Below are 576,716 nucleotides of genomic sequence, written 5' to 3' on the forward strand. Positions count from 1 at the left end.
ATTTTCTGGCTCTCCTGATTGGCGTTAAGACTGAACTTCAGCTCATCTAAGTCCTGGGACCAGCAGTGAAGAGTATCAACTTCATCGAGGTTGGGGGTGATGAGAGACGGTTGGAGGTTCCAGTTTGTCCTCACAGGTTCCAGTTTGCCTTTTTTCTTTCCTGCTCCATGACCAGGTTTTTTTCCTGACTGTTGGCCCTGCTGACCTAAGACAGTTGGTTTCAGGTCCACTACCAGATTTCTGTAACTTCTTTACCAACTCCAATTGCATAACCAACCCTTTACTTCATGTCACTCATAATGGTCCTGCTTCCTTGATCAGACTCACAGATAGAGACACATTGTATCAGAGATGTAAAAATCACATGTTCCAGTGGCCACATGAGTGACATAAATGAGTGCAGCAGGTCTGCTGTCAGAAAGTTCATGCAGCCTTCTTCATCTGTTCTTCTTTTTCCCACTTTTGGTAGAGATGTGAAACCAACAAAATATTCCTCTACAGTAAGAAAATCAGCAGCAGAAGCATATTGATAAGTTATATGTGACTCTTGCCTTAGTACCAAGGAGGCAATGGGGAGAGTGGGCACTGCCAAACAGGGAAGGGTGGACCTCAAGTAGAGAGCATCTCTGCTTCCGTGCTTCAGTAGAAATCCCAAGTGGATTTTTTTTATAAAAAAATTTTTTTTTTATTTATTTTTGGCTGAGTCAGAGTCTTAGTTGCAGCATGTGAGCTTAGTTGGCCCTCCACATGTGGGATCCCATTTCCTCAACCAGAGGTCACATCCATATCCCCTGCATTGGAAGGCAGACCCTTAATCACTGGACCACCAGAGAATTTCCCTCCAAGCAGAATTTTAATGTGCATTCCTCTGATTTCAATGTGTTGACTAATTATACACACACACACACACACACACACTCACATACACATAAAATCATGAAGGCCGTCCATGGGCCAAATATAAACATGTAGGTTATATTTGGTATGAGCCTCCACTCTGACTGGGAAGACGGTTGGCTAAGACCTTGGGATGAAGACAGAGAATTTAAAAAGCAAGAGGACTGTTGGAGAAGAGAATGATGGAGGGAGGTAGGGTTGGGGGACCCCCCAGACTCTTATGGAGTGGACAATATAGATGGATAAACACAACTCCATAGGAAAAACAGTGAATTCTTTTGCTCTGTATGTGTGTGTGTAAGAGAGAGAGGGAGAGAAATCATCTAATAAGAACTATCACTTTCATAGTAATTTGCATTATACACAGGGATTTCACATATGCTATTTCATTTATTCTCATTTACTATCTTATCTGCTATATTGGGTGTGAGTGGGATGAAAGATAAATTACTCTTGGTTCCTGCCCTTGAGGGTTGCAGTCCATGGGGCAGTCTGATATGTTCACATCCAGCTATAGAACAAGAATGAATGTGATTCAGTGTGACGGTGGGAGAAGGATTTTGACAAATGGAAATGGGGAGTGAGAAGAATGCTGGGTGACACAAAAAGTCTGAGCAGAGGAACCAAGGAGAATTTGGAGAAGTCAACAATAAAAGCTGCTATGAAGAACACATCAATAGCAAATATTCTATTAAAACATTTGAAATTCATTTATGAATTCCTGAACCTGGGGAAGGGGGAATCTTTAATCTGCCTTAATTAATGGTCAAAATGTTAGTGGCTTACATTCAAACAACCTCAGTTTGAGAGAAAGGTAAGTTAAACAACACCTGTTGTCTTTGGTAAGTGAAGGAGGACAGTACTGAGCCTGGGATTCAAGACACAGAAATGACTGCCCGATTTGTCTAGAGGGAGGATGAAGAGCTGTTAGGTTTGCTGATGTCGTACCAAAGTCCAGGCAGCAGATAGGAGCGTACTGATAGCAAAGGCTGTCCATTGCCAGAGAGGAAAGCAAATATATTTTAAAGGTTTTATAATAAGTTATTCAGTTCAGTTCAGTCGCTCAGTCTTTGCGACCCCATGAATCGCAGCACGCCAGGCCTCCCTGTCCATCACCAACTCCCGGAGTTCACCCAAACTCACGTCCATCGAGTCGGTGATGCCATCTAGCCATCTCATCCTCTGTCGTCCTCTTCTCCTCCTGCCCCCAATCCCTCCCAGCATTAGAGTCTTTTCCAATGAGTCAACTCTTCGCATTAGGTGGCCAAAGTACTGGAGTTTCAGCTTTAGCATCATTCCTTCCAAAGTACACCCAGGACTGATTTCCTTTAGAAAGGACTGGTTGGATCTCCTTGCAGTCCAAGGGACTCTCAAGAGTCTTCTCCAACACCATAGTTCAAAAGCATCAATTCTTCGGCACTCTGCTTTCTTCACAGTCCAACTCTCACGTCCATACATGACCACTGGAAAAACCATCAAGTATGCTCTATTTAGATAATCCAGAAAAATCTGATTTCAATCCGACTGGTCTCCTTTCTGTGTAAAACTCTTCAAGATGTATTAAAGTTCAGGCTCTTCTCTGGCATGACATCGGGTCCCTTTATGCCCTGGCTTCAGCTTCCTTCACCAGCCTAGTATTTTTCCCTGCCCTCACCCCAGTCTCCTGAAGTATGGATACAATTTTCTTGCCATGAGGCACTACTTGCAGTTCTCTTGATGTCTCACAGCTCTATGCTTGCACATTCTAGTGCTTTTTCTCTGGCATGTCCATAGTCTTGATTATCCTTCAAAATACCTCAAAGTGTCCCATGGTCCCCCCACTCCCCAATAAATATTTCTTTGCTAACTGTACTCTATATATTTGAATTTTTGCATTTATTGTACAGTGATATAATTGTGTACATGTATGTTATTCCATGTGCACTGTTATATGTGCCGACACATTCATGCATGACCTCTTTACTGAGTGGCTTTTCTGGGTAAGACACTGTACAATGTTCTGTGGATGCCACAGTAAATAGCATAGATCACGTTTCTGGACTCATGAAGTTTCAGTTAAAAATGTATGTTGAGGTGAAATGAATTCACAGGACATTTGAATTGTGGGTTCAAATTGTATGCATTGGCAAAAGATTCACTTTCCTGAATTATAGTTTCAATCCGTTTTAAGTGTTCTGTCGCTTAAGTTGTGTTGGACTCTCTGTGACCCCATGGACTACAGCACACCAGGCTTCCCTGTCCTCACCATCTCCTGGAGTTTGCACACACTCATGTCCACTGAATCAGTGATGCCATCCAACTATCTCATCCTATGTTATCCCCTTCTGCCTTCCAAGTGTACTGTTGGTACACTCCTACTAGTGTTGAGTTCCTGATTAATGCACTCACCGAGTTTATTCCTGCCATGTTCTCTCCGTAGTGATGGTTGGACTTTCAGGAGCTCTGTGGTTTTGTAGATCTTGACTATATTGGGGTTGGCTCTCTACAAAGGTTTAGATTGTCTTTGGAAGCAGGATCTATTTTGAGCCTTGGGTACAGGGGTTCTGCTTTCCTAATCCTTACCTGCCTATTTAGGATGTGCCATTCAACCCTCTAGCTTCTCCAATGAACCTGTTTTGGATTATTTTTGATCTTACAGATGTCTAGCATGAGTTCTAGGGCCACAATTTTTTCCCCCAGACCATCCTGAAATCTGTTTGTTCCATTCCTGATGCTTCTTTCAGCCACTAGTCATTTACTTTATGATTCATTCTGGAGAAAGGAGGCAGCTGTTCTCAGATTTTGCTTCCTGCAAAGTCCTACATAATGCCAGTTCTGTCTGTGTCTGGCAATGTGGAGTAGGCCGCTTCTCATATTTAGTGCTAATGTTGGTATTGACACATATATTTCTTCTTTTTTAAAAAAATATTACCTGCTTGGCCACATTCTAGAGTAGTAGTTTTTTCAAACAGCAGGTCATAAAAAGGACCATGAAATACATTTAATATCATAACCAGCACTAGAAAATATGAATGGAATGAAATAGGAAACCTCAGAATATATCATGTGAAGTGAGGGTAAGTTTTGTAAAACTTGTCAGACACAGATGCCTGTGTGTGTACTGAGTTGTGATCTATCTCTTTGTATGGGAGACAAAGTTTGGTAAACATGGTTCTGGAACAATCTATTTACATTTTTTCCCCTCCTTGCAGTTTTAACTCTTTAACAGGTGTTTTCTGGATATAAATTTACATTGTTTTAGTTGGCTGTCCACATTTATTAAACTGCATAATTTTGCCACTTTTCTTTCCATTGTTCATTTACCTTTAAACTTGAATTTTTTTTAGCTTTTGAAGACTGCACTTATTGGAGTACATTTATTTTGATAAGACATTTAAAATTTCACTCATAGCATTTTGGCAGTTCCCTCCTACTCTTCAGAAAGTTCTAGTGTTTTAGATTACACTTTAGAGGAAGATCTAGGCAAACATTAGCTAAAAACAAAATCAGGAGCAAAAACCAATTCTTTACTCAGCTTAATAGCTTCAATTAATAATCAAATTATTTTACACCACATACAAAATTATGCAGCAGACCATGTTGTTTAGTTACTAATGATTAAAATATTTATTCAAAAAGGATTCACATATACATACTTTTGACTCCAGATTAACTTGAATTAACTGCTTTGATGCTCTTTCAAATAAATGATAACTCCGAAAGGACAAGCTATCCTAAAACAAACATTTTAATAGGGGAAACTCAGTTTTCTAGCACATTTTGATATGGAAAATAAACTTGCTTTTTTTTTTTAAAGGTTCTTTGAAAGGGAACTAGAACAACAGAAGGTCCCAGAAGAACTGAATGTTGAGCAAATTTCTGAATGAATTGCCTAGGATTTGTTTTTAATCTGAATATTTAATAGTGTGGCATTGCAAAATTCTAATTGTGCTACACAATTTTAATGGTTAATCTGCTTTAAAAAATACACAAGCTTAATTGTGACATACGAAAATCCTTATTTAGGGTAGATTTCTAATTTGAGTGCTTTCGGCCCTGCTGTGTAAATAGTCTCTTGGGTACAGATTTGAGTGTATGTGTGTGTGTGCCTTTACATCTCACCCTGTAACAGTTCCTCATTGCTGAGTCCGCCTCTCTGCAAGCCGGCTGCAGACAATAGATCCATCCTAATGGAGTTGTGTACTTGCCATCTGTAGGAGCAGCTGCTGGCCCGCATCTGCACAATATGCTAGGAGGGGAGCTCCACTAATCTGCATAATAAAGAGGAGGCTCATTCCACTCCAGCTAATAATCTCAAGCGATCGATGTACTTCATTCCCTCACTGCGGAGCGCAACCCAGTGGCTTTCCGCATCTGGTACAGTGGGGTCAAGTGAGATGGGATGGCCTGGGGCCCGAGAGGCACTGTTTACTACCATGTATGCTTGCATCAGGCTGTTGAGACCATGGTTTAGGTCTTTCTCTTGAGTCATCCTGACATGTGCAAATCCTGGGAATTGGGACTAACTGATGCTAGCACATTATTAAGACTGCTAATCAGAAATACTTTTGGATCAATTAATCTCAGCCAATTTGCAGTTTTAAATACTTCCTTTGTTAGAAAAAGGGCGTGAGCAAGGTTTTGGTTTACTTGTGAACTATTTTGAGTCATTTGATTTTCATCTAGTTTTTTAAAAATAGCTTCATTATCTGACTTTTAAAACTGTTAATGCACCTATACCCTTATTGTGAAATAGGCAGACTATGTGAATTAGTGAATCAAATTTATTTTTATTTTTGTTATGACATCAGGATGAAATGACTGTATTTTCAAGCAGTAGAACTAGTAGTAGAAAAGAAGATAACTGTTGAATTGAAATGATATAATTCTAAACTGGCCAAAAATCACTCTCTTAATAAAGCAAATGCCAAAATGGCTCATTTCTGTAGAAAATCATGTATGTACAAATATAATTTGATTCCTAGAGTTGATTTAAAGGTTAAAACATTTGAACTTAGGTGACCTAAGTTGAAGACAATATTTTATTAATAAATGAGACTGGGCACATTCAGGGTGGTATGGCCATAGATGAGGACAATATTTTAAATCGAATTTTAGTTTGCCGCTATTTATAATGTCTTGCTGTAAGAACTGGTGAGACTATTTCATCTAATTCTTGCAGGAAAAATATTTGCATAATTCATCACCCATCAATGAAGCACAGGGAAAAGAGCATTAATTTATGGAGATGGAAGACTAGGGCTGAAGAAATAATTGCTTCCACCAGTAAACAAAGCAGCCCACTTACCTTTCATTTTAGCCTTTTAATCAACACCATTTGGTTAAACAAGATAACATCTTCTGGTATGTTTTAGAAGAAAACTTTATTAGAAATCATTCCTTTTGGAATCCATATTGCTATCCAGTGATAATAAGAGAAAGATCTGACATCCCAGGGAAATGTTAGTCAAAGGTGTTGTGTGAAATCTTGGTGGAGTGTTCTCCAGGGTTAAAATAGTGTGCTGGTTCTGAGTTATTCAGTTGACCAACCCTCACAGCGCTGTGATGAAATGAAGAGAAATGTACCAGGTGAGCTGAAAGCTTTCTCCCCTGGTTTCCTAATTTTAAAGCCCATGTATTGCCATATATCAAGAGACTGCCTACATATTCTTACTGAAATAGAAAAAGCAGCTGCTCCAGAATGCCTCTAGAAGTTTTGAATGACACCCACAAAGAAGGAAAATGATAGTCTGAGTTGGCTGCAAATATGGGGTCCCTTCATACAATTTTTTAGTAACGTTCCCAGAAGTTAGAAAACAAAGGCAATAGAGGGGGAAAAGTACTAGTTATGGGTACAAACTTGAGGATCAGTCAGGGAAGAAAACATGTTAATAAACTAAATTAATAGATTTCATGACCCTAGTAGTGTCTGCACAGTACACATCACTCACTATCTGTAGGTATTTGATTCATCTGTTTGTTGATTATCTATTTTTCCACACTTGAATGGAAGCTCTAAGAAAGTAGGGACATTTCTTGCTGTATTCCTAGCATCTAGTAACAAAATTAATCCTCAATAAATATTTGGTTGAATAACTAGTAAAAGTTGTTGCAACATGCACCAACCCCATGGGATAGTTTCAAGATCTTTCAGGAGCAGTTCAGGAGCATAACCCTTATATTCAGGTTATTTTTTATGCTAAAACACAAAATATCCCTAGCTGACCTTGGAAAAACTGTGAAACCTTAAAGACTGGTCATGGCAATGAAAATTTGTGAATCTCCTGATAAAGTGTAGGACATTTCAGAGTCTCAGAAGGTAAGACCTCAATGTAATACATGCATCTCTGTACCACAAGAAAATAAAAGCCCTCCTAATTTCTGTTTATCTCTTGTCAAAACGGATCTGGATTGATCCTAGAAGTGCCCTTGAATCAAGTACAAGATGGAATGAGTCAATTCTGAAGAACTTTTTTTGGGTCAGAGATTCACTGTTGCCAGGGTCATTCTAAGAGAGTTTGTGAAGTTGCTTATAAAAGAGTGATTCTTTTATTTCATCTGTTCATCCATCTGGGGCTTCCCTGATAGCTCAGTTGGTAAAGAATCCACCTGCAATGCAGGAGACCCCAGTTCAATTCCTAGATCAGGAAGATCTGCTGGAGAAGGGATAGACTATCCTCCAGTATTCTTGGGCTTCCCTTGTGGCTCAGCTAGTAAAGAATTCGTCTCCATTGTGGGAGACCTGGGTTCGATCCCTGGGTTGGGAAGATTCCCCCAGAGAAGGGAAAGGCTACCCACTCCAGTATTCTGGTCTAGAGAATTCCATGGACTGCACAGTCGATGGGGTCGTGAAGAGTCAAACACGACTGAGCGACTTTGACTTTAATCCATCTATCCATCCAATATTATTTCAGTGCTTACTATGTGTCAGGAACTTTCTGAGTGCTGGATGCACTAATAAATGAATTCTGCATCTCTCTTCAGATTCTAGCAGAGCATTCTGGAGAAACTTCCTTTAGGGAGATGAGGGAGTTCTAAGACTCCATGGTTTTGTAAGGATTCAGGGTGCTGATTTGAACCAGGTTTGTAGGGAGACTTAAAGGTTAACTACTCTAATGACTGCCCAACAGTCTCTTAAAGCAGTTCTCACTAAATATTTTTATTTTTACCACAGAAAGTACTACACACAATCCTAACTTGAATGAGCCCCTAACTCTTTTTAACTTTTGGCTTCTTTTCTTCAAGTCATCTATCTAATCTCAAAACCTGTAAATGGTTAGAGGTGAATCCTTTTGCTCAGTTCAGTTCAGTCACTCAGTCGTGTCCGACTCTTTGCGACCCCATGAATTGCAGCACACCAGGCCTCCCTGTCCATCACCATCACTTGGAATTCACTCAGACTCACGTCCATAGAGTCAGTGATGCCATCCAGCCGTCTCTTCCTCAGTCGTCCCCTTCTCCTCCTGCCCCCAATCCCTCCCAGCATCACAGTCTTTTCCAATGAGTCAGCTCTTTGCATGAGGTGGCCAAAGTACTGGAATTTCAGCTTTAGCATCATTCCTTCCAAAGAAAGCCCAGGGTTGATCTCCTTCAGAATGGACTGGTTGGATCTCCTTGAAGTCCAAGGGACTCTTAAGAGTCTTCTCTAATACCACAGTTCAAAAGCATCAATTCTTCAGCGCTCAGCTTTCTTCACAGTCCAACTCTCACATCCGTACATGACCACTGGAAAAACCATAGCCTTGACTAGACGGACCTTTGTTGGCAAAGGAATGTCTCTGCTTTTGAATATGCTATCTAGGTTGGTCATAACTTTCCTTCCAAGGAGTAAGCGTCTTTTAATTTCATGGCTGCAGTCACCATCTGCAGTGATTTTGGAGACCCCCAAAATAAAGTCTGACACTGTTTCCACTGTTTCCTCATCTATTTCCCATGAAATGATGGGACCAGATGCCATGATCTTCATTTTCTGAATGTTGAGCTTTAAGACAACTTTTTCACTCTCCTCTTTCACTTTCCTCAAGAGGCTTTTTAGTTCCTCTTCACTTTCTGCCATAAGGGTGGTGTCATCTGCATATCTGAGCTTCTTGATATTTCTCCCGGCAGTCGTGATTCCAGCTTGTGCGTTTTCCAGCCCAGTGTTTCTCATGATGTACTCTGCATAGAAGTTAAATAAGCAGGGTGACAATATACAGCCTTGACGTACTCCTTTTCCTATTTGGAACCAGTCTGTTGTTCCATGTCCAGTTCTAACTGTTGCTTCCTGACCTGCATACAGGTTTCTCAAGAGGCAGGTCAGGTGGTCTGGTATTCCCATCTCCTTCAGAATTTTCCACAGCTTATTGTGATCCACACAGTCAAAGGCTTTAGCATAGTCAATAAAGCAGAGATAGATGTTTTTCTGGAACTCTCTTGCTTTTTCCATGATCCAGTGAATGTTGGCAATTTGATCCCTGGTTCCTCTGCCTTTTCTAAAACCAGCTTGAACATCTGGAAGTTCACGGTTCATGTATGGATGAAGCCTGGCTTGGAGAATTTTGAGCACTGCTTTCCTAGCATGTGAGATGAGTGCAATTGTGCGGTAGTTTGAGCATTCTTTGGCATTGCCTTTCTTTGGGATTGGAATGAAAACTGACCTTTTCTGGTCCTGTGGCCACTGCTGAGTTTTCCAAATTTGCTGGCATATTGAGTGTAGCACTTTCACAGCATCATCTTTCAGGATTTGGAGTAGCTCAACTGGAATGCCATCACCTCCACTAGCTTTGTTCGTAGTGATGCTTTCCAAGGCCCACTTGACTTCACATTCCAAGATGTCTGGCTCTAGGTGAGTGATCACACCATCGTGATTATCTTGGTCGTAAAGATCTTTTTTGTATAGTTCTTCTGTGTATTCTTGCCACCTCTTCTTAATATCTTCTGCTTCTGTTAGGTCCATACCATTTCTGTCCTTTATCAAGCCCATCTTCGCATGAAATGTTCCCTTGGTATCTCTAATTTTCCTGAAGAGATCTCTAATCTTTCCCATTCTGTTGTTTTCCTCTCTTTCTTTGCATTGATTGCTGAAGAAGGCTTTCTTATCTCTTCTTCTATTCTTTGGAACCCTGCATTCAGATGCTTATATCTTTCCTTTTCTCCTTTGCTTTTCGCTTCTCTTCTTTTCACAGCTATTTGTATGGCCTCCCCAGACAGCCATTTTGCGTTTTTGCATTTTCTTTCCATGGGGATGGTCTTGATCCCTGTCTCCTGTACAATGTCATGAACCTCCATCCATAGTTCATCAGGCACTCTATCTATCAGATCTAGTCCCTTAAATCTGTTTCTCACTTCCACTGTATAATCATAAGGGATTTGATTTAGGTCATACCTGAATGGTCTAGTGATTTTCGCTACTTTCTTCAATTTAAGTCTGAATTTGGCAATAAGGAGTTCATGATCTGAGCCACAGTCAGCTCCCAGTCTTGTTTTTGCTGACTGTATAGAGCTTCTCCATCTTTGGCTGTAAAGAATATAACCAATCTGAATTTGGTGTTGACCATCTGATGATGTCTATGTGTAGAGTCTTTTCTTATGTTGTTGGAAGAGGGTGTTTGCTATGACCAGTTTATTCTCTTGGCAAAACGTTATTAGCCTTTGCCCTGCTTCATTCTGTATTCCAAGGCCAAATTTGCCTGTTACTCCAGGTGTTTCTTGACTTCCTACTTTTGCATTCCAGTCCCCTATAATGAAAAGGACATCTTTTTTGGGTGTTAGTTCTAAAAGGTCTTGTAAGTCTTCATAGAACCGTTCAAATTCAGGTTCTTCACCATTACTTGTCAGGGCATAGACTTGTGTTACTGTGGTATTGAATGGTTTGCCTTGGAAACGAACAGAGATCATTCTGTCGTTTTTGAGATGCATCCAAGCATTGCATTTTGGACTCTTTTGTTGACTGTGATGGCTACTCCATTTCTTCTAAGGGATTCCTGCCCGCAGTGTTTGTTTTGTTTTTAAATACTCTTGGTTTCTTAGATTCAAAGTTTGAATTCCTGTGCTGTGGATTTTCTTAAAATGAGGCACACTGGCACAAAACTCACCCTTCCCATGCAGAGGCTAGAGCAATACCAGATCTAAATGCACTGTTGATGAAAACAGTACTGGGACCCATAGGTCCTGTAATTCTAGTTATTTTCAGTAAATTTATGATTAGAATAATGTTGGGAAATAGAAAGTTGGTGATGTTTCCTAAAGGTTGGACCCACTACATAGGTTGACTTTTGAGAGACAGATAGAGGATCAGATTTAAGTCTTGAGACATTAGTGATCTCTCCTGTCTTAACCAGATAGCCTCTTTTTTCTCCCATTTAAATTGACATTCCAAGGTTGTTAGATTGATAGTGGCATGTGATGGAGGCAGCTGGATTCTGGTTTGGGTGATACACTAGGCAGCTTAGATTCTCATACCTTCTTTAGATTCTGCTTACCTTCTTTACTCTGATGTGTGCATAAAATTGATAGGAAGCAAGAAGAATGTAACTAACAGCACCTAATAATAAAATAGTAAAAACAAACAATGAAAACAGTAACATTTATTAAGCACTTACTATGTGTCAGGCCATCTTTGAAGCTTTTTATGTAAATAAACAAACAATATGGCAAGGTAAGGGTCCGTATCATTCCCATTTGACATATGAGAAAATTGAAGTACAGAGATATGGTGTACAGATTCTATGATAGACCCCAGTGATCTGTGCCTTCTGGTAATTTGTGCCCAGTGTTATGCCTCCCCTTGAGTGTGGGATGGCCCGGGGACATGCTTAATCAGCAGAATATGGCAAAGGTGATGGGATCTTACTTCTGATAGAATGTTATTATGCTGCATAAGATAATGATTGCTATCTTGCTAGCTGCTTCTCCCCCTTACTGGCTTCAATGAAGCAAGTTGCCATGTTGGGGAGATCCACGTGTCAAGACATACAATTATTTTTCCACTCAGAAGGACATTTTAGAGACTATATTGCCATCCACCAAGAGAATCTAAAAAGGATCCCTGTAACCACAAAGCCTGCAGGTTTTAAGTTGCTAACAGCTACTTAGGATCTAAGAGTCTCAATCTAACAGTTCTTGAAGAACAAGAAGTGAAAGTCTGCCAATAACCATGTAAGGAGCTTGGAAGCAAAGACTTTCCTAACTCCACCTTCAGGTGAGACTCTTGTTCTGGCTGGCCCCTCGATTCTTGACCCTCAGAAACTGGGCTGATAACCATGTGTTGTTCTAAACAGCCAGGTTTGTGATAGTTTGTTACGTAGCAAGAGATAACTAATGCAAGAGGCAGCAATTAACTTGCCTTTAGTCACAGATCCATCTGGTTACAAGCTATGGATTCTCTCTTAATGATTATCATAGGAATATTCCCAAAGGGCTTGCTACATGATACTGGATTTTCCGTTTAGAAATTTGAAGTTTTCCCTAACATTTTAAAACAATTCTTTGAGTGGGAAATTGTATTTTTAAAACCCCAGGAATCTGAAGGAAAAGGAATCCAGGGAATCTTGTTTGGAGTATGGAGTAAAGCATCGATCTTTATTTTCTCTTACTGTTTTTGTTTTGCTGTTCAGGGGGCCACTGATTCTTTGGATTTAGCATCAGTCTACTTTCCTTATATAGTGATTGTAAAGGGAAGTAAGGCCAGACAGTAAGATTAGTAGATCAGCTGGGGACCATTTAAAGTATTCAGCCAGTTTAGAAGAAAGATGAATGTGGTGAGTGAGTTCTTTTTCAGATATGCTTGTAATAAGGAGTGGTTTGGGTCCTTTTTTTTTTCATTTTAAAATTTTAATGGGTATATAACTTCATGTCTTTCAAAATTTGGGGGAAAAAATCAAACATGCAAATCAACAATGCGTTAACATCCTTAATTGTACCTATGCTTTCTCCCCCTCCACGGCTAGCACAGTGTAATGGCACATTATGTGCTTGGAAGATGATCATGACCCCTGAGGTGCCCCTCCTCCAGCCATAATCACCACCTAAGTAAAGCAAATCCAACCATCTCAGGAGGCCTTCATCTCTGGAGAGCCCCTTGCTCCAATATTGGAAAAACAAAGAGCTGTATTTTTCTGCACAGAAGAACATGTTAAGGACATTTTAACTTCAGTTACCCGCAGAGAGAACCTAACAAGATTTCTGCAGCCATGACGCCTACAGGTTTTAAGTTGCTTTAGTCTTCTCAGATCATGATGGTTTTCTCAGGCTACTCAGCATCTTCTGTTAACCTGAAAGGGCTCATGTCCTGAGTAGAAAGTTTCAGACAAACATGAATACAGCAAATAAAAAAAGTGAGTACTGGATTGTGTTCCTGCCATGACTGGGGGTGTTTTGAAGCTGTGTGGTGAGAATGTGACAGGCATCACAAACTCTTTGTGTTCTAGTTCTATCCTCCCATGATAGTCACACCCCTCTCCCTTGTCTCTCTCAATATATGGGATATGTATTCAAAATACTTTGGATTTGAAGGTTAAAATCCTAATATAACCATCAATCATTCGTTGCTCCTCTATGTGGTGAAGTTGTCAGAATATTTGCTTACGGAATAAAAAAAACGCTCTAACCCGAGCTATAAATCAAGGATTTTAGACAAGTTCTTTTTTTTCTTTTCTGATTTTAAATTATAGTAAGGGCTCATTTGTTGGTTACACTTGTTGGAGAACTCTTACACTTGCACTTTTGGAAGTGTCCCTTACAGAGATGAGAATGTCTTCTTGGCTGTATTTCTGGCTTCCTTGGACACCTTGCTTTCTAAGTTTAAAATTTTAAGATGGTCTAGTTCCATTTCCTCTTGGCATAACTTGAAGAAAGACCAAGTTAAAAGGCTCTTGGAAAGCTTTTGTAAGTCATTCGGTTAACAGTGCATTCAGACCAAGACTGGGATAAGTTAGGTGTAAATAAATCAGAAACACGTGGATGTCGTTTCCCTTAGTGAGTAACTGTGCTTCTAATGTGGGGCCAGAACACAGTAAGCCAGAGATGATTTTGTTCTGGTTAAGCTCACACGGTGAAGGAACAAGGCTGACCTCCAGACCAACTTGCTACTGCTTAGTGTAACTAAGTGAATCAGTAGTGCAAGGTTCCTGTGGGCAGGACCTCACCCTGGCATACACATGCATATTGGTTGAGGCTAAAGTTGCATGCGATGGTGTGATCACTCACCTAGAGCCAGACATCCTGGAATGTGAAGTCAAGTGGGCCTTAGAAAGCATCACTACAAACAAAACTAGTAGAGGTGATGGAATTCCAGTTGAGCTATTCCAAATCCTGAAAGATGATGCTGTGAAAGTGCTGCACTCAGTGCGCCAGCAAATTTGGAAAACTCAGCAGTGGCCACAGGACCAGAAAAGGTCAGTTTTCATATCAATCCCCAAAAAAGGCAATGTCAAAGAATGCTCAAACTACCACACAATTGCACTCATCTCACAGGCTAGGAAAGCAATGCTCAAAATTCTCCAAGCCAGGCTTCATCCATACATGAACCGTGAACTTCCAGATGTTCAAGCTGGTTTTAGAAAAGGCAGAGGAACCAGAGATCAAGTTGCCAACATCCACTGGATCATGGAAAAAGCAAGAGAGTTCCAGAAAAACATCTATCTCTGCTTTATTGACTATGCTAAAGCCTTTGACTGTGTGGATCACAATAAACTGTGGAAAATTCTGAAAGAGATGGGAATACCAGACCACCTGACCTGCCTCTTGAGAAACCTATATGCAGGTTAGGAGGCAACAGTTAGAACTGGACATGGAACAACAGACTGGTTCCAAATAGGAAAAGGAGTACATCAAGGCTGCATATTGTCACCCTGCTTATTTAACTTATATGCAGAGTACATCATGAGAAACACTGGGCTGGAAGAAGCATAAGCTGGAATCATGATTGCCAGGAAAATATCAAGAAGCTCAGATATGCAGATGACACCACCCTTATGGCAGAAAGTGATGAAGAACTAAAAAGCCTCTTGAGGAAAGTGAAAGAGGAGAGTGAAAAAGTTGTCTTAAAGCTCAACATTCAGAAAATGAAGATCACGGCAACTGGTCCCATCACTTCATGGGAAATAGATGGGGAAACAGTGTCAGACTTTTTTTGGGGGGGATTCCAAAATCACTGCAGATGGTGATTGCAGCCATGAAATTAAAAGATGCTTACTCCTTGGAAGGAAAGTTATGACCAACCTAGATAGCATATTCAAAAACAGATATTACTTTGCCAACAAAGGTCAGTCTAGTCAAGGCTATGGTTTTTCCAGTGGTCATGTACGGATGTGAGAGTTGGACTGTGAAGAAAGCTGAGCGCTGAAGAATTGATGCTTTTGAACTGTGGTGTTGGAGAAGACTCTTGAGGGTCCCTCGGACTTCAATGAGACCCAACCAGTTCATCCTAAAGGAGACCAGTCCTGGGTGTTCATTGGAAGGACTGATGCTGAGGCCGAAACTCCAATACTTTGGCCACCTCATGTGAAGTGTTGACTCATTGGAAAAGACCCTGATGCTGGGAGGATTGGGGGCAGGAGGAGAAGGGGATGACAGAGGATGAGATGGCTGGATGGCATCACCGAGTTGATGCACATGAGTTTGGATGAACTTCAGGAGTTGGTGATGGACAGGGAGGCTGGCTGCTGCAATTCATGGGGTCGCAAAGAGTCCGACATGACTGAGCGACTGAACTAAAAGTTGTATAAAGATAAACTGTATAAACATTTCAGATTCCAGATTCTGTCTCCAATGTCATGGAGGCTAAGTGTGTGAGCTCTGGAGTACAAACCCTTCCTCTCCCACTCACTAACTGTGTGATCTTGGGTAAGTGGCCATGATGAATCCTATCAAGCTTTAGTTTTTCATTCTGTAAAATGGGGATCATAATAAAATAGGAGCCATGACCTAGCATTGATCTGAGAATTGAGTTAGAAAAGAATTTATCACAATTTCTAGCAGAAAGTAAGTACTCAATAAATGTTTGGTAGCTGACTTAAATATCACTATAGTTTATATATAAGTAGCAAACATTGTTGCAGTTTCCGTAATGAACCCAGATGGAGTGTGCTGTCATCATCAGAGCATTTTAGTGTCTGATTTGGAGGTAGACTGAGAGACCTGGCCAACAGGATTATTGTCCAGTGTGGTACCATTGGAGGGCAAGCCCTGGCTGGCAGCCTCTATGTGAGATTCAAAGCCTGGTGCCACCCAGTCTCTTCCACCTGGCTTTGGAACATTGTGGAATAATCTCAGATCTGGAAATTCCTGTTAGAGTTGATGACACCAGGCTTCAACTCCACTTGTTCTGAAAGCCTCTTGATGAGGGATCAGTCCACATCAGCATTCTGTGGCAAACTTCTTTTTGCTAAAAGTGCACAGATGGTGGCTCTTTTGTTAGCCAGATATGACTTAGGTGCTCCATTTAAATGTGCAGTTTGTTGTGGGGCAGCCATTAGGACTGTAAGTTCCTAGTGTCATCCTCATACCAAGTGCATCATAGATCTCCTTTGCTTTGTAATATAGTGTTCTCACTGCTGGAGATTTGACAAAGCCAGAAAATGCTAGAGAGAGGAGAACTGGGTGATTCGGGACAGCTTCAAACTAGTAAAGCTTCAAACTAGCCACTGCTCCTCACCAGCATCCCCTTAGCTGACCTGTCATCTCCAACTTATTTGTTCCCTGAACTCGCTTCCTGCCTTCTGACTGTCCCAGTGTCCACAGAACCCTTCCTAAATCAGAGTTAAAAATAAATGCTCTCTGTCTCTGTCTACTTGCTTGTAATCTGTGTATGTTCTCAGAGGCACCCTGAAGCTGCCCCTGAAAGCACCAAGGCTGCCCTTGATGGTGAATGGAAAGATGTGGTGGTCATTTAGAGCCATTGTCTGCGAATATTTTTAAGAAAAATAGGTCCTGCAGTTCTCTTTTAGTTTTTTAGCACTAATCAAACATGGTTAGCCACTGCTTTCAGGAATAAAGACGCCGCGGGAATTCCCTGGTGGTCCAGGTGTTAGGACTCTGTGCTCTCACTGCCAAGGGCCTGGGTTCGATCCCTGACTGTGAGACTAAGATCCTGCAAGCTGTATGGCATGGCCAAGGAAAAAAAAGTGTGCTGCCATACACAAGGCACAGAAAGAAATCCCTCATTCATATTCTATTAATTTTAGTGAATCTAGTTCAGAATACTCCTGGAAGACCCCTCCTCTTTAGTCTTTGGATTCTGAGTCCAGTTCATCTTCCATTTGGGAATGGGTATAAGAGATATCAAGACAAGCCTTCTTGTCCTCATCCTTCAAGTGCATGGAGTCTGATGAAGAGACTCACACTGGCCAGTCAAAATTCTCCTTGCTGACTTTAGACTCCTCCATAATAGGCATCCATTCACAAATTAATCTTCTGTTCAGTAGACAATCTGTGACAATCACAGTGCAAGACACTGAGGCTCAAAGGGGAAAAGACAGAATCTGTCTCTTGTGAGTAAAGTGTATTGTAAATAAAATAGAAATATAAATAAATCAATCTATACCATTTGTTTGGGGCCAGTAGAGGTAAGTAATAATTCTGTGGGAAAACAGAACATATGATCCTGATAAGGCTCCATACCTTGGAAGGATTTTATAGGGAGGATGATGTGTGAGCTGCTTTGGAGATTGAGCTGGAGTTCTTGAGGACAGGTGCAAATTCAAGGAGGTATGGCTGTGACTTGTTCAGGGAATGGCCAAGACTTTAGTTATGAGTAGGGTCAGGGGCTTCCAGAGCCAAATCACAGTCCTGGCTGCCTTGCACACTAAGATGTTTCTGCAAGTGGTAGGAAATTGTGAAAGGCTTAGATAAGGGAGTGACATGGACTTCCCTGGTGGCTCAGTGGTGAAGAATCTGCCTGCAGTGCAGGAGACACAGGATTGATCCCTGGGTCAGGAAGATGCCCTGGAGATGGAAATGGCAACCTACTCCAGTACTCTTGCCTGAGAAATCCCATGGACAGAGGAGCCTTGTGGGCTTCAGTCCATAGGATTGCAAAGAGTCAGGCATGACTTAGTGGCTGAACAACATCAGAGGGAGGGACATAGTTGGACTTTGAAAGATAAACCTGACGGTGGAGTGGGAGATGGGGCAGGGAGGAGACTGGGTGAGATGGGAGGGAGGAAGGCCAGCCAGGCAGTGACAGTCGTGACAGCCTGAACCCAGGTGAAGGCTGAAGGAGTAGAGAAGAAAGACAGGATAGAAGGAGAAAACAAGGTTTACTTTGAAGAAGAAATGGCCATATCACCTGGTCTGTCTCTCCAGGGTTATGGGAGAACTCAACTAGAAAGCTTCTTGATGTGCAGAATATGTTATACTGGGGGAGGCCTCTTCAGAGTCAGATTCAAATGTCCTATAAAATAAAGTCACATGAATTTTTCCTTTTCTTCTGGCTCTGAGAGAGAGGAGCTTTGTGGGGACACAGGAACTTAGAGGAGTAGTGGGAGACGCAGCCATGGTCTGTTTAAAGAGAGGGAGAGGGGCCGGAAGAAGTGGTGCTTGTTGGCTGTTGAGGGGTTCAAAATTCCCTGAAGCAGGAATGCTGCTGCTGCTAAGTCACTTCAGTCGTGTCTGACTCTGTGCGACCCCATTGACGGCAGCCCCTCAACTCCCCCATCCCTGGGATTCTCCAGGCAAGAATACTGGAGTGGGTTGCCATTTCCTTCTCCAATGCATCAAAGTGAAAAGTGAAAGTGAAGTCGCTCAGTCATGTCAGACTCTTTGAGACCCCATGGACTGTAGCCTACCAGGCTCCTCTGCACAAGTGGTGACTGGAACACTTTTAAGTTGTTTGTTGATCTGTGCTGAACTGTGTTGCTGCCTTTTGTGATTCTAAAATCTGCAGAATAAAAGTATATTACACATGTTGGCTTGTGTGAGTGGTGCTTTGGGGGATGAATAGTTGATGGGATGTATGCCTAGGATGGGAAAAGGAGGAGGTGGTCAGGCTTCTCTAGGTCAGCGTGGAGGTGTCATGTCCCCAAAAGGCACAGGTTCTGGAAACTGAGGCAGTGACCAACAGAAAATGAGCCTAGGTCCCAGGTAGGCACAAGAGCCAAGTTAGGAGCTGGGTGGTAGGTGAAGCAAGCGGCAGGGTGACTGACTCAGAAGCAGATGTGAAATTAACCACCTTCTCTTTAATATCCCAGAGGGAAGTGACCTCTACAGGAACTGGAAAAGCCAGGTCCTGCTGCTACATGGCTAGGTGCCTCAGAAGGCAGCCGATTTGGATTTAAGAGATTGGTAGGAGTAGAGTTATCAGAATGTGCTGGTAGAGTGAACATGGGATGAACAGAAGTAGTAGGGGTCAAAGATGGCAAAAAAATGTCAGTTATGCTACGAACTAAGCTAGGGAGTTCAGAGTTGATGGTAGGAATGTTTTTTTGAAAGGGGGAGTGACATAGTTTGAAATGGGAGTGGGATATGAAGTGGCTATAAAATATCCAAGTGGGGAGGTCTAGCTGGCATCTAGAACCACACCTGTGGGGTAGTAGGAGCTCCATGATGAAGCTATAGTTTTTTTTCTCCTGTGCAGAGGAGGCCAGGTGACTGGAAGAAACCATCCAGAATGGGTCCAGAGGAGCAGTAAGAGGCAGTGGAAGAGGCCAAGTTGGGCCAGCATTCAAGAGACCCTTCCAGATGGGACCTATCTTTCTTTCAAACTTTGCTCTGTTTACTTAACCATTACTTATTTCCTCTCTTCCTTTCAGTAGTGCTCCCAGTTGAAGGAACCATAGACAGGAATTACTCCTCCACCCAAGGGACTTTGAACTGCCTTTTATAGTATCTATTAATTGTGGGCTTTCCTGGTGGCTCAGAGAGTAAAGAATCTGCCTGCAATGCAGGAGACCTGGGTTCAATTTTCTATGTATCAGGAATGTTTCATTAAGGGCCTGTTGTGTTCAAGCACTAAGAATTTACCAGTGTACTTCAAATATTAGCTCTCTAAAAATAGTCACAGTTTATAAATCTACTTCTTGTACTGCTGCTCCTTGAGGAAACTGAACAGGTCACTTCTGATGCAAAGGCTGGAGTCATTTCCTACTATGTCCTGTCCTGTCCAGCCCCTTGATTTCTATACACAGAGCCTAAATGAGAAGACTGTATTCCAGAAGTAAATCTAGAAGTCAGTTATTTAAAACTTTCAGCATATTTTCTCATAGAGCTTGGGTGGAACTTTCTCATAGTCCCTTGGGTGGAACTTTCTCATAGTTCCTTGGGTGGAGGAGTAATGTTATAAAAGATGGTTTAACTCCTGTGCTTTTGACAGAGGCCCTGGGGAAGGGGTCCCCCTACGTGGCTAGAAGAGAAACCATGGCTCTGGGGAAAGCTGGCATCCCTGCTCCTCCACCCTGGCACCCAAATACCTGCTGTCTTTATATGTCAGCTATTTGGATGAACTGGTGAGATATATTATTTGACTGGAACTCAAGGAGCAAAATAATGAATTTCTCTCTGAACTAGCTTACTCTGTGCTACAAAATCTACGTTTAATTCTTTATAACTATTTCCAGAAAAAAAAAGAAGCCATGAACAGAAGAATATTGGAACTTGGGGACATCTGTGAGATAAACTAGTTAACAGGTTTAATATTGAGTAGGACCAGAGGTGATGGGAAGAACAACAGGGTTAGAGAAATACAAGGACACTCACAATCGGTCTACATTGGTTGGAGGAGTTGACAAAATTAGGCATGTGGGTGGTGGGTATGAGTGTAAGCCTTGAAGCCTAAGGTCAGTATTTAGATCAGAGCTGAAGGGTTCATTCAAAGGGACCAATGTGTTTTAATTTAGTAGAAGAAGCATTAACTAACTAATTAATCAGCTGTTGAAAACTGTGCAAGTGGCAGGGAAATAATGGTAAAAAAGATGAGCACAGACCTCAGCCTCTGGAAAGCTCACAATCTAACACAAGAGGTGAGCAAATTCTAGATTGGAGAGAGACAGGGTGCTATGGGAACCCTCTGGAAGAGGGCCAGTCTCTCACAAGCAAGAGCCACAGTGGGTTAGGAAGGCTTCCTGGAAGAATATAAATTAGCCAGCTGAAGAGAGGCAGAAGCAAGTTCTAAGCAGAGGACATAGCAGAGTGAAAATGTGGCTGTGAAATCACCTGAGAGGTTGCCATCATCCCCAGAGCCAGAGTACAGAAAGGGTAGAGAGATAGTCATTTGATATTTAACCTTTTCTAGAATTTAGTTTCCTCAAGTGAACCAAAATTTATACTTTCATGTAAAAGAATTTACTGAATTCCCACAGTAATGGAAATATCTTAATCAAAGCAGACTATTTCATAACTAATATTAAAACTAGTTTTCAGAAAAGAAATCTATTTACTTTCTGCCACCAGTTGGATTTTCCCTAATGTGAACTTTGCATCAGAGCTGGAAGAAGTTCTGTTGTTGTTGATATGTAATTTTAAACCTTTAACAACCGTATTAATTCCCATTTTACATCTAAGAGCTCCTAGAACCAGAGGCAAAAATTCTAAGAAGCCAAAAAGGATAGTTTCATGCTTTTTTTATTATTTGTTTAAAAGTAGCAAAGTGGTATTTTGTTTTCTTCCTTAAATGCTCAGGCAAAACATCTCCTTTAGGGAAATCTTGAACCAAACAGTATTGTTTTGGTTTTCCTTACTGTCACCTTAAACATGGTTCTAAAGACTGAAGTCCCAGTGGGTGTCAGGCACTGAAATGAACTGAACCCACATAAGGCAATTTCACTACCACTTGGCTCTTAATAAAATGGGTAGGAAGTCAGCTTTGTCAACCATCACATTTAAATGATCAAAACACAACTCGTGTTAATAGTTCAGATGGTTTGTCATTGTTAATCACATTTCTAAGTGGATTTAACACTCTTGACCAAAAATTAATGTATTTTCTTTTAATACATTACAAGAAATAAATTTCTTTCAATGAGAAGAGGTTGGAATGTTTCAGGAGAGAAGACCATGGTGTCAAGCAGTAGTTTACTGCTGGGATTAATTTCATGGTCTAAAGTTTAGATATTACCCCAGATTTTTTTTTTTATTTAAATTGTGTGGGTGAGCGTGAAGCTAATTTATTATTTATTTCTAAGAGATTTTAAAAATAGAAATTTGAATATTTGACAATTTTAAAGGAAAAGTACAGAGATTTCGTATCTAGTTCATTTATAAATATGACTCATAATCATGTAGTGTGTTTATCTCTCCATTTTCTTTTGCAGTTAAATAGTCATGATGTCACCTATTCTTTGCTGTAGCTTAAATGGGTTAGGAAGTACCCTCAGCCCCTTGATAATTACAGCTAACAGTTACTGAGGATGTAACCTATGCCCATCATTGTGCCAAGTGCCTGCCATCTAGTGTCTTTCTGTTCACCTAGGTGATCCTCTAAGGTAGATATATACTAATATGCCTATTTTACAGAGGAGGAGACTGAGACTTGGAGGGCTTGAATTAGTTGCCTATAGTTACATCATTAGCAAAGGGAAGAGCCCAGATTTGACTGGGATGGATTGCATAGATAATATGAGTTTCAGAGCCTGGGCTCTTCAGTCTCCGGCACACTGCTTTTCTTGACAAAAAGACAGGCAGAATTTCCTCCATCATTCTGGGAACATGGTGCTTTGTGATTTAAAGACAGAATTTCCCTAAAGTAAACTTGACCAACTAGGTACAAAATCCACACTGATTGAATGTCTGTGAAGCAGCTTATAGACGTCATCATGGAGATTTCTCAGAGAAAGGATTCCTGAATGGAATCACACTGGGAGATGCATCCACTTTCAGGTAAGCAGAAATGTAGTAAGACTGCTTTCACTTTTACCCCACTTCACTCATTTTCCTACATGGAAATACCCATTACAACAACTCTTTAGAGACATATTTATGAAACATTTGGGTCATATTCATGATAATTATTCAACATTATATTGCCAAGAAAGCTTTATTTTGAAGCTCATGAATGTAAAATGAATCATTAAGAACGTAAGACGAATTTTTCATAGTAAATGGGAGTTTTCATACTTTATTATTCAGTTAAAAAATTCTCTCTGGTCTCAAGGTCAATTGTAAATGAAAAAAACCTTATAAAAATGTGGCTAAAAATCACTCTTTAAAATAAATCAACTTTATTGAGACATAATGTACTTATAATAAAATGTACCCAACTTCAGTGTGCAGTTAAATGAGTTTTGACAAATGTATACAGTCATGTAACCATCACTATAATTAAGATATAACCATTTCTATCATCTATTTCCCAGTCAGAACCCAGCCCCAGGCAATCACTGATTGGCCTTTTGCCACTATAATTTTGCATTTTCCAAAATTTTATATAAATAAAACCAATTAATCAGTATTAATTTGTGCTTGGCTTCTATCACCTATCATAACATTTTCAAAATTCACTCACATTGTTGTTTCAGCCGTTTGTCCCTTTTTATTCGTGAATAGTATCCTATTGTGTGGATATACATGCCACAATTTATCCATTTGTCTGTCAATGAACATTTGGATTATATCTAGCTTAGCTATTGGGAATAAAGCTGGTATGAACATTCATATCCAAGTCTTTATATCTTCTTTTCTCTTCATTAAATGCTTAGAATTGGGATTGCTGGGTTGTTTTAGTTTAGCTTTATGTTACATTTAGCTTTGTATGTTTTCCTAAGTGCTTATACCTTTTTATATTCTCACCAGCAGTGTATGTGAATTCCAGTTGTGCTCTATCCTTGTCAACACTTAATATTGTCAAAATCACTGTCTTTTAAAAATGCCTGTTTCAAAATCTTAAAAGCAAGTAAGATACAGCCTCTTGAGAAGACTAACTTTAAAAGCCAAATTCTGTCCATATTGAAAAGGTCAACAGATTCACTCTATGGCAGTCAGTGGGGGAGGAAAATGCTTCGCATCTGTTTCTCTGGAACTGAGCTATTGGCAGTATTAACTGGAGTCTCTTGGCCTAAAACCACCATCAGGAAGCTCTTTGAGGGGGAGAGGGGAGGTGATTTCTTGTCTGCCTAGAGACATTACAGAACCACACTAATGACTTAAATGATGGTTGTTCCCTCATATCCAGGACTTTATATGGTGTCCAGATGTTTCACATGCTTCAGAGATTACTGTGGGCTAGCCCTGTCTCCAAACTTAATACTTAGCTGGGAGAGACCATCTGTTTATTCTTCTGGCTATAGATGATGCTGGGTACAGAGTAGGTGTCCAACAAGTCCCTCTTGTTTCTTATTCGCTTTTCATAAGAGTCCCAGATGAGTAAAGAATCAGGCACAGAAGCAGTGGCAAGCCTCCCAGTTAACATAATAAACGTAACATGAATCTTGTGCTGCCTTATCAGTAGGGTACTATTAACCACAGTCTTTTGAGTCCTTTGCCATTTAGGAAAACCATGCCAATGTTTGGACTGGAAAGGCTGAAGTTTAGAGGTACCTTATGTTTGGCCTGTTTCATCTGACAGAAAATTCAGTAGTTAAACTGACTGATATTGCTTGACAGAGACATAGCATGAATTCTATTTTATAAGAACTAATGTTGGATTCTCAGAATATATTCCATGTCTGTCACTGGGGCAGGCAGTAGAGACACAGATATGAGAGATATACTCTCCCCGCCCCTCCGCTCAATGGAGGGGAAGAGAAAAAAGCTGACGATATAATCAATGGCGCATGTGTGCTGCAATAGGGCAAAGTACAGGGTTTCCTGAGAGAACAAAGGCGTATCTCTCACAGGCTCAAATCCATTCCACAAATGTTTGCATCTCTGTGGACCCGGCACTGAGCTTACTGGAGCCACGACCTTTACAGTCCTTCTAGTCTTCCGGGAAGATGGATGGAAACCTAGTAAAGCAAGTGAAGCAGGTGGAGACACTCACAGAGAAGGGAGGGAACCTCTGGCAAAGGAATTTGTCCTGGTGTGTAAGGACAGGAAGGATCTGAAGCATGGCATGAGTTTGGGAAGGAGTCTGACAGGATGGTGGTGAGGGGAGGAGGGTTCCACATGAAACAGCATATGGAAAGTACCAGAATTTAGCAGGAATGTATGGTGTGCCAGGAAAGGGAAGAAGACCCATAGGACCAGAGCTCAAGATATCTGTCAGATGGCACGTGAGCAGTCCTCTGGTATGGAGGAGCAGGAGCCAACCTAGAGAGTGTGAGTGTGGGTGAAAGGTCATGGGACAGGATGTCAACTCGGCTTTCAATGAAGGGCTGGAACTGACTATGAACCAGCTTAAGATAACAGTTTTATCAGCATCCTGTAGCCCTAAATATACCACATTGAAACGTGTTAATACCTACACATTTTAGCCAGCAAACTTAACTTGGATCTTCAAGTAAAGCCTCCTTTCCCCCATATTGCATAAGATCATTTCTCTTACTACTATTTTCCATGAACAGAACTAGCCATGGAGACTTGTGAGTCTTTAATAGAAAAAGCCACAGGGAACTGTGACAAAGCTGACTTGCACCCAGGGCTCTGATCATTCTTCTCCAATAAAAGGTCTTATCGAACTGCCCAGAATCTGAAATTTCTTGACTCTCTTAATTTGGATTAAGTTTTCATGTTTTTCACAACTGGGCAGATTTTCAAAACTCCCCACATTTCAAACGCACCAGGTATTTTATCTGTTTTCTTGCCCAGGTTGTAGCACGATGACTGGAACATAGTAGCCAGGCAGTGAATACATCTTGAATGAAAGAATGACTGGAAGGAAGAAAACATTAACAGTGAACAGATGCTAAGAAATCTGGTCTGATGTTGTGTTCTTACTAACACACCATTATCTTTCTTCCTATAAGCTATTCCTTTCAGTTTGAACTCTAAATTTAAGTAAATCAACCCTTGAAAATTCAGTTATTGATTCTGAAACCTATATGTTCCTTCCTTTTTGCTCTTTAGAAATAATTGACTATTGGGGGAAAATGCTCTCTGCTTTATAAAACATATGCTCAATTGCTCCAAGGTCAGAACAAAAAGTTTTCCTGTGTCTTTTCTCCTACTTTTTAACCTAGATGATTTAACTTTATTTGCAATGTGCTTCAAATCTTGTATCACTTTGTTGTTGTTCAGTTGCTCAGTCATGTCTGACTCTGCGATGCTATGGACTGTAGCACGTCAGGCTTCCCGGTCCTTCACCGTCTCCTGGAGCTTGCTCAAACTCATGTCCATTGAGTCGGTGATGCCATCCAACCATTTTATCCTCTGTCATCCCCTTCTCTTCCTGCATTCTATCTTTCCCAGCATCAGGGTATTTTTTCCCAATGAGTCAGCTGTTCGCATCAGGTGGCCAAAGTATTGGAGCTTTAGCTTCAGCATCGGTCCTTCCAATGAATATTCAGGGTTGATTTCCTTACGGATGGACTGGTTGGATCTCCTTGCAGTCCAAGGGACTCTCAAGAGTGTTTTCTAACATCACAGTTCAAAAGCATCAATTCTCTGGTGCTCAGCCTTCTTTATGGTCCAACTCTCACATCCATACATGACTACTGGAAAACCATAGCTTTGACTATATGGACATTTGTCGGCAAAGTAATGTGTCTGCTTTTTAACACAGTGTCAAGGTTTGTCATAGCTTTTCTTCCAGGGAGCAAGCATCTTTTAATTCCATGCCAGCAGTCATGGTACGCAGTGATTTTGGTGCCCAAGAAAATAAAGTCTCTCACTGTTTCCCCAACTATTTGCCATGAAGTGATGGGACCGGATGCCATGATCTTTGTTTTCTGAATGTTGACTTTTAAGCCAGCTTCTTCACTCTCCTCTTTCACCTTCATCAAGAGGTTCTTTAGATCCTCTTCACTTTCTGCCATAAGGGTGGCATCATTTGCATATCTGAGGTTATTGATATTTCTGGCAATCTTGATTCCAGTTTGAGATTTATCCAGCCCAGCATTTCACATGATGTACTCTGCATATAAGTCAAATAAGCAGGGTGACAATATGCAGCCCTGACTTATTCCTCTACCAACAGTTCAGTCTGTTTTTCCATGTGTGGTTCTAACTGTTGCTTCTCGACCTGCATACAGGTTGCTCAGGAGACAGGTCAGGTGGTCTGGTATTCCCATCTCTTTAAGAATTTTCCACAGTTTATTGTGATCCAGAGAGTCAAAGGCTTTAGCGTAGTCAATGAAGCAGATGTTTTTCTGAAATTCTCTTGCCTTTTCTATGATCCAGTGGATGTTGATTTCTGGTTCCTCTGCCTTTCCTAAATCCAGCTTGTACCTCTTGAAGTTCTCAATTCACATACTGTTGAAACCTAGCCTGGAGAATTTTGAGCATTACTTTGCTAGTATGTGAGATGAGTGCAATTGTGTGGTAGTTTGAACATTGACATTGCCTTTCTTTGAAACTGGAATGAAAACTGACCTTTTCCAGTCTTGCGACCACTGCTGAGTTTTCCAAATTTGCTGGCATATTGAGTGCAGCACTTTAACAGCATCATCTTTCAGGATTTGAGATAGCTCAGCTGGAATTCCATCACCTCCACTAGCTTTGTTCGTAGTGATGCTTCCTAAGGCCCACTTGACTTTGCACTCCAAGATGTCTGATTCTACGTGAGTGATCACACCATCATGGTTATCTGGGTCATGAAGATCTTTTTTGTATAGTTCTTCTGTGTATTCTTGCCACCTCTTCTTAATAACTTCTGCTTCTGTCAGGTCCATATTTTTCTGTCCTTTATTGTGCCCATCTTTGCTTGTAATGTTCCCTTGGTATCTCTAATTTTCCTGAAGAGATCTCTAGTCTTTCCCATTCTATTGTTTTCCTCTATTTCTCTGCATTGTTCACTTAGGTAGGCTTTTTTAAAAATCTCTCCTCGCTCTTCTTTGGGACTCTGCATTCAGATGGGTATTTCTTTCCTTTTTTCTTTTGCCTTTCACTTCTCTTCTTTTCTCAGTTATTTGTAAGGCCTCCTCTGACAACCATTTTGCCTTTTTGCATTTCTTTTTCTTGGGGATGGTTTCGACCACTGCCTCCTGTACAGTGTTACAAACCTCCATCCATAGTTCTTCAGGCACTCTCTCTATCAGATCTAATCCCTTGAATCTATTTGTCACTTCCACTATATAATTGTAAGGGATTTGATGTAAGCCATTTAACTTCTATGCAGAGTACATCATGAGAAACTCTGGGCTGGAAGAAGCACAAGCTGGAATCAAGATTGCTGGGAGAAATATCAATAACCTCAGATATGCAGATGATACCACCCTTATGGCAGAAAGTGAAGAGGAACTAAAAAGCCTCTTGTTGAAAGTGAAAGAGGAGAGTGAAAAAGTTAGCTTAAAGCTCGACATTCAGAAAACGCAGATCATGGCATCTGGTCCCATCACTTCATGGGAAATAGATGGGGAAACAGTGGAAACAGTGTCAGACTTTATTTTGGGGGGCTTCAAAATCACTGCAGATGGTGACTGCAGCCATGAAATTAAAAGACGCTTCCTCCTTGGAAGGAAAGTTATGACCAACCTAGATAGCATATTGAAAAGCAGAGACATTCCTTTGCCAACAAAGGTCGGTCTAGTCAAGGCTATGGTTTTTCCAGTAGTCATGTATGGATGTGCAAGTTGGACTGTGAAGAAAGCTGAGCACTGAAGAATTGCTGCTTCTGAACCATGGTGTTGGAGAAGACTCTTGAGAGTCCCTTGGACTGCAAGGAGGTCCAACCAGTCCACTCTAAAGGAGATCAGTCCTGGGTGTTCTTTGGAAGGACTAACGCTAAAGCTGAAACTCCAGTACTTTGGCCACCTAATATGAAGAGTTGACTGATTGGAAAAGACTGTGATGCTGGGAGGGATTGGGGGCAGGAGGAGAAGGGACGACAGAGGATGAGATGGCTGGATGGCATCACTGACTCAATGGACATGAGTTTGAATGAACTCTGGGAGTTGGTGATGGACAGAGAGGCTTGGTGTGCTGCAACTCATGGGGTTGCAAAGAGTCGGACACAACTGAGCAACTGAACTGAACTGATACCTTAATGGCCCAGGGCTTTTCCCTACTTTCTCCAGTTTAAGTCTGACTTTTGCAGTAAAAAGTTCATGATTACTTTATAACAATTAATTCTTATCACCTCCTGGTGGAGGAGACAGTGTAGATTTATATAATCCACCAGCAGGTAGGCAATCCTTTCACATTTGCCTGAACTATGAGCTTTGCTCTCTGGAAAGGTGTTTGTTAATGAAAGGAAGGCAAATTACATTTTACATATCAAAAATGTCATTATGCTTTTTAAAAGCTACTGCTATAGCCACCTGCTAGAGAGTCAAGTTCAGAACAGCTCTGTTTTCAGAGTGGCTGGATGGCATGTAACACATGATTTGAATATTCTTTAGCTCATTTGGAAGTTAAATTGAAGTTAAATTTAAATTGCAGTGTTTGTACTATTTTCCTTTAAACCTTAGGTAAAACTCTCCAGTTGGCCCTTGAGAAGTCAGTGGCAAGCTTCTGATTCTCCCAGGCTTCTGTCTAATACTGTTACAAATATGGGTTAGTGACAACCACCCAGTCTGGAGGTGAGGGAAAAAAGCCCTGGAATGGGCCCAGGTTTGGGGTAGTTTGTGTTCCTGGTCTAAGCAGTTACATGACCTTGGGACAGCTGTTCAGCACTTTAATATCTAGCTTCCTCTATAGCAAAAGGAACAAATTAAGGCTGCATCTTCCTCACCTGTCTCATGGAGCTATTGTGAAGACCCAAAGGAATGTGTGGAAGTGCTCGGATAAGAAAATGCACTGTGTAAATGAATGGCAAAGCAGCATTTTGGAATGTTTTGAAGTTTTTGGTGGGCAAGGCAAGGAGAACAAAGGTGATAATTCCTAGAACAGAGCTGTCTGAGACTCTGGCACACCATACATATTTAGTGCATGCCAAGTTATGTCTGACCCTTGGCAACCCTATGGACTGCAGCTTGCCAGGCTCCTATATCCATGAGATTTTCCAGGAAAAAATACTGGAGTGGGTTGCCATTTCCTCCTCTGGGGGATCTTCCCAGTCCAGGGATCAAACCCACGTCTCCTGTGTCTCCTGCATTGGCAGGTGGATGGAGTCTTTACCACTGAGCCACGTGGGATTTGAGTTGGTCCCAAACCAGTGACCACAGAGAGAGAGAAAGTGTTTCATGTGGCAGTGGGATCACTGTTACCCTTTCTGGCCCAAAATCAAGTAAAAAGGACTTCCTTCATCTGGCTGCACTCTTTACCTTTTTCAGGGCAACCATAGACCCAGTTTACACCCACCATATCCCTTCTACTCTTAATAGTGTGCAAATTCAAATGATAAATTATATAATCCCCCCTTTTTTTTTTTACCAGGTATTTGACCAGGTACTTATAGAATAAATTTGGAAGCTTGCAGGTCATAGGATTTACAAGACTCTAAAGCCCATTAGACACCTCTGTCTGGAGCCAGGAGCCAACTTTTTGCACTCATCTTTCCTCTGCTCGTTGATAACTAGTTATTACCAATCAATGATTCATCCTTTTGTTTAGAAGCCTTCTTGCTCATGAAAATGGAGAAAGAGAGTTTGTTTTCTGAAAGCCTCTGCTCAGAGAACAGATATCTTGGCCATGTAATTTAATGAATAAGTGCGAATAAATTTAGGGCAGGCAAAATAATGACACCCCCACAGTCCCACCAATATGGCCACATCCTAATCCCTAGAACCTGTGAATAGGTTAGTTACATGGCAAAAGGAATTTAGGTTGCAGGTGGAATTAAGATTGCTAATTGGCTGGCCTTAAAATAGAGACTTCATCCTGGATTATCTGGGTAGATCTAAACGTAATGGCAAGACAACACAAAAATGGAAGAGGAATGCAGAAGAGATCAGAGTGATACGGTTTGAGGACTTGTCTTGCCATTACTAGCTGGGAAGATAGAGGAAGGGGACCATGTGCCAAGGAATGTAGGAGGTCTTTAGAAGCTAGAAAAGGTAAGGAAAGGGATCATCCCCTGAGACCTCCAGCAGGGGATGGAAGGGCTTCCAGCCTAGTGAGACCCATGTTGGACTTCTGTTAACTGTAAGATAATGCATTTGTGGTGTTTTGAGCCACTAAGTATGTAGTTTAGTAAAAATACTGAAAATTCATAAAAGAAAGCCAATAATAATGGGGAAAAATAATAGAAAACTGAAAGAGCGCTCATCAGTCAACAGTTATCTATTGGATTACTTGTCATGTGTCCAGTACTATATTAATGCTGTGAGAAAATCTCAATGAAATATAATATGCAGGCTTGCCCTCAAGGGTCACACTAACACTAGTACAGAAAGAACATTTAGAGAACAATTAATGAGAGTGCTAATTAAATGCTAAATGTACTGGGAAAAAGAATTTGAAAAAAGAGATTGCAGGACAGGGTATATGAGCAAGGTGGGTAATACATAAGAATGATGAATAAATGGGAAACTCTTGGGATTTCTATCTAATAGTAATCTCACATTCCTAAGGAACTTTTTAATCAGTGGATTTTGGTTGCTGCGTAATGAGATTCTACATGGCACACTGAATAAACATTGCGTTTCCTCTAGGCATGGTCTTGGGCCCTTTTCTCTTTCCACTCTCCATTGTCTGCTCAGATGTTCTTATCTGTATAACATATGCATGCCAGAGTGGGTGAATGTCTAGGGCTCCATGGTGGGTCAGATGGTAAAGAGTGGGTGAATGGTGACTCCCAAACGTGAGGATATGTTCACATCCTCATCCCCTGGAACTTATGGATGTGGCCTTATTTGGAAAAGGGCCTTCATGGATGTAATTACATTATGGACCTTGAGATGAGACCATCCTGGATTCTATAGATGGTCTCTAAATAAAGTGACAAGTGTTCTGTAAAAGACAAAGAGATACACACATACAGGTGAGAAGACACACAGAAGAGGACAAGGCAATATGAAGACAGAAGCACAGACTGGAGCTCTGTGGCCACAAGCCAAGGAATGCCAAGGATTGCTGGTAGCTGTCAGAGGCTGAAAGAGGCAAGGAAGGATTCCTCCAAGAGTCTTCAAAGGGAACATGGCCCTGAGGACACCTTGACTTTGGACTTCTAGCCTCAAAAACTGTAGAGAACAAATTTCTGTTGTTTTTAAGCACCAAGTGTGTGGTAACTTGTTGTGGAAGCCCCAGGAAACTAGTACACATGGCTTAGTGGCCAACCCCATATTGATATAGAGTCTCTCTCTGGCCCTGAGAGCCCCAGGCCTGTTTACCTGACATTTCTGGATGTTTTAAAGTCACTTGAAATCTATAATATCCAAAACTCCTCCCTGTCCCCAAGTTTGCTTCTATTCCAGTTTCCCCTAGGACACTAAATGACACCATCATCCATTCAGTTGAATACATCAGAAGCTTAGGAGTCAGTCTTGACAGCTCTCTGTGCTACATCTTGAATGTCCAATGAGCAAGTCCTATGGGCTTCACTGTTCAAATATTTCTCAAATATTTACTTCCCCTTGAATGTCCACCATCATTTCCACCATCATTACGTTTGTCCTTGCTCTGATCATCTCTCATCTGAACTACTGCAACTCTCTCTCAGGTCATCCCCCCATAAAGATGGGTCCTAGCTGTCCCCAGTCTCTCTTCTATCCTGAAGCCATTATGCTATTTTCAAAATGCAGCTTTGATTATGTTAGCCCCTACTGAGAATGCCCCAGTGATTCCCACTGTGCTTATGATAAATACAAAATGAGCGTGGAAGAAGCAGGGCAAGCTTGAGTCTCCGCCTGCACCAGACTCGTCTTTGAGGGCTCCTCTTCAGTCAGCCTGGCCTGTTCTATGTCTGCTCCTGCCCCAGAACCTTTGCACCTGCTGATCTCCTTGCTAAGAATGTTCTTTCCTTCCTTGTCTAGATTGCTCTGACATATGCTTCTGATTCCAGTGGTTCTTCCTCAGGGGAGTTGTCCCTGATATTGCAAACCAGGAAAAAGTCCTTTGACTTTCAGACTTTCATAGTGTTCTGTATCTCTCCTCATAGCTCTTATCCATGTTGCAACTTCACATTTTTGTTATTATTTTATTAATGGATGCCCTCCCTTACTAGACTATATGCTTCACTGAGAACAGGAGAATCATGTCCCAAAGCCTGCACCATACATAATAGATAAATATTTTAGTGTGAGTTAAGAATTAAATAAATATCGTATAATTTTACCATTATTCCAAGAAAGCTCTTCTATCATATGCCTTGCTGTTTGAGCATCATAGTGAAGGGAGCTAAAAATGTGGTCATCAGGCACACATGGGAAGAGAAACGGTACCCCTCCTCCCCACCTTTTTTAAAAAAACCATTCAGGTACTCACCAGCATCATTTGTCTGCTAACTTGCTTAAATATTGCAAACTATCTCTTAGACCTGGTTTTGGAGGAATAAGTGTGTGAAGTCTATTTTCAGGAAGCATATGAGTCAGTTAAGCTTTTATTTCCCAAGTGGTATACCAACTTGTTGTGATTTCGGTAGATGCAACAGGTGCCCATATTTTTCGCTTTCATGACAATATTGTATCCTTATCCTCAGGAGTCCCCAGACTGAATGCCCTTCGTTGAAATGATGCCAGGCAGGGATGAGCTTATCCACAGCAGTCTGCTTGTGTGGAGAACAATAAAACTATCGGCAGTCCTATGTACCCATCCCACCACCCCAAAACCAAAGTTTCAGAAACAAAGAACAAAAAAACTCTACTTTTCATATTAATAGAAGCAAAGACAAAAACATTGAGCTTTGGCTTAATGAAGAGAGGGCTTTTTTTTTTTAAAGGAAAAAGAGGCTGATTTTCAAAACTCAATCCATGGTAGCTGTGAAATTAGCATGGAAAAAATTGATCGTCATCTGAAAACAAGACACAAACCCCTTAAATGTGCTTTGCTTCTCTGCTAATTCTCTAGGGACCTTTCCCCATGTTGGGGGAAGGTTCTGAAGAGTACTTCAATTAACTTGTATCAAAGAGACCGAATATAATAAAGAACCGTGTAAAGATTTCTTTAATTAGTGAATTTTATCAGATCTTTTCCAGTGTCCATCAGGAAAGTAGTTGGTGGGCTGCCTGGGTCCTTGGTGGTATATTCAGTCAATAAGCTATTCATGACTCCAGCAAGTAGCTAGGTTTTTAAACCAGTGGGAATTTGGTGGACAATTTCCCTTTGCTGCCTTTAGCTGCATGGCTAGAATCTATAAACTGTTCTCTTTCAGAGAAACAAAGTGCTGAGTTGAGCGAGCAGCCAGCAGGGTCTGCAGCAGACACACTAATTGCCCTGTTGAAGCATGGGCACAAATTTGCTCTTACTTGTAACTAAAGAGAGGTTGTAGTGTTGGATTTGGCAATGTGTACAGTGTTAATACAAAGTCCTTTATTTTTCCCCTGGTGTAATTTTGAAGTCACATACATTTCATTGTCTTTCCAGAATGGCAATAAAGCCTACAGAAAGAAGTCTCTCCTTCAGTAAATCAAAAGTTAGCAGACAAAAGGTCAAAATACCCAAAGCCACAAGAACATTAACACTTTGGATATAAAGATTCCTTTCAAGAAACAAATGCTTGCCCTCACTTTGGAGAAAGCAGACGCCTTATCTTTGTGAGTTTACAAAATGGAGCCAAACTGTACCCGTAGTCACTTTAACTAAACCAAGGCCTGGATCTTTTAGCAGCCCACAGTCATTAAAGCTCTCAGAAAGCCTCCCAGGAGCCGATGTGCTTGCTTAAGTATATGCTGTAAAAGGTCCCAGAGATTTACAAGGACTGCTCCACGCTAAACCAGGCACCATCTGATAAACAAGCAATTTTGGCTGCAGGCTAAATGATGCTCTTTGAGGCTTTGATTTACAATGCTGAAGATGATATATTTGTAGTTCGGGGATAGGTTCTGCTAGGGGCTTGCTGTGATTACTCACCCATGAGCAGAATTCAGGGCTCAAGTCTTCAACTTGGAGGTCAGAAAATTGCCAGTGGAATGAAAGAGGGTTGATAAGGTTTACTGAGATGCTAAATAGATATCAAAGGAAAAACTTATTAAGCCAGTGGTTTTGAACACTTCTTAAGCTTTCTAGGGACCACAACTTTTGTTAGTTTGCTTAGGTCCCAAAGATATGAAAATAATCTGAAGAATTTATCTGGTCTGATTTTACTTTCATTGCATTTTAAAAGCAAATGTAGGTTTTGCTTAATGCTGACATTTAAAAATAAGCAAAAATGTCCAATTGAACATTTATGTAATTGCTTGAAAACTAAGAAATTTAAAGGCAACTTTGAAACAAATCATATCACCTCAGAGAACACTGAGGAACAGATTTAGAGTCTTCAACCTTGCATTAATAACTTTGAGAATGCTTTTAATGTTTGCGGTTCCAAGAAATGATTTGGCAAACTCCTTGGCCCAGAAGTTTTGTATTTACTAAATAGTGAGTGTCTGCTAATATTGATGCTATACTAGTACAAAGATAAATAAAATATGGATTCTCTGCTTTAGAAGTTTATGGTTCAGTTCAGTTTAGTTAAGTTGCTCAGTCATGACTGTCTCTTAGTGACCCCATGGACTGCAGCATGCCAGGCCTCCCTGTCCATCACCAACTCCTGGAGTTTACTCAAACTCATGTACACTGTACCATCTCATCCTCTGACATCCCCTTCTCCTCCCACTTTCAATCTTTCCCAGTATCAGGGTCTTTTCCAGTAAGTCAGTTCTTCACATCAGGTGGCCAAAGTATTGGAGTTTCAGCTTCAGCATCAGTCCTTCCAATGAATATTCAGGACTGATTTCCTTTAGGATGGACTGCTTGGATCTCCTTGCAGTCCAAGGAGATCTGATGGTCCAGTAGAGAAAATCAAAGATCAGTTCAGTAAAATGTGAGAAGTGTTTAGAGGGAGTGCTGTAGGATGCTGAGGGAGAATGGAAGAAAGGAACCAACCTGTTGGAATTAAAGGGAATTTAACAGAGGGGGAGCAGCCTCCCCAGTACCCTCCTTTCTGTCTCATGACTGGCCAGGCAGCCAAGCACACAGAGAGAGTAGATGGAAGGTGGTGTTTCCAGCACCACTGGTATTCTCACCCGCGGCATATTCAGAGCTTTGTTCCTTTACTGAGAAAACTTCATCCTCCTGGGGTTTTAGTTCAGGCAACAGAAGGCAGATTCAGAAACTGCTGACACAGCTTACTAGTAAAGAAATCAGTGGCTAATTAGACGTTAGGCAATGGGTACAGACCCAAGGTCAGGGCTGGCTCTAGGCTAGAATGTCAGCACCAGCCTTGGCTTTTTGACCCACCCTATCTTCTGAGGATGCAGGGAGCAGACCCTCCCTCCTGTCTCAGGAAAAGACCTGAAGAAGTTATGCAGATTGTGGCATGTATGCTAGATGCTCAGAATGGTATATTTCCTTCCCATAGGCCTTTGATGATGCAGGAGAGTATATGGAACTGTCTTTTGGGGAGATTAGAAATAAGGGAGGTAGTTCTCTCTTTTTGCCAATCAACTTTCACCATGCACTATTTCCTTATAGATGACGCAGCCCTGGTTGGGCTTCAAGGTTAGTAGTAATAACTAACATTTATTGAGTGCTTGCTGTGTGCCAGGCACTATTCAAAGTAAGATACACACACACACACACACACACACACACACACACACACACGTATCTTCACAACAACTCCCATGAGGTACTTTGTGATCTGTATTTTACATATGAAGAAACTTTTAAACTTGCTCATGGTCATATGGCTGATGAGGTCATACTGAGATGCCACCTAGGACAGCTCATTTTGCAGAGAAGGACCTCTAGGTTGGAAATTCAGGGCATCACCGCCCTGACTTCCCACCAGTTGAATTCTTTAGATTGGTGTTTCAAGTCAGCACCCAGAAATCTTTTCTTTTTAGCCATCCCTCACCCTGATCATCAGAGAAGGCAATGGCACCCCACTCCAGTATTCTTGCCTGGAAAATCCCATGGACAGAGGAGCCTGGTAGTATGAATTCCATGGGGTCGCTAAGAGTTGAACACGACTGAGCAACTTCACTTTCACTTTTCACTGTCACGCATTGGAGAAGGAAATGGCAACCCACTCCAGTATTCTTGCCTGGAGAATCCCAGGGACAGGGGAGCCTGGTGGGCTGCCGTCTATGGGGTGGCACAGAGTTGGACATGACTGAAGCGGCTTAGCAGCAGCAGCAGCAGCACCCTGATCATCATGTTGCTTGTCTAGGCCTCAGTTTCACAGTTTAGATAAAATTGCCTTCCTCCTTCTCCTTCTAAAATATTTGGAACATCAGTTATATAATGCCCGTAAAACACTTAAGATTATGCAAATAGAGGATATTACAGAGACACAAGGTGATGGTATTTTATAGCAGCCCATTAAGACATATTACTGTAAAGACAGTGGGTTACATTAAGTTGCATCTTTTTGCTAGATCCTTTCCTGAATTTTAGCATGGAATTGCATATGCTTTAAAAATCTACCCAAGCTAATTGTCTTTATGAACACAGAGCTCTGCACAAGCTAGACTGGATCTCATAAATTCCCCTGGCCAAAATATGTTTCAAGTATTATAGTGTAATTCACTTTATCATGTCCAGTCTCAGCCTAATAATGCACAACTCCCAGGAGCCAAGTATATTTCATGAAGCTTACAATTACTTTTATAAAAGTTGCAGTAAAGTGTAATGATTTTTAATGGCATCAATGATACCATTGTATATATCGGTTTCAGTTTTGAAGTAGACTTAAGTTCAAAGACCCAAGGGGACCATTCTCCTCTCGATGCACTTGTGTTACTCCCATTAATGCTAATGGGACAGACAAATGCTGCTCTGGAGGAGAATATATCTGCCCTTAGGAAGGTAACAGGTTTTAATTAGTAATGCTTTGAATCACACAAAAGCAGTTTGCCCTCTGTAAACAGCAAGTGTTCTCAGAGATGAGAGTAGAGATCACAGCCTGAGTTACTCATATGGAATCTTCAAATCTGAGCTTTGTAAATGGTGGAGACATAAGGCTTTCGTCAACTGAGAACGAGAGAACAAGCCTTGCTTTAGGAAGCTTTGTTGAAATAAAATCGCAGAACGAAAGCAGTATTTATTAAAGTTCTGAGAGTCTGAGTGCCAAGTAGATCTCATAGTGGGGTTATTACAATGACTGTCTTTAAAAGGGAAGCTCCGTTAACTCTCAAGATACCCTGGAAGTGAAGGTCTGATGGAGTAGAGTCCATCTTTATTTGATCACAAGCTTTAAACGTAAAAGGGAAACGTCTAGTGTTACTTCCTCAGTCAGAAGGCCCTATGTGGTGTAGTGCTAGAGCTTGGGCAACAAAGCAATTCTTGGGAAGTGGATCTTAGGCCGAAAGGATAGACATGGATGGAAGCCTGGTAGCAGAAAGGGGCCAACTTTGGCACTTGGCCATTCCACATCTATCATTGGGATGGCGTCTCCAATATAAGCCTCAGAGCGAGGAGGCTGGAAGGCCAATGTTTGCCTTCTATGGACGTGCTCTAGCTTACTTTTTAAAAACATGTATATTTTTAAAAATTCTGAAGATTGACATATATTTGATATATGACATTGTATCATACTAAGAGATACAACATGCTAATTTGAAACAATTTTACATTATGATTGCCATGATAGCAATAATTGCATTACGGCAAAAATCCATCCATGGGATTCTCCAGGCAAGAATACTGGAGTGGGTTGCCATTTCCTTCTCCAGGGGATCTTCCCGACCCAAGGATTGAACCCAGGTCTCCTGCATTGCAGGCAGACGCTTTAACCTCTGAGCCACAAGGGAAGCCCTATAGCAATAATTAGCACCTCTATTATATGATTTAATTATTTGTTTTTAGTGGTTGCAATAATAGAGATCTGAAAAAATAAATAAAAACACAATTAATGAAAGAAAACAAAACCTATTTGTGGAATAGAGTTTTTTGGTGTGACTGTTTACCCTAGATAATATACCACAGGTAGAACATTTAAAATAGAATATGTTCAACACAGGACTTTTGAAAATAAATATGTCACGAAGTGAGATAAATTTATATTCATCATCTAGTTTGGATTTCATAAGCCTGCACCCAAATGATCACAAATTTTGTGTTAACAGTTAGTGGATCAGTCTGTTTTTACCTCTGAACAAGTAGATTGGATTAGGAAAACTATTATACAGAAGTAGGCGTGTGTTTTTCCTCTTTGGTTTAAGATTTTTTTTTTTTTTTTGATATTGGGAGGTTAACAAAAAACAGTATTCATTGTGCTTGTCTATAATGACTGGAACAAGAAACTTAGTGTTGGAAAGACTCACTTAATATTTGGAGGAAACTCTGATTGGAATAACATTCTTCTGGTTATAACTGTGCTTTTTTTTCCATATAAATATTTGGGGAATTCTTTGCTTTAGAAAGACTGAAGTAATTCAGTTATGGGAGAAGATACTTTCTGCTGTTTCACAAAGAAAGATATAAATATGCAAGATAAGTAGAGGTTTTCTATTTATTCCTGTTTCTCTGTCTTACTTCCCCTCCTGTGACACTGAAAAAAAAAATCCCATTTATATAAGTATTAAACTCATAGTAGAAGAAATGTCATAGGCACATTCTTAAGCTCATGAATTCATTATCACACATGTTCAGGCTGGCGATGTGAGATGTAATGTCCTTTTCTCTGAGGTGGCCCCCAAAGATATGCTCCACGGTCAGGATGATTTCATTTAGACCCAATTTCCCCAGATTGTGGAGTGTTGCAGATGAGTACCTCTGTTCTCTCCACATTTCCCTTCCTGACTGACTAGAGACTGTAAATGTTATTAACTTTGAAGTGTCTATTGATGTCTCTCTACAGACTGTCTCTCCCTGCCGCGCCACCATCCAGCAAAGGTTGGGATTTTAAGTTTGCACATTGGAAACAGCCTGTTAAAGTCTTTTCAAGCTTGGAACAACAGTCCCACTGCACAACACATCAGGAGGGGCTGAATGTGAACATCAGTCTTCTTTCTGCCCAAACAGTAGCAGACTTCTCAAACTTCCTGGCTGTATTTCAGTACAGTCGTATCATTTACACAACCTTTGATTTTTTTTTCCTCACTATTTTATTATCTTAAAGTTTGATGGTTTTCTACCGCAAATGTTCTTCAGCAGCAGCATAAAAAATTCTCAGAGAAACTTGGGGACACACCCTATGAAAACACTCTGGATTTACAGAATTACAGAATTCATTTGGGAAGTGTGGGAGTGGGCTTGATTTTAGATATTAAAGTGAATTCAAACTCCTTGTGATTTCTTCACCTAAATACTGGACACTCCAAGATTGTAGTCCCCAATGATTCTAACTGTAACCAGTGCTAACTGTGGCAGCACATGGAACTACCTTGGCTTCCTTGGATCCAGAAATGGAAACCAGAGAACAGTGGAACTATCATACCAGCCTCTGGACTGTTATTACATCAGAAATAAATAAACTTCTAGTTTAAGTGATTCCAACTTGGGGGATTCTCATAATAGCACAATGACTAATGCAATTCATACGACAACTGAGTAGAGAAAAATCACCCTGTGGATTGTGCCTAGAGTTTGAATGAAGGCAGGAGGGATATGCCTACAAGGGCCTGGGGCTGGGGTGAGGGACCAGGACTGCAGACCAAATCACTAAGGGTGTGTGGTCTTATAAATTGTGAAGCTTGATTTTCACTGCCTTTGGGTTTGGAAACTGAGCTGTTGGGAGTTGGCTCTTCCAAACCTGTCACTGATGGCAGGTTGTACATTGTGTTGTGACACTTCATGTGTTGGTCCCATCTTCTCAACTGGATTGTTGATTCTCTGAGGGCAGGTTCTGTGTGTGCCACTTTGATATCACTAACAGTGCCGAGCTTGTGTTTTCCTTTTAGTAGGAGCTCAGTAAGTACTGGTTTCTTAATTCACTTAAATGGATGATACACACATTAGAGCAAGAATTAAAGAATTGTAAGTAGCCAAGCATAATTAATGTTTCTTATCTGTAGAACTGAAAAGAAACAACTTGCAAGATCCTCCGTTTCAGCCTTAATTTTATAGGTGAAGTGAAAGTTGCTCAGTTGTGTCTGACTCTGCAACCCCATGGACTATACAGTCCATGGAATTCTCCAGGCCAGAATACTGGAGTGGGTAGCCTTTCCCTTCTCCAGGGGATCTTCCCAACCCAGGGATTGAACCCAGGTCTCGAACCCAGGTCTCCTGCATTGCAGATGAAGTCTTTACCAGCTGAGCTACAAGGGAAGCCCAAGAATACTAGAGTGGGTAGCCTATCCCTTCTACAGGGGATTTTCCCAACCTAGGAATTGAACCGGGTTCTCCTGCATTGCAGAAGCTATGAAGGAAGCCCAATTTTATAGGCAAGGAAACTGAAGTCTACAGAGGTGAAGTGACTCACCGAGGACCAGGTAGTTAGCAACAAACCTAGTTGGGGGTACTAGTACCCAAACCCTCTGTCTTTTAAGAATCACGTTTACTCTAGCTGTGGCTCCAATCAGAAAATGTTTACAAGATTAACTAGCAGGTATGAGACTAGCCTCTTCTGTCCTTCACTCTTAAATGGTTATACTTATAATAAAATATATTTAAAGGGAAATTCTTTTCAATTTTTAAGGAGGAGAAAGTGATTTTTTCAGAGTAGTTGTTATTTGACTACAGGATTTTTTGGGAAGATACATTTTTATTCCTCTAAAAAAGGTACTAGTTAATGGGTTATTACTTGTTTTTATTTAACTGGATGCTTTGGAAGAAAATCTAGGACTCTAAGAAGTATCCTTAAAGCAAAAGGGACTCCTGTAACTCTTATACTGCAGTTCTTATTCAGTTGTGTCCGACTCTGCATTCTCAGAGACTGCAGCATGCCAGGCTCCTCTATCCTCCACTATCTCCTGAAGTTTACTCAGATTCATGTCTATCTCATCCTCTGCTTCCCCCTTCTCCTTTTGCCTTCAGTCTTTCCCAGCATTAGGGTCTTTTCCAATAAGTCAGTGCTTTGCATTGGGTCACCAAAGTATTGGAGTTTTAGCTTCAGCAACAGTCCTTCCCAAGAATATTCAGGGTGATTTTCTTTAGGATTAACTGGTTTGATCTCCCTGCAGTTCATAAGACTTGCAAGAGTCTTCTCTGGCACCACTATTTGAAACCATCTGTTCTTCAGTGTTCAGCTTCCTTTATGGTCTAACTCTCACATCCATACATGACTACTGGAGAAACCATAGCTTTGATTATATGGACCTTTGTCAGCAAAATGACCAGGATGGGTTAAAGGATGTAAAGGATTTGGGAACTTTTGGGAGGGAGTGTCAGATGAACTCATAATAAAAATATTCAAGGTAGAGTTCAGTAATAGACTAGTGATAGAGGTCTAGATAGTATCACTTCAAACTCTTGGGAGTTCTAGATGATATCATGTGCAACCATAATGAAAGTTTCCCGCATAATGTAAAGTTATAATTTAGAACTCAGTATTTCGCACTGCACCCTGCTGTCTCTTTAGTGGGCTTTGTGTTCTGGAAAGTATCACAGTGCATTAAGGAAGCAATGAACTGTTACTTGGATGGATTACCTCTGAAAGGCTCTTCAAAAATCCCCACTAGGCCTTAATTTCTCAGAGACTAACTTAGCTCATATCAATGCTTATATGGATCCCAAAGCTTGATAGTGAAGGATGTGGTTTGCAGTGTGAAAAAATTAAACATGGATGCCTCCTGGAAAAGGAGTAGGTGGGGTGGGGATAGTGGGGTAGTGCTAAGGAGAGATAATCAGTGGGTACACAAAAGCTTAAACTTCATCCACGTGGTAAGGAAAAGTGTATTCTGTCAGTCAAAGTTTCAGGAAAATTAGGTATGCTCTGACAACGGTTTTTACAGATAAAAGCGTGTTTAAATGAAATCTAATTATGTAAACGGTAAAGTGTTTTCTAGTTTTCTTTCTCATTCCATCAGTCAACTTTGGTCTAGTTTTTATTGCTTTTGGCTAAAGGCCATTACAAGACTTACTAAGCACTGAGGTTCAGTATGATCTTCAGAATAAATTAATTTACAGTAAAAAACAATATGGTTGTATGGTACATTTCAGTGACTAAACTAGGTAATAGGTTAAACAGGGTACAGGTTTTGATTTTCACTAGCAGGCTTATCCCTAAGATGGGCCAGACGTCCTAGCAAACATGGGCTAACAAAGACTCAGGAGCTCCCAGTGGCAGAGAGATCGCTTACAGCAGAGAGGGAGATTTGCTTTTTCTTTCTTTTCCTGTGGACTGATCCCGTCCTGGCTGCCCGTGTATGTCAGCAAGTTCACAGGCTTTAATTCATTGTAAGCCCCAAGTTATTGCACACCAGCACACTTCCAAGAAAAGAGATGTCACAGAAATCCATGTTACATAACAGGACACCAGGACTAATCAAATCTTGTTACAGCGGTATTATCCCATAGTAATTAGATTGATCCTATCAAGACTCTTGGCACTGTAGTGACATTTTCTGTATTATTTTATTCTGTAGGACATCCTTCTTCACAAAGTTTTATCTTAGGCTCTCTGTGAGATATAGAGATCTGGCAGAAAGGACCAAGGCTGGAATGTCATTTTGGACCTTCTAATCACTTGCTTTTTTTCCCCTTAAGAGTGAAATCAGCATAACGGTGTTATTATAGTGTCATTACAGCTGAGGGCTACTGACTCTCAGTGTTACATCATGGTACTCCAAGCCCAGGAGTAGCTCAGAGGACCCAGACATATGGGCATGAATCAGGAAAGAATTTGAGGTTTTAGTACCCTAAGAAGAAGGTCGTGTTGGAGACATCTCAGTTGCCTTTTCAGGATGAATCCCAGTTAACAGATTCCGGATGGCTGGGAGTTCAGTGATATGTCTTGTTATCCAACTCCTCCTCCTTTCTCTTTCATTCTTCGGAGGTCTAATCAACCTCCTCAAAGCTTAGTGTCCTAATACAGCTGCAGTTTTATTATGCTCATGGATTCTGTGGGTTGGAAATTCAGAAAGGGCAAAGAGCTCTTCTTTGTTTTGCAGTTTTTGAAATGTCTCAATCATCTACAGGTGTCTTAAGTGGCTGAGGCTGGATTAGCTGGGGTTGGGGATCCACTTCCAAGGCGGCTTCTTCACTCACATGTCTTGACACCTGGTTGGGATGTGTTGAAGGATCCATCATCAGCTTGGACTGTTGACTTGAACATCTGTTAGTGGCCTCTCCAGTATGGCGGTCTGAGGGTAATTGGGTTTCTAACGTGGAGGCTTGGGCTCCATGATAGTCTAGCAAACAACATGGAAACTGCATGGTCTTTTATGACCTACCCTCTGAGATCACTAGCAACATTTCTGGGATTCTTTATGAATCAAAGCAGACACATGCCTTCCAGACACAGATCCAAGCTCCTGACAGGAGGAATGTCATAGAATTTGCAGCCATGTTTTAAAATTTCCACATGAGGTTCTAGGTTGGTCAGGAAAATCTCCAGGCAAACTAATCTGTTACCTTAAGGTAAGGGACTGTCCTTGTGTACAGTAAAGCCTGAGTTATTGAAACTCAGAATAGTTTCAATAACTCAGACAACCCAGAAAGTGACTCAGATAAAATAGAAGTTTATTTTTCTCCATATAACAGTCAAGATGTAGGTAGTGAGATCCAGGATAGTTAGGTAGCTCTGATCCATAAGGTCATTTGGAGATTCAGATTCCTTGCATATGGTTGTTTCATCATTCCTCAGGGTGTTGTCCTCTTACATGTTGTCAAGTGCAGCTTATTGTCACCAGGTTTGCATTCTAGCACATGGGAAGGGGCAAGAGAAAGTGGAAGGTAAACATCTTCCTTTTAAGAAAGCGACAAAGACATTAAGCCTATTATAGCACAAGGAACTCTACTCAGTACTCTAATGACCTATAAGGGAAAAAGTATTTAAAAAAGTAGAGGTATATATATGTATAACTGAGTCACTTGGTAGTACCCCTGAAACTCACACATTGTAAATCAGCTATACTCCAATAAAAATGAAAAAAAAAATTAAAGGAGTTACATATATCACTTCCATTCACAATCCATTGACAGTGGTTTTATAATATGGATATTCTTAGCTGCAAAGGAGACTGGGAAATGTAGTCTCCACTGAAGTGTCCATGAGCCCTGATAAAAGTTGCTTGTTCCTGGAGTCCTATTACTAAGAAGAATGGAGGACAGTTTAATAGTTTCTGTCGGCAGCTTTTGAAACATCCTTGGAACATTTGTCAGAAAGAGGTTGACAGACTTCTGCAAGTGGGAAAAGAGTTAATATTTTAGGCTTCCCAGGCCATAAGGTGTGTGTCTCTATTCATTTTCTAGTGCTGCTGTAACAAATTACCGTGAACATGGTAGATTAAAACAACAGAAATTTATCTTAAAGTTCTGTAGGTCAGAAATCTAACATGGATCGCCGTGGGCTCGAATCAGGGCTTCATTCCGTTCTGGAGGCTCTAGGCAAGGGTTGGTTTCCTCGCTCATTTGAGTTGTTGAATTCTGTCTCTTGCATACAGTCTCCTGCATCTCAAAATCAGTGCTGGCCCCTGATTTCTCCCCTTTCTGCCATCTCTCTCACTGGTCACAGCTGGAAAAAAATTTCCCACATTTAAGGACTTGTGTGATTAGTTTGGCCCATGTAAAGTAACACATACATGAGTTCTCGGTATGTAGACACTTTCAAGGGCAATCATTCAACTCAGCCATTATAGCTTAAAATAGTCAAAGACAGCCCGTAAATGAATGGGTATGGCTGTGTTAGAACAAAACTTTATTAACAAAAACAGGCAGTGGGTTAGATTTGGCCATGGACTGTAGTTTGCCACCCCTCTTTCAAGAATATGGAAACAAGTTGTTGACTTAGGCCTTGCAGTCAGCCAGAAGGCTTCTCTTTCCACCAACCAGGCAGTTAAATATGCCATATTTTGTGTTATCAAGACAGCACTCAAATGCTTCTGTTAAAGTCACCTTTACACTGAATTGTAATTTCTTCCTTCAGTGTCTGGTTTTTGTGCCCAGATTGTGAGCACACTGAATGCAGGAACCTTGTCTGATTCATTTTTGTATCTTCTCTAGTGCTTAACAACATCCAGCACTTAGTAAGTGCTCAGTAAATGCTCATTAGATAAAGGAAACCTTATGTAATGGCTAAAAGAGGGAGGCATGGGCTAAAACACACACACAAATACAAACTTTTTCATGTGCTGGGGAATGTTTTCTCTGGACAGACCTTCAGTTTTGGTAAGTTTGACTGTTGGGGTTTTACTCTGCAATTAAGTCTGACACTTGTGAGTCTGCATATAGGTTTCTGGAGATAGATCTTAAGAAAAAAGTTTAAAACCGATTTTTTTTGCCTTAATGAAAAATGAAAGGGCAAAGCCAGAATTATACATTAGCTGGTGGAGCCAGTAGTATGCATTTGACAGACATTTAATTTCAGCCTGCTTTTGCCAAAATAACAATGTGACCATAAGGAAATTTACAAATGGAAATGACATTTTCCTGAGTGTTTTCCCAGACATTGGACTTCAGTATGGGTTGAAAAGTGCACAGAAAGGTTTTTGACCTGCCAAGCCATGAGTTCAGCTATTGTAGGATAAACACAAAACTGATGATATTAACAACATCTGAGGCTGAAGTGGACCAGGAACTCATCTCTATCTTATTTACACGGAATGTTCTCACACTCACAGCCCACAGCTAAAATAAGAACTTTATAGGTATATAGGTATTTGGGGTCTTTCACTGAAAGTCACTTTATATGTAAAGTATCACAGGAACAACTTCTTTCATCCCAGATGTTCAATGAAATTAAGATACACAGAGGGCACTTTATTCAACAACCTAGGACCAGTCAGGTTGGGACCTAAGCATGGATGCTTATTAAGTTATATAACTGGGTTAGACATGGCCATAAGGCTACTCCACCCAGTTGAACTTGGCTCAGATCTCTTAGGTAGATTGAAGGAAAAGAGCCTCAATTCTTAGCATGAATGTTATGCATTTAAAGAGCTTGCTTGCTGCTTCTGCCGCTGTTGCTGCTGCTGCTGCTAAGTCGCTTCAGTCATGTCCGACTCTGTGCAACCCCATAGACGGCAGCCCACCAGGCTCCCCTGTCCCTGGGATTCTCCAGGCAAGAACACGAGTGGGTTGCCATTTCTTTCTCCAATGCATGAAAGTGAAAAGTGAAAGTGAAGTCGCTCAGTCGTGTCTGACTCTTAGCGACTCCATGGACTGTAGCCTACCAGGCTCCTCCGTCCATGAGATTTTCCAGGCAAGAGTACTGGAGTGGTTGCCATTGCCTTCTCCGAAAGAGTTTGCTTACACTTATATTTTCACTCTAAGGTGGTAGGTCTAGAATTCGCTAAATTGTCTGCATCTAAGAGAACCTTTTGAACACTCCACCTCCATCTTTCTGCTCTCTTGGCCTCCGTCAAACAAATCTGTTCCCTTCAAGTTATGGTCAGTGGCCTAGAAAGCATGGCCACTGAATCATCACACTTGCTAATAAGAACATTAAGATATCAGACCAAGCACAAGCTTTCTGAGCCTGCCCTTAATGCTGACATCAGACCGCTAAAATTGTGTTTTGGAGCACATCCTTCCAACCAACAATAGGGTCTTGCCCAAGTCATAAAAGCTTTTATGCTCAGACTGTCAACCTCACTGAAGCCTGCAGAGACTGTTTCTGTTCTCTCTGCTTTTCTCCCTAATATGTTAGGATGACTTGTACAGAAAATGAAAACCAAACCTCTTACAAAAAAAAAAAAAAAAAAAAAAGCCATAGCCCCACTTGATATAATTTAATTTACTCTTCCCAAGACTGTATTACCTACCAGCCAGTTCCTTAACTCCTTCTGGAAATTTGGCATGAAATCAGTATTTTCTCTGGCACAGCTTAGCCCTGTGCTTTGCAGGGCATGCTATGCATGCCGTACCAAGCTCTCTCCACTGCTTTCTCATCATCCAAAAAGTCTCAAAAGTGTTACCTATTAGACCTGGACATTGTGGTAGGTAACTCTTTGAAGCCCTGTGCTCAGTACTGGCAGGCCATGCTGTTTTAAAAGCATTTGCCTTTTCAAAAATATCCTCCAACAGTTTCCTACCAGTTTTAGTCTGATTTCACCTTCTTGTGGCAGGCTTTACATTTTTATTATTTATGAGCCTAGGTGATTTTTTTATAAAGTAAATGCAGTAAAAGTAGAGTCCTGTTAGGTTTTTGTCTTTGTAAGATTGTTTCCTGTTATGGGCTGAATTGTGTCCTCCCCACCTTCCAAATTCATGGGTTGAAATCCTAACTTCTAGTACTTCAGAATGTGACTATTTTTGGAGATAGGGCCTTTGAAGAGGTGTTTAAGATAAAATGAGGTTCTGTGGGTGGGCCCTAGTCCAATATGACTGATTCTGTGCAAGAGATTAACGTACAGACACACACACAGGGAAGACCATGTGAAGACACAGCTAAAAGGGTCACCTGCAACCCAAGAAGAGAGGCTCCAGAAAATAAAACCAACCCTGTCAACACCTTGATCTTAGCCTTCTAACCCCTACAACTATGAGGTATTTGTTATAATAGCCCTAGCAAACTAGTGCACTTACTGTCAGTTTTGTTCTTTTTTCCTAATGAACATTGATCATGACTTTGATGTCTCTAGATTATACCAGAAAAGATCTAGGCAGCATATTGTGGGCCACAGGGAAGTGAAATGATCTCATGTAGCCTCTGCATGCAGCAGAGTGACCAGAAATTTCTATCATTAACAATGCCATTCCAGTGACAATGACCTTAAACCATCACCTGAGAGATGACTGGTTTGCATGTGACCTTTCTGAACAGCAAGTTTTATAGAATGAGTTACAGAGTGCTGCCCTGGGGCACAGATCTGAATCAGGAAGCTCAGAGGACCATGTTTGTAACACATGTTTGGCCCAGAGAGTGTTGTTGTTGTTGTTGTTTTTTAGCCACATAAAAATAGAAATTTCTTACTGCTCTTAAGATTTTGAAATGTCTATCCTACTTCTCTGTGGACAAAACTGAGCAAAACTGAGCTTCCTTCTCAGTTGGATGCTACTTTGTGTGGAGTGCCACAGCTATCTCAGCCCTCCCCACACTGGTCACTTCAGCCTGTCAGCTTTACTTATTACCCAAGCTGCCTGGTCCAGATAACGGAAATAAACAGATTAGTGACTCCTCGATGATAGATTCTGAAGATCCTTATTGAAAAAGGTGTTCAGAGGTGAAGAGTATTTGAGAAGCTCAACAGCCTTTTTAATATATTTACTTGCAGATTTTCCATGTGCATTAACAGATTGAAAGATCTGAGAAGTTCTACAATAGTGTGCAGCATTTCCCGTTCCTATTTGACTAGGAACTCCCATTTCTTTGATTAACATTTATTTGTCATCCTTCTGTGGAACACTCTTTGGGAAATGCTGAAATGGATTCTTATAATCTGGTCCTCTCCGAAGGCACAAGAATAAAGTGGAAAATTAGAATTCCATAAACTACTAAGTAATTTGTATATTCATAAAAGCATACTTGAGTACATATGAAAATGTAAAGTTGCCTTATTAAGGAGCAATATTATTTAGTGGGGCTTCCCTTGTGGGTCAGTGGTAAAGAATCCGCCTGCCAATGCAGGAGACAAGGGTTCAATTCCTGGGTGTGGAGGATCTGTGGAGAAGGGAATGGCAACCCACTCCAGTATTCTTGCCTGGAGAATCCCATGGACAGAGGAGGCTGGTGGGCTACAGTCCATGGGGTTGCAAAAGAGTCAGACGTGACTTACCAACTAAACAACAACAACAGCAACATTATTTTTGTGATGCTATTTAATGCATCAAGGAAATCTGCATAAATGACCACAAGCCACAAAATGCACAGTGTTATCTAACATATGTGACAGTCTTTATAAAAGTTAAATGTTTTGCTCATTGTGAAAAGGTGATTTCAGCTTTGAAATTCCAATTACTTTTATTGTGCTCCAGTGTCTTTGTTATTGCCAGGATGAATGCATCACTCTCCCCATATTTCAGGTTAATGATCTGATTGAACTGTAAACATTTTGTTAGACAAAACTTACACCCATTATACTTGCAGTCATTTAAAACAAGGAATATGTGCAAATGAACCTAGATATCCTTCTGTATTAGCTATCTTATTAGAGTAATAATGTGCTAATCCTGATTTGCATGTTCAACTAAATGATCGCAAACAGTTTTTGACACGTAAATTCACGGCTGTTCTACATGCTTCCACTGAGTTTGGTGAAAACGAATTGGTCTATTTGAGTTATCCTCCTTTGATTTCTCCAAGAAAATCAATATAATAAAGTAATTCTTTCCTGCCATCCTCTTCTTTGCTAAGCTCTTCTGAGAACAGTCAGAAGGTGTTTTTCCTTCAATTATTTCAGGCTTGTTTGCATTAAATCCTTTCCAACAGGCGCCAGTAAATGTGCTCTCTTAATAAGGATGTCTCCCTTTGAAATAAGCTAAATAAAATTTTACATTTAAGGTGAGTAAGAACCAGTTATGGAGAAAATTGCTCAATATCTGTTCTATTCTAATTCCTTTTTCCATGCAAAGCATGCTGCAACTCTGTATTGAGGACCAAGTGTGATGATATGGCATGCATAATTCATGCTTCTGGCCTTCTACACACACTTATTTTTTTCATCAGAATTCCACATATTTAGATAAGGTCAAAGATTTTTCTTTATGGATATCTGTTGAACTTATTTTTAAGGGATCTGACATAAAATCTGTGGGTATTTTATTCATCAGAAGAATGCTTGATTGTGGTAGTCTCACAATACAAGATTTTTCCTTTTGATAGTTTAGATTTTGTTTACTTTGTGAATGTTTGTTTGGTTTTGTTGGATGGCAGGATCCCATTTAAGTGGCTGACATCCTGGTTTGTATAGGTGTCTAGCATGAAAGCTCATGTACTTATTAGGAATTAACGGAAGATCATGCCACTCAGTTCCCAAAGAGTTCATCATTTCGTGGAATTTCTTATGTGGTTCACTTTGCTAAAAATGGCATTTTATTTTCATGTTTAATGAATTTTTATTGGGTTATAGTTGATTTACAATGTTGTGTTAGTTTCTGCTGCACAGAAAAATGAATCATTTATATATATAGGAACATTTAATATGTGTATATGTAGTTATATACACAAACACACACACTCACTCTTTTTAGGATTCTTTTCCCATATAGATCATTACAGAGTATTGAGCAGAGTCCCCTGTGCTATACAGTAGGTCTTTATTAGTTATCTATCTTATATATAGTAATGTGTATATGTCAATCCCAATCTCCCAATTTATCCCTCCTCCGCCTTCCCCCTTGGTTAACGATAAGTTTGTTTTCTACATCTGTCACTCTGTTTTTATGTTTTGTAAGTAAGTTCACTGTACAAAAAAAAAAAAAAAAAAGGCACTTTAATTATAAGAAAAGCACATCAAAATCTTCCACTATGTAAAGTCTGTTTCCTATTCTTTTTCAACTCTGTTCTCTTAATCCTGTTATAGCTTTTCATACCTCATTAAAGTCTTTTCCATTTGGATGGCCACATTTCCAACTCAGTATGTCTACAACTAAATCTATCACCTTCCTCACCAAGTCAGTTTCCACCATGTAATGAGTGGCACAAGCCAGAACCCTGAGTGCCATCTTCAATTCTTCACTCTTCTCTGCTTGACACATCCAGACAACAGCCAAGTCCTGTCCATTCTGCTCTCTCAATATCTGTTGAGTCTGTCCTCATCTACTGAGTTATTTCTCATTGGCACTTCCTGGTCCAAGATGCCATACTCCTTTTCCTGGATTACTTTTACTTCCCACTCACACATGTGTGCGTGGCTCCTGCCCCTAAACACACACTGAAACATCTAAGCCTGATTGTCACAGTGGTCACGGGGGACCGCAGAGAACTCCTTGTCTGGTACATTCCCCATCCAGCCTTCTCCATTACTTACATTTATTGAGTGTCTGCTGTGGGGAGTGGCTACTAGCGGCTATGAAGAGTCTAAGAAGTTATGATCTTTGTCTACAGATAGTCTAGATAATCTAGTGGATTTTTCTGGAGGGTGCTTGGGGGTGGGATGCAGTGAAAATCACTGATTATATTTTAGCCACTGTGGTAATATTTTTGCATTAACACTCTTGTTGGAAAAAAAAAAAAATCAAAGGGAGCCGATGGCCTTTAAAATATTCTTAATTTGCTACCTACTACTGCTCAGTAATACTCTCAAGAGTCAATTTTAATCTTTGAGATTAGGATTTCAACAGTGAGGGTAGCATCTGATTTTAAGGAACATCCAAAGGTCAGCACTGTACTCAAATTGCTTCATTTCTGTTCTGATGATCTGGGGGTTATAACTCCCTGCCTCATTCTGATCCTCCTCAAGATCACTCAGGTATAGCTATATCAGGGGGAGGAGGATTTGGGGGTCACTTTGTATAATTCATTCCTCCCTGAGATACCTTCTGAATAACAATGGGGTTTCCTGAGGATCCTGGACACATAATGTACACCGTCAGCCTTTAATATATACTATTTCTTCCAGATGGTTTCTGAGTTGTCAGAGGAAGTTTTATATCTACAGACTTGTCAGCTTCCCCATCTCTTTCCCTGCATTTTGACACCCTGTGGCCCCCCTCCCTGTCCGCTCTGTGCTCAGGATTCCAGGAGTGGAGCATCACTGTTGCCGTTAAACAGGAGCAGATAACTCAGATCAAATCTCCGTGGTAAATCGGCTGCTCAGCATCTGGTGCCGTTCCTTTAATGAAGCCTTTTTCTCACCATGATGTGAATCCATTAGACACCAAGAAACTGGAGTAGGTAAAAGATTTTGTTTATCTGGCCCTTCTCAAAGGTACTGTCTGTCATCATAGATGTCTGCAATAAATATAGCAACAGCATCACAGAATGTGTGAAGCGATTAGATTTATGAGGTACATAAACTGCAAAGCTTCTAATAACCATAATTCCTAACTTCCATCATAATACCTGTATTAGTGTCATGTTTTCCAGAGGACTTTATGTTTCTAAAAATATTTTAATTGTGGTTACCATATTTACCATGTAATTCCTTTAATTTGAAAGTGAAAGGTCTCTCCAGAGATGAAGCCAGAGGAAACCGCCCACCTTTCCGTATTGTTTATGTGGGCAGTGGGGCAAGATGGATGGCCCATCTTGCATGTTTTGCAATTAAATTAGATAAATCTCCTTGGAAAAAAAAGAGAATCCACACTAATAAGGAACAGCTGATGACAAAATCAAATGTGGGGGTGGGGAATAAAGGGTGAGATTTCAGTCTTCATCCCAACTCTCCTACCCCCACCCCTGATTCGAGGGAGATTCTGTCTGAGTGCTTTCAACATGGTCTCCTTCTAATTATTTGCCATTACTTGAAAAACCTTTGAAAGGATGCTAACTATCAGTCTGTTAATATTTTCCTTTTGACCCAGGCCTGAGATACTAGCTCATGTGCTTCAGACAACATTCTTGGCCTGTGAAGTCTCTCTTTGACTTTTAAGGAAAAAGGAAGACAGACCCTCTTAGGTTTGCTTAGAATAAACACACACACAGTTTTTTAGCAATTTCTGAACTCAAGCAGAAAAGACATCTTGTCGTTATTGCATTCAAAACTTGGTCATTTGGTCTTGCTCTTCACCGTGCAATTCTTTCAAGTCCACTTCAAGGATTGACTGAGTGCAATGGCTATTTTTGCATCTTTGCAGAATCTGGCAGATTTAAAGGATGCCCCAGACGTAACCCACTGAAAGATGATGTCATACCTGTATCAATGAATTTAAGACTCTGACAGGTCACCTGGTGGACCTTAGCCAGAGACAGGGGGACTTGCCTAATGGATTTAAAAGAAAATATTTTTCTGAATAGAGACAGAATATAAGCTTATCTTGTAACATTCAAATAATAGAGATGTATAAATACATAATTTCACCCTCTAAATATAACCACTGTTAACAGCTTGATGTATATCATTTCAGGCTCTTTCCTAGTAATATCCAAATATGTTGTTATTTTACATAAATGGAATAGCACTATACATGCTGTTTTATGATCGTCTTTTAATTTAATAATATACCATGGATACTTCTCTGGGGAAGTGAATACACATCTGTCTCAATCATTTTTAACTCTTTTTCTGGCATTTCATAACATAGTTGGATCATAATTTATTTACTGTTCCCTTTCTGAGAATTGAAATGGCCTTCAATTTTTTGCTCTTACAAATAATGTTTCTATGTATCTTTAGATGCTAATGAGAGTATTTCTGCAGGATAAATTCCTGTGAGAGTATTTCTGCAGGATAAATTCCTAAAAGTGAAATTAAAATATTTACAGTTATTATCAAATTTATATATATTCATATAGGTTAGAAAGTTGTTTTAAAATTGCGTATTTGTTTCTAAGTTTACCAGTAATCTATGAAAGTGATGCTTTCCCATACTCCAACATGGGAATTAGGCCTTTCATTTAAGTTTAAGCTCTTCCTTTGGTCTTTGCTAGGTGCGCAGATAAAACTGTTTCTTGTTTTAATTTGCTACTACTTGGATTAATAATGATATGACTAATCTTTTCATATAGGTATACATTTTTTTCTTTTCATTATTCTTTATTCATATCTTTTAGTATTTTCTATCAGAGTTTTCCTTTTTTCCTTATTAAATCATAGCTTCTTCTTATATAATATGTTCATGATAGAAGCTGGAAATAATTGTCTAAGTGTTTTATTTATTTCTCAATCCTATTTATAGTGTGCTCTATCATATAGACATTTTATACTTTTTTATAAAATCTGTCAGTCTTGTCCTTTATGATTTTTTACCTTTATGTCCTGGTAAGAAAGGTATCTTCCATCTTAAGATGATAAGCATGCTCTCCTATATTTACTCCTAGTAATTATGTGGTTTTTAAAATATGTTGAAAATTATAATAAATCATTATTTTATAAGAATAAAATAGATAAGAATGGAACCTATTGTTTCTCTTCAAATGGTTAGTAATAGCTTTTACACTATTTAATGAGTCAGCCCTCTTTGCTAAATTTAAATGCTATACTTAACAGTCACTAAACATCCATATATTCATAGACTCATTTCTACATTCTCTATTCCATTGTATCCATACCAATACCATGTTGTTTTAGTTATAGTTCCTTTAAAATTTATTTGAATCTGGTAGGACAAATTCCCCTCTTATTATATCTTATTTTCAAAAATTTCCCAGGTGTTCTAAGCATTTACTCTTTCAGGTTAACTTCATTATCCATTTTTAAGGGTTGACTAAAATTGAAATTTTTGAAATCTTATTAACATACAGTTTCTGAAAAGTGAGAAAGAAGAAGCCAAGGAGAGAAGGATGGACTGAAGGCAGGATGAGAAACATTGACTTTTGGTTGCCTGGGCAGGGAAGTCGAGGGGGCTGGAGTAGATTCCACAGTCTCCTTCCTGTTGGGCCAGGCTGCGCGGAACTTGCTGAGGGCTGGCCACGTGGCTCAGCATGAAAGCCAGAGTGAGGGTGGGCCTGGGGACATGGAGGTAAGCATGGTGTCCTTTTGCCTGTGGTCTGAGTGCTTGGCTAGGAAGAATGTTGAGTTCACTCATCATAGGGAGAAATGAGAGTAAAAGGTCAAGTGGGTAAAGTGGGCAAGCAAGAGGGCCCAGATCAGAATCCAGAGTAGGAACTGGATAAAGCTCTGCCCAGGGACGCAGGCCTGGTGCAGATGGATCCAGCTGGAACATTCCAGTCAGGAGCTCAGTTAGGAGCATTTCTGATCGTGGGGACCTTGTGAAGTCCCCCTGTCTACCTCCCATACATCCTACTCCCCATTTTCTGGGGCCTGCTCTGGGGTTACACTTGTGCAGCGTAACTTGTCCAGTCTAGCTGGAACTGATCTGTGCAGTGGATACTTGACCAAACCTGGGCCACGTACTCACTTCTTAAGGAGAGTTGGCATTGACACACAGGAAACAGATGGATCTTTCTTGAAGTATCTGCATTTTCAGTAGATAAATCTCTGAAGGTCTTGGTGGCTGTCCTTCAGCACGGAGACTGAGAGATTGAGAAAAGCAATATATTTTGAAGAAGAATAAAACATATTCACAGAAATAGCAGAGACCAATTTTTCCAGCTTATTTTTGTGACCAAGTTGCATTCTATACTTTGAACAAGATGAGATATCCTGAATCACCCCTTTTGTAGAAAAGCTGGCTAGACAGCATTTATGTTACATAGAGTCCTAGAGGTCTTAAATAATACAGGCACTAAGGAAGGTGGGCTGGTGAAGTTATGAATTTCCTTGTTAATAAAAAGCCACGGTCTAAATTAAAGGACTGAAACATCATTGAGGAAATTGCAGAAAGCAGGGATTCAGCAGGTTAGATCTAGAAATGGCCATTAGGATTTTGCAGTCAGCTAGGCCAAACTTGGCAGGAGGGGATGGGGTGCAAAGAGCACTGGGCAGAGAAGGAGATAGTCAAGCCCAAGACCATGGAACATTAACCTTGAGTTAACCTTGGACTAATTCTCGTCCAACCAGAATTGCTGGACCTCCCTTGATAAAATGGGGCAGTTGTGCCTCCTCTATGGTCCCTGCCAGGAATTTTTTGAGATGTGTCAGGGACCAGGTGCACCCAGTGGGTTGTAAAATACTATTTCCATGCAAATCATTGTTGCAGCCACCTTGCAGGACCTGTGTTATAATGTGTCACTCTCTGGGGTAAAGTGCTTATAAGCTCAGTAGCTGACTGATCTGTGCTCATGGGATAATTGGAAGGAGAATAAGAGATGGGCAGGGGGCAGGAACCAGGGGCAGGACAATCCAGGATGTGCCATCCTTACTCTAGTTAGTGGGACCAGCGCCCGGTGGAACACCATGTGGAACACAATGTGAATGAGGCCCCTCAGCGTTGTGTGATGTGAAGGTCCTAGTCCCTGGGTCACATCTAAAGAGAATTCCCTCTCGTGCTGGGAGTGCTGGCTGGGAAAGGGACCAGTGGTTAAATATAAAAACAACTCCCAACTGGAGGAATTCCCCTGGCAGCTCCATTACAGCTGTGTTGTCCAAACCTTTGGGGAAAGGCTGAAAACATTAGGAAAAGCATGGGCCTGGCTGGTACTCGAAGCCATGCACCCCATAAACTGTGTCAGCACCCCATAAACATGCCACTTTTAATGACAAGTGCATGTCTCTGCTCACCACCATCATTTATTCTACTGCAAAATCTCCCGGAACCGTTGTTTCCAGAATTCCTTTTATCTTAACCATTAAACCAGCCTCGGGGAGATATTGAGGTCAGTAGTCCTGGACCTGAGTCGTATCTCCCCTGACCTCACCTGAGCAGTAACCTAAATAGTGACAAAGGCTGTGGAATGATGCTAACAGCCTCACAGAGGCTCCCTGACCAGGCTGGCATATGTGGGAACCTGGACCCATCAACTATCCCATAATGGTTTATGAATGTTCGCCCTGGAACAGGGATATTTTAAAACATCTGCTTTGGTGATAATTAGCATGTGTAGGTGCCTGGAAGGTAGAGGATACATTAAAAATGTGTGCACCACGTGGAAAGAGGGGTGCCAAGCCAAAGATGCACGTGAAAATGTGTGATGCGGGAAGCATGGTGTCAGGAGGGCTGAAGCCGGGGATGGAGGTGGGGGTTGCAAAAACAACCCAAAGCCAATCAGAGCCCAGTGAAATCAAATATAGCCACCCCGCCCCCTAACAAAAAGAACTCAGAAAGAACAACAGAAAGAAATCTTTTTGGCAGTGGGAGCAAAAAGAATAAAAGAATGAGCCCACTATTGAGTAGGAAGCCCTGTCCCAGAGCAAACAGAGGTGTGTTCTGTGTGCTTCTGAGTTTCCTTCAAGAGGAATGTGCTTCAGACAGTGAGGCCCTGGAAGAATGCGGCCAGTGTGCGGCTCTCAGATAAACTTGGGGATTGAGGTGTTTAGGCCCAGGTGATGACTACAGAGCACCGAGGGGAAATTAATTTGCGTGTGTGAGGTGCAGGTGAGAGAACTGGTCAGCCATGGTTGAAACGTCATGGAGGATGGCAGAGGTGTCAGAGGGTTGGAGGATAGTTCTGACTTGATGTCAAAAAAAGAGAATTCTGACACAGAAGACCAAGACTGCTGATCCCCTGCCTAACTTTGGAACAGTTTCTCACAAGGTGTGTGAGCTCTTAGAAGTAGAAAGAGGTTAGTTTATTAGGGAAATATGTGAGTTCATAAAAATAATTCATTTCAGTGCAACCAAGATCCCTCTTCTCCCTTCTCCCTCTTCCTTCTCTCCCTCTCCTTCCAATCCACTCTCGCTTTCTTTTAAGTTAGAAGTTGGACAGTTGAGGAAATTCTGAAGATAAACTTACTTGCTTAAAAGGCTTTTCATATCTTTAATATTTTTGTGAATAAGATGGAAAAATATGGGAAATATATTTTTTATATAACAATTATATCATTAATTAAAACAATATTATATAACCAACATATTGTATTAGTATATGACTACTGACGTAGGCTAAATGTTTGTGTCTCCTCCAGATTCATGCATGGAAATCTAACCTCCACTGTGATGGTATTTGGAGGTGGGGGGCTTGGGGAGATGATTCAGTCACGAGGATGGAGCCCTTATCACTGGGATTGATGCCCTTACAAAAGAGATCCTAGAGAGCTGCCTTTCATGTTCTGCCATGTGAGACCACAATGAGAATGCAGCTTTGTGAACTAGCATTGAGGTCCTTACCAGACACTGAATCCACCAATGCCTTCATCCTGGATTTCCCAGCCTCCAGAACTGTGAGGAAGAAATGTTTGTTGTTTAAGCCACCCAGTATGGTATTTTGTTATAGCAGCCTAGACAAACTAAGACAGAAATATTATCATTTAATAAATAAGTATATAATAAATATGATATAATACTTCATTGTTATTGATAACAGAATTAAATTAACACATAATGTAATATTACATTGTCATATAAAAAAATTAAAACTATCTGAATAAGGTGAAAAATATATATTAAGTAACTAAAGTACAACTTAGTGAATTAGGGTCAGCCAGAGGAAGTACAGTGTAGAGGGTAGGATTTTATAGAGTTATCTGGGGAGCCAATTAGAAGTGCAAATCCCACCCACCCAGACCTATTGTCACCAGGGGCAAGGCCTGGGAATCACCATTTTAAACAGATCTCCAGATGATTCTCAAGCACATTCACAGGTCTGTACCTTTAGACCTGACGTCCCCCCTGAGTTTTGTACTTGTATAGCCCACAACTTCCTCAACATTTGCACTTGGATGCCTAACAGTCTTAAACATAGCTCGCTCCAAATAGAATTCTTGATCCTTCCCAGACCTCCTCTTCTTTCTGTAAATGGTACCATCATCCATCAAGATGTCTGGCCAAAATCTTGAAGGGATTCCTCTTTCCCCAAAATACACTATAGGCTTTACCTCTGAGGGAAATCTTGCTTCCGCCACTGCTCACCATTGCCCACCCCACCCCCTGCCCCAGGCCTAATGTAAATCACCATCTCCCTGCCTATTACCACCCCAGTCTCCCTGCCTCCACTCTTGCCTCCTATTCCTTCTCCTTAGAACAGCTTGTTTAATCTTTGTTACCTTTCAATAGCATTTTACTTCATGGACAACAGATCCCGAATTCCTCATATTGGCCTCCAAAACCTCAATCTTGTTCTTAACTACCTCAGTTGATGACTCAGCCTCTGACTCCCTAGGTGCCAGCCGCCCTGGTTTCTTTTTCATCCTGTGAGCACAGGATGAGAGGACCGTAGCCCCGCTTGATTCTGCCTCAGGACCTCTTCACTTGACAGCCTGGTTCATTGTTCAAACTTCACCTTATGGGTCATCTCTCTCCTCAGAGAAGCCTTTTTGACAACCCCAATTCACTCTCTACTTCTTTACTCTTTGATTTTACCACCTAAAACACCTAAAACTCTTCATTGTCTATTTATTTCCATAGTTGTTGTCTGACTCCCTGACAGAATATAAACCCCATGAATGGGAAATTTATGCCTAGAATGTTGTTTAGCACATGGTGGGTAGTCAATAAATATTTACTGATGAATGAACCACTGATATAACAGACAAGGCTGGACTTTGCAGTTATCTCTGGATATAAATCTCTGCTGCATGTCCAGCTTCCAGCCCAATACCCCTGAGCCTTGTATAAAAATCTGGCTCCTGCGAGATTCTTGCTGTTCTTTGTGCTTGTGAGTGTGTGTGTGTGCATGTGTGCTTAGCCTTGTCAGACTCTTTGTGACCCCCTGGACTGTAGCCCCCAGGCTCCTCAGTCCATGGAATTTTCTAGGTAAGAATACTGGAGTGAGTTGCCATTGACTACTCCAGTTGCTGCCCGTCACTCATTATCTAATTCCCCCTCTTCCCATACCGTACAGCACACGCACGGAACACGACCTGCTGCGTATCTTCTTCCTCTCCCTAAGAAATAGCATGGCCCTGGGGATCGTCATTGTTTACACGGTTGAATCAGGCAGTACCATGCATACCTGCTCTGCCGCTTCAGTTGCGTCCTACTCTTTGCAACCCCATGAACCGTATAGCCCACCAGGCTCCTCTGTCCATGGAATTCTCCAGGCAAGAATACTGGAGTGGGTTGCCACTTCCTTCTTCAGGGGATCTTCCTGACCCAGGGATTGAGCCCAGGTCTCCCGCGTTGCAGGCAGATTCTTTACGGCTGGCGCCAGCAGGGAAGCCCGGGCAGCATCATAATGCCATAGTTCTCAACGGGGGCTGAGTCTAGAATCATCAGGGAAACTCTAGAACAGTCCCAGTGTTGAGGTACCTAGAACGAGGTGCCTAAAGGAATCAAAGTCACAGAAACAGACAGTAGAATGGAAGTTGCCAGGGGCTGGGGCTAGGGGGAAATGGGGAGTTGGTGTGGAATGAGTCCCGAGTTCAGCTGGGGAAAAGGAAGACATTCTGGAGATGGATGGTCATGACGGTTGCACAACAATGTAAATGCACTTAACACCACTGAACTGTACGTTTAAAATGGCTAAAGTGAACAGTTTTGTTATATATATTTTACAATTAAAAATAACAAAAAAATAACAGCGTCCAGGCCTGTCAGCCTTTCAGGGGATCGGGCTTGGGTGTCCATATTGTTTTAAAAACTCCCTAGGTGATGAAGCCAGGCTTCACAGCTGCAGCCTTCCTTACTCATTCCCTATTTTTGTGCCTCCAACCACTGACATCCATCCTCCATTTCAGCAGCTCCCTCCCAGGACCACACTTGGCGTCACTGGAGAGATGCCGGGAGGGGTCATTTGAACTCAGCTTCATCCTGTGGTCCTATGGCCACTTGTTTGTGTCACCGTTCAGCTCCTCTTGTACACTGACAGCCCCTGTCTTTCTGTCCATCCACCCTCCTAGTAAGTTTTTACTGAGCGCCAGCCTTTGCTGTGCTCTGGGTTAACAGTGAGAAGACAAAGAGAAAAATATCTGTAATTCTTTAGATTCTGTTCCCTAACATTTCTGGACTTAAAAAAAAAACCTGACTCCATTTTCATTGCTTTGGCCCTCATGTAGGCTTTTGCTCCCGATTTATACAGTTTCCTCACTGTTCTCCAAATTCCTCTCCCTGTGAAATCCATTCCTATCTAAAGCACAAAGCTATTCATGGTACTCCTTTGCTCATAAATTTTTATTATAACATCCTTAAGGTTAAACTTCTAATTTCCCTCTTGCTTTTTTTAAAAAATTTGAGTAGGTAAATTAGGTAAATATAAAGGACTTTCTAAAATATTTTTTATTGTGAAAAATAGATGTCGGGCTTCCTAGGTGACTCAAGTGGTAAAGAATCTGTCTGTCAATGCAGGGGACGCAAGAGACCTGGGTTCGATTCCTGGGTAAGGAAGATCCCTTGGAGGAAGAAATGGCAAGCCACTCCAGTATTCTTGCCTGAAAAATTCAATGGACAGAGGAGCCTTGTGGGCTACAGTCCATGGGATCACAAAGAGTTGGACATGACTAAGGGGATACACACACACACACATATAAAGTTTGCCATCTTAATAATTTTTAAGTATACAGTTAAGTGGCATTAAATATATTCACGTTGTTGTAGAAGCATCAGTGCCATCCATCTCCAGAACTATTTCATTTTCCGCAACTGAAGCTCTGTACTGGTTAAATAGTAACTCTGTGTTACCTCTTCGGGCTTCGCAGGAGGCTCAAGTGGTAAAGAATCCATCTGCCAGTACAGGAGGTGTGAGTTTGATCCCTGGGTTGAGAAGATCCCCTAGAGGAGGAAATGGCAACCCACTGCAGTGCTCTTGCCTGGAAAATTCCCACGGACAGAGGAGTCTGAGAGATTGTGGTCCATGGGGTCACAAAGAGTCAGTTACGACGAAGCACAATGCCCATGCCCTCTTCCCTCGGCCCCTGATAACCACCAATCTGCTTTCTGTCTAATGAATTGGGCTACTCTTGGAACTGCATATAAATGGAATCATGCAGTATTTATCCCTTCATGTCTGGCTTATTTTGCTTAGCATAATGTCCTCAAGGTTCATCTGTATTGTAGCATGTATCAGAATTTCCTTTTTAAGGCTGAATAACATTCCATTGTATGTATATAATACATTCTATGTATCCATTCATACATTGATGGATACTTGGCTTGCTTGTACCTTTTGACTATCATGAATAATGCTGCTATCAACATTAACATACAAGTTGCTTCCTATTCTTTTGAGTGAATAACCTGAAGTGAAACTGTTGAAACATATGATAATACTATGCTTCATTTTTTGAAGAAGTACCATAGCTTTTTTACCATAGCTGCATCATTTTATACTCCTACTGGCAATGCACAAGGTTTCCTCTTTCTCACCATTCTCACTAAAATCTGTTTTTTTTCATTGTTGTCGTAGCAGTTTTATAGTATCTACTCAGATGGGTATGACATAGGTACCTTTTAAGACCTAGCTGGTATTAAAGAAAAAGAGTTTATGTGAGACCAGTCTGTGGAGTTGTACAACTTTCTCTAGAGGGCTAGTGGTCCAGGTGGAGGGGCAGAAAGCATATCTTAGTTTCTAGAGCTATTGGTTTGGTCAGTTGATAACATGGAATCATTTAAAAACCAGTAATTCTGGGAAAGACTAAGATATTTTTCTTAGCAACTGCTGGGTAAGGGATTCACCCACTTTGTAGTGATGTGGAATAGGAAGGTAATCGTAGAAACACACTGTAGTTTCATTTACACATTATTTGTAGCTGGTGCTACATGAACTCATGGTTAAGTTTATCCCAGGAGTTTGTAATAGCATATTGATTTTATTTATGGGTTTTTAAAATATGTTTGATTTTATGATTATGATTTTATTTACTCTATGAGTGCTCAGTTCTTCCCAATCTTATTTTTAAGGTCTTTAAGAATTTCTGATCAAAAATTCTGTTGGCTGCTGTTAAGGAGAAGTACAAAGCTGAATGGCACCACTAGACATTGGTGGTGCTTATAATGAGCAGAGCTGACTTCTTCCCAGAAAACTGAGGGCTGATCATCTTGTCTGTGCCCATATTTGGCCTGACTCAGGGTTCTTCCTGGTGGATGCGTGCGCATGTCTCAGCCAAGACGCATTCTAGTGCGGAGGTGTCTAGGGGTTGGTAGGGCATGGCATAGGCTGGTGCCTCCTCCCACCTTTGCTCCCTTCCCTGAGTGAGGACCCTTTCTGCACCTGTGTTGGGCTGGGACATCCCCTTGACCACTAGAATGAGGAAAAACTAGTTGCTTTGTCTTCCACCTAGTCACGGCCTGATGCTCCTGCTAGCATCCTGCCTCAAAGCGTCAGCAGGAGACTGGTTGCAGCTGCTCAGCCTGGGGCCGGTCTACCTCCTGCCTCAATGTGACTCTCCTCGAAAAAGGCATCCAAGGCAAACAGTTTACTGACACAGCAGACAGAATTTTGAGGCTAGAGACAGACCTTACTGACCTACGGAGCAGAACTAGATACATAAAAACCCAGCCCTGGTGCAGTCAGACTGGAGCACTTGGTTGGTGCCGCCGGAGGAACCTTCCATGGAAACCATGAAGGTCTCACACCTCATGGTCGTTCTCCACCAGGTACATGGGTTTCCACAAAGACTTAGCAACAAGGGCCCTCCCTGAAGCCAGACACAAACTTTGTCTCGCAAGAGAGCGTGGGTGAGAGGTATGTGGGATGTAGAAAAGGTCCACGTAAAACAGCCTTCCAGGAAAACTGTCAAGAGTTCCATCTGGGGAAGATCTATACACTACGAAATCTCTTCATGCTTGTGACAGAAATATTAAAGCCCAAACTTGGATTAAATAAAAGAATTTATTCTTTTTGTTGGTTTGTTTCTGCATATTTGAGGGCTGGGGAAACATTTATGGAAATTTCTAACACTAGTGTTAATTTTTCCGTAACCTAGAATCAGAATTCAGTTTAGCAATCCTTCCTTTTAGCCCTCATCAGGTTTGGGGTTTATTAGTCCTGATTCAGGCAGAAGACTTGCCCAAGCTGCCTACCTTTGTTCTCCTTTCTTGACAAAGTTTGTCTGAGGCATCTGAGAGCTGTGTTAAGAGATGATACCGCAAGAGGAGTGGGACTGTACTGCTTACTTGGGGGCCGGCTCTGGTGAGCTTCCACACTTTTGTTTTTCTCACCCTTCCTTGATGCTGAAAATCACTAATGAAGCCATAAAAGGAAAAATGACATGTCTGTGGCTCCTTTTTCCATGCCCTATGGAAAGAGAACACAAATAAACCAAACAATCCAACTAAACAAAATGCTTTGTTGTTCTGAACGCTTACTGATACTTTGTCGCTACTGATTGTTAATTATTGTCAGGTAACACTTTGGGTGATTAATTGACCTCTCTCAGCCAGAACAATAAAGCCTGTTTAACTAATCCTGTGGAAAGCTGAGAGCAGGATTTGTTGCGCTGCTCTTCCGGTTGCTGGGTGATCCTCCACCGCAGCCCCCTCTCCTCATTTCTAATCACACCTACTTGGGGAGAGAATTCTATAAATACACCCTCCACTTCATCATGGGTCCTCAATCTATCTGCAAATACTGTTTTTGGAGTCATTAAGACATATGCTTTACTCTTGAAGACAGATTGCTTTATTTTGTAAATGAAAGAAACTGAAGAACAATGCACAAAGGGGGATATCTTAAGCATGTTCTTGCTTCTAAAATCTTTCTAGGCAGCAGTTTATTTCTACTTTAAGCTGAGCATAGTGGACTTTCTGTCAGAGCCTGAACCCATTTTCCTGGTGTTGCTAAGAACTCGGGAGCAGTTTCTCTCTGCAAAATGCCATTAGGAATGAAAACTCACTTTGTATGAAAACTTTAGGAACTCACTATGTAACCATTAAGACAGATACACGCACAGTGTTTATTCTAATTGTCCAGGGTCCTCACTCAGAAACTCATCTTTCTGGCATCTTGATCTTAGACTTTCCAGTCACCAGAACTGTGAGATATAAATTTTTGTTGTATAAGTCACCAGTCTGTGTATTTTATTATGGCAGCCTGAGCAGACAAAGGCAAAAAGCAATATTTTAATGGTCGAATTTCATGTATTAGGGTATGTTGGGGGAAGGGGAAGATATTTTGCAATAGTTTGTCTGTCTGTTCTCTTCCTCAAATCACACCCTCTAGAGAGTCCCACTGGATTACTAAAAAAATCTAATATAACCTGATATAATAGCTGTTAGAATTGTTAAATCTCACTCAGTCCAAGAAAAAAAAAATTAAGTTTATTCTCCTAGTTCTGAACACATTTCTGGGATGGAATTTTTTGTTGTGTGAGAGTTGATCGGAGTATCATTTTCTCTTGAACAGGTTCGAGATGGAGAAAAATGTATACAAATGCCAGAAATATCTGTGAAATGGTCTTATTTTGTAACCACTTTTCTTAAGCTTGTGACTCTTGGGCATATTGCATGGGATAGGTTGCTTTCTCTAATTGTACCAAGGGACAACGAGGACTGTTCTTGGCTGAATAGAAAGTGGAAAATCAGCACCAAAGAAGCAGAGTTTGCAAATAACAAGACATAACCCTTCAATGCAAGTTATTATAAGGGAAGACTGAGACTTTTTTTCTTTATCCCTTCCTAATATTATTGAGTTATAATTTGAATCTAATACTAAATTAGTTTCAGGTATATAATATAGTGACTCTATATTTTTATACATTATAAAATGACTGCAGCAAGAAAACCAGTTACCATTCCTCACTATACAAAGTTGTTACAATATTACTGACTATAGTCCCTGTGTGTACATTATATCCCCATGACATTAATTTTAGGGCTGTAAATTTGTACCTCTTAATTCCCTTCACCTACTCTGTCTGTCCGCCCACCTCCCTTCCCTCTGGCAACAATCAGTTTGTTTCCTGTATCTATTTTGTTTCTGTTTTATTTTGCTTGTTCATTTGTTTTGTTTTTTAGATTCCATATATAAGTGAAATCATATGGAATTTTTCTCTGTTTGACTTATTTAAAGTAGCATAATACCCTCCAGGTCTATCCATTTTGCTGCAAATGACAAGATTTCATTCTTTTTTATAGCTGAGTAATAATCCATTATATATCTGCTTTATTCATTCATCTATTGATGGACACATTCTTTAGGAAATTCTGCTCAGCTCTTCCTACTTCTAATTCAGCTGGGTGATGACAGTAACTTTATTTGACCTCTACATTGATAACACCCTTTCTCCTGCCAACAAAACTGCTTGGTAACAGGTGGTGGTTCAGTTCAGTTCAGTTCAGTCACTCAGTCATGTCCGACTCTTTGTGACCCCAAGGAATGCAGCATGCCAGGCCTCCTTGTCCATCACCAAACTCATGTCCATTGTCAGTGATGCCATCCAACCATCTTATCTTCATCCCTTTCTCCTCTTGCCTTCAGTCTTTCCTAGGATAAGGGTCTTTTCCAGTGAGTTAGTTCTTCACTTCAGGTGGCCAAAGTATTGGAGCTTCAGCTTCAGCATCAGTCCTTCCAATGAATATTCAGGACTGATTTTCTTTAGGATGGACTGGTTGGATCTCCTTGCTGTCCAAGGGACTCTCAAGAGTCTTCTCCACACTACAGTTCAAAAGCATCAGTTCTTTGGTGCTCAGCTTTCTTTATAATCCACCTCTCACATCCATACATGTGACAATGTGTAGTGAAGGACCCTTCATTTGTGGTGAAGGACCCTTTAAAAAATAATTTCCATTACTTTATAGATCCACATTGTATAAAATACAGTAAGAGTGAATCATTAGGAAAAAATGGCATGCAAAATAAAAACATCACTTTTTTATTACTGGATTTGGCAGACCTTATCAAATTGCTGCAATATTTTTTCAGTGATTGCTATTCTGTTTTTACCTATCATTGGCCTATAGCATACAGATAAATGACCCCACTCTGAGAAGTGTAGACCAATTACCAAGTAAACTAGCAGGTCCATAGGACCTCTTCTTGGCCCTATCCTTAGGGCAGAGGGCTCATTATCTTAGAATTGCCCAGAAGGCTCTGATCTATCAAACACAGGAGGCTTCCCTCTGGGTTCACAATCTCTGGGATCCTCTTCCCATGGAGGGCAGTACTTTGAGACACTGTTCCAGATGAAATTCATCTTCAAGTCTTCTTCCTGCCAGATCTGATTTACCCTGACAAGCAAGCTTGTCTTATCTCTGAGAAGTGCCCTTAGGAAAATGAGGCAGAGGTGATATATTGTCAGTTGCCTTTTGCTCCAGCTCATTTCTTTTGTGTATGAAGGCTTTTCAGAATGAAAATCAGAACACAGAAAAGTGGTAAAAACAGAAGGAATTAGGAAATAGAGGTTATGGAGATTAACTGAGACCAAGAAGTCATGTGAATGGGTCAAAGGTCACAAGAATTAGGAGAGGGGACACCAGGAGCAGAGAAGGAAGAAAGGAAAGGAGCATGAAGGGTCTCTGAGGACCCTCTGTCTGGGGTTGGTTTAGTTCATAGGAATGATGCTGAAGCTGAAACTCCAGTGCTTTAGCCACCTCATGCGAAGAGTTGACTCATTGGAAAAGACTTTGATGCTGGGAGGGATTGGGGGCAGGAGAAGAAGGGGACGACAGAGGATGAGATGGCTGGATGGCATCACTGACTCGATGGACGTGAGTTTGGGTGAACTCCGGGAGTTGGTGATGGACAGTGAGGCCTGGCATGCTGCGATTCATGGGGTCACAAAGAGTCGGACACGACTGAGCGACTGAAATGAACTGAACTGAATAGTTCACCTCAGTAATGTGAAAAAGAGATGGAGCCCAAGACCCGGGTCTTCACCTACTGCCCCAGAATGAACATGGGGCTTAAAATAACAGACGTCATCTCCTGATTTTGAAAAATAAGATATTATATATGTGTGTATATATATATTCTATATTATTCATTATATATATGATTCTTTTAAAACAAAAATAAAATTATAATAGTCATGATATTTTTTACTGTTCTTGATTTAGTTGAGAAATCTATTCTTTAATACTCTTGCTTTCAGTTTTCTTAAGAATTCCAAATTTTTCACCTGTATTATCCACACATCACTATTGAAATATTATTATTTACTTACATATCAGTTAACAGATCTCTATAGAGGGCTCCACGGAGAAGGCAATGGCACCCCACTCCAGTACTCTTGCCTGGAAAATCCCATGGATGGAGGAGCCTGGTGGGCTGCAGCGCATGGGGTTGCAAAGAGTCGGACATGACTGAGTGACTTCACTTTCACTTTTCACTTTGCTGCATTGGAGAAGGAAATGGCAACCCACTCCAGTGTTCTTGCCTGGAGAATCCCAGGGACGGGGGAGCCTGGTGGGCTGCTGTCTCTGGGGTCGCACAGAGTCGGACACGACTGAAGAGACTTAGCAGCAGCAGCAGCAGCATAGAGGGCTCCATCTAGCAGTTAGCAATCTACAGAGTAGCTAGGAGCCATAACAGTTTCTTCTAGATTTGTGAGAATAGACTTCAAGATAGAAAGTATAAATCATTAAGATTTTAAAAACTGTTGTGGGCGTTGGTATGGGTTCTGAAGGGAAAATAGTGAGGCAGTCTGTGTGCTTTCCTTTCGTTCAGAAGTGCTCACTAGCTTCATCATAAGGAAGCCTGTGAGGTTTATGACAGGAAAAAACATTTGAGTGTTTTTGAAGCAGTTTGCTAAATATGCACTTGTGATTGCTTTGAATTGTTATCAGTGCAGGTCCTAGTCACATAGAACCTGTAAGAATGAAGGAGGCTTTGGCCGCCTTTGTTTTCCCGCCAGAGAATTCACCTGTCCCCTGTGTATTACCTTGCCCCGATTCAGTGCCTCTCAGCTGACTTCTGTAAGACCCTCATCTTCACAAAATGCTGGGTGTGTTAAGTTCTTGCCTGAAGTTAGGTTGCTAAGAGCATTTATATTTACTGCAGGCTCTCCCACTCTCCACTGAAGAGTTTAACTGAAGTTGAAATAAATCAACACAATTTTCTATTCCATACATACTAATTTGTTTCTTATAGACAATTGATGCTCAAAATATGTACATGTATGATCATAGAGTGAACATTTTTCTTTTTTGACTTCCCAAGTCTGAATCCCATTCTTGTGTTTGAGGAATCCCCACCTTAGGAGGTAAGGCAGGAAACAGAGCCCACCTCCCCCTGAGAGGCTGTTAGTACTCGATACTCTTCCTCAGGCTCCCTAGGTCATAGCCCATTAGGTGCCTGTGCCTGAGATTTAGCATCCATGTCCGGTGGTGCAGGGAGGCAGGAGTAGTGGAGAAATCACTGTAGGGCAAGTGTGGGCGATGGCTGGGGAAGGTGAGGCATCCAGTGGTTAGTGACTGTGGCAGGAGTTCTTTGCTGGGCTGGTTCTATGTCATTTGAGTTCTTGTCCAGGCTCTTACTGGACACACATCTTTCCTACTTGTTTTCTGAGTATGACTTTCCAGTGATTCTGTGAGCTACTTAATAAATTCCTTTCTGTGTAATCTGTTGGAGCTGGGCTCTGTTGCTTGCAGTTAAGAACCCCAAGTGACATACTTTTAAATATTGAAATTATGGGAATTTGATCTTTGGTATGTGTACTGTCCTCATCGCAAGTCAACTGAATGAACACTTACTTTTAGAGCATTTGATGGAATTTTTATGGCAATTCCTGAGACTTTAGCTCTGGCTGTTTTAAGGCAGAGCTTGGTAAGTCCTGCCCAGCGATGGGCAGAGCAGGCAATCTGTATTATTCTGGGTTGCTCACACAGCCTAGGTTTGGATCTTCCAGGAATGCCGTCTAGGATCTCCACCAGTCTACTCAGTACTTCTGGGAATTAGAAACCTTGTGTCTTCCTCCAGATCTCTATAGCCTTGTTCCAGGGTCACACTTGGCTGGTGGGTCTGGTGCTGGATTTTTGCTGTGCTTGTCCTCTTAGATGGGAGCTTGGGCAGGACATGATCTGCATAACCGTATCTGGTAACTCTGCTGCCTTCCATGGGAATTCTTTTCACAATAAATTGTGTTCATTTATTTCAACTTCAGTCAAACTCTTCAGTGGAGAGTGGGAGAGCCTGCAGTAAATATAAATGCCCTCAGCAACCTAACTTCAGGCAAGAACTTAACACACCCAGCATTTTGTGAAGATGAGGGTCTTACAGAAGTCAGCTGAGAGGCACTGAATCGGGGCAAGGTAATACACAGGGGATAGGTGAATTCTCTAGGGAAAACAAAGGCAGCCAAAGCCTCCTCCATTCTTACAGGTTCTATGTGACTAGGACCTGCATTGATAACAATTCAAAGCAATCACAAGTGCGTATTTAGCAAACTGCTTCAAGTAAGGCTTCTAGTAACTCCAGTAAAGGGCTATAGATGTTGAAGTCTTCCTAATCTCAGACCTCCTGAGAGGTGAAAAGGCAGGATGACAACAAAAAGAAAGGCTAAATAACATAAAAGACTTTATGGACAGAGAGGAGCCTGGTGGGCTACAGTCCAGGGGGTTGAAAAAAGGCTTAGTGACGAAACAACAACAAAAACAATGTAAGACAAGGAATAGGACTGCATTAGTTAGGATTCTCCAAGGAAAAGGAATCAATAGGATAACTACACCTATAGATATCTATCTCTCTACCTGTGTGTGTGTGTATAAAGAGATTTATTATAAGGAATTGGCTCACATGATTATGAAACAAAGTGAAAGTCGCTCAGTCTTGTCCAACTCTTTGCAACCCCATGGACTGTATAGTTGTGTAGTCCATGGAATTCTCTGGGCCAGAACATTGGAGTGGGCAGCCTTTCCCTTCTCCAGGCAATCTCCCCAACCCAGAGATCGAACCCAGGTCTCCCACATTGCAGGCAGATTCTTTACCAGCCGAGCCACAATGGAGGCTGACAAATCCCAAGATCTGCAGGGTGAGTTGGCAAGCAGGACCCCCAGGAGACTTGATGGTATAGTTACAGTCCAAAGGCTGGAGGAGCTCAGGACTCAAGAAGAGCCAATGTTTCAGTTCAACTTCAAGGCAGAAAAAAGCCAGTGTTCCAGTTAGAAAGCTATCAGGCAGGATGTGAGACATCATGCTAGATTCTGAAGCCAAAATTGTTGATTCCTGGTCCTGCTCACACTTCTTGCTTCCCACTCATGCTCTGCGGCTTCCCACGTGGCTCAGATGGTAAAGAATCTGCCTGCAATGCGGGGGATGCAGGTTTGATATCTGGTTTGGGAAGATCCCTAGAGAAGGGTATGGCAACCCACTCTAGTATTCTTGCCTAGAGAATCCCATGGACAGAGGAGCCTGGTGGGATATGGTCCATAGCGTTGAAAAGAGAAACGAGTGAACAACTTCAGTATGTGCACACGCACACACTCATGGTCTGTCTTCTGGGAATGAACTCTTTTTTCCTTCTAAAATCCTCATTTAGAACTCATCTTTACCATGTAGTTCTTCATCACTACCCTTTTATAATTAACACTTCCCCCTCCAAACATGAATCTGATTTTTTTTAGTGCAATTCATTAGAAATAGTACCAGATAAACTATTTTCTCTATTATCAAAATATTTTATTTTTGACTTTTAAAAAAACATGTTTTATGTTTCTTTCATCTCTTTACCAGGATTGTAAAATAGTAGGCTATATTTTTTGGTATCTTAATTTCCTTTGAGCATGCTTTCAAAATAAGCATGAAATGTTTGCTTCTTATACTCAAAGTTTTAGCTAGTAAAATGTAAAAAAAAAAAAAAAGGGTGCCTTATTATCCTTTGTCATAGTGGCAGGTGTGCAGATTTGGAGTTGGGACTCCTCTCCAACCCAGGAGGGATGGCCTAGATAGTCTCCTGTGTTAAAGAGAAGGACAACCGCTAAAGTGGTCATAACAGTGTTTCTTAATTTAAATTTGTCTGTAAGAATTCAGAATAAATGAAAGAGAGCACCTAGCAGGACATATCCCCAGAAAGCAAAGCCTAATTGTAGTTCACTCTCTAGTCCCTTTTAGAAGCAGAAGTTCTTAATTGCAATAAATAAATAAATGCGTTTTCAAAGTACCTACTAAAGAGCAGTATGGAGGAAAGTAGGCACTTTATCCTCCTTATTTTTTCTGTACAAACCACCAAGTTATCTGACATCTTTTCAATTTCACTTAGAGGTCACCAATGATAACTTATTTCCTAATGCTGGACACTTAAGTAGAAGCAGATTACTGTGCAAGAGTAGTGTAAACAGCATGAGTAATAAAGCCAAGCATCAATTTTTCATTCCCAGTCCAATCACTAAACTTTTAACCAAAACTGCATGTGATACATTGTAGGTGTCCTTATATATCAATAAAATTGATCTGAACAAGTTGAATCAAACCTACAATTAGAGTGAAATTGGCAACACTAATATGTGTTAACGATAGGTGGGCCACCTAATTTTGAGAAATAGTGATGATCTGAAAGCTGCCTCCAAAGCTTCTGTTGGATTTACTAGTGAGCTTAACCTTACTTCTGGTTGACTAAGGTAACACATGCTTGGTAAAAGGGACTTTTTTTTTTCTCTTCAGGTTATAAACTGAATATTCTGTTAATGTGTGAAACCAAGCTACTCAATGGGTTGTTATTTTCTAGCTAAAACAAGGATGAACTACCACCTTTAATTTTGGGTAGCTACATTTACGCTGCATAAGCACTTCTGCTTACATTTCACTGGCCAAAGCATGTCATGTGGTGCAGAGGCCAGTGGGTGGACACCTACAGTTCTCCCATGAGGGAGAGCTTCGAAAGTCATATGGTCAACTTTTCAGGGCTGGGGATGTATAATCCTTTCATAGCGAGGGCAAGAACATATTTGGAATATTAAATAATCTGTCATGAAACATGATTCCATTTTTCCCCATGAACTTTTCCAAAGCTCCTCAAGAGAAGACTTTTCTCAAAGCTAAAAATCTTCCATTCCTTTGATTGTTCTCTAAAACATAGTTTTAAATTTTTTCCATTCTGTGAGCATCCTTCAGTTTGCCTGCATTTGCTGGACTATTAAACTTCATGACCATGGGGACTGTGTCTGTTTTGTTCTCTACCAGATCCCCAAGGCCCAGCACTGTTTCTGGCACCTGGATGGCAGTCAATAAATATTTATTGAACAAATAAAGTGTTCTTTTTACCTTATAATCTGGTCAATACAGGTTGCAATAGAATGATCACCACCTTTAATTGTAGATCTTGCACATCGTTTACAGAGCTTAGAATCATTTGTACATTACCATATGAGTCTATGAACTTGTTATGATTCCATTGTTGACTAAAACATTTTCTGTAGTTACTGCTTTTTAAATTTTGTCTCCCTCGCATATTATTGCACCATTCTTTTAAACACTATATGCAGACTTTGACGTTTATCTCCTTAGAGTAATATCTTATCCAGTTCAGTCCATCCCTCCAACCCATCAGTATTTTCTATAATCTTGATTTGGTCACCAAGTGTATTTAGTCTCCTTCTCATAGGTATCATATGTAATCACATGTAAATTAGGTGAGTTTAATGGTAGTGTTCAAGAATCTGGAAAAAGTGGAGCAGGAAACATCTTCTAAGAAGTGTTTGGTGGCACAGTGTCTGAAATGTCCTTCCAGTCTGCCATTAATCTGTTATTGGAAATCTAGACCTCAAAGGGTTAACCAGCAAGCTCCATGACCTCATGGAACAGTAGGAGCCCAAATCCAGGCATTATCACTCACTCATCTGCTACTTAATGTGTCTAAGCCCTGGTATTCTATCTGTATAATGGGGTGAGGTGTGATGGTGGCAGGATTGAAGAGGGCAAGGAAGTGGGATTCATTACAATAATGTATAAAAAATGCTTAGCTCTGTGGCTACTTTCTTGTGGCTGTTCAGTCACTCAGTCATGTCCGACTCTTTGCAACCCCATGGACTGCAGCACGCCAGGCTTCCCTGTCCTTCACCAACTCCTGGAGCTTGCTCAAACTCATATCCATTGAGTCGGTGATGCCATCCAACCATCTCATCCTCTGTCATCCTGTTTTCCTCCTGCCTTCAATCTTTCCCAGCATCAGGGTCTTTTCCAATGAGTCAGTTCTTCACATCAGGTGGCCAAAGTATTGAAGCTTCAGCTTCAGCATTAGTCCTTCCAGTGAATATTCAGAATTGATTTCCTTTAGGATGGACTGGTTTGATCTCTCTGCAGTCCAAGGGATTTTCGAGTCTTTTCCAATACCACAGTTCGAAAGCATCCATTCTTTGGGGCTCAGCTTTCTTTATAGTCCAATTTTTCCATCCACCCATGACCATTGAATAAACTATAACTCTGACTATGTGGATCTTTGTTGGCAAAGTAATGTCTCTGCTTTTTAATATGCTGTCTAGGTTGGTCATAGCTTTTCTTCCAAGGAGCAAGCATCTTTTAATTTCATGGCTGCAATCACCATCTGCAGTGATTTTGGAGCCCAAGAAAATAAAGTCTGTTACTGTTTCCATTGTTTCCCCATCTATTTGCCATGAAGTGATGGGACCAGATGCCATGATCTTAGTTTTTTGAATGTTGAGTTTTAAGCCAGCTTTTTTATTCTCCTCTTTCATTTTCGTCAGGAGGCTCTTTAGTTCTTCTTCACTTTCTGCCATAAGGGTGGTGTCATCTGCATATCTGAGGTTATAGATATTCCTCCCGGCAATCTTGATTCCACCTTGTGCTTCATCTAGCCCAGCATTTCACATGATATGCTCTGCATATAAGTTAAATAAGCAGGGTGACAATATACAGCCTTGATGTACTCCTTTCGCAATTTGGAACCAGTCTATTGTTCCATGTCCGTTTTAACTGTTGCTTCTTGACGAGCAAACAGATTTCTCAGGAGGCAGGTAAAGTGGTTTGATATTCCCATCTCTTGAAGAATTTTCCACAGTTTGTTGTGATACACACAGTCAAAGGCTTTAGCGTAGTCAGTGAAGCAGAAGCAGGTATTTTTCTGGGATTCTCTTGCTTTTTCTATGATCTAACAGATGTTAGCAATCTGATCTCTGGTTCCTCTGCCTTTTCTAAATCCATCCTGAATATCTGGAAGTTCTTGGTTCACCTACTGTTGAAGCCTAGCTTAGAGAATTTTGAACATTACTTTGGTAGTATGTGAGATGATTGCAATTGTGCAGTAGTTTGAGCATTCTTTTGCATTGCCTTTCTTTGGGATTGGAATGAAAATGGACCTTTTCCAGTCCTGTGGCCGCTGCTGAGTTTTCCAAATTTGCTGGCATATTGAGTGCAGCACTTTAACAGCATCATCTTTTAGGATTTGAAATAGCTAAACTGGAATTCCATCACCTCCACTAGCTTTGTTCATAGTGATGCTTCCTAAGACCCACTTGGCTTTGCATTCCAGAATGTCTGGTTCTAGGTGAGTGATCACACCATCATGGTTATGTGGGTCATTAAAATCCTTTTTGTTCCCTTTCTTTTCTGCCACCCCAAGTGTCCTGTTTTTTGGATCTCTTTTCATTGAGTTCAGAATTAGAAGGCAAACTTACTGATTGGTTCAAGTATAGTCCCCATACCCAGAACATCATACATGAAATGTTGGGATATAAACCAACATCCATTCTGAACATCCATTCTCAGGTAGCCAGAAATCTTTGAAAAGTTTTCAAATTCACATAGATATATAATCCTAGGTATGGTTTTGGAAATAGCCATGGATATTTACCTAGAAAACTAACATAGAATTTCTAGAGATAAATATGCACTCTAAAGATATCCTAGGCTACACTTTTTTTCTTCTTTCTTTTTAGTTTTTTAGCAGCTTCTCCTACCTAATTGTGTTTTGCTCAGGCACATCCAAATTAGTCTGAGCTGAGTAACAGAGGGAATCACAGAAGGAATTTGTCTCAAAATCCACAATCTGGAAAATCCACTTGTAGCTAATGAAGAGGAGCTTAGATGAGAAAAGAGAGGGCTCTGGGGATTTCAGGATATTTTCCTTTTCTTCTCTTGATCTCAAATGTCAAGTTCATTTTAACCTGTACTTCTGACACATTTTTACTAATGAAATACCTGCATATGTGCTCACAGCTGAACCAAAGTCATAAATTTATGGACTAACCATTATTCTTCACTTTAGCTAAATGTGGAAGTATGCCTAAGTTTTAGTGCATCAAGGACAGTGTACCTCACTTGTGAGTACCATTTTATTTGTGCTGGGTTATTCATTGAAGTCCTTCTTCTGCTTGGGCTCAAATCCTACATCTGAGTCCAAGGACTCAGACTCAGCCTGGATCACAGTGATAAAGATGCTTTGAGACACTTTGGCAGAAGGCCCCCATATACAGCTTGAGACAAAGGCTAAAGTGCGTCTAGCTGAGAGGAAAGGGCAGAAAATAAGAGGGCTGGGTTTGGGACTACCCAATATAAAATGTTTAGGCTCATAGGGAGTCACATGCAAGAGAAGCAAAGCATACCATGACCAGCCCGAGCATCTGAAATAAGGGTCTGCTGGAGTTAGGGGGAACATGCAGGCTCACCAGGCCAACCCACCAGACCAATCAGTGTCAATTCCATCTGCCTCCAGATATCGGGCCTCTAAGCCATGCTGTTTACCAGCCATTTTCTGTCGTTTTCTTTGTACCTAGTTTTAATGAATTCAAGAATTTTCTTTTCTACAATTTTTGCAATTAAGCTGTGAGAGGTAGGGCTTCTCTGGTAGCTCAGTTGGTAAAGAATCTGCCTGCAATGCAGGAAGCCCCAGTTTGATTCCTGGGTCAGGAAGATCATCTGGAGAAAGGATAGGCTACCCACTCCAGTATTCTTGGGCTTCCGTAGTGGCTCAGACAGTAAAGAATCTGCCTGCAATGCAGGAGACCCAGGTTCGATCCCTGGGTTGGAAAGATCCCCTGGTGAAGGGCATGGCAACCCACTCCAGTGTTCTTGCCTGGAGAATCCCCATGGACAGAGGAGCCTGGTGGGCTGTAGTCCATGCGGTTGCAAAGAGTCAGATACTACTGAGCAAATAAGCACAAGCACACGGGAAGTAATGGTGAATTATTTGTGGATATTAAAATAACTCTTGTGAGGAAAAATCAGAGTAGGAATTGCTACTTAGACCAAAAAATCTCTCAGATTGCATGTGTGCGTGTGTGCTAAGTTGCTTCAGTCGTGTCCAACTCATGGCAACCCTATGGACTGTAGCCCACCAGGCTCCTCTGTCAGTGGGATTCTCCAGGCAAGAATACTGGAGTGGGTTGCCATGCCCTCCTCTAGGGGATCTTTCTGGCCCAGGGATCAAACCCAAGTCTCTTATATCCACTGCATTGGCAGGTGGGTTCTTTACCACTAGCACCGCCTGGGAAGCCCCTAAGTCAGATTACTGCTCAAAACCATCACTTTATTATATGATAGTTGAACTTCATGATTTGAACTCCAGGGACTCAACATTTATAAAATTGGAGGCAAAAGTCTTCCTAATTTATCTTACATTTAAAGAAAGAGAAAGGATCTGTAAAACAAATAACAAAAATGGGCTTACATATCAACCTCATTAGGAAGGCATGCTGTCCCTGGTACTGTAGAAGCAAAAAGCTATTCAAAAAACTATTAGTATGCTAATTAAAAGATATTATTTTCTATTTATCAGCATAAGTCTATAAGCATTCTTACTTCCAATAATTTGTAAGCCTCTGTCATTTATTGAGGATATTAGTTTTTATTCTATAGGATATTTATTTTTAAATATTTCATAAAATAGACTAGGCTATCCCTCATTAGTCCAAATTATTAAATATTTGATTTATAGTAAAATGTCTATTCAGTGGTTTATAAATAGACAGTTTTCAAAGATACCTGGGGTGTAGCTTTTCCTCTTTATGGAATAAATTTCTGTTCATGGAAATTGGATAAATATACTTGGTATAGAAGTTTTTCCAGAGAATTTAAGAAATTATATTAAGGACAAGGCAGCAAAAGTGAGAAAAATAAGGGATGGAAGCAAAAGTGAGAAAAATAAGGATGGGAAGTAACCCATGCCAGGGTGGTGAAATAAACCTGCTAGAGAGTGGTGAGAAATCCTATATCATACAGTATTTTGGTAATTTAAGAATGTACCAGCAAAAAGGAAATAAATTACCAGATGAGAATGAGAGGAACAGGATCCCTAATAGTACCATCAGCTGAACTGAATTTTAGGGGAAAATATTTAGTCACATACCTGGCTGTTTCCTGGGATATCACATTGCAGACTCCATTTTCATTCTGAGTAATAGAGTGCAGACGAATGTTTTGGACGGTGGCAAGGATCGAAAGGATTATTTAAAGTGGTGCTATTGACAGTCTCAGTGCAGAGGAGAAGTGTTCCAGTTGTGCAGTTCCCATTTGGAGACCAGCAAAGAGCAAAAATGACTTCATACCCAAATGCTCAAATCAATGAAAAGTGTTGGATAAACTGACAGATGTCGAAGCCCTCTCTTCCTTGCTGGGTGAATAGTGAGACATATGTGATAAAACCAGGACCAGGTGGGTGTAAAATGATACCTCCACTCCTCTGGAATGTGCCTGTGTGTATATATATATGCATGGCTGTGCTCCCATACGTAGGTGAGAACCACCATTCATGTATACTATCATGTAAGAATTGAATCGCCAGTCTATGTCTGACGCAGGATACAGCATGCTTGGGGCTGGTGCATGGGGATGACCCACAGAGATGTTATGGGGAGGGAGGTGGGAGGGGGGTTCATGTTTGGGAACACATGTAAGAATTAAAGATTTTAAAATAAAAAAAAAATGAGAAAAAAAACCATAAAATTTTAAACATACACAAAGTAGACTGGATAGTGAAATGAATTACATGTGCTGATCACTTAGCTTCAACCATCATTTTTCTACTTCATATCTACTTCTATTCATTTCCTATCCCCTACTCAATACTTTTCAGGTTTTTTGAGATAAAATTTACATACATTAAAAATCTTAACTGTATAATTTTGACAAATATATATATATATATATATATGTATATACACACCATGTAATCCACATCATCATTTCATTTTAGGCCCCTTGGTTTTCTTCAGGGATTTAAAACAAGACTCAACTAATTGGATCCTATTTTAATGTCAGGATGACCAACCCAATGCCAATGGCTTAGATTGCATGATCAGTTAGTAGAGGATATGTTGAAGGGATGTCGAGGGAGGAGGGATATACTATAACTTATATACATACACAAAAAATCCACAACAGGGAAGAATAGGAAGGAAACGTACCCTGCAAATAAAGAACTTAGAGTGATCTAGGAAAGAATGTAGACAAGCCACAAGACAGAAAAAAAGACTTCATAACTTCAAAAACTCCATGAGAAAAGATGCAACTTCCTACTATTTAGCATTTCAGTTCAGTTCAGTCGCTCAGTCATGTCTGACTCTTTGCAACCCCCTGGACTGCAGCACACCAGCCTTCCCTGTCCATTACCAACTCCCGGAGTTTGCTCAAGCTCACGTGCATTGTATAAGTCATGCCATCCAACCATCTCATCCTCTGTTATCCCCTTCTCTGCCCATCTTCAATCTTTCCCAGCATTAGGGTCTTTTCCATTGAGTCAGTTCTTTGCATCAGGTAGCCAAAGTATTGGAGTTTCAGCTTCAGCATCAGTCCTTCCAATGAATATTCAGGATTGATTACCTTTATGATTGACTGGTTGGGTCTCCTTACAGTCCAAGGGACTCTCAAGAGTCTTATCCAACACCACAGTTCAAAAGCATCAATTCTTTGGTGCTCACCTTTCTTCATAGTCCAACTTTCACATCCATACATGACTACTGGAAAAACCATAGCCTTGACTAGACAGACCTTTGTTGGCGAAGTAATGTCTCTGGTTTTTAATATGCTGTCTAGGTTGGTCATAGCTTTTCTTCCAAGGAGCAAGCATCTTTTAATTTCATGGCTGCAGTCACCATCTGCAGTGATTTTGAAGCCCCTCAGAATAAAGTCAGCCACTGTTTCCATTGTTTCCCCATCTATTTGCCATGAAGTGATGGGACTGGATGCCATGATCTTAGTTTTTTCAATGTTGAGTTTTAAGCCAGCTTTTTCACTTTTATCAAGAGGCTTTTTAGTTCCTCTTCCCTTTCTGCCATAAGGGTGGTATCATCTCTGTATCTGAGGTTATTGATATTTCTTCCAACAATCTTAATTCCAGCTTGTGCTTCATCCAGTATGTTAAATAAGCAGGGTGACAATATGCAGCCTTGATGTACTCCTTTCCCAATTTGGAACCAGTCCATTGTTCCATGTCTGTTTTAACTGTTGCTTTTTGACCTGCATACGGATTTCTCAGGAGGCAAGTAAGGTTGTCTGGTATTCCAGATACCAGATCTCTTGAAGAGAGATTTTCCAAATCTCTTGAAGAATTTTCCAGTTTGTTGTGATCCACACAGTGAAAGCTTTTAGATGGTAATTAAAGGAATCCCAAAACAAGACCTGAGAAGTTGCCTTGACCATCAATGTGTTAAAGCCTCACCACATCCTGTTGAAAAGGCTCATGCTTCACAGAGCTGTGCTCACCACGTCCTCATGGGCACTCTGCTTCTTCCCAGAATGACTTCTCTGGTTATGTTGTTGATCATAACTGACGTTCTTCTTGCCTCTGGAATCTCACAGCATTTGAGGAAGACAAGGCCATTGCAGAAGCACAGTCCAGGAGAAGGCCACATGCCTACTATCAGTGCGTCTTCTTCCTCTGCCTCTTCTCAGAGTTTTTCCTGCACCAGTTTCATTCCAGGCACAGTTGTCCAACCTGCAAGATGCATTCCTCTTCACAGTGTAGCAGAACCAGCTTCCCAGAGGGAATGCACTGACACAGTGCATCGTTTCCTGGTGAGTTCACCTCCCTCAGTTTTTTTCCACATACCACCTACATTTGCAGGTGGTTTCTTGTCTTTGCTCCAAGAATGTTCTGCTTTTGGATCTCAGTGCTGTGCTTGGAACAATGCTCAGAAATCTATTCCAGATGGCCCCTCATCTGCTAATCTCTAGCTCTTTCCCATTGCTGGTGATTCTGGATGGGTGGTGTGGACTAAAATCAATAACTTCTTGCTTGATGGTGGGCAAAGACAGCAAAGTTTCAGCAAATGACCATGAATTTAAGGACAGGGGACAAAACCATTTTTCTGTTGATAGAATAATTTTTTTACAAAGGCATCTGGCTCCCATGTCTGTCGATCTTTCCTAAAGGAACATTGTATGATAAAGCTTTAATATAGTGATCTGTATTTTCTTTTTTATGCATTAAATGTAAACTATGTCAAGTTCCAAAACTCTGTATTGTCTTTTCCTTAAAGGTGATACCTTTTTTTAATAGCTTCAGGGAAGTGAGCTTTAATATATTTTGGGGGTGGGGGGGTGAAGGACCAATATTAATCAATAAAGTGTTATTCATCCTTTCATTCTTTTCTATAAGCTCACATATTTGGTTAAGAATATTAGATTTGCCCCATTGATCTACTCATAGCACCTAAGCAGGATTTTGGAAGTTAACCACAAACAGTAGGAGTGTATTTGGAACAACTTAGGTTTTCTTCAATAAACTCTCATTTAGTAACTTAAATTTTAAAAATTTACTTAGAGAATATGTATATGTACATATACTATATATATACACTCAATTATTCTTAGAAAAGTTTCTTTGTTTTTGAATTCTTTCATAAAGTTCCAAGGGTTGCTAGGATCTGACAGATTGGTGTTCAATTTACCCATGTATTTTTTGTTTTTTGTTCTTGTTTTGCTTTATTTCTTCTCCTCATCCCTATCCCAGTCTTTGATTTTCTAGATAAGAAAACCCAACATTCCTTGGTCTGTAAAAACAAAGAAACTCCTTCAGCCCCATGGCCCTTCTAAAGGAAAGTCTGGCATGTTTCTTTGTTCTGTTATTTTTGTTACTCTCATTGAGCTATCATATGGTTTTGTTTGTTCTTAGTCTGTCTTTCCTGCTCCCAGTACTTCAAAAGTACCATCAGATTTTTGCTGAACTTAAAATACTTCTTTTCCCTACTCAAGCAGGACTTATGTTGTAGCCACGCGTTCCGGGAAATAAACTCACTCAGAAGGACAATGCAGATAGATAGCGGAGTGCAGTTTATTATACCGGCGGGCCCAAGGCAGAGTCTCGTCTTAGCCAAGGACCCTGACCAGTTTTTGTGAAAACCTTGTATACCCTAAGCGTAAGTGCCCAAACCCACCTCCCCAGATTCCCTGAAACTAGTCTGGAGAAGGCAATGGCACCTCACTCCAGTACTCTTGCCTGGAAAATCCAATGGACAGAGGAGCCTGGTAGGCTGCAGTGCATGGGGTCGCTAAGAGTCGGACACGACTGAGCGACTTCACTTTGACTTTTCACTTTCATGCATTGGAGAAGGAAATGGCAACCCACTCTAGTATTCTTGCCTAGAGAATCCCAGGGACGGGGGAGCCTGGTGGGCTGCCGTCTATGGGGTCGCACAGAGTCGGACACGACTGAAGCGACTTAGCAGCAGTCTGAACAAAGGAAAAAGAAAGATATGATCAAAGTTAACCTGTGATTCATATGCCTTAAGCCTAGGTAGTTAACAGTGGACAATTATCAATAGGCTTGTGGTCATGCCCCAATAAGCACAATAGAATGTATGATTCTATTCCGTTACACAGATAATTAGGATATTCTTAGGCAATGGAAAGCCCTGGGGCTCTTCCTTCCACGGGCCTGGTTTTCCAGTTGGTGTGTCGTTTCCATAGATACTAGGCATATAGCTCAAAGTCCACAGTCCAGTCCAAGATGGAGTCCTGCTTTCAAGATAGCGCCTGTTCTGTTTGCTCCTTCACTTACTATTGTTCTATATTTTTTACACTGGTAACATGTTCCTATTTTTTTCCTCCACAAGGACTGGCTTTCATGATTCTTAAACTTACTTTGTTTTCATGATTTTTCCTCTCCAAAATATCTAGTGTCCTTTGTCTGCTGGTGACTTGATTTCTGGTGGTTTTACTTTACATGAATACAGAGTACTGAGGCACTTTTGAATTGTCTATGAAATCCATGTCCAGATTTAAAAAAAATAAATAAAATGTATGAGCCACATACCTTTAAGGATCTACTTTGTTTATTCCTTCCTGCAGCTGAGGACCATTGCTGATTTAGTTTGGATCCATGGGAGCAAGTGAACCTTTGAGTGTAAAACTGTATGTTGTTTGGAAGTGAGCTGCTTTCACACACTTCAGGTGCAAAAATGCAAAATGATGAAAGCCTGACTTTGGTGTAATTGCTGGAGGCAGAATTGCTGAGTTAGCTAAAGGCTGAGACTCGAAGTATTCTGTGACTAAGCTAATCCCCTTGTTCATTTCTACCTGGATTTCCAGATTTACCTGGCCACTAAAGGCATTTTCATAATGTACAGTGACACTTGTAAGCTTTATATCCATAAGTTAAATCTGAATCTATCCAGGCCATCATTAACAGCAGAGTAAAGTAAACATATCCTGGGGGTGTTAAAATGAGTTTCAGGAATCACATCTTTGCCTGACTTCAACAGTAGCAAAAGGTATAATTGCTGTGCTTCGAGTTTAGCAATATGTATGCAAGTTTGTGCAAAATCATGATTGAAGTCTTGAATCTCTCCATCTTTGGAGGAATTTTTCTTGAATACATTCCATAGATCTCTTTAGCAGGAAGACTCTCTAAATCCAGCCGTATCACAGTCAGAAAAACTGCTTCCTTCCTTTAAAACTCCTTGGTTTTTTTGGAAAAAAAAATTTCAGGGGGAGTTAGGAGGATCTTGATGTTGTCTCAGTGGAAATAAGTCTTTTATTCTCTAAAGAAGGGAGCCTTGTTACCGAGGATGCCCTTCAAGGCTAGGATGTTACAGAGAAAACTCCAGTTTCTCTCATGGCATGAGCAATGAAGACAACCCTCCTGAGACATGCAACTACTGCTGCCTTACCTCGCATTCAAAATCCATGTCTTTCAAGGAAGCAAGCTATGCTTTCATTTGCACCAAGTCCATTGCTTATTTTTGTTTTCTCTTCAGAACCAAGAAGCTGGAAGACACTGTGGAAAGAGTGTCATTCTGTTTGCATTTTCTTTACATACTACACCCTGGAGAAATTGTTCAGGACCAGTTTATCCTTAACCCTTCCTTCACCCTCTGATGCTGCCAGCTTTGAGGTCAAATAGTTTAGCTTCTCCAGAAAGCGATTCAGGCAAGCCAAGGCTACAAGAAGCAGTCTCAATCACTGCTCTCTGGGTCTGCCATTGCAGATACGGCAGGTCCTATAAAACTCAAGCAGCAGCTTGGCTGCTAGAAGCCGGCACCTGCTTTTCATGAACCCCATCTCCCATCAGAAAGATGGGGCCTAGCATGGAACTGGTTTACAGACTGGAAGGCAGTTGTTTACTTAGCTTCATGTTTCATTACCTTTTCTCAGTGGTGTCCTGCTTCTTATACTGTTTTGTGTCATTTGTTACTACTGCTAGAGGTATAAACTCGATACAGACTTTGATTATGTTTATGGGCCTGAGCCACTCAGGACTAGAGTTTTCAAAACTCCCTGGCCTTCCTCCAGAATTTTGCTTTATAACCTTCACAATGAAATGAAACGAGCTCCTAGAAAACCAAATTTTTAGTTTCAAACAATTGTTCAGTTCTTGTGCTGGCTTTTGCTTTTTTGTGACAGTGGATATCAGTGGAAGGAGGATCTCCTCAGGTGGGGGGTCTGTGGAAAATCCCATGTGATTGACAGAGGCCCATGGAGGGTCACCTAGGTCAGACGTGACATACGATCAGGTGAAAATTCAACTCCAGAAACTTGGAGAAGACCTCAGTTCCGGAAACCATTTTTAAAGAAAATTAAACTTTCTGAATGGTTTAAACACATGTTTTTAATACGTGTTAAATGTCTTTTCTTTCTGGAAAAGACATGCTTCAAGAAAACGAAGAAAAAGATAAATATTTGGCAAAACAATCTTTTCCACAAATGCCCCTGGGTAAAAGCAAATGAAAATGGTTCCTTACTACCAGGCTGTGCTCTGTACACTTGCATTTTGCTTCTCTTTCTTCTCTCTTTACTGTGTATAGAAAAGTTTGCTTCACATGATTTCTTAATTAGATATTTAATAGCACATAATGCTGGAGGTTGGGTGATGTTTGGCTGTATTTTATATCAGTAGCTCAATGTGTGCATTTATACTTTGCTGGTGGTATTTTAAACCACACAGAGGGGATGCATGCCCTTCCAGGCAGAGACACGAGGATGTTTCATAGAGAGGCTATAAGCCCTCTTCGCTCAGTGGGCTAGCCCATGGCAGCGCTGATACACAGGCTCTGATGTATCCCCATTCAACTGCTTCCCATAAGGCAGAGCTCCCTTTTGTTTATTGGAGAAAAGATTCTTTGTTGCTTTGTCCTTCCTTTTAGAAAGTCTGATTTGTCTGTATCTAGACTTGAAGAGGTGGAGAAGGCAATGGCACCCCACTCCAGTACTCTTGCCTGGAAAATCCCATGGACAGAGGAGCCTGGTGGGCTGCAGTCCATGGAGTCACTAGGAGTTGGACACGACTGAGCGACTTCACTTTCACTTTTCACTTTCATGCATTGGAGAAGGAAATGGCAACCCACTCCAGTGTTCTTGCCTGGAGAATCCCAGGGACGGGGGAGCCTGGTGGGCTGCCGTCTCTGGGGTCACACAGAGTTGGACATGACTGAAGCGACTTAGCAGCAGCAGCAGGCTTAAAGAGGAGGTAGAGATGGAGGAAGAATCTGCAGCTGATAAGACAAAATGACATCTGAGTATTGGCAAGAGGGCAATTGTCATTGACCCAGCATGAGTCACAGAGTAGCCAGCTGGGCTTGAGAAGGACTTTGCCGCTTGATATGTGTGTGGTGATAAAATATGTTGGGGTTGGGAAAGTAGCAAAAGGATGAAATGCCAAGGGGCTTTAATTGGCCCAGAGAATTGAAAGGCAGGTCATTAGAGAGGTGGTTTGTTCAAAGGTGAGTTGGCATTTGGACAGGGGTTCTTTCTGCAAGATGAGTGATGGCAGTGGTAGAATCAGAGGTATGTGTGGAGACGGAAGTGAGGGGGGCCTTGTCCTGGGTCTAGGTGGAAGAGCCTCATTGATGAAGAGGGGGTGTCGAGCAGAATGCTGTCACCTGTTGCCAGAGTCTAGAGTTGCAGTTTCTAAATTTATTTAGGCTGCAGGCCAATTGGGACTGTGATGAATGCTTCTGTGGGATCTCACTCTAGAACAGTGTTTCTCAATCTTGAACTTGAGACATTTGGGGCCAGATAATTCTTTGTTATAGCTTCCCTGGTGGCTCAGCAGTAAAGAATCTGCCCGCTAGGGCAGGAGACATGGGTTGATCCCTGGGTTGAGAAGATCCTTTGGAGAAGGAAATGGCAACTCACTGCAGTATTCTTGCCTGGGAAATCCCTGGACAGAGGAGCCTGGTGGGCTACAGTCCATGGGGTTGCAAAGAGTTGACCATGCCTTAGTGACTAAACAACAACAAATTATTTGTTATGGGGTCTTTCTGTGCATTGTGGGATGTTTAGCAGCATTGCTAACTCCTGCCTGCTTAATACCAGTAACAGCTGTGATACCACTAATATCTCCAGACATTGCCTAGTGTCCCCTGGGAGGTCAAATTGGCCCTGGTTTGAGAACCATTGCTCTAGATATATACAAATATATCCAAAATTTCCAAGGAGTGAAGTTATGCTGACTCCTCTCTAGGGTTAATATACTGAAATACCTTTAGCACCGTCTGTTCTGACTTCTTAAAGAAGCTAAATTTCTATTGTCACAGAATCATGGATCTAAGAGTCACAAGTCTCTACCAACTTCCTGGAAGGCAGGGAAAATTCTTATCCATTAAAAAAAAGAGAGCAGTTGTCCTTCCCTGGTGGTCCAGTGCTAAGCTCTGTGCTCCTGATGCAGGGGGCCTGGATTCTAATAGATCCCATGTGCCCCAACTAAGACCCAACACAGCCAGAAAAATAAAAAGGAGCAACTACATTTTATAAAATTTAAACTACTTATATCTGGTCATATATAAATTACTTATCTATGATGTCATGGGGTACAGAATCCAGACTACTTGTCTCCTGGGACTGATATATGTGTAATGTGGATAAAGTCACTGTGGCTAATAAATACATCATTACAACGTACTTCCTCTTTCTTCCATCTTTGTCTTCCCTCTTAGAAATCAGAGAATCATTTGTCTTTTCACTTGTTTGGGAAGCTCCATTAGCCTCCAGGGGTATCAGACACATGTGAGTGTGCCTTCTTGCCTCTCCACTTTTTTGGAGAATCTACTCCTGCCCATGGCCTCTGCTGAGTGGTCACATGTGCCCACTCTTCACTCAGTCCACAAGGGTGAACACTGGCCACAGGGGAAAGCGCCTGTCATCACTGGCAGCCTGAATCAAAGGGGTAACCCAGATCAAGAACATTCCTCCCACAGAATGTGAAATTGGTGACATGGAGGGAAGTGGCCTGTGGGTAGCAACTAAGAGAGCGGAATTTCAATTCCTAATCCCCTGCCATTGAGGTCCTCCTGGAATCCTGGATCTGTCTCCGATTCAGTGTCAACAGAGTTCCTATACTCAGTGCAGCTAGAAATCCCCCTCACTGAGCCCTGTAATAAACACCCCGCATCCTGAATGCACCTGGGCCTTCTGTTGTCGCTGCCTTTCTATCAGGCACTCCACACGCAGAGGTGAATGGGATTTTGAATTAATTATAAGGCTAGCTGTTTGTAATACTCTGTGGCCACATTTCTCATAGGAAATCAGGCATTTCAGTGCATTGCTGTTGGACTAGAAGGTAAACAAGGATCCAGGGCTGTTACGAGTGTGGATTCTGGCTATGGTATTGTGACTTGTGACTAGGATAGCCTCGATATGGGAGGTCAGGTGTATGTGCGTGTCTCTCCAGGTATGGGTGTTCTAGAGTCATTTAGTGTCTCTCTGGATGAATATATGCTTGTTGCTCTGTAAGGAGCTGAATTGACCACTCTAGTAAATGCCTGCGGTTATGTTTTGTGCCGTGTAGATGTTTTCTGAACATAGGGTTTCACTTGTCAGGGGTGTTGCTGACCCCTCTTTGAGAACATGGATACCATATAACAGTGCTTCTCAGTAAAGCCTGCCTCCAGGCGGGAGGGCATTTTGGATGCGTGTGGGGGAAATTTTGATTGACACAATGATTAGGGGATGCCACTGACATTTATAGGCTTCCCTGGTGGCTCAGACGGTAAAGAATCTGCTTGCAATGTGGGAGATGTGGGTTTGATCTCTGGGTCGGAAAGATCCCCTGGAGAAGGGAATGGAAACCCACTCCAGTATTCTTGCCTAGAGAATTCCACAGACAGAGGAGCCTGGTGGGCTCCAGTTCATGGGGTCACAAAGAGTTGACATGAATGAGTGACCAACACACACACACACCCACACACAAACACACACACTGGCATTTATGAGGAAGGGTCAGGGATGCTAGATATTGATTTGTGAATCTCATATGTCTCACAAGATCTATTTATAATTATTTAAACGTCAAACCTAATTCCATTTAACATGGAAACACAGGGTAGTTTTGCTCGGTTTTTATGGTTACTGAAATTTCCAGGAATGCAACTCCCATTTAATTAAGCAGAGATTGTCCTTTTTACCGAGGACATTCAAAATTTACCAAGAATTCATCATTTTAGAAAACCATGTTGTCAATTTTACTGATGACAACTGCTGATTTATCATAATGCAATGTATTTGTGTTAGTCTGCCTTGGGGCAATTATTACATTTATGATGATTCTCTGTGTCTGTGTATGTTATAGGTATATATGTCTCAGTTCATGACTATAGTGGAAGAACCACCATTTCAGTGTAGGCTTTCAACATTTTTTTTTTTTTTAGGCTTCCAACTTTTATAACAATGTTGAATCAGAAAGAAACACCAGGGTTCTTATCACAGAGTAATGTCTTGTAGTCAGATGTTACCACCTTTAGCAACATGGTCCCCTGTGAGTTTACATTTCTCTCTAGAGAATGTGTACATTTGCACAGTTCTTTACATGGAGTCAGACCTTCAGCTTCACCCACATCACAGGCCAAAGCAGGATACTCTGATGCTGAAGGAAGGGTACAGGATCTTCTCCAACTCAATGAGAGGAAGCTGTTCTTGATTTTTCCTAGCAACCATTTCTCTCTCTCTCTTCTTGGCTCTCTGTCCTTTGCTCCATGCTGGTTGGATTCAGATGTTTCCCTCTTTTCCAGTAGTAGCTCTCCCATTTCCCATTTCTGAGAAGATGACCCACTCATGTGAAATATCAAGGTTTTGAGGATTAGGTTCCAACAACTCTTACTTTTCTCAGGATGATTCTCTCATTTAATGTGCTTTAGGTAATTTTTTTCCCATTTCAAGTTGCTTAAATCTATGACTATCATCTCCATTGGTCTTGGAGGAGCAGAAGTTCTTCCAGAGTGTGAAGACCTCTACATTTGCCATGAATACCATTAATCCTTCTGTTATATAAATTATTCTTCCTACTTTCAGTGATTCCTTTGTTGGCACCAGTAACTTCTCCTGGATCTAGTATCAGCTGTGATTTATGAGAGGAAATGTTCAAATAAGATTACTTTTGGCTGACAATCAAAATGATCTTTTATTTCTTAGCTTCTTTTCTAGCAAGAATAACAACAGACCACTTTATTGAGTACCTACACTGTATCAGGCATTATTCTGAATTCTTTGTATATGTTTCATTTAATCCTCATAAATAACTGTGTGAGGTAAATGCTATTATTATCCCCATTTCAAAGATAAGGAGTCTTAGAAAGGTTAAATAACTCACCCAATATTTCACAATTAGTAAGTGTCCTCTGTCCATCAAATGTAAGTCATTTAATGCCCCAAATAGAAAAGCATCCCAGAGAAAAATAAATTGAGAAAGGATAAGACTAAATCCATCATCAAGACACTCCATCAGAATTGTGGCCCCCTTAGGCCTAGCTTTTCCCTAAATATTGGCTTGCAATCACAATCTCATTACTCATATCTGAACTATATATGGCAACACTATGTCATCTAGAGAATGGCTATAAGAGTTGATGCTAACAGATTTCAGTGTATGTCTCTTTTTACTTTAGCTGCTGTCCTATTTAATTAGTAAATTGTTCCTAATCAGAGAACTGAAAAGAATAAAATTTAAAAGCATGTTACTTAGTTTCTCTGAGCCTAGATATCTGTTCACAACCATATGACCTCTGCTTTCCTTGTGTTTAGCGGGAGAGGATGGAGACTTGAAGTGTGGTTGGTTATAGTTTATACTAACAAGGCCAATGCCATGGTTTTAAATTCTTTCATGTTGTTTTTCTCTATGCTTTCCACAGATTATGGCCTTAACCTTGGCCTGAAGCATGGTTCTTCAAAGGGACCCCGGGAGAAGATGATTCCACTGTTTCTACAGAGAAGCACGTTGGAATGCTGGACACTGGGTAGGTGAGCTGCATTTTGGCAGTGGATACTCAGTTCCTCATAGACTTTCTGTTATTTTGTATTTCTGAGATTAGAAACCTGCCCTCTACGCAACTCAGACACCCTTGCCAGCTGGGTTCTACCAGTGAGAGGCACTTGGGTGAGATTAGAAGATGGAAGAAAAGCACATGTCCATTTGCTTTAGGCGGTGATGGGAGCAGGAATGTGGGTTTGTTATTTCCTGCTCTGCAGCAGTGGTTTTCAGTGGCATGTGCAATGTCAGGAGCTCTGAACAGGACAACTTTCCCCTTTCACCCAGTCCTAGCACTTTCTTGCAGTTTCACGTCTTTGCTGTTTCTGATTTGCACTCCCAGCCCTTCCAATCTTTTTTTGTAATCAATTCTCTCTATAAAATCTTCTCCTCCACTCCCATTTGGAATGGAGTGGTTTCTATTTCCTGGCATAGACAGCAACTTGAAAGTAGGTAGGGTGGAATTTATAAGAGCCAATCACATCATCTTCACAAAGAAAAACCAATTTGATCTGTTGACTGATTTTATTTTTTATAACATGCAATAATTATAGCTTAAAGATAGCATATAAGATAGAATAAATGGTCATTTAGCATACATAAGGGTCAGGTGGCTCAGTGGTAAAGAATCTGCCTGAAGTACAGGAGATGCAGGTCTGATTCTTGGGTTAGGAAGATCCCCTAGACAAGGCAATGTCTACCCACTCTGGTATTCTTGCCTGGGAAATCCCATGGACAGAGGAACCTGGCTGGCTATAGTCCATGGAGTCAAAAGAGAGTCAGACACAGTTTAGTGACTAAACAACAACAAGCATTCATAAAGCATTTGTCTAGCCCTAGTGGATTATACTACTCTTGCCTGGCAGATCCCATGGATGGAGGAGCCTGGTGGGCTGCAGTCCATGGGGTTGCTACGAGTTCGGACACGACTGAGCAACTTCACTTTCACTTTTCACTTTCCTGCATTGGAGAAGGAAATGGCAACCCACTCCAGTGTTCTTGCCTGGAGAATCCCAGGGACGGGGAAGCCTGGTGGGCTGCCGTCTATGGGGTCGCACAGAGTCGGACACAACTGATGTGACTTAGCAGCAGCAGCAGTGGATTATATCCTTAGAACAAAAACTAGTGCAATAAAACAAACAACACAAGGAAAAAATCATCTTAGAGAATTTTTAGTAATAATATTATAGGTAGACATGATGGTGGTATTTCTGAGACTCTTCCCAAGCATTATGTGATAAAGCAAATGAATAATTACATTTGTGTCACTGTGTATCATGTTTTTCTGAGTGATAGAAAAGAGATACAGATGTAAAATTCATGAGGGTAAGTTAAAAACTCTAGTCTTGAATTGCAATTGAAATGAACAGTTTAAACCCATGAGATATTTTATCTTTTAAAAAATTTATTTTTTTAATTGGAGGAAAATTGTTTGTGTTGGTTTCTAAGATATTTTATATTTTAAAATATATTTTAGCTATATCCCCCCAAAACCTGGAAACAATGGCCAATCCATTAGCAACAAGCACCTTTACTGCGTAGACTGTCATCTTTAAATATAATTTCCTATTTTAAGGAACCATGACTTCTTGGAGAAATGGCTGATTCTAGGCCTGGGGCAGGAAATATCTAAGATGATCCTGGAACATCTTGTTATGGCACAAAGCAAGAAAGCCATCAAAGATTAATCATGTTGTGTCAAAAAAGCTCAGGAGCCAACTCAAAGAAGTTTTCCTTGGCTAAGTAGTATGGATTAATATGGGCATAAGTAAGAGTGGTAGCTGTAATGGATTGAAGGTCATCAAATACAGTTAAATACATGAGTTTATAGTAGTTAAAAACAGGAAACATCATTGGTCACTTTTGGAAGGAGCCAACTCAGGTAGTAGATGAATAGGTCTTTTATTCTGTCTTTCTGTTATGAGTTGTTTCTCACAGTAATCAAATAATTGATTAAAGGAATTAGAATTCCAACTAATAAAAGAAGGAAGGATAGAATAGAAAATCACCATTCTATAAACCCTCAATAAATTAATGGATACAGGCAGTGATTATCTAACTTTCTGATATCAATTCCAACATATGCATATGTGTGTTGGTGGGTTGGGGGGATTCCATACAGCAACAAGCAGTTCTCGGACCTCAGCTGGGTGTCCTACAATTCAACTCAATTCTGGCAATATTTACTTGAAGATGGTATCAGAATCCACGTGTTAGGGACTCAGTTCCACAGGACTGCCCTCCACGTCAGATGCCATGCCAGTGCTCCCCACTGACCGGGTATATAGATTAAGGGTTTCAACAACCCCTTCCTTCCTTGCTTTCGATTAATTTGTTACAGCGGCTGACAGAGCTTGGAGAAACTTTTTACTTACCAGTCATCAGTTTATTATAAAAGGATATATAACTGAAGAACAAGCAGATGGATGAGATACACAGGGCAAGGACATGTCAGGGGCTCAGAGCTTCCACGATCTCTTAGTGGTCTACTCTCCCTTAATCTACATGTATTCAAATAGCCATAAATTCTCCAAAACTCACTCTTTTCAGTTTTTGTGGAGGCTTCATTACATAGACTTGATTGATTGAATCATTGGCCACTGAGGATTGATTGAACCTCCAGCTCCTCTTCTCTCCCAGGAGGTAAAGGGGGTAGAACTGAAAGCTTTAGTCCTCTAATCTCATCGTTGGTTCTCCTGGCAACCAGCCCCCATCCTTAGGTTCGTCCAGAAGTCACCTCATTAACATAACAAAAGACATCTTTGTCGCTCTCAGCATTTCGGAAATTCCAAGGGTTTTAAGAGCTCTGTGCCAGAAATGGGAAGACCAAATATATATTTCTTATTATAAATCACAATATCACATCATTAGAGACTGCTAACATTACAAAAAGGTAGTAAACCAGATAGTATGTTGAACTACACAACATCATCTATAACATATTCTTGCCAAAAAAAAATTGAACCAAAATCTCATAAATCCACTAGAACTAACTACCAAATTACTTAGAGGAAAATGTTAAACCACACCATGGAATGAAGTCAGTAAAACTAAGTCTGTGGGTTTTGACACATACATAAATTCTATGTACATTGTAATGTGTACGTAAATTGTAAGAAAAAAATAGTGGAGGGGAGCCTATAGATTAAAAGAGATTTAAGAAATATTGAATAATTTCCATGTAAAGTCTTTTTTGGATCCTGATCCAAACAAAATCATGAGACAGTTGGGGAAATGTCAGTACTGACTGCTTAATTATGTAAGGAAATTATTATTACTTTTCTTTTGGTTCAGTAATTTTGTGGTCTTGTTTTAAAAGACTCTTTATGTTTTGTACATACATATTGAAGTATTTGTAGAGAAATGATGACTGGATTTTGCTTCAGAATTACCCAGGGAAGCGGGAATTATGAGGATACAGATGAATCAGAATTGGCCATGAGTTGATAATTGTTGCAGCTGGATGATAGGTACATGGAGGTTTATGATATTACTCTCTCTACTTTTGTATATGTTAGGAATTTTCTGTAATGAAACGGGAAAAATCCTAGAGAGGCCTAAGTAGATCTTATCAGCCCGCTGGTTTCAGGGAATTGAAACCACAGTTATCTGTGGTTACTGCCTACCGAGAGTTCCACAGATATTTCTACGTAGGGAGGTGTTACATCAGATCCTAAGTACATTTGTGAACCAAATTGGTGCCTTTCATCTTGAAAGATTCACAGGTCTGGGAACCTCAAAAAGGATATGTTTCTAATTGTTGCTAAAACAAATGACCACAAACTACGTGGCCTAAAGCAACACAAATTAATTATTTCATAGTTCTGGAGGTCTGAAGTCCAATGTGAGTTTCACTGGGCTAAAATCTTCGTGTCAGCAGCGTTGCTTTCTTTCTGGAGGCAGTAGGGAAGAATTTGTTCACTGGCCCTTCTGTCTCCTGTCTACATTTCTTAAGCCCATGTCTACGTTACTCTGCTATCTCCTCACATCTCTTCCTCCAATGATTACTTATATCTCTCTCATAAGGGCCCTTATGACTATTTTGGTCCCATCCAGATAATTCAGGATAATCTCATCTCAAAATTCTTGAATTTCGCTGGTGGTTCAGTGGCTAAGACTCCATGCTCCCAGGGCAGAGGGCCTGGGGGTCAGGGAGCTAGTTCCCACATAACGCCACAATTCAAGATCCTGCCTGCCACAGTGAAGACTGAAGATCCCACATGTTGGCAGCTAGGATCCCGCATGGTCAAATAAATAAGTATTAAAAAAGAATCCTTATATCTGCAAAGTCCATTTTTCCATTTAAGATAACATATTCGAAAGTTCTGGGGATTAGGATGTGGACATCCTTGAAGGGGGGCATTATTCTGCCTACCACAAAGACAAATGAAGACGCTGGGAAATAGGATTAATGAAGGAAAGTATATGTCAGGATTTAGCCAGGAAATAGAAAATATTCTAATAGTTTAAACAGAAGACATCTAATACAGAGAATTTGTTACACAAAAGATGGAAAATCTGAAAAGTCAAGCAAAGGAGGGTAAAGTGCCCCAGAATTCAGAAACAGCAAAACCTACCATTACTTCTAGGATGGGAGGGGTGCAGGAAAGAGGTGGTGTTACCAGAGCTCAGATGCTGAGCCATTCTGTGAGAATCACGGCAGAGGCTTCTCAGTGGAGGCTGGGGACAAGGAGGTATGGATTGGCTGGTGGAAAGCTAGAGCCTCCGAGCAGACATGGGCCTCCCTGGGAAATACAGTAGCTCCTTGCTATCTGTGGCAGTTGTGTTCTGTAAAGTCACCATGAATAGTGAATTAAAAAATACCAAACCGGGATTCCCCTAGTGTTTCAGTGGTTAAGAATCCGCTTCCATTGCGGGGGACATATGTTCGATCCCTGGCCAGGGGAGCTAAGATCCCTCATGCCTCAGGGTATCTAATCCTGCATGCCTCACCTAGTGAAGCGCACAAGCCAGAATGAAAGATCTCACATGCCACAACTAAGATAACTGATGCAGCCAATTAAATAAATATTTTTAAAAAATGACCAAACCATTGCTCCTAGGGGAAATACAGGGTTAGGTTCCTGTGAGCCTCTGGTCACAGCCTTTTCTTCAACTGATCAATGTATAACCTTGTTTCGTGTGTGTTTCTGTTTGAAGTCATATTCACACACACATATGTATTTGCTTTACTGATATTTAACTCAGGGCCAACTCATGCCTGGATGAAGCTTATCTAACACAAGCATTTTCTACATAAGCTACATCATTATGCTTGGGAGCACCGGACAATACTTTGGCCTTGTGCTTGGGGGTAATTTTAAAGTGAAATCACCAAAGAAGCACAAAAATGAGAAAAACATGGTACAAACACATGAAAAAGACACTTATAAGTATGAGAGCTGTGACAAGAAGGCAAAACATTACCTTGTTTGACTTCCACTGGGAACATGTGTGTCAGACAACTCACATTTTTCACTGCTCTGGGCACATGCATGAATGACCAGGAAGGCACCACAAATATTGATTTTGAAGTAACAAATTTTAGTAAGTAGGCAAATCTGTAAACATGGAATCCATAAATAAGGAGGCTGAACTGTATTTTTCCAGGCAGTGATGGATTCATATACCCTGGGTCTCCCCACCTCCCACTTTTCAGTGTTCCACCAGGGTTCTCTTTGGCTAAATCAGTTGCAAGGGAGTGTGTGAAACGAAGTTGGAGAACACATCTGATTGCAAAGAGGTGTTGCACAGCACACAAGTTTTGAAGAACTACAATTTGGTGGTGAAAGAACTAATGAGAAGCATTCAAGGCACTTAATGGTTGCCTTTAGATTTACAGACCTTATTATAGAGGGGATGATGACAGGCTGTTTTTAATTTCCATAGAATCAGTATCAACTGCTTTCAATAGAAGCTATGCATGAAAGATTTCTGAAAACTCTTCTACCTGTTTTTGGTTTGAGGTCCAAAAATCCTTTAAGGATAAATGAGGACTTCCTTTCCTCAAACATTTTTAAAGGACCAGGCACCTGTTTATTTGCAGTTGCTGGTGACTGGCCCATCTGGAGGTGCATACTCTGTGGGGTGTGAGCTGGCCTTTGCTATAATTCTGTTTATGGTTAATATCACCTTGAACTCTGGAGAGTAGCAAATGCCACGGCAGCTGCCTTGCTGTCTTAGATCTGAGAGAGGAAAAGAAACCTGTTGTGGCAGAAAGGTGGTGGATAGAAAGCAAATCAACCAAAAGATTATTTCGGCACAGGGGTTGGTGGCTTGCTTGAGTAAGTGATTTATGATGCAATGTTTTTATTTGATCTGGCATTACAGGGATAAATTATTGAGTGCTAATTGTATGTTGATAAGCTGTTTCTGCTTAAATTTATTCCTTCCTCAGTTTGTGTTAATTGGGGCATATTGAAACAGAAGGGGAATTGCCCGCTTACTGCCTAGTTTGGTTTATGCTGTTGCTAAAATGTTGCATTGTAATTGGGTCTTCACTGTTATTCATGCTACGTGAATAAGGGAGCTCCTACTGGTGGGCTTTTTTTTTTTACTTCCCATTAATGCATGTTTCTTTTCCTCATAAATGGAATGTTAAAAAATAATATCACTCCTATTTACTTCTTCAAATTTACTCAAGTTGCAGCAGAAGGTAGGGTCAGAGGTGGACTGGAAGAAGGCTGGGGAATTTTGAATGCAGAGTTTATCATTTGAAATTTAAATTCTTTTTAGATAAAGCCGTCATGGGGAGGTAGAGGGAGACTGGACTGGGGGGTAAGAGGGCAGGATACTGAATGTTTCTCGCATAGGTGGCTTTCAGGTGGCTTTATCTCTGACTAATCTCTTGTCCCCCCATCAACCCTTCATGAAGGGACTTGAGTGGCAATGCAGTGTGACATGGAGAAGGCAATGGCACCCCACTCCAGTACTCTTGCTTGGAAAATCCCATGGATTGAGGAGCCTGGTAGGCTGCAGTCCATGGGGTCTCACAGAGTCGGACATGACTTCACTTTCACTTTTCACTTTCATGCATTGGAGAAGGAACTGGCAACCCACTCCAGTGTTCTTCCCTGAAGAATCCCAGGGACCGGGGAGCCTGGTGGGCTGCCATCTATGGGGTGGCACAGAGTTGGGAACGACTGAAGCGACTTAGCAGCAGCAGCAGCAGTGTGACAGGCCAGTGACTAGGCTGTATCTGCTGAGTAGAGATGGGGGTGTGGATGGCATGGAGAGCTAACAGGTCTTGTTTCTCAAGGGTCTCCAAAATAAGTAACTCTGGGAAAGTTGAGTGAGTCCAGATTTTAGGAACCCGATATGGAGACAAAACACCAAATGGCCAGCAGGATTATAAGTAGAAGAGCCGGGTTGAGATAAAAGGAAATAAGCAAGGGCAGAGGAAATAGTAATATTATAAACAGGCATGCCAGATTCAGTGGACCCAAGGGTGGTCCATATGAGTTACTATACATGGCTCAAGAGGAGGCTTGTAAACTCTAATCCCAGACACTACCTCTGCCATGGCTCCATTAACGCTGCTGGGTGTGGGCAGGTGTGTACCTGGCTGTGAACCAGAGAGAGGTGGACCCCACAGGTGCCAGGAGCTCCTGGCTATGTAGGGACCATGGATGCTGCCCTCCACGTCTGTTCCTAGGACTAGAGTCCCCTTCAGCCTCTCTGTGGGTATTCTTCTCCCAGTTTTGTTCTCAAACATCACATATAATCTTTCTTCTGGCTGATCTCCCTCGAATTAAAATAGGGAAGAGTTCCCTTTAAGTCATCATTTGTGCAGCTTTTCTGCTCAAAGTAGAGAGAACCTCACTGGCCTCTGTGTAGAGAGAATTACTGAGAATCAGATGAGTGTAGATATTGTAGATATCTAAAGATACCTTGCTCTGTAAGTACTGAAAGAAGCTTGAAATTGGGTAGCTTCCCCACCAAACTGCCCCAGAGGTGTGGCTTGTGAGGGCAGGATCATGCTGAAATGTCAAGAAATGGCTCTAGTTCATTTTATAAAGCCATTTTGGCTGTTGGCTAGTTTCATTAAAACAGGGCTCATAATTATAAGACGATTAGCTAAAATGTCAGTGTTACTATGATGTCTCTCCTGGAAGAAGGATGACAGTTAAGTGCTGGCAGCCCCAGCCTTGCTGTTGTTGCAGTGCATGTTCTACTAGAGCACGCCAGAGCCCAGCTGCCCTTCGTAGGGACCATGGCAAAGCATAGAAAGAGAGCAGAGAGGTGGCTAGTTTGGGTTTCACTCCTTCTGCCAAGACTGCCAAGACTCCTTCTGCCATTTTCCCAGGAATCTGGGAACATCCTGGGAAAGATTTTGGCTCCCAGGGAGCTGGGAACGGGAGCTGAAGTCTCTCAGGAGCACAAGTGCTGAGACCTGGAGGGGAAGTGACTCTAGCATTCAGAGGAAACAGCAGGTGTTCAAAGCCCGAGAGCAGGGGAGGGGAAGGGCGGGACTCGGGGAGATGAGGTGAGGTCCGCAATCTGCACAGGAGACTGGAGTCAGCTCAGTGTTCATTGTCAGAAGACTCTATCCACGTCCCAGCCACTAAGCTGAGTGAACGGCCACCAGTAGCTTTAGAATGAAAGCAGGGAGCTAAAGCAAGTGGGGAGCTTAGAGACCATGCAGCGTAACTCAGAAAAGTGGTAGCACTTGCCAGGGGCCACACAGCTTGAGGTGGCAGAGCCAGGGTGAGATCCAGTCCTCTCAACTCCCAGGAATGCCATTTCTGTTAAAACCTTCACCTCACCTGCAACATCTAGGCTCATTCTGACCGAGGGTTGAAAGGGACCCAACCAATTGAAAGCAGAAATTACCCAACCAACCACACAGGAAAAGAAAATGGGATTCCAGAGGTATTTGAGCTCCATATTGAACTGTTTTCCTATTTCTTAACTTGGTCAGGTAAGATTTATAAGTAATGTTGACAAAATTCTTGAGAAAAAAATAGGTGTTGATCACTCTGCTAAAGAGAAGGTTCATGCTCCATAGGGTGGAAGGTTGACATCAACACAAACTCTTGGTTTTCCTGAGAATTCTGAACCTTTTTGATTTTTCTGCCTCTTGGGCTGTTATGATTAAGACCTGGCAGATGTTAGGTTTGCTCTAGACCTTGCTTCTCAGAGTGTGGTCCCCAGTCCAGCAGCATCAGCCTCACCTGGGAACCTTTAAGAATGACAAATCCATGCACCCCTGGGCCTGTGGAATTAGAATCTCTGAGGAAGCAGAAGCAAAAGATATTAAGAAGAGGTGGCAAGAATACACAGAAGAACTTACAAAAAAGATCTTCATGACCCAGATAATCACGATGGTGTGATCACTCACCTAGAGCCAGACATCCCAGAATGTGAAGCCAAGTGGGCCTTAGAAAGCATCACTACGAACAAAGCTAGTGGAGATGATGGAATTCCAGTTGAGCTATTTCAAATCTTGGAAGATGATGCTGTGAAAGTGCTGCACTCAATATGCCAGCAAATTTGGAAAACTCAGCAGTGGCCAGAGGACTGGAAAAGATCCGTTTTCATTTCAATCCCAAAGAAAGGAAATGCCAAAGAATGCTCAAACTACTGCACAATTGTACTCCTCTGACATGCTAGTAAAGTAATGCTCAAAATTCTCTAAGCCAAGCTTCAGCAATACGTGAACCATGAACTTCCAGATGTTCAAGCTGGTTTTAGAAAAGCCAGAGGCCCAGAGGTCAAATTGCCAACATCTGCTGGATCATGGAAAAGGCAAGAGAGTTCCAGAAAAACATCTATTTCTGCTTTATTGACTATGCCAAAGCCTTTGACTGTGTGGATCACAATAAACTGTGGAAAATTCTGAAAGAGATGGGAATACTAGACCACCTGACCTGCCTCTTGAGAAACCTGTATGCAGGTCAGGAAGCAACAGTTAGAACTGGACATGGAACAATAGACTGGTTCCAAATAGGAAAAGGAGTACGTCAAGGCTGTATATTGTCACTCTGCTTATTTTAACTTCTATTCAGAGTACATCATGAGAAACGCTGGGCTGGAAGAAGCGCAAGCTGGAATCATGATTGCCAGGAGAAAAATCAATAACCTCAGATATGCAGATGACACCACCCTTATGGCAGAAAGTGAAGAGGAACTAAAAGGCCTGTTGATGAAAGTGAAAGAGGAGAGTGAAAAAGTTGGCTTAAAGCTCAACAGAAAACGAAGATCATGGCATCTGGTCCCATCACTTCATGGGAAATAGATGGGGAAACAGTGGAAACGGTGTCAGACTTTATTTTTTTGGGCTACAAAATCACTGCAGATGGTGATTGCAGCCATGAAATTAAAAGACGCTTACTCCTTGGAAGGAAAGCTATGACCAACCTAGACAGCATATTCAAAAGCAGAGACATTCCTTTGCCAACAAATGTCCGTCTAGTCAAGGCTATTGTTTTTCCAGTGGTCATGTATGGATGTGAGAGTTGGACTGTGAAGAAGGCTGAGTGCCGAAGAATTGATGCTTCTGAACTGTGGTGTTGGAGAAGACTCCTGAGAGTCCCTTGGACTGCAAGGAGATCCAACCAGTCCATTCTGAAGGAGATCAGCCCTGGGATTTCTTTGGAAGGAATGATGCTAAAGCTGAAATTCCAGTCCTTTGGCCACCTCATGCAAAGAGTTGACTCATTGGAAAAGACCCTGATGCTAGGAGGGATTGGGGGCAGGAGGAGAAGGGGATGACAGAGGATGAGATAGCTGGATGGCATCACCGACTGGATGGACATGAGTTTGGGTGAACTCTGGGTATTGGTGATGGACAGGGAGGCCTGGCAAGCTGCGATTCATGGGGTTGCAAAGAGTCAGACATGACTGAGCGACTGCAGTGAACTGAAGATGGCCCAGGAATCTATGGCTTTAACAAGGTCTCCAGGTGTTTCTGATGCACACTACAATTTGTAGTTCATAGAAGCCCTGAACCAGAATAAACAGGCAGTGTCAAATGAATACAAGAGGCAATAACAAAGTCATGGTTCAAATTCTGCCAATTACTGGCTTGGAGACCTTGGACAAGTAATTGTCTGTGCCTTGGTTTCCTTAACTCTGAAAGAGTTGCCTCATAAGGTGGTTGGAGAGCTCCAATGAGATAATGCAGGAAACACCAATATGTAGCACATTTTAAATGGACACTCAGTACATTTTACTTAGTAGTTCTATGACTGGTATAACCCCAGATGGCTCTAGCCGTGGCAGCCCATGGCATGAGTGGGCTGGCCTCATGACTCTTCCTTGTGCCCTCTTTCTCGAAGAGCTTCCACAGCTCTACCCAGACTTTGCCGTTGCTTCGAGGTGAGAACTATGGGACTGGGTGGGGGCCTCCTGAGCACCTTGGGGAATGCATCTCCAGCCCCTCATCAATTCCTGAGTCTCACCACAAAATCGAGACACAATTAGAATCAGTCCTACTTCATGGTATGGGAAACATCTTGTGGGAACCTCACATTTTGAGCCAAAAGTAAAGACCTGTTAACCACAAGCACAGGTCTCCTTAGAAAGAGAGGGAGGCTGACACCTGAGCATTAGAGCCGCCTGAGGAAATCTGGTCATGCTGGGTCAGTTAGTCCCACCCTGGTGCTTCTGCCACCAGCATCCACATAGTCACTTCCACATCGTCAGAGCAAGAGGCCAGCCCCCTCTCCTGAGCAGCCTGTCACACACAACACAGATGCGGGAGTGGCAGGCTGGAGCAGCAGCTGCCACTGCCTCCCTTGGGGCCACTGTAATGTCTCCCGGGGGGCCAGCCCAAGCTTGGATGAGCCTCGGGAAATTAGTGAGCAATTCTGACTGGTTTAATTTTTCTCTCCCAAGAACTTGAGAGACCATGTCCTCTTAATCATCTTTTGAGAAGGAAGATGAGAGAGGAGAGAGATGTTTAAGAAAACATGAGAGCAATTAATCTGTTCATTCATGTTCAGTAAATGTCTCTGTGCTCTAAGGACATCCTTTCATTTATTCTACAAATAAACATTTGGGGGACCCACTCTGCATAGAGTGCAGGGAACAGCAGGGTGAATTAAGAACATTTCTGCCCTCAAGAATTCTGCAGGTGGATGGGGAGGAGGACAGGCCAAGGGGACTGCTGCTGGGTCCTGAGCTTTAACTATGTGCCTGACCTTGGACAAGTGCTTAATCCTCACATGAACCCCATGAGGTCTGTGTTCTTACTCCTGTTCTACAGATGAGGACATGGAGGCTGAGAGAGATAAGGTGACTGACTTGGAATTACCCTTTTGGGGGGTGGAAGGGCTCAGTGACTCTTCCGCTCTGCCTTTGCAAGAACATGCACACCCATCTATAGAGCAGTGAACAGGAATGTTAAGTCCCAGGGGAAGGTGCTCAGTGTAGCTCTGAGGGAGAGGCATTGTTTCTGACAGCCGTGTGGGCCTGGAAGCATAGTCTAAGGGAGGGCAGAGGCTGGAGAAGTCAGTGGAGAAAAGGTACTGAACAACACCATTAGGGAGGCTAGGCAAGGGGCTGGGCCCTTAGTGACTGTTTGCCTTGAGCGTGGGCTATCAGAGTCTGCTATGGGGAAGCCAAAGAGCTGAGCAGCCATCATCTCAGGTCAGTCCTTGTCCTGTACGTACCTGGCCAGTACCAGCTATCAAGCAAGATGGGAGAAGCCAGGACAAAACTTGGAATAGGGCTGTTGTTCAGTTGGTCAGTCGTGTCCAACTCTTTATGACCCCATGGACTGCAGCATGCCAGCCTTCCCTACCCTTCACCATCTCCTGGAACTTGCTCCAACTCCTGTCCATTGAGTCAGTGATGCCATCCAAACATCTCATTCTCTGTCGTCCTCTCTCCTCTTGCTTTCAGTCTTTCCCAGCATCAGTCTTTTCTAATGAGTTGGCTGTTTGCATCAAGTGGCCAAAGTATCAGAACTTCAGCTTCATCAGTCCTTCCAATGAATATTCAGGGTTGATTTCCTTTAGGACTGACTGATTTGACCAGATAAACATGCAATAAGGGCTTGTCAATGTGTTATACTTGGTTTCAATTTTACCACCATTTTCTCCTTGCCCGTTCTCATTTACTAAGTGTCACACGTGCGTAATGTGCTTGGCCTTAGGTTCAGAACGGGCCTGAGAATATGCATACCTCTCTTCACCCAGCTCCTCTCCCTGATCCCTGCCAGTTCATAGCAACCACCTCCTGCCGACATCACATGAGAAGGTCAGGAAGGAACTGGCACACACAAAGAAGTAAGAAGGCCGCAGGCGCATTATGTGCCCTCACATGGCAGTGAGACGAGTCCCATTTTATGGGTGTAGTCACTGAGGCTCAGAGAGGCCAAGCTGGTGGAAATGGGGCATGCTCTCTCCACAGCTGGTGCCTTAGGGGCGAAGGAGGCAGTTGACAGGTTTGGGGGGACAAATTATAATTTATGATAAATTTAGTTGATTTAGGTTAATCAGTTAGTTAAACAACTTGTATTGCCTTAGTTCAAGCAGTATAGTAAAGGGGTAAATTATATTGCGCATTGCAGGCGGACGGTTCTGGATTCAAATCCTGACCCCACTTAGCTTTTCTCAGTCAATTCTCCTACCTCCTCTGAGCCTTTCTTTTTTCATTTTGTCTGCAATGAGAAATAAATAACTGTTTCTAAACTCAAAAATAAAATAAAATAAAATAAAATCAGAATAATAGTACCTACTCTATAGGGTCATCAAGGTGAACTAATACAATTTATGTTATCATAGGCAGCTCTCTTCTTGGCCAACAATGTCTCCTTCTCTGCCTATTTTCTTCTTCAGGAAATACTTGCTTCCAGATCAACTGGTTTGGACACATGAATATTGACTATTTGATCTGCTTATTCTGAGTGTTATGTTATTTACTAGTGATTGCATGGTTATCCAAACACCTTGTTGCATGGCCAAGCACAAGGAAACCAGAATAATGAGCATGGATGGCATGGTTCTCCTCCAAGAATGTCCTTTAAAGGCATAGTTGGCCTTTAAAGTTGCCTGGGTTTCATGACTCTAGAGCCCGAGGAAGTTTCACATGGCAGAGGTTGGCTGGTTGTTCACCAGCCTTTTTCCCTTTTCCTCTCAGCTAGACCACATGTCCCAGTTTCCCTCATAGCTAGGTGGTTATGTAACTGAGTTCTGGCCAGTGGAACTGGATGGAAATGCTGGGGATGTGGGACATCAGTGAAGAGCCTGGCCGCTAAGAATCTCCCACAAACCCTCCTCTCTTCCTGAATCTGCTGCCAGATAGAGGATCCAGCAAAGGACCCCAAAGCTGTAGAAGACAGAAAGATACCAGATAGAAGGAACCTGAGTCCCTGAATGACTATATGGAGCAGAGTAACCATCCCACTCTGAAACATGCATTGGTCCATGAGACAATTTCTTACTAGGCTAAGCCACTGAGATTGGGTGGGGGGAGCTACTTCTAATAGCTATTAGCCTGCCCTAAGTAATACAGCCTGCTTATGACTTATAGCAAGGTATTTCCAGCCATCATTAATACTCTCTCTAAATAACCCTATAAATAAAATATCCTGGGAGAGGTAATGTATTTCCTTCAGAATAAATTATTTATAAACTTCACCTGCCAGGCTCAAGCAGGGCCATTTAGATATATGACATTGATTTTGATAGCAGGTGCAGCTGAGGTGTGGAGATGGCTGGTACAGTGGTTCTCAAAGCATCAGTTTCACTGGTAACTTATTAGAAATCCAAATTCTTGGGTGCTCAGATCTACTGGATCAGAAACTTTGGGAGATCAGCCATCTGTTCTCACAAGCCCTCCAGTGGTTCTGATGTACTAGGCAAGTTGTTGTTCAGTCACTTAGTCATGTCCGACTCTTTGCTACCCCATGGACTGCAGCACATCAGTCTTTCCTGTCCTTTACCATCTCCCAGAGCTTGCTCAAATTCATGTCCATTGAGTCGGTGATGCCATCCAACCATCTCATCCTCTGTCATCCCCTTCTCCTCCTGCCTTCAATCTTTCCCAGCATCAGGGTCTTTTCTGATAACCAGGCAAATATTTGAGAACAATTGAAGGAGGAGGACTGCTGGAGACCTGGAGCTCACATCTAGGGAGAACAGAGCAGAGTGGGGTTCACAGCAACTGCTCTGGTGCTGACCAAAGGCACGGGGCGAAGGGCACAAGGAGAGAGGGAACAAAGATGAATACTTTTCCTTTTTCCTATGATTGTATCATTGACTGTGGCACAACAGTTAAGAATTTGGTTTGTCCCTCCATAGAGAATTAATTACTATACCCGAGTTCTTAATATTAGTTTGCATAACAAAATAATCACAGACTGCATGGCTTATATAATAAGTTTATCGTCTTGCAGTTCTGGAGAGGTTTCAGATGAAGGCGCAAGTTTGATCTCCTTTGAGGACTCTCCTTAGTTTATAGGTGGCTGCCCTGATGCAGTCTCTTCACAACATTGCCCCTCTGTGTATCCACAGCCTGGTGTCCCTTTTTGTGTCCTAATTTCTCCAGATTAGATGAGGCCCTAGCCCCATGGTCTCATTTTAACTTAATTACTTCTTTAAAAGCCCAGCCTCCAAATACAGTCACATTTTGAGGGTCCGGGGGATTAGAGCTTCAACATAGGAATTTTGGGGGAGACATAGTTCAGTTGTAACAGCCATGGAATCTGGAATATTACTACTTTTTTATTTTCCTATCCTTCCGAGAACTTCCTTGAATAATCCTGGAGCCAAAGATAATTATGTGCTAAATTTAACATCTTGTTTGGAGTAAAAAGCTTGCTTCATTTTATTCTAACAATGAAGTTAGAATTGAGTTAATACTTTTGGCAATGAGTTGGCTAGTTGAAACTAGATCTGGATAAAAGTAATGCAAAAATAAATGGGGCCTGTTTTAAATAGAATTTCCTGTTCCTCTTGGGCAGCTGGAGGTTAATTTGTGAATGAATGTAGAAGGTTTGGCAAATAGGGACTGTAAAGCAACTTTATAATCTGGTGGAAACCTGCATTTTGTCCTGAATTGATGACCAGTTAGTGCCATGGTCAATGGGAAAATACTTTCCTTGAAATTTTGTTCTTTGGAAATAAACAAGAAGATATTTCTGTTAGGATAGAAAAATGAGTTCCTCTAAGATGCTCAGTTTGGTGTGTTAGTGAGCTTTGGTATTAATCTTAAATAATGACTGAGTAATACAGCAGAAAAATAGAATGGGGGAAAAAATAGATGGACAACTCTTCTTAAGAACTCTCATTTGATGAGTATGTATTGCTGTTCCCAAGGGAAATCTTCGGCATGTCAGAGGATGGCTTTATCTTTCATTCTGTTCATGGGATCTCCCCTTGCTTCTGCTCCCTCCCCTTCATATTAACCAGCAGGGGTCACAGATTTGGTACCCCTGCTGCCAGGCTGAGCTTTGCCATAACAGCTTTAGGGAGTCTAAACTTGAAGCAATTTAGCTGCCTTTAAAATCCTACAGAATGAACTTTCTTATCATTTGTTAACTGCCAGGGCAAAGTTCACTGAAAAACATTCTTACTGCTAGTCTGTGAAATGGTGGCTGTTGAAGTCCTATGCATACGGGCATGTTAGCCTATGCTCAAAATATGCTTATGGGGCAAATTCTGATATGATTAATGTTGGCATCATTGAGCATACATTAGAGGAATTTGCATATATAAAATTTAAATAATGTTCAAGGACATTAAGTGATTTCAGACTTAATAGTGATAATCATAGCTAACACTTACTGAAGTATTACATGCCAGACACTCCTCTAAACATTCTATATAATTATTAATACTTACAGGTCTATATTTTCACACCCATTTTATAGATGAGAACACCAAGGCACAGAAAAGTTCAGTAACTTGTCCAAGATTACACAGCTAGTTCATTCAAAGATGGGCTATGCGCACAGACAGGCTGGCACCAGAGCCTGCCCTTCCACATCCTGGGTTACATGGCCACAGCCATTAAGCGAACTAAGGCAGGAAAATGGTTTTGCTTTGCCAGGACAGGTGGTACATGAGTGAATGCAGGCTTCTCTCACAAGATAAGGCTTCATCAAAGTGGTATTTATCTCAAAGTGTCATTCTAGGGAGTCTGTAAAGAAAGTGTGAGTCTGTTGGACTGGGATCCCTGGTCCTTCCCCTCTGTCTTTTTAGAGAAACTCTTATGCAGTTAAGCCTATGTGCAGTCAACAGGTGCCTATTGAGGACTATGTAGAGGGCCTCTGAGAGCTGCCACCTTGACCAAGACAGCTGCTGCTCTCCAGGAACACAGCAGAGTCCGGGAGAGCCCATACTCCAAGACATAAAGACAGCACAGTTTGACAGCACCGAGAGAAGAGGTCAGAGTCAGGAGCTAGGTGAGGGGACTGGGGAGGGTCTTCAGAGGTGAGACTGGCTGAGCTGACTCTAAAGGAGTGACAGTACTTTATCACTGAGTACGGTGAGGAGGGAGTGTGCCATGGCATAAAGGGAGGGGTGTGAGGTACTCCTCCCTGGTGCCCCCAATGAGGGCCATGATGGGTGATGAGCCCCACGAGTTGGGACCTAAACTTTATCCTGGGGGGATGCAGAGTCAGCTGAAGTTTGTAAAGAAGGTGGTGCCATCCACAAGGACATGTTTGCTTTTTCAGCAAATTAAGGATGGATTTGCCCAACTGGGATGTGGTTGACTCACGAAGGAATATTTATGATTCTAGAAATGATGGAATGCTAAGGTGGAAGAAGTGACAGTCTTGGTAGGAAAGGCAAACACCTCTCTTATCTGTTTGCTAATGTTTGGAATAAATTGGAGACTATTCCTTTGCTTAAACACCATCTGCTATCACTTGTAAGATATTTTTGTAATTCACAAAATATAGCCACACTGGCAAACAGCAGCTTTCCTGAGTGAAGGGTGTGGTGAAATGTGGAGAGAGGCAGGAAAGGAGAATGTGGGAGAGCAGAACTGAGAGTTTGAGCACATGGAGTATATATATATACATACATGTTTGTATGTGTGTGTGTGTGCGTGTGTATATCTATATATATGTATATATAGCAGTAGTCCAGAGTGCACTCAAGACTAGGGTACACTGCAAGGTAATGTAATACCTGGGTCAGTAGGAAATGATATGGAGATATGAATTATTTTCTAATGATGTAAATCTTTAGCTCATTAGATACTTTACAACCACAAAGATTCATCTTAATTTTGAAGGGATTTCAAAGCACTTCTTAGTAGCAGACAGCAGAATTCAATCCTAGCTAATTCAAGCAGAAAAGTGTTCTGTTGAAGGATATTCAGTAGCACACTGAGTCTCTAGGAAGCCTTGGGAACAGGCATGGAGGCTCTGTCTATTGCCAAGAATGGTGACCAAAATCATGCAGCTGACTCATTTCAAAAGACCCTGATGCTGGGAAAGATTGAGGGCTGGAGGAGAAGGGGACAACAGAGGATGAGATGGTTGGATGGCATCACTGACTCACTGGACATGGGTTTGGGTAGACTCGGGAAGTTGATAATGGATAAGGAGGCCTGGCGTGCTGCGGTTCATGGGGTCACAAAGAGTCAGACATGGCCAAGAGACTGAACTGAACTGAAGCCCTGCTAATGGTGATGCTCTTAAATATTTGAAAGGTAGAGCCTTTTAGTTGTTCCTCCTCCACTAGCCAAAAAAAGCCAGTACAGTTACTTCAAAATAAAAAAAAAAAATTGATCAGTTTTAAAATAAGGTTTATACTTTAGCTTTGGACTGAAGAATATGCCCCCTCCTCTGTCTTTGTCTTTTTTAAAGTGTTGTTTCTGCCACATACCCCAAACTTAATTAAAAATAACCCAAGTATGTCTTTTAAAAATGTATGATGCAGCAATTAGTTCTTAGAATGTGTTTTCTTACATGTATAAAAATGAAGCTGAAGTTATAGCAGTGAATTTTGATGGGAATGCAGAGTGGCTCAGTCAGAGGAACATGTCACGTGACCATGATGACAGGCGTTCATTCATGATTTGATGACTTCTCCACCTAGAATCTGGCAGCCTGACAGCCCAGCACCTGCTTAACCCCAGCAGTGAGCAAGGAGTCCCTCAGCTGCAAATGAAGGGATGTGGGTATAAAGAGATGTTTTATCATTCAGTATGATTTTGGTCTCACTGTCCAAGTATGTAAAATTCAACCTAAAACCTTCAGGTTGATCATAAAAAAGACCTGAGGACCTCATCATTCTGCACAGAGCTCAAGGAGTTGCCTGGAGAAACAATTTATTTCCTGCAACTTTGCAGACATATAAAAATGAATAGATTGTGAAGAACATTAACAATTTAGTATTACAGCATCTCTAGACTTTTCAGCATACATGGTCACTTTAGGAGAATCTACCCTACAATAGGAATGTATGAGTATATAAGGATATATTCACAAAGATATGTTTACTTCAGTACTATTTGCAGTGGGGGGAAAAAACTATCCATTAGTAGAGGAGCAGTTAGATAAATTCTGGTACATTCTTACTGTGATCTGTCATGTGTATATTCAAAAGAATGATTTAGATCTGTATTATTGACCTGGAAGGATATCCCCGTATATTATTATATTTTAAAATCTGTTGCCAAAAAAACTGCACAGAGTATAAATAAACCCATCTTTATATAAACATATATGTGTACATTTATATTTTCTGGGGAGGGTTGAGTAGTATGTGGAAGAATATAAGCCAAATTGTCCTTTTTCCAAGGGTTAGGGTCTGAGGGGTTGTTTAATGTTACAATAAACATGTATTAGTCATGTAGTTACAATATAGAGAAAGAAAATGTACTTAACCATTAGGATTTGGTGCGAATTCAGTGACACAATATTTGGAAAATGCTTCTTATGATTCCTGGTCTCTAGGAAGCATCTGAGAAATGCTGGATGTTCTTACTTGATTTATTTGACTGCAGCATACAGCAGTCTTGCCCTTGCCTTCCTCCGCGCTATTATCTATTGCAGTCTGTGTTCTGGATGGTTTGTAGTCTCTGAGGACACCGCTTGCTCTCGCTGTCACCCTTATGCCTGTGTGTGTACAGTCTCCAGTCTTAGAACCTTGTATTCCCCCTCTTTCACCTGAGTAGCTGATTTGCATCCTTTGGGTCTCAGTTTAAGTGACTTTTCTGACCCGCAAGTGAAGGTGAGAGATCTATCTTCTCTGGGCTGTCTGTCCCACATCACAATACCATCACCCTGTTAGAACAGTCTGGCTGTGGGGCTGTGCCTGTCCATCTTTGCATCCTCAGCGCCCACCCCAGGGCCACAGAATGGGTACTTGGTAAACACTGATGGAGCAACTGAATGAAGATGATGAGCAGCAGCCACATGACCATACCAGGAGAGAAAGAGGTAGATTGGTTTCTCAGGAAAAGCTCAGGGAGCCAGACACGCACTCTGTCACTGTGTTTGAGTTCTCGGTGCCTGTTTGGGTTATTCAAGTGCAGTGTTTTCATTTCTCAGGTTTTGCAAATTGAAGATGAACAAATTGAAAAAGATGTTGCTGCTTTTTAAATGATGAATTTGTTCAGATTATCATACAATGTCCCTTGAATTTCAAAGTTATTAACTTGCTAGGATAGTTAATAACTACTGTTTATTAACTTTCTGCTTATATACAAAAACCGCAGTTTAACCAATGTCCAATCAAAGCAATTAAGAAAATACATTGCAGGATGGAAACTCTGAGAAGAGCTTTGTGGATGGTGACTGTGGCTACCATGTAAACAAGTTGTATAATTCTTAAATGACAGAGGATTAATTTCTTGGTCCTGTTAAAAAATCAGTTTTCCTTTTTTTAAACATGCGTATTATTTACATTTATTAAATAATCATTTTGTTATCTTTGTTAGGTTATTATCATTGGAAAACATGTTAAAAGGTATCATTACATTATTCTAAATCTGATGGGTGAATTGATGATATTTATTATTTTAATAGAGATGCCTACTAATTAAAATTTTTAATAGCTAGCAAAAAAATGCCATTTTCAAAAAGGTAAAATTATGACTGTCACACAGAAATCAATTGAATATATGTTCAAATTTTTCTTAATTTATTAATCAATGAGGGGACACAGACAGATGTTAAATTGATTTAAAAGAAAATCCAAAGAAACGCAATTGCAGATGACCAACGCTGAGTGAAAAAATGGAGGCAAAACTGAGTTTTTCATGGGGAGATAATGATGGTCAATTGAATATCTTCTGAATAAGACAGAATTTGCGTGTCTACAGGCAAGAATTATTTTGCTAATACATTTTGGTTTAATTATGTTCCAAATATTGCATAGAATATACTTGTACTAAAAAAAAAGTTCATCTGAAAATACAGTTTAACTGGTGATCTTATTTTTGCTCCCTGCCCCCAACTCAGTCTGGCAACTTTATATGAATTGACCATCATTATAACAGCTCATTTCTAAATCCACTAGATCAATAGCCTGCCTGCCCCCCAAAAGGCAAATTGTTGTTTGCCAGCAAACCCACTCCCTGATCTATATTGTGCCATGTGACGTTCTCATTTACTCTTATCCAGGGACATGTCCTCTCTCCTTATTTATGTTCATTTGATTAGAAAGTACTGTGAACTTGACCTTTAAAATATTCTCCAAACCATGCTATTGTCTTCCACCTCTATTGCCTAAGCTTCAGATCAGGCTCTCATCCCTTCTGGCCTAGAGATTTGCAACTTTCCTAAATTAATCTTTCAGTTTTTATTTTCTCCAGTCCCTCCCATGTGTTTTGGATTAAAATTTTCCTCCCCTTACTTCCAACAGGAGATGGTTCAAACCCCTTAGCATGTCCTTTTGCAGTGTGACCGTGTTCTACTTCTCTGACCACCATCCTCATCGCCCTATTCTGCTTCTACTCTAGATACAATAGTTGTTCACAACTTTTAGTCTTTGCATATGCTATGCCTATAATGCTGTCTCCTTCACTCTCATACTCCCAACTCCTGCTTTGAAAGCCTACTTCAATGTTACCTCCTTTATAAAGCATCCCTCCTTTATAAAGCATTCCTAAGATGTCCCCTCTCAACTCTCAATCTTCTTTTCTTGTGCTTCCATTGTAACATATTAAACACACCAGTAATTGTACTGTTTCTGTTTTGCTCACTGGACTGAGCTTCTCAAGGACAAGGATTTACGTCTTATTCATTGTTTTAAATATACAGTACTAAACACGGTGCATGACACCTACTGTGCATACAATATCAGAATAAGAAGTAAATATCTGTGAACATCTCCTGTGTCTCCATCAGTGAAGTTACCATGGGACACCTGAAGATGATGATGTTGCAGCAAATAAAGATAATAGAAAACTAATCAGTTAGAATACATACAGATGCCTGTTCTTCTGGTTCATTGGATTTCACACAAGATTGTGTTCACACATACAAGTGCATGTTTATTAAGCATTCGCATATAGGTAGAGATGTCTAGCACAGAGAAGACAGCAGGGGCTAGCTGTCCTTTCTGTCCCTCCAAGTATGAGAGGCACAGATGAAACTTATCATCATAACAAGATACATCTGATCATCCTCAACATAACAGTATACATTTCAGCTCTTCCAGAATACTTATGAATACATCCAGCATTTATTCTTTTTTTTTTTAATTTTTATTTTTACTTTACAGTTTTAACTGTGGAGTTCATTGTCTGGCCACGGCCTACATATGACTCCCCTTGTTCAGCCCCTAATAATATCTGAGAAGTCAAGAAGAGTGAAACTCCTTAAATAGGCATTACAGTGTTAAGGGCTTTTGCTTATTTCTTCTATCATGAATTTCTCATAGTGAAACTAAAAATTGTTCATCAGGACGGTACAGGTAAAAGAGAGAGAATGCAATTTTAAAAATGTAGTCCAGAGATTGCCTGTATCAGAACCCTTTGGTATGCTTGTTAAAAAAGATTTCTGAGCCCAATCTTCATTATCAGATCAAAACTTGTGGTAGTGGGGTTCAGAAATCTGTATTAATAAGAAATCTCCTAGTATATTACTGTATGCAGTGAGGATTGAGAACTCTTGGAACAGATCCACATAATAGGACATATTCCACATATAGGCAATTGAGGTGCTCTAATACATCATGAGATGGGTGACAATACCACTTGCAAAAGGCCAAACTTTTCAGACATTCACTGTAACCACATCCTGGGAGATTGGTCTCATGGCTCTGCCACTGTCCAGACTATCACCTGTGCTCAATGAGTTTCAAAGCGGCAGCTTGCTAGCTGTTCGGTGGATCACTGGAGTTGGCAAAAGAAGCAGGTAGCTCTGTGTGCAGAGATAAGGGTAGATTTTTTTTCCAAGTGGACGAGACTTTAGGACAATGTGTAGGATATTGTAAAATGGAGCAAAGTGCATGTTTCTTAACTGGGGAAAAGTGCACTGTGATATCTGATGTTGCTGAATTAAAGGTAAATGAGCAAGGTTTCATTCTCAGAGGCTGGCAGATCCTCCCTAGACACTCTGCTGGACACCAGATAAAACTCCCATTTTTATACTTGAGTATATTCAGTTTTTTAAAAGTCTTTTTGTTACTGTAATATAAACAATTAACTAAGCACTTATTACCTCCCCTTATATTTCAGATTTAGAAATGTTGGCACTTGGAGCATGATGTAAAGAAATGGGACAAAAGCACAGAAACTGATGCTTTCTCTTTGAGCTCCAAACTAAAACTTTCATCTGTAGCTTTGTTTCTGGTTTATCTGAATCTAAAATAGAGAAGACGACTAAGAGACTGTGCTGCTCTTCTCTCTTGTCCTGATGACCTGCCCTTTGTGCCTCTTTTTCTCAGCTGGATCCAGTGGCCTGTATGCACACAGAACTCACTGAGAACATCCAATCCCTCTGCTCAATCCTCCTCTTTCTGATGGATAACCTTAATTTAGTTGAAAACATTTCTCAGCCCTGGAACTCTCAGCATTTTGCATACTTTATGTCTTAAAAAGCTAAACCTTCCTTTGTGAGCAAACAGATGGCTTAAACACTTGTAGTGGATTCCTTATGGGTTCCTTGGAAAAGTACACCAAGTCTGGGGGGAGGCTTGGCTGTATTGTGATTGTGGTAGGGTAGTGCAAATATAGCAAAGATTCCTGTGGGTTTGAGGCTACTTCTTTCAATGCTTTTCAGCTTATTTAAGATGGATGTTTTTATTGCCATTTTGCAGAAATATTCAGGCTTGTTGTTGTTCAGTCACTAAGTCATGTCTGACTCTATGACCCCATGGACTGCAGCACACCAGGCTTCTCTCTTTCACCATCTCCTGGAACTTGCTCAGACTCCTGTCCATTGAGTTGGTGATGCCATCCAACCATCTCATCCTCTGTTTCCTCCTTCTCCTCCTGTCCTCAATCTTTCCCAACATCAGGGTCTTTTCCAATGAGCTGGCTCTTTGCATAGGTGCCCAAAGTATTGGGCATCAGTCCTTCCAATGTGTATTCAGAGTTGATTTCCTTTAGGACTGACTTGTTTGATCTCCATGCTGTCCAAGGGACTCTCAAGAGTCTTTTACAGCACCAGTTTGAAGCATCAATTCTTGGGGTCTCAGCCTTCTTTATGGCCCAACTCTCACTGTACATGACTACTAGAAAAATCATGGCTTTGACTATATGAACCTTTGTTGGCAAAGTGATGTGTCTGTTTTTTAATACACTGTCTAGGTTTGTAATAACTTTTCTTCCATGGACCTAGTGTCTTTTAATTTCATGGCTGCAGTCACCATCTGTGGATTTTGGAGCTTGAGAAAATAAAATCTGTCCCTGCTTCTACTTTTTCCCCTTCTATTTGCCATGAAGTGATAGGACTAGATGCCATGATCTTAGTCTTTGGAATATTGAATTTTAAATCAGCTTTTTTCATTCTCTGCTTTCACTTTCATCAGTAAGTTCTTCAGTTCCTTTTATTTTCTGCCATTAGAGTGGTATCATCTGCATATCTGAGGTTGTTGATATTTCTCCCAGCAGTGTTGATTCCAGCTTGTGAGCTATCCAGCTGGGCACTTCACATGATGTACTCTGCATATAAGTTTACGGTGTATGAAAGAAACAGGAGCCTTCAGGGTGCTAGAGAGGAGAGCAGTGGGGAATCCAGAGAGAAGTTTAAGACAAAGGAAGTGGTGGAGGAACTAACAGGTAAATGCTGTAGAAGAGGGGATAAAAGAACCATGGTTGTGGCCATACATAATTACTACTGATTTAGTAAGACTCTGCTTTAGATTTATTTGCTAAAATCTATGAGTCTCTTTGGAGTGCTGGGGATATTTACCTTTAAAAAGTAAAAACTAGACTTTCTCCCCCGCAAATTCATCGAAAGAACATTTGAATGCTGAGCAAATTCCAAAAAACAACTTCTGAGCCCTGGCAGAGGATATCAGGCACCCAGAAAAGCAGCCCATTGTCTTTGAAAGGAGGTAGGACAAAATATAAAAGATAAAAAGACAAAAGAGTTAGGGACAGAGATCTGTCCGGGGAAGGGAGTCTTAAAAGAGAAGTTTCCAAACACCAGGAAACCCTCTCACTGGCGGGTCTGTGGGGAGTTTTGGAATCTCGGAGGGCAACATAACCGGGAGGAAAAATAAATAAATTTAAAGAGCCCACAGATTACATGCCTAACGGCAACTCCCAGCAGAAAAGTACCCCAGACGCTCGCATCCACCACCAGCAAGCAGGGGCTGAATAGGGAGGATTGGGCTGCATTGCTTAAAGACTGGACCTGAATGCCTTGAGGTCAATCTGAGGGAGCTAATGTGAGATAGCAACCTAAACTGTGGGATAGCCAGAGAGAGAGAGGGAAAAAAAAAAGAGAAAGAACTATCCCGCATAAAGCCCTAACCTAAGGCGCTGCCAGCCCGCTCACAGAACAAAGGACTGAGCGAATACCAGAGGAGAGCTAGCAGGCTGTGGACTGGCCCATCCCCCGCCAGAGGCAGTGGGCAGGCAGGCGCCAGCCAGAGCGGTAAAGGGGCAAACTCGGCCACAAAGATGGCATCCCCTACCAAACTGCGAACAGGCTTCCAGTTTCTAACCAAGACTTCCTGGGATTCTGTATGGTTGACATCCTCCCGGAGGGTTGCAGCCAAGAGATCAGCTCCCCAGAAGAGACACACACGGCACACACACTGGAGATGGGCGAGCCCTGGAAACTGAGCGGCTGGGACGGGGAGGTGATAAGAAGCACTGCATCTGGGGAGAGTGCACTCACCAAGCACCTGGTTGCCTGAGCTGCTCTGACCATGGAGGGGCACGAAACGCAGGCCCAACCTGTGACTTTGTGGAGTAACCGAGAACGGGAACCTGAGTGGCTTAGACCTGGGAAGTGCATGCAACCCAGGGCCCGCTCCCTGCAGAGAAACCTGGAGCCTGAGCAGCGTAGACTGGGAAAGCACACACGCCATGAGCAGGGGCAAACCCAGTGTGGCCGAGACACTGTGAGCACTCCCCACACACGCCAGTGCTATTTGTTTGTAGTGTTCCTCCCTCCCCACAGCATGACTGAACAAGTGAGCCTAAACAAGAGACCACCTTCGCCTCCTTGTGTCAGGGCAGAAATTAGACACTGAAGAGACCTACAAACAGAAGCCAAATAAACAGAAGGAACCGCTGTGGAAGTGACAGGTGCAACAGATTAAAATCCCTGTAGTTAACACCGACTCCGTTGGAAGGGGCCTATAGATCTTGAGAAGTATAAGCTGGAACAAGGAACTATCTGAAACTGAACTGACTCCACACTGCCCACAACAGCTCCAGAGATATTCCTAGATATATTTTTACTATTATTAAAAAAAATTTTTTTAAACTTTTTCTTTTTTTTAAAAAGTCCTCCATTACTCCTTTAATTTTCATTTATATAACCTACTATTACCTCACAAAAAAGACCCTATTTTTAAGGCAAACTTCGTATATATTTCTTATACTTTTTGTGATTTTTAAAAAAAATATTGTATTTTTGAGAATCTCACCTCTATTCTAGATTTTTAATCTTTGCTTTATGGTATTTGTTATCAATTTTGTACATTTAAGAATCCAATCTTCAGTACCCATTTTTACTTAGGAGTGTGATAACTGGCTTGATCACTCTCTGTCCCTTTTGACTATCCTTTTTCTCCCCCAGGTCACCTCTATCTCCTCCCTCCCCCTTGTCTTCTCTACCCAACTCTGTTAATCTCTGTGTGTGTTCCAGACTGTGGAGAACACTTAGGGACCAGAGTACTGCCTAGATCTATCTCTCTCCTTTTGATTCCCCCTTTTCTCCTCCTGCTCACCTCCATCTCTTTCCTCCCTCTTCTCTTCTCTGTGTAACTCCGTGAACCTCTCTGAGGGTTCTACACAGTGGAGAGCACAGAGGGAATTCTTTACTGGCTAGACTGCTCTCTCCCCTTTTGATTCCCCCTCTTCTCCTCCTGGTCACCTCTATCTCCCTCCTCCCTCTTCTCTTCTCCATGTAACTCTGTGAACCTCTCTGGGTGTCCCTCATTGTGGAGAATCTTTTCACCATTAACCTAAAAGTTTTATCATCAGTGCTGTACGGATGGAGAAGTCTTGAGGCTACTGTAAGAATAAGACTGAAAACCAGAGGCAGGAGGCTTAAGCCCCAAACCTGAGAACACCAGAGAACTCCTGACTCCAGGGAACATTAATCAATAAGAGATCATCCAAAAGCTTCCATACCTACACTGAAACCAAGCACCACCCAAGAGCCAGCAAGTTCCAGAGCAAGACATACCACACAAATTCTCCAGCAACACAGGAATATAGCCCTAAGCTTCAATATACAGGCTGCCCAAAGTCACACCAAACCCATAGACATCTCAAAACTCACTACTGGACACTTCATTGCACTCCAGAGAGAAGAAATCCAGCTCCACCCACCAGAACACTGACACAAACTTCCCTAACCAAGAAGTCTTGACAAGCCACTCGCCCAAACCCACCCACAGGGAGGAACCTCCACAATAAAGAGGAATCACAGTCAGAACACAGAAAGGCCACCCCAAACACAGCAATCTAAACAAGATGAAAAGGCAGAGAAATACTCAGCAGGTAAAGGAACATGATAAAAGCCCACCAAACCCAACAAAAGAGGGGGAGATAGATTATTCTGAAAAAGAATTCAGAATAATGATAGTAAAAATGATCCAAAATCTTGAAAACAAAGTGGAGTTACAGATAAATAGCCTGAAGACAAGGATTGAGAAGATGCAAGAAAAGTTTAACAAGGACCTAGAAGAACTAAAAAAAGTCAATCATAATGAATAATGCAATAAATGAGATAAAAAACACTCTAGAGGGAACCAACAGTAGAATAACAGAGGCAGAAAATAGGATAAGTGAGGTAGAAGATAGACTGGTAGAAATAAATGAAGCAGAGAGGAAAAAAGAAAAAAGAATTAAAAGAAATGAGGACAACCTCAGGGACCTCTGGGACAATGTGAAATGCCCCAACATTCGAATCATAGGAGTCCCAGAAGAAGACGAAAAGAAAGGCCATAAGAAAATACTCAAGGAGATAATAGTGAAAACGTCCCTAAACGGGGAAGGAAATAGTCACACAAGTCTAAGAAACCCAGAGAGTCCCAAACAGGATAAACCCAAGGTGAAACACTCCAAGACACATATTAATCAAATTGACAAAGATCAAACACAAAGAACAAATATTAAAAGCTGCAAGGGAAAAACAACAAATAACACACAAGGGGATTCCCATAAGGATAACAGCTGATCTTTCATTAGAAACTCTGCAGGCCAGAAGGGAATGGCAGGATATACAAAAGTGATGAAAGAGAAAACCTACAACCTGGATTACTGTACCCAGCAAGGGTCTCATTCAAATATGAAGGAGAAATCAAAAGCTTTACAGACAAGCAAAGCTGAAAGAATTCAGCACCACCAAACCAGCTCTTCAACAAATGCTAAAGGATCTTCTCTAGACAGAAACACAGAAAGGGTGTATAAACTCGAACCCAAACAACAAAGTGAATGGCAACAGGACCATACTTATCAATAATTACCTTAAATGTAAGTGGGTTGAATGCCCCAACCAAAAGACAAAGATTGGCTGGATGGGTTAAAAAAACAAGACCCCTATATATGCTGTCTATAAGAGACCCACCTCAAAACACGGGACACAAACAGACTGAAAGTGAAGGGCTGGAAAAAGATATTCCACTCAAATGGAGACCCCCCCCCCCCCAAAAAAAAGCGGGAGTAGCAATACTCATATCAGATAAAATAGACTTTACAAAATAAAGGCTGTGAAAAGAGACAAAGAGGACACTACATAATGACCAAAGGATCAATCCAAGAAGAAGATATAACAATTATAAATATAAATGCACCCAACATAGGAGGACCGCAATATGTAAGGCAAATGCTAACAAGTATGAAAGGGGAAATTAACAATAACACAATAATAGTGGTAGACTTTAATACCTCACTCACACCTATCGATAGATCAACTAAACAGAAAATTAACAAGGAAACACAAACTTTAAATGATACAATGGACCAGTTAGACCTAATTGATATCTATAGGACATTTCACCCCAAAACAATAAATTTCACCTTTTTCTCAAGTGCATATGGAACCTTCTCCAGGATAGATCACATCCTGGGCCATAAATCTAGCCTTGGTAAATTCAAAAAAATGGAAATCATTCCAATCATCTTTTTTGACCACAATGCAGTAAGATTAGATGTCAATTACAGGAAAAAAAAAACTATTAAAAATTCCAACATATGGAGGCTAAACAACACGCTTCTGAATAACTAAAAAATCATAGAAGAAATCAAAAAAGAAATCAAAATATGCATAAAATGGATGAAAATGAAAACACAACAACCCAAAACCTATGGGACACTGTAAAAGCAGTGCTAAGGGGAAGGTTCATAGCAATACAGGCTTACCTCAAGAAATCAGAAAAAAATCAAATAAATAACCTAACTCTACACCTAAAGCAAGGAGATCCAACCAGTCCACTCTAAAGGAGATCAGTCCTGGGTGTACTTTGGAAGGAATGATGCTAAAGCTGAAACTCCAGTACTTTGGCCACCTGATGCAAAGAGTTTTCTCATTGGAAAAGACTCTGATGCTGGGAGCGATTGGGGGCAGGAGGAGAAGGGGACGACAGAGGATGAGATGGCTGGATGGCATCACTGACTCGATGGACGTGAGTTTGAGTGAACTTCGGGAGTTGGTGATGGACAGGGAGGCCTGGCGTGCTGCAATTCATGGGGTCGCAAAGAGTCGGACATGACTGAGCAACTGAACTGAACACCTAAAGCAACTAGAAAAGGAAGAAATGAAGAATTGCAGAGTTAGTAGAAGGAAAGAAATCTTTAAAAATTGGGGCAGAAATAAATGCTAAAGAAACAAAAGAGACCATAGCAAAAATCAACAGAGCTAAAAGCTGGTTCTCTGAAAAGATAAATAAACTTGACAAACCATTAGCCAGACTCATCAAGAAACACAGGGAGAAGAATCAAATTAACAAAATTAGAAATGAAAATGGAGAAATCACAACAGACAACACAGAAACACAAAGGATCACAAGAGACTATTCTCAGCAAAAATATGCCAATAAAATGCACAACTTGGAAGAAATGGACAAATTCTTAGAAAAGTGCAACTTTCCAAAACTGAACCAGGAAGAAATAGAAAATCTTAACAGACCCATCACAAGCACGGAAATTGAAACTGTAATCAGAAATCTTCCAGCAAACAAAAACCCAAGACCAGACGGCTTCACAGCTGAATTCTACCAAAAATTTAGAGAAGAGCTAACACCTATCTTACTTAAACTCTTCCAGAAAATTGCAGAGGAAGGTAAACTTCCAAACTCATTCTATGAGGCCACCATCACCCTAATAACAAAACCAGACAAAGATGCCACAAAAAAAGAAGACTACAAGCTAATATCACTGATGAACATAGATGCAAAAATCCTTAACAAAACTCTAGCAAACAGAATCCAACAACATACTGAAAAGATCATACATCATGAGAAAGTGGGTTTTATTCCAGGAATGCAAGAATTCAATATTCACAAATCAATCAATATGATTACACCACATTAAAAAATTGAAAGAAAAAAGTCATATGATTATCTCAATAGATGCAGAGAAAGCCTTTGACAAAATTCAACATTCATATATGATAAAAACTCTCCAGAAAGCAGGAATAGAAGGAACATACCTCAACATAATAAAAGCTATATATGGCAAACCCACAGCAAACATTATCCTCAATGGTGAAAAACTGAAAGCATTTTCCCTAAAGTCAGGAACAAGGCAAGGGTGCCCACTCTCACTACTACTATTCAACATAGTTTTGAAAGTTTTGGCCACAGAAATCAGAGCAGAAAAAGAAATAAAAGGAATCCAGATTGGTAAAGAAGAAGGAAAACTCTCACTGTTTGCAGATGACATGATCCTCTACATAGAAAACCCTAAAGACTCTACCAGAAAACTACTAGAGCTAATCAATGAATATAGTAAAGTTGCAGGATATAAAATTAGCACACAGAAATCCCTTGCATTCTTATATGCTAATAATGAGAAAACAGAGAAATTAAGGAAACAATTCCATTGACCTTTGCAACAAAAAGAATAAAATACTTAGGAATATATCTACCTAAAGAAACAAAGGACCTATATGTAGAAAACTATAAAACACGGATGAAAGAAATCAAAGAAGACACAAATAGATGGAGAAATATACCATGTTCATGGATCAGAAGAATCAATATAGTGAAAATGAGTATACTACCCAAAGCAATCTATAGATTCAATGCAATCCCTATCAAGCTACCAATGATATTTTTCACAGAGCTAGAACAAATAATTTCACAATTTGTACGGAAATACAAAAAAAAAAACAACAAAAAACAAAAACCTTGAATAGCCAAAGCAATCTTGAGAAAGAGAAATGGAACCGGAGGAATCAATCTGCCTGACTTCAGGCTATACTACAAAGCTAAGTCATCAAGACAGTACGGTACTGGCACAAAGACAGAAATATAGATCAATGGAACAAAACAGAAAGCCCAGAGATAAATCCACACACCTATGGACACCTTATCTTTGACAAAGAAGGCAAGAATATACAATGGAGAAAAGACAATCTCTTTAACAAGTGGTTCTGGGAAAACTGGTCAACCACTTGTAAAAGAATGAAACTAGGACACTTTCTAGCACCATACACAAAAATAAACTCAAATGGATTAAAGATCTAAGTGTAAGAGCAGAAACTATAAAATTCCTAGAGGAAAACATAGGCAAACACTCTCTAGCGTAAATCACAGCAGGATCCTCTATGACCCACCTCCCAGAGTAATGGAAATAAAAGCAAAAATAAACAAATGGGACCTAATTAAACTTAAAAGCTTTTGCACAATGAAGGAAACTATAAGCAAAGTGAAAAGACAGCCTTCAGAATGGGAGAAAATAATAGCAAACGAAGCAACTGACAAAGAACTAATCTCAAAAATATACAAGCAACACCTGTGGCTCAGTTCCAGAAAAGTAAACGACCCAATTAAAAAATGGGCCAAAGAATTAAACAGACATTTCTCCAAAGAAGACATACAGATGCCTAACAAACACATGAAAAGATGCTCAACACCACTCATTATCAGAGAAATGCAAATCAAAACCACAATGAGGTACCATCTCATGACGGTCAGAATGGCTGCTATCCAAAAATCTACAAACAATAAATGCTGGATAGGGTGTGGAGAAAAGGGAACCCTCTTACACTGTTGATGAGAATGCAAACTAGTAGGGCCACTATGGAGAATAGTGTGGAGATTCCTTAAAAATCTGGAAATAGAACTGCCATATGACCCAGCAATCTCACTGCTGGGCATACACACCGAGAAAAACCAGAATTGAAAGAGACACATGTACCCCAATGTTCATCGCAGCACTGTTTATAATAGCCAGGACATGGAAGCAACCTAGATGTCCATCAGCAGATGAATGGAAAAGAAAGCTGTGGTACATATACACAATGGAATATTATTCAGCCATTAAAAAGAATATATATGAATCAGTTCTAATGAGGTGGATGAAACTGGAGCCTATTATACAGAGTGAAGTAAACCAGAAAGAAAAACACCAATACAGTATACTAACGCATATGTATGAAATTTAGAAAGATGGTATATGTGAGACAGCAAAAGAGACAAGTATGTATAGAAGAGACTTTTGGACTCTGTGGGAGAAGGCGAGGGTGGGATGATTTGAGAGAATAGCATTGAAACATGTATATTACCATATGTGAAACAGATCACCAGTCCAGGTTCAATGCATGAGACAGGGTGCTCAGGGCTGGTGCACTGGGATGACCCAGAGGGATGGTATGGGGAGGGAGGTGGGAGGGGGGGTTCAGGATGGGGAACACATGAAAACCCATGGCTGATTCATGTCAATGTATGGCAAAAACCACTACAATATTGTAAAATAACTAGCCTCTAATTAAAATAAATAAATTTTTTTAAAAAGTAAAAACTAAAAAACTGAATTTTAGCATTGACCGTTGATACTTTTCTTGGTAGCTAAGATGGTAAAGAATCTGCCTGCAATGCGGGGGACCTGGGTTCTATCCCTGGGTTGGGAAGATCCCCTGGAGGAGGGCATGGCAACCCACTCCAGTATTTTTGCCTGGAGAATCCCCATAGACAGAGGAGCCTGGTGGGCTACAGTCTATGGGGTCACAAAGAGTCAGACACGACTGAGAAACTAAGCACAGCAGAACACAAGGAACTGAAAGATATTCAGTGGTATTCAAACAAAGAAACAAAAATTCGTGGAATTTTTGTCTTTATGTTAAACAGATTCCTATATGCAAAACTGATAAGTGTGGAGCCATTTGGATAAAGCCGAGAAGGTATAGGGTCTTCCTGCCTGGCCTTGTCATCCCCTCCTGAAGTAACCTTTGCACTATTCCCTCAGGCTTCTGGGACCCTCAGAAACATAGATTGTAAAAACTGACTTAAGAGAAATAGAAGGTGATTAAGCTTCAGGAGGCTTGTTTCTCATGTCTGCTGTACAATCCTGGCTTTATAACCTTGGGCAAGTCTGCACCTCAGCCCCTTACTCTGAAAGTGGAGATGATGATATCCACTGGCCTGCCAGCCTCACAGGGCTATCCAAACCAGGAACCTGGAGATCCCATATAAATATCTAGCAGTATTATTTTACAGTCATTTATTTTACAGTCATTTGTGGTGGTACTCTCAATCTTTGAATATTTTATTCCTTTTGGAAAACTCCATACCTCATACATACTTTCTGATAGTTAAGAGTTTTGTACCTTGTATCCAGCTTTCCCAATTGGTTAAGATATTCCCAACTCTCTTATTTTGCCATTAGCTATTTCAACTCTAAATTCTAATTAGTAAAAGTGTAGCGGATCCCTGACCAACCCCAGGTTTGATGATTTGCTTGGAGCACTTACACCCACTCATGGGATTTAACATAGGATTTATTACAGCAAAAGGAAACAAAGCAGAATCAGCTCTGGAAAAAAGTACATGGGGGAAAGTCCAGAGAAATCCAGGTACAAGCTTTCAAAAGTTCTCTCCCTGTAGAGTCACACAGGCTGTGCCTAAATCATCCAAAGTCAAACACGTGGTACGGTGTCCATCCATAGAAACTCTCTGCCCAAGGCTCCTAATGGGAGCTGTTCATGTAAGCACCCTTTATCTAGCATGTATCAAGAGTCCAGACTGCCTGATGGAAAGCAGGTGTTTGGCCTACACCACATTGTTTGCACAAATACTTTAGGAACAGTAAGCTAGTTTTATCAGTTGGGGAATGGAGGGAAGTCACATGTGTCAGGTAAGGACCAAAGTTGTAAATGGGCCTTTCTAAGGATAGCAGTTTCAGGCCTGCTATGTTAACTCATTTCTGATCAGTAAGCTTCAATCTTCAATCTTCTTTTTTTTTTTTTTTCTATTTACCTATCAAAACAATTTGAATGTAAAAATAACTCAGGAAAATTTGTAAGTGTTCTTTTCATGTTAATGATAGCGTGCAATCTGAGATGAGAGTTCTCCCTCAGACTCCCTGAACTCAGATAATTTACTCTGCTTTTATAAAAAGCTCATAGTTGTGTGAAATTAAAAGGTTCTTGCTCTTTGTAAGGACAGCTTTGGCAAACCTAGACGGCATATTAAAAAGCAGAAACATCACTTTCCAACAAAGGTATGCATAGTCAAAGGTATGGTTTTTCCAGTAGTCATGTATGAATGTGAGAGTTGGGCCATAAAGAAGGCTGAGTGCTGAAGAATTGATGCTTTTGAATTGTGGTGTTGGAGAAGACTCTTGAGAGTCCCTTGGACAGCAGGAGATCAAACCAAACAATCCTAAAGAAAATCAACACTGAATATTCATTGGAAGGACTGATGCCACAGCTGAAGCTCCAATACTTTGACTGCCTGATGTGAAGAGCTGACTCATTGGAAAAGACTCTTATGCTGGGAAAGATTATAAGCAAAAGGAAAAGGGGCATCAGAAGTTGAGATGGTTAGATAGCATCACCAATTCAATGGACATGAATTTGAGCAAAATCTGGGAGACAGTGGAGAACAGAGGATCCTGGTGTGCTGCAGACCATGGGGTTGCAGAGTCAGACATGACTTTAGTGACTGAACAACATAATTGTATGAGTAAATTAAGTGACAATAATGAAAACAAATTTTAAAATCTAAGATAATACAATTAACCTTTAGAAATATGATTGTTTTTTGTTGCTTAGTCACTAAGTCATGTCCAACTCTCTTGTGACCCTATGGAGTATAGCCCACCAGCCTCTTCTGCCCATGAGATTTTCCAGGCAAGAATACTGGAGTGGGTTTCCATTTCCTTCTCCAGGGGATCTTCCTAACCCAGAGATCAAACCAACATCTCCTGCATTGGCAGGTGGATTCTTTACCACTGAGTCACCAGGGAAGTCCAGCAATATGATAGGAAAACATTATTTTATCTTTTTTGTGCAGTAATTTTTACTAAAATATTTAAATTTATCTCTGCAGCACATTTTTGTGTACAAGAAGATAATGAAAATAACTGAAAGCTTACATATTAATTAAAGATGTTAAGATGCTATAACAAGAGATCCAGTAAAAAGTTAGCTTACAAAACAAAGATGTTTATTTCTCACACATGTTAAAAGTTCTAAGATGAGAGTTTGAAGTAGATGGAGCAGCTCTGACAAATTCATCAGAGGCTCAGCTGGTGGCTTCCCTGCCACCTGTATCACATGGTTCTCCACATGTTGTTTTCCAGGTTCTGGCTACCGCAGCCTCGAAGAAAAGGAAAACAGCAGAAGTCCAGAGCCAGGAGTCTCCTCTCAAGCAAGTAAAGTGAAATTTGCTCACATAAGTTCTGTTCACTGTTTATTGATGAGAAATTGGTCACATGGCCACGTGTAGCTGCAAGAGAGGCTGAGAAAGTGTAATGTAGCTGCATGCCTAGGAAGAAGGGAAGGAAAATTTTGGTGGTCTGCTAGCCATCTCCCCTACAGCTCATAAGAATTTTTCATTACAGGTGCAAACTACAATATTTAACAGTTTATTTAGAGATCTGTAACTTTCCAAATAATCACAGAGCAAGTCACAAAACTCTCTGGAATGATATCTAAGCTATCACTTTAAAAAGTGCTATGTACTATGATAATCTGTAGCATGAGAAGGTTTCAACATGTAAAGCTCATCCTGACACTTTCCCTGATGTCATATTTTATTATTCTTGATGGTTTTATCCCAATTTTAGTTGATTTTTTTTTCTCTTTAGTTTGCTCTCCTGTGCAATATGTAATGCTTCCTGCCCTAAACCAATCTTTAGCTAAAGGGCTTTCCTCTTGTTGAATGCCTTTTAACCTCTGTATTATAATTATGATTTCAAGGTTCAATTGTACTTCCTTAATGTAAATCTAGGGAAATTGAAAAATAAACCACTTCATTTCCAGTTTTGACATTTATACTACATCTGTTATCTTACTTATGTATATAACATAATATTCAACTCCTTAAGGGTATTATGTTTATAATTGATCTGCTTATGTCCTCATTTCTGATATACAAATAGTAGCATTTGATTTGTTACATTTAAAAATGCATTATAAAATTGTTTAGAAGATTCTTGTGTTGTTTTATTATATAATCTCCTATAATTTCTGCTGGAGAAGGAAATGGCAATCCATTCCAGTATTCTTGCCTGGAAAATTCCTTGGACAGTGGAGCCTGGTGGGCTACAGTCCAGGGGGTCACAAAGAGTCAGACACAACTGAAACTCATGCATACTTTCTGCAGATTTATTTTAAAGTTGGTGTGAATGAAAGGAAGTAGATGCTAGATATTGGTGGCAATAATAAGGGTTCATTTATTTCTTTGGCTAGGAATGCATAAAAATTAGGTCATTGACTTAGGCATTTTTTTTTTCAGTTTTGCTTTCTGACTTTTTTTCATACATAGACACATACATACACATGCAGACTGTACACATTTATACATAGTGTGTATGCATATGTATATATTTTCCACTTGAACTCTCCTTTGTTTAAATGTAAAATGTCTCTACTTGCAAAAAATTTCCCTGTTGCTAAAAGTGTGGTCCTTAATGTACTGAGATGATCTCACCATGCACAATGATGAAGGATTCTATTTTGAGTTGTCACTTGGTGGTGGAGACAGCTCTGTACTGAGCTCTTCTCACTCTCTCCCGCCATCCCTGGTACAGTCAAGAATAGCCATTCACCACATGCCAGATATGACTTAGGCACAGAGCGTGTGGTCAGAGGACAGGAGGTAACTAACCAATTCATATGGCTCAATCCCATGACCCAGGATTCATGCAGGATACTAAGCCAGACTGCTGTAGGCAATAATCCCTTAGTGCTTGGAATTTACAGAGTACTAAATATATAATTTGTTGCTAATCTGCTATCTCATGGTAGTTTCACAAATGTTTAGGAAAGTATAGAGTGAGAAGCATGACTACATCTATAATTTTTTTTACCTTTTTAATTTTATCTTTTTATTTTCTCCTCACATCCTCCCTTCCTTTCTTCCTTCCTTTCATTTTTAATTAAAACTCTGGGCTTTGCAGGTGGCTCAGGAATAAAGAATCCATCTGCCAATGCAGGAGATGCAGATTCAACACCTGGGTTAGGAAGATCCCCTGGAGAAGGAAATGCCAACCCACTCCAATATTCTTGCCTGGAGAAGTCCATGGACAGATAAGTTTGGTGGGCTACAGTCCATGGGGTTGCATAATATTTTTCTTACCCTTTTAATTCTATGTTTTTGTTTTCTTCTCATGCCTTCCCTTCCCTTCTTCTGTCCTTCTTTCCTTTCCTCATTGCTTTCTTCTTTATTTCCTTCTTTCTTATTCACAGAAAGAGAAACTAAAGGGGCAGAGATATTCAAGTAAAATGTTTAGAATTTAGGTCTACTAGCTGAAAACCAAGAGTAATTGCTACCATATAAGAATACGCATGAAGACAGTGAAGGCCAGTGTATGTATGCATATGTTGTGTTGTGTGTTAGGTGGAGGGAGTTAAGTGGTTCACAAGTGTTTCTGCTTTAAGCTTTTCTCTGATTATCCAAACCTTTGTATTTTGGAAGGCACCCTAGGAGCCATCTGGGTGAACTTCCCACCACTGCATAACCCCACTGCTTGATCTGGCTTCCTTTTGATCATTTCATGGATGAGATGCTCATATCTCACAAAGCAGGACATTTTGGTTTGGATCATTTGTGTGGTAAGAACATATATTGGGCTGCAGTTTGCTTTCCTGTAAATTCTATCCCCTATGGAAATACATGAACAAGTGTATTCTTTTCCTTGACAATCTCTAGTCGAGACATCTGAGAACACCTATCATGACTTCACCAGCTTTTCTACCCTCCAGGCAAGCATTTCTATTTCTTATAGCTTTGCCTCTCTACATTTATATTGCATTTTATCCTTCTCCTTCTTAAGATGGACAGAGAACTGACAGCCCAACTCCCACCAAGAGAACAATGAGCAGTTACATTCCCTGAGCTGAAAGGCATGTGAAAATAGAGAATCAGAGCATCTCTGGGGGTGGATGCTGACAATGCTGTCCTGACTCTGCCCCAAGATAAGTTTCTTGCCCCTTGTCTACCTCTGCTTTTTCACCTTTAAAATAATGAACCAGGAATCAATGAAATAATGCTTTGAGCAGTTTGGAACAGTACCTGACATATAAGTATATGTGTGAGCTGTCATTACATTCACACAACAGTCACTTCACAGTTAGTACATTCTGCACTTTGAGTCAGCCAAAGACCATGGGCATTTACGTACAAACCACTAAAACTCAGTATCCCTTCTGTCTTGTATATCCATGTATGTGCAGTTTGCACTTGCATGTTTGAAGTTAAATGAAGGCTCTATCCCTGCCACCATTCATCTGGGCTTATCCCAGTGTGTCCTCTGGCCTATACTGTGTTTTGAGTCTTGAGGGTGCAAATCCAACATGGCCTTTCTCCCTTCCCACCTCCTTCTGTTCTCTGTGGGTTTGATAATCTCACATTGGGAAAAAAAATTTAAAAAGCCAAGTAAGACTGAAACAATTATAGAGCACCTTATCAGCCTACGCTGATTTATCTAGTCTCCGATAGTATAAGCTACTTAATTTCATGTTTGTCTGAAGTCAAGATCTCCACTTTGCAAGGGTTCTGTGTTGACTTACCAACAAGTATCCATATAGTCATACAAAGAAAGGAGCTTAGTGGCATGACTAAGCTTGACTTATTTATAAAACAAAGTTTTGGTTTGCTTTTTTCTCAGTTCTCTTCAGTTCAGTCCCGTTCAGTCACTCAGTCATGTCCAACTCTTTGCAACCCCATGAATTGCAGCATGCCAGGCCTCGGAAACTTTCACTTTTCACTTTCATACATTGGAGAAGGAAATGGCAACACACTCCAGTGTTCTTGTCTGGAGAGTCTCAGGGACGGGGGAGCCTGGTGGGCTACCGTCTATGGGGTCACAAAGAGTCAGACACGACTGAAGCGACTTAGCAGCAGCAGCAGCAGCAGCAGGCCTCCCTGTCCATCACCAACACCCGGAGTCCACTCAAACTCACGTCCATCAAGTCAGTGATGCCATCCAGCCATCTCGTCCTCTGTCGTCCCTTCTCCTGCCCCCAGTCCTTCCCAGCATCACAGTCTTTTCCAATGAGTCAGGTCTTTGCATGAGGTGGCCAAAGTATTGGAGTTTCAGCTTCAGCATCAGTCCTTCCAAAGAACACCCAGGACTGATCTTCTTTAGAATGGACTGGTTGGATCTCCTTGCAGTCCAAGGGACTCTCAAGAGTCTTCTCCAACACCACAGTTCAAAAGCATCAATTCTTTGGCACTCAGCTTTCTTCACAGTCCAACTCTCACATCCATACATGACCATTGGAAAAACCATAGCCTTGACTAGACGGATCTTTGTTGGCAAAGGAATGTCTCTGTTTTTCAATATGCTATCTAGGTTGGTCATAACTTTCCTTCCAAGGAGTAAGTGTCTTTTAATTTCATGGCTGCAGTCACCATCTGCAGTGATTTTGGAGCCCAAAAAAATAAAGTCTGACACCGTTTCCACTGTTTCCCCATCTATTTCCCATGAAGTGATGGGACCAGATCCCATGATCTTCGTTTTCTGAATGTTGAGCTTTAAGCCAACTTTTTCACTCTCCTCTTTCACTTTCATCAAGAGGCTTTTTAGTTCCTCTTCACTTTCTGCCATAAGGGTGGTGACATCTGCATATCTGAGGTTACTGATATTTCTCCCGGCAGTCTTGATTCCAGCTTGTTTTTCTTCCAGCCCAGCATTTCTCATGATGTACTCTGCATATAAGTTAAATAAGCAGGGTGACAATATACAGCCTTGATGTACTCCTTTTCCTATTAGCTATTAATAAATCACATTAAATATATGTGGTACTGGCTATCATATACGATCATAATCTTGCTTATGGACTTGGCCAGAACCTGTGATTATACTATTGAGGACCAAATGAAGTATGCGTTTCTGGTTAAGCAGAAACTATTACTATTGACCCAACCTTGGGTTTTATTTTATAAACCATGAAAATACTTTTATTCCTCAAGTCTTCCAGTGCTTCACAGAAAACAATTTACTCTCTTCATAAATAAGCAACCCCCAAGAAACAAAGAAAAGAAAACAAATGGAAGAGCATGACCAGAGACTCCTATTTATTTCTCTGGGATAATCCAGGAGGTTGAGTAATAGAACCAGTAAAAATCAGATTTCTTCTCTCCTTGTCCAGTACTTTTTTTTCTTAAGAGCAACCATGCATTTCATGGGCCCTTATGTCTCTCCTGAGAGCACCTTATCAGGTAAGATTTTAACTAGAGGTTTACATGAGGCTTCATATGTTTGAACAATCTATAAATCTTTTGAGGTTGGTCCATCATTAATTTGCAGTAATTGTTTTGACATTGTTGATCTCTCAAAACATAAAAAGTATTCCCTACCAATAAAGAGGCTGTGATTTCATTAAGGATCTGTTACATTTCAAGGGGGAATACAATATTTTATGAAAAACAAAAGGAACCTTGTCATATTCTATTAAAGCAATCTCCTAACCCCCACTGAAATTGCCTGAGGACTTACACAGTTCCTAATTACAGACAGTCTACCTTGGATTTCCATGTAATTTAAATGAATGGGTCTTGTACTGAACGTCTCATTTCTAAATTACTCAATGTCTCTTATTTAAATTGCTCAAACTCAATATTTTGACCTCTTTCCTCAAAGAGTCACCTAAGAGAATAGAAGTTTCTGGAAAAAGGGAATCTGTCTCTCAGAAAGTTATGAAATTACTCTTTTTTTTTTTTAGATTTGACTAGTTCACTTTTCTTTACTAAAATACTATAGAAGTTTGCCCTGGAATGAGAGATCTAAATGGGTAGTTTGAATGAAAGGGTTTTATTTCCCTAAACAGTTCCCAGAGAGACTAGAAATGCTTATTACTGCTACCTTAAAGTCTGATCTGTAGGGCTTGCCTAGTGCTATCTACATATGAGGGAAGTAAACTGCCAGATTGTAAACACAGCTTGAGTTGCCTCCTTTTTGACGTTTGAACTAAACTTAGGTCCTCTTGGGATCTGAATTTAGTTTTGACAAAATACAGCTTTCAGTTTCAACAAGGGATAAAGGGATAATGGCCCCTTCTTAAACTAATTGTCCTTACAGTGGTCATTTGATGAGCTTTAAGGTATAGATATGAGAAAAAAATTCAAAATCAGTGGGAAGTTTTGAGTCCTTAGTTGGCATGAAGTGAGCTTCACATGCTTGGAAAATATTTTCAGAGCTCAGTTGGACTGGGGTATGAGGAAGCATAGGGTGGGGGGGGGGGGGAGAAGAGGCTGTCCCAAATGCTGGGTCAAAAAAAAAGAAAGGAAAATCAAGCTTTTGGTCAACTTAGAAAAAAAAAAAAATCCCTTTCGATGTCACACTTCCACTGTTACTGGGCTGCTGATTCTATTTGGCCAACCTGTCTTTATATTACCATGTCTGTTCACTGTCAGAGTGATTCTCATTGAAATGCACAAATAAAGGTGAATAAAAATTGTTTTGTAAAGTGTTATGTATGAGCATGGAGGAGTGGTAAATAATAATATAACCAATATAATCATAAAATGTAATGATAATAACTGATACTTATTGAGGACTCATCCTGTGCCTGACAAGATTTTTATATGTTCTGATTAATTTTCTTACAACAGTCCTTGAAGTAGGCACTAATACTATCCTCACATTTCAGATGAGGAAACTGAGGCACAAGCAGATAAGTAAAAATCCAGTTGCCTCAGCTTTTAGGCTAATGTTACTTATACATTGAACTCTTTCTATATGTAAGCTTAGATTTTTAGCAACAACCGTGGCCAGTGACTGCTCAGTCACTCAGTCGTGTCTGACTCTTTCGCGACCAGGACTGTGGCCCACCAGGCTCCTCTGTCCATGGGATTTTCCAAGCAAGAATTCTGGAGTGGATTGCCATACTTTGCTCTTTCTATATGTAAGCTTAGATTTTTAGCAACGATTGTGGCCAGTAACTCAGAAGAAAGGCATCACCTGCCTTCCAGATGGACTAGACTTGAGTATGTTCTGCTGTGTTGTCTTGGTGGTGCCATGTCAATTCCCAGTGATAATAATTAACAGTAACGTTTGGGGTAGTGTTATCTTTGTGAGGAGCTGAGACAAAAAGCAAAAACTTCTAGAATGGGCATCTGAGACTTAGAACTAGGATTTGGGGCACTGGTTGATTCATTTGACAAATATTCATTGAGCATACGCCATGCGCCTGGCACATCATTCTCAGCTGTGGGACACCATGATGAACCCAACAGATAAGGCCCTTCCTCTTATGGAGATGACATGGCCTCATAGGCAAAGCTACTTTTCACTCACACTGTCTGGATTTTCAGTGGTCCACAATTCTCTGCTTTCGAAGATATTCCCTCTATGTTTAAGCTACTTTTCTGGAACCTTCTCCCTATAAACAAGTTTCTTTTCTGAGGCACAGATAAGTATTATACACAGTCAGTCTATATGATCAGGGGAAGGAAAAGCTCCTGCAGGTTATTTAAAATCTGCACAAAAGATATACAAGCATGACTTACACAGTCGTGGGCTCCACTCTGAGAATGTGGTGATAGTGTCCACAACTACCAAACTGCATTAAAACCCACATTAAAACAGTAATAACAGAGAAAAAAAGAAAAAAGTCCTGGAGACGGAGCGGAAAGAGTTCTTGAATTAAATCACTTTTATCTGGGCTCATTCGCTTAAGGATGCAGTCAGCTCACTATTTCAGCAGCTTGGGACCTTAGAAATGCATTTCAAGATTAATTATAAAATGAATTCTTTAAAATGGAAAAATATACTACTTTGCTATTACTCTTAACAACAGATTCTAGTTAAAGAAGCCTTGAAGCAGTTTAGTGGCTTGACTGCCACCTACTGTTCATTTTTTGCCAAAACTTGCATGGAGCTTGGGCAGGAGGTAAGAAAAACGCCTTGGGCAAATCATTTTTTTGAAAAAGTATTTTAACATATGTGCTGTAATATAATTATTTTTAAAATTTAGGAGATTGAGAAAATGTGATGAATTTAATTTCAAATTACTGTATTTGTCTTAGTAGTTTATGGCAGTCACATTGATTAAAATGAAAATTCTACATATGTATAGATATGGATATATGTGTGTATATATATGTTCAGGGCGTTTCATTAGTCCTGACAAAACATTATACTTGAAATTAATAAAGTATGCCACAAACATGAATGTGTCAACATGAAAATATCTCACGAAGCTGGCATCTGATCTTTAAAACAGAAGAGAGATCTCTATCACCATACTTTTATGGTTACTTGGCTTGTGCATACTTCAAAAATATAAGCACTTCTTCTGTCTAAATAAGGAGATCAAGTGCTGTACATCCCCAGGTATTTCTGAGTGATCCAGGCTTTTGATAGAAGTCTGTTCAGTTGACACAGTGGTCCTGAGATTCTGTTAACTGCTTAGCACTCAGGAGGCAGGATGGGTTAATGCTTTTTCTCTCTCTTGTCTGAATGACTCATTTTAAAGTAATAACTCATTTTCTGGGTACAACAATCCTGTTTACTACTGAAATATAGAATCTTGGTGGAAACTTTGTAAACAGGTGATCCTAAGACACAGTCTATGTGAGTTGTTTTATTTTTTGATTGTACCTTTTCAAGTTTTTGCACTGAATTATTTATGGAAAGAAAAACTGTGAACTGTTTATGTGTTTTTTACTGATGTCTTACATATATGTATATGCATTCATATTTTCAAATATGTTTGTAGATTGTTTCATTTGTACTTAAATCTAGTTATATTTATTTTATGTTTTTAAAGAGTAAGGCCTAGTACAGTTTGGCCCTGTTAAAATGTGCTTCCTGCTAAAGCTATGTGGCAGTTTTCAGTATAAAATGGTGTCAGTAAATTCTAACATTCTAGAAATTTTTTCAGCTAATGTTTCTTTACTTCACCAAGGACAGTTATATCGAGTAGTGGTAATTTCATTTGTTAACACAATATTGGTGAAAGAACATAAATATCGTATTTTATTTTTTGCCACAACAGTATTTCTTCTGATATATGAAACAGCCATCTTATATTAAAAAGATCGCTGTGAGCTCTGTGATGAGCCCTCTCCGTATACAGTTTTACCGATAAATGCACGTAGTTTGAAAATTTGTCTTTAATGGTGCCAATAATATAGATATAAAACAAAAGCTTTTTTGTGACTTTATTTATAGTGACACTGATAGAATTTATTAAAATGATATTAAACAACATGAGTAAATTTGATCAAATGTTAGTTTTACAGCTTTTCCCCCCAAATGTTTCCATCCAGTAACAATGACGCTAATCCAAAGCCAAAGAGAAATAGTTCTACCTAAAATATTGGCGAAGAAGCTGAAGCAAATAAAACTAAGCTGACCTTTTAATAAATGTCTGTTTATTGATTTAAATTCACTTTTTTTCCCCCTTTTTCTGAGCAATGCTGACGAGGCCTGTTAGAATACAAGCATGTATAATAACTTGGACACAACCATTTTTTATTTCTTTTGTGTGCCATTACTGAAAGATTGAAGCCAGCTTCACGTAAGTGTAGTGATGCAAAAATAATAGTAACCCCGTCTGGCTGCGCTAGAGCAGAGGCAAACAAGAGCTTCATATTGAAGTCTTCGAGGTAGCTGACATGACGCACCTAGTCAGACGTAAATAATGACAGACGGAAACTATCATGAGGTCTGTGAAGCATCAACATACTGCTATCATTTTCTCTCTAACCTTGCCTTGCTAGCAGCGCTCAGCCTTACAGCCTGAGAGATCATTTAAAAAGCAAATCCTAATGACTCTGCCCACTGTAACAACAGTCAGTGAGATTGGCATCAATTTAGCTCCGTTTAGAAACTTGGGATAGCAGCTATTGTCAACTTGTGACACCCGAAACTCCACTTGTTCTCCACACACCAACCCCCAGTGCTACCCCTTCCCCACAGCTATTTCCACTCCTGACAAAAAAGATTTTCTTCTCTGGTAGGAAAATTATTCATCCCAGTTATTTGCGTGGCACTCTGCATATAATCCTTTAAGCTGCACCTATTTTCCTGGATTAGCTCATTTGTTACAAAAAGCTTTAAGCTCCCCCCATTTTCCATGTGACACATATTATTTTGTGTATATTATGTATGCACAGGGTACGAGTGGGTAAATAACATTCCAGTGTCCCTGTAGCTTAAGACTAACATGGTTCTGGTTCAGATAAACCCGTCTGTACATGGCTGCCATAATCAAGTGGAGTGGCAGAACAATTCTGCAGATGCAGGCCTAGGAAGGTGAAAAAAAAAAAAAGCTGTCTTGTCCCGATTCAATAGAATCTATTCACCAAGAAACCTGTGATAAAGCGGTCGCAGGGTTTATTTGTTAAGACAGTGATGACTTTGCAAGCGGTGGGAACTGAAACTGATGTACAATAGGATAATAGCATGATCACTTTGCAAATCAGCATGTGGCTTTGCTTGGGTGCTGGCGGCAGAAGGGCACGGGGTTCTGAGAGAGCTAGCTGGCAACCTGAAAAGGCAAGGAGATCAAACTGCCTGGCTGTGAGTGTAAATGTTCGAGGATAAATTGCCATGAATCTCCTTCTGCTTGTCTTAAAACACATTGCATATATGGGTTTTGCTGTTTTATAAAAGACTTGGAGGTGAATGTAGGGACCTGAGTGGGTGATGGTAGTGGGGTGAGGTAGCAGAAAAGAATGGGGGAGGCTCACAATAGCCTGTCTTAATGGAGAGCTATTGATCTCATTTCAGAACACTTTAATCTCCAGCTAAACATCTTAGTTACCTTGTGTAAAAGAGATGCCAACTTGAAATATATAATAAACACACAATATTTTAAGGACTTTTGAATTTTGCATGGTAATAAATATTAATGCAGCTTGTGACTCCCAAAGAAAATAGAAGGCACTTAATTCTGTTGTTGATATCAGGTACTGTGCAGGTTGATTTCCCGAGGTGAAAGTGAAAAATGCACTATTTGGACTTAAATTTAGATTTAATAAATAACTAATTTAGGATCTTGTTCTATATGCAAGGATATAATCATAAGGCATTCGGTTTTAAAAGGTTTCATTTATTCTTGTGAGCTTAATTATTGCAAGGAAACTGTGAGCAATTTGTTTTTTACCAGTGTCTGATTTCTGAGAATGGTTATTAAATATTAAATGGATGCATAATTCAGGCAATTAAGAAAGTAATCACACAAAGTAATGTAATGGAAGTTAATTATTACTGCATAAGCAAATAGTTCATTAATGCTAGTAGTTGCTATAGCTGCATTCTTAATACATGCAGAACTGAAGCATGAATCCTCTGTGTATTCAGGAGCTAGTAGGAAGTGTGATGCTACAGAGAGAGCACCACTAATGAAAAACAGAAGCGAATAAGGCCATATTGACCCCTGACTTGTCTAAATAAGGTGGGATCATCATTACTTAAGAGAGTTTTATTGAAACCATGACTGCACTAGCTGCTTATAATTTTTTGGTTTGTAATACAAACCATGTTTTAAATCAAGGAGAAATCAAAAGGAAATCAGCTTGTTAAAACAAAAAATCACCCATTGTACTTCCCCTGTTGTTATTTTAAAATCATCTCTTTTGTTAAAGAGCTGAAGTCATTATCTGCAACTTGAAAAGATACCATAGATCATTATTTTTCATAAAAACATTATAGCTGGTAACAGACCTTATTTGTCCTGCACCTTAAGCCCAAGTGAAAATTCTGACATTTCTTTGCTAACACTGTCTCCCTAAAGCATTATGCTTTATAAAGGCTATTTTATATGAATTCAGCACCTAGGAGGTCTAGTGCTCTCCAGACCTTGGACTGTAGCTGGGCACCAAGGTGGCTGAGGCAGGCCAGACCAGGCCAGGTAGAAAGAGAGGAGAGCAAATAATGGCAAGGATTTAGACTTGAGCCCCCAGGACCAAGCCAGGCCTGCCTCGGAGGGGACCAACTCCTTAATGGGTTTACTTTTTAACAACCCAGAACCTCCCAAGGCTCACTTCCTTCCTCAGTAACAGCACTGCCTTCCCCATTTCATCACAGAATTTCACAGAGGGAAGCAATTCTGTTAGGCCAGGTGCTGTTCCCACCACCCTGATGTAGGCATCAACCCACCATAATCCTGACATCATTTGCTTGCTACTTATATTGCCTTACCAAGCTCTCCCCACCAGCTCCCAGGCTGGAGGCTGTGTTAGGTGGGCACAGTGAAGGTTAAGAGACATTGGTCTTGTCAAGGTTGTGCTTCCAGTCATTCAAGGATGGACCTCCCTCTGTTCCTAGTGCTTGGCTCACCACTGGGGAACCAGTAGAGACCTACAAGACAGATTCCAGCTCTGCTCCAGGAAAGCAGCTTACAGTGCTCTTAGAACAGTGTGGTTCTTTTAACCTTTGAGGGGTTGAAAAAGTTTTGGGACACTGTAATGCAATTGGCCATTTACACAAAAATTTGTGTTTAGATTTTAGAAAGTTCATGGTCTGCTTAATCCTGTTCATGGATCTCAGCTTTAAGACCCTCTGCTTTGGAGGAGACCTGTGTCTTCAAATGAATAGTGAACATTTAGGAGAAAATCTGTTTGGGTTTTTGGCATATAGACTATAAATATAGCAGAGGCGCTAGTGGGCTTTGAGGTGTAGTTTGGGGAAGGCTTTATGGAGCAAATGAGCCTTCAACTTGATGTTGAAGGACTGCTGATATTTTGAAGTCGAAGCAGAGCATTTTTGTATAGAACAGCATAAGCAAAGGAAGGTAAGATGCCATTTGTTTATTCATTACCATTTTCATTCATTTAGTAAATATAGAACTCCTACTGAATTAGATAATCAGGGGAAATAAAGGTAAGAAATGGTTTCCTGACCTCAAAGAATTTACAGTGTAGAAGATGCAATATGGCAACCACATAAGTTTTTATAATACAAAGAAAATGTAATTGCTCTGAGTGAATTCAGCTAGGGGGTTTCAAAATGATTAATGTAAGAAACATGTTTTGGCATCGTTGCAAAGAAACCGCAGTTAAATGGGCAGGTATAAAGCACTGTCAAGACTTCACCTTTGGTTTGGATGTCATACCTCAGAAAGAGGAAGGAAACAGTCTGGGCAAATCCAGGAAAGTGGAGAAACATGCTGTGTGTTTGGAGAACATGTTTAGCTTAGATAAAGCATAGGTTATAAGTTGAGAGAGCTTCAAAAGGTGAGAGGCAACAGGCCATGGATGCTCTTAACTGGTGGGTAAGGAAGTTTGAGAATCACAAATGGAGAATCACAAATTTTCCTTAATGTGTTTTAGGAAGGTACATCTGGTTAAAGTTTTCAGGAAATGTTGGCATGGAGTAGCCCTAGCTGCAGGGAGACTTCACAGGCTGCAGCTGAAACATAGGAGGGAGCCACTGAGTAGCTGTTGTTGGTATATGTCTTAGGGAATTAATCTGGTATACTGTGGATAGTGGAGGGGAAGGCACGGGAATTTCCAATTCCTATATACCTGCTGGGGCCAGAGAAGGGACATGACTCCTGGGTCACCTTCAGAAGACGACATCATTTTTACTCACCAGGAAGGAAGCAGGTGTGTCATCATGACGATGGACTTCTATGGTGTTTCTGCCACTCTTTAATGTTCTGGCTTCAGAAGCATTGGAAGTGTGTGCCAGCTGTATCATTCTTCCCCTCCTTCCCCACCTACCACCTCCTCCCCACTTGTTTTAGTATCTCCTCACTCAGAGCAGTGTTTGCCACATAACACTGGTGTATAAGTTCAGATCATTTTCATAAATCTTTTACCTTTAAACCAACTGATTACTCTGCCAGGGATCAAGAGGTTCTTTAAGGAAGCCTTGGAGCTTTCAGAATATGGGCTTCACCTTCTCTCAGATTTAGAAACAAGTTTCTCTTTCAGTTGGAGAAGGCAATGGCACCCCACTAGAGTATTCTTGCCTGGAAAATCCCATGGATAGAGGAGCCTGGTAGGCTACAGTCCATGGGGTCGCTAAGAGTTGGACATGACTGAGCAATGACTTCCCTTTCACTTTTCACTTTCACGCATTGGAGAGGGAAATGGCAACCCACTCCAGTGTTCTTGCCTGGAGAATCCCAGGGATGGGGGAGCCTGGTGGGCTGCTGTCTATGGGGTCACACGACTGAAGCGACTTAGCAGTTAGCAGTTCTCTTTCAGTAAGTGGCATCTCTTATATTACCTCATGTGACCTCTATAAATGCAAGAAGTAAATTGGGAATATATTATTTCTATTTTATAGAGGAAATAAAGAGGAGATAAATGCCTAGCATAAGACAGCATAGTGAAAGATGATCCCAAGATGAAAACTTTCCACCTCAAAATGGTATTGATGTTCAAGACAGCCTTGAGTGAACGGTAAGCAGGGGCTTCTATTTGTTTCTAGTCTGATCCATAGAATTTCTTCCAGACTCCTCAGTTCATCCTAACATTTATAGGCTAAACTCAGGTCAGATGAATTCTACCTGTGCTGTAGGAGTTACTTAATTTCTCATTCAGCAGTAGATGCTTTCTTTATTCTTACAGAGATTTCTATCATGGCGAGCTTATATGCCAACTAGCATTCTTTACTGAGGTACTTTTCTCACTTTAGGACAAATGTCATTTCTGCAGTTTCTCTACGTGGGAACAAGTCTCTCATTCCCTCCCAAGTCACCAGTAACTTTAAACATCAGACTTTATCTCAGCATCACCAAGTGGCCCCTTTGCTTGCTCATCAGCATAGCATCTGGGCTCCATTTAAAGTATCAAGGCCAGTTGTTTATTAAATTATCTCTAGAAGTTTCCAGACAGTCCCAAAGGACTTCCAAAATTTAGCTGCTTCTTCCTCACCATTCAGGTGAAAGTGGTTAAATTATAGAACTTTTCTCCTAAGTTTGAGATTGTCACATCAGATGCCCCCAAACTACTTTAATACACGCTGAATTAGCTGCTAACCAGTTTCTTTCACTTCACGTTTGAAATCTTTAAACCCATGGATGGAGGAGCTCTGTAGGCTGCAGTCCATGGGGTCGCTGAGGGTCGGACACGACTGAGCGACTTCACTTTCACTTTTCACTTTCATGCATTGGAGAAGGAAATGGCAACCCACTCCAGTGTTCTTGCCTGGGGAATCCCAGGGATGGGGAATCCTGGTGGGCTGCCGTCTATGGGATTGTACAGAGTTGGACACGACTGAAGTGATTTAGCAGCAGTAGCAGCAGCAAGCCCTGGGAAAGCAAGCAGCCACAGCCTGAAGGCTGAAGGTGTTTGTCTTGGACGCTCAGCTGTTGTAATGGCCTTTACAACGTGTCTTTAGGACTCTACCCCATTCTCTTTTGGCAGTTTTCACTGTGATGGGGTGGGGTAGTGGTGAAGGGGGAAGGTCAAATGGGAAATCCCCACTTTACATGAACACAGGGCTGGCCTGCACTGCTCTCTTTACACAGGTCTAAACTGCCACAGACGGGTTCCCACACTGGAGCTCTCCTGTTAAACTCTATGCATCACCATAGAGGGAGAAAAACATGCCTTCTGGGATCTAATGACTAATTCCCTACATCATGTCTACTGTATCCCAGGATGCTAACTTCAGCACACCTGCCTCTACCGCTGGTAAGGGAATGAGAGCACTTGTCAGTTACTGGTCACTGACAACATTTATAGTATTCTTCAACTGAATGTCAGTGCATAGCCAGTGTGAATGTTCTCTAGGAGGGGGTGAGTTCTGTCACCCGGGGAGCCCGAGTTTTATGGGTAGTTGGTTGGGGAAGTAGTTCAAAACCCTTTATAAATGAGGTGGATGTGTTTGGAAAGGTTCTAGGTATCCTGTGATACTCTGTTAAATTTTGTTTCTAATTACATCATCAAGAGGTAATTATTGCACTCTGAGGCCAGAAATTCTGAAATTGTAACCATCCAGGAAATTTAGGCCATAAAAAAGGTATGCATTGGCCTGGGTAACTGAGAAGGCTGAGGGAATGTGTGGGATGGCAAGGGACAGGGAACTTAGAAACTCAGTTCTGTTGAGTTCAGTTAGTGCCTAAGTCCATTTATAGTTGTCTGTGCTGTGGAGCCTGAATGAGGCTGAGTTAGGGACACACTTCTCAATTTTAGAGAATCCAAAATTACCTAATTCATTCACGAAGGTATCTAGAATAACTATCTTATTTTTCTTCTTTAGATCAGTCCACTTTGGGGGCAGGTTCTCAGAAAGTAGAGCTGATATTCAGTTTAAAGTGAGAAAGGAAATGTAAACTTCCTTTGTGTAGCATTTCAAGAAAATGTAGATTTTTTTTTTTTGGATACTAAGTAGCCAAAGATAAATGCAACACAATGAGACACAAGTACACCTGGATTCTCTTCAGCAGAACTCTCTGACTTGGCCTCCTAATACCTTTGCTCCCTCCCTTTGCATTTCTGCCAGGAGGGAACTAGAGTGAAGAGCTTCCTGCCTTCACTCCTGAGAGGTATGTGAGTGGAGTGGTTAAGAATGGACTCTAGATCAGAATCCCTTGTTTGCTTCCTAGTTCCTCCAAGGCAACCTTGTATATTACTTAGGGTAGCAGCAGTTGCTATAACAAATAAATCCCATGTTGTCAGTGCTTTGACACAATAGAAGCTTATTTCTCATTCATGTAACCATCTAGTGCTGTGTTCCTGGTGAGCAATCTTCCATGCTGTGATTCAAAGACAGGGCTCTTTCATCCTGTGGTTCTTGCATCTCTTAAAACCTCAGGATCTTCTGTATCCAACCAGCCAGTAAGTAGGAAACGTGGAGAAGGCACAGCCAGTAATTGACAGAGCTGAAAGAGACACGCATCCCTTCCACAGCTTCCTACGGGTCAGAACTCGTCACATGGTGCCACCAAGAGGCAGGGGAGGCCAGAAACATAGTCCGTGGCTGTGCAGGTTGATTCTTTCGAAGGGCGAGCATAAATGTTGGTGAAAGTTAGCTATTCTTGTCACACTTAGGCCAGGTAGTTCAACACTCTGTTCAGTTCCCTCATCTCTAATGCAGAGACCATAGCAGTACCTACTTCATAGAGTTGATGTATGAATTAAATTAGATAACATATATAAAATGGTACACAGGAAGTACTTCATAAAAGTTGGTAATTATTTCAAAAGTTGTTATTGCGGTTAATTTTTCCTTGAGTCACTTTATTACCACTCAAAGACTCTCATCATTAATATCTCACATTTCTCTAATTAAAATAGCTAGACAAACAGGATATGATAAGGCTTGTGGCTGTTTCATGAACAAAGAGAATCTATTTGATGGAGTATAAAACTAAGCAGTGTGACAGTTAGACAGTCCTTGAAGGATATGAAGCCTTATGATAAAAATCACTGCCCCTGTTCCCCTCCTGCTGTATGTATGTTCTACACACGAAAGGAAAAAAAAAAGTAGAATTTCTCAGAGGGATGACAGAATGGTTCATCATTTCATTGAGTACATGTTATTTTTCAGTATTTATTTCCACACTATTTTCATTAGAAATGATAGGAAGACTTTTCTTTGAATTGATATTACTTAAATATAAATACATGTACTTAAATATGTGTACTTGAAAGACTCAAAAAGGGCATTTTCAACCTCTGGTATGATCCATTTCTATTTTGACAAATCTTCATGAAGAGCAACCAATATAGTAAAGTCAATTTTCCTAGCTACTAAATTCCTCTTTCAGAGTGCAGAAAAAGTCTGTGGTCACCAGCAAGAATCCTGGGAAAGTAAAAAGAAATGAATGAAGATAATCTAGACACAGATTTATACACAGAGTGGGGAAGGCATGCTGTTGATTAGACTGTTATACTTCCTGAAGGGCTACTTACTTTTATTCAGTGTCATAAACCAAGCCAGGTCAAATCACAGCACACTTGACCCAACCTGGCCTGGCAGTGGTTGGAAAGTTGAAAGCCAGAGATGTATAGCAGGGTTTTTAATCAAATGGACTCTGTTAACAGAATACTTGGGTTGGAATCTTGGCTTCACTCTTAACTATACCTGCACAACTCTGGGCATATTACTTAACCTTTCTAAATCTTGGTTTTCTTGTCTCTAATTTAGGATAAAAATAATGCCTACCTTATGTGTTTGAGATAATTTCTGTGATATCCTCGGTACAATACTTGCTGCATAATAACCACAAGTACCTATGTGCTCTGTCTTAAGAGCTTTCCTTGCAATTTACTCACTTAATTCTCATAATAAACCTATGGGAAAGATACTACAAGCAGTCTCATTTTACAAATGAGGAAACAGAGGGACAGAAAGAGACAGAAGAGTTGAGTAGTCTCCTCAAAGATCACACAGCTGCTTAAACTGTAAAGTCACACTTCAAACTCACGCCTAGAGTCCAGAGTCCATGTTCCTTTCCTCTGTATTATGCTGCCTCTTCATAAGAGCTCAGAAATGTCATTCAGTTCTTATATTTTTATTAAAATGTAGAGGTTAAGAAGTTAATTCAGGAATGTTTGATAACATAGATTTTAAATTGGGAATATTAGGGGATAAGAGCCTGGAAAGCTTTTGCTCATCAATACTTACTGAGTTAGTAAATGAGCAAATAAATGAATGAGTAAATTAATGTGTGGATGAAACAAGTGTCGTGTGATCTGAAGCTGGGTGTGTGTCTCAGAACCTAACTCTGGAAATTAGCATCAACTGGAAGACATGGACCTTGTATCACCATGGCGTCGCAGTAAGCAACAATGACAGTTCCGATGCACTGGTTGTATTTGAGTCAGGGAACCTCTCTGCTGAATCTCAGACTTCAAATGGAAGAAGGCTGCCACCTTTGAGAAGCACTCACTGTGATGATCCTGTGTCAGGAATGTGTGTGCAAAGATGGTTTCCCTGAATGCAGTGCTGGCCCATGTGAAATACATTTTTATCTGACTTTCTAAAGCCACATTTGGTGTTCCATTAGCAGTGTGTAGCAGGCCCAAGTGTCCTCTGCATTATACTAATTGTTTAAGCATAGCAGGTTATTACTTCGGTCAGAGGGGTAGCGTAGATCACGGTGGGGAAAGTAGGGCACAAACATAATTGTCTAGTTTTTGAGAAGCAATTACAAATAGATGAGAAGCTATAAAAATATTACACATAGGATGACTTCTCAGTAGGACTAAAAAGGCAGCTGGAGCCTGTGCAGCCAAGAACAGGAGTGGTTCAAAGCTGACAAGTCTACAGCGATGACTTAAAAATAGCCATGGTAATTCTGCAGCAAAACAGAACAATGAAATCAAGAGTCAGGGTGCTCAAAAAAGACATTGCCCCAATACAATGCTCTTTCATTGGGTAAGCTATTTTCATAGCAAATCCAAATTTCAAAATGTCAGCCTGATAAATAGGGAAGATCTGAAAGAATAAAGTCCAGGTGTTTTGTTTAGTAAAAAGACACTTACTCTTGTTTCTAACAACCTCTTAGAGCTTTAAGGAAAGAGGGTGTTGCACTTTGGAAAGAGATGTTATATCTGTCTAGATGCTATTTTAACATATACAGACATTAAGTAGGTTTAGATCATATTACGAGGTTCAGTTTTTCTCTGTAATAGAATGATTATTGGTTAGAATTCAATAACCATGAGGAACTATAAAAGTTTAAAATATACTGTCTTATTCTAATTTCCATTTTCTTCTGAATGAAAGTGTTATCTTTGTATAGAAAGATTAGGTGAGGTCTACCAGCATTTGGTCTGATAGACTATTTACCAACCTGGCAGGGGGGCTCTGAGTCCTAGTTTTGAGAGCCCTCTCCCCTTATTGACTGGTAGACCTTGGGCCATATTCAGCATCTCTAAGTTTCCCTTTTCTCATTTCTGAAATGAAAGTAAAAATAGTCTCTACTACATAGGATAATTCTGAGGCCTAAGTTAATGAGTGCAAAGCACTTAGCGTGAGCTAAATAAATAGTAGTGACCATTATGATTGTTTTACTGCTGCTGCCTGTCATCTTGGGCAAGCTGTGTGATACTTGGCAAGTCTCCTAATCTTTTTGACTCTTGAATCTTTCCAGGGATTGAGCTAGGTAGCTTTGAGGTCCCTTGAAGTTATATATGTGTCACTTAAAGCAGAGGTCTAAACAAGGTTTTCCGAGAGCAGTGTGCCTCTTAAGAATCAGGCATTTTCATTCGAATTGCTCCTCCTGCTAGGAGGAGGTCCTCTTTAAACAAAGTCCATGTATGATATTAGGAATGAGCTCATAACTGATTTCAAGAATCAGACAACTGGACACAGCTGGCAAAGGCATCTTGACTTTATAATACCAGTTCTGTCTTGGAGGTATGTTCTTATTTACTAATCATTTAAAACTGAAAGAAAGATGTCTCAGGTACTCTCTTGTTCTGCCTTAAATCCCCAGCTGAAAACACATCCAGAATTAACTAGGACCCAGAGAAGAGCAGAGTGCAGTCCTGTCTCTGTCTCCTCAGCATTGTTATTTGCTCTGTGATGGGAGAGAGAAAGCCATCCATAAAGTTCCAAGTGAATTAGAAAGTGGCGCAGCTGCAAGAGTCCAGGGCCGATTTCAGACTATATTTTGACATTGATTATGCCTGCCTTTGCTATTGAGTGTCATTCCAGTCAATGGGATGACAACAGGGAGTTAAAGGGAGCACAGAAAGAAAATAGCACAGAGAAACACAAAGAAAGTAGTAAACTGCTTGAGAAAAGCTAAGCTAGTTTGATGCATTTGGGTTGAAGGGCCAGGGTAGAACCCCTATCAGGTAGAGGAACAGGAGGAGTGCCAGACCGTTCTCCCTACCCAGTCCTGCAGTTGTCACAGAACACCTTAGGTCTGTATCCTGTTTTCCGTCTTCTCATCCTCATTTATGTTGAAATAAGGTGAATTATATTTGGAAATTGTTTTAAGGATCTTGAAAAAACTTCATGAAGTTGTGGAAGACAGAATTAAGTATTTATTCATGATAAAAATCATGTTTGACTTTTATACTAAATATTTTACAATACATTGTAATGTATTTTACTTCTCTGGGCCCTTAAAATATGATAGTGTTATCTCTTTTGGTTGATTGCATTAGGCTGTATTAACAGAAACCTCAACTCAAAAATGTCTTTAACAACAAGAAAATACATTCTTTTGGGTCAGAGCTAGGGACAGATTTCAGGGTTGGTTGATTCAGTAGCTCAACATTGTCATCAAGACCTGCAATTATTTCTATCAAATGCTGTCATTGGTGTTACCTATATCCTCAAGCTGCTAAGAAGAAGACTACAGTAGTCCTAGGCAAAACTCAAATATTTTCAGAGGAAAATAGAAGGTCATTTCTGCCCTGTGACTCTCTGTCTTAGGAGTGTGAAATTTTTTTCCCAAAAGCCCTCCTGCAGTCTTCCCTTCGTACCTCATAGGGTAGAATTACATTGCATGCACTTCTTGAACTGGTCATTGACAAGAGGAATAGGATTACTTTTATACCAATCAGGTATGTTTCTGGAACTGGGGTCAGGGTGCACTGAGTCACATGACTGTATAGATGGAGAATACCAGGACAGAATGAGGTATGTGTTTAAAAAGAAGGGGAGAACAGACACAGTGTCGGTAACTCATAGGGTCCACTATACCATATAGATAGATCGAAAAAAATATATAGTTGCAAATACAGAAACACATAGGTTAAGGGATTGCCTAAGAAGCAGCAGAGCCATGGTGGATAAAAGCTGTGTTATGAAGGGTGTGTAGAGTATTCACAGAACAGAGAATGTTCTGGCTAGAAAGACTCTGAAAGTGAAAGTGAATTCGCTCAGTTGTGTCTGACTCTTTGCAACTCCACGGACTGTAGCCTACCAGGCTCCTCAGTCCATGGGATTTTCCAGGCAGGAGTACTGGAGTGGTTTGCCATTTTCTTCTCCAGGGGATCTTCCCGATCCAGGGATTGAAGCCGGGTCTCCTGCTTTGTAGGCAGACACTTTACTGTCTGAGCTACCAGGTAAGCCCAGACTATATGCTATGCTATGCTATGCTAAGTCACTTCAGTAGTGTCCAACTCTGTGTGACCCCATAGACGGCAGCCCACCAGGCTCCCCTGTCCCTGGGATTCTCCAGGCAAGAATACTGGAGTGGGTTGCCATTTCCTTCTCCAAGGCATGAAAGTGAAAAGTGAAAGTGAAGTTGCTCAGTTGTGTCCGACTCCTAGTGACTCCATGGACTGCAGCCCACCAGGCTCCTCTGTCTATGGGATTTTCCACGCAAGAGTACTGGAGTGCGGTGCCATTTATAAAGGTCATCAAATCCTTGCTCTCTCCTAGTACTTTGAGAACATGGGCCTTGGTGTCACTATCTTAGCCAAAAGTACTTACTAATGCATACCTCTGAATGGAACTTATCTCCAAAATCTGTTGATCTCTCCTTTGAAGGGCAAGATTCTGTGTGAGTCCCACAAAAATTCTGCATTGTAGAAGAGTGGGCCAGGAGAATCCCAGTCACTGAAGTCCCTCCTGCTCCTGAGGACAAAAATGTGGGAGGGCAGGGAAAGAAAGGAGCTTGTTTCTAGCTCAGTGTCTCCCATGAGAACTGGAGTTGGGAATGAACAGCTCCTCCTTACACTGAGCAGCCTTTGCATCCACCCATGTCCACCTCCAGAGGCCTCGGTGGCCTTTGTCCATCTTTTAATTCCTATAGTCTTTTCTTTCACTACCCAATGTTCTGCTTCTTTTTCTTCTTATTAAATCCAGGCATTTACTTCTATCTGATTTTACCTTGATAAACCTAGAGTAGAAGCTGAGAATTGTTTTCAGGTTTCACAAGTAGCAGGGGGTCAAAAACAGTGGCACTGCCCGTACTAGCCTCAGGGTGAAACATCTTCACATCTTCAAGACAAGCAAACCTCCCTCCTGCAAAAATTGACTGACCACGCGGAGCATAATCTTAGTGTGTTAATATGCTAGCTGAGTCTTTGTCTCTTTGCTGAACCTTATCAAATATTCCTAAGATTGTCTACCTTTTCGCATAATTGTAGAACATCTTAATGCTAAAAGAGCCACTTTCCCCCACCTTATCAAAGACATTTTTATCTAAACTTGGCAGGGGCAGGGGTGAGTGTGCTCCTTATCATTGGGCCTGCCGAACACTGTCAAGGCTGTTGACCACATCGTCCCTGGTTGGGCCACCAATCAGCTACCCCTTTGTCCTTGGATCTCTTGTTTCCATGATTCAAAGTCTGGGTGAGGGTGTCTGTTTGGCTGATCCTGGGTCAAATGTCCTTGCTCTGGGTGTGCTTGTGTGGTGGAATGAAGGGATGAGGCAGGTGAGGAAGGAGGGCATTCCTTCTTAAGTTTTTTTTTATTGGGGATATACCCTGTCTCCCACCAAGGCTAATTCAGTGCACATTTTAGATGTTGGGGGTTCAAATGTCAAGCAGCCAACAAAGACCAGAGTCTATTATATAGGGGTAGGATGTGCATGGGTTTTTAGGGTAGAGAAGCTCAGACCCAATCAGAACAGAATGATCAAATTAAAGAAAACCTACTAGTTAGAGCAAATAGAATAATCAAATTGTTACCAGTCCTCCTGAATTGGTCCCCAACAAGGGTCCTTCTGCCTGGTGTAACTCGCACGGAAAGAATAAGATAAGTTTGGTTCTGAAGCAAAGCAAAGCTTTATCTTTGATCAAGGACACATGCTTCCCACCCGCCTCAGGCTGTGGGTGGGGCTGCTTTACAGGGATATGTAGCAGGAAGGGTTGGTGTTCCTGCAGGACAGGGGTGACTGTGCTGTCCAGGCTCCAGATAGCAGCGCAGGTGCAGCGTCGGCTCGTGCACATGGCCCACCACCAGCTGGAGTTGAGGAGCTTTCAGCACAGGGTCCATGGAGCTGAGGTGTTGGGTGTTTTGTGAGGATCTCTGGTCTGAAGGGCTGGGGGCAAGGCCTCTGCACTCAGCCCCCTGTGAGCAAGTAAAACAGACTAAGCACAAAGGGAAGAAAAGGTTAGACCTTATCTTATTACTCAGATTCTATTTTTGTTCCCTGGGAATTGTGGGCTTTGCTGGTGACAAAATGTTGTTTAAAACAACGATGGCAGTGGTTCCCAAACTTTGGGGTGTTGCACAATTGAAGAGCACTTAGTAAAAATACCCCATTTCTAAACCTCACCACAGACCTGTTGAATGAGACCCTCCTGGGGACCAGGAATCAGCGATATTCATAAACTCCCTGGATAATTATGATGTATTTGGTCTGAGAGCTCCTCTAAGAAATACTGCTATGTGTGGCCTGAGAGAAGTGATTAGCAAAACAAAAGAAATAGCTAAATTTAAGGATGTAGAGCTTTCTATGTTAAGCACTGACCTGATTATCTCACTTCAACCTCACAGTAACTGTACCGGTGGTGTGTGTGTGTGTGTGTGTGTGTGTGTGTGTGTGTGTGTGTGTGTGTCACTCAGTCCTGTCCTACTCTTTGCGATCCCATGGACTCACCAGGGAAGCCCAACTCTAGCAGATTATTGTAATAACTGTTTCACAGGTAAGCAGACAGATGTTTAGTAACTTGCTTAAGGTCATAAAACTGCTAAGAGGTTTGCAGCCATGGGTAGTACTGAGGTTTGTGTATCCCAAGAATTAGTCCCATGGAAAATACAGAGAGAGATAGATGATTATCACATCCAAAGAGAGCAAGAAGCTTAAGGATGGAAACACTAATGTAAGCAGAATGGCTGATATGGTCTACCTTTTTCCTTTTAATGCTCTAAAATTTGGTTCAGTTATCTAGAAATCAGAAAAGAGAGAGGGGGGAGAATAAATTTTGTATGAAGTTGGCTAAAATTATATTGTCTTGATTTTCTTATGTTTATGAAGATAAACAACAATGGAGATAAAATTAGCTAAGATTCTAGAATCCATCCCAGGTTCAACTAAGAGCAATCATCCTCAGACAGCCAAATTTATTCTCCTTGCTTTTAACTGAATACAAGCCAAATGATAAAATGACAACCATAGAGGATTTTGGTTCTCCAAACTACCTCCTAGGGTGTGTTGTCAGATCACACTGAACCCAATATCCTGTATGTTCTTTCTTTGTGTCCAAACTCCTGCCTTGGTGAGACCTGCCATTTGGAAAGATGGCCCCATGTCCCCATAACCTCAAGTTGTATAACAAATGTGTGTGCACTATGCTGAACTTGTTAAGGAATGAAGATAGCTTAAAACACAGAGGCTTAATTTTAGTATATCAGAGAATTAACCAGAAAATCCCATTTGTTGAAAATACAGTACTTTCCCCACCCTTCCTAAATATGGTAATTTCTGCATTTGTGTGGGAGGGAGGTGCTGGGGAGGGGTGGGAGTGTTGGGGTCAGGGGGAGACTTAGTAGGGATACGGAGAGTTTGGCATGCACTTTTTTTTTTTAAAGGAGTAACCAAGTGTTCCCGTATTTAACAAAAGATATGTTACCTTAATGAGTTTGGATTCAACATAACAAAAAATAGGAGAATTTCAGAAAAAGAAGAGTGGCTTCCTGCCAATCTGAATGGTGGGTCCCACTGGGAGGCAGAGAGATGCACAAAAGTCTTTTTGTACTCATGATCCTTTGATCCTTTACTTTTATAGTAGATAAGACAGTAATTTTCTACTGACCCACAGAAAGATTCCTAAGAGAAGCCCAGAAACTACCCTGGATTACAGTGAATTTAGAAAGCTGGCAGAAAGCATGTATAAAGGTAATTTCTTTTGCCTTATTTTATACATCACTTTCTTTTAAAGAAAACACTGAAAAAAACCCACGTTTTCTTTTTTATTCTATAGCCTTATGAAATGTGAAAAAGAAACATTGTGAATATTGTTTAATAGATGGAGAAACAGACAAATCTACCTGGCCAAGTCAGCTAGGATACTAGAGAAGTGTCAGAGGAGGGATATAAAGGTCCTTTGCTATCCCCACCAATCTTCTCTGTTAACTAACTGTATCTTTCATTAGTCAACCTTCATTAGCAATGTGCCCTCGAACTCTTTTTCCGCTTTACGTTCCCACCCCATTCCCATTTCCATTGTAAATGGCATACTGGTCAAGAAAAAATGATTTTGAAAATGCCATCTCTTGTAAGAAGAGCTGTAATTTCACTGTGGAAGTGAACTTCCTGCTTGAAAGGGAGAAAAATAAGAAAGATGGACGACTATGGAATTCTCATGTAAGTTTTTCACATGGCAGATACTGTATGCATGTCCTCTCTTTGCAAAGCGAGTGACCCTTTATGTCTGTCTCAAAACATCTAGTGGATTTTACCGTCTACTTCAATGGGAGTTTTTGAGACCTGGAAGAGAAAGAGACTTACTGACCTTTAAAAAGCGACTGATCCATTTGGAGTCGCTACTGTCGACTATGCAGTTGCTTCAATATTTCAGTGGAAGTTTTTAACAAAAAGAAGATTCAGGAGCCACTTGTTTTATTTCACATTGACCATTGGGAGTTACCATATCTGACCATCTGGGAGGTGTTATAAATGTTCTTTAGTGTTGGTTTCCTACCTGGCAATCAAATAATAGAACTTGTGCTGAGAAGGACAGAGAATGGTAACAGTGAAAGAACTAGTTGATGTGGAATGAAAGAGCTAGTGAAAAGATTAGTTTTTCTAAGGAGTTAAAATAGACAAGTGAGGCTGTGGACTCACAGTCTTTCCCAAAATACAAATGGCTGGATATCATTTGAGAAGTGACAGATTCAGGGCAATATTGAGTTAAAGGTTATTTGTGTACTCTTGTCTGGATAAAAGTTGCTCCATTTCCATACTGGAAAATTCTGAAAACAAAAACATTTTTCCTGAAAGTTTGTTTTAGTGTTCTGGTTTCAGTGGAACAACACAGCTTTTCTATGGTAGTCCAAGAAATACACAGGGGGTAACGAGAAGAGGCTGTGCGTGGAGGGGGCCTCCACCTCGGTTCCAACCAGCAGAAGAGTCACCTGATGATTCCAGAGGAGGTATCTGTAGCTTTTGAATAATTGCAAAGATTAAGTCAGGGAAAACCAGAGAAAGTAACTAAAACCTTGGTGGTGGAACATTGTAATCATCCAGGGGGGAGACAATCAGAGCTTGACCCAAAGAATGGAGTTGAAGAAACTAATATCATAGAAAGATTACATGAACAGACAATTGGCAATATCAGAAAGAGACAAAATTGCTGAGTGAAGGGGAGTGGAAGACATAACAATAATTCTGAAATTTTATTTTATTTTTGGCCATACCCTGCAGGATACTGGATCTTAGTTCCCTGATCAGGGATTGAACCCACGCCCCCTGCAGTGTAAGCATGGAGTCTTAGCCACTGGACCACCAGAAAAGTCTCTTGGGATTTCAATTGTTTTACTTGAGAATGTATAATTGGCAGCATTGTCATATGTGGTGGGTAAACAAAGGTGAATTTGGTGTTTGTCACCAATTATGATTCACTTAGAGCCAGTCTTGAAAACAAAATAGAACATACACATGAACCATCAAGAACAAAGGAACAAGACAGATCTAGGTGTCATTTAACACTGTTTCTAAACTTACTTGTGGTTCTTGCAGAGTGGTGTATTTATGGGATGCCTAGAGTGGAATACGAAGCCATACTGAGTTACAGATAGAGTTAAATAGTATAGCATTTTTCAAAAATATTTCCCAAATGATTTACCAAAGTCACAAAAAATGTGATGAAAGAGGAATAAGCAAAGTAAGTTAGTAAGTACATTTTGATCAATCAAAATGTCATTGAATGTAAGCTATTCAAGCTGGTTTTAGAAAAGGCAGAGGAACCAGAGATCAAATTTCTAACATCCGCTGGATCATCAAAAAAGCAAGAGAGTTCCAGAAAAACATATATTTCTGCTTTATTGACTATGCCAAAGCCTTTGAATTTGGATCACAATAAACTGTGGAAAATTCTGAAAGAGATGGGAATACCAGACCACCTGACCTGCCTCTTAAGAAACCTATATGCAGGTCAGGAAGCAACAGTTAGAACTGGACGTGGAACAACAGACTGGTTCCAAATAGGAAAAGGAGTACATCAAGGCTATATATTGTCACCCTCCTTATTAAACTTCTATGCAGAGTACATCATGAGAAATGCTGGGCAGGAAGAAAAACAAGCTGGAATCAAGATAGCTGGGAGAAATATCAGTAACCTCAGATATGCAGATGACACTACCCTTTTGGCAGAAAGTGAAGAGGAACTAAAAAGCCTCTTGATGAAAGTGAAAGAGGAAAGTGAAAAAGTTGGCTTAAAGCTCAACATTCAGAAAACGAAGATCATGACATCTGCTCCCATCACTTCATGGGAAATAGATGGGGAAACATTGTTAGACTTTATATTTTTGGGCTCCAAAATCACTGCAGATGGTGATCGCAGCCATGAAATTAAAAGACGCTTACTTCTTGGAAGGAAAGTTATGACCAACCTAGATAGCATATTCAAAAGCAGAGACATTCCTTTGCCAACAAAGGTCCGTCTAGTCAAGGCTATGGTTTTTCCTGTGGTCATGTATGGATGTGAGAGTTGGACTGTGAAGAAAGCTGAGTGCCAAAGAATTGATGCTTTTGAGCTGTGGTGTTGGATCCAACCAGTCCATCCTAAAGGAGATCAGCCCTGGGTGTTCTTTGGAAGGAATGATGCTGAAGCTGAAACTCCAGTACTTTGGCCACTTCATGCGAAGAGTTGACTCATTGGAAAAGACTGTGATGCTGGAAGGGATTGGGGGCAGGAGGAGAAGGGGACGACAGAGGATGAGATGGCTGGATGGCATCACTGACTCGATGGATGTGAGTTTGAGTGAACTCCAGCAGTTGGTGATGAACAGAGAGGCCTGGCGTGCTGCAGTTCATGGGGTCACAAAGTGTCAGACACGACTGAGTGACTGAACTGAACTGAGCCGATGAATAATTATGTTAGAATCAAGGTAAGACGATCTCAATGCATAAATGTCTTCTGAAAATTGTATTACTTTGAATCCATTAAAAATTAAAAAGAGCTGGACTTCTTTTACTTCATTGATAGGAAAAGAACATTCCTCAACTTTGCCCACAGTAAAGAAAATAAAGCTTTACATAATAAAAAGATTAAATACATGAAAGTTCCTACATATTTAAGTTAGTATTTTATAAATATAAAGACATTTGTTTGAATCTAAAATTAAGTGATATTCCCACAGTTGGGAATTGCTAAGCTATTTTATCCTTTCATTTGCATTTGCTCAATACATAGGCCCTTCTAACTACCTGCATCCATCTTTGAGAAGTGAAAGTGAAAGTCCAACTCCTTGCAACCCCATGGACTGTAGCCCACCAAGCTCCTCTGTCTATGGCATTCTCCATACAAGAACACCCACTGGAGTGGGTAGCCATTCCCTTCACCAGGGGATCTTCCCGACCCAGAAACCAAACCTACGTCTCCTGCATTGCAAGCAGATTCCATCTATCACCAAGGAAGCCCGTGTTACCCTTCTTAAAAGAATCATCCAGCTTCATTTTCCCCATTTTCTTACTTTTTTCAGTCTCCTGGCTTTGCCCACTCACCCTCTACTTTAGCCTACTTCAGTCAGTTCAGTTCAGTCGCTCATTCGTGTCCAACTATTTGCCACCCCATGAATTGCAGCACGCCAGGCCTCCCTGTCCATCACCAACTCCTGGAGTTCACTTAAACTCATGTCCATCGAGTTCGTGATGCCATTCCAGCCATCTCATCCTCTGTTGTCCCCTTCTCCTCCTGCCCCCAATCCCTTCCAGCATCACAGTCTTTTCCAATGAGTCAACTCTTCGCATGAAGTGGCCAAAGTACTGGAGTTTCAGCTTCAGCATCATTCCTTCCAAAGAACACCCAGGGCTGATCTCCTTTAGAATGGACTGGTTGGATCTCCTTGCAGTCCAAGGGACTCTCAAGAGTCTTCTCCAACACCACAGCTCAAAAGCATCAATTCTTTGGCACTCAGCTTTCTTCACAGTCCAACTCTCACATCCATACATGACCACAGGAAAAACCATAGCCTTGACTAGACGGACCTTTGTTGGCAAAGGAATGTCTCTGCTTTTGAATATGCTATCTAGGTTGGTCATAACTTTCCTTCCAAGAAGTAAGCGTCTTTTAATTTCATGGCTGCGATCACCATCTGCAGTGATTTTGGAGCCCAAAAAAATAAAGTCTGACATCATTTCCACTGTTTCCCCATCTATTTCCCGTGAAGTGATGGGACCAGATGCCACGATCTTCGTTTTCTGAATGTTGAGCTTTAAGCCAACTTTTTCACTCTCCCCTTCTTCACTTTCTGCCATAAGGGTGGTGTCATCTGCATATCTGAGGTTACTGATATTTCTCCCAGCAATCTTGATTCCAGCTTGTGCTTCTTCCAACCCAGCGTTTTTCATGACGTACTCCGCATAAAAGTTAGATAAGGAGAGTGACAATATATAGCCTTGATGCCTTTTCCTATTTGGAACCAGTCTGTTGTTGCACGTCCAGTTCTACCTGTTGCTTCCTGACCTGCATATAGTTTTCTCAAGAGGCAGGTCAGGTGGTCTGGTATTCCCATCTCTTTCAGAATTTTCCACAGTTTATTGTGATCCACACACTCAAAGGCTTTGGCATAGTCAATAAAGCAGAAATATATGTTTTTCTGGAACTCTCTTGCTTTTTTGATGATCCAGTGGATGTTAGAAATTTGATCTCTGGTTCCTCTGCCTTTTCTAAAACTGGCTTGAACATCTGGAAGTTCACGGTTCACGTATTGCTGAAGCCTGGCTTGCAGAATTTTGAGCGTTACTTTACTAGCATGTGAGATGAGTGCAATTGTGCGGTAGTTTGAGCATTCTTTGGCCTTGCCTTTCTTTGGGATTGGAATGAAAACTGACCTTTCTAAGCTAACTTAGAAGCAGCTAATTGCCAACTTTCAATGACATTTTTAGTTCTTACTTTACCAGACCTCAATGGAGTATAGTGGCACCACTTTTTCTTTTCTGCATCTGTATCCACGTTTGGCTTCCTAGATGTTTGTCTTTCCCAGTTTCCCCTGAGTATTTCTGAATTAATCTTTCTCAGTTTCCTCTGAAAGTTCCAGTTCCTCTCTCTAGGCCTTGAATGCAGCAGTTCCTTATGAGTGTGTCCTTCTACCCTCTGTCCTGCTCTTTCCCCTTTTTGCATTCAGTTTTAGTGTAAAGATACATCCTTGGCTTCAGTTACCATCTTTAGACCAGTGACTCGGGATCTACTTATGCAGCTGAGATCTCCCTTGACAATCCAGAGAAACAGTGCTGACTCCCAGAAAACTTCCACTAGGACAGCTGTGGATAGGTCAACCTTACCGTATCCAGAACAGAACTCATTTTGACCCACTAACCCCATAAGCTTTTGCTCCTATATTCCCTATCTCAGTGAATGATAATATCATCCTCCCAGTTGCCCAAACCATAATCTGAGACTCATCCTTAACTCTTTTTTTCATGTTCAAATGACATAGATGTCAGCCCTCAACTACTGTTGATTATCTTGTTTCACTCCTACTGCGATTACCTGAGTTCAAACTCTTATCAAACAGCCTTTTCATCCTTCTTGCCTTCAGTTTTGCCATTCATTCACTAATTCATTCACAATACAATTATGACATGTTTGCTAACATCCAGGCATTGTGCTGGATATGTGGTTCAAGAGATGAGAGTAGCCAACCTGGTTTCTGCTCTCATGGAGACTACACTAGGGCCTATATTCAACTTAAAATCCAGATATGATCATGTCATTCTTTGTTCAGCTTTCTTCAGCAGGCTCTCAAGCTTCAGAGCTATGTCTGTTACTAGACTGGTGTGGAATGGTTTGTGTGAGCCATTGCCCTTTGCCTCTCCAGGGAAATACCAATTACAGCTGGACACAGGGCCACCCAGAAGACAAAGGATTGTCTTCCAGACTTCCATGCAACCGGGGTGGTGCCCACATGACTCAGTCTTGGCAGATGAACTGTAAGGCTGCTAAAGCCAATTAACCTAACCTGGGAGGTATGGTGGGAGGGGGCATTTTTTGCCCTCTTTCTTCATTCTTTTGTCTGGCTACACATGTGCTGACTGGAGTCTAACAGCCATCTAGAATCACAAGGAGACCTTGAGTATGGAAAAGATGTGTACTAGGATAGTGTTGCAGAAAGATGGGAGCCTGAGTCTCTGATGAAACTCAAAATTGTGACACCCTATATCAGCTTTGGCCCCCTTACCATCACATCTTTTTGTGAAAGACAAATATACTTTTATCCTGTTACCTTGGTTAAACCATAATTATTTGGGGGAGGGGCTTTATATTACATGTAGCTGAACTTAACTGAATAAATGAGACTTATAAATACCTTCACAATGTGAGCCTTTCTTAGCTCTTGAGAATTAGCTCCTTTACTCCTAATGCAAGTACCAGAATCCAACTCTTTCTACTCTCTCTCTCTCTCTCTCTCTCTCTCTCTCTCTCTCTCTCTCACACACACACACACACACACATACACACTCTCATACACTCCCATTCACACTCACAAAATGGTTTTTCCAGTGGTCATGTATGGATGTGAGAGTTGGACCATAAAGAAGGCTGAGCACCAAAGAACTGATGCTTTTGAACTGCGGTATTGGAGAAGACTCTTGAGAGTCCTCTGGACAGCAAGGAGATCAAACCAGTCAATCCTAAAGGAAATCAATCCTGCCTCTTAAAAGACTTCCTGAATATTCATTGGGAGGACTGATACTGAAGCCGCAATACTTTGGCCACTTGATGCAAAGAGCCGACTCATTAGAAAAGACCCTGATAGTGGGAAAGACTCAAGGCAGGAGGAGAAAGGATGACAGGATAAGATGGTTGGATGGCATCACCAACTCAGTGGGCATGAGTTTGAGCATGCTCTGGCAGATGGTGAAGGACAGGAAAGCCTGGTGTGCTGCAGTACATGGGGTCGCAAAGAGTTCGACATGATTGAGTGACTAAACCACACAACAACGCACACTCACAGCTTCATGCCTTTGTCCCTGCTGCTCCTTCTACTGGAACTCTCTCCCTTTACCTTCACTTCATACCTTCTTAAGTCTTATTCTTATGGTTTGGTTCAGACCTACTGATTTGGTTCAGGATCCTTCAATACCCTTTCCCAGCCTAACAGGTGGTGCCCTCCTGAAGTGCTTCTTATGTGTGCTGTGCTTACAGTCTTTTTAGTCTCCTACCTAATACTTTTCTCGTTTCCTCATTTGAGTTCTTCACTAGCCTGTAAGGGAAGGGGGTGTAGGTGCCTGTTTGATTAAGCAGCTTTAATCTAAATTCTCCTGCCCCTGCTGTCAATTTCATATCTAGTCAATAGAAGAAGTTTGAACTAACAGGGTTCAATGACTTGACCAAGGATGATCTTAGAATCAATTTGCCTGTCTTCCTTTTTCCTTTTCTCACGTGCTGGGCACATGTGTAGGTGGGGTGACTTTATTTGAGATGGGAGAAACTTGCTGAAGTGAAACCATTCCCTTGGGGAGGATGGGGGAAGTTCATAAAGCAGTTTTCTAGGTAGTCTTGCAAGTCTTCTTAAGATTAGCTGCAAACTTAGGAACCTGCTCCACACGTATTTAGTAGTCCTTTGGAGGTCTTTCACATACCCTAGGGCTAGACTTAACCATCTTAAATCCAAATCTTCACCCTGCCACTTAGAAGACTTGAATGAATCTGCTTTCCCTTTGGAGATGTCCAGCCTCTTTAATAGACCACACGGAACTTTCTTCTAGTTCTTTGGCCTCATCTCTTACCACCATTTTGCCATCACCTTTGCACACTGAAGTGCTGGTCCTTCTGGGATAGCCCATATCATTTCTCACCTTTGTTCCAGCTATCTCCTCTGCCTGGATTATCTCCCCTTCTTTCTAAAAATGCTAATCCAACCATTGCTTATGGCTCTTACAACTTGACTCAGGGGACTGCCTCCTCCCAGAACTCTTCCCCAGGCTCCCACTGGCTGGGTTAGATGTGGTTCCCCATCCACCCACACCCTGTGCTTGGCTCACCCATTGCACTTGGCTCAGAAGTTAATAACTCATTTCCAGTATGTTGGCCTCTCCAAAGGCAGGAACCATATCCTGTTCATCTTGAATCTTCCCAGTGCCTGGCACACAGCAGGTATGCAAAAATATTTTGCTGAATTAATAAGTAAAATGTCAAATGGAAATGCTCTTAGGACCACACAGAGATTACATCACTGCACAAATTTGCCTGGTCTTACTCTGATGAGCCATCAGTTTGCCCCTTTGTACATTTCTGCATCCTGGATGGGACTGGTGATTTAATCAGCTCAGGTGAGAGTTTGGAGTGACATATTAGGAACTAGCCTTATGTTGGAGGAAGCAGTGGGACCAGCTGTAAACTCTGTATATAAGCAGGTTTTGTTTAATAACTGTGAAAATTGTCCCCCTAGTTCTGATCTTTGTCAGAGATCCCTGTCATGCCATATCACACCACAGAGGGACCTGGGGTGCTCACTCTGGCTCCAGAGAGTTATCATTTGCCTGGAACATATCCTGACATCCCAGGAAGTTTTTCACCTGGGGAAACTGAGGGAGGAGTTAGAGGTTAGAGATTCTTTGGTGGAGGTGCTACTATCTATCTGTGTCTGAGACACTTGGCTGCCATCTGTCCAGACTGAGTTCCCCTCCTTCCAGAAGGAAAAGGTGCCAGAGATTCCTATATGTGGGGGCCAAGTTGGTACAGATGAAAGGTCACTTAGAACTTGGGTGATCTTAGGTAAGGTGAGTTATTTAACCTCTTTTATGGCTTAGACTCCTCATATAAAGCTTGAAAATGCCTCTGTCAATAGGAGGACTAAATTGATAAATTATGTAAAAACTCTTGGAGAGGCACAGTCTATAGGTAGGTGATTATAGATGTCAATTGTAATTATTACTGTTGTCATGATACTGGTCTGTGGTATCTACAAAGAACCAATCTTGAGAAGAGAACTTGGACAGAAAAATGTCTGGAGGAAAACTTAAATGAAAATGTAAACCAGAGTCTCCCTGGGGGTATAGCTCACTGGTAGAGCATTTGACTGCAGAGTTTCTGTGTTGGAATTCAGAATCATTTCATTAAGAAAGACTATGTATGTCTCATGTCATTTAATGACCTAAAAAACAAAACCGAGAATTTGCATGAAAAAAAAGTTGAATCTGTTTTCATATTTTATAATTATTACTATTTTTTCCCTTGCCTCCCCTTTTTGTGCTCTCTCTAAATTCCTTGTGCAAAAGCCATCTCTTGAGTCTCTCACATTGATTTGGCTCAATCACCTTTCAGTGCTGCTTTGACTTATTCATGGGAAGTGGCAAAAGCTTTCTGCCTTCCTGAGGGACCGCACTCCTCTTTTCATAAAAACAAAATGGTCCTTATTTCTTTTAAATGCTAAGGTGTCTTGCCTACCTCAGGAGATGTGCCTGACATTACCTTTCTAGTCAAGGGACTTTGTTTTCTACTGAGGAAGCTTGAGTTGGAGCGGAGGGCAGGTGATAGGCAAAACCAGGGAGCACCTTAGATGCAAAGGAACCTCAAGAGGAGGAAGTCTTGGGGCCCAAGTGTAGGTAAGTAATCATAATGCCAGTTTGCTTCTGCATACATTGATGGTGTGCCCACATCCTCATTTGCCTCCTGCCTCTCTGCTGGCTGCGTCTCCATCTCCTTTGCAGGCTTCTCTTCCTCCGCTAGTCTTTCAATGTTCACATTTCTTGTGGTTCTGTTCATGGGCCTGGGGTCTTACTCTTTACTTTGCCCTGGACCATCTCAACCATCCCAGGACAACAGGAACCAGATCTGTCTCCCAAGCTCCAGCCAATACACACAAGTTCCCTTCTGGTTCCTAAAATTGGATATCCCATGGGTCCCTCAAACTCAACATAATAAAAATCCCACATTTTTTTTTCTGAGAAAGACCCTGTTAAGAGAATTAAAAGACAAGTTAAAGAGTGGATAAAAATATTTGCAAATCACAAATAACAGAGGACAAGTATCTAGAATATATTTTTAAAACTGTCAAAACTCAAAAAATATAATTAGAAAATGAGCAAAAAATATGAAGAGATATGTCACCAAAATGACATCTAAGTACATGAGAAGATGTTCAACATCATCAGTTGTTAGGGAAATGCAAGTGAAAACCACAATGTAATATTCAGTTCAGTTCAGTCGCTCAGTCGTGTCCGACTCTTTGCGACCCTATGAATCGCAGCACGCCAGGCCTCCCTGTCCGTTACCAACTCCCGGAGTTCATCCACACTCAAGTCCATCGAGTCAGTGATGCCATCCAGCCATCTCATCCTCTGTCATCCCCTTCTCCTCCTGCCCCCAATCCCTCCCAGCATCAGAGTCTTTTCCAATGACTCAACTCTTCGCATGAGGTGGCCAAAGTACTGGAGTTTCAGCTTTAGCATCATTCCTTCCAAAGAAATCCCAGGGCTGATCTCCTGCAGAATGGACTGGTTGGATCTCCTTGCATCAGAATGGCTAAAATAAGAAATTTGACACCACCAAATGCTGGTGAAAATGAGGAAAAACTGGATTACTCATACATTGCTATAAAGTGGGTAGAGGCACTTTGAAAACTAGCTTGGCAGTTTCTTAAAATACTAAACGTGAAACTACCATGTAACCAGCAGTTGTACTCTTGAGCATTTATCCTAAAGAGATGAAGACTGTCCATACAAGAACTTCTGTTTTAATGTTAGAGCAGCTGTATTTACAATAGTTAAACATCGGAAGCTACCCAGATGTCCTTCAGTGGCCGAATGTTAAACAAACTAGTACATCTGTGCCGTGGAATACTACTCAGTGATAAAAACGAACATATATTAATGTAGAATAATTTGGGTGAATCTCCAGGGAATTATGCAGAGTGAAAAAAGCCAACCCCAAAAGGTTATATACTATATTATTCCATTTACATAACATTCTTTTCTTTTTACATAACGTTCTTGAAATGACAGAATTATAAAATGGAGAACAGACTAGGGACTACTGGGGGTTAAGAAGCGAGTGTAGGTAGGAGGTAGGTGGGTTTGGCTCTAAAAGGGCAACATTTGGAATCACGATGATAGAAATGTTCTCTGTCTGACTGCAGTGTCGGTACCCCAATTATGATGTTGTATAAAGTTTTGCAAGATGTTACCTTTTTACATGGGATTTTTCTATATTATTTTTATAACTTCATGTGAATCTATAATTATGTTAAAATCAGGTTTTAAAATAATTTTATTTAATACTTTCAGGATACTAATACATATAAAATTAATTTGGGTTGTGTTAATATTAACATGGCTAAACATTTTGAGTTTTAATAGAGTAAGATTCCTTTGACCCATTTAACTTACTATGATATGTCATCTATGCATGCATGTGTGTGTTCAGTCATGTCCAACTCTTTGTGACCCCATGGACTATAGCCTGCTTAGCTTCTTTGTCCATGGGATTCTCCAGGCAGAATAGTGGAGTGGGTTCCCATTTACTCCTCCAAGAGATCTTCCTGATGCAGGGACTGAACCTGTATCTCTTGCATCTCTTGCATTACAGGTAGATTCTTTACCACTTGAGCAATCGGGGAAGCCCTACTGTGTCATAAGTTTCTGAATATGTTGGGTGTTCTGCTTTTATTTATTTTTTTAATTTTTGGCTTTGTTTGTTTCTTTTGAGTAACCATATCTTTAAAAACATAGAGCAATATTTTAAAGTATAATGCAACATTTGGAAAAGAATTATGCTTCTTTAATAATTCAAATTATATTTGGCCTCTATCTGCCTTTAATTAAATCTGTGTTAAAGAATTAGGGGAAATTCGCTTACAACTTAGAAAATGCTAAGTTCAGATAATTGTACTCTTGGCCACAATAAATCTAACTTTTTAACAATATACTTTGTTCTTGGAAACAAAACATAGAAAACTACCCTTTAATACCCTTGCTCTGTCATGAATGGGGTTACACTGTGAGTAAATAATATCCCCTGTGTACACATTTTGTGACATAAGGTGCTTTATTCATGGAGGCCCCAAGGCTTTGTTTTCGACATTTGCTAGTTTAAGTTAAGTAATCAATGAGAACAGGACTAAATTCCAACTTTGTTTCACTTGAGCTCCTGTTAGGCCAGAAGGTGGGCTGGAAGAGTATTGGTCTTGGGGTCACAGGATTTGGGCTCCATTCTACCTCTCTCATTTATGAGCTTTATGACATTGGGAAAGTCATGTGAACTACCTGAGCTTAGAAGTTTTTATTTGTAACAAAAGCAAAATTATATCTTCTACCTAGGATTATGAGAAATAGAAAATACATATAAATATACCTGTTTATATTATGATCTCAGTAATTAACCATGCTTACTATTACTGTTATTTGGGATTGGTACATGCTCTGCTACATTTCTATTTATCTTTGATTTATCCTCCAAGCTGGATTGTAAGGGTAGATACATGTCTACTAGACATGCCACCAAACCACCTTCATAACCCTCACACCTCTCCAGATAATGTCTTGAACTCAATGTTGCTGCTGCTGCTGCTAAGTCGCTTCAGTCGTGTCCAACTCTGTGTGACCCCCATAGACGACAGCCCACCAGGCTCCTCTGTCCCTGGGATTCTCCAGGCAAGAACACTGGAGTGGGTTGCCATTTCCCTCTCCAATGCATGAAAGTGAAAAGTGAAAGTGAAGTCGCTCAGTCATGTCCGACTCTTAGTGACCCCATGGACTGCAGCCTACCAGGCTCCTCTGTCCATGGGATTTTCCAGGCAAGAGTACTGGAGTGGGTTGCCATTGCCTTCTCCCTTGAACTCAATAGGGACTAAGTAAAAATATTGGTTAAGAATGAAGATAATGCTGTATGTGGAACAACTGAAGGTATTAAGTCATGTTGAACTTCCCTTAACACATCTGTGCACAACTTTCAGTGCACTGGAATGAACCAGGGAGCTTGGTAAAACAAATCTCTGTTGTCCATCTCCTATCTGAGGCAATCTGATACAGCAGGCCTAGGAACCTGCATTTTGCAAGTTCCTTGGGTAATTATGATGTAGGTGGTCTGTGTACTGATTGCATTTAGAGAAACAATGTTTTAGCAGGTAACCTATGTCGTGCTGACTGTTAAATTGTAAAGAGATGCCCATATATTACATAAAGTAGGAATTGATGATTGTTGAAGTGAAAATTTATTCTGTGGGGTCATTCAAAAAATCCACTTTATCACTGAGGTGCCAGGCACATATTATAAAACTAATCAAAACTTACTTTTCAGAAGTTAATTAACATGTTTTATGTCCTAGTTCTCTAAGCCAAAACTATATATGTACATGCTGTCTTTTTGGCTCCAGCTTGCATAGTGAGGAGAAAATAGAAATGAAATAAAAAGCCCGCTGGGCATTAGGCTGCAAATACATTTATCCTGCAGCAAAGCATTAATTTATAAAGATAACTGCAATGCATTATGCATACAGTCCATCCTCATTTGGCCCCCAAACTGGCTCATAGTTGAACATTTCCTTTCTCTAGCTGCTGCTATTTAGGACAAAGGCTTGGAACTAGTAACAGAATGATTGTACTTCCTAGGAGTGCTTCCCTTAGTATTGAGAAGACTTGTTACAAAAATAAGAACTGGTGGCAAGTGTTATATATTCCTGTATTCTTTCCATTGTACAGACATAGGGACCGTTTAGAGACAGAAAAATAAAAGTGACTTTGTTCTTCATGAGAACCAATAATACGAAAAAGAGCTGTTATTTCCTTTTGGTTTTTATCCAAAGACTTCAAAATACTGATTAAGAATAATGTCCACTTTCAGATGGATAATATGAAAAAAGGGGGAATATTTTCTTGTTAGACTATAAAACTGACAGTAATCATTTTGATGTCTTGTTTTCCATCCTTACATTATTTACAAAATGACTTCTATTTATATATAACTTATCCAAAATAAAGAATATAATCAGTTTACTAAGAAATAACAGTTCTATAGAAGCTACTGGTATACAATATATATATTGTGGAACTCAATGATAATCCAAGTCCTTGACCCTAGCATGGGTTCTACAGTGAAAGATGGATTAACTGGCCCCTCTTGTAGGCCATCTCAAACATTTCCCATTCCCGAGAATATGAACAAAAAAATGGACTTAGGAAAAAAATACTTTCTCAGATCTCAATTCTACTCCAACTCTGCAATAATTACAGTAATTACAAAGATAAAGGGTAAAAGTCACAAAGTGCTGGCTGGGACATTCCAGAGCAGGAGAAAGCTTGGCGCCATTTTTATAGTTATGCCTGTTAAGATTTAATAGACGGAAAGTTTCATTAGTGAGCTGTGCTGCAATTAACTTCAAGGAGGTTCCAGACTACTGTATGTTGCTGTTACAACAGAAAACTGTTTAGATTTCCCTCTTGAATGGGTGTATTGGATTTTCAACACTTCGATCGCAAAAAAAAAAAGTTGCAAGAGGCTTGATTTTAAAAAATGTGATGTAGAGGCTAATTTTTCTTGTCATAGAAAACATGGTAATAACAGACTTTTATTCTTCATTGGACATGGTAGTTGTTGACTATCTGGGAGTGAATCATTTTGGAATTGTATTATTATTGGTATTAATTATTTTAGACAGAACAAAGGTACAAAAATCTTTGTACTTCTTTTTTCTCTCTCTCCTCCTAGCTCATAAAATTCATGTCCCACTGGGATTGTGGCAAATTTGGAAACTGTTATTTCTTGAAATCAAAGATTTTCCTGAATCATGTACTCCACCTTTACTATAAAATTCTTGCTCTCACTTTTGACAAGTTGGCAAATCTCAGAGAATAAAGACTGGAATCCAATGACTTGCTTTTCTCCAGTGGCTGGTCAGATTCCAATCTACTTTTGGAGCTTGGAGTCTAGACTTTAGAGAAAAGTGTCCATAGGCAGAACTTTGCAAACTCCTCTCTAGAGGTTACACTGGTGCTCCCCTTTATAGTATAAGCAAAGCTTTGAAGGTCCTTCAAGATTATTCCTCATGGAAATTAGTGCCGTGCTCTGAGTTTTGTGTCCTTCAGAAGACTTTCTCTATCTAGCATGTGGTTTGATTTTTCTATCCTACTGTGACATGGCTAAACTGTTATGGTCCTTACTGTTATATTTTATTGTATTAAACAGCAGACCGCTACGGGTCTTTTAATGACTTAAAGAATGAGACCTGTATTTTATGACTTTTAAAACCCGTCTTAATACTCTTTCTTCCAGTTACAGTCCACCCACCCCCTTCATTTCTACATGTGTTTCCATTAATAGGCTGCAGATTTTTTAGGTGTGGTAAGCATGTAACCATGATATGCACTTTAAGAGACATGTTAGCTTTTTCAGACACAAGAATGCAGTTTGATGTCTGGGAACAGTAATTTAGTTTGACAAGAAGTTATGGAGTACCTAAAAACCTAGAATTTTAATCTATATGGAACTATCCCACGGACAGTGTTTGCTGCTGTCCCATCAGCACAAATGCATCAATTTTTTCTACCTAAGTGTGAAATCTGGAAGTGGGTGACACACTTTTTACCTAGCGTCATGTGGTAGGTAAACACTGTTGCTGAGTTATGGGTGGTTGGAAGACTGTGGTCTGTCTATTGGACTAAATTTCTCCCTGAACTTGCTGGGCCCCCCAAATTCCACCTCCTCCTCAGTAGATGATCCTTCATAAAGTTCTAGATCCTTCTTATTTTCCTTGTCTTCTTCTTTTTTTTTTTTTTATTTTAAAATCTTTAATTCTTACATGTGTAATTCACCAAACCAGGCCACGCTAAGTCTCAGAATGTGACAAGTATGTGAAGAAGGGCAGGAAGTTGTGCTCAGAGATTCCACGGTCCCCCAGGAGCTTCCATGCTGGGGTACAGATCAGGGCACAGGGCCCCATCAACCCTTTTGACATACCACAGTTTTCTGCGCTCTGATGCCTTGTGATGGAGGCTCTGTTTTGGGGGGAATCTTTCTTGGTTTAGTTCTGGGAAAATCATTAATACTTGGGTTAAGGCTGGGTCAGAGTTTAAGAGATCAGTATGTTTGTTTGGGTTTTATATATTTATGGCTGGTTTTAGTTTCTGGTCTTAAACACCAGCAGCAAATTCTTGGGGTTTGTGAAGCGTTGCGTCACTTTCTTTCTGTCTACGTGTGACATGGTGTTTGGATAATGCAGTTAGAAATCAGAGTGGGAATTAAAGTCTTTGTCACAACTGAGTGAGTTCTGAGCTCAGGTGTAGTACCTTGCGTTATGTTATATATTTTTTAACTTCTCTGTTAATCAACATGTTTGTTTATCATTTTTCTCACAGGAGGGTAGCTAGAATTAATTAATCTTTAAATGCAGGTAGGCAGTATAACATTATTAGAAATGGCTTGTGTATGCCAAATGGATAGCTACATTTTGCATATTTAACCATCTTTATTGGTCTGCATTCTCATTTGAAGAAACATTTAACGTTTTATAAGCAAGGACCATATAATGTACAATACTACTAAGCCTAATATTCAAGAATGTTTTCATACATGTCTTAGTATTAATTAGGGAGCAGTTCTTGTTTGACATGTTTACTTTTAATTCTTAATTTGGTTTCCAAGTGGGGTAATGCTGTAAGTACCCAGAAAAACTAACAATTATCTAGTCTAAAGAGCTTTGGATTTCCCTGTAAAATTAAAATTGTGTGGAAATTGTGTTTTCATTCTACTCATATTAACCTTTTCTTATCCATATTAGCTAAAGGTTAACTTGTTCTTGCTATTTTTATGAAGTGAGAAGCAGGAACTTTGTCTTTTTATGAAAGGAAGCAAAGGAGTGCCAAGCATTCATTAGAGATTGAAATTAGAAGCGACTGTGAGATTAAGTTATAATGTAGCTTATTGCACAAACCCAATTTGAACTTTTGTAAGTGCTGATATCAGGAAGAGTGAGCATAATTGCATATATGAAATTTGTGTTCATTTTACCCTGTCTGATGCTAATGCCTGTTGGGAGACAGGGCTCTGTGACTTTCTGGGAGGGAATTGCATCTCACAGGTGGCTGTCACTGCCCCTAGGCACCAGAGTTGAGGAGATCTGTTTTAAATATAGCTCAGAGGCCAAGAAAGAGATTTCCTGTTTTGTTTTGTTTTTTTTTCTTTTGTCTTCCTGGCTTCACCACTGCGTTCTCAAGTAGCTAACATGTTTCTCTTCCTCTCACAATGGAAAAATGCAGCCAAAGGCAATATTATTAGTATCTTCACAAAATGGCAGAGTGCAAAAGACTGTTCAGTTTCCAGATCTCATTTCATTAAGTACTCGGAAAGGGTCACCCTGAGAGGGGTGAGTACCTGGGTATCTGGATAGGAGAGTCATCTTCAGTAATCGCAGAGCATTCAATAATGGTAAATTCTCTCAAGAATCTGAGGAAACAAACATGGGACATAATTCCTGTTTATTAGATTTTTAAAAAATTGATTGGAAACATTTTTAACCTCCCTAAAAACAAAAGACTGAGAACTTCAGTCTTTTAAGATACTACTTTCCAGTCAGTGGGGTGAACCTAGAATTTGTCCCATAATTTCTAAATGAGTGAACAGAAATAAGAAAGGTATTATACTATTTTATGCTGAATTAACCTCACTATATATTGCTAAAGATCTATCTCTGGAGACACATCATAAAAACTAAGCACTTTTACCACCATGGCAGTATTAAAAAGTATTTCATATTTTACTATTAGGGTGTAAAATTACTAATCAAGGGTGGGAAATAACCAGGAGAAAACAGGAGAAAAAGAGAGTCATTGAAACATGCTGAAATATTACCAAGCTTTCACTGAATATATTTTTCCCCTTATCTTTTCAGGGCCAGACCTTTTAAATAAAAGACAACCTGTTTAGAATATTAGAAGACCATAATAAATAACTGTTTCAAATGAATGAATTCTATTTCCTCTAGCAGAATCATCAAGGCAGCAGAGCTTCTCTGAATGTATCATTGATTTCAATGAAAGCAAAACTTCTTTTAGGTATGGACCCCTTTGATATTGGCAAAATTGCTTCCCCTCATGCTAATACATACAATCCTACTCCAGCATTAAATAAATTATTATGTTGGTTCTAGAAGGAGAGTGTTGACTTGATGTCTGATTTTTTAGTAAATCCCCTCAAAATTAGTTTTTGAATAAAAGAACAGGTATAGTCATATATTTGGAGAACATTCCACAGGTCTTCGTCACCCTTCAATATACCCTTAGACTGTACCTCAAGATGCACCCTCCTCAGCGAGAGAGCTGGAAGTCAAGACGCTTGCTTTGCATTTTGAGTTCCATCACGCTGTATCTTAGATAGGCTTATAAAACCCTCTAACCTTTTTTCTTCTCTCCTTCTATCATTCCTTTCCTCTACATGCCAAGAAAGCATTGGGAGATTTAGGTTGAGAATCTAAATTCCTTTCCTTCTCATGAAAGGCAATATAGTCTCTGGAGTCAGACTACACATGTTCACATCTCAGTTCCATCACTTATAACTCCTTAGTTTTATTGGCTGTAAAATGGGAATAGTAATGTTTTCTATAGTGGAGGGATTAAATAAATTAATATGTGTAAAGGATTTAGAATAGTGCTTGAAAAGGAATGCTATTAGTGTTACTATCATTATATGATTACTACTGCCTTTCAAGTATCAATGCAAAGGCTGCATTCTCTGAGCTTTCCTGGTTCTCCTAGGCAGAGTGTTGTACTTTGTGCATAATCCTAGTAGAGCAATTTGTTTCTTAACAGTTTGTTTCCATGTGTATTTCCTCACTAGACAATAAATCCTTTGAGGTAGGAATCCGGGGATGGTGTTTTATTGATGTTTCTAGGCATTCAGGAGGCATCCAGTGTTTATGAATGAGTGAATACAGATGAATGAGTGAATGTATGTTTCATTTGTTGTCTTCCAATATCCATTCTCTACTTCTTTAGCAATAGAGCCTCCAGACTTTGGCAGAGCATATGGCTGTCCAGCTGGTAACCATGTTTCCCAGCCTCCCTTTCATCAAGGAGCAGCCGTATGATTACATTCTGGCCAATGGGATGTACAAGGAAGCATGGTGTTCCATTTACTGGTGATGCTCTTAAAGAAAAAGAGACATGTCCTCTGTTTTCCCTTTTCCTCCTACCAGTGGGTAGAGTGTGGATGTGACATGATGTCTGAAATGGTTGTCTTTGAGCACAAGATGGATGGCACTTGTTGAGGGTGGCAAAGCAACAAGATCTAATAATTCCTGTGTTCTTAATGACGTGAAGCTACTGTACCAGCCCCGGACCACTTGTTTTCAAATCTCTCTCTTGTTTGGAGCACTGTCTTGGTGTTAATATTTATCTTTTTTGGTGGGAGGTAGGCCTTTGTTTCACCAGTTGAGTCTGCTTACTTCCCCTGAAAAAATGGCACCCTACTCCAGCATTCTTGCTTGGAGAATCCCATGGACTGAGGAGCCTGGTGGGCTACAGTCCATGGGGTTGCAAAGAGTCAGACACGACTGAGCGACTGAACGACAACAACTGGTTACTTAAACACTACCCATGGAGCCACATTTACATAGTCTCTGTCATTTGATAGATAATTTTCTGATGCAGATAACATTGATAAAAATAGATAATTGGATAATCATAATTGATTAGAACTGAGCAAATGAGTGAATTAATATAGCAACAAAGGCTTGGTTTTTAACTGAAAAAAGTGTTCAAACCTTATTGTCATTCTGTTCTCAGTTATCTGATGATTGTTCTAACTGGTGATGGGGGAAGAGAGATGAAAGAGTGCACAAAACTCTGGGTTATAAGCACTGACGGCAGGGGGCAGTACTTATTCTAGAAAGTGTTTCTATTCAAACTTCATTTGGATGGGCAGGAGGGACAGAGTCTTCCCAGGAAATTCCCATCATCTCAACAAAACAAGCTTCTTCTCTACACGGTACCCTGTGGGCAAGCCCTGTGCTTGCCTGGATAAGAGAGTCAACAGAGAAAATGCAGCGTCCCCTTTTAACTGCTCTTCTATTTGTCATGAACTCCTTTTTGGCTTTCTAAGCAAGTGCTACTGAACAGAGAGCTGCTTGGGTTTCTGAATCAGAGATTCACACTTGGTATGTGGCTGTAAGATGACCAGATTTTTAGTATGAACAAAGACTTGCCAAGAGACTTACTAAGATGCAGTTCCACAGATTTTCATTGTAAAGGAAAACCATTCTGGGGGAAAATTAAAACGTGTACCAATAGCTTGATGCTCATTTTGAGAAAGTACAGAAAATAGTGATGAAACATGAATATACTGATACACAGACACAGTTTGTGTCCGACTCTTTGCAACCCCATGGACTGTAGTCTACCAGACTCCTCTATCCATGGGATTTTCCAGGCAAGAATACTGGAGTGGGTCGCCATTTCCTTCTCCAGAGGATCTTCCCGACCCAGGGATCGAACCCAGGTCTCCCACGTTGTAGGCAGACGCTTTACCATCTGAGCCACCAGGGCAGTCTCTATTGTTAACATACAACATACATATTAAAAAGTGTCTAGATCATAAGTGTACTTATATAAGCCTTATATACTCTTATATACATACTTATATACTTGTATATACTCTTCTGTACATAATATTTAATTTTCAGGAACCAAACACATTCACACTTAACAGAACACAATCCAAGAATGCACAGTATACCTTTAAAAAATCTGGAGCTATGTGGTAAAATGTGAAATACTGATAATAGTATTTCTCATGAATACCAAACGTTTTCTCCAGAGTTTCTATAATTTTATATTTGTAATTTGGAAATAGGAGGAACTCATATATTTAGACGCCTACATTTTTTAGTTCAATTTTTAAACAGAAATATTTAAGGGGAATGATACAACTGTGTACATAGATAATGGAAATTCAGAACGATTTATCTCAGCCTCCTCAGCGACCATCTCCTTGTCAGTTCCACATGCGCTCTGTTTGCTTTTGGTGCTTCTCTCCTACTTCAGGCAAGTAATACTCAAGCTCTCAAGGCCTCAGTTTTCACAACTGTAGATTGGGAACAGCTGTACACAGGATTGTGCTGATCAAGTGAGACAATGTGTAGAAGGTGGTTCCTGTGACATTTGTGCGTAGGAAGACATTAATGATGGTGTTTTGTTATTATTATTATCAATGCCAAAATCAACCAATGCTGGATCTGGGGAAGCTGCAGAAATAGCTACATAATTGTATTGAGCTATATAATATTCTTTCTCAGGTGGATGGGCTAGGCCTGAAGTGAGATCGCCAGATTTATGTCCTTTCCAGATGAAATGTGGAGCCTCTAGCAACAGGAGGTAAGAGATGCATGGTTTAAATGAGTTATCATGTTGGAATTGGTGTAACTCTGAAGAGAATATTTCCAAATGGTCTTCAAGGAATGTCATGTAGCATTTATTAGAGTTACTCCAACAGGGACGCTTCCCACTTGCTTTGATTTAGAGATATTACTGCTGGTTAAAAGCCTTAGGTAAGGCCACACACAGTGGCTGGCGATTTGGATAATTAGAAGGAATGGCAGAGGCCTGACTCTTTACAAGGAAGTTAGCAGTGACATGCAATTAAAGCAAATCATGGTGGGGGCGGGGCACTGGGTAGCTCTAAGAATTATAGTGGATCAGGTAAAATCAACCCATACTTACAGATTTCCCTTTCCCAAAGAAGATTTTTGCTTGCTTATTTTAAAAAGTGAGTCCAGAGATGACTTTGCTCTTTTCATACAAGCAGAACAAAAAGAACATTATAACTCACTCCATGGTAATTTTTCTCATAATTTGGTGGATTACAATGGTCAGTTGGTAAAGCTGTTGGTCTGTTGGAACCTTGGTGAAGCATGTGGACCTTGGGTATCATACATTTATTGAGACGGTGTTTTCTGCTTGAAAAGATTCTTTCACATCTGTTACTTATTATGATGCCCACAACTGCATGAAGGGAGGTAAGGAGTCACTACGATGTCCATTTCAAGCATAAAGAAATGGAAACTAAGCTCTGAGAAGGAGTTTGCCACAGCTGGTTTATAGGAGAGGAGGGTAAAACGCTGGTCATGTGACTCACAGCGCAGCCCTCTCGCCAACACGTGGAACTGTCTTCTCCAGCATAAATGTGCATACTTGCTTTCTGAGCTTTTCCAGGATACTGTTTTCTTTCTTCTCCTGAGACACTGAAGTGGTCGTGAGTGCCTTAGAGCAAGTATTGAAAGCTCTCAACCTCGTCCTCAGAAAAAAATGCACACGTAAAAACTACATCACTTCAGACTACCCCCTTCTAAAATCTGTGTGAGCAGCAGTACAAGGTTTGTGGAAAATAACAGTCTAGGTCTGTGGGGGCACATGGCCTGAGGAGGAGAAAGAGTGAAGGAGAAGCCAAAGGTTTGTTGGGCCCCAGTAGCACTGGGAGTCACTCAGTTCTCATCAGGTTGGTTCGAACCTCACGGCAACCTTCAAAGGCGAGTATTGTTGGACCCACTTTATAGATGAGGACACTATGAACGGTTTACTGGAGTTTTCAGCCAGAGACAATTTTCACCATGGTGCTACACAGCCTCTCAAAGCAGTAATGGTCTGTCAGTGCTGAGCCGTTTTCCTAACACCTAACAGGTTGGCCCATGCCTGTGTGGGGTGGTATGGCTGGGAAGTGGGAAAGGAGGTGGGAAGCCTTTCAGCACCAAGGATTCCTCAGGGAAATCCTTTTCTTGGGGGTGGCAGGTGGGAACTATTGCCAACAGTAGAAATGTGAAGTGTGAAGAAGTGTTGAGGTGCGGGGATAGAGAACAGGGCGGCATCCATAGGGTGGTCTGTTTCTCCTGGGATGCGTGTTGGGTGCCCAGCTGTTGTATTAATTTTTATAGATTCCATGCTATATAGTCTTGCTAACTTGGCAAATGAGTCACGAAGTTACTGTAATGGGGTGAGTGAACTCGTGGGTAGAGCTGGGACTGGGAGAAAGGAAAAGGCAAATCCCTACAGTTGGGGTTTCCTGAGCCATAAATAACGGCTGTGTGGCCATTCCCAGCAATATGCTTCTGTCATTAATTAACTTTTATGGAAAGCTATGGTGTTCATGACTTCGGCCTCTCCCCACTCTTGATCTATGTGGTGTTATGTGGTGTAGACAGCAGTGCTCACGGGTGGGATTTGTCTGACAGGGGAATCTGAATTAGCTGATGTGAAGTGCCCGCTAATATATGGCATGCCCCTGCAGAGGGTGAGTGCAAGGGGAGAAAGCGACATGGCACCCTCCCTGTTCGTCCCAATTGCTTTCCCAGCACCTACACGTGGGCTCAGAATATCCTGTTCTTTATTAGTTTACACTTTAAGTGTGCGTTTTTTTTGTTTGTTTGTTTGTTTTTTAGTGTGGTTAAAGAATGCTGAGCTGTCACTCTTAAGATTCTGTGTATGGTGCTCTATGCTTGACAGATGAACCATAAAGGTGGAAAGCTTTCTAGAGACACAGGCTCCCTCCCATCCATCAGAGGCAAACAAGGAGATCCCAGGCTAGACTTTTGAGATGGCCCATGCTGGTGTTAACATCCTGCCGGAAAATTAACCCTCACCTTTGACCTGAAGTCTTCCTACTTGTTTTCCAGAATAGTTGTATTTTTACGTTAGCATGCATCAGAATCATCTGGAGGGCTGGTTAAAACACCGATTGCCAGGCCTCATCTCCATAGTTTCTTTTTCCTCTAGCTTAACTGAGATATTATTGACTTACAACACACATAAACTTAAGGTGTACAAGATGATCATTAGATCCATGTAATTATTGCAAAATGTAATCATTAACTACAGTAAGGTTAGTTAACACCTCTGTCATCTTACATAATTATGATTTTTTATTTGTTTGTGGTGATAACATTAAAGATTTACTCTTAACTTTCAAGTGCCTAACACAGTACTGGTAATTATAAGCACCATAATGTACATTAGAGCCCCAGATCTACTTATTAGTTTTCTTGTTACTCTTACAGTTTGGAGTTTGTCCTCTATAACCAACATCTCCATCTTTCCTACACCTCCAGCCCCTGCTGACCACCATTCTACTCTATTTCTAATCAGCTTGACTTTTTATAGACTCCACATGTGAGAACATAGAGTACTTGCCTTTCATGCCTTATTTTGCTTAGTGTAATAAGTTTTATTCCTGTTGTTTCAAAAGATAGGTTTTCTTTCTTCTTTATGACTGGATAATGGTCCATCTTGTGTGGTGTGTGTGAATGTGTGTGTGTGTGTGTGCTGGTCCCAAAGTTAAGGCAAAGACATCTGTTTCTGTGCAAGTTAAGGGGAATCGCTTTGAAAGTTAAGAATGTCAGAGAAAATGTAGGTGTGAGGAATTGGTAAAACAGAGAACATGGGGCCATATGCTATAAGACTTTCTGATATGCTTTGAAAAAGAAAAAAAAACCAAACCAAGAGATCTATTTTGTATTAAATAGTGAGTCACCCCCAAAACACACAGTTTAAAAAGGGGATAGAAATAGAAATCCTGAACTGGACATTGGGACTATTTGTATTTAGCATGTAATTCCCAATGAGTATATGCAGAGTGGAGTTTTTTCCACAATGGGCCTTGGAAGTGAAGGGATGAAAAACATGTTAAGTGAGGGAAAGCAGGATGCAGTGTATAGTCTGTGTACGTGAGCTTTTTATTTGCAAAGATAGTGCACGCCTGGGCTAGTTATGAAGCAAGTAATGTGTGTCATCCTGGGACCAAATGCCTCCCATCTTCATCTTCATCCTACTTCTGGCTCCCCGTGGGCTCTTTACTCAGTGTCATGAACCATAACTTTCCATCTCCTTCTCAAGCTGTACTTCACCAGAAAAATAATTCCCAAGGAATAATTTACAAAAGTTAATTGTTAGTGTCGTGTAAAATTTATATCCTAAACTATGACCATCTCTACAATAGCATCTCCCAAGCTGTTTCTCGGAACTATAAATAGGTGGTCTGTGGAAAAGCATTCGTGCTATAACATCTATTTGCCTATTAAAGCATTGAGAATCCTGAACTAAAAAGAAAAAGCTATGTAGTTTTTATTAAATCATCCTTTTTCTTTATTTTCAATACTTTTCTATAATAAGCATGTATTGCTCTTATAATAAAATGTGAATCAAGTTATATTAGAATAAAAAAGAATAGTCTAAGCCACTAAATGCAGCTTCCAATCTTTCCTATCAGTTACAGACTGTTTGTGTCTCTCTCCAAATTCATATGTTGAAGCCCCAAACCATGATGTGATGGCATCTGGAGACTTTGGGAGGTCAGTAAGTTTAGATGAAGTTATGAGCTTGGAGATCCCTTGATGGGATTAGTGTTATTCTAAGAGGAAGAGAGGCCAGAGCTTTTTCTTTCTCTGCCATGTGAGGATATAGCAAGAAGGATGCCATCTACAAACCAGGGAGTGGACCCTTACCAGATGTTAAAATCTGCTGGTACCCTGATCTTGGACCTCCCAGCCTCCAAAACATGAGAAGTAGATATGTATGGTTTAGCCACCCAATCTATGCTGCTGCTGCTGCTAAGTTGCTTCAGTCATGTCCGACTCTGTGCGACCCCATAGACAGAAGCCCACTAGGCTCCTCTGTCTCTGGGATTCTCCAGGCATTGCAGAAGACAATGGCACCCAATCTATAGCATTTTGTTATAGCAGCTCAAACTAATTAAAACACTACCCTTCTGTCACTTCTGTGGGAGAACTAAGGATGACCTGATGTCAGATTCTAAAGCAACACATTCTTCATAAAATGCCCTGTTTAAAGGATAACTGAATGTGAATAGTACATATGATTGTTGAATACCTCAAATATTTGCCATATGGGAAATCTCCTTCATCCCAACTAAAGACATGAATTCTACAAGGATTCATGTCTTGAGCACTTAATTGTTCAACCCAACTGAGCACTTAATTGCTCAACCCAATTAGTCTAAAGTGAGTCAGTCAAATCCTGGGACATAAGAACCTGCAGTGCCAGGAGCAACACAGAATTGGGGAACTACATCCAACTTCACTCTTCTAAGCCTGGGCACAGGCACACGATCATGGGCATCAGCGCTACATGTAGGCAGCAACCCAGCATGCAGGCTTTTCCTGAGAAAGGAGATCTGCCCAAGTTGGGTTCAGCACAGACTGTAAAGGCCTAAGCCCATATCATTTGCAAATCTCGACTTTACTCCTCAGAAGTGTTTAATACTTCGTTTAGAGTGTGGTTGTTCCATAGGTCACATTTTTCTTGAGGAGAGATCATATGATGTCCCTGGTATTTCTGAGGATAATCAAGGGTCAAACCCTGTCATGTGATATTATACCTTGGGGAAGAAACTGAAGTCTGTGTTAAAATTAGGTTAGAAAGCAATATATGTCTGACATTCTGGAAAGCAACTTTAGGCTGTTGAGTCCAATAGTATGGCACAGTTTTTCCAGTTGGCAGTGAAGAAGCTCAACAAGGCTTATCTCTCTTTGATGGAAGTGAGATGTAATCCTGATTGGGTATCACTCAGGCCAGCAAAGTTGATTGGACTTCTGTCTCAAGTGGGCATTGACGTCATGATCACGCTTTGATCTTATGGACGGGTGCCGCCTGCAGGCAACAATAGGCTATCTGGGCTCTCCTGAGCAGGAGTCTTTGGCCAAAACAAATTCAAACTCAAGGAAATGTGGATGCAGGAGTTACTGTGCTGACCTGTTCAGAAAGCCTGTGAATTAATGACGAGAATTGTTAATTTTGGTAAAATAATTTCTTACTGGAAAAAATACTGACTTTTTCCTCAAGCAGTTTGGGAGCTGAATTAAAAAATTCAATATTCTTAATTTTTAAGCAGTAAATTCATTAGTGTTAAGTTGCTAAATACCTCTTACTGAAAAGGAGAACGAGGAGATGAGAAGAGAATGAGAGCTGGATACCATTAGGAGCTGTATTTGTAAAAGGAAACATTGAAAACCACTGCAGGGCACAGCCCTCACACCTGGCTCACAGCAGGGATGGAATTTGTTACTCAGCAAAGGGTGAACTGGCTTCTCTGGTGGCTCAGATGATAAAGAATCTGCCTGCAATACAGGACGCTCGGGTTTGATTCCTGGGTCCGGAAGATCCCCTGCAGAAAGGAATGGCAACCCACTCCAGTATTCTTGCCTGGAGAATTCCATGGACAGAGGAGCCTGGCAGGCTACAGCCCATGGGGTCACAAAGAGTCAGACACGACTGAGCGATGAACACTTTCACTTTCAGAGTATGCACTAGGCTCTCCCATGTGGTGATGCCTGAAGCGTGTCTCAGTGGAGTGCACCCTCTCATTCCTCATGGCAAATTGTCCTAGTGAGAGGAATCTCCAGTCCTCATGCACAAGACATGTCATAGTAGTAATAATAGCACTTACTCACATTTACATTTATATGTCTGGTCTTCTCTTAATCTATTTCTCAGAAAGAAAACTCATATACGGTACTGTCTGGTTTAAAACCAGACACATGGCAACCCTATTTACTAAAACTTCACTGGCTGCCAGGCAATGTGCTATTTGCATTCACGTGTATTATGTGTATTACATCTTATTAAACCCTTGTAATGGTTCTGTGAGTAAAGTAATTTATTCCCATTGGACAGATGAGGAAACTAGAACTTGAAGAGGTTAAGTAACTTGCTAGACATAACCCAAGGTAATGTCTTGGGATATCTAACTTCACAATTCTTTATGTTCCTTTGATATTTGATGCACTGAAATAATAGAAACTTTCTGTAAATTTGCCATCAAGCTTTTCCTTGACTGATCTGTGAGTATGGAACCTTCAAAACGGGATAGTATCCTTTGGATCTCAGAAAGCATAATGTCTTTGAAGTATTAGAAAAGTTTTGAAGAGTATCTTCAATAATCAATTGTTGATAAACTTGAGTGAGGCCAAATTTTGCACATGCACACACACACACACACACACACACACACATTCCCCCAACAAGCCATGAAAGAATTATTATAGCTTTTGATAGTGAGTGATGTCCCTGTGACATGATCGGAAGTCACCTCAGAGTCTCAATATACCATTAAGTTTCAGGACCTGCCCAGCTGTGGTCACGTATTGGATACTGAGTATCTAGTTTGATTAGATTTTCAGACTATTGTTCTTTTCAAAAGTTTCAAGTGATTCGGTGCAATGGATAGAACCAGATGGACAGATATTGATGCCTCTTCCATCCTCCTAAGAAAATGCTCAGAAAAATCAAGTGACAGCTTTCAGACTATAGGCTCTTCTAATGGTATGAATGCTTTAGGCTGTGATTCCTAGGGGTATGACCCAATTTCTTTTCAAGAGAATTTTCACTCCTCCTTCCCCTGATACCTTGGCACTTTCTGTGAGGGAGTATTTCACAACAAAACTTCCAGAACCATCAGCTATATACCGGTACAGACTTGATGAATATGTCTTGGTTTAAATCCAGGACAACAAAAATAACTTCTGAAATAATGTTGTAAAAAAAATTTCTTTATCCACTTAGAATTGACTCATGGTTGTATCAGTATAGCCATTTCTATTTCTGAATTAGCCAGCAGCATTTCCCCTTGACCTTCTGAAAATGATACAACTTCTAGATTTTACTGTCATAATGCCAGGTGGTGGGTATTATTCCTCAAATTCATTTTAAAAAGTGTGAAGAGTGTATGACCTGTCCTCCTTTAAAATCTGCACTCAAGACTGATGAATTCGTAAGCAGAGTACTTCTGAAATCTTTGACAGCGTGAGCAGAAGTTGGTTTCTTTGCAGTGATATACAGGATTTCTGGAGATGAGTGTTTCCTTTCAATAAGAGGCAGAAGACCAATCTATCAGAAGCTTCCCCATGGTTTCTGAGACATGTAGAACTACACCAGGGTACTTTATTGGGCCATTAGAAATGTGACATTTGAATTGGTTAAGAGGTTCCAAAACCCCTCAAATTTGAGGATTGAGACAGGCCATAATTCTAGGCAGTATAATGGCTTTACCAGTGTATGGATTTTTTTCCATGAAATTTAAGTCCCTTATCAATAATTGATAGTGTGGATGATAAGCCCTTTTCAAACAATCTGATGTGTTTATCAAATACCCTTATCTTAAATGAAGCAAGAATAGTGAGAATCTTTAGAAGAACATATGTTTTGCCTCACAGGTGATCAGAAACACAGTAGGAATGTGTTCAGAGTAACTTTATCTTATGTGCTTCAATTTACTGTAAACTTCCCAGCATATGTAAATGGTGAGGACTCTCATTCACAAGGAATAGAGAACCTGCCCCAAACCCAGGCAAGAACATCAGAAAAGACTTAACTAGGTCCCAGATCTGGGGATGCCTAAGTCTGGAGCTTTGTGACTTCATTGACCTATATGATGTGCTTGGCTTGCCCTCTCTCCCTGACTCTCATTTTAAGTAGTAGCCTTACTGCCTTTCTCCTTCATTCCCAATGCTTCCTTCCTTCATGTAGAATCATCTGGATTACATCATCCAGTTTCATAATTCCATAACGGAGTAGAAAGGGCTTCTTTCTTGCAGAGTCTTATGTTAAACCCAAAAGAAGAACTCCATTATTCCTATAGAGTCCTATGTTCATCACAAGCCCGCTATTTCGGTGAATGTTTGAGGTGATAGTCCATACAACGTGAGGACATCAGAAAAGGACTTTTAAGATCCAGGGCCACTAACAAAATTGTAGGAAGTATAGGTCATTAACAAATATGTAATTTGAGGCGACATATGAAATTGAGATAAGAGAAGTCAAGATGATGGAAATTAGCTGACTGTGACTGGAGCTTCTACACAAGGAGAAATACATCATCTGTTCATTGAAGAATGGATTAGATTTCAATGGTGAGAAATCAGGGGCAAGTGGAGAGTCATTCCAGAATAGTGGAATGGTATAAAGAACCAAAAAGTGACAGGAAAAAGGGAGAAGTTAGGAGCTTGATGTGAAGAAATCTTTCTTTTTGTAAAGGAAGAAATGTGAGCTAAAGTCAATATGAAATACAGGTATCAGATCATAGAGGACTTTGAGATCTCTAGCTTTCACTTGTTTCCACTTAAAAAAAGCTGTGTAGATCCAGTGATGATTTTAGAGAAATGAGAGGCAGGATCAAATCAGTCATTAGAGAGTTTCAAATGGCAGTCATAGTGAGGAAGGACTGGATGGGGAATTTACTTAACACAGTTTCAAGACATGCAAGCTAACTATATCTGGGCACCCTGGCTGTGTGGCTAGAAGGAATGGAATTGCTCTTCCTAAAGTTCTAAGCCTCTTCCACAGGGTTTTGGGTGTTAGCTATCAATTGCCAGTCAAGAGCAAACTCTGTTTGTATCACCTGGCCCCATATTCCCTCCTAAATTCAGATTACATCTCCAAGCAGCAACTGGCCATTTCTTGTAGGTCCCACCACTACACATTCAATGCCACCTCTCTCATCAATTTTTGTGGCTGTGTCATTTTCTCAGCAATTCAGGTATGGCCATTGCTGGGAACAGGTGACAACTCTAGTGTGTTGCAGGGATATCCTTGAACAGCAATATTTTTATGTGGGTAAAAATCAAATTAAAATGAGCATGGAAGACACACTGAGAGGAAGGTTTGGGTGCCAAGGAGCAGGGACAGCCCTGCCTTCTTTTGCAGGTAAATTGAGCTGGGTTGAAGTGAGCTGAAAGTCTAATTGCTATGGACAGACTGACAGACAGGGGCCCCATAGCATTTTAAGCAGTGGCAGGTGGAGACTCTTTCTTCACCTTTAGCAGCCAAGTCCTGGAGATAAGCCCCCATGCAGTAACACAGAGATCCCCCAGAGGCTTCATCCAGGTCCAGGAAAATTACCAGTATGTATTTGAATACAGATCAGTGTTATAACCAAGATCCCCAAATAATAATGACTTAAATCAGATAGAAAATCATTTTTCTCAGGCACTAATCTGATCATAAGCAACCCAGAGCTGACATGGCAGGTCAGTATCCTCAGTATACATCTTCCTTCTCATGGTCTCATCATGTTGATCCTACCAACAGGAAGGGGAAAGGGCCCCTACAAGGGTTCATTAGAAGTTGCACACATCACTTCTGGTCGCACTCTAATGACCATAATGTAGTCATATGGTCACACATAGCTGGAAGCACTCGGGCCACGTGCTTAGCTACTGGTAACAGCTGATGCTTACATAGTGCTTCCTGGAACCAAGCACTGTTCTAAGAGCTTTGCCCATATTGACATACAACAACCCCATGAAATAAGCACTAAAATCATTTCCATTTTGCAGATAAGGTCACTGAAGCACAAATAACTCACCCAAGGTCATCAGATGGGGATAAGTAATGGGGAGGGACATTCAAACCCTCACAGACTAGTTCCCAAATATGTGATTTAAACCATTCTGCAATAGTTCCTCTAAATTCAGGATTCTGTTAGTAAAGGAGAAAAGAGAGGATGAAAATTAGGAGACACTCAGATATCACTACTTTAGCACCCCAGCATTCATGTTGGTCACAGCAATGGTCCAAGCTTTGGGATCCTCTCCCTCATTGCTCTATTCTTCCCAGTTTTCTACACATTGCCATTCACAGCAGCCTATGCCTAGACCCTGCCTCCTGCAGAGATGGCTGATATGATAACAGAAGTTATCATGCGGCTTCCAGTCACTCCATATTCTAGCCTATCCCCTGTACTTTCCCACCACATGAATCCTCCCCAAATGCCATCTTCTTCATGCCACGCCCCTCTTTAGAAACTAACAGGGATAAGCACTGTTTAACTATCTCGACTTCTTCAGAATCTGGCCTTCAAGGCCTTTCACTATTTGGTACCAAACATACATTCCAAACTTAAAAATCCCTCCTCAGCTCCCACACAGATTCTCTCTACAGCAGTCAGATTGGTCTATTCCTGTTATATGTATTCCTATAACCTAGCTCTCTGGGTAGAAAATGAAGGGTCACCTATATATAGACAGGAATTTTTGCTCAAGTCTTTTGACCCACTGGCTTCTCCTTGCCCCTGTTAGCTTGTCTGAAGTCTACCCATCCCAGCTTACAGCCTACCTGCCCAGTGGCTAACTCAGAGTTCTGTTCCCGTGTGCCCTGAATGAATATGTGCTCAGTGGCTCACCCACCGCCCCCTGGCCAAGAATGTTAGCCCTCTTTCTGTGTATAGTCTTGCACTTCATAAGACAGAGGCCAGGTTTTGTCCTATTGTGATTCCTCCATTTCAGTGAGGTGCTCAGTATACTCTGCTGATTGGCTAGGGGTTGATCCTAAGTATTAGCTTATTTAACCACTTTTAAGAATACCTGTAAGCAACATAACTTGGCAAATGATTTCCACTGGTGTTCTACATTAAGCAATAATATCACATTAAGTCTGCAGGCTTGCCTAATGTTAAATGTAAAGGAAATAAGAATATGACATCTTTTCCTTTGCCATGGATGTTATTGTCCACCTTACACAGAAAAAGTAGATATAGATTTCAACAGGTGTCTAATCTTCAGACTCTTTCCTGTATTTTGTACAATTAGAAGTATTAAAGAGTTTTCCAGATATTTGTAGATAACCTTGAGCTGAAGTTGAACCCTTGCTATCTCTTGAATTTTGAACATCAGCTATAGGACATGGGGAAGGAAGACAATGGGCATTAATGAAAGAGCTTTCTTTCAGAAAAGATGGGATCAAGTAGTTCTGGAACAGAGAAGGAGGAATGTACTTTCAAAGAGGTACTTCCAGAAGCCTTGTTTGTGCTCTTGGCTCCAGAGTAAGAAGGAAGAAGTGGCGACAAGAATAGATTTTAAAATCAGGGCGTTGTAAGCTTGTCTTAGACTTCTGAGCTTTCAGACTGTTTGTTCAGGAGGTGATTTCCAAGGTTTTACAACTTTGCTAAAAACATTCGGTCTCTTCTTTAGATCCATTCAGCTGATATCATTTTTAGTGACTTCCGAGGCAGCATTGTTGCTGAGAATTGATAGAGCAATGAATCTTTACTAGCACCTATCAAAACTGGACTTTTGTATCTCACATTTTACTTTGACTACATTTTTTTCTTTTCGAAATTCCTTAGAAACCAGCTTTGTCTTGTCAGTTGAATAACAAGCATGGAATTTATATAATCACAGCCTTGCCGTAGTACAGCTGATTTGCATCTTCTGGTTAAATGCAAATTGTCCATCCTTAAGTTCAAGGCATTTGCCTCTCTTTTTAAATGAACAGCACTAAAGCGACTTGTAGACATGACTGTTTGTTTAGCCTGGCTTCTCTCTTTGATCTCATGTTAACATACCTTAATGGCAGGTAATGATTGATAATAGAGTATTGTAAAGTTCAGGTAATAAATACTGCTTAACTCATAATAATGCTGAATAATGTACTTTTTATGACTTGGTTTGATGGAAAATTTCCTTGTCAGCTTGGTCTAATTGTCCAAACAAAACCACCCATTACTTGAAGAAATACATGTCCACCTTAGACACATTAATTAGGGTCATGGCTGGGCTGCACAAAGGAATATAGTAACACTTTAGTTATCTTTAAATGTAATCTTTGGACAGTCTTACTAATGCTAGACTCAGGTTTAATGAGAGCTTTTGTTTACACTTGCCCTTTGAGGCTCATGGGCCTGCATTGGAATCTATGGTGATGGCTGTGAATACACACCAGGGTATCACATGTATACACACCAGGGTCTCTCCTTTGAGGCTTCCAGAAGTCACCAGTTCTAGTGGTTTGGACATCAAAAGTCACAACACTAAGTTTTCTTTGGCATGGAGGGCAGGGGTATTTGTATGAAGAGAAAAGGAAAATCTTTAAAATTTTTTATTGCTCAATATTTGAAGACACATTGCATTGAGATTAAAGTAAAAAGGGGATTTGGTGTGTTGGTATGGACAAGTTTGGGGGCTGTACATAAAAGTGCTGGGTGAAGAACTGTTTGTCCAAACATGATATTTCTATGATGCTTCATTGACTTTGAAGTCCCAGGGTATTCCAGAGAATATGGTACAATAGAAATCAAGGAGATGATCATGTGGGTTTTTAACAAAACAAGCCATGTAACACCCAAGGTTTGACTATATTCCCATAATGAATCTAAAAACAGTTCTCTGAAAAAGAATGCTTGGTTTTAAAGTTGGAATGATTTAATTCATGATTCCAAATGAGTGAAGTGCTAGTATATTCAACTCAGGGGCTAGTTTTACTGCATATTGTTGAAAAAAGTATAATTTTTCAAACTTGACCCAACTTGTTATCTCCTTGATGATAGTTTTATGTCTTATTTAATACCTAAATTCTAAGAAAACCTACAATGGGAAAAATTTTGTTCTCACTTTGTTGTAATCACACCATTTTCCTTCCTGATAACTCCCCATAAATGACTTGTTGTTCAGTTATTATACATTTGTAGTTTTTTCTGTTGTTAGGTACCTAGAATGGCTCATTTCAATGAATAATATTATTCACTTCACACATGTTACTTGCTCTCTACCTTAATCTTCTTTTTTTTTGAAAGCAGGATATTTCAAATTGGCTTTAAAAATAAACAAAATCTTACAGTCCTTAACAATTTTGCCCTTTTATCCTGATAATTTGTTTCATGTTCTACTTTAGTCCCTTTTTTTCTGAAATTCTTAGATGATTATAGAATCAAAAATTACATTTTTTAGAAATTTGGTTTGCTGGATGCATATATACAAAGTAGTATCTTGGTGGGATCGATTTGCTTGCTCCTTTCCATTAAAAACATAGATAGTTTTGGTCATTGTTAAGTAGGAAAATACATGCCTATAACTGTTGAAGTGAAGTTGCTCAGTCGTGTGCAACTGTTTGTGATCTGATGGACTGTAGCCTACCAGGCTCCTCCATCCATGGAACTTTCCAGGCAAGAGTACGGGAGTGGGTTGCCATTTCTTTCTCCAGGGGATCTTCCCAACCCAGGGATCAAACACAGGTATCCCGCAATGCAGGCAGATGCTTTACCCACTGAACCTCGAGGGAAGCCAAGAAACTCTCATAGCAGTTAATAAACCATGGCCTTCCGAAAATGTTCCACTTTAAAAACTGCACGCATCAAATGTTAGGCCCATAGCAAATGTCACTGCCAATCAACTGCTTTCCCTTTCCTGATGGATGTGTGCTAATGTTGGGTGAGGCTCACCAATTTCCATGTCTTGAAGTTTTTAAGACAAACTAATGTAGCAAGAATGGTCATTTGACCACTGTATACTTGGACTGCATTTATCTTTTCTGATTTTTTATTCATTTAGATAAGAACCAAGTCTTCACAATCCTTAGTTTTATATACAATCTATTTCAAGGGGAATCCATTTCAGCTGTATTTTAATGTCTTTAAATAGATATTTTTTAAGAGATCTAGAGACGGTTAGTGCAAGTGTTCTCAACCCTGGCTGCATGGCAGAATTACCTGGGTATTTTTAAAATATTCGTATCCGAGGTCCACCTAAGAAAACCTATGTTAGAATCTTCAGGTTGGTACTTTATATGGGCTTTTTAAAAAACCTTCCCTAGTGTTTCTAAATATGTGGATCATAAATTAGGAATACTGATCATGTATAATCTTTCTAAAATCCAAGTCCAAGAGAGCCTCTGTGCAGAATTGAGTCGGGCACTTGTTAAGCACACTTTCCCAAGCCACCCTTGTCCAAGACCTGCTGAAACAAAACTGCTGAATAGAGCCTGGAAGCCAAATTTTTACATGAACTTCACACCAAAGTTGAAATTTACTATTGGGTTGCAAATTTACTTCCAGTCTCAAATCTCATGTAAAGAAAGTTAATTCTCACAACACTTTTGCAATGGGTTCTAAAGCTACCTTTATACAGGTGAGAAAACTGAGGTCTCAGTTCCACTATGGAAACAGGATTTGAACCTATGGGGTTGCCTTGACAACCTGTGCACACAGCTATTACTCCATAGCTCCACAGCCCCAAGATAGGAGCACTGCCCGCGGTGATTACCTATGTCCAGCTCTATGGTAAGTAATGTGTTAATGAAGCACATCAAATAAGGTGAAATGAATGGCAAGGTAGAGAAACTGGAGGATTAACTCTTGATTATTGGTGAGAGCTTCAGGAAAGTCTTCATGAAAGGACTAGGCATCTGAGCTGACCCTCTAAGGATGGGGAGGGCTCCTCCAGGCAGAAACTGTGCAAACACAGGCAGAACAGTGTGTGAGGTGCTCAGAGAACGCACGAGTTTTCTGTGGCCCTGTGTGGAGTTGTACTGGGTAAGACCCAAGCCTGGAAAAGCAAAATTGAGGCCTTGTGTGAAGGGATTGGATTCAGTTCTCTTCTTACTTAATCTACCAATAAGCTATTCAACCAATAAATACATTCATTCTAATACTAGATAGTGGTTGGTGAGCAAAGGGGAAATTTTTTTTTTAATGGACTCCGTAGTGGCTGGGAGGCTCATGTTTCATTAGTCATTCATGAATTCTTTAGAATGCTATTTATTTACTTTTGAATAGGAAATGCATTAACGTTGGATAAAATCCAGATGAACAAAAGGCTATAAAAGAAAAAATAAGTCTCCTAACCACCCCTGACCACCAGCAACCCAGTTCCCCCTTCCAAAGGCAACCATTATTGTACAATTAGTGAAGCCTTTCTCCTCTCTTCCTTTTCCCTGACCACAGTAACATGGTCACATGATCTGTGAAGTCGTAAACACTTACAGTCCCATTAACTCACTGAGATTCAACCTGGTTATACATATACAGCATTGTAAGTGTTAGTAACTCAGTCATGTACAATTCTTTGCGACCCTATGGAGTGAGGCCCACCAGGCTCCGCAGTCCATGGAATTCCCCAGGCAAGAATACTGGAGTGGGTTGCCATTCCCTTCACCAGGGCATCTTCCTGATCAGAAATTAAACCCAGGTCTGCTGCACTGCAGGCAGATTCTTTACCATCTGAGCCACCAGGGAAGTCCCCAATGATAGACATATGTATCCAAAGTTCTCATGGGTATTCATCCAACAAACATTACTGAATGCCTACTATGTGCCTACTTTTGAAGGCCTAGACTGGCGGTCAGGAAATCAGGAAGAGGTGATACTTGCCTTTAGGGATCAGTTCAGTTCAGTTCAGATCATTCAGTTAGTCGTGTCTGACTCTTTGCGACCCCATGAATCGCAGCACTCCAGGCCTCCCTGTCCATCACCAACTCCCGAAGTTCACTCAAACTCATGTCCATCGAGTCAGTGATGCCATCCAGCCATCTCATCCTCTGTCATCCCCTTCTCCTCCTGCCCCCAATCCCTCCCAGCATCAGAGTCTTTTCCAATGAGTCAGCTCTTCGCATGAGGTGGCCAAAGTACTGGAGTTTCAGCTTTAGCATCATTCCTTCCAAAGAACACCCAGGACTGATCTCCTTCAGAATGGACTGGTTGGATCTCCTTGCCATCCAAGAGTCTTCTCCAACACCACAGTTCAAAAGCATCAATTCTTCAGTGCTCAGCTTTCTTCACAGTCCAACTCTCACATCCATACATGACCACAAGAAAAACCATAGCCTTGACTAGATGGACCTTTGTTGGCAAAGGAATGTCTCTGCTTTTGAATATGCTATCTAGGTTGGTCATAACTTTCCTTCCAAGGAGTAAGCGTCTTTTAATTTCATGGCTGTAATGACCATCTGCAGTGATTTTGGAGCCCCCCAAAATAAAGTCTGACACTATTTCTACTGTTTCCCCATCTATTTCCCATGAAATGATGGGACCAGAGGCCATAATCTTTGTTTTCTGAATGTTGAGCTTTAAGCCAACTTTTTCACTTTCCTCTTTCACTTTCATCAAGAGGCTCCTTAGTTCCTCTTCACTTTCTGCCATGAGGGTGGTGTCATCTGCATATCTGAGCTTCTTGATATTTCTCCCAGCAATCTTGATTCCAGCTTGTGCTTCATCCAGCCCAGCGTTTCTCAAGATGTACTCTGCATAGAAGTTAAATAAGCAGGGTGACAATATACAGCCTTGACGTACTCCTTTTCCTATTTGGAAACAGTCTGTTGTTCCGTGTCCAGTTCTAACTGCTGCTTCCTGACCTACACACAGTATAATAAGGTAAACCATCAAAAAATAATGACAATGCACTCTGGGAAATGTGGTAGCAATAAATGCATGGTTTTATGATGTTAAGTGGTTTCTAATGCCCAAGCTCTTTTTAGTTCCTGCTGCCTCTGAGCAGAGAAGGATGCTGAGTCACTAAAGATGTGAAGAGTTGACTCACTGGAAAAGACTCTGATGCTGGGAGGGATTGGGGGCAGGAGGAAAAGGGGACAACAGAGGATGAGATAGCTGGATGGCATCACTGACTCGATGGACATGAGTCTGAGTGAATTCCGGGAGCTGGTGATGGACAGGGAGGCCTGGCATGCTGCAATTCATGGAATCGCAGAGTCAGACACAAATGAGCGACTGAACTGAACTGAACTGAGCTGAAGGTGAACTATGTCTTTCCAAACTCACCGTGTTTTCCATTTCTGCATAACTTGATCAAAATCATTCCTCCTTGTCATGGTCTCTTTCACATCTAGGCATTTTCAGATGTATATTCTATAGATTTTTATTGTTGTTACTCAGTCAGTTTAGTCGCGCAGTCAGATTCGACTCTTTGTGACCCCATGGGCTGCAGCATGCCAGGCTTCCCTGTCCATCACCAACTCCTGGAGCTTCCTCAAACTTGTGTCCATCAAGTCAGTGATGCCATCAAACCATCTCGTCCTCTGTCATTCCCTTCTCCTCCTGTTTTCAGTCTTTCCCAGCTTCAGGGTCTTTTCCAGTGAGTCAGTTCTTTGCATCAGGTGGCCAAAGTATTGGAGTTTCAGCTTCAGCATCAGTCCTTCCAATGAATATTCTATCATTTAGGATAGACTGGTTGGATCTCCTTGCAGTCCAAGGGACTCTCAAGAGTCTTCTCCAATGCCACAGTTCAAAAGCATCAATTCTTTAGCACTCAGCTTTCTTTGTAGTCCAACTCTCAATTCCATACATGACTACTGGAAAAATCAGAGCTTTGTGAGACAGACCTTTGTTGGCAAAGGAATGTCTCTGCTTTTGAATATGCTATCTAGGTTGGTCATAGCTTTTCTTCCAAGGAGCAAGCGTCTTTTAATTTCATGGCTGCAATCACCATCTGCAGTGATTTTGGAGCCCCCCAAAATAAAGTTTCTCACTGTTTCCATTGTTTACCCATCTATTTGCCATGAAGTGGTGGGACCAGATGTCATGATCTTAGTTTTCTGAATGTTGAGTTTTAAGCCAACTTTTTCACTCTCCTCTTTCACTTTCATCAAGAGGCTCTTTAGTTCGTCTTTGCTTTCTGCCGTAAGGGTGGTGTCATCTGCATATCTGAGGTTATTGATGTTTTTTCTGGCAGTCTTGATTCCAGCTTGTGTTTCATCCAGCCCAGCATTTCACATGATGTACTCTGCATATAAGTTAAATAAGCAGGGTGACAATATACAGCCTTGACGTACCCCTTTCCCAATTTGGAAAGAGTCTGTTGTTCCATGTCCAGTTCTAAATGTTGCTTCTTGACCTGCATACAGATTTCTCAGGAGGCAGGTCAGGTGGTCTGGTATTCTCATCTCTTGAAGAATTTTCCACAGTTTATTGTGATCCACACAGTCAAAGGCTTTGGCATAGTCAATAAAGCAGAAACAGATATTTTTCTGGAACTCTCTTGCTTTTTCAGTGATCAAACGGATGTTGGCAATTTAATCTCTGGTTCCTCTGCCCTTTCTAAATCCAGTTTGAACATCTAGAAGCTCATAGTTCACTTATTGTTGAAGTCTGGCTTGGAGAATTTTGAGCATTACTTTGCTAGCGTGTGAGATGAGTGCAATTGTGTGATAGTTTGAGCATTCTTTGGCATTGCCTTTCTTTGGGATTGGAATGAAAACTGACCTTTTCCAGTCCTGTGGCCACTGCTGAGTTTTCCAAATTTTCTGGAACATTGAGTGCAGCACTTTCACAGCATCATCTTTGAGTTGATCCTTGAGTTGATCTTTTGGGATTTGAAATAGCTCAACTGGAATTCTATCACCTCCACTAGCTTTGTTCATAGTGATGCTTCCTAAAGCCCACTTGACTTCACATACCAGGATGTCTGGCTCTAGGTGAGTGATCACACTATTGTGGTTATCTGGGTCATGAAGATCTTTTTTGTATGGTTCTTCTGTGTATTCTTGCCACCTCTTCTTAATATCTTCTGCTTCTGTTAGGTCCATACCATTTCTGTCTTTTATTGAGCCCATCTTTGCATGAAATATTCCCTTGGTATCTCTAATTTTCTTGAAGAGATCTCTAGTCTTTCCCATTCTGTTGTTTTCCTCTTTTTCTTTGCATTGATCACTAAGGAAGTCTTTCTTATCTCTCCTTGCTATTCTTTGGGTCTCTGCATTCAAATGGGTATATCTTTCCTTTTCTCCTGGCTAATTATTTTAGTTGATTTGATTTGTTTTACTTCTAATTTAATTGAGTCTTAGGCAGGTAGGATAAACCAAACTTTGTGAGTTTTGCGTCACTGGCATGTGATTTTGAGCACTGCTTTGTTCTGTTTAATTCTTGCATGGCCCCACTGAAGTGTCAGTAGGTTATGAATATTCACAGGAGTGCATGTGGGAGTAACTCATTTTGCAAAAAAAAAAAAAAGCCAACATGTAGCACATAAAATTTTTATTATTTTGAGGCAATTTCCCAACCTATGTTCCAAAGACACATTTTGTGAAATATTAATAGATATTAAAAGATCATGGCATCCGGTTCCATCACTTCATGCGAAATAGATGGGGAAACAGTGGAAACAGTGTCAGATTTTATTTTTTGAGGCTCCAAAATCACTGCAGATGGTGATTGCAGCCATGGAATTAAAAGACGCTTACTCCTTGGAAGGAAAGTTATGAGCAACCTAGATAGTATATTCAAAAGCAGAGACATTTCCTTGCCGACTAAGGTCCGTCTAGTCAAGGCTATGGTTTTTCCAGTAGTCATGTATGGATGTAAGAGTTTGACTGTGAAGAAGGCTGAGCACCGAAGAATTGATGCTTTTGAACTGTGGTGTTGGAGAAGACTCTTGAGAGTCCCTTGGATGGCAAGGAGATCCAACCAGTCCATTCTGAAGGAGATCAGCCCTGGGATTTCTTTGGAAGGAATGATGCTAAAGCTGAAACTCCAGTACTTTGGCCACCTCATGTGAAGAGTTGACTCATTGGAAAAGACTCTGATGCTGGGAGGGATTGGGGGCAGAAGAAGGGGACGACAGAGAATGAGATGGCTGGATAGCATCACTGACTCGATGGACGCGAGTCTGAGTGCACTCCGGGAGTTGGTGATGGACAGGGAGGCCTGGAGTGCTGCGATTCATGGGGTCGCAAAGAGTCGGACAAGACTGAGTGACTGAACTGAACTGAACTGAATAGATATTATACTCAAAAAAAGGATTCTTTGGTTCAGTAAGTTTGAATATGAAAAATAAATGGGCTTCACTACTCCAGAAATTCTTAGAGCCTTTAATATGTTAATATACATTGTGAATTTCCAGAACATTGTATACTGTGCTTCTCAAACTTATTTGACAATGATAACTTTAGAAATATATAGCCATTGTCCTCTTGGGACATTCCATTTTACTATATGACTGATGATGTCTCGTGCAATAGATTCTGTGTGTGAGATGCCCTCAACAAATGGTTCTCCATCAGAAGAGAAACACTCTTAAAAGTAGGTAGATATATACATATTTATGGTTTACAAACCATGTGTGTGTGATGAAAGTGGCAGCTTATTTCTGTACATTGATGAAACTTCTGGTTTATTTTGTCAAGCTCTTTACCATGTTCTGAGAAAGCTTAAATGTAAATAGCTCTGATTTTACTTCCGAAAGAGCCCTTTCAGCTCTGTGGCTGGACTTCTCCCACTTGTTTCCTCTCTCCCTTTGCAGCTTTTTGCTTTTTGTTAATGCTCCCCTCTTTCCTCTTCTCCAGCTGCTCCCTCTCTCTGTGATGAGATGTGGACAAGAGACAATGACTGTGAAGATGGCAAAAGCAGGCAGAGTGGGGAAAGGCTTGACAAAGAGAGCACAGAGAAGGGGGTGGGGAGTTATGAGCAAGGGCAGAGGAGAGGAGCGTGGCAACCACAGGCCTCTAACAGTCATCTCTAAACATTTACGCTTCATCATTTCTCCTTAAGGGCAGATGGGGGATTGGGTGGCATGCAGATCCTGTAAACCCAGAAATCAGAAATGTTCCCAAATTGCAGGGGATAGTTTGGCAACAAAGAGGAACATTGTCGTCTTTGTTGCTATGCAATGAAGACTGTTTGGAAGTTCCTCGGGAAAGTTCTAGCCAGACAAGCTTTTCCTTTTTGGTTGTCACTTTCCCTACCATTAGATTCTATGCATTTATAGTCTCATAGAAAGAAAGAATGAAGCTATAGTTGACCTCCTGGAGACATTCTCACTGCATTGCTAAGAATGAGGGAAAAGGGTGTGAAGGGAAGGAATAGGCTCCAAAGCTTGGAAAATCACTGATGGTTGGATCAGTGAAACATAAGAAACTGCAGACAGAAGTGAGCAGACTTCAAAAGGAAACTTTTCTTAGAGTGCATTACTTAGGATTATATTCAGATGTGAGGGACAGAAACCCCAAGGTAACAATGGTTTAAATAAGATAATTTTATTTCTCTTTTCTGGAAGTGTGGATAGACAGTCTGGGGCTGGTATATTGCATAGCACACCATATATATTTTCTATTAGAGGCAGGGCTTTGACCTCATGCTTCAAAATACTAACATTAGCATCGTAGGCAAGAGGATGGAGAAAGGAATGAAGCAGAGAGAGCAAAGGAAACAAAGGTCAATCATGTGCTCTCCTTCAGAAAGGCTACTGGAATGACCATCCAACATTCTGCTTACATCCCATGGGCTGCAATTGGTATTAGCCAATACCAAGCTGCAGGAGGCTCTGAGGAATTCAGTCTTTATTCGGGGCAGCCATTTGTCCAGTCAAACCTTGATTGGACATTTACTGTGGGAGAAGGAGATAATGAATGTTGTGGAATGTGGTAGACTATGTAATTATTCACATAAGTGTTCAGTCCCTCGCTTGCCACTGATATATCAGATCTGACCACATGACTCCCTTCCAACAAGGAAACTTAAGCCAGAGCTTTATGAGTTAACCAGTCATTTACCATATCCTTTGCCATCTGCCATGGGACTGGCAGTGTTCTGGTCAGATGCTATCCCATCACTAGGTCCTGGAGGGGAGAAGACATGAAGCAGAGCTGCAGCTGGCTTATGAGCAACTTGAGTGAAATATAAACCTGAGATTTGGGGGTCATTTGTTACTGCAGCATGACCTACCCCAATGGTTTCAAGTAGTCCCCAGACATCACCATCAGCATCTTCCAAGAACTTGTTAGAAATGTACATTCTCAGTGCCACCTTAAACCTACTGATTAGAAACGCAGGCAGGGTCCAGCACTCTGTGGTTTAAAAAGTCCTCCAGGGGATTCTGATATATGGCTAGATGTCTGAGCCACTGTCCTGGTCTATTTTGACCAAGATGGGGAGCTGGAGATGTCTGTCTCACACATAGGCTTGACTGTCTGCTACCTATAGGTGGAGTCAGGGAGCAAGGGCTGCCACCTGTTCCTCAGAGAGAGAGAAGAAATAGATTTAATAATGACAAGAGCGGAAATGGCTTCTTCCTATCATTTGTTGGGACTTTAGCCCCAAGGGAAGAGACCACAGCTACAGAAGTTATGAATCGCAGCTCTTCAATCCAGTGAGGTAATCTGTTATTGTAAGAAGTGGATAGTTATACCAGTATCTTTGAAGAAGCAGGAGTAGAATTGTGCCTTTGAAATCAATTTCTCATTTCTTTGACCTTATGGCACCCTATTGTTATGACTGGAGTGCCCACAAGCCACTAAAACAACACATCATACATGTTAAAGTAAATTGTCCTATTAATGGTCTGTATCTGACTTTTACTATATACTATCACCTCAAGATAGTCAAGACACCCTAGTTTGTCCTAAAACAGGGCTGACAAATTACACTTTGAATTCTCAAATGTGCTCAGTGCGATGTGTGTGCATCCTGCAGGAAGCAGAGCTGAGGCTATTGCCAGAAATGCCAGAGTATTGCTCTGTAGGGCTAGAGATAAACAATGGACACATCCTCACAGTAAGGGGGTGCCTCTTTCACCCCCTTGCAGGACTATCTGTATTATCTAGATTGCTTTCGTCTACTGGAGAGAAGTCCATATTCTTGATCTTTCCTAAGAATCCAACATCTCTATTTTTCTATATGTTAGTAGATCAGCTGACTACATGGATGGGAACTAAGATGTCTGCTGGTATCTTGCTCTGTTAAATGTAGCTTTTATTTTAACACTGCCAGTCTAAAGTATGAATGCCCATGGCACAGGCTCTAGGAGATGTCTGTAGAAATAAGTCTTCCCTAGGACCTTGAAGAGAAGTGCAGCCAAACCAGGGTAAAGTGTGGGAGAAGAGAAAGAAGCATGTGTGAGGCCAGGACTCTTGGCATATGGTGGGGAGTTGGCACACCCCACTCCTTACTGCAAGCAGCTGGCTGTCTTTCCCCCTCTCCTATGACTTTGTAAGAAATTCAGGTTTCATATAAAATACCAACACCCTAATGGATCCCTTTCATGGATCACAACTTTGTCATGGTGAAGCGGCTTGCATAACTCAATGAAAATATGAGCCATGCCATGCAGGGCCACCCAAGACAGACAGGTCATAGTGAAGAGTTGTGACAAAACATGGTCCATTGAAGTAGGGAATTGCAAACCATTCCAGTATTCTTGCTGCAAGAACCCCGTGAACAGTATGAAAAGGCAAAAAGATATGACTTTGGAAGGTGAGCCCCATGTCGGAAGGTGTCCAATATGCTCGTGGGGAAGAGCAGAGGGCAATTACTAATAGCTCTAGAAAGAATGAAGCAGCTGAGCCAAAGCAGAAATGATGCTCAGTTGTGGATGTGTCTGGTGATAAAAGTGTAAGTCCAATGCTGTAAAGAATAGTATTACACAGGAGCCTGGAATGCTATCAAGGTCAACTGGACATGGTCAAGCAGGAGATAGCAAGAGTGAACATCGACATCTTAAGAATCAGTGAACTCAACTTAATGGACAGGAATGGGCAAATTTAATTCAGATAATTATTGTATCTACTACTATGGGCAAGAATCCTTTAGCAGAAATGGAGTAGCCCTCATAGTCAATAAATAAATTTTAAAAATCCAAAATGCAGTCATTGGGTACAATTTCAAAAACAACAGAATGGTTTCAGTTCATTTCCAAGGCAAACCATTCAATATCACAGTAATCCAAGCCTAGGCCCCAATCACTAATGCCAAGAGGCTGTAGTTGACCGGTTCTATGAAGACTTACAAAACCTTGTAGAACCAGCACCAAAAGAGATGTCCTTTTCATCACAGAGGATTGAAATACAAAAGTAGGAAGTCAAGAGATACCTAGAGTAACAGGCAAGTTTGGCCTTGGAGTACAAAATGAAGCAGGGAAATGACTCACAGAGTTTGGTCAAGAGAACATGCTGGTCATAACAAACACTCTTTTCCAGCAACACAAGAGATGACTCTACACATGGACATCACCAGATGGTCAATTCCAAAATCAGATTGATTATATTCTTTGCAGCCAAAGATGGAGTCAGCAAAAAGAAGGCCTGGAGCTGACTGTGACTAAGATCATGAGCTCCTTATTGCAAAACTGAGGCTTAAATTGAAGAAAGTAAGGAAAACCACTATGCCATCCAGGTATGACCTAAATCAGTTCCCTTATGCTTATACATTACAGGTGATTAACAGATTTAAGGGATTAGATCTGGTAGACAGAGTGCCTGAAGAACTATGGAAGAAGATTCATAACATTATACAGGAGGCAGTGACCAAAATCATCCCCAAAAAAAAGAAATGCAAGAAGACAGTGGTTGTCTGAGGAAGCTTTACAAATAGCTGAGGAAAGAAGAGAAGCAAAAAGCAAAGGAGAAAGGGAAAGATATATCCAACTGAATGCAGAGTTCCAGAAAATAGCAAGGAGAAATAAGAACGTCTTCTTTTTTTGTTTTTAAATTACTCTGTCTTCCTCTCCTCCCAGGAGATTATACCCTGACACAAAGTGTCAACATCAAGCGAAAAGCAGTGAATGAGAAAGTTTTTAAATAGTAAATTCTATTTATAAAAATTATGTATTAAGTTTCTGTGAATCTAATTTATTTTATTTCCTACTTTTTATTTTGAAAAATTTCAAACCCACCAAAAAGTTGCCAAAATAGTACAAGGAATACACAAATGGCTGTCACCTAAGTTCACCAATTGTGAACATTTTGCCACATTTGTTTTCTTTTTCAGTGTATGTATATATGCCCATTATTATTTCTTGTCTGGCTGAATTATGTAAGAGAAAGTTGCACACATCATAACTCTTTATCCCTAAAAACTTCAACATCTATCTCTTAAGAACAAGAATATTTTTTCATAAACCACAACATATAATTATCAAATGTAGAAAATTTAATAATGGCATAATACTACTATCTAGGAGTTCAGCCCTGTGCGTCTATTTAAATATTTGAAGGAAGAATCTGCATTTGGCTTTGGTTTACATAATCTAAAAATAGGATTTTACTGCAGTTTCACCAAAATCCACATCAATAGGGATGAGTGGTGGACTCAAGAAAATGCTTCCCCCCCTTATTTAATTTATTTCATTTATAAAACACAGATACCACTAATAATATCAATTAGCCAAAGGAATTAACTGATGAACTATAATGTTAAAATCGTTGAGAAAATACTGGGGGTGTGTTCTATAGCCACAAAGATCATGCCTAGCTTGAGATAACTCCCAGGGCCACGGCATGATCTTTTGATATAGTTTGATTTCCTGAGGACTCACATATAGGGACAGTACCAATCCAGCTTCTTCTGTGGGTGTGTTTATTATAGATAACCAGTTCAGAATAAGAGCTGAGATGAAGTTGAAATGGAACCCATAGCTCTTTGTTGTGTTTTTAAAGGGAGAGGCATGTGCTTATGCATTTATCAACAAGCAGACATATGATGTGCAAAGCCGTTGGCTTAAGAGCATCTATATTCCTGCATCCCAGGAATCCCAGCTCTGCCTGACAACAGCTGAAGTCCAGGGTCAACTTGAGATGAATTACACCAACATGACTGGAATACACCCAAAGGTATACCTCCTCAGTGACCCACCAAAGCCAAATCAGTGCCCTGGAATTTGTGCCTTTCCTGGTGTGGTTGTTTTTCTGTGACATTAAGAGGACATCCAGTCTCTTGCCAAAAGGGATTTGTCCTTTTTATCTAGTCAGGAGAGTGCTTCAGCTATTTGCATTTCTGAATTGCTTAGCTGCCCAAGCATGCTCTGTGTGTGCTGTTTGAAATGTGTCATTGAGGCACGTGACTGCTGTTCTCAAGCTGATGTTGGACTTTCTCCAACAAATATGGATTATGTTAAAGTCGGTTCTGAATTGACGAGGATATGTTAATAACTCCCAGATGGGCATCTCTGTGCTCTCCAGCAGGGAAATGCAAGCAGTCTATGGCAGGAGCAAGTGTTTGGCAGGTCCATCATTCCGTCATTAAAGGCCACATTATTACTTACAACTGTGCTTGCATGACAATGGCTGCGATGAGCCCAGCCTCACAGTCATCAGCACAAGAAATGCGCTTCTAGGTAGACTGTTTTCCAGGTAGGGAAAAATGTTTTGTATGAAATCTCCCTCTTCCTAGCCCTGAATAAGATATTATTCAGGAGGTAGAGTGGGAGGTGGAGGGGTCTATCCTGGTCCTCAGAGACCCAGGAGAAGGCAAAGATATGTAGCTAGGGATATATGTCTAAGGACCCCTATTCAGAACAGCCCTTGCTCAACAAAGCAGCTTTTCTCAGTAGCTGTCCTGAACGGTGTCCTTCAATGCCGACTTCCTGCCCTAGCAAGTTCCAATTGGTAGAATTAATTAACATTAGAGTTGTTTACATCGTGGGTGCAGCTTCCATTAATGGCATATTTTCCTTGTCTTTGATTCTTAAGCTATAGGATATGATTGTTTACAATTGTGTTTTCGAAAAGGAAATGAAAGAAGTGCATCTTCTATAATTGCATTTCTTTTTTTTTTTAATTTTAATTTTTACTTTATTTTACTTTACAATACTGTATTGGTTTTGCCATACATGGACATGAATCCACCACGGGTGTACACGCGTTCCCAAACATGAACCCCCCTCCCACCTCCCTCCCCATAACATCTTTCTGGGTCATCCCTGTGCACCAGCCCCAAGCATGCTGTATCCTGCATTGGACATAGACTGGCGATTCGACTCTTACATGATAGTATACATGTTTCAATGCCATTCTCCCAAATCATCCCACCCTCTCCCTCTCCCTCTGAGTCCAAAAGTCTGCTATACACATCTGTGTCTTTTTTGCTGTCTTGCATACAGGGTCATCATTGCCCTCTTTCTAAATTCCATATATATGTGTTAGTATACTGTATTGGTGTTTTTCTTTCTGGCTTACTTCACTCTGTATAATCGGCTCCAGTTTCATCCATCTCATCAGAACTGATTCAAATGTATTCTTTTTAATGGCTGAGTAATACTCCATTGTGTATATGTACCACAGCTTTCTTATCCATTCATCTGCTGATGGACATCTAGGTTGCTTCCATGTCCTGGCTGTTATAAACAGTGCTTCAATGAAAGAAGCAGTATATTTGATGTTAAATACCCGTGTGACAGGGACTCCCCTGAAGCTCAGATGGTAAAGAATCTTTCTGCAATACAGGAGACTGGGGTTTGATCCCTGGGTCAAGCAGATACCCTGGAGAAGGAAATGGCAACCCTCTCCAGTATTCTTGCCTGGAGACTCCCATGGACAGAGGAGCCTAGCGGGCTATAGTCCATGAAGTCACAGTGAGTTGGATACTACTAAGCGACTAACACACACACACACCCATGTGACCACTATTACCCAGGCATATGCAGTCATAAACTATGTGGCTCTTACAGTTAATTGTGATGAAATTGGATATTAAGATGAAAAGGAATAATTTGACAGACAAGAATCATTTTGGTGACCGTACAGGTACGGCTACAAATTTGTCAGATTTCAAAGTGGTGAGAGGCAACAGGGTCTCCATTTGCAGAGGAAAAACTACACGTGCATGTCTTTTACTTAGGATGTAAAATAATCTTTCATCCCAATGTATGTGTTACAGTGAGAATGACCGAGCACAATAAAAAGTAATTGAAAACATTCAGTTGCAGATGATACACTTTCTCTTTGCTCTTGGTCCCTATTTCAGTAACAAGTAATCCAGCCACAGCAAGTCCCCTTCCTTCCCAGTCAGGTATTTTTATGATGTCATTTCATCTGCATGGGCATATCTATATGTTCTCTTTTCCTTTTCAGCAACTCCAAGAAATATAAAAGTATAAAACCACATCTGCCAATACCATTAGGACAAACCATTTAGGATTTCATTTTATACAAGGCAGCAGAACTGAATGCCGTTGATTCCCAGCATGCCCTGGTACCTTTTAATGCTAACAGTCAGGATTTTAAAACTTTTCATTATAAGTCATTTAAAAATACCTTAAGATCAGCAAAAGATTTCACAGAGCTTCTGCATTGAGGTCTGCCTGAAGAGGGGTTGTATGGGTGTGGGACCATGACAGTTAACAACTTAGATATTCCAAAAGGGTGAAGATAATTTAGCTCACAAGGTTGACCGTAAGGCATGGCCATAGAGCTCCTTGAAGGCTGCAGTTTCCAGACCATCTGCACAGAGGGAGAAGGATTTTTGCCATCATCTGCCTGCAAACTATCCTAGTCCTTTGATAGTGCCATGCTTCCTTCTGTGAAGTGTGACAGTCCAAGAGTTCACCAACCCTGAAAATTATGTGTTTACTGAATATGCCTTTGACCCACCCTAACATGTAATGTAATGTAATGTAATGTAAAAGACAGCCCAGTGGATTCAGATCCACTAACCTCAATGTAGGATTGTTAGGCCTCCTTGCCTGAGCTACCCAGGCAACAGAAAGGGGAAATTGCTGCTTAAAAGACACTGTTAGGGGAGGGGGGTTCATGTTTAGGGAGGGGGGTTCATGTTTGGGATCGCATGTACACCCGTGGTGGATTCATGTCAATGTTTGGCAAAACCAATACAGTATTGTAAAGTAAAATAAAGTAAAAAAAAAAAGACACTGTTAGTTTATTGACCCTGAGTGTTTCTTAAGACTTCAAATATACTTCTGTATCATTAATATTTTATTAAAGAACCTCAATTAATGAATTTCTGTTTGTAGAAAGTTTGGGGAGTTGGCAGGTGCAGTAGAAATAGAAGATACTCTGTTTTAATGGCCATTAAGTTGAAACTTTCTGAGATACTATAAAACCCCAATTAGTTAGCTGAATATCACCAGTGGTTCATCATTGTCATTAGGTATTAATTAGGCAGCTACGGAGTGCTAGACTCTCTGTAAAACTCACAAAAGCTACTGTCACCATTTGGGGAAAACTTACACTTTCAGGGGTAGTGATCTTTGTTGTTGCTACATTACCATTTGTAATGAGCATTTGTGGAATGAAGGACTTGGTATTTTGAAAGAGCTTTACAGTCTTTAATTATAGCTTCAATAGCTCATAGCACACAATGTTACATTTACAGGAAAGGAAACCAACTTTGAAAGAGGTTATGTAGCCAAGCAGACATTGCCGTCAAGGCTTTTTGATACCCTTTTAAATGTTATGTCACCTCTGACAGAACACACCCTGACAATTCAAAACAATATAAAAAAGGAGAGTTTGAGAGAGACCCTTGTGTAAAAGCACTGATAGTATTAATCAGAGATCAACACAGAGGTGAAGGGGTGAATTTTCTGATTTTCCTTCTCTACCTTTTACCACATAGGACAATATTCTTCTTATAATGGCACTCAACTTTCTGGACTGTTAAAAAGAAGCTTATAAGAGCAATTGAAAGTAATATGGGCTTTTTAATATTGTGACACTTAATGCTACATAAAACCTTTGTTTCCTCCAGGTTTATTGAGCTGGTGTATTAGATTTCCCGCTGTATGAGCAGGAAGATTATGGTGGCTTAGGTCTAAGTATACTTTGGGGAGGCATTTTGTATTTTCTCTATAAATAGTCTTTCTAAAACAACACAATTGTGTAACTATTAATGTTTATATTGCATTATATATCTTCCAAAGTTTACTATGCATAGTAGAGAGTATGGTAACCAAAGGAAATGCTTTTGTCTATGAAAAAGGCTGGAAATTGTCATTATCAAAGTAAATCTATGTTACTTATTATTTCATCAGTAGGATTTTCATGCTTTTGTGTTACATTCCAATATTACATTAATATGTCTGTAAGCTTCTAGGGGCTAAAATTTGTATGTATATATACATACATCCACCTGCATGGATGTGCTACAGCAGAACTGAAAGACTACCTTTAAAATGAAAATAGTGACATTTAGGTGAATCCAGAATGGGCAGAAAAACTTGAAAAATGTTAGCTTCAAGTATAATGGTTTTTATAGATTAAAAAATTTGATTAAGAGGGCTATTGTTCAGAGCATGCATCAAAGCTTATTTTTTATACTGAAATAATTTCTCAAGCTTAATGAAACTAACCATATCATTAATTCCCTTATTAAAGGTACAGAATCACTCTCAAAAGTACAGGGGAAGTTATAGCCCTGAGAAAGTACAGTACAGGTTTCTACTTCGCTTACACTTTTGTTCCTTTTCCTGGGGAAACAATGAATGGTGAAATTGCTTTTCCTTGTATGAGTGATTTAATGAGCAATTTCTTCAGAATTTATTTGAAAAGGGCCCCATATCTAGCGCTACAAGTCTCCCTGCCCCCGAGCCCCTTTTCCTTCCGTACATGAATAGATAGTTTCATTATATTCAGAAACATACGAGAGGGAAACCAATGGCGAGGGCTGTTACATCGAGAGAAATGAAAGATTATCTTCTCCAAGCAGGAGAAATTAGATGTATCGGGCCTACCTTTGAATCTGTCTTAGCCTCAGATAGAACATGACGTATGGGTAATCTGCAATTTGCTAGGGGCATTGTTAGCATGCTTTGCCTCCGGGGTAGGATTTTAACCAGGCCTCCAGCAGCTGTGTGTTTGGCATCGCAGCCGCATTAGGTATACAGAACCCCCCTGCTATTACCCTGGTGAAACCTGTGCCAAGGCCCCTGGTGACACGATAGAGGTATTAGGTCAGATGAGTTACATTAAGTGGCAAGTGATAAATTCAAGATGACAATTCAAAACAGCAGTGTTTCTTCTAGTAATTAATTCCAGTGGTGCCTGAGGTGGAGCTTGGTTGCTACCACTGGTGTGGCAATGCTGCGTAGCTAATGAGAAAACATTACAACGAGGATTAGGGGCCTGTGCATTCTGCAGGCTGAGGTCACTATGATTAGGAAATATTAACACAGACTTACTGTGATAAATCATATACACTCAGGAAAGTTAATTTTTATTTTATTCATGTGAAAACTGGTAAACACTTTACAGTGTGGTGATTCACTAAGTGGGCTGTGGTGGCTGTGGACCCAGCATTCCACCCTGGATCTGGGTCATCCATCCCCTCATGGGACATTGGGATGGTGGCAAGAGGGCTTGCCAGAGCCACTGGCCCTGTTTTGTTTTCTGTCTGTGGACATCATGTCTTTGGCACATAAAGATGCTACAAAATATTAGGGCTTTTTTACTTTCCTAAGTGTGACTTGATCAAGACCGTTTGTTATGTGACTCATCCTCCTTGCTTAAGAAATGACTCTGCACTGGTTTTAGGGTGGTCTTGTCAGGCAGCGGACAAGGAGTTGACCTCCTCTTTCTAACTCTCCAACAAGGGTGCCTTCGATTTCATAGTACTATCAAGTTTTTCAGAGGGCTTTCTCCCATTTATTCTCACTGTCAAACGTAGTGGGAGTGCTGCCGCTCCAGTCTGGTAAGGGAGAAACTTGAGGCCAGAGAGGTGAAGGTAGTGGGTCAAGATCACAGTCAAGTTGCCCATGTTGAGCCTAGAACTCGGCACAAAACACCTAGGATGTTGCTCTGAATGTCTTATAAAGGAGGAAGCAGAGCCAACAATCAAAGCTGTTTCCTCTAAAATTCCCAAGGAATATTCTGCTGGGCACCCTTTTGTGCACACACACGTTATGTGTGCATGACCATACATACATGCACACACATGCCCCAAATGGGAGCTGGTCACTAGTGAAGGACTTTTAGTTTGAACAACTACAGATGTCTTGCAGTGTATTGGATATATGGCCTATAAAATACCTTCTAAACACTTTGCCTTTGGCACTGAAAAATGAACTGCTTCTAGAGGTAAGACTGTGTCCTTATCACCTGCCATAAATTGGCTCTGGTGTTTGAAACTCAAGTTCAATATGTGCTCTGTCCCACAGGTATGTGTGTGAGTGAAGGGAGATGAGTAGAGAGGCCATTAGCAACACGTGTTCTATGAAATGCTGATGTGTTACCAGACACTCACTTACATCTTTATGTCCTGAGCTTCTTAGTTTATTAAGAAGTCGATTACATTTTAGAGAAAATAAGAAAAACTGTAAGTGTAGTATATTTTCTTGTTTTTCTGAATTCTATGTAACATATGATATTGATCTCACATTAATGACAATGAAATTTAGCTAGTTCCATTTTCTAGGACTGTAGAAATAATGGAGTAAGCTCTTACTCCATGATATTAGAAGAGGGAAGCTCAGTTTCAATGAAGTAACAATTGAAAACCACTCATAATGTCTATGTAACTCCTGTCACTTTGTGTATGAGAAAGAAACTTAGGACAAGTCAGTATTTAGCACATAAATCTAGCACTTCTTTACCTGTTTTCAGTTGCTTTGAAAAAGCACCAAAGAGTTCCTATAAAACATTTTCTCAACTCTGTAATTGAAGCGAGAAAAAATGAAGCTCTCATGAAAATGAGAGATGCCCGTCTTAGTAAAGGAGCAGGTAGAATGGCCAACTCTGATCACTGGATTGTCTGCAGCAGGCAAGAGTGGCTAAACTGTGTGATGATAGGCAATGGATTTGAGGAAACACAAATGGTTTTTATCTTAATTTTTTTTATTTTAACTTTGAAATAGCAATCTTTTTGCTTACTTAAGTTTCATAGGTGAACAAGAGAATGATGCAAATCATTTTCTGGAGACTAAAAATTTATTAAAAACAAAAATAAAACTTCAGAAATGTTTAGGAATTCATAATTCAAAAAATATAACCTTAAATTGACTTTTATTTTAGGTAAGGAAAGGAGACTATATTTTCTTTTTAAGTGCTTAAAATTATTTGGTTCAATTTATATCATACTGTTTAATTATCTAACTTTATCTGTAAGTTCACAGTTAAGAATTTAAAATATTACTTTAATAAAGAGAAAAGGAGGACTACTTGTCAGACTTTGGATGGCATATTCTATTTTTCCCAGTGACAAGTCAGAAAATAAAAGATTTCTAATGTTTTGAAGCTTGTCACATGTCTAAATCACTAGACAGGTTTTACTACTTAAAACAGTGCCATGTTTTACATAGAAAAGGTTCTAGAACAAAACTGTTATTTCATCTGGATTCAAACGTATTCTCACCTTCTGTCTAATCATCTTTTCTTGAATTAGGCACTTGGGTATTTCATGCAAACCTGAAACCTGTTGGAAACCAGGGCTATTTCTATTTCATTCCTGCCAAGCTTCATGTTTCTCAGAGTCTCACATTTTAAAACATTTTCTGTTCTGCTATGAAAGGAAGACCACTGGACTGGGAGCGCAAAGATCTGGCTTCCAGTTCTGGCCCTACCTGTGTATGAACTGTGGGCCTCAGTTTTCTCGTCTATGAAGTGAAATAGGAGGTTTCCAAACCTGTCCTCGATTATATCATATGTATGTGGAAGGTGTTCTTTTTACTTTTTTGTAAAAACAGAGAGTCTTTGAATTGTAAAAGTAATTTGTGCTGGTTTTAAGAAGCCAAACAATATGGATATATAAAGAAAAAGTTTGATAATGCTCCACTCTCTTTGACTTAAAATAGAAGTTTATTTCCTCTCTCACCTAGAAAGATGTCCAGAGGTGGGATGTCCAGGGCTGGTGTAGTAGCTCCAGCATGTCATCAGGAATTCAGGCTTCTGTCCCTCTGTTCCACTATCCAAGTTCATAACTGCCATCCTCAAAGTCATCTCATGACTCAAAAATGGCTGTTGGAGCTCCATCCTAAGAGAGAAACTGAAGGCCAGAAGAAGGAAGGAAGGCCGAGGAAATAAAAGAGATGTAGGGAAATGCCTCCTGTATGAGTTAGCTCCCTTATGAAGCACACAATTTTATCTACGTCTTATTCACTGAAATTGAATTATGTGATCATAGTCGCAACAAAGGAGACTGGAAAACTCAGTGTTTTATTCTGAGTGATAAGATTCCTAGATAAAGTTATATTAATAATTCTGAGGAGGAAGGAGAACATGGCTGAAAGGAAGACAGTTGGCAACCTCTTCAACCAGTGCCTATCTTTCCATACTTGTTTTTCATGTCCACACAAACATACAAATGTTTAGAGTTTCATTTGGTGATTCTTTGGTGGTTATTTATTAAACTGGATGCGGCTGTATGTGTTTTGTATAACTTGCTTTTTATCTTAATCTATTATCAATATCCACCCAGGTCAATGTATTGAGATTGGACTTATTCTTTTCAATAACTACATGCTGTTGCTGCTAAGTCACTTCAGTCATGTCCGACTCTGTGCAACCCCATAGACGGCAGCCCACCAGGCTCCCCAGTCCCTGGGATTCTCCAGGCAAGAACACTGGAGTGGGTTGCCATTTCCTTCTCCAATGCATGAAAGTGAAAAGTGAAAGATTTATCCTAATATATTTAAGCAGCCTCCTACTGATAATTCAAACTTCCTGTTTTATTACTTTGCCGACTAAGGTCTGTCTCTAGTCAAGGCTGTGGTTTTTCCTGTGGTCATGTATGGATATGAGAGTTGGACTGTGCAGAAGGCTGAGTGCTGAAGAATTGATGCTTTTGAACTGTGGTTTTGGAGAAGACTCTTAAGAGTTTCTTGGACTGCAAGGAGATCCAACCAGTCCATTCTGAAGGAGATCAGCCCTGGGATTTCTTTGGAAGGAATGATGCTAAAGCTGAAACTCCAGTACTTTGGCCACTTCATGCAAAGGGTTGACTCATTGGAAAAGACTGTGATGCTGGGAGGGATTGGGGCAGCAGGAGAAGGGGACGACAGAGGATGAGATGGCTGGATGGCATCACCGACTCGATGGACATAAGTTTGAGTGAACTCTGGGAGTTGGTGATGGACAGGGAGGCCTGGCGTGCTGTGATTCATGGGGTCACAAGGAGTCAGACACAACTGAGCGACTGAACTGAACTGAACTGCTATATATATATATATATATGTATCAACATTTTTTCGGTTTTATATATATATATCTTATTTCATCTGGATTCTTACATTTTAAAAATTATGAATGCTATCATATACACAAATAAATATACAAAATGTATATACCCTGTTTATAGAACAGTAAAACAAATGCATGTGTATCTACCACTCAGTTAATAAAAAATAATTATTTTAAATATAAGTAATTATTAATTACATAATTATTTTAAAATTATTTAATTATAGTTATTAAGAATAATTATATCTATTTTTAAAAACCCTGAACTATTCACACATAACATACCTCTCCTTCTTTCCAAATCCATTTTCTTGAATTTTGTCATCCCTTTGCTTTTCTTTATAATTTTACTACAGATAAATATACTCTTAAAAATTATTTGGTTTTGCTCATTGTTGTACAAATATATCAATGAAGTCATATTGTATGCATGCTTCTGTGACTTTATCTTTTGTGCCATACTTTATTTTATGAGATTAATTCATGCTGAATGCATGTAACTGCCATTTTAAGTTTCACTCATGTATAGTAGTAGCCCATTGTATGAATACACCACTATTTATCTTTCCCCCTGCTGATAGACATTTGTTTTATTTTTATTGCTAACACAAAAAGTGCTCTTTTATCCATTTTTGTTTGTTTTTATTTTCTTGTATATATATGCAAGAGTTTCTCTTGGTTATATACTCTGGAATATAGTTCCTAAGTCATAGGGTATGTATATGTGTTTTCCCCAAAAACAGTTATCCCAAATTACACTAGCACTGATGGTGTGTAAGCGTACCAGATGTTTGTTATACATCTTTGTCAGTATCAGACTTAAGTTTTTGCCAGGCTAGATACAAAATTATCTGGAGGGCTTATTAAAAGTTCTTTAGCTCTAGAGACATTGATTGAATAGGCCTGATTTGATCATTTTATGGCGGGTCCTAGCATCTCTCTTTTAATAACTTCCTGTTTGATTCTGATGCTCAGCCATGTCTGGAGCATCTAGTCACAAGACTAGACTGACCTCTAGGACTCCTGATAGTATAACTGTCTCCAGATTCTCTGTTGCCTTTCATTCCCACAGTGATGCCACCATCTTGGTCTTAGAGTCTTTCTCTGCAGAGTTCTTTGCATTTCCATCTCTCCTTCTTTCCCACTTCCCTAACTAACACACAAGCCCTGAATCACGTCCTTATCACTTTGTGCCAAGATCAGAAATGACATCAAAGGTGGTTATGTACACAGACTCTGGAGTGAGTCTGGGTTCACAAACTGGCTCTGCCTCTTACTAGCAGAGAGAACTTCAGTCAGTTACTTTCTCTGAGTTTCTTTGTCTTCAGTTATAAAATGAGAATGATAATACAAGTACTTATCACATGGGAAATGTGCGGGTTAAAGGAATTACTATATTTAAAGATCTTACGATGATGCCTGACACAGGGTAAACACTCAATAAAAATTATATAATAATAACAACAATAATTAATATTATAGTTCTAATTAATATTATAGTTCTTGTTACTTCAACAGCCTCCTGGAGAAGTATGGGGAATTTGAAAGAGAGAGAGCCTTATTGACAAGCTCTCTTCTAATTTAGTTCTCTTTACACCAGGATGCTAAATAATCTCTACCAGCACTATTTCACCATATTCTCCACTGTTCAAGAATGTGCAGTTGTTTCTTTTGTGTGTCTTGGGGAAATACTCATCAAATGCTCGTGGAAACATCAGTGGTATGAGGCTTTTGCTTCATTTGAAAGAAGCAGTTTTTCCTTTTTCTTTCTGTTTCAGTGTAGTTTGTCTTTGATAATACTTAACAAGGGTCTTAGGTAAATTGTATTAAGAAAGACCAAAGTGTTTGAACAAGGTAGAAGTTTACTTGTATTTCACTTAACACCAAGATTCTAGGCAACCTGAGAGATCATTTCATGAAGATATACCCTGGTACCATCCCTCTTGTTACTATACCATTCCCTAGTGCAGGAGTCAGCACAAAATTTTTATAAGGGGCCAGAGAGTAAATATTTTAGGTTTGAGGAGCCAACTGGTCTTTGTTGTAGCTGCTCAATTCTGCCACTGAAGCACAGAAGCAACCATCATCAGTACATAAATTAAAGGATGGGTTATATTCCAATAAAACTTTATTTTTAAACACTGAAATTTGAGTTTCATGTAATTTTCATGAGTCACAAAATATTATCCTTTTAATTTTAAAACTGGATAAATATATAAAAAACATCCCTAGCTTGTAAGCCATATAAATACAGGTGATGAATTTGGCTACTGGACCATAGCTTGCTGATTCCTATCACAAGGAGTCTAATCTGCAAGATCAAACATAGTTCACTACCACTATACTCATGATCCAGCCCCAAAGAAATGGGGACAGAGGCAGCAAATGACAATCATCTTCCTTTAAATAGATTCATAATTTACCTACATTGCTGGCCAGTTCACAGTCATATGGACTTACCTCATTGCAAGGGAACATGGGAAATATAGTGTCTAGTTGGGCTGCCATGTGCCCAAGCTAAAACTTGAAGGGCTTTAATATTAAAAGGGAAGGGAGGGAGTATGGATACTGAGGGGCAATTAGCAACCTCTGCCACTGCACTTGGGAATTGAGTTGGAACAATGACAGAAAGATTAACTCCTAGACTTGGGGTCCTTTGAGGTTTGTCTTCTTGTCATTGCCAAAAATTAGATCTATGATGTTCAGTGATTATAAAATAAATCCCCTTCACTGTCCATGAGGCAGACATGATGGTTGTAGGACTCGGGTGGCGGGGTGGGGGGGGGGGGGGGGGTGGAGTTTGCTGGTCGTCTAACTTGTAACAACCACTATAGAACATCGTCAGTACTATGAAGCTACTTGGCTTTTTAACACTAAAAATAGATGTCAAAAATCACAGCAAAGTTCTTTTTGTTACGGGTTTTTATTTTTCCCTTGCATTTTTTAAGTTAATAAGGTTGTTTATATCTGGTAAATCTTAATGTAATCATAATCCAACATACCTTGTCTAGATGTTAACATTAAGACTAGCTGAGTTCCAGCCCCAGATTTTCAGTTCATGCTTGAAGAAGCAGCAAGGGCAGGAAGTGTATGCCCACAGAGCCTAGCAGCTAGTATCTAGTTAGGATAATAGCTTTGTAGATAGTCTCAACCTGCAAACTTTCAATCTGACAAGATATAAAGATAATTTATTAGCTAGGTACATTGCTACCCTGAAAATGCTAAGGTCCTGTTGTTAAGAGAAAGGAGATTAGTTGTTGGATGGACAATTCACTGTCTCTCCTGACCAATTCAATTGCTGATTTTGTAACAGATTTATGGAACACCTGTTATGTTCAGGACACTTCACTGAGTCCCAGGAAGGCAAAATTCAATAATATAAAACATCTACTTTTGCAGAGGGAGTAGCCTAGAAGGGGAGACAGATTAGCAAACATATCATGATCATTTAGTGTGATAATAGAAGGGTGTGTAAAGCACAGAAAGAGTTGAGGGCAGGTAGTTTTGGGGAAGGTGAGAAAGGAGGTCAGAGAAGAATTAGTAGAAACATTGGAAGGAGAATAGCATCCCTTTCTCCCGTAAAATCTGGTCATAAATGGAGTAGCGTTCTATCCTGCATCAATGTGATATGAGAGTCTGATTTGATGTGAGAATGACCACATCAAATGTGTGGGAGAGTGCACATGTGCACAGGTGTGTATGTGTGTGCTTTCAAGTGCCAGGAACTATATCATTTTCCCTAGGAGTCTGAGGCTTACTTCCTGCGGTTGGTATTACATGTACTTACCATGGTGCAAGAGCTTCTCCCAACCACAAGAGCCATGTTCATAAGATCTATCTTGTCAAAAAATACAATTTGTATATATATATATCATATTTTTGACAAGATATATATACATATATACACATATGCATGAAATATACATGCTTATTCCTCTTATTTAGTGCTCACTTGGTAAGAGGAAAATTACATGCATTTGTTAGGGGAAATTGTAAGCCAGAAAGTTCCTTTTTTATTTCTCAAATTTAAATGGCTTGGCTATCGTTAACATGGCAGTATTTCTTTCTCATTTAACTGGAATGCTGCCTGTGTTTGCATATTGGACTTAGACATCATGGACCCCCAACAAATTTTAAAAGCAAGAAGTGGAAGGCTTGGAGAATATAGAAACGCTGGGAGATGACAGGCTTTTGTGGCAGTCGGAAGCTAGGGAATAGGTAATTATATCGTCTCTCATTCTGTTCCCACGTGGACTTGCTTAAATGTCATTTTCAACGGCAGGTTCTCAGTCTTTCCTACCTTGGAAACCTTATTCAGCTTGTGCTCAGATCATGAGAGGGGCACCTGGCCCAGAGTTTGCTCCATGGGGAATTCCCATTCAAGCATCGCCGGTCTTGACCTGGCTATTGTTGTTTGTGATACTTACTGGTAAAGTTTCTCAATCAATACAGCATCAGCCGAAGGAGCTCCTGGGAATGGAAGCCTGCAGCAGTGTATTTAATCTTGGAGCCAGCTTGTGCTCTCTGCTCGGCTGCTAAACTGGGTAGTTGGCCTACTTGATGTGGCATTATTGCTGCCGAGGTCAGATGTGCGTGGCTGGGTGAGAGCTGATGAATGGCTGTTTGCGATGAAGCGTCTCTCCTGCCCACCAGGAGACATTTAATAATGATAGACCATAACTGCACTCACACAAAAATCTGTGCCGCTTGTTTGTGAGTCTTCTGGGCTAGAGGTATAGCAGGATTGGCATTATTATGGAAGGAAGCTTTGAAAGTGGTAGTTTTTTCGATTAAACATAGAAGGAGCAGGGAGAAGCTTAGGGACTATTGCAGTATTTTAAATGACTGCAAATGAAGTTTTCTCTCCCTGCTCAGAGAAGGCAGCTATTACACACACATTCCATCACTTCACATTGTCCTTCCTCTTTCTGTTCAACCTTTGTTTTAGTATGATTTCTAGACAGTGTGAAAAAAATGAGATATTAATTTTGCTAAAATGGACCATTATGATATGTTCATCATTAAGGGAGTAATTATTCAGAATGTGAAGAGTGGGTTTAGCAGTTACCACCCACTAATATGAAGGAGAAATGAATATCTAAATAATAGTTGAATGTGCATTCACCCCCTATGGTTTAAAATATAATACTACAAAGCCTGAATAATTCTAAAATGGTCGTCCTGCAAGAGGTTTCAGTGCGTTATTTATCTAGCTATTTCCTGTTCAGTCCAATCCTTTTTTTAGTAATCAGACAAAGGAAAACTAAAAATGCTTGGTGTGACCTAAATATTCTGTCTGTTATAAATGAAGGCAGGTTTCTCTAAATAAATAGACTGCAAAATATTATCAGGAAAATAATCAAAAGTGTAAATGTTGTGTTCAGTCAGAATCTTTGCAAAATCAGAGGGTTTCATTAAATATTTGATTCCATGACAATTGTCTAATGAATGGGAGAGTGATGTCTGGCTTTTCTGAGGTGTTATTAGCTTGCTAAGACTTTGGACTGTGTGTTTAGAAAAGGTCTGTGAATAATAGTTATATATTGTGAGCAGAGCCCCTGATCTATTCATTCTTTATTCCAGGACAGTGCACAGTGCCTCCTGCAAAGAAGGTCTGCTGTAAGTATCTATAGAATGAACAGAAAAGGGAAAATTAAATGAAGTAGAGGGTGGTTTGAGGATGCACCTTCTGGGAGTAAAAGAACAGATGCTGTTTCAACTCTGCAAGGTCATATTTTTTTCATCTTTCTAGTGCTAAGGATAGGCTATACTAATGATATTAAACCACTATTGTTTGGTCTGAATGTGGTAAAGTAATTTTTTCAAATATTTAAGGTAGATTTCAGTTCATCTTTATGATTGTACATATTTGTGTAGCAACCAATCCTTCAGTGCAGTTCAGTTCAGTCGCTCAGTCGTGTCCGACTCTTTGCGACCCCATGAATCGCAGCACGCCAGGCCTCCCTGTCCATCACCAACTCCCAAAGTTCACTCAAACTCATGGACATCAAGTCAGTGATACCATCCAGCCAACTCATCTTCTGTTGTCCCCTTCTCCTCCTGTCCCCAATCCCTGCCATCATCAGAGTCTTTTCCAATGAGTCAACTCTTCGCATGAGATGGCCAAAGGATTGGAGTTTCAGCTTCAACATCAGTCCCTCCAATGTACACCCAGGACTGATCTCCTTTAGAATGGACTGGCTGGATCTCCTTGCAGTCCAAGGGACTCTCAAGAGTCTTCTCCAACACCACAGTTCAAAAGCATCAATTCTTCGGCACTCAGCCTTCTTCACAGTCCAACTCACATCCATACATGACCACTGGAAAAACCATAGCCTTGACTAGACGGACCTTTGTTGACAAAGTAATATCTCTGCTTTTGAATATGCTATCTAGGTTGGTCATAACTTTTCTTCCAAGGAGTAAGTGTCTTTTAATTTCATGGCTGCAATCACTATCTGCAGTGATTTTGGAGCCCAAAAGAATAAAGTCTGACACTGTTTCCACTGTTTCCCCATCTATTTGCCATGAAGTGATGAGACCAGATGCCATGATCTTAGTTTTCTGAATGTTGAGCTTTAAGCCAACTTTTTCACTCTCCTCTTTCACTTTCATCAAGAGGCTTTTTAGTTCCTCTTCACTTTCTGCCATAAGGGTGGTGTCATCTGCATATCTGAGGTTATTGATATTTCTCCCAGCAATCTTGATTCTAGCTTGTGCTTCTTTCAGCCCAGCATTTCTCATGATGTACTCTGCATATAAGTTAAATAAGCAGGGTGACAATATACAGCCTTGACGTACTCCTTTTCCTATGTGGAACCAGTCTGTTATTCCATGCCCAGTTCTAACTGTTGCTTACCAATCCTTACAAATCTGTAAAGAAAATTTAACTTTACTGTTTTCCATAACTGACATACTCCCAACCGTGTTCTTACCTGGAAAATCCCAGAGATGGGGGATCCTGGTGGGCTGCCGTCTATGGGGTCGCACAGAGTCGGACACGACTGAAGCAACTTAGCAGCAGCAGCAGCAGCAGCAGCAGCAACCTTCAATGTCACCAGAGCAGAGAAGAACACCTAAGTCCAAATTGTTAAACTCAGTTCCAAGCAATAATTTCAACAGACTATGTAGGCATTGCAGATGTTCTGATTTTATACTATATTTCCTGCACCCCTCAGATACAGCTTTGTGACTGTCTGGGACGGAAAATGGCTTACACAATCTCCTGGTGGTGGGAAAGAAGGTGTCTTTGGATGACAGGCTTAGGTCACTGAATTGCTCTCTATCTCCTGAGAAATGGATTATTCCATGCCCTCCAAGTCTCTGGGTGCCCAAGTGATATCCAGTACTGACTTCTGCAGCAGTTGTGAGCTTGTGGCCTGTTCACTTGGCTCCATCTCTGGTGAAGCCAGAGGTTGGCTGGAGCCAACTTGGTCTGGCTCCAGCTTGGTCTGATAGAGTCTATGCGTGCCTGAAGCCTGGCTGCTGTTCCCATTTATTCCCAGCCCAGACAGCCTGCTCTGTAGATTGTGCCTGCAGGGATCTGCAACCCCCACTGTGGAGCTCCTTCAGGTAGGATCCCTGTATTGGCACAGGCCCTTTTGTGGTGCAGAAGAAATCTGTGGGGCTCTTCCATAAGCTGGCAGCTCAGGAGTGCTAACTCAAGTGCCTTTGCTTAGCTGGATGCACTGCTTCAGGGTATCGTGAAGGCCTCCTGTGAGATGATCTCCTTCCCAAGCTTCAATAAGAGTCGGGAAAACACCATTCTGCTTTTGGCTTTCCTAGATCTAACAGTTCCCTCCAGGACTTCAGCGCAGAATGGAGGAGACAGAATATGCATATCTCTGACCTTTAGCCTTCTCTTTCCCAGTAAGCCCTCAAGGCCTGCAAGATGAAGGCTGTCTTTCCCTTACCGAGGCATAGAACTTCTCCTCCTTCCCAGGTGGCATTACCTGTGTTCCCTTGAGTCTATTATAGTGGCACAGTTGTGGAGAGAGTACAGCTAAAGGGAAGGAGGAATAATAAACCATTTTAAAAAAATGTTATGCCCCCTATATGTACCTCTTTGTCTTGCCTCTCTCTCGTAGTAATATTTTTCCTCTTCACCTCAGTGATACACAGTCAAGACAGTGTTTAAACCTGAGTTTGGCATCATATGAGGTGTAGTGGTTTGAATGATGGCTCCCAAAAAGATATGTCCACATCCTGGAAATTGTGAATGTATTCTTATCTGGAAAAGGAACTTGTGCAGATATAATTAAGCTAATGATCTCAAGATGAGATCATTCTGGGTTAACAGGTGGACAAAGAAGACATGGAGAAGAGCGGAAGGCCATGTGAAAATAGAGGCAGAGATTGGCATGTGCGGCCATAAGCCAAGGAATGCCAACAGCCAGCAAAAGGTGGAAGAGGTAAGGAGTGAATCTCCACACTGCCTCTGGAGGGAGCACAGCCCTGCTGACCCCTTGATTTCAGACCTCTGACCTCCAAAACTGCTAGGGAGTAAATTTCTGTTGTTTTAAGCCACGCAGTTTGAAGAGGTATTTGTTACAGCAGCCACAAGAAACTAACACCTGAGGTGATATCAGATTGGTTTCCCCAGCCATAATTCTTCAAATTTGAATTTTGTGAGTGCTCAATGGATATGTTCTGACTGGATTCTGTGCAATGTTTCTCAGTTGCTTCCCTATATACTTTTTCTCAGAAATATCCTGTTTCACTTTATAGACATTTATTGAGCACTTACTAGATGCCGAACACTATGCTTGGTGTGTTCAGGAGACAAAGATAAATAAGACTCAGTCCTTTCCTTCAAGAGACTGTATGCCTGTGTCTATTAGTGTAAGAACATAGTGATATATCTTTGGTTTAGTTTAGAATTGGGATTCCAAATAGGCCTCTTTTGATGCTTCTTTTCCTATCCAGCTGAATAATTTCTATACAAATCTAAACCAAGACATTTCAATAATTTTCATCCCAGCCCAGTTTTCAGTCTTTCTTCCCAGGATCCTCAAATTACTCCCTGTTTTCTGACACCAGCTCCCCAGAATAACAATAATAAGGACAAATATCTCTAGATAATAAGATAACCTGGGAATTAAAGCATGTACCAGCCTTCATTTTGCAGTGATTAGGCTGTGTTGACTGGACTGGGCGGGATAACAAGTACTAATCAATGTACACAAATGCAGATTAGAGCAATTCTAGGACTATCCATGGAAATCTTCAGAGATCACTGAGATCATTAAGTTCAAATACACATTTGGTCTCAGCCACATCTTTAATTTATCGAGTGCTCTGTGAGGGCTGGGTTTACATGATAAACTGAATCCTGTTGGCTCTCCAGGGTACACTTGGGACCATGAGCCAAGAATTATGGGTGTCAGTATTAGGTGCTCTATATTAACCAAAAGAAAACAAAACAAAAAGCTAAAGATCTAGTAGTATGCCGGTGACTCTATATTTTTAAATGATAGTAAGACGCTGAGAATCTAGAACTGAGTCGTTGATTCAGGCCCCCCTCTTGCTTCCAAGAGAGGAAGGATTTCTTGGAAGCAGGTGTTTTGGAATAAAGCAGCATTGCATGCACGCTTGGTTGTGTCTCTTTGCATCCCCATGAACTGTAGCCTGCCAGGTTCCTCTGTCCATGGAATTTTCCAGGTAAGAATATTGGAGGGTGTTGCCATTTCTTCCTCCAGGAGATCTTCCTGATCCAGGGGTTGAACCCGCATCTCCTGCTTGGGCAGATGGATTCTTTACCACTGAGCCACCTGGAAAGCCTGGAATAAAGTAGATGTGGTTTTAAATCAGGGCTCTTACATTTACTGCCATACAGTTTGGGGCAAGTGACTGACCTCTGTGCTTCAGTTCTCACCTGAAAGAATTGAGAAATGATTACTTATCTTTTAAGCTTATTAGAGGATTAAAACTAGCATTTGTAAAATGCATAGCAGCATGCCTGGCACTTAGTGGTCAGTTGATGAGAGAAAACTTATTATTATTCCCTGTCTTACTCCTGTTCATCATTTTAAATGAGCTTCAGGGAATGAGAAGTGTCAAGGAACACTGTTACCATTACAGACAGTGAGGGCCTTTAAGGTAATAAGGAAGAGAGACAAGGGTCAATCAACCAAAAGGCATCAGAGTATATAGGTGATCACCTGCTGTAGCCTAGGAGTCAGGACTCCTGGGTTTTAGCCCAGATCCTACTGATCTGCTGGGTGACCTGGGGAAAATAATGTATCCCCTGTGTCTCCATTTTCTTGCCAGTCAAATTTAGGATTTGAACTCAGTTAGTGTTCTTAAACACCTGCCTGAGAACTTACGCTAGTCCATGACCAAGCTTTCACTGGTATATATTAAACTAAGAAAAATAAGTATACTCAAGGCACGCAAACTCACACTAAGCTGATCACATTCAAAGGATTGCCTTTTATCTGCAATTATATGTGTCCTAACTTTTTGATGTTATGATGTCCTTTCTTTTACAAAATGACAGTGAGAGCAGATAGCAACTGCATCTTGGCAAAACACACACACACACACATACAAAGGACAGCTTTATAACTGCCCCAAAGTTGTTGGTCTGTTTTTTAACTTATTGGACCATAAAATCTCCAGACTTGGGAACCACTGGGCTAGATGATCTCAACTGCCTTTTAGCTGTAAAATCTATGTAGCCCTACATAGTACCACTAATAATATTTTTGCTCTTGGGTTGCTTGCTGGAACAAGAACTTGATCCAAGATAATGTAGAGGAGGGGTTGAAGGCATCATTGGAGGTATGATTTGAGAAGGGAGTGCAAGAGTTTGTGTGCCAGAAAAAGGGCAGAGCTGTTGGTAGTGGATTGGGCCGTAACAGAGAAAGGTCCTGAGATCTAGAAACACGACCTGTCCATCATGGTTGAACTGCCATTTGTAGGTGGAGATCACTTGAGGTAGGACTCTCCACTTTTCAAAAAAAATTTTGCCAAGATTCAGTTACCATCTACTATTACTGTCCTTTTGCAAAAGAAAGAGCATTATAGTGAGGAAGAACATAATCTCAGAGCAAAAGACAATCTTTTGAATGTATATCAGGTTAGTGATGTGAAAACCCACAACTGAGAGAAAGAATTCCATCTGGTCCAGACATAGCTGGTCCAGACATAGCATGATGTCCAGATAACATATGGGCAGGTGACCCAGGAGGGTCTAACCAGAGAGCAGGACTCTGTTAAGTCAAGAGGAGAAGGTGGCAGGAAATCTCAGAGCAGGCAGCTGGGGCTATGCCAGCAGACAAGCCCTGGGCCAGCATCAGAGAAGCTGGACATGATCTTCTGATTAAGAATGGGGTTCAGGAACTTGCCTCTAGTCCTGGAGAGGGGCAGATGGGTAGATAGGAAGAAGAAGGCAGGGCCTCATTCTAGGAGAACTGGGGGGAAAACCTTTGTTACCAAGCTTATTAATGCACAGAAAAGACCAGAACCAGTTACTCAAACGGGAAGACATAGTGAGATGAGAATGCAGAGCTGAAATGCAGGTTCAGAGTGGAACTGAGCTTTGGAACTAGGGCTGCTCCAGGGTCTCAAACCTGATTGGCATATTCAAATCATCACTGCCCATGTTCCATCCTTAAATTCTGATATCATTGTTACAGTTAGAGCTAGGCTTCTGCATTTTTAAAAAAGCCCCTTCCGGCATGCAACCAGGGTTGAGACCCCTGGGTTACTCAGTGCTTCCATGGAAAGGATCAGGTTTGACCTGATAGGGAACAGCTGAGATCTAGTTAGGTCTGCAGGTGAACACCAGGCTGTCCTGACTGTGGGGGAAAGTAAACGAAAAGGAGGAGAGAAGCAGGTGGAGCATGGTGAGCACGTATGCAGGAGTAGCTCCATGGTTGTCTGGACAGGACTCAGGGAGAAACTAGCTTGCTGAAAAATTCAGAGGTCTTTGCTATTCACTGGTATAAGCTAACACCCCCGTAGGGGAGCACTGGCTTAGCAAATATAGCTTTGTGTGTGTTAATTGCTTCAGTAGATGTAAGAAGCATGACAGGTATTCACTCAAGCAGAAACAGCAGAATTTCTCAGATATGTTCCACTCATTTTATTCAAAATTGAAAGGATATTCTGCCGGCAGCTAGGGCACTCTGCTCTGCACTGGAAACCCAAAACCTTTATCACTGGCAGGATGGTCTCAAGCTGGAAACCTGAAGAAATAAACTTAACACTGGTCATTTCTAATGTTAAAAGTCCAATGTTGAATTCTTGTTTGAAACCATACAATAAAAAGGTCAGATGTACTTTTTTTGCTTTGGTTCGTTGCCAAGCAAGGGGAAGACACTCCAGAGACCATTAGAAGAGCTTGAGAACTTTTTGGTAAGAGATAAATGATATCAGATGATGAAAATAATAATAACAATAACATTTATCAGTGCTTACTGTCCTAGTCTGCTCAGGCTATTAAAACAAAGTGTCACAGATGGGGTGGCTTAATCAGTGGAAAAGTAGTGTTCATAATTTGGGAGGCTAGAAAGTCTAAGATCAAGGTGCCTGCCCACTTGGTTTCTGATGGGAGCTTTCTTCTTGGCTTTTAGATGGCTGCCTTCTCACTTTTAAAAGGCAGAAAGAGGGAGTCAAATCTCTGGTGTCTCTTCCTATAAGGACACTAATCCCATCAGATCAGGACTCCACCCTTATGGCCTTCTTTAACTTTAATTACTTCCTTGTAGGTCCTATCTCCAAATACCATCACAGTGGAGATTAGGGCTTCAACATGAGGTTTTACAGGCCTTTAAAAAAATTTTTGGCTGTGTCAGGCCTTAGTTGCAGCACATGAGATCTTCCTTGTATCATGTGTGAACTTTTGTTATGGCCTGCGGATTTTCTAGTGGCGCAGAGCCTGCAGGCTTCAGTAGCTCTGCGGCAGCATGTGGGATCTTAGTTCCCCAACCAGGGACTGAACCTGCATCCCCTACATTACAGGCAGATTCTCAACCACTGAACCACCAGGGGAGTCTCCTCGACATGAGTTTTTTACGGGGGCACAATTCAGTCTATAACACTTACTGTGTGCCAGCATTTTTAAAGAAATTTATACATGTTAAATAATTTAATCCTCAACAATCCTATGAGAAAAATTCTCTATCCATAGTTTACAGGAAAGGAAATGAATGCTCAGAGAAGTTAAGTAACCTGCTCAAGGTCACATAACTGTCCATAATCTCTTTGAAACATCATGTATATGAAGAAATGAAGAGATGTAAACACTGCTGATACTTCCTCTGATCCTTGTGTTGATAGAATATGCCCTCTTGGTTTTATCAAATTCCCTGAGGACTCTAAACAGCTAATGAGCTCTGATACTCTTGATTAGAAGAGCTGTGTTGGAAATATTTATTATACTTATACCCTCTTTCTTTACAGCAAATCAAAAGCTCAGCTCAAAAGTATAGTCTCATATTTGTTTGTCATATCATTAGGTCAGTTCTAATTCATTTAGATATTTAAACAGTATTTCTTAAAACCTTAAACTTATTATCAAGTACTCAGAACTTTTTCTCTTCTCAGAGAGTTTAAGTGAGGAAACCAGGCATATTTATAAATAATTATAATACAGTATAATATTTTGTATATTGATACATGCAAACAATACAATAATAATTATAATTATAAATATCAAATATACTAAGAATGAAGATATGGAAGCACTGCTAATACTCCTCATTCTTGTAGAACAAATCCTCTTGTTATGCCAAATTCCCTGAGGGCTCTAAACAACTAATGAGCTCTGATACCCATGATTGGGTTACCTAGACCTTGTACTTTCCCCAGTAAGTCTTTTTTTTTTTACTAATAATTACATTGACAACCAAAAGATATGATAAACTTATCACGTACCTGGAATTGTGCTAAGTACTTCCAAAATATTATATTCTCACTAAATTCTTAGGAGTTCGGAAGTATTATCAGTCCCATTTTTGAAGAAACGTCTGTGACTTTACATAGATTAAGTAGTCTATTCAAGGACACATTGCTAAGTGAGTTCAAGTCAAAGGCAGGAGTTGAACTGAGGCTTAAGCCAAGGCAATCCGACTCTTGAGTGCCTACTCATAAGCCTCACAACATCCTTGGGTATGCCCCATGCCAAGGAGTGATCATAGACAATTCTGATCAGTGCATTTTGGTTATGTCAGTACTCCACCAACTTCCTAGAGCAGCAACAGGGAAGAGGTGGGTGGTTATCTCACACACCCAGGTCTAAATTTAGTTGTTTTGTCATTTTTGCTTGAGTACAAATGGAAATTTTTGCAATAAAAATTGTCTTGTGCATACTATTTCTGCTAACACTTGCGCTTGTTGTGAAACCCCTTTTGTATGCGTTATATTTCAGATTACAGAAAAATAATTCCTTACAAACACAAGTTCGTGCCCTCAAAGAGTAAAGAGAAGGCCTTGGCTTTTGCCTGAAAGAGCTCAGAGACCCTCTTTCCAGGCACTGTAGACTTTCCCATCAGAAACCACATGTGTCAAATGTTCAGGAATGAATGATAAATGATGATAGTTATTATGCAAAAAGAAATCTCAATGGCAATGACCATCATATTTAGAACACTTCAGATTTCATTGTTGTATCTTGTCTAGCATACCAGGACTGGTTCTCTATATCCTCTAAGAGAAATCCTTAAAGTTAGTATAGAGGAGAACATCTTGCTTGGGCAGTAAGAAAAGGATTTCTAGGGCAGAATATGTGTCAGGTTATGTTGTTCTGAGAATACGCTGTCTCTCGCACACACACACACACACACATACAGACACACAGAAATCCTTAGCTCATAATAGGCAGATACCTCTGAATGGGTTAAAAATAAACACAAGCCCTTAGGAAAAAAAGGCAGAACCAGTAATGACACTTTTGAAGTATCCAGTACCTGTTGTGACAGGAATAACAAATTAATTGGGACTATAACGGATTCTTTGTAAAGGTGAAGTAAACACACTTGACTGTATATTTTTCACCATCAGTTAAGTCTCAATTGGTTCTAAAAATAAACAGAAGACATTGAACAGTTTTAATGGATTCTGACACCTAGGTATTATGCTGTCACTCCAGTATAAATGAATCATAACTTTGGACTGCACCTAGGAATTACTACACATTTGGAGAAAATTTATGGTGCACCAAGCTTTGAATCATGATGTGATATCAAAACTAAAGTCAAAGGAGGAAAAAAGCTGGGCATAAATTATTATCCTCAATCCCATATGTATCTTCTGATGCAACAGGTAAAAGTTTGAGGATTTAGGAATATTGCCAATAATTATCATGGGTGCTGAAGCAAATTTATCCTTCTGAAAGCAGTTTGTAGTAAAAAAAAAAAAAAAACTTCCAGCAGAAGGTCAGTCTTGTACATATGGCAGGGGTATTAATTTCTCCTTTGTGTGTGTGTCTCTCTGTCCAGTTAGACTCCCTCCTCGAGAGCAGGAGCGTTTCTGCAATCTCAGGTACCTCTCAGAGGCCACACATTTCTATTTCCCATGAAAGGACTGGTCTTTGGACCAATTCATTCACTGAATAGATTACTTTAGTAACCGTAATCAGTCAAGCTCATTGTCTGTAGTGACATAGACAAAATTCTCTACTTCTTGATTTTTCAATGAATAGTTGGCATGGTCTTAGGCATTGCCTTGAAGTCTGTGACTAATCATAGAAGGAAGGCAGCCAAAGGATATGCCACTTTGAAAAGAGAAAATTGTGAATGGGTAACTTGATATTCTGAGATTTCAAATGTATCACCAGAAAACTGTTAAATGTTCATGTGTTTATTTGATTGAAATATCAGGTTTTAAAGAGAACAGTGCCTATAGGTATCAGATTCAGACACCAGGAGAAAATTTTTATGAAGTGCTTCTACTGCAAAATAGATATAATAATACTGTACGTTTGTGTGGCATTTGGCATTTTTCAAAGCATTTTCATCAATAATACTTTATTCTGTCTTCTATAAAGCAGTAGGACTGGCATATTATGCCATTTTACGTAGAAATGGAGACAGAAAGGTTAACTCAATCAGTGAGAAAGCAAATATTAGAATGCTGGTCTTTGCTTGTTGGACCAGTAGACTTTCTAGAAGTGTTTTGTTTTTTTTTTTAAACTTGGGATAACTAGAATAAAATCTAATATTTGCGTAATGCTGTACAGTTGGGCAGACAGGGCAGGTAGGCTTATTCTCGTTTTATAGAGAAGAACACTAAGGATCTGAGAAGTAAAGTGAATTGTCCATGGCTTCTTGGCTAGTAAGCAGGAAGAGAAACTTCTGCTTTTCCTAAAAGCCTTTTGACATGCATTGGCTCCTGATATGTGGCATATTAAGTAGGGGTGCTCTCCTTTCTCCTAATCAGCTTACTACAACTCATGGTTTCAAACAACCCTGTTAATTAACTTACTGGGTTGGTTTATTTTCTTTGAGAGACTTATCCTGCAACAGCTGAGCCCTACATCCTGGAATATTGGTTGAAGGCTAACTAGAGATAACCTTTTTCAGTTGGCTTATAAATTGATTCTCTGATGTTTGAAGAAAAAAATGCAAACAAGATCCTTATCTTTTAATGATAAAACTTTTAACTACCTAATATGTACCAAGCTATGGGAGACTCGGAGTAGATGTCTTTAAGTAAAAGGTTCATGTGTGTTTGAGATGAGTGCTCCTCTGGATCCTAGAGGACCCAGCTGCTGCTGCTGCTAAGTCGCTTCAGTCGTGTCTGACTCTGTGCAACCCCATAGATGCAGCCCACCAGGCTCCCCCGTCCCTGGGATTCTCCAGGCAAGAACACTGGAGTGGGTTGCCATTTCCTTCTCCAATGCATGAAAGTGAAAAGTGAAAGTGAAGTCACTCAGTCATGTCCGACTCTTCGCGACCCCATGGACTGCAGCCCACCATGCTCCTCCACCCAAGGGATTTTCCAGGCGAGAGTACTGGAGTGGGGTGCCATCGCCCAGAGGAGGAGACGAATACCACCTGTGAAGGGCAGGGAAGGGGGAGCTTAGAGTAAGTTGTGAGGAAATGGGGAGGAGGGCGGGGTGGGTCGTGCGCTCAGGAGTAGAAACAACTAGAAAGAGGAATGGAAACCCACCCTAGGACACCAGGCAAGGCCCTGGGAACTTCTCCCACTACCCTGGCCTCGCACACAAGTTGATCTTAAGACACGATTCCTGTTTGTTGGCACATCTCTTCCAAACTACCGGTTTGATAGACGCATCCTGAAAGGGCATCTACCCGTTAGCGATGTTCACTCAAACTTCTAGGCTGAATCCATCCCTTGTGGCTACTTGTGCAGTTTCAGTTTCGATGCAAGCCTATCTGCATTGACCTTGTACAGTTATAAATGTTTTAACATCCATAAAAGAAAAATAAAACGTGGGCTCCCATAAAGAGCAGCAAACAGAAAACACAGTAAGTAGTAAGAAGATTTGAAGGAGTGCAACACTAGTCTCTATAAGGCCGACGCTACTGCATTGCTTCCACCGCATCTCTGAAGTTTAATGGCTGTGAATATGGTTATCACCGGCTTTTTAGAGGGCATTATATTAGTGTGACCGTCGGTAAGTACCGAACTCACATTTTTATTTCCACTGTGAAGGAGATCGTTTCCTGTGTTCCTTTAGAAAGGGAAACGGGGCTTTGCAGCTTTTTTAACCTCCTGGAAAATGAACTGCAGTTGCAGTATTCAGAGTCCACCCACTTCTGAGGCTTTTGGAGCTTTACTTTTGTTAGGAAAATGTGCTGTTTATGCTCAAACGCAAGTTTCCTGGTGTTTTTGTTTTTAAGATTAAAAAACACTGGAGAGGGAAAACAAAGCTTTTAAAGCTTCATAAAAGGTTGTGAGTTGACTCCTTTCTGTTTCTCAGGGTTATAAACACGGTTCCAGGAAAAAGCTCAGAGCTGAGAGACCAAGCAGATATTTAAAGGGGTAGCACCTTAACTTGTCAATTTTGAGAATACCAAATGATCCCGGAGGTTTTTTATTCCTTTAATCAGCTGTAATTTTCAGCTCTGATGCTATCTGACAGGCTTCATCTCAACCCCCCTGCAACATTGCTCCTCTGGCTTCTTCACTGGGAGATACAAATAAGGGGGAGGGGATCTGAGAAATGAGCTGACAGCATAAATTGGATGGGATCTCACCAACCGATTGTACTGGTGCTGCAGTTGGAGCGGGTGAAGGAGAAGGGTTGAAAGAATGCCCACTTCATGGAGGAGGGTCAGGTGCCAGGACTTTGTACATTTTTTCTTTTTCTTTCTTATCTTCCTTCTTCTCTGCTGTCTCCTCATCCTTCCTTCTGTCTCTCTTCAGTTTTTAAACCCACTTCTTTCCTTCTTACCCTTCTTTGGATAATAAGCACACATTTTGGATACAGGAGAAAATATAGGGGCATACACATATATGATTATATATGCACACATACACATATGTGCATGCATATATGATCACATACATGTAGACAAACGCATACACATGTACACTCACGGGGCATTGATACCTTGTGCACTGAACAATAAAAGTAATAATAGTAGTAGTAGCTACTATTTATTAAGGGCTATGTACCAGCCACTGTGATCTGTGCTTTACAAAGTATTATCTCAATCCTCAGATCATCTCTGTGAGGCTCATTTCACAGATAAGGAAGCTGACATAAACCTTGGTTGAGACGAAAAAGAAACCAGTTCCAGAGATCCTAGGCCTTCAGGTCAAAGATGTCGCTGCTTTAAATTATCCCAAGTCTCAGTTTTTTCTGTGAGAGGTGATCCCTCCTAAACACTGACTTTCAACAGTCAGAGTTTGTGAGGAGTCATACAGGGACTGGAGGTCCTGATGGGGTCGTGTCTCAGGTGCAAGGACCAGAGTTGCTCACACTCGGGTCCAAAGGTACTTCTTCATCAGTGCACCTTCATCCAGGTGGGGAATTGGGGGGAGGTTATGAAAAATGTGGCCTTGGGCTCAGAGTGTGAGGACCTGAGGCCTGCATGCCCTCCTATCAGGGATGCCAGCGCTGGGGAGGAGAGGTGGTTCTGGGCATTCTTTCTGAACTTGCACCCTAGGAAGAATCATCCCCGTGTTTTCAGGGCCACCTGTCAGAGAGTAGGAAGGCCTGTTTCCCTCAAATTGAGATTCTAGTGCCAGTTTCCATATACATGATGCAAGACAACCTTTTCTCCCTGCTTTTCTGCTTGCACAGGGCTTCAGGCTTTTCCTGGGTAAGCTATCCTAGCCTTAAATATATCAATACAATTGATCCTTGAACAATGTGGGAGTTAGGGGTTCCAGCACTGCCACCGCTCACCCACCTCCCCACTACCCTGGGAAAAATCATGCACAGCTTTATAGTCTGCCCAACTCTCTGAGACTCAGCATCTGTGGATCCCGTAATACTGTGGTCTGTATTTACTGAAAAAAAATCCACATGTAAGTGACCCTCTCAGTTCAGACCTAGGTTGTTCAAAGGTCAACTATACACATGCCCTTAAGCACATCAAAGTCGTTTTTAGAAATTCTACTATGTTTGAATAATTCCTTTTATAATTTTTTGCTGTATTTCTACCTTAGCTTCCTTGTAGTAAAATGAAAATATAAATCGCTTCCTGTTTGGAAAAGAAGGTATTAAGATGAAATTAATTTTAGTAATACACAGTTCTATGTATATATAGATAGTATATTCCTATTTGATGTGATTTTGTCATTGTCTAGTTATAATCCACAGTCTATTTCATAAGTAGATCCATGGGTACCATAGGTAGACTAGAATGGGAATATGAAAGTTATATCTCTTTCTCACTTGTGTTCAGTGACGCTTTCTCTCCAGTCTTCATTCCTCTCCTCCTCCATCTCCCCACCACAAAACAAAGCAAAAACAAACAACTGCCCCCCTAAAACCCAAACAATTGATAGAGTTCCTGTTTGATCTTTTCTAGGTTAAGTTCATACTTTAACAACTTGAGTACCAAAGCTACTCGGTTTGAAGATGCATGCATTTGCACTATGTCAAATATCCTGATATATGTATATATATAAAAATCTCACAGTGTTGTGCAGTTTGCTACTCTTCATCCAGGAGTAATTTGTCCTTCTTACTGAGGAATCCCCCTCCTAAATTACAGTTCAAGGTCATTACTGACTCATTAATTCAATCAAATCTAATATAACCATTGTCACTAGAGACTCAGATTATTTTGCTCTTTGCTTAATTATGTTTTTAGTTTGAAATAATACTGCATCTTCTAGCTACCAAACAATGTCAAAGCTCCCGAAGACATGAAGTAATTAGGTGGCTTTTTAGGGTTTTAAACTTATAAAACACCTATGAAATCATGTGTAGGTGAGACCATCACACATGATGAAAAGATTTCTGCTCTAGTGTTATGGTAATTAACTACGTCCCTAAATAGCTTGTCAGACTTGTAACCCTTAGTCAGGACTGGGATCCTTGAAATAACTGCCGTGTTTATGGTTCTAATTTGGTTTGCAATTGATTCTACTAAAAACCATAAGCCAGAAAAGTGCTTATTTAACGGACCACAATATAGCCTTCATGAAGACTATTTTAAAATTACTCTGGTGTCCTACAAACTTTGAGTTCTTTTGTTTCCATAAATTATGAGAGGGAAATGTCACCAGAGCTCAGCGTTGTGGTGCCCAGCTCTGCTGACAGCTGTATGATGCACACTCAGTGCAACTGGATAGGGGCTGAGAGTTTCATCAATAAATATGACTCTGATCGCTTCATGTCAACGGTCAAGGGAATGGCGTTTAGTGTCTTAGAAACACACACTACTACCAGCCACACATGGACGTGGGAGTTGAAATCCACAGTGTGGAGCCCATCTCCCTCTTGACAGAAATTTCACTTTTTATCTTTCTCACAATTCCTGATGATAATCTGTTTTTAATGCAGTCATATTTCTCACACTTTCTTACCACATGAGGCTTCTCATGTACTGTATATAACATGTGGAAATAAGAGCTGAGAGGAATGTTGTGCTTTACATTAGGAGTATTTCACCTCCCAGTCAGTTTTAGCATGGGCACGACCACTGCTCCTCTGAATCCCTAAAGACAAGTAGATCAATGTTTTAAAATATAAGAAATGCAAACCCCAGAAGGCCAGAGAAACTAATTCTACGTATAGCAAGAATTGTGTGAAATAAATCTCAAGGGCATATTTTTTTAGAAATCAATATTAAAACGTTTTGTTTGAATTAATTTAAAAATAAACTGCAGCTCTCCTTTGTAAACCGCCCTACTTTATCAATTTTTTCATTTACCTTTTTATCCTTTATCTACAAATATCTCTACCATGAAGGATATTTTAAACGGATGTTAGATCCAAGTGTTGTACATAGCTAGCCTTTAAATTCACTAGTTTTGTTTATTTTAAAAATATATTTGTTGACATTTTGCTTGTCTCACAATTTGATAGTATAGAATAATATGTAAAATGGAATGATACAAGATATTTTTGATTAAATGGTGTTTTTTTAAAAAAAAGATTAAGATGCTGTGATAGATATGGAAATCTACATACACATAGTAACTTTGGGTATTTTATCTTCAGCCTGCCCCTCTTGTTAGGAAGCAATTCTTTTTTGACAGTTCTTTGTCCATAAATGTTTGGCTTGGAAAAATTGTAAAGTTAACATGAAATACCTAGGTTTAAAATGTCATACAAAAAATTAAATTTATATCTCTGTGCCACTAAATTTTTCCTTCAAGATTTTCCAGTGTTGACTTATAACATTTTTAAAATATCCACAATCACCTTGACAGAATTTTCAGACTCTGAAATATGGTATATTAATTTGATCGTGAATGTTTCCTTAAACCACAAAACACAGAAAGGCAGGAAATCTCGAAAATCCTTGTGTCTGGGAAAACTCAGGGTGGTAAGTAGATTAACATGTTACTGAAACTATAGGGAGATACAGTTTTTGACATATGAATGTTAAGAACAAGGTCTTGTGGACATTTAAGCTTTGTTTTCTACCTCTTTGAATCTATTTTTACACTGACCATAATTGAAATAATGTTAATATGTAACCAAAAGAATTCTCAACAAAAATGTTGAAAGGAGCCAATTTATGTGTAAAAAAATCAAGGACAAGCTAATTGTTTTAAAGCCCAGTTCTCCCAGTATTAATTCTGAATCTCTGAAAAAATCATTTTGCACTTACAATGACTTTTTCTTTTTATAAAGAAAGTAGTTTTTTCCTCATTTATTGACCAACCAGTAATGAGAAAATAAGAAATTTAACATCAATTCTTATTTTTTCCCCTAAAAACCTGAGAAAGAATTGGCTCCAATTAATGCCAGGATCACTTTATTTGTGTAAAATTTATAACATGGTTAATAAAATGTTAGCTATGAATAAAAAATGTAACTATAGTGAAATACAAATGTAGGTATGGCTAGTGTGTAATACTGTATACTCTTGTTGATTTATTTAGTGGCAAAAAATATCTGTGATGCTCTCAGCAAATCCAATTATATCAAAAGTGTTCTTTAGGAGGTTTGGGAAGCTGGAGATTTCAGACTTTAATGCCTGCACACAAACTGACTTTAAAAAGCAAAGATTTGATACAGATAAAGCAACATTTTGCCTAAAGTTCATTCATCAAAGAGCTGCATGTTTTGAAAAGGGTAAAAGTACTACTAAACCCATCAGGGATAAGTAAAGGCTATATACTATAGATTATTTTAATCCCCCAGCTAGATATAAAAGGGATAATTACATATTTGTGGTTGAAGCCATGTGGTGGAAAAATCAATACAACTTTTTTGTATGACACTTCATTAGTGTGAAAAATTTTAAAAGCTGAGAAGAACTGCCTTGCAATTAAATGCCTCTGCTACTGCAGCTCCAGTAATGGGTTTGTATTATTATCTAGTTTATTTGAAATAGTGGTTGCACTATAGAAGTAATTGGAAAACATTGATTATGCACTTGTATCTGGAAAGCCTGGCAAATCATTACAGGGCCCGGCAACAGTTAGTTAGCCTTACTAATGAAGCACTAATTGCTCTAAGTAGGTTAACATGTTAGTGAAACTATAGGGAGATAATAGTTTAGAAAATTCTGAGGTATTTTACCAAACATGCTCTTTCATTTAATATTCCAGAGATAGAAGCCATATGGGGTTTTCCCCTTTTGTTTTGTTTATGGTGTTCTCTTGAAAAAAAAAAAAAAGAGTAACCTAAATGAAGTTCCCACATTTATTTGGTTGAAATGACTGTTTCCTTTCATGCTATCTTCCTTTTAACCACTTTTAGCAAATGGAACTAAGCTACTACCAGCATGGCTGCCTTTAGCAGGCTTTTGGATCCTGCAGTTCAGAAACTTCTGACATATCTATCTTGGTTTAAGGGTTTCATGATGCACTCCATGCAAATTCTTCCTGCTGTTGAGTCATTATCCTATTGTCCCACCTGCATAAAACTATAAGAAATATATTTATATATGTATTTTCCTTGAAATTGATTTAATTAATGGAACTAATAGGGCTTTATTAGCAGAAGTAGCACATCCCCCCACTACCGCTCTTGGGATATTTAGAAGGAAAAATAATCAGTATTGGAAAAATTCTTACATATGTGCACCAGGAGATAAGCATAAGAGTGTAGCAGCATTATCTCTAATAATAGCAAATGAACAAATAAAAATACTTGAAACCACTCAGTAGCCATTGACATTGTTATATTCACACAGTGGAGTATTATTCAGTAGGGGAATAGAAATGATATTCAGGCACATGCATTATGAATGAATCTTTGAGATAAAATGTTGAGTGAGAAAAGAAAGTTTTTAAAGACTGCATATGATATGATAACATTTTATAAAGCCCCCAGTAAGCAAAGCTAAACAATTGTAGTGATATGTGGGAGACCTGGGTTTGAACCCTGGGTTGGGAAGATCCCCTGGAGAAGGGAACGGCTAACCACTCCAATATTCTGGCCTGGAGAATTCCATGGTCTATACAGTCCATGGGGTGGCAAAGAGTTGGACACGACTGAGTGACTTTCACTTTCATAATTGCATAGCAAAATTATACTCTTAAAAACCTATGAAATGGTATAAAATCCAGGTTAGGGATAGAGGTTACCTCAGGAGGTGAGGTAGAGATGTACAAGAGTGTCCAAGGCGTTGATGGTGGTATAGGTTTTGAATTGGGTGGTTATTTTAATAGTATGAATTTAGTTCAAATTTATGTTACAGATATTATTTTATACATTACAAAAAACTTTCTAAATAGATGACTGTCTTACAGCCCTGTAAAAATTACAGCATCTTGCCAAGTTAAATAACCAAGTCTTAACCCCCTGTGTCTTTCTAAGAAAATTAGAAAAATGTTGCCATTTTAAAATTGTAGGCTTTTTTTTTTTTGCTAATTATTGATAATATAAATGTAAGAAACTAAAGGTGAAAAAATGCTTTTCTTTTAAAAAAGGAATCTATGTAGAAGTTTTCACAAATACGATAATTCACTTTGGTTTGTTTATAGCCTATTCATAAGTGAGTGTTTCTGTTTCCAGGCTTCTGTACTCCTCTCTACAATGAGTAGTCCATCAAGGTTTACATCTGAGTAGCAGAGTTATCTTTGGAGGCAGTTAAGGAAACAACAGTGATATAAGCGTTGGAAAAGGCAAATTTTTATCATTCATACCAAAGACTTCCTTATGTAGCAACATTTACCAATGTAAAAGGCAACTGAAGAGTATAATCCCTGTAAGAGGTCAACAAAGTTTGGAGGTCAGTGAGGGAGCAATGAATCAATTTTTTGTTTTGTGTTCCCTGCTTGGCCTTTTTTTTTTTTTTCCCCTTTTATCTAGTGCAGATCTTGGCATCTGGTAGGTTGTTAACACATACTTTTGAGTCAAACTTTTTGTGGAACCAATTTCTACAAAGATCGATACCCTGAAATATGTAATTATATTTGAATGTCAAAAGTGATCTAGGTAGGTTAGTTAACATGTTAGTGAAACTATAAGGAGATAATAGTTCAGAGAATTCTGAGGTATTTTGCCAAACGTGCTTTTTCATTTAATACTCCAGAGATAGAAGATGACAGTGACTCACAGAAGAAAAGTTCAGCTACCTAAAGTCTTGAAATAAGTGAGAAAAACTCTCCTCTGAAACAAATTAGAGACTAGCTATGCTCTTGAATTTTTCTTTGTATTTTAAGCATGTAGTAGAATGGTATGATTTTGAGAAATGCAGCTCATGAGGGGAAAATGCCCACAACAATCTTACCGGATCCAAGGCTCAATATATTTCCCTTACCTGTTACAAAGGTGCCAAAGAAGTCTTATCCTTTAGAGATACCTCCTGAAATGTTTGCAAATGTGACAAATGAAATGATACCTAGGGTTTGCTTGCAAACACTTCGAGGAGGAGAGTGAGAGGGAGTTTAGATGAAACCAGACTGGCCATGAGCATGAGATGATATTTGTTGAAGCAGGATGTTAAGAACATGGAGGTTATTATATTACTTCGTCTCTTTTTGTATATTCAAATTTTTTTCTACAATAAAAATTTTAAAATACTTGGGGACAGATTTATTGAATTTCTTGCATGCAACTATTTTGTTAAATAGTGCCTAGCCAACTACTAATTCTCCCTCTTTGGGTTGGAAAAACAACATCAGATTCTCATTCTGGCCACTGATTCCTCTGAAAAGACTCATTTGTTTATTTTTTAAAGTGACATTGGGTGGTAACAAACAGGTGCCATTCGTGATACAAGTTGAAATGGAACTCTTAGCCTTCAATAAAGGTTTGTTTTTCCCTGGATGTTGATTCCCCCCCACCCTACCCCTACCCCTTAGAGTTATTGGAAGGATCTGGCTGGGGTGAGCAGTTATAGAGAGGGAGTTATTGTTTAAATGTGACCCTGTTTTTAGTCTTAAGTCAGACAAGAGCCATTCTGGTTACATTCAACATTGCAGAGAAAAGTAACAGTGCTCTTAGAGAGCCGCTTTCTACAAAGCAGCTCATTATTGTAAATGGGGCATGTTTAGACTGCTAAGGCAAATCATAAAAGTACGGCCTCGACCGCAAGCTCCTTTGGCAGCAAACACTGTCCTCAGGCCAGATATACTTCTGGGCAGCCCCTGCACCACTAGTCTGCGTGAAAATCTCACCCGATGATTCTGAAATGTGGAAAGTGGAGTTATGGAAGTATAAATGTGCATGGTGAACATTATCTGCAAGGTCTTTTATGTTAAGGAAATCATGACACCTGCCAATCTTTCAAATTCCAAAGGGTAAAGCATGAGGCCTAGTAGGCTGTCATTGAACATGACAGGCTTAATGCCAAGTTTATAACAGAAAAAGGGCAATCTTATTGTGGTTTATTCAGTTTTATGTTGCCGGGTTGGTAGGAAGCCTCTTTCTCTCTCTCTTTTTAAAAATCTAATTTATAACATTTGAAATACCAAACAGATTCTTTACATATCTCCTGAGCCCCTGCTCCTCTTCACTACCCCCAGTTTCTTCTTTAGGGAGCAACCCTAAATCCTTCCAATTTAGCATCTTTGTGAGGCCAGACAATGGTGTCGTTTGAGCATTTCCTTCCGTTGTTATAGAGCTGTTTCTAACTGCAAACATCTCCGTTTAATTACTGCTCTGACTGTTGCTGTATTTTCACCCAACCTGCCCCTCGCTTGAGCCCATTGGGCTGAAGAAAGAATTACTCCCCGCGCTGGTCCTTAGCCCTGCTTGTTCGGATCTGTAATTGGCCCTGTGTTTTTGACTTTTTGCTAATAAGCAGCTTACTTTCTCTCCCCCTAGACTCAACCCACCACTTTTGTTTCATGAATTTTACAAAGGATTTTAATAGATGCTTTAGGCTATGCAAAATGTTATATGAAGGGAAGCATTAATGCAACAGCCTTGACACAAAGGACGTGTGAATGGCTGCTTATCATTACAGTCAGGTCTCAAAATTTTCATTAGGAGTTCTGGAGGACAAAAGAAGAAAAAAGTGCAGCTATATGAAGGAATATTAACCTATACTGTGTAACCAACTATAATTGCTTAGCATTTTACATTAACTCTCTTCAGACATGGCCTCTCATTATTTTTACACATACATAATAACTGCTTATTACAGTGGTATAGTCCATGTCGATACATTGTGGATAAGGTTGTGTCAGCACTTCTAATATAAGACCCACTTTCATGGGTTTAAAACAGCTGTAAAATTTACCTCCAGACCAAAGATTGGTAATCAACTTTCCACCTGGAGAGGGAATTTTGTTTAAAGTTTGAAAAAAAAAACAAAACCCAAAACACGTTTATTAAGAGAAAAAGTTGCTTGTTTTAAATTATGGACATAAACAAAATAAATGAACATGCCTAAGACACTTTTTAAATTTCTAAATATGGAGACTTAGACACATTCTGAATTGTGCTTTTGATAAGTGTAAATGAATTAATTTTAAATAGCACCAGAATTAAATACCGCATCCATTAGTAAATAGACTTTATTAAAAATGTTTTATCCCCAGTAGATTGCATTTTATACAGTGGTGCTCGGAACTTTGTACATATTTTCGAGATATATAATCCATAGTTTTCATTGAAAAATGAATAAAAATATTTATCAGTTTCAAGTGTTAGAGCCTGTGAACAGTCATTCACTTATATGACAATGTGCAGGTTTTTAGAGCTATTCTGAAATTCTATTTTCTGAAAGTCTCTGAACAAACTGTTTTGACTAAGAGAAGGAGAGTAGGAATTCAGCAAAACACTTGTCTGTCTTTGCCCTAAAATTGGGGACCGTAAAGAGTAATTTGTCACATGAAAAAATTGGTCCACTTATAAGGATTTGGGCTTCTGACAGAAGTAATCTAAAGAATTATCTTGCTGATTTTCATTTACTATGCAAAATACTCCAGTTTTCTCAAGTTTTCCATGTTTTATAAAAGATAAAAAAGTATTTTGAGATTATTCTCAAATAATAATAATCAGAGATGTATCAGCATCCTCTCCCCACTTTCTTTTTAAAAAACTTTTTATTGCTTTAGAGTATAGCCAATTAACAATCTGTGATAGTTTCAGGTGGACAGCAAAGGGACTCAGCCATACAAAAGTTGGATACTTGTTTCTAAAGGAAATGAAAGCTACAAAAATAGCATATATTTTTTTAATGTTATGAGAGAAACTCTCCTTGTGCGTGGTGAGAATTTTTATGGAAAATCTCCCTTATGTTGAAAAAAGCTTAGAAAAAAATATTTTGAAAATAACTCCAGCTCTAGTGGCTCTATAGAAGAATTAGAAATCTGTCCTTAAATACATTATGTTTATGAACAGATCGAAACTATCAAACACCAATGGGATGAGATAGAGCTGTGTTCTTAATTCCATTAAGCTTTTAGTTTTCATTTGCTCCTTTCATCCTTTTAGCTCAAATGAGAAGGTCAATCTTAGCGCATTTTTCAGACTTAGCCAGTTCTCTGATGTAGCCCAAGAACTGCTTTAAAAAAAAAAGAGAGAGAGAGAGAATGAGATGTTCATTTTAAAGTACAATCCCACTTAGAATAATATCGAATTCTATAAAGCAACATATTCTACTGCTATGCCTTAAAGTGACAGCTTACAGAAGGTGGGAACATGGACTGAAAGTGGCTCTCTGCACAGAGACGTTAATGTTGCATGATTTTAATATAGCTAGGAAGTAGCAGCTCTGTCTCTAAACGCTGGTGTGAGGGTTCCTGGCTGGTATTTGTGCGATGGCTGTTCTGTGTTGGAAAAGCTGCAACTTGTTAGTACAGTTTCAGTAAACAGAGTGCTGGCCTCACATAGCTAATTAGCTGTGGCCCCGGCTTGCCTGTGCTGTGTAGTGACAGTCTAATCAGAGATGATTGTCATCAGATATCACAGATGTCTCTGTCTTGCTGCTCAGCCCAGGCAGGCGCTGGTGCAGTTTGGGGAAGGAAGCACTGGATGCTGTTCAAAGACACCGGGTCTCTGGGTGCCTCAGCTGCCGTTTCCAGGCAGCTCGTCACTCGTGCCTGCTGCGAGGAAGAAAGCAGGGTTAGGCAAGGGGAGTATCATACCTGTCGGGTTTTCCGGGAGGCAGTGATGCAATCAGTTTGAAAGGAGAGGTTTCAGAACAAAAATATGTAACTGAAGCTATTCAGGACTTTTTTGAGCCACCTGGGATCCTTGAAGATGACAAATGCTAATTCTTTCAGTTCATTACACATTTTTAAACTGAGAATCTAAGAGGGTTAAAGGAACAAGTTTGAAGATTTACAAGCCACAGTGAAGGATGTGGTAAGAAAAATAAAGCTCTCTGCAAAGAGGTGTGACTTTAACCCTAAAGCAGGAATCTGATAACCTCGTAATCGTCCACCTCTCACTCTCAGCAAGTCCTTCTCACTCTACCCCGTAAGCTTGTAACAGCCTCCTCGGTTCTTTGACCTCTCTACCTCGCATCCTCTTGTCCCTCAGAAGTAATGGAACTTCCTCTCACCGAGTTCGCCAGTAATCTTCACCCTGAAAGACCCTCAGCGTCCCAAACTTCTCTCAGAAATAAACATTGTCACACCTCCAGCCATCATCTTTAAATACCCTCCTCACCGTCACCCAGCTTTTCCAGCACTCTCTCTGTTTTCCCAACTCCTTGGGCTCAGCCCAAGCCCTTCTTCCCTGTATAGTCCCTAACACTGGAGTCTCAAGAAGTCCCACCCTGAATCTTTATCTTGTGTCCTCCACAGCTCCCATTCCTGGGCAGTTTTATCTACACCTATGGCTTCAACCACCAAACCCGCTTTAAAGATGCCCAAAATTCCGTTCAGAGCTCAGACCTAGTCACATGTTTATCAGACACTTTCACTGGATGTCCTGTGGGCATTTCATGTTTAACCTGCTCCAAACTATAAACTCACCTCTTCTGTACCCAACCCCTCCCTACCCTGGGTTCCCCCTCTGAACAAGGTCCTCTGTGTTTGCCATCTCAGTGGCGGCTCCACTCTTCACTTGGGTCACCTGAGTCAGAGCTCTGAAACCACTGGGGACCGCTGCTTCTCTTAGGCCCCCAAGCCTGGCTCTCAGGAAACCTGACCGTGTCCTCCTCTTCCAAATCTCAGGAGTTCCTCCCTCCACTCCACTCTCCCTGTCTCTGGCCTTTATTATCTCCTTGCTGGGATAATTTTTGGTACAAATGCACCCTTCACCTGTATTCGGGGCAGTCTTTCTAGAAGGAAAATCTGATCCTGTCTTTCCCTTGCTCAACACCTACAGTGAATCCCTAAATTTTGAGGGAAGCCTGATGGATGCCAGCCCCACTTTCTGGACCTGCCTGCTCTCTCCACCGTAGCACCATGGGCCGCGGTTCCCCACTGCCCTCCTGCGCCGGTCACAAGTCTGGGTATAAGTCTTCACGCATGTGTATAATGTAATTCTGACTCACCTTGAGGGTCTCCTTTTCTAGGAAGCTTTTTCTGACATTTCTAGCAGAAGAAAATGCTACATCCTAAGTGCTCCCAGCGTCACATTTTCAGATTTCTGTTATAACTCTAATTACATCTCTATGAATGTTAACATATCTGTCTACTCCACTTGACCGGGAATCCCTGGAGGGCAAGTGATGTTTGTCTTTGCAACTCTTCATTTGGCCTAGTACCTGGCATAGAGCAGACATTAAATATTTATTAAATGAATGAATCAATCAATAAATGCAAGGTGAATGAAAGCACAGATAGGAATGTATTGCATAGGGGTAGCTAGGAAGAAGACTAATATCTTAAATGTTTCTTCAACTTTACACAAAGTGTTAGGTAACTCAGAGCCTATATCAGAATGAGACTCCAAATAGCAGTAATAATAATGATAATAATAGCAACCATTTATTAGGCACTCACTTTGTGCTAGTTTCTAGACCAGATTTACATAAACTATCTTATTTAAGCCATTTTGTATTATAAGTATAGTTTTCTTTCACAGATGAGGAGACTGAAGTTCAAGGTGACATAGGTAGTGAATGGTAGAGTCACGACATGAACTTGGAATCCCTGCCTACATCAAAGTCTGTAATAGAAAACACTGGGCTTATAGTACCTGCATCGTCCATAGGAATGGTCTTGAGAGGTTTACACTTTGGAATCTAGGCTGTGGAAGAGCGTGAAAAGGAGGTGTGAAGAGCTGTCTTACTACTTGATGGTTAAAATAAGATGGAGGTTTTTACCAAAAGGTGGCCAATCTATTACCTCCACTAATTATGGTGCCAAGCTATACCAGGGGTTCTATTTCTCCATCAGTTAGTTATCTTTCTCAGTTCTGAGACCACAGATGAATCCCTTACCTATGACAGTTACCTTGCAGACTGCAAACCTTCATTCATGAGTAGGGCTCAGGAAGGAATTGGGTTTTAAAAACCATTTAAATTGCTGACGTAGAGTAGAATCCTTGCCCAGTAAGTTCAGCAGAAATGTGGCCAGGTTTGCAAATGAAACATTTTCACAACCCACTTATTATTTGTTAGATGTGATGTTTTTCACCAAATTAGTTGAATAATCGAACCCACGGTTATTGTGGCGCTGAGTAGACAACCTCACAGCACGCGGAATAAAGAATGTATGTGAGAGTAAAGCGAGAATGTGGGAGAGTTGGTTGAATTTAAAACTTCTGGATGCTTGTAAATAAAATTGAAAGGCTGTTTTCCAACATTTAATTGGGTGAAATATAAGAGTCTTTTTATTAAAAAAAATTTTGGGGGGAACGGTGAGGAGGTACTGGAAAAAATATGTCTTTGGCTTTGGCACTGAAAACATAACATTCTTGTACCTTCTCTCCCATCTCCTGCCTTTTCTAATATGTTTACCACGTTTTTCAGCCTCTGACTTGAACTTTATTTTGTTAAGTTTCTGAATTATAAGAAATACAAAATTTCCTAGCAACTGAGGTAGATACTGACTCATTTTAATTTGAACCATTTTGCAAGGCTCACTGAAAAGTAACAATGCTCTTAAAAAGCCACGACACTTTTAAAAGTAAAGAACAGGGAGGACAGTGAAGGCTCCTGATTTGAGTGTGAGTTCATAAGTTTAATCAATATGCAATCTGTTATTTTTACTGGGGAGCATTTTTTCCAACCTTGTTATTATATGCAAAAAAAAAAAAAAAAGTCTGACCAGGGAAATAAGAATAAGCTAATAGCATAAACAAACTAGAGCAGATTTCAATCCTTTATATAACCATATAGAGTAATACTCATTATAATTTGTACTTGTCGTATCTTGCAGCTTGAAAAGTACTTGCGTGTGTGTGCGCACACGCGAGTATGCAGTCACATTAGAACAGTACACATCTGTGAGATTGGCAGATAGACATCATTGTCTCTGATTTAAAGAAAAGATAACAGTTTGAACACAATAAAGTAACCTTCCTATAATACAAGTAGGTTTTCTGAAGGCTGGTGCCTTATCTCCCCCATAACCACACAGCAGTTAACAGTGCATGTATGGGTGTTTACTAAAAGCTGTGCTCTGAATGCAAGCTCAAGTTCACTTCGGTAGCAGGTTAGAATAGTAAGCAAATTTCAGATTGTGCAAAATTTGCATTTCTGGTCCCAAAGCCTGGTTTAATAAAAGCAAATCAACCTTGATTATTGCCTAAGTAAATGAAAGTGTTAATTAAGCTCAGCTCCCTGGTTGGAAATAAAAGTCTGTGAAACTCAAACATACCTGAGGAATGTGAGCAGACAGCCCTGGAGTTGTGACAAGGGTGTAGGCACATTTGTTTCTGTTTGCCTGGTGTCCAGCTTGGAACGGTAAGACAGTAAACCCTTAACAAATGTGGAAGGGAATAAAGAAGGGGAAAAAAGATAAGGAAGAAAGATAATGAGTGTATGAGAAATAGAAAGGGAGAAACAGAAGGGAGAGACAAACTTCATTCACTAATTGGCTACACTGAAGGTGAATATTAACAAAGGCATGGTGTGGAGAGTTGCCAATTTGTTCTTCCTGCCCTGACTGTTAGCTGACTGCCTTTCATTAGGTATGAATATATATCCACAAACATTCATAGATAAGTCAACTGTTCGTATACACCTACACCCCCCCAAATACACACACACACACACACACTGAAAATAAGCTTCCTATCTAACACAAAGGGCCATAGTAAAGAGATCATCAAAGAAGATGTTAAAAATGTTGTAGATAAGAAAGGGGTAAGAAAACGTTTCAGGTGAGAGTAATATATCCTTGAATAATTAGGATCCTGAAATTGAAACACACACACAGAGTTTTCATAAACTTGGAAAGTGTAGAGAGGCAACTCTTTTTGCTGAAATGGAGTTAAAAATATTCACTGAGATATAAAAGCTGCCCAAAGTAGGGTGCTTTCTACAAATCACAACAGGGAAGAAAAGAGCCCAACTTCTGAAGATACCAGCCAAATTATGATCTGTTTTCAACAGAGGGATCCACCTTAAGAAAGGTTCAGAAAGCTCAATAGAAACCAAATACAGTAAGAGGAAGTTGGGAGTGTGGGTGTCAGGCTGTCAGTAATCTGACAGCTATGGTAACTACCCTCTAATCCAGCCAGCTCCAGCCACGCTCTCAGCTGACACCACCAGGACTGACTGACAGCTGAGGAGCAGGCACTTTTTACAGGCTCAAGTGACATCCAGTCTATTAAGGCTGACAAGCACAAAGCAGAGATTTGCCCTGAATGGTTTGGTACTGAAGCCTAGTAAAGGGGTTATTTGAAAGGTCTTAGAGAAAGTGTCAGACTCCAGCTCAGATGATAACAATATTGTAATGATGGTACTGGACAATGAAGTGCTATGATTGCCCATACAGGCTGGGAAGACTGTAGCGCGTGGGGAACACTGAGGAGAAGCACACACAAGCTGATTCCTCAAGGCCAGCGTGCAGCCGTTCAAAGCATTTCCGTTGGTGGTGTGTTTGCTTGGGCCTTGGGGAGCTTCCCGAAGTTGCATATTAATGGTGGTGTTTGCGCTGGGGGCACTGGGGGTGGAGAGGAAGCAGTGGTGGAGGACTGGACATAACCAGGCGACACCGAAAAGGAATGTTTGCCTGCCCTTGGTTCACTCTCCAGTTCATCGAAGAGACATTGGCAATATTTTCTAGAAGAAAATGATAATTTTCAGACTACTGCCCTGCTTCTTAACTCTGGCTGAAAAGGAAATTAGTAACTGCAACATTACCATGATATCATCATTGCTATTCTTGACTACACTGGTTCCCATAGGTGTCAGGCTTGGTGTCAACAGCACCACCCAGAATTTATTCAGCAGGATTTTTTCCCCTATGGACAGTAAAGTTAATTGTTTTTTCCTGAGTACCTCTTCAGAGCTGTCTCTGAAATAAAAAAAGGGGAAGGATCATAATCCTGTTTTATTGATAGGAATATGATTCCTGTCATCACTAGGCACTCTCACTTGGGTGAGGCATATTTTTATGTGTATAATTTTTTGTAACCCCTTTATGCCGCATGTATTGTGTCCTTATCATAAGAAAGGTACTGAGATAGGTCCTGGGGATCGCACAGTAGTAAGGGAGTGTGGTTCTTGGCCACACAGTGCTTAAAATCCAGGTCTGGTGGCTAATGTTCAGCTTATTGCACCACTACCAGCATTCTAGATGTTAATATTTGACCTACTTCTATAATGATCCCTAGGTTGGGAAGATCCCCTGGAGACGAGCATGGAAACCTACTCCAGTATTCTTGTCTGGAGAATCCCATGGACAGAGAGGAGCCTGGTGGGCTACAGTCCATGGGGTCACAAAGAGTTGGACACAACCAAAGCAACTTAGCACATACATACTGACAAATAGCTCCTGCTCTGAGCCCCAAAAAGTGGATCCCCATCTGCTTCCTCATTGATTTCCCTGATCCCTACCTCACGAGTCCTTCAAATTCACCATGATCCAGCAACAACAGTAAATAAATACCTAGAATATCGGGGTCCCTGGGATCCTGGCCCAGCATTCTATGCAGTATCATTTCTGATTTTTCTTCTAGATTTTCATGTCTACCAGTTGCAAAAGAGTTTAAATACCACTGTTGATGGAGCTTATAGTTGAAAAATTTATCCCCAAATTTCAAAATCTCTTTCTAGTTATCTACATTTACTCTTTCAAAAGTCTTCCCAAGAAGTTTACTTCTAACAGTTTTCCCACATAGAACTTCTTCGGGAGTCCTATGCATAACTTTGGTGGAACCTTCTCTATTGGCTTCCCTGGTGGCTCAGAGGGTAAAGCGTCTGCCTGCAATGCAGGAGACCTGGGTTCGATCCCTGGGTCAGGAAGATCCCCTGGAGAGGGAAATGGCAACCCACTCCAGTACTCTTGCCTGGAGAATACCATGGACGGAGAAGCCTGGTAGACTATAGTCCATGGGATCGCAAAGAGTCAGATACAACTGAGCGACTTCACTTTTACTTTCATACATAATTTAAATTGATGTTTGAGTGTGCACAGGTAATTAAGAATCCTTAAAATTTATAACAGAGCAAAACTTCAGCTCCACCAACAAGAAACCAGAATTTGCTTTTAGAAATTTGGGTTTGTCTATATGACTTCCATTTAAAATGGCTGATGTGGCTTCTCTCAACTCATTGCTAAGATTATTCATAAAGATACCAAAGAGAACTAAAATTTATAATAGCTCCCTAATTTTAGCAAAGATGGTATGTGAAAATAATAACCTCAAAACTGTAGCTCCCCCAATGGTGCTACAATGAAAAACAAAATTGAGGACCTTGCAGAGGAATGCAGCTGAAAACCAATGACACCTGTTGTCAGAAAGGTAAATGGGGGGATAACATATTCTCCTCCATCCATCTGCTCCATGACTGAGAAACATAACTCCACCAATCAAAATGCTTAGCAGCCAGCCCTTCATTAAATGAATGCCACTTTGTAAGTTGTATTGTTCTACCATGCTGTACTCCTATCCTTCTGTCCATTTCCCCTGATGTGGCATTTGAGACATCAACCTCTAGAAAATGATTAGTGAAAATAAAGAAAGAATAGAAATGATAATTTTTGTTTTGGGAGGCACAGTATAAAAAGTAAAGTTTATAGGTCAGAGCAAGGAATAGAATACTAGACACAATGTGCAAAGGATTTTTAAGTAATTTTTAATGTGTTAAATACCTTAAGAGTATAAAAGAATCAGGGAATGGAGAGAGAAAAAGCCCCTCTGCCCAGCATTTCCAGGTGAGATGAAAACCTGCTTCATGTTAAAAACTGATCCAGGAGTTGTGCATATTCAGCTTCAGTGGGGCCCACACCGGGGCCAAGGGTTATCCAAATGACCAAACTGTTGACAAACATCAAATCTGGAAGATTTCCTAAGGCTGAAGGAACAGAAAAACAAAGTGACATGAGGCCATTGAAAAGATTATTACAAAACAAGAGTAAAGAATTCTATCTGGATGATTGAAGTAATTATCAGATCTATGGAGATAATTTACTGTAGGAGTCAGAAACAAACTCCTTTCACCTAAAATTTTTTAAAAAGAAACAAGCATGAGGAGGGGAAAAGGAGAAATAGATGAAGACAAAGATGAAGAAGGGAATGTGGAAGAAGATGAAACAGCGTCTATGAAGCAGGAACAGCCGTCTATTAAGAGGGAACATCTTAAGATCAAAAAGATGATAAAATAAGATCAGATTTCATGGACATTAAAAGAGCAGTACTAAAATTAAAATCCTTTTGAGGGGAATAAGCTGTTACTGATATAGGGGACAAACATGAAAAACCCTTTCAAAGAACTTCTAGTCAATATGACACCATAAAATCATGTTTATTCCTCTTGTTTTTTTTCAACATCCCAAACATAGAAATGGGCTTTCTCTGGTAGCTCAGTCAGTAAAGAATCTGCCTGCCATGCAGCACAGGAGACCCAAGTTTGATCCAGGGTCTCCTGGAAAGACCCCTGGAGAAGGAAACAGCAACTCACTCCAGTATTCTTGCCTGGAAAAATCCTGTAGACAAAGGATCCTGGCAGGCTACCGTCCATGAGGTCGCAAGAATTGGACATGACTTAGTGACTAAACCACCATCACAAACATAGGAATAACAGATAAAATATTAAAAATAATAAATGCACAAGACATACTATACTAAAAAGCAAGATAAATACCTGCAGACCAAAACTAAACAGAAACACAATGCAGTCAGCAGGGCCGAAGACACTAGTCTGCTGGGCATGAAGTCTAGAAGAAGGCAGAGGCAGTTCAGGTATATCCTGGAGAGAGCAGAGCCAGTTCCACTATGACAAATTGGGGGCTGAGGAGATATGCCACGCCAAAAAAGATAAAGGAAGAAGATAGGAACAAAGAGGCAAGTGGGACCTGGGCCAACCCTAATAACGATTATGTCTGTTATAACTACACTGAGTAGACAATGTAAGATCTGGTTCTGGACTTCAAGACTATGTGAAGGTTTCAGAGAAAAGTACATATGAGAGAACACCAGAGATAGTTGTAAGGTAAAGCAAAACACACTGAGAGGAAGAGACACAAACTCACTGGAGCCTCCTAACTACAATTACAAAACACATAATTATCAGTAATCCAGAAAAGGAAGAGGACATCAAAAGCTGTACTCAAAAGAGGAATTCACTCCAGATTTAAAATGTAGGGTAATCTGAAGATGAATATCAAGAATGGTGTGTTAGTATGATCCTAAAAGGAACTAAGGAAATAAGAAATCATTAAACAAAACAGGCAGTATTGAAACAAAAACAGGTATATTTGAAAAAGAACCAATTAAAATTCCAGAATTTTTAAAATATGTATTAAGATATAAAAACCTGTAATATCAGCAAAGAGTATGGAGTAAGGACCATTGAAAATTCTCTCCTCCCTAAGAGCAATGCGAAAAGTGGCAAAAATGGTCAGATTCAATGTTTCCAGTATTCTGAAAATTAAGCAAAGGCTTGCAGCAATCCAGAGAGCATCATTCAAGAAAAATAGTTGATAAGAATTATAGCCTTGTGGTGTTTTAATTTGCCCTAGTCCCATCCTCCATCCATTCTCCAGTTCTGTGGCAGCCTTGAAAATCAACAGCCTGCAGTCACAGTGAAAACTGGAAGCTTGGAAGCCATTGGAGTGGGCAGAACTTCTTTAAAGTTCTGTTCCCAGAGTAAAGTCATTCCTTAATCTTTCTGGTGGTTCCCTGGAAGACCACGTTTGCTAAGGCTCTCTTTATTAGGCCTGAATCAGAGCTTGCCCAATACAAAAATTTTTTTCCCTGGAAAAGATTGCTGGAAATAGTTACAGATAATTGTTTAACCTCACAACTGCCTGAGGAAGTGGGTTACCGTTGGTATAAACTGTAAGACTAACCAAAAATCTAAAGAATGAAATATCAAGAGAGGTTTGAAAAACCCCAACATATTCCGGGAAATCTAGAAGTCCATGTTCAGGCATAGATCTGTGCACATGCTCAGGAACAACCTGTGAAAGACCTAACCACTCATCTCTGGCTGACTTTGAGCAGGGAGTAAAGACTAAGGCAGAGTTATCAACCAGCTGGCTTGTGTTAAAGATGTACCAACACACACACACACACACACACATAAACACACAGCTCCTTGGCAAAGGAAAACTTATTGTTCTAAACATTTAAGAAAATATCTGTCATTAGCTGACCACAGACCTAACTGAGCAGAGATTTCAATAGCCACACAAGACAATGTAGATGTTACTGAATTAGTTTGTTGTTGTTGTTGTTGTTGAGTCACTAAGTCCTGTCCAACTCTCTGCAACCCCATGGACTGCAGCATGCCTGGCTTCCCTGTCCTTCACTGTCTCCTGGAGTTGGCTAAAATTCATGTCCTTTGAGTCAGTTATGCTATCTAACCATTTCATCCTCTGCTGCTCCCTTCTCCTTTTGCATTCAGTCTTTCCAAGAATCAGAGTGATGTGACCAAATGCTATGATCTTAGTATTTTGAATGTTGAGCTTTAAGCCAGCTTTTTCACTCTCCTCTTACACTGTAATCAAGAATATCTTTAGTTCTTCTTCACTTCCTGCCATTAAAGTGGTATCATTTACATATCTGAGGTTGTTGATATTTCTCCTGGCAATCTTGATTCCAGCTTGTGAGTCATCCAGCCCGGCATTTTGCATAATGCATATAAGTTTGCATTTGCATATAAGTTAAATAAGTAGGGTGACAATATACAGCCCTGTTATACTCATTTTCTAATTTTGAACCAGTCAGTTCTAACTGTTGATTCTTGACCTGCATACACATTTCTCAGGAGACAGGTAAGGTGGTCTGGTATTCTCATCTCTTTAAGAATTTTCCAGTTTGTTGTATTCCACACAGACAAAGGCTTTCGCTAGTCAGTAAAGCAGAAGTAGAGGTTTATTTTGAATTCCCTTGCTTTCTTTTCTTTTTCTTTTTTTTTTTTAGTTTTTTATTTTTTTAATTTTAAAATCTTTAATTATTACATGTGTTCCCAAACATGAACCCCCCTCCCACCTCCCTCCCCATAACATCTCTGTGGGTCATCCCCATGCACCAGCCCCAAGCATGCTGTATCCTGCGTCAGACATAGACTGGCGATTCAATTCTTACATGATAGTATACATGTTAGAATGCCATTCTCCCAAATCATCCCACCCTCTCCCTCTCCCTCTGAGTCCAAAAGTCCGTTATACACATCTGTGTCTTTTTTCCTGTCTTGCATACAGGGTCGTCATTGCCATCTTTCTAAATTCCATATATATGTGTTAGTATACTGTATTGGTGTTTTTCTTTCTGTCTTACTTCACTCTGTATAATCGGCTCCAGTTTCATCCATCTCATCAGAACTGATTCAAATGAATTCTTTTTAATGGCTGAGTAATACTCCATTGTGTATATGTACCACAGCTTTCTTATCCATTCATCTACTGATGGACATCTAGGTTGTTTCCATGTCCTGGCTATTATAAACAGTGCTGCGATGAACATTGGGGTACATGTGTCTCTTTCAATTCTGGTTTCCTCGGTGTGTATGCCCAGCAGTGGGATTGCTGGGTCATAAGGTAGTTCTATTTGCAATTTTTTAAGGAATCTCCACACTGTTCTCCAAAGTGACTGTACTAGTTTGCATTCCCACCAACAGTGTAGGAGGGTTCCCTTTTCTCCACACCCTCTCCAGCATTTATTGCTTGCAGATTTTTGGATCGCAGCCATTCTGACTGGTGTGAAGTGGTACCTCATTGTGGTTTTGATTTGCATTTCTCTGATAATGAGTGATGTTGAGCATCTTTTCATGTGTTTGTTAGCCATCCATATGTCTTTTTGGAGAAATGTCTATTTAGTTCTTTGGCCCATTTTTTGATTGGGTCGTTTATTTTTCTGGAATTGAGCTGCATAAGTTGCTTGTATATTTTTGAGATTAGTTGTTTGTCAGTTGCTTCATTTGCTATTATTTTCTCCCATTCAGAAGGCTGTCTTTTCACCTTGCTTATATTTTCCTTCGTTGTGCAGAAGCTTTTAATTTTAATTAGATCCCATTTGTTTATTTTAGCTTTTATTTCCAGAATTCTGGGAGGTGGATCATAGAGGATCCTGCTGTGATTTATGTCGGAGAGTGTTTTGCCTATGTTCTCCTCTAGGAGTCTTATAGTTTCTGGTCTTACATTTAAATCTTTAATCCATTTTGAGTTTATTTTTGTGTGTGGTGTTAGAAAGTGATCTAGTTTCATTCTTTTACAAGTGCTTGACCAGTTTTCCCAGCACCACTTGTTAAAGAGATTGTCTTTACTCCATTGTATATTCTTGCCTCATTTGTCAAAGATAAGGTGACCATATGTGTGTGGATTTATCTCTGGGCTTTCTATTTTGTTCCATTGATCTATATTTCTGTCTTTGTCCCAGTACCATACTGTCTTGATGACTGTGGCTTTGTAGTAGAGCCTGAAGTCAGGCAAGTTGATTCCTCCAGTTCCATTCTTCTTTCTCAAGATTGCTTTGGCAATTCGAGGTTTTTTGTATTTCCATACAAATCTTGAAATTATTTGTTCTAGTTCTGTGAAAAATATGGCTGGTAGCTTGATAGGGAGTGCATTGAATTTGTAAATTGCTTTGGGTAGTATACTCATTTTCACTATATTGATTCTTCCGATCCATGAACATGGTATATTTCTCCATCTATTAATGATCCAGCGCATGTTGGCAATTTGATCTCTGGTTCCTCTGCCTTTTCCAAACCCAGCTTATACATCTGGAAGTTCTTGGTTCACATACTGCTGAAGCCTCGTTGAAGGATTTTGTGCATAACCTGACTAGCATGTGAAATGAGCACAATTGTGGGTAGTTTGAACATTCTTTGGCACTGCCCTTCTTTGGGATTGAAATGAAAGCTGACTTTTTCCAGTCCTGTGGCCAGTGCTGAGTTTTCCACGTATGCTGACATATTGAGTGCAGCACTTTAACAGCATCAGCTTTTAGGATTTTAAATAGCTCAGCTGGAATTCCATCACCTCCACTAGCTTTGTTTGTAGTAATGCTTCCTACGGCCCACTTGACTTCACACTCTGGGATGTCAGACTGTAGGTGAGAGACTTATTCTTGCCATCTCTTCTTAATCTCTTCTGCTTCTGTTAGGTCTCTACCATTTCTTCCCTTTACTGTACCATCCTTGCAGATTCCCTTGATATCTCCAGTTTTCTTAAAGAGATCTCTAGTCTTTCTATTTTCCTCTGTTTCTTTGCATGTTATTTAAAAAGGCCTTCTTACCTCTCCTTGCTCTTCTCTGGAACTCTGCATCCGGTTGTTATGTCTTTCCCTTTTCCCCTTGCATTTCACTCCTCTTCTTTCCTCAGTCGTTTATAAAGGCTTCTCAGACAACCACTTTGCCTTCTTGCATTTCTTTTTCTTTGGGATGATTTTGGTCACTGTCTCCTGTACAATGTCAATGACTCTCCTCCCATAGTTCTTCAGGCACTCTGTCTACCAGATATAATCCCTTGAATCTATTCATCACTTCCACTGTAAAACCATAAGGGATTAGATTTAGGTCATATCTGAATCTCCTACTGTTTTCCCTACTTTCTTCAATTTAAACCTGAATTTTGCAATGAAGAGCTCATGATCTCAGCCACAGTCAGCTCCAGGTCTTGTTTTTGCTGACTATATAGAACTCCATATAATCAATCTGATTTCAGTATTGATCATCTGGTGATGTCCATGTAAGGAACCTGGTAGGCTATAGTCCATGGGATTGCAAAGAGTTGGACATGACTAAGCAACTTCACTGGTTCACTGGATGTCCATGTGTAGAGTCTTCTCTTGTGTTGTTGGAAGAAGGTGTTTGTTATGACCAGTGTGTTCTTTTGGCGAAACTCTGTTAGTCTTTGCCCTGCTTCATTTTGTACTGCAAGGTCAAATTTTCCTGTTACTCCAAGTATCTCTTGACAAACCAGTAGCTAGGCTGACTAAGAAAAAAAGAGAAAAGATTCAAGTCACTAAAAGAGGAAACATTACTACTGACTTTATAGAAATAAAAAAACTATAAGGGAATGATATGAACAATTATATGCCAAATTAGATAACCTAGATGATGTGGATAAAATCCTCAAAAGGGGGAAAACTAACAAAACTTATTCAGGAAGGAATAGAAAATCTGAACATATCAATAATAAGTAAGGAAATTTAATTAGTAATCCAAAACCTTCCCACAAAGAAAAGTCCAGAATGAGATAGCTTCACTGATGAATTCTATTCAGTTCAGTTCAGTTCAGTCACTCAGTCGTGTCCGACTCTTTGCGACCCCATGAATCACAGCACGCCAGGCCTCCCTGTCCATCACAAACTCCCAGAGTTTACCCAAACTCATGTCCATCGAGTCGGTGATGCCATCCAGCCATCTCATCCTCTGTCGTCCCCTTCTCCTCCTGCCCTCAATTCCTCCCAGCATCAGGGTCTTTTCTAATGAGTCAACTCTTTGCATGAGGTGGCCAAAGGATTGGAGTTTCAGCTTCAGCATCAGTCCTTCCAATGAACAGCCAGAACTAATCTCCTTTAGGATGGAGTGGTTGGATCTCCTTGCAGTCCAAGGGACTCTCAAGAGTCTTCTCCAACACCACAGTTTAAAAGCATCAATTCTTCGGCACTCAGCCTTCTTCACAGTCCAACTCTCGCATCTATACATGACCACTGGAAAAACCACAGCCTTGACTAGACAGACCTTTGTTGACAAAGTAATGCCTCTGCTTTTCAGTATGCTGTCTAGGTTGGTCATAACTCTCCTTCCAAGGAGTAAGCGTCTTTTAATTTCATGGCTGCAGTCACCATCTGCAGTGATTTTGGAGCCCCCCAAAATAAAGTCTGACACTGTTTCCACTGTTTCCCTATCTGTTTCCCATGAAGTGATGGGACCAGATGCCATGATCTTAGTTTTCTGAATTCTATTAGAGAATTAATATAAATTATTCACAACTCTTCCAAAAGCCAGAAGAGGAAGAAATACTCCCCAACTTATTCTGTGAAGGCAAACACATCGCAAGAAAACAGAATCTACAGACCACTATCCTTTGTGAAAATCCTCAAGCAAATACTGGCAAATTGATTCAGTAACATACGAAGAGGATTATACCCTGACCAAGTAGGATTTACCCCAGGAGTGCAAGGTTGGTTCCCATGTTAGTGAATTAGAAGACTTAATAATGTTAAGACAATACTCTTGAATTCAATCTGCAGATTTAACACAATCCCAAGCAGAATTGAAGCTGCCTATTTTTGTTGAAATTCACAAAATGATCGTAAAATATGGGAAGTAAAAGAGATGCAGAATAGCCAAAACAATCTTTAAAAAGAACAAAATTGAGCCACCACAATTCGCATTACAAAATTTACTACAAAGCTACAATGATTGGAACTACCATAAGGATAGACATATGGGTCAATTGGCCTAGAGTTGAGAGCCCAGAAATAAACCTATACACTTATGTCAGTTTATTTGACAGTGAATCCAGGAAAATTCATTAGGGAAAGAAATCTTTTCAACAAACGATGCTAGAAAAACTGAATATCTACATGCAAAAGAATAAAATTGGACCTCTAGATCACACCATATGCAAAAGTGAACTCAAAATGGATTAAAGGTCCAAGTAGAAAACTATAAAACTCTTAGAAGTATACATGCTACAATATAGATGAACCTTGAAAAATATACAAAGTGAGAGAAGCCTGACACAAAATGCCACATTTCTGTGATTCCATTGCATGAAATGAATTTGTTATGGCAGGAATTGAAAACTAACACAACTGCTAAAGCCACAGTGCTATTCTATGGAAAATTTTATTGCTCGTTATGTTATGATCAAGTAAAATTCGTTTTATATACATAATTTAATACACTTTCTTCAGTGAGTCCAAAATTCTCACTTATAGTTAATGAGAACCAAGACTGAAGTATAGCTAGCTTCACATCGAGAGGACATGGAAGCAACCATCACCATCAGTAGCCAGTAGTTAAGGACCCCAGAGTTTGGCTGTGATCCCCAGCCTGAGAAGGGTCCTGGCCAACATCAAGTAAGCTCAGTTTCCTGCTTTGCCTGTCCCTTGTGTCAGTCATCCAGTTCAACACATTTGCCAAGTGTCTGCTAGTGAGGCCATTTGTCAGGTCCTAAGGAGAGTCAGAATTAGTAAGACTCTGGCCTCAGGGAACCTGCAATAGTGGTAGGGATGGGTACAGATTTCCTACCATCTGATAAAAGACCAGCCATTAACATTTCAGCAGATATCTCCTTTGAGACACTAGAATAGGAATATCAGGGAAGCCACATGCACCTAGAAACTTTTCTTTCTCATTGAGACTTAATAATGTGGATTGTGGATGACTCCTTAATCCTGATGGAGAAGTATTTGAAGGGAGGAGGGGAGAGAGGAATAGTGAAGATGGAGGATGATATTAGGTACAACTTAACTGAGCACTTTTAGAGACAATCAGAATTTGACTTTGATGGTTACATATAAGCAGTATAATTTGAGGCAATCCATGAAAGCCTTTTGTGCCTATATTTCTTCATATAAAATGGGGACATTAATAGTACCTATTTCCTGTGATTATTATGAGGATTAAATAAAGGAATATGAAGTGTGCCTTGCATAACTTCATACCTGTTAAAAACCCATTAGAACCCTCCTTACTCAATTAATTTTGGAGGCATTCTGATGAATTAAATCTGGCATTGGTATGTTTTTCATTAGGATCCCCGCTTGGAGTTAAAAACTTACAGCCTTTTGGAGAATTTTAAGATAGTTATATTAGTTCCCTGTTGTTTTTCTTTATATATCTGGAATGGATCTCTAAAAGTATAGCTAAGTCTTGCATTGTTTGTAATATCCTAAACATTTAATATTATGAATATTACCAATTAAGCCAAACACCAAGTAAGTCATCCAATCTACCCTTTTTGGGTTCATCTGCCACTATTCTGTATATACAATTTTTACTTTTAATATAATGGTGTTAACTCTCCAACACTGTGATTTAGAATCATCGAAGATCTGTAAGATCTTAACAAAATAATGCAAAGGTCGTTAGCACTGGGGCCAAAGCTTCTCTCTCACACATGCGAGGAGGTTAGTACTATCTTCGATTCTATCTAGTATAAATATTTATTGGCTTATTAAGTCATAGTGTATAACATGGAACTGAAAATAATACAGAGTTTTCCAGTGACCCCACTCCCTCTCCAGTGTAATTCTTGATTCCAGAGACTCTTGACCACAGAATAAAATATTCGACATAAAATAAGTCTTTGAAATATGGTTTAGTTCACTCAGTGTGCTCTGAATTCAAGTAGATTTCTACATTTACCAACAATGCCATTTAGATACTCACATTTTGGTCATTTTAGTTATATTTGAACTGTATTACCCGTTTAGCTGTTATGGCCCATTTCACCAGCTCAGGAAACAAATTTGATCACATCCTGTATTCTTCAAATTAGAATAGCTTGATTCCCCTGTTCATCAAATAATAAGCTTTCGGGATCTTTCTGAGGGTATTCTTCAGCATTATCTAAGAACCCCGGTATTCCTTCAATCCAGAGGGCCCAAGTTCTACTTCTGGATGTCTCTCAGAGACCAAACTGGAGGATCTTCCAAATGCCACAGTTTAAAAAATACTTAATTTGGAAAACTCAGCAGTGGCCACAGGACTGGAAAAGGTCAGTTTTCATTCCAGTCCCAAAGAAAGGCAATGCCAAAGAATGTTCAAACTACCGCACAATTGCACTCATCTCACACACTAGTAAAGTAATGCTCAAAATTCTCCAAGCCAGGCTTCAACAATATGTGAACCGTGAACTTCCTGATGTTCAAGCTGGTTTTAGAAAAGGCAGAGGAACCAGAGATCAAATTGCCAACATCTGCTGGATCATGGAAAAAGTAAGAGAGCTCCAGAAAAACATCTATTTCTGTTTTATTGACTATGCCAAAGCCTTTGACTGTGTGGATCACAATAAACTGGAAAATTCTGAGAGAGATGGGAATACCAGACCACCTGACCTGCCTCTTGAGAAATCTGTTTGCTGGTCAGGAAGCAACAGTTGGAACTAGACATGGAACAACAGACTGGTTCCAAATAGGAAAAGGAGTGCATCAAGGCTGTATATTGTCACCCTGCTTATTTAACTTATATGCAGAGTACATCATGAGAAACCTGGACTGGAAGAAACACAAGCTGGCATCAAGATTGCTGGGAGAAATATCAATAACCTCAGATATGCAGATGACACCACCCTTATGGCAGAAAGTGAAGAGGAACTAAAAAGCCTCTTGATGAAAGTGAAAGAGGAGAGTGAAAAAGTTGGCTTAAAGCTCAACATTCAGAAAATGAAGATCATGGCATCCGGTCCCATCACTTCATGGCAAATCGATGGGGAAACAGTGGAGACAGTGTCAGACTTTATTTTTTGGGGCTCCAAAATCACTGAAGATGGTGATTGCAGCCATGAAATTAAAAGACGCTTACTCCTTGGAAGAAAAGTTATGACTAACCTAGACAACATATTCAAAAGCAGAAACATCACTTTGCCAAAAAAGATCTGTCTAGTCAAGGCTATGGTTTTTCCAGTGGTCATGTATGGATGTGAGAGTTGGACTGTGAAGAAGGCTGAGTGCCGAAGAATTGATGCTTTTGAACTGTGGTGTTGGAGAAGACTCTTGAGAGTCCCTTGGACTGTGAGGAGATCCAACCAGTCCATTCTGAAGGAGATCAGCCCTGGGATTTCTTTGGAAGGAATGATGCTGAAGCTGAAACTCCAGTACTTTGGCCACCTCATGCGAAGAGTTGACTCATTGGAAAAGACTCTGATGCTGGGAGGGATTGTGGGCAGGAGGAGAAGGGGACAACAGAGGATGAGATGGCTGGATGGCATCACTGACTCGATGGACGTGAGTTTGGAAATCCGAGAGTTGATGATGGAAAGGGAGGCCTCGCGTGCTGCGATTCATGAAGTCGCAAAGAGTCGGACACGACTGAGCGACTTCACTTTCACTTTTCACTTTCATGCATTGGAGAAGGAAATGACAACCCACTCCAGTGTTATTGCCTGGAGAATCCCAGGGACGGGGGAGCCTGGTGGGCTGCCATCTATGGGGTCGCACGGAGTTGGACACGACTGAAGCGACTTAGCAGCAGCAGCAGCAGACCTCAGTCAAAACTTTCTGAATCCAGCAGAGGCATCTAAAGTTGTGGATCTCAAAAGATGGGAGAATGGTAGAGTTGCAAGTGCCACTGTTTCCTTCCAGAAGGCTCCCTGATGTCTGTGAAGATTTCCTCTTTTTCCCCACAATGATCACATCTATATTACCAAGTTGTTATTTGGAGGGGCTGCCTTTGTCAATCTACAAAAAGGGCCTATTACTCTTTCCCCAGGATAGCCGAGGCCCAAATACCTAAATGGTTGCATTATTGAGAGACGTCTTTCCAGTGATTCTTGTAGAGCAAGTTCTGTGCAAGACAACTTGGCACATCTGCCTAGACAGTCTGCATCAGATTTTAGAAGGTATCTTCTCCTGAAGGAAAGAAAAATAGTTAATGTTCCAGGTGGACACCACACTATGCAAGACACCACACTATTCGGAGATGAAAATTCAGTAAAGACAAGTTTTAAAATTAGACGGGTATCTATCCAGTTTAATCATTGTTCTGCTGTGTGTGCTCAAGCCAGTAACTTAACCACCTTGAGTGCATGCAATAGCTCAATTAGGAAGTATCTGTGACTTTAATAAAGAACTAAAAATCAGTAATTTAAACAAATTTGAATTTTTATTTTTTCTTTCATAAGGAGAAGTACAAACGTTGGTAATTGCAGACATTGTTTCAGTAGCTTAAGGTGGCAAAGCCAAGGACTCTGCAATTCTCTTGTCATTTCTGTCATAATCACAAGATGGCAGTTGCAGATCTAGCTGGCATATCACATTTTAGGAGGGGAAAGGAGGAAAGAATGGGAAGAATGAAAAGTCTGTGCTTGTTTCAGGAAATCAAGAGCAAGCCAGAAATCCCCAGCTAACTTTGGTTTCCATTTTAAGGGCCAGAATATGTCCAATGGACTCTCCTATCTTCAGGAGAGTCTGGGGGTAGGAATTTTAGCTTTCTAGGCTCTAAAGTATCAGGAGGCACTGAACAAAGGGTATAGAAATAAGTATGGGATAAATCAACCTACAGTATTTGGCACACAAATAAAGATGTGAACTAAGGCATTAGCAGCAAGGATGGACTAAAGTGGACAGGATTGAAGCTGGAATCAACAATGCTCTTTGAGTAACTTGAGGATGGAAGTGATGGGCAGGGCATAGGTCAGGAACCACATCTTATTTTTTAGTAGCCTCCTGAAGGGTCTAATAAAGTTCTCAAGACAAAATGGACTGCCAAGAAAGATTGGTCCCCAAATGATGTTCAGACTTATGATTCTGTGAATGTAAAGTATGATCCCAGACTCTTCTTCTGGGAGCCAGGCCTTATAGAATAATGGGAACTACCTGTTAGTCCTTGGTTGATTTTTAGCCAAAGTTTATGCCAAAATGTTTTATTAGAGACTTTTCCCTGTTTTAGTTTAGGGTTTTTTTGTTAGTGACTGATTCAAGCAAAAATTCAATCACTTTGTATTAAAAGGCACTTTTACAGCATAAACAGAGGATAGATACAGGGCCTGATTACCTCTGGGATTCTATCAGAGGCATTGGTGAGTGAGCTTGATTTCCATGAGAGCTATTTGGTCAGTCTTTCGGAGCCCGTTTTACATGGGTATCCTATTATTTAACAGGCACTTTAAATTGAGACCAGCATCCTGATTCTCAAGCAGCCCGGCTTTTATTGGAAATCTCTGCCACATTTAAACATCTTTAGTACATTTCATAAATAGAATTGTAAAAGGCAACAACCAGACTTCAAAGCGTAGACATATTGGCCAGAATTGTGAAGCTGGCGACAATTTTTGCTGGTTGTAAAGCTCATGGAGCCTCTTTCAATCTCCAGGACAATTGACACGAAGAGGGTCAGCATGCCTTCCTCCTGAGTGTCTCTTGGATGGGCCTGAACAGACCGGGTGTGGGGAGAGCTGGCAGGGAGGGAACCAACGTACTTAAAGTATCGACTAAAATAGTCCCCAGCAGAACTGAAAGGAACCAGGCCAAACTGAAAATAAACTAGATGGAAGGAGAGACTGACCACACTTTCTGAGCTTTGATTTCTTGCATCTCTCATCTCCTGCCCTGGTCTTCCTTCCACTGTGAAGACTTCAGGCATCCTCTGCCCTCAGGTAAACCTGACTCTTCTTTCTTTTCTGCACCCACTGAACTTTGTACAAACACTTATTACACTTTAGTGAAATGATTTATTTTTACATTGTATTCTGTCTCCTATTCTCAGTTCTAGACTGTGAACACCTTGAAAGAAAGGATTGTATCTTATTCATCCCATGTACACAACAAATTAAAAGTGTGTTTAAAGAAAGTTGGGTCTCTGGGGAGAATCTGGGCAATAGAGTCTGAGCTGAGGGAATTATTAACGAAGATTGTTCATGTTTCCTTGAGCCTACAAAGTTCTCAAAGTCAGGTCTCTGAACCAGCAACATCAGCATCATTTGGGAACTCTTTAGAATGCACTTCCTCCAAGCCTGGCCCCAGACCTACTGAATCAGAACATCTGTTTTAGTTAGGGCTCTCCAGAGAAGCAGAGGCAATAGGCTGTTTATGCATATCGAAAGAGATTTGTTACACTGGCTCATGTCATTACAGAGACCGACAAATCCCAAGATCTGCAGAGCGAGTCAGCAAGCTAGAGACCCAGGAGAGCTGATGGTGGAGTTCCTGTCCAAAGATTGGCAGGCTCAAGACCCAGGAAGAGCCAATGTTTCCATTTAAGTCCAAAGACAGGGGAATGCTGATGTTTCAGTTCCCAAGCAGTCAGAGAGGAAGGAATTTCTGCGACCTGTGTTTTAACAAGCCTTCCAGGTGATTCTGAGGCACTCTGAAATTCAAAAATCATGGATTGAAACTTTCCAAATCTCAGGTTTCTCATCTGTAAGATAAAGCTAATAGTAGCAACCTCAAGGGACTGTTGCAAATATGAAATTAGATGATATATGTATAATGCTTAGTCCAGAGCCTCATACATATCCAACACTCAGAAAAATTATTGAAGGGTGAATGTTATACTTGGGTTTGTTTCATTTTGCCATATGAGTGACTTTTGGAAAGTATTCTCAATATTGGCATCATCTTATGGTGCATTTGGATTACTCACACAAGAGTTTCCATTGGTTTATCTAAATTTAAAAGTTCATCCAGCTAAACCCTACCCTTTCAAAGTCCTTGTAACCTGGACACAGCCAGGCATGAATCCTGTCTACCCCATTTGGTCCTGTTCCTGTCCCTCAGATACTAGAGAAGATGGGTTTCAGGCAGCAGTCACTATCTGTGCCGTGCAGGGGACAGTCTTCTAGGCCCATAGCTACCTAAGTGGGAAAAGAAAGAACCTCAAAGAACTGCTGTTTAAGAAGAAAGCTGAAGTGGAGAAGGCCTCTTACCATCCTCTGACAGGACACAAAGGATATCAAATAGTGCTGGAGCCCCCATCCATGTTTAAATGGCCAATTAAGGCGTTTAAAGTTTTCCAACTGATTTCCTCTGAGTCACAACAGTTTAAAATTGGTCAACAAGGCACAACCCTCCTTAAGGGGAACAGACAGCAACACCACCACCCCCCCCCCCCCCACACCCTGCTTTACTTAATTCTACCAGGTTTCTAGCATCATCCCCTCCCTGCTCCAGGAAAACTCAATTTAATTCTATATTTACTGCACCAGATGAGCCTTTCATCCAAGACAGATAAAATGTCTGTAAACCCATCTTCAAATGGCATCCCCAGATAGACTATTCATGAAAATGCATGTGTACACATATATGTACACACTGAACAATCTAGACCACATTTCCCTGTTTGATTATAGCCCCGGGGAGGGCAGAAACACAATTTTCAAGGGTGATGTCAACTCCATACATCATGCTGAGGAGAACATAACTAGGGTATAAAGCAGCTTTCTCTTGCCCAGAAGCTGCTCCCACAGAACACTCCGTGTGAGTTCTGCTGAAGCACCACAGGGATGGTTGAGACAACTCAGTTTCTGGCATTGCAAGCCAATGAAATTCCTGTCCTTTCACTCTCAAATAAATAAAGCTTTGAAAACTATCATTATTACTGTTCTTTAAGTGAGTCTGCGTTGCCTCAGCACTACCCCCTCCCACTGATTTCCATTTGTTTTCCTGTCAAAGCCGAGTGTTTGCAGCTAGTGCCTCCCGGAGCAGGGTGAAGATGTGGCACCCTTCTCTGCTGGGCTGACCCTCCCTGGAGAGCCCAGTGGGGGTAAGGTACTGCCTGGTGGGAATTTTCTCATTAGCCCTACAAGCAGCATGTATTCCAGCCCAGTCAGCCCGAGGCTCTGAGCAGAGAACTGCAGATTTTACAGAGAGAGGGGCTCAAGAGTGTGACAACTAGTGTATTACCGCTGAATCTGCTCTGTCTGAAACTGGCAGAAATGGGAACGAGGAGACTGCTCCCTTCAGGTGACTGGGTAGAAGGAAGCTGCCAGGAAGAAGACAATAAGTGAATCCTAATTTCACTGTGACTTCATCTCCATCAGCTGACTAGCTATCTAAAGCAACTACTGAAAACAAGTTTGAAAGGGGAAGCAGCTGAACAAATAATGTGAAAGTAGTAAATGCCAGAATATATTAATAATTCTTATAGCAAAATTTTTCAGTTGACTTGGTACTGTGGGATATACAAAGATGACAGACATGGGCTTTGCCCTCATGATGCTTGTAATTCAAAACAAGAAATAAGACACATACACGAATCACATGACAAAACCCAGAAGCACAGAAAGATCAAGAAGAGAAATTTGAACAAAAGAATCATAGGAATTCAGACAGAAGACTTTTACCAGGATTGGGAAAAGCTTCATGAAGTTCGTCTGTATGGAGTTCAAATGCCATTTGTATGGAGTTTTGAAAAAAAAAAAAAAAGTACTGTGTTTCAAAAGGCAAATATGAAAAACTCTCTCAGGTGTTTGCCTCCCAGAGTTGCTGCCTTCTCAGCTCACTTCTTGGCTAGAAGAGCCAGCCTCGCAGTTAGAGACTACACACATAAGATATTCATTTCTTGAGTCTGCCTTGAAGCAAGAGTGTGGTCTTTTGACACAATGGTGAATGGTACTGAAGAGACATTGGATACAGGGCCTTTGGGGAAAGGTTTACTTCCTGATTTAAGAAAAGAAACAAACTGTGCTTCCTTCCTGGCTTGAACGTTGTCACCCAAGGATGTGATGCTTGGAGTAATGGCTACCATCCTGATATCTGGGGGAAAAGCAAGAGAACTGCAGAGTAGCCAATTTTCATCCAAGACATAGAAACCAATCCTGGAACTCCTGACTTTCAAACTTCTTTTTATGTGCTGTGAGGAATTTTTATTTGGTAAGCCACTTCTGGTTACTTATTCTATAACATGGGGCTGAAAGCATCTTAAGTGAAGCACAGAAATCCATTCAGGAGCATAGACATTCAGTAAGGACAAGAAGAGCATTCTTATTTTGGCAGATGCTTAGACTATATGGAGAGAGCTAACATGAAGTAATGTTGGAGAGTACAGGCCAAGTTCTGGAAGAATTCTATGGACTAGGGTAAAACATGAGGTTATTCTGACAGCAATGGTGAGAGATGTGGAAGGTATTTAAGCAACTTACTGCCCTGGCCAGAGCAGTGCAATGAGAAAGTTAATGCTAAAGCTGAGATGTAGAGGAAGGCTTGGACTCGAGAGAATTAGAGGTGGGAAAAACATGTAGGATTTATTTTGCAAAGAATCTGATTCAAGGGTTATCAAGCACATCTTATTATTTTACCCTGAGGAGGTTTTAAAAAAATACTGAAATCTAGATTCCTCCTTCAGAGCTACTGATTCAGTTGGTCAGGGGTGGGAACTGGCATGATTTTGCAGCAGCTGCTGCTATTGTTTAAGCTCACCTAATGTGTAGCCACTGTTGAGAAGCCTTAGTGCAGCTGAGGAAAAAGGAAAGGGGAGAGAGGCATGATAGAGACTGTGGAAGCAGATGGGTAAGATGTAGGGGACAGAGGAGGGGAAAGAGTCAAAGATCCCAAAGACTTCTTTCAAGATAGGATAACTGGGAAAAAGGCAGCGCCATTTACACAAATGGAGAAGTCAGAAGAAGCAGCAAGTTTAAGGAAGAAAAGTTCAGTTTGAGAAATACTGAATTTGAAATGACAGGAGCAAGCTCTGTATTATAGAGAGAAGTAAGCTAAAATTACAGTTTGGAATCACCTACTTTGGGGAATTATGGATTCTTTGGAGATGGTGATTTGCCAAGGAGGCAATGTCAGAAGAAAGAAGAGGACCACAGACCAAAACCTCGAGGAACAATAAGGAGAATGGATAAGGAAAGAATACCCCAAGGAGAATTAACTTTGGGGAGTTAAAATCTAATCCCTTTCATCCACTTAGACTAATATTGATGTATAGATACCTGGTGGCAATTAGACCTCAGGATATCAGACTGGCATTGCTGCAGATTAATTCAGGAAAGCTGTCCACCTTTCCTATCTAGCAATATGCCTGAGCAGTAACATGAAGTTATCTGTCCTGCTTCTTCACAGTAGAAAAAATAAAGTGAATTTAATATTAAACTGTTAAAAAGAACAATGAGCAAAATTTTCAAAAGATATTCTTAAATAAATTTCATGCCCTAAAGAAAAAAAAACTAAACTTGTTCATATGCCCCACCAATGAGATCACATGGTTTGATAAACAACTGATTAGGGTTGGGCATCTGAGAATCCCCCTCATAAATACTTAAAAATATCTGAAATTTTTCATCTTTATTTCTACTTTATTTGTAAAGAATTGGACAAATACAAATTCCAGACCTCTCCAATAGGTTATGATAGTGTGATAATACTTAACACCACTGAACAAAAATATTACTGTGTTGGTCATTGTTATTTAATGACATTCATATATACCTCTAAGTTATTAGAACTACTAAGATGTTTAATACTGATTCAATTAATACTATTAATTATACTATTGTGTTGTAGACATAGTTATGCAGATAGATCTAACATTTTCTTTAAAAAAAAAATCTCCTTGAACATGTAGCCTTTTATATCAGACTGATTTCAGTAAGGTAGATTAAACCTGCCTTGGATTATATGGAAATTGTTTCTATTATTTCACTCTCCCTCAGCAAACCATATAACTGGATATAAAAATGATGAAGTTTGTGGGGTAATAAAGAAGAAAATCGGTGTATTTGTTAGAGTTTCAGACAGTCTCTAATGAGGTAAAGAAACTACTGAAGTTATCAGATACTTTTATACTTAAATTTTAATATGAATTCAGATTTCCCAACTTTGAAGGAAAGGTCTAATGAAAAATAACGCATGGTCCCTCTTTTATTGTTTGATCTGGACAAGAGAATGGCAACCCACAGTTGCTTCAGTATAAGCTGTTTACAAACCGGAACTTCTTCAGGCAAAATTTCTATTTAGATTTTCTATCTGGGATACAGTTGCTTAAAATCAGACACTCATCATCCAAAATACAAAAAAAAAAAAATAGTTATGGCTACAGCCAGGGTTAATTACCTTTACTTTTCAAATGAAACTGCAATAATGGCTATACGGCTGAGAAAAGCATAACCAAACTCACAAATTTCTCTGGAGCCCTCTCATGTTCATGCATGACCTTGAAGGTCCTTCTCAAGTTCATGAGCCAAGGATTCCACAGTGAATTCTACCTGGAGTAACTTCACTGCTTCTTAAGAGAAGTTTGGCTGAATTCCAGATTATATTCTACTTTCAAAAATACGTAGGTTCCTACAGTGAAATATTTTTAGCCATTAAAAATTACATTTTTTAAAAGAAAAGGATAAAGAAAAGTACTATACTACATGCACACAAGTACATACATTATATGCATGGTACTATTGTTGCTTTACCTAAGCATTTATTAAATAAATTCTAAAATTTTTGTATCAGTTATAATGGTTAGCTCTGGGGATAGAGCAACAGATTTAAATTTTTTCTATTTTAAGAAAGCCCAGAGATAAACCCATGCACCTATGGACACCTTATCTTTGAAAAAGGAGACAAGAATATACAATGGAGAAAAGACAATCTCTTTAACAAATGGTGCTGGGAAAACTGGTCAACCACTTGTAAAAGAATGAAACTAGAACACTTTCTAACACCATACACAAAAATAAACTCAAAATGGATTAAAGATCTAAGTGTAAGACCAGAAACTATAAAATTCCTAGAGGAAAACATAGGCAAAACACTCTCTGACATAAATCACAGCAGGATCCTCTATGACCCACCTCCCAGAGTATTGGAAATAAAAGCAAAAATAAACAAACAGGACCTAATTAAACTTAAAAGCTTTTGCACAACGAAGGAAACTATACGCAAGGTGAAAAGACAGCCTTCAGAATGGGAGAAAATAATAGCAAACGAAGCAACTGACAAAGAATTAATCTCAAAAATATACAAGCCACTCCTGAAGCTCAATTCCAGAAAAATAAATGACCCAATCAAAAAATGGGCCAAAGAACTAAACAGACAGTTCTCCAAAGAAGACATACAGATGGCTAACAAACACATGAAAAGATGCTCAACATCACTCATTATCAGAGAAATGCAAATCAAAACCACAGTGAGGTACCATTTCACACCAGTCAGAATGGCTGCAATCCAAAAGTCTACAAGCAATAAATGCTGGAGAGGGTGTAGAGAAAAGGGAACCCTCTTACACTGTTGGTGGGAATGCAAACTAGTACAGCCACTATGGAGAACAGTGTGGAGATCCCTTAAAAAACTGGAAATAGAACTGCCTTATGACCCAGCAATCCCACTGTTGGGCATACACACTGAGGAAACCAGAACTGAAAGAGACACGTGTACCCCAATGTTCATCACAGGACTGTTTATAACAGCCAGGACATGGAGGCAACCTAGATGTCCATCAGCAGACGAATGGATAAGAAAACTGTGGTACATATACACAATGGAGTATTACTCAGCCATTAAAAAGAATACATTTGAATCAGTTCTAATGAAGTGGATGAAACTGGAGCTGATTATACAGAGTGAAGTAAGTCAGAAAGAAAAACACCAATACAGTATACTAACACATATATATGGAATTTAGAAAGATGGTAACAATAACCCTACATGTGAGACAGCAAAAGAGACAGATGTATAGAACAGTCTTTTGGACTCTGTGGGAGAAGGCGAGGGTGGGATAATTTGGGAGAATGGCATTGAAACATATATATTATCATATGTGAAACAGATCACCAGTCCAGGTTCGATGCATGAGACAGGGTGCTCAGGGCTGGTGCACTGGGATGACCCAGAGGGATGGTATGGGGAGGGAGGTGGGAGGGGGGTTCAGGATGGGGAACACATGTATACCCATGGTGGATCCATGTCAGTGTATGGCAAAACCACTACAATATTGTAAAGTAATTAGCCTCCAATTAAAATAAATAAATATATTAGAAATTTTTCTATTTTATGTTTTCTGTTAATTTCGTGGTACATGTGAAACATTGATGATCAGAACATTGATGAAACATCAGAAAATTTGTTGATATATTGATGTAGTTTACCCAACTCTTATTTATAATCTGACTCTTTGCGACCCTGTGGACTATAGCCTACCAGGCTTCTCCGTCCTTGGGATTCTCCAGGCAAGTATACTGGAGTGGGTTACCATTTCCTTCTCCAGGGGATCCTCCCAACCCAGGGATCGAACCCGGGTCTCCCACATTGGAGGCAGACGCTTTAACCTCTGAGCCACCAGGGAAGCCCTTATTTATAATCAGTAGCCATAGATACTATGAGCTTCCCAGGTGGTGCTAGTGATTAAAAAAAAAAAAAAAACCTCATATGCCAATGCAGGAAACATAAGAGACCCGGGTTTGATCCCTGGGTTGGGAAGATCCCCTGGAGGAAGACATGGCAGCCCACTCCAGTATTCTTGCCTGGAGAATCTCAGGGACAGAGGAGCCTGACAGGCTATGGTCCATAGGGTCACAAAGACTTGGGCACAACTGAAACGATTTAGCACTCATGACAAGCATAGATTCTATGGAGATTTATCCCCACATAAACAGAAACACAGGCTTCCCAGGTGGTGGAGAGGTAAAGAATTTGCCTGTCAATGCAGGAGATGTGGGTTCCACCCCTGGGTTGGGAAGATCCCCTGGAGTAGGAAGTGGCCACCCGCTCCAGTATTCTTGCCTGGAAAATTCCATGGACTGAGGAGCCTGGCAGGCTACAATTCATGGGTTTGCAAAGAGCTGGGTGTGACTGAGTGACTAAGCATGCACACACACACACACACACACAAGTTGTGAGGAAAAGAGGGCAAACCAGAGATCCATGAAATTCTCCAAGCAAGAATCCTGGAGCGGCTAGCCATTCCCTGCTCCAGGAGATCTTTGAGACCCAGGGATTGAGCCCACATCTCCTGCACTGTGGGCAGATTCTTTACCATCTGAGTCACCAGGGGAATCCACAAAAGAGATAGATGCCGCCAAATCAGTGGTTTCCAAAGTGTAGCCTTAGGACCAGCAGCATTAACACCACTTGGGAACTTCATAGAATTGCAATACTTGGTCCATACTGACATGTACTGAATTGGACACTCTAGGATGGACCTAGTAATCTGTAGTTTAACAATCCCTCCAAATACGTCTAATTGAGAACCAGTGGTTCAGGTCACAAGTAGTCATTACAGTCAGAGAGGGCTCTGCAAGTTTTTTCCTACACTGTTGCCTAGTTAGAGCTAATTATCTTAGATTGTCAAGGAAGTGGAATTTTCTTAAAGGTAAGTGCAGAAGTCTTTTAACTAAATTGTTAGTCTTTAGGATTTGTTTTAAAAAGTACCAATTCAGTGACCATTCATAAGGCATAGCACAACATATGGTTTCCAAACCCCTGTTTGTGATCTGTATGGGTCCTAAAAATGCCCTCTCATTGTGGGCCATTACGGGAAGAAAATGAATTTGTATGATGCAAAAATGGTAGAATGGTATTATTACTCTTTATATGACAAGTTTGCAGAAAATGGTAAATAATACTTTTAGTTTATATCCAGTTATAACAACAACTTATTATTTCCAAACATTAAATTACAGTCTAGCAAAATGAAATAAGCTACATGGTTACTTCTTCATGGAATCTTCTTCTAGTAGCAGTTTTTAAATGTGCATGTTCAGCTAATTGAAAACAGAGAAACAGTTTTATTTCTCAGAGATTTTTGAAGTAGCATCTGATGGTTTATAGTTTGTAATTCTGGCTATATAACTATTGGGCTGATAGTTTTTTCATTGGGGTTGCTGACCTCTAAAGATGATTCAATAAGCAGGAAACCTAGAGCTATGAACTCCACTTTGGTAGACTCACCAGACAAAGATAAGCAAATAGCAAGTGAAAACAAAGTGAACAAAATTACTGAGACTGATTATGGCCAGTGTCCAATACCAAAATAACAAATCAAAAATGGAAATCATTAGAATAGTTATTTGTTGTCATATAAACGAAACACCAAGCTGAGCAGAGAGTTTTTTTTCAGTTCAACACCATGTTTGACATTGACATACACATATCCTGTGACTCTTACCAGGCCCTCTCCAGCCACTGCTCCACATTGTCACTGCTTCTTGGCTTATCTATATCCGTCCCCCGTAAGACTCACTGTAAGTGCTTGTCCTCTGCAAAACAACTCAATAGTCTGATCCAATAGTTCTACTACAAAACTTTCTATTTATTGTTTATACTAGTGTTTCCCAAATTTCACCCCGTTTTATTATTACCGCATTTAGACATTTTGTTATGATATACCATGTGTTCTATTGTTTACATGAATGCTTGGATAGTTTCTTTAAATTCATTTACTTTTTTGCTAAAATAAATGTATTTAAAATTAACTTGATATTGGACTTACCTGGCATTCCAGTGCTTAAGAATCCACCTGCCAAAGCAGGGGACATGGGTTTGATCCCTGGTCTGGGAAGATTCCGCATGCCAGGGGGTAACTAAACTCGTATGCCACAGCTCCTGAGCCCTCATGCCCTGGAGCCTGTGCCCTGCAGCAAGAGAAGCCACCTCACTGAGAAGTCTGTGTCCTGCCACTAGAAGAGTAGCCCCCACTTGCCGCAACTAGGGAAAAGCCTGTGTGCAGCAACAAAGACCCAGCATAGCCCCAAATAAATAAATACGGTCTATTAATAATTAAAAAAATGTTTTAAGTTAACTTGATATTGATGCTAAAAGTGGAAAACCAGCATTTGTCAAACAATAGAAGGTACAGATTTAATACATATTAAAATAAATATATAGCTATTTAAGTAAAAATATTTTACCCATGTAGCAGTTTAAATGGTCTTGCTTATTACCAGTTGTCTTGCAATAGTGTTCAAGATAAATTCTGTAATGTCATATGGCATGGATTCTCAAAGCGTGGGCCCTGGACAAGCAGCATTAGAAACTTGTTAAAAATGCAAATCTTGGGTCTATTCTAGCATATTGAATCAGAAACTCCAAGGGCAGAGCCCAGCAATTGTGTTAACAAGTCCTCAGATGATTCTGATACATGCAAGAGTTTAAGAACCACTGGGTTATAAAATAGATTTTGTTGGGGAAATTCATATCTAAGGGTCAGCAGGAAACAGCACTGGTTCCCTGTTACTCCCATCATCTCCAAGACAGCTGATGGGCCAGGTGCTGCTGGATACACAATGCGTCTGTGGCTCATAGAGGGACCTTGCCCCAGTTTTTCTCTTTCTTAAAAGGCAAGCAGGAGAGGAAACATGTCAGTGGGGAGACAAGACTGTTTGGGTTTGGGTGCCACTGTTTCCAGGAGTGGTCTGGGAAAACCGGCTGCCCAGTATGTATAACAAGTTGCATCCACTTCTCCCAGGTAGAAGGAACCTTCATTCCCATGGAAAGCTAAGAAGCTCAGGCATGGCCTCATCCTTGGAGAATCCCAGCTGCCTCACTGCTGGACATTCTCAGGCAGCCCCAAGAGCTGCTTTCAGGCATTCCTGCCCAGAGGCATGTTCTGCGCACTTTGGGGAACACCAGCCTCTATCAGGTTAGATCAATTTCTCTGTGTATTACACGCAAACAGTTAAGAAGCTCTTCTATTGGTATTTAGTTTCCAAAACTTGCTGCATTTGGCCTGCAAACTGCTTCCTGTTTTCCTTTGTCTTCTCCATGGCATGAGGTGGGTGTTGTGTAGATTCCCAGAAAGTATTTAAAGTCATAAAATTTTAGAACCGGGAAGGAATTAAGAGATTATTTAATCCAGCCCCTCATTTTCAAATGAGAAAACTGAGCCACAGAGAAGTTAAATGACTTGCTCAAGTTCACATGTTTAGTTAGTGGCTGACAGGGTGAAAATCCATGCCTGATTATCAATGAGGCATTCTGACAATATTCAACAACAATCAATCAATACGGTCTCTGTATCAGATCAGATATGCATGGTACATCCGCTGCACATTACACCCTTACCAACATATAGAAGCATATTATGTATGAGGTTTCTTTAAAGTTACTACAGTGCTCCCTCCTCTAGAAGTATTTACTAAATGTTTATATTGCCTATGGAGGAAAGTTATTTATAAGTAACTTATAAAGAGGACTAACTTGACCAGCCGAGATGATTTTTCTTCTGAATTACATCCTTATATGTATAGCTTTCTTGCGCTCAGCTTATTCCACTTGGAACTATGCCCAGCACAATTTACATCTATGAACTGCTAAACATTTAAGCAAATTAAGTGTCCAAAAAATCAAACACAAATTGTATCTTGGTGATTTATGCCTTCATAAAGCAAAACACATAGAGTGTGCCGAGTACAGGCCAGATTTATAGCTCTACTGGTTAGAGAAAATGAATAGACATCTTCTAGAGAACGTGTCGAGGATTGCGCATGTGTGTTTAATTCTTGACCATGGGGATTTTCCCCCAATGACATTTATTTTATAGCTCATCTTCAATGCTAATATGCAATGTAGGCCAGGAATGGGAAAACATATGAATTCTTGATGGAGATTTAGACACCAGTTAATTTTTACCAGAACTCAAAAACATCCCTGGATCTTCCATCTCTAACCTAACACCATCAGGTTGTGCTGTCCTCTTATTAGTGTAAGCTAAGAAATTTCACCTAAATACGAGAAGTCAGAAAGTGAGAAAAGACAACAAGAATGCCAAGAATAAACCAAAGAGGCGAAGACATGACTCAGCTTGCTACTAAACTATTTCTAGGACCTCACAATCTATACAGATAATGTCTGACTGAGAATACAGGAGCAAGCATATGTGCATTGAAGTCAGAGAAACAGATTTGACTCTCAGACTCACTATTACTGACTATTATGTCCTTATCTGTAAGTGGGGATTAACAATATCTACTTCAAAGAAGTGTTATTTCAGTTAATGAATAGTGGTTTTGTGGTAGGCATGCTGCAGCCATGAAATTAAAAGATGCTTACTCCTTGGAAGGAAAGTTATGACCAACCTAGACAGCATATTCAAAAGCAGAGACATTCCTTTGCCAAAAAAGGTCTGTCTAGTCAAGGCTATGGTTTTTCCAGTGGTCATGTATGGATGTGAGAGTTGGACTGTGAAGAAGGCTGAATGCCGAAGAATTGATGCTTTTGAACTGTGGTGTTGAAGAAGACTCTGGAGAGTCCCTTGGACTACAAGGAGATCCAACCAGTCCATTCTGAAGGAGATCAGCCCTGGGATTTCTTTGGAAGGAATGATGCTAAAGCTGAAACTGCAGTACTTTGGCCACCTCATGCGAAGAGTTGACTCATTGGAAAAGACTCTGATGCCGGGAGGGATTGTGGGCAGGAGGAGAAGGGGACGACAGAGGATGAGATGGCTGGATGGCATCACCGACTCAGTGGACGTGAGTCTGAGTGAACTCTGGGAGTTGGTGATGGACAGGGAGGCCTGGCGTGCTGCAATTCATGGGGTCGCAGAGTCAGACACGACTGAGCAACTGAACTGAACTGAACTGACTGAAGATAGTTCCCAGTGAGTCTCACCTCCTGGGATTCAAGTACTCCTCTTGGGTATGGACTGAACCTAGTGACTCCCTTCTAGTATGCAGAATGTGGCGAAAGAGATGCTGTCACCTCCAAGAGTCATTTACAGACAAAGACTCTGACTTCTGTTTTGCTTGCCCTGCTTGCTCACTTTAATGGTAGCTAGCTTTCATGTTGTGAGCTGCCTTACAAGAGATTCAGTGCCAACAACCACCTAGGAACTAAGGCCTTTGGACCAACAGTCTGGGATGAACTAATTTTTGCCAACAACTACATGTGTGAACTTGGGTGTTGATCTTCTCAGTTGAGCCTTAAGGTTCAACTGAGAATATCTTGATTTTAGCCTTACAAAAGGCACTAAGTGACACCAAGATTCCTGACCCACCAAAGCCATGAGACAATATTTGTTACTTTAAGATGTTAAATTTCAGAGTATTTTATTATACAGCAATAGATAGCTACTGCAGGTTGTAAAGTGCTCAGCACAGTACTTGGCACATAGTTCATCCTCCATAGAGGATGACTATTGTTGTTGTTATTAATGGTTTTTGCACATAAGGATCACATACTGACAATGTGATCACTCTGTAGGCTTCCAAATAAAGAAGGTTTTGAACCCCAAAGAGCCTTTGCTAATTTATGGACAATGTTTTAGCCTGAAATAATGAACATTACTCCCAGAAGAGCAGAGTTTTGGAAAGCAAGGTATAAGATAAGGTACAAGGCATAGGGTAAACAGTGACTCTAAACTTTTGCGTTTAGAGTCACTGTCTTATAATATGTCCCAGTCCTGAGGTACTCGAGTAAATTTGTTCTATCTTAGATGTAGAAGGCAGACATTTTAATTTCAAGTGGCTACAAAAGTCAGTCTTGTAGAACCTGCTTAATTAAAAACTGACATTCCGACCCTACAGTATGCTTTCTGTTGGAGAAAAGCCACACTATAATTGAGTACTGGACAAACAAAGATATTTCAGTCCAAGGTCAAATTGTTTATTTTTGTTATCAAAGTCAAATGAAATTTGCCCTGAAAGAATAGCCAGAGATGTGGAAACAGATTTACTTACATACAAGGATGTTCATTGCAGCATTACTTACAAACATGAAAAAAAAAAGGGGGAGACAGCCTAAATGTCTAACAATAGGAGACTAGCTAAATGATTTGTCGTGTGTGTCTATACATTAGAATTCTGTGAGGCTGTTGTTCAGTCACTAAGTTGTGTCCAACTCTTTGTGACCCCATGAATTACAGCACGCCAAACTTCCCTGTCCTTCACTATCTCCTGGAGTTTGCTCATACTCATGTCCATTGAGTCAGTGACACCATCCAATCATCTCTTTCTCCTCCTGCCCTCAGTCTTTCCCAACATCAGGGTCTTTCCAGTGAATCAGCTCTTTGCATCAGGTGGCCAAAGTATTGGAGTTTCAGTCAGCTCAAGTATCAGTCCTTCCAGTGAATACTAAGGGTTGATTGCCTTTAGAATTGCCTGATTTGATCTCCTTGCTCTCCAAGGGACTCTCAAGAGTCTTCTCCAATACCACAATTCAAAAGTATCTATTCTTTGGTGCTCAGCCTTCCTTATGGTCCAACTCTCACATCAGTACATGACTACTGAAAAAAACATAGCCTTGACTATATAGATCTTTGTTGGCAAAGTGATGTCTCTGCTTTTGAATATGTTGTCTAGATTTGTCAAAGCTTTCCTTCCAAGGAACAAGTGTCTTTTAATTTTATGGCTGCAATTACTGTTCACAGTGATTTTGGAGCCCAAGAAAATAAAATCTGTTTTATTTTCCACTTTTTCCCCATCTATTTGCAATGAAATGATGAGACTGGATGCCATAATATTGGTTTTCTTAATGTTGAATTTTGAACCAGCTTTTTCATCCTCCTCTTTCACCCTGAGGCTGTTAAGTATGTTTTATAGGACTATTTACTGACCTAGAGAAATGCTCACTAGGTATTAAATGAAAAATGGATGTAAAACAATCTGAATGATATGACCCAAGTTTTGAAGAAAAAAATCATAATTGTGTGCATATGTGTGTGTGTGAATAAGGGTTTTCTTACCCTTTTCTCTTTCCAACCTTCCTGTCTCTCCCAACACACAGTTTATTTCTGTTTCCTCCCTAAATAAATCTTGTTGCACTTGCTACTATTGTTGTAAGAAAACAGAGAAGTATAGAGAAGAACAAAGGAAGAGGGAAGGAGTTTGCAAAGAGTAATTTAATTTACACAGTGTAGGAAGAGTGAAGCAAAAGGATGGGTAGCAGTGAAGTGGACTAAAGGTAGATATGGAGCTGTTGAAACTATGCTTCTTTAAAATTTTTTTTTTTTTAATTTTGTATTGGGGTATAGCAAATTAACAAACAACGTTGTGATAGTTTCAGGTGGTCAGCGAAGTACTCAGCCATACATATATATGTATCCATTTTCCCCAAAACCCACTACCATTCAGGCTGCGACATAACATTGAGCAGAGTTCCAAGTGCTATACAGTAGGTCTTTGTTGGCTATCCATTTTAATTGAAGCAGTGTGTACATGTCCATCCTGAACTTCCCAGCTATCCCTTCACCTGTTCTTAATTGCAAACCCCTGATAGATGGAACCACTGTGTTACAGTTTCACAAGGATGACACAAGAACAGAGAAGACTGGGCATATATATATCCCTTTATTAACCTCTAGGGGTGCCCAAGACCCCCTCCATACCCCAATGCCATTTCCCTACCCCTACCCCACAGGGTGTCTAAATTAAAGGCAAGAGGCTGTTTGGTTCTTTGTGTTTGGGCGGGGGGGGGGGGGGGGGGGGGGGGGCTGTTTGTTTTTGGCCTCACCACATGCCCAGGATCAATCCCATGCCTATGCCCCCTGCATTGGGAGTGTGGAGTCTTAACAACTGGACTACCAGGAAAGCCCCCAAGAGGATGTGCATTGGACCCTAGGGCCAAATGGTTATTCTTCAATTTCTTGAAGAAACAAAAATTTAAAGCAGTTGCTGTGGACCGTGACTTAACCTTGAATTTGTTTTTCCATTTTCTGAAATAGAGTTCGTAAAATAAGACTATGGATGCCTCCTACATGTGCCCAGGACACAGCCGCCAGAGCAGCTGAGCTCTAAGTCTCGTGAAGAATTTCTCTTCTTCTCTTTGTCATGTGCTTCCTGTGCTCTTCTTTGCGTGTGGTGGTAAAGAATCTGCCTGCCATCCAGGAGAAGCAGGAGACACAGGTTCAGTCCCTGCGTGGGGAAGATCCCCGGGAGGAGGGCTTGGCAACCCACTCTAGTATTCTTACCTAGAGAATTGCATGGACAGAGGAGCCTGGTAGGCTGCAGTCCATGGGGTCACAAAGCGTCAGACACAACTGAAGCAACTAAACACAAGCACATATTTACTTACCAGTCAGTTGATAAACTCTAGCAATGCATCTCAACTGAGCAGTAGTACCAATGACTCAGAATCTGGTTACATCTGGGCATCTTGACCAAACAAAGATTCTGATTCAGTAGGTCTGGGGTGGGGCCTAAGATTCTGCAGTTCTATGAGCTTCTAGGTGATGCCACTGTAGCTGATCAATGGCTGACACCTAAAGCGTCAGGTATAAGGACTGAGATTAGGCTGTGTGCACAGAGGAAATGGATCCTGGATTGAGGAAGCTTCCCATCTGCTTTTAGTGTAGATGTTGGACTAAAGGTTTCCATGGGATTGTACCTAGGTCATCAGGTTTAAAGATTCTAAATGAGGGTATAGCTTTTAAAAATTGTGATGCTGAGAAAATTATAATACTGCATAAAGTGTTTTTGCCAGCCCTCCGTGTTTCTTTCAGGAACTGAGGGCTGCAGTGGAAATTGGATGATTCCATGATCCAGTGGTTACCACCAGCTGGTAGAATCATAGATCCTTTAAATTTTCTTCTTTATGCTTCTTTTTTTTCTCTAATAAACATATATTACTTCTTTTTTGTGAATGTCAAGTTGAAATTTTTTTTTAACTTTCTAGTTTATATTATAGTTGATTAATAATGTTGTATTAGCGTTGTGTAGTGATTCAGTTATACATATACATGTCTCTATTCTTTTAAAATTCCTTTTCCAATTATGTTGTTACAGAATATTGAGCAGAGTTCCCTGTGCTATAAAGGAGGTCCTTGTTGACTATTCGTTTTAAATATAGCAGAGTGAATATGTATTACTTCTTAATTGAAAAAAATCGAGATAAAATTTCTTAACTAGTTTCTTATTGTATAATCTCTGGTTTTTATTGACAACATGCAGATGATTTTCTTTCTTAGGAAATATTGTGTTCTTCGGGGTTTTTTAAATGCTCTTCGATTTCTGGGAGCAGCTAGTGATTGGCTAAAAAATCAGGACAACAAATAGAATGGGACTGGTTCTGCTCGAGGAAGAAAAGATGCAAGAGGGGTTTTTCAGCATTATCAGAGTTGTCCATGGAGGACAGAACCTGTTTATTTTTTTGCCCATTGAGGAAAGAAGGAAAGATCAGTTTGTATTTTAGCAAAAGGATTGAGATTAGCATTGGAACATCATTTCCCATTGGCAAATGTTCTTAAATTGAGACGTGGGATATCAAGGGAGATTTGTAATCTCTACCCTCACAGACCCTTAAAAAAAAAATCTATAGTGTGAATTATCAAATTTGTAGATGCTGTGTGGGATATATATAAAATCCCCAAGTGATATATCCTTCTCACTTATCATATTTAGGCCACTTCTATCTGCCAAAAATTACTGTGAAGTTAGAGGGTGCAAATTAATGCTAGTAATCACAAAAGAAAAATGTAGGTAGAATCCCAACTGCTATAAATAGCTTAAATAATGCAATCCAAAAGCAAATATAAGTGATTTTTGGTTAACCACAGTTTGGGATTATGCACACCACTACTCTATTAGTACAGGTAATTGAAAATTGACTCTGTAATCAATCCTTATTTCTTTTAATTCAGGTGAATTCCTCACCAGGTTCAGGGGAGTACATTCTATGGCCTCACAAAGCCCATTGTGTCCTGTAGGTCCCATGGTTATGATTTTGAAAGGTGACAGGTTATTGATGCAGCAAAATTATTCAAGGCAAAGAAGTTTTCCCCTTTGATACCAGCATACTTCTATTAAAATTTAAATAAACTTTTAATCTTATTGAATTAGTATGAAATCTGTATATAAGTTGCTTTGGTCTTTCTGGGGTCTTAGAAAGATTGAAAAAATAATACCATCTTCCTCTTTTCCTAAGAATCTATATCTCCATGTTTATGACATGCTGCTGCTGCTGCTGCTGCTGCTAAGTCGCTTCAGTCATGTCCGACTCTGTGCGACCCCATAGACGGCAGCCCACCAGGCTCCCCTGCCCCTGGGATTCTCCAGGCAAGAACACTGGAGTGGGTTGCTATTTCCTTCTCCAATGCTTGAAAGTGAAAAGTGAAAGTGAAGTCGCTCAGTCGTGTCCGCCTCTTTGCTACCCCATGGACTGCAGCCTACCAGGCTCCTCCACCCATGCGATTTTCCAGGCAAGAGTACTGGAGTGGGGTGCCACTGCCTTCTCCATTGACATGCTGATACTATCCTAATGGTGGGCAGCGGTGTATCATATCATGACACTGACTCATCATCTTTTCCATCTCATCACAGACCTGATCTTCCTGATCCCATCTCAGTGGCAAGTGCCACCTTCAACCCACCATCAGGGATGACACTTGACAGCCATCTTTTTCTGCCCATTACCCCTCATATGCCTGCATGCATGCATGCTAAGTTGCTTTAGTTCGACTCTACAACGCTATGAACCACAGCCCGCCAAGCTCCTCCATCCATGGGATTCTCCAGGCAAGAATACTGGAGTCGGTTGCCATGCCTTTCTCCAGGGGATCTTCCCCAACCCATGGAACGAACCCAGGTCTCTTATGTCTCCTTCATTGGCAGGCGGTTTCTTTACCACTAGCGCCACCTGGGAAGCCACTCCTCATATATCACATCACATTAATTACCAAGCCCAGCCAATACTACCTCTTAAATATCTCTTGAGTCCATCTTCATCTCTCCATCCCCACAAACACTTCCTTGGTCTGACTCTTTCTGCAACTCCCTAATGGGTCTCTCTGCTTCTAGGCTCACCATCCTCCCCTCCAATCCAATCCAAGCTGCATATGTCAGACAGATAGATCTTTCTGTATCTCAAATCTAATGATACCACTCATTGGCTTGAAACTCTTCAGTGAAAGACCACATGTTGTGTGATTACAGAAACAGAACATAGGTTGATGGCTGCCTAGGACTGGGAGGATTTCAGGAAATGGGGAGTGACTACTAATGGGTATGAGGTTTCTTTGGAAGGTGATAAAAACATTCTAAAATTGTTGTGTTGATGGCTGGACAACTCTGTGAATACACTAAAACCCATTAAATTGTGTAATATAAATAGGTGAGTCATGTGATATGTGAATTATATCTTTAAAAAACCTTTAGAAAAAACTCTTTAATGACTCCCCATTGCTCTTCATATGAAGTTTAAGATATTTTCACAGAGTCCATGATACTCCTGTGGGAGGAGACCTGGGTTTGATCCCTGGGTTGGAAAGATCCCCTGGAGAAGAAAATGGCAACCTTTCTTACCTGGAGAATCCCATAACAGAAGAGCCTTGTGGGCTGTAGTCCATGGGGTCACAAGAGTCGGACACAGCTTAGCGACTAAACCACAATGATGCTCTAAGGATTTGCTCTCAGCTTTAGCTTTATTCATGCCCTATGCCCTAGTACTTTAACCATCTTGAATTATTTTGGCATTACCTTAACTTAGCATTCTCTGTCTTGACTCTGAATTATTGCACTTCTTTGTTCCCTCTGCCTTTCTCCCCACTCTGGTCCCCTAGTTTTCATGTGGATATTTCTGCATATCTTTAATGCTTAGTTTAATTTTTAATTTCTAGGAAGTTTCCCTGAATCTTGCTATTTTGATACTGCTTCTATGAGTTCCCTTATCTCTGTACTTATCATATGGGTGTGCATTTGCATATATTCTTCTCTAAATCTGCCCTAAGTTCAGTGAGATGTCAGGGACAATGTCTATTGTGACCCAGAGTCTAACACAGTGCCTGTGCTTATTAGATACATAATAAATAAGTTGAGTGAATGAATGACATATTCAGTTTTGTTCAAAAGATAACATTTTTTAAATTTCCCACCAGAATTGTATTACCCAGTGTGAAACATTTACTGAACAATGGTATACACGTGTTACTTCCATTTCTTCACTAGCTATATACTGGAAGCTCTTTGTCATTTTCATAACTAATAGCTAATAAAAGCCATCTCAAAAGTTATCAGAAGGCAGTTACCAAGGCCAATGAGTGATTTTTCCCTAGTCTTCATTTTCCCTAACTTCTCTGCAACCACAGATGTTGTCTCTTTCTTCTACCCAAGCCAGTTATCCTCAAAATGTGGCCCCTGGACCAACTGCAGCACTACCTAGGACGGTGTTAGAAAGGCATGTTCTTAGGGCTCTCTCTATACCTACTGTGTCAAAAACTCTGGTGAGTGAGGCTCAGCAGTCTGCCTTTTCACAAGTCCTCCAGGTGATTCTGATGCACACTAAACTTTAAGCACCACTGTCCTAAACTAATTTGCTTAAGTAAGCTTGTCTTTCCTTTTCACAAGGGGTAGAAAGAATGATCTAGGTAGCAAGCTTCCACAGCTTCTCCTCAGCTAAGCTAATTCATGGAAGCTGTATCATTTCTAGCCTATGGTTTTCCTTTGATACCGCACTGGCTACCAGGTAATAGAGGTTAGACAATGTAGATTCTTGAATGATCAGTTTATTTTCTCTGACCCACCCACAATGGTGGCAAAAACAACAGGCACACATTACTTACAAAATTCTCAAATTCACAAACTCAGTATAACCCTTTTATTTATAACCGAAGTCCACCTTTTTTCACTCTTATCCTTTATTCTCTGCACAAATCCCTCCCAACCTCTTACCCAGCCCTTCTCATAAGTTGGGGCTAGATAGATCACAGGCTGCTCTATCCCCAGTTATGTTTTATTTTATTTATATTTGGTTTCTTATTAGAGTACCATTCACACAAGGAGGCCCTGAGAGCAGCACCACCAGGCAGAGGAACCTATGCAGTTGACTTCAGCTGGACTCTTCTCCATTTGAAAGCTGAGTAAAATGATAGAAGTGTCCACTTCTACCCTTCTGAAAATTTCTCTTCCCTTGACCTCTGTGATGGTGGTTTTCTTGCTATACTGATCTCTTTTATGCTGGTTCTTCTTTCTCCTCCTGTGTTTCACTGGGGACCTTTCCAAGGTTTAATTAGATTTCAACCTTTAATCCATATATACTCTGTTTTGGCGAAGTTTTCCATTTGGCTATCAGGTCTATTTAAATAATTCACAAGGCTATATTTCCAATTCTTTACTTCTTCCAAACTTCAAATCCATATATCTGATCAATAATATTTCAACTGAATGTTTTATTATTTCTTCAAGCTCAACAGTTTCTAAAATCAAACTTATTCTTCCACCCTGTTCCATCATGCTGGCATCTCTTTTCAGTCTGAAAAACTTAGAGGTGTCTATTAACCATTTTCACTACTCTTGCCTTAACAAATATCCTAACAGACTTCTTTGCCTTTGTTCTTTTTCTATACTGATCCAAATCCATTCTCCTTAGTGCTGCCATTTTACTTCCTTGCTCAGATCCTCAAGGGTTGTCCATTGTCCAAAGATCAAATCCAGAGTCTTTGACCTGATATTCAGGAAACTGTTTATGAATTCAGTCAAAACTCCATTTTCTAACCTCAGCCACCACTACTGCCAACATGATCTCTCTGCTCCTGTCACAACAGTTCTACAGCATCAAACCAAGCAATGACACCGCCACTGCCACCATCAAACCAAGCAACGACAGCCAGCATTTATTGAGAGTTTATATGTGTGGGGCACTATGCTGAATGCCTCAAATTCATCACCTCGTTTACTCCTCATAACACCCTTGCAGGGCTGTTATCATCCTCATTATATAGATAAGAAAACCAAGAATTACAAAAGTTAAGTAACTCATATTCAAAGGGCTTGTAATTGGAGGAGGTATAAATTGAATCTAGAGCTGTCTGTGCTGATAGAATGTAAATTCTGTGAAAGCAAAGACTCTCTACTCCTCAGTGCTTAGCTTAGTGTCTGTGCCATATGATCAATAAATATTTTTAAATGGATATTAAATAATATCAAATTGCATCATCTTAACTATTGTGATCCTGTATTCTTATTGTCCTTTAAATATATTTTTGTTCACTCCTATTTTCATGCACTTTTTACCTTGTTGCCTCCATTTTGAATATCCATACTATCATCTCTCTTTCTAAATCCTACCCCATTTTCAAGGTGCTCAGAGAGTCCAGGCATCCTTTATAGATTTTCCCTAGTAAACCAGTCCTTCTCTGAATTCCTGAAGAATTATTTTCTTTTCTGCTCATTTTATTTTCATCAATTTTGCTTTGTGTGATTCCTTAATTTTTTATGTTTTTTCGCCCAAAGAAGATTATCAGCCCCTCGAGAGGACAGATTTTGAGCTAACTTTAAGTAATTAGCACAGAGTTAAATGAACAGATATTCGAATGTCAAAGAAGGTTAAAAGTTCTGAAAGGAAAATGCAATTTACTCACAGTTGTCAGTGATTCTCTGACATTTGAATCATTCTTTATGACTAACTAGTAGTGTGTAGTTAGAGTAATCCTAATGGTCAGAAAAAAGACTCCACAATTTCACTGTCTTAACACATTGGAAATTTATTTTTCATTTAACTTTTAATACAGGTAGGTGGCCTTCCTCTGCTTACTGATTTCATCCTGTGGTTTAGTATCCTGACAAGAGGAGGGAAGCTGGGGAAGAAGGTCAGAGAAATTTCATCCTCTTCTTATCTGCCTTGGCTTTGAAGTAACACATCACTTTAGCTTACATTTCATTGGAAAGAACCAATGGTATGGTCCCTCCTAGAAACAGGAGGTAGAAAAATGAGTCCCTGGCTGCAACAATACCATGAAAGGATAAGAATGGATGGTGGTAGACTTAGCCACCTCTGCTATGACCAGTTAGTGACTATTTCTTATTTCCAAGGATAACAATGTATATTTCAATCAACCTTTTAAAAATGCAGGTTTGAGGGACACTGTAAAAGCAGTACTAAGGGGAAAGTTCATAGCAATACACATATACCTCAAGAAATAAGAAAAAAGTCAAATAAATAACCTAACTTTACACCTAAAGCAACTAGAAAAGGAAGAAATGAAGAACCCCAGGGTTAGTAGAAGGAAAGAAATCTTAAAAATTAGGGCAGAAATAAATGCAAAGTAAACAAAAGAGACCATAGCAAAAATCAACAAAGCCAAAAGCTGGTTCTTTGAAAGGATAAATAAAATTGACAAACCATTAGCCAGACTCATCAAGAAACAAAGGGAGAAAAATCAAATCAATAAAATTAGAAATGAAAATGGAGAGATCACAACAGACAACACAGAAATACAATGGATCATAAGAGACTACTCTCAGCAATTATATGCTAAGATAATGGACAACTTGGAAGAAATGGACAAATTCTTAGAAAAGTACGACTTTCCAAAACTGAACCAAGAAGAAATAGAAGATCTTAACAGACCCATCACAAGCACGGAAATTGAAACTGTAATCAGAAATTTTCCAGCAAACAAAACCCCAGGTCCAGACAGCTTCATAGCTGAATTCTACCAAAAATTTAGAGAAGAGCTAACACCTATCCTACTCAAACTCTTCAGAGGAAGGTAAACTTCCAAACTCATTCTATGAGGCCACCATCACCCTAATACCAAAACCTGACAAAGATGCCCCCAAAAAAGAAAACTACAGGCCAATATCACTGATGAACATAGATGCAAAAATTCTTAACAAAATTCTGGCAATCAGAATCCAACAACACGTTAAAAAGATCATACACCATGACCAAGTGGGCTTTATCTCAGGGATGCAAGGATTCTTCAATATCCACAAATCAATCAATGTAATACACCACATTAACAAATTGAAAACTAAAAGCCATATGACTATCTCAATAGATGCTGAGAAAGTCTTTGACAAAATTCAACATCCATTTATGATAACAACTCTCCAGAAAGCAGGAATAGAAGGAATATACCTCAACATAATAAAAGCTATATATGACAAACCCACAGCAAACATTATCCTCAATGGTGAAAAACTGAAAGCATTTCCCCTAAAGTCAGGAACAAGACAAGGGTGCCCACATTCACCATTACTATTCAACATAGTTTTGGACGTTTTGGCCACAGCAATCAGAGCAAAAAGAAATAAAAGGAATCCAAATTGGAAAAAAAGAAGTAAAACTCTCACTGTTTGCAGATGACATGATCCTCTACATAGAAAACCCTAAAGACTCCACCAGAAAATTACTAGAGCTAATCAATGAATACAGTAAAGATGCAGGATATAAAATCAACACACAGAAATCCCTTGCATTCCTATACACTAATAATGAGAAAATAGAGAAATTAAGGAAGCAATTGCATTCACCATTGCAATGAAAAGAATAAAATACTTAGGAATATATCTACCTAAAGAAACTAAAGACTATATATAGAAAACTATAAAACACTCGTGAAAGAAAGCAAAGAGGACACTAATAGATGGAGAAATATACCATGTTCATGGATCAGAAGAATCAATACAGTGAAAATGAGTATACTACCCAAAGTAATTTATAGATTCAATGCAATCCCTATCAAGCTACCAACGGTATTTTTCACAGAGCTAGAACAAATAATTTCACAATTTGTACGGAAATACAAAAAACCTCAAATAGCCAAAGCAATCTTGAGAAAGAAGAATGGAACTGGAGGAATCAACCTGCCTGACTTCAGGCTCTACTACAAAGCCACAGTCATCAAGACAGTATGGTACTGGGACAAAGACAGAAATATAGATCAATGGAACAAAATAGAAAGCCCAGAGATAAATCCACGCACCTATGGACACCTTATCTTTGACAAAGGAGGCAAGAATATACAATGGAGAAAAGACAATCTCTTTAACAAGTGGTCCTGGGAAAACTGGTCAACCACTTGTAAAAGAATGAAACTAGAACACTTTCTAACACAATACACAAAAATAAACTCAAAATGGATTAAAGATCTAAATGTAAGACCAGAAACTGTAAGACTCCTAGAGGAGAACATAGGCAAAACACTCTCCTACATAAATCACAGCAGGAACTTCTCTGACCCATCTCCCAGAATATTGGAAATAAAAGCAAAAATAAACAAACAGGACCTAATTAAAATGAAAGCTTCTGCACAACAAAGGAAACTATAAGCAAGGTGAAAAGACAGCCTTCAGAATGGGAGAAAATAATAGCAAACGAAGCAACTGACAAAGAATTAATCTCAAAAATATACAAGCCACTCCTGAAGCTCAATTCCAGAAAAATAAATGACCCAATCAAAAAATGGGCCAAAGAACTAAACAGACATTTCTCCAAAGAAGACATACAGATGGCTAAAAAACACATGAAAAGATGCTCAACATCACTCATTATCAGAGAAATGCAAATCAAAACCACAGTGAGGTACCATTTCACACCAGTCAGAATGGCTGCAACCCAAAAGTCTACAAGCAATAAATGCTGGATAGGGTGTAGAGAAAAGGGAACCCTCTTACACTGTTGGTGGGAATGCAAACTAGTACAGCCACTATGGAGAACAATGTGGAGATCTCTTTAAAAACTGGAAATAGAACTGCCTTATGACCCAGCAATCCCACTGCTGGGCTACACACCAAGGAAACCAGAATTGAAAGAGACACATGTACCCCAATGCTCATCACAGCACTGTTTATAATAGCCAGGACATGGAAGCAACCTAGATGTCCATCAGCAGATGAATGCATAAGAAAGCTGTGGTACATATACACAATGAATTATTACTCAGCCATTAAAAAGAATACATCTGAATCCGTTCTAATGAGGTGGATGAAACTGGAGTGATGTAAGCCAGAAAGAAAAACACCAATATAGTTAGTATACTAACGCATAAATATGGAATTCAGAAAGATGATAACGATAACCCTGTATGCAAGACAGCAAAAGAGACACAGATGTATAAAGAGTCTTTTGGACTCTGTGGGAGAGGGAGAGGGTGGGATGATTTGGGAGAATGGCATTGAAACATGTATAATATCATATATAAAACGAATCGCCAGTCCAGGTTTGATGCATGATACTGGATGCTTGGGGCTGGTGCACTGAGACGACCCAGAGGGATGGTACAGGGAGGGAAGAGCGAGAGGGGTCAGGATGGGGAACATGTGTATATCTAAAATAAAATTTAAAAAAATAAAATAAAAAATACAGGTTTGATTTCTGAATCACAGACCATGGCACTTGAAAAATTCCTAATATAATCTGCAAACAGTCCTTGGAAAGTACCATGTGAATAGATGGGCATTCATGAACTTGTTTTAATGCTGTTAATTGTAAAGCAATATGTTTGTCCACGGCCTCTAACTCATACCCTAAAGGCAACTGCAGAGGAATCAGTGATGCAATAGAACATGCCGCTCTAATTTTTAAGGCATTTTATTTCTCCCTCTAGATCACTGGAACCGAGCTGAAAACTTAACAAATTTATAGACATTTAGAGCTTAGAAATAACCTTAGAGACCAGCAAGCCTCAATAGCTCCCAAACTTTTCATCACTGAGGTCCTTCTTTATTGTTCTTTGACTGTCTGCTCTAAACCTCATATTGTGAAAGATGTTCACCTGTCATATTTCCTTTAAGAAATAAAAAACAGCTATATTTATTGAATGCTAACTATTTGCAGAAAATATGCAAAGTGCTTTATGTTATTGTGTTTAAGTCTCATGAGAACTCAATGGAATAAAAATTATTATTCTCATTTTTAAACTGAAAAAAATTAAGGTTCAGAGAGGTGATGTTGACTTACCTAAGGTAAGCATAAAATCGAGCATTTGATAGGAAAGATCATGGGACTTGAATACAATTCTCACACTAGAACTCAAGTTCATCATCATCACACTGCACTGCCTTTTAAATTAGGTAACATCTATTTTTCTGAGAGTTTTGATAAGCATAATTTGATAATATTCTAATCAAAATTAAAGGACTGGGTGGACACAATAAAAGTGTCCAACAGCAAGATGAATAAACCAAATGTGATGTACACATCAGTTCAGTTCAGTTGCTCAGTCGTGTCCGACTATTTGTGACCCCATGAATCGCAGCACGCCAGGCCTCCCTGTCCATCACCAACTCCCAAAGTTTACTCAGACTCACGTTCATCGAGTCCGTGATGCCATCCAGCCATCTCATCCTCGGTCGTCCCCTTCTCCTCCTGCCCCCAATCCCTCCCAGCATCACAGTCTTTTCCAATGAGTCAACTCTTTGCATGAGGTGGCCAAAGTACTGGAGTTTCAGCTTCAGCATCATTCCTTCCAAAGAAATCCCAGGGTTGATCTCCTTCAGAATGGACTGGTTGGATCTCCCTGCAGTCCAAGGGACTCTCAAGAGTCTTCTCCAACACCACAGTTCAAAAGCATCAATTCTTCGGCGCTCAGCTTTCTTCACAGTCCAACTCCCATATCCATACATGACCACTGGGAAAACAATAGCCTTGACTAGATGGACGTTAGTCGGCAAAGTAATATCTCTACTTTTGAATATACTATCTAGGTTGGTCATTACTTTTCTTCCAAGGAGTAAGCGTCTTTTAATTTCATGGCTGCAATCACCATCTGCAGTGATTTTTGAGCCCAAGAAAATAAAGTCTGACACTGTTTCCACTGTTTCCCCATCTATTTTCCATGAAGTGACGGGGCCGGATGCCATGATCTTCATTTTCTGAATGTTGAGCTTTAAGACAACTTTTTCACTCTCCTCTTTCACTTTCATCAAGAAGCTTTTTAGTTCCTCTTCACCTTCTGCCATAAGGGTGGTGTCATCTGCATATCTGAGGTTATTGATATTTCTCCCGGCAATCTTCATTCCAGCTTGTGTTTCTTCCAGTCCAGCGTTTCTCATGATGTACTCTGCAAAGAAGTTAAATAAGCAGGGTGAGAATATACAGCCTTGACGTACTCCTTTTCCTATTTGGAACCAGTCTGTTGTTCCATGTCCAGTTCTAACTGTTGCTTTTTGACCTGCATACAGATTTCTCAAGAGGCAGGTTAGGTGGTCTGGTATTCCCATCTCTTTCAGAATTTTCCACAGTTTATTGTGATCCACACAGTCAAAGGCTTTGGCATAGTCAATCAAGCAGAAATAGATGTTTTTCTGGAACTCTCTTGCTTTTTTGATGATCCAGCGGATGCTGGCAATTTGATCTCTGGTTCCTCTGCCTTTTCTAGAACCAGCTTTAACATCAGGGAGTTCACAGTTCACACATTGCTGAAGCCTGGCTTGGAGAATTTTGAGCATTACTTTACTAGCATGTGAAATGAGTGCAATTATGCGGTAGTTTGAGCATTCTTTGGCATTGCCTTTCTTTGGAATTGGAATGAAAACTGACCTTTTCCAGTCCTGTGGCCACTGCTGAGTTTTCCAAATTTGCTGGCATATTGAGTGCAGTACTTTCACAGCATCATCTTTCAGGATTTGAAACAGCTCAACTGGAATTCCATCACCTCCACTAGCTTTGTTCGTAGCGATGCTTTCTAAGGTCCACTTGACTTCACATTCCAGGATGTATACATACAGTGGAATATTATTCAGCCATAAAAAGAAATGAAGTTCTGATACATGCTACATACAGATGAATCTTGAAAATATTATACTGAGTGAAATCAGACATAAAAGGATGAGTATTATATAAGTCCACTTATATAAAATTTCTAAAATAGGCAAATTCATAAAGACAGAATATAGATTGGAGTTAACCAGAGGCTGAGGGAAAGGGACAATGGGAAGTTATTGTTCAATCGGCAGAGTTTCTGTTTGAGGTGATGCAAAAGTTTTTAAAATAGATGGCGGAGATGATTATACAATATTGGGAATATAATTGATACCATTGAATCGTACCCTTAAAAATGCTTGTGCTGTGCTGTGCTTAGTCACTCAGTCAGGTTCAACTCTGCGACCCCATGGACTGTAGCCCGCCAGGCTCCTCTGTCCATGGGGATTCTCCAGGCAAGAATAATGAAGTAGGTTGCCATGCCCTCCTCCAGGGAGCTTCCCAAGCCAGGTATCGAACCTAGGTCTCCCACATTGCAGGCGGATTCTTTACCATCTGAGCCACCAGGGAAGCCCTTAAAATGTTTAAGAAGGCAAATTTTATTTATATATTTATTTACCACAATAAAAAAAATATGGAAATTAGATTTTTGGTTTACCTAGATAACCTTACCATGTACCTATGATTTCAGTTTCTCTGTTTCTGTTTCTTGAGATGTATTAATAAAATAGGTTTCACTTGAATGGTATGTTAGCATGGGCAATGGGCCTCCAAGCACTCAGCCAGCTCAATGGGAGAACAATGGCCACCCTCTCACAGTCATGCACTCAGATGATGGCAGAACAGAAATGGGTCTTCTGAATCCCAGCTACATATTATTCTACATGTCAGGAATAACATACAACACAGTACTTTCTGTTAGTCACTGTAGTGACCCCAGCAATCTTTTTGGAATCTTGGAATCATACTGATGAATGGCCTTCTAGTCCTTTTCCCTGGCTGCAAGAACAGAGCCAAGGACATCACCACTTCTGATGGCTTCCATCCCACCCCTCCCCAACTTCTTAGAAAAGCATAGAGGACACATCTTGGAGGGAAATAAGAAAGAAGATCAATAGAAGCCATAGAACTGACAATTAATGCTCAGTCGCTTCAGTCATGTCTGACCCTTTGAAACCCCATGGACTGTAGCCCACTGGCTCCTCTGTCCATAGGATTTCCCAGGCACGAATACTGGAGTGGGTTGCCATTTCCTCCTCCAGTGGAAAATAAAGATAATCATAGGTATCAGAAAAGACTGGGGAGACAGTGAGACAGAATGGAGTAGATGATGTCCTGTGCCAGGCCTTCCTCCTATCCACGAAGGGGAATCAGCAGTTGGTGGGGAGAGCCACTGGTTATCATATAAAGTAAGGGGCTTACAGGCATTTAATTCAGAGGCTTCCAAGTTCAGAGGGCTTGGCACTCCTCCAAGAGGTTCTCTCCTTCCTTCCCTCCACCCTCCCCTCTCTTGCAGTTGTTTTTGTCCTCTTTCTCCTCCTGCATCCCCTCCTTCTCCTTTCCCTTCTTTCCTCCCTCCCTCCCTCCCTTCCTTACTCTTTCCTTCTTTTTCCCTTTTTTTCCCATTCCATGAGAGTGTATATCTATACTTTGGAGGCACTATTACCTTACCGATGCTGAGAGAAGAGGGTAGGTGGGAGAGGAAGTAGGGAGATGACCAAGAGGGCTATGTGTGCCTCTGTTTCCAAGAAAAGGATAAACGTAAAAGAATACACGGATATTCTATCCTCCCCCTTGTATCTCCAAACTACCTCCAACTTTCCTCTCTTTTTCATTACTTTGGAGTTACATGTTTATGACCAAGCTTTGGGTAATTGCCAACTTTGTCTTCCCTAATATCTTTGTTTATTGTTTTCTGCCCACCTGTCCCCAGATGCCATATTGCGAAAGGACTACTACACGGTAAGCTCCTGTCCTGGGCTCAGACAACATTTCAATCATTTCAGTATTCCTGGTGTCCAGAAAAATTCTGGATACTCAACTCATGGGTATCAATTGAATGGGTGAATATTGTCTGAAGAAAGCATTAAGCCATGTGGTTGGTTTTATTTATAGCTAATTAAAAGCATGACAGTAAAGCATATTTTAAATAAGGAGCATTGCAGGGAATGAGGAATGCTAGGTCCCAAAGAAACAAGGCACTTTTGAGTTTCTTCTTCAACCTCATGATGTAGTTTCACAGCATGGAGAGAAAGAAAGGCTTTCTGCAGGAATTATCAAGACTTGGTTTTATTTGCGCTAAAATCTTCATGAAGCTACTACAAACGGAGAATGAGTGGTCACAGGAGGATGAGGAAGTTAATGGTCAACATAGAGGAAAAGAAAATTAAAATTTGAAAAGCTGCTACTGGGGCAGTAGAGCACTTTGGTTACTTTCAAACCAGCATTGAAGCAAAGGGGTTGCTCTTTTTGAAACACTCTACATCAATAAATTGGAAAACCAGAGTGGAGAGAGTACTGGGAAAGAATGGGTGGTAAACTTCATCTTGCTCATCAACCTTCAGATGAGGCTCTGGCTCTGGCTTCATCCTATGGGAACCAAAGGGCTGATTTGGGTGTAGTGCTATGTCAGTTCAGTTCAGTCGCTCAGTTGTGTCCGACTCTTTGCGACCCCTGAGCCCAAAGGGTGTGCAAGTCTTCCCGCCACCTTGTGCCAAACTGGAAAGCCCTAGATCTGCCTTCCCACCACTCCCACTCCCTTTGGTTTCCACAGGCCTCTGGGTACAGGCTGGGAGAAATCCTCAGAAAGGTTCTCACATTCTCTTAGCCTAAGACCTGGGGAGGAGGTGGAGCACTGGGCCTCCATGAAGGGTAAGGGAAGACAATGAGAATTTGATGCTCTAAACCTAAAGTGTGCCAGCATGCCATTTAAAAACCTTTATTAAAAAAACAAGACAATAAAAGGATACAGACACATGGGGTAAGGAGATGTTTTAGAAAAATGTCCATTTTAGTAACATCTGTAAAATACAAACCACCTAAAAGCAGCAGGTGAACCTTGGTTACATGATATTTTAACTCCACCTAAGGACCAGGATTTCAGCAGCACTAAATGTGATAGAAGGCTGCATTCCTCCTCTTAGAAGGTAACCCCTTCTAATTTTTTATTATTTTAGCTCTACTTACACCAGTCTGTCTGTTCATAGAGTTTGAGACTCTCTTTCCTAAAGGTTGTGACTCAAAGTGGGAATTCCAGCCTTTCATTGTTTCTCTGGTGATGATATTAAATGCTTCAAACATGGATAATCTCAAATTTCTTATACACAGATATAGTACAGGGAAAAATCATATTAACTTCAAAAGAAAAACAGAGCATAAGAGGAGGTTAAAATAACAAACCATAATCTTCTGAGAATCGCACAGACCTGCTTTTTTTGGGTCCATTCTGTATAATTTTTTCTTTGCCCATTTAAATGTAAACAGGCAAGCGCCATGTCTCCAGGAAGCTTTTTCCTTTTAAAGCACTCTTTAAACAGATACAGGATAGATATTTCGACGCAGAGCCCACATAAAATCCCATATTAGGAATGATACTAAACTTAAAGAATGTTGTAAAATGAGAATGGAAAAAAAAATGTACAAAATGAATTCCTGCCCATTTACATGCTTTCCGTCAGGCTACTAGATACCAAGCCTCTGTCTTTGTGTTAACACTGCAGATTAGGTCAAGTTTTTACCCCTCTGAGCTCTTTTCCTGTAAATGACGGGTTTTGATGTGAAACAAGCAACATGTCAAAGCGAGTTGAAAGATGTAGGCATTTTATGCCATGTCACAATGACAGGCCGGTGAATATTTGGGCCATTAGGGGCTTATTAGTGAATAAATGACCAGATGGTTCAGTGATGCACGGAGATGGACAGAGCTGGATGCTCCTAATCAGCACTGTCTGTACTTGATGTCAAATCACATGACACAGTAACCCATGGATACCAAGGAAGAGTTACCATTAGCAAGTCAATTTGATATCTGGGTGGTGTAAACAGACTTATAACCGCACTTCAGGGCTGACTCTGTTTTGAGGAAGGAAAATACAGTAGAGTATTAAAAGGCATACACACAATAAACTCTAGTTGTTCTTTGATAATTATACAGAGAATTTCTATCTTAGTTCTTCCCCTTTATTCTCGAGAAAGGATTGATGCCTAGATGCATAAAAGGGAGAGTCAAAAATAAAAAAGTTCAAACTAAGAATGCATTTAAAATCTAAGTAAAAGGCATATGAAATAGTAACACTGTGGAGAGTGGGCCATTAGTGAAAAGATGAAGGGCTAGCTTCTTACCTCGCTTTGCAGTGGTATGTGAAAGACAAAGTTTAGACACAGAGCACAAACTATAAACACATGGTACTTGCTTTTGCACACCACACACATCTTTCCTCCTTGTCTCTAGAAATGCTGATAGCCTTAACAGCCACCTTGGGTTTTTCCCGTAGGAACATAGAGAAGTGTTTTTTGAGGAAGAGTGTACAGTTCTTTTCTCCTCATCATTTTCAGTTTTCAGACTGACAAGTATTCCTTACATTGTGAACACCCCCCACCTACTACGAAAGAAAACACTCAGAGATGTTATGGGGAGAGAGGTGGGAGGGGGGTTCATGTTTGGGAACACATGTAAGAATTAAAGATTTTTAAATTAAAAAAAAAAAAAAGAAAAAAAAGAAAACACTCACTCCTGAAACTTAAAGAAGAAACAGATTGGATATAAGCTCTTAACTATGGTGTTCCACCAGAAACTAGTGGGTCTGAGGACGCAGATTCAATGCATTATCTATGATGCCAAGTGTTGACAGGCGTTTCCTTGCAAGACCACCAATTAAAGCAATTTAGTCTTGAGAGAGTGAGAACTAAAAGAATTACTGTGAATTTTTTCTTTTAATACCTATGTTTGTGTCTGCTTCCCTTGTGGCTCAGATGGTAAAGAATCCACCTGCAGTGCAGAACACCTGGGTTCAATCTCTGGGTTGGGAAGATCCCCTGGAGACCAGAATGGATACCCATACCAGTATTTTTACCTGGAGAATTCCATCGCCAGAGGAGCCTGGTGGGCTTGTATAGCATTTTTCATTTGCAAAGCACTTCATGAATATTGTATTTTATTTTCTTTTTAGCCAAGTATTATTAGTTTATCTCATCCTTTCTGTGCTGCTACTATGTGTGTCTACTTTTGGACAAGATGTTCAACAGAGGCAGCAAGGAGTGAGATTTCTCAAAAGACTTAACAGTTTCATTAAACAGAGTTTTTAGTGAGTACTGGGTAGGATTTGATGCTTACAAAAAGATTATATGTAATATAATGGCAACCCACTCCAGTACTCTTGCCTGGAGAATCCCAGGGACAGAGGAGCCTGGCGGGCTGCTGTCTATGGGGTCGCACAGAGTCGGACACGATTGAAGCGACTTAGCAGCAGCAGCAGCATACATTATATAAGCAATTAAAAAAAATTGACATCAGTGATGCCACTATTCAATAGAGGAACCCAGAACATCATTAATAATGTTAAAGATATGAACATGCTCATCTCAGACCAGCACCCCCACACACATCTGTCTATACCCTATCTCCCACAGAGGTAACAACAATCTGAATGCTGAATTTATCATTCCCTTACTATTCCTAAACAATTTAACCTCACAGGCTCTATTTCTACACAAGATATTTTAAATTTTACTTGTTTTATTTCTTTATAAAAATGGTGTCACACTACACATAGTCTTCTGAGAATTGCTTTTTTTATCCAAAAATGGATTTAAAATGTAACCATGTTGTTTTCTGTGAATAAAGTTCATTCACTTTCACTATTTTCTTATGTTCCATAGTGTGACTTGTCCACAATTGATGTGTTCATTATCCTGTCTAAACATTTTGCTTGTTTTCAATTTGGGGCGATTATAAGTAACATTCAAAGAACATTTTTATACATATATACTAGTGTGCTGTTGCTGCTAAGTCACTTCAGTCATGTCCTACTCTGTGCGACCCCATAGGCAGTAGCCCACCAGGCTCCCCCGTGCCTGGGATTCTCCAGGCAAGAACACTGGAGAGGGTTGCCATTTCCTTCTCCAATGCATGAAAGTGAAAAGTGAAAGTGAAGTCGCTCATTCGTGTCTGACCCTCAGCGACCCCATGGACTGCAGCCTTCCAGGCTCTTCCGTCCATGGGATTTTCCAGGCAAGAGTACTGGAGTGGGGTGACATACTAGTGTAGTTATGTGCAAATTTCTCTGGGTGGGGTTTCTGGGTCATGGGGTAAATACTTATTCAACTTAACAAGATAAACGCCAACCTATTTTTCAAAGGCTTACCAGTTTACACTCTATGAATAGTGTATAAGGATCATTCCCTTTATTCTATGTTCCTAGCAACCCATTATTTTCAGACTTAGTTTTACCAATCTAGCAGATGTCGAGGGGCTTCTCTGGTAGCTCAGCTGGTAAAGAATCCACCTGCATTGCATTCCTGGGTCCAGAAGATCCCCTGGAGAAGGGAATAGGCTACCCACTTGCATCTTCTTGGCCTTCCCTGGTGGCTCATATGGTAAAGATTCTGCCTGCAACACAGGAGACCTAGGTTCGATCCCTGGGTTGAAGATCCCCTAGAGAAGGGCATGATAACCCACTTCAGTATTCTTGCCTGGAGAATCCCCGTGGACAGAGGATCCTGGAAGGCTACAGTTCATGGGGTTGCAAAGAGTCAGACACAACTGAACAACTAAGCACACACAGTGTATGTCCATTCAGCCTTAACAGCCACCCTGAGAAGCAGTGATTATGATCTATCATTTACAACTAAGGTTCAAAATTATATAGCTAGTAAGTAGTAAAATCAGAACTTGAACTCAGTTCTCCAAAGTTCTTTCACTCTCCCTCACTGTCCCCCTCACCTTAGTCCCTGCTGATTCATGCTCCACGTTTATAAGCACAGTTAGCATCCAGGAGCAGTATGGTGTTCAGTTTAGGGCTTGCCACTTGCTATAAACAGTTATGTGAGACAAGCAAATTACATAACTATTCTGTGCCTCAGTTATCACTTCTATAAAACAGTGGTAATAATAACAGCTATTTTATAAGACTGTTATTTATATATTGCATTAGATTGCAAGGGTTAAAAAAGTTGTTTCATACATGCACACTATTAACCAGACATTTGAATAAATATACACAAATTCCAAAAAATAAAAGAAACATACACAAATTCCAGCCATGCCAAGTAGAATATAGTATATTTGCTCATTCAAATGCCCCCTTTCTTTTGAGTAAATGGCTTAGATAGTTCATTGATTTGTCTTGCACTTCCATGTATGGCAAAATGTCTAGCAAAAATGTCCTTGTTTCATTCATGTTTAGAATTTTTCCATTTTCAAAAATTTACATTAAAACATTGAACCTTTTAGCTCTATCACCATGGTGGCTTAATACCAGTACAATCAGTTCAAAAGTGTTTTAAAACATGCATTTTGTAGGCTGGGTGATACCAAGTCCTTTTAGAGTACTAAACTGAGTTTATATGTATATATTCCTATGTGTGACAATTTAATATTTTGTCTTCTTCATTATATTGTTCTAGTTTTAATCATAATTATATCCCCACCCTTGATATTCAAAATAAGATGTTAAATTGATAAATGAATGAATTTTTTCCAGTTTTACTGAGATATAGTTGACATACAGCACTGTTTAAAGTAAGTTTAAGGTAAACAACATAATGATTTGACTTATTATATCATGAAATAACTACCAAAATAGGTCTAGTTAACATCCATCTCTCATATAGATACCACATTAAAGATAGAGGAAAAAAGCATTTTTCTTGTGATGAGAATGAGCGAATTTTAAAAAAGCAGATTAAGTGATGTGTTTTGCTGAATTTTATGTCAGTCAAATGCTCCTGTACTAAAAAGCCTAAAATCTTTTATCTGAAGTCCTTGGAACCTTTTTTTTTTTCAGAGTTTAGAGTTTTTCCATTAAAAAAAAATTAATACTCTGTACATGCTTCACATTATATGACATCCACAGCAGGACCTGGTACCACCCAGTAATCAAACATATTTAAATTTCTAAGGCAAAACATAGGGTCAGCATTCAAAAGGGGATTTTCAGAGCCCACAAATAGCATTTTACTGGTTTAAATGCCACCAACAGAGTTATGGAAATACTGTATTCACAGATTTTTTAAATTATAAAATTGTGGGTTAAAATTGTGAACCTATAATTTTTTTAATGTGGAAATTTGAATCTGTAACTCCTTGGTCTCTTATGTATTTTATTCATATTATGGTGCATCTTACTGATCTCCAAGAAAAACTATACTAGTTTACTATGTACTGGTGCTAATTTTAGTGGCCCAGTGATTATCCTTGTGCCCTGAGGCCATAGAAATGTACAACCTATTCCTAGGAGAGGTATAGCTGAATCTTAACAGATAATAAAAACTGTTACAAAAATTAAGAACTGGGATTCTTCATTCAAGAGACTTATAAATTATTTATTTGCAATTTGTTTGGGGTTAAATTGCTAATGTTTACAAAATATATATATTTTTAATGTTAGAGGTTTGATAATATTTCTTACAGGGTGCTCTTCTCAGAGAGGGAAATGCATTGTAAAGCTGATTTTGGAAATTCATACCCTGTATTTAATGAAAACCTAAATAGAAAAGTGAAAGTTGTAAATAGAAAAAGCTCGGTTGTTTTTAAGACCATAAGAAGGTCTAGACTTTGAGGGCTCCTCTGTGGTAGCCCTCAGGCATGAGCAGGAATAGTGTTAGGGAAGTCAGACAATCAAGGCATTCACTCCAATCCTTCAGTACATTTAAATCTAAATGAGCCAAACGTCTACCCTTATACTCCCAAGCTCCTTTGCGTGTGCTTGTGCACAAACACAGCCCTGCCCTTTCTGATCCTGTCGCACCAGGAGCTGCCAGGGCCAAGGCAGTGTCATTTTTTTCATTTTTAGATGTAACTTATGACTCGTGACATCTTTTATCTGACTGTGGTGACCTGCACACGGTGACATGTGCTGCCTCGGAGGTCATATTGTGCACTGAAAATCATGGCTTCAACATTCATGAGCCCTATGCTGTAGGAGAGTCATTTCACCTCTGTGTGTCTCAGTTTACTCATCTGTAAAATTGGGTAATAACAAAACCTAATCCTTGTGGGTTTGTGAGGATTAAATTCTCTTTGGTATGTGTTTGACTCACAGTAAGGGATCTTTTCTTGTACGCTTGAACACTATTATTCCAAACTTAAGCTAATTTTGAGGACCAGGCACCTCCTTAAGTCTTGGCAGTCATCTCGATGGTAACCAGTAGCTTGTAGTAGAACCTTACTGCCAGGCACTATGCTCCCAATACACCTTCTGACACTTGCCAGCACCTTAGTTCTATTGCTGATATTATTTAACACTTAAGGCTGAACCAATGGGTTAACTCATGTTATGGAATTCTTTCCTTTGAATAATAATGCCTGCATTGTAAGTATCCTCAACTCACAAACAGATTGAGTCCCCAGAGTTTATTTGTATGTGACTTCTTTCCAGTTTAAAACACATTTTTCCATGGAGGCAATGTTTTAAAAGCGGTTAGTTGGCCAGGCTGACACAAAAGGTGGTGAAGTGGGTATCCATCCCCTGGGCAGGAGGAGCTCACACAAATAGACGAGGATGGACCAGGATCCATCTGCCCAGAGGCTGCAGCAAGTGATGGGGTAGGGGTGAGTTGGTGACTGAATCTTGGCATGATCTTCAACTAAGAGAGAAAGAAAATGGAAGTTAGGGAGAGGTTTGGTGGGTTCCAGCATCTGGTCACTATCTCAGATGGGAGAAGCATGAGCTGTAAAAGAGACTGCCACCATCAAGATGATTAGAAACTTCTGAAACTTGGTAACTTCACTATGTTTTATTGCTCTGTACCAGTTTCTTCTGTGACTAGTTGGAAGTTGCTTAAAATCAAATGCTCTTGGAAGCCCCCAAAGCAGAAGGATGGGTAGGGGATTATGCTCCACTCTAAAGCTCACAGAAGGCTAAGCTTGAGTGGTAGGAGTGGGGGAGATGGAGAGAACCCACAAGCATAACATGGGAGGTGTCCATTATAAAGAGGAAGAGAAAGCAGTCTGCATGACCGTGTGTCGCCAATCTGCCAAACATGGTGTCCAAGAGAAAATACACTGACTTCCATAAAGGATGGACCACATCTCCCTTTGTTGGTAACTTAAGAAGACAAATGGATGAGGTTACTTGAGACTCTCATCAGTTATGTTAAGTATTCATGTCTGCAGAAGAGTCTTACTTTGGTTCTTGCCTTTGATTGTGTATTTGAATCACCTGGGACATTTTTTAATGTCCCCATTAAAACCCCTGTCCCCATGCCCATGCTGTACCTCAAACCAATTACTTTAGAATCCAGGGCATCAGAGGTTTTAAAACTCTCCAGGTAAATCCAGTGAGCACCCTATTTAAAAACCACTTTAAATATCAACTGCTCCCAGGTGTCCTAAATTGAAGAATAAGATGGTGTGGCCTCCACAGAGCTCTGGAACACTTCAAACTTGAAGCCTCTTACCCAAATTTCCATTTATAATTAAATGCTCCCTCCTCCAAAAAATTTGAGAATAGATTTAGTGAAGCTAAATTTTATGATTTCACATTATGAAATCACATTGCGATTCCATTTGCTAAGAAAGTAAAAATAATTTCAACCACAGTGAAATATGATGGCAAAATACTTCAAGCATTTTATGTGCAAACTCAAATCCTAGAGATAAATTTGTCCCCACCATGTGCCAGGCACTGTGCTGGATGCTGGGGATAAAACAAATACAAATATAGGTACAGTCCATGCCAAATGGTAGCTTCAGGTTATTGACCATCCCAAGAGTCAGCAGGGAAAGCACTATACGTAGACCGAGCCTGACCACTGAGGCCCACCAAGAAGCAAGGGGTTATACCCATGACGACTGAGTCTCCTGTTTTAAGTTATTATTTCTCCTGAATCACAAATATTGATCCCATGAATGGAGTATTGCTCAATAGGTGTAGCAGTATCTTGATGGCTGAATTATATTTGTTAATGAGTGACTTTCCTTTTCCAGAGGTTCCATCAGCTGTCCTTCTGTTATATACACCTTCTATACTGTATATAGGCATGCTGGTCAGAGAGATGACTTGGTATGTACTCCACTGTGCACATGGCTACTTGCTCACCACCACCCATAGAACAATCACCTCTGTTGCCTGTTGTCTCATTAGATTACTCCAAATTAGTCCTCTGTTGATCTGCATTTTTAGAAGGGAGGACTAGTGGCTACTGCCTTCAGAAAAATCTGGTGCGATTAGTGTGTCTGCAAAAAATATCTTGTTTCTCAATTGCTTGAGGGGCTTAGGAACTGAGTGTCTTACCTTATTTTAAGTATGTCGTCTCTTTCTACTTTGACAAGGTTAGAACCTCTGGTCTCTATCAGCACAATCCCCAAGCTTCCTGAAACTTGTGTCATTAACCATGCAGTGGGTTCTGACTGCAGGAAATTCAGAGCACATTAAGCTGGCAAAAGCAGCCTAGGTCTTGAAAAATCTCTGCATAGAAAAACCAGTGGCTCTGAATGATACTGTTCACATGTCTGACGTCCCATGCCCCTCTGCTATGCATTGCTGTAGGTGATTCTAGCCACATGACACACGTACTCCCCTTTCTCCCAGTCCCTTCCCCACAAAGGGCCCCACATATATGTTATTAATATGATCAATCCTGATGCTGCTGGGAACCACAGATTTCTGCGAAGATTTATTCCTCCTTCAAGAACTGCATGAAAGGAGAAAGTGTGCATACACAGATAGTGAGTGAAACAAGCAATTGTCAGATAATCAGTCATATTTTTATAGTCTCAAACCCCTTTGCAGGTATTTGCTCATTTAGAAAACAATCTCATGGGCTAAGGGAAACTAGGAAGGAAACAGTCCTTCAATACAAAATATGGGGTTTTTCTGATCTATGCACACAAGTACCAGCATCCTGGCTTTAAACCAGGTCTAAACAATTCAGTATTGTTGCTTCACAGTTGTTAAAGGGATTTAGCTGGTAACAGTATAAGGGCCATAGAACCACTAGTTGGGAAAGAGCATGTGCAGCCTCTCAAACTCTCCATAGTGGTGGTGGTCTGTGGCTGTTTGCTCTCAGAGCCATTCTTGACCTTCCCCTGCTCTGCTCTTTACCATAGGGAACTGTGGGAACTACATCTCTGTGGTTCTCCCACTGTCTAGCTGGGGGGGATGTCTGTCTGGAGGCTGGCGCTGGCAGAGGGAAGTCAAGATGTTTCAGGCGGCATCTCCTTAGCACATATCTTCTCCATGGCACCATAGCACACCAGACTTTCCCTCGCCAGTCCCAGCTCCTCTGGGCAGGCCCACAGTGGTTCAGATCCACCAGGTGGCCCCAGATCCCATGCTGCTCCAGGGATACCAGCTACCCGCTTTGTCCCACAATCCTAGGAGAATGAATACTTTCCTGTGCTTATACATCTCTGGGTTGACGGCCAACACAGTCAACCTCTTGTTGGTTCTGTCACCTAGGTACCAATTTCCTTGTGAGAGTCTTCTTGTTTTGACATACCTGGAGTAGTTTCTATTTCATTGGTGTTTTTATAGTTTATGGTTGTAACTCAATCATGCTATCTATGGTAAATCTCTATCTACATTAAAAATGGAAAAGAATTGCTGAAACAGGATGCATTATGTCCCCCCAACAAATCCATCTGTGAAGTTCTAACCCCCAGTCAGAATGACTGTTAGTGGAGATAGTCCCTCTAAAGAGGTAATTGAAGTAAACTGAGATTGTTTGGGTGGATCGTAATCTCATTCTGATGTGTACTTTTAAGCAGTGGTTAGGACATGGACACAGAGGGCAGATGGCCATCTACAGACCATCTGCAAGCCAAGGAGAGAGGCCTCGGAAGAATCCAGATCTGATGACACCTTGATCTTAGACTTCTGGCTCCTAGAACTATGAAGAAATAAAATTCTATTACTTAAGCCACTCAGACAGTGGCTTATACATACTAGCAAATGAATACAGTTGCTTGTCTCTGAAATTTGGGGTGAACTAGTTAACTCTAAGCCCCAGTGTCCTCATCTGTAAAATGATGATAATTATTATACCCAGATTATTATGAAAATTAACTGAAAGAAGCTTATTATAGCACCTGCTGCAGTGCTTGATAAATGGTGGGTATCACTGGGAATATTCATGTATAACTAAAAATGTGCTTATAATGTTAACTCTGGAACCCACCTCACTGGGTATTAAAAAGGTCTTTAGATTGGGCCAACTGGCAAACGTAACCATTCAGGCTTTCCCCTATATTCTCCTCTGGTCCTTTTTTGTTTTCAGCTGCTATAACAAGTGCAAAGAGATCTTTAGCTCTATCATCAAATTTCCATCTTTAAAATACAAACATTGTGCCTCAACTACAAATTCAATATTTTTTTAATTTTGCTCCTGCCTTTTCCCATTCCTGTTCCTTGTTGCTTCTGATAAATCCATTCAAGGAAGGAATTGCAGTTTGACTCTTCTGGAATGTCCACTGGGTTTGTTTCAAATCAGCCAGAAAAAGCTTTCCCACTGGTTGCTGCCTGGAAGATTTTGCCCCAGAACTCAAATGCAGATCCTCTAGCACTGTTACCTACAAATATTCACACCATGGATATAAAAGAAACCACCTGCCTGAACCCTCCGCACTTGCAGCTGTGCTCAGCCAATTCTCCGGATAGCAGTTTAGCTATGTGGCCAGCTGTAGCCTCCCGATTCTGCTGATTTTTAACTCAGATCTTTCTCCTTCTGCAATGATATATCTAATAACTTGGGCCACTCAGTTTCCTTTTCTACACTGGATTCATGAGTCCCAGTATGATGCAAAAGATTAATTGCTGCCTTTTTCTGGGGATATTTGTATTGTAGCAAGCCACTTAGTTTTCAGCTAAAGGAATAAAGCTCAAACTGTAATCTGGGGCACTGATAGGGAGGATATTTTGTTGGTGGTGGTGTTTAGTTGCTCAGTCATGTCTGACTGTTTGCGACCCCATGAACTGCAGCTTGCCATGGAATTTTCCAGGCAAGAATACTGGAATGGATTGCCATTGCCTGCTCCAGGGGATCTTCCTGACCCTTGGGTCAAACCCATGTCTTCTGCACTGGCAGGTGGATTCTTTACTGCTGAGCCACCAGGGAAGCCCCAGGGAGGATATCTGGGGCACCACTAAATAGAAATGTTACTTTTAAATCAAATGATGAAAAAAAATCATTAAAAATCTAAAGAAAGATGCTTGGTTTTTCTTAGCTGAAGTTTTAGGAGAATGAGGTAAAAGTGGGTGATCCCTTCTAAAAACGTATTTTTGATAAAGGCCTTCACTTCCACTGGGCTACAGTGGCTCAGATGGTAAAGAATCTGCCTGTAGGGCAAGAGACCTGGGTTTGATTCCTGGGTTGGGAGGGTCCTCTGGAGAAGGGAATGACAACCCACTCCAGTATTCTTGCCTGGAAAATTCCATATACAGAGGAGTCCAGTGGGCTACAGTCCATGGAGTCGCAAAGAGTGGGATACAACTAAGCAGCTAACACTTTCACTTTTCCCCTTCCACTAATAAACCCAAGCTTGTATCTTCCATATGCATGTACATAATGTTTACAATCATCAAGTTATTATTAAATGTTTTTTCTGAGTGATTGATACTGTATGGCGAACTTCCCAGGGAAAGAAAAGGAAAAAGAAAAGTGGAATAAAACCAAAGATGTCTAAAGCATTTTGATTTTTTCTATTTTAAAAGCAGAACTTTATCATCTTGTGATTTTTAACCTCCCAGTGGTTAGTTGTCATGCGGTACTAATTCTGTCCATGAAATGTGAAAATAAATGTTAATTCTTGAATCACAATCATTAACCTTATAGCTACACAGATTATAATGGTTTCTCTGTACATCAGTCTCTGTTTGAAGGACCAGATGGTTTCTGCTAAATATCTAGCCTTCTATTCAATAGTTTGCCTATTCCCGAGAAGAAGGTTCCAGAATTTTGTTTCCATGTTGTTTTCTCTACTTCTCCACTGGTACTGGACAAAATTCATTGTGCTCCTTCCATCTTGGTATGACTACAGAATTACCTACAGGCTGGGGGTAACTTACAAGAATCCCTGGCTGGTTAGAACTCTTTGCCATTAGGATGCCAGGCTGAATTCCCTATCCACATCATTTTTAAAGTAATATTCAAGAATAATAGAGTTGCTATTGCATGGTTTTGCTAAGCAAACTCACTTGATAAAATAATAAAGAAAATTATAAATCTTCTTGTACAGGTCTGGGGAGAATCACATTCCCAAAGATGATTTCATTTAAAATGTAAATTTGAAACATGCATATTGCCAATAAAATTTCAACTTTCAATAGGTTATTGTTTTGTGTATTTTAGTTTTGATTGGCATATGGTTTTCCATAGCCTAAAGGAAAGTTTTATCTTACTTTTCATGAAGCAAAACAAAGTGTCATTCTTTGGTTGTAATTGTCCACCCCCGCTACGTTTTCCTCTCCCCCAGCCCTTCCTCTCTCTGCCTTTTTCTCCAATCTGCCATGGATGTGGTTTGTTTTGTTAGCCACAATTGAGCAGTCTTAAAAATACAAAATATGAACTCTAAAGAAAATGTTAAATTTGAGAAAGTAACACATTTGCTTAGTTAAAAGGATAAAGGATCAAGAAAAAACACCCAGTGTTGCTGCTTCCAATATTCCTGAAAGTTCATCGAAGCATGAGTAATCATTAGTTAAATCCATCTCACCTGTAACCTGCCTTCACTAATCAAGGTTATTTCCATTTTTGCTACAAAAGGGTTGCATGCACTCCAAGAGACATGGAGCCTAAACAATTAGATATTTGCCCCAGTTGTTTTACAAGTATTCAGAGTCAACTATGTAGCCTAGTTTGAGCTGAGCTCGTTAAGGCTGGATAGGACCACCGACCCTCCAACTGGGCATGCCTAAACATCCCCTTGATGACCTTCAACATCAGAGGGCCAGAAACTCCACCACCAGATCCTGCTAAGCACTTTCAGGTGTAGCTTAGTTATACCTGCTCAGAGCAACAATTACTACACCTTGTTCCAGTCACTTTCCCGCGATTCCCACACCCCTCATGCCCCAGACCTTTATTCTGCTTCTTTATTCCATAAATAATCCAAGCCCCTTCCTTAGGGGAGGCAGATCTGAGACTTGTTCTACTGCCTCCTGGCTTGGTTTGCCATGTGAATAAACCTCAGCATATCAGCAGGTAGGGCAAAATGAACCTGGTTCAATAACATTAACACATAGCTCACAATTTCAATAACTTGTACAAGAACATTGATTGCCTCTTGGCCTATAGTCACGGTCATTCATTGAATAGCAGTATGGCCTCGTTATAAAGACTCATTCAGTAACTCATTATCAATTCAGTTGTCAACATATTATAAAATTTTAAAAAATACCAATAGAAATAAAATACCATAGACTTGTGAGGTATCAGGAGATATCACTGGCTTCTTATATAAGACAGACACTGATCTAGCATGAAATTAAACAATGCTTACTCCTTGGAAGGAAAGTTAAGACCAACCTAGACAGCATATTAAACAGCAGGGACATTACTTTGTCAACAAAGGTCCATCTAGTCAAGGCTATGGTTTTTCCAGTAGTAATATATGGGTGTGAGAGTTGGACTATAAAGAAAGCTGAGCACAGAAGAATTGATGCTTTTGAACTGTGGTGTTGGAGAAGACTCTTGAGAGTCCTGCAAGGACTGCAAGGAGATCCAACCAGTCCATCCTAAAGGAAATCAGTTCTGGGTATTCATTGGAAGGACTGATGTTGAAGCTGAAACTCCAATATTTTGGCCACCTGATGCGAAGAGCTGACTCATTGGAAAAGAGTCCTGATGTTGGGAAAGATTGAAGGCAGGAGGAGAAGGGGATGACAGAGGATGAGATGGTTAGATGGCATCACCGACTCAATGGACATGAGTTTGAGTGAACTCTGGGAGTTGGTGATGGACCGGGAGGCCTGGCATGCTGCAGTTCATGGGGTCGCAAAGAGTTGGACATGACTGAGTGACTGAACTGAACTAAACTGATGTAGCTTCATTGTTTTCTAATATTCCATTTAAATCTCATAACAACCCTTGAGATATGTGCCATTGTCCTAATTTTAAAGATGAGAAAGTGAAGTTCAGAAAATCAAAATAAATCAATGCCTAAGACTAGCCTTCTACTTACTGGTAGTAGACCACATTTTATCTGCTCCCTGGCTTAAAATTTTTAGTAGATTCACCTGACCTTTAGAACAAAGTCTGTGCTTACTACCAAGTGTTTCAAGGTCCTTCATGATCTGGCCCCAGTTACCTTCTGAGACAGCAGACCTTACCACCCCCAACCTCTAACTCCACTGTCAGTCATACTAAACTTCTTTCGATCTGTGAATATACTGCGCTTATTTTTCCCCCTGGGATTGTGCTCATACTTCTCTGTGCCTAGGCCACCCTGGAACACACCTCCCCTGCCCTCCCCCACTCCCTGGTTAATTCTTACTGGTCCTTCAGATCTAAACTTAGGTATCACTTCCTCCAGGAAACCTCCTCTGGCTTGTTAGGTGACCCCCTGTTAGATCCTATGGGCCTCTGTCGTGTCATACACGCTGCCTTGTAACTGCCTGTTTATGTCTCTGAAGCCCTCCCTTGCTGGTAAATTCTGGGAAGGCAGAAACTGAGAGTGTTAGGTTCTCGTGATATCTATGCCAGTGTCTTGTATAGAGTAGAGAATAAGTGTTTGTCAAAGAACTGGATGAGTAAGAGGATGACACTTGTATTTGGAAAACTTTGTTTTAATGACAGCACAGTAACATTTCTGTGGCAACTACTTCTGAAAATACCTTTTAGGATCGCATCTGGAGGCATGTTAGGGGATGTTCAAAGCTAAAGCACAGTATGGCTTTCTGAACCACCCGTTTTACTTAATGATAAGTAGTTTAAAATATTAATTTTAATAAAGTAGAAATATGTTATATAGACTAATATACAGTGCATAGGAAGCTTTATGATATCAAGGTTGTAATCATTTGGAGGGAGGTTTTAAGATTGGTAAGGTCAGACTTCTTAAGCTCCAAAGGAAGCTATGTGCTTTGAGGAATATTTGAAGGTAACAGTTCAGCATCAGATAAAATTATTTAAAAGAAGTCCATATAACCAATCATCAGGAAAACTACAGAAAGAATTCCTAATTTGTGCAGAAGACCAGAATCTTTCCTTCTAGTGTAAAGATTATGCAGATATCCAACAAAAAAGCTGAATAAACAGATTGTTTCTATCTGGTTAGGTTTATCACAAGTACAGCCTATGCAAAGCTTTTTTTGTTTGTTTTCAAAATAGGATTATATTAGTTGTTTCAAATTTCCACTAGTCCATACTTGGTACAAAAAAATTAGATAATACATTCCTGTGCAAAGTGAAATTTCCTCAGATCTAGCTTCATACAAAGTTTTTCAAACGTCTTATACTATTAATAAGATCATACTCTGACTATTGTGTGACTTTTCCCCCATATATAATATATATACATATTGTATATATATGTGTATAATATTATGGGCCTCTTTTCATGAAAATACAATAGATTTTGTTTATCCTTTTAAGCTGTTGCATAGTATTATACTGCCTGGGTGTAGTTTAGTAAATTTAACCTGTTCTCTATCGATGGATGGTTGCTTTGATGCCTTGTTTGTAATTGCAAACATTTAATAATTAGTTTTAAACTCACTTTATCAAAAGATTTACCATGAAACAGATTAGGCCTCCATCCTGAAGTTCTGGGACACCAATGAACACTTAACAGTGTGTTAGGGAACTTTCAAAGCCATAGGCACAGTGTGTCTTCCTGGGCCATCCATTTTATTCAATGATAAGTAATTCAGAATATTAATATCTCTTCTTAAAAATTCAGTTGTGTCTAGAGGAATACAGGAAGTATATAGAACTTTACAGCAAAAGAACGACTTCAAAGACATTCCTCATTTTGTGTTAGGGGTTCAAGCCCCCAAAGATAAGTTGTCTTTCTTCTGCCACAATGGATATTTCAGTGGAAAAATTTGAGAAGTGCTTGTTTAAGGTCTCAAAAGCTTTCAAATGCCTGAGAGAATTCCATACAAACTGGGGACTAATTATAATGGCTGAACTAGGCTCTTAAAATAGAAATCAGCCAAGAGCTCTGAAGATGGACTCCTCAAAGTTAATATGAGGACATGGAGGAAAGGAGGGGGCAGGAGAGCAGAATGAGCCTTTCTCAGTTAGCCTAATAGCTGGATCAAGTCCAGGTACAAAAATTGGCTTGTGTGACAACTCAGACCAGAATAATTCTCTCTGCTCACAATGGGAAACATAAGATTATCTTTACTGTGGGTTTTTGTGCTTCTTTTAAAAGGAAGTATCATTTTTGTGAGGCTAATAGACTTTTCAAGTAGTGCATTCTTAAACCAGAAAGTCAAAGTTCAATCATAGCCTATTCATTTATCTTATTTTACTTGAATAGGAAACTTAAAAGACCTAATGAAAGAACACTTGAAAAGACAGGTAAACTCTTGTTAATAATTCAAGCAAGTGAGAGGATTTACCCAAGCATCCTTTCTCTCTTGCTTGATTTCTTCTGGTGCTTTTAGAGCAACAGTACAGTTTAGTAGAGTTTCCCATCTTCCTAAGCACCTTCCATTCTGCATATGCCAAAAATAGTTGTTACTATGCATCGACATTTTTGTTCTCCACACTAAGCCTACAGAGCAGAGGTGGATTATGATTAAAAAGGAACTGTTTTGCCTGTCAGAACATTTTACATAAAACAGCCTTTGAGTTCTGAAGGCTTTTAAGACTGAGCTCTAAAATCCTACAATATACATCTAAAATAATCTTTTACCTAAAAGCAAGAGTACTGGCCAACTGACCTCCACCTTTTACTACTTGGAAATATTCCTTAGTACATAACAGTATTCAATGTAAGTGCATTTATTTTCAACTGTGTTCATTTTTAAATCATCACTCTAAATTAGGTAAGTGGATTCAGTAAAAATGAACATACCATTCATTATTTTTTTGTGAACCTGCATAGCTGAACACAATAATATTCAGTATAATTAGGCTGTCTAATATTTGCCTGAAATGTGTGTCATACATTATCATATGCTAATTGTGCATTAATGTTAACTATTCATGAGCATGAGATCAGTTAATGAGTTTTAAAGTAAAACTCATATACAAAAAAAGATGAAAAAAACCTCCCCATACAAATGTAAGAACAAACCTTTTATTCTCTAAGGCATGTTAAAAAGATTATAAACGAACTGACCATTTTGATATTAGGATGTATACAGTAAATAATACGTGTAGAAATGCAGTCGTTTTAGGTCCCCGGGGGAAAACAGCAGTAATTCTTCCTCATGTGAGAAGCATGGAAAGAATGCCATCAAAAGAGGCTCAATCAATGTATTATCTTCAGAGCAAACAAGAGAGCTATACATGAGGGCTGTGGATGGATATTATAGATGAGGGATTCTGTTGTCATAACCACTTGGAAAATCCAGCAGGATGCACATCCAATTCATAAAAGAAATAGTCAACTTATTATTCAGGTTTAGCTCAAATTTTGGTGAGGTTGGCAAAATTTGTCACGGTGGAAATGTACTGTGAACTCAAAGAAAAAGCCTCGTTTTGTTTAAGAGGCAGCTCTGCCCAGAATTGAATAGAAAACAGGGAGTTAAGTGCCCCATCCCCCAACTTTCATTAACCCTCAGACTAAGAGGAAGGCTGTACACATTACCATCTCTGTGTCTCTTTTCCCCTTGGAAGTACTGAAGCGAAGCCAGAATAAGTATCTTGCTTAACGTGAATACACCGTTCAGTCAGGGACGGCTGAGAGAATCCTATACTTCTAGCTCTCTGCTAGTCCAATGTGTCGCCCAGCTTGCTCTCCCTAGGCACCCAATTTCAGATAATCTGTGCGCTCCTTCACTTTATCTATTAGCTCAACTATATGTTGCTGGGTTTCTTTCTTTTTTAAGAATCTTGTAAGACTCCCTTTTCCCTGCTAACGTTGTCATTAACACTCTTACCCTGATAATTCTAGCTCTTGATCTTTCAGAACAGGGTTGTTCTTTCCAGGTGTGGTCATGTGGATTGCTCTGGTCTATCAATGTGACTGGAAGAGTCAAAAAGCAAACTCTTTAAGAAGCTGAGTGTGATCTGCCACGCTGCTCAGGTGATCATTAGAAACGGACACCAAATGAAGGGGCTGGGGAATCCTCCATCAGCCAGGATTCCCGAGTCATTATAAGGAGCCTTCCTGTTGAGCTTCTGTGGACGTGTGTGGGCAGGAGACAAATGTTGTGTTAGTTCACTTGGCATTTGGGGGCTGCTTGTTACTGCAGCATAATCCAACATATCCTGAAAGATACACGTACAAAACTAAAGCTAAGCTTCTTTCTTTCACTGGACATTGCCTGCGCTGTTTCTCTTGCCTGGATTCCTCCAAACAATTGCAGGGTTGGCTAGGCAGAGGGGGTGGGCAGGTAACAGATATCAGAGGGCTCAGAAGGTCTTATTTCATACTGGTCTCACTTTCATATGGGCCCTTAAGCTTAGACATTTACCTCATCTTCAAACAAGTCAACATATACAATCACAGGGATAACTGATGAGAATCAAAGATGGTATTCATACACCTTTTTAAACCAGATGACTCCTATAGACTATACATAAGCATGTTTTGCAACCTAACAGTTATTCCCATGACTACGATTTTATTATGTTACATTTTCTATGCAGAAAGCATGCAAAGTAAACATTAAAATATACCTCAATTTTTGTAGCCTTGCTTTGAAATTTCCTATTTTCTTTCTTTTTCTGTCATTATATACTAGCATCCTTTTAAAAATAGTAAAAGTCAGGGCTTCTCTGATCAGTGAAAATCTTTGGAAGAGCATCCCTTACCTCTTTACCAGTGAAAATTTCATTATCCTGGCAAAGGCACAAATGCATACGTTCAAGTGGCCCCTCCTCTGTGAAGCCTCCCTTAACATATATTACTGTTCCTTTTTGATCCATCAGCATTTTGCTTGTAACTCTGCCTTTTATGACATTCAGCCTGTCATTGCAGATGAATGGTATTTACATGTCCACACCCCCCAGTCAGGTTGCTCTAAGTGGTTGACAGTATCCTGCTTATATCTGCACCCCTCATGGCTCCTAGTGTCTGGACAGTGGAAAGCAATGTCAGTTGAACTTAACTGAGACACTTAATAGTTCCAAAGAGTGGACAAACTGGTGAGACATAAAACCTTTTCTAGGGAATAGACTCCACTCTCATTGCAACCAGGTGCAAATTTTGTATAAATATTATATATAGATGGTCTCTTCCAAAGAACAGAGAGGTGGAATCCTAAAGAAAGCATCCTGCTGCTGCTGCTGCTGGTAAGTCGCTTCAGTCATGTCCGACTTTGTGCGACCCCATAGACGGCAGCTCACCAGGCTCCCCCTTCCCTGGGATTCTCCAGGCAAGAATACTGGAGTGGGTTGCTATTTCCTTCTCCAATGCGTGAAAGTGAAAAGTGAAAGTGAAGTCGCTCAGTCATGTCCGACTCTTCGTGACCCTGTGGGCTGCAGCCCACCAGGCTCCTCCGCCCATGGGATCCTCCAGGCAAGAGTACTGCAGTGGGGTGCCATTGCCTTCTCCAAGCATCCTAAAGCATGAGCTATAGTCTGATTTTATAGGCAAGTTCAAAATCCTTTATCTAAAACCTTGGATCAGATATGTTTGGGAATTTAAAAATTATCTAGAGTTTAGAAACATAATGTGTGCATAAATGTATGTAACATCCCCAAAACATTAATATTTCTACAGAGAAATGTATAAATATTCACAAAAAGTGGAAGAAATACAGATATACATAGCCTTGTGTTGGTTTGGGTTAGGCTTTGCTGCCAAATAAGTTTCCAAAAGTTTAAGATTTTGGAGTTTTAAGAATTATAGGTGAGTTATTATTAAACTTTATTACTACTGTTTATCTAGTACACGGAGAATCCTGATGATTATGGGAGATAATTTTTACCCAGTCCATCTTCATCAAATTTTAATTTCAAATTTTTTATTGCCAAAATACAATTTTTAAACAATAAGAAATGAAATTTAAAATATGCCATTGTTAAAGATTTTTTAATTAGAAGTTTAAACTCATTTTAAAAAAGGGTCTCACTAACAAAATGTTGATATATGGACTAGATCCAAATAAGAATGTCTTGTATGGACATTAGCTTTACATTAACTATAACATTAGTTAAGCACTAAAAGATACTGGTTAGAGGTTTAAGTCCTGTAAAAACATATCCTGGGAGTAATATAAAATGTTTCCTCTGGGCACCAGGCAAATTCTTGCAGTGAGTGTGCAAGGCTTCCCTGGGTCACTGAAGGAGAGCTATGTGACAGCATATCTGAGATGGCACACACACGTGCACGCGTGCACACACACACACACACACCCATAAACTTGCAAGTGGTTTGCCATAAAGGTAAATTTAACAAGAAAAAAAAATCTGAGTGGTACAAATGAAATGTTCTCTACAAACCTGTTTCAAAGACACACCATACTGACCATATTCTCTTCAATTTATCTCAACCAGGACAACTAGTGTTGACTTCATCGCGTTCTGCAGGCAAAGGGCATGCGTAGTGTCACTAACAAACTCACTCACACGTGGGGAGGAGCAGGAGGGGAATAACACAGAATCTAACATGATGTGGTCTAACCTCTACTTTTGTGTTTAGTCGAGTTTTGCTGGGTGTGTAACAGAGGCCTTCACCTATACACGGTGGATTAGAGTTCCCAGTGCAGAACCACTGTGCCCAACACCCCAGTTTGGCCATCTGTGAACAGAAATGCTGCTTCTGGCCCTTCTATCTGGAGCCCTGTGAGCAGCACAACTGTGCCTGACCCAAAAGGACCTATAAATCAGCCCCAACCACTTGGGGAAAGCATGTGCTCTGGAGCTCACACTCCTCTCTCCTTAGATCTAGGAATCAAGCTTTCCTTTGCTTCTGAACCAAACTATGTCTCTTTCCATCTCAAACACTTGTTGGGGGCCAAATGGGCAGGTTGTGTAGCAGTAGTGCCAAAAAGAATGCCTGAAAGGTTTTCAAACTTTTCAAAAACAACTCAGGTAGCTTTTCATTCCTGTCCAGCTAGAAGTCCCAGGCTTGGGGAACCAAGCTAATTAGTAGGACTTCTTGATGAAAGTCCTAGTCTGGTGGCTTTTCAGAGTTCTCAAGGCATGACTCCGTGGGGCCAGGGTTCTGAAGTAAATGTAGCAAATTCAGGCTGTTCTCTTTGGGAACCTCTGCAAATGTCCAGATCAGCTCTGGGGGAATAAGGGTGAAACCCTTGGCAGGCAACATTTTTGAATGTATAATTTCCCAAAAAAGACATACATCTACCATTTAACTATAACCAAAAGATCAAGTGTATGATAATAAACTTTGCTACCAGTGAGTTCTGAGCACCTTGAAGATGAAAAATCCAGATCTTTTCAGAAGTTTGATGATTTTACTCATTAAACTTAATTTCCAATGTCCTTTTATACCAGAAAACTTAGAAGTCTTCTTGGGATAAGGGTCAGTCTAATCTAAGTCCTAGAAGCAAGGAAGCTGGGATGGATGGGATGAGACAGATTCTGGGAGGGAAGGCCCTTCATGGAAACGTACTTTTTCAGCTGTTTCATTTGGGAACTGTTGGAGGTTTAGCTGCTAAGTTGTGTCCCACTCTTGCGACCCCATGGACGGGAGCTCCCCCAGGCTCCTCTGTCCATGGGATTTCCCGGCAAGAATACCGGAGTGGGTTGCCTTTTCCTTCTCTAGGAGATCCTCCCAACCCTGGAATAGAACCCACGTCTCCTGCAGTATAAGCATCCTCTTTAGTATTTGGTTAATGACCCAGCTGCTCTGAGACTTGACTGAACCGTACATCCCCACCAGCTGTGGTGGAAGACGAAGACTGGAGAGCCCCACACCAAGGCCTCCTGCTGGGAGCCAGAGTTCCCGGCAGGAGCAGGGGGCACTTGTGGCTGCCGTTGCTGGGGGCACCACGAGGCTCTTATTTTCAAAAGGCAAGAGCTGGGTCTGGTGTTTACAGCTGACTCTTTCAGTCTTTCTTTGCCCTGAGAACCAGCAGGGAACACCACACCTTTGTCTTTCCCAACTTCTGAAATAAGGGACCAGGTTTACAAGTTCAGTCAAGGTGAAGTGAAAAGTAGGGGGCAGGCAGGGTTGGTGGTTGGCACAGGCTCCAGCCCTAAACCTGCTTTGGGCCTGAGCCTTTCCCATTTGCACCTAAGTTTATTGTTCAGGTGCAGACGATTCAGGTTTAACCAGGTGAGGGGTTCCGGAGGCTCTCCCAGCCCATCCTCCATCCCTTCTGAGTTGCTCCCTCTATCCCCAGAACTGCCTGAACCCTGGGTGGTAATGGTCTGCAGGCAGTTATAGTTGTTGATCTTATAATTGAAATTTAAAAGGGGCTCACAGCTGTCAGGAACGGATTTAACAGGGTGTCTCTGTTCCAATATTGCATGCGGCTGCCACTTTGTAATTGTGTGGTGTGTTTACGGGCATCACAAAGAAGGGGGAAGGAAGGAAGCAAATAAAGAAACCCCTCGGAACTGTTTGTAGGGTTTGAGCCCCCAGGGCAGGAAGATATGTTGGCCAACAGTCTAAAATAACACTGCTAAACCAGCAGGATCTGTGGTTTGGGAGATTGGGCTAAATAAACATTATAGTTTTTGCACCTACTTGATAATTCAAATTTTGCGGATGGTATTTGAATGTCCTGCACCACTATTGTGCGTAAGGCTGTCTTCAGTGATATCTTCACTGGACACTAATCCTCATGTAAAAACTGTCTTCTGCTTAAAGCATTGTTTTTCCTCTGATTTCTATGAGATTTGCTATTAATGATGCCATGTCGTTGGCCACCTTTTACTTGTATTTCTAAGGTAGTTCTTTGCTCTATATTTTTACTTCTAACCTTTCTCTGTCACTTTGTCTGGATTTACAGTTAAATGGGAGGAGGGGAGCTTGGACCCCCCCACCCAAGGTCATAAGTAGTAAGTTTGAGCCCACGGATCTCATCTTGTTTCATGCTTTCTGGGTTTTATTCATTCCTGCTGTTTTACTGGTCTTCTCTCTTTTGCTCACTTCATGCAGTAGTTTCCTTTTCTCTCTTAACTCTAGCATTTTGCTATAATTATGCTACGATTTAACCTCGATAGCCAGAGATTAAAGTGTGGATTTTGAAAACCTTACTCCCTGTGATCACTATTTAAAAGACAAGTGAATTTATTTCAGCCTCAGTCATCATCTTTATTTATTCCAACTCCTCTGTGGCTCAAGTTGGTCCATTCTTTAATTTTTAACCTGCTGTTTTTAGAGGGGGTGATGGGAGTGCTTCCAGGCAGAAAGAAGTTTTCCAATCCTGGGTACTACTCACCAACTGTGTCTCTGAACAAGTCAGCTAACATCTCTTTCATTCTCATTTCCTTCTGTGTAAAGTGAAGAAAATAATGTATTTTCTAAGGCTTCTGTAAGGATTGAATGAAATATTGTTATTTCATTTCTAAGTCGTGAGTGACTCTTTTGCAACCCCATGGACTATAACCTACCAGTCTCCTCTGTCCATGGAATTTCCCAGACAAGAATACTGGACTGGGTTGCCATATCCTTCTCCAGGGGATCTTCCCAACCCGTGGATCAAGCAGGCAGATTCTTTACCACTGTACCACCTGGGAAGCACTGAATGAAATGACATCCATATAAACCAGTGCAGGATTTCATGTCCAATCGCTGTCTATTTATTGTTACTGTTATCATTGGAATATTAACTCAGAAACCCAGCCCCTGCCATATAGCCTCTGTCTTTCCAAACACATTTTATTTTTATTTGTTAAGCAAAGAGGACTTAATAGTTAGAAGGATTCTTGTTAAGCCCTGAATGCATAGAAGCACTCCTTTATGAATTGAAGCAATGTGTCTTTTGGCTAGGTGCTTTCCTAGGCCTGAAGGAGGAAGGAAAAGTTGGTTGACTGCTTTAATTAATAAATCTAGTCCCCACTGAAATCTCTGCTTCCTGTGAAACAGCTGTTTCCTCCTTGCAAAATCCAGTTCCACAGGCAACCCAGGGTTCCTCTGAATTCTTACACTGACCAAGGTCTTCTAGCCTTCAGTTGCTCCCTCTAGAGAGAAGCACCAGCTTAAACCTGGAGACTCTAGAGTAGTGAGGGTTCGGGGGACTGATTCTGCCACTAAATATCCATGTGATCAGTAATGACTTCTTTTAGGGCCCATTTCTTCTTGACCATGGAGCCAAATTAGTTCAAACTTGTTAATAAATCATCGTTTTTTTCAACCAGCCTCATCAGAAAGCTTTGATTACTGGCCGAATGCTCTGCTGATTAGCCTATAACAGATCTAAATTCAATTCAACCTAAAAACCATTTTCTGTGTGCCTACCATATGTCAAGAACTAGGGGAACTTCAGAAATAAGTACTTACGAAATGGACACATTCAAAACTACCTGTTACTGGCAGTGTCATGAGAGCACAGAGGCATTGCAAAGACAGTGCACACACAGATGCTGGCCCGTCCCATCTAAGAGCGTGCCATCCAAAGCTAACAGCAGGGAAGAAGCCAGGAAAGGACTATTACTGCAGCGCATATAAATATGCCCCAGCAGACACCCCCCACCACCACCACGCTTCTACTCAGTAACAGCAACGGTTAGTCTATACCAGGCCCTTCTCTAAAGGCTTTCCATGTATTAATTTTCTGTATCCTCACAGAAACCTAATAATAGCATATTCTTCCCATTTTAAAGATGAGGAACTTGCCTACATAACAAGGCACATCTAGCAAGTTGTAGGCCCAGTTATATGAACTCAGGAAATTTGACTCCAAGGCCCACACTGTATTTTTCAAAACCAAATTGTATCTGGTGTCAACCTCACTGGGGCAGATAGAGCATTCAGTGTCAGGCATCATAGAGGGCTCTCCCTTTTCTTGGGGTACTCTAAGAGTCTGGGGAGGAGGGGCATACATGGTCCTGAAAATGTGGGGAAAGGGCAGTTTTCAGTCTCCCACGACGACATTTGGGAAGAAAGGTGCTCTGACAAGCTAGCTCCTGCACACCCTTGCCTTAGGGTTCACTCCCCAAAACCTTCATCAGCCCTCCCCAGTGCAAGATCCCAGCACCTTCTCAGTGAGTGAGAGAGAGCACACTAGCTCTCTCAGCCATTAGCAGAACACACACACACACACACACACACACACATCTTCCAATTCTACCAAATCATTTTTCTCATTAAAGATAGAGGCATCCTTTCTGCCTATCCTCCCCTCAAGCCCACTTCCCTCACAGATCATCCCTAGCCTGACCTTTGGAAACAAAGGCCTGTTCACTCTTAGGAGAGACAAGAATGTAACACCATTTAGTGCTGACATTCCTACCAGGTAAGTAAGTAGAGTTAACTTCTCCTTCAGTTTAAATCACTTTCCAAATATTCTTGGATGTAAAGGGAAGTTCACCTTTGTTCTTGCAATGCTCCTGCGAAGCAAGTCTCTTTAAATACAGAAACCACATTTGGGCTAAATTTCAAATTAAGGATTTCCTTGCAGTTCTCATACTTAAAACGATGCAAACTGATTATTAAGCTAGTGTAGGGAAGAGCTGGGGAGGGGAGAAGACTGCCAGGAAACCCTCAGCCACAGAGGTGAGTGCCTGACCCTGTGATGTTGCCTTGTCTATATAATTTGCTGCATGTTGCATCATACAAAATATGCCAACCTTTTTCCGCCTGCTCAAAAAAAGGTGATGCTAATTAGATCAGGCAAATAGCTGCTGTTGTTGATTCATTTGAAAATGATTATTCCAAGGCAATGTGTTATTACCCAGCAAGCCACAGCTTTGCCTATTAATGCTCTGAGGTGGCTGCCAGACTTCAAAGTCAGAGGTGGAATTTGAGGCTAGCAGTGCCTGCTGGGTCACTATCAGAGCCTTCATCTGAGGACAAGGAACAATCTATTGACATTTAAGAATTTAATCCCTTCTGGTTAGTATGAACACTACTATCAATTCAGTGCTAATAAACATCAGTTGGGACACTTCCCATGTGCAAAACATAATACAGTAGATTACACAAAAACAAATATGAAGTTAAGGTTCACTGTTAAGGTTCTTACATTCTAGTGAAAGAACTAAGATGCTGAGTCAAGTAATAATACAGAAACTTGCAAGTAGTATAATTAAGCAAAATAAGTAAAAATGCATTTGATAAAGTGGCAAGTTTTCCACATGCTGTTTATTTATTTAGTATATTAGAAATATAAAGTGCTGCAGGAACACTAAGGATGTAAAGATTCATCTTGTAGAGGGTAGACTTAAAGGAATCAAGATGAGGAAAAACTTCAGGAAGCAAGTAGCATCTGAGCTGCCTTTAGAAGGAGTCAAGTTTTGAAAGTCAGTGAAACATTGCTGTTTAGTCGCTTAGTCAGGTCAGACTCTTTTTTTCAACCCCATTGACTATAGTCACCATCCATGGGTATTCTCCAGGCAAGAATACTGGAGTGGGGTATTATTTCCTCCTCCAGGGGATCTTCCTCACCCAGAGATCAAGCCTGCATCTCCTGCAGGCAGATTCTTCATCACTGAGCCACCAGAGAAACCCCCAGTGAAGCATTAGCAGGAGCCCAAACCAAGAGCAGGGAAGTTGTGTTAGGTGGTCCAGTTTGGAACTAGGAGGCAAAAAAAAAGTAATCTGTGTACCTCTAAGTGTAATCAGATTGCAGAAGGTTTTCAATCTGCACACAAGGAGTTTGGATCTTCTTTGGAAAGATAACATCTTTTCCACAGATTTTTAGGAAATAAATGTTGATGCAGAAAATGTGTTTCTCAGAAAAGACTATATGTTTTTTAAAAAATGCATATAAAAACAGCCACAAGTTAAACTTGCTATTATTGAAGTTAACCTTAAAAAAAAGTGTGAAAATAATTGTTACTCATTTTTGAGGGTAGTGCTTCCTGAGGCACAGATTCTAGATAAAATTTGGACCATTACAATCCAATAATGCTGAAACAGATTTCATTGCTACCAAATAAAGAACATGTTTTCCCCTTTTGTCTTCTGTGTAAATTCCCCTTCCTCCTTGTGAAACTGTTAATATGCTGAAATTGACTGTTTAGCCCACCTCCAAACCCTTAAAATGTAGTTAATTACAAGATAGGCCAATTTAAACTTTACGACATTCTTGATACCAGAATATATGGTAGGTTGTTTCTGTTAATCAGGAGAAGGAAGGCGGTGTCAGCATGTGAGGGGAGAACGAGGCTGCTCTGGTCTGGACGCTGCTCCTCCCCCAGCAGCGCCTCCCTCTGACTGGAGGACAGAGTCCTTCCCCTCTCTCTCAAATTGCAGAATGCAGAGATTGCGTAGGATTATGTCCTCTCTACCTTCCGCCTCAAATAGCCTGTGAAACCAATGAAGAAAAATTGTACACCATAGTGCAACCTAAAAGCATGTACTGAGAATGCAGGAATGATTGGTTATGTAGAGTCTTCCTTACAAAGTTCACTTTTCATGATCACATGTTGGAGCAATATTGGTCCACTTAGGCAAAGCAAAAGACAGACAAGGAGGCAGAGACACCAATTACCTGGAGTAAGCAATGATTTTATTTTCAAACTAACATAATTACATACTCTTCTCCCCAAAGCTCAGCCTACAAATGGCATTTAAGAAGTCAAAAATGAAATGCATCCCATATACATAATTTTCCTTTTTTGCAGCCTCCCAGTTGTGTCCTATCAAATAATGTAATTTTATCCTTATAGTTAGATTATTTCCTTCAGAGTGGCACAACCTGCAACCTGAGACACTAGAAAAATATAGAGAAAATACTTTGAGTTCAAAAGGCTGTAAATTTTTTTGGTATCTTTTAAAATTGATTGCTATCTTTATGAATTTGAAGTTTATAAGATTCTCTGTAAGGAGTCTTATCTGGATGGCAGGTACTTGCATGCTGCTATTTTATTTCATTTACCTTTCTGTGTACTTATCTTTTATCTTTCTATATATTTGAGCATTAAGTATGAGAATTTTCATAATTAAAAAACTTTCATTGTCCAGGAATTAATTGATTGAACATTTCAGGAGACAAAGTCAACTTCCCCCATAATAGAAGTTCATATTACAAGAAACATCTCAGTATTGATAGGAGGAGGGTACATAGCTCAAAGAGAAGTATCTATGTCAGGCAGAACCTCAAAGTAAATATAATGAAATAATATGAAAAAGTATTCGTGTCACCTTTCTCTGCAGCCTCTCTGAACTGATCTTCTCTCCAGTCAGCTGATGATATCCTTCTACCCAGGAGGAGAATAAATTGGTATAGAAGGAATGTAAGGAAAAAGAAAAAAAAATTGACATTCAATATAGGATTTTTGTAGAAAGACAACAACTATGCAAGCCAGGTTACTACCTTAAGAGGGGTAATCCCTTTTATTTCTGTCTTTAATGTAACCAGAACCAGGATTAGAGAATGAAGGTTAGTGAGTCCTCCTATCAGTTCAGTTCAGTCACTCAGTTCAGTTCAGTCGCTCAGTTGTGTCCGACTCTTTGCGAGCTCATGAATTGCAGCACGCCAGGCCTCCCTGTCCATCACCAACTCCCGGAGTTCACTCAGATTCACGTCCATCGAGTTGGTGATGCCATCCAACCATCTGGTCCTCTGTCGTCCCCTTCTTCTCCTGCCTCCAATCTTCCCCAGGGTCTTTTCTAATGAGTCAGTTCTTTGCATTAGATGGCCAAAGTATTGGGGCTTCAGCTTCAGCATCAATCCTTCTAGTGAATATTGAGGGTTTATTTCCTTTAGGATTGACTGGTTTGATCTCCTTGCATTTAAAGGAACTCTAAATAACTCCTATCCAATACCATAGTTCAAAAGCATCAGTTCTTCAGCACTCAGCTTTCCTTATGGTCCAACTGTCACAGTCCTCCTGTAGTGCAAAGAAAATATGCTTTCCGCTGTTGCAGGTGTGAGACTTGCTTGCTGTGCTTTGGAAAGAGGAAGATATGACAAAGGAGAAATAAAAGAAACTCACTGCTTCTGGCCTGGGGGTAGTTAAGCAAGAGAAGAGGGGGAGAGGCAGAAGGTGAAGATGATAAGAGATATGGGGGGAGGGTGGTTACTCCAAAGGCAGAAAGTCTCCTGCCCCCACACCCACAGGCTTCCCCAGCCCTGTTTGGGGTGCCCACACTGGGGAGAAGTGGTGCCCTAACATAGTTGTTTAGACAGAAAGGGCCTGGGTTCAACTCCCACAGGGAATCCTGATTCCTTAGGGCACAGAAGGTATCCAGATATTACCTGTGCTTTGTGAAGGGCACGGGTGCTTCCTGAAGGGGTGGCTAGTGAGCTGTCCAAAAGGATTCCTTCATCAGGATCTACAGTCCTTGGCTGAGGACACTGGGCCTGGGAGGAGGGTAGCCAGATAAAATACAGAATGTCCAGTTAAATTTGAATTTCAGGTAAGCAGCAGATAATATTATGTGTAACTTGGGGACATATACTAAAAAATTCATTGTTTGTCTGTAATTCAGATTTAATGGGTATCCTGTAATTTTTTATTGATATATATTTTTTTTGTTCTCATTTTTTAAAAATTAAAAATTTTAAATTGAAGTGCGGTTGATTTACAGTGTTGTATTTGTTTCAGATGTGCAGCAAAGTGAGGGTATCCCTATATTTTCATTTGCTAAACCTGGCAGTCCCTACGGGGCCTCACCAAGCGCTGCTGCCAGGCTCAGGGAGTCCTGAAGCAAGCTAGACCCAGGAGAGGCAGATTCGCTAGACAGGGGCACCCCCAGGCCTCTAGCATAGAGCGTCACCAGGAGTACAACCATGCCGTAGCTGCATCAGCCAGGGACATCAGTGGAAATGACAACGAAATGAGAATGGACGTACAGAAGTGGATGTTGCCCTAACGGAGCCAGAGGGTGGGGTAAGGCCTCCATGTGCATGAGAGCTTTCACAAAGCCCTGAGGTCACGTGTGATCCATCAAGAAGCCACATTAGAAAGAGTCACAGAGGCAGTGAGGCACCTAAAAGATAAAGCAATTTACTTGCAACGTGACTGTATCAGACATAGCTTTGAACAGGACTGAGTGAAAAACAGATTTTTCCCTGATAATTCTGAGATGGGGTCCATAAAATAATCAGTTGTAGAGACAAATCTTCAAAGTGCATTTTCTATGCACTTTTGAGTTGCAATGCAAGTGAACTGTGATTCCCTACCTCACACCAATATTTAAGAACTTTTCAACAACAGAGAAGGAAAATGATGGATTATTAGGAGAAATTGTGATTGTGCCCCTACCTATGCAATCACACCCTTGCCTCTTTCTCCCCTAATCCCTGAGGCCCTAGAGTTCTTTGACCCATAGTTCTGACCTACAGAAGAAACCCTACGGATCTTAGAGGTTGGGGTTCTTCTCCAGCCATCCAAATCTAAACCTCTGCAAACTGGTGTAATGTGGTTTTAGAACCCGCCCACATTGCCATGGGATCTGAATACAGACCAGAAAAGTCCCTTTCAGTCCTGTGGACACTTGAAGGTCCCCCCTCATGACACATGCTGCCTCCTGTCAGTGTACTGCAAAAGCAGCTCACCACCCCCACTCCTTGCAGAGGGTCCAAGTCTCCTTCCCTTCCTCCCAAATAATGAGAGTATAATTAGCATAAACTGGAACAGATTAACTGGAGCTGGGGAAAGGGCTAGATGTACATTCTTTAGAAACAGCCACAGACATTTGGAATATTTTTAACTTTTCTGAAAGTTTTAAGTTCTTCCCCAAGTAATAGAAACTCATTTAAAGGGCCTGGAGGCCTATTTGTCAAGCTTCTACCTGATGCATGAATCCCCTGCACGACTCTGGGTCAACTGGTCACTCAGGCTCTGCTTAAACCTTCCAGTAACAGGGTCTCGTTACCCTCAAAGGGAGCTGCCACTCCCATCCCTGTAATGGCCGTAAAGAGGATACAAAGCAGGAAACGAGGTCCAATAAGCTTAAGAAGCCTTGACTATTACAGTTCCTATTTTCCCAGCGTTCTGTTTGACCCAATTCATTTTTCAAGACTCAGATGTGTGTTGATCTTTATAATCAAGAAAAGTGCATGGAGGACAAGATATGTCTCTATTGAAGACAGAGAATCGATGGGTTAGAAGGCCTCAGTGACAGATGGATGCTGTTTACTGCAGAGTTTGTAGAACTCATATCTCATTTAAAACATAAATGAAATTCTCTCTAGCTTTCTATCCCACATTCTGTGGAAGTTCAAGGTCCTTTCCTTGATTTCTGGAAATTCTCAGGGGCTTATGTTCTCATGGCCACATTGGGCTCCTCTTGATTTTACTCATTTCTTGCCTTTAGAGCTCTTCTCTTCCCTCTGCTCATCTTCCTATTGCCCCAGACTCAGGAAACTCAGCCCCTTTGCCTGACTTTCTTATTGAGCTCAAATGAGTCCCTTATGAAACTTTGGATAAATGAATCATGCTAACAACTTAAAACTGAATGTTAGACGTTCTTTTAAAAAAAACCTGTAGACCTGATGCCTGCTATGACCATCTTTCTGGATAGGCTCCAGCCTCCCACGATGGGTCCAGCATCTGGCTCTCCCTCCCCTTCTTTTCTCCTCTCCTCCTGGCCCTTGTCCACCCACAGACTTCTCTTCATTTCTGAAATAGAACCATTTAGCTATCTATGTTTGTCTTCCTCCTGTCCCTGCCCTTAGAACTTATCAAATTGTTTACTAAGTGACAAGTTTGCTTCCTAAGAGGAACTCAGGCACCAAATGTAAATTATATAAAATATATTTTTACCCACTAAGCCTCCATGGACAACATTGGACCCAGTTCCTAAGGGACTAATTTTCAATCTTGCATCTCTCATCAGTGATACAGGGCATAGAAGACGAGGGAAACTAACCTTGAATTATGGTGACAGAACAACAGGGCCAACGCCTTCTTTTGCAGGGTAGAGCACAAGAAGGACTTCCTTGGCTGTGGTGCCCATGGCTGCCCTCCTTATGGGTGGGCTTGGTGCCCCCCCTCCCCACTGCAGCAGATTCATGCTCCTTCTGCACATGCAGCGTGGACCTCAGAATGGGGAAAGTGGTCATTTTCACTGCAGATGCACTTGCTGGTGGCAGGAGGAACAGTAGATTAACACGTGTCTGATGTTTAAATTCCAAAAGGTCACACACATGCGTCCTGCACAGCAGAGGAGTCAACTGTGACCAGAGCTCTTTTGGACAGCGGGACCCCAATAGCCCTACTCAGGACTTGGCATAAAATTGTACCTGGCTAGGTTGGCAAAGCAAAAGCACAGAGAATCAAAACAAGAAGTGTCTCTAGGTAAAAGCAGGGCTGAAATTTTCAGCCTCTTGTTTGTGGCTTGTACTCAGGTGTTTGTGTTCTTCCAGGGAAACAATAGGCTCATTAGAGCGCGAGCGAAGAAGTTACTTAATAGGTTCGTAAGTCACCCGGTTCTTGCAAGACAACAGCCATGCAGGGGTGCAGATGAGTGAGAATTACTGATGAAGCTTTAAATTGATACACTCACTGAAGCGTGAGCTATCAATACTGACCTTGTTTGCTGCTTCCCAAGCAGGCAAGAGGAGTTCTCTGGAACCTTTGGTTAGTGAGCCATGCATTTAAGCAGATTTCAAAGAACTGCATTTAACTTAACCAAATAGCTCACTGAATTGTTTCTGGGTTTCAAGGATTAAACGAATATTAGACTAGTGGTTTTAAGCATTTTTAGTCATCTAGAGTTTTTAAAAATCCAGTTCTGGCAGAGGAGTCTGAGTCTTCTAAATGTTTCTTTCTGGAATGAAAACAGTTGAAAGCTTGAGATTGCAGCTGGACCTAACCCAAATACTGTGGTCATAGTAGCTGACCTTAATCTATAGCTTGCTGATTACTAAACCCTATGATATGTCCTTTAATATGCAACATTTTATTTAATCCTCACCATGACCTTGGGAAGACATTAGAACTTAAAGTGATAAAAATAATTACTCAAGATCTCTGCACTAATTAAGAATTAAGATTCAAACCCAGGGCCTAAACTCTTGGCCACTACCCTTTATTGCCTCTGCTTCCCAGGTGGGGCAGTGGTAAGGAACCTGCCTGCCAATGCAGGAGACATAAGAGACATAGGTGTGATCCCTGGATTAGGAAGGTCCCTTGGAGGAGGAAATGGAAACCCATTCCAGTATTCTTGCCTGGAAAATTCCATGGTTGGCTACAGTTCAGGGGGGTCACAAAGAGGTAAACATGACTGAGCACACGCACATACACACACAACTATATTGGCTCCAGTGTGATTTCATAAATACCTAAGCCTATGACCTTTTCATAATTGAAAATATGTTACAAGAAATAAAAGTCCACCATGAGTATTTATTTCTCTTGTTGCCTATCATGTAAATGGCATTGCATTTGCCCACATGCTCAGTTTTATCTAAATTCCCAAATCCAAAGCCCAACCTCTTAAATGGTCCCCAGCCCCTGTCTTCCCCAGCACTGGTATATGTTGGCTCCCCTTCTCGCCTTCCTGTCCAGTTTCCACACTGTGGCCAGAGTTCTTGTTCCAAAACACAAAGTTGGTCATGTCCCTTCACTACTTAACACCATGCCTAGCCTTCTATTGTCTGCTGCTGCTGCTGCTGCTGCTAAGTTGCTTCAGTCATGTCCGACTCTGTGCGACCCCAGAGATGGCAGCCCACCAGGCTCCCCCGTCCCTGGGATTCTCCAGGCAAGAACACTGGAGTGGGTTGCCATTTCCTTCTCCAATGCATGAAAGTGAAAAGTCAAAGTGAAGTCACTCAGTCATGTCTGACTCTTCGCGACCCTATGGACTGCAGCCCATCAGGCTCTTCCATCCATGGGATTTTCCAGGCAAGAGGAGTGGGGTGCCATTGCTTCTGTTGTCTACTCTCCATCAAGTCCAGACACTTATGCATAGCACAAAGAGCCTGTCATGGTCCAACCCCAACCTCCTTTTTATATTTATTTCTTGCCTCTCATTCTTATGTGTACAATTCAGTGATCATATTACACTTTACTTCTCAATCTCAGGTTCAGAAAACTTAGATACCTTACCTACCAGCATTATCTAGAAGCCCTGCTCGCAGGTGAGCAGAATTGGGTAAGTTTTCTGGGAGCAGCAGAAGAAATAGGTTAGGGAGTGGAAGAAGACTTACTGATTATCTATTGAGCATTTTCCTTGTTTTCCAAATGAAATATGAAATTCTAAAGTCAGAAAGTGCCCTACCAAAATCACATAGCCACTTAGGCTGTTCATACTAAGCTTCTCCCCAGACCAAAAATTCTGTTCTACAATTCATACATTTAGTAAGTGGAAGTATCCATTTGCCTTTTATTTTAAGCTTCAAAATTTCCAATTTAATTGCATTGCAAGCTTGTACTTTGAAGGGATAAAGTAATTGCCACATTTAGAAGGATTTCATATATTTTTTAAAAAATCACAGAGACTTACTAACCCTGCAGTTTCCTGACCTGTTATTCATTCTTTGATTCATTAAATATCCACTAACACTATCATATACCATATATTCCACATACCAGAGTCTCTGGAGACAAAGACAAGAAAATATTTTCTTTCTAGTAGTTCACTGCCTAGTACAGACAAAAGTGTGCATAAGTTTCTTTTCTCGTTCTACATAACAGCCTTGAAGGAGAGATGTACAATGTTCTGTGGGAGAACAAAGAAGTAAATGACTCAAGGAAAGTTTGCTGAGAAAGATGCAGACATCCGTACTAGGCTAAAGAATGAGGTGTGTTGACCCAGGAGAGACAGTGAGAGGAATGGGCTTAAGTGGACACATTGCCCACTGCTCCGAGGAAGGCATCTTTCTCTTTTCCAAAGAGTCATGAGATTTCAAAAATAACTAACATACTGTTCACAGTGGGCAAGGAACTCTTCAAAACAGTTTAGGTGTAAAAATTCACATAACGCTCAAGACAATCCCATTGTATAGATGAGGAAACAGTGACACGAGAGAAAGTAACTTGCCTAAGGTCACACAAGTGGAACGAAGATTGGATCCCCCCAGCCTGGTTCCTAAGTGAGTTGAACCACTCCACTGCTCTGCCTCTGAACTATTTCAGGACACAATGTTAAAACATTGCTCTGGTGGTCGAAGAACGTACATTCTCATCTCAGCCAGTCTGAGGCTTAGCATATGTACCTTGAGTTAGATTGGTGAACCTCTTAACCCTTCTCAGCAACAAAAGTAAATCAGTCTTCTTGGGTCTAGACCAGAGGTTAGCAAGCTTTTTTGGTTAAAGGGCCAGATAGTAAATAATTTAGGCTTTGTGGGCCATATGGTGTTTGTCGCAGTTACTCATTTGGCCACTATAGCTCCAAAGCATCTATAGACAATATGTAAACAAGTGAGTCTGACTGTGCTCCACTAAAACTTCATTTACAGGGACTGACATTTGAATTTCATATAATTATTGTGTCACAAAATATTATTCTTCTTTTGTTTCCAACCATTTAAAAACAAAAAACCCATTCTTAGCTTTGTGTTTGTTCGGTCCCTAAGCTGTGTCCAACTCTTTGTGACCCCACAGACTCCAGCACTCTAAGCTCCTATGTCCTCCACTATCTCTTGGAGTTTGCTCAATTTCATGTCCATTGAGTCAGTAATTCTATCTAACCATTTCTTCCTCTGTTGCTCCCTTCTCCTCCTGTGTTCAGTCTTTCTCAGCATCAGGGTCTTTACCAATAAGTCAGCTCTTTGCATCAGGTAATGAAAGTATCGGAGCTTCAGCTTCAGCATCAGTCCTTCCAATGCATATTCAGGGTTGATTTCCTTAAGGATTGACAGGTTTAATCTCCTTATAGTCCCAGGGACTCTCAAGAGTCTTCTCCAGCACCACAGTTCAAAACATCAATTGTTCAGGGCTCAGCCTTCTTTATGATCCAACTCTCACATCTGTACATGACTACTAGAAAAATCAGCTTTGACTGTACAGGCCTTTGTTGGCACAGTGATGTTTCTGCTTTTTAGTACACTGTCTAATCTTGTCATAGCTTTCCTTCCAAGGAACAAACGTCTTTTAATTTCATACAGATGGTAGTCTGATTTGGCCTATGGCTGTAGTTGGCCATCTATTGATTTAGGATCTAGAGCATAACTTATCCCTTTTAGGAAACTCTCCAGGAATCAGTTCAGTGTTGAACATCCACTGGGTAGTCAATAAACATTAACTAACACTCCAGGGTACCTCATAGGCGTGTGGTAGAGGGAACACCATGACCTGGAAATAGCATGATGCTAGGGATTAGAAGACCAGCCTGGATCCCAGATCATTACTTACTAACAGTAAACTTAAGATAGTCATTAATCCAACCTGGCCTTGGTTTCCTGCTCATTTATCATGGCCAAAGACAGGCCATGTTATCCCTGTAATAGCTCTGTTTACTTGTATTGTACTTATAAGTATGGCACTTTGAATATGTTAACTTAATATTTCCACAGTACTATGAGATATGTACTAAAAATGTTCCCATTTTGCAGATGAGGATTAGAAAGACTAAGTAATCTGCCCAAGGTCACACAGCAGGTAAGTGGCAGGGACAGAACTTGACCCCATTATGGTTTCAGAATCTAGCTCTTGACCCCAGGCTATAATACTTTCACTTTATAAATGAGGAAGATCCCTTCCTCAGCAAAAAAAAGTGCACTGCTACAAGCCCCTTCCTACCCTTGGAGTGGGGTATGAGGGATATCAGCAATGAATTTGAGACACATAAGCTCAAATATAAAGTATGGAAATAAATTCTTTAGTCCTACCTGGCATTTAGTGAACACTTGCTATAGATCCAGATCAAATATTTCACTCTGTCTTGTGTCATATAATCCTATTAACAACAACAAGTTTATGAAGTACTATTATCAACCTCTCACACAGATGAGAAAATTGAGGCTTAGAGAGATGAAATACTTGTTCAGGGTCCCAGGATGGTAAATAGCAGAGCAGAGATTTGAACACATGGCACCAGATCTCAGAGTTCAAAGGTAGCAGTGACACTTTCAGCCATACTTGTGTGTGTTACTATTAGTGCATTCAGCCATGTGGTAGGTTAAATGTGGCTTTGACAACTGGCCTGAGAACCTAACCATCACTTAGAACACAGTTTCCATGGAAAAATGAATTGTGAGTTTGAAACAACTCATTTACAAGCAGATTTGGGAAAACAGTCGGTGAACTGGGAGCTGGGTCTGTGCCTTCGTCCATGGCTCAGCAGTAAAGAATCCGTCTAAATGCAGGAGACATGGGTTTGAACCTGGGTCAGGAAGATCCCCTGGAGGAGGAAATGGCAACCCACTTCAGTATTCTTGCCTGGAGAATCCCATGGACACAGGAGCCCGGTGGGCTGCAGTCTAAGGGGTTGCAAAAGAGTTAGCAACTCAACAACAATCTCTTCATTGTATGTGAATATTCAGAACTTTTGCCTTTGGCAATGAACTTGCCTCATTCTTCTTGCTTCCCTGAAGTGTCTGCACTGCTTTGCCCACACTGGACAGCCAACAGTCTCCTGAGTAACTCTTGATCTCTAGAAGAGGAGCTATGCACTGACAGCTCTCATCAGACACCCCAAATTTTGCCTCCAAACATACTGGAGGGAATTATTGTGTCCGCACAGACGTGGTGCCCCATCACTGAGTTACCCCGAATTGAAAGGCTGTAGATGAAAGTCAGTAGGAGTTCAGAAGAGAAGCATAAAGAGACTGAGAAGCGGCTCTGTAATTTCGGAAATGCAGCTCCTTGACAAGGACCTCTGTGTGAACTGTGCAGATGCTGGGTGGCTTGCCAGGTACTAACAACAGTCCTTATTAAGCTTGTCTTGTTCATTTGCTTTTAAGGCATGTGCTGTATTTATTAGCGATACTTAGGAAGAAGTCTCCTTAATGCTGGATTAGCAATACCTTTCCCTGGGGGTGTTTTCTGTGTCGAAAGCTGTGGAGAAGGTTGAGAATGAGTTCAAGGCTGAGATCTGGGACTGACTTGCAGTGTGACCTTGCTCAAGTCACTTCAACACCACTCTTCTATTTCCACCTCTGAAAAAAAAATAGCAAGCTAATACCCGCCCTCTATCTAACTCCAAAGATAAATCAATGTCTGAAAAGTGCTTTGAGCTTTTCGATACAAAGGCGAGTGTTCCTTACTGTCATTAATTAGCATGTATTAATAGAAAGAGTAGTACAGAAAACCCAAAGGTGATCCAAAATAGTGATGAACAAACCTGTCATATTGTATTAGCAGCTGTCACAGAGCAGGCAGTGGAAATGAACAGCTTCTCTCCCTAATACTGCAGAGGTTTTCTCCTGCAAACTGATTCCTATGAAATTCAATTTAGGGGAAAAAAACCTTGTATGCCAAGTTATATTCACTTGGAAATTTCTTAGCAAGTAATATAGTTTTCTGAAAAGGGTGTAGGCGGGAAGGGTTACCTCTTTCCTAATTTAATGACTGCCAAGTGTACATGATCCTATAATACAGAAAGGAACATCCATTGACCACCATTACAACCAAGATTTAAATATAAGGACACATTAATTTTTTTAATGCAGTACCTATTTTCTCCTTCATCGGGTTATTTTGGCTGAAGTAATTTGACAGCAAAGCAACCTTTGGTCTTGTCTGAGAGGTTTTGCTGGTTCTCTCCACGCACCTGTGTCTGTCCGTGCAATAAACCTGAATGTAGGACTCTCATCACAAATGAACTGTCAGATCATTACTACAGTTGATGCAATATAATCTGTCTTGAAATTAGAATCAGTCTGGCCAAGCTAGGCGTTCACTTGCCATAGAGGCTAATTCACTTCTTGAATATGCATTCATGGAGATATGCCTCGATTTGGAATCCAGAGGGAGTACACGTTAAGAGCAGATTTTCTGAATTAGCATGGCAAGAGGGAAGGGTCCTTCATTTAGACGGCTGCAGATGCCGCTCCCTCTTGTTCATTACAATTGCATTTCATCAGCTTTATGATGTCCACATGTCAATTGAGTGTGAGGATTTTTCACACAAAAGAGCCTCAGGGAAAACGACTCCACTAGCTAATCAGCTGATTATCATACCTCAAATGGGCTGCAGTACTTGCTACTCCCAACCTGTAATGGGCAAGAGCAGAATCGAAGATTAAGACTGCAAAGAAAGAGAGCTCTTCAGCCTGTTTAAGGAAATTAAAGAGGAATTTGTCAGCAAGGAGAAGAAAGAACTACAGGAGCAAAAGAGAAAGCCTATGAAATAGATGGGTTTTCAAAATAAAATGACTGATGTTTTCCTTTAAAACGGGGTTGGTGGGAGAGGGTGAAAGGTTAATTAACTATATTATCTGCCCATATATGCCCAGCTATATAAAGCTCCGTCTGCCCCTGCCCTGGATTTTAAAACCAAGATTCAAGAACTCAGCGCAGTGTCAAGAAGAATGTTTCAGAGTAATTGAGTTAATTTCCAACAAGTCAACTATTCACAACTGCCCCTGGGCACCTCCTTATGGATTTCCTTGGATTATTTGGAAATTAGTTGATTAATATCAAGAAAATGATGATAGTAAGAACATACCCATACAACCTCGTAAAGAATGCTAGCTTGGGGAACATTTATGAAAGTCACTAATTGAGCTTTTTATTACCAGAGATGTATTTTTATATTTTTTGAGGAAAAGAAATTAACGGGTGGCCTTTTTTCTGTTTTTGTCTGAAATTTACCAAAGTTTTCTCCCAGCTCCCAGGGGTCTTCTTCAAGTCCATCTAAAATGCAGTTAGAGCAGAGGCTGTCTTTTGCTTCACAGCGCGTCTGCCTTATGCTTTCATCAGAGGAGTCTAACTCACACAGATGCACTATTTAACAATGCCATCCCCTGCTTTCATCAGTAGGGGGAAGGTTGCAGAGCCGAGCCCTGCAGAATAAGGGGGGCAGGTCCCCTGTGATCGGCGAAAGCTGAACATCGGTGCCAGTTTCCATCTGTCATGATAGCCTATCCTCGAACCTTCAATCTGTCAAAAGCGCACTGCCTGGCTGAAGGCTCCAGGAGATTTGGTGCACTAAACACATTTGACAACAGCATTATCACTGCAAGGAGCCAGCAAAATGCCATCAATGTGTTAATTGTAACTGGCTATGTAAAGTGTCACTTCCCATATCATTTAACACCAGCTTTGCCTCTTTTGCAGTTCCTAATTTTCTACACTTTATAAACATATGGATTGCTGTTGTAACAACAATGTGATCTTCTTAGCAGAGGTTTAATTTTGCTTGGATACACTGCACTCAAGCTTCTAACTGGGAAACCGCGACAGGCATGAAGGGGGCTGGGGAGCGGAAGTCTGGAAGAGAAAATAAAGGGAGACTTGAGAAACTGGAAGTGTAGGGGAGATGGGAAAGGCCAGCAGGAGTCCAAGCTTCTCACGCAGTGTGGCTGTAATATTTTTTTTTTTTTTTACATGCATGGAATGGTGGTGCTTTTTTCAGGATGTGTTCTTGCTAATGGGTAAATAATTCTGTTTCTGTTGCAAAGGATGAAAAATGTATATCCAGAATTTGCAGGCAGTGAGTTTTCCTCCATCATAATGTGAACAGTTTTATAATGATAAACATGAGAGCAGTACATAAATAAATGAAAAATCCCCCTTGAAGATCTGAATGGGTTTTTAGCACCCAAGTACCTAATATTCAATTTCTGGTACAACCAGGGCCAGGTGTTAAATTTCTCTAGTTACTGTCACTAATGCAAATTAGATTCTTTTCCTGCTCGTAAAAAATCAAATCCACATTAGAAATTAGCTATAAAATGTAATGACTTAAATGCTATAGTGTTTTACAAATCTCCCTGCATTTCTATGGTAGATAATGCTGTAAAACTGAGAGAAGATAATAAAATATGGTAGGAAGTTGAGTTATTTAAAGGTCTTTTGTGACTGCTTACTTAGAAATGTGATGTATTCTTTTACTCTTTTCCTTCCCTGTCCCCTTTCACTGTGGGAAATGAGCACATTTATGATTCCTTTTTTATAAGCTTAAACATAATCAAAATTCATTTTTAAATGATGCCACAAGAGCTGGAGAAATCATTTGCATTATTGAAAAAAACATCACCCAGAGAAGTTTACAATACCTTTGCAACTTTTAATCATTGGTATTGTAACCATCCTGAGGAAAGCTGCAAGTGGTTAAATAAAGAGCTTAATTAGCATTTTTAAACTCTTCATTAGTAGTATATCACCTAATTTACCTCCACGATTATTTCATGTGTGCACCCACTGCCTTACCCCATAGAAAAATATCCAAATGCAAAGGAGAAATTTTCCTTTAAAATAGAACATTTATAAAAAAAAAAATTCTACAATGCACAACAGAGCAAAATTGAACTATGAACATAAAAGCTATGCATTTATCCAAATTTAAATCCTAGTAGCACAGATTTAGTGGCCTATTTTACTCTGCCTCTGCCAAGTACCCAATTTAGGTCCTTAAATTAAAATCATAATGAAAGTTTAGGCCCCAATGAATCAAGAGTTTTTACAAAACAAACAAAGTTATGATTAAGCTTAACATTTCTGAATTTAGCTAAAGAAGCTTAGATCACTAGAATAGGTTTATGTGAAAAATGAACTCCATGATCAAGGAAAGTAGAAGAGAAAAATTTTTGAGCGTGTACTATGTGCCTGGAAGGGCAGTGTTGCACAGTTATTTTCATTTAAGTTTTTCCAGTGGGGAAACTCAAACAGTGTAAATAAAACTCACAAAATGCCACACAGCTAAGCCCACTCCTCACCTATGTCCTTTCTGCCACCCCCACTCCCCAATGTCTCCCAGAGGTGGTCTGGACACCAACTGAGGGAAGTTATCTCTCCCAGCCTCCACCTCGGGGCCAGTCAAATCCTCCTTACTCTGCTGTAGCACCCAAGCCAGGGCACTGTCCCCAGGGTGTGGTGACTATGTATAGATTCTTCATCCTGGCTGAGAGAGCTTTAAGTGGGATTATTTCACTTTGCTCTTTGGCTTCCCAAGCGCAGTACAGCATCTGATCTGCGAGGAAGGCAGACCTTTCACTGGATGCCTGGCATTAGCGTAGGAAAAAAGAGGAAAATGCATCTCATCTTTCCTAGGAAACCACATGCATTTCCTAAGATTCATACCCTACTTTAGGTTCCTGATCTACTGTACTCACTCCAAATGGTTTTCTCAGATTTTCTGTAACATCTACAGAGATTGACTTTATACCATCCAGTGGTGAATGGTAGGGCTTGATACTTGTAATCAGATGCTTCTACCAATGACCATCAGAAAGCTCTCTTCTACAGCTGCCTTTTGTTCCAAAGTTATTGTTGCTTTGATCTTGGCATGGATCTAACTTATATGCAGAGTACATCATGAGAAATGCTGGGCTGGAGGAAGCACAGCTGGAATCAAAATTGCCAGGAGAAATATCAATAACCTCAGATATGAAGATGACACCACCCTTATGGCAGAAAGTCAAGAGGAACTAAAGAACCTCTTGATGAAAGTGAAAGAGGAGAGTGAAAAAGTTGGCTTAAAGCTCAACATTTAGAAAACAAAGATCATGGCATCTGGTCTCATCACTTCATGGCCAATAGATGGGGAAACAATGGAAACAGTAAAAGACTTTATTTTTCTGGGCTCCAAAATCACTGCAGATGGTGACTGCAGCCATGAAATTAAAAGACACTTACTCCTTAGAAGGAAAGTTATGACCAACCTAGATAGCATATTAAAAAAACAGAGACGTTACTTGGTCAACAAAGGTCTATCTAGTCAAGGCTATGGTTTTTCCAGTGGTCATGTATGGATGTGAGAGTTGGAGTATAAAGAAAGCTGAGTGCTGAAGAATTGATGCTTTTGAACTGTGGTGTTGCAGAAGACTCTTGAGAGTCCCTTGGACAGCAAGGAGATCCAGCCAGTCCATCCTAAAGGAAATCAGTCCTGGGTGTTCATTGGAAGGACTGATGTTGAAGCTGAAACTCCAATATTTTGGCTACCTGATGGAAGAGCTGACTCATTGGAAAAGACCCTGATGTTGGAAAAGATGAAGGCAGGAGAAGAAGGGGAGAACAGAGGATGAGATGGTCGGTTGGCATCACGGACTCAATGGACATGAGTTTGGGTAAACTCTGGGAGTTGGTGATGGACAGGGAGGCCTGGTGTGCTGCAGTTCGTGGGGTCGCAAAGAGTCGTACTCGACTGAGCGACTGAACTGAACTGATCCATATTTTCTGCATTTGGCAACTGTATCTCCTTTTCTTGCCCAGTAGCATTTCCCTACAACCTTCTTTAGGATTTGTGATTTTTTTCCATGTTCTTTATCCAAATCAGCCCTCAGAGGAGAGAGATTCACAGTAAGATATTACAGCTGATAGAATCTACCATGTTTTGCCTTCATAGGTGTTTTGACATTTAAAATTTCCTATTCCTAAAGGAGTTTGAGGCCTGTTTTGTTAGGGGTGAGTGAGACCCTTCCCAGGCTTGACCAGCAATGATTGATTCAATCCTCTCTGATGAGGTCCCTGTAAGTAACAACACATTTTAAATTCTTACATTATTTATACTGGGTTGAATAGTTCCCTGCCCCCAATTCATGTCCACCTGGAACCCATGAATATTACTTTATTTGGAAATCGGGTCTTTGCATATGTGAGTTAAAATGAGGTCATACTGGATTAGAGTTTGACCCTGAACCCAATGTCTGGTGTGCCTATAAAATTAGAAAATTTGGACATAGACACACACGGAAGGAAGACTGCCATGTGAAGAGGGAGGCAGAGGTGGCATATATGCTACCACAAGCTAAGGAATGCCAACAACAAGAAGCTATGAAAAGGCAAGGAAGACTCCTCCTTTAAAGCTTTCAGAGACAGCAAGGTGGTGGCTTAGTTGCTAAGTTGTGTCCAACTCTTGCTACACAATGGACTGTAGCTCACCAGGCTCCTTGATCCATGGGATTTCCTAGCCAAGAATACTGGAGTGGGTTGCTGTTTCCTTCTCCAGGGGATCTTTTCAACCCAGGGATGGAACCCAGGTCTCTTGAATTGCAGGTGGATTCTTTACCACTGAGCCACCAGAGAAGCCCAGAGAAAGCATGGCCCTGCCAAAAACTTGATTTTGGATGTCTAGCCTCCAGAAATGTGAGAATAAATTTCTGTTGTTTTATGTCACCCAGTCTGGGGTACCTTGATACAGAGGCACTAAGAAACAAATGTAATATCTTTATACCAAAGGCCCAAAGGACTGCATAGTGTCATCCACTGTTGTACTACTACTTGTAGAATAAAGCTGACTTCACGCAGCACATGTTAACAGAGCTCCTGCCATGTGCGAGGCCCCATGCTCCATGAAAGGGATTCAACCCTTGCAATGAGATCTCAGTTCAGTTTAGCCACTCAGTCGTGTCCAACTCTTTACGACCCCACGGACTGCAGCACGCCAGGTTTCCCTGTCCATCACCAACTCCCAGAGCTTGCTCAAACACATCCATCGAGTCGGTTATGCCATCCAACCATCTCATCCTCTGTTGTCAACTTCTCCTCCCGCCTTAAATCTTTCCCAGCATCAGGGTCTTTTCCAGTTCTTCACACCAGGTGGCCAAAGTATTGGAGCTTCAGCTTCAGCATCAGTCCTTCCAATGAATATTCAGGACTGATTTCCTTCAGAATGGACTGGTTTGATCTCCTTGTAGTCCAAAGGACTCTCAAGAATCTTCTCCAACACCACAGTTCAAAAGTATCAAGAGAGAGATGCTCAGAGAGAATGTATTCCAGTGGGTCTGGCTTTCTTTAAGGATTTCTGAGTGATAGCTGATCACCCTTCTTTTTGGAGACTCATTGCTCTAGCAGGTGTTATATTAATAGTGCCACGCTTAGTCACTCAATTGTGTCTGACTCTTTGTTACCCCATGGACTGCAGCCTCCCAGGCTCCTCTGTCCATTGGGATTCTCCAGACAAGAATACAGCAGTGGAGTGCTATGCCCTCCTCCAGGAGATCCTCCCAATCCAAGGATAGAACCCAGGTCTCCCACACTGCAGGCAGATTCTTTACTGACTGAGCCATCAGTTCAATGGGAAGCCCACTGAGTTCAAAATACATTGGTTATTTTGGAAGAAATCTAAAAGTGAGGATACATGGTTTAATAGAAAGAGATTGGGCTTTGACAAGTCTAAATTTTATCCTTGCTTCATACCTCACTTATTATGCAACTTTGGGCAAATTATTCAGCCTCTTTGTGTCTTGGTTTCATTATTTCAAAAATGGAAACAAAATGAATGAAAATGTTTTTAAAATAGAGATAATAAATATATCTACCTCATAGGGTTTTTGGAGAAGGTAATGGCACCCCACTCCAGTACTCTTGCCTGGAAAATTCCGTGCATGGAAGAGCCTGGAAGGCTGCAGTCCATAGGGTCGCTGAGGGTCAGACACAACTAAGCGACTTCACTTTCACGCATTGGAGAAGGAAATGGCAACCCACTTCAGTGTTCTTGCCTGGAGAATCCCAGGGACGGGGAGCTTGGTGGGCTGCCGTCTATGGGGTCGCACAGAGTCAGACACGACTGAAGTGACTTAGCAGCAGCAGCATAGGGTTTTAGTGACAATTTATTTATTATATGTAAAGTACTTAGAACATTGTTGCCATATATACTCTCAATTTTCAGCTATTATTTTTTAATTTAAAAAATTACTGTAGGGAAAGAGCAAATTAGCCAAGATGGTGTGTTCAGGCTCTCTCACCCCACGTTTTATAAATAATGACTATGTAACAGCTGAGACCATTTGTAGCACTGCACATGCACATCACAAGGTGCTCAGTGGCTGCCACAAGGCAGTCACAGGCTACTCTGTGAGATGCGCATATATGAGCTCCATGAAGAAAGCAGTAGCGTTATTGCCGTGTCCTGGCTGTGTCTGTTGGGTCAGACCCGAGAGAAGAGAATGCAGTGTGTCTACTGTTACGGCCACTGTGCCAGCCAGAAGAGACCTTATGTTGTATCAGTTATGCTATGGCAGCTGCTGTGCCAGTCAGGAGAGAATAAATGTGTCTGCAGTGCTTGAGTCTCATTCCAGCCTCTTACCTTAAACCTTGTCTACCTTGGGTTCAGCGGACAGTATGAACAGCAAGACAACTGGCGTCAGAAACAGGATCAGCGAGACAGTTAAGTAATAAGGTCTTAATAAAAATAATCATTGTTATTACTGATGATAAAACTACTATACTCTTGCCAAGGGAACACAACTAGTGATTCAGATTTGATGTCCATATCTGTAATTGATAATCATACTAGCTACTGTGCCCTTGGCCAAGTCACTTGGGACTTCAGTTTCTTCATCTGTTTAATAAAGATAAAGCAGATTACTTCACAGGGTGGCTGCAAGAATTAAATGAGATAAGGTCCTGGTGAATAGCAAGTATTTGATGAACACCCGCTCTATTCTACCCCAACTTTGCAACCACATACTACATTTCATGTGGTTCTTGCTTTTGTAAATTACTACATCAAGATTCAGCACAAAAACATAGTAAAAATTCCAGAGCAGCATTTTAGAAAGTAACAAATGGTTACTTCCAACACATTTTCCTAAAAATGCTAAGAGAGACTTAAAGGCCTTAAACAAAGGCAAGCTTACACATCTAATGTGTGTGTGTTTTCTCTATATTAAAATGATACACTGCATAGTCCCCATATTTGCTCTGCTTCATTCTTTAGCCTTCAGAGGCTAGAAACTTTGCCTGGATTTCTTTAATATAATAAGGATATTGTGACATAATGTGAGTAGAGTGAATTCTTTCTTTTTCTCTGTATAAGCTTTCCCAGTAGCTTGGCTCTCACCACCAACTACTCTCTTCCTCTTCTTCCCTCCCTCTCAGATCTGCTGCCCACATTCTGGTGTTAATGAGATCTGAAAAGAAGCTATTGGAGAATAGGGGGATCTCTGTCCCTTCCAGTCACATTCCCTATCTCTGATAGGCTGCCTTCCCATGTTGAATGGTTTCAGCTTTACTGAAGATAATAGTGATAGTAAGTATGTGGGTTTTGGGGAAGGGAGAATTGATATTCAGATTTTCTAATCTAGTGTATCTGTTAGCTTTTGCCATATAACAAACCATTCCAAAAACTTTGTAGCTTAAAACAACAGTCATTGATTAACTCACAGTGCTGTGGGCCAGCAATAGAGGCTGGGCTAAGCTGGCCAGATCTTTGTGTTGGGTTCACCTGGGTGTTCTCATACAACTGAACCCAGATGACAGATCACCTGGAGTCTGGCTTGTCTAGAATGACCTCACTTGTGTTTGTCTGTAGGCTGTATTTGGGAGAATGAAAATAACTGGCCCACACGATGTCAACAGGCTTACCCAGACTTATTCATATGCTAGTGGCCACAGGATTTTTTAAGAACAGCAAGAGAGAATATGTCCTAATGCCTAAGTCTGATTGCATCATATTTGAATGCACAATGGCCAAAATGAGTCACATAACAAAACCATATGTGAGGGGATTATTCAAGGACATGGAAGTGGGGTGGAAATGACTTGCAGCCATTTTTGCAATCTATTACAATTAGTATTTCCCGTCTTTTATTCATCCAGTTAATCTGGACGAAGTAGGGCACTTGTAAAAGGGTGTTAGGAAACCTGCATTATTTATACATATCAGAAAAAGAAAAATAGGAATCTCAGAAAAACTGAGTTCAACTCAGCAGAGAAACTTCAGAAGAATTCTCAGAAATAAGTGACAAGTCACTTGACAGTAGATAAAGAAATAGCTCTCATTTAGACTCTCCAGCGAATATTTTGAATAATAAAAATAATCTCTGGATACATTTACGAAATTTTATGTGACTTCATTCAAATGTCTCTTTTCCTACAAACATTAATTCAACAAATACATACTGGACATTGAGGAAGGTGTTGATGTAATTCTTTGTCTTCATGAAGGTTATCTTTGTCTTCCTGAAGGTGTCCAGTAGGGAAGACAGACAATAAAAATTACATATTCTTAATAGTGACAGTGGAACATGCTGTCTGGGACAGGTAGATCCAGGGGGCATGGCACAAGGTCCCAGACCAGTTAAGGGGTGTTAGGAGTTTTTTCTGACCTCTGAAGAATGAGTTAAGTCCTCCAGAAGAAAGGTGGAAGGAAAGACGGAGGCCAGTGTGAGAGGAGGAACCCAAAAGTAGGTGCTGTAGAAGAAACTTTGTCTCTCTGATATGTGAATTAGATGGTATGAGATAGGAGAAAGGACTATCAACTGAACTTAAACTAACATGTAAGCACAGTGTTGTAATTGGTCATGTATTACCAAATGTCTGACAGTATCCTATTCTTTATGATTCTTACTTTTTATTGAATAACCAGAATGAGGCATTAGGTCCCCCTCAGCCCAGCTCTCTCTCTGATGCTCAGCAAACCCATGCAGGCTAGGGACTTATGAGACCACAGGGACTTGTAATCTCTTAATGTATGAATTTTCAGGCTTTCTCAAAATGTAAGAGAGCTGGCAAAATGTGTCCTGCATTCCCACATGGCAACAATTGGTGGAATGCCTGCTTTCATTTAGACATACTCCAGTTTGCCACATCCCCACCTGCCCATTATGTTCCTGCCTGGCCCCTATAAGCATGTAAGTTTGCAACTCCTAGATTTTTTTGTGCGTTTGTTTTAATTTTTAATGTAACTAATAATAATTGCACTCAGGAAATGCTTTCAGCTCTTAAAAGGGCAAACTGTTAAGTCAGCATTCAGAACTGCCTTTTCCCTTTTCTTTCTTTGGAATGTTTTTAGAATGTTTAGAATGTTTTACAATTTTGGTACATCATTGCCACAGAGTCAGTGAATAAAACATGTGTGCCTGTTACCTCCAGCAATTAGGTCTAGACAGATAATTATCAATGTACATTTTTACAGTTGTCTTCATAAGACAGTATCCTTATTTTACAACAATATATAAGTATTTTTTTCTGGTTTCAATTTTGAAATTTTCAGTCTTTCAGAGTGATTACAACTGAAGGCATTTTAAAAGATTATACTTTTAATTTTTTAACTATTGCATTCATAAAGAAAAACAATCAGGCGTATGATTACATGATATATTTTATAACACTTATTAATTAAAATCCAATTTAACAGATAATTTCTATTGTCTATTTACAATAGATACATACCTCTTCAAGCTTTAGCCACTTGCTTTATTTTCATATCCTCCTTTCATTTCTTATTTAAATCCTATTCATGTAATCAGGAGTTTCAGGAGTCTGATATTATTATCTTTTGAAAAATAACTTTAAGACAAACTTTGCATTATACCTAGAATTAGCCATTCTATTAATAGCAACTTTTTTCATGTTTTATCTTAGGATAAACAGCACCTCTGTATGAAAGAGAAGCCAGGCATATGTAGCTTTGAATACTTTTTTTAGATTTTTATCAAAAGAGAAGGGGCAAAATAAGAAGAATTTACTTCTTTATTAAGCTTGATTAGGCATTTAATCTAATTATTCCAATTCTTTGCTTGTAGAATACTTTTGGGTCAGTGTCCATCTCCTCCAAATAAAATCCTACTACTAAGTTGTGTCAGTCGTGTCCGACTCTGTGCGACCCCATAGACAGAAGCCCACCAGGCTCCCCTGTCTTTGGGATTCTCCAGGCAAGAACACTGGAGTGGTCCTGCTCCAATGCATTAAAGTGAAAAGTGAAAGGGAAGTCGTTCAGTCATGTCTGACTCTTAGCAACCCCATGGACTGCAGCCTACCAGGCTCCTCCGCCCATGGGATTTTCCAGGCAAGAGTACTGGAGTGGGTTGCCATTGCCTTCTCCAAAATAAAATCCTAGTTATTGTCAATTAAATGTAGTCAGGTAATTTTGTCTTTGTTTAATTATTTTAATGGTGTGAATATAAATGATCATTGCTATTCAGCTGGGATGGTCACAGAACTAAGGATTTGTGTTGCATTTCCTCTTTCATAGTACACTGTGCCATTGCTGTCTCACACCCAAATCCTGATGGAAAATGAAACATAAACATATCACTTAAAAGTTTCTGAAATGCAAGGCTTCTTTTCTAAATACAAAAACACTCCTGACTAACCAGAGCCCACAATTAACTAAATTGATTTTACTGTATGTCTTTTTCAAGAAGGATGGAATGGTACAATAGGGAACAAACTTGCTTAAATGTAAACAGTAATGCTGTACCACCCCTGACCTCTCCAACCCCTGCAGTTAAACAGCTGCATAGAACTCAGGAAACAGCCCAAACTCCCGCACCTTCTTCATCTACCTCTCCACCATGGTCCTTGGTGAGGATGATCTTAGCACCTCTGAAACATTGAAGAGTAACCAGATAAAGACCGAGAGGAATGGAATGACATGTTTCAGAAATGCTTTCAGCAATGGATCAAAATGAGAAAGGCTTTCTTCTTTACCATGGTTAAAAAGACAATTTAATGAGTCAGAATTTCAGTAACCAAGGTTTTGTGGTCAGATTTGGCTGTGCTCTTTGTTTTATGGGTCACGTGTGGCTTGAGGCTGACACACACCAGGGAGAACAGAGATGGGACAATCTTCACTTCATTCCACTGAGGGTTGTAGAGCTGAAGTGCTATGGTCCCAACCTCAACACAAGCTGAAGCACTCTGCCCTCCTAAGCTCTACATACTCCAAAACCCAAGAGCAAGTGAGGGTGTTCATAAGAGTGCTTCTGCCTTTCTCTCCTTTCATGGCCCCACTACTCCCTCTCCTTAGGGGGCTGCCTGCTTCACCTGCTCGCTTAGTTATGATCCATAAGCAGTTCTTCCCAGTTGCTCTCTTGCATTGCAGGAAAGGTGGCAGCAACTCCAGAATAACAGAATAGCTTTGTTAGTCTGGTAATTAAGACAGGAGTGACATTCAAACACAGCCTGGACAGAACGTGGCAAATTACTGTATTCTTTGTGTGAAAAGCTGTTCCCAGTCTGCTTTGTCTGCCCTCTTGGGATCTCATCATCTCCACTAAAAGTCAAAATGGGATTTTGTACCCTCTATTCCCTTATCTTTTTCCCCCTAATATATATCTGCTTTGTGGGAGCTATGTTTGTCAAAATGTGCTAATTTATGGCATTATGGGGGAAATGAAACCTCAGCTTTCAATTCTTGGTCCTTCAGGCAGCTTTACTAAAAATCTCCTCCTTTTTCCCTCCCTCATCTCTGCTTGTGGGGAGGTGATTTGCTAAATAGAATATGTTCTTTTTTCTCCCTGCAACATATGAGGCAGGCAAATGGCCCCTCGTCATTCCTTTCTCAAGTATGTTATACACACAGTTCTCTCACAGCTAATAGCTCCTTCTATTGTCCATAATTTATCACTGTCAAGGTTCTTTACATTTTATTTTCTCCTTATGTGTTTCATGAGAAATCTGTGCTTCTGCTATTGTGGTCCTGGATTTCATTAGTATAAACTACATGATACCAAATAAATATATATTCTGTATCACACTAGAGTATGGGTACTTTGCAAAGAACAGGATGTTATTCTATTTGTTTTTTTTATTTTTTTTTCCTCATTTCCTTATGGTCTTTTTCTCTTTCCACTAAACCATTATGAAGTGGGTACCCAAGGTATCCTGGGTAATTAGCCATTACAGTACTGTCACAGAGGGTTCCACAGTCAATACAAAGATAATTTGGGCAATGGTGAATGACAGTGCTGTCCAGACTTTTGGGATAATCAAGGACACATCCAGCTGTACCAGACATCTGTCAGACCCATGAATCATCTCAACTGGCTTGACAATCGCCAGGCAGCCCCAGTGAAGGTAAACACTACAGCGGGCGGCACATAATCACACAGCGGTACTTGCTCTTGCATAAAACCTGCTTCTGCTGCAAAAGCAGAGCCCTGTGCCAAACAGGAACATTTGTGATCTTTTTGTGTCGGTTTAAAAAAACAATAAGAAGAAAGAAAATGTAAATCAAATGGTTAGGAGAAATAGTATGCTTATTATAGAACACCTTTTTCTTTGCTAAAAATAAAATGTGCGCTCAAGAAATAGTTTGGAGTATAGTGGTCATGATTGGTTTTACGTAATTAACTCTAACTCGAAGTTAGTTCAGACTTCTTTATGCACCTGAGTTCCATGCTAAGAGTTTTTCTAAGTTAACATTGTTTTCATGTCCTTCACATTCAAGGCTCCTCGGCAAAGGTGACAGGTCAGCTGTTTGGGAGCACAGTGGGATGGCCATCTCTTAAGTCCAACAATTTTGGCTACAAGGTCTAGAAATGGTATTGAAAATTTTCTAAAATGAGGATAATGAAACAACATTCAAATTTGAATTAGATGCAGTGTAACAGCCTAAAATTTTTTTGACTGCTTCTATGAGAACCTTTGGCATTCACACATGGCAGCTAGAAACTTCATTACAAACTACAGTTGACCAAGTGATCCTGAGTTTAGTACAGGACTTCCCTAATGGCTCAGAGGGTAAAGTGTCTGTCTGCAATGCAGGAGACCCGGGTTCAATCCCTGGGTTGGGAAGATCCCCTGGAGAAGGAAATGGCAACCCACTCCAGTACTATTGCCTGGAAAATCCCATGGACAGAGGACCCTGGTAGGCTACAGTCCATGGGGTCACAAAGAGTCAGACACGATGTATAAATATGACCTAGTCTTGATCAGATTTGGTGATATTTCCTAGCTTTCTTAGGTTACCCCCAAATTACCAAGACCTACACAGCTGAAACCAGGAGCAGGACATTTATCAATTTGTCACTCCCCACCCCTTGTCTAACAAGAATCTATTCTTATGCAAATCAATTTCATGTGTCACTTAACAGACTGTTCATTCACAGTTCCTTATAAATGCTTTAAATATCATACAAATGAGTGCAGAGTGAGCCAAGATGAAGCAGCACAAGAAGGACCTGAGTAGGGAAAGGGGGCAGTTGACCCAGGGCCCAATGTGAGGCTGCAAAGTTGGGATCAAGGCAACCTAGATATCTGTCATGGAAATCAGGATCAAAGGTGCATTTGTTTTCAGTCTTTCATTATTCCACTAACTTTTCTATAACTTTTTAAAAAACAATTTTTTTTGTTTAAATTGTTAATTTGGGAAATTAACAATAACAATAATAATGGGAGACTTTAATACCCTACTCACACCTATGGACAGATCAATTAAACAGAAAATTAACAAGGAAACACAAACTTTAAATGATACAATAGACCAGTTAGATTTAATTGATATCCATAGGACATTTCACCCCAAAACAATGAATTTCAACTTTTTCTCAAGTGCACACAGAACCTTCTCCAGGTTCAATCATATCCTGGGCCAAAAATCTAGCCTTGGTAAATTCAAAAAAATTGAAATCATTTCAATCATCTCTTCTGATCACAATGCAGCAAGAGTAGATGTCAATTACAGGAGAAAAACTATTAAAAATTCAAACATATGGAGGCTGAACAACACGCTGCTGAATAACCAACAAATCACAGAAGAAATCAAAATATGCATAGAAATCAGTGAAAACAAAAACACAACAACCCAAAACCTGCAGGACACTGTAAAAAGCACTGCTAAGGGAAAGGTTCATAGCAATACAGGCATACCTCAAGAAACAAGAAAAAAGTCAAATAAATAACCTAACTTTACACCTAAAGCAACTAGAAAAGGAAGAAATGAAGAACCCCAGGGTTAGTAGAAGGAAAGAAATCTTAAAAATTAGGGCAGAAATAAATGCAAAGTAAACAAAAGAGACCATAGCAAAAATCAACAAAGCCAAAAGCTGGTTCTTTGAAAGGATAAATAAAATTGACAAACCATTAGCCAGACTCATCAAGAAACAAAGGGAGAAAAATCAAATCAATAAAATTAGAAATGAAAATGGAGAGATCACAACAGACAACACAGAAATACAAAGGATCATAAGAGACTCAGCAATTATATGCCAATAAAATGAACAACTTGGAAGAAATGGACAAATTCTTAGAAAAGTACAATTTTCCAAAACTGAACCAAGAAGACATAGAAGATCTTAACAGACCCATCACAAGCACAGAAATTGAAACTGTAATCAGAAATCTTCCAGCAAACAAAAGCCACAGTCCAGACAGCTTCACAGCTGAATTCTACCAAAAATTTCGAGAAGAGCTAACACCTATCCTACTCAAACTCTTCCAGAAAATTGCAGAGGAAGGTAAACTTCCAAACTCATTCTATGAGGCCACCATCACCCTAATACAAAAACCTGACAAAGATGCCACAAAAAAAGAAAACTACAGGCCAATATCACTGATGAACATAGATGCAAAAATCCTTAACAAAATTCTGGCAATCAGAATCCAACAACACATTAAAAAGGTCATACATCATGACCAAGTGGGCTTTATCCCAGGAATGCAAGGATTCTTCAATATCCACAAATCAATCAACGTAATACACCACATTAACAAATTGAAAACTAAAAGCCATATGACTATCTCAATAGATGCAGAGAAAGCCTTTGACAAAATTCAACATCCATTTATGATAAAAACTCTCCAGAAAGCAGGAATAGAAGGAACATACCTCAATGTAATAAAAGCTATATATGACAAACCCACAGCAAACATTATCCTCAATGGTGAAAAATTGAAAGCATTTCCCTAAAGTCAGGAACAAGACAAGGGTGCCCAGTTTCACCACTACTATTCAACATAGTTTTGGACGTTTTGGCCACAGCAATCAGAGCAGAAAAAGAAATGAATCCAAATTGGAAAAGAAGAAGTAAAACTCTCACTGTTTGCAGATGACATGATCCTCTACATAGAAAACCCTAAAGACTCCACCAGAAAATTACTAGAGCTAATCAATGAATATAGTAAAGTTGCAGGATATAAAACCAACACACAGAAATCCCTTTCATTCCTATACACTAATAATGAGAAAATAGAAAAAGAAATTAAGGAAACAATTCCATTCACCATTGCAATGAAAAGAATACAATACTTAGAAATATATCTACCTAAAGAAACTAAAGACCTATATATAGAAAATTATAAAATACTGGTGAAAGAAAGCAAAGAGGACACTAATAGATGGAGAAATATACCATGTTCATGGATCAGAAGAATCAATATAGTGAAAATGAGTATACTACCCAAAGCAATCTATAGATTCAATGCAATCCCTATCAAGCTGCCCACGGTATTTTTCACAGAGCTAGAACAAATAATTTCAAGATTTGTATGGAAATACAAAAAACCTCGAATAGCCAAAGCAATCTTGAGAAAGAAGAATGGAACTGGAGGAATCAACCTGCCTGACTTCAGGCTCTACTACAAAGCCACAGTCATCAAGACAGTATGGTACTGGGACAAAGACAGAAATATAGATCAATGGAACAAAATAGAAAGCCCAGAGATAAATCCATGCACCTATGGACACCTTATCTTTGACAAAGGAAGCAAGAATATACAATGGATTAAAGACAGTCTCTTTAACAAGTGGTGCTGGGAAAACTGGTCAACAACTTGCAAAAGAATGAAACTAGAACACTTTCTAACACCATACACAAAAATAAACTCAAAATGGATTAAAGATCTAAATGTAAGACCAGAAACTATAAGACTCCTAGAGGAGAACATAGGCAAAACACTCTCCTACATAAATCACAGCAGGATCCTCTATGACCCATCTCCCAGAAATTGGAAATAAAAGCAAAAATAAACAAATGGGACCTAATTAAAATGAAAAGCTTCTGCACAACAAAGGAAACTATAAGCAAGGTGAAAAGACAGCCTTCAGAATGGGAGAAAATAATAGCAAATGAAGCAACTGACAAAGAACTAATCTCAAAAATATACAAGCAACTCCTGAAGTTCAATTCCAGAAAAATAAATGACCCAATCAAAAAATAGGCCAAAGAACTAAACAGACATTTCTCCAAAGAAGACATACAGATGGCTAACAAACACATGAAAAGATGCTCAACATCACTCATTATCAGAGAAATGCAAATCAAAACCACAATGAGGTACCATTTCACGCCAGTCAGAATGGCTGCGATCCACAAGTCTACAAGCAATAAATGCTGGAGAGGGTGTGGAGAAAAGGGAACCCTCTTACACCGCTGGTGGGAATGAAAACTAGTACAGCCACTATGGAGAACAGTGTGGAGATTTCTTAAAAAACTGCAAGTAGAACTGCCTTATGACCCAGCAATCCCACTACTAGGCATACACACCAAGGAAACCAGAATTGAAAGAGACACGTGTACCCCAATGTTCATTGCAGCACCGTTTATAATAGCCAGGACATGGAAGCAACCTAGATGTCCATCAGCAGATGAATGGATAAGAAAGCAGCGGTACATATACACAATGGAGTATTACTCAGCCATTACAAAGAATACTTGAATCCGTTCTAATGAGGTGGATGAAACTGGAGCCTATTATACAGAGTGAAGCAAGCCAGAAAGAAAAATACCAATATAGTTAGTATACACTAACACATGTATATGGAATTTAGAAAGATGGTAATGATAACCCTGTATGAGAGACAGCAAAAGATACACAGATGTATAGAACAGTCTTTTGGACTCTGTGGGAGAGGGAGAGGGTGGGATGATTTGGGAGAATGGCATTGAAACATGTACAATATCATATATGAAACAAATTGCCAGTCCAGGTTCAATGCATGATACAGGATGCTTGGGGCTGGTGCACTGGGATGACCCAGAGGGATGGGATGGGGAGGGAGGTGGGGAGGGGTGTTCAGGATGGGGAACACATGTACACTTGTGGCAGATTCATGTTGATGTATGGCAAAGCCAATACAATATTGTAAAGTAATTAGCCTACAATTAAAATAAATAAATTTAAATTAAAAAATAAAAATAATCTAGAGGTGTAATTGTACTATTTATTTTATATAATTGCACTATTTAAAGTATACAGTTTTAAAGCATGTATACACCTTTGAAACCATCCTAATACTCAAGGTAGTAAGCATAGCCATCACCCTCAAACTTTCCTTATGCCCATTTGTAAGCCCTTCCTCCTGCACGTCCCTGTTTCTCCTTCCCCAGGGAGCCACTGAAATACTTTCTGTCACCATAGCTTAGTTTGCATTTTCTAGAGTTTTATATAAACTGCACTATTTATATAGTTCTTTTATTATGTACTCAGCTCATTTATTATGTACTCTTTTTCTGTATCTAGCTTCTTTCACTCAGAAAGATTTTGAGATTCTCCTAAGTTTTTGCATGTATCAATAATTTTTTTCTTATCAAATAACATTCCATTATGTCTATATACCATAGTTTATTTATCACACTGGTTGGTGAACATTTTGCTTGTCCTCAGTTTTTTTTGTTATGAATGAAACTGCTGTGAACATTTATGTAAACCCTCAATATGGACATGTTTTTTTTCTACTAGATAAATACTTAAGAATATATAGCTGGATTACACTGCCAAATTGCTTTCCAAAGTAGCTGTACCTTTTTAAATTAACACCAGCTGTATTTGAGAGTTCTAGTTCCTCTGCATCCTGACCAACACTTGATACAGTCAGCTGTTTTAATTTTAATAAATGTATAGCAATATCTATGTGACTTAAATTTTATTTCTCTAATGACTTACTGATATTGAACTTCTTTGAAGTGTCAGTTCAAATATTTTGTCCATTTGTCAAAAATTAGTTTTCTTTATGTAACAATATCTATTTTCTGGACTCTATTCTGTTCCCTTGATCTATTTGTCTATCTTTACACCAGTACCGTGCTGTTTTGATTCCTCTAGTTTTATAATAGGCTTTAATAAGAAGTAGCAGTAGTTCTCCAAATATGTTTTTCTTTCTCAAACTTATTTTGGCTATTGTAAGTCATTTAGATTTCCATACAAATGTTAGACTCATCCTATTACTATCGTCAAAAAAGTAAGCTGGTATTTTGATTGAGATTGTATTCAATCTATAGAAAATTTGAAAAGAAGTAACATTTTAAGAATATTGAGTCTTCCAACCCACAAACAAGGTGTTGTTCTTCATTTACTAAAGCCTTACAATTTATCTCACCAACATTTTAGTTTTCAGTATACAGATCATACATCATTTCATACTTATTGCTAGTCAGTTCAGTCACTCAGTCATGTCCGACTCTTTGCAACCCCATGAATTGCAGCATGCCAGGCCTTCCTGTCCATCACCAACTCCTGGAGTTCACTCAGACTCAAGTCCATCGAGTCAGTGATGCCATCCAGCCATCTCATCCTCTGTCGTCCCCTTCTCCTCCTGCCCACAATCCCTCCCAGCATCACAGTCTTTTCCAATGAGTCAACTCTTCGCATGAGGTGGCCAAAGTACTGGAGTTTCAGCTTTAGCATCATTTCTTGCAAAGAAATCCCAGAGTTGATCTCCTTCAGAATGGACTGGTTGGATCACCTTGCAGTCCAAGGGACTCTCAAGAGTCTTCTCCAACACCACAGTTCAAAAGCATCAATTCTTAGGCACTCAGCTTTCTTCACAGTCCAACTCTCACATCCATACATGACCACTGGTAAAACCATAGCCTTAACTAGATGGACCTTTGTTGGCATAGTAATGTCTCTGCTTTTCAATATGCTATCTAGGTTGGTCATAGATATCAACCTAGATTCCAAGGAGTAAGCGTCTTTTAATTTCATGGCTGCAATCACCATCTGCAGTGATTTTGGAGCCCCACAAAATAAAGTCTGACACTGTTTCTACAGTTTCCCCATCTATTTCCTATGAAGTGATGGGACCAGATGCCATGATCTTCATTTTCTGAATATTGAGCTTTAAGCCAACTTTTTCACTCTCCTCTTTCACTTTCATCAATAGGCTTTTTAGTTCCTCTTCACTTTCTGCCATAAGGGTGGTGTCATCTACATATCTGAGGTTATTGATATTTCTCCCAGCAATCTTGATTCCAGCTTGTGCTTCTTCCAGCCCAGCATTAGATTATAAATTGTATCTACTATGTCTTATTGACATTTTTACTTCATTAAATTATTGATATTTTTTAAATTTCCAAATCTTTATTGTTAGTATGTAAAAGTTCAATTGATTTTTATGTAGGCATACCTTAGAGATTGTGAGTTCAGTTCCAGGCCACCACAGCAAAGTGAATATCACAGTAAGGTGAGTCACTTGAATTTTTTGGTTTGCCAGTACATATAAAAGTTATGTTTACATTATAAAATACTCTATTAATTGCAATGTAATAGTGTCTTTTTAAAATGTATATCTTAATTTAAAAATAAAAAACAAAAAATTGATTATAATAATAATATCAAAAATTACTGATTACAAATTATACAACAAATCTAATAATGAAAAAGTTCAAAATATTGCAAGAATTACCAAAATGTAACACAGAAACATGAAGTGAGCAAATGATGTTGGGAAAATGGAAACAACAGTCTCACTCAATGCAGGGTGGCCACAAACTTTCAATTTGTAAAAAATATAATATCTGCAAATGTACAATACAATAAAGTATGCCTATATATTAATCTTGTATCTTGCAGTGTTATTAAATTTATTTATCTTGTTCTAGTAACTTTTTTGTAGATTCCATTGAATCGTCGCAAACAATTACAGTGTTTGTTAATGAAGACAAACGCTGTAAATGAAGGCAAAAAGAAGGTTTTTTCTTCTTTTTTCAATCAGGATGGCTTTTGTTTCTTTTTCTTGACTGATAGCGCTAGTTAAAACCTTCATAATAATATTGAATAGAAGTGGCAAGAGCAAACATTCTTGTCTTGTTCCTGATTTTAGGGTAAAGAATTCAGTCTTTTAAAAAAAAGATTTAATTTATTTTGGCTACACTGAGTCTTCATTGCTGCACTTGGGCTTTCTCCAGTTGGAGCAAGAGGGGTTTACTCTCTCTTTGTGGTGCACAGGCTTCTCATTACAGTGGCTTCACTTGTTGTGGAATATGGGCTTTAGGGCATGTGGGCTTCAGAAGTTGTGACTTGCTGACGCTCAGGTTTAGTTGCCCCAAAGCATATGGGATCTTCCCAGACCAGGTCTCACATCCATGTTCCCTCCATTGGAAGGCAAATTCTTAACCACAAGACCACCAGGGAAGCCCCAAATTCAGCCTTTATTACTAAATATGATGTTAGCTGTAGGTCTTTCATAGATGCCTTTATCAAAATAAGGAAGTTTCCTTCCCTTTTTAATTTATTAAGAATTTTTATGAGAAATCAATGTTGGATTTTGTCAAACAATTTTTTATGTCTATTAAGATGGTCATGTGGTTTTTTCATTTCTACTTTGTTAATACGTTGATTAATTTTCTAATATGAAACCAATCTTGCATTCTCAGAAAAAAAAAACCCAAACTGATATGGTATACTATCTTTTATGTATTACTGAATTTGATTTGCTATCATTTTGTTCAAAATTCTTATACCTATGTTTACAAAGGACAGTGGTCTCATATAATTTTCATTTCTTATACAGGTTGGTACTATTTCTTCCTTAAATCTTGTTTTAAACAGTTTTATTGAGATATTCTTTCTTGGAGAATCTCATGGACAGAGGAGCCTAGCAGGCTACAGTCCATGGGGTCACACTGAGTCAGACATGACTGAAGTAACTTAGCACACACATGGTTTAAGGAAGTGTTATAGTTTTTTTCTTAGCACACAACTCACATATAATGCAATTCACCCATTTAAAGCACACAACTCAACAACTTCACCACACTACACTTGGAGCATTTTTTCCCCTCAGAAAACTATCCCCTTTCCTCTGTCTCTATACAACCACCAATCTACTTTATTTATATCTATAAATTTGCCTATTCTGGGTGTCTCATATAAATGGAATCATACAATATGGTCTTTTTGGACTGGCAGCTTTCACTCAACATAATGTTTTCAAGGTCCATTTATAGCATATTTCTTAAATTTTTAGTAGAATTCACCAGTGAACAATTAGGCCTGGAGTTTTCTATATGGGAAAGTTTTTAACTACAAATTCAGCTTTTTAGTTGTTTGATAAATACAAAGATATTTAGGTTATCCATTTCTTTTGATTAAGCTTTAGTACGTTGTGTCTTTCAAAGAATTTGTCCTTTTCAACCAAACTGAAAAATGCTGTAAGTTTTTTTTCCCTAAGTACTGCCTTAGTGGCTTCCCGTAAATATACTGCATGTTTATTTTCATTCAATTTAAAATACTTTAGAATTTCCTGTTTGTTTTCTTCTTTGGCCTATGGATTATTTAGAAGTATTTAATTTCCAAATACCTGGGGACTTTCCAGTTATCTTACTGTTACTGATTTCTAATTTCATTCCATTGTGGTCAGAGAAATACTTTGTATGACCTAAATCCTTTTAAATATATTGAGACTTAGTATATGGCCTAGTATATTCTCTATCTTGGTAGGTGTTCCATGTGCCCTTGAGAATAATGTGTACTCCTCTGTTGTTGAGTAGACTGTTCTGTAAATGTCAACTTTGGTGACAGTATTTTCAAGTCTACTATATCCTTGCTGATTTTCTGTCTAGATGTTCTATCAATTATTAAGAGAGAGGTGGTGAACTTCCTAACTGTGAATTTGTCTATTTCTTCTTGCAGTTCTCTCAGTTTCTACTTTATGCATTTTGAAGCTCTTTTATCAGGAGCATAGTTGTTGTATCTTCTTAAATTGATCCCTTTATGATTAAAAAATAATTTATCCTTGTGGTGTTCCGTGTTCTGAAATCAATTTTGTCTGATATGAATGTATTCATTTTGGCGTTCCTTTGAGCATGGTATATCCTTTTCCAAGTTGTTCCCAGTGGCTCAGAGGTTAAAGCATCTGCCTGGAATTCAGGAGACTCGGGTTCGATCCCTGGGCTGGGAAGATCCCCTGGAGAAGGAAATGGCAATCCACTCCAGTACTCTTGCCTGGAGAATCCCATGGAGGGAGGTAGGCTACAGTCCATGGGGTCGCAAAGAGTCGAACACGACTGAGCGACTTCACTTCACTTCATATCCTTTTCCATCCTTCTACTTTTAATCTATTAATATTTGTGTCTTTATATTTAAAGTGCAGTAGGCAGCAGACAGAATAAGATCTTGCTTTTTATCCAATCTGAAAATCTCTGCCTTTAGTTGGAATGCTTAGACAGGAGGGTGGCAAACTGCAACCTCTGGGTCAAATTTGCCACCTGTTTTTGCACAGCTTCCAGGCTAAGAATAGTTTCTATAATTTAAACACCACTGAAACAAAACAAAACAAAAATATGCCACAGAAACCCATGTGGCCATCAAACTTGGCTCTTAACAGAAAAAGGTTGCCAACCCCTGGTTAGACTATTTATACTTCATGTGATTATTGAAATGATTTGGTTTAAGTCTATCATTTTGCTGTTTGTTTTATTTGTCCCATCTGGTCCGCTTTTCTATTTCCAGTGTCCTTGTATTACTTCAGTATGTTTATGGCTCCGTTTAATCTCCTTTGTTTGTTTATTAGCATTAATTCTTTGTTATTTTAGTGATTGCTTTAGCCCTTCTAGTATGCATCTTTCATTTACCACAGTCTGCCTTCAAATGATATTTTACCTCTTTAGGGACAAGAACCTGAAATGAGTTTACTTTTCAATCGTTTCTCCCAATTTTTCATGCTATTATTGCTTGCTGTATGTTTTTTCTATGCAAATGTATATTGTATTAAATTTTACTTAGACAGTCAATGAGCTTTCAAAGAGATTTAAATAATAAGAAATGCATCTACTTAGCTTTTCACTTTCATGCATTGGAGAAGGAAATGGCAACCCACTCCAGTGTTCTTGCCTGGAGAATCACAGGGACGGGAGAGCCTGGTGGGCTGCCATCTATGGGGTCGCACAGAGTCGGACACGACTGAAGTGACTTAGCAGCAGCAGCAGCTATGTAGTTACCATTTCTTAATGCACTCTTTATTATTTATTTCTTTGTATAGACCTATATTTCCATCTGGTACCATTTTATTTTGCCTGAAGGAATTCTTTTAACATTTCTTCATGCTAGTGATGAACTGTTTCAGGTTTTATATGTTGAAAAGTTTCTTTATTTTACCTTTATTTTTGAAAGATTTTTCACTGGGTATAGTTCTAGCTGACAATTTTTTCTTTCACTGTTAATGTTGCTCCACTGTTTTCTGTGTTGTTTCTGAAAGAAGTCTACAATAATGCTTTTGTTTTTTTTCTGTCTGTAAAATGCCTTTTTTCTCTGGCTGCTTTTGAGATTTTTCTCTTTATCACTAGTTTTGAGAAATTTGATTATGGTTTATCTTTTGTATAGTTTTCTTCATGTTTCCTGTGCTTGTTCATGTGATTCTTTTCCATGAAATTTGGTAACTTTCAGCTATTTTTTCTTTACATCTTTTTCTTTTTCTTTCTCCCCCCTTTTCATTTATGTTTGGGGTACTCCAATTTTATATTTATTATGCTGCTTGAAGTAGTCCCATAGCTCACTGAAGTTATTTTCTTTTGTTTGGATTCTCTTTATTGTGCAAGTTGTATTGGGAATAGTTTCTATAGCTGTGCCTTCAAGTTCACTCATCTTTCCTTCAACAATGCCTAATCTGCTGTCAGCCATTTCTGATGTATTTTTCATCTCAGTTATACTCTTCATCTCTAGAAGTTCAATTTGGGGTTTTAACTATTTTCCATTTCTTGACTTACTTTTTGAACATATGAAATACAGTTATAATGACTGCTTTAATATTTTCTTATGCTGGTTCTAACATCTGTTCAGGGTCAGTTTCGATGGGTTGCTAATTCTCCAAATAAAGGTCATATCATCCCACTTCCTTACATTTCTGGTAATCATTAATCAAAATTATCAATTTGATCAATGATTACTTTATTTGGGGATACTGTTGTTTGAAAACTGTATGATCCTCTCAGATCTTGTTTTATAATTTGTTAGTGGTCCCAAAGCTGGCCTCAGTCTGGAGATGATTACTTTCCATATTGAGGCAAGACCTTCCTCAGGGTTCTATCCAATGCTCTGTGAATTACAAGTTTTTCCATTCTGGCTGTTGGCAATAGCACTACTCCTGGTCCTGTGTGAGCAGAGCCCGTTGTTCCCTTTAATCCTTTTGGATGTATTCTCCCCCAGCTTCAAGCAATTTCCTCATATACATGCACTGATCAGTACTGTGCTGAATACTTGATGGGGATACGCTGCAGCTCTCCAGGTTCTCACTCTGTGCAGCTCTCTTCTCCCAACCCTGTAGACTTCCCTCACCTTGATCTCTGGGCTCTCTGCTCTATCTCCTCAGCTCAAGGTGCCTGGCAGGCTCCGCTTGGGTCCTCCTTGTCCTCACCACAGCCTGGAATCTCTTTGAGGCAGAAGAGTAAGCTGGAAAATCACAGGGCTTACCTCGTTGTTTCCCTTCTCTCATGAATTATTGTGCTTCATTGCCTGCTGCCCAGTGTCTTGAGAACTGTTGTATTACATATTTTGTCTTTTTATTGTTTCAAGCAGGAATATAAATCTGGTCCCTGTTACTCCATCTTTGGTACAGAGACTTGTGATTTCTGTCTTCAATGACTATGAGAAGATAACATTTCTGTTGTTTTAAGCCATCAAGATTGCGGCAGTGTGTTATGACAGTCTTAGGAAATGAACAGAGAACTACCTATATATCCATTCATTAAGTGTTAATCAATCAACCAGTAGGTTAGCAATATTTATTCATCACCGTCCATGTACTGTTTTACAGATATAGAAGTGAGACTAATGCCAGAACCAGGGTTCAAGGCCAGATCATTTTCATTTCATATCCAGTTTATCTTTCTACTACACAGCTGGTTAGCAGCCAAACTTAGAGCCATGTATAATTCTTTCAAAATCAAGGCCTCTGCAGTAGCACGTACACAAAGCACTTCCTCCCACAATTTTTGTTTTTAGTGCATGGAGGGAAATGGCAACCTACTCCAGTGTTCTTGCCTGAAGAATCCCAGGGATGGGGGAGCCTGGTGGGCTTCCATCTATAGGGTCACACAGAGTCGGACATGACTGAAGTGACTTAGCAGCAGCAACAGTGAAGATGAACATAGTCAGCTTCTTTTTGTTTAAACCCCTATCACATCTCTCCTAAGTCCAGAATCCCAGTGTGTTCCAGCATTTCTAGTATTCTCTCCTTATATCAGAACAGGAGAATAGCTGTTTTCACTTGTCTGAAACCAGTTCATTTTAATGTTTTACCTCTACCAGGTCATTGGCCTTTTATACCTTTCACAGCTAATTTTAGAATGAAAATTTTCCCTAACCATGGAACAGCAAGACAGTTGGGTAAATCAAGGAACCTTGGAAATAAAGCCCAAAAGTAATATTTTAGGTACCCGAGGTGATGAGATCAGCAGGAATTATATCCTAGTTCTCTCATTCACTTATTACTCATTTATGATCTGTGTCTCTCTTGAGCCTTTCCTGCATGCCTGCCATTGTTCTCAGCATTGGGGGTGAAATCCCAGGCCCTGTTCTTGTATGCTCAAGGAGCTGATGGCTAGTGGTGGTGGTGGTGGGGTGTCATGAATGAAGCTAACCAAGGTGAAGACAATCTTGTGTACACGTGGTGTTTCAGGGTCAGCAGGGGCTCCTCATTGGCAACAGGAGACAATAGGGCACAGTGAAGACCAACAAATTGCAGGAATCCCATTTTTAGCTCCAAAAACTCACTTCCACCTAAAGCACCTGACTTATGCCAGTAAACTGATGGTCCCAGTCCTGAATGTATGTTGTAACAGGCTTAAGCACAGGAAGAAATGAGAAGGCCAAAGTGGGCATCTAAATAAGATACTTTTCATGCTGCCCTGAAGATGAGCCATGAGGCCCTGCTAGCATGTTTGTTCCCTGACAGCCGTCATTCCCTACTTCACCAGCTTCTTGTGTTTTTTCACCAGGACCCAAAGTGAGACCATAGTATCATAGACAAAGCTCGCACAACTCAGGACTTTTAAGTGCATCCTTTATGTTTAGCCTCCATAAGTTCTCACAGCACAACCCATTATTCACAGCTTACAAGCTGTAGAGTAAACTTTCAGCCTAGATAAATCTCCAGGAAGGAAAAGGGAGGAGCAGAGCTGGGCCTGGACTGGAAGGAGCAAGGCTTCAATAGGATGCGAAGTACAAGGCAAGGCCCCCTGGAGAGGGTGGAAGAATAGGAGTAGAGTAAGTGTAGAGTAGAGTAAATGACATGTGTCCTTTTAAACAGATGAACTTGGGTTGAACTCTCCAGCACTGGCTTTATTTTGACATTCATGTGTTCTTGGAATCATAGGAACAAAACCATAGTTGTTTGTAGATCAGCTCCACTTTTTCACTTTACCTTTTTTCAATGCCAGCAGCAACTTTTAAAACTAAAAGCAGCTCCATTTAGGAAAGGAATTGTTGTAATGAGGACCATGCCATTTCTGCAAGCCAGAGCTGCAGCATCTCCAAAGAAGGCCTCCTTCTCTAACCTTAGAGAGTGGTGCCCCAAGATACCCTTTAACCTTCTTAAATCCATAGTAAACAGATTATCCCAAGGGCTCCTTTTCTGGGAAGCCCATGAGTAGCTTCTAAAAGGACATCAAATCTAGAGTAATTACCTTGAAGCTTCTCAGTAATTATGAGGTCACAGTGGGTGCTACTGAGAGAATTTATTCATTTTGTGCTTATCAGCTACAAATCATGGATGCTGATATTAAATTATTTTAATGGACACCCAGAAGTACATTAAAGGAGTCCTTGGGACTAACGAGCAATCATTGGGACTAATAGATTGAGAAAGACAAACCATTTGAAAAGGAAGGGTCACCAGGACTGGATGTTAGAAGCCCCAAATTGATCAGACTGAGATAAGTTAGTGATGTAGTTAAGAAGAGAGACTGACCCCCTCAAAAATAGAAAAGAAAAACCTGACTTCAAATCCTATCTAGGCTACTTGACTAGTTTTTTAATCTTGGGTCAATTACCTTACCTCTCTAAGCCTCAGTTTCCTCATCTGATTAATGGGTATATTAGCCCTTCCCCATAGAATTCCTAAGGAGTTTCAATGAGATAACACCATGCCTTGCCCTGTGTCTTGCTTACAGTAAGCACTTAATAAGCAGGACCTAGAATCACAGTGCCAGAGGAAGATGGCCATAAGTACTAGGAGAGCATAGTGGGTACAGTTGACAGTTATCAGGTGGGAAGTGTGAGGGAGGGAAGGAGGGATGGGGATTATCGCATCCCCAATACAGCACCTGAGTTAAGTTCCTCAGCCCTGGTTCACACTGGAATCCTTTTAGATCAGTTTTAAGGAATTTTTGTTTGTTTTGTTTTTTAATATCTCCATGCTTGGAGCTCCCCATCACTGCCCTGTATTTGACTGATCTGGTGTGGGGACAGAGCATCAGTTTTGTTTTATTTTTAATGTTTTTAAATTTCCCAAGTGTTTTTATTGTGCAGCCAGAATTGAGGACCTCTGGTTTAGATGATGCCAGTCTAGAGTTTTAATTCTGTCCCAAGATCCAAAAGAGCTTGGGAGAGAGAAGAAAAATTATATATATATATGTAAATAATGACCCCTGGCTTCTTGACCTGAATAACTAGGACTAAGTGACCATTTCCTGAATTGGGAAAGACTATGGGAGGATGGAACAGCACTTTGAACCCAGAGGTGAGTGCATGAAGCACTTGGGCCATAGGATTGTATATGAGGCCACCCCTGCCTTTCTGGAACCCACTAGAGGGTGGGGACCACAGGTGTGTATACAGAGACTGACTCTGCAAGTGTGACTGTGTAGGGCTATAGGAGCAGTTGGCCCTGGGAGCCACAACACTCAGAGATGGAAGAGACTAACCCTGCTTGGGGAGATCTACAGGAAGATCCTGCACTCAGCCGTACGTGGGATAAACTGAGAAGGACACCACATTGGAGGGAGAGGGAGGGAGGGACTAGCCTGGGGACCATAGCCAGGCAAGTTATTATAGAGGAGAAGAATTAGGAAACGAGGGTGGGACCATGAGAACACACCTTGGGTCAGCCCTGTCGTTCAGAGTCTCCCCTGCAAGCATGTTTGTTTTGCTTTTGGCCCCAGAGCTATTTGTAAACAATCTGCCTCTCTCCAAAGTTCAAGGTCAACCTGCCCTTCACTCGTGTGGCCTTTGGAGTCTCTTATTTTTGACAAGCAGAAGAACTAAATGGAATTTGATGGATATGTCACCTTTTTAACCAACACAGTCTCCTCCAGCTTCTTCTTTACAAGCAGTTTCTTGCTGCTTGACTTTCCGAACTCCATCAGCTGATCCAGATACTGATTCACCAGATTCTTTTGTCTTCTTCTGCCTTGATTGCCTTCACTGAAGCATTTGTTTTCCCACAGATATGGAAGTTACATAGTTATTATGTAAACTGAAATTTGCATAATCTTTGCAGAAAATTCCTTACATTGTGCAAAGATATAAAGACAGTAGTGCATCTTTGTTATGCAGCTCAAACCCTTTTGTAGGACATCAACCTGGATAAGTAATTCATTTTTATTTAGTTTTGTTTTGTAGTTTCCCTGAGACTTTCTGTGAGGTCAGCAATTTGCTTTGAGTTCCAGCTCCAGACTTTTCCAAGGACCCACCAATAGCTATCACATTATGGGTGGGCAGAAAAGAGCACACCAGCACTCTGAGAAGCAATCTAAGTTTATCTTGCTATGCCAGTTTCTGTTAGACATCTATCTATTACAGTCTTCATATGCCAGAAATATACATCTATGTTTGTATATATGTATGTATATAATTTATGATAGTGAGAGAGTAGTAGCTATGCTTTCAAGCCTTACCACAATATACAGCCCTAAATTAACCTTCCTGGCAAGCTTCACACTCTCTCTGTGGAGTAAATTTCCATGTGAAAGCATTTAGCCCAGTTTAAATCAAGTCCAAAGATTTAACAATCCAGTATTGCCTTTTCATAATCTGCTTTAATTGTTATTGATTTGTATGTTTGGAAAGTGCCCGGAGGTGATAAAGGCCTCCCGTCTGCTGTGTTGTTGACCATTTGCTGGTTGATCTCCAGCTCACCCTTGGCTCTTCAATTGGTCTCTCTTTAGTACTTCCACAGATGGTCATACCTCCTGCCCCACAGAGGTCCCCACTCCTGTAGTAAATCAAATCATCAATCAAAAACAAACTGGTAAATAATAGGCAATTAAATAAAATCAATTATTCAAAAGCAGATTTAATACGGAAAGGCCATTAGAGCTTGGTTAGCAGTGAATATAAATTTATATGTATATAAATTTATAAACCAAACAGGACAATCAAGGAGAAAAGGAGAATTCCACCCAGGTCTTGAATAGGGTACTGTGCAATATCCCTTCTACTCTGACCTGTGATGAGTCTTATCTCCTCCAAGTTGCCTGGTTTAGGCTCCCAAATTCTCAGCAGGAGTCAGAAATTTTAGTTATCTTTTGGTCTTTGAGTAACTGAAAGCAGTAAGGGAAAAAAGACAATTATAGTCATGCTATGGGGAGAAGATTGATATTTTGGTGATGGATGAACTTAAATTTTTACAGAACTGTCTAAATCTACCAACTAACTTATAATCATCCCCAATAACTTTTCCTCATGATGTCATTATTTATATTTGTTCATATGAAAAAGATAAAGTTTAAAACTCATTTAAACTAATTCTTGGGGTTGAGGAAAAGAGACTGAAGGCAAGTCTTTCCTTCTACAATAGGAAAAGAATAACTCAACTACTATGTGAAATAAGGAAAAATCAGATCTTGAGCTTTGTGGACCATTAGGAAGCTGTAAAAATAAGAATGGCGAGACTTAAGAATATGTGACAATAAAATCTCTCTTCTTCAATAAATTGTGTAGAAACCATTCCTTAGGTCCGTTCTAAAGTTGTTCTAGTTTACTTAAATATAGTTTAAAATGTAGGTTCAAGTGAGAAGGAAAGAAGGACTGATTTCTCTCTTTAGAAATAAATCAGCTGGGGATATGTTAGCATGGTAAAATGAAAATACTAAGCAAATTAATGAAAATTAACTTTCTACAGCTGAAGCCATAAGGTCAGCAAGAGATCAGTACTAGAGTGAGTATGCAGGACTGTGTGCCTGGGAAACCTTCATTGTGGAAAAGGAAAGCCTTGGGGGCAGTGCACGTGCAGAGGTTAGGAAACGGATCATCCAGATAAACGCAATTAGTCAAACTGCAGGCAGCCAAGAACCAACTTCAAGGCAAAACTGGTTCACTGGGGGGAAAGAAGTGGGCAGTGAGGGATTCAAGAAGTGATTCATTTTAGGATTAAATTCAGATTGTCCCCAAACAAATACAGCAAGCAAACAATAAAAAGCAAACACATTCATGCCTTCTTTCTTTTAAGTGATAAGGGGGCCAGTAACACCCACTCTAACCGATTTTTTTAATTTAATTATTTTAATTGGAGGCTAATTACTTTACAATATTGTATTGGTTTTGCCACATATCAACATTAATCCACCACATGCGTACACGTGTTCCCACTCCCACCTCCCACCCCGTACCATCCCTCTGGGTCATCCCACTGTACCAGCCCCAAGCATCCTGTATCAAACCCGGACTGGCAATTTGTTTCTTATATGATATTATACATGTTTCAGTACCATTCCCCCAAATTGTCCCACCCTCTCCCTCTCCCACAGAGTCCAAAAGACTGTTCTATACACCTGTGTCTCTTTTGCTGTTTCCCATACAGGGTTATCGTTACCATCTTTCTAAATTCCATATATATGCATTAGTATACTGTATTGGTGTTTTTCTTTCTGGCTTACTTCACTCTGTGTAATAGGCTCCAGTTTCATCCACCTCATTAGAACTGATTCAAATGTACTCTTTTTAATGGCTGTGTAATACTCCATTGTGTATATGTACCGCTGCTTTCTTATCCATTCATCTGCTGATGGACATCTAGGTTGCTTCCATGTCCTGGCTATTATAAACGTTGTTGCGATGAACATTGGGGTACATGTGTCTCTTTCAGTTCTGGTTTCCTCGGTGTGTATGCCCAGCACTGGGATTGCTGTGTCATAAGTCAGTTCTATTTCTAGTTTTTTAAGAAATCTCCACACTGTTCTCTATAGTGGCTGTACTAGTTTGCATTCCCACCAGCGGTGTAAGAGGGTTCCCTTTTCTCTACACCCTCTCCAGCATTTATTGCTTGTAGACTTGTGGATCGCAGCCATTCTGACTAGCCTGAAGTGGCACCTCATTGTGGTTTTGATTTGCATTTCTCTGATAATGAGTGATGTTGAGCATCTTTTCATGTGTTTGTTAGCCATCTGTATGTCTTCTTTGGAGAAATGTCTGTTTAGTTCTTTGGCCTATTTTTTGATTGGGTCATTTATTTTTCTGGAATTGAGCTTCAGAAGTTGCTTGTATATTTTTGAGATTAATTCTTTGTCAGTTGCTTCATTTGCTATTATTTTCTCCCATTCTGAAGGCTGTCTTTTCACCTTGCTTATAGTTTTCTTTGTTGTGCAGAAGCTTTTCATTTTAATTAGGCCCCATTTGTTTATTTTTGCTTTCATTTCCAATACTCTGGGAGGTGGGTCATAGAGGATCCTGCTGTGATTTATGTAGGAGAGTGTTTTGCCTATGTTCTCCTCTAGGAGTCTTATAGTTTCTGGTCTTACATTTAGATCTTTAATCCATTTTGAGTTTATTTTTGTGTATGGTGTTAGAAAGTGTTCTAGTTTCATTCTTTTACAAGTTGTTGACCAGTTTTCCCAGCACCACTTGTTACAGAGATTGTCCTTTCTCCACTGTATATTCTTGCTTCTTTTGTCAAAGATAAGGTGTCCATAGGTGTGTGAATTTATCTCTGGGCTTTCTATTTTGTTCCATTGATCTATATTTCTGTCTTTGTGCCACTACCATACTGTCTTGATGACTGTGGCTTTGTAGTAGATCCTGAAGTCAGGCAGGTTGATTCCTCCAGTTCCATTCTTCTTTCTCAAGATTGCTTTGGCTATTCGAGGTTTTTTGTATTTCCATACAAATTGTGAAATTATTTGTTCTAGCTCTGTGAAAAATACCGTGGGTAGCTTGATAGGGATTGCATTGAATCTATAGATTGCTTTGGGTAGTATACTCATTTTCACTATATTGATTCTTTCAATCAATGAACATGGTCTATTTCTCCATCTATTAGTGTCCTCTTTGCTTTCTTTCACCAGTATTTTATAGTTTTCTATATATAGGTCTTTAGTTTCTTTAGGTAGATATATTTCTAAGTATTGTATTCTTTTCATTGCAATGGCGAATGGAATTGTTTCCTTAATTTCTCTTTCTATTTTCTCATTATTAGTGTATAGGAATGAAAGGGATTTCTGTGTGTTGGTTTTATATCCTGCAACTTTACTATATTCATTGATTAGCTCTAGTAATTTTCTGGTGGAGTCTTTGGGGTTTTCTATGTAGAAGATCATGTCATCTGCAAACAGTGAGAGTTTTACTTCTTCTTTTCCAATTTGGGTTCCCTTTATTTCTTTTTCTTCTCTGATCACTGTGTCCAAAACTTCCAAAACCATATTGAATAGTAATGGTGAAAGTGGGCACCCTTGTCTTGTTCCTGACTTTAGCAGAAATGCTTTCAATTTTTCAACATTGAGGACAATGTTTGCTGTGGGTTTGTCATATATAGCTTTTATTATGTTGAGGTATGTTCCTTCTATTCCTGCCTTCTGGAGAGTTGTTATCATAAATGGATGTTGAATTTTGTCAAAGGCTTTCTCTGCATCTATTGAGATAGTCATATGGCTTTTAGTTTTCAATTTGTTAATGTGGTGTATTACATTGATTGATTTGTGGATATTGAAGAATCCTTGCATTCCTGGGATAAAGCCCACTTGGTCATGATGTTGGATTCTGATTGCCAGAATTTTGTTAAGGATTTTTGCATCTATGTTCATCAGTGATATTGGCCTGTAGTTTTCTTTTTGTGTGTGGCATCTTTGTCAGGTTTTGGTATTAGGGTAATGGTGGCCTCATAGAATGAGTTTGGAAGTTTACCTTCCTCTGCAATTTTCTGGAAGAGTTTGAGTAGGATAGGTGTTAGCTCTTCTCGAAATTTTTGGTAGAATTCAGCTGTGAAGCTGTCTGGACTGTGGCTTTTGTTTGCTGGAAGATTTCTGATTACAGTTTCAATTTCTGTGCTTGTGAGGCATCTGTTAAGATTTTCTATTTCTTCCTGGTTCAGTTTTGGAAAGTTGCACTTTTCTAAGAATTTGTCCGTTTCTTCCACGTTGTCCATTTTATTGGCATATAATTGCTGAGAGTAGTCTCTTATGATCCTTTGTATTTCTGTGTTTTCTGTTGTGATCTCTCCATTTTCATTTCTAATTTTATTGATTTGATTTTTCTCCCTTTGTTTCTTGATGAGTCTGCTAGTGGTTTGTCAATTTTATTTATCCTTTCAAAGAACCAGCCTTTGGCTTTGTTGATTTTTGCTATGGTCTCTTTTGTTTACTTTGCATTTATTTCTGCCCTAATTTTTAAGATTTCTTTCCTTCTACTAACCCTGGGGTTCTTCATTTCTTCCTTTTCTAGTTGCTTTAGGTGTAAAGTTAGGTTATTTATTTGACTTTTTTCTTGTTTCTTGAGGTATGCCTGTATTGTTATGAACTTTCCCCTTAGCACTGCTTTTACAGTATCCCACAGGTTTTAGTTGTTGTGTTTTCATTTTCATTCATTTCTATGCATATTTTGATTTCTTTTTTGATTTCTTCTGTGATTTGTTGGTTATTCGGCAGCGTTTCTTCAGCCTTCATATGTTGTAATTTTAAATAATTTTTCTCCTGTAATTGAGATCTAATCTTATTGCATTGTGGTCAGAAAAGATGCTTGGAATGATTTCAATTTTTTCGAATTTACCAAGGCTAGATTTATGGCCCAGGATGTGATCTGTCCTGGAGAAGGTTCTGTGTGTGCTTGAGAAAAAGTTGAAATTCATTGTTTTGGGGTGAAATGTCCTATAGATATCAAGTACGCCTAACTGGTTTATTGTATCATTTAAAGTTTGTGTTTCCTTGTTAATTTTCTGTTTAGTTGATCTATCCATAGGTGTCAGTGGGGTATTAAAGTCTCCCACTATTATTGTGTTATTGTTAATTTCCCCTTTCATACTTGTTAGCATTTGTCTTACATATTATGGTGCTCCTATGTTGGGTACATATATATATATAATTGTTATATCTTCTTCTTGGATTGATCCTTTGATCATTATGTAGTGACCTTCATTGTCTCTTTTCACAGCCTTTATTTTAAAGTCTATTTTATCTGATATGAGTATTGCTACTCCTGCTTTGTTTTGGTCTCTGTTTGTGTGGAATATCTTTTTCCAGCCCTTCACTTTCAGTCTGTATGTGTCCCCTGTTTTGAGGTAGGTCTCTTGTAGACAACATATATAGGGGTCTTGTTTTTGTATCCATTCAGCCAGTCTTTGTCTTTTGGTTGGTGCATTCAAGCCATTTATGTTTAAGGTAATTATTGATAAGTATGATTCCTTTGTCATTTTCTTTATTGTTTTGGGTTCGAGTTTATACACCCTTTTTGTGTTTTCTGTCTAGAGAAGATCCTTTAGCATTTGTTGGAGAGCTGCTTGGTGGTGCTGAATTCTCTCAGCTTTTGCTTGTTTGTAAAGCTTTTGATTTCTCCTTCATATGTGAATGAGATCCTTGCTGGGTACAGTAATCTGGGCTGTAGATTATTTTCTTTCATCACTTTAAGTATGTCCTGCCATTCCCTCCTGGCCTGAAGAGTTTCTATTGAAAGATCAGCTGTTATCCTTATGGGAATCCCCTTGTGTGTTATTTGTTGTTTTTCCCTTGCTGCTTTTAATATTTGTTCTTTATGTTTGATCTTTGTTAATTTGATTAATATGTGTCTTGGGGTGTTTTGCCTTGGGTTTATCCTGTTTGGGACTCTCTGGGTGAATTTTCCATATAAGTGAGAGAGAGAAATTGTGGGCTTTATCATTTTCTCTGAATCACAAGATTACTTCCTTCCCCATTTTAGGGAAGTTTGCAACTATTATCTCCTCAAGTATTTTCTCATGGTTTTTCTTTTTGTCTTCTTCTTCTGGGACCCCTATGATTTGAATGTTGGGGCATTTAACGTTGTCCTGGAGGTCTCTGAAATTGTCCTCATTTCTTTTAATTCGTTTTTCTTTTTTCCTCTCTGATTCATTTATTTCTACCATTCTATCTTCTATTTCACTAATCCTATTTTCTGCCTCCGTTATTCTATTTGTTGCCTCCAGAGTGTTTTTTATCTCATTTATTGCATTATTCAGTATATATTGACTCTTTTTTATTTCTTCTCAGTTCAGTTCAGTTAAGTCGCTCAGTCGTGTCCGACTCTTTGCGACCCCATGAATCGCAGCACGCCAGTCCTCCCTGTCCTTTGCCAACTCCAAGAGTTCACTCAGACTCACATCCATTGAGTCAGTGATGCCATCCAGCCATCTCATCCTCTGTCATCCCCTCCTCCTCCTGCCCCCAGTTCCTCCCAGCATCAGAGTCTTTTCTTTTAGGTCCTTGTTAAACCTTTCTTGCATCTTCTCAGTCCTTGTCTCCAGGCCATTTGTCTGTGATTCCATTTTTATTTCAAGATTTTGGATCATTTTCACTATCATTATTTGAAATTCTTTATCAGGTAGATTCCCTATCTCTTCCTCTTTTGTTTGGTTTGGTGGGCATTTATCCTGTTCCTTTGCCTGCTGGGTATTCCTCTGTCTCTTCATCTTGGTTATGTTGCTGTGTTTGGGGTGGTCTTTCTGTATTCTGGCAGTTTGTGGAGTTCTCTTTCTTGTGGAGTTTCCTCACTGTGGGTGGGGTTGTAGGGGTGGCTCGTCAAGGTTTCCTGGTTAGGAAAGCTTGTGTTGGTGTTCTGGTGGGTGGAGATGGATTTCTTCTCTCTGAAGTGCAATGGAGTGTCCAGTAATGAGTTATGAGATGTCAATTGCTTTGGAGTAACTTTGGGCAGCCTGTATATTGAAGCTCAGGGCTGTGTTCCTGTGTTGCTGGAGAATTTGTGTGGTATGTCTTGCTCTGGAACTTGTTGGCCCTTGGGTGGTGCCTGGTTTCAGTGTAGGTATGGAGGCATTTGATGAGCTCCTGTCGATTAGTGTTCCCTGGAGTCAGGAGTTCTCTGGTGTTCTCAGGATTTGGACTTAAGCCTCCTGCTTCTGGTTTGCAGTCTTATTTTTACAGTAGTCTCAAGACTTCTCCATCTATACAGCACCGTTGATAAAATATCTCCTTTCAAAGACACTGAGCTGCTTTTCTGGGTGTCTGATGTCCTCTGCCGGCATTCAGAAGTTGTTTTGTGGAGTTTACTCAGCATTTAAATGTTCTTTTGATGAATTTGTGGGGGAGAAAGTGGTCTCCCCATCCTATTCCTCTGCCATCTTAGGACTGTGCTCCCACTCTAACCGATTTAGAAGCAAGTCTGCTCTGAACCCCTGAAGCACTGAAATCACTTATGGCTTTGCCTCAGAAATACTTTAATTCTAATGGGAACTATGATGAACTTTCCATATAAGTGAGAGAGAAATATTGTGGGCTTTATCATTTTCTCTGAATCACAATTTATGCTTTTTTTATGCAAATTCCTTTTAGTTTCTCAATAATTTGAACAAGTGAATTTTTGAATTTTTAATTTTTTTTCTTGATATTGAACAGTCATTCCCTACATACGGTTGGCTTTGCATTTATTTATGAAAGCCAAAGAGTTAAGAAATGCATGCAATTCAAAGTTATGAAAAATTACTGCATTATAGTGATGCATCTACATTGTGATGGGCTGGGGAGTAAAACTAATAAGCAAAGAAAAACAAATAAAAAAGCAGCTTAAGTCATTTTATACACTATATATTGCTTTTGGCTCTAAGATTTGCCTATTTACCCAGCTGGTTCCTAAAATTTGTTCTTGTTGTTCAGTTGCTCAGTCGCGTTCAACTCTTTGTGACCCCAGGGATGACAGCACGCCAGGCTTCCCTGCCTTTCATTATCTCCTGGAGTTTACTCAGACTCATGTCCATTGAGTCAGTGATGCTATCTAATCTTATGTTCTTGTCGCCCCCTTCTCCTCCTGCCTTCAATCTTTCCCAGCATCAGCGTCTTTACCAATGAATTAGCTCTTCACATCAGGTGGCCAAAGTATTGGAGCTTCAGCATTAGTCCTTCCAATGAATATTCAGGGTTCATTTCCTTAAGGGTTGACTGGTTTGATCTCCTTGCTGTCCAAGGCCTTTCAAGAGTCTTCTCTAACACCACAGTTTGAAAGTATCATTTCTTTGGCACTCAGCCTTCTTTATGGTCCAACTCTCACATCCATACATGACTACTGGAGAAACCCTAGCTTTGACTATATGGATCTTTGTCAGCAAGTCATGTCTTTGCTTTCTAAAATGCTGTATAGGTTTGTCATAGCTTTTCTTCCAAGGAGCAAGTGTCTTTTAATTTCCTGGCTGCAATCACCATCCACAGTGATTTTGGAGCCTGAGAAAATAAAATCTGTCACTGTTTCCATTTTTCCCCCTACTATTTGCCATGAAGTGATAGGATCAGATGACATGATCTCAGTTTTATGAATGTTGAGTTTTAAACCAGCTTTTTCACTCATCCTCTTTCACCTTCATCAAGAGGCTCTGTAGTTCCTCTTTGCTTTCTGTCATTAGGGTGGTGTCACCTGCTTATCTGAGGTTATTGATATTTCACCTGACAGTCTTCATTCCAGCTTGCGCTTCATTCAGCACAGCATTTTACATGATGTACTCTGCACAGAAGTTAAATAGGCATGTCCCTACAGCCTTGACTTATTCCTTTCCGATTTGGAACCAGTCTGTTGTTCCATGTCTGGTTCTAACTGTTGTTTCTTGACCTGCATACAGGTTTCTCAGGAGGCAGGTAGGGTGGTCTAGTATTCCCATGTCTTTAAGAATTTTGCACAGTTTGTTGTGATCCACACAGCCAACGGCTTTAGCATAGTCAGTGAATCAGAAGTAGATGTTTTTTTCTGGAGCTCTCTTGCTTTTTCTGTGATCCAGTGGATGTTGGCAATTTGATCTCTGATTCCTCTGCCGTTTCTAAATCCAGCTTGTATATCTGAATTTCTTTGGTTCACGTACTGCTGAAGCCTACCTTGAAGGATTTTGAGCATGACCTTACTAGCAGGTGTGATGAGCACAATTGTGCGATAGTTTGAACATTCTTTGGCATTGCCCTTCTTTGGGATTGGAATGAAAACTGACCTTTACCAGTCCTGTGGCCACTGTTGAGTTTTCCAAATTTGCTGGCATCTTGAGTGCAGCACTTTAACAGCATCATCCTTTAGGATTTGAAATAGCTCAGCTGGATTTCTATCACTTCCTCTAGCTTTTTTGGTAGTAATGCTTCCTAAGGCCCACTTGACTTCACACTTCACACTAAAATCAGAAGGATATATATATCCAATTTGAGGACCCAGGTTGACCTTTCCTTATGTTCTTTTTTCTTTTATCTCTGGTCTGTTTAATAAATATGTAACCATGCTTGGAAATACTAGAAAGGAATGCCACCAATCCCTATTCCTATGCCTCAGTTCAGTTCAGTTCAGTTGCTCAGTCGTGTCCGACTCTTTGTGACCCCATAAATTGCAGCACGCCAAGCCTCCCTGTCCATCAACTCCCGGAGTTCACAAACTCATATCCATCGAGTCGGTGATGCCATCTAGCCATCTCATCCTGTGTCGTCCCCTTCTCCTCCTGCCCCCAATCCCTCCCAGCATCAGGGTCTTTTCCATTGAGTCAACTCTTCCCATGAGGTGGCTAAAGTATTGGAGTTTCAGCTTTAGCATCAGTCCTTCCAAAATCACTGCAGATGGTGATTGCAGCCATGAAATTAAAAGACACTTACCCCTTGGAAGAAAAGTTATGACCAACCTAGATAGTATATTCAAAAGCAGAGACATTACTTTGCCGACTAAGGTCCGTCTAGTCAAGGCTATGGTTTTTCCTGTGGTCATGTATGGATGTGAGAGTTGGACTGTGCAGAAGGCTGAGCACCGAAGAATTGATGCTTTTGAAATGTGGTGTTGAAGAAGACTCTTGAGAGTCCCTTGGACTGCAAGGAAATCCAACCAGTCCATTCTGAAGGAGATCAGCCCTGGGATTTCTTTGGAAGGACTGATGCTAAAGCTGAAACTCCAATACTTTGGCCACCTCATGAGAAGAGTTGACTCATTGGAAAAGACTCTGATGCTGGGAAGGATTGGGGACAGGAGGAGAAGGGGATAACAGAGGATGAGATGGCTGGATGGCATCACTGACTCAATGGACGTGAGTCTGAGTGAACTCTGGGAGTTGGTGATAGACAGGGAGGCCTGGTGTGCTGCGATTCATGGGGTTGCAGAGTCAGACATGACTGAGCAACTGAACTAAACTGAACTTCCAATGAACACCCAGGACTGATCTCCTTTAGAATGGACTGGTTGGATTTCCTTGCAGTCCAAGGGACTCTCAAGAGTCTTCTTCAATACCACAGTTCAAAAGCATCAATTCTATGGCGCTCAGCTTTCTTCACAGTCCAACTCTCACATCCATACATGACCACTGGAAAAACCATAGCCTTGACTAGATGGACCTTTGTTAGCAAAGGAATGTCTCTGCCTTTCAATACGCTATCTAGGTTGGTCATAACTTTCCTTCCAAGGAGTTAAGTGTCTTTTCATTTCACGGCTGCAATCACCATCTGCAGTGATTTTGGAGCCCAAAAATAAAATAAAGTCTTTTACTGTTTCCACTGTTTCCCCATCTATTTCCCATGAAGTGATGGGACCAGATGCCATGATCTTCATTTTCTGAATGTTGAGCTTTAATCCAACTTTTTCACTCTCCTCTTTCACTTTCACCAAGGGGCTCTTTAGTTCCTCTTCACTTTCTGCCATAAGGGTGTGTCATCTCCATACCTGAGGTTATTGATATTTTTCCTGGCAATCTTGATTCCAGCTTGTGCTTCTTCCAGCCTAGGCAGATATAACTAACTGGTCATGACACTTTCTCCAGTGAGTTTGGACAGAGACACACAATTCTATGCAGTATTCCAAGCAGCCACTCCAATTGGTTGAAAGAAATCAGTCTTATTTGATGTTTTTGGCCCAGAATCTCAGCTTTTGAAATTTTTAAATGCATGAGATAGGCTGAGAATTATTCCATGGTTGTATTTTATCATAATTTATATGTATGTGCTAGAAACTAGAAAGGAACAATAAAGGAAATAGTAACATTCACAAAATCTAGTGTCTATTCACTTGTTCTTCACCAAATGGATTTGTTCTATGTCTGTTGCTATTTAAGTGCAACATAATTACATATTATGGAGTGTATATACTACTTTATTATAGGTTATTATTTTGGCTTTGCCATAACTATTTTTGTTTCATTAAAGTGCATAAATACTTTGGGAAGAAGACTTTTTTAAGATGAAAAGATGGTTTTTAATTATTATGGCTTTCTTACTTGGAGCTGATTTTCATAATTAACACATATTAGAGTCAAATGCAACCATGTATTTTATGCTTACTGGAGTATACAAAATTTAACTTCTCTCAATGGGCTGTTTGTGCAGTAACGTTTTCACAATGGTCTCTGCACACTCTGGCAATGGTAAAATTTTGTTGATGTGCTGATCTATACCTTCTTTGGGCTTACCTGGTGGCTCAAATGGTAAAGAGTCTGCCTGCAGTGCAGGAGACCAGGGTTCAATCCCTGGGTCAGGAAGATCCCCTGGAGAAGGAAATGCAACCCACTCCAGTATTCTTGCCTGGAAAATCCCATGGATGGAGGACCCTGGCAGGCTACAGTCCATGGGGTTGCAAAGAGTCAGACATGACTGAGTGACTTCACTCACTATTACTTCACTATACCGTCTTTATGATCAGAGGTCAATTTTTTGTAGAATTTATGCAATGTCACATTATTAAAATTTCACTTTAGAAATTCATGAATTAGATGAGACTGACTAATCAGCAGATCCAACATAAAGGGCTGGAATCAGAATGAAAAAGGTATAGAACTATGTTACTGACTGTTAAAACAATACAAGTTGCAAATCTGAAGCTCTATTTTTCTTCTAAACTTCTGTTCTTAACTTTGCCACTGCTATTCATAGAAGAGGGCTTCCCTTGGGGCTCAGTTAGTAAAGAATCTGTCTGCAGTGCAGGAAACCCGGGTTCAATCCCTGGGTTGGGAAGATCCCCTGGAGAAGGAAATGGCAACCCACTCCAGTATCCTTGCCTGGAAAATCTCATGGACTGAGGACAGAGGAGCCTGGTGGGCTGCAGTCCATTGGGTCACAAAGAGTCGGGCACAACTGAAGAACCTGGCTAGCTCTTCACCAGATCCATTTTCTCATCTTCCTGGGCACACAACTAGACTACATCTGCCAATCTAACTTGCACATAGAAATGGCCATGCAGCTCAGCTTCAGCCCACTGAATGAGAGTGGGAGCAGTGCAAGCCACTTCCAGGCCTAACTCAGAAAAACGTCTCAGATGCACCCTGTATGTCCTTTTCCCTTCTGCCAGCTTGATTCAGATGAGCACAGTCATCTTGGAAATCAAAACTGAAATAAAGTCATAAGTTGGAAGAAGCCAGAGTCTCTGAGTCACCACAAAAGAGGAACATTCATTTGAGCTTCACAATAAAAGCAGACATGTATCACATTTAGCTATTATACATTACTGGATGTGTTGATTATTGCCTCTAGTATTATAACTAATATACAGTTACCCAAGCAATTCATTAGATAAGTAGTTCTCCGTACAGGTATGGGCTTCCCTGGTGGCTCCGAGGGTAAAGCATCTGCCTGCATTGTGGGAGACCCAGGTTTGATCATTGGGTCAGGAAAATCCCCTGGAGAAGGAAATGGCAAGCCACTCCAGTACTCTTGCCTGGAAAAGTCCACGGACAGAAGAGCCTGGTAAGGTACAGTCCATGGGATTGCGAAGAGTCGCACAAGACTGAGCAGCGTCACTTCTCATACAGGTATAGGGAGGAGGAGAGGGGAAAAGGAGATGGAGTTGGGCGTATCATGACTTCCTAGGTAACCTTTCCATTTGCACACTCTGATCCTCCCTTGCCCAACAGATTCTCATTTAAATTCCTAGCATGAAAAGCCAGGTTGGGGGCCATGGAGGGGGACTGCCAGGATTGGGAGGCGAGGGGGGAGCAGCTAGTATTGTAGAAAGAACAACATGTCAAGGAGACTGAGACAAGGAGAGTTTGAGTAACTTGCTCAACATCCCACAGCTAGGAACTAGCAAAGCCAGGATTCAGACACTAGTAGTTTAACTCCAGAGCCCACATTTCTATCGACCATTTAGTCTGTCTCCTGATTCCTGCTTGCCATGGTTAGAGGACTTAGTCTCCACTGGATTTCTTTAATGTGGTGAGCTCTGGGTTGTTTGTCAGTGCAAATTCTACTTAATAGTTTATCTACAATAACATCCTAATATTAATTTTCTATCTCACATCCAACTAGCAACTTACTTCCTCTTGATAAAAATGAACATTTTTGTCAGTAACAGATTTAAAAGGCAGATCTGCTGGGGGACATATAATTGTACACTCCAAAACAGTATCCATGGACTATCTTGCTACTGCTGCTTTACTTTACCTGCTTAATTACGAGTTGACTGTATACTACTACTGCTAAGTCGCTTCAGTCGTGTCCGACTCTGTGCGACCCCATAGACGGCAGCCCACCAGGCTCCCCCGTTCCTAGGATTCTCCAGGCAAGAACACTGGAGTGGGTTGCCATTTCCTTCTCCAATGCATGAAAGGGAAAAATGAAAGTGAAGTCGCTCAGTCATGTCCAACCCTCAGCGACCCCATGGACTGCAGCCTTCCAGGCTTCTCTGTCCATGGGATTTTCCAGGGAAGAGTACTGGAGTGGGGTGCCATTGCGTTCTCCGAGTTGACTGTATAGGAAAGGGAAATAGTTTGTTTCAGCACTAGAAGTATGTTGCCACCAGTAAGCCTAGGTGGCATGTCTTAGGGAACCACTGGATCACTGGAAATACCCCCACACCCTTAAGGGGTACTGGTGAGCACAATGGTTAAAAAAGATAAGCTTAGCATTCCACACAAAAAAAGCCAGGGTTCAAATCTGAGTTCCTCCAGTGGCAAGTTTTACTGTGGGCAAGATTTTCCCTTCATTTACAAATGGAATGGATGGATGGAGGAATGATGATGGTGGTGATAGTAATTTTCTAGAGTTGTTGGAGGTTTAATAAGGTAATACATAAAAGTGTATAGGAATTTTTCTAGAAATATTCATTGTTGTTATTATTTTAAAGATTGTTGTGCTACACAGTTAAAAATGGAGGCCCAAAGGACCAGTTCCAGTCTGAAGTTCCCAGGGAACATATATTTTAAAATATTAATTAAACTTTGAAGACAAATTGGACAAGGTAGTATAATTGTTGCAGGAAGGGGGACCCCTTCCAGGGCCCGAAACTGGGCTCTTGTCTAACACTCGGAAATGAATTGTCTGAGGAGACACATGTGCTGACGAAGCAAGAGATTTTATTGGGAAAGGGCACCAAGGTGGAGAGCAGTAGGGTAAGGGAAACCAGGAGAACTGCTCTGCTAAGTGGCTTGCAGTCTCGGGTTTTATGGTGATGAGATTAGTTTCTGGGTGGTCTTTGGCCAATCATTCTAATTCAGAGTCTTTCCTGGGGGCGCACGCATCACTCAGCCAAGATGGATGCTGGCGAGAGAGATTCTGGGAAGTGGACAGACATGCGGTGTCTCCTTTCGACCTTTCCCAAACTCTTCCGGTTGGTGGTGGCTTATCAGTTCTGTATTCCTTATCAGGATCTCCTGTCATAAAACAACTCATGCAAATGGTTAGTATGGTCCCTGGCCAGGGTGGGTGATTTCAATCAATGTGCTTCCCCTAACAAAATGAGGGAACTTAGAAACTGGCAAAACAGGGTACAAATCCTGCTCCTGATCCTATCAATCTGGTCTTTAGCAAATCATGTAATCTCCATGAGGCTCAGTTTCTTCACGTGTAAAATGAACTAAGGAATACAGAGGTTTTCTTTACTTGTCAACCCTATATGTATATTTTCTTCTGTTGCTCATTTATATGGAACACAGTTTTCTATACCATTGTTAAGCTAAGTATTAGCTATTGATAAACTCAGCAACTCAACTGGCTAGGAAAGAAGAAAAATGTTTTTGTGTGGAAATTATTGAAAATTTTCTTTCTTGACTTGAAAGGCTAAAGAAACAACAAAATATTCAGACTTTCACTTTTCCCCCTTTATCCATCTCTCAACTAACCAATATGGAGTTGACTGCCTATCTGACCCCATCCTGGGGGCATATACTTATGGCTGTTGCCATAATTCCCCATAATCTCTCAAAATGTACACCATTTCTAAGTGAGAGAAAGTACATGATTACATTCATTGTTTACTATTTATTTAAAATATTTCATATGCTTAGATCTTGGTTACTAAGTAACATTTCACTCTAGAAAAAATTGGAACTCCTTTGAGAAATGACTGGGGTAGCAAAAATACAAGATACATCTGAAATAATTTTGGTCAAAAAGAAAGTGATCAAATTATAATGTAGACATGTCACAAAAGATACAGGAGCCAATTTGAAGAGGTTCCAAGTGGCCAAATCTTGGACAACTTGAGCATCAAAATAAATAATGAATAATAAATAATAGAATATATGTGGGCCTAGAATTCTCATTGATTTGAATAAATAGATAAATGAAAAGTAAATGAAGGAGAAGGAAAAACTTATCTTTACAGTAGAATGCAAACTTTTGTAGAAAAATTAGTTAAAAATCACCATTTGTAATCATAGCAATAGTCAGTTTGATCAAGAATTATCAATAAATGCTAATAATAATGGATGAAATCATGATGAAGAGCAGGATATTTTGATAATTTCAAAGTATCTCCCTACAAGCTATGTATAAATTGCAAAGGGGAAAATAGCAATTTCACAAGCGGAAACCTGGCAGTCACCATCTTAACCAATTTATTGACATTTACATCACTGCAGATACTGGGGGAAATTGACATCATGTGATCCTTGAAACGATTCACTAAGAAGGGCAAGATGACCTCTGTGGTACCCCTGCCCAAAACGCATAAGCTGAAGCCAATTCTGAGGGCACATCAGGTAGATCCAACTTGAGGGACATTCTGCAAAACAGCTGGCCTGTACACTTTTAAAAATTCAAGGCTGTGGAAGACAAAGAAGGCTGAGGCACTATTGCAGATTAAAAGAAACTAAGATTAGAAGTGACAACTAAATGCAATGAAGAATCCTGGATTGGATCAGGGTAGGAGAGTGTGCAACTGGAAAAACTTCCATATGGACTGTTGACTAGATAATTGTATTACATTTAATGTTAAATTTTATGATATTGGTAGTTGTACTGTGGTTATAAAAAGAATGTCTTCATTCTTAGGAAAGAAATGGTGAATATTGAAGGGTAAAGAGGCATGTCTGTTACCATCAGATGGTTCAGAAAATTATATCTACACCCATATATCTATTAATCTATCTGAGAGAGAGAAAGGATAAGGCAAATGGATGAAAAAGAAACAAAACATTACTCTATGTATATTTTTTGCCTGAAGAATATACTAATGTTCTTTGTACTATTGTTACATCTATATCAAAATAAAGAGTTACTAATAAGTAAATAGAATCTATTGTGTTGTTTACATTTTTTGAAAATGCACATTATATAATGCATTTGAAAGAGTGTTGGATTTTGGCCTAGGACTATATCTAGACTCTTTACATTCAGCCAGAATGGAATTGCCTCTTCTTATAAGTCTTTCCATTACAATTTGTATTTTTCTGGGCTATAACCTTGACATCCAATAGGAGCATTGCTGTCATGATTAAGCTTATATTTCCCTGGGTTTGGGTTCTAACATCAGCTGGCACAATGCACCTCTACTTTGTCCATACAAACTGCCTTCCAGGTAATAGAGGCACAGTATATTTGAAAGTGAAAGTGAAGTCGCTCAGTCGTGTCCGACTCTTTGTGACTCCATGGACTGCAGCCTACCTACCAGGCTCCTCCCTCCATGGGATTCTCCAGGCAAGAGTACTGGAGTGGGTTGCCATTTCCTTCTCCAGGGGATCTTCCCGACCCAGGGATCGAACCCGGGTCTCCCGCATTCCAGGTAGACGCTTTAACCTTTGAGCCACCCTCATTTAATTCAGTCCTTATAGAATTCCTCTGTGCTAGTCATCAGGTCTTCAGTTCACAGATATGGAAACTAAGGTTCAAGGACATGAAGTATTTTACCTTGAGCTTGGCCACAAGACCACTCCATAATAAGTGGTGGAGCAGCTTTCCAGGCCTAGACTCCACTCACCACACTGCACCATACCACCTGCTCTGCTAAATCAGGATGTCCAACTGAAACTTGCTCCAAGGATGGTGGGAGAGAGCTCAAAAGATACAAGTGCTTTCTGTTCTGAAAGAATATGCTGTTGTATTTTTAACTACCAGAATAAATATTATACTTGGAAAAGTTATCTTATAATAGGAAATAGAGATCTTTGAGAAGCAGAGATCACAAGAGGTTCATATTTTAAGTTCTACTTGAATTTGAGTAGTATGGCATAGTGGGGTAACCTGGGGATACCTCATACCTTGTTTATGATGTAGACAGGGTTGTATCTTTGCAGACCTTGAACACAGGTCTTAGAACAAAGTCTATGACCAATAAATATTTAGTGTGTGAATGAGTGTGGATTTAGGTTGTCCCGGACCTTCAAACTATGGTGGGTTCTTGTGGGAATAATGTTCATCTTGATTGATTGGTTGTTCATAGGACATCAAGTACTGAGACCAAGAAGATTTCAAGAATTTGTAGGCCTGATTTTCAGCTCCCACTGGTGAAAAGACTGTAAAATGGGAACTCAGTTGACTGGACTCAGAGGTTTAGCCTGGTCTGGTGTGGACATGTAGTTGTTATTCAGTCTCTAAGTCATGTCTGACTCTGCAGCCCCATGGACTGCAGCATGCCAGGCCTGCCTGTCCCTGACAAGGTTTTATTTTAAAAAGAATAACCCCAGTATTGGGAACTATAAAAAATAAAAGGAGCCATCTTTTCTCTCTGTGACTGGGAAAAGTGAGAGGAAAGAACAGCTATTGTTTATACAACTTTCCTACTAATACGAGAAAATGAATATTCACACTAATAATCATCCTGAATAAAGGGAAATCCTTGGGAGGAGGTAGAGAAGGCAGGCCAACCTAAACCAAGGCAAGGAAAGACGTTTCTTCCCCAATGGGTGATCAAGTGGTTGGACTAGTTGGAGATCTAGCCCTTAACCCCAGGAGTCTAGAAATGCTTAAAGCACTCTTAGGTGTTGGAAAGAACATGGCTTCATTTTAGGAGACATCTAGGAGTGGGCTGGACTAGAAATTGTACTGTGGCTGGCCAAAACAATGTGTCTCTCTATTGGGAAGGGTAGAAGACCTACAGGTGAGCCTAGAGGTAGATTTTACAGGAACTACCAAGGGTCTGTAGGCATGAGAACAGGCAAGGGTCTGTAGGCTTTGGAGGAGTTCATCAAAGAACAAATTGTAAAGAGTTGTGAAATGCTTCCATTAACCCAGAGCTTTCAGAAAAGTCTTGTTCTGATACTCAGCTGAAGTTCAATGATGCATTTGTAGATGTTTAGAGGGGAGGAAGGTCAAGGAAAGGGCTTCTTATCCATGCTAAGGTATGAGTGAAAGAAGAGAGGTGTAACTTTGCCAAAGTTTCCTTGGTGGTAGGAACACAGCGTGGGAACAGGCTGAGAACTGGAAACCCAGAAGGAGGTTCTCAGCCTTAGTGGAAGTAGAGGTGTGCAGGCAGTCTAGAGCCAGACAGTGCTGGCTGGAGGACCAGGGGGCAAGCAGGAAATTAACGAGGTGAGTTTGGAGAGTGTGTGAACTGCCGTACACCTGAAGACTCATCTGAAAAACTGGCCAAGACTTGAAAGAGAAAGAGGCTGGTATTCAGAAAGTTGAAATTAAAAGACTAAAAAAAGAATCATTAGTAGCTCCATTCCAGCAAGTTGGGAATAGAAACACCAAGATTTAGGGAAACCAAGATTTAGGCTTTAAAAAGCCTTTTGATGAAAGTGAAAGAGGAGAGTGAAAAAGTTGGCTTAAAGCTCAACATTCAGAAATCTAGGATCATGGTCCCATCACTGCATGGCAAATAGATGGGGAAACAGTGGAAACAGTGTCAGACTTTATTTTGGGGGGCTCCAAAATCACTGCAGATGGTGATTGCAGCCATGAAATGAAAAGACACTTACTCCTTGGAAGGAGAGTTATGACCAAACTCAATAGCATATTCAAAAGCAGAGACATTCCTTTGCCAACAAACATCCATCTAGTCAAGGCTATGGTTTTTCCAGTGGTCATGTATGGATGTGAGAGTTGGACTGTGAAGAAAGCTGAGCGCCGAAGAATTGATGCTTTTGAACTGTGGTGTTGGAGAAGACTCTTGAGAGTCCCTTGGACTGCAAGGACATCCAACCAGTCCATTCTAAAGGAGATCAGTCCTGGGTGTTCTTTGGAAGGAATGATGCTAAAGCTGAAACTCCAGTACTTTGGCCACCTCAGGTGAAGAGTTGACTCATTAGACTCTGATGCTGGGAGGGATTGGGGGCAGGAGGAGAAAGGGATTACAGAGGATGAGATGGCTGGATAGCATCATCAACTCAATGGACATGAGTTTGAGTGGATTCCAGGAGTTGGTAATGGACAGGGAGGCCTGGTGTGCTGCAATTCATGGGGTCGCAAAGAGTCGGACAGGACTGAGCGACTGAACTGAACTGATGCAAATTTGTCTATATTGGTACTCATCTGTAAGGACACACTAATTACTCTAATTTTGCACAACAAAGAGTAAATCTGATCTAATAAATTATTTGTGCTGAAGTACAAATGCCTCATTATTCAATGTCACAAGAAAGTATAGGTATATTAAGATTTATATCCCTGTTGAAGCCTGCCATTCAAATAAGTGCATGTTGCTCATTATTTAGAAATATAATTATTATGCATGAGACTCAGCTTGTTTTGGCAGTCGTTGGCTAAGTAGCTTTGTTGGTAAGTATGTTAGTCATCATTAGAATAAAGCACATGGTAGTGATTGATCTGGGTATGAATTTGGGGAAATACCAGCTCTTTGGGGGCTGCATAATGTAGGAAGACATGGCCAAAGGAGGTAAAGGAGGCTCTTGGCATTAAAACCAGCCCTCAGATCTACTGTGGTGCTCATTTATAATTTGTGGAACTAGATGATTCTCCACTGTATCTACCAGCAACACACTTGGGGCCTGCCACCTATTGATATTGTGGATCTTCCCCTTTTCTACCCATAACCTGCTTCCACCATGATATTCTGCCTTTATACCACTTTATATCTAACTCCAACCCTGCCAAGTCCTCAGAGTATTCTCAGATTTATGAATCTTCTCCCAGGACCTGGAACCCTGGGAAGGGATTCTTGTTTTCTCACTTCTGGGAATGGCCCTTTTCTGTATGTTTTCATACCCCATACATCCACAGACCCCACCACTGAACTGTGCCTCCCACAAATAACCCCTTGAGATTTAAGTCACCCGTCATCTGAGTCCAGTTGAATGCTGCCGATTTTCATATTCATTTAAGCCAGATTTCACTTCAGTTTGGAAAAATACATAGAGCGGCCAAATAATCCTGGTGTGGTGAACACCGCATGGCTCTGAATTAATGGAAGTTGATCCTTCAGTGAGCTGTTAGCTTAGCTCTGTTCAGTGGCTTTCAGGTGAATTTACCAGGGGTTAGTGGGGTGGGAAAGACTGAGGATAGATGGAGCCACCTCAAGCCTGCAAAGTGGGCTGAGATTCTCCTGTCAAGTGAGAGCATATGCCATTGTTCCATGTAATTCTAGGAGCTCTCATCAAATAGAGTTATGCCAGGAGAATCTGGTCTGATGAACAAGCAGACAAATTGCACCGTAGCTTTTCTTTGATGAGTAGTTATAGGGACACTAGGCCTCCAGTCTTCAAATAGTGGATGGGATTTACTTTCATTCCATGTGGTTGAGGGGAGAACCCTTTGCTCTTGTTTTGCTGGCAGGCAGATCTTGATCCCACCCACCCATTTAACTCTTCCATTTTTCCCCAGGAAGGCTAGCCTTGCTAAAAATTCCCATCACTGGTTTAGTGTGAAGTTGGATACTGAGAGAGCCTTCCATGGAGAAAGAAATGGAGAGCAGGCCCGTAGACCAGATAAAATCCAATTTTTTGAGCTGCTTGGAATGTCTTCTTATTACACATGATACTATTCCTGTCAAAGGGGGAAAGTAAATCATAAATCCACACAAAGCTGACTTGTGTCTATTACATACCCTTCTAACACTATGTCAAGAAATGGCCTCAAGGTTGGATGAGTTCCAGAAATACATCTTCTGGAAAAGAACATAAACACTTCTTATTTTAAATTTCCTTTTAATAGATGAAAACTTTAAAGGCATTTAAGGGAAGCATAGCTACTTTAATTTGTAATGTCTTTTGCTTCTGTCAGTTTAAATTAAGCCCATGATATCTAACCACAATTTCCGATATTTAATAATACATAAAGCAAAATAATTAAAAGGTATGTACACATGCTGAGAGAAACACTGTTGGGTAAAACACTGACTTTAATCCCTGCCTCTGTTGATGAAATGTGTTGAAACCAGGCAACTAAAAACAAATAAACACAAAGGACATTGGTAAGGACCGTTCTTCACTTTGGCTCTCTCTTCTGAGCCCCAGATGTCCACATCCAACTATCGACAGGACATTTCCACTTGTAAGTCCTTAAAGCAGACTTTATAAACAACATTCAAAACCAAACTGATCACCAAACCTACTGCGTACCTCATTTGATGAATGAGAACACCATGAACCACGTAACCTGGGAATCATCCCTGACTTCTCTCTTGCCTTCAACACACCAGCCCCATGGCCACACACACACGCACGCACACACATATACACATACCTATCAAGCTGCGCGTCTACAGCTATCACCTCACCCAAACCTTGTCAGCCACAGTGATTGCATCCTAACTGCTCTCTCTGCCTTCAGTTTTGCCCCTTGGCAATTCATTCTCCACACAAATCCAGAGTGATCATTTTAAAACAGAAACTTCATCATGCCATTCTTATGTGAAAATGTCAGTAGCTTCTCTTAGAAAATATTTGGAGTAAATCTTAAATTCCTTCCTGTTATTTACAAGTCCTGTATTTCTGGTACCAGCCTTCGTTGCTTCCATCTCCTTGCCTTCTATGAGTCTTAGCATGTGAGATGCACCTCTACCATGTATATGTGTTGGGAGTACCTGTCTTCTTCTTTCTATTCCTCACTAGACTATGAGGGATACAGTGCAGGATAATATGCATTGTGCTCATTTCAAATCCGCAGAAGCTGGCACATGGCAAATACTGCATAAATACAGAAGAAAGAAACACGGGAAGGAAGGAAGTATATATAGCTGTGAATGTGTCTTCAATAGTCCTTAGGAGACGGTGTTCTGCCTGTGAACTTGGACAGAGATTCCTTTGACACTAATGTAACCACACTCCTTTGAGATGTTCTGCAGTTACAGAATTGAAGATAGACTTACCCAGATCCATCCAAACCCCGCTCCCGTCCCCCTAGGTCCAGAGGCTTACATTGATAAGATGATTACCCCATGCTAAATTATAAATTTCTTTTAAGTCAATATCCATATCTAATTCATCTTTGCATTCCCATGACACCCACTACAATATTTTCCACAAGCAAGGTATTTAAAACATACTTGTTGAATGAATTAATGAAAGAATGAGAAGCCAGAATCAGGAGACCTACAAATGCATCCTCGAAAGGTCATGGCTTCAGCTTCGCTCACATAGTGTTGCCAGTGAATTGGATTGCCCACAAAGCCAGCACCTGTGCTGGTCACCTCAGCTCTCACCCTACCGGCCCTGGTGTGGTCCCAATTACTGGCAGTCACAGGGTAGGTAGCAAACTTTCTGGGCAATAAAGAAAGTCAGGTCAGTATATATCAGAAGCCTTGACCTCTAAATTCTCAAAGGATTCCTCCCTTGTGCCGAACAAGCAAAACACACAAAATACTCTTTTACTCTCTCTTTTAGGAGAGTTTCTGGGGTGACTGAGATGGTGGGTGAAAATAGATTTGGGGGCACATAGTGGAAGGCAGCTAGAGTCTATATGTTTAACTTCGCACTGCTGAACATTTTATTTTAAGCCAGTGTATAATTAGAGAGCCTGCCATGAAAATGAGCGGTTTTGTTTATTTATTATGTAAGTATGTCTTTTATTAAAACGACTGTGAGAATCTAATTGCCACTCCAGTAATATAGCATAGCAGTGCCTTACATAAATACATGATTATTATGTACAGTCACTTATCTGTGAACGAGTTCTGCTCCTACTCTCCTTAATTAAGGATACAAAAGGGCTCCTTCATCTTTGCATATTCCCTTGCTAGGACATTGATACTCATTATTTCCTAAGTCCAAACACTGAAACTGTGTCAAGAATGCATCCATCACTAGATGGGTACTTACAGTCAGCGGAATTTTCAACCCCGTCAGCAGTTTTAGCAATTTGCAATTTCTGTATGTCTGACGTGTTTTTATTGGTGAAGATCACTTTCAAATACCAAGATCATGAGAATGATTCTTTGGGTAGTCTCTGCTGCAGCCTAATGTAATGACAGTAATTAACAGCCTGTGATTAGCAGCCACTCCAGAAAGTGTTTGAATGTTAATTTGCTTCAACTAATATGCAGCACTTCTGTGTAATGAGATCTAAGCTATAGGTTCACGGGGAAAGCAAATTATTTTCCAGCATTTAATCATACAAATGATTTTTAGTTAATCACTTGAACAGTAAACCTCAACGTTCTAATAAGTGACATTTGTTTTTCTGTCATTCAGTTTATTATGGTATAGGCCAGGGTAAAGATGCTCTTTTTCTTAATGGTCAAATTCCCATTTGCCAGCAACATCACTCCTAAATAAGGGCTCACCATGTAGAGGAATGAAGCTGGGTTTGTGGGTGAGTACAAGATGGAGAGAGAACCTGTGTCACCCCAAATTTGCCTTTCTGACTTTAAGGACACTGCTTGGTGCCATCTTTACCTCAGTTTACACCTCTGTAGAATGGAATGAATGACCCTTGGCTCATTAACACAAATATCTTGACACCAAACATCCACCAAGAAATTGAGAACAGGGTGTTGCTCTTTAACCAAGTATTAATTAGTTGAATCCCTACACAGTTATAAAGCTGAGTAGGAAAACATAAGTCACCAGAACATGAATGTATTCACTGAAGAACTGACTTCTTTGAAAAATACGTGCCCTTTCAACATTAGCCTAGAACTGCTCAAATTTTGAAGAAAAGCCATTCACAAATGACAGTTTGGCAAGGTTAGACCAGCTAAGACAACAGCAGACATTTCAAAAGACAATGATGTAAGTATCCAGGGATAAAATGAGGACATTGGGAAGTTGGATGAAACCCTAGATTGTTTTTTTTGTAAACTAAACAATTTTGCATTTACACTGAAAAGGTCAAAATGCCATAAAGGACAGTGAGTCATGTTTTCACAGTAAGATCAGAAAAATTATACCAAAAAAACCCCCAAAACTAGCTACTGATTGATTGGTCCTTTGTTTTTAGAAGTGGCACATAGTTGCAAGCATGAGGTGGTCAAACTTAAGAGAAAACTATTTTTTATAACTTTTGTTTTGTTTTTAAGCTAGAGTTTCCCATGTGTGTGTTACTTGCTCAGTAGTGTTCGACTCTTTGCAGTCCCATGAACTGTAGCCTGCCAGGCTCTTCTGTCCATGGATTTCTCCAGGCAAGAGTACTGGAGTGGATTGTCATTCCCATCTTCAGAGGATCTTCTCAACCCAGGGATCAACCCTGAGTCCCCTACATTGCAGGCAGATTCTTTACTATCTGAGCTACCAGGGAAGCCCCAGAGATTCTCATATTTGATAAAATATTGTGTAACTTGATTCCTCATTTTATGTAAATGTATTTCAAGTGCCCTTTTTCCATTAGCAGTTATCCTTAAATACCAAGAGCTTCCTGTATTTTTTTAAATTCAATTTCAAGGATCATCATTATTAATAAGAGTATTTCTTTTATAAGCTCCTAAGGACCTGAATGAAATGAGATCCCTTGACTATATAGGTATAGGTCCTATAACATCACACGGAGATGACAGTAAGAGCAAACACTAAATAGATACATAATGTCATAAATGAGAGGTGGCCTCCTGAATAGGAATGGATGTCTGCCTGCCAATGAGGTATAATATCAGGGCATTTGGATAGCTTTTTTTGTTCACCTCTCCAGGGGATACCCCAACCACACACTTGACTGTTCATCCTTTGACTTACCAAAACAGAGGTTTAGTCCCTAAGGAAATTGGAATTAATGTCTTATCAGTCATGACATAAATGGATTTATTGGATCCTTTCCTAGAATAAGATTCATGACTTTATAACCTAAAATACACTGAGTGCTTTGGGAAAGAAAAAGAAAATGGGTTTATGATGAGAGAAAAGAGAACATAAAAAGGAGCCTTAAGACAAAAATTCCACTTTACAATTTTGCCAAGAAATATCCATGAGCTAGATGGCATTTGGGGAGGAAACACCAGTAAATCCTGACATTTCCCAACATCTCTCCAATCACTTGCCATTGTGCTTGAAGTTGCCATTTAAGATTCATCTCATTCTTTGACTCAGTAATTCCACTTTTATGAAATTATATTAAGGAATAATCATGGGTATGACAAAGATTTAGCTCTTCATGACAACATAGTTTATAATAACAAAACACTGAATGAAACTTGAATGCTCAAGAACTATAGTTTATACAGTGGAAACACACTCTGTATAGCCACTAAAATGTTGTAGAGGAATGTTTAATATGTGAAAATATGCCTGTGATATTTTGTTAATTGAAAACATCCATTTATGGTACAGTAACTTCCTGTGGTCCCATCTTATGGAGAAGAAGAAATAGACATATTGTGAAAGAGAAAAATAGACATCACTGAATGATTAACAGGATGAAAATAACCCATCTCACAAAAGCCAAATCTGAACTGTTTGTAAACCAAGAGAGTGAGGAAGGAACACTGGGTCCTCTCTTTAGAGCCACAGAGTTGGGCATTGTGGCTCTCCTGATACTATCAATCAATTCTGAGACTAAATATTTGCTTCACAAAATAATGGTGCATCTGCTTTCCAAAGGGTACATGCCCAAGTGCATATTACCTCTGCAAAAGAGAGTTCTTTTGGCGGTGCTATAGTAGGTAACTTAGTGCTCAAAACTTACTTTTCTGGAATCTTATTTCATTTATCCATTGATTAATCCACTGAAGTGTTATTAAGCACGAGTGTATATGAGATGCTCTACTAGCCCCCCCCCCCCATATTCACCTACCTTTCCCCATCTCCACTGGTGCGTCTTTCTCTCTCTCTTTTTCTCTTTCTCTTCCTCCTTCCCTCCCTCCTTGCTTCCTTTCTTTCTTTCTTCTTTCTTCTCTCTCTCTCTCTCTCTGCCTGCCTTCCTTCCTTTTCTTTATTTTTGGATCATTTACCTGGAAGAACTTATGGCAGCAGGTAGCAGTGTTTAAGGTATTCTTGTGGCAAGAGAAAGTGATATGGTATGGATTCCAATGGAATTACAATGTGTTAGAATTGATCTTTAACTTAATGTTGCCTGTAAGTAAACTAAAAAGTCTTCTCATCACTGTGTATAGAGAAAATTTTATAATTACTTATGACACCAACAAAAGAAGATTCCAAGGTCTAACACTAGGAATATACTTATATATTCCAGAGCATAGAGAAAGAGAAAGTCAGTATAAAAGAAATTAATGGGATAAATTTGAAAAGACTTTAAGCCAAGAAGGGAAAAACAGACTCCTCCTTAAAGACACTTTGTTATCCAGCAGTACCACATTGCTGATCGTCCCAATTTCTGCCTCATTTGAAATTGGCCAGAATTTCCATCCAGATGGATAGCATTGCTTGCTAACAGCTCCTGTGGTCATTCTCTTCCATTGCTCACTATATAGTTGATCTTGCTGCTTAATTGTATGTTTTAATCAAAGCATCTGTTTTCTAAATTGTCTCTTACTTTAAGAAGAAATATTCTATTTTTTCAAACACTGATGAACTACCAAATTACTCTCAAAGTTAAGTAGCAAAATAACTTATCAGATATGTATTAGATCTAATTATCCAGTCCAGCAAAGCTACCATCTCCAAATGAATGTCACTAGAGCTCTCTTTAAGAGTAGCCTTTTTAACTTCCAGACAGCTATCTGGTTCCTTCTTCCTGCTTCTCACAGTGTTTTACAGACCTGCAGCTTCCTCCACTTGTAGCAGCCCTGACACTATCATGAGAATCACTAGTGATATTCTGTAAATGCCAGCCAAAATCTATCTGCAAGAACATCTGCTCAACAGTGCAAAACTGATGTAATTACCAACCATCATCTTTTCTCCTCCTGCTGGGGTAACTGCTCTAAAGCATGACTTTTTGCCCTAAGCTAACAAGATCCAGAAACTCCCTGTTATGTACAAAACCTGCCGCTAAAAACCCATGTAGCTTCAGCACACATTATAACCCAGTCTCTCAATTACAAGAGTCAGCAACACCCTTGTGCCACAGGGTCTCAGAGAATCTTGCTCAATACCCTGTGAGTCCAAGACCTCACTCTCTGCCTCCTACCTGTTTTTGTCTAATACAAACAGTCTTATAAAGGATGTGATGGGGAAGAGAGGATACATCTACAGTTCCAGTAACATTGTTTTAAAAGTAAAACTACTGATAAGAATAATTAAATGTCAAATATCTGAACTGGAATTTAGACAAAAAGAATTTTTAAAAAATCTTTATTGAACATCTACTATTTTCAAAGTTCTGTCTGGAATACTTTGTATATCATTTAATTGAGGTTTTAAAAATTCTAGTAATGAAGACATTCCCAGTTTGAATCCATCAAGTATAAGAAGCACTTAAATTTAGCTCTGCCTCCTGTGGGTATAGAGAAGTTTAACCAATGATGATAAAAAAATAAATTCTAAATATTTATTTCCAATTGTGTTAAGAGAGTGAAAGTGAAGAGACCATGTAGTTCAGAGTATGACCCCAACAAACTACAGAGTATCCAACAGGCTTCTTCATTTCAGTTTCAGTTTCCGCATTTACAAAATCAGGGAGTTGAATTAGATGACTTCTGAGGTATTAAGCAGTCCTGGGACATCATGATTCATTGATTCTACAAACCAAATTTCATTTCTAAATTTTTCTGAACTACACACTCATTCTTCTCATTTTTGGTTCCTCTTAAATTTGTGGTGAAGCTGAGAACAAACTAGACTGCTATCAGAAAGACTAGGAATTAATAATCTAACAAATTATTTTGTTGGATTATATGATGTTATATGATATTATTGTCTGTTAAGAAAAGATTGGTCGTGTGAACTTCCAAAATAAATGTATTCAATCAGGCTAAAGTGAGATAGGAAATTACTCTTATTTCCCAGTGGAATTGTGACCACTGTACACACAAAATATTTATAGACGAAGAACAAAACCCCAAGAATACATCCTCTGATCATCTTAGAGTAAATTTTATTTCTACTTTGCTAAATGAAAATAACGTGAAACACATATGTGCATTAGGAATATAAGATATCAATAGAAGGAATGTTGCCTTTTCATTGTGAGTCATCATGAAAGAAATCTCTGTCACTCCACCTTAGATGTATGAGACCACTTTCCAGCTCTTAACCCAAGCAACAACAGCTTAGTCGCTTGGTCGTGTCCAGACTTCGCAACCACATGGACTATAGCCCACCAGGCTCATCTGTCCATGGGATTCTCCAGGCAAGAATACTGGAGTGGATAGCCATGCCCTCCTCCAGGGGATCTTCCCAACCCAGGGATTGAACCAGGTCTCCCAAGAAGCCTCAAAAAAAAAAAAAAAAAAGAATCAATGAATAATTTATGAAATGTTTGCCAAGTTTACCCTTTGTGACCCATCGCTGTGTCAGGCACTTGACTGACAAGCAAGACATCTCAAAGTGATGCAAACAGTGGATCCATTAACACACAAATAAAGCCTACTATGAGAATACAGAAGCAAACTAAATGTCGACAGAGCGGAAGGAGAAACAGACGGGTCAAGGGCAGACCCTGCACCTCCGCAGCCGAATCTTCTGAAGATGCTAGCTGTTGCTGCTAAGTCACTTCAGTCGTGTCCGACTCTGTGCGACCCCATAGACGGCAGCCCACCAGGCTCCCATCCCTGGGATTCTCCAGGCAAGAGTACTGGAGTGGGTTGCCATTGCCTTCTCCAATGCATGAAAGTGAAAAGTGAAAGTGAAGTCGCTCAGTCATGTCCGACTCTTCGCGACCCCATGGACTGCAGCCTACCAGGCTCCTCCATCCATGGGATTTTCCAGGCAAGAGTCTAGGGAGAGGAGCAAAGGCCATACATAGATGACGTTTATGGTATTTCCACCCTAATGCACGAATAGTCGGAATCCCTAAATACATCAGGCACGATAGATCTGCCACATTTGCAAATGTTCTCTAACACATGAAATGAGGTGTGTGGATTGTTTAGTAAATTCCACCTTTCTGTTATATGACTACTTTTAGTTCACTGGCCTCCATGGGGTTGCACTTTTCTGAAATAATAATAAGCTGATTTTAATTATTTATTTTTTAAAACTATGTTAAATTCTAACATTTCCAATCACAGAAAGCCTCTATACACGAAACTTAAAATCACCCCCTATAGTAATGGTTCTAAATGACTATCAACCAGAAAAGGGAGAACATATACCCGTAAGAAATACTTTCCCAGGGTTCAAAGGAAAAGTTAGGTGAAAAATCAACAGCTGAGAACTATGGGGTTTCTTCAGAGCCTTGTCACTTCACTAAGTTCTAGTTATAACATTACCTGATATACCCTATTATACATTTAAAGCCTGAAGTGACCTTGACCCCAAGAGCAAAAGGGTCAAGGGCCTGAATATCATCCTCCCAAACAGAATGGGTACTTCAAGGACCCTCTTCTCCAGAATCCCCTTCTCCTTTTAACTGGACACCAGGACACTTCACAGTGTTTTATTAAGGTATTTATTCAGTTGCAGGCCAAGGAGTAGGAGATCGTGAACATCTTCCCTAACTCTTGTGACGATAAAGAAATCGCAAATACCCACTCTGTGCCAGGCAGTATGCCAGGTATCTCTTGAGTGCCTGGTAGAGCCTGAGGTTCCTTCTCACAGCAACCAGGCTTGAGGATCACTGATCTAGAACAAAGATGGCAACATAGTTGACTCCATGCCAAATTCTATCAACTAGTAGTAGCTTCTGGGAACCAGTATTAAGAAGGATTCTGAGATCATAACAGAACTCAGTAGGGTAACTGTTAGAATCCGCTAGTGGTGTCTGCTCTGGACCCAAGAAGAGACAGTTATAGTCCACTTGCCTCACCTCTGCCCTCCCTAAGCTAGAGTAAGTTCACACACAGCTGCATGCAAAGCTGAGTCCTGAGAATGAATGGTTTGTAGACAGAAAAATATTAAATGCATGTGGCTAGATTTAAGGATTCATATCAAACAGTGCTTCTCACAGTAAAGACAGTGGACCATCTGCTGCACAACCCTAGGAGGTGGGGCCAGAAAGCTGCATTTTTAAAAGGCTCCCCAGATGATTTTTATGAGCATAAGTATTTAGAAAGAGCATAAATTTCCTTCAGAGTGTTTTATAGAAATATTGCTTGGCTTAAAGGTATGTCGTCTCCCAGGCCCAAAAGTTTGTCTTGAGGTCAGCATTTTCATTTTCATAAGTATTATTTTCTTACCTCTTTTTAGGTAAATCAGTCTGCAAATGCTCAACACATGCAGATCCGGACCCTCCTCCTTACTCTAACCCTTCCCCTTTGAGTGCACCCGCTCACCTGGAGTGCCTTATGCACAAAGCAGGTTTTTCTTCCACAGGTCAACCACGTGTAGCTTCAACCAAAAATCGATAAGTTGGTTCCTAGCTTGTAACAAGTCTCTTATGAATTTATTTAGCATAAAGTCATGTAGTATACTCAGAATGAGAGCACAGGGAGCTGAATGTCTTTGACAGATATTTCTACCGTGTACCAAACCACATTACTCTACCCTAGACTCTAATAATAATGTATCAGACTGAGCATATATAATAACCTTGCAGAATCAGGACATCTGGGACAGAATTCACTGACCATCTTTTGCATGAAGTGCCTCTTTTCCAAGTTACCAATATGTCATGTGTTTGTCTCATGTTACACTGTGAGTGAATCTTATTTTATCTTTATTCAATTTTAGATTTGAGTGTTTGGGAGTAATGCTCCAATCTTACCAGTAATGTATTTGCAAGTCTCCTAATAAGGTGGGTTGCTCCAGGATGATTTCTAAAAACTGCTTAACATAGTTTATGTGACTTTTTCATTCTAGTTTTCATGATTCTTCGTGATCTTACTTCCTAATTCTGGAAGTGCATCTTATTTGGGGTACAAATAAGACAACTAGAAATAATACCTAGTAATTAATTTTAAAAAGGATGAAATACTTACAGTTAATTTACCAAAGGCAATAAAGGAGTTATCTTAGAAAAGTGGCATAATAAAAATCATGTTTGAAGTTGAGATTGGGGTAAATACAGAGCTCTAGGGACCAGAAGCAGTTACTACTGACCAATCACCATTATAGTCATTTCTAGACAGGATAATCATGATGGGGAAAGTGAACAGGAAGGGCCGAATTAAAGAAATGAAATCTCAATAGGAATTAGAGAGGGGTTGATTGAAATTAGGAGCTAAAGGAAACAGAGTTGAAAATGACTCAAAATTCACTCTCAGAGAACAGCAGCTCTTAATGTCAGGAGAGAATTTGGGAAACAGAGGTCTTCTATACACTTCAGAAGACACTTTTTCAATAAGTAACCTTTTGTTGAATTTTCCACATTTTGTTTTTATTAAGGAATTAAAATTGAATACAACATTTCCCTAAAGGTCTGTCAGTATGGAAAAGAGGGGAGGAAACTAAAAGGAGAGGAAGATAAGAAGGAAAAGGAGGAGAAACAGAAAAAAGGAGGAGGGAGGGACAAAAATGCAGAAGAATATTTCCCTCCCCCTCCTACTTCGTATCACTGACAAGTTACATATAATTAACTAGGAGGAAATCATGGCCTGACTAAATACACAAGTGAAAGTGAAACTCACTCAGCTGTGTCTGACTCTTTGTGACCCCATGGACTATATTGTACATAGGATTCTCCAGGCCAGGATACTGTAGCCATTCCCTTCTCCAAGGGATCTTCCCCACCCAGGGATCGAACCTAGGTCTCCCACATTGCAGGTGGATTCTTTACCAGCTAAGCCACAAAGGAAGCGACTATACACATTTACTCTGTAATTTATCCTGTCCTCCAGCTTCAGTTCCATCAACCCTGTTTGCCCTATTGTTGATGTCATCCTTTGGGGCAGCATCCACTTGGATTTATGCAACAGCAGAATGTCCAAAAAAGAACAAAGCTGGGGTCTATTGAAGAGATAATGCAATAAAAGAGGTTTCTAGAAGGAGAATTCTAAACCCCAAAGCTTCATATACATAATAACAATAGGGTCTGCTTAGCATTTGGGCTAATTTAGCTCACTCCGATTCCTAGAGCCGGCTCCTCCTATGAGGCTGTGCTGTGCCAGCATTCATTAGATAAAATATGCTGGCTAACGTCTTTGCAGCGCCTGGAAGACCTACTTAAGGGCTTCAGATTGAACATGCATGAAGGAAGACTTTCCAAGAGGAAATGTTTCTTCCTGGAACTCTTAGTGGTTTGACCTAAATGCTTTATGAAAAGGCAGCATCATTGCCTTACATTCTTCCTCACTGTCCATTGTCCTAGTTTCAGAGTCATTTTTACAACTCAGCTTCTCTGAGTAGAGTGAGCTGCATGAAGGAGGCCACATGTTTATCACCACGTTGAGGATTCTGCACTGCAGAGGCTGAGGTGGCGCAGGGTAAGAAAGGAGTTCAAAAGATGCTTAGCAAGAACCAAAGAACATCACTTTGGAAGACACTTTTCTACTGAGACACCTGTTATATCTCTCAGTCGTGTCTGACTCTTTGCAACCCCATGGACTGTAGCCTACCAGGATCCTCCGTCTATGGGATTTTCCAGGCAAGAGTACTGGAGTGCGTTACCATTTCCTTCTCCAGGGGATCCTCCCGACCTAGGAATCGAACCTGGGTTTCCCGTATTGTAGGCAGACGCTTTACAGTCTGAGACACCTGACCCTTTATTAATAGTGACAGACTCTTTACCTCATAATCTTTTTCTTTCTCAACTTCAGTTTGTGCATTGGCATTCAACTGCTTTTTTTTTTTTTTTTGCTAACTTGAGCATAAGAGTCTTCCTGACAGAAGGCATGATTGCGTGGGACACACTGTTCAGGGTTTTTCAGTAACAGCAACAGAAACTTTCAGCAATTCTAGATCACCACTACCTAATCCATGTACCAGCTGCAAAATGACCTACATATGCAGAGTAATTCAAAGAGATTGGGTGGTGCTGACAAAATCGCCTCGAAATGATATAATAGTTCCTCTCATGTTTTCCACAGTGCACTAAGTTTTTCCTCTTAAAAAAAACTGTATCTAATTCTCCTGCAGTTCTCTATACCACCTGACTATTTACAAGCCAGAGGGGTTTGGTTAACAGTGAAAACAAAGAATATGAGATATCTCAGAGATAGAAATTAATGACACTATCCACTTGGCAAAAGGGCTTCAAGCCAAAAACTTTGGATTTCCAAAACTCTTGGGCAGGGCCACCTCTGTTGTAAGTTTTGCATCAAATTTCATTAATCTGACACAGTTAAACATTTGATTCTTTGAACTCTGTTTTTCTTCAACACTCACTGAGTCAGCTGCTAATCACAATTTGATTGCCTAGAGGGAAAATGGAGTTTATCTCTGGGCTGAGAATAGGTTCATTCCATGAACAGATACATTTTCACTATTAATAAAGCTGATGTTGCTGCTAAGTCACTTCAGTCCTGTCCGATTCTGTGCGACCCCATAGACGGCAGCCTGTCAGGCTCCCCTGTCCCTGGGATTCTCCAGGCAAGAATACTGGAGTGGGTTGCCATTTCCCTCTCCAATGCATGAAAGTGAAAAGTGAAAGTGAAGTTGCTCAGTCGTGTCCGACTCTTAGCGACCCCATGGACTGCAGCCTACCAGGCTCCTCCATCCATGGGATTTTCCAGGCAAGAGTACTGGAGTGGGGTGCCATTGCCTTCTCCGATTAATAAAGCTAGTAAACTTAAGTTATTGTTTTATACATCAGTCTCATGAACTTGGTTACCATGAAATCAGTCCTGAGAGATGAATTCACTCTTGGTGAGCCAATAAAAATCCAATTTTAAGCTTGTAAAACTGAGAAGCCATCCCTGGGACGGGCAAATCCACCAAGGTAATGAGTGCCATTCCGTGCTGTGTAAACAAACAAGCTAGCAATTTCCTACGCAGATGCATACTCTGTGTGTATCATTTGTAGAGCTGCTAGGCCCTTTGCCCCTTTAAGTTCAGTTCAGTCGCTCAGTCATGTCCAACTCTTTGCGACCCCATGAATCGCAGCATGCCAGGCCTCCCTGTCCATCACCCTTTTAAGTTGCTTCTAAAACTCAGTTGCTTTCTAAAACTCGGTTACCCATACAGGAACTTCGTACATTTGATATTCACATCTTTGCTGAATAAAATCTTTCCTGAAAGTACAGATCAATTACAGATAGGCATTCCTCAGCTATTATCGATTCATCTTGGTTGTCCTAAGCATGTTTCACAACCCCAGACCAGTGGCAGCGGTGTCCCAGTCTGCACTGGATCTGTGGCTCTCACAAATGAATGACTTCTGTCATACCTCCTCTTCTTCTAGTAAGCCACCATTAAATTCCTGATGCCACTACTTCAGTTCATTGACTAGGACAGGGTTGTCCATTTTTCAAAATAAATAATGTTGTGTATTTCTCAATACTGTGTATTTTTTGTCATGATGGAGAAAAAAGCCTGTAAAATTACTCCTAAGTGCTGCTACTGACACATGATCAACGATTTGACCAATGACCCAACAGATCACATCTTATGTGAAAACAGTACCTCTGTCTGTCTCAAGATCACGCTTGAAGCTGAAAGAATCCTCTCTACTAGAAAATATATTAGTCGGGATACTCTGAGCCAGCCATAGTCAATTTTATCTGCTTCGGATAAGCATAATTTTCCTTCAAGGAGCTCAGGACAACAATACACTTTTATTTTATTTTATTTTATTTTATTTTATTTTTTTTAACAATACACTTTTAATTTCCTGTCTTTTCATTTTTGAATCCCCCAGCCCTAGCAATGCCTGGCATTTAACAGGCATTTAACTCAATAAATACTTGTTGATTGAACTCACTGAACGATAAATCATTTTGAATTTTAGTTTTCTGTCTCCAATTCTATTTTTCTCCCCTATATTCATAATTCCTTTTCCCTCTCTATCTTTAAAATGTTATCTTCATATCATATTTTTATGCTTTTCTCTTTCTCAAGAATATATGATAGAAACAGTAAGAACTGGAAAGGCATAACCCACCAAAACAATAAAAAGAATGAAAACAACCCTTAGAGCTGTGAAGGATCAGTCTAAGATTCTAACTGGTGTGTGAGGACATTGGTTACAAAGTATTTTCTTTCTCATTCTAAAATATAGTAATATAAATAATTATGAATTTCTACAGTGCTATATGGTTCATAAGCACTCTAATAAATATTCTCTAATCTTGTGCTTTTAAGAACTGTATAGTTGTATTCATAGATACTGAACTTGGTTGTTGTAAAGATTCTGATGTTCTACAGCCTCTTGTTTTATTCTTTAACCTATTTTGTCTGTCATTCCATGATCTCCACTTCAAATAACAAATCACAATTTCATCACTGCTTCTTCAGATACTACCGTCTTTCATTTCTTGGCTTTGAGGCCTCCATTTCTATAAGCCTCTCTAATTGCAATTGTGTGATTGGTTTGTATTTATAGAATAAAGAACAAATGACTTAATAGGGAATAGAAATAGAGCTCATCATGGTTTCATGTTATGAATAAATTTCAGAGGGTATATAAGTCAATGTTTCATTACACTTAGGTGTTCGCTTAAAATTACACATTTCCCAACCCAACACTACACTGAACTATAGCTTGCTGTATCCAGAGGTTATAAAATTCAGGGAAAATCCCAGTATTCTTAAACTTTATTTATTCTTATTGCTGCTCTGAGTGACCTTATAAACTCATGTATATGAAAAGCATCAACTCCAAAGTCATTGTCTCTTGAGGGGAACCAGAAAGGTTCTTGACATGGAATCCAGGGTTCTAGGATAAGTGGATCAAACCCATGTATATAAATGATTTTCTAAAATCATTGATATACGTATACTTGGGGGGGTGCTGGCTCTTCATGGCTGTGCATGGGCTTTCTCTAGTTGCAGAGAGCTGGGGCTACTCTTTGCTGCAGTGCAGGCTTCTCAGCGTGGTGGCTTCTGTTGTTACAAAGCATAGACTCTAAAGCACAGGCTCAGTAGCTATGGCACTTGGGCTTAATAGCCCTGTGGCATGTGGAATCTTTCCTGGAACAGGAATCAATCCTGTGTCCCCTGCAGTGGCAGACAGCCTCTTAACCACTGGACCACCAGTAAAGTCCAAACCCAGTGTTATATATTTTCAAACCAGTTGCATTAATATTCTTTACTTTCCCATCTAATTCCTCGGTTGAATAAAACTTTATTTACCATTGTGACCTGCACAAATTCTGTAGTTTGATAACTTCTCATTGCATGTATCTCTATATATCAGGCAATAAATTCTCTTCTCTGAGAACTAAAATTGGAATGTTTGAATGTTGGAAAGTGAAACATTTCTACCATTGAAATGGGGTTAAGATTGCAAGGCAAGCTCCCTCCTTCCAGGTTCTGCGGCTACACCCAGCGCACTGAGTTGGGTGGCTGGGTTAGCGTAGCACAGATGCCGCCATGATGCTCACAGCTCTTCAGAAGGGCACATCTAGGTGCCACAGGATCCTCATCTGAGTGTTTTTTAAACAGAGCTAGTTATTTATTTAGATGACTATACTAATATTTCTTAGCTTTGCTTCATACCTGACAGAATACGGATTAAGAGAAAGTTTAACACCTAAATGCTTTCACGTGACTCTAAATGCTACTGCTCCACATCTGTAGATATGTTTATTTGCCCCTCTGAACTAAGGCCTCCTTCCTTACTTTCAATTCTCTAATGCTGAGCTGCCTGTCCTACTTTCTAAAGCTTTTACATCAAACTTAAATGATGAAGGGAAGAAGACAGACTTGTCACAATTGTCCTGGTGGCTCCTTGGCTGTATGGACAAGTTATCTGAAGGTCTCTGGCTCAGAGTCTCCATCTGTGACCATGACCTTGACAAGGGCCATAACTGCTTATTTGCAAAGAAAAATATGCAAAGTTAAAATTCTGTTCTCTGTTCTTGGAAACATGTGCTCTAGGGGGGAAAAAAAAAGACGTTAAAATATTTTCGTTTATTTTGTCCCACACCCAGAAACTAAAATATGTTGGCTTTAGAAATCCTACTAGATGACTACCTAACTAATTAGTAGAATAGTCCTTGCATTTGGTCATCAAATTGTGCATTCTCCTTCCTAAATGTCTCTCATTTAGTTGGAGCTCACATTTTCTCTTACCCCAGCCTTCAATAGATCCATATAGCTGCTGTCCTTCACTGCAGTCTCCCATCGAAAGAATGTCTTTTCTAAGCCCTGGTTGTATCACTTCTTTGCTTGGAAACCTTTCATAGATTCTCAGACTATGAAATTCCAAATTGCTACAAGTGACAAGCCAGTGTCTCAACACATGTGGCTGAGCTCCCAATCTGTTCTGGTTTCCTGTCAACACTCTAAACTCTCCCCACACCAAACTGTTCCGACATCCTCTGTAAGCTGTTCTATGTGCTGCCTCCTCTGCCTAGAAAGTCCTCTCTCTCCTCCTCTGCCTGGTCATCTCCTGCCTTCACTGAAGCACATTTTAATATTTCTGAAGACGGGGGAATCTTACAATTGTGGTCAGAAGAAAACTGTTAGCTTCAAGGCAAGTAGTTTTGTTGCCTGAGTATATCTGAAAGTCAGGCTTGCTTAGGAAGTATCTGTTTTATCCTGATTATCATCTCAAAGAAGTCATTTGCGTTGGTAGCACCACAAGTAGATGGACTTTATTTAAAGGTATATACTTAATTGTCCTGAAAATACCTTCAGAAACATTGCATTATGATGCAGCATTGAAAGAAAATGTTATCAGAAACATAAAAGAATGCTTGTCATGTGCTTGGAACTAGAACCAAAGACAATAGAACTTGCTGAATCTAGCAGATTACATTTTAGAATTACCAAAACTGAGAGAGACTGGTGTGATTGATTTGCACATCCTGAGGGATTATCTCTCAAGCATCTGCATTTCAAGAAAAGCTATTTAACTTCTTTAGCTAAGGAGAAAAATGCCACACATTTAACCAAACAGGAAATGCAGGTGAAAATCTGGTTTTTCCCTAACCTGCAAAAGTTTTATTTTCAGTCTGAGAGATGCTAAAAATATCAAGATCACAGGTGTCAGCTAAGGAAAGCCACATGTCACTGACTTGCTACATACACATAGCTGTTAATTACCCAAAGTGATTCAGCAGACTCTTTATCTCAGTATGGAGAAAGCTAAACTGTAGACTTAGAGTATGATAACAAGAGAGTACATAAATATATATACTACCAACAGGTTTTATTTTAATGTTTGTGTTTAATCTAATGTTCTTTTTTCTCTCTTCAAAGTTCTTATTTGGCCAGTGGTGTGGTGTCCAGCTGATAACATCTTCAAGTCAAGGAAATCTAATATCTATGTCCTAGACATTCTCATACATCTCTCTTTTAATCGTTACAGCAGTTCTCCGACCTAGATACTGCATTTTACAGATAAGAAAACTGTGATTCAGGATGTTTAAGTCACCTGCCCTAAAGTATATAGCTAGGAGAATCACGAAGTGCTTGATCTTGATTCTGATTGGACAACTCCAATGCCAAGGTCTTGATCATTGTATTATATGTCTTCCCACTCTTTCCTACACAAAAGTTTCAGTGACTGTTGCACATGTGTTAGCTGTGTTTTCTGGATGCTTAACTGTTTGTTGTTGTTGTTCAGTTGCTAAGTCCTATTGGACTTTGCAACCCCATGGACTGCAGCACTTCAGACTTCCCTGTCCTTCACTGTCTCCCAGCGTTTGCTCAAACTCATGTCAGTTGAATCAGTGATGCCATCCCACCATCTCATCCTCTGTTGCCCACTTCTCTTACCCTCAATATTTCTCAGCATCAGGGTCTTTTCCAGTGAGTTGGCTCTTCCCATCAGATGGCCAAAGTATTGGAGCTTCAGCTTCAGCATCCATCCTTCCAGTGAATATTCCAGGTTGATTTCTTTTAGAGTTGACTGGTTTGATCTCCTTGCAGTCCAAAGGACTCTCAAGACCTTCTGTAGCACCACCGTTAGAAAGCATCAATTCTTTGGTGCGCAGTCTTCATGGACCAACTCTCACATCCATACAGGACTGTTAGAAAAACCCTGGCTTTGATTTTATGGAGCTTTGTTGGCAAAGTGATGTCTCTGCTTTTTAATACACTGTCTAGGATTATCATGGCTTTTCTTCCAAGGAATAAGTATCTTTTAAATCCATGGTTATAGTCACCATCTACAGTGATTTTGGAGCCCAAGGAAATAAAATCTGTCACTGTTTCCACTTTTTCCTGTCTATTTGCCATGAAGTGATGGGACTGGATGCCATGATCTTAGTTTTTTGAGTGTTGAGTTTTAAGCCAATTTTTCACTCTCCTCTTTCACCTTCATCAAGAGGCTCTTTAGTTCCTCTTTGCTTTATGCCATAGAGTGATATATCTACATATCTGAGATTGTTGATATTTCTGCTAGCAATCTTGATTCCAGGTTGTGAGTCACCCAGCCCCAGATGTGACATTATGTACTCTGTGCATAAATTAAATAATTATTTAATTATTTATGGGTGAATTAAATAATATTTAATTATTATTTTAGGGTGACAATGTACAGCTTTGATGTACTCCTTTCTCAATTTTGAGCCAGTCCATTGTTCCATGTCTGGTTCTAACTGTTGCTTCTTGACCCACATACAGACTTCTCAGGAGACAGATAAAGATGGACTGGTATTCTCATCTCTTTAAGAATTTTGCACAGTTTGTTGTGATCCACATAGTCAAAGGCTTTAGCATAGGCAGTGAAGCAGAAGCAGATGTTTTACTGGAATTCCCTTGCTTTTCCTGTGATCCAGCGGGTGTTAACAATTTGTCCTCTGGTTCCTCTGCCTTTTCTAAATCCAACTTGTATATCTGGAAGTTCTCAGTTCATGTACTGCTAAAATCTAGCTTGAAGGATTTTGAGCATTATCTTGCTAGAATGTGAAATGAGCACAATTGTACACTAGTTTGAACATTCTTTGCCTTTCTTTAAGATTAAAATGAAAACTGACCTTTCCCAGTCCTGTGGTCACTGCTGAGTGTTCCAAATTTGCTGGCATATTGAGTGCAGCACTTTAACAGCATCATCTTTTAGGATTTTCAGTAGCTCAGCTGGAATTCCATCACCTCCACTAACTTTGTTAGTAGTGATGCATCCTAAGGTCCACTTGACTTCACACTCCAGGATGTTTGGCCCTAGGTGAGTAACCACACCATCATGGTTATCCAGGTCATTAAGACATTTTTTTGTATAGTTCTCCTTTGTATTCTTGCCACTTCTTCTTAATCTCTTCTGCTTCTGTTAGGTACTTGCCATTTCTGTTCTTTATTGTGCCCATCTTTACGTGAAATGTTCCTTTGGTATCTCGAATTTTCTTGAAGAGATCTCTAGTCTTTCCCATTCTATCGTTTTCCTCTATTTGTTTGCATTGTTCACTTAAGAAGGCTTTCTTATCTCTCCTTGCTTTTCTTTGGAACTCGGCATATTCAGTTGCATATATCTTTCCCTTTCTCCTTTGTCCTTTGCTTCTTTTCTCAGCTATTTGTAAGGCCTGCTCTCGCAGTTGCTTTGCCTTCTTGCATTTGTTTTTCTTTGGAATGGTTTTGGTCACTGTTGCCTGTACAATGTTAATAAACATCTGTCCATAGTTCTTCAGGCACTCTGTCTACCAGATCTAGTCCCTTGAATCTATTTGTCACCTCCACTGTATATTCACAAGGGGTTTGATTTAGGTCATACTTGAATGGCCTTGAATGGCCTAGTGGTATTCCCTACTTTTTTCAATTTAAGTCTGAACTTTGCAATAAGAAGCTGATGATCTGAGCCACAGTCAACTCCAGGTCTTATTTTTGATGACTGCATGGAGCTTCTCCATCTTCAGCTGCAAAGAATATAATCAGTCTGATTTTAGTGTTAACCATCTGGTGATAACCTTGTCTACAGTTGTCTCTTGTGTTGTTGGAAGAGGGTGTTTGCTATGACCAGTGTGTTCTCGTGGCAAAACTCTATTAGCCTTTGCCCTGCTTCATTTTCTACTCCAAGGCCAAACTTGCCTGTTATATACCAGGTATCTTTTGACTTCCTACTTTTGCATTCCAATCCCCTATGTTGAAAAGGACATCTTTTTTTGGTGTCAGTTCTAGAAGTTATGGTAAGTCTTCATAGACCCAGTCAACTTCAGCTTCTTTAGTATTAATTAAAAGTGTGAAAGTGTTAGTCACTCAGTGGTGTCTGACTCTTTGTGACCCCATGGACTATAGCTCATCAGGCTCCTCTGTCCACAGGATTCTCCAGGCAAAAATACTGGAGTGGGTTGCCATTTCCTTATTCAGGGGATCTTCCTGATCCAAGGATCAAACCCAGATCTCCCTCATTGCAGGCAGATTCTTTACCGTTTCAGCTACCTGGGCAAGCCCTTAGCATTAATGGTTGGGGCATAGATTTGAATCACTGTGATGGTGAATGGTTTGCCTTGGAATCAAACTGAGATCATTATGTCATTTTCAAGGTTGCATCCAAGTACTGCATTTCGGACTCTTTCGTTGACTATGAGGGCTATTCCATTTCTTCTAAGAGATTCTTGCCCACAGTAGTTGATATCAGTTCAGTCGCTCAGTCATGTCTGACTCTTTGCGACCCCATGAATCGCAGCACACCAGGCCTCCCTGTCCATCACCAGTTCCCGGAGTTCACTCAGACCCATGTCCATTGAGTCAGTGATGCCATCCAGCCATCTCACCCTCTGTCGTCCCCTTCTCCTCCTGCCCCCAATCCCTCCCAGCATCAGTCTTTTCCAATGAATCAACTCTTCGTATGAGGTAGCCAAAGTACTGGAGTTTCAGCTTTAGGATCATTCCCTCCAAAGAAATCCCAGGGCTGATCTCCTTCAGAATGGACTGGTTGGATCTCCTTGCAGTCCAAGGGACTCTCAAGAGTCTTCTCCAACACCACAGTTCAAAAGCATCAATTCTTAGGCACTCAGCTTTCTTCACAGTCCAACTCTCACATCCATACATGACCACTGGAAAAACCATAGCCTTGACTAGACGGACCTTAGTCGGCAAAGTAATGTCTCTGCTTTTGAATATGCCATCTAGGTTGGTCATAACTTTTCTTCCAAGGAGTAAGCGTCTTTTAATTTCATGGCTGCAATCACCATCTGCAGTGATTTTGGAGCCCAAAAAAATAAAGTCTGACACTGTTTCTACTGTTTCCCCATCTATTTCCCATGAAGTGATGGGACCGGATGCCATGATCTTCGTTTTCTGAATGTTGAGCTTTAAGCCAACCTTTTCACTCTCCTCTTTCACTTTCATCAAGAGGCTTTTTAGTTCCTCTTCACTTTCTGCCATAAGGGTGGTGTCATCTGCATATCTGAGGTTATTGATATTTCTCCCGGCAATCTTGACTCCAGCTTGTGTTTCTTCCAGTCCAGCATTTCTCATGATGTACTCTGCATAGAAGTTAAATAAGCAGGGTGACAATATACAGCCTTCATCTGAATTAAATTCACCCATTCCTGTCCATTTTAATTCACTAATTCCTAAAATGTTGATATTCACTCTTGCCATCTCCTGCTTGACCATGTTCAATTTACCTTGATTCATAGACCTAACACTTCAGGTTACTATGCAATAGTGTTCTTTACAGCATCAGACTTACTTTCACCACCAGACACATCCACAATCCAGCGTCATTTCCCCTTTGGCCCATCCTCTTCATTCTTTCTGGAGCTATTCCTCTGCTCTTTCCCAATAGCATAATGGACACCTACCATCCTGGGGGCTCATCTTCCAGTGTCGTATCTTTTTGCTTTTCATACTGTTCATGGGGTTCTTGAGGCAAGAATACTGAAGTGGTTTACCATTACCATCTCCAGTGGACCACATTTTGTCAGAATTCTCCACCATGACCCATCTGTCTTGGGTGGTCCTGCATGGCTTGACTCATAGGTTCATTGAGTTACACAAGGCTGTGATCCATGTGATCATTTTGGTTAGCTTTCTGTGATTGTGATTTTCATTCTGGATGCTGAGGGACTGTAGTTCTTGCTTCTTCCATCTACCCTCTAATGGATGAGGATAAGAAGCGTGTGCAAGCTTCCTGATGGGACGGACTGGATGTGTGGAAAACTGGGTCTTGCTCTGATGGATAGGGCCATGCTCAGTAAATCTTTATCTGCTGATGGGTGGGGTTGTGCTCCCTCTCTGTTAGCTGTTTGGCCTGAGGCAACCCTGTACTGGAGTCTGAAGACTCTGTGGTAGGGCTTGTGGTGAGCAAGCACCTCCCAGGACTGCTGCTACCAGTGCCCTTGTCCCCAGGGCAAGCCACTACCAACCCACACCTCCACCGGAGACCCTCAAACACTCACAGGCAGGTCTGGCTCAGTCTCCTGTAGGGTCACTGCTCCTTTTCCCTGGGTCCTGGTGCACACAAGGTTTTGTTTATGCCCTCCCAGAGTCTCTGTTTCTCCTAGTCCTGTGGAAGTTCTGTAATCAGATCCCGCTGGCCTTCGAAGTCAAGTTCCCTGTGGAGTCCCAGTCCCTTTGCCAGATCCTCAGGTTGGAAAGTCTGATGCGGGGCCTAGAACTAGCTGTACTATTGGCTTCATAATCAGTAGAAAAGGTTCAGTGACCCTATAAACACATAGGTGTCATTAACTGAATGAGTTCCTATGGCAATGTCAGCTTCAAAAGAAGGATGCAATCATCCAGTCTCATTTTCTCCTGTGCCTTAAGGTCCCCAAATAAACTGACTGCTTACATGCAGGAAACCATGGCTTATGCCTCTTTGTCTCATTTGCACATAGCTGGGCACATAGTAAGTAATCAATATATTGTTGCCATTGTTTAGTCACTAAGTCGTGTCTCTTTGCGACTCCAGGGACTGCAGCATGCCAGGTTCCCCTGTCCTTCCTTCCCTGTTCCCCAGAGTTTGCTCAAATTCATCATCAATGTGTACTAATTAATAAATTGTGCATGCATGCATGCTAAGTTGCTTCAGTTATGTCCAACTCTTTGCGACCCTATGGACTGTAGCCTGCCTGGCTAACAGGCTCCTCCATCCATGAGGATTCTCCAGGCAAGAATACAGGAGTGGGTAGCCATGCTCTCCTCCAGAGGATCTTCCCAACCCAGGCACCAAACCCACATCTCTTGCATCTCCTGCATTGGCAGGCAGATTCTTTACCACTAGAGCCACCAATTGATCTTATCCTAATGAAACAGCATTATAATTTATTTCCAGAAAACAAAAATAAAAACAAAGAAGTCTGGACTTGTTTACCTACTCTGCTCTGTTCAGCGTATTTTTGGTTTAGAATAAACAGTGAAGAGTTTATCTTTGGGTCTGTATAAAACTTCTTTTATTTTTTCTTGCACTCATTTTTTCTCTCAACAATGAAAGTCATCATATAAACTCAATAAATTACAATATTCCTATTTTACCTCTGGCACACTCGTGACACCCACTGATCTCCTAGGGCCTAGCAGTAGGTACTAGGAACTCCAAGAAGAATAAGCATCCATCCTTTCCCATGAACTGCCCATCTCCCTACCAGGTGAGTGCTCCTTCCCCAGTCATCTCCCAAAGAAGCCTGGTAGGCATTGTCATTGATCTCTGGAGGCACTCAAAATCCATTCATGAAAGGCAGAAAGTGGCCAAAGTGTAGTCGCTCAGTCATGTCTGACTATTTGCAACCCCATGAGCTGCAGCCCACCAGGGTCCTCTGTCCATGGAATACTCCAGGCAAGAGTACTAGAGTAGATTGCCATTCCCTTCTACAGAGGATCTTCCCAACCCAGGGATCAAACATGGGTCTCCCACATTGCAGGCAGATTCTTTACCATCAGAGACACCAAGGAAACCCAGGAAGTGGCACAGACAGACAAAAACCATTTGAATAGACTGAACTTTTAAGGTGGAACTGTTTTGAACTGAATTCCAAACCAACAAAATACAATGTAACTTTGGTTTGTTGTCACATTCTAAGGCACAAATGTGACAGTTTTGGTCTTTATCTCCATGAGAGTCTTCCTTCTTGGATTGAAACTGGCAAAAATTATCCATGAAATTTCATGTCTGTTTGAGTGTTAGAAAGAATGAATGCAGTAAATATAACCCACTTTTGCAGTCAAAGAGCTCTGACCTTTATTGACTTCTGAAATTGAAAGCTACTTAATATCCCAAAGTCTTTGCTTTTCTATTGATAGCATTTATATTTCACAGTGGGTGTTAGACTAAAGCATTCCTTTAGAAATCACTCAAATCCACTTCCCATAAAAATCTGAAAAGGCCTAGAACATGTTCTAAAATTATATTTCAAAATTTGATTTGTCTAAATTTTTAACACCCAGATTTAACCTCATGAGCTCTTATTTTGAGCTTTAACGACTATTTGGAATTTATGGAAAACAGCTCTAAGTTAATGAAAGAGAATATATACTATTAAAAATCTATATGCCGATTAGATTTATAGAGCATAATTCAATAATTTTTTATAAAGCAATAAAAACACTTGCCAACTCTCATGAAAAACAACCATATGTTTTGGTTTTAATAATGAAAATGTTTTATAAATAAGCTCCAATTATGGTACATATTATTTAAAAAACATTGAATCTTTTCCTCTTCCATATGTATTTTTTCTCTATTTTTGAGGCAACTTTATATGTAAATTTATAGTATTTCCAGATGTATTCATTTGTTTTTATACCACAAAAGAAACATTGAATTTTTTCTCTTAGTTTCCAGTATGTCCTAAAAGAACTTTTTTCAAGTTAGATGACTAATGTTTCGAGTATGAAAACATTTTATCTTTATAAGAACTACTTTTTTCCATGGATTGCAAGCAAATTAAATCATAAGTATAGATTCTTCTATCAAATTTAAGAACAGATTCATTCTGTGAATTAACATGCCCACTTAGATTATATAAAAATAAAATGTTTAATGTCTATAATATATCCCCATATCACTTATGTGTAGGTATAAAATATTGTCTGATTCTTTTTGGAAAGCAGTTTGGCAATATGTATTAAGAGCCTTAAAAAGTTCTTATCCTTTGACCCAGAGTCTGCCATAATCGCCAAGGCTTACCACAATTTCTATATAACAGTATTTATTACAGTGCTATTTACAGTAGTGACAAATTGGAAATATGATCAATGTCCAACAGTTGGTCTGGCTAAGTGATTTATGGTCAATCTATTTGATGGAAACTATATAACTATTAAATTTTAAGGTTTTAAGGAATATTTAATGATATGGAGAAATGCTTATGATAAAATATAAAGTTAAAAAAGGCAAAGCTACATATGCTAGTTTTTAATAGTTTTTCCAAAATTAGAATTTTAGTCTACATATTGCAAATGTACAAACACACAGAATGGAAAAAAACACTCACAAAAATATTAATTTTTATTTTCTTTGAGTGGTAGGTAAATGAGTGATTTAAACCTTTCTCTGTATTTTTTATATTTTCTATAACAAATATCTATTTTTATCATCAGAAATAAATGTTATGATTGAAAATATTACAAAAAATATAACAAAAAGGTGCTAGTTAAATAATATTGAAGAAAATGATTTATTGATATAATAAATTGTTTATATATAAGTGAAAAAGCATCTCAAGCATTTTGCATAAGATTGCATGTGATTATACAATGATTGCCTAAGTATTAATAATATGTGTTCTAATATACTAGTAGCCTATGTACATTGTAAATTATACATTGAAAGGAAAATAGTAAGAGGATGAGGTTTAAAATACAAATAGAAATTTTTATAAAGCTTATAAAACTATATAGATTTAACTATTCCTCCTGTTTGCTCCCCAGAGGAAATCATGATCTGGAAGATATAATATTGCCTTTATAACTTTATCATTTTACTTTGTAATGTATATATTTACCCATAACAGAAGTATCTAGTGAATTTTAAAAATTACTAATAGTTTCAAAGTGTATATATTCTGTATATATCCATGCAAATTGCTTTTTTCAATTAACTATATGTTTTTGTATCTGTAACTATATGAGATGTATCTGTGGAGGTACAGGTAGATCTAATTCATTTGCTTTAACCATTATGTAGTATAAATTCTATTTTATGATTTTATAAGAATTTCTCTTTTTTTAGCTATTCTTTAATTTTTTATACTATTTTAAAAGTTACTTTCCATTTACAGTTATTACAAAATATTGCATATATCCCCCTGTAGTATAATACATCCTTGATCCTATCTTACATGCAACAGTTTCTCTGTCCCACCCCTGCCCTTATATTGCCCTTCCTCCCTCCCTACTGTTAACCACTAGTTTGTTCTCTCTATCTGTGAGTCTGCTTTTTGTTACACTCACTAGTTTGTTGTTATGTTTAGATTCCACATGTAAATGTTATCATACAGCATTTGCCTTTCTCTGTCTGACTTTCTTCACTTAGCTTCAGTTCAGTTCAGTTCAGTTGCTCAGTCGTGTGCGACTCTTTGCGACCCCATGAATTGCAGCACACCAGGCCTCCCTGTCCATCACCAGCTCCCGGAGTTCACTCAGACTCACGACCATCGAGGCAGTGATGCCATCCAGCCATCTCATCCTCTGTCGTCCCCTTCTCCTCCTGCCCCAATCCCTCCCAGCATCAGAGTCTTTTCCAATGAGTCAACTCTTCGCAAAGTATTGGAGTTTCAGCTTTAGCATCATTCCTTCCAAAGACCACTTAGCTTAATGCCCTCCAAATCCATCCATGCTGCTACAAATGGAAAAATTTTCATTCTATTTTGTGGCTGAGTAGTATTTCATTGTTTGTATATACCATATCTTCTGTATCCATTCATCTGTTGATGGACAGTTAGGTTGCTTCTATATCTTGGCTATTGTAATTAATGCTGCTATGAACATTGGAGTGCATGTATCTTTTGGAATTAGTGTTTTTGTTTCTTTCAGATATATACCCAGGAGTGGAATTACTGGGTCATATGATAGTTCTATATTTAGTTTTTACAGGAACCTCCATACTGATTTCCACAGTGGCTACACCAGTCTACATTCCCACCAACAGTGTAGTTGCCAACATTTGTATAACAATTTTTTTCTGTTTCATACTTGATAAACATTTACATTGTTTCTGATTCTTTGTCATGTCAATATTGCATTGAATAGTCTTATACGTGACACATCAGCAAAAGTTTCTTTACTGTATACACTAGACTGGGAATTGCTGTGTGATAGAGTATACTCAACTTTAACCACATTGGATATTGCCAAATTTTATCCAAAGGGACTGGACAATTTATACTCCCAGAACTCATGAATAAATAAGTGTGCCTATACACACATGCACACACACACACACACACACAGCGTCTACTCTTGTATCAGTTATATATATTGCAAATATCTTCTAGTCTGCAGCTTCTCAGTGTAACTTCAGTTAACCTACTTGATCAATCTCTTCCTATGGTGGTTTGTGCATTTTATTTAACAAATCTTTATCCCATTTCATATAGATATTTTCCATATTTAATACTAAAACTTTAAATGTTTTCCTTTTCTCTTCTGAAATCCATTTTCATATATGATACGAGATAAGAAATCTACATTTTTACCTCTTTATCCATTTGTGCAAGCATCATTTCTAAAAAGTTGATGTCACTGCGATCTCATGCTATCTCTAGAACTGCTCGATGCCCATATGTCTATTTTGGGACTTTGCGGTCTCTTTCATTGGTCTACCAGTCTTGCAACCAAGAGCCCAATGTCTTCATTACTGTAACTTTACAAGAAGCTTTGATATCTTCTAGGATGAATTCTCACTTCCTGTTTTCTTCAAATGTACCTTGACGAGTTTTGATTCTTTATGTTTCATGCAAGCTTTAGGATCAGCTTGTCCCCTTCCAGCCACTCTCTTTCCTCAACCTGCAGTTTACCCACTGAAAATGAGTCCACTAGTATGCCATTGCTGCAGTGCCTTTCCTGGAATCTTACTACTCGGTTGTGAGTTCAGTCAGCTAAATCTTAGAGAGATGCCAATCTTATTTCACTCAAACTTTTCTTTATTAAAATGTCTTCTTGAAACCATGGCTACTCGCTAGTCAAAATCCATTTAACCTGCCTTCACTTACCAAGGTTGTTTTAATTGTCAATACAAAAGAGTTGCATGCCCTCCAAATGGCACAGAGCATAAACAAAAAGATGTTTGCCCAAGTTGTTTTCCAGGAACTTTGAGTCAGCTGTGCCCGGTTCCTGCTGAGTTGATTAAGACTGGATAGGACCATGGACCATGCAACTGGGCATGCACAAGTGTCCACTCAGTAACCTTTTGACATCAGAGGGGTGAAAACTCCACCCTCAGCTCATGCTAAGCACATGCAGAGGCCTATAGCTCAGTTACACCTGTGCAGAGTGACGACGACTGCACCTTTATCCAATCACCTTTCCCTGCACTCCCATGCCCCCCATACCCCAGACTGCCCCGCTTCTTTATAGTCATCCTATAAAACCCCAGCCCCTTGCCCTCAGGGATGCAGCTCTGAAGCTTGCTCTGTCTCCACTCTTTGCGGCAGCCTTTGGTGTCTCAGCATTTTGACTTACTGAGCAACAGGCAAACCAAACCTGGCTCAGTGCCTAAAGCTAAGTTTCTCTAATGAGTTTATGATTAACTTCTCTTTCCAAAACTTTATTCTCTTTCTTGTCTCATGTCTCTTCCTCTCAAGATTAAGGAGAATTTTAGAACAGTGAGGAGTGAGGTGTAGGGAGGGAATAGGATTCAGAACCAAGCAGGGCTCTGTGGGGTGCTCCTGGGTAATAGAAAAACCTTCCTGTGATTCCTGTCCTTTGTTTGCAGGAAAACAGGCTTCTGGCTCCTTGACTGTCCTTGGGTTCCAAAGGGTAGATTCAAACATTCCTAATTAGGGACGTGAGGGAATGTAGAAATAAAGGAAATATAGTCAAGAAAGAAGAGTGCAGGGATAAAGCAGAGTCCTGGTTCCTGAAAACTGCCAAGGAGTAATGTCTGGACCAAAAATACTATGCAAGGGAACAACAAGTTCCAAGAGAAAGGCAGTTTGATTGCCAGTTTCATTAAAATAGGATACTTACAGCTGATTCACGTTGTTGTACCTCAGAAACCAACACAACATTATAAAGCGATTACTTTAAAACTAAATTTTGAAAACGTAAAATGGTCTCTAGGTTTTCAGGGTGAACAAACTTATGCCTGTAGAGCCTTTAGCTACAAGGTGCCAAGATTGTAGTTCAGGATGGCGCTTGTAAGAACTTCAGTCTTTCTGACTTTTCGTTGGCCTTGCTGTTTACTTTGGGAACATATATCTCTTGGACTGTTGTTAACAGAAGACTCGTTCCATGTGGACACTGAAACCCAAGGTGGGAGGAACCCAGTCAACTAAAAGATTAAGGAGAAATAACAGGGAAATCAGGGTCACAATGGAGGAAGGGGGAGGGTTCTTGACTCTTAAAGTGATTCTGGAGCTCCTGCTTTTTTCTTGGGTAGGGCCCAGGGGGAAGAGCTGGGCCAGCTCAAGGCCAGGGCCACGGCACCTTAGCTGAGGGATCTTGTGCCTGGGGTTCGCAGCTGCAAGAAAAATGGGTCCTATCAGACCTGTGCCGGGCAAGTTTGAATGCCTGTTAATCTTTCCAGGCAAAGGGGCCAAGACTAGGCGAGTCGGGTGGGGGCAGGGCAGAGAGGGCAACAAGCTGAAGTGGACTCCTGTGTATAAAGCTGTACAAGTCCTGTTGTTTACTCACTTCAGCACCCTAGCAGGATGTTTCTCTGTCAACATTAGCACCAAACACTTGAGCACAAATAAAAACTGGCTTTATGGAAAGTGTTTAAATAAGTGCTAAAATGGATTCCTAGAAATCCAACTATCCAGGCCCAGGTGGAAGCTTGTCTGGGAAGTGGGGTCTGCATGCCAGGGACTCCTAGATTATCAAAAAATATCCAAACACTCCTATTTAACATTTAAATAAGTAAGAGGACCAATAAAGACTTCTCTTGCTTAAAAGTACTAGCATTTTACAACTGTAAAAGGCTCCACCATAGTCTATATGCAGCCCCGATTGCACATGAAACGTCCAGTTAAGCTTGGGGTTTGGCCCACACTGTAATCTCACTACAGTACAGGCCACATATTATGGAATTCGGCTTTCAGAATTTCAGACTAATTAGAGAGGCACCCAGTAGCACTATTCGGGTTCTGTCAGCATTTCCACTATAAAACCCCCTTTTCTGGGGTTTATAACTTGGCCAATAAAAGATAGCCCCAGGCTGGAATGTGCCATGCAAAAAGGTTCAGCACAGGAACGAGATTTTTTTTTTTTAAACTAAATTTCATTAAAAATCAGTTCTTGTAAGAAAAGAGCAATAAAAATATGCCGCTTTCATTATTTCTGATGTTTTCAGCTCCTTTGTTTAAAAATTAAAAGGAAAGAAAAATAAATGCACTTTCCAGGCTTCAAGTAAGTCCAGGGTTTTGTGTATTTTAATGAAAATATTTGAGTTATTGGGACTTAGGAAAAACAATTGCTTGTCACACACCAGTTTTGTTTCAGTGTGGGTCTAGGATCTAGTGTGGTTCAAATCGATTTGGAAATACTATACAGTGCTTTCAATCATAGGGGCATTAATAATGGTTTTTCATGATTAGCGCATGTTAACCATCATATTGTGGAATAAACTCCTAAACATTAGCAGGGCCTATTGAGAGGGAAGGTTTTCAACAATACCAGTGTTTTCATATTATCCATTAATGCTTACAAATTGTCATTTCATTTGCTACATCTTTGCAAGAGGAAGTAGGAAATGCACAAACTCCATGTACTTAACTACAGCACACCCCATATACAAATAAATATCTCCTTGAGTTTTATGTTTTAACCTTTCTAATTATACTGTTGTCTCATTTGTAGGCATTTTATCTTTAAAAGGTTAAAAGAGCATGAGTAGTTGAATTTAGCCAAAAAACAAAAGCAAGTAAAACTACAGGGAAATCAATAGGTCTAGAGCAGCAGCTCTTTGTGCCTGCTGTTTTAGGTGCTTTATATATGCGTTTTCTATAAAAATTTCACAGCAATCCCATGAAAATAAGGCTCCAGGAGGTTTACCCAGAGTCACAAAGTTAAATGGCAAAGCAGATATTTAAATGCAGTGTGTCAGACCTCAGACCCTACCCTGCTTGCTGTAATTTATGGTGTAGTCATTTCTTTCCCCTCCCTCCCTCATTGGACTACAGAAAGTTTGCTTCATACTTTTCTCTGTTTCTACCCACAATAACTCTCAAATTAGCCTGGCTTGTTGTTGGAAGAACTTTCTAATCCTAAAAAAAATGGTGAGAATGGAGCTTAATATCCAAAACATTCAATTCCCAGTATGCCCAAACCTCATGGCAACCCTAACAGTATGACGTATCAGAAAGGTTCCACCAGAGAAAGGCAAGGGGCCCATTCCAAAAGAACTGTCTAGACAGATTTACACAATTGAGAATTAAATGCAAGTTTCTGGATCCTCTTCAGAAGAGGTTCATCCCCAAAACCACATGAGTGTTTTTACAGAGAGCAGAAACAGGTCTCAGTTTCCTGAGGTGCATTGCACCTGCGCTGTCTGTTTAACCTCAGAGGCTCTGTCCTGAGATTAATTCATCCTTCTTTACAATCTGCCACTAAGCTATGCCTATCTATTACACAATCTGTAGCTGCTTCTTTGGAGACCAATGCACTATGAGAACTCCTTCTGTCTGTTCCTACTGCATATACTGGGAAGAATGGGAAGGAACTGGGAAGCCAGTAAACTGGCACTAAGTACTTCTCTGGCTGGGAAGAGACTGTGGGGCAGGACCAAGAGATCCAAGAGGCTCCTCTCTTGCCACTAACCTTTTCCATTTCAACATACACCATTCTTCTATCCGGCCACAGTCCTCACCACAGGGATGGTATTTGTGCCATCCACACTTAAATGAAAGAAGAGGCACCTCCATTAGCAACATCATTGCGTCTGTCTATTTAAATTAAAGCCTTAAGGGAAAAACCACATGCTTTTAATGGCCTTTAATTGGTTAAAGAGAACAGTAAGTTCCCTCCCAGAAGCTTGGGAACAGAGCTCCTTTCCTTCCGGATTTGTTTCTTGGTTAACCAGTCTAGGGAACAAAAGAGTTGTAAAATATTTGTTAGGCTGCAAAGCTTAACAAAGAAATGTTAAACAACACTGATGATGATATCGATTTATTTCTCTTGGTTCCTGCCTGCTCTCTGTTGCTGACTCAGATGGACTGCCCTTGGCTTGTGGTGTTTGGGTGCATAAAGTCCAGGAGCAAGGGGCTCCCACCGATCACAGGCTGCAGAATCACTTCCACCTAAATATTCCCTGGCAGGATCTGCCTGCATTTCCTGCCTCATTGGTTACTCAGACTCACTGAGAGGCTTTATACGTGCATGCACACACGTCTGTTGATCAGAAAAACCCAACTTGCCAAAACTCAGACCTAGAGGACAAAAAACATCTAGTGATTTATCTGTGTTAAAAAGGTTTTCCTTTGTTTAGTAAAAAGAATCACAGCAGGATTTCTTTAAATGTGTGTTTCAAATGATACCATCGTATAGCCACCACTTCAACATGTCTATAATGTAAAACAAGGAAATGAAGTCTAAATATAGATGTTACATCTCTTTAATTGATTACAGTTTTTCTGAAACATATTCCATCTTATGTTCTTGAAGGAGAAAAATAAAATTATAAAGTTTGAGAGCTGAATTTCTTTAATGTTCTTGAAAATTACCTGCAAAATCTAATAGTGCTTTTTCCACAATGAGAGTTCAGGAAGAATGGCAAGGCTTGCAGCATGTGGCTCAGTGTCCATTAGGGTCATAAATTACTTGAGTAACACTGATTATTTTTTGCTGCCAGTACTCATGATTTGTGTTTGACTTTTCTGTTTTAAATGTATTCCTTTGCATATTTTTAGAGTTTCCAACAGTGGGCATAGGATCAAGGGCAGAGACCTTCCTTGTCTTGTTTTTCATTGTTTCTACTATACCTGGCTTAATGAGGAATACACAGTGGACAATAAATATCTATTAACTGAATCATTGAAAGGGTCTGCCTTTACTAAAGCGGTATTACTTTTATGTATATTCTGTGGCAGTGCTTTGAAACTCTTTTCCCTGAAAACACAATGAGTCACAGAGAACTGAGTAGGGATTCTTAAAAAATAAGTGAGTTTATAGGGACATGATTAATTCCTGCCTACTGCACAGCTATCAGATCTTATATTGTTTGCATTTCAGGAAGAAGACCCTTGTAAAAGAGCTCTCCAGCTTCAGAAAGTTTTTAAAAAGCATAGTTAGATCAAGTTAATACTGAGTGCTAATTGACCTTATTCTGAATGATTAAATTTTATCATAAATTAAGTGCCAACCAAAGAACAATTTTACACAACCAGGTTAAGAGGAAGTTAAATCCTATTGCTCCCTATTTTGATTCCCACTATTTTGATTTGTACCCTGTATCAGTTTCCAGCACTGCTACCCCAATACCTGTGACTCCTAGAAAACTAACTTCCACTGCTTTTGCCCACTCCCTCTCCTTTCCCCACAACTTTGAAACTTCCAATCAAGAACACAGGCTAAACTATATAAAGTCAAATGGACCCCAAGGCCACCCTATGGAGTGCAAGCTCCTAGTTAGAGGAGAAAAATAAATGTAATATAAAAATAGGAAATAAAAATAAATGTTTAGACTCCCAAAGCATGTGGTCTCGTATCTAACCAGAAGTCATTTATGTTTTCAGATCACTGTTTTCATCCACAAGTTGTTGGGCCACCGTCTATATTAGCCACTTTCTTCTGTGGCTGTAAGTCTTTACTTCTCTCTCATATGTAAATAAGTAATTAAACAATGGAAAATATCTGGAATTTTGCTTTAGAGCAGAGATAACATCGGAATACTAAATAGTTTTTAGAAGACTTTTTTATGTCCCAGTTTTTTCTTTTTTCTTTTTTTCTCCTTCCTCCCAGTCCCTGCCAATCATTTTGCAGTTCCACTTTGCCGCTGGCTCTGCCCTAAGCTCTCCACTCCTAGCATCAGTGACAATTACAACCCACATTCACTGCAATACAAGCAAACAAGGAAGAAGCTTTACTACGTCATCCCAGCCATACATATGTAGTGAAAGTGAGAGAGACCATAATATTTGTCCTAGCAACACAAAAGCACACCCTCCTTTTAGCATGCATATTTACCCAATTTCTTCTGTAAGTCTCGTAAGCTTCAATTGCTCATTTACTCTTCAACCTTGGATAAAGAGACGAGGAGGTAAGGGAGGGGGAGGGACAGACAGACCTATACATGACAGATGTGTAGACAATGTTGTTAGCATGCCAGATCTTATTACAGAACCATGGGAGGTCATGTACGCACATCCCGACTCCATGGGGACCACCACATTTAAAACAAGATGAAAAAAATGTGATGTGGGGAGGGTGGAAATCCTCCTGGGCAGCCTTCAAAGGGAGAGACAGGTTGTGACTGGATTAACATTTATTGACTGTTTAAGCCTGCTTTTTTGCTTCAGGACAGAGATACACGAGTTTAATTGCAGAGGCTGTTCTGCCAACTGATCACCAGAGTGGCAACCAAAGCTTAACTAATCGGTCCTTCATTAGCGAAAAGTCTCTATTACGAAACAAATTAAGCATGGTCTGATCCTAACCTACAGGTCCAATGGCATTACGGCAAAGTTTAAGCTGTTAGAGCACTGAAAAACTTATTAAGGGTTAGCGCTGAAATAGCACTTTGCTATTGATTTTACAATACGCAGGTATTATGATTTATGGAGTGCTGGTGTCACTCTAACAAGCTGAAGGACACACAATATCATCTCCAGCATCATTAAAATTCAGAAGCCTCTAGAACTAACTCATCAACCACTGCGCATGGTCACAGTCTATGGAGCGGGGCTCCAGTTTCAGAATGTCCTAAGCTTTGAGACAGTTGTCTCTCTCTGCAGAGTTGTCTCATGTCTGCAATTGGAGACATAGGGCTACCCCCTCAAAATGCATTCAGTGCCTTCAGGTAATTATCAGAACCTGTTTTCGCAATGAGTTGTCAAAGCATTTTGTTATTTAATCTTGCCTTTCAACATCCAGAGGTATTTTGTACACATCTATGGCACACCTGCTTAGGAAAGAAAAACACCAGGGCAGTATATAATTCAAGCAAGCAGGGATCTAACTAAACCACACCCCCATAAAGTTACTGCCTTTATTATTTAAGATGGATAATCTGGCAACCTTAGCTGTGATAATCAATAGATAGTCAATGAGCACCAATTATTCAAGTAACAGTAATAAGAGCTAATCATTATTGAGCATTTACTATATCCCAGAATTATTCTCAGTGCTTTCATTTATATTAGTACATTTAATCCTCACAAAATCTTTTGAGATAGCAGCCACTTTTTATGTTGATCTTACTGAAAAAAATATAGAGGCCCAGAGAAGCTAAGTACCCTTGCTCAGAGAAGTTAAGTACTTAACTACCAAGTAGAAGAGCCATAGTTCAGCAAAGCAGTCTGACATCCAGCCTTTATCCTGGGCCAGTTTCTACATCTAATAATCATTTCTATTAGCAAAACAGCATTCTTTCAACTAACTTCAATAACTGTAATCCTGTAATTTGAGGATGTTTCAAGTTAAATCAGGTGAAGACTTAAAACTGATCACTAGTTTTCTCAAAAGTCTTCCTTCAGAGTGCTACGGGGACATCCTTCATTTCTCTTTCATCTGAATTACATACTCAGTGAGTATAAGGTTCCTTCAGAGAACCTATTTTCTGTGCCTTTAAAAATTTCTAATACTTTCATTTGTTTACATCTTTTTGTTTTGTGTAGAATAACCTAATTCTTATTTTACACCATTTTCCAGCTCCACCTTCATCCCAAACTAAAGACTATGTTAAATTTTATAAGAGCATCTGTGATATTTACAATCAATGTTTGGCTTAAACGAATTGAACTGCAAACTTATAACTTGGCTTGATATCCATGTTTCTCCATATTGGTGTTTATCAGAGAATGGAAATTGTAAGTGCTATGCCCATCATATACCTTAAGTTAAAGGATCTGAAACTGGTGAGGCAGAAGCATCTTCTTTCAAAGCTCTCTCGCCTTTTAAGAGACCCCAAAGCATGACCTGTAGTGCTATAACTGTATTATTGATTCATGTCCAACTTTATACCCCATCTTCTCCTGTCCAATGTGCATAGTGAATCATTTTCTAAATTTCATTTGCGATTTCTTTCCCCATGTACATTACATATCTTGTATTCCAATAAAAAGTTGTCTCAATTATCACTAGCCATTTTTACAACTTGAAAGGTTATAAGATTTCAAATTGTCTGTCACTTTATCTCATCATCTTGGTGCCATTCCACTATCTAAGTTCCCAAGAAATTCAGAGAGATTGCACATCAATAGCTGGCACCTAAGGAACACCATCTGCCTAGCTAATAGCAAGTTAGAAGAATCTCCGCTTTTGGTTTTTATTCACCCAGGTAGGTTTCCTCTGTTTCTGAAATGTAACCTGTCAATTCCAAGAAGTCTCAGTGGTTCCGATTGTCTTCTGACATACCAGTCCTTTAACTCAAGGTGGCTTTCTGTCCACTCTCATCCTATAAAAATCAGAATTCACTATTAGTAATTGGGCCCAGTTGTCATCTCTTCTGGGAAGCCTTCCATGGTTCCCCAAATTAGAATTAATCACTCAGTCCTCTCGTTTGCTTCCTTATGTTAGCCACTCAATTTTAACTGAATCAAAAGAAGAATCACTGAAAGGAAGCTATATATGAAATCAGTTTTGCCCAAGTACGGTTTTGCTGCACTTGTTCAGTTGATCCCAGGAAACTTAGAAGCTGCTGTAATATTCATTTCTAATATCCTAGTCTCATTTTTCAGATCTTACAGTATTGTTTTCTGAACTTGAGCTCTTTGGCCTTCATTTCATCAAGTTGTTCCTTGGTAGCATTTATCTTTCTCACATTAACAATGAGATAGTTTTCTGTGTCCTTACTGGTATTTCCCTTTAAATATGCAGCTCTTCTGAACCCCATTGTCTCTTGGGATAATGCCTTACTGGGTCTTCAGTCTTACTTTGATCCCCAGGATCCTTAAAAGCTGGTGGGGACCTCAACTATAAGCTGATACATCTTATTTTACAGAAAATGATCTATTAATTTAAGCTGAATAGAAATTATTTTATAGAAAATTAATTTTAAGAAATTAATCTGGAGAAGACTAAAGAGACTACCTCCTAACTAATTAACCCAGCTAGTTAGGGTGACATAAATGGGTTGCAACCAGTACTCTGTCCCCAAACCTGAAAAGAAGCAGATTGGCTATAGTTAAACGTGGAAAAGTGAAACAGGTGGTGTGTGACATGGGGTTTTATTAAATCAGCCTTTACACAGCTATGTACTTCTTTCCAATGGGGTGGTTTTTGACAATCCCCTAAGTTTCCTGACTCTGATTCTGGGAAATTCGTATTCTATATTTACCTGGTTTTCTTTCCATTCCATCACAACCTTGAATTCTGAATTCAATTCGCCTTCACCAAAGCTGTCTTTATCCGTTATAATTTCACCTATCTTCCCTTATCTGGAAGAGGAAGCCAACACACCTCTTACTGTTTACTCTGTTTCTGTGCTCACTGGTCGTTCCGTGAGTAGCCTCCAAGTCTTTGCACATGAAACTATCTTCTCTCCCGCACTGGCCGCCACTGTCCTAAACTTCATCCACAACTTATCTCAAAGGCCAACTCATTTCTTAACCCCCTCTCTCAGAATTAATCATTTAATCCTCTTTTCTCTCTCACAGTCTTACTCTTGCCTCCATGCTAGCTCCTTCCTCAGTCCGTTTTTCTATTAGGATTTATTTTTTATTTATCATTTACTAGACTGCACTCCCTAAAGGGACAGATTTTCCTTTAGACACTGAGTGACTTCAGAACGTACAACCTAAACAAATGTTTGTTAAATGAACGAATGAGGAAAGCGTTTTGAATACCCGTTGCCTTCTACACAAACAGATCTAATCCCCAAACTGCAGAAATATCTTAAGTTGTTGGCAAGGGAGTTTTAAAAACTAAAATTTCACAGAATGGATGGCACAAAGGAATTCCGTGATGCATAAAAAGAAAATATGTTACAACACGCTTTATATATCATGAACCTATATTGCTACTCCTAAATATGACCTAAATGTTAACATTCAATTATAGTAAATCATAATTGACCTTTCTGAATTCTCTTACTTTAATTATCAATAATAAAGGAGCAGAAAGACAAGTTTAAACACTGATAATCTCCTAAAATATGAATAACTTTATAAAACATTATTAGGAACTGATTTCAGGGTTGAGATTTAGACAGTCAACTCATTCCCAAGACACTCAAATGAGAAAAGAGACATTCACTCATTCTTTTGGATGTTTCATCTAAACAAAGACACATACTTAGATATTTGGCAATACCAGCAGAGCTGCCTGGCTATTCTTTTCTCCGTTTGAGGAACAGTCAGATTGTCTGCACTGTTAGGTTGAAGGTGTTCTCACACCAAACCTAGACATGTCTTTGCTTCTCCTCATTACTTGTGACGTCATCCTTTCACTCCTTGAATAAATCAGTATCAGCCCCAGCCCATATAAATCTGTTCTGCCCCCGTGCCTCTGTCTGCATGTACAGCATACTGTAAATAATCATAATGGAGCGGTTATAAAAACAGTTCTGTGGTACACTGGAGACCCCTATTGGTGGGACGCAGGCAGTGACTGCCTAGCCCCACGCCCCACAGCAGAAACTGAGTGAGCTTCTATTCAGCTCCTTTGGGTTCCAGTAGAGCTGAAAGCAATGCCATGGACAGTTTTTGCATACTGATCAATCCATTTGTGAAAATAAATCTGTGTGTGTTTACCAAACTGTGCGTTTGTATGAAGACATCATGAAATAAGAAGGCAGTACAAATGACTCGAAAAACGCTGTGTGACCTCCTGCAATTTTCGGGCGATTCATTTTTAGTAGATAATAGACAACAGGGATAAATGCAGCATCGCTGTTATATAAGTACATATTGATCAAATATGGCAGAGCATCCACAAAGTTCCAACCTCTCTGAGAGTTAGATAGCAACTTACATACTTCATATGCCCAGCTTTAGAAACAGTATTGTATCGTCTTTAAGTATTCCTGTGATAAGAATTTAAGAAATAACTAGGCTTTTCCAGAGCCCTTAGATACATTGCATTATTTAAAAGGTACTAGTTTAGAACCTCTGAATGCTTAAAGTAAAATTTGTATTTCAAATCATAAAGGACAAATTAATTTATAATGAAAAATGATTACCTCTCAAACATCTAGACTAATTCTTCAATGTGTAATTGAAATTAGTTTGACAACTTAAAAGAGGCAACAGATAGAGTTTTCACATCTACAGAATTTCTCCTATAATGTAAAAGGTGTTGTATGATGCCAAATGCACCATAAATCTTCATTCATTTGGGATGGAGGATTGTCTGAGAATGCTAGTTTGTGAGTGGGTTGGTGTTTTTCCTCTTTATTTTTACATCTACATTTTAAATTTTTTAGAGAATAATGGTAACATGAGTATGATAGCTATTTATTTCAAATACCTGCCTTAAAAAGATTAAAAACTCATATGCTGTCCACACTGCTCTGAAAAAGCAAAATCTGTCATTTATCAGGTAAAAAATGCCTTTGTGCTGAGACTTGAAATATCCCTGAACTGGCATATTAACAATACATCTTATTAAACGAAAATACTGGGGGAAAAAACTTCAAAAAATTTTGCAGACACATTCAGTTCTTGATTCATCTTTGTTGTTGGTTTTGTTAACATTTTCATACTTGTTTTCTTCCCCATGATTTTTCTTTGTAAGCTAAATTGCTATTTATCCTGCTTTTCGTTCCCGCTTCTCCCCCTGCCCAAAACATACACACACACACACACACACACACACACACACACACAGCCTTCTCTTGAGAACACAATACTTTCCTTGCCTTTGGCTGAAGCTCCAAGCATAGGAAAGAGCCTGGGTCTGGAGCATAAAAATCCAGTACCTGTGAGTTCCATATAAAATACAAATTCCTTTTCTCACACTGTGATCATTGATGATCATTTATTTCTTTGCCACGTGTACCAACCTGACCCACATGCATGTGCAATTTAACTGGAAGGAAATATTTTAACGCCGCTACATGAAACTGCTGCTGCAACAGCTCGGCACAGTTTATTGACAAGCTCAGACTCAGTCCTGCAAGCTGAAGCTGGAGAGGGGGTGTTGGAGAAAAGAGCTCTCCTTCAGGGGAAACACACTTCTCTTCCTGCCTCCAAAGTTCCCAGTAAATGCAGCCTGATAGAACCAGCACTGAAACAGTGCATTTCTGGCCTTTAGTTCTGTGTGTGACTGGGGTGGGGAGGGGAGTGGGATGTTGGAATTTTTAAAAGGTCAGAGAACTACGGACCTAGTGATGTAGACATCAGAGAAGGGAAACCCTGAGTTCTGACCTCACTGCTATTGCCTGTCACCACCTTTCCTGGATTTTTTTAAAGGTGATTTTCTGAGAATTTATGTACTGCCTAAACTATCTGGAATTAATAACTTTTTTGGATGTATAACTCTTATTTAAGTTTATTTGACATAAATATTATGTTAGTGTTGTGTGTACGACCAGTGACTCGAATTAATAACTTTTTTGGATGTATAACTCTTATTTAAGTTTATTTGACATAAATATTATGTTAGTGTTGTGTGTACGACCAGTGACTCGAATTGTACCAGTGACCATTGGAAAAGGTCACCACAAGTAGTCAGGGTCACCACACAAAGTTAATGCAGTTTTCTTTACTGTATTCTCCATGCTGCACATTACACCCTCAGGACTTACTTTGTAACTCGAAGTTTGTACCTCTTAAACTGTGATTTGTAGATACAGAGTGAATGAAGCTTCACTGTGGTACCTTTGCGGGCTGCTGGGCAAAGCCCCACAAAATACAGTTCTAGAATGCACACTTGGAGCCAGATAATGATCCTACAAAGAACAGACCCGCAATAACACATTTCTGTACCCACTCTCTTGGCTCTTGACAACTGTTTTCTCAAAGTCTAAAATGCAGGAAGAGTGTGCTATACAGGCAGTATTTCTGCAACCTTAAATGATTAAAAGAAAAATTATTATAAAAAGTAGAATTGATTTATTCAGAGGAATGAAAAGAGGGCAAAAATCAGAAAGTTCAAAAACCAAAATGTCCCCAGCTGTGCTATAAGCTAAATCTACAACCTTTTTCCTTGTTTTTTTTTTTTCCCCTCGTCTTTCAAATGGGCATTATAATCCCTATCCTCCCTGTGTCATATGTAAGGATCAAGGAGGGTGATGTAGGTAAAAGTGCTATGAAATGTTCTAAGTCCTCTCTCTATGAATGGGGTTATTATTATACTGACTATTGTCAAAAAATGCCAATGCTGTTCATTGTTTTTGCTATTAGCAAAATCCAATTCCTTTTGTTTGAATTTTGCCTATAGAAAGCAATAAAGTGGAATAAATATCCATTAGTCAGTAGTCAACATATATTGGAACAGCTGAAACACCAAATCTTTCTCCTCCAAAAGCAGAATCCTAAACTAATGTTATTTCAGGAGTTAGGAGGCGGGCACGGGGTGGGGGGGTCATTGCTGAGTGGAGGTGGGGTAGGTTGGGGAGATGCAGTTGAGATGGGGCGTTTCTTCCTCCAGAGAAAACCTCCCCACTAAATTCCACTCAATCTAATCACGCCTAAGATAAAAGTCAGAAGGAAGGGTCAGCTTGAACGGAGGCCAGTTATTGGTCAACATTAAGACAATATTGATAGAAAATGTAATGCAATACATTTTCCTCTGCCACACATTTCTGAATAATAGCAATTTGCCAACTAGCTAACCAGCTCAGCATAAACAGTGGAACGCTCCTGCTGAGTCTCAGAAAGCCTGCTTGTCTGCAAGTGCACAATACACAAGGAAATTCACCATAAAGCTCTGTGCCACCATTCAATGCAAACAGTCCTCAGGTCCTGCCGTGACTTGGCACACCCCGCTGGACAGCTGGAGACTGGAGAAATGGGGCTGCTGCCAATAATACATTACAAGGGATTTTCAAGCAGTTTTCCGGAAACCAATAGTCCTGTGCTCGATTATTTCATGGGCAGATATTGCTATGAGCTACACATAGTTATATTCTGGTGCAGGGCACTGTCTATTTATACCTGATATGATATACAATAAAACACCCCAACACTTTCCAATCCCATTTGTGAGCTCGAGCAAGGAAAAATAGGGAGACAGTTTGCTACAGCTTTATGTTATGCCTAATATAATTTTGGAAATCAGCTATTGCCCTAAACAACATTTTATTACATGCATCAAAAAGATTTAACTTGCTAAGGGTCACATAAGTGTACTCAGAACATGCTTCAAAGACAAGAGACACTGCAGATAGATGGTTTATTGTACATCCCATTCCTTCTCCCACCCTCAAGATCGCTTGCAATGAAGTGCTACCAGAGTTCATTAAAAAAAAGATTGCTCATTTTATGTAGCTTGAATGTATAAAATGGCAGTTATCTAAATTCCAGTGGCAAGAATGTTTAGAAGACAATGCTGAGAGATAAACTAAAGTGAGTTAAATCAGGAAGACAGGCTCTGAAGCAATTAGTCTAATGTAATATCATTTTTAATGTAAAGAAGCTACATTTTCTAATTTTCACTAAAAGCCCTAGGTGCTGAATGGGTTATAATAAATGCATGCAATAAAAAACAGGTACACTCATCTTATAAAGCAGCCTATTAGCCAGACTGCTAGTGCTGCAAAATCCAGTACACAGTAAACAATGCTTTTTCTGTTGGAATAATGATGCATAGTTTATTCCTTTATACCAGGCAGCACTTGGGGACCACATCCATTTACCAAAATAATACCAAATTAGTACTGTAAATATTGAAATCAGACCTTTCAGGCTAACCAGTGGCCTAATTTTTTCTTCAATCTACTCTTTATCTCAATTCATCAATAACACTACCTTATTATCAGACTTTGACAGCAAGCTAAGGCTTTTGATAAATTATACATCTCAAGCCAGATTTAAAATTTGAAGCTCAAGTGCTAATTATCTGTACAGGCCTAGTTAATAACGAGATTTCTTGTTAAGTATCTGATCACAGCATGGGCATCATTTGTCAAGATCCTCAAGTCTACCTTAGAGACCAGCTCTTCGAATCCTCCCTTGCCTACCATATGTAAAATTGGGATCTTTGTTTCTATAATAACCTTTTATTAGGAAGCTGACATAATGATTAAGTTCACTGTAGACACACACTATGAATTAGACAATTACCCTTGCTGCTTTAAACCACTCAGACTCCTAGCAAGACAAAATAATTAATATTGAATTTTAATTTGATGTGTTCCACATTTAAACCCCAATTTGCAAAGTACACCTGGAAAGCTGCCGCTGTTTCCTTGCAGTTTGTGCTGATGAAATAAAGGCCCCTGCAGTTTGAATGTAAAAGCACAGAAGGCACGATGCACCACGATCACTTCTCAGTGGAGCACAGAATTTTCTAGCATTAATGGGAAAGGTAATTACCTAGGTCTAACTTTATAGCCTTTTCTCTAATGAAACCATAATCTCCCAGGCCTACCCACTTTAAGCATTTGCATGATTTTAATGATTTCAGCGCCATAACTGTTGGTATACCCAGTCATTTTGAAATGAAATGTCTAAAACACAGCAACGTTAATTATATTTCCAAGCTATTCTTACTGGCATAAAGTAAGGCTGAGTCACAGAGAAGCATCATCATAAAAACAACCAAAGATAGCATTTCTCACATAGTCTCCCAAAAAAGATGAGCCCCAAGTGTATAAATCCATTTCCTTCACTTATCCTGCCCTCACATTTCACCCGTACTACATGGAAATAGGGCATGAGAGCTCAGGTCCTTTTGCCATCACTCCCATACCTAATATTTTCCAGGAAAGGTTTAGAATGGATGTAGCATAATATGATCATGAAATATTTTCACTGTAACCAAATTTCCCTTTTCTTGTTCAGTCATTCAGTTATGTCTGACTGCAACCTCATAGACTACAGCACGCCAGTCTTCCTCGTCCTTCACCCTCTCCCAGAGCTTGCTCAAACTCATGTCCATTGAGTTGATGATGCCACCCAACCATCTGATCCTCTATTGTCCCTTTCTCCTGCTGCGTTCTGTCTTTCCCAGCATCAGGGTCTTTTCCAATGAGTCAGCATCAGATGGCCAAAGTATTGGCGATTCAGCTTCAGCATCAGTCCTTCCAATGAATATTCAGGGTTGATTTCCTTTAGGATTGACTGGTTTGATCTCCTTGCAGTCCAAGGGACTCTCAAGAGTCTTCTCCAACACCACAGTTCAAAAGCATCAATTCTTCGAGACTCGGCCTTCTTTATGGTCCAACTCTCACATACATACCTGACTATTGGAAAAACCGTAGCTTTGACTATATGTACATTTGTTGGTAAAGTAATGTCTCTGCTTTTTGATATGCTGTCTAGGTTTGTCATAGCTTTTCTTCCAAGGAGCAAGTGTCTTTTAATTTCATGGCTGCAGTCACCATCTGCAGTCATTTTGGAGCCTAAGAAAATAAAGTCTTTTGCTGTTTCCATTGTTTCCCCATCTATTTGCCATGAAGTGATGGGACTAGATGCCATGATCTTCATTTTTTGAATTTTGAGTTTCAAGCCAGCTTTTTCACTCTCCTCTTTCACCTTCATCAAGAGGCTCTTTAGTTCCTCTTTGCTTTCTGCCATAAGAGTGGTATCATCTGCATATCTGAGGTTATTGATATTTCTCCCCACAACCTTGATTCCATCTTCTGCTTCATCCAGCCCAGCATTTTGCATGATATGCTCTGTATAGAAGTTAAATAAGCAAGGTGGCAATATACATGCTTTACTTACTCCTTTCCCAGTTTAGAACCAGTCCATTATTCCACGTCTGGTTCCAACTGTTGTTTCTTGACCTGCATATGGGTTTCTGAGGAGGCACGTAAGGTGGTCTGGTATTCCCATCTCTTTAAGAACTGTCCAAAGTTTGTTGTGATCCATACAAAGACTTTAGCATAGTTAATGCAGCAGAAGTAGATGTTTTACTGGAATTCTCTTGCTTTTTCTATGATCTAATGGATGTTGACATTTTGATCTCTGGTTCCTCTGCCTTTTCTAAATCCAACTTGTACATCTGGAAGTTCTTGGGTCACATACCATTGAAGCCTAGCTTGGAGAATTTTGAGCATGACATGAAATGAGTACAACTATGTGGTAGTTGAACATTCTTTGGCATTGCCCTTCTTTGGGACTGGAATGAAAAAACTGACATTTTCCAATCCCGTGACCACTACTGAGTGTTCCAAATTTGCTGGCTTATTGAGTGCAGCACTTTGACAGCATCATCTTTTAGGATTTTCAATAGCTCAGCTGGAATTCCATCACCTCAGCTAGCTTTGTTCATAGTGATGTTACCTAAGGCCCTCTTGACTTCACATTCCATATGTCTGTCTCTAAGTGAGTGATCACACTATCGTGGTTATCTGTATCATTAGGATCTTTTTTTGTATAGTTCTTCTGTGTATTCTTGCTACCTCTTCTTAATATCTTCTGCTTGTTAGAGCCATACTGTTTCTGTCCTTTATTGAGGCCATTTTTGCATGAAATGTTCCCTTGGTATCTCTAATTTTCTTAAAAAGATCTCTAGTCTTTCCCATTCTATTGTTTTCTTCTATTTCTTTTCATTGTCCACTTAGGAAGGCTTTCTTATCTGTCCTTGCCATTCTTTGAACTCTGCAATCTGATGGGAATACCTTTCCTTTTCTCTTTCCTTTACATAGTGATTAGCTTTCCTGGTTGGAGGCCTTTTGGGAGGGGCTGGTATTGGTGCAATTTTTCTTTCCATGAAAATGCTGGAGTTTGGGAGAGGAGAGAAAACTTTCTCCTGTACGGCATCACACAGTGCTAAGATTGAAATATCAGATTAAACTGAGTTATCTGTTTTATGACCTATTAAGGCAACTCATGTCATTACAGGAAAGGAATAAAGATTCACAATCCATTTATTGTGAACTCTAAAAGCCCTTATTCATCCAGATTGAGGAGCTTCCATACTCATGAGTGAGGTGGCCAAGTACAAAAACAATGGATTCCCTTCTCTCCTTGGGTTTCCCTTTTACCTACCTCCTATTCCAGCAACTCACTGCCTCCTCAATCCCTCCCTACCTGGGTGGCAACCAGAGGAGGATATAATACTGATATGGAGAGGTGCCAAGGAGAGGTTCTTAAAATTATAGCAGCCATTTGGTTTGCCAGGTCTACCAGGGGCAGGGAAAGGTTGTGTCAGTCTCTCAACAAGGCACAATGTATCCAAAGATCCTCAGATTTTGTTCTATCAATAGTGCTAGGGACTTCCCTGGTGGTCCAGTGGCTAAGACTCTGTGCTCCCGAGGGAGGGGACCCAGGTTCAAATCCCTGGTAGGGGAACTAGCTTCTGCATGCAGGACAGAGTACAGCCAAATTAAAAAAAAAAAAAAAGTGCCTAAATGAAGACACTTTTTTCTGAGCACATCCCCTTCCACCAGATCCCTGCAATACCCAGATGACACAGTCATGGGAAATAGTTTCTGAGCTTAAGTTTGACCCTTTGTAAAGTTAGAGATGAAGACCAGCTTTACTGAGACTTTATCCTATAGATAAAACAGTCATTTACACATGTCTCAAAATTTAGAACTTTTTCTGAGGCTATAAATCAGGTCTATATAAGGAGAATGGAATGATGATTACTTTCTGAGCTAAATATCCTGATAAAACAGAAAAACACCAGGGCTCTCAAATCTATTGATGAAATTAGCAACAACTCCACATCTTCTTAAACATTTCTTCTTTTGATTACTCCCATTAAGCTATTAAGCCGAAGTATTGAATAATACTTTTTCCCTAGGCCATCTATTTTAAAACTAGAATCTAGGCTCTGCAAGTTACAAACTCTGTAACCTTGGGAAAGTTAGATAAACTCTCTGAACTTCAGTTTTATCAGGAGTAAAATTTAGAATAAGAAGGGTCTATTTCTGAAGTTGTTAAGGGGATTAAATAATATATATCATACTCTCAGAAGAGCTGTTGACACTAGTTAATGCTTAATACACTGGTTGCTACTAATAGTGTTGTTAGGTGTTATTGTTATTTAGAAAGATGTTCTTTTTTAGTCACTACGTTGTGTCCAACTCTTTTGTGACCCCATGGACTCTAGCCCACCTGGTTCCTCTGTTCCTAGGATTTCCCAGGCAAGAATAATGGAGTGGGTTGCCATTTCCTTCTCCAGGGGATCTTCCTCACCCAGGAATCGAGCACCCATGTCTTCTGCACTGGCAGGTGGATTCTTTACCACTAAATCACCAAGGAAGCCTTATTTAGAAAGATGCTGCAGGCTATTACTTAGTACTTCTTAAATAAAGCATTTACACAATTTAATGAGGATCATGAGAACCAGTTCTAAGAATAACAAATCAAGGGTCAAAATTATGGTATTTCTTCAGGCAGGATTTGCAAATTCTGTTTGCACAATTTCACTAATTTAGATACCTCATACAAGTAGAATTATCAGTATTTATCCTTTTGCGCCTCGTTTATTTAACTTAGCCTAATGTCCTCAAAGTTCATACAGGTTGCAATATATGACACGATTTCCTTCATTTTTAAGGCTAAATAGTGTTTCATTCTATACGCATTTATATTAATACCACATTTTCTTTATCTGTTCATCTTAACAACATTGACATTTGTTCATGTCATATTAACAATAACATAACATAACAAAGGGGACATTTAGGTGGCTTCCGCCTCTTGGCTAATTATGAATAATGCTGCAGGAACATGGGTATGCAACTACTTCTTGAAAATTCTATTTCCAATTTCTTTATATATATATATCTCTGAAGTAGAACTGCTGGATCATATGGTAATTCTATTTTTAAATTTTCGAGGACCCTCCATACTGTTTTCCATAGTGGTTATACCAATTTACATTTCCACTAACTGTGCATAAAAGTGCCTATTTCTCCACATTCTTAACAATATGAAGAAAAAACAAATTTTTTTAAAAATAGTGGCCATCCTAATGGATGCAAGATGGTGTTTTATTGTAGTTTTGATTTGCATTTTCTTGATGATTAGTGATGTTAAGCCTCTTTTCATATGCTTGTTGACCATTTGTGCATCTTCTTTGGAGAAATGGCATTTGGTTGGTTAGTATCATTTGTCTATTTTTGCTTTTGTTGCCTGTGCTTTTAAAATGCCATGTCCAAGAAATCACTGTCAAGACCAACATCATGAAGCTTTGCCTCTGTTTTCTTTTAGGAGTTTTAGAAGTTTCAGGCCTTACATTTAGGTCCATTTGGGGTTAGTTTTTGTATATGGTATGAGGTAAAAGTTCAACTTCATTCTTTTGTGTGTGGCTATCCAGTTGTCCCACCTCTATTTGTTGAAGAGACCATCCATTCCCCATTGTATAAGTTTGACACACAATTATTTGAAGATCATTCGACCACTTAGGTGAGGGTTTATTTCTGTGTGAACTACTCCATTTGTCTATGTTTGTCTTTATGCCAGTGCAAAGGTGTTTTGATTACTATAGCTTTGTAATGTGTTTTGTAATCAAGAAGTATGAGGCCTCCAACTTGGTTTTTCTTTCTCAAGATTGTTTTGGGGAAATATATTACATTTTAATGTTATTGTTATCAATGTTGTTATCTTTGGTTGAGACTATGAGGGACCAATCTGAATCTTGCAAACAGTATTTAATAAGTTGCTGCTGCTGCTGCTAAGTCGCTTCAGTCATGTCAGACTCTGTGCGACCCCATAGATGGCAGCCCACCAGGCTCCCCCGTCCCTGGGATCCTCCAGGCAAGAACACTGGAGTGGGTTGCCATTGCCTCCTCCAAAGCATGAAAGTGAAAAGTGAAAGTGAAGTTGCTCAGTCGTGTCTGACTCTTAGCGACCCCATGGGCTGCAGAGCAACTGTATTTAATTACAAAAAGGTGAAACATGGTATAACTGGGAAGAGTATGAAATATTTTCATTTCACACCTGTATAACCTGGACTCCAAGTCTCCATTTCTGCTAATGATAGAAAGTTTCACCCTGCTAATTTCAGATACAGTTGGTGCAATATAATGATTTTTCAGCTATAAATGGTGTCACTATCCCAGTTTCAGTACAGTGCTTGACAATGCTTTCCAGTCAGTCTCTCATTGGATTATGGCCTAATCTAATGATGATGGTGTCCTTATAAGAGGAGGGAAATGTGAACTTGTACACACAGAGAGGAGAATGCCATGTAACAACAGAAGTGAATGTTGGAGTGATGTATTAGCTAACCAAAGATCCCTGGCAACCACTAGAAGCTAGGGAAAAGGCGCAGAATAGACCCTCCCTCAGAGCCCGGGAAAGAACTGGCGTTGCCAGCTCCCTAACTGCACACTTCTAGCCTTCTTTACCGGAGTAGGTGATGGCACCCCACTCCAGGACTCTTCCCTGGAAAATCCCATGGGTGGAGGAGCCTGGTGGGCTGCAGTCCATGGGGTCACGAAGAGTCAGACATGACTGAGCGACTTCACTTTCACTTTTCACTTTCATGCATTGGAGAAGGAAATGGCAACCCACTCCAGTGTTCTTGCCTGGAGAATCCCAGGGGTGGGGGAGCCTGGTGGGCTGCCATCTCGGGGTCGCACAGAGTCAGACACGACTGAAGCAACTTAGCAGCAGCAGCAGCAGCAGCAGCAGCAGCCTTATTTACTTTGAGAGAATAAACTTCTGTTGTTTTAAGCCACCAAGTTGTAGTACTTTTGTTACAACACTTCTAAGAAGTCAAAATACCATCCATCCTCGATTTCTTTTGCTGGTACAGATTGAGTAGTACCCTTGTCCCTGCTCATCTGTTTTGTCCCTAGGATTGCTACCTTCAATTAATCATCTACAACTCTGCAGATTAGCAAGCCTACTCCCCTCTGCACTTGCTACTCATTATAATAATGTGTCCACCTGGCTGCTGAAGGTTAATCACTGCCACCTGGTCTATTGTTTCATGGTCTGGGACTTTGCAATCAAGTGCCTTGATCTGTGGCAGCATCTCCTACCACCAGCCCAGGCCCACAGAGGAAAGCCATCATGAGACTTCTTGGTGTTGGGTATGCCCTTCTCACCACTGAATCTTGTGTATCCTTGGTAGATAGTGTATCCTGTGAGCCTTTCCATGGAACATAACCATTGGGTGAGTTTTTTGGCTTTCCGCAGTATATCCACTCTAGCTTGCTGAGTTCTCTGAACCTTTGAGCCCTTACCTCTATCCTCTGTTTTGGCAATTCTGACACTGCAGCCTCACTTAGCATAGGCCATCACTTTTTCCAGGCTTCTAGGAACCATCCTAGAAGCAAGTTTGCACCATCTCCTGGAGTCCTTGTCTAAATGTTAATATTCTGTTTTCCTGGAGAGTGCTCTCAAATTAGTAACTCTCCTTTATTCAGCCTTATGTTCTTGAATCAAGCAGTGGCGGTGGAGACAGCAGGACTCCCTGGCCTCTGGATCACAAGCCAAGTGCTAGGAACCATCCAAGCTCTTTGTGTCTTCTCTCCAACTCTGCTAGTAATTGCCTGGATTAAAACTCCTTTCTCCTAAATTAGTTGAGTGCTTCCTGAGGGCTGCTCTGATACATAATTTTTATTTTATTTTATGTTGGAGGTTTTTTTTTTAGTTATCTTTTTTTTTGGACTGATACACTTTAACAAAATTATATTTTTTAAAAAAGAGAAAGACAATAGCTGGGGACAGGCAATGTCAAGGAAGGATGGAGAGTGAAGATGTACTTGAACACTTAACTAGTGTGTAAGGACCTCCAGCCAGTCAGAACAGGAGTGGCTAACCCTTTGACACCAGGCCACAGGATATCCATGCATCTCCAGTGGGAGAAGAGGCACTTGGGGTGTTTGTAACTGGTGTTTCCCAATTGGTACTAAACTCATATTTTAACTGTGAGACCAGTATACTAGAAGCTCCCAGAAGGGAAAATACTTGAGAACCAATATAGCATCAGGGGTAAAAATCACCCAGCGGGGTGACTTGTTGAAAATGAAAATTCCTATACCCTTCCCCAAAGATTCTGATCCTAAGATCTGGGGTGAAACTCGGGAATCTCTTTTCACAAGTGTTCCAGGAGATTCTGATGGAGAACATCAACAGAATGTGATCTGAGAAAGAATATTCAGCAGACGGAGAAGAGACAGAGAAAAGGAAAGGTTGTTGATGGAGTGGAAGCAGGGGTGCTGAAGTTGGAGAGTGGAATCTGTGTGGTTCTTTGAGTCTCTCTCCATGACAACTCAGCAGAAGAAGCCAGGCATGTCAACAGTCTCATGAATCCAGGCTCAAGGGAGATCTTTCTAGCATAGTGCTCTGGAACACAGGTAAAGAGAAAAGTGCTAGGTTTTCAGTCACCTGGAGTGTCCAGGCTGAGTAGGAAGGAAGAGACGTGAGAAGAGGGTTGAAAGATTAGAAGAAATTGAGGATTCAAGCAACCATAAGTCTCTGAGGTCAAAATACAGATTGCACAGGAGATAGGGGTGTGGCCGAGAAGGAAGGAGACTGGTCAGTTCTCTAACACAGAGCAGTTCTGGGGTGTGACAGTCCTCAGAGTATGTTGTCCAAGAAGTAGGTGGCTGAACTGGAACAATTCATGGAGGGGCATGGAGAGGGCAACATTAGTGTTAGTGTGGCAGTCTGAAAAATGGTCCCCAAAAGACATCTACATCCTAATCCCTGGAACCTATGAATGTCACCTTATGTGGCAAAAAAAAAAAAAAAGAAAAAGATAAGGAGTAGGGTCCTTAAAATGTGATTAAGTTAAGGATCTTGAGATGAAGAGATCTTCCTCGGTTATGTTAGCGGGCCCTAAATGCTATCAGATTTTACACACTCAGAAGAGAAGGAGGCAGTATGACCACAAAGGCAGTTGGAATGACACAGCCAGAAGCCAAGAAATGCTGGCAGCCACTAGAAGCTAAAAGAAGATAGAAATAGATGTTCCCCTAAAGGAACATCAAGGTATGCATTCCCCACATGCTCCTCCAGAGGAAGTGTGGCCCTACCAATACCTTGATTTCAGTCCAGTGATACTGATTTCAGATTTCTGGCCTCAGAACTGTGGAAGAATAAATTTCTGTTATTTTAAACCATTAAGTGGGTGGTGAGCAGCTACTTTAACAATACCGCTAGGCTGTTGAGTGTGTTTATATGGATGCTGAAATATTCTAGGTTTACAGTAAGTTAGCCAGAGCCTTTGACTGAGAGTGCAAGTGGAGAGCTCAGTAATTTTCACTCAGGAAGTGCTAGGCAGTATGAACCTCAGAAAGGGAGGAGCTTTTACAAAAAGGTGGACAGGTAATTGTATAGGAAAGGTCATGAGAGAGCCAGATAAACACCACCTCCTGGCCTCAGGGATGTGATAAGTCTTTCCCTTGAAGGCAGCTTTAGGGAAAGATGGATCTAAAATTTTAACAAGTGAGCTATGGAATCAGTATTTTTTTAAAGATGTTAGGGATGTGGAGGTATGGAGATTACTTTCTTTGATTCCAGTCAAATTCTTTAGAATGTCAAATGCACTAAAAGCTGTTTAACCAATGATATAATATGCAGAATACTGTAAAGCCACGTGTAACTGTGACTAGTACACATCTTCCTATGTTGCACACAGGACAAAATTTGTGGGGTCTGAAGTTTATACAAGTCAATGAGCCTTCTTCAAGAAAGAAAAACAAAGTTATCACCAAAAATGAAGTACAAACATGGATTTTTATTTGGAATGAAAAAATTTTTAATGTTTAAAATCTAACTCATACCACAAACATCATAAAGTCCAGAAAAATACATATATATTTATAATTAATTTTGTGATACACCTCTGTTTTTTCGATATTTTTAGTGGCATATTCTGAAAACTATACAATATTCACCTTAAGGCTTACATAAGAACAATTAAAATGTAATTTTTTAATTGCCACTACCTTGTATTGAAGTATAAGAACTCAAATTTTATGCTTCTACAACACACATTGACTTGAACATGTAGAGCTTTGTTTCTTGATTTTTCTGCCTGTTCGTTGAATCAGGGACAATTTTCTCTGCCTTTTTTCTGGAACCACCAGATTTTAGTAGTGCAATCTACACTGGTATTTTAAGAGCCAGTATTTAAAGGTACATGCAGCCTCACCTAGGGACGAATTCATTGGTAGTGGAATAGCTACAGATTCTTCCCTACCCTCAGGAATACTAATAAATTTGAAGTCTCATAAAAAGTGATATTGTATGGTGCATTCATAATTAGGCACTACATAGTCAAGAAGATCCCTGACAGGAAGAACTATTTTGACTAAGCTTTAATGAAAACCAACTCTCCCTTCAAATATTTTCACATCTGGTTTTTCTAGGGCACTTCTAATCAAGCCTCTCCACCACCACCCACCTAGCATTTGTGTCTGGCACTATAGCATGTTCATATCATGATCCCACTTCTGGCCCTGCACATCCATTTCAATGTTGGATATGTCAGCCCAGTGGGCAGCAGAAGTGTTCCTAGAAGTCATTCCATCACCAGAATGGCTAAAAATAACTTAACTATACACAGAAGTGACTGCAAACCGCATAAATGTATCTCTCTAAACCCAAAATAAATGTATCCCCAACTTTATTCAACTTCTCTTTACCAGAACCCCAAATCTCTGTAGTCATCCCAACACTACCCAATTCAAGGACAAGTGCAATGGGAAGAAAGTCAGAGGGGAAACAGATTTATTTTTATTTATTCATTTATTCAAAAATTTCAAAAGCACAACCATGTGACCACACTGCTAAAGTTTACTTGGCTTCACAGTAAATCTGCCTCTGATTGCAGGGCTCAACACAAGCTTAAAGAGCCACCTTCTTGCCAAAATGAAAGGTTATTTGCACATACCTAAAGTCATTCAAATCTGAGGTCTGACCTACTATAATAGCCCCTAAAATATTCTGGTTAGTCACGTCCCACTTCAACAAACTTCATGGGACATCCACCTTCATTTGCTGTCCTGAAATTTGATGATGTGGGATATTACTGATGTACATAAATGCATCCTTAGATGAAGTTTCAAAATGTTTGTGATTGTCAAGTTATTTTCATTGGAAACACAATCTGATATGCATTGTCCCTCCAAGCTCCTTTTGCATCTTTATCTGGAGTCAGTAAGCCATGAAAATATAAAATGGATCCTGAGCAGAGTGAGCATCCATCTTTTCTTTGCATAGGGTCCTTAAAATAGTCAGTGTTTGTCAACAGAAATGAAATGCATTGTATGAGAATCCTGCACGTGCAAGCCAGACAGAGTGCTGGTAGGAAAAGACCATAAAGGCTTCAAAAACCATCCAGCTTTCATCCATTTTGTTTCATTGTTGTAAATGAAAAGTTGACAGGTCCTTTTGAAAGAACTCCACTGCTGGGAGAGCAGTGGAACCCAGAATTACGCTTCATAAGCCCACAGGAGCTTTCTGGGGTGAATTAAAATAGCATGCACACCATATTAGATTAAAAGACAGGTTTCCAGTGTTACGTGTGTCTCCTGCTTCAAAGTAAATGAAAATACTCTGAGTTCAAAGCGAGAGAAATGGCAGGAGACCCCGGTATAGCAACATATCACCTTCCTGACAGCGAAAGCCTCCACGCTCACCATCATTCTCCTGCAGGCTAGAGATTGGAGGCAAGCACCACTGTCCCCATTTCTAACTATGGTTTGTCCAGACCCATGCACCAACCAGAGTCTGGGTGGGGAGAATGCTAGGGTGTGAAGACCCCCTGAGGCCTCATCCCTAGTCAGAGTCCTGCTCAGGGCTTTCAGATACAACCCTGTAAAAGAGCAGACTCATGTTCCCACTCTTCAGGTAAGAAACCAGTCAGCCCGGTAGCATTTGGTGCAGTAATTAATCTCCCAGAGGCTAAAAGACATGGCATTAAATCTGTGTTGAGGTTATAGAGCTACAATCATGTAGAAAAGTTCAGTGTCCTTATCTTAACAGTTACTCTAAGAGCTATCCTGATACATCAAAAGATTTAATTAATTTTGATCTCTTACTAGCTAAAGGGAAAAAATGAAGACAAAACAGAGATATGGTTAAAAAAGGAAAAAAGTTCCGATTCCAGTACCTTATCCAAATTATCCATATCCCATGAGAACATTGGAAGGATAACCTCCATCAGGGCAACAGCCATTTAAAGTGTTGTTATAAATTGTTCAAATTTAAGAGAGCAGATCTGTTTGGAAACTTTCAAGTAAGCTCTATTCATGCATATTCTTGGTAATCAGAGGTAGCTTTACATGTAGGAAGAATGGTGGCCACATCTGGCATTTGATTTCAGGAAAGAGAATCAGTAGCCACTGGGCCCTTCGCATATTTTATCTGACTCCTCTTAACACTTAACAAGGAAGCTGAAATTCTTGGCATTTTATTTATACACACAAGGAAGGTGAGACCCCGCCCACCAGATTTAAGCACCTTGCCTAAGGTCATAAAGCTAGTGAGTTAGTAAGCCAGAACTCAGATCCATGTCCATCTGTCTAGAGTATCTGTCTAGTATCTGTTATTTCCTTGGCACACCCAGCAGCCCCCATCAGCCCACCTCAGCTGCTGTAACAGAGTGAAGTGAAGTCGCTCAGTTGTGCCAGACTCTGCAACCCCATGGACAGTAGCTGCACCAAGCTCCTCCATCCATGGGATTTTCTAGGCAAGAGCACTGGAGTGGGTGGCTGTTACCTTCTCCAGGGAATCTTCCTGACCCAGCGATTGAACCCAGGTCTCCCGCATTGTAGACAGACACTTAACCGTCTGAGCCAGAAACCCATGATTATAACGCCTTAAGTGAGAAAGACATTAATTTGTCATGTGACATGTAATCGTTCAGGATTAGCTGTCCAATGTGGGTATGGTGTTTCCATAGTGCTGGGACCACAGGTTCCTTCTATATTGTTGCCCCACCATCTCAAGGACCTCGTGGTCCAAAGTGTCTCATCCACATAGTTCAAGGTGGGCCATCACTATCATCACTGCATCCTAGTCAACAGGAAGGACCAGCCCCTCCGCCCTCAGGGTATGACCTTAAAGTGGTACACATGACTTTTGCTCACCTTCATTTACCAGCACATAAGACCACAGCTGGCTGCAAAGAAGGATAAGAAATAGAGTCTTTATTCTCAGAAATCATATACCCAGCTAAAAATCAGGACCTCTGTTGTTATAAAAGGACTAACAAGGGGCCAATTATCAATCTCTGCAACACTGATTCCTTAATACATTAAATTTCACCTTAACTCTTGTGATTCTCTAATTAAAGCATGATTGGGTCATTTCTGGAGAGAAGCAGAAAGCCTCACTGTTTCCAACAATAAAATAAAATACTTGCTCAATGCTGAGTTTAAAATTTTCTTGTCCTTTTATCTGGGACTCTTGTTTCCCATAGCACCATGGTCTTTCCGACACTTTCTTATTCTGTTCTCTTTTTTCTTGTGGCATGGTCCCTGCATATTTTGTGCTATGGATCATGCTAAGTGGATAGAGTTCTCACAGAGACTAAGGCCCAACCTGGAAATGACCTCCTTGCTCCCTGAGGAAGCCCAGGTTGTGACTCCACCCAGAAAGCCCTCTTCTGGACTTGAGCACAAAAATGAAACTGGAGACATGTAGCCCTCCACCCGGCCAACCTTGATCTGATCCATATGATGGGGTCATGAGTGATTTTTTTTGAGTCCAAGTCCAAATCCCCCATCTCCTCAGTGGCATTGCAAGGACCCCAGGGTGGTATGTGTGGAGCCAAGACTAGGGAACTATGCCTGGAGAAGAGTCACCCTTATCCTCCCATGTTCTTCCATTGAAATTTCAACTATAATTTCACTAATTTGCTTCTAATTTTTCTTAGTGATCTTGGACACACGATATATCAAATCAGTATTCAGCTGAAAGGAAATATCCTTATATGTATTCTCAAGACCTTACTTTGGTCCTCAGCCTCAAGAAGTTCCCACAGATGGTGGAGACTGTGCTGGCGAAAGGATACCAAAGGATAACATCGCCAGCAGTAGTAGACGTAGTTGTTGTTGTCATGGAGCCACTCAGTCATGCCCAACTCTTTGTGACCCCATGGACTGCAGCACGCCAGACTTCCCTGTCCTTCACTATCTCCCAGAGTATGCTCAAAGTCAAGTCCATTGAGTCAGTGATGCCATCCAACCATCTCATCCTCTGTCGTCCCCTTCTCCTCCTGCCCTCAATCTTTCCCAGCATCAGGGTCTTTTCCAATGAGTCCACTCCTCACATCAGGTGGCCAAAGTATTGGAGGTTCAGCTTCAGCATCAGTCCTTCCAATGAATATTCAAGGTTGATTTCCTTTAGGATTAACTGCTTTGATCTCCTTGCTGTCCAAGGGCCTCTCAAGAGTCTTCTCCAGCACCACAGTTTGAAAGCATCAATTCTTTGGTGCTCAGCCTTCTTTATGGCAGTACTTAACAATAATTGAGATTGCAAACAACCTCAATGTGGAAAATAATTATTTAGTAAGTAAATATGAAAACAATTCTTAAAAAGTCATGGCACAGCCACATGGTAAATCATTATATAGCCATTTAGGTTAGGTTTATGAGCTGTTTTAATAGCAAAGTGCTTACAATTTAATATTAAGTTAAAAATACCAAAATTATATTTGCAACATGGTCCCAACTGTCAGAAAAAAATAGGGAAAAACATGACGAAAGTTGGTTGTCTTTGGGTAATGACATTATAAGTGACATACCTTTTTATTTTTCTGTATTTCAATAATTGTTATTTTTATAATATTAGCTCCTAAGGAGATGCTATTTGGGACATTTAACATATTTTAACTCATTTAATCTCTCAAAAAGCCTGTGAATTAGAGTAACTAGGAACATGTACTTTTCAAAGTATCTTTGTGACCTGCTGTGGTCACAGTGCTGGCCAATGGCGTGTCACAGTCAGCAGCAGCATTGGCAGACATTAATGACAAAGCATGCTGTGATAGGCAGAAATGGGGACAAGTTTGGGATCTGAAGGCAGACTTGAGTTTGAATTCAGGCTCTACCACTAACAAGCAGTGTGACTTGGATAAACTCACTTAAGGTTTCTGAACCTCAGTTTCTCCCAAATGTTAAATGGCTTTAACAATGTCACAGTAACAAAACTTAATGATTGCAAAGTCTCTGGCATGGAGTTTAAGAGCAAAATATAGTAGGTATATAGGAGGTGTGTGTGTGAGTGAGATACAAGGCCGTCAGTAGAGGGATGACAGATATAACAACGTCCATACCAGGAAGGACTTTGAACGTTTAGGATCTTCTCTCTCACAGAAATCACATTATCAAAAACTATTTTGGGGGCTGATTTTGCTGCCGCTGCCACGACTAGACTACAAGTACAGGACAGGCAAGAGACACGGATTCATTCCCTGGGTCGGGAGATCCCCTGCAGGAGGAAGTGCAGCTCCAGTATTCTTGCCTGAGAATTCCATGGTCAGAGGAACCTGGCGTGCTGCAGTCCTTCCACAGACACTCTCACTGACGGCCACTACTAGAAAGAGCCACAAGAGGGAGCTATTTTGCCCCCTCTGATATTTTGAATCCAACCAACCACATTTGGGGTTTTCTCCTTACCCCTTCTTTCAAGAAAAAGAAAATGAGTCAGGCCCAGTGGTCTGATCCCCGTAAAGCTTCTAGATGCAGACTAGACACAGGGCAGGCTCAACACCTGCTGAGTACAAAGGAGGCCCCATTAAGGGCAGGTGGCCTCCCGCGCTCTATTCCCCCTCCCGCGCTCTATTCCCCCCAGGGCAGGACTCCCTGGCTTTCCAGGTCCTCACAATACCCAGAACCTCAGATACCCCTCCCTCTGGCCGGCCCACCCCTGATAGCCCCACTACCAGACCCTGTCTGATTGTAGGTGTAGGAGGCTGGCTTTGAGTCTTCTGCCCATGAAACAGCCCTGGGCTTGTCACTGAGCCTCTGGCTCCTGATTTGTAGAGCATCACTTTCATCAGTTATAATGAAGACTGATGAGATAATAACCATGAAAGTACTTGTAACGGAAAGTGCAGAGAGCATTCATATCATGTGGGAGCGGGAGGCCTCGAACCCATCACATTACTGCATACCCCTCTTTCCACGAATTATAGCCCCTGCTTCTTGTGCCCGCAGTGGACACAAGAAAGTGGAAGAAACACAGTTTATTCTGCTCAGTTTAATTCACTTACTCAAATTCGAGGGAAGGATATCTGTAAAAATGCTCAGAGCCCACTTCCTCACACCTGTCCCAATAGTCTGGCGATTCCTCACACATCCATGGTGAATTGGGACACTGGATTTCACTGTAAGAAGGCTCACTAAGAACGAGAACACTTGAGTTAGGAAGGTGACCCCTGAAGACCCTACTCTGAAGGCCTCAGAGTTTCCCAGAGGCCTTGGAGATTAAAGGGAAAATATTTTGGTTCTGGGCCAATGAGAAAAGATCCCAACCAACAGTCAGAAGCTTTTACTTTCTAGCTGCCACCACTCGGGTTAGGGAGACTCAAACAGCACATGCCTCACGTTTCATGTCTGGAAAATAGAGATAATAACAACTTGTGTGTGTTTGTGTCCTCAGTCATTTCTGACTCTTTGCTGCCTCTTGGACAATAGCCTGCCAGATTCCTCTGTCCATGGGATTTTCTAGGCAAGAATACTGGAGTGGGTTGCCATTCCTGCCTCAGGGGATCTTCCCAACCCAGGGACTGAACCGTCCTCTCTTGCGTCTCCTGCATTGGCAGACAAATTCTTTACCACTGTGTCACCTGGGAAGCCCCCCAAATAATGTTTAGCACTAACAGTCTATCAGACACTGTTTTCAGTGTTTTACACTTAACCCTGAGAACAATCCCATGTATAGGTACTATAATCTCCATTTTAAAGATGAACCAAGCTAAGGGAACAAGAGCTTTAAAAAGTGCTTAACAATGATTATGATGCGTGAATTTAGATGTCCAAGGTCTTTATGCTTCTGTGTGACTGCTGCACCTATGGAGGATTGACTTCTACTAATCAGATGATAAAGACAGTCAACTAAGATGGATTTTCCTGGACTCTCCTTAGGGTGGGGCCCTTCACAGGAGCACTTCTAACAGACAAAGCGGACCCTCTGTGTGGTTCAAATGAACTGGGTACTTGGAGAATCCTGTTACAAGAAGAAACATATGATTTGTACATCAATAATACCTTTCATGGTACTGATTCCCTACCTTTCTTTATCCCAATCCTTTTCCTGAATTTTCTTCCCGTTCTTCTACAACCCACTCCCAACTCCAGACCCCAAAGCTGGTGGCTCTGTGATTCTGTGTCATTCTCCATTATTTGTGCAACAGTCAAGCAGTCCTCATGCATCCATTGGCGTGGAGTGCTCTCTCTAGGGACCAGCAGCAGAATCTAAAACAGAATCGAGGGGTCCTGTGAGTGCTGGAACCTGGAGCAGGGATCCTATGGTCCAGTAGTACCAGTCTATAGATTTCCAGACTTGAAGATTTCAGAAGTGAACCACTTACTTGTGACTTTGAGAATTTTCAGTAATTATCATGAAGGCAAACAGGTTTTGATTCACATATGTCAGGCACTGGTGCTAGGCACTTAACGTGCATTCTTGTTTTTTTAAACAATCCTTTGAGATTGACATTTCACATTTAAGGCTTAAAAAGCAGATGGCTCAAGAGTAGTGGTCAGCAAGCTATAGCCCATGTGCCAGGCACCTGTTTTTGTAACTAAAGTTTTATGGAGTATAGCCATACCCATTCATAAGTATTGCTAATGGCTGCTTTTGTGCTACAGTGGCAGAGTTGAGTCATTGCAATAGATACCACATAAGGTCTGGAAGCCTTATTATTAGGTTCCTTAAGATGTCCCTTCTTTGGAACCAAACTGCCTGCCTTTCAATTCTGTCTCTGCCTCTTATCAGCTATCTGAACTTGAACAAGTGTTTTCACTTGTCTGGGCTCAGGCTTCCTCATCTGTAAACTGGGAATAATAATAGAATCTGTATCATAAGATATAGCACACAAGTACAGCCTGAAAACTTGTTAGAAACGCAAATCCTGCTTCATCCCAGACCTACTAAATCAGAAACTCTGGGAGGCAGGCCCTAGAATCTGTGCTTTAACAAGTTCCCCAGGTCATTCTGACACCACTGAAGTCTGAGAACCGCTGACACTTGTTTTTAAAGTAGTTGCCCAGAGTCAGTGCTAGATAAAGTTTCGCTAAGGTTATCACTAAGAATAATGTTTACGCAATCTCTCTTCTGTGGGCTTGTCTTGAAAATCAGCCATAAATTCATAAGCTCTTAGTAGGAAGAGTAATATTTGACATTGCTTTTATATCCATCATGTGCCAAGCACAAGTTAGGTGCTCCTTCAGCATTATTTGACAGGCCGAATAATTTCTAAAAATGGGGTTGTTTTCCTGGGATCTGTGAAGCCACTCTCAGTGGCTCGGAGTATGTGGGTGGGCCACAATGAATACTTGAGTCCTTGAAATTAGGTGCAAATGTTTGTATTTTCAGCTATATATCTTTCTCTGTAGATGCTTTAATATTTTCACCTCATTCTCAAAGACTCCCCAGATTTAGAGACTACTGCTCCAGAGCTCAGGCACCCACGGGTTAAGGTGAAGGATGGCAAGTGCCATCACCCTGAGTGGGGCCAGATGGGTGATTCCCCACCCATTGGTGGTGCAGGGTAGGAGCCCGAATAGAAAGATGGCCTCCTCTGTTTCCCCTCCTCTGCCCCGGCCATCTCTGCCCTGCTCCTCCCCGATTCTCCTTCTCCCAGAAAAACTGCTTCTCTTCTTCCAGCTGCTGAAGAAAGTGGGGTCGACAACCCTGCATCACATCATGGAGATGGCTGTTTAATCTGAGATGAGTGTTACATTACTCATTGCTTGGGCCCCCTTTGATCCTCCAGCATTTGCTTCTTTTATCCCCGTGTAGTGCACACATTAGTGCCCTGAACGCCCCGCGGTCTTGTTGTCTTTTAGATGTTGTCAGAGACTATTTACTTGGGAAAGCAGATGGATATCTTGTTTAATGTCAAAATAATTACTGTTTGGTTGGCCTGATAGCTTATTTACGCTTTCAATGTTTTTATGTTTACATCAAAAGAGCATTGCCAAAATTATATTTTATCTGTTAAAGTAAACAGGATATGACAACCTTTTTTTGAACCTGATTTTTCTGATTGAGGAGTTGGGTTATTAAAATGGTTAAAAGATAACCGGAACCAAGTGGGAATGATCACTCCAGTTGCAACGCACATGCACATCTGCCTGCTTTTTATTTGTAAAAAAGCTGGGAAAAGGCCGTAAACAATGCTTTAAATGAGGGGCCGTATAATGCAGTGGTTGAGAACAGACTCCAGCTCCAGTTTCAAATCCCAGCTCTGCTGACGACGACTTGTATGAACTTCAGTTTTTCAACCAATCTGTGTGCCTCAGTTTCCCCATCAGGAAAAGAGACGTAGTGATGGTCGTGAAAGTTAAAGGAGTTCATGTACATAATTTCCAGGCATATATAAAATGCTGTTTAAATATTGGCTATTACTTAATAAACATAAGTTGTAAAGTAGTTCTGTGAGTTTGAGGTGGAGAGAGGAAGCAAGCTGTATAGCCCTACGAGAGATTAAAAGACCTGGAATGAGTCTCCATGAGTTCCCACCTTCCAGCTCCTCAGACTGGTGATCGCCTTGTCTTCATATTGTGAAGCAGAGAGACTTCTAAGTTCTGAAGGCTGTCCTGATCCTGGATGACGCTCCTAGTTCTTAACTGAGCTGAGCTAGAAAGGTGTTAAAAAGTGAGGCTACTTGGAGAAAATGTGCCCTCTATTTCTCTTTTCAATGAATCACTGTAAGATCGTTCATCTACTTCTAAGAGTTTCTCCAGCCACACCATTTTACTCATTTTCACTGCTGCTGCTGCTGCTAAATCACTTCAGTCGTGTCCGACTCTGTGCGACCCCATAGATGGCAGCCCGCCAGGCTCCCCCATCCCTGGGATTCTCCAGGCAAGAACACTGGAGTGGGGTGCCATTTCCTTCTCCAATGCATGAAAGTGAAAAGTGAAAGTGAAGTTGCTCAGTCGTGTCCGACTCTTCGCGATCCCATGGACTGCAGCCTACCAGGCTCCTCTGTCCATGGGATTTTCCAGGCAAGAGTACTGGAGTGGGGTGCCATAATTAGTCAGTCCAAATAGATTGTTTCTAGTTGCAAAACAGTAGTTTTGCTCGCTGTTTGATAAAATAAATGTGTTGGTTTAACCTCAGGTCTGGTTTGTCACGTTCACCATCTTTTCTCACATTTATTATGGTTCATTAGAGGCTTGTCTTTTTTTCGGATGTCACTTCATAGAGCACTAGTCTCCCATCCTGGGAGGAATGAGTTCAGAAATCGTTGCATTCGTGTGGTAAGTTAGTAGGTTTGGGGTCTGTTCCAAGTCTGTAAAACCGTTGAAATCCCCTTTTCATCCTGTAGTAATGGGTAAGATCACTAGATTCAGGGCCAGGAGAGCAGGCTGCCAGAGCCCACTATACTCCCAGAAAGTAAAAAAAATGTGGCTGCTCCTTAACTCCCCCGAGTGCTCTCACAGCAGCCCAGGGACCCCATGAAAAGCATGCTTTGTCTCGCACTAGATGGTGCACCTATTTCTCGGCCCATGTGGCAGGGGTTATTCATACTTACTGTACTGTGAATTCCCTGAGTGTGCCTGGCCTTAAAATTTGGCAATGATAATTTCTTACTTTTGTAACAGCAGGAATTTCAAGAATATCAGCACTGAGAAGTCTGAGATGGGCACAGTACTAGGCAACAATATAAGTTAATCACTAATAAAACAGCGATTGTATCAAGAAGAGTCATAGTGGGATATAATTCTGTGTTGGGAATAAATAATTTCTAGACCTAAAAGAGGGGTTTCCCTGATAGCTCAGTTGGTAAAGAATCTGCCTGCAATGCAGGAGACCCTGATTCAATTCCTGGGTCAGGAAGATCTGCTGGAGAAGGGATAGGCTACCCACTCCAATATTGCTGGGCTTCCCTTGTGGCTCAGCTGGTAAAGAAGCCACCTGCAATGTGGGAGACCTGGGTTCGATCCCTGGGTTGGGAAGATCCCGTGGAGAAGGGAAAGGCTACCTACTCCAGTATTCTGGCCTGGAGAATTCCATGAACTCTATAGTCCATGGGGTCGCAAAGAAGCGGACACAACTGAGCAACTTTTAGTTTCACTTGCAGACCTGAAAGGACCTTGAGAGGCCATTCAGGCCTCTTATGATATTAAAAATTTCAGGAAACTACATCAATTGACAGAAAAAGTTTAAAAGTGGGGATGTAACAAAATGGAAATGTGCTGCTGGTTAAGAGTAAAGTGCAGCTGAAACATTTTGGAGAGCAATTTGGCAATATCTAGAAAACTCAAAATTTACATACCTTCTGATTCACATATTCCACTACTAACAGATACAACTTAGGAAAGAATCTTACATAAATGCCTAAGAAGACATGCAGAAATATGTTCATTGTGGATTGGATTTAGCAGCCAGATACTGGAAACAACCTAATTCATCAATAGGGAGATGGACAAATAAGTCGTGATCTATTCATACAATATACTATACAGCAGTTTAAATAAACCAAGCTGTATATTTCAACATGAATGAATGTTGAGAACAATGCTGAGTGAAAAAAAAAAAGGGGGCAAGTTTCTGAGGGTGTGTGTACAGCATGATATCATGTATGTGGAAGTGAAGACTCTCTCCAGGCATGCACACACCCAATAAGAGGACAAAAACACAGGAAGGAAGGATGGACACTGATTTCACAAGAATGGTATCTCTGTATAGGGGAACCTAATCAAAAAGGACCAGAAAGAGGTTTTGACTGTATCTGTATGACTTAAAAAAGAGATCTGAAACAAATATAGGAAATATTACCATGAAAGGCACATGGATACAGAATTTTTTAATCACCTGGACATTTTGTGCATTTGAATTTTTTTAATTCCCTGGATTTGGGGCACATATGCTCTCTTTTATGGCTCTCATAACTTAGCTTGCAGGCAGGTCAGCTGGCCTTTTCCTCAAATTATGCTGCCATATAAACTTCTTTATGACCATTGATACCTTTCATTATCCAATCCTGGAGTAGCTTGGTTTTCAGGAAAAGCATTCCCCCCGCTCCTCCTCCCAGGAAGTTCTTTCTGACCTCAGATCCACTTGTTCATAGAACTGAAACTTTTTTTCCAAGTTAAATTAAATCATCAATGTTCAGACAGAATCACTCCTCTGCCAACAGACCTCATTCCTTCCAGGTATTTCCTCTCTCCCCAGGGATGTCCCAACACCTCTCCATCTAACTTCATTGGTGATTTCCCTAAGGGACTGTTTGTTCCTCCACTGAGATCACTGTTAACTCTATCATGCCTTTCCATCTCTTGGTTCCTGCTTAAGCTCAAGGAAAGAACTCCCTCTCTGTAGAGACAACAAAGTTGCCAAAATAGTTGTGTAGGTCTGTCCACTGTCTCAATCTCTCTGTGCTCTCTCAAGGTTAAAATGGGAAGTTGAAGAATATATTGCATAATGAAAACCCAATGTACCACCCTGACTTACCTCAACTATACACTCACATCTTCTCTGTAGGCAGCCCCAACTCCAAAAACTTTATTCCTAATTCAAAACATCAGATCAAGGTTAGCTAGATAGAAAACCAGCTTTCAAACGTTCTTTATAAAACCTCCAAGGACACTAAATGGGAAATAAAGGAAATAGATAAATTGCTCCAGGGCTGCTAAATGGAAATGAGAAAATTTAGTGCTTGAGATGTTGACAAGTCTCTGTCCTCTTCTATTTTTCCAGTCCCTCCAAGAAGAATTGAAAGCATTGAAAGGTGTGGGTGGGGGAAATCTGAAATATAATGAGTAATCTTAAAGTTAAAAGCATAGGTCAGTTAAAAGAGGGTAAGGTCAACATTCGTGAATTAGGAAAAAGAAGCCAATTTCTGTCATATGCCTCCATAATTTTATAAGCATGCTCATTCATGATAAATTATTATTATTGTAGAACAGATGATGAATCTCAATCATTATACAATAATGGAAGATTAAACATTTTCTTAACTTCTATTCATCAAATTAAGTCTTTATACTCACAAGGAAGGACAATGCATCAATGTTATCATTAGGGCTTTTTTTTTTAGTATAACTTTAGCGTGAAATATAAGAAGACATGATTAATGTACTGACAGAAGTAAATACTAAACAACCCACATTTGTCTAGATTGGAGTCACTTTTTCAGTTCTCTTATTCTGTGGCTTCTCAGCTCCTTGTTAACTTTGTCAACGAGAAACAGCCATCAAAATCATTAGATCTTTTAGCTAGGTGCTCCTTTTCAGCTACGTCTGTACTTGTAAAATGTTACCTACTCCCTAAAGTGTGTGGTTTCTTTTTTGGGAGGGGAGGGAAGATCGTATCTGTTCCGCCCCATTGAGGAAACAGATCTCTCACTGGGCTGAGTTTTGTGTCACATTTAACAGATTGTAGTATTTGGAAAGGACAGAGATAAATCTCGTGATCCTCAGCCCCTCTTGTCCACCACACCCCAACATGAGTTCAGACCTCAAACTACTGCGCTAAAAAAGATACCCAGTCTTTACAACATGTGGAAAGCAGTTTCACAATCACCCTCAAGAACATATTTCAACACTTTGCATCATTACCAAGCACTCATTTGTAGCCACAGACTTAAAGAACTGACAACAGCGAATCACTGCATACTGGGGCAAAGAGCCCTGACCTTGGAGTCAGAGGACTCAAGGTCAAGCCCCTCATCTAGACCTTGCACATGCTGTTCTTTTTCTTTTACTTATAACATTTATTGCCTTTTCTGGCCAACTGCACATATATCAGTTTACTCATCGGGAACCCTCCAATACTTATGTCTAATCTTCTCCCCATTGTTATCTTTATTAATTTATGAAGAATCGGAATGCGATAAAATAGGAAGACTCCAAGAAAAAATTGTAAGACTAGTTAACAGGCTTCATACATAGTTAAAAAAAAAGATCAGTAGTTATATCTTTGAAAATAAAGAGTATCAACTGTCAATTACTGTGCATAAGCACACCATTTATTAAGCCTGATAATCCTCAGGTGGTATATGTGCTATGAATTTTAACTTGAAAAAAATTTTCCATAGCACATTTTTCCCATCAACAACAAATTTTGGAGATAATTTTTCTACCAATAAAGCCTAACAAAGCAGGGTTCTATGTTCCAGGAAGAAAAACAGTGTATCAAGCAGAATATCAGAAAGACAAGTGGTGACGCTACCTTGACTTCACCTTCCAGAGAGAAACTTGTCCCATACAACAAGACTTAGCTCAACCTTTCAGAGACTAATAAAAGAAAGTAGTGGGATGTCGTTGTTTAAGGACTTGCAATACGGGAATTATTCTTACCCCTACTTTCAAATAACGCTGATATAGATGAATCTCTTTTAGGTAACAATCCAAAGGTAATAATGTCAGATCTTGGGTGGGGGCACTAAGTCATCATTTCTCATATTAATTACCACTGAACAGAATTGTAATTTCAGAAACCATACAGAGAGAGGCAGAATCCTAATGCCATACCACACATTCGTCATTTCTCTCCATCTTGTTAACATACAGTATGTGCACACGCATGTGTGTGTGCATATACACAATTTGGACTTCAGATAAAGAGTTTATGGTATTTCATGTAATTCTAAATTCTTGTTTAAATCCTATGGCCTTTCATGTTTATACTTTGAAGAAGAAATGAAAACTTTCACTCAGAGATAAGATGCTATTGTGAAAAGAACATAGACAGATTCTACCATTACAAGGAAGACAGCGAGCTTGGAGGCAGGCCTAGCAGAGGAGGAGATGTCATAAACACATAGTTTGGTGGGGGAGCCAGCAAGCGAATTTATTGTCAAAGAAATATGGAAATTGTTTTGTAAACAGCTCTTTTCAGTTAACAATGTATGCAGCATTATCTCCTTCTGTTAAAATACATATGTATATGTAAATACATACACTGCCCTGGAAGTATTAATATGTGGATTGAGGTGGAAATGGGGTAACCTCTGGTTAGCGAAAACATAATGTTTCCATTTTCTTAATCTGTGTTTTCTAATTGTCTTCAACATTGCATATAACACTAATTGTATAATAACTAACAGTTATGGTAAAGTGATTATTACTTACAATGGATTACTTTCTCGACATATTTCATCATATTGTTTCCCTGTCCCATATTATGTCTTTTCATCATAGTCTCAACTATGATGAAAACTAACATTTTCCCTTCAGTTTGGGCTATTGAAAAAAGAAATCATTATTGGAGAGTGCTGAAGGGGACTGTGATTCCTCTGTCCCTTCCTTGGCCCCCAAAAGCACACGTATATACACACACACTTTTAACTCTGACCTGTGATTGACTCTGTTTCAGTATTAGCTCTATGGCCCAGACAAATGAATTAACCTCTCTCAGCCCCAGATTCTTCAGCTGTTAAATATGGCTAATAATACTTATCTTAAGGTGTGCTGAGTGAATTAAGTGAGAAAATACAAGTTAAAGCATGGCATAAACTTATAAATGGAGAAATACTATATTGCTTATGTAATTCCATTTTTAGCAGACACTTTAAACTTTATTATTGAAGCACTTATGTGGCAATTATGTAGGAAGCTATTGCCCGTGGCTGCTGATAGGGTGAACTGAGAGTCTCCAGGACTTACAGAGCTGAAGCCTCAGTACAACTTCTCACCTACAAAAACCACTGAAGCAGTTTTTTGGTGTTGTGTTCTTTTTTTAAGACAACTGCCATTATGCACTTATTGTCAGGAAACAGGAAATTGTTTCCTGATAATCTGAAAAGAGTGCTTCCCTGGTGGCTTAGACAGTAAAAAATCTGCCTGCAGTGTAGGAGACAAAGGTTCAATCCCTGGGTCGGGAAGATCCCCTGAAGAAGGAAATGGCTACTCACTCAAGTATTCTTGCCTGGAGAATCCCACGGACAGAGACCCCTAGTGAGCTACAGTCCATGGGTTCACAAAGAGTCAGACACAACTAGGGACGAACGCAATCTGAAAAGAATGGTGATCAGAGAGGAGATAAGACTGAAATGCTATTATCTCGGTTCACAGCTGGAGAGAAAAACTCACAAAGGTCTTAATGTGACCCTGTAATCTACTTACATATATAAAAGAAGTTAGAGGAGGTGATTGGAGAGCTCCTCCTAATCTCATGTCAGGAACCTACTTCTGTCATCACTGCCCCAACCCTCCTCTGTCCACCTCCAGAGGTGTCCACCGGTGTCTATGGTAGACTTGCTAAGACTCTAACTTGCATCTAGAAAGTAAGAGAGAAGTCAGTTTTATGCCTCGTGGCCAAGTGAAAGACCTAGGGAAAGAGAGAAGCGTAAAGCAGCTTTGTTCTAATGAAGTGCTCTGGCATCTGCCGTGTAAGTCACATCTTCAGTCTCTCCTGTGAAACCATCAGTAAAATCTTCATTGTTCATGAATGCTTTATTGCAAGTGAATTTTTTTACGGTGATTGCAAGGAAAAACTGAGTCCTGCTTCAACTTGACACAGGGTAATTATGGAGACCACCCTTGGGGCCTTCCATCATATGGGTCATTACACTCTAGATGAGTTTAAGGTTCTTGAGCGTCTCAGTCACACTAGCCTTAGCATATCCACGTTGTTAACAGTGCAGTGCAAACACTTTCATCCCATGATTTTCATCATTAATTCAGGTGGGCAAGGTAATGTCTTCAGTAATGTTACATGGAATCTATCCAACTTAGCAACCCTCACTACCGAGCACCCTATTGATATTCTCCAAACCACATTCCTTGAGCCTCAGCCAAGGGTTCCATTCTTGCTCTCCTGCACCTGGTCTATTCTTATCTTCAGAACATACCTTTTCTGAGGGGCCCTGTGAGAATTTTATTAATCAATATGGCCTAATCATTTGGAAATTAGTTCTCCCATCACCTTTTCTTTACATTTCAAGATCACAGAATGCTTCTTGGGTTTCAACAAACCTCCATCTTTTTTCACATAAATTCTGAGTTTCCTTGCTTCTTTAGAACTGAATTAACTTCCCTAAGTAAACTGCTACTATAAGGGTTGGAATTTGGTGCAACAAACAAGCTGCTGCAAGTTTTCCAGTCAGTGAGAGATTTAATACAGTCTCTCAAGGGACAAGGGAATTGGGTTGTTTTAAACAATGGAAAGGTTCAGGGAGTAAAAGTCAGGAGGCTGCTGCTAGACTGGACATAGGTCCTAATGCCATCACTGGGATTTGAAGATGTCCCAGCTTCCACCACTGCCCCTGCTACCAGCTCTCCTCTCCCAAGAAGATGGTGTCCCCACAGTGGAGCACACAGTCTAACAACTGCCAGCACTTGCATCTGGCAGAACTTGCTTCCTCCACAGTAGTAAGGAGACAGCTGCCACCTAAAGCCTAACTTCCAAGTTCCATGGAAGTGCACTTTAAAGGTAGAGTAGAATTCACATCCAGAATCCTAGCTGCAAAGCAGCCTAAGAAATATATAGCTTTTAGCTTTCCAACTTCTTCAAATAGAAAGAGGATAACTAGTTCGAACATGGCTTTCAATAAGATTCAGTGTAACAAGCAGAAACTGCTCTGTTTTTCAATCCATAAGAGCTTTAATATAGGGAATTGGATTCTTTTGAACAATGCAGTGTAAAGTATACAAGCAGACCTTTGAGATATTGAGAGTTTGGTTCCAGACCAGTGTAATAAAGCAAATGTTGCAATAAAGTGAATCACATGACTTTTTGGTTTCCCAATGCATATAAAAGTTATGTTTACACTAGACTGTAGGCTGTTAAATGGCAACAGCATTATGTCTGAAAATACAATGTACATACCTTAATTTAAAAACGCTTTATCACTAAAAAATGCTCACCATCATCTGAAAGTCCAGTGAGTTATAATCCTTTTGCTGGTGGAGGGTCTTGCCTTGATGTTGGTGGCTGCTGACTGATCAGGATGGTGGTTGCTGAAGGTGGGAATGGCTATGGCCATTTCTTAAAATGAAGACAACAATGAAGTTTGTGAATCAATTAATTCTTCCTTTCACAAATGATTTTCCTATAGCATACAATGTTGTTGGATATCATTTTACCCAGAGTAGAAATTCTTTCAGAATTGGAGCCAATCGTCTCAAACCCTGCTTTATCACCCAAGTTTATGGAATATTAGAAATCATGTGCTATCATCTCAACAACCTTCACAGCACCTTCACCAGGAGTTGACTCAATCTCAAGAAACCACTTTCGTTGCTCATCCATAAAAAGTAACTTCTCATCCATTAAAGTTTCATCATGAGATTGCAGCAGTTCACTCACATCTTGAGACTTCACTTCTAACTCTGGTTCTTTTGCTACTTCTATTACATCTGCAGTTACTTCTTTCACTGAACTCTTGAGCCCTTCAAAGTCAGCCATGAAGACTGCAGCCAACCCCATGGCACTGTTTATTTTGGCCTCTTCCCACGAATTCTGATTGTTCTTAATGCATCTAGAACGGTGGCTCTTTTCCATAAGGTTTCCAGTTGACTTTGCCCAGGTCTAACAAAGGAATTTCTAAGGCATCGATAGCCTTACAAAATATAGTTTTTAAATAATAAAACTGGAAAGTCAAAACTACTCTTTTATCCATGGATTCAAAATGGACGTTGTATTAGCAGGCATAAAAATAACATTAATCTCATTGTACATCTCCATCAGGGCTCTTTGAACAGCCGCATCATCAATGAGAAGTAATATTTTGAAAGGCATCTTTTTTTCTGAGCAGTAGGTCTCAATCGTGGGCTTAAAATATTCAGTAAACTATGTTGTAAACTGATGTGATATGATCCAGGTTTTGTTGTTCCATTTACAAAGTACAGGCAGAGTAGGTCTAGCATAGCTCTTGAGGGCCCTAAGATTTTCAGAATGGTAAATGAGCTTTGGCTCTGACTTTTAAAGTTACCATCTGCATTAACCCCTAGCAAGAGAGTCAGTCTGTCCTTTGAAGCTTTGAAGCCAGGCAATGACTTCTCCTCTCTATGAGTGTCCTAGATGGCATCTTTTTCCAAGGCTGTTTCATCTAAGCCAAGCCACCTTCATTAGTTATCTCAGCCAGATCTTCTGGATAACTTGCTGAAGTTTCTACATCAGCACTTGCTGCTTCACCTTGCACTTTGATGTTATAGAGATGACTTCTTTCCTTAAACCTCGTGAACCAACCTCTGGTAGCTTCAGACTTCTCTTCTGCAGCTTCCTCACCTCTCTCAGCCTTCATAGAACAGAAGAGAATTAGGGCCTTGCTCTGGATCAGGCTTTGGCTTAAGGTAAGTTGTGGCTGATCTAGTCAGGCTTTTAGCCTAAATAAGGCTGTTTCACTTATTCATGTGTTCACTGGAGTAGCACTTTTAATTTCCTTCCAGAACTTTTCTTTTTTTGCATTCAGAACTTGGCTAACTGGCACAAGAGGTCTAGCTTTTGGCCTGTCTCACCTTTTGACATGCCTTCCTCACTAAGCTTAATCATTTCTAACTTTTGATCAGAAGTAAAAAACTTGCAGCTCTTCCTTTCACTTAAACACTTAGAAGCCATTGTAGAATTATTAATTGGCCTAATTTCAACATTCTTGTACCTCAGGGAATAGAGGAGCCAGAGGAGGGGGAGAGAGATGAGGAACAGCTGGTTGCAGGAGCAGTCACATCACACACTATTCATCTTACACAGGCGTGGCTCGTGATGCCCCAAAACATATAATAGTTACAGTAAGGATCACTGATCACAGATCATCGTAACAAATATGATAATAACTAAAACCTTTGCAAGAATTACCAAAATGTGACATGGAAACAGGAAATAAGCAAATGCTTTTGGAAAAATGGTGCTGATAGACTTGCTCAACACGGGATTACCACAAACGTTCAATTTGTAAAAATGCAGTATACACGAAACACAATAAAGCAAAGTGCAATGAAATAAGGTGTACCTGTATTCCATTCTCCCACATATAAAATACTAACAATTATTAAAGCTGGGTTATGAGTAGATTGGGAGCTATGTTCTATTTTATGCTTTCACGTGTGTTTGAAGTTGGCTGTCCTCTTTGCATGTCATTCTTCATTTACCGCCACCTCAAATCCCCTCTCTCCCCTGCTCACCCAGTTCTGCGGGAAGCTGGCTTCCTGGACTGTATCACTCTGGTTCCCCGGCTAGTTGTCTTCTGGTTGGTTGTGGCCAATCTGTGGCTCCTGCAGCAGGTTAGAGGGCGTATCTCCTCCCATCTCCCTCCCTACTCTGAGCCGCTCTAGTCAACAGTGGCTGCGCCCTCCAGTACCGTAGCTCCTGCCGAGTGGCCTCTTACTCTCGTGGCTCCATGTCCTCTCTGCTGTGACAGGTGACGATGACTTCCTTCTATTGCTGGTGTCTGCGGGCATGGGCATCCTTTATTGCTTCCCCTTTTGCCACCCCTGTCTCTGTAAGTAGTCCTTTCATTAAAAACCTTTTGAACCATGCAACTGAAGTTCCATTTCCTGCCGGTCTCCCAGCTCCCCTTTATGATCCTCTTCTCAGATGCAGTTCACTACACTCACCAACCTTGGCACACCCCACAGGGCCCCTAAACCCTCCTATCCCTAATTTTCCCCTCCCCTCCCTGAACTCACACTACCAAGACTTTGCGCCTTCCAAGCAGGCTTTTGCATTATGCAAAATAATTTATAAATGAATTGTTAGGCTTAAGGGATTTTTCACAGGATAAGCTTTCTCAATTTTAAGGGGAGATACAAGGTACAATAAAGTGGAAATATCAATATTCTGATAAACATTTCAAGCAGAAGTAGGGAGCTTATTTAGAGGAGCTAGACCTATCAAGCTTGGAATCTATGAAGAGAGGAATGAGTATCTATATGTCTGAAGACGGTTCTAAGAGGTGAAATTTGACTCAGTGTTAGAAAAACGGAAAGCAAGGCTCTTGAGGACTGAAGTTTTGTCTCGTTGTCAGTTCTTTCCCCAGCACCTGGTGTAGTATCTGATACATAGTAAGAACTCCATACACCTGTAAGTGATGGAATGAGTGAGCAAACACGGCAGGAGGCTGCTTGGTCCTTTGTCTCAGCTGTCTACACTTGTCACTTTGTGGGATACCACGTTTTCATAGTTGGTTAACACAAAATCCACATATGGCCCTTAGAATTCTCACTGTGATGTTGGATGAGTCTCTGGGTCTGAACGCCCTCCTTGGCAGAGAGGCTAGGGTCAGAGACTGTCAACATTTATGACTACAGCAATATTAAAAATGCTTTCAACCTCATTTTTTGTTTGGCGGGTGTTCTTGCTTTGTTGGATTTTATCTGGTTGATTGCTTTGGTAAATTGTGTGTTTGTTTTTGGCATAAGTGTGGCATTTTGAGATAGCATATGTTCCTAAGATATTTCTCACTTGTGTTGACATTAACCACTTTATAGGAATTGCCTGAGGCACCCTGCCCGTACACAAGTTTATCTTTCAGAAAAGTTTACAAAATATGTTAATAAGAGTAGAGGAAGAGATGGATAGTCTAAATTGAAAGTCATCTATTTAAAAAGTGGGAAGATAAAGGGCCTAACTGACAAAACAGTCTAACTAGCATCATGGACCAGAAATAGCAATTATTGACTACATTCGATAGCCACAAACACACTGCTGATACAGAGCAAAATCTAAAACCTGAGCTTTTCAGAGTAAACTGCAGTTTCTGAGAAGACAGACCAAATTTGTGAAACTGTTAAAACCTAGATTAGAATAGCTCTCTTCTACCATCAATTTTGTCAAAAGTAATAAAAATCCTCAAGCATCTTTAAATGAGGTAAATAATCCATTCTCAAATAGTGGAAATATTGACATGCAAACCAAAGCTATTAAAGATTGGGCTAAGAAAGTCCTAGCTGAAAACATACAGGCATAGTAAAACTTAAAGAATAAAAGGCCATTACTTTCTAAGCCAGAAATAATCTGTGACTCCCAGCTAGTTTAATGTATTGCATTTGGATAACTGTGGCTTCGTCGAAACTTTTCAAACATTGCCCATTAAGGTGGGCAACAAATATAAATATAACCTCAGTCAAGCAGACTTCTTGCCTTCCTGATTTAAGGACTTATCGCAGAAGTTATTGCAGAAGTATGGCAAAATTAAGTTGAAAATAGAGATGTAAGTTGAAAAGGAAATATTCTTTTAGTAAGTGGTATGAGAATTCCCTTTGAGGAGCAAGCCTTCTTTGTTGGGAAAATTTCTAATTTGAAGAAGAGGCAGAAACAGTAATAGTCACCAACTCTTCTAGGGTTCCTGGTATTTCTCAGACTCTTAAAGTCAGTGGAGCCGTGTGGGACATTTTCCAGCCCGTGGACCATAGACCTCAGCAGTGACCACAACACTGTGTGATGCTTTGAGGTAGGAGCTTGCAGGAGTGCTTGATGTGTTGAAATGGCTGTGCTCCTGTCACCTGGGGTCCCTGAGTGGCATTGAGGAGTAGGTTTCCTTGATAATCCATATTGGACATCCACCAAGAGTTGGAGGTAATCTTTTGTTGTGATAGCCTCTAAGATTTTATAATTAAATTTGTTACGGGAGCTTTCTCTCACCTATCCTGATATATACAGACTTGAAAAGCCTAGGGGTGCACAAAACTAATGTGCATGAAGAACTTGGACCTTGTTCTAAGAAAGGAAAAGAAAGAGAGTAATATAGGCAAGAAGTGAAGGGAGGCTGTGAATTATTACAAGGGAATCCCTACCCTATGACTTCCAAATCTTGAGTAAATGCTACAAAAACTCACTAATACTTGCTGTGAGTAGATTATCAGTAAAGCTTTGCACCAGGATGATGCAGGAATAGAAAAAGAGGCAATACACTTGCTCTCAGAAGCAATATCACAATAGCATGGGGAAGCAGCAGAAATCTTGGGCAGGCTTGTGAGATCTTCAACCCATGAAATAGGTGGGCTGAGGCCCTCCTGTGTCCAACTGAAGGGTCAAGGGAGCCTGAGCTTTCTTGTTTTGTTTGGGCCATTAAACCATTTCTTATAGTCACAGGAAAAGGTTTTTTTACTATTAAAAAATTACTTTCATTTGATTCAGTAAAATCCAGGCAGTCTTATCACATAGTCATAGAATCTCAAGATCTCAAGGTTACAAAAAAATCAGTGGTCGCCTACTCTAATCCTTCCCTTTCCCTCTTTCCGGTCTCATCCCAGCAGGCGGCTTCTGCTCTCTGCTTGGACATCTCCACTGGCAGAGAATTCACTCTCCCCCAAAGCAGCGCATTCCATCTCTGCATGGCTCTGATAGTCTCTAAGTTCTCCCTTACATTGAACTACAGTCCTTCTCTCTGTCACTTTAACCCAGCGACATACAAAAGTCTAATCGCTCTTCCACAAAATAGGTCTTCAACTACTCTGACAGCATTTTTTGGAAAAGCATCACCCACATTCCCTTCACCAAGCCTGGGTAAGGCCTGTCCCTTTTCTTCTACTAATTACTCCGCCCTTCAGGAATGGTTAGATGGCAGGAAGCGGGAATAAAAGGGAATGCGGGTCATGTTAATATCATGTTAATAGCAACCAAGGACCTAATTAAGCAAGATTTCTTGTCTGCTCATTATTTCCTCATGAATCTCATCTCAAGGGACCCATTAAATGGGTGAGAACCATAGTTGCCTTTTGAGTAAATCAAGTAAGGGCTTCCTTCACGGAATAATTTGAGATTAAGCCAAAGCTCTCTGCCTTAAAATCCCAAGCCCAACCAAAATATTCAGCCATAATTTCTTCTTTAGATAACTGTGGCTTCCCTGATGTTCCACCACCACAACAATCATGAAACATTTATCTGGCTGCAGCCCTTTCACCAAAATAAGACCATCCACTCTCCTTTGCTCATGACACTCCAAAGAGGCCAAGTCAAAATTTATCTGTAAAACAGAAATAGAGTTACAGCTGTAGAAAACAACTTATAACTACTAGTGGATAAGGGAGGGGACACAAATTGGGAGGTTGGGATAAATATATAGACACTACTATTATATAAAATAGACAACTAATAAGGACCTACTATATAGCACAAGGAACTCTACTCAATACTTTGTAATGAACTGTATGGAAAAAGAACCTAAAAACAGTAGGTATATGTATAACTGATTCACTTTGCTGTATGCTTGACACTAACACATTGTAAATTAACTATACTCCAATAAAAAATTATTTTTAAAAAAACTGATATGACTGCCACTATACATTTTGAAGGTGCTGAAATGAGGAAATATTTCTCCTTCGTGCCTTTCTGACCTCATTTATAAATAACATTAGCCCCCAATATATGACGTTCTCCATGTCTTGCTGAATTTTCAAACTACTCTCAGATTTATTTTCAGTCCTTAATTTCTATCACCCAGACTGGGCTGAAGGAACTCTAAGAGACCTCCCCTCCCCCTTCTGGGTCCGTCCTTGTCCAAATTTTGACTCCTTCTCCTCAAGCAAATGAACCCTTAAAGATTAACCCACCAGGTTCTCTAGAGATGTCCAGATAAGTCTAAGGTCTAGGGTAAATGTGACTTAAGTTCAAGTGGAGAATCAAGACTGCATATTTCTGGTTTTTAATTTGAATATGAAGTGCATGAACCATATTAAGGCAAAAGAGTTCACAATACGTGTGTTTCAGTGAAAGCACTAGTTCTACATAGCCCAAGGGTACATAACCAATATGTGTTTAAAATGGGGTGGTGGTATTATAAATAAATTTAAATACCACCTAATGTGCCAACAAATTTGGAAAACTCAGCAGTGGCCTCAAGACTGGAAAAGGCCAGTTTTCATTTCAATCCCAAAGAAAGGCAGTGCCAAAGAATGCTCAAACTACCACACAACTGCACTCATCTCACATGCTAGAAAACTAATGCTCAAAATTCTCCAAGCCAGGCTTCAGCAGTAAATGAACCATAAACATCCAGATGTTCAAGCTGGATTTAGAAAAGACAGAGGAAACCGAGATCAAATTGCCAACATCCATTGGATTATCAAAAAAAGCAAGAGTTCCAGAAAAACATCTACTTCTGCTTTATTGACTATGCCAAAGCCTTTGATTGTGCAGACAACAACAAACTCTGGAAAATTCTTAAAGAGATGGGAATACCAGACCACCTGACCTGCCTCTTGAGAAATCTGTATGCAGGTCAGGAATCAACAGTTAGAACTGGACATGGAACAACAGACTGGTTCCAAAGAGGAAAAGGAGTATGTCAAGACTATACATTGTCACCCTGCTTATTTAACTTCTATGCAGAGTACATCATGAGAAACACTGGGCTGGATGAAGCACAAGCTGGAATCAAGATTGCCAGGAGAAATATCAATAACCTCAGATAAGCAGATGACACCACCCTTATGGCAGAAAGCAAAGAAGAACTAAAGAGCCTCTTGATGAAAGTGAAAGAGGACAGTGAAAAAGTTGGCTTAAAACTCAACACTCAGAAAACTAAGATCAGGGCATCCAGTCCCATCACTTCATGGCAAAAAATGGGGAAACAGTGCAAACAATGACAGACTTTATTTTCTTGGGCTCCAAAATCATGGCAGATGGTGACTGCAGCCATGAAATTAAAAGACGCTTGCTCCTTGGAAGAAAAGCTATGACCAACCTAGACAGCATATCAAAAAGTAGAGACATTACTTTGCCAACAAAAGTCCGTCTAGTCAAAGCTATGGTTTTTCCAGTGGTCATGTATGGATGTTAGAGTTGGACTATAAAGAAAACTGAGTGCCGAAGAACTGATGCTTTTGAACTGTGGTGTTAGAGAAGACTCTTGAGAGTCCCTTGGACTGCAAGGAGATCCAACTAGTCCATCCTAAAGGAAATCAGTCCTAAATATTCACTGGAAGGACTGATGCTGAAGATGAACCTCCAATCCTTTGGCCACCTGATGTGAAGAACTGACTCATTGGAAAAGACCCTGATGCTGGGAAAGATTGAAGGCAGAGGGAGAAGGGGACGACAGAAGATGAGATGGTTGGATGGCATCACCAACTCAATGGACATGAGTTTGAGTAAACTCCAGGAGTTGGTAATGGTCAGGGAGGCCTGGCATGCTGCAGTCCATGGGGTCGCAAAGAGTCAGACACTGAACTGAGCTACTGCACTGAACTGAACTGAGTGAAAAGTGTCTGTTTTCTATCCTGGCTCTTACCAACCGAGTGACCTTGGACAAGTATTTGAGCCTTTGTTTTCTCACCCATAAAATGGAGACATTATTAATCTCATCCCCATCCACAAGCCCTTTCACTTTTTCTAAGAATGACATAAAACTAGTATAGTGCCTCACACAAAATAAGGGGGCAATAAACATTAGCTCTCTTTGTCCCCCACCGGCTCATCTCCTTTCCTTTTCCTTATCCAGGAAATACAGAGGCTAGTGGGTTAATCAGAAAGTCTGGACCTACAGCCTCAGGTGCAGAGATGGACTAGCTCACCCTCACCCTTAATAATGAGGGATGGAGCAGGTGATCTCCTACAGGCTGATTAAGCGTATGGATATAAGAATGAAATGTTAAGAACACCAGCTCTGGGAAACATGGCTGGAGCCACAGACCATGGGTCAGTGTTCACAGATAGGGAAGAAAGGGTGGTTTATTTTTTTCATCTAGATGGAAAGAAACACTAATATAAAGTTTTATTCCCATAAAAACCCAAGGACTTTACACTTGTGCCTACTGTATATCTGTGTACTGTACTTAGTTGCTCAGTCGTGTCCGACTCTTTTGCGACCCCATGGACTGTAGCCTGCCAGGCTTCTCTCTCCATGGGATTTCCCAGACAAGGATACTAGAGTGGGTTGCCATTTCCTCCTCCAGGGAATCTTCCTGACCCAGGGATTGAACGTGGGTCTCCTGAATTGGCAGGCTGATTCTTTACCACTGAGCCACCAGGGAAGAAAGCCAGGATGTTTTTACAAAGTAAAAGCAAAGTAATTAGAATATTCAACAGTGGAAAAAAAGATACAGCATCTGCTCAGCAAGGTATCACACAAAACAATACAACCTTAAATAAAAAGCACTTCATCTAAATGTAGGTAGAAGCCAGCATGCAATTGTCCAATATAAATAGGAGAGGGAAAAATGTTTTATTGCCATATCTTCCTTACTTGCTGTTTTCCCAGTGCACCTCAAAAAACAGGGAAGATATTTTGAATAAAAAAATAAAGCCAGAATCGCCCCCATCCTCTCCATCCCCAAACCTCTCTTGAGGCACTAAGTCAGAGGGGAGACTGCCACCTACTGGGCCACCAATAACATCCCTCTACATTTTTTTGTCAGGCTTTCAATGTCTCCTTTAAAACCTGATTTGGTCTGAAGCTGCTTTGTTAGTGATACTGACAAAAACCACAACCCAAGTTACCAATGTACAGAAACTTAAAAGCTGCAGCATGAATTAATCATAGGACAACCTCTTGCAAATTTCAACAGCAACGTTTTTTGCTTTGGCATCAGAGAGCCTGCATATTCAAAGGGAAAAAGAAACCTTTCTCTCTGAATTTCTATTGTTTTCTAAGGACAAAGTGCTTTAATAGTTCGTAAGTGCTGCTAATTGCTCCCTGGACAGCCCTAATCTAGCCATTTCCTCCTAGGCTTTTACTCTATAAATCCTTCAGAAAACTAATATATTGGTTTAGTATTCCTCAAAAGTACCCCCCTTTGATTTGATTGGTTTACGTGTTTACAAATAGTTTCTCTACACCCACCCTTTGAAAGAGCCTGCTGCTTTAGAGCCTACCTTTAGAAAACCTGCTGCTATTGATGCCCTGAACAATTCCAGACTTGTCACAGTATGGCCAAGATCAACCACTCAACCCTCTTTCTCTGTTTCTAAGAATGCACTGCCTTATACTCAATAAAAACAGAAAATCTGAGTTCTCTGCCTACAGCCAGTTCTATGCCTTGGACAAATCACTGTGCCTTGGATTCTTCATTTAGGAAGCAGGGAAAGAAGGCTACTCTGAGCAGATCTATAATGAAGGTCTGCACTTCCTTGGTGCACAACTCACAGCCCTGTCATGATATAGCACTTTCTCCTACTCTTTGAATCTTCCTGTGAAGTAAGAATCATCACCCTAAAGAGGAGAATAAATGATTACCGAGTCAACCATGGAGCAAGCAGAGGAGAGAGAATTCACATTCAAACCCTCCAGCCCTTGTTGGGGACTATTTCTTTGCTCTCCTACTACTGCTTTTGAGTATGAGACAGACTCATGTGTGTGAATAAACTTGATGAGAATAAAGCTATGTGCAAATTAACATGCAATAAAGAACAACTACTGTCTTTTGAATTGATAGCTTGGGAAAACTGGCCTCCAACAAATATTATACTTAGTACTCTAAGATACAAAAATATTTGTTTATGAGATGAGCGAGATGGATGGATGGAGAGAGAGAGATAAGAAAGAGCTCTTCTTTTTATGACTCCTCGTTAAGGAAGCTGCCAGTTATTCAAAAGGAACATTATTCTGGTTCTTTTCCATTCGGGCTTTTTCCGCCTGCATGTTTGCAGATTGCTTAATTACTTCGTTGGGCTTTGGAATTTGTACATTACAGATACATTATCATCCAAGCCATTACCTGCATATTTTCCCATTAAGAATAATTATAGCTTTCACCACCACTGCCCATGTACTTATGTCCTGCAGGCCTGAGCACACTGAAGTGATCATCTTTTGAAAATGATCTTGATGGGCAAGTATTGTGTGCCCAATCTGCAATAAGCAAGATGAGGTGGGAAGATTTCCATCACCTCCTTTATTGAGCAGCTCAAAAATCACCTCCCCATTATTTCTTCATTGTGCCACCCAGGACGCTGTGGTGTTTTTCTGTTCTCCCAAGAAATGAGTTAATGCTAAATGTAGAGACCAGTGGATGCTGGATTGTGTCTGCCTTTTCTTAGATTACCTTTCCAAGCACGTACACATCACCCATTTCCTGACTCAATTTCATTGTCTACATAATGAGATTTATAAGATGCTTTAAAAATCCCAATCATCAAATATGAGATGGGACAGTCTTATAGATGGCAGCAGAGCCTCTTACACTGATTAAGAGCCCAACTTCTGGAATCCTGGCTCCTCCACTTTTTCAGTTCTATAACTTTGGCCATATTACTTAACCTTACGGAGCCTCAGTTTCCACTGTGGTAGAGAAGAGAGTAGTGGTCCACACGCTTAGATATTCAGTGAGATTCCATTTACAAAGCGCTTCACCCAGAGCCTAGTATGGGTGAAAGTTCAACCAATGTTACCTACTATCGTGATCATAGAATCTAAACTGAAAGAGTCTGGGGACTGTTCAACAAAACTCAGGCAACACATCTAGATCAAAAAGTATAATTGCCTGCCAGATAATAATCCGAAGACTTTGTGAAGGGGTCACATGTTATTTTAATCAGTGGATCATGAAAGAGTAATATTTCAAAGGTAGGAGGAAACAAGCTAGCAGATGTTTGGAAAAAAATATTAGATTGTATCCAAGAAAAAGCTATTTAAATAACTGGTTAGTGAATAATCTGCAACTGGTTACTTCAAGAGATAATCAATTATTCTTCAGTTTTAAAAAAATGTTTCTGTTTTATTTTCAACCTGGATAAAAAGTATTCACTGTTAAATTTTTTAGCTTTAAAAAAGCAGTGAAAACTTCTAATAAAATTGCCTATTAGCACCTAGAAAGATTTAACATTTCTTATAAAGTATTCCACTAGCTCTCACCTGTGGTTCTCTTATTACATACTCCATATATAATAAATAATATTTTTTCTGTATACCTACTTATGCCATGTATTATAAACACCTTTCTGTATCACTTAACATTCTTTGTCATCTTCTTAATGGCCAGGTGATTTTCTATTCAATTAACGTAATTGATTTAACTGAGCCTTTATTGTTGGTTATCTAGGTTTGTTCCCAAATGGTTGTCATACGCATACATATGATTAAATCTTTGGATAAATTTCTAGAAGTGGCCTTGCTGGATCAATGAGAATATCCTTTTTTTGTTGTTTTTTAAACAAACAGTTGATTTTAAATTCCCATATTTTCAACTTGTACACATAGACACATCTTAACTAGAATTTGGTGTCCTCTCTGGAATAATGCATGTGTTTCTTCTGGGACAGACTGTCTTTGAAGCAGGTTTTGCTGGCACTACTCCGTGGTGCTGCAAACAGCAAATGGCCAAGGGTTCTGAGCACAGTTTCTACCTGGGCCCCAGTAGACTAAACATGTCACATTTACAACCTTCTTAGCTGTGCTTCCCATAAGCTGGGGACAGCGTGAGCTGGAGTGTCCTAGCCAATATGCCCAGCTGAATATGATGATCTCAAGTGTCTTGGCATCTTGTTTTTCCAGGACACATTTGGTGTCACTGATCTGAGTGGGCTGCTGTTCAAAACTGTTCAGAATGTTCGCCCATTTTTAAAAAGTGAGTGGAAAGATTAGCTTGTATGTGCACAGAATATCTCGAGGAGGATACACAAGCTCTTGGGGACCAGGCTTGCCTCTGGCTGGGGAAAGTGAAAGCAGCAGAAGGGGTGAGAGACTTGCTTTTCACTTTTTTCTTTTATACAGTTTTAATTTTTTTACCATGTGCATGTATTCAAAAGAGAAAGTTTTAAGCACGGAAGATTATGTTTAAAAGAAACAACATATGCATATAGATGTTTTCTTATTGTCATCTCCTGATTAGTAAAACATAAGCAAAGTGATACACTTGGATGAGTTTACAAGAAGGGAATAGTTGAATATTTAACTATTTAAATATTTAACTATGAGGTCTAGAGACAGACTGCCTAGGATTTGTAGATTTTGAAAATCAAAAGAGGGTTTTTACTGCAAGCGTCTAATTGACTTTATGATGTTATTTACAGCTTTGCAAATCGTCCATGGGAGGGAGAGAGAGTTACAGAACTTCCCTTTAGATAGTGGTGACTCCAAATTTGAGAACTGCCGCAAGCTTTTGCAAGAGGAGATGACCCAAAACATTTGGGGAGTTTGGTTTTGTTTACTTTGTTGTTGTTGTTTTTTTTAAGCATGGGCAGAGGTGTGGTTGAGGGACAGACAGTAAACAGATGACAGAACTCGAGTTCAATACCCATGTAATCTGATTACCCCTTAAACAGCCGTGTACTTAAGAAGCACATGTTTTAAAATCAGTATTTCTCTGATTTCAGAGGAACTCATTCACAAGAGAGAAGAGTATTAAAAATTCCTGAAACCATTCTAATTCCACCTGCTGTGCGTAAAGTGCTCAGTCATTGGAAATGTATTACTGGCAAAGGCAGGTGATACAGTGACAGGGACAGGTAGACTCTGCTGTCACACAAGCCTAGATACCTTCTTCCGCCCAACATTTCACTGGACACAAGAAACAGAGTGCTGTTGTGCTTGTTCTGCGGGTGACCCCTGCGGCCTTATTTCACAGTGGTTCTTCCCAAGCTGCCAGCATCATCAGAATGGGCTCTCCCCTCCAGGATTTTAGGTTCAGGCCATTCTCATCTCAGGAAACGAGAGTACAGCAGACTATTCATAAGGACTCTAGTCTCTATTAGCAGACTGAGCACTGTGCCTCTCACACAATATTGAATAGGCATTCAATAAGCATTTGTTTAATGAATTCCCAGGTTCGTCATGGGGTATAACGTCGTGTTTCCCCCATAAACACGGAACAGTCTCAGGTGGCCTGAATAACAAGGCTCTACGGTTTGGTCCACATTCCCTCCCTGGCGGCTGCTTTGACCACCAAATGTGATTTAAACAGAGCAAAAGGTAATCATTGGGTCCAAACAATAAAGTCTAGTCAGAAAACATTGTCACTGTATAACCACAGGTTGTGTTAAGCTTAGAATTCTCATTCCCAGCACTGCCTATGATGATATCTTTAAAAACAAACTGAAGATTGACTTATTTCATTATGCCAAATTGTTCAAAATCCAAGAAGTTTGAAAAAGTGGGCCCCATGATGAATGACCTGATGGACAGTCTAAAAATGGAGACAAATGTTTATCCTGCTCTCCTTTGATAGCACAAGCAGCATCCGCCTCGCCCAGCTGTTATAAAGGGAAGCCAAGTGCGTGGATGTATACGTCACGACATTTTCTTTGAACAGTGATATAACTACACCACACAATTTTGAAGAAAGAACATTCATAATGTTTTTAACTTATTGAGTGAAAATTGAGGGAACTATTAATATATTTAAGCCACCTAAATTAAGACACCAAATCCAGATATTTCAAGAGCAATACAGTCATAAAACACAAAGACACCAGTGGGTACAGATTAACCAATTTTCGGTGACCGTAAGCTCTACGTGGCATTACCATTGTTAGATTCCCCTGATGTATAGCCAACAGCGACATTCCTGGGATGCAATCTGTCTCAATACTATTATGGCTGAGGTGGCCCTTTAGGGATTTTAGGTATTTCAATTATATTACCTTTGCTTTATAATTTTAACTGAGGTTATTGTATAAACATTTTTACTGCATCATCATTAATAGTCTAAGGAAAGAAATCTATTTTTGCCAACAGATAGGAAATAAATCTTCACTATCTCTTTGGTCCACTAGTTTACATTTAGAACATTGTACCTTTTCCGAAAAGCTGTTGGAGACACATGCACTCATTATTATCCTGCAGTGATTTATCACTTAACTCTGAAAGACACAATATATCCAACTTACCCACTAACTGGTGTTAAAAAAAAAATTCACCTGAGTAAATTTTTTAGAGATCTTATTGCCTTTATTCAACAATTCATGAATTGAGCATTATCTCTTCTAGCAGACAGAAAGGAGCTCTGTGGGGCTATACAAAAGGGGAGGCTTTTATTGGCAGAAGGGGCAGGGCAGGGGTGTTATGCTAGCAAAGAGCAGATTGCCTGTGGCAAGGTCACCTTTCTTCAGGGGCCAGCAGGGGTCTGTGAGGCAGATCACCTTACTAGTGCTGACCAGGTAATCCCAGACTGACTGCTTTAAGATTCCATTCCTGGCAGAGGTTGGAACTGTAATTAGGTGTTAAGTCTCAGTTTGGTGACATGGGGCTTAGCACAGGTGACTCTGTTTTGGGGCCTGTTGTCTCTATCTTTGCTGTTGTTAACAACCCTCCTGTATAGATCAGACTCTCCGCCTGAGAGATGTGATCACAGTTTAAGGCACTGGAGCCACTCCCAGCTACCATTCTGAAGTTCTCACAGTTTCTGCTGTTTCTCTGTGTGAGAGTCACAGGTCATGACTGGTTTGCATTTTTTAAGTCAGTCATTCTCTTTGTTCCTTTTCTGATATCCCTTCCTAACCAGGGAAGTAGGGACCTTCTAAAAGAAGTAAATCCTGAGTCATTAATGCCTCGTGGCAGGTCCTTTCTAACTCAACGATGTAACTTCAGGGGAGCTGGCCGGTGAGGTGTCTCAGTTTGATTGATTAAGAGCACAGTTGGGTTTCCCAGGTGGCGCTAGTGGTAAAGAACCTGCTTGCCAATGCAGGAGACCTAAGAGGCGCAGGTTTGATCCCTGGGTTGGGAAGATCCCCTGGAGGGCAGCCCACTTCAGTATTCTTGCCTTGAGAATCTCATGGACAGAGGAGCCTGGCGGGCTACAGTCCATAGGGTTGCGAAGAGTCGGACTGAAGCAATAGCACAGCCCAGCACAGCAAGAGCACAGTTAGATAACCTAAGAAGCATTGCTCAGTTATCTATAGGCCCAAGGAGAATGATAACCACAATAGACAAAGATAAATCCTGACAGAGCACAAACCACTTCCACTAAGGCACCACTGTTAATGAATTTGTTTGCAGGGAATTGTTGTGTTTGCCTGTTCCAGCCAAGGGTCAGTTACATTTTCAATGCATTTAGTCAGTAAATCTCCTACCCTAAAATAAAAAGTTGTTCTAAATTCCTTGCAAAAATGAGTAGTGCTGGTGAGATCTCATATTTGAGAGCATATCTGATTTAGATTACCCTAAGAATGTGAGGGTATAAATGTGCTTTGCTTTGCATAGGTATTGTATCCAACTGGACAAGTACAGTTATAATCAAAGAAAGGTGAACACAAGGCACTGAATGGTCTAACTGTAAAAGCAGACTCTGTGACTTATAAGGAGGGTTGATTGTGGTTTATAGTGGCACTGAACTAGAAGGAAAATTGGTCAAAGGGAGGACCAAGGGTTCTCTAGCATCACGGACAGAAAAAAGTTTTTGATGCCAAATCCAGCAGTTTGAAAGGTCACCTCTCTTTAGCGATGGCCTGGAAGGTATGGATATCGACATATTTCCAGAACAATGCCAGAGTAACAGAAAGAAAGACAAGAAGAAGGGGTTTCATTTTTAGTTGAAGTATGAAGTCTTGATCTGGCATCTTGGGTGGAAACAATAAACCTCCATGCCAACTACTCTTCCTTGTCAGTTTGATTTGGAGGTCTCCAGCATTTGCACAGGACCAGATGTCAGATGCAGCCTTCCTGAGCTTTGAGACATGTCCCTAAGGCCCCATGCCGTCTAGTTTCATAGCAGTGTCAGTGGTCAGGAGTGTCTTTTCATGAGCCTGTTTTGCAAAAACATCAGAATAAAACAATAACTGTTTGTGACAAAAGACTTTAAAATGCTCATGGTTAAAGATTTGATGAGAGTTCATTAGGATGGAATTGACAAATAAATTTGGTTATTCCTATGATACACAGGGTTTTAAGATAATAACTGGAATTGCCAACTGATAATATTATACCAGAACCAGCAAATTTCCAGGAATTTCATACAATGTCTGGAACACTTATAACATATGCCTATATAAATACAACAAAAAGAAGACATAGTACTACTTCTTATTTAACATTGTGTCCCATCTAATCTATCATAGTAAATAAGCATAGGTAGTTTAATATATCTCTTTTTACAAGGAAAGAGAACCAAAATTTTTGACATGTTCCAGGAGCCCTCTGGAAAATCCCAAAATTAGTTCAAGATAAAAAAAAAAAATTCATTGACAACTTCATTTGGGAAAGCTATCAAAACATCATAAGGTTTGAACATTTAACTAAATGGATCACAGATTATTATGAAATAATGCTTAATTATCTAACCCAGGTGACAATGGAAGATATGTTAAAGGCAAATACAGAAAGTTACATAGTTGTGAGCAAACTTTAGCTCTTTTAATACTGAGAAGCAGTTTTCTTAAGGAATCAAACATCTGATTAAAAAAAAAAATATGAAGCACAGTTAAGACACCAAAATCTTTACTATTCAGAGAGACTACCTAAAAGGTAAAGAAACTGTTGCAATCTGTTACCAAAAACAGGCCAAAAGTAAAGAAAAACAAACAAAAAAAAAAACTTTGCCCTTTTAGCAGAGAGAAAACCAATTATAATTTTGAACTAGTATTCTTTTGCTATTAAACAGTTTTTAAAAATCTTAAATAAATGTATTGCAATCTTAACCAGCTGGACTGTGCATAAAATTCCTTTCCCAGGATTCCTTTTTCACAAACCTTCTGCAATTTTGTCCTATTTTTTTTTTCTTTCTTATCCTGGAACAATAAATATTTTACTTTCCTTACCTACTTTTCATACACATTTGTTTAGAATTCTTAACCTTTTAAATCTTTGATTCCTAATGAAAACTAAGAAGTAAGCAATTGTGGACTTTGTTATACTAGCATTCTGTGGATTATAGGTTAGCAAACTTATATATTTCATAACTTCTTGAAGTATATTCTTCCTCATAGTAAACTTTCAATGTGGAACAAAACCTGTTTACTAATAAACCCAAATGCCATTAGTTCTTTTCTAAAAGGAACCCAAAAGCGGGTACACCTATGTGCAATGATTAATGTATCCAGTATTTTATTTGAAAATGATCTAGATATTCAATTAATATTCATCATTTACTTCATCTTAATATAACTTTAAGGTTTCAAATAACCAAAAAGACTTTGGAAACTATTTAAGTAGACACAATGCTGCTGCTGCTGCTGCTACTGCTAAGTCGCTTCAGTCGTGTCTGACTCTGCGCGACCCCATAGATGGCAGCCCACCAGGCTCCCCCTTCCCTGGGATTCTCCAGGCAAGAACACTGGAGCGGGTTGCCATTTCCTTCTCCAATGCATGGAAGTGAAAAGTGAAAGTGAAGTTGCTCAGTTGTGTCCGACTCTTAGCGACCCCTTGGACTGCAGCCCACCAGGCTCCTCTGCCCATGGGATTTTCCAGGCAAGAGTACTGGAGTGGGGTGCCATTCCTTTCTCCATTAAGTAGACATAAAACATAAGAATTGCTGAAAATTTCACCTAGAAACTTATACCACTTACATATACTTAATTCACTTGTTCTTAACAATTATGTTTGGGTTGCTCATGAAGATGTCATCATAGAAAGTTATTTTACTTGCCAACATTTTGTAACACAGATAACATGAATTTATTTGACTAGTAAACCCAGGTAGAATAAAGGTTGTATGCCTGCATTATTTTGAATGTTGATAACAGTTTATTGCAGATAACACACTTATTTTATAATTAAGCTAACAAACTTTAACTTTTATTTACCAAAGATTATCTTAGATCATGTGAACTTGAAAAATTCTTGGGTTAGTTCCTATTATATTTCTGGAAGTTTTAGGAATACTTATTTCATAGTAAGTGCTTAATTTTTCTTTAAGGCAATTAAACAGAACTCTCTTACAGGTTAATTTTGGCCGTCCCATTTGGAGATAGAAAATACCACACATCTACAGCACACACATATATAGACACGCATAAACAGACAAACACCTTATAGCTTCTGTTTTAAAATTTTAGCCATGAATCAGGTACAATATTATAAAACTCACTAGTCATTAAAGACATTGGATCCAAATTCTGTTTCTGGCAAATGAAATAAGTTAAGGTTACCCGCTCTGATGACTAAAACTTTTTACTAATATTTGGGGAGAAGACACTTACAGTTTTTCATCCGCTTAAATTACAAATAATGTTTTCCCCTTTTGTTTTCTTTCTGGTAGAATTATATCCCTGAAGGTGTTTTTGTTTTTAGAAATGGCCTGAATAAGAATTTGGGGATGACCAGACGACCAGGTGCTTTTTACATCTCAAAAGCACAGGGAAAGAATGCAAGTTCCTCTAAGAAGGACTCTTTTCCTAAAGCCAAAATTTTTACAATACCTATAAGCCTTTTGAGATGAATAAGGAAGGTTTTGGGATTGGTTAAAAAAGGATAGGTGGACTTTGAACTGCATTTCTGGTTTTGCAAAGATTTGTAAGATATGGACAGTTGCTTTCAATTTCTCAAAGAATTGGGTTGCAACCTAAGTGATACCAAAAGGCTTAAGTGTCCATCCAACCGCATTACCTTCACTTTGCATTTTTATATCAGGGAGAAGATTTAAGATGGAAATCAAAAGATTTCTATGTTCTGAATTTAGAGTTGTTTGGAATGTTTTAGTAAATCCTTCCAACAAAGTCTTCAGAAGGTTTTTCTCTCCCTCTGGGTACATTTAGCTTGGTAGAGGAAGCCTGAAACAAAAATTCCTATCAAGCTCTGGATATCAGCTTCCCATTTGGCCAATTCCTGACCATAGAGTTACTTTTTAAAAAATATTTTCAAATGTCTTGTCAGTTTTCAGCAAGGGCAAAAACTAATTATTTCTGGCAGTATTGAATACCCATGGGCCAAAAAGGTGTCCCTAAATAGGGTCCAAAAGATATTACTCTTTCAAGATTCAGAGACTCTCCCCAAGATGGCCAAAAGAAAAAAAAAAAAAAAGAGGTTATTTCCCTGAGGGCTGGCAGCAATTTGGTAAGGCCTTCAGAGCAAGCAGAGTTCAACACACACTTTTGTCCAGCCAGCTTTGAGATTCCTCCAAACTGGTGGTTACCAAGCCAAGTTCTCAAGACATAAAACAAGACAGACAAGAAAATAATGGCTGCCCCTCGGAGAGAAAGAATCAGTAATCAATGGGTCTGGATTTGGAAATGAAGGGACAACAAGTTTTATCTGCCCCTCTGCTGGGTACTACAGACAGAGATTCTCGAGAGCTGACTCTGATAGTAATTCTCATCCTTCAGTGGCTTCTGCCAGTTTTCCCATCTGCAGGCTCTTGTATTACCAAATTTGGTAAGATTTTCCTTTAACTTTAATTTTAGTTTTCCTTAGTGACTTAAGGGAATAACCCAGCAGTTTACCAGGAAATCTTTCAGAGTCCCATCAACCCTGGGAAGGGTCCATAAAAGGCTCCTCTTCAAGGGTAGATATGGGTACACTGTAAGGTCGCTAACCTGGCAAACGTTTGCTTGTGCTCTTGTAGTCTCTTCAGAGTGGAAAAAAAATTCAGACGGAGAACTACTAGAATCAGTAATCAAATAAAAGAGGATGCAGGGGAGCAATGGGAGTTATATCAGTCTTACAGTCTTTTGTTTTAGGTACCTCTTGTGTTTTTCTCAGTAACCTTTCGCAAGAAATTTTTCAATGAGCTAGTTTGGAATTTGGGAGTCTTTTGGAGGTATCCCAGTCTGTTTGATTTGGGAGTCCTTGCTTTCAAGTGCACTTCCTAAATGATCTTATCTAATTGAAACATTCCTCATAATGCCATTGTAATTCTAGATTGCCTTAGTAAGGTTTTGCCATTTTTTTAGATAGCCACAGCTGCTGGGACCACAGTTCTTAGACATAAAATAAGCAGGTGTGCTGGAAGGTGGCACACTCACCTCTTTGGAAATTAAGGATCTTATTTCTTTAGTCAGTCCTTGGACCTCTAAGAGTCAAATTAATACCTCAGAGGAACCTCAAATTAATACCAAAGAGTCAAATTAATACTAATAGGAATTAATGCCTATTACTGTGTTGGGAATTGTGAAATGTTTTACAGCATACGTCTGCACAGAAATTTTCTTGAGGTTGGCAGGTGACCTACTGTCATTCTAACCCATTCCATGACCAATTATCCTATGATGAGAGTCTTAGAGTTAGGTGGTGAGCGCTCAGCATAAGCCCACTAATTTTGGGGCTTTGGCTTCCAAGATTCTCATTAGCATAGATCTGTTATTCTTTTACCCCGTGTGCACATTAACAGAAACCAAGAGTAACCAAGAAAATGAGACTGCAGACACCAGTAGTAACCAAAGATATAGTACTCCACCAAAAGAAGGCACTGGCCAAGAGAAGGCTTTAGGTGTACGTAACTAGAAGTTCCCGAAAAGGGGCTACAGTATGGACCATCAGACCCCAACAAATGAGGACTGCAGACCAACCACGGGCTAAAGTCTTGGGATCCAACTGGAACTGTCTGCCAGCTCAAGCTGACCCTCTAAGCCCTGGACTGGGGATTAGGGTCCCAGCCCAGGTCCTTGTCTTCGCTGGAGAGGTCATTTTTCTGCTTGGATTCACCTAGCCAGTAACAAAACTGATATTGAGATTGCAACAGTGTAAGTTTTATTCAGTGCTCAAAGAATGGAGGAGCAGGAACTTAGTTCACAAATCAACTTAACTGGATTTGGGCAGAAACACTGTATGAATAAGAGGGTCGAGGAACAGGAAAGAGAGGGAGGAATATTCATAACTTATCAGAGAACAGGGGTGTGGTCTGGACCCAGAACTAACGCAACTCTTATTCAGTCCTTGTATGGACTTTCTGGTTGGTGTCATGACAACTGTCAACTGTCATGTGCTGATGGGAATGTCATTTAGAATGCTAATATAGAACAATGAGTGCATAATAATGCTCAAGGTCTTCTATTAATAGAAGTCAAAACTTCTACCACCATGGGCCTAGCTGGTTTTAACCAATTCTTAATTTTCTCTTTGCTGCTTATTCCTGGGACTTAGATAAGAGCAGCTGGTTTCCATTTGCAGAATGGGCAGGGGTTTGATTCTGGGGCAATAGCTTTGGTAACAATGTCAGTCTAAACTGACTTGTTAACCCTGGACTGGAAAGCCAATTAGATTGGGGACTCAATGCAAAGAGAGGAAAGTTCAGAACCAAGAGGAACTTGCTCACAGCCCTCAGAAACAATAAGAAAGACAGAGAATTCAAAGGGTTTGTGGACACTGGCACCTGTGTTTCTTATTATCCCCAAAGCAATCAGAAGTTTCTTTGTGATCTCATCACTACCACCAACACTGCTTTAAAAACAAATTCAACTGAGTAAATTTTTAAAATTTTATTGGATTTATTCAATGTTTCATGAATCAAGGAGGATCCAATCTAGCAGGTAGAAAGGAGCTCCAAGCTTCATAGGCAAAGAGGGGAGGGACAAGGAAGTTATATTAACAAAGAGCAGATTGTGGCATGGTCATCTTCCTTTAGGAGACAGCAGAGGACTATCAGGCAACACTGGTACTAAGCAGGTCATTTCAGACTGACTGGTTTAAGACTCCATTTCTGAGAGAGGTTGACAACTGTAGTGAAATTAGGTATTAAGTCTTGGTTTGGTGACATGGGGCTTAGCACAAGAAACTCTATTTTGAGCCTGTTGTCCCTTTTCCTTAACACTGGTGTCTTATTCCAATTACCATATTTTTAATTAATTAACTCAAAATATGTGACCTTTACAGATATAAAACATTATTTTGAAATCATTTGCTTTAAGCCTCTAACAAATATTTATATATTTCTTTTTAGCTCCTCTGGTGGCTCAGAGGTTAAAGCATCTGCCTCCAATGCGGGAGACCCAGGTTCGATCCCTGGGTCAGGAAGATCCCCTGGAGAAGGAAATGGCAATCCACTCCAGTATTCTTGCCTGGAGAATCCCATGGACGGAGAAGCCTAGTAGGTTACAGTCCACAGGGTTGCAAAGAGTCGGACACGACTGAGCAACTTCACCTTCACCTTAGCTAATATTTTACTGAAAACCTATTATGTGCCCAACACTGTTACTCAAGGATAATTTTTAGCTTCCCAAATATATCTGAAATTTCTAATGTGAAAATTTATTCTCAAAAAAAATTTTGTAAGAAAAGCTTCAGTATCAAAGTGTAAAAATACAAGACTGTGACTTTTCATACCCACATGTGATCCAGAGGTCACATATCTGTGCCTCTGTTTCTTTATCTGCAACAGAATAGTAATTTTTTCCTTGCCCTGATTCAGCTGTTAAGAGAAACAGCTAATAAAAATTGTTGCAAAGTATCATGAATATTTAAAAGTGCCTCATCATCATGATTAATAATAATATATAAGGCTCAAATATTGAAATGACTCTCTGGCATTATTCCAAATCAAGAAATATAATCTCTGGTCTTGCATAGTAATGAAGAGAAACAGTGTGAGATACTTTTATTGTACCACTCTGAATGAACGCAGTGATGAATATATTTAATTACACTGTATTCAGTAACAGTGTGTGTTGGGGGGGGGGGGGGGGGGGCTCATGCAAGCATACATGTGTTTTAAACTAACTGTATTGCAGTTCTCTCAACAATGTATCTAGGGTTCAAATAGAAACATTTCCAAACCAGGCAGACATTCACATGTCTGTACCTAACCTTGGAATGAACACTTATTTTGATAGAGAAGGTAAGCAGCTAGCAGTCCTCTGTTAAAAGATCTGATTTCATAGATCTCAAAATCTGTCATCTTCATGTTAGCCGACTGTCTGGTACCTAATGAGAAAAACAAATTGCTTTTACTTTCCACGTGAGACTTTTGCATTTAGAACTTTTTTTTTTTTGCTCATAAAAGGTTTATAAAGCACCCACTCAAACCATTCTACCTGCATTTTTCACCTAAAAGGGTCTTTATGAAATCTTACAGTAAATTTAATAACCCTCTTCAATAAACATGAGCTTTTATGAGTGTGTCATATCTAAACAGACTCAATGGTCTGGGAATAAAATCTGCATCAGTAATATTTTCGGTGCTGTAATATCCTACATTTTTTTTTTTTAAGCCATGGGCAGAGCAGAGCACTGCATAAGAAAAAAATAGTCTCCAAGTTTAGGAAAGCAACTGGTCAGTGAACACCTGGGTGACTCATTAAGTTCAATGTGAAATGTCCTGGTGTGTACAACATTGAGCTTCATAATATTCTAACATTAGCATCTTTCATTTTCTTCCATTTTCAGCAAAGGCATATTATAGAAAATAACTTTAGAAATGACCTTCAGTCATCATTCACACTGGGTTTTTCAGGAAAGGGACCTCACATGAAACGTTTCCCCATTTCAATCACTTCCGCAGGGGACTTGTGCTTAGGCAAATCTGCTGACATGAGCCCTATTGCTCAGGGTGCCTCATCGCTCCTTTCACCACTTAGGCAACCAAATTAGGCATGAGACTAGGACCCTCATTTCTCCTGCTGCTGGTGTGTATCAGTAAAGAAGACTGGAAAATGCTAGTGACTTTTTTATAGCTGCTATATAACAAGAGAATTGAATGTCAAAGCCCTGGAAACTCCATCTTTCCTCATCCCATCAAAGCTCATCCAGCTACTGCTGATATGGAGACTTGCCTCTCACCTTCAACTTTGCCTTGCTGCTGCTGCTGCTGCTGCTGCTAAGTCGCTTCAGTCGTGTCCAACTCTGTGCAACCCCATAGACGGCAGCCCACCAGGCTCCCCCGGCCCTAGGATTCTCCAGGCAAGAACACTGGAGCGGGTTGCCATTTCCTTCTCCAATGCATGAAAGTGAAAAGTGAAAGTGAAGTCACTGAGTCGTGTCCAACCCTCAGCGACCCCATGCACTGCAGCCTACCAGGCTCCTCTGTCCATGGGATTTTCCAGGCAAGAGTACTGGAGTGGGGTGCCATTGCCTTCTCCTAGCAAGTAGCAACTTAAAATTCAGCAATGCAGAGCAGCCCAAAGAGTCAAAATACTCTGATTCTGTGGTGACCGAACTAAGGGCTTGGGCAGACATTCTGAGCATTCAGGATTCCTGTCTTGAGGTAGCTTGCATGCATGCATTCATGCTAAGTTATTCAGTCGTGTCCAACTCTTTGCAACCCAATGGACTGTAAGCCTGCCAGGCTCCTCCATCCGTGCAATTCTCTAGGCAAGATTACTGGAGTGGGCTGCCATCCCCTTCTCCAGGGGATCTTCCCGACCCAGGGATTGAACCTGTGTTTCCTGCGGCTCTTACATTGCAAGCAGATCTTTACTGCTGAGCCACAGGGGAAGCCCTGAGATAGCTTACTTTCCCAATTAGACACACTCTTGAGAAGCTGTATGTAAATTGTTTCCTTCTAAACTAATTCATATGTATAACACACCATGGGATGGCTTTCTAAAATATGATGAACATTTTTACACAAGTTTTTTTTTTTAATTGTTAAAGCCATGTCTTTCTGAAATCAAGATTTGCATATATAAGTCAAGATTTGCTTAAAGTAAATATATAGAGAGTAAGATCAATTAAATCCAAAGAAAACCACCGGTTCTTACTTTAGTCCTTGTTTCTACCTGTTCTTGCCCTCTCATACTTTTTTCACCAGAATTTCTGGCCAGAACCAAATAGAGGAAGATGTCCAACAGTCAGGAGAGCTCTGTTTCCCTGTCTTTGAGTTCAAACTCCCTTTGCCAAATCACTAAGTGATAAAAGCCAAGAAGCAGAAAGACTGTAAGTAGAAAAGCTAAACATAAGACTTCAGGAGGAAATGATGTGACAGCGTTTTGGGCTTTCTACTGCCCTTATCACATACTCTCACTGCCCTGGACCCCCCATAACTTGGGACACCAAAGCACAAGAAAGCCAAAGAGGAGCCTTATTCTTCCACCCTCAGGTCTTCCTTCAACAGCCTCAAGCTAGAGCCAGAAGAACCACTTGACCAGCCTGTCCCTCCTGACAACCTTCCTGTCCTCACCAAAATCTCCCATTGTGCTCACCTGAGGGCTCTTAGGTACCCTATGAGCATTTTATAGGATGCATTTCGCATTTTGTAGGATGCTCAGACAAAAGTGAGTTAGGCACACCCAGAATGTCCAGGCCTCTCACCTTGCAATCTTCCCCAGTCGGCCCTTGGAGCGGGGAAAGTACAATGAAGCAACAAACAGTCCAAAGACTGACAAAGAAAAAGAAACAGATGAAAAAGGACTCTAGTTAATCAACAAAATAGACCATTATCCTTAAATGTCCAGGAACTAAGAAGGCAGTACTTACACTTGGTTTTAAAGCGTGTCTGTGGGGCCTTTAGACACGCCTGCTACCCACAGAACAGTGGGAGGGTATCTACCGGGATCCCAGCCAACTTGGATCAGGAACCCAGTCTCAGTGCCAGAGCCCCCAATGACCATAAAGAAGTTTCCTAGGGCCCACATAGCTGTGCCTACTAAATGCTCTGTTCCCGAGAATCAATGAAGCCTACTGCTCCAAATTAGTGCATTTTTAAAGCTACCAAATAAAATGAATGAGGTGATGATACAGAGAAAAGAAAACATCTAAGGATAATGAGCACAGAGAACAGAGCTTCATTCTATACCGGAGGAAAAAAAGGTCAGTAAATTTAGCACACACGTAATAGTCCTCGCAAATCAGCTCCTAATTAATCCTCATCCAGCCAAAGTATACTAGTTTAACCTTTTCATTCTGGGCTTCTCACAATATTTACAAACCACTGCCTCGCAATAGGAGTGGAAAACACACCCCTCTGGAAGCTTCAGAATGGAGTGTGCTTCCACAGGACTGGATGAGGATGCTCCTTGTGTGGGGAGCAGTGTGGGGTCTGATCATACAATCAGATATCATAATCTGATCAATTAGGGCTATTGTCTGTGTTTTCAGTGCCAGAGCTACACAAACTTGGCAGCAAAGGGTTTGGGGGACTTGTTTTACTTTCAAATAACAGTAATGTAATTGATCCTCCTAAAACAATGAAGCTAACCTCAATAAAAAAACAGGTCTCACTTGGATCCACCCCAAGAGTATGATTGGTGATTTATTAGAAAACCTTGTCAAAAAGCAATTTTATCCATAAGGTAAGTCCATAGCGTGGGAATGCTGAGACTAAAGAATCTTCCAAAAGGTTCTAGGGCATAACCTCCAAAACAATATGTCTAAATTCATACCTTTTTAGGGTAAGTATGTTAATAATGTGACTCAAGGCTTTGAAAACCTTGAATTGAAAACACTGTGGAGAAGTGCAACACATATCGTCTACCTAATACTGTCATTTTGAACCCCTGTGGCACGGAACTGGCCCCACTATGAATAGAAGTGCAGAAAATGAAGTCGAGCTTTTTGCATCATGCCCTCCATAAATCCCGGTTCACTCAGTTAGCCAGCATGCAGCCTTCTACCCACAGTGTCCATCTCTTTCATCACTGTTTCGTAAAGAACTGGAGAACCATGCTACAGTCAGAGCTGAGGGGAGATGCTAGACAGTAGCCAGATTATTATACCACAGTCACTGTGGTATCAGTCTAAGTAATTATAATAGATAACATTTATTAAATGCTTTCTGTGTGCCATACACACTTTTAAGTGCATTATACTTTTAATCCATTTAACCTTTGTGACAACCCCACTAGATAGGTACCATTACCATACCAAGCATTCTACGTGCAGAAACGAAGGCAAACAGAGATTAAATAATTCGTGTAAGGTCTCACAACTAGAAAAACGGGGAACCACTAGACCATGGGTTTCTCAAGGGCAGAGTTTATATTTTACTCGACTCTATATTCATCAACACCTAATCCAGTAGTTCTCACCTGCATGGTTTGTAAAGATACGAATTGGTTGAAAAAATAAGGCTGAATTGAATAATTTGAGGAAAGCAGAAAAGATTGCCTGAGGCTTCAGAGGGAAAAGGGAATTCTTGCGAAATACTCTATAAGCAGGAAGTGTTCTTAATCTTGCTCAGTGTTAAGGGTTTGCACACTCATTAGACAGCCTCCTCTGGGTATACAGCACACTGCTTTGAGTGTGTGGAAGTCTCCAACTCCCCTTGATAGTGCCCTTTCTCGAATGGTGGGTGATGATTACAAGTATTTAGCCATGTGTCCTGCCATGGATTTCTTAGTTAATTCAACAAATATATATTGAGCATGTAGGCAAAGTGCTATACTAGAGGCCACAGGTGACAGAACAACTTGTTTCTAAGCATTCTGAATTTAAAATAGAGATTCGCCAGGGGTGGGACCCTGAACTGGATCCTCGTACAGCAGCCTGGATTCTAACTGCCCTTCCCACACCTGTTCCTCTGAAGAGGAAGGAAAGGTTGTACGTGGCAAACCTCGGCAGCAGGGAGCCATGAAGATTAACAGAAACCCAGCAGGCATCCCGGGGTAGGGATTACAAGTGGTCACAACCACCCATGTGCCTGGTGCTAGACCCGAAAGACTTTCCTGTATGAACTCAGTTTTCTATAGTGGTAAAGTGCTGGGACTTGAATGTTAACTTTCTGATCACGCAAGAATGGAAAAGAGGAGGTGAAAATCCTCTCTACTGAAAGCCTTTTACAACAGCGTGAGGCTGCGGTCATGGTTTGGAGAATTAGACCCTGTTACAGCAAATTGGTGTGGGAGCGATACTTGGAACTATTACTGAAGAAGCTCAGATGCTGTAGTAACCTGAGAGGGCACTGAATTCTCACTTGTAAGGAAGCTAATTTGGGAGGAGGAGGAGAAGCAAGGTCATCAGCTGTCCTTGGGGAACAAATCAGAACATCAAACCTGGAATTGGAGAAGCAGGTTCGGATTTGCTGAGGTCTCTGCCTCCTGTAATCAGATTCGCAAAAAAGCAGAACCCACAGGAAAAAGAAATAAGTAGGTTACTCATCTCTGATTAAGACAACACCCTGGAACAAACCAGGGGGCCAGATGAGAGACAAAAGCCACCAATTTGCCTTCAGTATAGGGTCAGGTCACACACAAGACAAATAGAATGCCACGGCCCCTAGCAGGGTCCAGACACACAGCACAAAACCAAAAACACACAGGACTTCCTGGGATAGTGTGATAAAGAAACCTTAATCTGTTTTGAGGGCTTCCCTGGCGGCTCACATGGTAAAGAATTCACCTGCAGTGCAGGAAACCTGGGTTCGACCCCTGGGTTGGGAGGATCCCCTGGAGGAGAGCATGGCAGCCCACCCCAGTGCTCTCGCCTGGAGAATCCCTGTGGAGAGAGGAGCCTGGCGGACTACAGTGCATGTGGTCGCAAAGAGTCGGACACGACTGAGCTACTAAGCACAGCACAGAATCTGTTTTGATGGGGAAGGCTGTACAGTAGAAGTCCCAGCCCTTAGTTCCACCACACGGAAGCCAATGGTGCTGCCCCAGCCCTCTGTAACCACTGGGGACTTCTAATGGAGGCAGCCTGCACAGGCGGATGGCGAGGCCGAGGATTTGGCACCAGCAGAGTGGGAGGAAAGTGACACTTTCTCCCAACACCTGAGGTGACAAGGCAGAGCCAGGAAGGAATGCCAAAACAAGATCTCCAAGTTGTAAACAATCTTGCCCACTCCCTTGGAATAAAGAAAGTGGGTGAGATATGAATGCCAGAGGGCTTCCCAGATGGCACTAGCGGGAAAGAATCTGTCTGCCAACGCAGTAGACAGAAGATGCAGGTTTGATCCCTGGGTTTGCGACATCCCCTGGAGAAGAAGATGGCAACCCTCTCCAGTATTCTTGCCTGGAGAATCCCATGGACAGAGGAGACTGGTGGGCTATAGTCCACAGGGTTGCATAGACTCAACAAGACTGAAGCAACTTACCACACACATACACACACAACAGAAATAAATCTTGGATTTGTCAATAATTGGTCTTTGTCCCTGGTTTCTGACATACAGCTTCTAAATCCTTTAGACTCTCTGGTTGATAGAATGTCTTTTGTATGGTGAAGTGATGACTAGTCCCCCTAGATAGCTTCAGGCTGGTGGCCAGAAACACCCAGGCCTGGTTGGAAGGTCGGAACTCTCAATCCCACCTCCCTAACCTCCACAGAAGGGAGAGGGGCTGGAGATGCAGTTATCACCAACAATCAGGGATTTAATCAATCATTCTTTCCTAATGAAACCTCCATAAAAAAAAAAAAAAAACTAAACTGTGGAGTTGGGAGAGCTTCTGTGTTGGTGAACACACAGAGCTGCTGGGAGGGTAGTCCCCCAGAGCAGGGGACTGGGGGCTGGGGGCTCCCAGCCTCTTCCTACATCCCTTGGCCCTTCCATGTAGCTATTCCTGAGTTCTATCTTTTTAGAACTTTTTCTTGAGTTACTCATAGGAAGTAACCCCACTCCAGTACTCTTGCCTGGAAAATCCCATGGGTGGAGGAGCCTGGTGGGCTGCAGTCCATGGGGTCACTAAGAGTAGGACACAACTGTGCGACTTCACTTTCACTTTTCACTTTCATGCATTGGAGACAGAAATGGCAACCCACTCCAGTGTTCTTGCCTGGAGAATCCCAGGAACGGGGGAGTCTGGCCAGCTGCTGTCTGTGGGGTTGCACAGAGTCGGACACGACTGAAGCTACTTAGCAGCAGCAGCAGTAGTATAGGTAGCCACCTGGGACCAGCAACCGGCTGAAGTAGGAGGCAGTCTGGTGGCACTGAGCCCTTAACCCACAGGGTCTGCACTGACTCCAGGTAGTTAGTGTCAGAACTGAATTGAATTGTATGACACCCAGTTGGTGTCCACAGAGAACTGGAGAATGGCTTGGTGTGGGGAAAAAAAAAACAAAACATGTATTTGGTGCCAGAAGCATTGTGAGTAAAAACAGCTCAGGATGCTTTCTTACTTATGCCTCAGAACATCTGCATAGCAAATGAGCAAGAACAGAAATCCTTTTCCCATGGGAGAATGTAAAAAGGTGGCCAAAATGTTATCGTCTCAGCAACTATCCTAAGAATTCCTCTTCGGAGAGAAAGACACCTACATTACACATTTCCTGATCAGATTGCTTGGTACAGAAACTGCTGCACCTCCCTCCCCCAGACTCTCAGGCCTGTTCTGGAAACAGGAAGCGGAAGAAGGATGAGAGAGAAGATGAGCAGAAGCGGTGCAGGGCGGGCAGTAGGTAGTAAGTTTACTACAGTCATCGGACGCCCTGGTTGAACTGAGTGGGGTTTAACGTCAAAACCGGGCTTCCGGGACCTCCCTGGTGGTCCAGTGGTTATGACGCCGCACTTCCCGCGCAGGGGGCGCAGACGCAATCCCTGGTCAAGGAACTAAGATACCACATACCATGCAGTGCAGCCAAGAAAATATAAAAAATAATAATAAAATAAAAACACATTGTTTCCTTTAAAAAAAAAATGGGGCTTCCGGTCTCACTTAATATGTCAGGGGGATATTATGGGACCAGTAAATGCGCTCAAGTACAAGAGCCAGGAGTAGAAAGATAGAGCTAGAAAGGGACATTCCTCAGGAAGAGCATTTTCTGAAACTCGTAGAAATCGGGGAGAAAGAAAGGTGGCTGAGCCAAGGATGTATGACACTCCCAACCAGGGAGGACTCGGGCTGTGTGGGTTGACCCCGTCTTCTTCCCCTCCCTGCTCATAGGATTGCTCCAGGACCTCATGTTCCCGCCCCTGCTTCCCCCTGCTCCCCTCCCCTGTACTTCCCTTCCTCACTCTCTCCTTCCCCTGCCCATCTCTGTCTCCCTGCCCCATCCATGCCAGTTCATAGACCTCTCATTCCCAAACATCCCCCCCTTTTATGTGAAACTATTCATAGAGTTATCCTGATTTCTTGCTCTTGTTAGAGAATGTCTTCATAGGCATTTAAAGAGCACATGAATAAAGTCACTTTTTTATGTAACAGCTCACTGACAAGATCTCACACCACACAAATAACTTGGTCTACAATTCAGCCCACCGCACATGGGGAGATTTGGGTTTTACGGCTAGTACACATACGGAGGAGAATAATTTAAAATAAGGAATTGGATGACTGCGTATTATAATTTGTCATTGTTAAAGAATGAAGGTGATTGGATAAATAGACAGGACAAACGCATGCAAGATAATATCGACAGCATGTTGACTAATCAAGTACCCAATCATCTTACCTGCCACAAGTGAGAATTTGGTTAAACATTTTGATGATGTACAGAATAGCTTGCGGAGGGATTTGTTCCCTGGTAATTGGCAGGAACCGCAGCTCATTAAATTAGCTCTCATCTGACATGCCAAATGATACTCACAGTTGATCTGTTAGATCATCAGCAAGCGATTGTTTATCTCTTCCATAAGCCAGGATGACAAATAAGCAATTTTAGCCAAAAGGGTTAAGGCCAGTGCCAATCATTATTCACAACGCAATTTAACTGATTCTCTGGCAATCAATACCATGCGTTCAAAATGCAGTACAGCAGTTTCTTCCACATTGTGGGGCCCTTTATGTGAATATTCTGCCAGAATATAAACAAACAAAATGCTAAGTGAAGACAAGTTTCAAATGTAGTATTTGTCATCTGATTTTAAGGGAGGGAGAAAATCAGTAAACTAGACGCATTCACTTTGGGCAGTTATGTAACAGAACAGATACATTAAGGGAGATCCTACCCAGATAATTGGGCTAAACCAGTCAAAAGTCATGAAAGGTGCCAGGAGAGAAATGACAGAGGCTGATGTAATGCCTACACCAAGCTTATCAGCTTTATCAGGAAATCTGAGATGATGATGATAAAACAGCTCTAGAAGGCCACATTTTGCCTTCCATCTCTGTGCACTTGATATCAAGGTCTTCACATGAGATTGGCTAAGGAAGGCCTTCTGAACCACTGTAATGTCTTATTTGCCCACTGATATGGCTGGTCCTTTTCTAATAACAGATGCTATTTCCTTTTCTGATTGACCTTTTCTCATCTTGCCTGGGGCTCCTGACATTATGACAAGACTCTAAATGAGGAATTTAATTCTGAGAAGCTTATCCCAGAACCCCAGTCACGAATGTGCCACTTAGTGAGATAAGCACTGAGATAAAGGCACTAAGATTGCTGAGTGGAGTCTTGATTTTCCCTTCAGCTGAAAAAGGAGATTCTTATCTATTAACAGTTTGTGGATTTAGAGGGAAATGTGGTCACCTGGCTACTTCACTGCTCATCTGGAATGGGGCATTCAAGAGGCAGAAATTCAAACCAGTAGTAGCCATCTCACATGCCTGTGCTGATAAAATATTCAGAGAAAAAGAAGATTTCAGCTGTTGCCTAATATAAGACTTTAGGGTCATTTCACTCTTCCCATCCCTTATGTTTTCCTTGGCCTCTCAACCAAGATAATAAAAATTTGGTCATAAATCTCCTTAGTTAAGAGGCCTCCTTATGATATGCTCCAGTAATCATTGTGCTCATCAAAAGCCCTGTGGAAAAACTGGTACTTTAGATCTTTAAAGTAATATATGTAATTAATGTGATCATAATATTCATAATCTATATCCATAATTAAAATAATAATACTATGCACAAAGCTGTTTCTCTGGGATCGTGTCAAACACTCAACAACAAAGGCCTGAACTGAGTTGTTAGTTACAGAGCTCTAGATAACAGCATGAGCTTTGCTCAGATTCTGATTGAAGGGAGGACTTAGAAAGGATGAGAGAGGAAAAAGTCAAGAATTATTCCCAAGTTTCCAACCTAGATAGCAGAATTGATGCAGCATTGAGGTGGTTTGAGACAGATGAAGTGGATAAATCTAGAACCTATTGAGTTTAAGGTGCCAGTGAAACTTAGATGAAGAGATCTAGTTGTCAGTTAAATATCTGGGCCTTGAGTTCGGGAGATGGAAGCCGGAGGCGCGGACTCAGAAACTGACAGCACATAGTGATGGAGCTGTTAGGAGTGAATGAGACATTTCCAGGCTATGTAAAGAGAGCAGGGCATAAAAGCAATACTCCAGGGGCACCACAGTTAAGGAGCCCCGCAGGGAAAAGCAGCCATCCAAGGAGGCTGAAATAGGACCAAGAGAGAGTGGTACTGGGGAAACCTCTGAAGTTATCCAGAGTGAGATCACCACCCTCTGGGAAAAAATTTTTAGTCCCCTTACCCTTAGTACATGTTTATTGATATGCTGTGTAATCAGGTCTCAGCAACTCCACCTCTCACCAACAGCCCTCCTCTGTTCCTCCTTCTATAAAAGCCAGAGAGTTTCAAAAATGGTTGATCATAGATTTATATGTTTCTGTTAAGTCAAATAGAATAGAAGAAAAGATTCCACTGACTTTGGAAACAGGGAAGTTATTGGAAATGTTGAAGAATTAATTTCTGGGAAATAGTAAAAGCAAAAGCCAATTGCAATCAGCTGGGAAGTTAGAAAAAGAAAAGGAATTAGTAACTGTTCTTTCTAGAACCGAGTTGTGATAGAACTAAAAAAAAAAAAAAATTGGCAGAAGCAAGTGGGAGAAGGCAAAATGGAGGAAGGTTTTTGCTGCTTTTGTTTTTCAGGTTTAAGATAGATAAATTGACTGGTTGATTGATTTTAAAACAAAACAGTGGAAGGAGAGCAAAAAGTGAGTGATTGTCTTAAGAAGGGAAAGGTCTCCCTCTTCATGAGCAACTCCAAGCAAGTAAGCAAGACTGAGAGAAACAGAGCTACAGGAGAGGGGTCACCATGCTGTGGGGACTGAGAAAGAGACAGTGGATCTGGGAGGATAAAAATATCACTCTGTGTTTGACAGATGCCTAGGCATGTGGGAAATCCTATATTCACAGTGATGCCAGTTCTCACAGCTATGTGAGTACCTCAGCAGTTTAGGATGCAGGAACAGAGATGACAGGCAGAATGAGCCACCTCAGGGGCTCACAAAGCATTTTTATAAAAGGACATGGAGGCATGAATACTGAGAATACTAGCAAGAGAGACATGAACTGTCAGATATGTAGTACTCCTATCATTCTTGCTATGCTGTTGCTACTTTGCCCTGGACTCTCCTCCATGAAAGCTGTAACTTAGGCAGATTCCATTCCTGCATATTCTGTTGCCCAAGAAACTTGTTGCCTCTCAGCCAAAAGTGATTCCTTTTTCTCTGCATTCGTCCTCTGCGTGCCATCAACTCTCTGCATTCCAGGAGTGAAGGAGGTTATAGAAACCACCCTCTTTTTGACAGGCTACCAGATTGTGTATTAGAAAAAGTTTCCCCACTGTGCAAAAGTCTTTGAGCAAACTACTTCCTGTGTCATACTGTCAAGTGTCCCTCCAGCTGGGTTTTACTATTGAACTGTTTCATGCCCACTCTGTGAGGGCTAGACATACAAGCAGGAGCAGGCTGCCTACTGAACCCTTCAGTTCACTCAGTCGTGTCCGACTCTTTGCGACCCCATGAATCGCAGCATGCCAGGCCTCCCTGTCCATCACCAACTCCCGGAGTTCACTCAGACTCACCTCCATCAAGTCTGTGATGCCATCCAGCCATCTCATCCTCTGTCGTCCCCTTCTCCTCCTGCCCCCAATCCCTCCCAGCATCAAAATCTTTTCCAATGAGTCAACTCTTCGCATGAGGTGGCCAAAGTACTGGAGTTTCAGCTTTAGCATCATTCCTTCCAAAGAAATCCCAGGGCTGATCTCCTTCAGAATGGACTGGTTGGATCTCCTTGCATTCCAAGGGACTCTCAAGAGTCTTCTCCAACACCACAGTTCAAAAGCATCAATTCTTCGGCGCTCAGCCTTCTTCACAGTCCAACTCTCACATCTATACATGACCACTGGAAAAACCATAGCCTTGACTAGATGGACCTTAGTTGGCAAAGTAATGTCTCTGCTTTAACAAGTGTCTAATGTGTGCTCAGAGATGAATTATATCCTCCCAGGATTGGCCATAGTCCAGCCTTTACCTGAATCGCTACTCACCCAGCATTCTTTGAATACAAAATCAGTTTCTCAAGTATCTTAATACGGCCATGTGGATTTTTATTTTACCATCCTGTTTACTATTCTTCTTGAAATTTTTCATAATAAAAATTAAAGATAAATAAGAAAAGGTGAGTTCAGGAAGAGAATAAACACAAACAAAATCCAAAATTTTTCACTCAAAATGAGTTTGCAAATGAAAATTTCAAAGCACATAAAGAGAATTCACCCCATGAAAAGGTCAACAAACTCAAAATAATTCACTTTTATCTTGGAAAATGTAAATCATAAAGCAATTAAAAGAACATTTGTTAAGAAAGATTTTATTTTAAAATAGCATTATAAAATAAAAACAAGTAGCTATGACTCTGTACAAGGATATTTTTAAAAGATTTAGAAATCCAGAAAATGAATATAATTGTTGTAATTTTAGTTTTTAAAAAAGCCTCTATATATGCATAAATTTAACTAGTCATCATCAAAAAAAAAAAAAAGTTAGTGCCTTTGAAGATAAAACCATGGTTATAATTGAAGTTAGAGATAACAATGATGATGGCTACAGAAATATGAAAATCACACAAAAAAATTTAAGAACTGAAATTATTAGGCTATGTTGCCATTGGGTAGTATTCATTGAGATTTAATTCTGGCTAACCGCTGAAATAGCCTCAGCTCTGATGATGACCATTTGAAACTTCTCTGTTTGTGAAATTTTGCTAATGCCACTGGAATGCAGAAGAGGGATGAAAGGTGAGAATTGGGCCCCCAGTTCTGTTCACCAGTCACCTACAAAAATAAAATAAGCTTACAAAGAAAATTTTTTATCAGTTATGTCAATAATAATAAGAAAACTTAATTTAAGGATCAAGTAAATTAGAACTCTCCTGATTATCTGATTATTTTCTGCTTACATCTGATTCAATAAATCTAAAAACTATTTATCATAAAATATTTATTATATTTATACATTACATATATTACTATATTATTCCCTCATAAAAATTTTAAAGTATCCTAGTTGTGTCAATAAAATGGTTAAAGAATGATGAGTGTTGAGACTGAAAGAATTCTTTTAAAAACCAGCAGAATTACAGTTTAGTTGAAAGGTGAAGATTTTAAGTAAGGATATGATAGACAAAGTAAAGTATTTATATTAACACAAAAATTAAAATAAATTTGAGTAACTTTGGAAAAATAACACAACACATGGTCTTAAAAAGATACATATTTCCAGCTCTACCACTAAAAGTACCCAAGAGAAAAGCAGCACTTTTGCCTGCCACCAACTCTAAAGCTCATTCACACACAAAGTACCCAGACTTCAGTTTCTAATATTGTTCTTTCTGCAAAGAGCCAGAGCTCCTGTGTTCTGAGGCAGGAGAAAATCAGGGCAGGCTTAGAACATCCTGTTGTTGCCTATCAGTAACTAGGGTTGATCTCAAGAACATCAGACACTGTGCTGAAGGCCAGAGGAGACAGCCTTAAAAGGCTCCCTGACTGGTGACAGCCCTGAAGGCCATCCACTGGATGGGCTGTCTGAATTGAGGGCAGAGGGAGAAAGCAGCAGGCCAAGACTCAGAGAGCTCTCAGATTCTTATGGAGACTTTTCTAGTGGAGCTATCTGTCCAGCCCTTGGAAGAACTCATCAAGGAACCCCATGGCATGTGCACAAGAGAGCCAGCATTGAGATGGTTTAGCAGTCACAGAGAAGGGAGCAAAGCGCAGTGGAAAGGAAGTGGTCAGACATGGGATGTGCATGGGTAGGAACTGCCCTTAAAACCCGCAAAGACTTAGCACCGAAATTACAGGCAAATGGTTCTGTTCTTTTGTTCCTCCTTGCCTCTACACCAGAGTTCAGTTCAATTCAGTCGCTCAGTCGTGTCTGACTCTTTGCAACCCCATGAAGCGCAGTACACCAGGCCTCTCTGTCCATTACCAACTCCCAGAGTCCACCCAAACCCATGTCCACTGAGTCGGTGATACCATCCAACCATCTCATCCTCTGTTGTCCACTTCTCCTCCTGCCCTCAATCTTTCCCAGCATCAGGGTCTTTTCAAATTAGCTCTTCACATCAGGTGGCCAAAGTATTGGAGTTTCAGCTTCAACATCAGTCCTTCCAATGAAAACCCAGAGTAGTTTCCACCAGTAGTTTTACACCAGAGTAGTAAAAATGAGTACAAGAAAGAGGTGTATGACAGAACAAACTGTGCAACACACACACACACACACACACACACACACATGCGCACACACTCCTAAGCTGCTGGAGTCCCAGGGCTGGTCTGTACTGAAGGAAGACAAATGCTTTAGGAGATTCAATAGGAGATTAACATTTTTAAATAAAAGAGACTAAATTATAGTAACCAAAATGAGACTTTCAATAATTAAAAGTGACTGAGAGGGCTGAGAACAAGAGGGGACTGTTAACAAGGCAGCTCCTAGTGTAGGAGGTGGAAAGATAAAACCCAGGATCATTGTGATCAGAGCACAAAGCACTGATGGAAGTTTCTCTCTCAGTGAGTTGAAATTCTCCATCCGCTGCTTAAGCAAGATGTGTAGTTTAAACTCTAAGAAAGTATAAATAATGGAGAGATTCCACTCTAGGCATACAAAAAAAACCCCTTTGGGTACATATAAACTATAACCCTTTAATAAATAGTCCTTTATGTTTAGCAGACATTTGTTAATTAATTTATTTTTTTATTGAAGAATAATTGCTTTACAGAATTTTGTTGTTTTCTGCCAAAACTCAACATGAATCAGCCATAGGTATACATATATCCCCTCCCTTTTGAACCTCCCTCCCGTCTCCCTCCCCATCCCACCCCTCTACGTTGATACAACACCCCTGTTTGTGTCTCCTGAGCCATACAGCAAATTCCCATTGGCTATCTATTTTACATATGGTAATGTAACTTGACATGTTAGTCTTTCCATACCTCTCATTCTCCTCCCCTCTGCCCATGTCCATAAGTCTATTTTCTATGTCTGTTTCTCCACTGTTGCCCTGTAAATAAATTCTTCAGTACCATTTTTCTAGATTTCATATATATACATTCAGTTCAGTTCAGTTCAGTCGCTCAGTCATGTCCGATTCTTTCAAGGCCATGAACCACAGCACACCATGAATTTACCCAAACTCACGTCCATTGAGTCAGTGATGCCATCCAACCATCTCATCCTCTATCGTCCCCTTCCCCTCCTGCCCTCAATCTTTACCAGCATTAGGGTCTTTTCAATTGAGTCAGCTCTTTGCATCAGGTGGCCAAAGTACTGGAGGTTCAGCTTCAACATCAGTCCTTCCAATGAACACCCAGGACTGATGTCCTTCAGGATGGACTGGCTGGATCTCCTTGCTGTCCAAGGGACTCTCCAGAGTATTCTCCAACACCACAGTTCAAAATCATCAATTCTTCTGCGCTCAGCTTTCTTTATAGTCCAACTCTCACATCTATACATGACTACTGGAAAAACCATAGCCTTAACTAGACAGACCTTAGTTGACAAAGTAATGTCTCTGCTTTTTAATACGCTGTCTAGGTTCGTCATAACTTTCCTTCTAAGAAGTAAGCGTCTTTTAATTTCATGGCTGCAGTCACCATCTGCAGTGATTTTGGAGCCCAGAAAAATTAAGTCAGCCACTGTTTCCCCGTCTATTTGCCATGAAGTGATGGGACCGGATGTCATGATCTTAGTTTTCTGAGTGCTGAGTTTTAAGCCAACTTTTTCACTCTCCTCTTTCACTTTCATCAAGAGGCTTTTTAGTTCCTCTTCACTTTCTGCCATAAGGGTGGTGTCATCTGCATATCTGAGGTTATTGATATTTCTCCTGGCAATCTTGATTCCAGCTTGTGCTTCATCCAGCCCAGTGTTTCTCATGATGTACTCTGCATATAAGTTAAATAAGCAAGGTGACAATATACAACCTTGACATACTCCTTTTCCTATTTGGAACCAGTCTGTTGTTCCATGTCCAGTTCTAACTGTTGCTTCCTGACCTGCATATAGGTTCTCAAGAGGCAGGTCAGGTGGTCTGATATTCCCATCTCCTTCAGAGTGTTACATGGTTTATGGTGATCCACACAATCAAAGGCTTTGGCATAGCCAATGAAGCAGAAATAGATGTTTTTCTGGAACTCTCTTGCTTTTTCCATGATCTAGCAGATGTTGGCAATTTGATCTCTGGTTCCTCTACCTTTTCTAAAACCAGCTTGAACATCTGGAAGTTAATGGTTCACGTATTGCTGAAGCCTGGCTTGGAGAATTTTGAGCATTACTTTGCTAGCATGTGAGATGAGTGCAATTGTGCAGTAGTTAGAGCATTATTTGGCATTGCCTTTCTTTGGGATTGGAATGAAAACTGACCTTTTTCAGTCCTGTGGCCACTGCTGAGTTTTCCAAATTTGCTGACTTATTGGGTGCAGCACTTTCACTGCATCATCTTTTAGGATTTGAAATAGCTCACCTGGAATTCCGTCACCTCCACTAGCTTTGTTCGTAGTGATGCTTCCTAAGGCCCACTTGACTTCACATTCCAGGATGTCTGGCTCTAGGAGAGTTATTACACCATCGTGATTATCTGGGTCATGAAGATCTTTTTTGTACAGTTCTTCTGTGTATTCTTGCCACCTCTCCTTAATATCTTCTGGTTCTGTTATGTCCATACCATCTCTGTCCTTCATTAAGCCCATCTTTGCATGAAATGTTCCTTTGGTATCTCTGATTTTCTTGAAGAGATCTTTAGTCTTTCACATTCTATTGTTTTCCTCTATTTCTTTGCACTGATCACTGAGGAAGGCTTTCTTATCTCTCCTTGCTATTCTTTGGAACTCTGCATTCAAATAGGTATATCTTTCCTTTTCTCCTTTGCTTTTCACTTCTCTTCTTTCACAGCTATTTGTAAGGCCTCCTCAGATAGCCATTTTGCTTTTTTGCATTTCTTTTCCTCCATCCACAGTTTATCAGGCACTCTATCTATCAGATCTAGTCCCTTAAATCTATTTCTCACTTCCACTGTATAATCATAAGGGATTTGATTTAGGTCATACCTGAATGGTCTAGTGGTTTTCCTTGCTTTCTTCAATTTAAGTCTGAATTTGGCAATAAGGAGTTCATGATCTGAGCCACAGTCAGCTCCCAGTCTTCTTTTTGCTGACTGTATAGAGATTGACCTGGGTTCAATCGCTGGGCATGAAGATTCCCTGGAGAAGGAAATGGCAACCCACTCCAGTATTCTTGCCTGGAGAATTCCATGGACAGAGGACCCTGGTGGACTATAGTCCACGGGGTCGCAAAGAGTCGGACACAACTGAGCAACTTCACTTTCACTTTCACTTTCCATACCATTTTCCATAGTGGCTGTATCAATTTACATTCCCACCAACAGTACAGGAGCATTCTCTTTTCTCCACACCCTCTCCAGCATTTATTGTTTGTAGACTTTTTGATGAGGGCCATTCTGACCAATATGAGGTGGTATCTCATTATAGTTTTGATTTGCATTTCTCTAACAGTGAGCAATGTTGAGCATCTTTTCATGTGTTTGTTAGCCATCTGTATGTCTTCTTTGGAGAAATGTCTGTTTAGGTCTTTTTCCCACTTTTTGATTGAGTTGTTTGGTTTTCTGGTATTGAGTTGTATGAGCTGCTTGTATATTTTGGAAATTAATCCTTTGTCAGTTGTTTCATTTGCTATTATTTTCTCCCATTCTGAGGGCTGTCTTTTCACCTTGCTTATAGTTTCCTTTGCTGTGCAAAAGCTTTTAAGTTTAATCAGGTCCCACTTGTTTACTTTTGTTTTTATTTCCATTACTCTAGGAGGTGAGTCACAAAGGATCTTGCTTTCATTTATATCATCAAGTGTTCTGCCTATGTTTTCCTCTAAGAGTTTTATAGTTTCTGGTCTTACATTTATGTCTTTAATCCATTTTGAGTTTATCTTTGTGTATGGTGTTAGGAAGTGTTCTAACTTCATTCTTTTACATGTAGCTGTCCAGTTTTCTCAGCACCATTTATTGAAGAGGCTGTCTTTGCATCATTGTATATTTTTACCTCCTTTGTCAAAAATAAGGTACTCTTAGGTGCATGGGTTTATTTCTGGGCTTTCTATCTAGTTCCATCAGCCTATATTTCTGTTTTTGTGCCAGTACCATACTGTCTTAATGACTGTAGCTTTATAGTATAATCTGAAGTCAGGAAGTTTGATTCCTCCAGCTCCATTCTTCTTTCTCAAGACTGCTTTGGCTATTTGGGGTCTTTTGTGTTTCCATATGAATTGTGAAATTTTTTGTTCTAGTTCTGTGAAAAAATGCCATTGGTATTTTGATAGGGATGGCATTGAATCTGTAGATTGCATTCAGTAGTATAGTCATTTTCACAATATTGATTCTTTCTACCCAGGTACATGGAATGTCTCTCCATCTGTTTATGTCATCTTTGATTTCTTTCATCAGTGTCATAATTTTCTGTGTATAATTCTTTTGTCTCCTTAGGTAAGTTTATTCCTAAATATTTAATTCTTTTTGTTGCAGTGGTCAGTGGGATTGATTCCTTAATTTGTCTTTCTATGTTTAGCAGACATTTTTAAACAGGTTGTTTTTTTTTTTTTCCAAGAAGCTAATTGTGTCTACTTCTCTGTACTATTTGAGATAGGTTGTTCATTGTGGACATTTCAACTCCAATTTATTTTTAAAATATATACAGAGTAACTTCACCTACATTTAGTAGGCAGAAATTAAAATGTGTGCATACATATTTAGCTTATAGAATCTACCCCTACACCGTTTTTCCATATATGTGTCAATACATTTTCTGTCCTCCCACCCCCAACCTCAGAATTGTTAGAGCCAATAAATTATCTCAGGATAATGTCTTTGTTGTTAGACACATCCAGTTTTGCCCAGTATTGTGTTGGTCCATTTTTCTTTTACAAGCAACACGTTGAACAGTCCAAGAACCCTCCTGCACATGTGCTCCTAAACAGTAGACTAGGAATAATAGCACTCTAGCTTACTTTAACATTAGCTGTAATATTACGGTTTTCATTTGTTGCTTCCTTCCAAGCCATTTTGAGACTTGATAAATTATAACTGATATAAATTAATATCATATAATTAATGCATATTTGCTATCAAAGTTAAATGCATTATCAGAATTTCTCTACTAAAAGCAAATTCACTTTGTAAGCTCTTTTGAAATATATTTTGAAATCCACATTGAAGTCAGGGTAGGTTTTTTAACTTTACAAATATTAATGCATCCTTTAATTATAGGAAATTACCAAGAATTGATGCTTTCAAACTGTGGTGCTAGAGAAGACTCTTGACAGCCCCTTGAAGAGCAAGATCTAACCAGTCAATCCTAAAGGAAATCAACCCTGGATATTCATTGGGAAGACTGTTGCTGAAGCCGAAGCTCCAATACCTTGGCCACCTGATGCAAAGAGCCACCTAATTGGAAAAGACCCTGATGATGAGAAAGATTGAGGGCAGGAGGAGATGAGGGCGACAGAAGATGAGACAGTTAGATAGCATCACTGACTCGATGGACATGAGTTTGAGCAAACTCTGGGAGATAGGGAAGGACAGGAAAGCCTGGCATGTTGCAGTCCATGGGATCACAAAGAGTCGGACACAACTGAGCACCTGAACAACAACCACCAAGGATTTTATATATTGAATACATAATTAATAGATACACTTAAGATATTCTAATTTTTTTTTAAGTTTCGTGTCTTGAGGTGAAAGGAGATAAACAATTGAGCTGTGAGTTAGTAGGGGAACAAGAAAGAATGAAGTCTCCTGATTCACGTGCCTCCCTCTACCCTAATAGAATTGCTTGCCAAAGAATGCTGGGCCGAGTCTGGTTTGATTTTAAGTCCATCATTTACAACATGTGAGCAAAGCACACACCTACCCCAAGTTTCATCATCAGTAAAGCAGTTTACTTCATAGCACTCCTGTAAGGATCAAATGAGTAATTTGAGGCCAGAATTATAAGGAGCAATTTTATCATCATAATCACTATATGTAACATATCCCCCCCTAATTTCTTAGCTACTGGACAGTCTCTCAAGACATAGAAACTTAAATCTTGAGAACGATAACAACTATTAAACTATACATCACGTATTGTGCTAAATGCTTCAGTTCAGTTCAGTGCTCAGTTGTGTCCAACCCTTTGCTACCCCATGGACTGCAGCATGCCAAGCTTCCCTGTCCATCAATTACTCCCAGAGCTTGCTCAAACTCATGTCCATCGAGCTGGTGATGCCAACCAACCATCTCATCCTCTGTTATCCCCTTCTCCTCCTACCTTCAATCTTTCCCAACATCAGGGTCTTTTCCAGTAAGTTCTTTGCATCAGGTGGCCAAAGTATTGGAGCTTCAGCTCCATCATCAGTCCTTTCAATGAATATTCAGGAGGGTTCAGTGAATGATTTCAATGATTTCAAATATTCAGTGAATGATTTCCTTTAGGGTTGACTGGTTTGATCTCCTTGTACTCCAAGGGACTCTCAAGAGTCTTCTCCAACACCACAGTTCAAAATGCTTTACTTGTGCCATTTTATTGATTCCTTACAAGAACACTGCTACTATCCCCATTTTACAGTTGAGGAAACCAAGATTCAGAAAGGAAAGTGACTCATCCACAGTCTCACCGCAGATAATCACACAACCCAGTGTGGCTGGGCTTGCACTGGTATCTACCTGGCTCCAGAGTTGATTCTGTAAACCACCAAGGTAGACTTTCTCCTTACTAACATATATAAAATTTTACCAGCCCCACTCATTACATGCAAACTCATTATTCATTATTAGGGACAAAATACCCAGGGAATTCTAAACCTAGGAAGAATACAATCTACTCAGGATATAGTCCATTCCCTCACTGTGTGGCCATGCCCAGCAATGAGCATGGTGGGCTGGAAGGAGTTACTACCCTATCAGTTAGACTGTAGGCTTCAGGAGGGTGAGACCTCGCCCTCTAGTTCACTGAAGAATCCCCCAACCCTTTGCAGTGCTTATTTGGTAAATATTTAATGTCATTGCTGAATTCCTTGAAAACATGTGCCATTGAAGAAAACTTCTTGCCTGGCTTTTCTTCACATCACTAATAGAGGACGTAAAATTCAGAAGATGAAACAGAACAACATTTACCAGGTTGCCTGTTACCCTAGGCGCCTTAGAATGAAGGCATGCCTGCAGCTCCTTGGTCCCAGCAGCCTGCATTTTACATGTGAATACATGGAGGAGAGATGAAGGGCCCATGAAAGGGAATCACAATGAAGAGCCTCCTCCTCTGGCAGGTGAGGATCTGAGCAAGAGAGGGAGGAATCAGAGAAACCATCTCCCTTCCTGGTCCTAAGCAACCAGCATGGTAACAGACCACAGGCCATGGGGTGTATTGGGGGAAAATGTTCATTGCAGAACCCAGATGCCAAAGTGAGGGAGAAATAGAGTGCTTCCAGCGGCCGCATCTGGCTTTTTGGCAAGCTTTCCACACCATGGTACTGATTCTCTCTGCATCTGCTCCTGAATCATTTCACTAGTTACCTGTGAACCAAGTTTTACCTACTTTGACTGTGCTCTGCTTGGAACTTAGATAAATGTGCCTCCGTTTTCTCTCTTTTCCAACCACTGTGAACCTTTCCAGAAAAATCAATTTCTAAAAAACTTTCATCTGCAAGAGTGAAAAAAAAAAAAAGAAAAGAAATTCTCTCTTCTGGACCACAGGCAGCTAAGTACCCTGATCACGTACACCTGTAATGATTTTCGAACATGGAGAGAAAACTCTGTCTTATCCTAAAGTAAGAGCTTTCTTCCTGCAAATGAGTACAAGGTTCAAAGGGTTAATCCAGTGACTGTACAGTTAGGTAGGCCCTTAGGAAATTTAATCTATGAGGAGGCTTCCTTAAAACCCTCACCTTTAGCAGATCTTTTTTTTTTCTTTGCACATCAGAAAAGTGAGATACATTTCATAGCTTTTCCTCCACACGTTTTTATGCTACACCTTTCAGCAAAGGCTTTTACAATGATATTAAACATTAACTCTGTATGGGTTAATCCCAAGATACAGCAGCAGCCTTAAGGTTAATAGTCCTTTTAATTAAAGGATAAGTCAGTTATTGAACACAGAAGCTAATCACAAAAGGATTACCATCGAAAATGAACATAGTCTGTGCAATTAGTCTGATAATTAAGACTTAAGTACTGGACAGAGATCAAAGTGCTTGTAATATGCAATAAAGTTCCTCGAGTTGTAAGGGTATTCAAAATGTTAGCTTGTGCTTTATTGCACCTTCCATTTATCGTGTACCCGTGATAGCAGCAAACACATTTCCCCGATGGATGTCGGCATGGATAACTGCAACAGCTGTTACTACATAAGCCTGGTGTTTCTCACAATATGATTACTCTGTCAACGACGGCTGTAAAAGGTGGCATCTGCATTCATCAAACAGAGTTATCAATAAATGTAAAACCATACAACAATTAGAGATCTCAAAGGAAGAACAAATCCAGCTAGAAAAAAAAAATGTCAACCACATTCTTTAATTACTAAGATTGTTAATCAATAAAATGCCTTCATAACTTTTAATTAAAATTTTATTTGAACTGGGTGTTTGGAGAATCTGATTCTTTGTTTTCATTACATGTAACAGTTGCACTACAAAAATCCTGGTGGCATCTGTGAGCAGCCATCCCCTGGGGGACAGTTTATATCTGTAATGGCATATTGTCACCTACAGAGGGTGTTAAGAATCCTTGTTAAAAATAAAGGAAATAGTTAGGAGACATCTCACAGTAGCCATTATTATGGAGCAAATTACTAGGTAGAGCAATCCAGAAGCTGTCAAGAAAGGTTAGCAAAAAAGAGTGTGAGGAAATCAACCATTCAGCAATTCATCATGGACCAAAACTAGGTCTAAAAACCAAGGCAAAGAAGGTATTGGTTTGATGAAGTCAAAGCATTGCCTTTGTTTGTAGAAATGAATAAAGATTAAGAGGCCAGAAAGATGAAATGATAAAAGGAAAATCAATTGCTTTAATCACACTGATGCTCAGGCAAGATATAATCGGGGCAGCCAGTTAAAATTCTGAAGTGTTGTGCTCAATACATTATCTTTCCTTTATCTTTAATTTGTGTTTATAAGGGTCTATAATTTATGTATCACCAGCCCCCAGAAGTTGACTGGTGAACTCCCATACCATCATCACAGTCTCTTCACGTCGAATGCAGGCCTCACTGTTACCTTTTTTTAAAGGGTCTCTTACTGACTTCTAGAAAAAGAAATTTGATCTTGAATATTTTTCTCAACCGAGTTTCCACTAGGATTTCATTTGACACTCAGTTCCAACCTACATAAATAAATGAGGTTGATTCTTATTTATTTCATTGCTGAAATAATTAGCAACCTCTCCTTTCACACTTTTGAGTAGTACTGGTAGGATGTAGAATTCAGTGTTCAGAGGTTCACTCCTGGGGCTTTCCTTTCCTTAACCTTGGCTTGATTTCCTGGATATCCCTTATAAATAAGAGTGATTATGAATTATAACCAACCAATTTACCTGGTGTCCTAGGGATGGCTGCCATCTCTCCAATTCATGACTCATAGCATATAGAATGTACCCTCCATGTTTTCCTTCTCTCAAGAAAAGTTAAAGTTCAGTCATGGGAACATTGCTTGGAAGACTGGCCTTCAAAAGCTGTTACTCACTAACAGGTCCTAGCCCTACTTTGGTTCCATTAATTGAAAAACAAGGATTGCACTCATGAGATTAGGGTTATATCTGCAGAAGGAGAGAAAAATAAGAATACCTCTTATTTAAATAATGCTTACCAGATACCAGGCTCTGTTCCAGATACTATTCTCTGTTCCAGATACTAGCTCATCTGCTGCTGCTGCTGCTAAGTCACTTCAGTCGTGTCCAGCTCTGTGCAACCTCATAGACAGCAGCCCACTAGGCTCCTCCGTCCCTGGGATCTCCAGGCAAGAACACTGGAGTGGGTTGCCAGTTCCTTCTCCAATGGGTGAAAGTGAAAAGTGAAAGTGAAATCACTCAGTAGTGCCCGACTCTTAGCGACCCCATGGACTGCAGCCTACCAGGCTCCTCCATCCATGAGATTTTCCAGGCAAGAGTACTGGAGTGGGGTGCCTTTGCCTTCTCATCTAATTCTCACCAAAAACCCTAGAAAGTAAATTACTATTACATCAAAAGGTTAGGTGGGTTGCCCATGTCACATAGCATTTTAAGTAGTGAAGCTGGTACTATGAACCCTGAACGTCTGGCTTCAGAGTTTGTGCCTTTAACCTCTATCCTCTACTACTTCTAAGGAAATATAACTTATTGGGCACCTACTTTGTGTCAAACTTGTGCTAAATGTTTTATTTCTGTTTACATAACTCTGCAAGATAGGGTTTACAAATAGGGAAACTGAGGCTCAAAAAAGGAGAAGTGAAGCTGCCCAGAGTCACACAGTAGGTAGCAATGCCCAAGTCAAATCTAGTCCCATCACACCCCAAGACCCTTGTCACTTCACAGAGTCAGAGTAAGAATGTCCACTGAATTTTAATTCTGCTTATATTCAATGATGAATGATAAAGGGAAAAAATGAAAGAGGCAAGAGAGGAACAGACTAATACTTTGTTCTCTCCTGGCAGGTTGAGGAGTAAATTGGCTCCAAAACAAAGAGAGAATCAGGCAGGCAAAGTTTGGAATTTTTCCAAAACAGTATGACTGGTTTTTAAATGGGATTCAAGCATGGTAGAGCGGGTTTTCTAAGTGGGGGAGTGTATTCTAAGAATGAGAACTTTTGTTTCTGAGGGAATCTGAGATCTAGGAAGGCAAAAGGGAGGTAAATGACATAAAAGTTTATGTTGAGATGTTCCCAGAAGCCTGAAGGATTACCTTTGACTCAGACAAAAGGTTGTATTTTCATCCCCAGGGATATATATTAGGGTTGTGATGTTCATGAGGAAAATTTACCAGATTAGTAAAACAAATTAAAATAAACACCAAGGAAGAAACAGGGATTTTCAAATAAACAGTTAAGCAGAATGGAGGTGGGTAGAGGGGACTGATGAAGTGGGAAGAATCGGGGTTTATTCACCTCTGGGAAACCACCATCCCCTGCATAATAGGAAGCTCTAATAAAAGTGTCTGCACTGAACAATGGACCTCTTTCCTCTCTACTCAGCTACCACCTGTATTAGGAACCACCAACTCCAACCTCTCCTGAAGCAACAGGCTCCATAGCTGTTGTCAGTGGTGTCAGTGACCGCACTCTCCCATCATTTTTACTTTTAGTATTTAGCTTTTTCCATTTTTCAGCTCTTCTATTCTTAAAAGCTGTTTTTCCCCCTCATGTAGTCAGCAGCTCAGGATGAGCAACAATTCCCTATCTAAGCTCATCAAAATGAAAATTTCAAATATACAGTAGAATCCTTGTTTTCTTCCCCAGTGCTCAGTATGGCCTAGCATGGTACAGACAGCAGTCAAAAACGTCAATGGAAATGGTGTGCATTGATGGAAAATGCTTTGGAATACTTAGTATTTTGTTCATACGTATAAACAAAGCAGGGAGATACACAGCACAATTTTAACCATGTAATCCATTGCATATAAATAGTAGCCATACTTGAGCACTAAAGACTAATTTTAAATCTTAAATGACATGTAAAACGCATTGCAGACCCCCGAGTGTTATTTAATTTCTACATTTTGAGCTGATGGAAAATGAACATGATTGAAATATGAAAGTCGTATTTTTTAAAACTTTCATTTTGCAAAGGTTAATTGACAAGCAGTTTGAGCAGAGGGAACGAGCTGCGAGTACGTTTCCAATTACCAGAACTGGGACATAGATTTGGGAGAATGTATGAAATATATAAATCTTGAAATGCTAACAGAACTTCCATTTATTAGGTTGAGGAATGAGCAGAATAGATTTGAAGACATTATGGATCACTCTATGTAGCTGTTACTATCTATATAAAGATAAAATAAAATAAATATCTTGATTTTAATTTCAAGGAAGAAGTCTTTAACATTTTTCCACAGGAACCATCAATGATTAATAAGAACATACTTTTTTCTATTAATGAAAACACTTGGGAACTGTTGTATGACTGGGTGAATCTCTATACATCCACATATAGACGCAGATATGTAAATGATACCAAATAGATTAGCAAAATGCTAGTAGTATGGCAGTCTGGGGGAGAGTCTATCTTGCTGCAATTTTTAAATTTCTCAATCCATCAGTTAAATGTAGATTCAGGGCACAGACTCATATTTCCTTGTCAAATAAATTATGTCTTACATCAAAGACCACACAGATTCCTACTTAACAAAACAGGAGAATGTCTGAATAGACCATAAATGTGAAATATGAAAGAGAGCAAAATGAGACAGCCAATAAAATAAAAGATTTGTTAGTCAGCTGAAAACTATCTACAAAATGGTCCTACTGACAATCAGAACTGGTGATTAAAGAAATATTCTTTTAAACTGATGCTAATTTTTTTCCATGAGAAATGAGCTCTTATGATAATGCAAAAGAGTAAAATTGCTATGCATAAAAAGTTTTTAATTAGACAACAAAGATTGAGATGGTACATGTATCTATTCTGCTTAACTATCAAAATGTTACACACATAGAAGAACAAGAAATGTGTTCAATCTTTAAGAATAAACCAGGTACTAAATTATTATATCGTTGTAAAGCCATGGGTGAATAATATTTGTTTAATTAACTTGACATTCTTCCCTTTCAAAGTAATTTATAGCAATTAGTTCTTATTTATAGATATGTTTTCTTTTCTAGTTTTTTTCCCCAAAGATGGCATTGAAAGAGCTGTCCCCATCTAGAAGCTACTACCAAAGATGTTATTTGGTTTAATGATCTTGGTAAATTGTTAGCAGTCTTTAGATTGGAACTGACTTGAAATGTAATTGAGTATAACAAATTATAAGACAAAGAAATTACTTTCAACTTTTCTTTCAAATATCTTCACTATAATAGAGAATTTCTTAGATAAGTCTGAACTCCAGTGGGTTTCAGAGGATTTAGCTTAACAGTCAAATGAGATAATACAGGTAAAGTGTTTGACATAGTACTTCAGTTCAGTTCAGTTCAGTTCAGTCACTCAGTCATGTCCGACTCTTTGCGACCCCATGAATCGCAGCACGCCAGGCCTCCCTGTCCATCACCATCTCCCGGAGTTCACTCAGACTCACGTCCATTGAGTCAGTGATGACATCCAGCCATCTCATCCTCTGTCGTCCCCTTCTCCTCCTGCCCCCAATCCCTTCCAGCATCACAGTCTTTTCCAATGAGTCAACCCTTTGCATGAGGTGGCCAAAGTACTGGAGTTTCAGCTTTAACATCATTCCTTCCAAAGAAATCCCAGGACTGATCTCCTTCAGAATGGACTGGTTGGATCTCCTTGCAGTCCAAGGGACTCTCAAGAGTCTTCTCCAACACCACAGTTTAAAAGCATCAATTCTTCAGCGCTCAGCCTTCTTCACAGTCCAACTGACACATCCATACATGACCACTGGAAAAACCGTAGCCTTGACTAGACAGATCTTTGTTGGCAAAGTAATGTCTCTGCTTTTCAACATGCTATCTAGGTTGGTCATAACTTTCCTTCCAAGGAGTAAGTGTCTTTTCACTTCATGGCTGCAGACATAGTACTTAGCACATGGTAATAAGCACTCTTAGGAACTCTATGTAATTAAATGGACTCAGTACTCCAGAGAAATAAGACCCCTTTTGTTTTCCAGGGCTCCATCATGTAGTATTAGTTTGCTGGGGCTGCCATAACAACATACCACAGCCTAGGTGGCTTAAAGAAAAGTAATTTACTCTCTCACAGTTCTGGAGGCTCAGATGCCAAAGACTACAGTGTTGGCGGGACTGGTTTCTTCTGAGGCCTCTGTCCTTGGCTTGAAGAAGCTACCTTCTTCCTGTGTCCTCCTGTGGTCTTTCCTCTGTGCTCCAGCATCCCTGGTGTCTCTGTGTGCGTCCAAATTTTCTCTTCTTATGAGGATACCAGCTGGGTTGTATTAGGCTCATCCTGAAGGCCTTATTTAAATTTAGTCACCACCTTAAAGGCCCTCTCTCCAAATAACAGCCATATTCTGAGGCATTGGGGCTTTGGACTTCAGCATTATGAATTGGGGAGGAAGCAGTTCAGTCCATAACAATGTGATAAGATCATAAGGTAGCCACCTCCCAATCCCAGGGGAGGATGCAGGGAACCAAAGTGCAGAGAAAGTGGGATTTAGGGCAAGTGTCGAAGAGGAAGTCTGATGTGGTGGAATTCCAGCACCCCCTCTTACCCTTTCTTCCTCTCCTGGTCCTCCTCACCATTCTCTTCTGCACCAGCATCTTTGCATTTGTTTTTTCACACCAGCATCAGAGTATCTTCACGCCAAGTCAGGAACTGATTTGTTTAAATAAATACTATCTGAAAGTGAGTAAAAGGCTTAGCACTCTGAAGAGGTACTCCGTATCCCTACAGAGGATCTAGTGGTACCGGCAGCTCTGGTGAATTGACTGGGGGGAGGTCTGAGTAGGGAAGACTTCTGCCATTGTAAAGCTGCCTGCTCAGGATCTTTTCATTTCCCATTGGCTTCCTTTTTTTTTTTTTTTTTTTGCAAGTGGCTCTGTGCTCCTGTGGAATGCAGGAAAACCAAGTCATGCGGAGGGGAGGGAAGAGATTATTCCAATAAAGATGCAGGCAGTGGAGTTGGTGGTGGGGAAGTAATAGAGAGAAGAGCAGGGCAGAGAGTGCCCTGTATTTAAAGGGCCCTAAAGAAACCTGAACAACAGATGCTTGTCTCACTGTAAGCAAAGCGTCAACAAACCTTTGTTTGTTTCATCCTGTGTGATAACTGCAATTTATGAAACGGTATTAATGTACTAATCAGGAAAGGGTCCTCTTTCCTGAACAGGATGTCAGTGTTAAGAAAGACCATCGTAGCTTGAAATCATTTCACTAGACTATGGAACTAGCTACAGTATGAACTTCAAGGGAAGGGAGGAAACAAACATCTCTTCCCTCTTTCCCTTCCCTCTAAGATACAGGAAGGAGGGGGTGTGACTCGGAGACTGTTTGTAATTTAAGCCCTGGCATAATTCCTAGTGCAGTTCTCTACACTGTGTTCAGTAAATAGATATTGTCAACTGACAACCCCATTGTAGAGTAACATTTGTTTCTTCAGCCAAATTCACTGCATCTGCATAGTTCCATTGTTCTTTGAGGCTCTTGCCTCCTTAAAATGATGGATTGCCAAGTAATAAAAATGCTTTCACCTTTATCTCCACCTATCTCACCCCTTTACCTCTTCTTTTATTGCCGAGGCTCCATGTCACATGATCCATGCCCCCATCTCTCATTGGCTTCTTGGTCCCCAGCAACTCAGAGTCCCTCTGGTTTTAAAATACTGCATTATAATCATTGAGGTTTGTCGATTAGAGGAGATTTGGATTGGATTTTGTTTAGAAATAACAGCATTCTGACTGGCATAAGTCAAGAAAGTCTCCCCTGAGCAAAGGTGCCCCAGCTGGGAAAAATTAAGAGGCAAATTCAGCAATAAAATCAGAAAGCCTGTCATGGGGGTTATCATCTTCTTTGCCTAACTCTGAGATTAATCTCCAAAAACAGAGTCCTAAGATTGAAAGGGGTCATTTATTCTTTAAAAATACCTAGAAAATGAGTGCTTTTGACAAATAACATTTTTATCAAAAAAGGAGGAGATATGTAGTTTCTCTTATCTCTCTGCATACCATCTATTATCGTGGCGCTTTCTGTGATCCCATTTCCCTCCATGTACAAATCAGAACCTCAAAACAGGCAGCACTTGGAGGAAAAGCACTTGAAGAAAGAGGTACTCAAAGAATAACAAGTAATGTTTGTCTTCTCTGCATAATTACAAAGCAGTGTGCATGTTCTTCATGATAGAACCAGGGAGATATTACACACAAAACTCACTGAAGAACTTCACAGCTCAGGATCAAGTTTAATTAATGAAATGTGACCTCTACAAATTCCATTTTCAAAGGGTGCCCAGGAAGTTTAGGACTGTTAAATTGGAAATCTGAGTCCATGATTTTGTGATTTTCCCTTGCATTTTATAACACTTACAACTCATGCATCACTTATGTTTAAGGTTACTTAACATCAACTGTTCTTTTGACTTTGGGGCTAAATTATAACTCGATAGAGTCACTAGCAGACATTGTGAGACATAGTATAGTTAACACCACTATCCTTCTTGAACCATAAAGATCTAAGTAGAGTCCACTTGGACCTGCCCCACTCCTCACCCCCCAAAAATAGTCATGAGTCCCTACAAGGTGGTGTAGCAGAAAAAGCCCTAGGACAAACCTAAGAGAGCAGGATCCTAGAGCTTGACTGCTCTTTGGATAGTGTTACCTCCTGAGCGTGGGTGTAGGGACACCCTGCATTGGCTCAGCAGTGCCCTGGTGGGGACTTCAGGGCCCTTAAGTGAAATCATTGATAAGGATGCATGAATTAAGTCCATCTCCTCCCCGTTTCCTCCTCTTCCTCCCCCTACATATCTGCCTCTTTAAATTTAAATTGAATGTGATTAAACTGCCATTGAAGAAGGCAATGGCACCCCACTCCAGTACTCTTGCCTGGAGAATCCCATAGACGGAGGAGCCTGGTAGGCTGCAGTCCATGGGGTCGCGAAGAGTCGGGCACGGCTGAGCGACTTCACTTTCACTTTTCACTTTCACCCATTGGAGAAGGAACTGGCAACCCACTCCAGTGTTCTTGCCTGGAGAATCCCAGGAAAGGGGGAGCCTGGTGGGCTGCCATCACAGAGTTGGACACGACTGAAGCAACTTAGCAGCAGCAGCAGCAAACTGCCATTCCTCCATGCTTACACTAATCATACTCCTTTTTTTAGCTGTGATTTTTACAGTAAATAAATAAATGGTAATTTGGTTACCTTATTTATCAAACTATTGAAGCCTATCCTTGCGAAGTCTTAGAATGTAAAGTGTTGCAAAGTCAATAGGTTATGAATATTTCGGCAGCAGTATTTAGTAATACAATATGCAAATTTTTATTTCCTACACCAATAAGAGGCTGCTCTGATGACTCAGATGGTAAAGAATCTGCCTGCAATGTGAGAGCAATCCCTGGCTCGGGACGATCCCCTGGAGAAGGAAATGGCAACCCACTCCAGTATTCTTGCCTGGAGAATCACCATGGACAGAGGAGCCTGATGGGCTACAGTTCATGGGGTCACAAACAGTTAGACACGACTGAGCGACTAACACTTCCACTTTCACACCAATAGGAAGGGTTTACAATGTTATTTCAGTAAAAAAAACAATTTTATTTCAGTAAAAATCAGGATTATAATCTCCTTGTAGAAAGCTGCAGCATGCAAATAAAACAAAATAAACAAGCTACAGAAATTTCTCTAGAAATGTGCTGCTTAATTTACTTTAACAAAATAAGATTTGAACTTTTTCCCTTTGCAAATATTTTACTAAGAAATAAGAAATGTGAGGCTTTTATTTCCAACAATTTATCTAAAGATTTTCCAGCATTACTTACAAAGAAAACCCACAAGTATCCCTTCTCTATGAAGTGAGTTTCATCTTTGCATAGCTTTTCTTTATTTTTCAGTGGAACTAAAGGAAATGATGGCATCCTTCATTTTGCAAAGCCCAAATCAATTCTCAGTTTATAATAAGCCAACTCAAAAACAGACTCAAACGTTTATCCCACTGTAAAATGAAGAGTCAACTGTCTAATATCACACTGTCACCGCAATTGTGTTTCAGTGAATTAAGCTACTATTCCAATGACTTTATTTTGAAAGCTTCAGTAAACATTTATATTTCACCTTGGAGTGAATTACATTTGAAGGAACCAGTCATTTTCGAGTCCTGAGTTTAGGGGCTGAGATGGCTGAAGGAGGTGTGGCTCATTTCTCCTGTTCCGCCAGCACAAAGCTCAGCCCTCTGTCAAAGCACACATGAGCTTAGTCCCAGCCATCTGCGGGGAAGCTCCTTGACGAGAGGAATATCTTATTTTTTTGTTATCCTTCTATCTAACTTATCTTTTCAAATGTGATCAATAAATTATAGCGAGTAAATAACTCTTGGCCCAATCCTTTCTTGTCCGGGATGATAAAAAAGACACTAATAGAAGAACAGTGATGTGTTAGGTCACACAATTGATTTAAATTGAGATGGGACAAAAACTCAGATCTTGTGATTTTTTTATATAATTTTATTTATTTATATTTTTATTATTTGGGCTGTCCTGGGTCTTTGTTGCTGGGAGGGCTTCTCTACAGTTGCAGTGAGCAAGGACTTCTCTCTGGTTGTGCTCCACAGGCTTCTCTTGTTGCAGCTTCCAGGCTCGAGGGCACAGGCTCAACTGTTGCGGCCCACAAGCTAGTTGTGGCTCCCATAGCATGTGGGACCTTCCCATATCAGGGTTCAAACCCGTGTCTCCTGCATTGTCAGGCAGATTCTTTACCACTGAGCTACTATGGAAGCCTAGATCTTTTTGATTTTCATGCTGTGGAAATCTTAACAAGTTGAACACAGGTACCAAAGTATAGAAAATGGATCGAATGTAATTTGTAACTTGTGATGATTGACTTTTTATGAAGATGTTGCCCTAAATCTTACAAAAGTAATGAAAGTATTACCCTTGAATTATCATAATGAATTACATATATTATATTCTAATACATAATATATCTAATGAATTATTGTCCTTGTCCCAGTGATGTCTAGCATTAAAGTCCAGTGATTCAGAACACAGTAGACTGGTCAGATACCAACTATGTGGCCTTACTAAATTCCTTATTCTAACCCTCCGATCCTCCTTTGTAATGGGGACAGAATAGTAGCTATCTCTTAGGAGTTATAAGGACCAGACAGAATAGCATGTAGAGCACAAAGCTCAGGGCCTGCTGCATGGTTATCAACATGGCAATAATTTAAACTGCTTTGTAGGGGTTTGTTAAGCTATCAGGCGAATGAATGAGAAAAACAGATTCCACCAAAGTATGTATTTAAATTATGTAAATATGTGAGTGTATCCCTTTAAACATATCATTTAATATGCACATGCATTTATATTTTTAAATACATATATACAGTATATATATACACAGAGGAAAAAATTCTGGAAAATGTATAAAATATTAAGGCTATTGTATCTGGGCATTGGAATACTTTTTTACCTGTATTTGCGTACACTTTCTACAATAAGCAGGAATAATAATTGTGTAAAATAAATTTAATATATTTTTAAACAGAAATATTGGTTTTAATCTGGTTTGAAACCTCATTTATAGAGAGTAAATTCTAAAATCACTTTCCAATGAAAGCAATTGATAATGCCAAAGTTACTAGAAATTTCCCAAAAAAATATTGCTGGGTTTTTTAATTCTTAATTAATTTTTATAATTATCTTATTAAGCATATACCATGTACCAGATCCTGTTTCAGTGCTTTATAAATATCAACTCAAAAAAAATTAACTCAATTAAGAAAGAGTAATAACATCTTATCTGAGGAGAGAAATAGACAAGTATGTAGGTAAAAAAAAAATACAGGAAATACAATTTTTTAAAAGGTAGTCTAACTTCTGTCTTTAAGACCAACATAATGAAAAATACAGGAAAAAACGCAAAATTCCTATAATTTGCTTTACTCATATATGTACACAATAGTCACCAAAATGATCTAGCTTGTTTATTCTACTAAGAAATTAATAATTATTTTCTAAATAATTTGGACATGGTTTTATAAGACATAATTTTTAAAAGAAGTCATTAAAACCTGTCTGTGAACCATGTAACAGTCCCCTAAGGTATATTATTTTCTCTCTAACCACGTCTACCAATTGCTGTTCTCTAAGACTAATTCAAGTACAAAAATACAAATGTGATAATAAGATGGAGAACTAGTTCTCATTATCTGCCCATCATCCTCTTCTCTGCGCACACAAGGTCCCCAAGAAGCCAGCAGGCAGGACTCATAGCTGCAGAGGTCACAGAAGGGGCACAGCAGTGGGTAAGACTCAGAGCTGGTAGTCAATATGATATACCTCTAGAATCAGTATAATCACCCTGAGTAACACAGGAACATCAAGGTAATATATGATGGGCTATCATTTTTCCTTGCTGTTCCTTATGTAACTGTGATGACCATAACTCAACAACAAATTTGTCACAGAATCGTCAAAGGGGCAGGGGGTGGGGTGGGAATCAGCTTGCATACGTCTGCTCTGGGAATGTAGGATATTTTTTTTCTAATACAAATCCAAATATATTCATAACCATATTTGTTTCCCATGTTGAAATGGCTACTCTTAAATAGCAGTGCTTCAAAGACACCAAACTTGCCACCTCAGACTCCTAAAGGTAGATCGATAGAAACAGAAAGAATCATTATCCGTCTTTCTGAGCTGGGTGCCCCTGAAAAGACACTGCTAGAGTCAGTGGCGGAAGACCAACCTGGAGAGAGTAACTGTTTCCGCACCTGCCCTAATGTTCATTGAGCACCAGAAGAGGTACCTCTATTCATAGCTATAAACTTAAAGCATTTTGATTAATGAAATGTTAGAGCTAGCCTTAGTTTTCCCAATGTTCCCTTTCTGAATTAACCTAAGCCGACAGTGAGCAGCTCTGTGTGTGTGTGTGTGTGTGTGTGTGTGTGTGTGTGTGTGTGTGTAGAAGCTAATGGTCACACTGGTGGTGATAATTTTCACATTGAGAAAGAAGAGAGCAGAGAATTATTAAACCATCTCTTTCTGGAGGTAAAACAAAGGAGCTTTTCCAATTCCATAGAAAAAAAGCAGTAATTCTTAGAAAGTTTTACTTAAATTTCTTTTAAAATCGGTAGCACACCAGACAATATACCATAGTTCAAAGACCCCTGAGTCTGCAGAGGGGTAGGGTTCTGAAAATAGAATAATAGCAAAAGAGAAAATAGGAGCTGAGTGTTTAGAATTCATCACACCAAACCCCCAACCTTTCACCCCATTACTGAGAAGGAAACAAAGATCCAGAAAACTATCCCAAGTCTGACAGTGAGTTTCAGGCATAGCCAGGATTAGAGACCTACTCGATTTCCATCGTAGCCCATGCTCTTCCAGTACCCAGCCTGCAGACTCTCGGCCCCGTGTTCCTTCTGCTACAAAGGGCTGCTGAAGGTTTTTGAGCAAAGGCATGACATGATTGTTTCTATTTGGAGAAGATTGATCTGCCAGTCCCTTGTGTAAACTGGGTTAAAAGATCAGCATTAGCACAACCTAGCATTAGTGCAAGGAGAAGGCAATGGCACCCCACTCCAGTACTCTTGCCTGGCAAATCCCATGGATGGAGGAGCCTGGTAGGCTGCAGTCCATGGGGTCGCTAGGAGTCGGACATGACTCAGCGACTTCACTTTCACTTTTTACTTTCCTGCATTGGAGAAGGAAATGGCAACCCACTCCAGTGTTCTTGCCTGGAAAATCCCAGGGACGGGGGAGCCTGGTGGGCTCCCATCTATGGGGTCGCACAGAGTCGGACATGACTGAAGCGACTTAGCAGCAGCAGCAGCAGCAGCATTAGCACAAGGCCATGAGAACTGGAACTAAGGAAGCAGAATGGAAGGGGCAAGATATAAGAAATACTCCAAGCCTGCTTGTCTACTGCTAGAGAGCAGGAGCACCTATATCCCCAGTTCCCAATACATGGTGCATAAAAGGGACACCACAGCTACCGTTAGATGAAGAGATGAATGAAAGAACTAGAAGCATTCAAAGATCATGTCAAGTTTGCAGGCTACATGGCAGAGAGAATGTTGCAGAAATTGAAAGAGAACTTGGTGGTTGAGCAGCAGGGAGAAGACAATTTGAGGATCATCCAGGGTGGACCTGGAGAGGGCTTTCTGGAACCACTGGCACAGAAGTGATCGATAAAGCCCTAGAATTGATGAGAAGGCTACTGAATTACAGAAATGGGAAAAGGGCTGGAGACATTTTGTGGGGTTAATCTGTACATCTATAGTGTACACCCGGATCTGGTTTTTAGACTTATGGTTCTCCACAGGTGGCTGACCGATAGAATTATTCAGTTGGCATTTCTCAAAAACAAGAACAAAAACTTCAGACCCAAGATCAGTATCAGTGTGAGATTTTCATAGCAGTGAGAAAATTTCAACTTGAATTTTGAAGATTTCCAGAATTTAACAAGGAGAAAAACTTCAAAAAAAAAAAATTTTCATTTTACTGTATATAAATTTTGAGCCTCATGTGGAAGAAATATTTTAGCTTTGAAATACACACCTAGTTGTGGGTGGGGAAGGGATCATAGTCTTTTCAGTAATTGAGCCAGATGGCAAACAAGCCCTGACATCCCCCTACCCATCCCCCACACCTCCAGAAGTTGGCAGCACATATAAGCATCCTTTCTGAGGAACCCTTGGAGGCAGTCACCTACACATCTGCTATTGACCACAACAACCTCTTCAGTGTAGTTTTTCCTCACCTTCCATCCACCTGGACCATCAAATATAGGCCAGACCTTTGAAATGGGCCTTTCATATTCTGTGGTTACTCCTTCTTAAGGTCATAGACTCCTAGAACCATGAAAATCAAAATTAATTGACCGTTAGATCTGAGCATGACCTTGGAGGTGAACTAGTTAAATCTCCTTGAGGGAACTGGGAACCAAGTTTGATCTTCCCTCCAAAGATACAAGAGCTAGCTTTTCTGCCAAAGCTGGCCTTCAGGATCTGAAAGTGGGTTTGAGTGTGTCTTGGTAGCGTGGATCCTGCTATAGAGTGTGCAAGAGATTCACATCCTTGTGGTTGTAAGGCACAAGTATAGACAGGTTTCAAATAGAAAGTGGGACCTGGAGAAGTGACAGAAAGTGACTGGACAACCTCTAGAGTGTGGAGAGGAGGGGGTGGTGCTTACAGACCCTTGAGGGTGAGGGCTCTCTCCACAGTCACCCAGTTCTGCTGTGAGTTAAGGGTGTCCACTTCCCCTGGAGAGAGAGTTCTTCAACACTACCATTGGTAGAAATAAGGGTTTTGGAATAAAAGGGAAAAATACAAAAAGATTACAACCATTAGCTAAACATGATGGAACTAAGTGCTTATTATAAAGAATAGTAATATTAATTTGCCAAAAAGAAAACCTGAATCCATCTACTTGGGTTGGACACATGTAAAAGTATCTAGCTAGCTTTCCCTTATATTTTTCTGTTTGCTCACTAACCTCTCTATTCCCCTCCATTTAAAACTTATGTATTCATTTGCTCACTGTTTACTCAGCAAATAGGTATTATTTGCCTAATATGTGTTAGACTCTGGATATACAATAGTTCAAAAAGTTGCATGGAGTTTTCAGAGAATAATTTTAGTCTACTGCTAATATGAATTCAGTTCATTTTAGCATTTTTTTCTCTCTTTTCCTAAAACAATCTTTCACAGGAGAAGAGTAATTTCCCTTAAGCTAAAGTATCTCCTTTTTAAGAAGAGAAAATAAAAAATGTCTCCATCACTGTATCACTGGCATTTCATGTACATTCATCCTCAAAGTAAGCAGGAATTTATAATCTGTCCTTTGTGAGCTCAGTCACTCAGTTGTGTCTGACTCTTTGTGACCCTATTGGACTGTAGCCCACCAGGCTCCTCTGTCCATGGATTTTTCCAGGCAAGAATACTGGAGTGGGTTGCCATTTCCTGCTCCAAATCTATCCCTTAGGAATCATCAAAAATAATCTGAAAATCACCCTCGCTTATCTCCACTTCTGACAGGAGTTTGTTTGTAATATCTTTATTTCTCGCCTTGGATTTTGACATGATTCAGTCCTTACACTCCATGTCTTCCCGGCCACCATCCATTCCACCTTCTTTCAACACTTCACTGACCTGTGCACGGCGATGTTACCTTGCCTTATTCTCAACGTGATCTTCAATATATGGTCCACAGGCAGGATTTTCTGCTAAAAACATTTTCTCCGAACGGCTGAGAAGAAAGCTAACTCTAGTTTCCTGTGGGCCAAGGCCCCTGTGAATTCCAACAGGGAGAAAAAGGTTAATTGTTAACAGGTCTGTGCGTGTGTCACTTACAACTCGCCCCTGGATCCCTTCAGTCTCACACCCTTTCAGCAGTAGCGTTTAGTGCAATGAGACCAGACGGAGTTGTTCATTTTATTTTTTTTTTTTTTTTTTTGCTTTCTTCAATAAGATACAGGGTGAGTTTAAAGAAAGCTATCTTTAAGATTTATCTCTGTGTTCTGGCCTAAGAGTTCAATAATTCCTTTAATCCATGTTGTCATCTCCCTTGGCCTTTTCCTTTACTTTAGTCTTTTAACATCTCACCTTATTTTAATAGCAATGATCAGAATCCATATACTAATTCAACCCAACAAGAACACTAGTAGTCTGAACCTAGTCTAAAAAAGGCACTGAACCTGGCGTTCACATTCGCGTTCATAATGATACCATATTTCACAGGCAAATGATCTGTTTTCAATAACTACAATTTAGCTGTAATTTATCTTTAAAAGGTCTCTGACAATAAATCAAAAGAGTTAATTGGGTTAATTTTCCTTAAGAGAGCATGAGTCCTATAGCATCCCTTAACACTGGTTGAAGCATAGACATAACCTTGCAAATGTATCATAGATATTATTTTAATCTAGTGAACAGGATTAGTAGAAGTAAAAGCCAGGTTTTAAATGGAATTCATGTATTCTAAATTTCTCCTAGAATCTTTAAAGCTATATGTCTATTTAGTCATCAGTCTGTCTCTTTACCTCTATTTACCTGTGGATATATTTTTAAACACACTTAGTGCTTAGTGAGAATTGTCATTGATTTTCTGTTTCAAGGGGCACTAAAAACAGGCTGCATTTCCAGGATGTTTTGGGTTAGGGCAAAAGCATAGCATTTCTTAAAATTTCACAAAATCTTCTCTTCTATCAAGTCTCTAGAGAAACAGCAAAAAGAGATGTGAACATCTCATTACTTGAATCTTCACCATCCTGGAAGTAAATCAACAGAATCATTTGTCTTCATTTCACAGGCTCATCCAAAAACTAGGACCTCCATATATCATGTGGTTCATCCTATTTTGGAAATCATAACCATTTTTAGAATCATATACTTAGTATAATTTTGCAACTTACAAGCTTCTTTAGAAATCCGTTCATCCATTTTTTCAGAAAATTAGTCTTCCAAAAAATATTCACATACTTCAACATGTTAATAAGTATTTGGGGAAGCAGTGTCTGGGTGGAAATAGTTGGAAATGTCTCATCTGGAGGCTCACAATGGCTATTAGCATATTACAGGCTCAGCAGACCCATAGTAAAAAAAAAAAGCAAAAAACTGTACTGATAGGGGAGGGTAGGAACTTTTATATTTTATTCTCTAAATATACTTTTCCTTTTTCTTATTTCATACAAACACATATGATGTGCTGAGAAAGAAAGGAAGAAATAGATCTCAGAGAAACTGGAGAAGAAGAGAGGTATAAAAAGATTTAATCAGTCCCAGTAAGGAATGGAACGTTAAGGATTAAGAGACATGTCTGAAAAGCATTTTTGTAAAGTTTTGTAATGGGAGGTAATGCATAGCTCTTCCTCAAGAATTCACATTACTTGTCAGAGCAAGAGAAGGGAGAACAGAAAGAGGGTAGGATAAGAGGAAGAAGGGAGAGAGGGAAGGAGAGAGGGATGGAGAAAGCTTGTGTTTCCAAAGCCTATTTGACTGTGTGTGTGCGCTTGCTAACTCACCTCAGTCATGTCCGACTCTTTGCGACCCTATAGACTGTAGCCTGCTAGGCTTCTCTGTCCGTGGGATTCTCCAGGCAAGAATACTGGAGTGGGTTGCCATGTCCTCCTCCAGGGGATCTTTCTGACCCAGGGATCAAACCCGTGTGTCTTATGTCTCCTGCGTAGGCAGGCAGGGAACTCTATTCAGAAAGCATCTAAGGGACTTTCCTGGCAGTCCAATGGTTAAGATTCGGCACTTCCACTACAAGGGTCATGGGTTCGATCCCTGGTTGGGGAAGCTCTGCCTGCCATGGGATGCACCAAAAAAAAGTATGAAAACTAGTAGAATGCTGGTGGATGTTCAACAACCAGCTCTTGGGAAAGGAGGAGGCCCTGATGTGCAGCATTTACCAACTTTATGGTGTAAATAGTCCTACCATGACCAACGTCAAACACAAGCCGCACTGGCTCAAAAGCTTCTGACTCTAGCACACCCCTGCCTGTGAGCCCCGAAACAGGGTTTTGGAAACACTTGAGCTGACATATCTTACCCTTCTTCCAATCTCTCTCCTGTACATAAGCATTTTCAAGATGAACAAACCAGGCCTGGAGAGGTTATTTGATTGTCAAAATTATACAGCTACTCATCTTTAGTGGCATCTAAACTCTAATTTCTAAATTCAGTGATAATTTCACACTATCTAACATAGAAATCTGGCGCTTCCCAGGTGGCCCAGAGGTGAAGAATCTGCCTGCCAATGCAGGAGATTCAAGAGACCCTGGTTTGATCCCTGTGTTGGGAAGATCCTGTTGCCTAGAGAATCCCATGGGCAGAGGAGCCTGGCGGGCTACACAGTCCATGGGGTCACAAAGAGCGGTCACAGTTGGATATGGCTGAGTGAGCACAACACAACATAAAAATCTAGCTATGTGAAAGGAAGTATAGTATTGTAGAGCCCAGAGATAGGGAAGGTCCCCCCCTCAGAAACGTGAATAATATCTTTTAAGATGCTCTAGCTCCCTGTGTGCACAAGGCATAATTTGGATTTTATGTGTGTGTTACCAGTACCTTCCAAGAATAATAATAAATATGGGTTTATTCATAAATATTTTTAAATCCTTAGTCAAAAGTATCTGTGTGACAATTTAAAATATTATTCTGAAGTCATTCAAGTCTCATTCATATTGTGAAATCTCTCAGATCTCTGTCCTGAACTCAGGTCAGAGGAAGGACGTTAGTTTAGAAAGAAAGGAAAGTTAACTGTAACTTAGTTCAGTGTTTTTGTTGTTTACCTTTCCCTCTCAAACCATAAATCACCTTATATTTTTTCACTTGCCTCCTTACCTCCAAAAGACAAAGATTTGTTGAGATACATGCTTTTAAAACACAGAATTGTTTTGATACATATTTACATACATATATATAAACTTGATTTTGTCTGTGGAAGATGATGCTTCCTTGGGTTCAAAGATGAGAATATAAATTGGCTTGTACTGAGAGTCATTATCCTTTGTGGCAGAGATGTCCCTGTGAGCCCTTCTGTAAAAAGGATTTGTTCTATAAATCCCAAGTTCTTCCGTGACTGGCTTCCACTGATCTTGGTCAAGTCCTTTAATCGCTTATAACTTTCCTTTAATCTCTTATAACTTTTAATCTCTTATAACTTTAATCTCTTATAACTTTTCCCTATTCATGAAAAGAACGTGATAATAGTAATCTATACTTTATGAGGTAGTTGGTCTCAACTGCACAGATTTTTAAGAACTGGTCATTAAGTTCATGAACTTCACTCTAACGTTTGGCCATTTTACAATATTCTGACTCTTTTTGCCCAAAGCTTAGTGAGGGGAAAAAAAAAAAAACTAGGGGTAAAATTTGTTTTATTTAAACTAGCTGCAGATTGAAATCAGCCTATAACTGAACCTCATTTAACACCTCAAGGAAAGGTATATTTAATATTTTTCTATGTTCCCTTCCCCATAATGATGCATTTCTGATTTTTCAGATTCTAATGAAATTTCAAAAACTTTCAAAGGTTTTTAACTTGAAATTTTCATTTGTCTCCAAGTTTCTCTGTTTACACAGTAACTGGTCCTTTGACCATGCATATGTATCATTCAGGAAGATAATTTACTAAGAGTTACCTAAGCTTTGCTGGAAAATCCTGAACAAAATAGGTAACTGAAAGTATGATGAGCCCTCCTAGGATTAATATTCTGTGATCATAGTCATTGCTCCATCCAAGTGTACTCAAGTAAGTTTATCAAGCAGCCTGTGAGTGCAAATATTTTAGCAAAGAGATTTTTGGTGAAAATACTGTAAATGATGTTACATTAAGAAGAAGAAAAATTGTAATTAGTATTTAAATAGGACTTTATGGCTTACCCAGTATTTCCCTATGTTGTCTCATTAAATCTTCACAATACCTTGATAAGGTATATCATCCTGATTTTATGGATAAAGAAGCTGAGGTTTTAAGAAGTTGCCTTATTCAGATCAGTGGAAGCCTGTGAGGAAAGTTTGGGACTCAAATGTCATGAGGATTAAATGGGGTCAAATACAAAAAGCAGTTAATACATTGGAAGCACTCAATAAATTCTACCTTTAAAAAAAGATTTGTGTGGTTATATGATCCCTTTTGTTAACTAAAGAAAATAATCAGACTTAAAGCTCTGCTCATCCAGCAGAAGTAACAAATTAAATATATATGAAAATTCCATAGTCACTGCCATTTCTGGCACCAAAAACATTATTATCAAATAGTGTTAGAGTATCAGAAAGTATAGAGATTCCATAGAATTAAAAATATGTATAAAATTCATGATATTTGAATTTAAACATTTAATCCCTAAGACTCCAGTCCAAATATTCTATGACTCTATAATAATTTTATATTATATATTTGGTATAATGAGTTTACCAAGGACTCCATTATCTCAGTTTTTCTTCCTTTTAGTCTCAATGTAAACTTCAGTTCAGTTCAGTTCAGTTGCTCAGTCTTGTCTGACTCTTTGCCACCCCATGAATTGCAGCACGCCAGGCCTCCCTGTCCATCACCAACTCCTGGAGTTCACTCAGACTCATGTCCATCGAGTCCGTGATGCCATCCAGCCATCTCATCCTCTGTCGTCCCCTTCTCCTCCTGCTCTCAAGCCCTCCCAGCATCAGAGCCTTTTCCAATGAGTCAACTCTTTGCATGAGGTGGCCAAAGTATTGGAGTTTCAACTTCAACATCAGTCCTTCCAATGAACACCCAGGACTGATCTCCTTTAGGATGGACTGGTTGGATCTCCTTGCAGTCCAAGGGACTCTCAAGAGTCTTCTCCAACACCACAGTTCAAAAGCATCAGTTCTTCAGTGCTCAGCTTTCTTCACAGTCCAACCCTCACATCCATACATGACCACTGGAAAAACCACAGCCTTGAGTAGACAGACCTTTGTGGACAAAGTAATGTCTCTGCTTTTCAATATGCTATTGAGGTTGGTCATAACTTTCCTTCCAAGGAGTAAGCGTCTTTTAATTTCATGGCTGCAATCACCATCTGCAGTGATTTTGGAACCCCCCCCCAAAAAAGTCTGATACTGTTTTCACTGTTTCCCCATCTATTTCCCATGAAGTGATGGGACCAGATGCTATGATCTTTGTTTTCTGAGTGCTGAGTTTTAAGCCAACTTTTTCACTCTCCTCTTTCACTTTCATCAAGAGGCTTTTTAGTTCCTCTTCACTTTCTGCCGTAAGGGTGGCAGATCTGCATATCTGAGGTTATTGATATTTCTCCTGGCAATCTTGATTCCAGCTTGTGCTTCTTTCAGCCCAGCATTTCTCATGATGTACTCTACGTATAACTTAAATAAGCAGGGTGACAATATACAGCCTTGACATACTCCTTTTCCTATTTGGAACCAGTCTGTTGTTCCGTGTCCAGTTCTAACTGTTGCTTCCTCACCTGCATATAGGTTTCTCAAGAGGCAGGTCAGGTGGTCTGGTATTCCCATCTCTTGAAGAATTTTCCACAGTTTATTGTGATCCACACAGTCAAAGGCTTTGGCATAGCCAATAAAACAGAAATAGATGTTTTTCTGGAATGCTCTTGTTTTTTTGATGATCCAGCGGATGTTAGCAATTTGATATCTGGTTCCTCTGTCTTTTCTAAAACCAGCTTGAACATCTGGAAGTTCACGGTTCACGTATTGCTGAAGCCTGGCTTGGAGAATTTTGAGCATTACTTTACTAGCGTGTGAGATGAATGCAATTGTGCAGTAGTTTGAGCATTCTTTGGCATTGCCTTTCTTTGGGATTGGAGTGAAAATTGAACTTTTCCAGTCCTGTGGCCACCTCTGAGTTTTTCAAATTTGCTGGCATATTGAGTGCAGCACTTTCACAGCATCATCTTTCAGGATTTGAAATAGCTCAACTGGAATTTCATCACCTCCACTAGCTTTGTTCATAGTGATTCTTTCTAAGGCCCAGCTGACTTCATATTCTAGGATGTCTGGCTCTAGCTGAGTGATCACACCATCGTGATTATCTGGGTCATGAAGCTCTTTTTTGTACAGTTCTTCTGTGTATTCTTGCCACCTCTTCTTAATATCTTCTGCTTCTGTTAGGTCCATACCATCTCTGTCCTTTATTGAGCCCATCTTTGCATGAAATATCCCCTTGGTATCTCTAATTTTCTTGAAGAGATCTCTAGTCTTTCCCATTCTGTTGTTTTCCTCTTTTTCTTTGCATTGATCACTGAGGAAGACTTTCTTATCTCTCCTTGCTATTCTTTGAAACTCTGCATTCAGATGCTTATATCTTTCCTTTCCTCCTTTGCTTTTCACTTCTCTTCTTTTCACAGCTATTTTTAAGGCCTCCTCAGATAGCCATTTTGCTTGGGGTGGAAGGACAGGGAAGCCTGGTGTGCTGCTGTCCATAGAGTTGCAAAGAGTTGGACACACAAATGAGTGACGTGGCCGAGAGGTTCTACCCCTCACCCAAGATCAGGGGCAGTGACCAAAAGCGCCAGGCTGCGACAGCACAGGAGCGGCATAGAGGAGCTACCGCACACCCGAGGTCAGGGTGGCAGCCAAGAGGAGCTATCACACACCTGCGGTCAGGGGCGGCGGCCGGGAGGAGCAACCCCACGTCCAAGGAGCAGTGGCTGCACAGGCGCAGGAGGGCCAAGAGGAGCTACTCCACGTTCAAGGTCAGGAGGGGCGGCTGTGAGGAGATAACCCTCATCCAAGGTAAGAAGCAGCGGCAGCTGCGCTTTGCTAGAGCAGCCGTGAAGAGAGAACCCACGTCCAAGGTAAGAGAAACCCAACTAAGTCGGTAGGTGTTGCGAGAGGGCATCAGAGGGCAGACACACTGAAACCATAATCACAGAAAACAAGCCAATCTGATCACATGGATCACAGCCTTGTCTAACTCAATGAAACCAAGCCATGCCATGTGGGGCCACCCAGGATGGGTGGGTCATGGTGGAGAGGTCTGACACAATGTGGTCCACTGGAGAAGGGAATGGCAAACCACTTCAGTATTCTTGCCTTGAGAACCCCATGAATGCTATGAAAAGGCAAAATGATAGGATACCAAAAGAGGAATTCCCCAGGTCAGTAGGTACCCTACTGGAGATCAATGGAGAAATAACTCCACAAAGAATGAAGGGATGAAGCCAAAGCAAAAACAATACCCAGTTGTGGATGTGACTGGTGATAGAAGCAAGGTCCGATGTTGTAAAGAGCAGTATTACATAGGAACCTGGAATGTCAGGTCCATGAATCAAGGCAAATTGGAAGTGGTCAAACAAGAGATGGCAAGAGTGAACGTCCACATTCTAGGAATCAGTGAACTAAAATGGACTGGAATATGTGAATTTAACTCAGATGACCATATCTACTACTGTGGGCAGGAATCCCTTAGAAGAAATGGAATAGCCATCATGGTGAACAAAACAGTCCGAAATGCAATACTTGGATGCAATCTCAAAAATGACAGAATGATCTCTGTTCATTTCCAAGGCAAACTATTCAGTGTCACTATAATCCAAGCCTATGCCCCAACCAATAACGCTGAAGAAGCTGAAGTTGAATGGTTCTATGAAGGCCTACAAGACCTTTTAGAACTAACACCCAAAAAAGATGTCCTTTTCACTATAGGGGACTGGGATGCAAAAGTAGGAAGTCAAGAAACACCTGGAATAACAGGCAAATTTGGCCTTGGAGTACGGAATGAAGCAGGGCAAAGGCTAATAGAGTTCTGCCAAGAGAACACACTGGTCATAGCAAACACCCTCTTCCAACAACACAAGAGAAGTCTCTACACATGGACATCACCAGATGGTCAACACTGAAATCAGATTGATTATATTCTTTGCAGCCAAAGACGGAGAAGCTCTATACAGTCAGCAAAAACAAGACCGGGAGCTGACTGTGGCTCAGATCATGAACTCCTTATTGCCAAATTCAGACTTAAATTGAAGAAAGTAGGGAAAACCACTAGACCATTCAAGTATGACCTAAATCAAATCCCTTATGATTATACAGTGGAAGTGAGAAATAGGTTTAAGGGACTAGATCTGATAGACAGAGTGCCTGATGAGCATAAACTTAGTCTAAAATTAAAATTTCTACATGCAACTCAAGGTGCACACAGAATGTCCACATTAAGGCCCATTGCTTGGGGCTTAACCATTCACTCCTGTCTGCAGAAATCTAAAGGCCACCCCAGGCCACCAACTTAATTATAACCAGGATGTGCTCCAGAGGTGAAAAGCCTCCTAGAACTGTTTTTCAATCATCGTCTCTTCAACTGAGCTGGACCAGTGACACTAACACCAGCAATTAAAAGCCTCAAGTTTAGAAATACATTCAGTTTCCCAAGTTCCCACATGGCAAAGGTTAAGTGAATTATGTGGAGATAATTCGCCAAAGTCCCAAGGGAGGATCCTGTTGACTTCAGATTTGCTGGCTGTTTCAGTATCATTTTTTCCTTCCCAACTGATATGCTTCTAGCAGTGGTGCTGCCAATGTAAGAGCAGAAAAATAAGAAAAGTCACAGGTGGGGAAAAATAAAAGCCCTACAATATTTTCTAGGGAGAAGCCATGTGATTAGCACATTGTGTTTCTGTTAATACTGAAGGCTTTTTCCTCTAGCTATTTTCAAGAATAATCGTGGGTAAATTTACACTCACCTCTATTAAAAATATTTAAGATCTTTACGGTGTTGCTTTGCTACTTAAATTGGAGCAAGTCGCCGGGCATCTTACTGTGTGAGACCGTAATGGGACCTGCAACTCTCCTTCAGGCTGAATTAGAACCACCCATTACACCTCGAGTTGTGTGGTAACACCTCCACGGTGTTTCCAATTAACTTTGTAAGTTTTTAATCAGTGACAAATGCATCTTTGTAAATTCAATTTACCTTTTATTGCAGCACTATAAACCGTCTTGCAGCATTCCGGTACTTTGTGAACATTTTACTTGCTACTGACATAAGACAGCTGTTGGACCTACAACAAAGGCTAAGCTTTATGAGTTACCTGAATTAGGATGTAGGTGAAGTAATTAAACCCCAAAGAGAAAGAAGGAGGAAACAGGTAGCCCTCCATGATCCGCACACACCAATATGCAGGCAGGAACTCCTAAAGCAACTCTGAAGCGGAAACATTCAACATTAAAATCCCAGAAATTCCCTTCTTTGATTGTGAGCTGAAACTCACAATATGTTGAAAGAGGTAGATAAGTGAAAAGGTCAGGCACATTTTATTAATAAATCCATACTGATATTTGTTTTCCTTTTTAATCAAATTCAAATGCATCCTGTTAAAGGGCCACGAGTGATTAGGTCATAAATCTGGACGACCTTGAAGATGATGAAGGAAATGCTTCTCTGTAAAGCGATCACCATGCTGCCAGTTCCATCATTTACACATCTTTACAGGTGCAAGGAAAATGTTTAATTTCAAATTGCTTGCAAAACTCAGAATAAAATATTACTTTATAGAATCTTTAAGTAATAAAATAAATGAGTTAATCGCACACCCAAAAATTCAGCGTTGTTTCTGTTTTTCCTCCTAAAATAATAAAAAGGAAAAAAAATAGGTGAAAGGTTAGCGTAAGTATTTAACCTCAACTATACTTACTCCTAAGGATTCTAGCTTAGGTTTTGTTTGAATATTACTAATGACACATTCACTTACTGCCCCTTGATGAAATTATTATGTCATTGTAAGTAATATGGTCATGAGAAGTATCTTTCATTACATATTTAATCAAAAGTCTGCATTTTTATAAAGGCAGGAAATTTATGGATGACATTTACCATTTTTTTCCTTAAACACTGAAGAATTCTTTTGTCTTATTTTTAGATTTATCATTCAACCATGAGACATTTGACATTCAAGACGTACATCTTTGCCTCACTATTACCCCATTGAAAATATTGTAAATGGTGTAATTTGTCAAGGGCTTCTGGACCCTGGCATTATTCTAATTTATTCATTCATTCATTCATTCATCAATTCACTTATTCATCAAGTGCCTAATCTCTACCTAGGATAAACAGTGACTAAAGATACGGTGCCTCTCCTGAAGATCAAGTATTATAAACGAAAGAAAATTTTCAGACCTATTTATGTTCATGTGCTGTTTATTTCAGACATTGATTTAGACTTTCTATGTTTTTTATGTTCAAATGTTTTAAAAAATCAGTCGTGACCTAAAGCTTTTCACTGAGTCCACACATTATTACCGTTTCTAAACTGTAGGCTTGGCTTTCTTTGACCTTTTCTGAAGGGCATACTCTTTGAATACCGTGTTGATTCTTCTGTATGTATCATAAACAGTTTTGATCGCATATGGATTCTTTCTAATACATACACAAACTAGCCAGAACACAGTTTTGATTTCATACCCTATTTTTCCCCAGTTTTTATTCATTTTCATTTTGTTGTTGTACCAACCACAGGTATTAAAGAAAGAATTCCAGGTATTAAGGAAAGAAGAAAATAATTGACAGGTTACTATATAACTATTTTAAAATGTAGGAATTTGACATGAAAAGCACCCTTTTAAATTGCTATCAACTGATCATTAGTTCCTCATCATTTCTTCTGGGTACTCAGAAAAATATGGCCAGATGTAGGAGAGGAATTTTAGCAGACAGTGTCGAGTTTATGTTCTTTATTCTACAATATGATTCTCACCCAGTCACAGGAACACTCCAATGAAGTCCTGTGACTTGGAAAACAAAAGGCCTCATGCCCTAGCAGAGCACAGTCCTTAAATAGGGGACTGCCAAAGGTGATATTAAGCCTGGTTCCCCACCCTCATTTCGCTGCCCAACCCTAACAAAACCAACCCAATGATGTTCCCAGAAAGGGGGAGAGAGAAGCGACCTTCCAGAACTCAGGCTTTCGTGGTCATCTCCCAGGATGTTATCTGAGACCCCAATGAAATACCAGAACGTGCCTCAAAGTTGGGGCAAATCAAAGATGAGGATCAAAAGCTTTGGAGAAATGCCCTGGCATAGTGAACAAACCATGAAAGCTGCCACTTACTGAGAGCTTGAAATACATAAGCAGGCATGACAGTTGTCACAACAAGCCCACATGGTAGATAAGGAAGCAGAGATACAGGTATTTACTTGGAGCTAACAAATTTCTGGAGCTAGAATTCATACCTGTGTTAGCCGAATTCCAGTTATGGACAGTATTCCAGACAGCCCATGTTTTTAACCACTATTAATATACCACCTTGACCATCAGATGCCAAAATGTCACACTATCTCTGAAACCTAAATTGTGATTCTTTAAAATAAAAATTCAAATCTATAATAACTCTTGAGTAACAAAGTTTACACACTAGGAACTCATTCTTATGTGAAAACTAAATAATTGTATTATATTTCAGTGCCACTTTTTTTTACTTTATGCTGCCAAGCCATGTTTGATAGACACTATTATCACTGTTGTAAGTATATATTGGAATTAAAGATGCTGTCTAAAGTAGCGACAACTGCTCTGTTTTATTGCAAAACATGCCTCTATTTTAGAAAAGTAGATTAATTTTCCCTCCACTGGCCTGTTTCCATTTAAAACATCTTACAGCCAAAGCCACTTTACCATAGTTTATGTTTAGCTTTTTTAATAAAAGACTGCTAATAATGTCTCTTGCATAAGAAGGACTTTATAGTATTGTATGTGACATGTGAAATTGTTTCCATCAAAACAAATCTAAAAGCAGGTTTGTACATATTCTGTATTATTTAGTGATGTAAAACTCTAACTCTTGAAGTAATTAATTAGGGATCATTGGGAATTACCATTGTGGATCATGATCAGGGAACATTTTAAAAATCAATGTACATCGGAGGCTTCACTCTTTCCATACCCAAAAGAAAGAAAAATGATTAAGAACAAACTCCTTGGGTATTGTCAGGCATTCTAGGCACACTCACATCTGGTATCTTCCTCAACAGCTCAATCAATAGGGAAGAGTAATGTAATAATTGCTGCAACATTTTCTGTGATTCCTCACTGTGATAGCAATAGCATTTCAATGATATTCAGAGAGACTATTTATGGTGCTTAAGGTAAAAGGTTTCTGCCATGTGCAGAATAACAAAATTCAAAGCTGTTGTTTAACCCTTAATGTGGGAAAACTCTTAGTGAAAGTAAAGAAGCAGTTAAGCACTTACATAAGTTTATCAAATACTCTCTGTCCCAGACAATAGTCACGGGAGATTGAACCTCAGGGCATCTGAACAGGCAGAATAGTATTTGATGACCATTAATTAATAGAGGAACAGTTGAATTAAATTTAGCATATCCACACAATAGAGGCTTATGCAGCTGTTACATTTTTGGAATAAAAGATGAGGAAGCTTGCTGTGTATTGATAGGAAAAGTTCTCTAAGACATTTTATTAAGTGGACAAAGCAAAATACAGGATATTTTGTATATAGTAGTCTGTGTACATATGCGCTAAGTTGCTTCCATCATGTCCAACTCTTTGCGACCCTATGGACGGTAGCCTGCCAGGCTCCTCTGTCCATGGGATTCTCCAGGCAAAAATACTGGAGTGAATTGCTCTCCTTCTGGGGATCTCCCCAACCCAGGGATCAAGCCCATGTCTCTTTTATCTCCTGCATTTGCAGGTGTGTTCTTTAACACTAGAGCCACCTGGAAAGCCCATCTGGCAGTCTACTTTTTATTAATGCATATAATAGGAAGAGAATTAAGAATATAGCTTTGTATTCTATATGCATAAGGAAACTGAAAGCTATGTCTAAAACTAATAGCGTTTTTATCTCGGTGTATGTCTGGTGGGGTAGGGATACTGGAGTGGATGGAAGACATTAATGAGTACAAGATATTTATGTAAATATCTTTATCTTTATATAAATACCATTGTATGTTTTATATATAAATTCTTTATATACACATATGAACATGTGAATGTATTACTTATTCAGTAAATTAAATTAAAAATTGCTTAAGTGATCTATGTATCATCAACTAGGAAACTAGTTAAGTAAATATGGCAGATTCATAGAGTAGAAAATTATGTGGCCATAAAACAGAATAAGGAACGTCTTTATGTACTGATACAGAAAGATCTCTCAGATGTGTTACTATGTTTAAAAGAATATTCATATGCAGAATAATGCTTTTCATGTGCTACCTTTTTTGTGGAAGGAGGAGGAATATAAATTTGTATTTGCTTGAGAATGATTAATTAGCTCTGAAAGGACATACGGGGAATGAACCTGAGTCTGGTTATGTTGAAGGAAACAATTGTGTGGTGTGGCCTGAGGGTAGAAGGGAGATTTTTCATTGAATAGCCTTTTATGCTTTTTTTTAAACCATTGAATGTATCATCGTTTTATAAAAATAAAAATTCAAACACTTAATTTTTGAAAACAGTAATTATAATTACTGCTTTTTCCTAAAGAAAAGAATGGATCAATAAATTGATTTCAAAAAGAGAGAGAACATCAAGCTCCAATTCATCCAACTATCTAATTTATCAAATTACCGATTCAACTATTATCAAACGACTAACATTTCTCCTAACTTTTTCTATACTAGTTTGACTGTAGTGTATTACTCTTGATTTGAACTTAGCTTAATAAACTTAATTGGATTCATATTTTCCAGATATGTAAATATATGTCATACTTGTCTCTCATCCACCCAATCTCCCACTCCAGAAAGGGAAGACTAAAAAGACTGAGACTGCATAAGTTAAATTTTACCTGATTCATTATCACTTTAAAATAATTTATGCATTTTAAGCAGCTGCTTTTCTTCTCCTATGAGTCAGTCATGTAAATTAGCAAGACCTCAAAGAAGCTAGCCCATAATAAATCAATTGTTAAACTGAAGTCTTTCCTAGGGTTATCTTTCCCTGTGCAGATGTTAACAGATGTAAAGCACCCACACTTCCCCATTGTAAAGTAGTGGAATGATCATGAGTTTACAGTCAAACACATCTAGAGTTTAATTTTGCTCTGCCATTTTTAAGCTATGTGTTCTTGAACAAATCATTTAACGCCCTTAAGCCTCAGTTTCCTTATCTGTAGAATAGGAATGAGAATACCTATTCACTGGGCTGTCACTTAAATCAGGTAGTAGATTAAAGTGTTTAATAGAACTTTGGATACTGAGACAACCCATTGTCCCAGTTTCCCTGAGATTTTTGCCTTCTGTCCTGCAGGTCCCACAAGCTGGGAAGCTTCTTTGTCCCAGGCAGACCAAGACAGCTTGTTACCCTATTTAGTACAATAAGAATATTCAATATGAATTAAAATCTGAGTGCACAAACTTGGGAGGGTAGTAGTGTCCACAGTCGATTATTTTTATGCTTCTTTAGAGACTTCAGTGAGGACACAAAAAGTCAGTTCTAAAAATTTTAGGCAATAAAACAAGATTGAGGAAAAAAAATGAAAAAGGAAAAAAATTAAAATATCACTGCTCGTGAAGGCACTATGTGGTTCTATAATAATAGAAATACTGTAGTACATTTGATGGGCACTTATGTATATATAGGACTTCCCTGGTTACTCAAAGGATAAAGAATCTGCCCTCAACGTGGGAAACCCGGGTTCAATCCTTGGGTTAGGAAGATCCCCTGGAGTGGGAAATGGCAACCCACTCCAGTATTCTTGCCTGGAGAATTCCATGGGCAGAGGCACCTGGTGAACCACAGTCCATGGGGTCACAAAGAGTCAGACACGATTGAGCGACTAACACTTTCACTTTCTTTCCATATATGTATATATGTGTGTGGAAGTGCACGTCACACTGTTCTAAGCATTTATATGTTAAATGTGCATGTTGCTAAATGTACATTTAATGTTTACAACAATCCTTTAAGGACAGTACTATTACCCTCATTTTGCAAATGAAGCCACTAAGGTAAGTAAGCCACTAAGAAATGTTGAAAAATTTGCCCGTAGTCACCCAAAGAAGAGGTGATAAAGCTGGGATTCAAAAACAGCAGCCTGGTTCTGGAGCACCATGCTCTATTTATTGTGCCTCTAAAGGACCCTCTTAATAGCAAGAACTTCATTGTTCATTTCTGTAGCAAATACTATAAATAGAAGTTCAACGGAGAACATTGAGGTAGGGACTCCACAAGGAATTCTCAGTTGAGCAGGAGAGAGATGCAACTGCTACCTCTGAGAATCTTAGGAAACTGAAGAAGGAGGTAGAGCAGCCTCAGATACTTAACCATAGAAGTCTGCCTGTGCTTTTGAGTGTTGAAGGGTGACCAGGGGAACTTAGACTCCTGGTTATTCCCTTTCCCCTGGCTTTCCTCAGCTTCTAGGAGACGTTGGGGGTTAGCTGAAGCAGTTCACAGAAAAATCCCCCCAAGTCTTTGACTCCAGCAACACTATGAAGATTAAAGGGAGACATGTATCCATTACAAAATGAAGACCTTCTTCCAGAAAACCTACTTCTTAATTACCTCCTGCCACTAAGTCTGGACTCTGCTGAATCTCCTGTCCTGGGTGTAGAATGGACTGGGAAGAGCACTGGCCTGGAGGGATTCTTAAACAAGTTATCCACAAGCACCACCTCTTAGTCATTCTATGCCTCAGTTTCCTTGTCTGTAAAATGAGTCTTTTAATACTTTTCCTGTCTACATCATTGACATTGTTGTGAGAAAGAAATCTTGGTACGTATGGACAAATATTTATGGAATGCCTAATACGTACAGGTTACAAATGAGAGAAAACAATACAAAGAAAGCCCTAGATGGTTAGGGAAAGGTGAACTGTGATTTGACTAGGGAGCCAGATGGCCTGCATTTTAGTTTTGGTTCTGCTGAAGACCAGTTATGTGTCTGACCTCAAGGCCACTGAGCATTGAGTTCATTATCTATAAGTGAGAAATTCAGATCAGCTCTTTCTATTCCATTTTAGGGATAGACAGAAATCCCCAACTGATATGGAAAGTCTTTGTACACCACTCGAGGAGATGAAAAAGCTCAGCATCCCTTGTCTTATCAGCCTTCCCAACACCATGAGCATGCACTGAGCACTATCTACTGTGTGGAAAACTTTCTGTTCGGAAGGGACAAGGTGAGTCAGACCCAGCCCATGCCCTCCACCCACATAGGACCAAATGAGAATTATGTATGCCTGCAAGAATCTGAGAAATCTCTGGCAAGAAGTGGGTTACCAGCTGGGGCTGAAGGTTGGGTAAAATGTGAATGAGCGGGAGATGACAAGGTGAGGACAGAGGCAGCAGCCTGATTGGATAGAGAGCACTAGTTGTCTAGAATCCCACTGCAGACTGCAAAGAGAGGTCACAGGGCTTGGTGAGAGCTGATAAGAAATATTACAGAGCTCTTTTACTAGGGTCATGCAATACCACCCAGACTGCTGAGTGGGGAAGAAAATGGAGGTCATGGATGACGAGGGAGAGGAGAGAGACGAGAACCTGAAGTGGAAGCCGAGCAGCAAGGCTCAGGAAAGTCTTGAGAAAAGGCAGTGTGGGGGAATGAACAAGTTTGTGAATGTAGGACAAATCAGCAGCTGACAGAGAGCCATATACAAAAGTTCACTTTGTAAAGGGGCAAGGAATTTTTTTTCTTTTCAGACTTTAGCTACAGGAAGAGAGGAGAACTTTGAGAAGATGAAAATAGTTGAAGGGTGAGGAGAGGTAGAATTAGAGGAAAGTGGCCAAAAGTTACAAAATTCCAGTTATAAGATAAGTAAGTGCTAGGGATATAGTGTACAATATACAATATATACAATATAGTTAACACTGATGTATGGTATATAGGAAAGTTGTTAAGAGAAGATTCTAACAATTCTCATCACAAGGGAAAAAACCTTTCTTTTTTTAAAATCTGTATGAGACCATGGACTAAACTTATTGTATTATAATAATTATTTCATAATACATATGTCAAATCATTAGGCTATACACCTTAACCTTATACAGTGCTAGATACAACTACATCTCAATAAAACTAAAAAATAAATATATGTAATTATAATACAACCAAAAAAAGAAAATAATGGTATTTGGGTTATACAGTCTCAGTCAACAGAGTAAAACGTTGATTAGTCAACAGCACTGCACCAGCCTTTTTATTAATAGTTGAATCGATTTTCACTTCAATTTGGTGACTTATCATCATGTGTCTATAACAAGGACAGTGGTACTCAATTAATGGGATAATTAATGTTTTGGTTAACTGAAGGCTGATTGAAGGCTTCCAACAGGAATTCTATGTTTATTCCAATTTCTGTTTTAAGTTTTGTAAAAATCTATTATTCTACTCTTTCTTGGCAATTAAACTGTAAAACATGGGCTTAAAAATTAGGATTGGGTTTAACAGTTTTATTTTTAAAACTGATAATTCTAGAAAATATGGAAAAAAAGAAAAGCATGAGGAGGAAAAATGTTTTCATAGCCCACAACCCAAACATTGCTAATATTTTGACCAATATTTCCTTCTAGTTTTTTCTAGGCATTTTTAACCATTATGGTCTGATGCAAATAATATATATGAGGATTTTTTTTCCATTTAGTCATGGAAAACAGGAATTTTCTCGTATTATTACAAACTCTGTCAAGTCTTCATTTTAATATCTGAATTCTATGATGAAACTGTCATTAATTATTTAGTCACTCTATTTGGGTTGTTTTAATTTTTCATTATTATATATCAATATGATGAAGTAGGGTACAAGTTAGAAAGGAGTTTTCTAATTTATTTAGGATAATTTTCTTAACTTTGATTCACATACCATATAATTCATCCGTTCAAAAGGGTTTTGAATTAAGTTTTAATTCTGTGATTGAGGATTGTACTGTTATTAATGGTCAGTAGCTTCTCTGGGAATAATGATGTCCCAAAGTAAAAGCCCAGAATAGTGTTGTCCAGTAGAAATATAATGCAAGTCATATAGATCATTTTAAACCTTCTAGTAGCCATATTTTTTTAAAAGTAACAAAAAACAAGTGAAATTTATTTTATTAATACAATTTTATTGAACTTATATCTTTTTTTTTTTTGCTGCAAAAAGCTTTATTGTTTCCATTTGCTCCAAGGCTTGGGAGAGGGCTTCCAGGGTGGTTAAAAAGCTGCCAAGTGGCTGTAGAGAGAGGCTTCTGGCAGAAGCTCTGAAACCAGAGGGGTTCCTCAAAGTTCCCTGTAAGATAGGCTGGGCCCTTTACTGGGTGCTTGCAACTGGACAAATGTCTCCTCCAGAAACAAAATACAAAGAAACTATAAGGGACTAAAAGTAACTGCATGCATTCACAGTTGGGGCAAATTATGAACAACAGATACAAAAAGGCCAAAACCCAACTGCCGCTTCTGAGATGCCAGGAGCATCATGCCATGCTTCTGCATGATCCCTGCAAACAGCACCACCAAGGGGGTGAGCAGACCACCAGAGCCACCTGTCCAGCCCAACCCTCCAACCTATTCCTACCCTCACCCATTTGAGGGGCCATCTCACTCTCCCCACCAGGAGTGAGCAAGGGCACCGGTTACATGTTTTCACTCCTTCTTGCTGTAGCACGGATCCCAGTACAGCCTTGCCTAAACTCCACATCTGGCTTCTTATCAATTTCTGTTCATTAAAAAGTCCAAGGACCCAGACTGGTGGCAGCTGGGCTTCAGAAGCCCCTAGTCCTGCTAGAGGGTGAGTGGAGAACTCGCCCTGCCCAGCCTGGGGACCAACCAGCGTGCAGAGGGGAGTCACATGGTTGTCATCTTATTGGTGTGTTTCATCTGCTCCCCCAGGACTGGGCTCTCTGGGAAGGCACAGAGGTGGGGTCTGGCGGGCAGAACCCAGGGCATGCAGATCCAAAAAGGCCTGGTTCTGGTTCTCCATGAGAATGGCAGCTCCCATATAGCGTCCTGAGTTTTACTCCATTCTTCCTGGGGTGGCTTCTATGCGTCCTGAAGAGGGCATGGCTGCCCCACTGGTTTTTCATTTTCAAGAGATGATGGGCACGCTGAAGCTTCTCCTTGGCTGATTCATAGAAAAAGTGGTTGACACCCTCCAGAGCCACATCCTCTCCTTGGAAGTAGAAGCCCAGAGAGAGGTAGGTTGACCAGTGGACAGCGGCCTCCACCTCTGTGGAGTAATTCTAACGAATCTGGGGGCTCACGGTTAATCAGTAATAAGAAGTGAAGCTCAAAAATGGTATTTGCTGGTCCTGCTGGCTGAGGATAGCTGAGCAGCTGATTCCAAAGGTTGCGACTAGGGAAAAAGTCAGAGGGTGATCAGAGGCTGGAGAAAGAGTCAACCCCGGGTCTGTACCTCCAAACACTGAGATAGATCCGCAGGACTGCCAAGCACACTGCCTCAGCCTTTAATCAATATAAAAATTCTTACTGAGATACTTTATCTCCTTTTATGTCCACATTCAGTTCCAGAATCTAAAATGTATTTTCAGCTCAGTTCAGTCGCTCAGTCGTGTCCGACTCTTTGCAACCCCATGAATCACAGCAGCCAGGCCTCCCTGTTCATCACCAACTCCCGGAGTTCACCCAAGCTCATGTGCATCGAGTCGGTGATGCCATCCATCCATCTCATCCTCTGTCGTTCCCTTCTCCTCCTGCCCCCAATCCCTCCCAGCATCAGGGTCTTTTCCAATGAGTCAACTCTTCGCATGAGGTGGTCAAAGTATTGGAGTTTCAGCTTCAGCATCAGTCCTTTAAACTTCAGCAAATCTCAATTTGAGCTATTCGCATCTCAAGGGCTTGATAGCCACAAGCGGCTGGTGGCTACTGTATTGGGTGGTGCTTGCAGGTCTAGGAGTTTAGCTGACTATACTGTATCTTCTTTGGCCTGTAGCAGGAAGTTGCTTCAAGTATAGCCTCAGGTTTATTTCCCCTTTTTATCTTCCTTTCTTAATAAAACAATGAAGCAGGAACAAAATTAGCTAACTGAAAAATCCTCCTAGATAGAGAATGGTTAACTAAGTACTTAATGCTTTCACATACTAGTTCACATTTCTACCTGATGAATAACAACGTACAACATGTGAAAAAAAAACTTTAAAAATATATACTCTGTTATTCCAATTGGGCCCTGGAGCTATTTTGGTTTCTGGAATCTACATGATTGTACTGAATGCTAAACATCAGTGCTAACATTCTCCCAAATTGGTAAATACTTTTCTTTATTGGGTCTTTAATGATGAAATAAATAGGAAAAAAAAAAAAAAAAGAAATGAGTTTCACTGTTCTATGCAGGTGAAAACCATGGTTTTCAATGCAGTCTTTTTACAATAAAAAGTATTTGATCTGAGAGCCTCTATAATCCCAGGATACAACAATCCTTTTCTGTTGTGTGACAACTTCCTGCTATGCATAATTATTTTCCAAAAGTATATCAGGTCAGAGATGAAGCAGAGAATGGGGAAAAGAGTCCATGGTGACCTTAGGCAGATTTTTTTACTAGTAGGAATCAGTTGGCTAGTTATTACCACCTGGCACTGCTAATGAGTGAGTCTATTTGGGAAAACAAAGCTGCTAAGCATTCCACAGCAGACTGTGGTCCAGGCCTGGGGAGTCCTTTGGGGTCTGGTGAGCATGCAAAGATACATTTAAAGTGTTTTGGCTGTTAATAGAAATCGAACTTTTAGTTCTTCAATTTTGAAAGAAAAAAGAAATATATTGGGAATTCCCTGGCGGTCCAGTGGTGAGGACTGAGTACTATCACTGCCTACAGCCTGGATTCAATCCCTGGTCAGGGAACTAAGATCCTCTAAGCCACTCGGCATGGCAAAAAAAAAAACCAACAGAGTTCCTGAGAAAATATTATCAGTTATTGATTCATTTATGCTTCTGTAAGCAAAGTATTTTACTGTGTTCACAATATAATTTTAAAAGCTTAAATATATCTGATGCATTAAAAGCCACTTATTTGTAGTATTCTCAGAGGAAGTAGACAGTTCTTCCAAAAAAGTATTTCCACTACTAATCAAATAGCCTCTAAGAAATCTAATCAAGAGACAATATAGTATAGTTATTCAGAGCAGGAAGGCTATTGTCAGAATCCTAGGTTCAAATCTGACCTCTATCACTTATTGGCCTTGTAACCTGGAGCACATTATTTTTCTGAGCATAAGATCTCTCTCCTGAAAATAGGAATAGTAAAAACTATTTGAAGGCTCAAGTGAGGTAAAACAGATATGGTACTTAGCTGAATGCCTATCTCTGCTGTCTTTGTCGTAGAGCTTGAGGGGAGAGATGGAGTTATTGTTACATACATCTCATGTATTCCAAAGTATCACAGGGCAGAGAATATCAAATAAAAAGCCCAAGGAATAGCAAATAATCAAGCATGAGTTATTATGTGACCCCACTGCTCTGCTTCATGAGAGGAAAGCATGGCTATCCCACAAGCTGTGAGAATGAGGGTTAAAAATGACTGGAGTGATGGAAGAAGAAGTGGCAGGAAATATTGAAGTAACTTATTTACCGAAAACATGCTTAACTAATACACTCCACATGTTGTGGATTCTTCAGCACAGACTTGTTGAGCAATGTGCATGCTGCATGCTAAATCCCTTCAGCCATGTCCAGCTCTACGCAACCCTATGGACTGTAGACTCCCAGGCTCCTCTGTCCATGGGATTTTCCAGGCAAGATATGAAAAACACTGTGCTTGGTATTGCAAAGATTAGATATACGCCCTGCCTTCAGTATATAGTCTCAAAGCCCAGCAATGTGCCGTCTTTATTACTGTCTCTACCCCCTTTCCTTGTAGTCCTTGACTTGCTGGTCAGCATTGGCCTTTTGCTTACAAGCAGAAATGCTGTCTTATTCACATTTGTGCCTCTGCAGTCAGCATAGTGCCTGGCTCATAATGGATACCCAATAAGTGTTTGCTAAAGTGAATTCCTGAGCATGAAAAAGGGATTCAATCACTATTGGATTCCCAGCTATAATAGATAAGCTCCCTGAAGGCAAAGCCCTATGCTTGTAAAATTTCTTGATGCAAAGAAATTTCTTGATATTAGGTTATTAGTGATGCCAATATTAAAATATCATTATTAAAATGAGAATTGCTATGTAATATTAAAATAAATGCAGTTACTACAGTCTCCATTTCAATAGGTTCCTTTAGTCATAGGTGCATAAAATACACAATTGCATTGCACTGTTTTATCTAATCAAGGGAAATAAAGCAAAGCAAATATGCTCTCTGATAAATAGGTTTATTCTTTAAGTTTGGAAAACCTTTTATTTTTCAACAAGATACTGTATATAAGCTTTTCATTGAATCATAAATGCTGGGACTTCATCATTTGTTTTCCATTCATATTCATATTATTTCCATTCATACTGGTCTCTAGCCTATCTTTTCAAGTGATAAAATTTAGATAATAAAATATGTTTAAATGAAGAAAACTGATTATATGATGTGTTTTTTCCTGTTCTTGCTCAGAGGTTATATAGTTAATGAGAGCAACCCATACCACTGTTTCAGTGTATTTGATAAAGCTGTTTTGAGAGGGCACCCTTTCTGATGTCCTGTAAAGCTATGCATTGTGAAGTCATTACTGAACTTTGATATATTGTGGAAGTTTGTAGCTGCTGCCTCAATAGAATGAATGGATGCAGGCTACAGATATTCCCAATCTATTAAAGCTCATTATAATTGGTAGTCAAATCAAATGCTAATCTACAGCCTAATCCAAGAATGATGACTTTCCATTAATCTGTGATGGGTTTTTATTTCTTTATTATGAGTTAAATGTGTAAACACAGAATTAACAAAGCCATCTTGGCGGGACTTAATTCTCAGGGCTCCCTCTGCTGGTAGTGAAAGACAACACATTTACAGAGAGTTTAAGAATGAGAGTATTACCATTATTACCACAATTTTGCCATTTATATTAAAGCTAAATTTATTGTTGGACCCTTATGCAATAAAACCAACTGTTTCGGTTTACAGCCAGCCAGTTTTCTCACTAACGATTAAGTGATATTTTTGTGGTTTAATTAATCAGTCTTTTCATCATAAAAAATTGAACTGTTTTGTATCTAAAATAAATATTTGCCAGAGTTATAAAATGTAATTTATAATGTCACTTATACAAATGATTATCAACAGCTTACATAAACAGGATCAGAACACTTAATAGAGACATAGTGAAGATTTAGTTGCTGCCCAAACTACTTCATCCTCTGCTATATAATTTCTATACAACATTTTAAACATACACCCCATGTACCAGCCGATAAAACAGTTACATTTTGGGCCATAATATCTCAAAATAATGTGAAAAATACATTTAAAATGGAAAAAAATATCCAATTAGCAATTCTCTGAGATCAAGTACTTGTATATATAGTGCCCTTTTAACTTTGAAAAGTGCTTTCACATTTATTGTCGCATTTTATCCTAATATCCCTGAGATAGAGCAGGTTCTATCATCCCCATTTAATAAGCACAGTAACCGAGATCACAGAGGTTAAACAGTTGACCCCAAATTACACACTAGTTAGTGAAAAAGAGCCTTGAGCTCTTCCAATAAGGCCTTGAGGCCTCTCTCTCTTGAGGCTTGTTTACTTAAAAGCCATCAAGAAAATTATCTAAATTATCTCATTTTGTATTAACCATGTAATCTTGAATTGCCTGTCCATATTTATGGTTCATGGACTTCCCAGGTGGCTCAGAGGTAAAGAATCCTCCCGCCAAAAAGACTTGGGTTCAATCCCTGGGTTGGGAAGATCCCCTGGAGAAGGGAATGGCATCCCTCTCCTGTATTCTTGCCTAGAAAATCCCATGGACAGGGGAGTCTGGTGGGCTACAGTCTGTGGGTTGCAAGAGTCAGACACGACTGAACACACACACATTTATGCTTCATAGTATGCTGTTCAGACCACCGTATCTGAGAGCTACAGACACTTTTCAACTAAGTGGTCTGGTGATGAATTAGAAGAGATGAGAACCAGGGAGAGAGGATTATTTCAACATCATCCACTGAGTTGGTGACAGGAGTGAGCTGTGTTCTCCTAGCTCTGAGTTCCCAGATCATTTGGAAAGTAGTGAGAGTCCTGCCATCGTGTGAGACCATAATCTGAGGTCTAATTGGGCTAACCTCAAGACAAAACAAATATTCAAGTTCTCAGGAGTCATCCAGGCCTATAAGCAGAGGATCTTTTGAAACCAAATCACGAACTTGGCTTTTTTTCCATGCATAAGTGAACAACCTTTTAGCAAAATTTAATGACAGAGTTGAGACCAAAAATTCTGGTCTAACTAACAATCCTCAGTGAAATAGGTTTGATGGTTTCAGTTCAGTGCATATCATGAAAGACTCTGGCACAATTGATAGGATGTTCATGAGGAGGTAATATACAGATCCACAGATTAAATTACTTTTCACCTCAAGAGATATTTATAGGGGTGATCTATCAAGGCTACAGAGAAGAGCAGTGACATGACAGTAAGAATGCTCAAACTAAGCTTATATGCTGGAACATAAAGATACCTGCAATTTTACCCTTATTAACTTTTACAATTGACAACTTTTCATTAAAAATCTTTTGGTGTAGAAATCAATTCTAAAGATTTATATTTGTTTTTTAAGCTGAATAAAAATGCAAAAAAAAGCATCAATTTATTATATTGTAGAAGAGAAACTATATATAACTTAAAATATATGAAATTACTTTTTCTATGCAAAAAGTCAATTTATTCTATTATATAATAGATGCTACTTATATCTTAAAATAAGGAATAAAGACCAGAAATGTGAAATTATTATGTTTTCACAGCCATAAACTCATTCAATTGCAAAAAGTTTTTTTCTGAATAGAAACTTTAGGAAACATTAGAAAGCCTACCATGAGATCAACTCTATTTCAACTACATTTCAATGCTAGATAGTACATATTGATGAAGCTGTCACTTCAATCCCACAAACTTTACTCCAATAACTCTTAAGTGGGATGAAATCTGGCCCTGACTTTTAGGCTTCACATACACATTGTATTATTTCCTTGACCTTGTAACAACTGAGAAAATACACCTAACATGTCTTCAAATGTATAGTAACACTTAAACTATACTTCCTGTATCTGATCACTTCATTCTTCAGAATACAACAACCAAGGAACCAAAAGAAAACTGAAAAGAAAGACTCTAAGAAATAAAAATAAGTAAAATCTAAGACATAAAAATAAATCAGGCCAAACTTCATCCCCTTTCTTCCTAAGAAAGTTCCTTAGTTCCTCTTTTATGGTCTGTTTACTCTTATTTTTATATACATTCCAATAAGCTTGGTTACCCTGGAAGAGGTGGGCAAACTGATACTAAGAATAGCATTTTATGTATGCCAGATACAAATCAAATTACCACTCAAGTCCAGGGAAAGGGAGAATGGTGGAACACACACATGCACACAAATCCATTTCTAGTCTAGTCATAATATCAGAGCATAAGATTGAAATGTATGTTTTATAATCTCTAATGAAAAATAAGCTGAAGAATCTATATTGCCTGCTAATGCAAATAAAGAGTACAGTATTTACTCAAATACTTGGCTCAAACTGGACTATCACAAACAGAGATAGACCCCTGAGAAGATTTACACCAGGGAGGGTAAGACAGGCTTCTTCTTCCATGTCTGAGTGCAAACCTAGCTTCAGAGGACCACATGAGGGCCAGCCAGGGAGGGGAGCAGCCGGAGTCGGCAACCCATGTAATAGATATTCACATCTCCAGGTAGGGCCACTTCTACAGGGTTTCCAAGACAGGTTCTTCTGCTCAACTTGTAGTTCAGCGCAGAAAGGTTATATCCCCTACCCTTCCTGGGCAGCATCTGGCAGGGGTGGGAGTGAAGAAAGATTCTCTCCTTTTGATGCTGAGGCAGTTTAACAAGAGCAAGAAATGGAGACTCAAGGTTACATACTTGGTGACCAGTTGTTCTCCCAAAATGATGATCATGGTTAAAACAAAAAGCCACATTAGGCATATTTTGCCAATTGACCTTTCAGTACTGATTTGAAGCCCCATTTTCCCCTACATAAATATAACCTTGATTGGAGGAAGTCACAGGTTCTGGTTTTCTTTGCTTCTCTCTCAAAATGTTGAGCCCCACCAAAATGGAGATATTCTACAAAGACTATATAATTTATCATTTTGAGTGGGTATCTTTGAGACTCTTTAAGTGAACATTTTAAAGTCTCTGGTGATTATTTAGAGAATCTCAAAGCCATCATTTGAAACTCGGTTTTCAGCCTTTTTAAATATGAGGATCCCTCACTGAGGGTCCTTTAATTTTTAGTATCCACTGACAGAAAGCTACACAAAGTGATGACAGGCTCCTGGCAGGTTAATGATTAATCTGATTTTAAATTAACTTGCATTTAATTAATCACAGTATATGCATATGTTTAAAAAGCAGCATTGCCTATGTATGGGAGATACAAATCAAAACCTGTCAACCACAAATTGGCACTTGCCATGGGTGCTTGCCATCCACCTCTTCAAGGATTAAATCATGTGCTACTGACCTTCAACACTCCCTGAAGGAGGTCAAGGTGCAGAGCAGAAATGAGACACTCTGTGCTCCAAGAAAACTGACAGAAGAGGTCTATAGATAGATATTCTCAGGAGCTGATTTTATGAGCCCAATTTTTGTGTCTCCTCATATCTAAAAAAGCACTAAAATCCTTCATGGTGAAGATTGTTTCTCCTGACTAGCAGAAGTTTCATAAGACCAGTAGAAACTTTCTACAAAATGATACGTGCTTGATTGCATGTACTCCCCCTTTGCCAAAATCACAGACACCCTGCCTTTTTCCTCTGCCTCTTTGAAACAGTCTCTCAGAGCTCTCTGAGGTTCTGTGTCCCAGGCTGCAGTCCTCATATTACCCCAAAAAAACTTAACTCGCAACTCTCATGTTGGGCAATTTTTTGGTCGACAAACCCATTCACACACCTTTTACAATAACTCCGAGTACTGCTAGAAACTAAGATCCATAGATTGGAAACTACTTCTTTAGAAAAATTAAACTTATGAAAATAAGAAACTGAAGGAACACCTGACCATTTTGAATGCGGGCATATTTGGGGGGAGGCTTTATTTTTTTTAATTGGAGGCTAATTACTTTACAAATTGTGGTGGTTTTTGCCGTACATTGACATGAATCAGCCATGGGTGTACATGTGTTCCCCATCCTGACCCTCCCTCCCACCTCCCTCCCCATCCCATCCCTCAGGGTCATCCCAGTGCACCAGCCCCGAGCACCCTGTCTCATGCATCGACCCTGGACGGGCGATCTATTTCACGTATGATAATATACATGTTTCAATGCTATTCTCTCAAATCATCCCACCCTCGCCTTCCCCCTCAGAGTCCAAAAGTCTGTTCTTTACATCTGTGTCTCTTTTGCAGTCTCGCATACAGGGTTATCGTTACCATCTTTCTAAATTCCATATATATGCGTTAGTATACTGTATTGGTGTTTTCCTTTCTGACTTACTTTGCTCTGTATAATAGGCTCCAGTTTCATCCGCCTCATTATAACTGATACAAATGCATTCTTTTAAAAAGCTGAGTAATATTCCATTGTGTATATGAACCACAACTTTCTTATCCATTCATCTGCCTATGGACATCTAGGATGTGGGCATATTTTAATTTGGCAGGAATCTTAAAACAGATCATATTGAGTACCCTTCCCATTTTCTAGATCAAGTATCCCTTTCTTTAATATGACTTGGATAAACTGAAAAAATGAATATTTGGCATTGAGTCAAAAGAGACTATTTTAATACAGAGAAGAATGGCAATAAAAACCAATCCTTGTGTGAAAAAAGAGTTTCAGTTCAGTTCAGTCACTCAGTCATGTCCGACTCTTTGCAACGCCATGGACTGCAGCATGCCAGGCTTCCCTGTCCTTCACTATCTCCCAGAGCTTGCTCAAACTCATGTCCATTGAGTCGCTGATGCCATCCAACCAGCTCATCCTCTGGCCCCCTTCTCCTCCTGCCTTCAATCTTTCCCAGCATCAGGATCTTTTCCAAAGAGTAGGTTCTTCGTATCAGGTAGGCTAAGAGTTTAGGGTTTTGGTTTTTGTTTTTCCTTTTTCTCTTTCATTCCAGAAGAGAAAAGGAAAAGGTAGAAACATATAAGATGATTAAGTGGCAGACTCTGCCAACTTGGGAATCGTGAGCCTCTCCGCATCTATTTTTCATGTGTAAAATGGAAATAGTAGCTAAAATAGAGAATGTGATAAAGGTTGAATGAAGTAAATACAGAGTGCTTGGTGCATAGTAGGAGTGCTAACAGTGGTGGCCATTGGTATTATTAGTGAATTTTGCATGTATTCTAGTGAGGTTTAACTTTACAAAACTAATATTTTTTAGTACACAGATAAAGGACAGATTACAGACTGATCTAAAAGCTGTATCTCCAAATTGCAAAGAGAGGGCACTTGGGTAGGTATCATCACTATACTTAAGTCAGCTCTAGGAGATGAGAAAATGAGAGAAGGAATTTTTATCACTGTTTGTTTTGTGCTTGGGCTCTTTGCTGAAGCCACAAGTCCTAAATGGTCTCTGTACTTCTGGTATTATGGGTACCTCTTGCAGAAGAATTAAGCTATTTTCTTGCTAAAAAAAGGCTGTAGATTTAATAGAATATCTGAGACCAATGTGGATTATGACAGAGACATGCTTTCAGACATTCTTATTGAGTGAAATTTATAAGCTTCTCTCTTGAGAGGAAGCCAGGTTCCCATGTTTAAATAGGCATTGTGTATCCTACTGCTAGGTTTAGAGATTGCCTATTGTTGAAAAGGGTCTTAGATGGGCTTAAATGCTGACACTGCCTTTTTTCTTTAATAGAACATTAATTCCATGTCACCACCTCTTCAGAAAAACAGTTGAAAAACTTAGAAATAACAAATATGTTGCGGCTTTAGGTTGAGAAATCAAATTTCCACTTCTCATTTTTGTATAGCACTGAATAGTATGTATTTCATTTAACTTGATGATAAATAGGTATAAAGATCGATTTCTCAGTGTTTGGTGATAAGGGGGCAAGGACTCTCAACTTAGAAGTCTCTTTTTTCTTGAAACTTATTAAAATACTCAGGAGCCATACATTTAGCTTCGGTTGAAATAAGGATTGTTACACCAAGAAAGTGTCTGGCCCTTCAGGGATTTTCTTGAAGTCTGTGGAAAATCATCCTGATAGCACCTGAAGGATCAAGAGGGGATAGTCCAATTACAGTGGGGAAGTGCTGCAAAGAAGGTCTGCACATAATTCTCACAGTGCTCATTACTTGGGGCTTTCTGCCTTAGCAACTGCCATGTACTACATCAAGCGTGTAAATGTTCTATGCAGAATGCTTTTTTGTCACAGCCTGTGGGCCCCTGGGGCACAGACAGAGCTAAGAGAAAGTTAGCGTAAGACATTCAGGAGCCAGTTCCCTAACTCTTCCAAACATTGAGGTGTTAATCATGAAATGTATGCTGAATACAAATATCTAGAGGTACTACACAACAATTAGTTGGCCAACTTGTACAATTTTGGGAAGGGTATAAATACTGTTACCATCCTAATCTAGGTTTGTTTGGTGGGTTGCTTTCCCATATAAGGTTTCAGAAATTAATTCAGTGTTACCTATCACATTTAGCCTACATGTCCTAATCCGTCAAATTTGTTATGTATCCTGAAGTTGTGTAAGGTTCGGGCATCAGAATTCTATCACCCAAAATCCTATCAAATTCTTATCTTCCTATTCAGCCTCCATTATTCAGAAACCCATTCATCCATTGCATAAGTATTTATTGAGCTCCAACTGTGTGCTAGACACTTAGTATACATAGTTTTATACTCCCTGCCCTTGGGTAGGTTATAATCCATGGGAGAGATCAACAATATACAAATAAATACACAGCTACAAACTATGATACATGCTGTGAAGGAAACAAGAAGGGAGTGGTGATGTCAAACACCGAGGGCCTCTCTGGGATGACATTTAAGCCCCAATCCATAAGACGTGTCCAGAGCTTTCCACGGAGGAGGAGCAGCAGAAAGTGTTCCAGGATTCCTGGTTGCTCCCAGTGCCACATAAGGCCCATATGGCTAAGGCAGAGCATGGGAAGGGGCAGCATGGGGGCAATCGAGTTGGAGAGGGGCTGGGTCCAGATCTTTTAGGGCTTATTAATTTGAGTTTTCTGAAGTGCAACGAGAAGTCTTTGAAAGGCATTGAGCAAGGGAGTGATGTGTCTAAAAGCCCTCTCCCTAACTGTTTTTGTAAGGAGGCATTTGCTGTCAGCCATGTGATTGCAATGGTTCTCTTCATTCTGACTTCCTGAGAAGGTAGAACTGCAGATGGAAGGTAAACGCAAACGCGAGGCAGCACGGTGCTGCTAACCAAGCTTCATATAATGTTTATAAGCTACATGCAATTATTTCATTTCCCTGAGCATTGGTCTTTCTGGAGAAGCTTGCCAACCTCGAAGAGTTATATTGTGGAGTCAATGACAAAACTCATAAATGTGAAGCATCTACCGCCATGCCTGCCCCAGAAGAGGTACTCAGTATATTGTTGTCATTTCCAGAAAGTAGAACCTTCTTATGACTTATAAGATCATATTGGTGATTTTCTAAAATCATCAATATCTTCATTTCTAAACTTAAGACATAAAAATTACCTTGTTTAAATGGTTTTCTGTCTTTTTACTTTCTTTTTCTTTTACATCTTGGAGGCTGATTTTGTAAGAAAATGAATAGTCTGCTAAATATATGAAAATCCACGAATTCCTTAAGAATGCAAAGTATGTTCAATGCCATCTTGCTAGTAGTTTTCTTTTAATTTCTGGTTAACATGTAGGACATATTTTATATTTCCATCTCTGTTTATATACAAATGGAGAAAAAAATTATTTCAAAGATGAATTTGTATTCCTATTTAAAATTCTGCTTCCTCTTTTGAGCAGTTGTTCACTAAATCTGAATTATATTTTAAGTCAGTATTTGTCATTTAATAACAGTGATTTTGAATTTATGTCATGAAATCATAAATTATTAGGAGGGAGTGAGTGAGTGACAGTTGCTCAGTCATGTCCAACTCTTTGTGACCCCTGGACTACAGTCCATGGAATTCTCCAGGCCAGAATACTAGAGTGGGTAGCCTTTCCCTTTTCCAGGGGATCTTCCCAACCGAGGGATTGAACCCAAGTCTCCCGGAGTCAAGTTCTATTAGTATTTTAACTCACTAATATTTCTCCTTGGAAAAAAAGTAATGACCAACCTAGATAGCATATTCAAAAGCAGAGACATTACTTTGCTGACTAAAGTCCGTCTAGTCAAGGCTATGGTTTTTCCAGTGGTCATGTATGGATATGAGAGTTGGACTGTGAAGAAGGCTGAGCGCTGAAGAATTGATGCTTTTGAAATGTGGTATTGCAGAAGACTCTTGAGAGTCCCTTGGACTGCAAGGAGATCCAACCAGTCCATTCTGAAGGAGATCAGCCCTGGGATTTCTTTGGAAGGAATGATGCTAAAGCTGAAACTCCAATACTTTGGCCACCTCATGCAAAGAGTTGACTCATTGGAAAGGACTCTGATGCTGGGAGGGCTTGGGGACATGAGGAGAAGGGGACGACAGAAGATGAGATGGCTGGATGGCATCACTGACTCAATGGATGTGAGTCTGAGTGAACTCTGGGAGTTGGTGATGAACAGGGAGGCCTGGCGTGCTGCGATTCATGGGGTCGCAAAGAGTCGGACACGACTGAGCGACTGAACTGAACTGAAATGAACTGAATATTTATAGTTAAGATACTGGTATGTCCTTATCAGAAAACAAGTATCCTTTACAATAGAGAAACATAACAGTATTCTAACTAACAGTCTCTATATTCTTTCTTAGTGCTTTAATCCACGTTCAGTTGCCTTAGAAAGCATCACTACGAACAAAGCTAGTGGAGGTGATGGAATTCCAGTTGAGCTATTTCAAATCCTGAAAGATGATGCTGTGAAAGTGCTGCACTCGATATGCCAACAAATTTGGAAAACTCAGCAGTGGTCACAGGACTGGAAAAGGACAGTTTTCATTCCAATTCCAAAGAAAGGCAATGTCAAAGAATGCTCAAACTACCGCACAATTGCACTCATCTCACATGCTAGTAAGTAATGCTCAAAATTCTCCAAGCCAGGCTTCAGCAATACGTGAACCGTGAACTTCCAGATGTTCAAGCTGGTTTTAGAAAAGGCAGAGGAACCAGAGATCAAATTGCCAACATCCGCTGGATCATGGAAAAAGCAAGAGAGTTCCAGAAAAACATCTACTTCTGCTTTATTGACTATGCCAAAGCCTTTGACTGTGTGGATCACAATAAACTGTGGGAAATTCTTCAAGAGATGGGAATACCAGACCACCTGACCTGCCTCTTGAGAAATCTGTATGCAGGTCAGGAAACAACAGTTAGAACTGGACATGGCACAACAGACTGATTCCAAATAGGAAAAGGAGTGTGTCAAGGCTGTATATTGCCACCCTGCTTATTTAAGTTTTACGCAGAGTACATCATGAGAAATGCTGGACTGGAAGAAACACAAGCTGGAATCAAGATTGCTGGGAGAAATATCAATAACCTCAGATATGCAGATGACACCACCCTTATGGCAGAAAGTGAAGAGGAACTAAAAAGCCTCTTGATGAAAGTGAAAGAGGAGAGTGAAAAAGTTGGCTTAAAGCTCAGCATTCAGAAAACGAAGATCATGCCATCCGGTCCCATCACTTCATGGGAAATAGATGGGGCAACAGTGGAAACAGTGTCAGACTTTATTTTGGGAGGCTCCAAAATCACTGCAGATGGTGACTGCAGCCATGAAATTAAAAGACGCTTACTCCTTGGAAGAAAAGTTATAACCAACCTAGATAGCATATTCAAAAGCAGAGACATTACTTTGCTGACTAAGGTCCGTCTAATCAAGGCTATGGTTTTTCCAGTGGTCATGTATGGATGTGAGAGTTGGACTGTGAAGAAGGCTGAGGGCCAAAGAATTGATGCTTTTGAACTGTGGTGTTGGAGAAGACTCTTGAGAGTCCCTTGGACTGCAAGGAGATCCAACCAGTCCATTCTGAAGGAGATCAGCCCTGGGATTACTTTGGAAGGAATGATGCTAAAGCTGAAGCTCCAGTACTTTGGCCACCTCATGCGAAGAGCTGACTCATTGGAAAGGACCATGATGCTGGGAGGGCTTGAGGGCAGGAGGAGAAGGGGACGACAGAGGATGAGATGGCTGGATGGCATCACTGACTCGATGGACTCCGGGAGTTGTTGATGGACAGGGAGGCCTGGCGTGCTGCGATTCATGGGGTTGCAAAGAGTCGGACACAGCTGAGCTACTGAACTGAACTGAAATAGAAAGGTATTTGACCTGGTTTCATAAAAAAAAAAGTAAAATTCTGGATTTGGGAATATTGGATCAGGAATGGCTTGAAGGGTATCTGGAAAGCACTCCAAAAGGATTTGTGGCCCAGTCATAAAAGAGAGGGGCTTCCCAGGTGATGCTAGTGGTAAAGAACTCACCTGCCTATGCAGAAGATGTGGGTTTGATTCCTGGGTTGGGAAGATGCCCTGGAGGAGAGCATGGCAACCCACTCCAGTATTCTTGCCTGGTGAATCCTGTGGACAGACGAGCCTGGTGGGCTACAATCCACAGTGTTGCAAAGAGTCGGACATGGCTGAAGCGATTTAACATGCATGCACATTTAAGACAGCAAGTTGGAGGAGCCTGCAGCCACACTGGGCCCTACCCTGACTATGTCCAATCTGTAGATTTTTCATCTGTATCTTTTGTTTCGATTGACCCACACGCAAAAAGAAAGACCAGTTTGTGATTCAGCAGCTGTTTGAATCTAGTGTCAATTACAACATCTTCCCTATAGGATTATGTTTATTAGGTTGATAGAATATAAATCAGATCAAAAGAGGTTCCCACAAATACGAAAAATTGGGTGAAGATATTGTTGGTAAATGGCAGGTTCTAGTTTTATTCCCTAGTGTTATTGTCTCTATTTAACAAAAAGTTTTGCTTCTAATGTTAACTTGTGAATCAGTTTGCCTCAGGTCTACAGAACTCCCTCGAAAACTGAATACAGGTGAAATATGAAATCAACAAGCACTGCAGAAAGTAACCACAGCTTGGTGCAATCTTTCCTGGAAAAAGAATTGAGAAAATGAAATAGAGATACTAGTGATGCATTTCATCTGGCTGCAGCCCTGAAATATAGCAGGGACTAGGTCTTTCCCTTTCTCCCACCCTGCCAGAGAGCAGGAGTTAGGTCTTCCAAGCTCAGAAACACAAGCCATAAGCACCCTCAAGGAGTGAATGGTGAGAGGTGATGAGATTTTGAACCACTGTTCACTTCAGTCGCTCAGTTGTGTCCGACTTTTTGCGACCCCATGAATTGGAGCACGCCAGGCCTCCCTGTCCATCACCAACTCCCGGAGTTCACTCAGACTCACGTCCATCAAGTCAGTGATGCCATCCAGCCATCTCATCCTGTGTCATCCAGCCATCTCATCCTCTGTCGTCCCCTTCTCCTCCTGCCCCCAAGCCCTCCCAGCATCAGAGTCTTTTCCAGTGAGTCAGCTCTTTGCATGAGGTGGCCAAAGTATTGGAGTTTCAGCTTTAGCATCATTCCCTCCAAAGAAATTCCAGGGCTGATCTCCTTTAGAATGGACTGGTTGGGTCTCCTTGCAGTCCAAGGGACTCTCAAGAGTCTTCTCCAACATCACAGTTCAAAGGCATCAATTCTTCAGCACTCAGCTTTCTTCACAGTCCAACCCTCACATCCATACATGACCACTGGAAAAACCATAGCCACAAGAAGGAACCACAAGAAGGAGCTAAAAATATAAGAAGTAGGGATGGGAAAAGGGTGGGAAGACAAGGGTTCTAGAAAGAGGGACATGTGGGGAGGTTCCCACGTTAACTCTTAAAAACTTTGACCCTAGCCTCTGGGGTAGCTCGTAAATGATGGCAAGAGGCCCAGTTGTGCCCCCAGGGAGAGGCAAGAGCAGGATGAGGGCAAAAGTGAGAGTGATCACAGTCAGAGAAAGGAGCGGGGGGGAGAGTAAATGCTTCAGGCCGACCACCTGGTGAGGTATGTCCCCAGGTCCACATGACAGCAATAAATGCAACATAAGCTAAAGTAAGGAATACTGGTGGCTTATCATATTTCCATGCTGCTATTGGATGAGATGTTCAGTGCTCAGTTTCCATGCTTCTCAGAGGTTAGAGGCAGCATGGATTGAGTCTCACTGCTAAATGTGACTTCCTAGACTGTGCTACCCTCATGAAGATAGTAAGGAAAAGCTTATGTTTCTACCAGATTTATGTAAATTAACTTTGAAGATTTTTAAGGTTTTTTTTTAAAAAACAAATGTAAAATGCAAAGTATATTGCAGTGTTCCAGTAGTGAAGATTGGGAATTATCCGATGTTCTTTTTCTGTTTTGACCATATGTCTCAGCCCCTGGTATGGATCTGGCATGTGGAAATCTCTCAAAAGAGTAGCTGCTGAGAAGCGGATAATAATTCTTGAAATTAACACCTCTAGACTTCACAAATGTAATAATCATAGATTATTGGACACTTAACACATTCAGAGAACAGGAAACTTTGAAAGATTAGACTGGCCATGCCCATGCCCATAGGACTATTAATCCAGATCATGAAAGAAAACAGATCACAGAAAATATTTTGTTAAGAGAAAGAGTTTTAATAAACTTTATTTTTTTGAAGCAGTTTTATGTTCACAGCAAAATTGAACAGATTCATTGCTAATTTATGCTGGTGGGAATGAAAAATGGTACAGCCACTTTACAAGATAGTTTGGCAAATTCGTACAAAACTAAACATGCTCTTACTAGCAACCTCACTCCTTAGTATTTACTCAAATGAACTGAAAACTTACGTCCACACAAATACCTGCACACAGATGTTTATAACAGCTTTATTCATAATTGCCAAACATGGAAGCAACCAAGATGTCTTTTTGTAGATGAATGGGTAAATAAACTGTGGTATAGTCAGAAAATGGAATATTATTCAGCACTAAAATGTAGTGAGCTATCCAGCCATGAAAACACATGAAGATACCAGAAATGGATACTGTCAAGTCAAAGAAGCCAATCTGAAAAGGCTGCATTCTGTATGATTCCAGCTATATGACATTCTGGAAAAGCAAAAACTACGGAGACAGTATAAAAGATCAGTGGTTGCCAGGTTAGGTAGGGAGGGATGAATAGGCAGAACGCAGGATTTTTAGGGCAGTGAAACTACTCTGTATGAGACCAGAATGGTGGATATATGCCATTGTACATTTGTCCAAACTGATAGAATGTAGAACACCAAGAGTGAACCCTAAGGCAAACCGTAGACTTTGGGTCATAGGAATGTGTCAACATAGGTTTATCAGTTGTAGCAAATGTGCCTCTGGTGGGGGATACTGATAACAGGGGAGGCTTTGTAGGGAAGTCTCTGTACCTTCTGCTGAATTTTGCTGGGAAAGGCTGTTTATAAGTAGCCTGTTCACAATATCTTACCATTGGATAATTCTCTTGCTGTGTATCAAGGGCAGTTATATACCTGGTCACATTTAATCCTAAACACAGCTCTGTAAAGTAGGTACTTTTCTTATCATCGCCGCTTTGTACAGGAGGAAATGAAGCTCGGAGAAATTGAGTAATTTGCCAAAGGTCACAGTGTCACAATGGACAAAGTCACACTTGTTGTTATTAGGCCAAGCTGTCTCAGTCTGCAGACGCTAACTGAGGTCAGTGCTTTATCACAGGGAAATTTTAACATGAAGTACGGCTCATAATTGTGATGGAATAGGAAAGACAGTGGACCAAAATTTTTCATAAAGCTATGTGTAAAGATTACATAGGCTGCTGCCGTGTGAGAGATCCAGGGAAGATCCGTGCACGATCCACTTAGCATCAATGGCCTTAGTATCAGAAAGTGTGTGTGTGTGTGTGTGTGTGTGTGCTGAGATAAGGTTTGTGATGGTTTTTCTGTCAAAGAAAAGCAAAGCAGTTAAAAGTCTTCTGGTGGAAAAAATTGAAATAGATTTCTAATAACTTATGCTCTGACCAAGAAAAAATGTTCTACTCCTTCATTACTCCTAGAGTAGAGTAAAGTAAAAGATGACTTTTTCACTTTTTGGTGATTTATAGGCTATACCCCACACTGTGCCCTCACAGGGCACGTACAAAGGGAAGACTGAAATCATTAATAATGTAAAGGACGCCCACATCTGGCTGATCCTCCCAGGTGAGGGAAGCCGAAGCCTGATTTAACAGATGGACACTGCACTGTTTCCTGATGGTAAAATCACCAGATGTTTAGAGATTCCAGAAGTACAAAGGCAGAAGGAAGTGCGCTAATGATGAGGTTTCTGGCACACCTTTGAATTTTCTTACTTTTAACACTACGCTTTCTTGCACGTAGGGTATATGTGCATGTCATGCCATTATTTGAATTTTAATTAAAATAGAATTTTACTCTAGACTATTTTATTCTAAAATTAAGGTACAAGGGAACTAGTCTTATATACCACCACTAGACAATACCAAGCATTATTCAAAGCTTGGATAATTCAGTTGTTTTATTTCCCTTCTTTTTTTTTTTTGCAAAAGCCCTTGAAGGGGCCAGGGCCCTTGTGGTGATGGCTTGCTGGGTCCTCTGGGGCTCTACCTCCCCAGATGTGAGGGGAGCCTCTGGCCCCTACTGTAGGGGAATCACAGCAAATTCACTCAAATGTTTGACTAGGCTGTGTCCATTATTCCAAGTCTTCCCAGGTGGCTCAGTGGTAAAGAATCTGCCTGCCAAGGCAGGAGACGCAGGAGATGTGGTTCCATCCCTGGGTTGGGAAGATGCCCTCGAGTAGGAAATGGCAATCCACTCCAGTATTCTTGCCTGAAAACTTCCATGGATCGCAAAGATAAGTTGAGTCCACCCTCATTCAAGAAGCAGCAAGTATGGAGGCCATGATGCTAGGGAACTGGTGTGAAGGCCTTAGTACCAGCAAAGCTGAAGGGGGAAGCTATTCCATGGTGAGGAGTAAAAACAGGAGATGTGCAGAGAGTAAGGCCTGTATTCGAGTCCTGCACCCACTTTTCCTAACCACGTGACCTTATTCTGGGGTCAGTTCTTAACCTCTCTGTGTCTTAGTTCTCAGTTTTCTCCTCTGTACAATGAGGATTACAATATGTACCTCATAGGATTGTATTAATGATCAAATGAAATAAGAAATGGAAATGGTCTTTGTACACTATGTGGTATAGAGTCAAGTCTTTAAATAAGAAGACATCAGAGAGAAAGAGAAAAAAAAGCTGTGCATCATGAATTTCCAGGTACACTGCCTCTAGTAACACATTCTTCCTCCCTTTTACCTCTGGATATTTCCATTTTGACGCCTAGGATGGACCAGCTTCAGCTTATTTGTTCTAAACCTGTCTTGATCATTCCAGTAATCAAACTTCTGGGTCCTATGCACTCTATAGTTTATATGAACAACAATATTCTATTATAAAACTTGCTAAGAGACTAGATCTTAATTATGCTAACCCAATTATTCCCACAAAAAAGAAATTATGCCATGATAGAGGGGCTAACCATCACTGCAATCATATTACTATGTATGTATATATGTATGTATTAAATCAACATATTGTACATATTAAGTTGACACAATGTTATATGTCAAGTATATTCCATTAATACAGAAATGCACAGGGCCCTGGACTTTCCCCAGATGGAGCTCCTTATTTCAGAACTGACAACACACTAAAGGGCCCAGCCAGCACCACTGGCTGGTTCCTCTTTCCCGATACTCAGACATTAGGCCTTCTGAGTGCATCTGAATACAAACCACAATAATGAAAAACAAGACAAAGCAAGTGGCTTTCACTAAGAATCTTTCCTGTGTGCTTTCAACTGGCTGTAAAGCCACCCTACGGTTCAGTACTGTGCTGTCAACTGACCGAGGACTTGAAAGAATAAGGCCCAGCTTCCCTTTTCAAATCCTCTCTCAAACTACCTGCTGAGTGACTTTAATTAGTGGACAAATAGCGATTCCCAGAAATGATGGCATCTTTAGTGTGCACAAGGATATAGTTCCTAATATTTTTTTTTTCCCCTCCAGCAGCATATACAACTGTTTCCTACTATTAAATGGTAGGCTAATCTGAATATTAACTATCTGCCAATTTCAACACACCTCTCCCATAAACATTTCCTTCCTGGGAAGGGAGGAAGCCCAAATGATGTGGTCCTGGCTAGTTCTTTAACTTTCTGTTTTATGATTGGTGCAGAGCATCTGATTATTTCCAGGTGTTTCAGATTTTCTCATGGTCTCCTTGTTATTTCTCCCCTCTTTGAGCTCCTTTGGCAATGAATGTGACCATGAGGTCCAAAGCCATAAAGGATGTGTTCACCACTTCCCTCTTATGTCTGTCTCTTTATTTAACCACAAGTTCACTGTCTTTATCCATGTTAATTCCCTGAGGTATTCACACAGCATTTGTGTTGACTGCCTTAATTTTGATCTTCTCTAATCATTCCCTGCCAGATGGTAGTTAAAGTTTAATGGCCCCTGTAAAAATAGTTCCCTTTCTTCTTTCATCAGTCATGTGTGTTTACTTAGCTAACTGCTAGATGTTCGGAATGAACACAGTGACCACCAACAAAATGAATTCAACAAACACATCAGCTTCATCCTTTTCATGGTAGCTAAAGATGTTGCCTGCTATTATCCACCCAGCCATTATCCTTACCTTTTATTGTCTTTCCTTTTCTATTTTGTTAGTTTTCTTTCCTTTTTATGTCCATTCTCAGGTTGTTTGCAAAGTCACAAGATCATGAGGCCTGGCAGTCATCTGTATACAACAGTTAAAGTGTGCGGACAGGTCCAGCTCCAATAGCATTAAGTGCTAGAGAGATGACATTTGGCATAGCTTTCCTTGCCACATCCATGTGAGGGGGTAAGTACCCTTCCTTGTGTTCAGATAAAAAAGCTGAGATAACTCTCAGAAGGCCACACAAGAGGCTGGGGTAGAAACTTTGCATTCTTGAGAAACAAAATGAAGAAGCACACAGAACAAATTCATCTCTAGATAAATAATATGACCTTTGTGTCTTTTGTGCATCCAACTATCATTCCTGAGCCAGCTGGTTCAGAAAAAGCAACTAAATAAGGATGCTATGATAAACCATTTTACAGATGACGTAACTGAGATGAGTCACATTCCGTGGCTCTTGCCAGGCCACACACACATCTCTAGAAGTATCCTATCACTTAAATTTACGTTTGACATTTTAAAATAGGTAGGAAATATTTTAAAAATAAATAAAACTAACCAAACAAAAGATTAGTAGCATTTTTAGAGCAAGCATTCTGGGTGACTTTATATACACACACCACTTAAAGCCTATAAAATATAGGACTCTAGGGTAGGGGTCTACAAACTACAGCCTGAAGGCCAAATTCAGCACACTGCCTGTTTATGTAAATAATGTTTTATTGGAACATAGCCGCACTCATTCTTTTGCATATTGTTTATGGTTGCTTTCACACTACAGTGGCGTGGTTGAGTAGTTTTAACAGAGACTATATGACCTGCAAAGCCGAAAATATTTACTATCTGGCCTTTATACAAAAAATGTTGCCAATCCCTGCCCAAGACATTATGCATTGCATGTTATTTTTTAATAGTTAATCTCTTACGATTTAGGAGTGCTATTTGGTATTGTTGCCGAACATTGCTTAAAGTGTTACTTTTAAATAGCATTTCAAATGCAAAAGGATTCTAAACTCATTTACAAAATGTCTATCTCAATTGTGCTGACCACCTTGAAGAGTTAGGAAATTACAGATGTTCCGCAACTTCTTGGTAATTTGGGTAGCATCCAATAACCACTATACATTCTATAGCTGGTAGTATTTTAGAATGTGGGTAAAAGATATCCCAATATTAATCAAGGTGAAAATCAGTGTTAATGTTTGGCCAGCTTTGTCATTTGAGTCAAGAACCATAGTCTGTCTGGGCTTTTGCTTCTGTATCTGCAAACTGTTGCTGTGTATTAAATCATCTGTACCTTCCGTTAGCACTTCTGTGCTCATGTTCATATTCTCCCCAAAGTTTAAGTCACCTCCCCCTCCCCCAGTCCCCTCCAGAAAAGTTTCTAAGGCTCTCATGGGAATCCCCAGTTAGTCCCTGATTTTAAATAGCCCTTGCAGGAAGATTTTATTTCTAAATTTAACCTGAATCTCAGAGTGAAGGAGAGGTGATGCTCTGAAATGAGCAGTTAAGTTACTCTCATGACAAGTAGCTTAACTACTACTATAAAAATGGGAAACTTGTACCCTTGTGAACCTGAGAACGTGTATCCAGTCACAGGACAAAATCTTTCCACAAAGATTTTGAAGGGAGACTTAGGAAATGTAACTGGTAACTTAAAAGATTGTTTTTATGTTAAAACAAGTAAAACTATGTTGTCGAGTAGCATGTGAAAATCAGCAAAAATTTTCAAAGTAAAATACAATGCTTCAAAGCTCTTTTGCTGATGAGGAAGGTGCTTTAGACTGCACACTCAGAACCTTTCTCTCACCTTGCCCTTCACACCAAGAGCTCTATCGCTGGGGGACTTCAGGGGAAAAGTTGGAGAGGCATTGCCTTGTAGAAAGTAAATGCTCATCTTCCACTGTGAAGAAAAGCACTCGTGCCTTTGAGTCAGCATGCCAGAATTTATATTCAGACTTATTACTGTGTCTCAAAACTTCTAACTAGCTCTGAGATGTTTATTCCAACAATAATGTGCATCAGTTAACATTCAGAGTGACCCAGATTTATAAATTCCCAGGAGCATGTGTATCTTGTCCTGATGTTTCAATAAATTACTGTGGGTAGAATTCAAGCATCACACATCAACTGAATTATCTCTAAGTTCCCTTCCAAGCGAGGGAGGTAGTGGTAGGAGGTGAGGAATGGAATGAGAATAAACCAGGAGGCTCTGCCACTAATTCACAGTGTGAACTTAGCCAAGTACAATAACTTTGGGGCATGGTTTCTCTCGTTTTTTTTATTGAAGAGTATTTGATTTATAATGTTGTGTTAGCTTCTGCTGTACAACAAAGTGATTCAGATATATATTTTTCAGATTCTTTTACATTATAGGTTATTATAAGATTCTGAATATAGTACCTGTGCTATATAGCAGGTCCTTGGTGTTTATCTATTTTATATACAATAGACTGTATCTGTTAATCCCAAACTCCTGATTTATCTCTCCCCACTCCCCCAACCCCTTTGGTAACCATAAATTTGTTTTCCATGTCTGTCTTTCTGTTTTATAAATAAGTTCATTTGTATCATTTTTTAGATTCTACATATAAGTGATATCGTACAATATTTATTTTTCTCTGTCTGACTTTATTTAGTGTGATCATCCCTAGGTCCATCCATGTTGCTGCAAATGGCATTACTTCATTCTTTTTTATATGAGCCATGATTTCTTTATCTGGGAATGAGAGGTTGGAACTAGAGGCAAGCCCACATTGGCCAAATATGAAATTCTTAGTAAATTACAACTGCTATGAAAATGTTGTTTGTATGATCCTCAATTCACTGTCCTATGTCTGGCAGTTACAAAAACTTATTATATTATTTTCTATATTTCCTAAATAGTGAAAGTTACTATTATTATGTTCGACTACTCCCAATTCCCTAATTTAGTAATGAGAGTAATAAACACCATGAAAAAAGCAAGTATCATAAAACAGCTAGAAACAGAGGTGAAAAAAAGATGATTACAAATCTAAAGGGCCTGCCGTAATCAAACTCAACAACAAAAAGTCTTAAGAAGCAAGGAAGTTTACTTCTCTCAAGTGACAGTCCCAGGCGAATGGGTGGCTTTGTTCGAAGACTGTGGCTGATGGCAGCTCTCTCTCTGTCACATGAGGCACCAAGGCTGTATTTGTTGTTGCCATTCCTGCCCCCAGGAAGTCCAGAGCCAGGAATTTGTTAGAGGCAAGCTGCTCACCTCGCTTCTGCCCACCTTCCATTGGCAAGAGTTTAGCCACACACCCACTGACTACAAGGGGAAAGTCTCATCCTGGCCACAGCTCCATTATTACAAAGGAAAAGGAGGATAGAGAATCCTTAGGATCGTTGGAATGAAAGAAAGCTGAAGAGGTAGGCTAGTCCATTACTCAGTATATAAAAGGTATATATTTAGAAAGTGAAAGACAGTGAAGTCGCTCAGTTGTGTCCGACTCTTTGTGACTCCATGGACTGTAGCCCACCAGGCTCCTCCATCCATGGGATTCTCCAGGCAAGAATACTGGAGTGGGTTGCCATTTCCTTCTCCAGAGGATCTTCCGGACCCAGGGATCGAACCCAGGTCTCCTGCATTGCAGGCAGAGGCTTTAACCTCTAAGCCACCAGGGCAGACCCCGTATATTTATGTATATTACAAATATATTTATATTATATGTTTATAGAAGTTTTAAAGATTTTGATATTTCATATTTGATATATGAAATACCTAGATATGGATAAAAGTTCTAATAATAAAACAAATTAGTGGTACTCACCCACATTTTAACAAACCTTAGAATGTCCATTCTGAAGGAGATCAACCCTGGGATTTCTTTGGAAGGAATGACGCTGAAGCTGAAGCTCCAGTACTTTGGCCACCTGATGCGAAGAGTTGACTCATTGGAAAAACTCTGATGCTGGGAGGGATTGGGGGCAGGAGGAGAAGGGGACGACGGAGGATAAGATGGCTGGATGGCATCACTGACTCAATGGAAGCAAGTCTGAGTGAACTCCGGGAGTTGGTGATGGACAGGGAGGCCTGGCGTGCTGCGATTCACGGGGTCGCAAAGAGTCGGACACAACTGAGCGACTGATCTGATCTGAGAATGTGTATGGTTGAATATCTCCAAGTCTTTCTCCTCTTACCAGGGGGACTACATCCATGAATTTAGTGTGAAATCTTCCCTTCTTTGTGCTTTTTTAAAAATTTTACCGCATTTGTAAATCAGAGAATACAAAGAATAATTCTGTGTTTCTTTAACTTTACATAGAGTGGTATGACACTGTGTCTGTCATAATACAGCTTGTGTTTTCCCTCCAAATTGTGTTCTTTAGATGTATCCATGCTGATAGTATAAACTTAGTTCCTTCATTTTGACTGCTGTTTGGTATTTGTGTGACTGCAGCTTGTTTCTGAATTTCTATTAGTGCAAATAATAGAGTATCGTTGTGGACAAAGGCAAGTATTATGCTAGAGTTTTATAGTTAAAGTAGCCACTAGCCACTGTGTAGCCATGTGGCTACTTTAATTAATTAAAATCAATTAAATTAATTAGAATTAATCATATAAAAATTTGGTTTTAATTCTGCAGTCACCCTATCCACATTTCAAGTGCTAAGTAGCCACACAAGGCTAGCAGCTAGCATATTAGAGGGTCCAGCCATCCTCACAGAAACTTCTACTGGACAACATTGCTCTAAAGTATATATGAAGCAGTGGACTTACTGACTTGTGGGGTATGCATAGCCTCAGTTTTTGTTGTTTTTTTTTTTTACTTTTTGGCCACACCACAGAGCATGGGATCTTAGTTCCCCAAGCAGAGATCAAACCAGCACCCTCTGCCCATGGAAGTGGGGAGTCTTAAACCACTGGTCCACCGGGAAAGTCCCCGTAGCCTAAATTTTAATCTGGAGAAGGAAATGGCAACCCATTCCAGTATTCTTGCCTGGAAAATCCCATGGAGGGAGGAGCCTGGTAGGCTACATTCCATGGGGTCACAAGACATTACCAAATTGCTTTATGCATCAGTCAAGACTCTTAGTTATAAGCAACAGAAAGCTGTTATGGATCATTAAAACAAGATAAATAATTTTTAAAAGAATGTTGGACAGCTCAGGAAGGACTTGAGAACCAACTTGAAGATAAACTACCTAATATCAAACCATGGTAAAATAAAAAGTAAAGTATATTAGTCACTCAGTTGTGTCCAACTCTTTGTGACCCCATTGACTGTAGCCCTCCAGGCTCCTCTGACCCTTGAATTCTCCAGGCAAGAATACTGGAGTGGGTTGCCATTTCCTTCTCCAGGACATAACCCCAACCCAGGATCAAACTCAGGTCTCCTGCATTGCAGGAAGATTCTTTACCGTCTGAGACACCAGGGAAGCCCCATTAAACCATGGAACTGATCTAATAAGGACAATGCTGCTCTGCTTAAAGTCTCAGGTGCCACCCCTTTTATTTCCAAATGACTCACGCTTGATACTTGCTATTTCTAGGACTATAGTCATTGCCACATCTGGAAATTGTTCATAGGTGCTGTCTCTGCTGCCACCTTCACAACAAGGGCTCCACTTGGTCCCAAAATTTTCATATCATTTTCTACCTTAAAGTTTGGAGTTGATGCATCTGTTTGGCAGACTGGATCAAACACCTGCATCCCATCTTTACAGAAGGTGAGGAAGGCAAGTATCTTGTGATTTTTCCTTTCTAAGAGTTGTGCAAGTTTTCAGACTTACTAGCTATTACCCAGTGGTTTCCAAAGTGGATATGGAAATTTTAATTCCTACCATAGCAAGGAACAGTTCCCATTTCTCCACAAAGTTTCCAACATGTGGTATCTAGAATTTTAATGTTTGCCAAACTAACAGTTGCACAAAGATATCTCAATGTGATTTTAATTTGCATTCTTTTGATTAGTAGTAAAGCTGAGTTTCTCAATGTGTTTCACAATCATTAGAGTTTGTTCTGAAAACTGCCCATTTATATATCTTCGTCCCCATTTTTAGGTTGACTTTTGGCGTTTTTCTTGTTAATATTAATAACTTTTAATATATTTGATTTTTTTAAAGTTCTAGGCACTAAATACCTCTTCTCAGGTGGTGGATTGTCTTTTCAATTTAAAAAAAATTTCTTATTCTGGTAATCTTTAAGCATATATAAAATAGAATGATATAATGAATCCCAATGTACCCATCACTGAGCTCATCAATTTTGTTTCAGCTACATCACGATGCTGTTCTCCCCAACAGTAGGTTATTTAGAGGAAAATTTTCAGATACGATATTACTTGTTGCATAGAATCTCTGAAGGAAAGAACTCTACAACCAGATCCATAATACCATCCTCAACCTAATAACACGTGGAAAACAAAGTCCCAATATCATCAAAATTGTCCGGTCAATGTTCAAATTTCCCTAATTGGTTTATAAATGTTTCCAGTTGTTTGGGACAATATCCAAATAACCAATTATAATCAATATCCAATAGTTAACATTCAACAACTGTGACAGTTGGTTAATATGCCTCAGTTCAGTTCAGTTCAGTTGCTCAGTCATGTCTGATTCTTTGTGACACCATGAATTGCAGCACGCCAGGCCTCCCTGTTCATCACCAACTCCCGGAGTTTACTCACGTCCATCGAGTCGGTGATGCCATCCAGCCATCTCATCCTCTGTCATCCCCTTCTCCTCCTGCCCCCAATCCCTCCCAGCATCAGAGTCTTTTCCAATGAGTCAACTTTTTGCATGAGGTGGCCAAAGTATTGGAGTTTCAGCTTCAACATCAGTCCTTCCAGTGAACACCCAGGACTGATCTTTAGAATGGACTGGTTGGATCTCCTTGCAGTCCAAGGGACTCTCAAGAGTCTTCTCCAACACCACAGTTCAAAAGCATCAATTCTTCGGCACTCAGCTTTCTTCACAGTCCAACCCTCACATCCATACATGACCACTGGAAAAACTATAGCCTCGACTGGAAGGACCTTTGTTGGCAAAGTAATGTCTCTGCTTTTTAATATGCTATCTAGGTTGGTCATAACTTTCCTTCCAAGGAGGAAGCGTCTTTTAATTTCATGGCTGCAGTCACCATCTGCATTAATCTGCAGATTTTCTTCCATTCCATACTTCTCTCTCTCTCTGCCCTCTCCCCTCCCTGCTCTCTCTCTATCAATTTCTTGGAAATGTTTTTGTTATTGTTGAAGAAGCCAGGTTTTGGTCCTATAGAGTTCCTAAGATTGGAATTTTTTTGTTTGAATCTATGTGGTATACTGTAACGTGTTCCTCTGTCCCTTATATTTTCTATAAACTGGTAATTATATTGAGACACTTGAGTAGACTCACGTGTTTTATGGAAAGATGACTTCATTGATAGTGTAGTGTAATTCCATCAATAAGTACCTAACATTTAGCTGTGTCTCTTTTTGAGATGCTAACAGCAATCGCCCAGGTCCATTAATTCAATATGGATTGCAAAATAGTGATATTCTAATGGTACTTGTCCAGTTTCTTTTGTTAGCTGATATACTTCTATTAAAAAATAAAACACAGAACAGCAAAAACTTCCCCTTATGAACTGTTGCTATCATGAGGTACAGTTCATTTAAAACAGACAGGATAAATGCTATTTTCCCTGTAACACTTTTTAACATCATAAGTTAGTTCCCTAGACTCCTACAAACAGGAAGAGGTTGTAGACTCTGAATACTGTTTACCACTGAGCAAACCAAAGATCCTCAGAGAATTGGCTGTCTCCTGACCTGGAACAGGAAATGTATAGTGTGAGTCTACACGTCACAACTGAAAGTGAGGAAGCTCTAGAGTTGGATAGAGTTGCATCAGTAGTACTTAGGAGCCAACTTGAAAGGTTTCCATGACAGAAGAATAATCATTAAAGGATTAAAACACAATTTATATATTAAAATTCATAAGTTAATAATGACACCAAACAAAACACTCTTTTTATACTTCTAATGATGTTCTTTTTTGACCAGATTTTTTTTTAACCTGAATATAGTCAGATTCGTTCACATTTTTCTAATCATGACTTCCATCAAAACCCCTTTCTGCTTAACTTCACCACTAGAGATGAATGGGGCTTCTTTCTAGATCCTGTTTGAAATATCCCAATCAGAGGCTCTGGAACATTATTCTCACTCTTCAAGCCAATCAACATGGCCAAATAGATGAAGACTTATGACCGGTCAAGTTGTGGCAGGTGGAGTAAGGTGGGGGAAAGGCTCTTACCAGAAGGGAAAGTAGAGAACCAAAAAAATTGTAACAAAGGGGAAGTAGAGGAACAGAAAGGGAGATCTTTTGAGAACACACAGTTTACCTATAGCCCCATCCTTAAATGATGTGTTTAATTCGCAGCCAAGAATCTTATTCAGAGGTTCCTAACCAAAAACACTTGACCCTGAGCGATGATAGACTAGACACTGATTCACAAGTCACCCTGCAGGTGCCCATCTTTAAATGCATCTTGCCAGCTATCTCTTACCTGAACCTGTTATGGCTCTTATGTTTCAATGAGGACTATTCCTGTTGGGTATTACAAGATACAAAAAGGTTACCCAGTTGCATGATTTTGTCTGACTTCACTGTGACATTTATGAGATTGCTTCTTGACAGTGATCATGGCCAGAGTCCCTCTGATAAATTAATTCTGTCTTATACCATCCTTAGTTATTCTCTTCAGAGGCTCAGGTACTTCAGAATTTACTGGTATTAATTCACCCCAATTAAAAAAATCTTTTTTTTTTAATTTAGCTTCACATTCATTGTGCTTCTTAAAGTCAATTTTATCATCAGAACTTCTGAAATTGCCAAAGTACAAAGATGAATGTCAGAATGTCAAGGGTTTTTTAATGAATTCTGACAAGACAGAAAAGGTCAAAGCAGATTTCTTCAACATGTTCAGATGTCCTGATTATAAAGATTTTTATAAGAGTATTTAGGCTATTCCTTAAAATGACTGCAGAATTCTGCTATACTTGATGGGTCAAATTTTGCCTGGAATACTCTTCTCTCTAGGGCCCCCACCTTCTGCCCTGTTAGCCTCCTCATCTTGCTCTTGGGTGTGATAGCACCTGCCAGAAGTCTTTCCAGGACCCCAAGATATAGCCAGTTGCCCCTTCTAATATCCTCTTCATGCTCAGCCTTTACCTCTCTTATAGCACCAAGTTGTAATTACACTATATTGTAATTGCCTGTTCACTTGATTTTTCACTGTAAGACCAGCTTCCTGGGGCCAAAGACTGAACCTAGAATGAAGCACCTTTGAAGCTAGCAAAACACCTACAAAAAGTATGTGCATTTGTAAGATTAAGGGACATTCTCAAAACAACTGACCTGTACTCTTTGTAAGAGTGTCAAGGTTGTGAAAGACTGAGAAACTATCCCAGATCAGAAGAGATTGAGAAGCCTTGACTCTAATCCTGTTTTGGATCCTGAATCAGAAAAGGAGACAACCAGCAAAATTTGAATAAGCCCATAGGCTAGTGAATAGTATTTAATAAATGTTAATCTCCTGGTTTTAGTCACTGTACTGTGGTTTTGTAAGATAACATTTGGGATAGGTTAAACTTGAGAGCTTTTATAGCCCAAGGTGCCTCAAATGCCAAGTTATTACCAAGTTCTGAGCAGTTTAATTAATAAATGGTGTTCATGACCAGAACCTTATGTAATCCTTTCTTTGCTATTTACTCTTGAGCTTTGTTCCATTCACTTTCAGATTATTTCAGATTATTATTAGATTTAATGAGCACCCCGAGTGCCTGCTGTGTGCCAGGCACAGTGATAAGAACTTAGGGTTGATGCAGATGGGGTAGGATGTGATCCTCGTCCTCAGAGAGGAAAGTGAGTCACAGAAGAAATCTAAGCAAAAAGCAAATGAAGGGTAGTGATACAGTGAGAAATGTGCAACTGTTCCACAAATACCAAATTGGGACAAGACTTGGAAGGCGTCATGCTAAGTGAAATTAAGTCAGATAAATACAGCATGATCTCATATGTGGAATTTTTTAAAAAAGAGCTTATAGATACAGAGAACAGATTGGTGGTTGCCAGAGTGCCAGAGGCAAGGGCGTGGGGTGGGCGAAATTAGTGAGGGGGGTTAAAAAAACACAAATTTCTGGATGCTTGGGGCTGGTGCACTGGGATGACCCAGAGGGATGGTACGGGGAGGGAGGTGGGAAGGGGGTTCAGGATGGGGAACACGTGTATACCTGTGACGGTTTCATGTTGATTTATGACAAAACCAATACAATATTGTAAAGTAATACAATATTGTAAAGTAATTAACCTCCAATTAAAATAAATAAATTTATATTGAGAATAATTTGCATATAAAAAAGATACAAATTTCCAGTTATAACATAGATAAGTCTTAGGGACACAATATATAGCATGGTGACTGTTGCTAATAACATTGTTATTCTTGTTGCTAGTGGTGTCTGACTCTTTGTGACCCCATGGAATGTAGCCACCAGGCTCTTCTGTCTGTGGGATTTCCCAGGCAAGAATACTGGAGTGGTTGCCATTTCCTTCTCTAGGGAATCTTCCTGACCCAGGGATAGAACCTGCGTCTCCCGCAACGGCAGGAGGATTCTTTACCACTGAGCCACTAGGGAAGCTGTTATAGCTAATAATACTGTATTGTTTATTTGAAAGTTACTGAGAGAGTTGATCTTGAAAGTTCTCATCACAAGAAAAAAAATTTTAACTGTGTCGTGATAGATGTGAACTAGACTTATTGTGTGATTTCTTCACAACATATACAAATATCAAGTCATCATGTTGTACACCTGAAGATAATATAATTTATATGTCAATTGTACCTCAATTAAAAGAAAAGAGCCAGCGCAGAAAAGCGATGACTTTCCTGAGAGGACAGAGGCTTCCCCAAAGAGGCGATATGTAAACTGGGTCTTGAGAATAAATCAGGATTTACCAGCAGACAAAATTGGAAAGAACATTCCAGGTGCAACATGTATAGGATCTCAGAGGCGAGAAACAGCAAAGTGAGTTCAGCACAGCTAAAATAAAAAGCATCCACAGAAGAGTGGATTCCTTTTTAGTAGCTTTATTGGGATATAATTCACATCTCATAAAATTCACCCATTTAAAGGGTACACTTCAGTGGTTTTTAGTATAGTCACAAAGTTGTACAACTATCATCACTATCTAATTTTAGGATATTTCATTAGCCCCTAAATGAAATACCATACCCATTAGCAATCACTTCCCATCCCCACCCGCCACACCCCCAGCCCTAAGCAACCACTAATCTACTTTCTGCCTCCACAGATCTGCCTGTTCTGGACATTTCATATTACAGAATCATACAGTATATGGTCTTTTGTGGTTCTTTCATTTACCATAATGTGTTCAAGGTTCATCTGTTCTGTAGCATAGATTAGTACTTTATTCCTTTTCATTGCCAAGTAATACTCCAGCGTGTGGATACATCACATTTTACTTATGGACATTTGGGTTGTTCCCACTTTTTGGTTGTTATTAAGAATGCTGGTATAAGCATTAATGTTTTCATATAGGCATACTTTTTCATTTCTCTTGAATATAGATTTAGAAGTTGAGTTGCTGGGTTTTATGATAACTCTGTTTACCTTTTGAGGAATTATCAGTCTTCCAGAGTGGCTGCACCGTTTTATTAATACATTCCCAGCAGCTACATATGAAGATTCCAAATGCTTTACAATGTCACACTTCTTATTGTCTGTCTTTCTTATTATAGCCATGCTAGTGGGAGTGAAGTGGCATATTAAGCTTTCTAAGGCCTGCTGTAACAAATTACCACAAACTGGGTAATTTAAAGCAAGAGAAATTTATTCTTTCATGGTTTGGGGTACTAGAAGTCTTTAATCAAAATGTCAGCAAGGTCATGCTTTCTCTAAAGCCTCTAACAGAAAGCCATATCCTTCTCTTAGTTTCCTGTGTTGCCAGTAATCCTTAGCAGTCCTAGGCTTGCAGGTACATCACTTCAGTCTCTGACTCTCTTCTCACACAGTGCTCCCCTGTGTCTTTCTCTTATCCAGTCATATTTGTTTAGGACCCATCCTAATCAAATGTGTGCTTCCCTGGTGGCTCAGGTGGTAAAGCGTCTGTCTACGATGCAGGAGACCTGGGTTCGATCCCTGGGTCAGGAAGATCCCCTGGAGAAGGAAATGGCAATCCACTCCAGTCCTATTGCCCGGAAAATCCCACGGACAGAGGAGCCTGGTAGGCTATAGTCCATCGGGTCGTAAAGAGTCGGACACGACTGAGCACACTTTCTTTCTTTCACCCTAATCCAATACAATCTCATCCTGAGCTGCGCATCTGCAAATAAGACTCTGCTGCTGCTGCTGCTGCTGCTGCTGCTGCTAAGTCGCTTCAGTCGTGTCCGACTCTGTGCGACCCCATAGACGGCAGCCCACCAGGCTCCCCCGTCCCTGGGATTCTCCAGGCAAGAACACTGGAGTGGGTTGCCATTTCCTTCCCCAATGCATGAAAGTGAAAAGTGAAAGTGAAGACGCTCAGTCATGTCCGACTGTTAGCGACCCCATGGACTGCAACCTAACAGGCTCCTCTGTCCATGGGATTTTCCAGCAAGAGTACTGGAGTGGGGTGCCATTGCCTTCTCCAACTCTATTTGCAAATAAGGTCATAGTCACAGGTTTCAAAGTTAGGACTTCATGTCTTTTGGGAGGACACAATTTAACCTACAAGGTACATCACATTTCCCAAGTGGCAAATATTGCTTAGCATCTTTTCATGTGCTTACTGGCCACTTATATGTATATCTTCTTTGGAGAAATGTCTATTAAAATACTTTGCCAATTTTTAACTGAGCTATCTTTTTATTCTTGAGTTGTAAGAATTCTTCATATATTCTGGACCTTTATCAGATATTTGATTTATATTTTCTCCCATTCTGTGAGCTATCTTTTCATTTTTTGATAGTGCTCTTTGAGACCCAAAAGGGTTTAACTCTGATGAAGTTCAGTTTATCTATTTTTCCTTTTGTTACTTGGGCTTTGGTGTAATATCTAGAAACTATTGACTGATTCAAGGTCATAAAGATTTAGGCCATTTTTTTTCTTCTAATAGTTTTATAATATCTTACGTTTCAGTTTCTGATCTCTTTTGAGTTAAGTGTATATGGCATGTGATATGGATCCAAATTCATCTTTTGCAGGGGTATAGCCAGTTATCCCAGCACCATTTGTTGAAAATTATATTCTCCCCCCATTAAATTGTCTGGATACCATTGCAATATGAATTAAATGTATGGACTTGTTTCTGGACTCAGTTCTCCTTCATTGATCTGTATGTCTATCCTTTTGTTGACACTACTATTTGATTACTGTGGATCTGAGATCTGGAAGTGTGAAACCTCCAACTTTATCTCTATTTTTTAAAATTGCTTTAGTTATTCTTTTTTTTTTTAAGCTGTGCTGCAGACATGTGTGATCTTAGTTCCCTAACCCCTGCAGTGGAAGGGCAGAGTCTTAACCACTGAACTGCCAGGAAAGTCCGTGATTATTCTGAGTCTCTTGTATTTTTTTTTTAATTTTGGCTGCACTGGGCTAAGATATTAGTTCCCCAACCAGGGATAAAATCCACATTTTCATATGAAATATAGAGTCAGATTGTCAATTACTGCAAAAAGCTAACCAGGATTTTTATAGGGATTATGTTGAATCTGGAGATCAATTAAGGGAGTATTGCCATCTTAACAATAGTAAGTCACCAATCCATGTGTACAGATGTTTTTTCTATTTACTTAAATATTCTTTAATTCATTTCAACAATATTCTGTGGTTTTCAATATGAAAATCTGACATTTCTTTTGTTAAATTTATCTTACATGTTTTATTTTTTGTTATTATAAATGAAATTGTTTCTTAATTTCATTTCATTGTTCATTGCTAGTATGTAAATTTATTTTGTACATTGATCTTATAGCTTGCTATTTGAATTCATTTAAATAGCTTTCTTTTTAGTGGATCCCATAGGATTTTCTATATATAAAGACTATGTCACCTACAAAATGAGATACTTTTACTTCTTCCTTTCCAATTTGTGTGCCTTTTATTTCTTTGTCTTGCCTAATTGAGTGAAAGAGGAGAGTGAAAAAGTTGGCTTAAAGCTCAACATTCAGAAAATGAAGATCATGGCATCCAGTCCCATCACTTCATGGCAAATAGATGGGGAAACAGTGCAAACAGTGTCAGACTTTATTTTTCTGGGCTCCAAAATCACTGCCAATGGTGATTGCAGCCATGAAATCAAAAGATGCTTCCTCCTTGGAAGTAAAGTTACGACCAACCTAGACAGCGTATTAAGAAGCAGAGACATTACTTTGTCAACAAAGGTCCGTCTAGTCAAGGCTATGGTTTTTCCAGTGGTCATGTATGGATGTGAGAGTTGGACTGTGAAGAAAGCTGAGTGCCGAAGAATTGATGCTTTTGAACTGTGGTGTTGGAGAAGACTCTTGAGAGTCCCTTGGACTGCAAGGAGATCCAACCAGTCCATCCTAAAGGAGATCAGTCCTGGGTGTTTCTTGGAAGGACTGATTTTGAAGCTGAAACTCCAATGTGAAGACCTGACTCATTTGAAAAGACCCTGATGCCGGGAAAGATTGAGGACAGGAGGAGAAGGGGACAACAGAGGATGAGATGGTTGGATGGCATCACCGACTCAATGGACATGGGTTTGGGTGGACTCCGGGAGTTGGTGATGGACAGGCACGGCATGCTGTGGTTCATGGGATCACAAAGAGTCGGACACAACTGAGCGACTGAACTGAACTGAACTTGCCTAATTGCCTTAGTGAAAGTGAAAGTCTCTCAGTCATGACCAACTCTTTGTGACCCCATGGACTACAAAGTCCATGGAATTCTCCAGGCCATAATACTGGAGTGGGTAGCCTTTCCATTCTCCAGGGGACCTTTCCAACCCAGGGATCGAACCCAGGTCTCCCGAATTACAGGCAGATTCTTTACCTAATTGCCTTAACTAGAGCTTAAATGCTAAATGGAAGGGGTAAGAGTAGATATCTTTGTCTTGTTTATGATCTTAGCAGGGAAGCATTCAGTCTTTTCACCACTAAGTATGATATAGTTGTAGACTTTTCATAAGTCCTCTTTATCAGATTGAAAATTTTTTCTATTTCTAGTTTGTTTTTTGTTAAGAAAAATTGTTGGATTTTGTCAATTGCTTTTTCTATGACTACTGAGATATTCATGTGGTTTTTGTCCTTTGTTCTAGAATATTGTGTATCAATGTTTATTCTTCTTTAAATGCTTGGAATTCATCAATGAAATCATCTAATCCTGGGCTTTTCTTTGTGGGAAGTTTTTTTTTTTATTATTATTATTATTACTGCTTCAGTCTTTCTACTTGTTATAGATCTATCCAGGTTTTCTATTTCTTCTTGACTCCATTTTAATATTTTGTGTCTTTCTAGGAATTTGTCCTTTTCACTAGGTTATACAATTTGTTGACATATGATTGTTCATGGCATATCTTTGTAATCCTTTGGATTTTTTAAATTTAGTGGTTATGTTCCCTCCTATCCCTGATTTTAGTAAGCAGAGTCTTTCTCTCTCTCAGTTAGTTTAAGAATTATCTGTTCTGTTAATCATTTCAAAGACAAACTTTTCAGTTCATTGATTTTTTTTTTCTGGTTTTCTGTCTTTATTTATTTCTTCCCTAATCATTATTATTACTTTTTTTTTTTTGCTGTGGTTTCGTTTCCTCTTCTTTTTCAGTTTCTTAAAGTGAAAAGTTAGGCCGTCTATTAAGATCTTTCTTGTTTTTCACTACAGGCATTTATAATCTGTTTACTGCTTCACATACATTCTGGTATTTGTGCTTTCATTCCCATTCATCCCACCGACTTTCTAGTTTTGTTTATAATTTCTCTTCTGATCCATTGGTTATTTAGGAGTGTTTAATTTTCATATACTTCTGAATTGCCCAAATTTTATTCAGTTGTTGTTTTTTTAAGATTTTCCCCTGTGTACAACAGGCACTTTACTTGTGATTGCAATGCAATTATACCAGCGGTGTGCAAACAAAATGGGAGGAAGAGAAAGTCAGAGAGAGTGGGATCCTGGGATGAGCAAGACAAGAAGGCAGGAACATTGGGATGCAGCAAAGGGAGGCTAGAAAACCCCTTGAGTTCGACAAGTTTAGCACAGGATCCCCAATGCGCCAAGACTGGGCACAGGAAGTCAGTTTCCTAGGGTATCCATCACCCTCTACACATCCCTCCCTCCTCCGAAAAGCCCCTAGGGTAGATTCCATTTCTTTTCTCCATTACAAAGAAATCTGTGTCAATAGCGTACTCCTCCAACATTTTCATTATAATGAACAGCCATTTTGAAAGCCACCTAGATTCATAAAACCTCAGCTTTGCCAGGATATCTTTTTTCCCCCAAGAAGCACATTATTTTATTTACAGTCCCACTGTTTTATATGTACATTTATGGGCTGTCTAAAAGCACTTTTTTTTTTTTAAAGCAACCCTGGCAATTTTAAATGCTCTAAGCAGTTCCTGAAGATCAAATTGTCAAATTCCTCACCAAGGACAGCCTTAGGTCATCTTCGTGCTTCCAGAGAGTTAAGTATTCAGTTGGCAGCAGTCTACACTTCCAGCGTCCACCACCTGCAAGGATGGTGATACTCATTTCCGCCAAATTCTGCACCATGACATGGTTATCAAGATCTACACCTGAAACGGCACTCTCGCGTTGACCTGATTGCACACCACGACAAGGTCGGCATACGTGCTGTTACACGGTGAAGCCTTTCCCATGCACAAAATCCCCTCATTAGAAATTCCCTGACACACAGTCAATGAACTCAAAAGCCCCCACCCCCATCGCCCCGTCTCCTGGCATGGAAAAGCAGACTCTGCCACTTGGAGCCTCCTGAGGGCCCAACGACAACGTGGCGGAAGCCAAAGCAGGCCGCTGCCCTTCACGCGTTCAGGTGCTGGGAGCATCTTGCCCGGCCCGGTTGCGGCAGCAGCCTCCCAAGACTCAGGGAGGCCACAGGGTCCTGCCCGGCGCCCGGGCCCTCAGAGGCCTGGCTGCGGGACAACCCGAGCCATCCGAACCTCTAGCAAAGGAGCATCCCCACCGAGAGCCGAGGCCAGAAAACTGCCCAGATATCTTTATGTTATTAGAGTCTAAGCAAAAATGCCAACGTAGTGCTTCTTTTCTTGAAGTGCCTCTCATCCGAGGAGTTATTTTTCTCAATAGGCTATTTTACTGTTTTGAACAGTTTTACATTTAGTGTCCCACAAAGAACAGGTAAGTCATGGAAGAAATGCAAGACCATATCCCTTATCTGAAAACCTGGAGGTCACATGTGCTTTAGAGGTCAGATATGCCTCAAAATTCAGACCTTGTGATTCTATACCAGTCATGAAACACACGGTGAAAACCAAAATCTCCCTTCCAGTAATACATATCACTAGCGGCCATTTCCTTGGAGTGGATAATCAGGGACCACAAGTGGTGAATTCATGGCACCTCCCACAAAGACAGCAGCAGTCAGGCAGGTGGGATGCACCTTTTGTCCTCCTTCTCCACCCTCCCACCCCCTAGTCCCCCACCTCCCTGGTCTCCCACAGAGAGTAAAGCGCTGGAGCCTGGGGGCAGAAGGAGACCTGTTGTTGATTTCCAATTTAATTCCATTATGGAATTAAACCATATCAACTTACTTGATGTGGTTTCAGTCCTCTTAAATTTACTAAGACAGAAGAATGTACTCTAAATCTCAAAAGTCAGGAAGAACTTTCAAAGGGTTTTAATCAAGATGTAAGCAGTTAATTTAAGGTATCTAAAAGTCACTCTGGAAGAAGTGCAAAGTGTGCACGATTAGAGGATGACATGGAGGAGGAAAGGCCCGTCAAAAGGCTATTGAAAATTGCTCAGACAAGATGTTCCTAGACTGAGGCTGTGATAAGGAAAAGAATGAATGAACCAACATTATACTCAGGAAAGAGTGTCACTAAAGATGAGAATAATTATCTAGAAGGAGGAAGTCTAAAATGACTCTTGGGATTCTTGGAGCAAGGGAAATGCTCTGCATAATAATATAATGGTGGATAATGCCATTATACATTTGTCCAAACCCATGGAATGTGCACCAGGAGTGAGCCCTGATGTAAATTATGTGCTCTAGATGATAATCCAGTGTAGTGTGACAAATGTTCTATTTTGGTGCAAACCCTGGCAGTGAAGGAGGCTAGACTGTGTATGGTGATGGGTAATATGGGAGCTCTTAATTTTGCTATGAAAATGAAGCTGCTCTAAAAAATAGTTTATTTTATAAGAAGAAAAATGGTTTAAATAAAATAATAAAATGACTCTTATTTGAGATAGTAGTGACTCGATACATTCTATGACCCAAATAGGTCCAATCAGAGTCTTGGACTTTGAACCTTGAGCAGTGAAATTCAAAGCACTGAGGGCTGATCTGCACTTTCACCATGCCCCCAAAAAACTGTCCTCCTGCTTTGAACCCAGAGCTGTGCCAGTTTTCATCCATCCACGGCCAGGATTAGGGTAAGGGGGTGGAGTAAGTGAAGATGGAGTACAAAATTTAAGAGGCACTCCAAAAGCTCAATAATCAAGATAAATATTTAATGCAATATTTTTAAAAATCCAGATTAATGCAGATCTCCATGATGAACAAAATATCAAAATCTTAAAGATAGGATCAGTGTTACTGATTTTTCTTTTTGCCTCAGGCTCAAATATGGCTTGAAATGGCACATCTGAGCCTTGGTTGTTCACATTTTCCTTTGTTTCCATAAGCCAGTCCCCATCTTTCCAATAATTCCTCCTTTTCATAAGTTAACCAGATAATGTTTCCTTAGTTCACAACCCCAAACCCACCTGAGATGGAGTCTAACTTTATAAGTAAAGGTATTGTTGTTGTTACTCACTGAGTAATGTCTGACCCTTTTGTTACCGCATGGACTGTATAGCCTGCCAGGCTCCTCTGTCCATGGGATTTCCCAGGCAAGAATGCAGGAGTGGATTGCCATTTCCTTCTCCAGGGGAATCTTCCCAACCCAGGGATCAAACAGGCATCTCCTGCATTGGCAGATAGATTCTTTACCACTGAGCCACCAGGGATATTCCTTGGCTGCCACTGATTCCAAGTTACTCTTCTAACTGATTGACCTTCTACTGGACAGATTCTATGTCATCCTGGTGCAAACCTAAAACTCCGTTTACCTGAAGACTATTTGAAATCAGAGGTTTTCTTTAAGAAAAAAAAAAAAAAGCCACCAATTGAGAAAGAATCTCAAAATAATTACACTGAGTGAAAGAATTCAGAAAAAATGAGTACATATTGCGTGGTTCCATTTATATAAAACTCCAAAAAATACAAACTAATCAATAGTGACAGAAAGCAGATCAGTGATTGCTTGGCGTGGCATGGGCAGGGAGGGATTCCTAAGGACATCAAAGAAACTGGGGGATAATGGATGTGTTCACTATCTTGATTGTGGTGTTGGATTCAGGTATATACATATGTCAAACCTATCAGAATATACACTTTAAATATCTACAGTTTATTGTATGTCAATTATACCTCAATAAAGATGTTTTTAAAAAGCCACCTATTGGCCTTTAGATGTTGCAACTTTACTATAATTTCCACCTTTGGAAATTTTAAAAGTTTTACCTGAATACTACATAAAATGGTTTGACTTGATATTTCAGATGTTTAATATATTTTACTTATTCCATTTCGTCCTTTCTCTATACAGAAGTGGATTTATTCAGATAATTAGAAATTGTTCCAAGGGAAGATTTCCCAAGGTTGCAATGAAATAGTAACTGAGTCTATGAACAGCATAACATATCATCTGAGAAGTGTATGAAAAGTATACCTGATGTGCTGATTAGCTCAGAAACTTGTGTGCAAATGATTCTCCACTTTTGAACAGATTGTCTTAAGGTTTTTGTTCATTTCTAAGCTGTGTACTCCACTCTTGGGTTATACTTTCTCAAACGAGAGATGCTTTACAAGCTGGACTTGTCCATAGGCTCATTCCCTTAATCCTATTTGAGTATAGCCACAAATCCAACCTTGAAAATAAAAAGGAATAATAAAAGTTTTCCTTGAAAAAAGAGACAAATAATAAAGAAAATAGCATTTAATTATAATAAAATAGCATTTAATTATTATAATAAAATAGCATTTAATTATTATAATTAAATAGCATTTAATTATATTAAATTTTCTTTAATTTAACTTTAGAACTTGCCCTTGAAAGAAAGAAGTTGTATACAGAAGTTGGAAGGATGGTCAATGGAGACCTCAGTGGAAATTCTGAAGGAAACTTCGAGACACTTCCAAGGGCTTTACAGGCTAATAAGGAACTATTATTTCTAAATCTATTTTCCTCATTCAATCAAGTAGAGAGAGGTGATAAAAATTATTTTCTATAGTCACAATTCATTATTCTGCTTTGCTTTAGGTCTTATGGCCAGAGGTTCCTTTCTCTGGAAGTTGAGGTAAATAATGCTTCAGACTCTGACACATCTTTCAAGTCCACTTAATCAAATATAAAATCCAAACCACAGGAAAGAAAGAGGACTATCTTTTTTCAGTTTTCCTTGCCCCTTCATTCTCCCAGCCCCAGTTTCCCTTGTACAATCCCAGAATAATCTATATGATTTCTTAAAAGATTTTGCAGTCCTTATAAATAAATGGGTTTCTTCCTAAAAATTAATAGGTTTCCTTTTTTATTGTTTTACTTTATATTTATTTTCAAGAGCTAGAGGAGTTTTTAATCTAAAAACTAATGTTTTAATCTAAAAATGTTCAAAGATCTCCTTAAAACCCACATTTGATTATGGGACAAATGAAATAAATACACTTCGATTTGTAATCAATGTAATTGATTTATAATGTATTGGAATTCTATAGCAGAAAAGTCCATTTTCTGCTGACATTTTTATAGAACTCTTCTGATTTTAAGAGTCAAATCAGAGACTTCAGAAAACCGCTGATAAAAGGGAAAAAAAGTCTAGCTCAGAAAAACAGAGTGGAAACCTTTATTAAAAAGCAAAGATGACTTTGCTTTTGGCAAAGTGGCACAGCGGGTAAGAATCCTCCTGTCAAGGCAGAGGGTGCAGTTCAATCCCTAGTCTGAGAAGATTCCACATGCCGCAGAGCATCTGTTCTGTGCATCGCAACTACTGAGTCTGTGTTCCATAGCCTGAGTGCCTCAACTACTGAGCAGTTACCGAAGCCCATGTGGCTAGAGCCTGTGCTCCACAAGAGAAGCCACTGCAATAAGAAGCAGAAGCACCGCTACCAAGAGTAGCCCCTGCTTGCCACAACTAGAAAAAACGCACGCAAAGCAGCAAAGACTCAGCACAGCCAAACACAAA

The 576,716-nt window shown here is 40.2% G+C and overlaps 1 long non-coding RNA gene and 1 pseudogene across 1 annotated transcript; one reads left to right on the forward strand and one right to left on the reverse strand.

Moving 5' to 3' along the window:
- Positions 1–453,274: 453,274 nt before the first annotated feature.
- LOC128060492 (tigger transposable element-derived protein 1-like) lies at positions 453,275–454,999 on the reverse strand (annotated as a pseudogene).
- A 10,936-nt stretch (positions 455,000–465,935) lies between these two features.
- Positions 465,936–476,495, forward strand: LOC128043940 (uncharacterized). The gene is made up of 3 exons (XR_008198977.1): positions 465,936–465,994; positions 467,084–467,228; positions 476,065–476,495. It is a non-coding gene; the product is annotated as an uncharacterized LOC128043940 (long non-coding RNA).
- Positions 476,496–576,716: the final 100,221 nt, after the last annotated feature.

The sequence above is a fragment of the Budorcas taxicolor genome, chromosome 2, assembly GCF_023091745.1.
Source record: "Budorcas taxicolor isolate Tak-1 chromosome 2, Takin1.1, whole genome shotgun sequence".
Taxonomy (NCBI): Eukaryota; Metazoa; Chordata; class Mammalia; order Artiodactyla; family Bovidae; genus Budorcas; species Budorcas taxicolor.